The sequence below is a fragment of the Mesoplodon bidens genome (genome assembly GCF_964165515.1).
Source record: "Mesoplodon bidens genome assembly, chromosome: 8".
In the NCBI taxonomy this organism is placed as follows: Eukaryota; Metazoa; Chordata; class Mammalia; order Artiodactyla; family Ziphiidae; genus Mesoplodon; species Mesoplodon bidens.
Genome location: NC_138165.1, coordinates 74,321,832 through 74,807,597, shown reverse-complemented (window position 1 = coordinate 74,807,597; position 485,766 = coordinate 74,321,832). Strand labels below are relative to the sequence as shown.

The following is a 485,766-nucleotide window of genomic DNA, read 5'->3' as shown; positions in this document are numbered from 1 at the left end:
AGATTTATATGTCCCAGTCTGCATTCCAGCTTGTGTTCAGTCCAAATCCTGGTTGGTTTTATCTAATTTCCATATGGCAAAATGTACCATTTGTGGTACATTTTGAGTACCACAGTCCAACGAGTTTCAACAAATTATTAGAGTTTTCTATCGCCCACCACAGTTGTATACAGAAGTTTCCTCACCCTCAAAATTCCATCATTCTACCCCTTAATAGTCAATGCCCCCCCACCTCCCAGCCTCTGACAACTACTGATATGTTTTCCATACCCATAATTTTGCTTTTCCAAAATGTCATGTTAATGCAGTCATACCCTTTGGGTCTGACCTCTTTCATTTAGCAAATGCATTTAAGATTTATCCATGTTGTTGCATAAATCAATAATTCATTTTGGGGCTTCCCTGGTGGCGCAGTGGTTGAGAGTCCGCCTGCCGATGCAGCGGACACGGGTTCGTGCCCCGGTCCAGGAAGATCCCACATGCCGCGGAGCGGCTGGGCCCGTGAGCCATGGCCGCTGAGCCTGCGCGTCCAGAGCCTGTGCTCCACAACGGGAGAGGCCACAACAGTGAGAGGCCCGCGTACTGCAAAAAAAAAAATACATTTTTATAGCTGACTAGCATTCCACTGTATTGATATATCAGTTTGCTTATTCATTCACTGGTTGAAGGACATCTCAGTTGTTTCCAGTTTGGGGGGTGGTGGTTGTTAATAAAGCTTCTATAAATATTTGCATAGAAGTTTTTGTGTAAAAATAAATTTTTCATTTCTCTTGGATTAGACACTTAGGAGTGGGATTGCTGGATTATATAGTAGGTATATGTTTAAATTTGTAAGACACTGCCAAACTGCTTTCCACAGTGGCTCTACCATCTTGCATATACTTCAACAATGTATGGCATTCCCAGTTGCTCCTCATCCTTGTCCACACTTGATAGTGTCAGTATTTTTTTTTTCTTTAGCCATTCTAGTAAGTGTGTAGTGGTATCTTGTGGCTTAATTCACATCTCCTCAGTGACTAATAATGTTGAACATATTTTCATAAGCTTATTTGACATGAATGTATCTTTTATAATAATTTGTCTGTTCATACCATTTGCCCATTTTAAAAATGGGGTAGTTTTTTTCTGATAAATTTTTTGAGATACAAGTCCTTTATCAAAATGTGATTTGACAACACTTTCTCTTAGTCTGTGGCTTGTCTTTTCATTCTCTGAATGGTGTTTTGCAGAGCAAAAGTTTTTAATTTTGATAGAACCAACTTACCAGTTTTTTTTCTTTTATGTATTGCTCTTTAGGTGTCATACCTAAAAATTCCTTGCCTAACCCTAGGTCATGCAGATTTTTTCTTATGATTTCTTCTGGAAGTTGTACCATTTTGTGTTTTACTTTTAGGTCTATGATCTAGAGTTATTTTTTAAAATTAGGTATGAGGTATAAGTTGTTTTGTTTTTGGTTATGGACATCCAATTATTCTAGCACTATTGTTGGGAAGATTATCCATCCTTTCTTCTAATGCAACACTGTCTTTGGTTAGTGTAGTTTACAATATTTCTTGAAATCAGAAAGTGTAGTCTTCCAACTTTGTTCTTCTTTTTCAACTTTATTTTGGCTATTCTAATTCTTTTGCTTTTCTCTAGAAATTTAAAAATCAACTTGTTGATACCAACAAAAAATTCTGCTAAGGTTTTGATGGGGAATATGCTGAATCTGTATATCAAGTTGGAGAGAATTTAGGATTAATATTATTGAGTCTCAATCCACAAACATGATATATCTCTCTACTTATTTAAGTCTTCTTTGATTTATTTTATCAGTATTTTATAGTTTTCAGCATATAGATCCTATTCATAGTTTGATTTATATCTATGTTTTCTTTTTTTGGTGCTATTGTAAATATTGTTTAAAAAATTTTAAAATCCAAGTTAGTTTATAGAAATGTAATTGGCTTTTGTATTTATCTCTTATCCTGTGACTTTGGTAAATTCACTTACTAGTTTTAGGAACTGTTTTTGCTATAATTGGGGGGATTTTCTATGTAAAAATCCTGTCATTTTACCCCTTACAATCTGAAATGACTTTATTTTTCTCACCTTGTTGCACTGGCTAGGACTTTCACTGTGGTGTTGAATAGGAGTGGTGAAAGGAGATTATCTTTACCATGTTCCCATTAAGTTTGATATTAATTGTAAATTTTTTATGGTTATCCTTTATCAGGTTAAGGAATTTTCCTTCCATTTCTAGTTTGTTGAGAGTTTTTATTATGAAGCGATGTTGAATTTTGTCAAATGCTATTGAGATAATCATGTTTTATTTGGGTTTTTTTCTTCTTTAGTCTGGTAATCTGGTGAATTACACTGCATTTTCAGAAGTTGAATCAACCTTGTATTCCTAGGTTTTGCCCGACTTCGTCATTCTGTATTATTTTTGTTATATATGCCTAGATTTGATTTGCTAATAGTTTTTCTTTTAATTTTTATTTTATATTGGACTATAGTTGATTTACAATGTTGTGTTACTTTCAGGTGTACACAAAGTGATTCAATTATACATATACGTATATTTATTCTTTTTCAGATTCTTTTCCCATATAGGTTATTACAGAATATTGAGTAGAGTTCCCTGTGCTATTCAGTAGGTCCTTATTGATTATCTATTTTTTTGTTTTGTTTTGTTTTGCTTTTTTTGTGGTACGCGGGCCTCTCACTCTTGTGGCCTCTCCCACTGCGAAGCACCGTCTCTGGACGCTCAGGCCCAGCGGCCATGGCTCACGGGCCCAGCCGCTCCGCAGCATGTGGGATCTTCCTGGACCGGGGCACGAACCCGTATCTCCTGCATCGGCAGGCGGACTCTCAACCACTGCGCCACCAGGGAAGCCCTGATTATCTATTTTATATTTAGTAGTGTGTATATGTTAATCCCAACCTCCTAATTTATCCCTTCCTGCAAGCTTTTCCCTTTGGTAACCATAAGTTTGTTTTCTAAGTCTGTGAGTGTTTCTGTTTTGTAAATAAGTTCATTTGTATCATCTTTTCAGATTCCACATATAAGTGATATCATATGATATTTGTCTTTCTCTATCTGACTTACTTCACTTAGTATGATAATCTTTAGGCCCATGCAGGTTGCTGCAAATGGCATTATTTCATTCATTTTTATGGCTGAGTTATATTCCATTTATATATGTACCATATCTTATTGCTAATAGTTTATTGAGGATTTTTGTATCTATGTTTGTGGGGGGATACTGGTATTTATTTTCAGTTTATTATAATGTGTTTGGTTGTGATATTAGGATAATCCTAGCAGTATAAAATACATGAGAACTGTTTCCTCTTCTTATATTTTCTGAAAGGGATTATTTAGAATTGATATTATTTCTTCCTTAAGTGTTTTTTAGAATTTGCCAGTGAACATTTGGGCCTGGTGTTTTCTCTGTTGAAAGGTTTTGAACTGCAAATTCAGTTTCTTTAATAGCTATAGGACTAGGTTTTTTTCTCTTTTTTTTTGGTATTGCTGTGTTTTTTAGTGAGTTTAAGTAATTTTTGTCTTTTAATAATTGGTCTCTTTTATCTGAGTTGATTTATAGGCATAGAGTTGTTTGCAGTCTTTTTTTATTATCCTTTTATTCTCTGTGGGATCTGTTGTGATAGTTCCTCTTTCATTCCTAATACTGGCAGTTTTTGTCTTCTATTTTCTTGGTCAGTATGGCTAGAGGTTTATCAATTTTATTGATTTTTTTTTCAAAGAACAAGCTTTTGGTTTCATTGATTCTCTCTATTGATTTTCTGTTTTTAAATTTATTGATTTTTTTCTCTCATGTTTATTATTTAAACCAGAACATTTTCAAGAATAAAAAGGGGGTACTATTAATAATTAAACCAAGATAAAAAGCACAAACTGGAAATGTTCCAGGAAAACCAGGGTGTATGGTCACTCAACCTATAGGATATGTGGGATGCGGAAAATGGTAGCTGGGAACCTCTGTGGGAATAAACCTTTACAGTGTATACCTTTTAGTATTATTTTCATTTTTAATCATTTGAATGTATAACCTATTAAAAATAAAATAAATGTACTTCTTTAAATATCTGGCATAAAGTAAGATTTCAATGTATGCTGTTGAATAAACGAATAAATCAGTCGATTAGTTAGCATTGGTGATTACCTGAGTTTCATTGGAGAAAATGGGATAATCATTATATATCCAACTCTGAAATTCTACAACATATGTATCAGAATTGAATGATTAGTTTGCTCTGTATTCCTAACCTGCAGGTTTGGTGACATGAATATTATTATCTCAGACTTGGTTATATTGTTCTCATTATTTATATCTTTCTTTGCCTGTTTTTTGATTTATTTGAAGCATCTTACATATGAAGAAAGAGTAAACTGCAACTTACTGTAGAAAATCGGGAGAAAAGAAAGGGGCATCATTGAGGTCCTGCAGAGGGCATCATTGAGGGTTTCCTCAGCACTGTTCCTTTTCCTCAGAACCTGTGCCTCATCTCCATGGTTACTGTGGGGATTTCCATTTTCATACTTTGCTCTGTATATATGTCTCCAGCACAGCCAGAGTCTTTTCCACATAATTTTTGGCCAAGAGAAGCTGCACAGTAATGGGAAAATTGATGAGAAATAAAATTTATAAAGTGGTTGTTTAGAATTCAATGGGTGAAATGTTATAACTGCAGCAAGGACCTTAGTTCAGTTGTTTCTGAAATTTAGCTGCATTATTGTATATTCAGTACCTCCTTGAGTTCCATGAGTCAATAAATCATATGAATAGAATAAAATTTTTATTTATGGAATGAAAAAAGTTTCTTAAAGAATGATCTGATAAGTTAAATGTAAGTAATGAATTCAGATAAGTGTTCCTATAAATAATAAGAATGCTCCTATTTTTAATAATCAAAGATTAACTCAGCCCTTCAAAACACAAGGCTCTGGAATAAGCTACAGGTCAGTATTACAACAGGAATGTGTCTCATCTAAAATATAGGAAATTTCAGGTGGGTGAAAAAGGTGGAAATCAAAATAATGTTTTACCCAGACATTGAATTCTAAACAGCCAATTTATAGATCTTATTTCTTAGAATATGTTCCATTATTGCTAAGGTTCTATGATTCCTTTATAGACCTCTCATAATTATATTTGGACAGACATGACACCTTGTTACAATAGTGATAATCCCTACAGAATATAAATATATGTATTCCACTAAAAACATTCAAATCGAGATCAAGGTCTCACTTGGATATCTCGGTGAAACAATGATCAAATGGTAAAAGGTTAAATCTTTATAAAACATTATTTATTAAGATTATATGACAAAGTAGAACTGTTTCTCCTCTGGCACTCAACAAATAGAAAAATCCATATTCCCATTGCTTTCTTCTTTGTTTCCTCCATAACAATCAGTACTGAAAACCCACAAAGATAATAAATTCAGTCAAACATATTGATGATAAAATCAAGCTTCTATATTAGCTCTGAAGTGCATACTGTCTCTTGAAACCTTTGACAACTTGGCTGGTTTCATTTTCTACCCCCATGTATTCTCTTCCTGGAAAGTGTCCTGGCTTCTTAAAATAACTGTTCATGGAAAACATTCTTTCTAGATACAGCGCTATGAAGATATAATATTTTTCCTTATATAAGCTCAACAGCTTAATAAAGTCAAAAGGACTACTATTTAATATGATAATAAAGAAATTGAGTTCATATATTCCTTATTCTAGAATTACAGTATTAAAGATTTTTCTTAAACAGAAATCTATCTTTGTTCTAGAAGTATTAACCAATATGCCTGACTCTTTAGCTGTATGATCTTGGGAAAGTTACTAGACTCTCCATATTTTAGTTTCCATATTTGTAAAGTAGAGAGGATTAAGTAAGTTAATAATACCACCAGGATACAATTGTCTATAGGTCTCTCACATTTCTCTATGACTTGTGAAGAAAGGCACTGATTTCCCTTTCTCTGGACTCTCTTTTCAAGAATTTTTTTTTTTTTTTTTTTTTTTTTTTGCGGTTTGCGGGCCTCTCACTGTTGTGGCCTCTCCCGTTGCGGAGCACAGGCTCCGGACGCGCAGACTCAGCGGCCATGGCTCATGGGCCCAGCCGCTCCACGGCATGTGGGATCTTCCCAGACCGGGGCACGAACCCGTGTCCCCTGCATCGGCAGGCGGACTCTCAACCACTGTGCCACCAGGGAAGCCCAAGAATATTTTTAGAGGGAAAATAGAGATAGAGTCTGCCTCTGGAGCAAAGGGAAGGCTTGCTTACCATCCATTATAAAAGATTTGGATTCCCAAAGCTCAGGGATCCCTTCTTGTAACACCATCCACTTCATATGCAATGAGACCCCTCTGGTAATTTGAGGAAAAGGGAACTAATGCAAACATGCTGATCCTTATGCTGCTTGCTGTGTCCAGAGTAACAAAATCCTTTGTCTCTTACCCAGGAGTCTCGTGTCTCTGTCAGCATCCATGAAACTGTGGCAGGATAACTTGTTAGCTTGAAAGTAGGGTAAAATCTGAGACCCTTTACAGTTTTTTGCACATATGACAGTCTTGGAGTCTGGAATGTAGAAAATGTTCAACAAATATTAATATTTATCACCATCAACATTATTTAGAATCAAAAATACTAAGATTTGACCTAGCAATTATACTTCTGGGAATTTGTCAGGCTGAAAGTTGTGAGATATGTGTAAAGTGCTAGATATTAATTGTAAATTCTTAATAAAAATTGGAATAAACATAAATGACCATCCTATAAAAATGCTATCACCACAGTAATACCATCAAACACAGCCATTCTAAAACTCAGTGTCATAAAGCCAAGCATTTATTTTCACACTTGTGATGTCTGTAAGTTGGCTGGGAAAACTCTGCTCCATGTGTCCCCTTCTGGGGCCCAGGCAAAAGGGGACAGTGACTATCTGGGGCATACTCTTCTTGGGAATGATGGAAGAACAAGAGGGCAAGCCCAATTGCACGAGCACGTTTCAAGCCTCTGCTTGTGTCACATCTGATAATATCCTAATGGTCAAAGCAAGTAACAGCCAAGCCCGAAGTCAAGACATGGGAAATTATACCAAGACCACCACAAAGCCATGGTAAGGATGTTCAATGTACTATAGAAGAGTGAAAGATTGGAATCCACAATTTACTCTACCATAATCAATAGGAAAGTAGCTAACTAAGTACAGTGTATTCATACTAAGCAGCCATCAGAAAGAATGAGTGAATCTGAATGTTCTAAAATGGAAAATGTATACAATACATTACTGAACGAAAAGAACAAATTGTGAGATATGCATATGATCTATTTTCATTTAAAAGAAAAACCTTTGAATACATGTATTTATTTTATATGGACAATAAAGAGCTTGAATAGATATACAAACCGTTAGTATTTATCTTCAGGATTGGAATTGGGAGATGAGGGATAAATTCCTTCCACTTTATGCTTTATGCACTTTTGTATTATTAGAAAAAATGTTTTATAAATATGTTTTACTTTTGTAATAAAAAACCTCATAAAGATAAGACAAAAAGTACTAAAAGAAAATGACAAAAATGTTTTTAGCTTCCAGGTATTTTTTAGTTGATGTCTCATTTTTCATTCCCTTTCCCCAGTATACATAAGAATAAAATAATTCTAATACCTAGAAGATTTTCGTCTCAGATCCTGCCCCTACAAAACTTCATTCTGCTTCAGAAATGATTTGTTTCATTCCACATAATCACCCTTAGACTTATGTGATACATTTTGATCCTGTTGGGTCTCTCGGTAGAGCAGAGAATTCCTAATAATATTTAAGGATTTTCTGAGTTTCTTGACATTTATTTCAGATATGTAGTTTTTCTGTTTTAAAATTCCCATTTGGTTCTTTTTTGTTATTACTATAGTTTCTATTTCTTTTTTTAAAAAATAAATTTCTTTATTTCTGGCTGTGGTCTTTGTTGCTGCGCCCGGGCTTTCTCTAGCTGTGGCGAGTGGGGGGCTACTCTTCGTTGTGGTGCACGGGCTTCTCGTTGCGGTGGCTTCTCTTGTTGCGGAGCACGGGCTCTAGGCACACGTGCTTCAGTAGTTGTGGCACGTGGCCTCAGTGCTTGTGGCTCGTGGGCTCTAGAGCTCAGGCTCAGTAGCTGTGGCGCACGGACTTAGTTGCCCCACGGCATGTGGGATCTTCCTGGACCAGGGCCTGAACCCATGTCCCCTGCATTGGCAGGAGGATTCTTAACAATTGCACCACCGGGGAAGCCCTAGTTTCTATTTCTTAGTTGAGAAGATCTCTATCTTTTCATCCATTTCAAGTGTTTACCTTTACTTCATGGCGTATTGTTAAAATAGCTACTTTAGAATCTTTGTCTGATGTTTCCACCATCTGTATCAAGAGCCAGCAAACTAAAGCCTGTAAACCAAATCCAACCTATTGTCTGGTATTGTTTGGTTCATGAGCAAAGAATTGTTTTCACACTACAGTTTTAACCAAAGCTAAACTTTTAAATGGTTGGGAAAAAATTTTTTTAAAGGCTAATATTTTGTGATGTGAAAGTTACATGAAATTAAAATTTCACTTTCCATAAATACAAATTTATTGGAACACAGCCATGCTTATTCATCAACATATTGTATGTGACTGCTTTTGTACCACAATGACAGAGCTGAGTTGTTGTGACACAGATCATATGGCCCAAATAACCGAAAATGTTCCTTCCATTTGGCTGTTTACATAAAAAAGTTTGCACCTGATCTGGGTTATCTCAGGCTTTGCATCTGTTGAGTGTCTTTTCCATTAAGAATTGGCCACGTACGTGTTCCTAGTTTTTTGTATGTTGAGTAATTTTGGATTGTATTCTGGACATTTTGAATAATATATAGTGAGACTCTGGGACCTGTTAAAGTCCTCTGGAGAATGTTGATTACTTTTTGATTTAACAGAAATCCACCTAGTTAGGTTCACACTTTAAGCTCTGTCTCAACTTCTGTGGGAGTGGCTCCAATATCATTTCAATTTTTGAAGGCTTTTCTATGCTACTTTACATCTATTCCGTGTGTGTACAGCTCGGTGGTGAGCTTGTGACTTATGTTGGTTCATACACAGAACCAAAGATCTCCTTTAGCTCTCTCCTCTCTGATATTTCCATCATTTTCTCCAACTTTTTAGGGCCCCTTTTCACAGTCTTCTGATTAGAAAGATGGTATTTCTCTCAGAGTTATAGTTGCCCATGGTACTGCACAGTTACACACAACTGGAGTTTTCTTTAGGTTAACACCAGCAGATAAAAGAGAAAAAGAAAAAAAGAAGAAAGGGAAATTAACCCCTGCACAGGCCATTCTTCAAATTTTGAGTCCTCTCCATGGTCCACCTGTTATTTTTCTCCCTGAAGTCCCCAGGTAGTTGCTATTCATATACTGTCCATGGTTTATGTTTGTATAAGGTTTTAGCTCCTGCATGGAATTAAGGGGTTGAGATTTCCAAGGCATAAACACATCCTAAGCAATATCTTAATAATACATATAGCACTATTTGGTAATAATTTTGCTCTAAAATTTTGGACTTCTTGGGATTCAGAATATGCAAAAGGCAATATCATGTTTGATTTACCCAAGACCATCAATCCTCGTGAATCCTGAGAATTTATACTAGAATGTAACAGGTGAATGAATTCCCATGATGAATCCTCATTGACCTGGGTGAAGAGGTTTACAGACCATGATAAATCCAAGTGGACTCAAACGATTTATTCTGTAAGATTAAATATGAGGAGGTTTGTGGTCAGTCAGTGAGGCCAGGACTCTTATTTGCAAGTGACAAGAGGAAGAGAAGAAGAAAATAATTTTTACAAGTCCAGGGGGGATTTAGTGTGGTAGAAAGACCAATGGCCCCCAAAGATGTCCACATCCTAATCCCCAGCACCTGTGGGTATGTTACCTTGCATGGCAAAAGGGACTTCACAGATGAAGATCTTGTCATGGAGAGATTCTCCTGGATTTTCTGGGTTCAAGTAATCACAAGGGACTTTATAAGGGAAAGAGGAAGGCAGGAGTGTCAGAATTATAGAAGAAGATGACATAATGGAAGCAGGGGTCAGAGAGAGAGAGAGCGAGCTTTGAAAATGGAGGAAAGGGCCATGAGCCAAAGAATTCAGGTAGCTTCTAGAATCTGGAAAAAGCAAGGAACCAGATTCTCCTCTAGAGTCTCCAGAAGGAACAAGTCCTGTCAATAACTTGACTTTAGCCCAGTGAGACTGATTTTGGATTTCTGCCCTCCAGAACTGTAAGGTAATAAATTATATTGTTTTAAGCTACTAAATTTGTAGCAATTTGTTATGGCAGTAATAGGAAACAAATACAGTTAGCTCAGCCACAAAATGGATCCATTGACTTAAATTATTATTAGCAAGGCTAGGGCCCAACCCCTCCCTCTCTCTCCCTCCCTCCCCCCCAACTTCCACCAACTTACTCTTCCTTCTGTTTATCCCTACTTGACCTCATTTCTATTGCAGATACAGGCTTTTCCCACATGGTAAGGAACCTGGCTGTAAGCAGCACCAATTTCACCTCTTTCTAGCCCTGTGTCTTTGGAGTCAAATGGGACTTTATGCCCTAGAGCCATTTAGAATCTCAGAGGAGGACTTTAATTGGCTTGGCTAGGGTCAGGCGCCCAACCATTGAACCAATTATCCCAATAAATGGAAGAGGAAATAATGATAAGCCAGAACTGCCTGAGTCACCTGCAGACCCCTCCCCTGAAACTATGTGGAAGGTAATGAAATGGCAGTCCCACTAGAAGCAAGTGGAAAAAGTAACAAATTCTCTGAAGGAGAAAGGGGTGCATTCAGACAAAGTGAACAAATGTCCACGACAACTAGTCATTTTACTAGCTAGACCCAGCAAGGATAATGTCAATACATAAACCTGAATTTCCATTGAGACTACCAACTAAGACCACAGTCCATCTCCTTTTCTATCAACGTGGCTGCACTCACTTGCTCACATCCCCAGATGCTCAGTTAATGTTAGATTTTGCGTTAAGTGACAGTAAACTGAAAATAACAGTGGCTTAAATAAGATGGTGTAGGGGAGGGATTGTTTCTCGGTCATGTAAATGAAGTCAGGAGGTGGACACTTCAGGGCTGGAAGATGCTCCTTGGTGCCAGGGTTCTAGACATTTCTTGTCTACCATCCATAAAAGGGACTTCCACGTTATGTTTCCAGATGGCTCCTCAGGCTCTAACCATCATTTTTGTACCACACAAGGCAGAAAAGAAGAAATAAAGAGGAGCACCTCTCCTTCCTAAAGATATTTCCTGGAAGTTAAACACATCCAGTTGATCAAAATATAGTCACATAGCCTGGTTCTCAAGCCACAGGCTTATTTCGTGAAAGCTACTGGAAAATATATTTTTTAACATCGTTATTGGAATATAATTGCTTTACAATGTTGTGTTAGTTTCTGCTGTATAACAAAGTGAATCAGTTACATGCATACATATATCCCCATATCCCCTCCCTCTTGCGCCTCCCTCCCACCCTCCCTATCCCACCCATCTAGGTGGTCAAAAAGCACCGAGCTGATCTCCCTGTGCTATGCAGCTGCTTCCCACTAACTATTTTACATTTGGTAGTGTATATACATCAATGCTACTCTTTCACTTCGTCCCAGCTTACCCTTCCCCCTCCCCGTGTCCTCAAGTCCATTCTTTATGTCTGTCTTTATTCCCGTCCCGCCCCTAGGTTCATCAGAACCATTTTCCTTTTTAGATTCCATATATATGTGTTAGCATATGGTATCTGTTTGTTTTTTTTTAACAACTTTATTGGAGTACAATGGCCCCAAAATGGTACATTAGTTTCTGCTTTATAACAAAGTGAATCATCTATACATATACACGTATCCCCATATCTCCTCCCTCTTGCATCTCCCTCCCATTGTTTTTCTGTTTCTGACTTACTTTACTCTGTATGACAGACTCTAGGTCCATCTACCTCATTACAAATAACTCAATTTCATTTCTTTTTATGGCTGAGTAATATTCCATTGGATATATGTGCCACATCTTCTTTATCCATTCATCTGTTGATGGACATTTAGATTGCTTCCATGTCCTGGTTATTGTAAATAGTGCTGCAATGAACATTGTGGTACATGTCTCTCTTTTTTTTAAAAAAACATCTTTATTGGAGTATAATTGCTTTACATGTTGTGTTAGTTTCTGCTGTACAACAAAGTGCATCAGCTATATGCATAGGTATATCTCCATATCCCCTCCCTCTTGTGTCTCCCTCCCACCCTCCTCACCCCGCCCCTCTAGGTGGTCGCAAAACACCGAGCTGATCTCCCTGTTCTACACAGCTGCTTCCCACTACCTATCTAATTTACAGTTGGTAGTGTATATATGTCATTATCACTCTCTCACTTTGGGTCAGCTTACCCTTCCCCCTCCCTGTATCCTCAAGTCCATACTCTAGTAGGTCTGTGTCTTTATTCCCATCTTACCCCTAGGTTCTTCATGACCATTGTTTTTTGTTTTTTTTTAAGATTCCATATGTATGTGTTAGCATACGGTATTTGATTTTCTCTTTCTGACTTACTTCACTCTGTATGACAGACTCTAGGTCCATCCACCTCACTACAAATAACTCAATTTCGTTTCTTTTTATGGCTGAGTAATATTCCATTGTATATATGTGCCACATCTTCTTTATCCATTCATCTGTTGATGGACACTTAGGTTGCTTCCATGTCCTGGCTATTATAAATAGAGATGCAATGAACATTATGGTATATGACTTTTTTTTTTAATTTTTATTTTTTTATTTTTTGCTTTATAACAAATTTAATCAGTTATACATATACATATGTTCCCATATCCCCTCCCTTTTGCGTCTCCCTCCCACCCTCCCTATCCCACCCCTCCAGGCGGTCACAAAGCACCGAGCTGATCTCCCTGTGCTATGTGGCTGCTTCCCACTAGCTATCTACCTTACGTTTGGTAGTGTATATATGTCCATGCCGCTCTTTCACTTTGTCACAGCTTACCCTTCCCCCTCCCCATATCCTCAACTCCATTCTCTAGTAGGTCTGTGTCTTTATTCCTGTCTTACCCCTATGTTCTTCATGACATTTTTTTTCTTAAATTCCATATATATGTGTCAGCATACAGTATTTGTCTTTCTCTTTCTGACTTACTTCACTCTGTATGACAGACTCTAGGTCCATCCACCTCATTACAAATAGCTCAATTTCATTTCTTTTTATGGCTGAGTAATATTCCATTGTATATATGTGCCACATCTTCTTTACCCATTCATCTGATGATGGACACTTAGGTTGTTTCCATCTCCGGGCTATTGTAAATAGGGCTGCTATGAACATTTTGGTACATGTCTCTTTTTGAATTATGGTTTTCTCAGGGTATATGCCCAGTAGTGGGATTGCTGGGTCATATGGTAGTTCTATTTGCAGTTTTTTAAGAAACCTCCATACCGTTCTCCATTGGCTGTACCAATTCACATTCCCACCAGCAGTGCAAGAGTGTTCCTTTTTTTCCACACCCTCTCCATCATTTATTGTTTCTAGATTTTTTGATGATGGCCATTCTGACTGGTGTGAGATGATATCTCATTGCAGTTTTGATTTGCATTTCTCTAATGAGCAAAGATGTTGAGCATCCATTCATGTGTTTGTTGGCCGTCTGTACATCTTCTGTGGAGAAATGTCTATTTAGGTCGTCTGCCATTTTTGGATTGGGTTGTTTGTTTTTTTGTTATTGAGCTGCATGAGCTGCTTATAAATTTTGGAGATTAATCCTTTGTCAGTTGCTTCATTTACAAATATTTTCTCCCATTCTGAGGGTTGTCTTTTGGTCTTGTTTATGGTTTCCTTTGCTGTGCAAAAGCTTTTAAGTTTCATTAGGTCCCATGTGTTTATTTTTGTCTTTATTTCCATTTCTCTAGGAGGTGGGTCAAAAAGGATCTTGCTGTGATTTATGTCATAGAGTGTTCTGCCTATGTTTTCCTCTAAGAGTTTGATAGTGTCTGGCCTTACATTTAGGTCTTTAATCCATTTTGAGCTTATTTTTGTGTATGGTGTTAGGGAGTGATCTAATCTCATACTTTTACATGTCCCTATCCAGTTTTCCCAGCACCACTTATTGAAGAGACTGTCCTTTCTCCACTGTACATTCCTGCCTCCTTTATCAAAGATAAGGTGACCATATGTCCGTGGGTTTATCTCTGGGCTTTCTATCCTGTTCCATTGATCTATCTTTCTGTTTTTGTGCCAGTACCATACTGTCTTGATTACTGTAGCTTTGTAGTATAGTCTGAAGTCAGGGAGCCTGATTCCTCCAGCTCCATTTTTCGTTCTCAAGATTGCTTTGGCTATTCGGGGTCTTTTGTGTTTCCATACAAATTGTGAAATTTTTTGCTCTAGTTCTCTGAAAAATGCCAGTGGTAGTTTGATAGGGATTGCATTGAATCTGTAGATTGCTTTGGGTAGTAGAGTCATTTTCACAATGTTGATTCTTCCAATCCAAGAACATGGTACATCTCTCCATCTATTTGTATCATCTTTAATTTCTTTCATCAGTGTCTTATAATTTTCTGCATACAGGTCTTTTGTCTCCTTATGTAGGTTTATTCCTAGATATTTTATTCTTTTTGTTGCAATGGTAAATGGGAGTGTTTTCTTGATTTCACTTTCAGATTTTTCATCATTAGTATATAGGAATGCCAGAGATTTCTGTGCATTAATTTTGTATCCTGCAACTTTACCAAATTCATTGATTAGCTCTATTAGTTTTCTGGTAGCATCTTTAGGATTCTCTATGTATAGTATCATGTCATCTGCAAACAGTGACAGCTTTACTTCTTCTTTTCTGATTTGGATTCCTTTTATTTCCTTTTCTTCTCTGATTGCTGTGGCTAAAACTTCCAAAACTATGTTGAATAAGAGTGGTGAGAGTGGGCAACCTTGTCTTGTTCCTGATCTTAGTGGAAATGGTTTCAGTTTTTCACCATTGAGGATGATGATGGCTGTGGGTTTGTCATATATGGCCTTTATTATGTTGAGGAAAGTTCCCTCTATGCCTACTTTCTTCAGGGTTTTTATCATAAATGGGTGTTGAATTTTGTCAAAAGCTTTCTCTGCATCTATTGAGATGATCATATGGTTTTTCTCCTTCAATTTGTTAATATGGTGTATCACATTGATTGATTTGCATATATTGAAGAATCCTTGCATTCCTGGAATAAACCCCACTTGATCATGGTGTATGATCCTTTTAATGTGCTGTTGGATTCTGTTTGCTAGTATTTTGTTGAGGATTTTTGCATCTATGTTCATCAGTGATATTGGCCTGTAGTTTTCTTTCTTTGTGACATCCTTGTCTGGTTTTGGTATCAAGGTGATGGTGGCCTCGTAGAATGAGTTTGGGAGTGTTCCTCCCTCTGCTATATTTTGGAAGAGTTTGAGAAGGATAGGTGTTAGCTCTTCTCTAAATGCTTGATAGAATTCACCTGTGAAGCCATCTGGTCCTGGGCTTTTGTTTGTTGGAAGATTTTTTATCACAGTTTCAATTTCAGTGCTTGTGATTGGTCTGTTCATATTTTCTATTTCTTCCTGATTCAGTCTTGGCAGGTTGTGCATTTCTAAGAATTTGTCCATTTCTTCCAGGTTGTCCATTTTATTGGCATAGAGTTGCTTGTAGTAATCTCTCATGATCTTTTGTATTTCTGCAGTGTCAGTTGTTACTTCTCCTTTTTCATTTCTAATTTATTGATTTGAGTCTTCTCCCTTTTTTTCTTGATAAGTCTGGCTAATGGTTTATCAATTTTGTTTATCTTCTAAAAGAACCAGCTTTTAGTTTTATTGATCTTTGCTATCGTTTCCTTCATTTCTTTTTCATTTATTTCTGATCTGATTTTTATGATTTCTTTCCTTCTGCTAACTTTGGGGTGTTTTTTTTTTTTTTTTTTTCTTTTTGCGGTATGCGGGCCTCTCACTGTTGTGGCCTCTCCCGTTGCGGAGCACAGGCTCCAGACGCGCAGGCCCAGCGGCCATGGCTCATGGGACCAGCCGCTCCGCGGCACATGGGATCCTCCCAGACCGGGGCACGAACCCGTATCCCCTGCATCGGCAGGCGGACTCTCAACCACTGCGCCACCAGGGAGGCCCAACTTTGGGGTGTTTTTGTTCTTCTTTCTCTAATTGCTTTAGGTGCAAGGTTAGGTTGTTTATTCGAGATGTTTCCTGTTTCTTAAGGTGGGATTGTATTGCTATAAACTTCCCTCTTAGAACTGCTTTTGCTGCATCCCATAGGTTTTGGGTCATCGTGTCTTCATTGTCATTTGTTTCTAGGTATTTTTTAATTTCCCCTTTGATTTCTTCAGTGATCACTTTGTTATTAAGTAGTGTATTGTTTAGCCTCCATGTGTTTGTATTTTTTACAGCTCTTTTCCTGTAATTGATATCTAGTCGCATAGCATTGTGGTCGGAAAAGATAGTTGATACAATTTCAATTTTCTTAAATTTACCAAGGCTTGATTTGTGACCCAAGATATGATCTATTCTGGAGAATGTTCCATGAGCACTTGAGAAAAATGTGTATTCTGTTGTTTTTGGATGGAATGTCCTATAAATATCAATTAAGTCCATCTTGTTTAATGTATCATTTAAAGCTTGTGTTTCCTTATTTATTTTCATTTTGGATGATCTGTCCATTGGTGAAAGTGGGGTGTTAAAGTCCCCTACTATGATTGTGTTACTGTCGATTTCTCCTTTTATGGCTGTTAGTATTTGCCTTATGTATTGAGGTGCTCCTATGTTGGGTGCATAAATATTTAAAATTGTTATATCTTCTTCTTGGATCGTTCCCTTGATCATTATGTAGTGTCCTTCTTTGTCTCTTCTAGTAGTCTTTATTTTAAAGTCTATTTTGTCTGATATGAGAATTGCTACTCCAGCTTTCTTTTGGTTTCCATTTGCATGGAATATCTTTTTCCATCCCCTTACTTTCAGTCTGTATGTGTCTCTAGGTCTGAAGTGGGTCTCTTGTAGACAGCATATATATGGGTCTTGTTTTTGTATCCATTCAGCCAATCTGTGTCTTTTGGTGGGAGCATTTAGTCCATTTACATTTAAGGTAATTATCGATATGTATGTTCCTATTCCCATTTTCTTAATTGTTTTGGGTTCGTTATTGTAGGTCTTTTCCTTCTGTTGTGTTTCTTGCCTAGAGAAGTTCCTTTAGCATTTGTTGTAAAGCTGGTTTGGTGGTGCTGAACTCTCTCAGCTTTTGCTTGTCTGTAAACGTTTTAATTTCTCCATCAAATCTGAATGAGATCCTTGCTGGGTAGAGTAATCTTGGTTGCAGGTTTTTCTCCTTCATCACTTTAATTATGTCCTGCCACTCCCTCCTGGCTTGTAGAATTTCTGCTGAGAGATCAGCTGTTATCCTGATGGGGATTCCCTTGTGTGTTATTTGTTGTTTTTGCCTTGCTGCTTTTAATATGATTTCTTTGTGTTTAATTTTTGACAGTTTGATTAGTATGTGTCTTGGCGTATTTCTCCTTGGATTTATTCTGTATGGGACTCTCTGTGCCTCCTGGACTTCATTAACTATTTCCTTTCCCATATTAGGGAAGTTTTCAACTATAATCTCTTCAAATATTTTCTCAGTCCCTTTCTTTTTCTCTTCTTCTTCTGGAACCCCTATAATTCGAATGTTGGTGCGTTTAATGTTGTCCCAGAGGTCTCTGAGACTGTCCTCTGTTCTTTTCATTCTTTTTTCTTTATTTTGCTCTGCAGCAGTTATTTCCACTATTTTATCTTCCACCTCACTTATCCGTTCTTCTGCCTCAGTTATTCTGCTATTGATCCCATCTAGAGTATTTTTTATTTCATTTATTGTGTTTTTAATCGATGCTTGATTCATCTTTAGTTCTTCTAGGTCCTTGTTAACTGTTTCTTGCATTTTGTCTATTCTATTTCCAAGATTTTGGATCTGGGAAATAGAATCTTGGATCATCTTTACCATCATTATTCTGAATTCTTTTTCAGGTAGACTGCCTATTACCTCTTCATTTGTTAGGTCTGGTGGGTTTTTATCTTGCTCCTTCTCCTGCTGTGTGTTTTTCTGTCTTCTCATTTTGCTTATGTTACTGTGTTTGGGGTCTCCTTTTTGCAGGCTGCAGGTTCGTAGTTCCCGTTGTTTTTGGTGTCTGTCCGCAGTGGCTAAGGTTGGTTTAGTGGGTTGTGTAGGCTTCCTGGTGGAGGGGACTAGTGCCTGTGTTCTGGTGGATGAGGCTGGATCTTGTCTTTCTGGTGGGCAGGTCCACGTCTGGTGGTGTGTTTTGGGGTGTCTGCGGACTTTTTATGATTTTAGGCAGCCTCTCTGCTAATGGGTGGCGTTGTGTTCCTGTCTTGCTAGTTGTTTGGCATAGGGTGTCCAGCACTGTAGCTTGCTGGTCGTTGAGTGAAGCTGGGTGCTGGTGTTGAGATGGAGATCTCTGGAAGATTTTCGCCGTTTGATATTATGTGGAGCTGGGAGGTCTCTTGTGGACCAGTGTCCTGAAGTTGGCTCTCCCACCTCAGAGGCACAGCACTGACTCCTGGCTCTTCAATTTGGGATGATGTGTTGTCTATTCATGTATTCCACAGATGCAGAGTACATCAGGTTGATTGTGGAGCTTTAATCCGCTGCTTCTGAGGCTGCTGGGAGAGGTTTCCCTTTCTCTTCTTTGTTCTCACAGCTCCTGGGTCTCAGCTTTGGATTTGGCCCCGCCTCTGCGTGTAGGTCGCCGGAGGGCGTCTGTTCTTCGCTCAGACAGGACAGGGTTAAAGGAGCAGCCTCTTCGGGGACTCTGGCTCACTCAGGCCGGGCGGGAGGGAGGGGCACGGAGTGCGGGGCGAGCCTGCAGCGGCAGAGTTCGGCGTGACGTTGCACCAGCCCGAGGCGCGCCGTGCGTTCTCCCAGGGAAGCCGCCCCTGGATCCCGGGACCCCGGCAGTGGCGGGCTGCACAGGCTCCCGGAAGGGCGGTGTGGACAGTGACCTGCGCTCGCACACAGGCTTCTTGGCGGCGGCAGCAGCAGCAGCCCCAGCATCCCACGCCCGTCACTGGGCTCCGCGCTTTCAGTCGTGACTCGCGCCCGTCTGTGGAGCCCCTGTAAGCAGCGCTCTTAATCCCCTCTCCTCGCGCACCAGGAAAACCAAGAGGGAAGAAAAAGTCTCTTGCCTCTTCGGCAGCTCCAGAGTTTTCCCGGACTCCCTGCCGGCTAGCTGTGGCTCATTAGCCCCCTTCCGGCTGAGTTCTCGCCGCCAGCCCCAGTCCTCTCCCTGCGCTCTGACCGAAGCCCGAGCCTCAGCTTCCATCGCCGCCGGGGCGAGCAGACAAGCCTCTCGGGCTGGTGAGTGCCGCTTGGCACCGATCCTCTGTGCGGGAATCTCTCCGCTTTGCCCTACCCAGGTATGTGGGGGAGTTTCTTGCCTTTTGGGAGGTCTGGGGTCTTCTGCCAGCGTTCAGTAGGTGTTCTGTAGGGGTTGTTCGACGTGTAGCTGTATTTCTGGTGTATCCGTGGGGAGGACGGTGATCTCCGCGTCTTACTCTTCCGCCATCTTACCCGGAAGTCTGTATGACTCTTTTTGAATTATGGTTTTCTCAGGGTATATGCCCAGTAGTGGGATTGCTGGGTCATATGGTAGTTCTTTTTTTAGTTTTTTAAGGAACCTCCATACTGTTCTCCATAGTGGCTGTATCAATTTACATTCCCATCAACAGTGCAAGAGGGTTTCCTTTTCTCCACACCCTCTCCAGCATTTAGAGTTTTTGATGATGGCCATTCTGACTGGTGTCGGTGATACCTCATTGTAGTTTTGATTTGCATTTCTCTAATGATTAGTGTTGTTGAGCATCTTTTCATGTCCATCTGTATATCTTCTTTGGAGAAATGTCTACTTAGGTCTTCTGCCCACTTTTGGATTGGGTTTTTTTTTTTTTTTTTTTTTGCGGTATGCGGGCCTCTCACTGTTGTGGCCTCTCCCGTTGTGGAGCACAGGCTCCGGACGTGCAGGCTCAGCGGCCATGGCTCACGGGCCCAGCCACTCCGCGACATGTGGGATCCTCCCGGACCGGGGCACGAACCCGTGTCCCCTGCATCAGCAGGCGGACTCTCAACCACTGCGCCACCAGGGAAGCCCTGGGTTGTTTTTTTGTTTGTTTGTTTTTTTTGCGGTACGCGGGCCTCTCACTGTTGCGGCCTCTCCCATCATGAACCACAGGCTCTGGACGCACAGGCTCAGCAGCCATGGCTCACGGGCCCAGCCGCTCCGCAGCATGTGGGATCCTCCCGGACCGGGGCACGAACCCATGTCCCCTGAATCGGCAGGCAGACTCTCAACCACTGCGCCACCAGGGAAGCCCAGGTTGTTTGTTTTTTTGATATTGAGCTGCATGAGCTGCTTGTATATTTTGGAGGTTAATCCTTTTTCAGTTGCTTCATTTGCAAATATTTTCTCCTATTCTGAGGGTGGTCTTTTCCTCTTGTTTAAGGTTTCCTTTGCTGTGCAAAAGCTTTTAAGTTTCATTAGGTACCATTGTTTATTTTTGTTTTTATTTCCATTTCCCTAGGAGGTCGGTCAAAAAGGATCTTACTGTGATGTGTGTCATAGAGTGTTCTGCCTATGTTTTCATCTAAGAGTTTGATAGTGTCTGGCCTTACATTTAGGTCTTTAATCCATTTTGAGTTTATTTTTGTGTATGGTGTTAGGGAGTGTTCTAATTTCATTCTTTTACATGTAGCTCTCCTGTTTTCCCAGCACCACTTATTTAAGAGACTGTGTTTTATCCATTGTATACTCTTGTCTCCTTTATCAAAAATAAGGTGACCATATGTGCTTAAGTTTATCTCTGGGCTTTATATCCTGTTCGATTGATTTATATTTCTGTTTTTGTGCCAGTACCATAGTGTCTTGACTGTAGCTATTAAGTCCAGGAGCCTGATTCCTCCAGCTCCATTTTTCTTTTTCAAGATTGCTTTGGCTATTTGGAGTCTTTTGTGTTTCCGTACAAATTGTGAAATTTTTTGTTCTAGTTCTCTGAAAAATGCCATTGGTAGTTTGATAGGGATTGCATTGAATCTGTAGATTGCTTTGGGTAGTAGAGTCATTTTCACAATGTTGATTCTTCCAATCCAAGAACATGGTATATCTCTCCATCTGTTTGTATCATCCTTAATTTCTGTCATCAATGTCTTATAGTTTTCTGCATACAGGTCTTTTGTCCCCTTAGGTAGGTTCATTCCTAGGTATTTTATTCTTTTTGTTGCAGTGGTAAATGGGAGTATTTCCTTAATTTCTCTTTTATATTTTTCATCGTTAGTGTATAGGAATGCACAAGATTTCTGTGCATTAATTTTGTATCCTGCTACTTTACCAAATTCACTGATTTGCTCTAGTAGTTTTCTGGTAGCATCTTTAGGATTCTCTATGTATAGTATCATGTCATCTGCAAACAGTGACAGTTTTACTTCTTCTTTTCTGATTTGCATTCCTTTTATTTATTTTTCTTCTCTGATTGCTGTGGCTAAAACTTTCAAAACTATGTTGAATAATAGTGGTGAGAGTGGGCAACCTTGTCTTGTTCCTGATCTTAGTGAAAATGGTTTCAGTTTTTCACCATTGAGGATGATGTTGGCTGTGGGTTTGTCATATATGGCCTTTATTATGTTGAGGTAGGTTCCCTCTATGCCTATTTTTGTGGAGGGTTTTTTATCATAAATGGGTGTTGAATTTTGTCGAAAGCTTTTTCTGCATCTATTGAGATGATCATATGGCTTTTCTCCTTCAGTTTGTTAATATGTTTTATCACATTGATTGATTTGCATATACTGAAGAAACCTTGCATTCCTTGGATAAACCCCACTTGATCATGGTGTATGATCCTTTTAATGTGCTGTTGGATTCTATTTCCTAGTATTTTGTTGAGGATTCTTCATCTATGTTCATCAGTGGTTTTGGCCTGTTGTTTTCTTTTTTTGTGACATCTTTGTCTGGTTTTGGTATCAGGGTGATGGTGGCCTCGTAGAATGAGTTTGGGAATGTTCCTCCCTCTGCTGTATTTTGGAAGAGTTTGAGAAAGATAGGTGTTAGCTCTTCTGTTGCCTTGCCAGAGCACCAAGACCCTGACAGCCACATGGTTCAGAAGAAAAGGAAGGGGCTTCTTAGTGTGTGGAAACTTTTCCCTCTTCACAGCTCCCTCCCAGAGGTACGGGTCCCATCCCTATTCTTTTGTCTCTGATTTTCATTTTTCTTTTGCCCTACCCAGGTACATGGGGATTTTCTTGCCTTTTGAGAAGTCTGAGGTCTTCTGCCGGCATTCAGTAGGTGTTCTATCAGAGTTGTTCCAAATGTAGATGTATTTTTCATGTATTTATGAGGAGGAAGGTGATCTCCACGTCTTACTCCTCTGTCATCTTGAAGGTCTTCAGCTGGAAAATAATTGAACTTGAGGGAGAAAAACTTTCTAGATTTGTAACTTTGGGAAGTCATAATCTAAGACTCAGTTTGAATTTGAGGGTGTGACAGTTAAAATAATTTTTAACTAAAAAAACACATTATTTATCTTAGTTTATAATGGAAAGAATGTTCTGAACTGATTGTTTTCCATTTCTCTTATCTCTCTTTAGATATTGTAATTGGGTGACTAGCTTCAATACTTTCCTGTAATGGCCATTTGAAATGGCACTGTTGACCTCCATTTTGCAGAATCCCAATGGCTTTTATTTGCCACCATTCCTCCCGACCTCTCTGCAGATATGACCCCATTATCACCCTTATCCTTTTGGACATACTCTTCACTTGAATTTTAGAATAGAGCACTCCAAATCAAGCACAAACTTAAATCCTCACAGCTGAGCTTGAAGCTAGACTCTATGCTGTAAAAAAAACTTCACTGAAGTCTCAGAGGATATGGAAGGGAAACCCAGTACAGACTACTGGCTACCTGTTGTGGCTGTTTTTGTAACCCTGGTTCATCCATACAGCTTCTCTTCTGCCTAGTTACCACATTGCTTCTGTGGCAAAGGCTGGTTTCCTTCACCTCTTATGAATAGCTTCATGTACTTGGAACCCAGGCCTGGAGAAGGGGAGAAAATTCCCTTCTCACCCTATTTAAGGTCTTTATCTTCCAAAGATGATTGACAGTGACAATAATCACACCCTTCATAACAGCTCGAGTACCCTCCCTGACATGGCATCTCAATGCACAGTATCTGATATGAGTACGGGAGATGCACTCCCAGCAGCAGAGAAATTGCAACCTTAAATCCCCCACTTCCAAATAGCAGAGAGACAGATTTTTAAAAACAGTTCTCAACCCTGTGTTATTATATTTTAAATAATATATGTGGGACAGCAGCAATTCAGTCTGAGATGAGCTTTGTCAAACCCAGTCTAGTTTCTTTTATGACCTCTTCTCCAGTGTGAGATGAAAATGTATGCATATGCTCCTGCCATTCTTAGGATTACGGGGTCTTGCCTGTGATAACCATTCAAGTGAGAACACAGCCATCTCATCAGAACCCAGCAACATTCTATGGGCACAGTGCAGTTTAAGTCTACTCACAGTAAACTTTTCTCCAAAGAGGACACAGATTGCAGAGATTCAGTTCTGGCTCAAGCAAAGAGACAAATCCATGATCACAAATTCAGTTCAGCTTCTTAGAACACACAGAGCAGACACTTGGGTGCCCCATGTCATATCCCATTAGCTCATGTGATTCCAGCACAGAGGTGGTAGACAATTCCAAGCACAGTGCCAGTGTCTAGTCTCAATGTGGGCAGTGAAATCTCTCCACCTTTCTAGCTCATGGTTTTCTCTGAAGCCACAGAAGGCCACTCAGAACAAGCAGGCTCAGCTGGAAAGTTGGAGGAGGGGATAGTTAACAGCCCTGAGGGCAACCATCAACCAATGGTGGAGGGAGGTGAGAGAATAACCAGCCCCCCTCCAGTTCTTTAGTAAATGATTTTGGAGCACATTCTACATGGTTCTTCAGAGGGTTCCCAGGGGGAATCAAACCCCAATTGCCCACAGGTCAATGAGGCACTCTTTGTTTGCTCTTCTCCTTTCTCTATTTCATTCTTTCCACCCTTTTATTTCAGCTTCCTGGGATCACCTCCTAAATAAACAACGTGTACCCAAGTCCTGATTCTGTTTCAGGTATTGGGAAGACCTGAACTAAAAATCACAGAACTCCAATTCTACACCGTTTTACATGGGCTCCAGTTTTCTTTTGTATATTTAAATGTTCTACTTGGGTGGCTTTTTTTCAAATTAAAAATAACTCATATCAAAGCTGCATTCAATTCTCTATATCTTCCAATACTCAAAGACTGATTGTAGCTCTGAGATGACATTTTGCCCTATCCCCAGATTTCTACTATTTCCATCAGTGCCTCAAAGATCTTAGAAATGTGTTGAGCCAAGACTGAAGCTTAAAGAACCATGTTCAATCCCCCTCCAGCTCTCTCTGCAAAGATGAAGTGCCTGTGAAGCACATGCCTTAGAAATGGGAACTTAACCTTGAGCTGAGGGCAGAGGAAAGGCTACTTTTCTCTTTCACATCTTGCTCCAAGAGTCAATACCTTCTCACTGTGTAGTTAACTGCATTCTCTGCCAACTTCCATGTATCTTAAAAGTGCAAGCTTATTGATTCATTAATTAAACAACCATTTATTGCTTGGGTCAGACACAATGCTAACTACAGGGGGAACAGAAATTAATAAGACAAGAATCCAGAAGACAGGGGATCACTATCTCATAAAAGAGACTGAAATGCAAACAACCCATCTGCTGTGATCAAGCCTAATAAGGCCCAGAGAGTACATAGGAAAGGCATCTCAAGAGGACATCTCACATGGATCCAGGTAGTGAGGTCTGAGAAAATTTTCTGGAGGAAATAATGCCAAGATTAAGTAAAAAGAGATGAGTAGGTGTTGTCCTGTTGACTTAAGGACAGAAAGGGAACTCCAGGATGGAAGAACAGTCTGTGCAAGTGTGTTTGTGGGGAAAAGTAAGATATATATGGGAACTGAAAGTGCAGTGTGAGTAGAGCAGAAATGGTGAGAAATGAAACTAGACAAGGGTAGTTGGATCAAAGTTATGCTAAGGAATTTTGTCAGTAAATATGAAGTTATTGCCTAGGGAGCGGAATAGTTAGATTTACGCTTTAGAAAGATAGATTTGTAGTTCTATGAGAACAGATTGGAAACAGGAAAGGATAGATATAGAGAAACTGATTAAAAGGCTATAGCAATATCCAGGCAAACGATTCTGAAGATCTGAATTTATATATGGCATACTTGATATACCACTGAAAAATTTTTGTGTGTGCAGTATCTACTTACAGTCCATGGAACAGAGTCTTCGAATTGTTAAATTAAGAAGCTATTCAGGAGGCAGAAATGGTGGCCCACAGAGACTGGTTGAATGTAGAGGTGAAGAGGGAAGAATTCAGGATGGCTTGGTCAACAGGGTAGAACATATAGCCATAAGGAGACAGAGAAAAGCAGAAGTGGATGAGATTCTGGGGTATATTAGTTATCGCTGCTGTGTAACAAATTTCCACAAACTTAGTAGCTTAAAACAACACATTATCTCAAAGTTTCTGTGAGCCAGAAATCTGGGCATGATTTAATTGGGTCCTCTGCTTAATGTCTCACAATGCTGTAGTCAAGGTATTGGCCAAGTTTGCATTCTCATCTGGAGGGTCAACTGGGAAAGTATATGTTTCTAAGCTCACTCAGATTGTTGGCAAAATTCATGTCCTGTGATTGTAGAACTGAGGGCCCCAGCTTATTGATGATGACAGCTGGAGGCTGCCCTCAGCTCCTTGAGGCCACTTGCAGTTTCTAGAGGCTGGCCACAGATCCTCGCCACTTGGACTCTCCCAACATGACTACTAACTTTGTTTAGCCAACAAGGAGTCCCTAGAGGAAGTCTGCTAGCAAGACAGAATCTAGTATAACTTAATGCCACAGGAGTGCCATCCCACCAACTTTGCCGTATTCTACTGGTTAGAAGCAAGTCTCAGGCCCCATCCACTGTCAGGGGGAAAGGGTTACACAAAGGTGTGAACACTATGAGGCTGGAATCAAGGGCCACAGAGGGGAAAGATGAGTTCAGTTTGGATGTGTTGAGTTTCATGTAACATCTAAGTAAAGATGTCCAGTGGGATATGTGAGTCTAGAACCAAAAGAGAAGCTTAGGGCTGGAGCTATAAACCCACAATCCATGTTGAATATAAATGGCAGGTGAAATGATGGAAGTAGATGATGTTGTCCAGGAAGAGTGTATATGTAAGGGTCTGTGGAGATGGAGATGAATTAATATCCTCTCTGTAAACTTGAGGACAGCCAAGTTGTTCCTCAGCCTTCTTCTTTTCAGAATGAAACAATACTAAGCACCCATTTCTAATTTCTCCATACCTACTCATTTTTATAATCCTTTATTTCCTTTGTTCCCCTCTGGACATTCACTTGTTTTTGTACGTTATGCTTAAATTAAGGAACTAAAATAAGAGGTGGTGCATTAATAAAGGTTATGATTAATCCCCAACAAAGCAGAACTACCTCCAAGGAATTTCAATGTCTTTTTTGTTTGTCCCCATTAATATAATTCAAAGATTTTAAATAATTTATTGTATCCTAAAAGGTATTTCACTTACCAAAGACAATACTGAAAGAAGCAAAAAATAATTGAAGTCTCCTCAAAGTAATTAAAAACCTCAGAGCGTATCTAATAGTAATTTAAAGAGTGAGAAGGAACATATAGTTATTGACAGGTTTGACGAATTAATTTGAGCATCTGTGTTGAAGGGTAATAAATAAGGGAAGAATGTTAACAGTGTTTCTAGTACATTCAATAGGTTACTATAATATAGCTGGTCTAGTTCTTTAGATTTCTGGAGTCAGAATTTACAGGAAAATTATAGATTGTGTAAGTTAGGGAGTTGCATAAATTAGATAACAATATTACTTTTTGCAGTGTTACAGCAAGTGACCAAAGAGTTGAAAAAGAGAAAGTATTGGGGTGATGGCTAAGGGGTGTGGACTTTCTATTTGGGATAATGAAAATGTTCTAAAACTGGTTGTGATGATGGATACACAACTCTATGAATATACAAAAATAATTGAATTGCACAATTTTAATGGGTGAATTGTATAGTATTTGTATTATATCTCAAAGTTTTTTGTTTGTTTGTTTGTTTTGTTTTTAAGATGGGACAATGGTGCTTATTTGCTTATGCATTTTTTCAGATGCTATATCTCTATTCTCCACTAGGGCAAGGTGAAGGGTGGAACCCGTAGTGATTCTGAATATGCTCAGTTGACAGGAAATAAGAAACTTCTGTGCTCTTGCTGCTTCTCTAAGCCATCATAGAGGAAAAATAAATCTACCCCTTTCTTCAACGAACTCTGGAATCAACCAACCTCTCTGTGTCCCACCCCCGCTCCCCACCCCTCTCTCATCCCCTCTCTCTTCCCTCCCTCCACCTCAACCTCTTTTTCTCTTCTTTCTTTTTTTTTTTTGATTATCAAATGCATATTGATGAATAACTGTAGTGCTCAGAGATAAAACTTGTAGTTTAGTAACTTGGTTTCTTAACTTATGGTTGAAAGAAACAGTTTATATATCATTTTAAAATTAGATTTATGTACTTTATGATAGTCTTTATGTTAACTTTTAAAATACAGAACCATTGTGTTATCTGTTTGACTTTCCAGATCGCATTTTCACCCTTCTATTCCCTGTTCTGTGCCACAGGAAACTGACCTTTATGGAGAGCATCAGACAAGCTATCTTGGCTTTTGGTTGTGGCCAATGGAAGGCACAGGCAAGCGATCAGAGGAGGGAGGAAAGAGAGCCTGGTATTGATTTTCCCTAGAAGGCCTTGGTTTAGGCAACAACTGAGATCCTCTAATTCCTCTACTGCAGGTCAGAGCCCCATCAGACCCCTGTCCCAAACTACAGCTCACACCAGGTTCTGGAAAAATGACTCCCTCCCCTTGCCCTTTCAAATGCACAGGTGGTCGGGACTTCCCACCGTTGCTACTTCCTGGCTGCTTCACCACATCTTGCTTTTCTTTATAACTGCCCATCTCTCCGTGAAAAGTCCCTTTTTGCCCTCCGTAACCTCTCTCTAATTACTTCTTTGAGTGTGCCATCTCCTTCTTGCTGGGATTCTAACTGATTTAACCATAGCATATCTTATTTCTGGACATATACACAGGGAGAAAAATGTTGCCAACCCCCTTAAAACAAAACAGAATGGGAATGATGTACATCAGCTTCAGGGTAGTGGTTATTTTTGAGGAAGAGAGGGAAGGAGGAAAGTGAGAGTTAGGGGTTTTATTTGTTTGTTTTTGTTTGTTTTTAAGCTATTTCTAAACTGTCTTAGTTCTGAAACTAATACTTAACAATAACAACAAAGAAGTAAAATAAATATGGCAATTAATTAATGCTTGTTTAATCTCAGTCATGGACACATGGATGTCTTTTTTCTGTATTTTTGAAAAATAAGAAATGAAATAAAATTTACCTTATTTTAAATTTAACCTGTTTGTAAAAGAATCTACTCTGTATGACAGGTTGGATGTACACATGAATGCAGATTTGTGTTCATGGACTAAGGAAAGGGAAAACCATGCCTGAACATTTAAGGTCCTAGACTGGTTGAATTGCACACAAAAACTTAGCTGAGTCTATACACATAGTAACAAAGATAAGTTCCTATTGTTCCCAGGAGAAGTGATGACATTACCCGTCTTAGAGTTCTCATGGAAACAGTATCTCAGGGCCACATAATCTCTTGAAAAATGTATATACAGATAAACTTGGAGCAGATTTAACCTTGAGGCTACTGCAAAGAGAAATCTTTACTGGCCCTGGCAGCTTCTGGTTTGGGGAGGAAAAGAGTCCATGAGCAATAGTATAAGCAGAATGGAAGACTGAGGATGGCCAGGGACTAGGAATTAAAGGTGTTTGCTGTAAATCCTTACTTTCTAACCTAGAAACATTTTTTGCTAATTATTATATGGCTCAACTTCTTCTTCTAAGGCCTTGGAAAAGCCTCTGATGAAACTGGTGGGCTGACACACTAAGTCTTCTAGACTGCCTCTGAATACTCATTGTCTCTATAACATACACCCTCCCTTGTTCTCAGCCATATTGTATGTGGGGGATGGACCCCACTCCCAGCCATAAGGGCAGGTCCTGATTGGTGTAAACCAATTCAATTAGATTATGCCAACCCTCAGTCCCCACAGCGACTGGCTCAGGAATATGCACATAATCTAAACAGAAGTAATGAGACCTAATAAGACCTTGAAGGGACTTCAAGAACAGAGAGACTTTCACTCTTCCTCTGGGTTTAAGGAATTAAGGATATGAGGAAGATGGGATTGCTGCAGCCATTGTACCATCAGGAGAGGAACCAGATTGATGATGAAGCACTGAGGAGGCAAAGCCAACATGGATCCTAGGGTTCTAGTTTGGCCTGAAGTCAGGCTGTGCCTGGTGCCAGCCCTAACTGAAGTTATGGGGGCTGACACATTTTTCTTTCCTTCCCTTCCCTGCACTTTCCTTCCTCCTTCCCTCCCTCCCTCCCTTCTTTCCTTCCTTCCCCCCCTCCTTCCTTCCTTCCTTTCTTCCTTCCTTCCTTCCTTTCTTTCTTTTTCTTTCTTTCTTTCTTTCCTTTCTTCCTTTCTTCCTTTCTTTTCTTCCTTCCTTCCTTCCTTCCTTCCTTCCTTCCTTCCTTCCTTCCTTCTACATTTAGTTTGAAAGCCCTACTAATGTAGAGGCACATAGTACAGTGTGACTCTTAACAAATACCTTCTGATCAACTGATAATGTAGATTTGCTGAATTATACAGGGAGTCAAATCAGGCAAGAATTGTATTTGGATGATAGTAACAGACACAAATAGTGACTTGTGTACCCAAGAGTTTATTATCTCATGGACAGTAAGTCCAGAGTTTGACATTTCAAGCTGGTACAGTGACCCTGCAAAGGCTCAGGCTTATTCTACCTTTTTTGCTTCACTGCCCTAGTCATGGATTCCACTTCCAGTGTTAACCCTGGAGTCCATAGAAGCTGCTGAACTCCAGCCAACATATCTGTATTTGAGGCAGAAGATAGGAAGAAAAGAGGAAGAACAAAAGGAACGGTACACCTTCCAGTTAAATCAACTTCCTTTAACCATTCTTTCTGGAAGGCCCACTTATTACATTTCATTGGCCAAATTTTAATCTTATAATTGTATCTGGAAAAGAAGCTGGTAAGTATAATATTTTATCTGGAGCTATAGGTTCCCATGGTAGACCGAATCATGGCCCCCTTAATCCCTCAAATCTGTGAACATGGCAAAAGGTACTTTGCTGATATGACTAAGTTAAGGATCTTGAGACAGGAGGATTATCCTGAATTTTCCAGGTGGGTCTAATGTATTCACAAGGATCCTTATAAGAGGGAGGCAAGAGGGTTCAAGGTAGAAGAAGGAGATGGGACAATGGAAGGAGAGGTTGGAGTGATGAGCCTTGAAAATGGACGAGGGAGTCACAAATCAGGGAGTACAGGCAGCCTCTAGAAGCTGGAAAAGGCAAGGACAGATTTTTCCCGAGAGCCTCCAGAAGGTAGGCCTGATGATACCTTGACTTTTTGTCCAGTGAGACTGATTCCAGACTTCTGACCTCCAGAACTGCAAAATAATACATTTGTATTTTTTAAGGCACTAAATTTGTGGTGATTTGTCATAGCAATGATAAGAAACGAATACACTACTCCAGATGAAGTCAGTGTTCTTTTACCAAGGAAATGTGCTCTATCAGTTTCTGCTGGAGTGGGAGGTAATATACATGTGGAGGGTTGTGCATCCCCAAACCTGTCGCTGCTTGGGTACAACCAGTTTACAAGACAATTACCATTGCATTCTTCTAATCATAAAAGCAGGCTCATCTAAAGAGAGTGCCTTAGTCGATGTACTTTAATTTGGAACCATAGTTAGCTGAAAAGAAGTCCCCACATTGTCATTTCATCAGGTCTTTAGTTCGTAAAAAGTAAGGGATTTTTTTGTTTGGTTTTGGTTTTGGTTTTGGTAGTGGGACGGGGGTGGGGGAGTAATAGCACCTATATTTGCCACAGCTTTAGTTAGCCAAAGGACAAAGAGCATATTTGCAACTGGATTTCAAAAAGTGGATTAGAGCGCTTTATAATTGTATTAGAAAACCTCCCACTGGAAGTCTGGCTGTCATGAGCCAGGGGCTTCTTATGAAGGCCATGAAGGTATCCTGTTTCTTTTGACAGCTAGGTGGGTGAGATAAATCTTGTTATAAACAAACTAAACCAAAATGATAATCAAATGCCTAAAGTAATAAACTATTATTGTTATTAGAAACAATTATATGACAGTGCTCAAAGAAAAATGATATTTTCTTTAGAGGAGTCAAGGCAAAATGGAACGAAATTCTTTATTGCAGGGTTTCTTTAATGCTCATGAGTGACGTTTCTGAATGCTGTTTAAACAAAGTCCCTCTGGCATGGCAACCGTTGCCAGGTAGGGCTTAGCTTCCTAAGGAGTTCAATGAGATAAGAGGCTGCTTTTAATCAACAAGCCAGAGGAACCATATGTAGTCTGTAGGCTGAGCACCTAATGCTTCCTCCCACTAGTCAATGTCCAGATCAAATAAGCAAGAACAAACATGGCACCGTACAAATCTCTATCTACATGCAAGGCTTTGAGTCACCCTGGTCTTCAAGTAGGGGGCTGCTGGTGCCATTAGATGGCCCTTAAGTTTGATTTTATTATCTTCCTCCAGTAGTGTGAACCCTTAGTTTGTTTTGGCATAAAATAAGTTAAATAAGCCTCCAGGAGAGTGGTTTTTTTTTTTTTTTTTTTTTTTTTGCGGTACGTGGGCCTCTCACTGTTGTGGCCTCTCCTGTTGCAGAGCACAGGGTCTGGACGCGCAGGCTCAGCGGCCATGGCTCACGGGCCCAGCCGCTCTGCGGCATGTGGGATCTTCCCGGGCCAGGGCACGAACCCGCGTCCCCTGCATCGGCAGGCGGACTCTCAACCACTGCGCCGCCAGGGAAGCCCGGGGAGAGTGTTTTTATTTGTGTGGTAAAATATATGTAACATAAAATTTACCATATTAACCATTTTTGAGTGTAGAGTTTAGTGGCATTAAATGCACTCACAGTGTTGTGCAACCATCACCACCAATCATCTCCAGAACTTTTTCATCTTCCCAGACAAACTCTGTACCCATTAAACACTAACTGTCCATCCTGCCTCTCCCTAGTTCCTGGAAATCACCATTCCATTTTCTGTTTCTATGAATTTGACTACTCTAAGTACCTCATATAAATGGAATGATACAATATTTGTCCTTTGGTGTCTGACTTAGCACAATGTCTTCATCCATGTTGTAGCATGTGTCAGAATTTCATTCTTTTTTAAGTCTGAATAATATTTCATGGCATGTATATACCAGATTTTGTTTATCCAATCATCTGGTCACAGAAATTTGTTGTTTCTGCCTTTTCGCTATTGTGAATAATGTAGCTATGAACATTGATGTAGCCAATATCTGTCCAAATAAGAGAGCGGTTTTTAAATAGAGAAGTGCATCTGATTCATCCAGGACACACTTTCAAAATACATATGACAAGAAAGTGGGAGACTATAGAGGCTTTGATTCAACAGGTGTGGGGTGAGATTCCAAGGCATACATCTGATTACAAATCACTGCTCTGGTGTATCAAGAAGGCACATAAAAATTGAGATTAAAGTTTTAAAAGAGGTCAATGGAGGGCTTCCCTAGTGGCGCAGTGGTTGAGAGTCTGCCTGCCAATGCAGGGACACGGGTTCGTGCCCCAGTCCGGGAAGATCCTACATGCCGCAGAGCGGCTGGGCCCGTGAGCCATGGCCGCTGAGCCTGCGCGTCCGGAGCCTGTGCTCCGCAATGGGAGATTGCCACAACAGTGAGAGGCCCGCGTACTGTAAAAGAGGTCAATGGAACTCTCTCCAGAAATAGCCTAATCTAAGATATTATTTCCAAGAGTGTTTTGTGACTAGAACCAAAGAGTTATCATTGTGTTTCATCTGGAAGACATCCAGGAATTATGAGGTGCTAATGTCAAATAGTTGTGATGTTAGACATTATTATTTGAGATAATGTCATGATAGAAGCTTTAGTACTGACAATGACTACCCCATCCGAAAAGCAAAATTGATGGTCGTTGGTCAGTGGATCTACAGTATTGTCCAATAGAGGGCAAGCTCCATTTCTAGGAGTGGTACTGATAATTTTGAAAAACTTTATTGAAGTATAATATAAATACAAAAAGGTGCACCCCTATTATAAATGTATACCTTGATAAATTTTCACAAACTGATCCCCTTGTGTCACTAGCACCCATATTAAAAAAGAGAACATCACCAGCTTCCCAGAATCCCCCTCGAGGCTCTCTTCCTGTCATAACCTCCCACCCCACCCCAAGGTAACCACTGTCCTGACTTCTAAATGACATTAATTAATGTATTATACAATCTATGCTCTTTTGTGTCTGCCTTCTTTCACTCAACTTCATGTTTGTGAGAGTCACCCATATCGTTATTTGGTTGTAACTTGTTTATTCCCATTACTTTATAGTATTCCATGTGAATACTGTTTGTTTTTTGTTGTGCTCATGTAGGCAAATGCCTGAAGTGTATAAGAGCAATTCATTGTGTTGATGTAAATACATGGGAAAAGACCTTAAAAATATCTAATGCCTCTAATTCTAACTCTGTGCTCACCATGATGCAAACCTCTGATTTGTAATTTGAGACTCTACATGATATTATCCACCTAAAAGGAGAACCCTGATCTGATGGTCTAACAGTTCTGGTGCCAGAGATTCCCTTCTGTAAGTTAATAAATGGAAGTCTAGAAATAGAACTCTGTGTCCTATGAGTTTATTTGGCATGAACAGATTCCCTATGGTTCTGTCATCTCTAGGTGAGTTGATAAAATTGAAGTTTTTGAACCTTCAAAACTGAAGGCTACAGCTCTCAATGAATCTAGGTCTGAAATAACCTGATGGCAGGACTTCTCTGGTGGCGCAGTGGTTAAGAATCTGCCTTGGGCTTCCCTGGTGGCGCAGTGGTTGAGAGTCCGCCTGCCGATGCAGGGGACACGGGTTCGTGCCCCGGTCTGGGAAGATCCCACATGCCGCAGAGCGGCTAGGCCCGTGAGCCATGGCTGCTGAGCCTGTGCGTCCGGAGCCTGTGCTCTGCAAGGGGAGAGGCCACAACAGTGAGAGGCCCGCCTACCGCAAAAAAAAAAAAAAAAAAAAAAAAAAAAAGAATCTGCCTGCCAATTCAGGGGACACCGGTTTGATCCCTGGTCCAGGAAGATCTTACATGCTGCGGAGCAACTAAACCCGTGAGCCACAACTACTGAGCCTGCGTGCCACAACTACTGAAGCCCGTGTGCCTAGAGCCCGTGCTCCACAACCAGAGAAGCCACCACAGTGAGAAGCCCGTGCACCGCAATGAAGAGTAACCCCCGCTCGCCGCAACTAGAGAAAGCGCACACCCAGCAACAAAGACACAACACAACCAAAAATAAATAAATAAAATATATTTTTTAAACACTGAAAAAAAAAGTTCCTTATGAAATTACCTGATGGCAATTGATCTGAGCTCTATTGACCTGAACCCTATTGATCTGAACTGTAAAGACCATCTAATTTAAATGTACTTCTAACCATGTCTAAATCTATCATTTCTCAAAGTATAAATATCCTGGAAAAGGATGGCAGTTGAGAGCCCAGCAGAAAATAGAACACATGCTGAGTCGGACTGTAGTACAGAATGTCACAAAAACTCTGTTCACAGAGGCTTGGGCAGAGTTAAGAAACCTAGCAGGAATGTTGAGGTAGCTAGGGACCAGCAACAGTGGGAAGCTGCTCTTATCCATAGGCAGAAAGGGCAACGATGTCCCGTAGTCCAGTGAGGGCTGGAGGAGTAGAAAGGGAACTGCCTAATGGAGGACTCTGGAACTGCATCACCAAGTCCAGGAGGGAGCTGGGGAGAAAACACTCCAACCCCTCTGTTGTCCTACCATCCAATCTCCTCCAATGCCAGGGAGCAAGGGAGCCTGTTGTGCAGTCTGTATGGGTCAGTCTTCCAGGACACAAAGTGGGGTGGAAAAGGGTGGAGCATGGGTCTCCAGAGGACGTGGCTTGGCATACAAAGAAAACCAGTATAAATGGATAAGCTGTATGTGGTATATCACTGACTCCAGGACATGAGGAAAGAATAACACTAAAAAATGACACTATAATCAAACTTTTTATAAAATTTATATTATTTTTCTAGGACCTCACCCTTGATTTTAATTTCACAATCTATTTTCTGTGTTTCTGTTTCACTTTAAGTCTTCTTTGATTAATTGCTGCATCACCTGCTACCTCTGCGTGACCTTGAACTAAATCACAATGTAAGCTCCTTGGCACAAGTTTCAATAATGTTACAGCTTCTGGGAAAGATGTATTTTCTTTGGCCAAAAGCTACAGCATCACTCATAGTCTTCTATCCCAACAGAATCATGTTTTGGGTTGGAATTTTGAGCCAAGTGGAAATGCTGGGTTTATCCGAGATAAATATTTGTTCGTCAACAAGAGAAATATGCCAACTATAGTATACATTTTGGATTTTTAAAGCATTCATCACATTTCTAACATAATCAAAATATCCTTGTAGGGGATAGATCTCTTTCTGTATCATTAAGTTCATTTTGGCCTCTCATCTCAAGAAATTGTGAAGATATATTCATTCAGAAAGCAAATTGGGGCTCTTCCTATATGAATATTATTAAAAATGCTATAAGGAGTTGTGGTATTAAGGAAGATGCTGAAAAGATGAAAACAATAAGAAAGTAAGAAACAAGGAAGGAGAAGTAAAAGAAAAATGTCTCTTCCAGTGCCAGCAGGTCATAGAAAAAGAAGGCAGACAGAGATAAGAGCAACCCAGATGTGTCTCTCAAACTGTATGCCCTCTTCAGTCTCTGGCCTCAGGGGGTGAATATGTTAGGGCAGGGACTCTTGCTTTGATTTATTTTATTTTTTCATTTATTTGTGTATTTATTTTATTGGAGTAAAAGACACATAGCATAAAATTTACCATCTTAACCATTTTATGTATTAAATACATTCACATTGTTGTACCTCCATCACCAACACCCGTCACTATAATTCTTTTCACCCTGTAAACTGAAATTCTATACTCATTAAACAATAACTCCTCATTCTCCTCTCCCTTCAGCCCCTGGCAACCACCATTCTCCTTTCTGTCTTTATGATTTTGACTACTCTAAGTACTGCAAGTAAGTGAAATCATATAATATTTGCCTTTTTGTGACTAGCTTATTTCACTTAGCATAATGTCCTCTAGGTTCATCCATGTTGTAGCATATTGTAGAATTTCCTTCCCTTTTAAGGCTGAATAATATTCCATTGTATGTATATAGCACATGCCTTGAGACACAACTTTTAATTCTTTTGGGTATATATTCAAAAGTGGAATTACTGGATCATATGGGAATTCTATTTTTAACTTTTTGAGGAACCACCATACTGCTCCACAGTGGCTGTATCATTTTAGATTCCCACCAACAGAGCACAGGGATTCCAATATCTCCACATCCTCATCAACAATTGTTGTTTTCTGTTTTTTTAAATAGTCGCCATCCTAATGGGTGTGAGGTATCTCATTATAGTTTTTATTTGCATCTCCCTAATGTTTAGTGATGTTGAGCATCTTTTCATGTGCTGATTGGCCATTCAAATATCTTCTATGGAGAAATGTCTATTCAAGTCCTTTGCCCATTTGTGAATTAGGTTTTTTTTTTTTCTGTTGTTGTTGTTGTTGAGTTTTAGGAGTTCTGTCTATATTCTGGATATTGGTCCCTTATCATAGATATGACTTGCAAATATTTTCTCCCATTCTGTGTGTTGCCTTTTTACTCTCTTCATAGGGTATTTTGATGCACAAAAATTTAAAACTTTAATAACATAACAAAAACTCTGCTCCTTTACAGTTCTATTCCCACCACATTTGGTTGTTTATGTCATAGAATTACATCTTTATGCACTGTGTGCTCCAAAACATAAACTGATAGTTCTTTCAAATGCATTAGTCTCTTAAATTATATAGAAAACAAAGTTACAGTAATACTAGCTGTTTCATTAATTTTTTTCTTTAAATGTATTAGTCTCTTAAATAGAAAACAAAAAGTGCAGTGTCAAACACTTGTTACAATAATACTAGCTTTTATAATTACTCATGTATTTACCTTTATTGAGATCTTATTTATCCATATGGCTTCAAGTTACTGTTGAGTGTCCTTTCATTTCACTTGCAGGACAGGTCTAGTGGTCACCAACTACCTCAACTTTTGTTTATCTGAGAATGTCTTAATTTCTCCCTCACTTTTGAAGGACAGTTTTGCTGGATATAGAATTCTTAGCTGGTAGGTTTTTTTTTTTTTTTTCTTTTAGCATCTTGAATATATTAGTCCACTCTCTACTGGTCTCCAAAATTTCTGGTGAGGAATCTGCTGATAATCTTAGGATTAATCTGAGAATAGCTGATATGTGATGCTTTGCTTCTCTCTCTTGCTGCTTTCAAGATTTTCTCTTTGATTTTTGATAGTTTGATTATAATGTATCTTGGTGTAGGTCTCTTTTTGAGTTGATCTTGCTTGGACTTTGTTGGGCTTCTTGGATGTTTATATTCATGTATTTCATCTTACTTGGGAGTTCTCAGCCATTATTTCTTCAGATATTTTTTCTGCCCCCTTTTCTCCCTCTTCTTCTTCTGGGACTCCCATGATGCATATGTTGGTTTGTTTGATGGTATCCTACTGATTCCTTAGGCTCTGTTTATGTTTCTTCAATCTTTTCTCTTTCTATTCCTCAGACTCAATAATTTTCACTGTCATATTTTCAAGTTTGCTAATTCTTTCTTCTGCCTGCTCCAATCTGCCTTTGAATCCCTCTAGCCAATTTTTCATTTTAGCTATTGTACTTTTCAGCTCCAGGATTTCTTTTTTTCCCCAGGTTTTCTATCTCTTTATTGATATTGATATTTCCATTTTGTTCGCAAATCATTTTCTTGACTTTCTCTACATCTTCCTTTAGTTCTTTGAGCATCTTTAAGACAGTTGTTTTGAAAACTTTGTCTAGTATATTTGCCATTAAATCTTTTAAAGGAACAGTTTCTGTTGATTTATTTTTTCTTTTAAGTGGGCTATACATTCCTGTTTCTTTGTATGCTTTGTGATTTTTAGTTTAACCTTGAACATTTGAATCTAATAACATGGTAACTCTAGAAATCAGATTCTCTCCCTTTCCAGGGTTTGTTGTATTTATATTTACATTTATATTGTTGCAGGCTGTCTCTGTGCCAAGGATCAGACCGAGATGTAACTTAAGATCTTTGCAGGTCTTTTCTGAGCCTTTCCCTGGGAGTACACAGTCAGCTTCTAATTTTCTCCATAAAGGCAGTAGTGTTTGAATGCCCTAGTCTTTAATGTCTGCCTCCTAAAAGGGAAAAAAATGAAAAATGAAGGGGGAAAATGGTACCAGCTCTTTAAATCCCCTGGAAATCACTTCAGCTGGATGGGGAGGGGCTTGCATAAAGGAGAGAGTAGGTACAGCAACAATGGCTACCCACCTCTTTGTCTGCACCTCTGTGATCAGAAGCAGCAATCAGTGATCAGAGTACAGATCCCTGATATTTGGAGGACATAGTCTTTTTTGACCATCCTGTTTCCTGTAAGCTGTGTGCAAGCTGCTCTAAGAACATGTATATAGCTGCCAGACACATGGCTGGGTGTGGGAGTTGGGTAGCTGCTACTGTGCTAAGAGCTAAAATTGGCCAAAATTAACCACAATTTGCCATCCAAGTCTCCCCTGGAAGTTTCAAGCCTTCAACAGACTCCAGTGCTCTAAAATAGTTACATCAGACAGATTCTGATAGTGCAATCATTGTCTAGGTGGAGAGACAGATTCCTGGTGCTTCCTACTCCACTATCTTCCCAGAATCTTCTTCAATTTATATTTAAGGTTTAGTAAGGAGATTGCCTCACAGGTTGCTCTGGCACCAACCTGAGGGCAGCTGCATCAAAGTAAGTTCGGGGGGGCTTCCCTGGTGGCGCAGTGGTTGAGAGTCCGCCTGCCGATGCAGGGGACATGGGTTCGTGCCCTGCTCCAGGAAGATCCCACATGCCGTGGAGTGGCTAGGCCCGTGACCCATGGCCACTGAGCCTGTGCATCTGGAGCCTGTGCTCCGCAATGGGAGAGGCCACAACAGTGAGAGGCCCGCGTATGGCAAAAAAAAAAAAAAAAAAAGTAAGTTCAGGGGTACAGTGTGGTTAGACAGAGGGAAACCCTGAGTTTAACCTTACTGAGTCTACCTCAGTTTCCTTGTTGTGGATAGGCCTTAGAACTAACCACATACTGATGAGAAACATGAAAGCAGCTGCACTGAGAATAGAGTGAGTGTCATAGGGCCAGCAGTGATGAAAGATGAGGTGATTCCATGGTAGAGCCCAAGGGAGACATAGTCTAGGCCATGGAGTAGATAGCACATATGACAGATACTTAGAAGTGTCTATAGCAGCAGCAGCAACTGGGAGGAGGCCTAATCAGCCAGGGAGCAATGCTGGGCCTACCAGAACCTGAGAGATCAGATGATGAGTCACAGTAGCCACAGGCTTCAGCAGACTCCATCAGCTGAATACCCAGAGGTGGGACCAGTTGGCGTTCCACAACCCAGGCAGTCCAGATGGCCGTTCCCCATGAGAGGCCAGCATAGATCCAGAGGATGCCATGGATCCAGCTCCCCAGCTGCTGACACACGATCACATAAGCCTCCACTGCCACCTCTTTTCACGGGCACTATCCTGGGTGTGGGGGGAGGAATCTGGGAAACTGAGCTTTTTTAAGTTAAAAAGACAGAATTAATCTAAAGAGACTCTTTAAACTTATCAGACTAATTTTACCAGGTAGGATTTCTTTCTTAAATCTAAAACAAGATTTTTGTTACCAAGAAGAAAAGACCAAATCAAGGACAAAATAAAGAAATGTAGAAGTATTAATGATAATAATATCTTTGCAATGGAATCACAAATTTACTCACATTTTACACTCACATTTTATATTAGTCCCTGAAACACTTAATTCTATGAATGAAGCTCATAAAAATAATATATTAAACAAAATAATTTTGGCATGGGGAAACACTACTGTAAAATATCTTAAAAACAAGGTGATTATCAACATAGCCTCTGACACAGTAAGATACTGCTTATCCAGCTCCCATTTCAGCACCTCTATACTTACTGTTCCTTCTTCCTGGAATGTTCTTCCCCGAAATGCCTGAGTGGCTGAGACTTTACTGCTCTCAGATCCTTATTTAAGTCATTTTCTCAGGGAGGCTGTCTTCCTCCCCTATATAATATTCCACCCCCTTCCAACCTTCCGTACAAATAACTCCCAGATATGAGTGCCTTAACATGAGAAGTGTTTATTTCTTACTCCTGTCCTGGTCTGGGCTTAGTTGCTGTTCTCCTGGGTGGCTTGTCTCTAAGCACTGCTCAGAAAGCCAGACTTCTTTTATGTTGTAATGCTGCCATCTTTCAACATGTAGCCTTCATGGTCTAGGGAAAGGAGAAGAGGTGATAAGGAAGGTACACTGTATAATTAATCATCTCAGTCTAGAAATGACCATCGTTAGTTCTGCTCACATTTCATTGGATAGAACTAGTCACATGGCCACTTAATCATAAGGCAACCTGGAAAATATAGAAGCACATAGTGATTGGTAAAAACCAATATATTTGCCTTCTGGTCACCAAATATCTATTTGTTCTCCTTTTCCCTGTGGCAGACGATGAGCTAAGTCCCCTTGTAAAATATCTTTCCTTGAGTGTGGATGAGATCTGTGACTTGCTTCTAACTAATAGAATATGGCAAAAATGATAGACTGTTACTCAATTGATTAAGGTATACTGTATAAGACTCTGTCTTAGAAGACTGGAAAGGTAGATTCTCCTGCTAGCTTTGAAGGAACAAGAGGCCATTAGTTCTAGAGCCATAAGGAAATGAATTTTGCCAACACATTGAGTGGGTAGATTTTTGCACAGTCAAGCCTTCAGATGAGAATGTAACCCAGCAGACACCTTGTGAGACCATGAGCAGACATCCCAATTAAGCTTTGTTCAGATTTTCAACCCACAGAAACTGCCAGGTAATAACTGTGTGCTGTGTTAAGCCACTAAGGTTGTGGTAATTTGTTATGCAACAATAAAAAAACAATACATTCCTATATTTTAAAAAAACATTCATTTTTTCACTAAGGAAGAAAATACAGTCATTTTCCCTAGATCTTTGGGCGATGTGCAGTTCTCTCCATCAAGTCCAGATGTGGCGACTCCTGGTATAGCAACTTAGGGTATATAGCAACCCATGGTCAAAAGGACAAGAGATCTGCCTCCTCTGAAATCCAATAGATAATGGACACCCACAATAGATAGTCACATTTGGAAAAAAAAAGAATGGAAAACACACAGCAGTCTCTTGTCCAGAATAATTCTGAAACCCTGTGATTAGGCACTGTGATATATCCCCACCTGCCCTGGCAGTTTGGGAAGTTTCATGATTAAATTCTGGTTCTGCCCTCAGGGAGGACCACCCTTGTACATTGTTCCCTCTACCTCCATCCTTTCCTTTTTCTCCTCTGTGAGGTTCTTTCTTTCTCATTACTCTCCTTGAGATCCTTTGAGGGATCTCCTTGGTGGGGTGTGTATAGTATTCAAAACCTGCTTCCTCACATGGAAAATTGTTCTGAAACTTAAACTGATAAATAACTTTTTAGTCTGGGTGGGCTAATAATTTCTCTGGTAATATAATTTCTTCTAAAATAAATAGGTTTCTGTCTCGACCTTCAAGATGGCAGAGGAGTAAGACATGGAGATCACCTTCCTCCCCACAAATACATCAGAAATTCATCTACTCGTGGAACAACTCCTACAGAACACCTACTGAACGCTGGCAGAAGACCTCAGACCTCCCAAAAGGCAAGAAATTCCCCACGTACCTGGGCAGAACAAAAGAAAAAAGAATAAACAGAGACAAAAGAATAGGGACGGGACCTGCACCAGTGGGAGGGAGCTGTGAAGGAGGAAAGGTTTCCACACACTAGGAAGCCCCTTCACTGGTGGAGACGGGGTGTGGGCGGCGGGGGGAAGCTTTGGAGCCACGGAGGAGAGCTCAGCAACAGGGGTGCAGAGGGCAAAGCGGAGAGATTCACGCACAGAGGATCCGAGCCGACCAGCACTCACCAGCCCAAGAGGCTTTTCTGCTCACTTGCCATGGCGGGTGGGGGCTGGGAGCTGAGGCTCCGGCTTCAGAGGTCAGATCACAGTGAGAGGACTGGGGCTGGCTGCGTGAACACAGACTGAAGGGGGCTAGTGCACCACAGCTAGCCAGGAGGGAGTCCAGGAAAAAGTCTGGACATGCCTAAGAGGCAAGAGACCATTGTCTTGGGGTGGGCTAGGAGAGGGGATTCAGGGGACCGCCTAAACGAGCTCAAGAGATGGGCATGAGCCACGGCACTCAGCACAGACACAAGAGACACGCATGAAACGCTAAGGCTGCTGCTGCAGCCACCAAGAATCCTGTGTGCAAGCACAGGTCACTATCCAGACTGCCCCTCCTGGGAGATTGTGCAGCCCGCCACTGCCAGGGCCCCGTGATCCAGGGACAACTTCCCGGGGAGAACACACAGCACGCCTCAGGCTATTGCAATGTCATGCCGGCCTCTGCCACTGCAGGCTCGCCTCGCACTCCGTACCCCTCCCTCCCCGTGGCCTGAGTGAGCCAAAGCCCCTTAATCAGCTGCTACTTTAACTCCATCCTGTCTGAGCGAAGAACAGACACCCTCAGGCGACCTACATGCAGCGGCAGGGCCAAATCCAAAGCTGAACCCCAGGAGCTGTGCGAATAAAAAAGAGAAAGGGAAATCTCTCCCAGCAGCCTCAGGAACAGCGGATTTAATCTCCAGAATCAACTTGATGTACCCTGCAACTGTGGAATACCTGACTAGACAACAAATCATCCCAAAATTGAGGCAGTGGACTTTGGGAGCAACTGTAGACTTGGGGTTTGCTTTCTGCATCTAATTTGTTTCTGGTTTTATGTTTATCTTAGTTTAGTGTTTAGAGTTTATTATCATTGGTAGATTTGTTTATTGATTTGGTTGCTCTCTTCCTTTTTTTTTTTTTTTTTTTTTTTTTTTTTTTTTTTTTCGGTACGCGGGCCTCTCACTGCTGTGGCCTCTCCCCTTGCGGAGCACAGGCTCCGGACGCACAGGCTCAGCGGCCATGGCTCACAGGCCCAGCCGCTCCGTGGCATGTGGGACCCCCCCAGACCGGGGCACGAACCCGCGTCCCCTGCATCAGCAGGCGGACCCTCAACCACTGCGCCACCAGGGAAGCCCAGCTCTCTTCCTTTTTTAAAAAAATATATTTTATTTCCTTTTTTTCTTTTTGTGAGTGTATATGTGTATACTTTTTTGTGTGATTTTGTCTGTATAGCTTTGCTTTTACCATTTGTCCTAGGGTTCTGTATGTCCATTTTTGGGGTTTTTTTAGCATAGTTTTTATTGCTTGTTATCATTGGTGGATTTGTTTTTTGGTTTGGTTACTCTCTTCTTTCTTTTTTTATTACTTTTTAATTTTTTAATTTTTAATAATTAAAAAATATTTATTTAAATAATTTTCTTCTTTCTTCGTTCATTCGTTCCTTCGTTCCTTCGTTCCTTCCTTCCTTCCTCCCTCCCTCTCTTTTCTTCTGAGCCGTGTGACTGACAGGGTCTTCGTGCTCTAGCCGAGTGTCAGGCCTGTGCCTCTGAGGTGAGAGAGCTAAGTTCAGGACACTGGTCCACCAGAAACCTCCTGGCTCCACGTAATATCAAACGGCGAAAGCTCTCCCAGAGATCTCCACCTCAAAGCCAAGACCCAGCACCACTCAACGACCAGCAAGCCACAGTGCTGGACACCCTATGCCAAACAACTAGCAAGACAGGAACACAACCCCACCCATTAACAGAGAGGGTGCCTAAAATCATAATAAGGTCACAGACAACCCCAAAACACACTACTGGACATACTCCTGCCCACCAGAAAGGCAAGATCCAGCCTCATTCACCAGAACACAGGCACGAGTCTCCTCCACCAGCCTACACAACACACTGAAGCAACCTAAGCCACGGGGGGAAGACACCAAAAAAGATGGGAACTACGAACCTGCAGCACTGGCAAAGAAGACCCACACACAGTAAGTGAAACAAAATGAGAAGACAGAGAAACACACAGCAGATGAAGGAGTAAGGTAAAAACCCACCAGACCAAACAATTGAAGAGGTAATAGGCAGTCTATCTGAAAAAGAATTCAGAATAATCATAGTAAAGACGATCCAAAATGTTGGAAATAGAATGAAGAAAATACAAGAAACGTTTAACAAGGACCTAGAAGAACTGCAGAGCAAACAAACAATGATGAACAACACAATAAATGAAATTAAACATTCTCTAGAAGGAATCAGTAGGAGAATAACTGAGGCAGAAGAACGGATAAGTGACCTGGAAGATAAAATAGTGGAAATAACTACTGCAGAGCAGAATAAAGAAAAAAGAATGAAAAGAATTGAGGACAGTCTTGGAGACCTCTGGGACAGTATTAAATACACCAACATTCAAATTACAGGGGTTCCAGAAGAAAAAGAAAAAAAGAAAGGGACTGAGAAAATATTTGAAGTGATAATAGTAGAAAACTTCCCTAATATGGGAAAGGAAATAGTCAATCAAGTCCAAGAAGCACAGAGAAATCCATACAGGATAAATCCAAGAAGAAACACAAGAGGACACATATTAATCAAACTATCAAAAATTAAATACAAAGAAAAAATATTAAAAACAGCAAGGAAAAAACAACAAATAAAATACAAGGGAAGGGCTTTCCTGGTGGCACAGTGGTTGAGAGTCCACCTGCCAATGCAGGGGACACGGGTTCGTGCCCCGGTCCGGGGAGATCCCACATGTTGCGGGGCGGCTGGGCACGTGAGCCATGGCTGCGGAGCCTGCGCGTCCGGAGCCTGTGCCCTGCGGCGGGAGAGGCCACAATGGTGAGAGGCCCGTGTACCGCAAAAAAAAAAAAAGGGAAATCCCCATAAGGTTAACAGCTGATCTTTCAGCAGAAACTCTGCAAGCCAGAAGGGGGTGGCAGGACATATTTAAACTGATGAAAGGGAAAAACCTACAACCAAGATTACCCTACCCAGCAAGGATCTCATTCAGATTTGATGGGGAAATTAAAACCACTACAAACAAGCAAAAGCTAAGAGAATTCAGAACCACCAAACCAGCTTTGCAACAAATGCTAAAGGAATTTTTCTAGACAGGAAACACAAGAGAACGAAAAGACCTACAATAACAAACCCAAAACAATTAAGAAAATGGTAATAGGAACATACATATTGATAATTACCTTAAGTGTAAATGGATTAAATGCTCCAACCAAAAGACACAGACTGGCTGAATGAATACAAAAACAAGACCCGCATATATACTGTCTACAAGAGACCCACTTCAGACCTAGGGACACATACAGACTGAAAGTGAGGGGATGGAAAAAGATATTCCATGTGAATGGAAATCAAAAGAAAGCTGGAGTCTCATATCAGACAAAATAGACTTTAAAATCAAGACCACTGCAAGAGACAAAGAAGGACACTACATAATGATCAAGAGATCAATCCAAGAGAAGATATAACAACTGTAAATATTTATGCACCCATCATAGGAGCACCTCAATACATAAGGCAAATGCTAACAGCCATAAAAGGGGAAATCGACAGCAACACAGTCACAGTAGGGGACTTTAACACCCCACTTTCACCAGTGGACAGATCATCCAAAATGAAAATAAATAAGGAAACACAAGCTTCAAATGATACATTAAACAAGATGCACTTAACTGATATTTATAGGACATTCCATCCAAAAACAACAGAATACATTTTCTTCTCGTGTTCATGGAACATTCTCAGAATAGATCATATCATGGGTCACAAATCAAGCCTTGGTAAATTTAAGAAAATAGAAATCGTATCAAGTATCTTTTCTGACCACAACGCTATAAGAATAGATATCAATTACAGGAAAAATTCTGTAAGAAATACAAATACATGGAGGCTAAACAATATACAACTAAATAACCAAGAGACCACTGAAGAAATCAAAGAGGAAATAAAAAAAATACCTAGAAACAAATGACAAAAAACGACGACCCAAAATCTATGTAATGCAGCAAAAGCAGTTCTAAGAGTGAAGTTTATAGCAATATAATCCTACCTGAAGAAACAAGAAACATCTCAAATAAACAACCTAACCTTACACCTAAAGCAATTTGAGAAGGAAGAACCAAATAACCCCAAAGTTAGCAGAAGGAAAGAAATCATAATGATCAGATCAGAAATAAATTAAAAAGAAATGAAGGAAATGATAGCAAATATCAATAAAACTAAAAGCTGGTTCTTTGAGAAGATAAACAAAATTGATAAAACATTCGCCAGACTCATCAAGAAAAAAAGGGAGAAGACTCAAATTAATAGAATTAGAAGTGAAAAAGAAGTAACAACTGACACTGCAGAAATACAGAAGATCATGAGAGATTACTACAAGCAACTCTATGCCAATAAAATGGGAAACCTGGAAGAAATGGACAAATTCTTAGAAAACCACAACCTTCTGAGACTGAACCAAGACGAATAGAAAATATAAACAGACCAATCACAAGCACTGAAATTGAAACTGTGATTAAAAATCTTCCAACAAACAAAAGCCCAAGACTAGATGGCTTCACAGGCGAATTCTACAACATTTAGAGAAGAGCTAACACCTGTCCTTCTCAAACTCTTCCAAAATACAGCAGAGGGAGGAACACTCCCAAACTCATTCTACGAGGCCACCATCACCCTGATACAAAAACCAAAGATGTCACAAAGAAAGACAACTGCAGGTCAATATCACTGATGAACATAGATGCAAAAATCCTCAACAAAATACTAACAAACAGAATCCAACAGCACATTAAAAGGATCATACACCATGAACAAGTGGGATTTATCCCAGGAATGCAAGGATTCTTCAATATATACAAATCAGTCAATGTGATACAGCATATTAACAATCTGAGAGAGTAAAACCATACGATCATCTCAAGAGATGCAGAAAAAGCTTTCAACAAAATTCAACACCCAGTTATGATAAAAACCCTCCAGAAAGTAGGCATAGAAGGAACTTACCTCAACATAATAAAGGCCATATAACAAATCCACAGCCAACATCATTCTCAATGGTGAAAAACTGAAACAATTTCCTCTAAAATCAGGAACAAGACAAGGTTATCCACTCTCACCCCTATTATTCCACATAGTTTTGGAAATTTTAGCCACAGCAAACAGAGAAGAAAAATAAAAGGAAACCAAGTCAGAAATGAAGAAGTTGTCGCTGTTTGCAGATGACATTGTTACTACATATAGAAAATCCTAAAGACGCTACCAGAAAACTACTAGAGCTAATCAACAAATTTGGTAAAGTAGCAGGATACAAAATTAATGCACAGAAGTCTCTTGCATTTGTATACACTAATGACGAAAAATCTGAAAGAAAAATTAAGGAAACACTCCTGTTTACCACTGCAAAAAAAAGAATAAAATACTTAGGGGGAAGAAACCTACCTAAGGAGACAAAAGAATTGTATGCAGAAAACTATAAGACACTGATGAAAGAAATTAAAGAGTATACAAACAGATGGAGAGCTATCCCATGTTGTTGGATTGGAAGAATCAACATTGTGAAAATGACTATACTACCCAAAGCAATCTACAGATTCGATGCAATCCCTATCAAACCACCAGTGGCATGTTTCACAGAACCAAAGCAAAAAGTTTCACAATTTGTATGTAAACACAAAAGACTCCAAATAACCAAAGCAATCTTGAGAAAGATAAACGGAGCTGGAGGAATCAGGCTCCCGGACTTCAGACTATACTACAAAGCTACAGTAATCAAGACACTATGGTACTGGCCCAAAACCAGAAATATAGCTCATGGAACAGGATAGAAAGCCCAGAGATAAACCCATGAACATACGGTCACCTTATTTTTGATAAGGGAGGCAAGAATATACAGTGGAGAAAAGACAGCTTCTTAAATTAGTGGTGCTGGGAAAACTGGACAGGACACATGTAAAAGAATGAAATTAGAACACTCCCTAACACCATACACAAAAATAAGCTCAAAATGGATTAAAGACCTAAATGTAAGGCCAGATACTATAAAACTCTTAGAGGAAAACATAGGCAGAACACTCTATGACATAAATCAGAGCAAGATCCTTTTTGACCCACCTCCTAAAGAAATGGAAATAAAAACAAAAATAAACAAATGGGACCGAATGAAACTTAAAAGCTTTTGCACAGCAAAGGAAACCATAAACAAGACGAAAAGACAACCCTCAGAATGGGAGGAAATGGGAGGAAACATTTGCAAATGAAGCAACTGACAAAGGATTAATCTCCAAAATTTACAAGCAACTCAATACCAAAAAAACAAACAACCCAATCCAAAAATGGGCAGAAGGCCTAAATAGACATTTCTCCAAAGAAGATATACAGATTGGCAACAAACACATGAAAGAATGCTCAACATCACTAATCATTAGAGGGATGCAAATCAAAACTACAATGAGGTATCACCTCACACCAATCAGAATGGCCATCATCAAAATTCTACAAACAATAAATGCTGGAGAGGGTGTGGAGAAATGGGAACCCTCTTGCACTGTTGGCCGGAATGTAAATTGATACAGCCACTATGGAGAACAGTATGGAGGTTCCTTAGAAAACTATAAATAGAACTACCACACGACCCAGCAATCCCACTACTGGGCATATACCCTGAGAAAACCATAATTCAAAAAGAGTCATGTACCACAATGTTCATTGCAGCTCTACTTACAATAGCCAGGACATGGATGCAACCTAAGTGTCCATCGACAGATGAATGGATAAAGAAGATGTGGCACATATATGCAATGGAATATTACTCAGCCATAAAAAGAAACGAAATTGAGTTATTTGTAGTGAGGTGGATGGACCTAGAGTCCATCATACAGAGTTAAGCAAGTCAGAAAGAGAAAAACAAATACTGTATGCTAACACATATATATGGAATCTAAAAAAAATGGTTCTGAAGAACCTAGGGGCAGGACAGGAATAAAGACGCAGACGTAGAGAATGGACTTGAGGATACGGGGAGGGGGACGGGTAAACTGGGACGAAGTGAGAGAGTGACATGGACGTATATACACTACCAAATGTAAAATAGCTAGCTAGTGGGAAGCAGCCGCATAGCACAGGGAGATCAGCTTTGTGTTTTGTGACCACCTAGAGGGGTGGAATAGGGAGAGTGGGAAGGAGACGCAAGAGGGAGGAGATATGGGGATATATGTACATGTATAGCTGATTCACTTTGTTATGAAACAGAAACGAACACAGCATTGTAAAGCAATTATACTCCAATAAAGGTGTTAAAAAAATAAAATCATAATAACATTAAAAACATAAGAAAACAAATCAATAGGTTTCTGATCTTTTTCTTCCAGTCAGTTATGTGTGCCAGTAACTATACCCAATGTTTTTGTAAATATAAGACTAAACCTTCCTCAACTTAATGGTAACCTTGAACCTATCTAACCACACCCTTAAATGTTATCTTTTCCCTGGCTGAATTTTACTGGGGCTTTGTCAAAGCTTTTATAAATCCCATCTTTTACTGTTTGGAATGTAAAAGCAGTTAGGTTTTCCATCTCTGTGAAGAATGAACTGTCTAGACTTTTTGTAATGTCTCATTTATTTTTGAAAACTAGTTAGTTCTTTCCTCAACTCCTATCTTTTTTGTGATACTCTGCCATATGCAACCAGTAGTCTCTATCACTTCCTAATTGATTCTTTCCAATCACTTATCTTACTGCTGCTGACTCAGTGGCTCGAGATAAGTTATGTGGTAATGGTAACATTTTACTCATTGTTTTGCCACTGCATACTATTATCACCATCTTTCTAGCTTCCAATGTTAGTTTTTTGCTACTTGCTACTGAACTCCTAAGTAAATGCCACATATTTTAGGTTTTAATTATAGCAACACCCTATTTCAAGGTATTAATTTCCATTGTAGTCAGGATCATCTATTTATTTATTTATGGCTGCGTCGGGTCTTAGTTGCGGCACGCGGGATCTTCGTTGATGCGTGCAGAATCTTTCTCTGCGGTGCATGGGCTTCTCTCTAGCTGTGGTATGCGGGTTTTCCTCTAGTTGAGGAGCGCGAGCTCAGTAGCTGTGGAGTGTGGGCTTAGCTGCCCCACGACATGTGGGAACCTAGCTCCCCGACTGGGGATTGAACCCACGTCCCCTGCATTGGAAGGCAGATTCTTTACCACTGGACCACCAGGGAAGTTATTATTTGACCTCTCCTTCCCTATTCTATCAGAATATAAGATTCACAAGGGCAGGGATTTTTTTTCTGTTCCCTTTACTTCTGTATCGTTAACACTTAGAAGAATGCCTGACTCATAGTAAATGGTTATTAAATATTTACTTAGAGAATATGTGAAAAGGAGAATCCAGGGCTTCTTACCATTACTAGTGTGTGAGAAATTGGAAGAAAATAAGAAAGGATTCCAAGCAGCCACAACAGATACCATGAAATGTATGCACTAAAGCTCACGCATATTATTCACTGAACCTCCCCCCTCCCACAAGGCATTTTAAACAGAGTCCTAATGAGAATATTTATATAGTTTATCAATTCCATACCAGACCATAAACAGGAACTTAAAGTGAGACAAGAAAGATTATCAAGAAAAGAAAAGGTTATAGGAAAAATATGCGGTTCAAAGGAAAAAGTTACTTTTAAAGTACAACAACAACAATGAAAACTATAGGAGCCTGAGGCCATTTAGCATAGAGGCATAAACATTTATGCCTAGATAGGTCCTAAGGGTATCACTGAATCATAGCATAGTAAATATATTACAGCCACTATGAAAATGATGAATCAATTAGGTTTGGTATACTTTCTTTAAAAAGGCAGAGAAGTTGTAATACATTTAAGAATTTTTCTTTTTTGTGTGTTCAAATGGACATTCTTCAGTCATGCCCTAAATTCCCTAGTTGTAACTAGTCATTCATTTCTCTATGATGATTGACAGATGAAATAGGACAGTAATGGATGTCTCAACTATTATTGTGTTTAGTTATTTCTTCCATTGGAAGCTCCCGCTCCCTGAATGCTACACTGATTAGACTACATTCAGAGTATCAGGTTCAACAGGGGATAGATCCACGTTTTGTGGAGTCTGAAGATTACACAATACAGAGGCTTCTTTAAGAAAAAAACCCACAAGTATAAAAGAAGGTACAAAAAGTATTTATTTAGAATAAAAGTCACAACCAATTACAAATTAAAAAATTCACAAGAACCAGACATCACCAAATTCAGAAAAATATCTTGATGTTTTAAATTAATTAACTGCCTAGTATACTTTTAACAATACTTTTTCCTACATCTTTTGACTGCATACTCTTTGATTTCTTCTTCATATGAAAATGATTTTGTTACATTTTGTTCTATAGAGTTAATAGATAGTTCAGTCTTTCCACTAGTGGAGTTGATTGAAATTTATTTTTATTATTGGTAGTTTAGAAGAGTTTCTTTCCAGTCTACAACTCATTACTGGGAAAGTTACATACATTTTTTAAGATAGTGGTCAAATTTGGGAAAATCTGTACCAAATTTCTTTTACATTTACAGAATAAGATGTGGGAGGATTTTCCAATTCTAGTTCTGGATCCGTACATTTCAAACATTACCCCATTGCCTACATGCTTCTGTGCTGGGTCCCAAAGCATTCATCTGCTGATTGGTCTCTGGCCATCCACCTTTGTGTCACAATACCAAGTGACCCAGGTGATGGTAGGCCTTCAAGCAGTCAGAATAGATGCTACTGTTCCAATGGGCTGTAATGCCCATGAACCACATAATTTTTTTCCATTTAACTAACTCAGCTTCCCCTTAGCCAGATCCCCAAAATGCCAGCAATCACTTCAGTGCTTCTGAAAATTATGACTGAAGGGAAGTTAGAGTACACAGAGACAGCAATCTTTTAAGATGAAAATATTTTACTTCCAAAACTTTTACAGGAACATAATACCACATGAATATACTTCTAGGACCCCTCTTGTGGTGCTGGAAGAGGCTTGAATTTTTTTTTTTTTTTTTTTTTGCGGTATGCGGGCCTCTCACTGTTGTGGCCTCTCCCGTTGTGGAGCACGGGCTCCAGACGCGCAGGCTCAGCGGCCATGGCTCACGGGCCCAGCCGCTCCGCAGCATGTGGGGTCTTCCCGGACTGGGGCACGAACCCGTGTCCCCTGCATCGGCAGGCGGGCTCTCAACCACTGCGCCACCAGGAAAGCCCCGAGGCTTGAATTTTAAGTTTCCTGGAATCTGCCTTTGGGTTTAGCTTTGAATGCTTCAGGAGGAGTGCTCAAAGGTGAGCACGTTCATAGAAAGGAGGTAATGGAGGATGATGAAGGGTCAGGACTCTCTGCCTTATGATAAACAGCTAAGGGCCATGCAAAGATCTTGGAAGAGAAAATTCAAGGGGTTCCCAAGTCTGTCTTTAGTCCTTGTAGTCCTGTGAGGTGAAAGAAGTATTTCAACTCAATATAAGGAATCACTATCTAATGTTAGGCCAGTTTAAATGTAGAATTGACCAGCTAATGAAATACTGAGTTTTCTTCACAGGAACAGCTCAGGAAGAGGCTAAATGAGAACCAGTCAGGGATCCTGTGAAGGGGAGGCCCCAGTTTGGGGAGTGGTAGTGACAGGGATGGGGAGTGTGGTATGAAAGAACCTAACGTTTACACACTTTTGCAAGTCTGAGATTTTAAGATGACTTTGCTATTAACCTTATTTGAAGCCTCAGCCTCATGTTTAATGCCTGATACATAGAGAGTTTTAAAGACAGATGGGACCGCTTTTAAGGTGAGAGAAAAAGGTTTTGTTATTGTTTTTTTAAACCTAAGGGCAGCAAGAATGATCCATTTTAGCTCTATTTAATTTTATGCTTTTTTGTTTAAAGCCAAATTGTAAGACAGTGCTTAATCAACACAGGAGGTTAGGGGTTGCAGTTGTGGGGTTGCTGAGTCTAGAGCAAGTTGTAGGAAGAGAACATCATGTGGGATCTTTCGGGATCCCTACTCTTCCAGCAAGTACAAGAATAGGACCATTTTTTTTTCTTTTGTTTGTGTGTGTGGGGGGGCATGGGGGGTTGTTCATCAATTCATTGGAGTAGCCTAGCAATGATGCCTGGGATGGAAAGATCCAGAGGAATAATGAGTCAGGGCTTTTTGTGACATGTGACAGAACACAACTGAAACTGCCTTGAGGAAAGGAGGGGGATTTTTGCCTTCGGGGGTAGAGTTCACTTCAGATATATTTGCCTCCTAAGTCTCCAAAGATATCATCCCCTCTCCCACAGTTTTCCTTCTCTTGAAGTTGACCTGACTTCATTTACAGTCATTGGTGGTACTTATCACTGGCTTATATCCTTCCAAATAAGTTATTCTAGTTTGAAGGGCTTCTTTTTCTGAACTGATTCAGCAAAAGCCCCAGATTGAGTTCTTGGACCAATATGCCCATCCCAGAACCAATCACTGTGGTCTGGAATATGAAGACTGGCCAGTTCTGGGGAGTGAGGGTGGGAGGTGTCAGTATCCTGGAACCACAAAGACTCGTGGGCAAGGGGGGAGGGGTAGTTCCCAAAGGAAAAATGAATAGCTGTTATCAGAGAAATGGATAATACTGAAAGTACATACTCAAAACACCGTAAATAAGGATATCCATTATTTGTGGAAAAAATGTTTTGGGACTTCTTTCCTATGGTTGTAGTTAAACTGTAAAATCGAGTAAATCTTTCCCTTATCCAGATAGATATCACGCATAGAGGGTAATCATTTTATATGTCAGCGTTTTTACTCTTTCTCCTAAGTGGGACTGAGTCAATGGAGATGCTACAAAAGAAGTAAACAGAGAGCCGAAAGTATTAATACGGTAATTTTTAATTTGAGTGCGCTCTTTAGGCAAAGTAGCTGGGAGGGCTTTCAATAATCCATTTTTAATCGTGACCACACCCCGTGTAGGTGACCTGAGTATTACCGTCTTGCCCTTGCAGTTGGGGAAACCGAGGCATGACACCCCTCCATTCAGCCTTCCGGAGGGATTTGGGAAGAGTCCAGCCTGCTTGACCTCAGAGGGTCTTCTTCTTCCTCCGCGGCGCCTCTCGGAACCCTCATGTCCTTCGGCGTCGCAGAAGGAGAGCAGCTCGGGCTCCGCCGCAGCCTCGGCATTCGTCCTTCGCCCAGCTGCATCCGCCCCGCTCTCCCACACCGTCCCCAGGAAGGTCCAACTGGCCAAGGTCTGGCAGTCCCTCCCGTCCTCTCCCCTCACCCCTCCCGCCTCCCCCACTCTGGTTCCTGAGGTGCAGGAAGCCCCCAGCCCAGCGCCCCGCAGGGAGGTGCGGGCAGATGCCGCCCGGGAGTCCAGCGGGGAGGGCCGCGGACGCCGCGGGAGGTGAGCGGCCCGCACCCTTAGCCCCCCGAGGGCCAGGGCGGGCACCGGGCACGCTGGGCCCGAGGAAGGTGGCAGCGCGAGGGAGGCCGGGCGAGCCCGCGGGGAGCGGCGAGAGGGGGCGACGCGGGCGGGCCGGCGCGCGGCTCGCGGGCGACGCCTGGAGAGCGAGCGGCGGGGAGCCAGGCGCTGCGGGGCCGCTCGGGGACGCGCCGCGCCCGGGCCGCCGAACTCGCCCGTAAACCCGCTCCGGACGCCCAGACCCCTGGCACCTTCCCGAGCGCGGGCGGGAGATATGGCTTCGCGCGTCCCCGCCGCTGCCGCCGCCGCCGCCGCCGCCGCTGCTGCTGACTCGACAGAATCGGCGGGCCGCGCGGGGGGCGCGGCGTAACCCGGGGGTGGGCGGCGGCGCGGAGCCGCCCGGGGAGCTTCGGGCGTCGTCGGGAGCGAAGGAGGATGCCAGCACAAAGGCGAGCCGAGACCCAGCCCGCTGCGGAAGGCGGCGGGAAGAGCCGCTGAGGGGCGCGCCGGGCGCGCTCGACTCCGCGCTGCGTCTCTCGTCGTTGCCTCGGAGTCGCTGGGTCGGAGACGGCCGCGTAGGGTCCCTCGGCCCCGTGGCAGCGGCCACCGCAGCCGGGAGCTGCATGCTACGCGCGGCGGCGCCCCCGGTCGCCTGCTTTCCCCGCGGCGTGCGCGGTCCGGCCGGAGGGCGCCGGGGCCGCGGGTCCGGGCGACTGTGGGGGCGCCCTGCCGCCCGGCGGCCTCGTCCCCACCCGCAGTCGGCGGCAGCGGGCGCCGAGACCCAGGTGAGTGCGCGGCCCTGGCCCGGCCCTCGCGCCGCAGGTACCGGACAGCGGGAGGTGGCTTTGTTTTCCTCCCTCTCGCTCCGGCGCGGTCATTCATTTGACATTTCGGCTTCCGCTGCCCAGAGACGCGGGTGAGAGGCACTGGGACGTGTTTCAAGGTTTGGTTCTCCCGGGGAGCTGAGACTTTTGGGTCCATCTGAGCGTCACTTGAGGGAGCGGAGGCTTCATTTCCTTTTCGGTTTGGAACGTGTTGTGAACATCCTCTTCGGGGGCTTGGGGCCTGGAGGAAACTGGGGCTGCAGATTTAGACGTAGACGTTTCCGAGGACATGCATCTGCAGAGGTCTGGCTCTTCCATGCCTTGTGTTTTCCGCTATTAGCAGAGCTCAGGTGTTTTTCCTTGATTATTATTATTAATTTAGGAACATCTTTACAGGTACATTTATTTCCTTTAGAGTTGGAAGTCTTTGGAGACAATACAGAGAGCTCACAGAGTTACAGGGGATCAATCGATATTAAACTTGGAGAAGGCAAGCATCAGCAGTCCTCGTAGGTAGAGGTGGACGGTAGGCAAACTTCCCCGGGGGCCTTTAGCCTTCCCAGTATGGTTTCTGCTTTCACCGTCCTAGAGTCAAGCAAACTCTGAATTCTCATTGTACGTATGCCTTTGTCAAAGTGTGAAACTTGTCTTTTTTTGAATAGTTTTCTAGTTTGTCATTTGGAAGAAAAAGATTTTAATGTAATTATTAGAGTCCTCTATTAGACCTGGTGAAATTTCATGTTTTCATTTGTCTCATAAGTATGATTTTCATTTTACTATTTCTCCTGTTCCCTCAAGGGCTCATTTCTTCTGTTGCCTAGAGAGAGCTCCACCCGCTCCCCCTCCAACAGATGGCTGTGTGTTCTGAGAGGGTATCTTTAAAATGACACTCACATTACCTGTAAACAAAAAGGATCAGTTATTAGGCTTATCTTTGGAGTTATTAAAGCAAGAAGCCTAATCTGGATGGGGATATTATTAATGGTGTGAAAATCTGGAGTTTGCTAATCTGTTTGGGCATCAGAAGATTCCTGCAGGGATTGTTTATATAGTGTGGGAGACAGATGGCATCCCTAGCAGACAAGAGAAGCCCAGCATAAAGGCTCATTGTATTCTTCAGAAATTATCCACTTCACTGTTGGGAGATGGGGTCAGGTGGGGAAGACATAATTTTCATCTCCCAAAGGAGGCATTCTAACCTTATCATCCAGCAGCCTAACCAGTTAGTTTCTTCTTTCTTTGAACATTTAAAAAGTCATTATTGAGCTGTTTGTTTTGATTATTCCTTCGGCCCATTTTGGCCTCAATTGTGGTTATGTGAAGCAATTTAAACAGTTATATTAACAAAAATGTCTTTGAATTTAAGATTATCATACCACTGGGAAAACAGCAGTTCTTGTATACAAATGGCCCCTTGGACTCAGTGTCTCCTAGCTGGAAGGACTTTAGTCAAATCTGCATGAATTCAGAAGGAGTTTCTTCTACCATCTCCGTGACAGGTGGTTCCCTGGCTCCCAGCATTTGTCATGAGACTCTCAGCTATGGGTAGTACTCTACTTTTATAAGGCTTAACAGCCTAAGACATTTGCTTTATCATTGCCTCCATCACAGCACTGAACAGCCTTGGGCAGTGAATCTTTTTGAATGACTGTGGAGTCCGTGAAGAAATCAGTCATTCTGACCATTTGAGATAAGCCCGCTGGAGCTTTTCTGCTCCTACCACCATCATGGATTCTTTATGTGCTGTAGATTCCAACTAGATTGCAAAATTGGTCTCCCCTCTGGATGCATGTGAGGGAGAATATTCCAGTAAATTAATAGTCACTAACCACAGGACTAAATTTAATGAAGAACATGAGCAATGTTTGACCCCCCTGAACAGGAAGTATGGGGTAAAAGTAAGCATTGGCTCTGTTTAACGTGAGAACTGTAATCTTGAGTGAAAAAAAACATATTTTCTTACTTTTTTCAAATCCTTCTGCGCCACTGATCGCAGCAAAAGGCAAAGAAACCAAGGTTGTTACCTGTAGCTGAGGACAGATGCCATAGCTATTTCTTTTGGATGAATGTGTGCTGCTGGAGAGGTGGCTTTCGGGCTCTGTCCAGTTTCAGCGTGTGCCTTGGCATCAACAAAAGGGTCTAACATTCAAATTCAGATTGTTAAATCTGCGGCTGGTATCTGTGTACCTTCTCACCAGGTTGCTTCCTTTCTAGTGAAATATTCCTTTATGAGAAACCTGAGGCACCAGGCCTGGGGCTTACTGGGCTCCTGGCCTGCATCCACATTCTAGTGTGTTGCTGCCTGCTTTCTTGAGTAAAAATGGAACCAGTTTTGCATGAATAGGGAATGGCAGGGTGGAGTGAAAACATTTTCAGCTCCATTGTGGAAAGCCAGGCCTGGCCTAAAAGAGAGAGGACTATATTTGAAGTTTGCTTGATGTAGCAGAGGCAGATTTGCTTCTTTATACACAGGATGCCTTTTGTGTGGGAAAATGTATGAGGGATTAGAAAGGTGACTACACCCTCTGCTTAGCCTGCAGTACTGGTTTTTTCCTGTTGACCTATCTGAATTATCAAATGCATCCCCTTTCACATTTAAAAGTGCCCTGGTTTGGATGATAAATTATGTGGTCACCCTAGATATTAAGGAATCTTCACTATTTTCTTTACCACCCTCTCCTGACTTCAAATTTTGAGTCTGGCTTTGTTTCAGTCTTTAATTTGTTAAATGCAAAGGTAAGAAAGGTAAAAAAAAAAAAAACCCCAGGGCTTCCCTGGTGGCGCAGTGGTTGAGAGTCCGCCTGCCGAGGCAGGGGACGTGGGTTCGTGCCCCGGTCCGGGAGGATCCCACATGCCACGGAGCGGCTGGGCCTGTGAGCCATGGCCGCTGAGCCTGCGCATCCGGAACCTGTGCTCCGCAATGGAATATATATATATATATATATATATATACCCCAAAACCCCAAAAAATGCATAAGGAAAAAAGAAATAGCAAGGAAGACAAAAGACTGACGTAATTGGTTGCTTGTCATCTATTTATACATATAAGAAATAAAATAGCTTTTTCCTTGACATATTAAGTGTCTACTCTGGCTCTGAGCCCAGGTTATTATTGTCTTCGAGCACAGTAAGAATGAGTACCTGCTTACCTAGGGCCGGCATGAATTGGGACAACTATGATTTGGGAGAGCAGCTTCAACAAAATTCTGTTTGCAGACCTGATGGGTGCATGGCGTTTGCAGATATGAATGAAAGTTTCAAGATCTAGTGTTTGGTCAAGTTCTTGGAATTTACTGAGAGACCAAAACACATGTGTCGTTGTGAAGACTTGACTCCACATTCTCCTAGTTTCCAAGCCCTCTGGGCCACGGGGATAATAGAAGAGCCTTTGTTTTCTGCCCTCTCTTTTGACTAGAGTCTTGGGTTTGGGTCTCAGTTTTTCAGACAAAGGGCTTGCAGAGCAGAATGTGCTGTGCCCACTCATCACGTGAACATTCTCATAGGGGCTGGAGATTGTGCAGGTGACCTGGTGGGGGATTTGAGTTCTAAAGCTAGATATATGAAGCTTGTGGCATGTACTTCAACAATGGCTGTGTTCCTTGGCTAAAGAATTGCCTGTTTGAGAGAGTTCACTTGCAGTGCTGGCCAGCAGGTGTTACAATTAATTATGGCTGTCACTTTTTCCACACCCACTCCACTAAAATCTTCAAAAGCTTGGTCGGCATGCTTGAATAAGAAGAAATGTATATGCCGCAGAGCGGCTGGGCCCGTGAGCCATGGCCGCTGAGCCTGCGCGTCCGGAGCCTGTGCTCCGCAACGGGAGAGGCCACAACAGTGAGAGGCCTGTGTACCGCAAAAAAAAAAAAGAAGAAGAAGAAATGTATGTATCTTCTTTATGAGTAGGATAACCAAGTAGTTATTTTTGCTCAGATAAGGACACTTTTGAGAGTAAAAGGGGATACTAACTGGAAGGGGCACCAGATCAAACAGTATAAACTGGACTATCCCAAGAAAATTATGATGGATGGTTGTCTTAAGTATTACCTAAGTCATTAGCTTTTATATGAAGACTACCCATATGATGGAAAAATGTCCCTAGCTTCTTCTAGATATGTTCAACATATGTCTAATGTGTGCATGCATATATGTGTATGTGTATATATACAAACATTGATCATATATCTATAGAGATGTGTATTGTGGGGTTGAAATTAACTACTTACGAAGACCTAGTCATTTGGAAAATTGTGACTTTCTCATCATTTTTTTCATGGGTTGACTTTTAAACTAAAAAAAAAGTCCAGCCTCTCCAAACTTTAAATCATCTTCTGACCTTCTGTAGTTCTCTTGCTTAAATCATTTGATAGTTCTCCATTTTCTGTTTAATTCTCAAAGTAAGATCCACAGACAGATTGGTGGTTAAAAAGGAAAAGCAGTGAAAAAATTTCACTTATTCATTCATTCATTCAACTACTATTTATTGAGCACCTTCCATGAATCTAGGTGCTGAATGAATAAAACTGCCCTTGTGAAGTTTCCTTTCAGTTGGGAGTGGAGGGGTAGGAGTGGGAGATGCACAATAAACCAAATTATATAGCATGGTAGAAGGGGAGAAGTGCTTTGGAAGAAAGAAAGTAGAAGAGGATAGATGTAGTTGAGTAGCTTTCATGAAGAAAGAGACCTTAAGAAAAACTTAAAGGAAGTGACAGAAGTTACTCATACAGATACCTGGGGAGGAGTGTCCAGGCAGAGGGAACAGCCAGTGCGAAGGCCTGAAGGTGAGAATGTGTTTGGATGTGTTCAAAGGTTAGCAAGAAGACCAACACAAGGGGGTGTGGGGTGTTGGGGGGGACTTCGAAATGTGAATCAAAAAGATGGTGTAGGAGTGGCAGAGCATGTAGGACCTTGAGACGTGAGAGTAATTATAATTTCAGTAGAAATCCCATTATGTTCTTAAAAGTTATTATGGTATGAAAAATTGTGTTCATGCTACGAAGACCGCACTGGTCAACGTGGCTTACATTTCATAAGCACTTCATCATGGTGCACTTCATCTTGGTTAATATACTTTTTATGTCATTTGTTTATTGTTTATTTGTTAAAATAGCATAGTTTGTTGTTGCTGGTCTTAAATTGTATCTCAATTTCACAAAAATAGATCGGTGGCTCAAAAGTGGTTCATTGCAGTGTGAAAATAGTGATGAAAATAGTAATGTAAATGCTGCAGTTCAGAATGTCATAAACATACTTACAGAACTGAATCCCATTCCAAATATAAAATGTGTATCTGTATGTGTAAAAACAAGGACGCTTGTGAGAGTGATGATTTCAAAACAGTAGCTGAAATGGAAAAGTGCATATGGAAGTATGATGATGACTATCTCAAAACTGCTTTTTATTGGGCGTGCCATCCATTCGCTCCTAGTCCCCAGTCATTGCCTGTTATGAAACTTTGTCTGTGAAGCCATGGATGTTTTGGTGTCATTTTCAAACAAAGCACAGTGGCTTCCTTGTTATACTATTCAAGTTTCCCAGGGCAAGTACCCAATGATGTTTTCCGTTACAAAATTAATGTATTATACTGCTAACGGTGGGTAAGAGATTAAAACTCTAGTAGCTTCATTAAAGGATGCTTGTAACAGAAGTAAGTATAAGTCATTTTATTGAAGAGACACCTGGAAAATCAGCTGGAAAGTTAAAGACAAACATTATCCTTAGAGAGAAACCAGAAGTTATTGACAGAATTCCTTTGTCAAATGACACGGTTGGCTGTTGCGTAATATCAGCGGAGTAGGGAAGAGCGATTACTATCAAGTGCACGCTAGCAGATATTTCACTTTATGGTTGGATGAAACCACCGATGTCATGCAGAGAATGAATCAGCTTTTGGCATTTGTTCAGGGAGGAGCACTTGGTGATGCTTTGTTCATTTATCACTGAAAACTTGTGCTATAGGGGAAGAGATTTTTCTTTTGGCTAACCATTATATATGAGACTGGAAAAGTCCTCAGGAGGCAGGACTGACAGAGCATAAGTTTCATGTACAGATAAGAAGTTGAGGGGTTCATGAAGAAAAGACGTTGTACCTAGAAGCCAATCCACATGCTCTTCCATTCACAGCGAAGATGTAGCACCTTCTGATCTTGAGGAAATACTAAAAGAAAGTGAAAACTGGGTACAGCCAAGTTGCGGCCCCTGAGTACCTGCATGTGCTGTGCAAAGTGATGGGCAGGGAGTATAAGGCTGCTTCTCTGTGCTGAGGTGCCCTGGCTGTTTAGGGGAAAGGTGCTCATATGATATTTTATCTGTGGTGTAAGATATCTGTGGAGCAAGAAAAATGTTTCTTCATGACGCAGATTAGAAATGATTTCCCTTGTATCAAGTGGCATGCCTCAGTACTAACCTCTGCCCACAGGGAACCATGTCAAGGACAGGGAGGGAAGGAAGAATTGTTAACAAATAAAACAATCCACCACAGTCATAGGACTGAGACATTTTTTTCATTAGAGAGAGTCGGAGGTCCACATTGACCATAAAGAGTAGAGGAGGTTAAAAAAAAAAGAGTTGAGGAAATATTTTCAGTAACGGACAGTCCTTTAAATCAGAAGCACAATACCTCTCAGTGACCTACTGGAAGAATAAGAGCACAAAGGAATAGAACTTAGATCCAGTAAAGTTGATGCAGAGAGAGTACAAGTGTATACTTAATATTTGAGAGCATGTAGGGAACCACAGTGGGAGGAGCCCAGGCTTTTAGGATTTTGTGTTAAGACACTGGCTGGCCCGGAGTAGAGGTAAAAGGAGGTGGAGAAGTCTGACAATTGGACATGACTTTTCTTATACTTTTTCCTTAGGCTTGGCTTCATTTCAGACAAATGGACTGGATACTCGAGTGTTTTCAGAACACGATCTGTATTGCCTCCAACCTAACCTAGAAGAAATATAAATGTTCTCTAGTGGTCTAGGATTCTTTGCATAGGACTCCTGTCCTTCCTTCACTCCTCCCTCCCTCTCTCTTCCCTTCCCTCCCTTCTTCTCTCCTTCTTTTCTCCCCTCCCTGCCTCCCTCTCTTCTTTTTTTCTTTCCCTCTTTAAGCTATTGAGTTGGCATCTTTAAACTAGAAGATACTTTGAGAGCTCATCTCCTCTCTGTCCATGTCTTTTAGCAGATATGTGTGCTATCCAGGGCAAGAGGGATAAGGGCCTCTAGGGAAGTTCTGTTTCTCGTTCAGCTAACCCACTCTAATGTGGAATATCCAGTTATAGCACACATTTAAATTTTAACCCTCATCCTTCAATAAAGGTCCATTTCTTGGGGAGTTCCCTGGTGGCCTAGTGGTTAGGATTCTGGGCTTTCACTGCTGTGGCCCGGGTTCAATCCCTGGTTGGGGAACTGAGATCCCACAAGCCTCAGGTGAGGCCAAAAAAAAAAAGAAAAAAAAAACCATTTCTCTCTTTTTTTTTGGACTTTAATAAAGATGGAGTCATTGTCTTTTGTCTAATAACTCTTCTGTAGTGATGGCCATTATTTCATTCTAGGACAGAAGTCATTCGTGCATTATTCATTGAACAAACTTTGAGAATCTTACATGTGCCAGGCTCTGTGCTGAGTGATAGTTATAAAAGAGGTCAGTATTCAGACATGGCCCTAACCAGATAAAACAGAAAATTGAATTAGGATATAGGCAATGGTAACAAAAATGTGAATAAACAAGTAAAGATGTAATTGCAAAGCAAATGTGGCAGAAATGTAAACAGTTTTACATTAGGGTGGTGGTATTTCGGCTACTTATTATATATTAACTTCTGAACTGTATGATCTTCTGAATGTAATTTTGAAATATTTTGTGAGTAAAAAGTGAAGAAAACATAGTTGAAGGTGTGATAAGTGCTTTGTAGAGGAGGACCTTGATAGAGAAGGAAGTATAACTGAGACTTCCTTTACATGGGGTGGTCAGGGAAGACCTGGAGTGTAATTCATCATTTGCCTGTGTGAGAGGGATGAGGATAATTTGGACAGGGCTCAGAGAAGAGTCGCAAAGATGATTGACGACAGAGTTGAAAATAAGACCTTCGGGAGCCGTCTCAAAGAACCAGGGGTGTAGAGCAGCCATAGAATTTAACCCCACATGATGACTTAGGCTCTCTTTTTCTTCAATTTATACACATCCACTTCTACATGTTGACATTCTCTTCACTCATTTCTCATGGTCAACATCAGGCAAGGCACGTGATTCAGGTTAGAATTCCATGTTAGAGGAAAATTGAAGTTTTGTTCTGCAGCTGAGGAAAAATTGGAAGGGACCTGAGAGGCAAACTAGTTCAGCCTTTGTATGAAGGAATATCTTTTCAAGGTTGTTAACGGTGGTCATCCAGTTCTTAGGAGATTGCTTCCATGCTTCCTCCACCTAGAATGGGGCGGTGGTAAGTGGAGCATTCTGGTTTACTCACAGTAGGCACGTCCTCTTTCCATTGCATAAATACCCCAGACTCATCTCCACCTCAGCACTTCTACCACAGGAACACTTCCCACCTGGAATGCCTACCCGTTCTACCTACTTTTCTGTGTGTCATTTAAAAGTGGTGCTTTTCATCATTTCCCCCCCCCCCATCTTACTCTTATGAAGAATATGGCATTTCTAGAAGTAAATGTAGCTTCCTTTGTCATGATTGGCAATAAGGTTGGGGGTAGAGTGAGTATCCTAATCTGGGAGGGGATTGAGGGTAGTGTGTTTAGTTTGATACCTTCCCCCCACATGCTAGTATGCCCCACTCTTGGGAATCACTATCTTATAGCAATTAAGATCTTAATCATCTGCTGCTTTAGGTGGTGCACTGCTTATTTTGTTTGCTATTAGTCTTTTTGCCAACTAGACTTTAAGTACTCTGAAGGTATGGAAACTTGGCTGATACCTCTGTATAATGCCCAGTATTGATCATGAAGTGAATACATATACAATGATCAATGCCTCATGGCTGAAGGAACCACGTGTTTCTTTTTCATGGACCATTATGAAGGGCTATTATTTATATAAATCAGATTTTAAGTTGGCACAGATGCTAAAAGATTACTATTTTTATAGTTTTAAAATGGCAGAAAGTCAAGTCTTGGAGGTCTGATTCATTGAGATAATTCCCATATCAGAAACCTCCTTCTTCCTTTGTAAGCCTTTTAACTCCTTGCTATTCAAAGTGTAGTCTACAGACCAGTGGCATCAGCATCACCCGGAAGCCAGACCTACTGAGTCAGAATCTGCATTTTAACAACATCCTCAGATATGTTCTATACACAGTAAAGTTTGAGAAGCATTTTATTATTAACACAAAATTCAGAAATTTAGGAGGAGCATTTATCTTCAAAGAGAAGTGAGTCTGGAAATGAAGATTTCATTGGTCTGTGGATGAGATCCTCAGTGCTTTCTGTCGTGTTGGCCTGGAATTAACACTGCTTCTTGCCAGGCCAGAATTATGTAGGAGTGCCCCAGGGTAATTTAAGTAAGTGAGTGGTACAGATGTTAGACGTGATGGTGATTACAGGAAGTTGAAGCAGTTTGGAGTGAGAAACTAGGAGAGCCTGGCAAAAGTAGAGGATATTGGCCATGCAACCTGAAACCAAATATAAGGGAAAAGGTCTTCCCTTTATGATTAGAAACAACTTCTAACTCTCTGGATTTGGACTCGGTTCTCATACTCCAACCCCTCCAGAGCCAGTAGGACACAAGTGAAACTGGCTTAAAGTGCTGTGCATGGAAACCTCGTGGAGTGGTGAGGATCGTGGAGAGGCATTCTTCATCGGAGGGGAAGGAGGTGTCACCACTCAGGTCACCCAGTTGTTGCCACATGGGAATTTGGGTGCAGCATGGCCAAATCGTTGGATTTTTCAAATGAAGCTAAAAATATAAGTTTGTACATAAAACATCTCTTGGGTATAGTATGTTGGTAATTAAAATGTTTTTAGAATGGCTCAGGCCAAACAAAATTCATATGCTGCCTGCATCTGTTTTGTAACCCCTGTTCTGGAGCAACAAAACATATGTGGTGGTGTGAATACCTGGGTTTTTTAGAGCAGGGCACCAAACACAGGGAGAGGCCTTTTGGTCCTGGTAAGGACCATTTTGGATCTTTACTAAATAAAAGAAATAAAAAGACATAAAAGAAGGGAGCTGCACTTGCTTTGATGACCTGATTTAAAATGTATGTCTGAAGAACCTCAGTAACTAATGGTGTTTGAAAGAAAGAGTTAGATGCCTAAAGGCATAAAATTTTGGTCCTGTAAAATCTGAAGGGGAAGTAAGCATGGAGTTGGGTCCAGGGAGAGGAAATGAGGTCATGGAAATTTCTTGGCACCCCCAAGCTAGGATCACACGGTGCAACAGAGCTGGGAGGCTGGACCACAGCTTGGAACTTACTGTGCTTGGAGAGAAGTGTGACTGGAGATAGAATTCGAGTTAATTTACCTTTAGCATCTGGTTGTTAAATTTAGGTGGTGGCTAATATTTATTTATTTAAAAATTTTTTTTAAACATACTTAAAAAAATTATTTATTTATGGCTGCATTGGGTCTTCGTTGCTGCGTGCTGTCTTTCCCTAGTTGTGGCGAGTGAGGGCTACTCTTCCTTGCAGTGCACGGGCTTCTCATTGCGGTGGCTTCTCTTGTTGCAGAGCACGGGCTCTAGGCGTGTGGGTTTCAGTAGTTGTGGCACATGGGCTCAGTAGTTGTGGCTCGTAGGCTCTAGAGTGCAGCCTCAGTTGTTGTGGTGCATGGGCTTAGATGCTCTGCGGCACGTGGGATCTTCCCAGACCAGGGATCAAACCCATGTCCCCTGCATTGGCAGGTGGATTCTTAACCACTGCGCCACCAGGGAAGTCCTGGCTAATATTTAAAGTTTGCTGGAATTGAGTTTTCTATTAAAGTTTGTCATGGTAAAATTAGCATTTTATATATTTCGAGAGTGAAAACTAGGTGAAGGAATCAAAATTCTTTCCAAAGATTTGTTGTTGATTATACTTCTTGTTAAAAACTAAATACCTTAAAGATTAGCACTGTTTATTATTCATCTTTACATTATTATCATCTTTACATCCACCACAGTCTGGGTCATTGATCTGTACTGATTATAAGACAGAATATAGTTTATTTTCTATCTTGGTGAGTCATTCTGTAGGTATTCATTTTCCTTACTGATTTAAAAAAATAATGGCTATGTTGAGATATAATTCACATACCATAAAATCCATCATCTTAAAGTGTACAATGTAGTGGGTTTTAGTATATTTACAAAGTTGTGCAACCACCACCACCCTGTAATTTCAGAACCTTTTTATCACCCTCAAATGAAGTCCAGTGCCCTTAGCAGTCACTCATCTTCCCTGCCTCCAGCCCCTGGCAACCATCACTCTAGTTTCTGCCGTTATAGATTTGCCTCTTGTAGACATTTCATAAAAGTGGAATTATATAATATGTAGTTTTTTGTGACTAGCATCTTTCACTTAGCATAATGTTTTCAAAGTTTATCCATATTGTAGCATGTGTTAGCATGCCATTCTTTTGTATAGCCAAATAAAATTTTATTGTATATATACCACATTTTTTTATCCATTCATCAGCTGATGGACATTTGAGATGTTCTCAATTTTTGGCTATTATGAATAATTCTGCAATGAGCATTTGTGTAAAAGTTTTTGTGTAGATATATGTTTTCAGTTCTCTTGAGTATACACCTAGGAGTGGAATTGCTGGGTCATATGGTAACTCTATGTTTATCATTTTGAGGCTCTGCCAAACAGTTTTCCAAAGTGAGTGCACCATTTTACATTTTACTCATCAATGTCTGAGGGTTCCGATTTCTCCATATCCTTACCTACACTTGTTATTGCTTTTCTTTTTGATTTAACCATTCTGGTGGGTATGAAGTGGTATTTCATTGTGGTCTTGATTTGCTTTTCTGTAATGACTCATGATGTTGAGCATCTTTTTGTGTGGTTATTGGCTATTTGTGTATATTTTTTGGAGGCATGTCTCTTCAAATCCTTTGCTAATTTTAAAATAAATTTATTTATTTAAAAATTTTTGTGTTGTACAGATTTTTTTTGTATAGATTTTTTTTTGTATCTTTCTGGATTCTAGACACTTATGAGACATATGACTTGAAAATATTTCTTATGTTTTTTGGATTTTCTTTTCACTCTCTTGACAGTGTCATTTGAAGCACAAAAGTTTGTAATTCTGATAAAGCCCAAGTATCTTTTTTTTCTTTCTTGTGATTTTGGTGCATATCTGTCCTTGTTGATCTCCTAATTGTTCAATCCAATATGGAAAATGGAGTATTGACATCTTTAACTATTATTGTTAAATTGTCTTTTTCTCCCTTCAACTCTGTCAGTTTCTACTCATGTATTTTGCAGCCCCTTGTAACATATATGTTTGTAATCATTATGTCTTCCTTTTGAATTGACCCATTTATCTTTATAAAATACTCTTTCTCCCATTACCATTTTTGCCTTAAAGTCTATTTTGTCTGTTGTTGGCATTGTCACTCCGTCTCTTTTTTTAGTTACTGTTCCCATGATGTGTCTTTTTCCATCCTTTTACTTTTACCCATTTGTGTCTCTGAATCTAAATTGTCTCTTTTAGACAGCATGTAGTTGAATGATTTAAAAATATATTCTGCCAATCTCTGCCTTTTGGTGAGTGTTTAACTCAAATGTTTGATTGGAGTGTTTAATTTATTTACATTTAATGTAATTACTGTTTATCAGATGGATATATATCTGCCTTGTTTGCTGTTGGTTTTCTGTGTGTCTTATGTTTTATTTGTTCCTCAGTTCCTCCATTACTTTCATTAAATATATATGTTTTGTAGTGTGCCATTTAAATTTTCTTGTTGTTGCTTTTCTGGAGAAGATAATTTTCATAGGCCTTTATTCTGTCATTCCTGATAATATTGTTATGATAATTTTTGAGTTATTTTCTTAGTTGTTGCCTGGTTATTAACAGTGAAATTTTTAATTTAAAACAATCTAGTTCATATCAATTTCAACTTCTTTCAAAAGTATACAAAAACTTTACTTCAATATGGCTTAATTCCTTGCTTTATACATTGTAAGCCCATCATTAACACTTTTATAGTTATTGTCTTATGTAGTTGTTTTTAAATAGAAAAGCGTTGTAAACAAAAATACATTTATAATGTACTTTGCATTTAACTATGTCATTAGCTTTTCCAATTCTCTTTATGTCTTCATGTGGATTTGAGTTAATATTTAGTGATTTTTATTTCAGCCTCAAGAACTCCCATTAGTATTTCTTGTAAGACAGATTTGATAGTGATGGATTCTCTCAGATTTTGCTTGGCTGGGAATGTCTTAATTTCTTCTTCATTTTTTTTTTTTTTTTTTTTTTTTTTTTTTTTTTTTTTTTTTTTGCGGTATGCGGGCCTCCCACTGGTGTGGCCTCTCCCGTTGCGGAGCACAGGCTCCGGACGCGCAGGCTCAGCGACCACGACCCACAGGCCCAGCCGCTCCGCGGCATGTGGGATCCTCCCGGACCGGGGCACGAACCCGTGTCCCCTGCATCGGCAGGCGGACTCTCAGCCACTGCGCCACCAGGGAAGCCCTCTTCTTCATTTTTGAAGGATAATTTTGCTGGATATAGAAGTCTTGGTTAACTTTTTAAAATTTCACTGATTTGAATGTGTTATTCCAATGCTCTCTGGCCTTCATAGTGTCTGATGAGAAATCAACTGTTAATCTTATTGAGAATCCTTTGGTTGTGATGAGACTTTTTCTTGCTGTGTTCAAGTTTCTCTCTGTCTTTTGACATTTTGACTATGATGTGTCTTGGTGTGGATTCTTTGTAGTTATCCTACTTTGAGTTTATTGAACTCCTTGGTTATATAGATTAATGTTTTCATCAAATTTGGGAAGTCTTTGGCCATTATTTCTTCAAATAATGTTTCTTTCCTTTCCTTCTGGAATTCCCAGTGTGCACGGCATGATACAATATCTGTAGTTTCATATGTCTCTGAGGCTATGTTAATTTTTCTTCTTTCTTTTTCTGTTCCTAAACCTGGATAATCTTAATCCACATATCTTCAAGTTCACTGATTCTTTCTTCTGCCTATTAAAATCTGCTGTTGAACCCCTCTAGTGAATTTTCCATTTCAGGTATTGTACTTTTCAACACCAGAATTTTAATCTGGTTCTTTTAAAAAATAATTTTTAATCTCTATATTGATATTCTTTTTTTAAACTCTTTATTGAATTTATTACAACCTTGCTTCTGTTTTATGTTTTGGTTTTTTGGCCACGAGGCATGTGGGATCTTAGCTTCCTGACCAGGGATCGAGCCTGCACCCTCTGCACTGGAAAGCAAAGTCTAAGCCACTGGACCGCCAGGGGAAATCCCTATATTGATATTCTTTGTTTGGTGAAACAATGTTTTTAAATTCTCCTTTAATTCTTTAGACATGGTTTCCTTTAGTTATTTGAACATATTTTTAGTATTTTTAAATCTTTGTCTAGGATGCCCCAAATTGGGGCTTCTCAGGGACATATTTTGTTTAACTACTTTATTTCATGTGTGTGGGCCATACTTTCCTGTTTATTTGTGTATGCTTTAAGTTTTTATTGAAAAATGGGAATTTCAAATGATATCATATGGCAACTCTGAAAATCAAATTGTCCTACCTCCCCAAGGTTTGGTGTGTTTGCTCTTTGTTGCTGTTTTTTGTTTATTTACTGACTTTACTGAATAAATTCTGGAAAGTCTACATTCTTGTCACATGTGACTACTGAATTTTTGCTTTGTTCTGTTAGTGGTCAGTTAATGATTAGATAGAGATTTCCTTAAATGTCTGAAACCAATAAGTATCTCAGTCTTTGCTGAGCAGCTCTATGTGCATGTTGGGGCACGCCTTCAACAAGTAGCCAGGCAGTTGACAACTGTGCTGTAGCCTTCATTTCCTGCATGCACAGAGCCTCAAGATCAGCCAGAGCTGAAAGAATGGGGTCTCCTGAGATATTTCTTAGGTATGTGCATATTGCTGCACGTGAATGTGGTCTTTTAAATCATAAGGAATATGTCAGAGCCTTTCAAATCCGTCCATGGACATTTCGTTCTCCAGATCTCTCTTTTAAGTTTTTAAGCCAGCCTCTTCTTTGCTCCAGCTGGTATTGCTGCCATAGACATCTGTATTGTTAAACAGTTGCAGCTGAATGTTTTCAACAAATGCTATGGGGCTAGAGCTTTTTCCATTGAGTGATCTCTGAGTTAGGTCCAATAAACACAAGCCCTGGGAGTAGGGCTTTTCCAAGTAACTGCCAGGTCAAATAGTGACAATTCACTGGGATAGAGCCATTTTGTGGAACTCCAAACCCATTTGCTCTCTCCGTTGCCTGCTGGATTATAGGTTTTTTCAGTCACTGTGGCTGTAATGATGCTGATTTTTAGGGGTATTGTGATGCTGGGGAGAAAGTGATTGGAAATAGGGAAAATGAAAATGCCACTAAGCTCACTGTACTTATTGTGACACGACCAGTTTTTGTGCCTTAATCATTCTCATAATGTAGTAAGCCTTTCATTCATTTCCAAAGTTGTGAAAAAGTTGACTTTGACAATTTTTGCCAGTGTTCTCATTGCTTTTATGGAGGATCAGATTTTTGGGGGTCCTTACTTGGCCATTCTGGAAGTGCTTCTCCCTCCTACTGAATTTTACAACTGCCTACTACTCTTGTGATGTTACACTTTGATTAGCTTCTTGCTTGCTTTCAAGATTTTGAAACGTAATTTTTATTTTTTCATCTTTGTTATCTCTGTTTTGTTCACCCCTCCCGTAGGTACATGCTTTTTAAAAAAAATCCATGTGTAGATTGAAGAAGTTAATTGAGGTAAAATACACGTAACATAAAAATTTTCCACCTTAAATAACCATTCTTATATGTAAAACTTAGTAATGTTAAGTACATTGACATTGTTATGCAAACAATCTCCAGAACTCTTTTCATTTTGAAAAACTGAAAGTCTATACCCATTAAACAAAGCTTCCCATTTCTCCCTACCCCCCCACACCATGCCCTGACAAGCACCATTCTATTTTCTGTCTATATGAATTTGACTATTCCGGGTATCTCATATAAGTGGAGTCATATAATATTTGTCTTTTTGTGACTGGCTTATTTCATCTAGCATAATGTCTTCAAGATTCATCCATGTTGTAGCATGTGTCAGAATTTCCTTACTTTCTAAGGCTGAGTAATATTCTGTTGCATGGATATGTCATATTTTGTTTGTACATTCATCCATCAATAAACACTTGGGTTGTTTCCACCTTTTTGCTATTGAATTGCTATTGAATTCATTGCTGTGAATGTAGGTGTACAAATATCTCTTTGAGACCTGGCTTCAATTCTTTTGAGTATATAATTATTTTTTTGTTGTTGTTTTGAATGGAAGTATCTACAGAAATATCCCATTTGATAGTTTTTTTAAACTGTCTCAAATTTTGCTATATAATACATTTTCATTAGGCACAACTAAGTATTCTTTCCTGATTCTGCTCAGACATAGACATTATCTCTCTTGTTCTCCCATTTTTAAGCTGCTAAAGTTTAAAAAATTTTAAATGACTTGAAGCCATGTCAGGGGTTAGGAAATGAGTAAATTACAAACTTAAATGGAATCCAACTTCTCATTCTAGTTGAAACCTAAAATTTCTGTGTTTTATTATTTGTTATGTGCCTAAAGAAAAAGGAGAATGTAGGGATAAGAATCATTATAGTTCTTCTGAATAAGCAACCAACACAACATCGTGTCTAAATTTCACTGTTAAATAAGTAGGCTATTGGGAAAGTATATTTAGGAATAGAAAGTAGCAGGCATTTCTTGGATAAATTTTGGTGTTTATCAAGAAGATGACATTTGAGACATTTGAGACATTTGAGAAGTTTTATTTCTATAATTTTTCTTAGTTTTTTGACTAGTTCTTTTTTTTTTTTTTTTTTTTTTTTTTTGTGGTACACGGGCCTCTCACTGTTGTGGCCTCCCCCGTTGCGGAGCACAGGCTCTGGACGTGCAGGCTCAGCGGCCATGGCTCACCGGCCTAGCTGCTCCACAGCATGTGGGATCTTCCTGGACCGGGGCATGAACCCGTGTCCCCTGCATTGGCAGGCGGACTCTCAACCACTGCGCCACCAGGGAAGCCCGACTAGTGCTTTTTTAGGCTCTTTCTTTTACTTAATTTTATTCATACATCTAGTCTCCATTTTGTAGTAGGTGGGGGTGGGTGAAAGTACTGTGAGTCTTTAAATTGACAGCACTTTTAGGAATCAAAGTTTCATATAATAACTAACATAACACTGAATTTTTATTTACACATATATTTGAGGATTATGACTTCCTAGTTTTTTAAAGAAACACACAACTTGACCTTGAATGAAATTCTAACAAATCCTTAGCTAAATTTGGAAATGTAAAGATAATAAGAGAGAGAGAGAGAGAGAGAGAGAGAACAAGTGAAGCAAAATATACAAAATCTCTAATTAAAATAATTAAACATTTCTAAAGAAAGTGTGTTTGAAATAATATATATTACTAATTGTTGTATTTTTAGATGTGTGTAATATTAAAGTGAAACAAAAGATTTACTGGATAACTGTGGTATATAAGATTAAAAATTTGTTTTCCTCAAAGAAATTTTTTGGGAAATAAAATATTCCATTTCTCAGTTTCCAAAATGTGAGAAGGTTTTATTTAGTGCTTTCTGTTCAATTCTCATTGAGGGAAGGATGAAACTAATTTAGAAATAGATGTACTAAGGTATCTTAACACTGATATTTTTATTGTATAAGGTAAGAAAGTCTTAGACTTTTGCTAAAGAATGTATGCAGTTAGTTCCAGGAGTTCTTTGTGACAATAGCCCCATCAATGTTAGACAGTTAATTCTGGTTGAATACCTGGAAATTACAGAAATAACCCATTCCTGCACTTTCCATCTACTTTTCTTAGAGCAGTAGGTTCTATAGGCATGTTGTTCAGCTGCCTTACAGATTGTCTCAGGTGACAGATTCACCAACTACTTTACTGTGACAAACAAGGGTCACTAGTTTATAACCTTTTCCAGTTAGCAGTAGCTTCTTTCTTGTTACCTAGCACCCAATTGCTAAGCCAGTGCCTCCTATTTTATATTTATATAATATCAGCATCCCATTTCTGTTACCAATTTCTAAGATTCTCTGAGTATGAGCTAAGCTGGTATAATTGACACTTCCCTAAAACAGTGGCTCTAAAGATAGAAGCTCACTGCTTGCTAACATTTTCTCTAATATTTCTCTTGTTTTTACCTGAAAGAGTGTTTTGGAAAAACTTCATTCCTTCCTCCCTGTGTGTCTCCTTTTCTTTCACATAGAACACTTCTGATGCCTCTAGTTGCCAAATGCTTGGAGGTTTTCCCCCAACAAGCAATCCTCTGGGACACCACCTGGGTGTCCTACGGTTTAAGTCAGTTCTAATACTATCTACCTGGAGATAGCATCAGATCCCACAGGTTAAGGGCTCAGTCCCATGACTCTGTCCCCCCAATTCACATGCCAAGGGCAAGAAGTAGGTCCCCAGGTTACCTACAACTTCTGTCCAACTTGGCTACAAATCAGAGGTTCTTATGACCTCCTCCCACCTTGGATCAGATTAATTTGCTAGGGCAGCTCACAGAACTCAGGGAAACATTTACTTTTGTTTACCAGCTCATTAAAAGATATGATAAAAGATACAGATGAACAGTCAGATGAAGAGAAATATGAAGGACCCTCTCAGGTCTGGGAGGGTCCTGAGTGCAGGAGCTTCTTTCCGTGTGGGTTGGGGTACATCATGCTCCCAGTATGTGGATGTGCGCACCCACCTGGAAGCTCTCTGAACCCCATATAATTGGGATTTTTATGGAGGCTTTATCATGTAGGCATGACAGATCATTAAGTCCATTTTCAGCCTTTCTCCCTTCTCAAGAGAATGGGAGGCGGGGCTGAAAAGTCCAAACTTCTAATCATGGCTTGTTCTTCCTGGTGACCAGCCCTCATTCAGGAGCTCACCCAGAGTTACCTCATTAGACCAGGAAATGCTCCTTTCACCTGGAAATTATAAGGGTTTCAGGAGCTCTGTGTCAGGAACCAGGACCAGAGACTACGGCATGTATTTTTTCCATTATTTCACAGGTGAACGATAGTCCAGGGTGGATAGGCACTTTGAGCACTGCTTATTTCTTTTATTTTGGTTCTCTGCCATCCCTTAGGGCTCTGTCATCATCTGAATGGTTGAAGTTGCCTCAATTCTACATTTGTGTTCCACTGTGAGAAGGGAGAGAAGCACATGACATGGAAGGTGCATGTATCACCTCCACTCACGAGGGAACTTAGTTCACCAGTGAGAACCATTGGTGAGAACTTGGTGCATGACCACAACGAACTGAATGGGGGCTGGATGGCCACGTGCCCAGCTATACCTCTGTTACTAGGAAAGGAGAGATTAGATTTTGGGCAACGCTTAGTGATCTGCCACAGCTACTTCTCTGAATTTTACTTTTCTCATCTCTAAAATGATAGTAATTGTATCTACCTTAGAGGGTTGTCTTAAGGGTTAGGTAAAGTAATACATATAAATTATTCATTCAGTTTCTGGCGTATGAAACATGCTCAGTAAATGTTAACTATGAAGATATTTTTCAAAGAACAAGAGTAAATATTGCTTTCTTGTTTTTCAGTGCTTACAGAACTCTTAAGCAATGCTTATTTTACTTCAGGAAATTATACTGTTTTATTTGAAACAATAAAAGATACTGAGCTAAGTAGGTGAAGACCACAGGTATTATAGAAATATAACCTCTAGCCTTTTTGTTTTAGCTTATTTTTAAACAAAGTATTATTTATGAACAGTATTTCATGCTATTTCTCATAATGGCTTTAATGTAGATAACGCATAAGTAGGTTTTGAGGTAAGTAGTCCATTAGAGTCCATTTAATTTCAGTCGCACAAATTTTAGTTAGATTTTTCTTTTGAAATAGGTCATCGCTAGAAGCAGTTCATTTATTTGGCAAGATATTCTTAGTGTATGGATTTGCTGCAGAAGTGAGAATTTTAAAATGCATCTTAGGGCTTCCCTGGTGGCGCAGTGGTTGAGAGCCGCCTGCCGATGCAGGGAACACGGGTTCGTGCCCCGGTCCGGGAAGATCCCACATGCCGTGGAGCAGCTGGGCCCATGAGCCATGGCCGCTGAGCCTGTGCGTCCGGAGCCTGTGCTCTGCAACGGAGAGGCCGCAACAGTGAGAGGCCCGCGTACCACAAAAAAAAAAAAAAAAAAAGCATCTTGATTTTAAAACTTGTTTTCCTGATATTTCCTGGGGGGAATAAACTATAAAACCTCTTACTAATTTAAAGAAAAACAAAACTTCTTTATTGTTGATATTTTGAAACATATACAAAAATAGTTTTTAAACTGTCTGATTTTGGAAGTAGGGAATGTAATCCCTACATTTCCTAGTATAATAGTATTGTGACTGTTGGAATGTACTATATATTATTTGCCCTTTGTAGCTCGAAAGAAACTTTTAAATCTATAACAAATTATTATCTTTAATTGTTCACAGCCAATTGTTATTATTTTGGAATATAGAAAGTTAACTTTATTTTGGATTTTGGCTTCCTTACTTATTTACTTTATCCTGTCAATTGTTAAGGATCATTCATTAACGTGTTTGAAGCAGTTCTTAGCAAAAACCAGTTTTTGGTCAGAAAATGAAAATGAAATGTGACAAGCCTATTATTCAGGGATTTTCATTAGTTTTGTGAAATCATATGTTAATTTGGTTAAAGCAGCATCTCTTTCCATTGGAAATGTGTTTCAGAGTTGAGAAAGCTGACCTTTAAATTGATTTGCTCATTAATCCCCTACTTTCTTTGACGATAAGGACATAAGAAATAAAAAATCAAAGAACATGTTAAGTTTTGTTTTGTTTTGTTTTTGAGTTAGTATCTCTAAAATATGTTCATTTGTTGCATAAGAATTCCTTCTTGGTTTGCTATTTCTTGGGCAGAGTGCCAGAAGAGAAATATGTGTGCCATCTGCTTTGTCATCATCAATTTTGGATTCAATTCCCCCAATTTAGGTTGAGTTCTCACTGATTTAACCTGCAGCTTTTGGTACTTTTTTTTCTTGATCTTTGGACTCGCTGGCTTATGCTGTGGGTGAGCTTAAGATGATCTTTACATGTAGTAAGACATGTGGGGTTACGCGGCTATCAGTCTTGTAATAACTTAGGTTGAACTTTGTTGTTAACATGGTGGGAAGTATTGGGCTAAAGGCAGCTTTGAATTTTACCACAGGGTTTCTCTAACTTTCTGTGAAGAAATAGTTGAAGTTCTTGCCTTGAAAAAAATTGAAAGCACAGAAACAGAAATGAGCACTCAGCTTTTAACGTATTATCTACTGGATGACCCTGTTCATTGAACTTTTGATGCTTTATATTATTTTTAAATATACATTTTATTATGATCTGTATACATTTGGAATATTGACTGCATAGTTCAGAGATAACTGTAATTGCTACCAGTCTCCAAAGGGACGTTTATACTGGAAATTTCTGCAGTAAGGGGCATGAAGAGGTTGAGGAACATAAACTTTTATGGAGAAAATAAGACTTAGAGGGAATAAAAAATATTAATGAATGTTGAAATTAAAAAAAATTGTCTTTTTCCCTCAACCTTTAACTTTTCAAAAATTACTAATTGTAAAAAAGTTGAAATAAAAAGCAAGACACTCGTATACTCTTTGTTTTCCATTATCTTTTTTTTAAACTTTTTATATTGGAGTATAGTTGATTAACAATGTTGTGTTAGTTTCAGGTGTACAGCAAAGTGATTCAGTTATACATACACATGTATCAATTCTTTTTCAAATTCTTTTCCCATTTAGGTTGTTTCATAACATTGAGCAGAAATAGCTTTTAATTTTATTGATCTTTGCTATTGTTTCCATCATTTCTTTTTCATTTATTTCTGATCTTATCTTTATGATTTCTTTCCTTCCGCTAACTATGGGGTTATTTTGTTCTTCCTCTTCTAATTGCTTTCAGTGTAAGGTTACGTTGTTTATTTGAGATGTTTCTTGTTTCTTCAGGTAGGATTGTATTGCTATAAACTTCACTCTTAGAACTGCTTTTGCTGCATTACATAGATTTTGGGTCGTCCTTTTTTGTCATTTGTTTCTGGGTGTTTTTTGATTTCCTCTTTGATTTCTTTAGTGATCTCTTGGTTATTTAGTTGTGTATTGTTTATCCTCCATGTATTTGTATTTCTTACAGATTTTTTCCTGTAATTGATATCTAGTCTTACAGCGTTGTGGTCAGAAAAGATACTTGATACGATTTCGATTTTCTTAAATTTACCAAGGTTTGACTTGTGACCCATGATATGATCTATTCTGAGAATGTTCCATGAGCACTTGAGAAGAAAGTGTATTCTGTTGTTTTTGGATGGAATGTCCTATAAATATCAGTTAAGTCCATCTTGTTAAATGTATCATTTGAAGCTTGTGTTTCCTTATTTATTTTCATTTTGGATGATGTGTCCATTGGTGAAAGTGGGGTGTTAAAGTCCCCTACTGTGATTGTGTTGCTGTCGATTTCCCCTTTTATGGCTGTTAGCATTTGCCTTATGTATTGAGGTGCTCCTATGTTGGGTGCATAAATATTTACAATTGTTATATCTTCTTCTTGGATTGATCTCTTGCTCATTATGTAGTTTCCTTCTTTTTCTCTTGTAATAGTCTTGATTTTAAAGTCTATTTTGTCTGATATGAGAATTGCTACTCTAGCTTTCTTTTGATTTCCATTTGCATGGAATATCTTTTTCCATCCCCTCACTTTCAGTCTGTATGTGTCCCTAGGTCTGAAGTGGGTCTTTTGTAGACAGCATATATACAGGTCTTGTTTCTGTATCCATTCAGCCAGTCTACGTCTTTTGGTTGGAGCATTTAATCCATTTACTTTTAAGGTAATTATCGATATGTATGTTCCTATTCCCATTTTCTTAATTGTTTTGGGTTTATTACTGTAGGTCTTTTCCTTCTCTTGTGTATCCTGCCTAGAGAAGTTCCTTTAGCATTTGGTGCAAAGCTGGTTTGGTGGTGCTGAATTCTCTTAGCTTTTGCTTGTCTGTAAAGGTTTTAATTTCTCCATCGACTCTGAATGAGATCCTTCCTGAGTAGGGTAATCTTTGTTGTAGGTTTTTCCCTTTCATCAGTTTAAATATGTCCTGCCACTCCCTTCTGGCTTGCAGAGTTTCTGCTGAAGGATCAGCTCTTAACCGTATGGGGATTCCCTTGTATGTTATTTGTTGTTTTTCCCTTGATGCTTTTAGTATTTTTCTTTGCATTTAATTTTTGATAGTTTGATTAATATGTGTCTTGGCGTGTTTCTTCTTGGATTTTTCCTGTATGGGACTCTCTGCTCTTCCTGGACTTGATTGACTATTTCCTTTCCCATATTAGGGAAGTTTTCAACTATAATCTCTTCAAATATTTTGAGCCCCTTTCTTTTTCTCTTTTTCTTCTGGAACCCCTATACTTCGAATGTTGATGCGTTTAATGTTGTCTCAGAGGTCTCTGAGACTGTCCTCAATTCTTTTCATTCTTTTTTCTTTTTTGTGCTCTGTTGCAGTTATTTCCACTATTTTATCTTGCAGGTCACTTATCCATTCTTTTGCCTCAGTTATTCTGCTATTGATTCCTTCTAGGGTATTTTTAACTTCAGTTATTGTGTTGTTCATCATTGTTTGTTTGCCCTTTAGTTCTTCTAGGTGCTTGTTAAATATTTCTTGTATTTTCTCCATTCTATTTCAGAGATTTTGGATCATCTTTACTATCAATACTCTGAATTCTTTTTCAGGTATATTGCCTATTTCCTTTTCATTCGTTTGGTCTGGTGGGTTTTTAGCTTGCTCCTTCACCTGCTGTGTGTTTCTCTGTCTTCTCATTTTGCTTAACTTACTGTGTTTGGGGGTCTCCTTTTCGCAGGCTGCAGGTCTGTAGTTCCTCTTGTTTTCGGTGTCTGCCCTGCATGGCTAAGGTTGGTTCAGTGGGTTGTGTATGCTTCCTGGTGGAGGGGACTGGTGCCTGTGTTCTGGTGGATGAGGCTGGATCTTGTCTTTCTGGTGGGCAGGACCGCATCCAGTAGTGTGTTTTGGGGTGTCTGTGACCTTATTATGATTTTAGGCAGCCTCTCTGGTAATGGGTGCGGTTGTGTTCCTCTCTTGCTAGTTGTTTGGCATAGGGTGTCGGGCACTGTAGCTTGCTGGTTGTTGAGTGGTGCTGGGTCTTAGCATTGAGATGAAGATCTCTGGGATTGCTTTCGCCGTTTGATATTATGTGGAGCCGGGAGGTCTCTGGTGGACCAGTGTCCTGAACTTGGCTCTCCCACCTCCGAGGCACAGGCCTGACACCTGGCCAGAGCACCAACATCCTGTCAGCCACACGGCTCAGAAGAAAAGGGAGAAAAAAAGAAAGAAAGAAAAATAATATAAATTGAAATAAAATAGTTATTAAAAAATTATTAAAAGTAAAAAAATTAAAAGTAAAAAATAAAGAAAAAGAAAGAAAGAAAGAAGAGAGCAACCAAACCAAAAAACAAATCCACCAATGATAACAAGTGCTAAAAACTATACTAATAAAAAACCAAAAACAGACAGATTGAACCCTAGGACAAATGATAAAAGCAAAGCTGTAGAGATAAAATCACACAAATAAGCATACACATACACACTAACAAAAGGAGAAAAGGGAAAATTATATATATATATATATATATATATATATATATATATATATATATATATATATATATATATATATATAAGGAAGAGAGCAACCAAATCCATAATAAATCTACCAGTGACAATAAACTCTAAATACTAAACTAAGATAAACATAAAACCGGAAACAAATTAGATGCAGAAACAAACCCCAAGTCTACAGTTGCTCCCAAACTTCACCGTCTCAATTTTGGGGTGATTCTTTGTCTCTTCAGGTATTCCACAGATGCAGGGTACATCAAGTTGATTGTAGAGATTTAATCCACTACTCCTGAGGCTGCTGGGAGAAATTTCCCTTTCTCTTTTGTTCGCACAGCTCCCGGGGTTCAGCTTTGGATTTGGCCCCACCTCTGCGTGTAGGTCGCCTGAGGGCATCTGTTCTTCGCTCAGACAGGACCGGGTTAAAGGATCAGCTGATGAGGGGGCTCTGGCTCACTCAGGCTGGGGGGAGAGACGTGTACGGAATGCGGGGCGATCCTTCAGGCGGCAGAGGCCAGCGTGATGTTGCACCAGCCTGAGGCGCCCCCGTGTGTTCCCCTGGGAGGTTGTCCCTGGATCTCGGGACCCTGGCAGTGGTGGGCTGCACAGGCTCCCGGGAGGGGAGGTGTGGAGAGTGACCTGTGCTCGCACACAGGCCTCTTGGTGGCGGCAGCAGCAGCCTTAGTGTCTCATGCCCGTCTCTGGGGTCCACGGTGATAGCCACAGCTCGCTCCCGTCTCTGGAGCTCCTTTAAACGGTGCTCTGAATCCCCTCTCCTCGCGCACCAGGAAACAAAGAGGGAAGAAAAAGTCTCTTGCCTCTTCGGCAGCGCCAGACTTTTCCCCGGACTCCCTCCCGGCCAGCCGTGGCGCACTAGCCCCCTTCAGGCTGTGTTCACGCCGCCAACCTCAGTCCTCTCCCTGCGCTCCGACCAAAGCCCGATCCTCAGCTCCCAGCCCCTCCCGCCCCGGCGGGTGAGCAGACAAGCCTCTCGGGCTGGTGAGTGCTGGTCGGCACCGATCCTCTGTGCGGGAATCTCTCCGCTTTGCCCTCTGCACCCCTGTTGCTGAGCTCTCCTCCGTGGCTCCGAAGCTTCCCCCACTCCGCCACCCGCAGTCTCCGCCTGCGAAGGGGCTTCCTAGTGTGTGGAAACCTTTCCTCCTTCACGGCTCCCTCCCACTGGTGCAGGTCCCGTCCCTATTCTTTTTTCTCTGTTTTTTCTTCTTTCTTTTGCCCTACCCAGATACGTGGGGGAGTTTCTTGCCTTTTGGGAGGTCTGAGGTCTTCTACCAGCGTTCAGTAGGTGTTCAGTAGGAGTTGTTCCACGTGTAGATATATTCCTGATGTATTTGTGGAGAAGAAGGTGATCTCCACGTCTTGCTCGTCCACCATCTTGAAGGTCTGTCTGCTAGACATTTTAAATAGTTAATTTCTTTCTATCATAAGTTGTTTGATGGAAGGTTCTCCTTTCTTGTAGTTTAGGGGTGTGTGCATAACTTTGATTTACTGAAAAGTATAAGCATAGCAAGAAGGAAGTTTTTGGTGTGTTTCGCAAAGCTGGTCCTTTTCTGATTGATGATTCAGAATAAAAACTCCTGAGTGCTACCTCCTGAGACCCTTTGTTGTCCTTTAAATGCAAAATAATGTGGATACTTAAGGTGGGACAGCAGATATCTGCTCTTTCACACTCCACCCCCCCCCCCCCTTACACTTTGGAAATACAGTATTTGCTGTTGCCCATTTTCCATTATCTTTCCCAACTTTTACTTGGAAAAATCTCTACCGCTTCTGTGGCATCCACTTTACCTCCTTTTTCTATTTCCAACCTCTCTTTACTCGTGACCACTGAAATTGCCATTGTAAACCGTTGACATAAATAACTCATACAGGGAAAATGCCATTAAATTTTAAGTACTGGGGCTTTATCAAGGGTGGTTGCTTCAAAGTATAGTGAAATTGAATCCTTCTTTTGTAAAGTTCTATACTAGTGACTTTACTTCTGTCTACATTTAAAGTACATGTAAGAATTTCAGTTTCAGTACATGTCACTTATGATATTGTTTCTAACTTGGTTGGAAGTTGGGAGGGATTGGAGGGGAGAAGGGAAGGAGCTGTGAAGGGATCACTTACTGGGCTGCCAGTGTGCCATCAATCCATTGTCTGCATGTGCTGTTTAAGCACCTGTGAATCTATGCAGTGCATTATTATTTAGGCTGCATTTCCTCTTCTAGGCCGCAAACTGTTTTAAGAGACTGAAATACCTTGCTGAAATCTAGATAGTCTGTCTAAAGCACTGTCATAGCCTCCATTCTTAGAAAGCCTGTCAAAAAGGAAAGTGTTTGGTGTAATTTATTCTTAGCAAAACCATCCTGTTTTCTAGTGAATGCCTCGTTTCATTGCCCCTCATTTCTCACAGATCACTTATTCAGTAACCCGTTTCAGAGGTTTGCAGGGATGGAAGTCAATCTCTGACTTTCAGAATTACCCTTCCTCCCAACCTTTGTCTGTTCCCAGATGGCAGTCCTTTTTCTGCAGCTGGATTTTGGCTGTGCTGCTGAGTAGGGTAAAGCTCTGATGAAGAAGACATTGCATGGACCTCTTTTATGGAAAATTATTCTTGAGGACCCACCAAGAAGATGTCTCTATACTCCGTGTTGAGAAAAACTGACTTAAGAAAACTAATTTTCTCGAAATACCCGTTAATTATTTCCTCAAAAGAGAAGGCTTGGTGTTGGATGAGTAAAATATATATTTTTTAGGTTATAAAGAAAATGAACCCACAATAAATTTCTGTAAAGCTCAGTTCCCTGGGGCAGTGGTGGGAGGCACAGGCATATGGGGATCTCAGTGAAGAAACTGTGGCTGAGGCTTGTGTTACTTCACAGTGGTCCTACACATCAGCACCACCTGGATGCTTGGTAGAATTGCAGAACCTTAGGCTCTGTTCTGGTCCTGTTGACTCAGAATCTGCATTCGGCAGTATCTTCAAATGGTTCATAAATAAATTAGGTTTGGGAAGCCCTGGAAGTCATTTTTGTGAGAGTGTCCTTGCATGTTAACTGGTTGGGTGATAAAGACTCATCAAGTTGTGAAGCGCTTGCAGATACTAAATAGCATATTTAGGCAAATCCTCTTAGAGTGAAAGCATTTTGGATATTTATTGTAAACTCTTGGGTCAGTACAGTTGTTAGATATTAACCTTCCCCACACTGTTCCTTCTGGGACGACTGAAAGAGATGTTTCCCGAAGACCAAGAAAATTATTTTTAAGAAGTGGTTTCTTTTTGGTTTGTTTTTTTTGTCATTTTCTTAGTCGTAGGCTGGAGTGCTCAAATACTTTCCTCCCTTTTCCTGCTTCGTATATTCTTTGTACTGTGATACCAGGTGGTTACATTTTTGAAGTCATGCTTCAACATGAAGGGAAAGCTCTATGAAGAAAAGCTTTAGGTTGCCTCGGTTGTTTGCATCCTAACTCTGCCAGGGCTCCCTAAGCACAGTAGCATGGCCTGTTTGTTCCATGACTCTGGACGGTTGGGGCAGAGGGACCCACTTACTGCATAACCCCGTGAGAAGTAATCAGCTGAACTCTAGGTGTGGATAACTCACTTTAGCCCAGCATTAGCTTTAGTAATGTTCACGACAGCTTGATATAAATATTTTCATACATATTTCTTAGCTTTCCAGATGTTTACTACATCTGGGATGATGGTGAAGGAATTGACCCTCTTCCACTCATATGAGACTCCCACACATCCCTAGATATTTCTGAGGGATGGACGAGTCAGATGTGACTCTGATAGACTAATATATGTGTTGTTGAAGCAGATACCTTAAGCCAGTGGCAGACTGCAGGTACATCTTATTGGCTCCCTCAGGTGGGAGGTCCACTGAGAACTGCTAGATGGAGGGTGGCAATATGGTGCAGTGAAAAGAGCATTGGATTTGGAATTAGGTGGATGTGGATTTGAATCCCAGCTCTCCTGCTTATTAGTTTTGAGACCAGTTATTTAATCTCTGACTTTTGAGTTCCATAATTGTAAAAGTAGGGTTGATTCATACCTCCCAAGGTTGTTGTGAGGCCCTAATGAGATAATATATTAAGAGCCTAATACTGTGCCTGGTGTAGAGTAGGTGCCCATGGAAAGGTAACTATGCATTACTTCATACATTTGGTATAGTAAATAATTGCTTACCAGTTTTTTTCATGCCTGCCTCAGCTAAGCTGAGTAGCTTCTGGTATTTTTGTCCATCAGATATATTTCCAAGTGATTCTTTGCTGGGTGAGCGTCATCTTTTGTTATTACCACCATGGCAGATGTTGGCCTTCAAAGGCACAGTGTCTTCAACCTGGCAGGTTTATCAGCTGGATCATAGCTTGCAGTGACTAAATGTCCAGAAAGCTGAGAATCTTCCATCTTACACAGAGGATATGCCAGCATGTAGTCAGAGTCAGGAAAAAGAGAGGGAGGGTATGTGTAACGTTGACTTGTGGTGAAAAGGGCTTTGGTGAATTAATCATGTTCGAGTGGTTGCAGTATGTGGAGTTCTTTTTCATGAGGAACGCTATGAAATGAGACACTGGTTTCAAAAAGTACGCTCATGTGTCCCCTGGAAAGGGAGATTTTCTTTATAGTTCAGAAAGGATATAGGGTTCAGTATAAAGTTCTACAGCTGAATTCAGAACTCTGCTTACATTGGGAAACTAGCAAATGTGGCACAAAATCCCTAATTTATCTGTGTTCTCACTGTGGCTGATTATAGCCTCTTTCTTCTCTCTCTTCTCTCTCCCTGAATCTGAGCCCATGGCCCAAGTCTGAGCTTGGAGGCTCTGATTTTAATATAGATTTAGTGCCTTTATTGTTTTCAAGTGGTTGCTGTTTGGAAAATGTTAGTTTTCTTAATCAGGTTTAAGACAATTGGCAAATGAAGAATTATCTCATTTAAATTACATTTATTCTTCTGTAAAATGGGGATAAGAATGGTGCCTACTTCATAGGATTACTACCTTCCTCATAGGATAAATGAGGTAATATATATAAAGTGCTTATAATAGTAGTTGGCACATGGTAAGCATATTTTATAATAGTGTTAGTTATTATTAATTTTTGTCATTAATTTTTCTCTGATTACACAGCAGAAATGTTCACTGTGGAAAATGTAAAATAAAACAAAATGAAAGTCACCGTAATTCTCCGCCTAACGATAACTGATGTTGACATTTTAGTATATCTTCCCAATCTTCTTTCTTTTTCCCTATGTACATGTTTTACATAAGGAAACCAAAATTATATTGGTTTTAAACCCACCTTTTTAAAACAAAATTATTTTACTGAAGTATAGTTGATTTACATTGTTGTGTTAATTTTACTGGACAGCAAAGTGATTCAGTTATACATATATATACATTCTTTTCACATTCTTTTCCATTATGGTTTTCACAGGATATTGAATATAATTCCCTGTGCTATATAGTAGGACTTTGTTTAAAACCCACCTTTTTTACTTATTACATTAGTAATATTTTCCCATGTCATTGAATATTCTTCTATTACATGATTTCATTGGCATTTTATGTCCTAAAATTTGTTTCTTCTATTGTTTTTAGTTTTTCATTTTTTAAGACAATTATTTTAGAGCAGTTTTTAGCTACAATAGAATTGAGAGGAAAGTACAGAGATTTCTCATATAGCCCCTGCACTCACATGTACTCAGTCTTCTCCATTATCAACATCACTCTTGGTGTTGTACATGCAGTGTGTTTGGAAAAATGTATAATGACATATATCCATCATTGTAATATCACTACCCTAAAAATCCTCTGTGCCCCACCTGTTCATCTGCCCCCTTCCCCAACCATTGATCTTTCTGTCTCCATAGTTGTGCCTTTTCCAGCATGTCATACAGTTGGAATTATTCAGCACATGGTTTTCTTAGACTGGTTTCTTTCATGTTGTAATATGCATTTAAGATTCCTCCATGACTTTTCATGGCTTGCTAGCTCATTTCTTTTTAGCACTAAATAATATTCCATTGTCTGGATGTGTCACAATTTATCCATTCACCTATTGAAGGACATCTTGGTTGCTTCCAAGTTTGGGCAATCATGAATAAAGCTGCCATAAACATCTGTGTGCAGGTTTTTGTGTAGACACAAGTTCCCAGCTCCTTTGAATAAATACCAAGGAGCGTGATTGCACAGTCATATGTTAAGAGCTGTTTAGTTTTGTAAGAAACCACCAAACTGTTTCTAAAGTGACTGTACCATTTTACATTTCCACCAGCAGTGAATGAGAGTTTTTGTTGTCCCACATCCTCACAGCATTCAGTATTGTCAGTGTTCTGGATTTTGGCCATTCTAATAGATGTGTAGTGGTATCTCATTATTGTAGTCTTTCATTATTTATAAATAATTCTCTAGTGATTTTTCCCCCCCTTGGGCTAAGTCCTTGGAAGAGGAATTGCTACATCAAAGGCTATATTCACTTTTGTACCTATTACAAAACTGACCTCCAGGGAAGTTCTACAGATCTTCTATTCCCACTTAGAATATATGAAATTTGGTTTTCATATCTTCTAATGGTGAAAATTGTAATTTTAAAAAATTGCCAATTTGGTAGATAAAAAATCATTTTTGCATAAAATTAAAAAAATTTTTCTTTTGATACTGAATTTCTTTATGTTTAGAAACTATTATACTGAGACTGCTTCTCTGTGTCCTTTGCACATTTTGTGGGGGGGGTTATTGATTTGTAAAAAGCTTTTTGTTTTTTAAGGCTATCAACTTTCGATGAGTGGTACTGCAAATATTTTCTCCAGTTTTAAATTTGACTTTTAAGTTTGTTCAAAATGTTTTTGATAGAGATTTTCTTTTTTTGTTGTTAGTCAAATTGATCAGTTTTTTTCTTTATGGTTTCTGCCTCTGTGTTATGCTCAGGATGTCTGTCTCCACCTCAAGACTATATGATCTTCCATGTTTTAGTTCAAGTCTTCATTCACACTGATTTCACAGATCTTTACTGAGTGCCTCTTACATGGTGGTGCTAAGTCAATTGTGTGAAAAAAAGGAATAATCCTTACCATTTTGGAGTTTCAGTCTAGTGGAAAGTAGCCCTTAATTTATGAAGGAGAGGTAAGTGGTAATATAGAAATGGAGGTAACTGACCTGCTCAGGGAGACCCAGGATGGCTTTTCTCGGGAAGTGACCTTGAGATAAACTCTGAAGTAAGATCATCGTTAAATCACAGCAAGGAGGTAGTGGAGGACGGCATTTCAGGCCCTGGCAGAGGCCATTGTTGCTGAAGCACAGACATCAAGATGAACTGTGATTGTGCCAAGTTTTATGGCTGGAGAGGAATTTTGAAGCCAGACCATGTATGGACTTCTAGGTCCTGTTGTAGATTTTGGTCTTTTATAGGAAGAGCAATGGAAAGCCACTAATGCAATTTAAACAGAATGTTTAAAGTAGATGACATGATGATTTCTTTTAAAAAAAAATTAACTCTTGAATCCTTTTGTAGTTTACAGGAGTACCTTGGAGATACTGCATATTAGCTTACAGAACACCAGAGTAAATCCAAAAATGCAATAAAGCAAGTCATATGAATTTTTTGGTTTCCCAGTGCAGATGAAAGTTATGTTTGCACTGTACTCTAGTCTACTAAGTGTGCAATAGTATTATGTCTAAAAGAATAATGTATATACCTTAATAAAAAATTCTTTATTGCTAAAAATGCTAACCATCATCTGAGCCTTCAGCACGCCATAGTCCTTTTGCTGGTGGAGGGTCTTGCCTCGAAGCTGATGGCCGCTGACTGATCACGGTGGTGGTCGCTGAAGGCTGGGGGTGGCTGTGGCGATTTCTTAAAATAAGACGGCAGTGAAGTCTGCCACATTGACTGAGTTTTCCTTTCACAAACAATTTCTCTGTAACATGCAATGCTGTCTGACAGCATTTTACCCACGGTAGAACTTCTTTCAAAATTGGAGTCAGTCCTCTCAAACCCTGCTGCTGCTTTATCAACGAAGTTTCTGTAATATTCTAAATCTTTTGTTGCCATTCAACAATCTTCATAGCATCTTCACCAGGAGTAGATTCCATCTCAAGAAACTACTCTCTTTCCTCATCCATAAGAAGCAACTCCTCATTCATTCAAGTTTTTTCATGAGATTGTAGCAATTCAATCACATCTTGGAGCTCCACTTCTAATTCTAGTTCTCTTACTATTTCCACTGTACCTGTAGTTACTTCCTCTCCTGAAGTCTTGAACCCCTCAAAGTCATCCATAAGGGTCGAAATCAACTTCTTCCAAACTCCTGTTAATGTTTATATTTTGTCCTCTTCCCATGAATCACACATGTTCTGAATGGCACCTGGAATGGTGAATCCATTCTAGAGGTTTTACATTTACCTTGCCTTGACTTATCAGAGTAATAGCACTATCTGTGGCAGCTATAGCCTTATGAAATGTAATTCTTAAGCAGAAATAAGACTTGAACGTCAAAATTACTCCTTGATCCATCAGCTGCAGAATGGATGTTGCATTTAGCAGGCATGAAAACAACATTTGATTTCACAGTACATATCCATCAGAGCTCTTGGGTGACCAGGTTCATTGTCAATAAGCAGTAATAGTTTGAAAGGAATCTTTTTTTTTCTTCTGAGTAGTAGGTCTCAACAGTGGGTTTAAAATATTCAGTAAACCATGTTGTGAACAGATATACTGTCATCTAGACTGTCTTGTTTCATTTTTAGAGCACAGGCAGAGTAGATTTAGCATAATTCTTAAGGACACTAGGATTTTCAGAATGGTAAATGAGCATTGGCTTCAACTTAAAGTCACCAGCTGTGTTAGCCCCTAACAAAAGAGTCAGCCTGTCCGCTGAAGCTTTGAAGCCAGTCGTTGACTTCTCTCTAGCTGTGAAAGTCCTAGATGGCATCTTCTTCCAGTGTAAGGCTGTTTTGTCTACACTGAAAATCTGTTGTTTATTGTAGCCACTTTCATTCATACTCTTAGCTAGATCTTCTGGATAACTTGCTGCAACTACTACACTTGCTGCTTCACCTTGCACTTTTATGTTACGGAGAGGGCTTCATGCCTTAAACCTCGTGAACCAAACTCTGCTAGCTTCAACTCTTCTAATGCACGTTCCTCACCTCTCTTAGCCTTCATAGTATTGAAGAGAGCTAGGGCCTTGCTCTGGATTAGGCTTTGGCTTAAGGGAATGTTGTGGCTGGTTTGATCTTCTATCCAGGCCACTAAAACTTTCTCTATATCAGCAATAAGGTTGTTTCATTTTCTCATCGTTTGTGTGTTCAGTGGAGTAGCACTTGTAATCTCCTTCAGGAACTTTTCCTTTACATTCATTCACAGCATGGCTGACCATTTGGCACAAGAAGCCTAGCTTTTGGCCTATCTCAGCTTTCGACACGCCTTCCTCACTAAGTTTAATCATTGCTAGTTTTTGATTTAAAGTTAGAGACACCTGGCTCTTACGTTCACTTGAACACTTAGAGACCATTGAAGGATTGATAACTGGTCTAACTGTTAACTGGTCTAATTTCAATATTATTGTGTCTCAGGGAAGAGGGAGGCCTGAGGAGAGGGAGTGAGACAGAGGAATGGCTGGTCAGTGGAGCAGTCAGAACGCACACACATTTATCGATTAAGTTCATCGTCTTATATGGGTGCATTTCGTGGCTCCCCCAAGCAATTTTAATAGTAACATCAAAGATCACTGATCACAGATCACTGTAACAAATATAATAATAATGAAAACGTTTGAAAAATTGTGAGAATTACTAAAATGTGACACAGAGACACGAAGTGAGCAAATGCTGTTGGAAAAATGGCTCCAATAGACTTGCTTGATGCAGAGTTGCCACTAACCTTCAACATGTTAAAAACGCAAGCAAGACCTGCTAAGTGCCATAAAGCAAGGTACGCCTGTATTTTTATGGGGCCTATGAATTTTCTTTCCAAGTAGTTAGTCATAGTGTCTGTGCTTTTTATTATTATTATTGCTGTTCTTATTTTATTATCCAGTTCTTCCTTTGCCCATAGATCTGAAGTGCATTCTGTCCTCTGATAAAATTTTGTATATAACTTGTGCCTTTTATGAAGTGAGATGTTTTGATAGGACCTATATTGACTTTTCTTCCTTACTTAGTCTTACCTGAGGAGAAATCTGTTCATTCTTGACGTAGGCCATATTTATCGTTATTCTTGGTGTCCTTATTCTGGGTTTACCTTTTAGGTTTTATAGTCTCCTTTTGGCCTTTAAGCTAGAGGGCTGAGTGCTGTGTACTGTGTTACTGTGGTCTTTATTGTTTGTGGATCTGTTGTCTAAAGCAGGGATTTTCTGATCTCTTGTCTTTGCTATCTTTTTATAAGGGTGAGAATTTATTCTGGGATGATCTGAAAACACTGCAAGTAATTTCTAAGGCAGCAGTTTGTACGCCACAGAGCCTACCGCTTATTGTTCTTCTAGGCTGAACTTATCCAATGATTGACTTCATTTTTGTGGATCAGAGTACCTCTCAGCCCCACTGCCTGCTGGGAAGTGTGGTCTGTGGGCATTAAAGTAGAATTAGTACAAGAGAAGTATTGGCGTAGGAGAGTAGCTCCCAGCTGCTTTAGAAAGCAGTATGAGGGAGTAGTTTGCTTCCCTCTGTGTGCAAAGCCCAGACTGGGGTTGGGGGGCACACATATTTTGGGATGAAATTCTGATTACCTCTCTCCTTCTTCGATTTAGATCTCAGATGAAATGGGGTTAGTTAGGAGACGTTTCTCCAGTTTTTTGATAAGCCATTGAACCATTTGTGGAGCTTCCAGGACCATGAAAATGTCACTGAGAAGACAATGAGCCAAGGAGGGTAAATCAGGAGTTGCTTATTTTCTGCCATTGTAATTAAGAAATCTTTAAAAAAAGAACCCTCCCACCTCCCTCTGAGATATCTGTGAGGTACCTTTCCTGGTGAACAACTCCATGGCTTCTGTGCACTTGGGGTTGGGTCATTTGAGTGAGATGCTGAGGTTACTGACTGAAGAGACTTTATTGGTTTTGTGAAAATGACAACTGTCATGTAAATGTGTTCTGAGACTTGTGTGGGTTGGATATTGTTTTTTTTTTTTTTTTTTTTTTTTCGGTACGCGGGCCTCTCACTGCTGTGGCCTCTCCCGTTGCGGAGCACGGGCTCCGGACGCACAGGCTCAACGGCCATGGCTCACGGGCCCAGCCGCTCCGCGGCACGTGGGATCCTCCTGGACCGGGGCACGAACCCGTGTCCCCTACATTGGCAGGCGGACTGTCAACCACCGCGCCACGAGGGAAGCCCCGGTTGGATATTGTTGATGGCTCAAGTTAATGGAACCTTTGGTTAAACACTCATGTAGTATGTGGGGCATCAATTTGAATATTAAGCTGTGTAAGAGTCCCCTTTGGTCCAGTGAGTCATCAGCCTGTAGACCTCTCCAGACTGTTGTTTTACAAATCAGAGTTAAATGAAGATGTCTTCTAGACCAACAATTTGGAGCAATTTTCTACTGTGTTTTCTTGGTCATTGCTTCATCCTGCTAAGGAGCCTGATGGCAACTGGGTAGTGCCTGGGAGTATAATATTGTCGCAGCGTGTAATGCAAGCATCTGTTACCATTTGTAATGCTCTACTTACTTTTTACTTGTTTTTTAATCCGTCTCCTCAATAGTCTTTAAGCAGTGGACGTATCTGTTTTATTCTCCATTGTGTGCCCAGAGCCTAGTGTAGTATCAGACATGAGACAGAGGCTTCATACATACTTGATGAATGATTGAAGAACTTGAAAGAGTGCCAGTACCTTCAGGTTATAGGGGAGTTATAAACTTACGTTTCTGACTTTCGTTGGCTAACCCACAACTTTAATTAACTGGGTTTCAAAACTCTTTCAGGTATAGTAGAATTACTGCATGTAATCCATACTGTTGAGCAGGATTTGAACAAAATGGTGTTTCTGGAGAAGAACCATTATTTGCATGTGAAATACATTTTCTAATGTCTTGCAAAAACAGTTGTTAGCTTCTAGCTTATCTAAATTTGATTCCTAGAAAGCAGCTGTAGTAAAACCTAAGAGCCCATGAGAAAGGACGGGATTTTCCTCCTGTTGGGCCCCACTACTCTCAGCCTTCCCGGGGCTTGGTGCACAGCCGTCTCCCTTCTGGGGACTTGACCAAGCTACGTTAATGGGAACAGTTTTGGTAAGGTGGGATGGAAATCTGGAGGTGTTTCAGGGTCTAGGGGTATGTTGAGAGGGTCCCAGAGACTCAGACGTCAGTCTCAGGCTGGATCTGGAAATTCCTTTTTCTTGATTCTCTGAAGTGGAAAGATCCTCCCCTTCACTGCCATTCTGGCCTCCAACCCTCTTCCACTGAAGGAAAATCCAGTGGAATCGAATGGTGGAGACTCTGGGGCGGCGGCAGAGGAAGGTGAGAGGGAGTCTAGGGCTCTGGCCAGGGAGCGAAGACACTTAAGGAACCACAAGGAAGCAGAAGACAGGAAGGACTTCTCCGTGCCTCTCAAAGGGGTCATGTCTGGAAGTGGTGATTTAGGAAACAATGAAATAACTCCCGGTACCATTCTCTGTACTCAGTGCTTCTTCTTTTAATAGTAAGATTATTCTGCTAATGGGCTGTATTTCTGTTTTCTCTGAAGTTGAAGGTTAAATTGTCTTCTGTGAGTGAGACAGATAGAGGCTGTCTGGAAATTTTGAGGAGAGTGAAGAAAATAAGAAATAGGTGTCATGGAAGTGGACCAGAGAGCTGCGTAGGGAAAACTTAGAAGGATTTCCAGGCAGCTGAGGGCCTGAGGTATTCCAATAATAATATTTGAATTAACTGAGATAGGAAGAGAAGGGTACGAAGTGATTCAGGGTGGTGTTTGGTTATGAAAGCTGGAGAGAAATGCCCAATGACAAAAATAATACAGTTTAGTAGTGAGCTTGATGTCCTTTATTCAAGAGAAATAATCCATGGATTGGGGGAGTTCAGTGCCCCACAAGCAGTGGAGCACTGTTCCTGAGGGATTTGGGGCAAGAGGGAGTTTCATAGAGCGTTAGAAGAGGCGGCAGGGAAGGAAGGCGTGGTTGGCTAGGAGGTTGGGGGCTTCCTGGCTAGCAGATCCTATTTTCTAGGGTAAGGGAAGCTGGTTAAAGCTAAGTTGGAGGACTGTGATTGGTGTATGTTAGGATACTTTGACAGATGTTTCCCATAAGTGCAGGCTGTCTTAGGTTTAGATTTGTGAGGTGGTCTGGACCACTGGGGTGGTCTCCATTTTGTGGGTCCCGTTATACAAATTAATTTTATTAGTAGAGAATGTCAAGAAAGAGTGATAGTCAACAGTTAGAAATGCTAGGAAAAGAAATTCGAGAATGAGAAGTATTGCTTATAAAATGAAGGAGGTCACCGATGACCATGGAGAAGAGAGTTTCAGGCAAGATTTGAATCCTGAAGTCAGATTGCAGAAGTTTATGAAAGGAATGCATGACTGTATTAAATTATATTTCCTCAGGATTTAGTGTAAGTTTCAATTCATATTTATTCTCTTCCAAATCAGGGAGTAATTATTACACATCTAAGTTTAAAAGAAATTTATAATCATGTTTACCATTTAAACAAAATTACTGGATATTATATTTAGATGACTTGAAGCCATATAGTACTGCAGAGATGTAAATCTTTATGTAGAGTGGGGAAAATGTACACATATATAAAGAAGCATATTGAATTCAAGCATTTGTATATTCTGATTCATCATCTGGAATTGAGTTTGAGCAACAAATAGAAGCCAACTTCTGTTATGTGGTGTCTACAAATATTAGTCTTTCCACTTCCAAGAGTGGAATGACTCAAGATAGTTGTGTTTTCTATAGTCTGTCACTTTTTAACAATGGCTTGAAATTTTTTGATCTTTTAAGATCTCATATAAATGTTTGTGAAAAATAGCACCCAGTTACTGTTTCTTTTCACTTAAATTCCTGCCCCTGTCTTTGGCTATAAGAGTTATTGTGTTTCTTCCTAATAAAATGAAGTGGGTGTGTCTCTTGGTTGGTTTCACTGTGAGACTTAGTTTTTTGGTCCCTATGGTATTGCATTTCTTTGGCTCTTTCTTAACTTATTCAGCAGATAGAGCTGTTTACCTGGCTTGCTGTGATGGAGATGAGAAGAACATTTGGATTTTATTGAATTTCCTAGTTCCCCTTGCAGACTATGGACTTTTTTTTTTTTTTTTTTGGCGGTATGCGGGCCTCTCACTGTTGTGGCCTCTCCCGTGGCGGAGCACAGGCTCCGGACGCGCAGGCTCAGCGGCCATGGTTCACAAGCCCAGCCGCTCCGTGGCATGTGGGATCCTCCCAGACCGGGGCACGAACCCGTGTCCCCTGCATCGGCAGGCGGACTCTCAACCACTGCGCCACCAGGGAAGCCCCAAGACTATGGACTTTTTACTGGGCAAAAAGACAAATACTTAGATTTTATCCTAATTGGAAGTTTGAATGTTTAGCACTGTCTTGCTTACGTGCAAGCAATAAGGCATGAAAGATTTAAAATCTTTATTGATTTCATTAGAAATTCTTTTTAGTCGTTAATCTTCTTGGGTGTAAATAAGGTTCCTTTAGCATCGTTATATTGACTGTATTTGTAATAAAACTGATTATCAGGACCAGGAAATGAAGTGTGGATGGAGACTGCTAAGCAAGAATTAGGATCTAAGCCGGTCTGTCTACCTCTGCATGGCCAGGGCACTAGCCAGTAGATGAGTTAATCAGACTAGTGTCAGATTCCAGCCTGAGATTACAGACGGAGATACAGCTCAGAAAGGTAAGCAGGGAGCCAGGGTCAGAGTACTGCACATCTCAAATAGAACTGACAAAGAAACAAATCTTCTCTGATGGTTGAAAACCCAAGAATTGGGCAAGCCTCTGAGGTCAGTGTAGCCCAGCAGGTTACATTGTCGTCTTTCCTTTAAGGTCCTTTGCTCATCAGTGAAGCCTGTCAACTAGACCCTGACAAATGACTGTCCCCTCGAACCGCTGAATCATGCCCTCTCTTGCCTTTACCTGGTGGTTCACACACCTCGTGAGAAATGGTCCATGGGCCAGTTCAACCTAGGATATTATAGCATTGCCTGAAACAAGGTAGGTCGTTGGGTAAATATGCTTTGCTTACCATTTCTTGTAGGTTTTTCTGGGAAAATGTCTGTAGAAGCAACATTTATGAAAATTGCTTGTGTTATAATCTGCCTGCATAGATAGAAACCTTAACCAAAAGTGTTTTTTTTTTTTTTGGTAGGAGCCGCGGTTTTTATCTACCGGGCCAAAGGGCCGGAGAGACCTAGACTCAAAACCAGGGTTCCGCACACTGCCGTGGGCAAGTCAGGTTCGAACACTTGCAAAATAAAGAGCCCACCTGAAAGGTGATCTGGCCCTCAGTTCCCTTGCCTGTGAAATGGGTACAGTGTTGTGGAGAGAACAAGGTTGCCCCAGCCCTAGATGAGGCAGGGTGCATGGAACGCACTGCTGAGCAAGAAGCAGGACAAAGACCTGGCAGGACGCAGCGGCCCCAGGAAGCAGGCATCCTGTTCCATCTGCCCAGAAAACTGACCATAGAGCACATGTTGAGCAGAGTAGTGTCCCTGTCCTCGGCTGACTTCAGGAATCAGTCGTAGAGAGTGGGTACGTGGCGGGCCTGCACCCTCTGGGTGCAAACCACTTGACTTTTGTTGTCTTACTAGATCTTTCCAACAGCAGTGAAGGGTCAGTGTCATAGACGGGGCGACTGCTGAGGGTGCACAGCCTGGAGTGAAGGAACCAGGCTTGGACCCAGGTGTCAACCTGCTCAACCTGCAGGCCCTCCCCCAGGTGGCTCCTGCACCCTGAGGGGGTCTGTGCAACACCTCCAGAAGGGACTCTGCCCTCCTCTGTGAGACCCACCTGTCACTTGTGTCCCCTCTATTTCCATCATCAGTACCAGTGTCTGGAAGACCTTAACAGGCCCATGGTCTTCTGGGAGCATAATTAGGTTGCTGGAACCACTGGGACAGAGTTGGGTTTCGCGGTCACGGAGGGGCCTGCTCCTGAGCTCACTAGGAATGGCCATGTGTGGACCCTTTTCCGCGAGAACCAGAGCCACTCACTGCCCCGTTAGGATGTCTGGTGCTCAAGAGGAGGGGCTCTCTGACACATGAGGTCATCACAAGAGCTCCTGCCTCACTTTATTTTGTAATTGGCCTAAAAAAAACCAAACAAACGGTTTTAGATTTACTGAAAAGTTATGAGTATGGAGTGCCCTTATTACACTCCCTCCCGCCCCACATACACACACGATTTCCTTTATTATTTTTTTTTAATTTTAATTTTTTAACATCTTTATTGGAGTATAATTGCTTTACAATGGTGTGTTAGTTTCTGCTTTATAACAAAGTGAATCAGTTATACATATACATATATTCCCGTATCTCTTCCCTCTTGCATCTCCCTCCCTCCCTCCCACCCTCCCTATCACACCCCTCTAGGTAGTCACAAAGCACCGAGCTTATCTCCCTATGTTATGAGGCTGCTTCCCACTAGCTATCTATTTTATGTTTGGTATTGTATATATGCCCATGCCACTCTCTCACTTTGTCACAGCTTCCCCTTCCCCATATCCTCAAGTCCATTCTCTAGTAGGTCAGTGTCTTTATCCCTGTCTTGCCCCTAGGTCCTTCATGACCATTTTTTTTTCTTAGATTCCATATATATGTGTTAGCATATGGTATTTGTTTTTCTCTTTCTTACTTCACTCTTTCTGAGAGAATCTAGGTCCATGCACCTCACTACAAATAACTCAATTTTGTTCCTTTTTATGGCTGAGTGATATTCCATTGTATATATGTGCCACATCTTTATCCATTCATCTGTCGATGGACACTTAGGTTGCTTCCATGTCCTGGCTATTGTAAATAGAGCTGCAGTGAACATTGTGATACATGACTCTTTTTGAATTATGGTTCTCTCAGGGTGTATGCCCAGTAGTGGGATTGCTGGGTTGTATGCTAGTTCTATGTTTAGTTTTTTAAGGAATCTCCATACTGTTCTCCATAGTGGCTGTATCAATTTACATTCACACCAACAGTGCATGAGGGTTCCCTTTTCTCCACACCTTCTCCAACATTTATTGTTTGTAGATTTTTTGATGATGGCCATTCTGACCGGTGTGAGATGATATCTCATTGTAGTTTTGATTTGCATCTCTCTAATGATTAATGACGTTGAGCATTCTTTCATGTGTTTGTTGGCAATCTGTATATCTTCTTTGGAGAAATGTCTATTTAGGTCTTCTGCCCATTTTTGGATTGGGTTGTTTGTTTTTTGGATATTGAGCTGCATGAGCTGCTTGTAAATACTGGAGATTAATCCTTTGTCAGTTCCTTCATTTGCAAATATTTTCTCCCATTCTGAGGGTTGTCTTTTCCTCTTGTTTATGGTTTCCTTTGCTGTGCAAAAGCTTTGAAGTTTCATTAGGTCCCATTTGTTTATTTTTATTTTTATTTCCATTTCTCTAGGAGGTGGGTCAAAAAGGATCTTGCTGTGATTTATGTCATGGAGTGTTCTGCCTATGTTTTCCTCTAAGAGTTTGATAGTGTCTGGCCTTACATTTAGGTCTTTAATCCATTTTGAGTTTATTTTTGTGTATGGTGTTAGGGAGTCTTCTAATTTCATTCTTTTCCATGTAGCTGTCCAGTTTTCCCAGCACCACTTATTGAAGAGGCTGTCTTTTCTCCACTGTATATTCTTGTCTCCTTTATCAAAGATAAGGTGACCATATGTGCTTGGGTTTATCTCTGGGCTTTCTGTTCTGTTCCATTGATCTATATTTCTGTTTTTGTGCCAGTACCATAGTGTCTTGATGACTGTAGCTATGTAGTATAGTCTGAAGTCCAGGAGCCTGATTCCTCCAGCTCCATTTTTCTTTTTCAAGATTGCTTTGGCTATTCGGGGTCTTTTGTGTTTCCATACACATTGTGAAATTTTTTGTTCTAGTTCTGTGAAAAATGCCAGAGGTAGTTTGATAGGGATTGCATTGAATCTGTAGATTGCTTTGGGTAGTATAGCCATTTTCACAGTGTTGATTCTTCCAATCCAAGAACATGGTATATCCCTCCATCTATTTGTATCATCTTTAATTTCTTTCATCAGTGTCTTATAATTTTCTGCATACAGTTCTTTTGTCTCCTTAGGTAGGGTTATTCCTAAATATTTTATCCTTTTTGTTGCAATGGTACATGGGAGTGTTTCCTTAACTTCACTTTCAGATTTTTCATCATTAGTGTATAGGAATGCTAGAGATTTCTGTGCATTAATATTTTATCCTGCTACTTTACCAAATTCATTGATTAGCTCTAGTAGTTTTCTGGTAGCATCTTTAGGATTCTCTGTGTATAGTATCATGTCATCTGCAAACAGTGACAGCTTTACTTCTTCTTTTCTGATTTGAATTCCTTTTATTTGTTTTTCTTCTCTGATTGCTGTGGCTAAAACTTCCAAAACTATGTTGAATAATAGTGGTGAGAGTGGGCAACCTTGTCTTGTTCCTGATCTTAGTGGAAATGGTTTCAGTTTTTCACCATTGAGAATGATGTTGGCTGTGGGTTTGTCACATATGGCCTTTATTATGTTGAGGCCAGTTCCCTCTATGCCTACTTTCTGGAAGATTTTTATCATAAATGGGTGTTGAATTTTGTCAAAAGCTTTCTCTGCATCTACTGAGATGGTCATATGGTTTTTCTCTTTCAGTTTGTTAATATGGTGTATCACATTGATTGATTTGCGTATATTGAAGAATCCTCGCATTCCTGGGATAAACCCCACTTGATCATGGTGTATGATTCTTTTAATGTGCTGTAGGATTCTGTTTGCTAGTATTTTGTTGAGGATTTTTGCATCTATGTTCATCAGCGATATTGCTTGTAGTTTTCTTTCTTTTTGACATCTTTGTCTGGTTTTGGTATCAGGGTGATGGTGGCCTCACGAATGAGTTTGGACGTGTTCCTCCCTCTGCTATATTTTGGAAGAGTTTGAGAAGGATAGGTGTTAGCTCTTCTCTAAATGTTTGATAGAGTTCACCTGTAAATCCATCTGGTCCTGGGCTTTTGTTTGTTGGAAAATTTTTAATCACAGTTTCAATTTCAGTGCTTGTGATTGGACTGTTCATATTTTCTCTTTCTTCCTCATTCAGTCTTGGCAGGTTGTGCATTTCTATGAATTTGTCCATTTCTTCCAGGTTGTCCATTTTATTGGCATAGAGTTGCTTGTAGTAATCTCTCATGATCTTTTGTATTTCTGCAGTGTCAGTTGTTACTTCTTTTTCATTTCTAATTCTATTGATTTGAGTCTTCTCCCTGTTTTTCTTGATGAGTCTGGCTAATGGTTTATCAATTTTGTTTATCTTCTCAAAGAATGAGCTTTTAGTTTTATTGATCTTTGCTATTTTTTCCGCCATTTCTTTTCATGTATTTCTGATCTGATCTTTATGATTTCTTTCCTTCTGCTAACCTTTGGGGTTTTTTGTTCTTCTTTCTCTAATTGCTTAAGGTGCAAGGTTAGGTTGTTTATTCGAGATGTTTCCTGTTTCTTAAGGTAGGATTGTATTGCTATAAACTTCCCTCTTAGAACTGCTTTTGCTGCATCCCATAGGTTTTGGGTTGTCGTGTTTTCATTGTCATTTGTTTCTAGGTATTTTTTGATTTCCTCTTTGATTTATTCAGTGATCTCTTGGTTATTAAGTGTGTTGTTTAGCGTCCATATGTTTGTACTTTTTACAGACTTTTTCCTGTAATTGATATCTAATCTCATAGCATTGTGGTCGGAAGAGATACTTGATACGATTTCAATTTTCTTAAATTTACCAAGTCTTGATTTGTGACCCAAGATATGATCTATCCTGGAGAATGTTCCATGAGCACTTGAGAAGAATGTGTATTCTGTTTTTTTGGGATGGAATGTCCTATATATATATCAATTAAGTCCATCTTGTTTAATGTATCATTTAAAGCTTGTGTTTCCTTATTTATTTTCATTTTCGATGATCTGTCCATTGGTGAAAACGGGGTGTTAAAGTCCCCTACTATGATTGTGTTACTGTCGGTTTTTCCTCTTATGGCTGTTAGTATTTCCCCTATGTATTGAGGTGCTCCTGTGTTGCGTGCATAAATATTTACAATTGTTATATCTCCTTCTTGGATCAATCCCTTGATCATTATGTAGTGTCCTTCTTTGTCTCTTGTAATAGTTTTTATTTTAAAGTCTATTTTGTCTGATATGAGAATTGCTACTCCAGCTTTCTTTTGATTTCCACTTGCATGGAATATCTTTTTCCATCCCCTCACTTTCAGTCTGTATGTGTCTCTAGGTCTGAAGTGGGTCACTTGTAGACAGCATATATATGGATCTTGTTTTTGTATTCATGCAGCCAGTCTATGTCTTTTGGTTGGAACATTTAATACATTGACATTTAAGGTAATTATGAACATGTATGTTCCTATTACCATTTTCTTAATTGTTTTGAGTTTGTTACTGTAGGTCTTTTCCTTCTCTTGTGTTTCCTGCCTAGAGCAGTTCCTTTAGCATTTGTTGTAAAGCTGGTTTGGTGGTGCTGAATTCTCTTAGCTTTTGCTTGTCTGTAGAGGTTTTAATTTCTCCATCAAATCTGAATGAGATCCTTGCTGGGTAGAGTAATCTGGTTGTAGGGTTTTCTCCTTCATCACTTTAAATATGTCCTGCCACTCCCTTCTGGTTTGCAGAGTTTCTGCTGAAAGATCAGCTGTTAACCTTATGGGCATTCCCTTGTGTGTTATTTGTTGTTTTTCCCTTGCTGCTTTTAATATTTTTTCTTTGTATGTAATTTTTGATAGTTTGATTAATAAGTGTCTTGGCGTGTTTCTCCTTGGTTTTATGCTGTATGGGACTCTCTCTGCTTCCTGGACTTGATTAACTATTTCCTTTCCCATATTAGGGAAATTTTCAACTATAATCTCTTCAAATATTTTCTCAGTCCCTTTCTTTTTCTCTTCTTCTGGGACCCCTATAATTCGAATGTTGGTGTGTTTATTGTTGTCTCAGAGGTCTCTGAGACTGTCCTCAATTCTTTTCATTCTTTTTTCTTTATTCTGCTCTGCAATAGTTATTTCCACTATTTTATCTTCCAGGTCACTTATCCGTTCTTCTGCCTCAGTTATTCTGCTATTGATCCCTTGTAGAGAATTTTTAATTTCATTTATTGTGTTGTTCATCATTGTTTGTTTCCTCTTTAGTTCTTCTAGGTCCTTGTTAAACGTTTCTTGTATTTTCTGTATTCTATTTCCAAGATTTTGGATCATCTTTACTATCATTATTCTGAATTATTTTTCAGGTAGACTGCCTATTTCCTCTTCATTTGTTAGGTCTGGTGGGTTTTTTCTTTGCTCCTTTATCTGCTGTGTGTTTCTCTGTGTTCTCATTTTGCTTAACTTACTGTGTTTGGGTTCTCCTTTTCGCAGGCTGCAGGTTCGTAGTTCCCGTTGTTTTTTGGTGTCTGTCCCCAGTGGCTAAGGTTAGTTCAGTGGGTTGTGTAGGCTTCCTGGTGGAGGGGACTAGTGCCTGTGTTCTAGTGGGTGAGCCTCGATCTTGTCTTTCTGGTGGGCAGGTCCACGTCTGGTGGTGTGTTTTGTGGTGTCTGTGGCCTTATGATTTTAGGCAGCCTCTGTGCTAATGGATGGTGTTGTATTCCTGTCTTGCTAGTTGTTTGGGCTAGGGTGTCCAGCACTGTAGCTTGCTGGTCATTGAGTGAATCTGGGTCGTGGCTTTGAGATGGAGACCTCTGGGAGATTTTTGCTGTTTGATATTATGTGGAGCTGGGAGGTGTCTTGTGGACCAGTGTCCTGAACTTGGCTTTCCCACATGAGAGGCACAGCCCTGATGCCTGGCTGGCGCACCAAGAGCGTTTCATCCACATGGCTCAGAATAAAAGGGAGAAAAAGACAGACAGAAAGAAAGAAGATAATATAAAAAAACTAAACTAAAATAAAGTTATTAAAATAAAAAATAAATAATTGTTAACAAAAATTTTTTTAAAGTAATAACCCCCCCCCCCCCGCAAAACGGACAGACAGAACCCTAGGACAAATGGTGAAAGCAAAGCTATACAGACAAAATCACACACAGAAGCATACACATACACAGTCACAAAAAGAAAAAGGGAAAAAAATATATATCTTTGCTCCCAAAGTCCACCTCCTCAATTTGGGATGATTCATTGTCTATTCAGGTATTTCACAGATTCAGGGTACATCACGTTGATTGTGGGGATTTAATCTGCTGCTCCTGAGGCTGCTGGGAGAGATTTCCCTTTCTCTTCTTTGTTCTCACAGCTCCCGGGTCTCAGCTTTGGATTTGGCCCTGCCTCTGTGTGTAGGTCGCTGGAGGGCGTCTGTTCTTTGCTCAGACAGGACAGGGTTAAAGGAGCAGCTGATTCGGGGACTCTGGCTCACTCAGGCCGTGGGGGAGGGAGGGGCACGGAGTGCGGGGCGAGCCTGCGGCGGCAGAGGCCAGCGTGACATTGCACCAGCCTGAGGCGCACCGTGCGTTCTCCCGGGGAAGTTGTCCCTGGATCCCGGGACCCCGGCAGTGGCGGGCTGCACAGGCTCCCGGAAAGGGGGCGTGGATAGTGACCTGTGTTTGCACACAGGCTTCTTGGTGGCGGCGGCAGCAGCCTTAGCGTCTCATGCCCGTCTCTGGGGCTCGCGCTTTCAGCCGCGACTCGCGCCTGTCTCTGGAGCTCCTTTAAGCGGCGCTCTGAATCCCCTCTCCTCGCGCACCAGGAAACAAAGAGGGAAGAACAAGTCTCTTGCCTCTTAGGCAGGTCTAGACCTTTCCCCGGACTCCCTCCCGGCCAGCCGTGGCGCACTAACCCCCTGTAGGCTGTGTTCACGCCGCCAACCCCAGTCCTCTCCCTGTGCTCCAACCGAAACCCGAAACCCGAGCCTCAGCTCCCAGCCCCGCCCACCCCGGCGGCCGAGCAGACAAGCCTCTTGGGCTGGTGAGTTCTGGTCGGCACCGGTCCTCTGTGCGGGAATCTCTCCGCTTTGCCCTCCGCACCCCTGTTGCTGCGCTCTCTTCCATGGCTCTGAAGCTTTCCCCCTCCGCCACCCGCAGTCTCCGCCTGCGAAGGGGCTTCTAGTGTGTGGAAACCTTTCCTCCTTCACGGCTCCCTCCCACTGGTGCAGGTCCCGTCCCTACCCTTTTGTCTCTGTTTTTTCTTTGTTCTTTTGCCCTACCCAGGTTCTTGGGGGGGTTTCTTGCCTTTTGGGAGGTCTGAGGTCTTCTGCCAGCGTTCAGTAGGTGTTCTGTAGGAGTTGTTCCACATGTAGATGTATTTCTAATGTATTTGTGGGGAGGAAGGTGATCTCCGTGGCTTACTCTTCCGCCATCTTGAAGCTACTTCCTTTATTATTAACGTCTTACATTAGTGGTACATTTGCAATAATTGATAATACGGTATTGATACATTATTGTTAACTAGAGTCCATAGTGTTCAGGTTTTCTTAGTTTTTCCCCAGTGTGTTTCTTCTGTTTCAGTATCCCATCAAGGATACTACATCACATGTAATTGTCTACTTCACTTTTTTTCATTCTGAAGGTGCCGTATTGAGAGAGGAGGTTAAAGAAGCACATAATTGCTTAACTTGTCCTTGGCTTTAAGTGAGTAAAAGGGAAGGGGCTGCTGCTGGGGGCTGCATTTTGGTGCTGTTTCTGATGGGTGACAGCCGAGTGGGGTGCTGGGTCCTGGGGAAAGGCAGGGCCCTGAGGAGGGGCTTCCCTCCAGAGCAAGCCTTTTCAGAGCAGCCCCTTGGGTTAGGGTGATGGGAAGTTATTGTTTAGAGGACAGAAAATTTCTGTCTGGTGTGATGAAAACATTCTGGTCACGGATAGTGGTGATGGTTGCACGGATTTACTTATTGCCACTGATTGAACACATAAAAATGGTTAAAATGTTTAAGATTTATGTATATTTTACCACAATGCTTTTTAAAGCGGAAGAAATAAAGACACGATTTAATTAATTTATTTTTGGCTGCATTGGGTCTTCATTGCTGCACGTGGGCTTTCTCTAGTTGCGGCGAGCAGGGGCTACTTTTCTTTGTGGTGTGTGGGCTTCTCCTGCGGTGGCTTCTCTTGCTGTGGAGCACAAGCTCTAGGCGCGCAGACTTCAGTAGTTGTGGCTCATCAGCTCTAGAGCGTAGGCTCAGTCGTTGTGGCACACGGGCTTCGGTAGTTGCTCCACGGCATGTGGGATCTTCCCGGATTAGGGATCGAACCAGAGTCCCCTGCATTGGCAGGAGGATTCTTAACCACTCTGTCATCAGGGAAGTCCCCTATAGATATGATTTTTCTGTGGACATGGAAGGATATGCAGATGTTAAAAGTGAGTGAGAATGGTAAAAATTGGAGAAAATATAGTTTTGACTGGCAAAATTGGATTTAGGTTAATGAAGTGTTCTTTGGAACCATTAAAATGTAAATATATGGATAAATCTTACAAACATGTTAGGGGATAGAAGATTCCAAATAATATCTTACAACATAATTCCACTCAGATGCAGTTCAAAAACGGGTAAAACAAAACTATACTCTTTTGGTATGTATTCAGAAGTGTAAAACTATGAAGGAAAGAGGAAGTCATTTTCTTAAAAGTAACGATAGTGATACCTGCTAGAGGAAGGAAGGATTTGTGATCGGGAAGGGGCTCCTGGCTGCTGACAGTGTTCTGTTTTGACCCAAATGACAATTACACAGGTGCTTGCTGTATAATTATTTGTTACAGTGCATATTTATGTCTTATGCATTTTCTTTATCTGTTATATTTTCCAGTAAAAAGCCTTTAAAAAGGATATCATGACTACTGTAGTAAAGTATGGTTTCAGATTTAAAGGGCTTCTAAGTTTGTGTTATGGGTTGAATCATGTCCCCCCCTTAAATGCGTATATTGAAGTCCTAATCCCGCAGTACCTTGGAATGTGACCTTATTTGCAAATAGTGTCTTCACAGAGGTAATCAAGTTAAAATGAGGTGATTAAAGTGGACCGTAATCCAGTTAGGATGGTGTCCTTGTAAGAATAGGAAATTTCAACACAGAGACACACTTGGAGGGAAGATGTTGTGAAGAGACATAAGAGGAAGATAGCCAACTACAATGCAAGCCAAGGAGAGAGGCCGGGAACAGATTCTCCCTCACGGCCCTCAGAAGGCACTGATCCGGCCAACCCCTTACCTTGACTGTGGATTTTTGGCCTCCGGCACTGTGAGACATTATATTTTTGTGGCTTAAGACACCCAGTTTGTGGTATTTATTACAGCAGTCCTAACAAATACAAATACAGTTTGGAAAACTAATAAGGAAAACTAGTAACTAATGTTTTAATCAGTGGCTTTACTTATCACAGTGACCTGTTTTGGGCCTTTCAAAGTAGAGCAGGGACAGCTACTTTTCCCAAGTGACTCAGAATCTCTAATTAAAGACAGACGTGTTTTAGTCTCAGGTTATCCAGCTTTTGTTTAATATAAAAGTTATTATCTGTCAGAGCATTGACCATTTTTTTGACTTTTCTCTTTTTGTAAACATCTGTCTGTTTTCTGTAATGACTTCATAGTGGATTTGTTATTGGTGTTATTTAAGCAATGATTTGAATTCCTGTATTGAAGTCATCCCTACCATGAAGAACAGACCTCACTCAAGTTCCGTCAGGTGATGAGAGATGCACAGGGAAGGAGACCCCCAAATGATGTACAACATGATGTACAGCAGTATAATTCCACCCAGTTGCCCCTCAGTTGCTGGTGTAGACATTAGTTTCTTTGCTGCTCTTGAAGCTAGGCATGATCATGTGACAAATTCTGGCCGATGGGGTAAGGATGTGCCCTTCATTTCTTTTTCTCCTTCTTGCTGACTGGGATATGCTGAGACTTGAAATAGCCATCTGGAATTAGAAATGGACACTACTCTTGCCTGGCCTGGTTACCTCTGAACTGTTAAATGTGAAGACATGAATATGTCTCTTGTTCAAGCCACTTTTCTTTTCAGTTTCGGTGTAATAGCACCTGACTCTATACCCCCAACTAATATACTCCAGTAGTTAGAGTTAGGTGAGGGCTATAGGTCTCCCACTGGTGGCCCCGCTCCCAGATATGAAAGCAAATGTTAATTTGTGAGAGGGTATAAAAATACATCTAAAGCCTATTTTGTAGCTTTAATAAAGTCTATGTCTCTGCCTTTTTTGGTGTCCCTCCCTTTGCTTAAGAGGTTCACTTGAGGAAAACATGATAATACTGTAGAGGCAGGATTCAGTTAAACTTAGAGTTAGCATTGGGCAACCACAGTCTTCCAAATAAACTGTGCCTCAGTGCAGAATCCAGCCGGGGCCAGGTTTCTGAGTCCAGCCTTGTGAGTGTGCTAGGTTATTCCCCTTCATGGAATTGTGGGGTGCCCCTGAAGTATTTCTAGCCAGTTCACAAGTCTTGAACATCTTAAATTTTAACAACAAAAACCGATTTCTAATGTCTGTTTTGATAGCAGACAACCTCAGCTCTTGAGTGGAGGTAAAGGTGGTTGGAAAACTTACAGTAGCTGTCTTTTAATGTGGCCTTTTGATTAATTGGGTCTTCCAACTATATTGTAAAGGAAATTTCAGACCACATAATAGTAGCTGGAGTACTTTCCTGATACTTAGCTTCTTGCTGTGTTGTCTTCTTCTCTCTTTCTCTTCAGTCCTAGATACCTCCTTCTGCCTAGAGTCTTCAGAGCTTTTGATTATTCCTGGCGTTTCCTGTTTTAGAGTTTGTTTTTATTTTCTCTAGATTATTATTATTTTTTTTTTTTTGGTGTGTGTGTGTGTTTGCCTTTCTATTATATGACAACTTTCTCTGTACAAGTTGCATTCAAATACCCTGAGAAAGGATCTTATTGAGTTGCTCGATCACTGTTCAGGACATGTTATCCCTTCTGAGGTTGAGCTTTCATGGCTGGCCACTTGTAGGCCAGTGACCTTTCTCATGTCTGGTCTGGAGCTGAAATCTTTGGGTCAGGCACCAAACCCTGGTCCAGATAGTTGTAGCCAGGGTTGCAGAATAAATTTTACAAAGGTTGAATGCTTGCGCACAAGAAACTGTATCTGGACCCTGTTCTTGAAGGGAGGGCAGACACCAAGCTTCTAAGACTCCCCTCCAGTACTTTCCTTGATGCTTGAAACTGAGTAGTGACATAAAGGTCACAAACCAGATATTCTGGTAAGAATCTGACACGTGTAAAATCCATTCAACTAATGTTTATAGAGCATCTGCTAGACACAGTGCTAGACTAGTCATGAAGTCATCCAAAGAGCTGAGTTTAGTGGGGGAGACATGTAAACAAATGAGGACAACAGCTTGAGGAGAAAACAGCTGTTTGCTTCTCTCTAAGGCATTGGTTAATTAGGACAAGGAACTGGGAAGTGGCACTGGTTGGGGGGGGGCCCTCAGAGAATCTAACCACAGACAGGATTTGTGTCTGAGTGGAAGAAGTAATACACTGCAGCCTTTATTTGCATAAAAATAGCTATAATAGGAGCTAAACTTACAAAGATACACACTTCTGTCTTGTCCTGTGAACTTCTTATAGAATTAAGCATAAACAACTCCTTGTAACTAAAACCATGTGGATTTAAAGAACCCACCTTAATCAAAGTATAAGAACTATGTGTTCACTTTAATTGAAAATATCATTGATGTATCCTGATAGTTGGAAAACCGTTGACTATGTAAGTTTGCTACAGTAAATGATTTTTTGATGCTAGAATTCACTGGAAGGAATCCATACCACTTAACCTGGAGGATTTATGAGTTCTCTTGGGTGCCATAGAAGTTAAAAATCTATTAAGTGGTTTTCTATTACTCTCAGTTCTTGGGATCCAGTGATGCATCACCTTAAGGACTGGGGAACTAGGGATATATGATTGCCCTCTGAGGGTTAAATGGAGCAGAGACAGGATGACTGCAGACCTGCCAGGTGGATTAGCCATATGAGCATGGTCTAAAAGAGAATGTGTCATTGCAAGTGAGGTTAGTCGGGTGTCAAAGGACAGACAGATGGCCAGGATGAGCCCTGGCCTGCCCTGGTGTAGACACAGGTGCATTAAACCACTTGAAATGAATGCTGATTGAATATTCAAGTCCTATTATAAACTCTTCTTAGTCCAATTCCATTTTCTCTGTCAAAACTCTTATGTATTAATCAGGACTTCTTGTTGTTTGTGAGAGATAGAAATCCACCTCAAAGTGGCTCAAGCAAAGGAGGGAATTCACTGTTTCCAGTAAATGAAAAGTTCAAGGAGGATCCTGGTTGACTCTGATGTTTAACAATATTGTCAGGCAATGTCTCTTTCCACCTCTTCGTTTGGCTCACCTGTTGGGTTCATCTTCAGCCAGTGCTCTCTCCTTGGGGTGGCTCTCTGCATCTCCTAGCTCATATCCTCATGGTTTAGCAAACCTAACAATTGCTGGGGCAGTTTCAGCCCCATGACTGGCCAGACCTGGGACATGTGCCCACCCAACCATCTAAACCATAGATGTAATGGAGGGTGAGTCATTCTCAGAAGTAAAATTTTCAGGGTAAAGAGTAATGGATTTGGATAGGCAGAGATGGCAGTTTTCCTCTGTTGTTCTATTATTTGATTTCCATGTGATGTGTCTGTAAGGAAGAAAATGCATTTGCCTCCATGTTAATTGTTTCCAGGCACCTTGACAGAGTTTTCCCTGTAAATTAATGCACTGGCATTCTCTGTGGGTATGTGTTTACACACGTACAACCACGCATACACACATGTGGATCTTATGAGTTACAATAAGGTGAATTTGCCCCTGAGAGAAGGGTCTGCTCTGAATGTGGCAACCAAGAAATCAGGCTCCAAAGGCTTCCAGACTGAGAGGCAAAGTCTGGACTTGGGCAAAGACTGTGAGAGCAGTGTGAGACCCCGTGGAGGTCTCCTTTCCCTTGCTGTTTTCCCTTGCTTTTTTCTTTTGAATTCCCACACCATTTACCACACTGTGTGTGTGGCATGCCAATTTTAAAAAAGGGCACGGCAACAGGAAGACTGGAATTGCCACACCAGATCAGACCTGTCATCCAGCCAGCTTTGTATGTAACATAAACACTCTCTAGAGACCTCTGCTTTGACTTGCTGTTTGAGAAGTAGCACTATTATTTTTCCTGCTCCTACTTTATGCTGTGCGAATATGACTCTGGACGGAAATCATTTCCAGAAACGGTACCTGTGGAATCATGAGGTAATTTTGCAGCGGTGGGCTGAGACTTTCTGGGGGTTTGTTAGCTGGAGTTGTCAGAGGGGAGAGGAGGGGCGAGGCTGGGGGGGAGTTGGTGTGTAAGCCGGTAGAGAAGGGGGCGGTGGCTGTTCAGGCCTAGCATCGCCCTGTTTCTCCCCGTCCTGTCCCTATAACAGTGAAGAACTCCTGTTCCTCAGCTCAGGGACAAATGGAACTTCTTCCCTAACCACTCTTGCCTGCCCCAGATGGTAAACATTTTCATCTGGTTTTTCAAGGTCCCATGAGGCTCTGGAGGGTGGCCAACTCTAGTTGGGTAATTCATCCTTCTGGGGACGGGGCTGGAGGCCTCGCCTTTGTTAGGGCTTGGGCAAGGAGCAAGGCTGTTCTTCTGGTCTTGCTTTGATGGAGCTGTGCCAGTTCTTTTGAGGAAAACCAGTCTCTTTCCTTTCAGGCTGGCTGCAGTGTCTCTGGTGCCTGCTTTGAGAGCTGTTTTTGCCCCCTTCATCTTTGGCTCTCCTTTGCCTAGCAGAGTCCTGAAATCTGGGGGCACGGGGCTGCCTGGGTGGTAGATGGGTTCAATGCCATGGTAAGGTCTGCCTAAGGCTTTCCAGATATTTAGTTACCAATCTACCTGTCTTTCTGAAGAAACATTACTAACAGTGTCTTAGAATATGAAGGGCAGCGCACAAAGGTGAATGAAATACTGAGGAGGAGCGCAACATGAACGTTCAATTTCTGTCATCACCTGTGCTGTCAACAATAATAGTAAGAGTTCACCTTTGTGTAGAGCCTTTTATGTTGGGTATATGACTTCTTTTTATGCACATTTATACATACATTAAAAATGTATTACAGTGTTTCTAGACCTATCATTTTGGGTTGATTATTAAAATGTACCTTAAATTTAAATTCTGGGAAGTTATGTGCATCTTAATTTGTAACACTCTTCACTTGTAAATTTGTACTTAACTATTAATGTCTAAAATAGTTTCTGACTATAGCAATATTTGATGACTAGAATTTGGAAAATATGGAAAGGTACAAAGAAATAATAAAAACCATTGAAACGCCACCTTCCAGTACACTGCAGCTCCTCACAGGCTTTCTTGCATAAGCTGCGCCCACAGCGATTCCTCCATGCTCTCCTGCTCCAGTTTCTTCACTGGAGAAAGTACTTAGAGACCCTTGTGGAGCAGTCTGAGTGAGGAATTCTAGAATGTTAAGATTTCCCCCAATCCTTTGCTCATTCTTAATTTGACAGAAATATTTTTAGTATACTTGCCTTTACCAAATCTTTCTAAAGCATTTAACTTGGTTTCCATAGATACAATCAGTCATTCTTTTTGGTCTTGAATTTCTGTGGCTTATGTAATATTTAATTAAATTATATAGTTATAATGACAAGTAGAACTGGCATAAACGGGTAGGGAACAAACACACTTGGCTTTTGGGGGCGCACAACTCAACTGGTCAGAACAGGGGCTCACAGGCCCCCGGAGGGCAGCCCCCCCAGGAGGTCCAAGGGCATGCATCACTCAGTATGTTTTACGGAGGAAATGAGGAGCATTGGCTGTTTGAGGTGCTTGATTAAGTGAAGGCTGGGTTAGAGGAGGCTGCTAAGAGAGTTGTTTTTTTTTTTTTTTTGCGGTACGCGGGCCTCTCACTGTTGTGGCCTCTCCCGTTGCGGAGCACAGGCTCTGGACATGCAGGCTCAGTGGCCATGGCTCACGGGCTCAGCTGCTTCGTGGCATGTGGGATCCTCCCAGACCGGGGCATGAACCCGTGTCCCCTGCATCGGCAGGCAGACTGTCAACCACTGCGCCACCAGGGAAGCCCAAGAGAGTTTTTAATATAAAGATACTGAGGGATGGAAGGGCACGGATGAGCTGAAGATAATTTTATGTAGTTTCTTGCTACAATGCTAAATTTCCAAGTTTTCTTTTTTCTTTCTGGTTCCTGATACCCTCTGTCATGTAACTAGGGTGACCAGTTGTTTCCTTGTGTGATCATTCTATGGAGAAAGTGTAATGATTAAAAATATTGCACTTCCTCATATTTATTTTTATTCTTTGTTTCAGGAAAATGTATGATAAAAGAAGATGGTATTTGAGATTTAGGTACCTTAGGCACAAATATTCCTCCTCTCCTATACTTGATTACTATGTACTGAGCGATTTCATTGACGCTTACAGATTAGCATTGTAACTTAAAGATTAATGAGTAGAGCACATAGTTAATGGATAGAGCAAATAGTTGCTTTTTCGATTTTTAAAAGTCTTGAATAACAATCATGGTGATAAAAATATGTTAAAAATATTTGTTTGTTGACTAACATTTTACAGACAGTTCTTGCGTGTTTTCTGTCATTCGAGCCACACCACTTCCTATGTGGAGGGATGGCAGGGAATGTTACCCTCACTTTATATGTTTGTAGAATGAGCCTCAGAGGTTAAGTGATTCACCCAAGGTCCTACAGTGGTTGAGCTCCTCAGACAAGAACTTAGGAGTGTTCAGAGTTTTTCCAACAATCCATTTAGTCTCAGCTTGAGACTCTAGGGTACTTCTTGGACTTCTGCCAATATTCATGCCACTTGGGCAATAGTTCCTTGCTTTTAGGACTAATAAAATTGAATAGGGTCTTCCTTTTCAGACTACTACTTCTCACTGCGGGAAGGACTTGGTTTCTTTGTTCAGTGATACTTTTCTCACTTTCAAAGAGTATTTCAGCTCCAAGGAAACTGCCGTGGCAGTGGGCTGACTTGGTGTAGAGGCAACAGCTGGTACCCAGGCAAGTTACTAAGCTTTTCCTTCTGGTAAGCTTTGATGAGAGGCTGGCAAGCTGGCCTCTGTTCTCTCTCATATTACCAGGGCTGTTCTTCATATAAAAATGAAGGGACCTGGGAGTAAAACTCACACAAGTTAAAACAAAACTGTCAGAACATGTTAGCTCATGATACCTTTGTGTAGTTTTACAAACTCAAAGTTTTCGGAAACGTTTTTTTTATTGCTCAAGGTTGAGGGTGGAGGGGCACTGACTAATTCTGTGGTTAACTGAGCTACGAGGTAACTGCCTAGTAGAGGAGTGATCCAAGTTGGAGCCATAGCTCTCCCCTAAAGGTAAGGTGGGCCATTTTGTAGAGCTTTGCCATAATCTTTCCAAGGACTGTCGAGTGTGTGGGTACCTTTTACGTTGCCAGAATGAATGTGAGGCTGCTGTGCTGCTTTTTTATTGCCTGTAACTAGAACTGCTTAGAAGTGCCTGTATCAGAATCTCTTGGGGGTGGGGCCTGGGATTCTTAATTTTTAACAACCTCCCCCAGTATTCATAGATATTCTAAAATTTGACAGCCACTCTCTCCTTTCTCATCTCCCTTGTTTGTCGTTCTCATGAGCAGTTGAGATGCACTCAGACAGGTCACTTTGTGGAAGGGGGTGGGAAGGATGCCAGGAAAGGATCTTGATCAGGCAGAGGAACAACTGGAGCTCTTGACTGTCTCTGTCAGTCTTTCTACTGAGTGCTGTTCAGCCACATCTCAGCCTGGTTCTCCGCCCTGGTTCAGGGTGTCCCTGGTTTTATGAGAAGCTTTTTCATAATTACAGTCATCTGTGTCTTGTCTGGTCTGCTTGGTAGGCCAAGAACTCTGCCACCTCCTGATCTCAGCTTCAATCGAATTTTAAATCTTTGGATTGAGCTAGCTGTCTCTAGGTTGGATGGTTGAATTTCTCTTGAATCTATTGCCTTCCACACACAGCCTTTCAATATTCCCACCTCTAAACCTGTCCCCATAAATACACAGCACATTCTTACATTTCCAACAGCTTTTCCCAGTACGCTTCTTTGTTTTTTTGTTTTTGTTTATGTCTAGGAGCACATTTTCCTGGAAATTCTATTATAGTGGTAAGGTGTTCAGGTTGTTCCACTGAAGCGGATTCATGTTATATGGTAACTGAATTGTCATTTCCTAGGAGCAGGAGGCCTATGCTATTGAGGGAGGAATAGTTTTCTTGCTTCTTCCTTGATTGGAATGACTTTAGGCAAAATTAAATAGGAGCTGGTTTTTGTCCTCTCCTTTCTTTTCACGAGTTCCACCTTTCTTGGCTTCTGTGTTTGGAATTGGGTGATGGAGCTATGAGGTGGGTGATGGCTGTCCCACACGTATGAACTGGGTGATGTGTGGGGAGCTCTGGGCCTGTTCATTTACAGCTGCTGCTGCCTTCCGCCCACACCACCACTGATGCAGCCGTCAAAGACCCAGTGAGTTGCAGTGGATTCTGACATGATTGGATCAATGCTCAGTTTATTCATGTAGCACAGTGGCCACTCGGCAGACTGGAGGTAACTGGTTTGTCGCTCCCAGCTCGTAGTCCAGAAATTGGATCTTGTGCCTCCTGAAAATCATTTGCCATTTAACTTTTCAAGGTGTATAATCTCCTTTTCCCCTTCAAGCTGGAGATGAGTCCTGGGTGGGAGTGTATTCATCAAATGGCAAACTCTAATGGTTATCAAGAAATTTTTTCTGGGCTTCCCTGGTGGCGCAGTGGTTGAGAGTCCGCCTGCCGGTGCAGGGGACGCAGATTCGTGCTCCGGTCCTGGAAGATCCCACATGCCGCAGAGCGGCTGGGCCCGTGAGCCATGGCCACTGAGCCTGCGCGTCCGGAGCCTGTGCTCCGCGGCGGGAGAGGCCACAACAGTGAGAGGCCCGCGTACCGCAAAAAAAAAAAAAAAAAAAGAAATTATTTTTTCTCATTGCCCCTCTTCTTGCTTATCAACAGAAGAACTCTGGAAGTCGATCGGGGCATAGATACATAGGTAGTAGGGGTTTTGTGAGGCTGAGCACACCAGCTTTTAAAATTTATGAGTTTAGACACATTCTCCGGAAAGCAAGTGCCCAGTGACGTTTCTGATCTTTCTAGTCTAGCTCTCTCATGTGGTCCTGTGACCCCAACAGTAGCCCCTTATTCAGAAAGCTGCCACTGCTGTCACAGTTCAGAGTGACGAACCATGCAGCTAGGTGAACCAAGAAAACTAATGAGTTCAGAATTGGACAAAGCCAGAGGCCTCGCATACATTTTATAGGAGCATCAAAATGGTCTCAGATCAGGTTACTCCTCCACGAGATCTGTTAATCACTGACTTATTTAATGTGTCCTCTGTATCCAACCTTGGCCATTTAGAAAAAGAGAGCTTGAGCTTTTAGGATGTCATATAATTCCTAAGGGCTCACTTTACCTTTCCAGATTGTCCTAAAGTGCTTCCAAATTATGAAGCCTCATTCATCCATTTTTTTTCCCTCTGAAACTGTTCTCTGATAGGTGTTAGAGTAGAAAGCAATCTGATTAAATTCTTCATAGTCTAGTGATTCCCCTGAAGTTAGTTGGATTTTTGTTTTTAACAAGCAGTGCTTGTTAACTCAAATCTCTCACTGATGACATCTGAGGCAGTGTATCATAATAAAATGAGCAATTTCAGACATTCTGGACAAAAGTGAAATGACAACATAAAATAATTGATGGCAGTTTGTCCTCAATATCTATTCTTCCAAGCTGTTTCTGCTTTCTTGAATTTTTCTTCTGCTACTTTTGAACTTAGGCCATCTCTGCATTTCCAAAGTGACTACTAATTAAGGATAGGTGAGGTTGGGGAGGGAAGAATAGCCACATTTAGGGTTGACTTTGCCCCAGACATTAGACCTAGAAAGGTATGTGGTAAGTGGATGTGCAGTGTTCTCACATATAAGCTGTGAGTGCTGTGTGCTTGAGACTTTAATGAAATTGCCCTATAATTGGCCTTTAGCCAGTCTCTTTATCTGGCATTACACCATGTCACACATGGCATTACACCAAATTCACTAACCTCTCCGAGAGGCAGGTAAGTTTGATGTCAAACAGTATAAAATTTCTAAACATTGCTGTGTCTGAAATCTTCCTTTCCTATGCATTATGTTGGAAGCAGCACTTAGAAAATAACAAAACCAGCATGGTAAACAGTCTGTTTCTCACAGTGGTGGTAAGGACCAACCCGCATTTATTTTAGTACTGATCCTGATTTCGTGTTTCTTCAATTGGAGTCCTTACCAGCATTCTGAAAGCTGCCCTGATTTTCACAAACTGGGACGTCTATTTTCCCCGTTATGGGAGTGCTGCAAAAAATGAAGCCTAAAATGTGGCTTTTTTAGAGGCTACCTCGTTTAGCAGTTGAAGAAGAGTGTTTTTTAGTTAGATTGACAATTCATTTTCTGTTAGTCATTTCGTTGTAGAAATCCCTACAGACTGAAGGAGACTACATTCCTCGGGGAGTTAGCGGCTTTGTTAATTCAGGGTTTGCCATTTCAGAAGTTTCCCTGTTTAAATGTGAGGAGTTTGTGGCAGTTGAAATAGAATTTGATTTTGGTATCTCAGGTTTGTAGCAAGATGGTTTTCCCCTAATATGATTTGAGGCAAGAAATGCACAAGAAGTGACCTGTTCATGCTAGTTAAACCTACCCAGCCAGGAGGAGCCACTGGAGGAAGCTAAATGAGCACCATCTTGTTTCAAAGTAGAGACTGACAATAGAAATGCTGTCTGAGGCTGAGGCAGGGGTTTGTGTTAGCAGGCTCTTGGGAGCTACTTTTAGCTCTTTGAAAAATTTATGTCTCTGAGCCCCTAATCTCCCTCCCGCGTCACAGCAGCTGGCCTACATTCCCCAGAATATGCAGCCTCTCTTCTGATATGTATGGGAGGTGGAGTGAGGAATAAGAGAATAGAAGAGAATTTAGCCATCATTTCAACACTGCTTCTTACTTCTAAGGCCGAAAAGATTCTTCCATGGTCCTTGAGTGTATTCTTTAAAGAGGAGAAAAGTAACAAGTTCCCTCTTGATGTTTCATGCTCACTGAACTGAGATCTCAGAACTTGTTGCCACTAATAATTTATTCCTGTTTATTAATGCTGACATATGAGCGGTTTAGTGTGTGTGGCAGGGAAGAACTGAATAATTTAAGAACAAAGCAGAGTAAAGATTTCTTACGGCACAAGGACAGGGGGCCCTGACACATACTGAAGACGCACTTATAGCCAGACTGAACCTTTCCTGTGGTCCGGAAATACATCTGGGAAGTAGGACAATAAATAGCTGGATATTAAAATTTATACATATTACTTTCCAATTGATCTTATTTTGTGTAGGACACAGAGTTGGGACTTTTTAGCAGATGCATGTTATCAGTGAAAACAAATGAAATCAGAATTCTGGGAATAGTGTGCAGCAGTAAATCAACAGTAAAAAAAAAAAAAAAATCCCCAGCCCAGCGGATAGCTTCTGAACAATATCAAAATAACAGATGCACTGGGTTAGATAGTTCACGGGAATGAGGATGTAAATTATGTACAATAATCATTGTCCACAAGGCTAGTATTATATTTTAGTCTCAAAGCAAAATTTGATTTCTTGTTCTTGACGCAAAGCAAGAATAGAAGAGATTGTAAAGCTTTCATCTTAGGCATTTCATTAAATTATGGAATCTAGTATTGGTCTCATACTGTTTTATAGTAAGGTAAGTTGAGCTAGAAACAAGGCAGCCTAGTTTAAGGTGACAGTAACAGAGCTATGTGCCTCATTAAACACACCACTAATGGAAAATCAAGAATGAATGACATCTATATATTCCTTTTCCGGTGCCATGGACAAGGATACATAGGATTTTGCTGAGAGTAGGGAATAGGAGCCTTTCTGTCTCATAATCTGCAAGTTGAAGGAGAGGCCAGGAGGGTGGAAAGGGAAGTGAGATACAAGGTAAGCCAAAAAAAAAAAGAGACATATTGTCTCTTGGTTGCTGTGATTTGAAGTAATTTAAAAGCTAAGGTTCATCTGTGGTGATTGAGGCTGCTTCATATTATGGAAGGGCTGTGTCAATGATAGACATTAGTGTGCTAGAAACATAGCATTTTGGGAGTAAATAGAGGTCATTGATTGCTAATTCCCAACCAGCGTAGGGATCTTTCTCAGTTTCTCTGCGTGGGATAAGGTGACCTCAGTTTGGACATTTCCATAACATTATCGTTATTTGTTTACCAAAAGATTGATAAGCCTCCCGATTCCTGGTTTCCAGGAAGAATTAAAACATACTAGCAAAACATCATGTCTTAGTCTTCAAACTAACATGGGTAAGATGCAACTGAAGTTCTATCCAAGGTAAAAAGATAGTAAGAGGGCACCCAGTTGGTTTCCACACTGGATAAATTAAATGCTATGGGCCTGAAAAAAATTATAGCTAAAGAAAATACAAGTTATTTAACTTTTTTCAACCTCCACATATTTTGAATGTATTTTTTAAACAAGTTGTTTTGGGGAGTAGCCTAGTCAGGAGGGTTCACAAAGCCATGCCAAATTTGCCAAACTATTCTCTCCTCCCTCCTCCCTCTCCTTTTCTCTTCCTCCTCCCCTTTCTTCTCTTTTTTAGTATTACTGTAAGTAAAATAAAGTATGGAGATAGGTCTAGACTATAGCAAGATAATTGGCAAGATCTCTCCAGATGGCACTGTGGCCAAGATGGAGTCATGTGCCCTGGATCATGATGTTAGGTGCCAGACACAGTACTAGGTGCTGCCAGGGCAGCGGTAAACACATCAGAAGTGGCCCCTCCACAAGGAGCATATAGTGCATCTAAGGAAAGAGACTATTACAAAACGAAGGGCAGTAAATAAGAAGTAATGATAAGAGGGCTGCAGGGTCTTCTGTTGGATCTAATGGACCCATAGGTTAGGGAGTATTTCTCCAGAAAAGATGATCTTTAAGCTGCTATCTGGAGACTAATAGTTAGCTTGGTTAACATTAGGAGTTGGTAGAGTATTCCAGGTATAAGGAGTAGCATGTGTAAAGACTCAGAAGTGAGAGAGAACATGTTCCTTTCATAGACCTGAAAAACATTAAATATGGTAAGTGCATTTTTAAGGTACAAGCTAAGCTGCTGTAACAAAGCCACCCCAAATTACAGCAGCTCAAACAAGGCAGAAACTTAATTTCTCCCATTAAATTGTCTGGAATTGGTCAACAAGCCAGGGTGAATAAGCAGCTCTGCTCTGAAAGGTCATTCTGGAACTCAGGTTCTTTTTTCTTGATCACTCACTTCATCAATGAAAAACTGTTTCTAGTGTCCCTTCTACTAATTAGTGAACCACTGTGCAAAAAGTTTCTGAAAGTGAGAAAGAAGTCTGCTTTTGGAATACACGTCAAGGGGAATGGAAGCTGGTCTAAAGGTTAGGGATATTCTGAAAGGAAGTGAGAACTGAGGTAGAAGTTGGCCAGATGAAGGTTAGAAGGTGGGAAAGTTCCAGGCAGAGGGAAGAACATGTGCAAAGAACTCATGGGAAGAGGGAATGTGGTATACTTAAGGAACTGAAAAACACTGGTTATAGTGTTAGCGTTATAATTTCAGGTGCTGCAATAAAGAGGCCACAAATTATAATAACTCAAGCAAGGTTGAAGTTTATATCCCTCCCATAGAACAGTCAGGATTTGGTACAGCAGCTTCCAGAGGAGGGTGGACACCTGAATAGGGTCTTGGCAATGCTAAGAGGAGTGAATTCTTGATTTAGAGAACTTGAGCCATTAACTATATATTTCACCATCTCACTATATTTTATTTCATTTTATTTATTTTATTTTCGGTGCGTGGGCCTCTCACTGTCTTGGCCTCTCCCGTTGCGGAGCACAGGCTCCGGACGTGCAGGCGCAGTGGCCATGGCTCACGGGCCCAGCTGCTCCGCAGCATGTGGGATCTTCCCGGACCGGGGCACGAACCCGTGTCCCCTGCATCGGCAGGGGGACTCCCAACCACTGCGCCACCAGCAAAGTCCTCTCACTATATTTTAAAGTAAATTACAGGACAGCTCCACAAACTATGTTAAGCAGTTTAGGATTTAACCAAAAGTAATTGTGAAACCACTGTAAAGAAAGGAATTAAGTTTGCAATTTAAGAAGGTGGTTCTGGTTTTAATGCTCTGAATGAATGCGTGGGCAAGATGGAAGGCTGGGAGGCCAGTAGGCTGTTGCTCTAATCCAAGTGAGAAAGGATATGGTGATATGGACTCTGCAGGGATGGATATCTATTAGACATAATATAGTTAATAGGCAGGACATCATGGAGCAGAGTTTGGCAGAAATTAACCGTTTTACTCTGTTGCTATCCAGGCCTGAAATTCATAGTGTTATATGAATCCCAAGAATTTTAAATGTCCACAAGTTTATTTAATGAGGGGTTGCAAAGTCAAACATTTATTAGGGCTTGAGAATAGGAAAACTAACTAAATGAAGCAGCCCTGTTATAATGGTGGGAGGTTATGGGGAATTGGATAGCACATGTCCTCTCTGAAAGGGACAAGTCTATTCAGTTCCAAGTGTTGCCATTTGTAAATAAAAATTCATTGTCGCCAGATCTTCTGATTTTTTCCCTTTTTCTAAAGACTTTTGGATTGTTATATGAAATCGTCTGATTTTGAAATGTTGATATCTAAGTAAAAATCAAACAAACATACAAACAAAGTACTGTACAGATGAACACTGTAAGGGCCAAGTGAAACAGCTCTGTAAGTGGGATTTGGTTTGCACAGATTCATTTTTGTGCTTAGGTCTTAATAACTGTATTAGTTAGGGTAGGCTACCGTAACAAAGAAATCCAATACTATAGTGGCCAAAAGAGCAGAGATGTTTGTTTCTCATTTGACAGTTCCAGTGTGAAAGGACAGGTGGCCGGACATCATTGCTTTTCATGGTCATTCAGGTTCTTCCCAAATGGTTGTTCCACCATCCCCAAGTGTGGTGTTGTTCATCTGCATGGTTAAAGTTAGGTCATCACATCTGGATTCCAGTCCTCATAAAGAGAGAAAGGGAGCATAGCTGAGGCATCCTCATTGCCTTAAGGCTCTGGCTGTGTATTCATAACAACTCTTAGTATTTACATGTTTTTTCCCAGCATACTTCCCTATTAATTTTTTAAATTCTTTTAGCCTTTTGAGCCTGGCATGATGGGTTATTATTTTTATTTGACAGATATAAAAATGAGGTTCAGGTAGGTTATGACTTGCCCAATATCATAAAGAGAATTAGTGGCAGGACTAGAGTGTATCTTGGCTCAGTTTTAATAATAATAAAATGCCTTTAAATGTATTTATAATAAATATTTAAAGTAAAACTCAACTTATTTGAGTTCCTGTTACCAAACAAAATTTAGTCGCTTATCAAAGTGTGATGAGAGATGGCAACATGTATTTTTTCCTCCTGGATGTGTTATCCTATTTTCCTTTGAAAATTATCGTTCTTGATCACTCCTGGCATCAGATGAGGGGAATCCACAAAAGCCAACAGCCCTTTGAGTGCTTAGTAGGATGGTTTTGCTTTGGCAGTATCAGAAAATTCTTTTGTCTTAAATGTTAGAGTTTAATTACGTGCAGGAACATTGATTCCTTGTGGTGTGGTTTCTGTCTGTGGTTATAACCTTCATCCTCATTCAATATCTATTTCTGAAGGCTGTCATCAAAAAATCTACAAACAATAAATGCTGGAGAGGGTGTGGAGAAAAGGGAACCCTTCTGCACTATTGGTGGGAATGTAAATTGATACAGCCACTATGGAGAACAGTATGGAGGTTCCTTAAAAAACTAAAAATAGAACTACCATATGACCCAGCAATCCCACTACTGGGCATATACCCTGAGAAAATCATAATTCAAAAAGAGTCATGCAAAGTGAGAGAGTGGCATGGACATATATACACTACCAAATGTAAAATAGATAGCTAGTGGGAAGCAGCTGAATAGCACAGGGAGATCAGCTCGGTGCTTTGTGTCCACCTAGAGGGGTGGGAGGAAGGGAGACCCAAGAGGGAAGAGATATGGGGATATATGTATATGTATAGCTGATTCACTTCGTTATACAGCAGAAACTAACACACCATTGTAAAACAATTATACTCCAATAAAGATGTTAAAAAATTTTCTATTTCTGAGAAAACCCTTAGTGTCTTGGCTAGAATTGCTCTCATTAGTCAAACCAGTCTTCTAGTTCTGGGTAACCATAACTCCCTGCACAGATAAGTGAAATCTCATTTCACAGTTTTTGGGGCACTTCACTAATACAGATCAGAGAAAACAACAGAGTTTCCAGATACTTGACTGCCCTCTTTCATTTTTACTCAAGTCATTGAATGAAACATTTCAATAGTGAATTTGGAGTTCTAGAGAATGAAAAGTTGTAGGGATGTGGAATTCTCTCTCCTCTGGCTTTTATTAGAGTTAGGAAAAGAACCAGGCCTGACCACATAATTGTGACTACTCTGATGAAGAATGGGCAGAACAATGAAGCAGTGATGTGTTGACAATGCCTTGGATGTGCACAATAGAACAGCCTTCTTTTTTGTTTTGTTTTGTTTTGCTTTTTTGAGGAGCATCATGTTCTGGTTGGTGGAGCCCGGGATTATAATGCCAGGATACCAGGGTTCTAGTCCTGGTGCTTCTGCCACTGACTCTCAGCACTGACTTTGGAAGTCTGTTAGCTTTTGGTTGCTTCAGGCAACAAATTGTTTTTAAATGGGGGAGGCTGAATGTGTTCTACCTCCCATAAGAGGACAGGATGGTGGTAATGTTGCTTTTATGTAATTTAAAAAATTACGTTTGACTTTGTTTTCTATTTATTAGTCAATTTCCAGTCTTGTAGGCACCAATGTTACCTTAATATTTAAGTAATTGCTTGGTAATGCATTGGATAATTTAAAGATATTTATTTAAAAGTCTATGTCATAGGGCTTCCCTGGTGACGCAGTGGTTGAGAGTCCGCCTGCCAATGCAGGGGACACGGGTTCGTGCCCCGGTCTGGGAAGATCCCACATGCCGTGGAGCGGCTGGGCCCGTGAGCCATGGCTGCCAAGCCTGTGCGTCCGGAGCCTGTGCTCTGCAACGGGAGAGGCCACAACAGTGACAGGCTCGCGTACTGCAAAAAAAAAAAAAAAAAAAGTCTATGTCATATTTATTGAGGGAAGAATTTGGCATATCAAGTAACGGCTTAAATGGTCCCCTGGAGATGTAGGTGAACATTAGTCAAAGATACCATCATCAATACAATCACCATCACTTTCATCATCAACATCTACTGAACCCTTGCTTGTGGGACTCATTTTCTATAAGAGGAAAATGAAGCTTTGAGGAAAGTAACTCACTCAACCTTTATGATCTCTGTAAACAAAAATTTAAGGACTCTTTATCATTATATATTTTAAATGTTGAAATATTAAAAAATGGAAGCCTGAGAGTCTTCATGTCCATGAGCTTTCTTTAGGCATTAATTTACATGAGTGCTTGTGAAATTTTAACCAAGACATAGAAATCGTTTAATGTTTCTTAAACATTTTCACTTAAATACTTCTAGGAGAAATGTAAACCCCCAGGGGCTTGACGTACAGTTCAAAGTGTTGTGCTGCAAGTTTGAAGTTTCTCTGAAATGCATTGTTTTTAATATTCGTGCAGATGTAGCATTCTATTTTATACGTATCTCTTGTTTTAACATAAAAATACTGTTTTAAATTATTCCACATTAGGTAAACTTTGATACTCTGAGAAGGTTTTCCTGGCATTTGCAGTGCTTTTAGCATTGCCTCAAACCCTAACTGTGAGCTTCCAGGTTTGGCAGGTACAGCTTCTTGTGGATGGTGCCTGGGTTAAAATGATTTACTAATATTCATATATAAGTTTCTGAAACATTATTGTGAAGAGAATATTTTATAATTATCTCTGTTAGACGTTTTCTATATAAAAGCAGTTGTGAGTTGGCCACTAATGGTAGGTTTTTCTTTTTTGTTGCTCACTTTTCACAGTAGTGGTGACGTAAAAGGGAGACTGCAGGATTGGAGAAACTGCTTAGAAGTGACAGGCTTGGGTCTCACTCTGGGCCCACGACTTGGGCCAGTTAATACTTTACCTACAAGAGGAGGTCGAGTCTTCACATGTAAAATGGAATGATAGTATCTACTTACATTAGATTGTTGGGAATGTGAAATGAAATCAGTCATGCTTTTCTCCTTGTTCTTACCCTTTCTGGTGTGTTCATGTGCTCCACAGCCATTGGGTTTTGGCAGGGATACGAGCGATGTTAAGGAATGGATGGGAAACTTGCGTTGTTTGCATACTCACTTCTGTAGATCCTAAAACCACACTGTTCTATGTTTCAGCTAGCTTTCTGCTGTTCACAGTGTATTTTTTTCCTGACCTTATAAATAATTTTTTCTTATTTCTGGTGAATTACTCATGTATTTCCTCCTATGAGACCTGCCTTGTCTCCTTGTCTCTATTTTGCTTACTCATGGGACATTCATGCACATCCACCATTAAAAGCTACAGTTGAAAAACTGTTTTGAGTATTGTATTACAAACCAATCTAAGCCATTCTGGTTATGCACAACTATTAGGCTTATTTGTTTTGGTAAACATCACTAACCCCCAGTACTTAGGAGTAGCTTTCTTACTGGGTAATAATGAAAGCAAGTTTTGGACTTCATTTCATTGCACATAAAAATGTTTATTAGCAAGAAGGTACAAAAGACTCATACAACCTGTTCTGTAAGCTCTATGAATTCCCAGCAATGTGTCCTTTTCGGTGCTTTTCAGTTGTACATTGAATGATAGGTTTTCCTGTGGCAATTGCAACGATGTTATAGCAGGAATACTTTGTTAGCTACCTAGTGTTGGGTGGACAGGAATCCATTGGAACGGAGACTATCCAGAGGGCTTTGAAGAATCAGACCTAAGTTGCTATTCTTAATGTCATGGTCTGCACGCTTATAGATTTTTATTTTTTGGTAATAATTTGACATTTACAGGAAAATTGCAGAGATAATACAGAGCTTCCATATTCCTCTTATCCAATTTCCCCTTTTGTTAACCTTCCACATTGCCATGGTCTATCTATCAAAACTGAGAAATAAACACTGGCACATTAATGTTAACTAAACCCCAGACTTTTCCCCACTGATATTCTTTTTCAATTCTAAGATCCAATCCAGAATACCACATTGCATTTAATCATTAGATTTTAGTACGAGGTTCATGAAAGAGATCAGTTCCCACATCTTCAACGCCCCTGAAATTTGACCAGTGAAAACTTGTCTCTAACATCTACAAGACCTATGATCAAAACCACCAGTGTTGATTGGAGAGAAAGGTAGAGTGGTTCTTTTGAGTCAGTGTCAGTTGACTGCCTTTGGAGTGTACAGTCCTAATTAGGATGGAGATTAAAACTAATACATGCATACATTTCATATTGCTCTGCCGTAGTATTTTAAGGTAAATTCCAGGTAATATAACACTTAGCTTATGTTCAAGTTCAGTTTAGGTTAATATGTGCTATAGATTATTGGTGAGAGGAAATCTTTAGTTCTTTTTAAAAATTATAACATTTTCCACCCTAATTTTAAAAAGTAGTACTTTTGTTCACTTGTAAGACATATAGAAAACATAGATAAGCATAACAAAGTAAATATGCCTAATTCACATAGTCCTCATCATTCTGATTTTCTTGGCTTAAACTTTAAATTTTCCCTTAAATCTAATTACCCCTGTGACCCCTAGAAACAAGGAAAATGTCAGAAATATGTGCAGTCTGAATCTGCATCCATCTTTCTCTAAGTGTTTCAGGGAAGCTTTTGCCCTTTTGCCATCAGGAATGGACTGGACTGATCTCAAAAACTGAGAAGCAATGAGACAAAATGCTTCTTAGCATAAATTATTACTTTTGTTTAAGCAAAGTTTATTATGGGACTTTACACTTATGTGTTTTCAAGAAATAAGAAAGTGTGCAAATGTTCCTCAGAACACATACTGATTAAGGTGCGGATGTCACAGCTGAGGCAAGCTGCCAGTGCTCTTTTCTGTTTATTTTCTGTTTATTTTGATCTTTTTTGGGGGTACAGTTGTTGAGTTACTGATGTGTTGCTGCGGGAGAGACTGTTGACAGTGGTTCTGCTGTACTGGTGAACCTGTGAAAGTGAAACTGGGTGGCAGAGGAAAGTCAGTTTCACATGAGGCGGGAGTTTGAATCCTGACTCCACCACCTTCTGAGGGTTTGAGATTTGACAGGGATGTGCTCCGTAGCCTCTCCCCACCTTGTTTCCTCACCTGTAGCACAGGGATAATGATAAGTACCTCAGAGGGCTGAAGGCTACGTTAACTGAGATGATGTATGTAAAGCACCTATGTAAGTGGTAGCTATTATTAATAGCTAATTAATAGCTATTATTAATATTAAATATGTTTTCTGTTTCTTTTTCTTGGTTGTAAATTGAATCAGTTCCAGTACCAAGGCAGACATCTGTGTGCCTAAGATCTGGGCATGGCGCTAGGGACACAGAGAAATGACATGTCCTGGTCCTCAAGGCGCTGCATGGGGTAGTGGAGACATATGCCAACACCATGGGACACTGTGGGACAGGCATGGTGGGAAGACTGGTAAGGAGCCAGAGAGGCCTGCCTGGGAGAGGCAGAGATACAGAGAGGACAACCATGTGGGCAAGAAGGCAGCAGGCACCAAGCTAAGGCTGGGTTTGACATTATTGGCATTACTGGCCTGCCAGAGTACTGGCATTCAGAGTATGATTCTTTTGTACCTACTTGCTAATAAACATTTTTATGTGCAGTGGAAAGCACAGTAAATGTCATTACTGTGAATGCATGGCACAGAGGAGTTAAGGATCCTACCGAGCCTCTGAATGGGAATTCTCTAAGGGAGTTCTCTGAGATGATGCGCAGAAGCCTTTTGTAAAGTGAACTATCGCCATGTAGGTCTTATAAATTTGGTTTTGTGTCTCATTTCCCATCACATTAGGCTCAGATGCCTCTGCATAATTTTTTCATTATATTTTACTTTTTCTTAACACATTTTTGGTTTAGAAGAGACCTATAATAACATTATAGAAAATATGGAAAAATAGATAAAGACAGGAGAAGGAGAAGAAAACAAACAAACAAACAAACAAAAAACAGCCCACAGTTCCATAGCTATGTTAGTGCAGTGCATTTCTGTCTTTCTTCATCTTATCCCAGTTGTGTATAAAAACTCTCTTCCTCCCCTTCCTATTTTATACTGCTAAAATTTGATTAACACAAACATTAGAGAAGCCGAATTGTAAGCCATACATTCTCTGTGGGGTGTTGAAGGAAAAAGGGTTGCAGGAAGGATGGATTACCCCATGGGATTTGCCTGAGTGATGCTTGATGTAGAATTATGGGAAATTAATGAGCTCCAGACCTTTTTAGCAATAGTTTCCCTCCCCAGTCACTGGTGAGCTGCTGTGTCCTAAAAGTGTGGGGAAGTGGGATTGGGGGTGCTTGCGTGTGTCCATAATTTAGGACGGAACAGTTTTCACAGATTTTCACCTTATGTGCCTCTACTATGGATTACCTGGTATTTTCTATTTACTCACTTTTAACTTAAGGAAATTTATTTTAAAAGGTAGCTCATATATCATTATTACATGATCAGGAGAAGGTAACTGTAGTAGTCATTACAGTGAAAACAAAACAATGTAATTAACTTTTAGTCTGATACTGATACTTGCCAGAGGCTGTAAGCCAAATTTCTGCTCTGTTAAAATGGGAGGTTAGCAAGTGTTGAAGCTTTATTCACAGCACCCTATCATCAAAGAGAGACTTTATTTCAGTAGAATTACTAGAATAAAATCCTTGTATTGTATGTGTGTCAATTTAGTCCCAAAGTGCCTCAGAATGAATGCCATGATCCCTGCCTAATTTTCTTCTTAGAGGCTATTATTTCAGGTACCCTCATAAGGAATGAACACCTCAGTGCTGGATATTTAGAACTTCAAGTATTGTTATAGAAATCTATACCAGAGGATTTCATTACCTTAAGGGATGTTAGGAGTAATTTTTTATCTGTGAAATGGATGCCATTTGTATGAATGAGCTGTGGGAAGCCCGGGAGTCACTACTGGGGCAGGGTCCCGGGACAGTGGCTTGTCCTGCCATCAAGACCCCCTGGTGTTTTTCTCAGAGTGTCTTTTGTCTGCGTACCAGAGGAAGTAAGTGGGATGTCCTTGAGTTACAAAACAGGTTTGATGCCTGCTTAACAGTAAGTGTACCTTTGGCTGAATTTAGTCTATGACTTAACATACTCCCCAGCAGCAAGCTCGTGAGGAGTGGGATATATAGCTTGTACCTACCTTAACCGATTAAAAGACCCAGACCTCTTCCGAAAAGGTCAGCTTGCAGAAACGTTCTTAGTCTCTGATTCAACGTGATTTAATGCCTAGCCTATTACCAAGCAGCACATCTTGAATTTTGGAAAAGATAGCCCTTGGGAAAGCTATGTTTGCATAACTCTGGCTTGTTTTCTAGCAGTCTGGGGCTAGATCAGTATTTCTTTGGAGAAGGGCCAGTTTTTCTTTTTTAAAATTTTAATTTTCAATACATTATGGGCTGATACTGTGAGTTACTAGAAAAATAAAACAGAAACCATACATATAAAATATAAGCCCAAAGTCTTTATTCTTAGATTCAACCAACAAAAGGCATTCCAATAAACAATAGCAAACATAACATAGGAAAAAAGAAGAAATTGCAGAACTTATAGGGCTGATGACCTGCTACTCACAAGGCATAATGTCTACCTAAAATGTTTCAGGTTTTGATTTGATAACACTCATAGTAGACAAACCATTCTTGCAGAGTCTATGTTGACAGGAAGGGAAGAATAGATTTTTAAAGCAATCTCAGCAAAGTCAGGATATTCATTTAAAACTTTTATACAAAGTGAAGCAGGAACTTCCCTGGTGGTCCAGTGGTTAAGACTCTGCACTTCCACTGTAAGGCATGCAGGTTTGATCCCTGGTTAGGGAACTAAGATCCTGCATGCCACACAGTGTGGCCAAAAACAAATAAATAAATAAATAAATAAAATGAAAATAAAAACATGGAGAAGTTTTTGTTTTTTTAAACATCTTTACTGGAGTATAAATGCTTTACAATGGTGTGTTAGTTTCTGCTTTAAAACAAAGTGAAGCACCTATACATATATGTATATATCCATATCTCCTCCCTCTTGCATCTCCCTCCCACCCTCCCTATCCCACCCCTCTAGGTGGTCACAAAGCACAGAGCTGATCTCCCTGTGCTATGCAACTGCTTCCCACTAGCTATCTATTTTACATTTGGTAGTGTACATATGTCAATGCTACTCTCTCACTTTGTCCCAGCTTACCCTTCCCCCTTCCTTTGTCCTCAAGTCCATTCCCTACGTCTGTATCTTAATTCCTGTCTTGCCCCTAGGTTCTTCAGAACCTTTTTTTTTTTAATTCCAAAAAATGTGTTAGCATACGGTATTTGTTTTTCTCTTTCTGACTTCACTCTGTATGACAGACTCTAGGTCCATCCACCACAGTACAAATAACTCAATTTCGTTTCTTTTTATGGCTGAGTAATATTCCATTGTATATATGTGCCACATCTTCTTTATCCATTCATCTGTCAGTGGACACTTAGGTTGCTCCCATGTCCTGGCCATTGTAAATAGAGCTGCAATGAACATTGTGGTACATGACTCTTTTTGAATTATGCTTTGCTCAGGGTATATGCCCAGTAGTGGGACTCCTGGGTCGTATTGTAGTTCTATTTTTAGTTTTTTAAGGAACCTCCATACTGTTCTCCATAGTGACTGTATCAATTTACATTCCCACCAACAGTGCAAGAGGGTTCCCTTTTCTCCACACCCTCTCCAGCATTTATTGTTTGTAGATTTTTTTGATGATGGCCATTCTGATTGGTGTGAGGTGATACCTCATTGTAGTTTTGATTTGCATTTCTCTAATGATTAGTGATGTTGAACATTCTTTCATGTGTTTGTTGGCAGTCTGTATATCTTCTGTGGAGAAATGTCTGTTTAGGTCTTCTGCCCATTTTTGGATTGGGTTGTTTGTTTTTTTGATATTGAGTTGCGTGAGCTGCTTGTATATTTTGGAGATTAATCCTTTGTCAGCTGCTTCATTTGCAAATATTTTCTCCCATTCTGAGGGTTGTCTTTTCATCTTGTTTATGGTTTCCTTTGCTGTGCTAAAGCTTTTAAGTGTCATTAGGTCCCATTTGTTTATTTTTGTTTTTATTTCCATTTCTCTAGGAGGTGGGTCAAAAAGGATCTTGCTGTGATTTATGTCATAGAGTGTTCTGCCAGTGTTTTCCTCTAAGAATTTGATAGTTTCTGGCCTTTCATTTAGGTCTTTAATCCATTTTGAGTTTATTTTTGTGTATGGCATTAGGGAGTGTTATAATTTCATTCTTTTACATGTAGCTCTCCAGTTTTCCCAGCACCACTTAGTGAAGTGGCTGTCTTTTCTCCATTGTATATTCCTGCCTCCTTTATCAAAAATAAGGTGACCATATGTGCGTGGGTTTACCTCTGTGCTTTCTATCCTATTCCATTGATCTATATTTCTGTTTTTGTGTTAGTACCATACTGTCTTGATTACTGTAGCTTTGTAGTATAGTCTGAAGTCTGGGAGCCTGATTCCTACAGCTCTGTTTATCTTTCTCAAGATTGCTTTGGTTTTTCGGGGTCTTTTGTGTTTCCATACAAACTGTGAATTTTTTTGTTCTAGTTCTGTGAAAAATGCCAGTGGTAGTTTGATAGGGATTGCATTGAATGTGTAGATTGCTTTGGGTAGCATAGTCATTTTCACAATGCTGATTCTTCCAATCCAAGTATATGGTATATCTCTCCATCTGTTTGTATCCTCTTTAATTTCTTGCATCAGTGTCTTATAGTTTTCTGCATACAGGTCTTTTGTCCTTAGGTAGGTTTATTCCTAGGTACTTTATTCTTTTTGTTGCAATGGTAAATGGGAGTGTTTCCTTAATTTCTCTTTCAGATTTTTCATCATTAGTGTATAGGAATGCAAGAGATTTCTGTGCATTAATTTTGTATCCTGCTACTTTACCAAATTCATTTATTAGAGAAGTTTTAAAATAAAAAAACCTCAAAGTGAAACAAGTAATGCTGTTATTTTCAAATTAATCTTCCATCCTTTATCAGTAACCAGTTTCAACAATTTTGTGGTAAATAACTTGCCTCTTGAAGAAAGAAATGATTTCTGGGTTTTATACACTGTTGGGTTATAGTTGACAACGAATGTGAAAGTGTTATATGTTGTGACATGGACCTAATGTACATTCCTGGCATGCAGCTTGTGCCACACGTGTCCCACCCCATGAGTTTGATAGTACCCTAACTGGCCTATGACTTGTTTAATGAGCAAAGTCCACTGACTACAAGCTTGGATGTCAGAGCAGTGTCAAAATGCTGGAAAAGTTTCTAGCTGCTTAACTTTCCATTTCCGTACTTATTTCATGGACCAGTAGCAAACCATTGGCCAATGGGCACAGGTCTGCAGACCATTCTTTGAGTAGCACCAGTGCAGATGATCCTTTTTACTTACTCTATCTCTCTATGTATGATTTATTTTTTTCTCTTCTTCTATGCCTATCCAAATCTTCCTCAGTTAAACTAGCTTCTCAGAATCTCCTTTTGTGACTTCTTACTATGTTCATTTGTTCTGTACATTTAGATTTAATTATATACTGATTTTTCATTGTTTTCTAATTGTCTTTGTGACTGTTTTCTCACCAACAATATTACAAGCTCTCTGAGGATGAGGATTTAGCAGGATGCTGAAAGTGCTTATTAAATACTGTTTAGGTGGATTGTATAACAGGGAAAACAACAACAACCATTGTGGTAGATTTACATTTAAAGACAGCAAAGTTTACATATAAAGTATAGAATATTATGGAATGTGCTCTTATATCTTCAATGTTATCTATGCTTAAAATATTTATGGATTGTTTAGGTTTAAAGAATAAAGGTAAAATGGGTGAAAGCGAACAAAAGGTTGCAGTTGTAAAATAAGTCCTGGGGATATAATGTACAGCATGGTGACTCCAGTTAATAATACTGTAGTGTGTTTGGAAGTTGCTAAGAGAGTAGACCTGAAAAGTTCTCATCACAAGAAAAGAAAGTGTAACTGTATATGGTGATGGATGTTAACTAGACTTACTGTGATCATTTTGCAGTATACACAAATCTTGAATCATTATGTTGTACACCTGAAACTAATATAATGTTATATGTCAATTATACCTCAATTTAAAAAAAATAAAGGACAATAATAGAGGAATGGATTGTCTTATAGATTTTGGTTTTTTTTTCTTGGTCAGAGATATTGTGTTAGTGGTAGATTCAAAAGTAAAACTAGTTGAAGATTTAGGAGAAGTCTTTTGTATCCAAAGTAAGTGATGTAAAATGTTGCGGGAAGGTTGCAGAATGGTGGCCCTCAAACTTGCTTTATTTGGCCCATATTGTTTTTTTAAAAAAATTGGAATATGTCACATGAAAAAAATCCAGATTTCTAGCATCTCTTAAAAAAACTCTAATGTTTGGCTCCATGGATAAAAGTGGCAATTGCTCCCTGCCTGTTTTCCAGGTCCCCACCTGTGTCCCCATAGTCCCCATCTTTCACACGGGGTGTGTTTATAGCTGGCTTTGTTAATTTTCCTTACCTGCCTGGCCCCCAGGGGCATTGGAGTTTGTGACCCTTGGTATGGAGTAATGCGTCAAAATCCCTCTTGGATCACAGAATATCCAGTGAGCAGGCTGTGGTGAGGGGGCACCCACTGAAAGAGAATCTGTCAGATTGCCCTACTAGTGATGTCATAACTCCTGTTACCCTGATTCTCAGGGCCTGCTCGGAATAGTTGCTGTTCTCTTTACCCCGCCTTCCACCCTCCTCTGTCCCTACTCTCCTACTGGCCTTTCTAGAAACCTTCATGCATCATCCTCTGCTCGCCTCTTACAGCTTTCTCCTTTGAATTACACAGTTTTCTCATGCAGTGCTAACCTTACAATACTTTGTCTTCCTTGTTCAGGCCTGTTTGTTCCTTTAATCACACCTATCATACTTTGTAATCATATACTTATTTATGTGCTTACTTATTTAATACCAAGTTGTAAGCTCTATGATGGGCCCTCTCTGCTTGTTCATCACTGAACTCTCAACCCCTGCTATTGTGTGTGGCATACATCAGGCACTCACATATTTGTTGGATGAATGAAACGATGGTATTGGCACAGTAGGCTTGAAGGTGGGTTGTGGAATTAATTTGCACCTCTGCAGTGTGGCAGTCAGTCCTGATTTAAAGCCCATTTCTATTTGAATTATCTCAGAAAATGAATAGAAATATTGACTGATGTTTTGATAAGTTTATTAATTACAATTCTGGTGCTTGTGGTTTCACATTTGGGAATGTAGTACTTTAAAATTCTAAAAATAATTTATTTATTGTACCTGTATTATCACAGATTGCAAAGTCTGATTTTTAGAGATTTACCAGAGGGTAGGGGAGAAGTCCTTACTACTAATTGCTTGTGATTACAATTCTGAGGGGAAAAATAAGTCACCATTAAATTAGTTTCATACTAATTAAAACTTCAGTGCTACATAATAACTAGAACTGCTTGTCCGTAAGCTCTTTGGGGTTTTTGATCATAGCATTAAAAAAATAGATGCCTAAGCAAAAAAAAAAAAAAAAATCCCCATATTTCTGGAAAATACTACTAAAATCCACTTAAAAAAATCTTTGAAAGTCTTTAGTGTTGATGGCTGGAAGGTTTGTTTGTTTGTTTGTTTTTAAATATTATGAAGTATAACAAAGGGAATCTTTTTAAAGAAAATATTACGATTCTATTAAACCCTTTAAATTTTTCTACATTCGAGCCAGAAGCTTACTTAAACATTTAATAATTTACTTTTCGTCCTGCTTTTGGTAGAAATATTTTTTTTTACAGAGTAATAGTTGTGGTTATTTGAAACCTCAAGATGAAAATATTCATAAAAAGAAATCCTGTAGGAAATCACGGGGTTCTCTTCAGGGATGGAGAAAATGGAGGAGAAATGAAAGAAACAATGAGTGCCATGATAAGATGTCTTTAGTGGATGAGGGGGATGGAGGGCAAAGAGGAAGAAGGAGGAGAGCTGGAGAAGTGCATTCTGGGTAATTTGCATATCCTCAGCAATACCAGTGGGAGGCTGGGGTGAAGGAATTAAATCTGCTAAAGAACCAAAATACTGTTCTTTCTTATTATACCCCCCACCTACTCAACCTACACATAACCCTGCACACATATTGATGCTTTTTATAATCCATGAATTTTGAAAGTCAGATACTTCAAGCTCATCAGCTGCAGTGAGAATCCAGTAGCTTTCTTCTTTTTTGCGGTACGCGGGCCTCTCACTGTTGCGGCCTCTCCGTTGCAGAGCACAGGCTCCGGACGCGCAGGCTCAGTGGCCATGGCTCACGGGCCCAGCCGCTCCGCGGCATGTGGGATCTTCCCAGACCGGGGCACGAACCCGTGTCCCCTGCATAGGCAGGCGGACTCTCAACCACTGCGCCACCAGCGAAGCCCCAGTAGCTTTCTTTTGCAGTCCATTCAATTGTGATCTTGCAGAAAATGTTTACTGGTTTAGTTTTATAATTTGTATTTTAGCTGCACCACAGGGAAGGGTGGAAATATTTAGCTTGTTTGTCTTGAATATCCCGAGAGACTGGTGGATGTAAGCTTCTATATTTGACACAGGTGGCTTATTAACTGTTCTTTTCTCCCCTCTGCCCTTGTAGTAAAAGAATTGAAAGCAGGTTAGGAAAAGCAGGTCAGGAGATTTAACGGAAGAAAAGTAATATGTTTATGTCTCCTTCCATTTTTCAGAAAGCAGTACTCTTTCAGAGACAGTTGCAGAGGGATAAAAATACCTTCTTGTTTAAAGTAGTCCATTTTTTTTTCCGTAATACATAAATTGTGTAAATGGTGTAAGCAAACAGTATTTAAACAACACTAGCCTATTATGAAATCTCCCAGGACAGTTTAAAATGATGGACCCAGGTTTGCAGAGCATGTTGGAGTCAAAGAGGAATGTTAATGTCACAGGAGAAAAGTAGCTGGACAGACATTTTGGTTGACTGCTCTTAAACCACCTGACCCTGCCCTGGTGGTGGAAAGCATGCGTTAACTTTTCTCACTTGTGGTTCCCCTGGGGGAAGAAGACTCCGCGTGGAGTGAGCTGTCCTTTCTCCTAACTGTGACTCCTCAGTTATGTATCATGTTTAGGTAAGTTTTAGAGTTGGTTATTTAGAATTCAAAATGTATTCTTCCATAGAAATAATGTTTTAATTCAGTGATAGAAATGCAGTGGGAAGAGTCCTGGACCTGCAGTCAGATTTTGGAGTTAGATGAAGCCAGGGTTTCTCAACCTCACCACTGTTGACATTTTGAGCTGGTTAATTATTTGTCCTGGGGGTTGTCCTGTGTGTTCATTGTTGAAGGTTTAACAGCATCCCTGGCCTCACCCACTGGATGTCAGTATCAGTCCCCCCAGTCACGACAATCAAAAATGTTCCCAGACATCGCCAAATGTTCTCTGGAGGGAAAAATCATCCTTGGTTTAAAACCACTGCTCTAAATATATGAGCTAGAGCTTGGTCAGATTATATAACACCCCTTAGCCTGTTTTTCTCTCTAAGTTGGGTATGACTTATTTCAAGAGAGATAGGGAGTGGTTTTGAATGTGCTTTGTAGTCTATCCACGCATGTCTCTCTATGTGTGTATATACGTACATATATTAAATTTAATGTATGCACACCTAAATAGATTTCCCAGTGTTGAGCCATTCTTTTATTTCTGGAATAAAACTTAGTGATCATGATTGTTCTTTAAAACCATTTCTGTATTAGATTTTCTAATATTATATTTAAAATGTTTTATACCAAGAGTCATAAGAGAGTTTGGCCTATAGCAGTGTTTCTCAAAATATAGTGCATGTGCCAGCACCAAGTACTGACAGAATGTGACCTACTCTTCGGTAGTGTGTGGATGAATATTTTAAAAATTGTAATAGGCATACAATTGTTTTAATTAATTTTGACAGATGATACTGATTTTCTATTTTTGATAGTGGTAGAAATTTATCTTTTAGAGTAGCCAATCAGTTTAAATGCACATTAAATAATATTTAAATGTACTATAGGTAGTATCTGGATCTGTTAAAAATTGTGAAGATGGCGGACTTCCCTGGTGGTGCAGTGGTTGAGAGTCCGCCTGCTGATGCAGGGGACGCGGGTTCGTGCCCCGGTCCAGGAAGATCTCACATGCTGTGGAGCGGCTGGGCCCGTGAGCCATGGCCGCTGGGCCTGCGCGTCTGGAGCCTGTGCTCTGCGGCCGGAGAGGCCACAACAGTGAGAGGCCCGCGTACCACAAAAAAAAAAAAAAAAAAAATTTGTGAAGATGGTACCAGAGTGATTGAGGTTTGGGAAACATTGGCCTATAAAGTAGTGTATGTGTATGTATGCGTGTGTATGCGTGTGTGTGCATGTGTGTGGGTGGGGAGGAAAGCTCTATATGTATCCTTGTCGGCTTTGTTTTGCAGGTTCTGTGAGCCTCTTAAATGTTCAGAAGCTTTCCATATAGGGGTTATCAGTTCTTCAAAGGCTTGATGGAGTTCACTTATAAAGCCATCTGGGTGTCCCTTCTTTTAGAAGTAGTGTTTTTTTTTTTTAATGACTTTTCTAATGTCTCCCAGCGTTACTGGTCTGTGCAGTATTTTCACCTCTTGCGGGTCCTTCTTGACCTAGAATGCTTCTTTTTTTTTTTTTTTAACATCTTTATTGGAGTATAATTGCTTTACAATGGTGTGTTAGTTTCTGCTTTATAACAAAGTGAATCAGTTATACATATACATATGTTCCCATATCTCTTCCCTCTGGCGTGTCCCTCCCTGCCACCCTCCCTATCCCACCCCTCTAGGTGGTCACAAAGCACCGAGCTGATCTCCCTGTGCTATGCGGCTGCTTCCCACTAGCTAGCTATTTTACGTTTGGTAGTGTATATATGTCCATGCCACTCTCTCACTTTGTCACAGCTTACCCTTCCCCCTGCCCATATCCTCAAGTCCATTCTCCAGTAGGTCTGTGTCTTTATTCCCATCTTGCCCCAAGGTTCTGCATGACCTTTTTTTTTTTCTCTTACATTCCATATATATGTGTTAGCATACGGTATTTGTTTTTCTCTTTCTGACTTACTTCACTCTGCTTCTTTTTTTTTTTTTTTTTTTCTTTTTGTGGTATGCGGGCCTCTCACTGTTGTGGCCTCTCCCGTTGCGGAGCACAGGCTCCGGACGCGCAGGCCCAGCGGCCACGGCTCACGGGCCCAGCCGCTCCGCGGCATATGGGATCCTCCCAGACCGGGGCACGAACCCGTATCCCCTGCATCGGCAGGCGGACTCTCAACCACTGCGCCACCAGGGAGGCCCTGCTTCTTTTAAAGTGACATCAGGTCATGTCACCTCTTTGTTCTCCTCACAGAACCTGAATAAGTCAGGTAGTTCCAGATTTTTTCCCTTTTGGCTCTGCCCTTCCTTGACCACTTCGTTAAAAGATGAACCCCTTTCCTTGTATCTCCCCACTAACCATCTTTATTTTTCTTTGTGATACTTACACCACATGACATGCTACCTATTTATTTCTCTCTGTCCCTCAGCATCCCTGCTCCCTCTTCCCCAGGGAAGCTCTGCAGTGGGAGAGACTTCATCTGTTTTGTTGACTGTGATAGACCTCGTGCTTGGCATATAGAAGGTCCTCCGTAAATGTTTGTTGAATGATTAGTATATTTATATTTTCTTAGAAAATTATCCACTTGGTTAGAGTTTCAAATTTATTGGTGTAAATCTGAAGTATTCTGTAAATACTGAATTAGCCGTTGTGTCCTCTTTCTCATTTTTAGTGTTGCTTCTTTCTGTTTTTCTTCTTTTTAAAAATCAGGCTAACCTGTGATTTGTGTGCTCTATCGGTCTTTTAAAATATCATCTTTTGCTTTATTAATCAAGTTAATTTCTTTGTTTTTTCTTTCATTAATTGCTGTTTTGTCCTTATTCTTTCTTTCTGCTATCTTGGTGTTTAAAAATTATTTTTAAAGTTCTTTTTAAACTATAAAATCTTGTTAATATAATATTTTATTCTTGTTCTTGTGGATGAGCCTTTAACAGGCTATTTAAGGCACAATGTAGCCCAACACCCATACGTAAGACTCTAAAGTCAGCAGCCACACATCAGGCAGGAAACTAACACAGTAGAAGGAGAGTAACTGCACTTTCACAGGTACAGGTAGAACTCTGCTGTGTTCACACTTATTCTAGCTTTGTCATCTTGAGCAACTTGCTTAATCTCTCTGACTTCAGTGGATAATACTGTGGATAGTAATAATAGTTGTGAAATTTTTTGTGAAGAGTAAGTGAGAAAATATGTGTAAGAAGCATGGTTCCTAAATGTAGAAGGCATGTTCAAAACCTCCTTCTCCAGTATTTGAGTGCATGATACGTAAGGTTTGATCATACACTCCATCCCAAAGAACTCACAAATAAATAAGTCAAGTAGAAGAGATATGTCAGGGAAAAAGGGAGTGAACTTGAATTCCTATGAGGGTGAGGGCTGGTGTGGAGGAAGAAGGGGAGAATTGTGCTCTAGATGGAAGGGTAACATAAAACAGAAAGTAACATGATGTAGAGGTTTGTGGACCCGTGGGCTGGCATGGATCTGTAAGCATCTCCCTGAAGCCCATGCCATTTGCCTGGTGGGTAGACAGAGGAAGAGGAAGGAGCGTTAACTGCTGTGATGATCCTATGAGACAGCCTTGCTACCAGGTGTCTCTGGCTTGGAGGGACTGAGTGGAGAATTAGTCAGGTAGAAGCATTCAGCAGGTGAGCCCGGGAGAGTATGGACTGCATCTCTGTGATTGGGGGTTGGCTGTACCAGAGTCCAGGCACCACTGCTTAGCCAGGCACTGCATGACCTCTGCCATTTTCGAATCAAGCAAGCATGGGCTCCTCCCAGATTAGAAGCACCTGGGGTTGATTTGACAGCGGGAGTCATTGGGTTGGCTCTGCTGTGGAAGACTCATGAAGAGCAGAGCAAAGCCTGTGGTGGGAATAGTACTTTAATTAAGCTTTTGGGTATAATTTAATAAACAACATATTAGACGCTGCTTATGGTGTAAATTTTTGTGTTTGTGTTTCTGTCCCTGTGAGAGGGCAGAACTGGCCTTGAGCAGAGGCTTGGTAAATATCAGTTCCCTTTCACCTACCTTCTTGTTTCCTTTTTCCCCCACCCAGTTCTTCTGGGCTGTGCCCTGAACTCTGCTGTTACGGGGAGACACCCTTCTGCAGGAGCAGAGTACTGGCCCCCTCCTTTCCCCTTCCCCTTCCTTCTACTGCTCTTGGCCGTCTGGGTGGAGGAACGCGATGGTGGAGAGTGGGGGGCTCGCTTGGTGGCATCAGGATAGTAGGTTGTTTCCCTGGCCCCTGACTCCTCTGTTCCCCTTTCTCTCTTGCTGCCCTTAAATGATACTGAAGACTGACACTGAACAATCTAATCTCCTGCCTCTGTACTTCAAGAGTACACTTGTGCCCTTAGAACTGGACAAGAGGCCCTCCCTCCCCACGGGTCTAGGAGTCCACAGGGCCAAGCCATGTATCCACCTGGAGCCTGTGCCTAGATTCGCCCTGCCTTCTGAAACACTCTCCAGGCACTCTGGATACTGGATTTCCCTGCCCCAAAGCCCCAAGCCTGCTTCTGGGGCCTTCTTGGCCTCTTCATGGGAGTTCCTATTAAGGATAGACAGGGAAGCCAGTGTGCACACCCTTAGGCCCAAGGGGTGTCTAGAAGGCAGTTGTTTATAGAAGGTGTGAATAGGGCTTGAGAAGCTGGCTCAGTGTCCACAAGTATGAACGAACGAGGCCCTTTGTCTTGGACAGAGCTGGGGGTAGAAAGAGAAGGGCACCTGGCCCCTTTGGCAAGTCACATTCCGGTTAGAATTCTCAATTCAGACCTGGCCTTTCAAGCCATTATGAGGGTCAAGGTAGGAGAACAGAACATATTTGTTAGGTTAATTTATAGCCTTTCAGTATTTAGACATATGGGAGGAGGTGAGCCTCCATTTGTACTTTTGCCCTGAACCTTCTGTTGGTAGCAGTGGACCTGCATGAGAGCATGGCTCCAGCTCCTGTTGGTGTTGGGAGGGTAAAGAGCGTGCTCCCTCCACCCAGCGTAAGCTCCATCGGGCAGGGACCATCACTGCTCCAGCTCCCCATTGTTTCTTAGAACAAAGCCTGGCACATACTTGTTAAATGAAAGAAGAAATAGTCATGAGATCTGAGCAGCAGTGGAAGGGAGGGAATTATTCACCAGTGGAGGGGAAGAGAAGGGAAGTTCCCTTCATCACTGGGGTGAGATTATGTGTAACAGACGAAGAGTCAGCTGTTCCAGGATGCTCTTCAGTATCCATTTTCCTCTTGGATCATGCAAAGTTTGAAAAGTTATGTAACACTTAGGGACAGTTATGTGAATTTGTTAATATATTGTTGTTTGACTTTGTGCCTGTAGCATGTTTTCTCTCTGAGGGAAGGAAACTTCACAATAATGTCCTGATTCACATTTTCACCAGAAATATCCATTACAGGATGGTATGTAGTTCAACTAAGTTGAAAGGAAGGAAGGAAGGAAAGAAAGAAGGAGCAAAACAAACATAAACAACCCCCCCCCCAGACTATCAGAGTTGGTTAAAGGAAGACAAATAAATAGGAAATATGTTATAAAACTATTGTGTTTGTTTTTGATCATTGAGACTAAATTTGAAAGCAAAATGGGAATGTTATATTTTATGACTATCTTTTCATATAAGTCCTAGCACTATTTTGAAAGCATTTTCAAAATAAATAAAACTATCTATGGGAGTTAGATTCAAGGAAAGTCAAGGTTTTCATAGTGAAGAATACTTAGGTCAAGGTGACTTGAGTGATTAAGTTCACTTGTAATCTAAATCATCTGTGGGGACCGGGGGTGGGGGAGTGCAGAAGAGAACGTGAAGGGGGATTCCTCCTGTGTAATGGTCCTTTTTTGAGGAACGTACAGTAACTGAAACTTAGTAAAATAGTATATATTGATTTTGTTTCTGGCTTCAGAAGATTATGCAACAACTCCTTCTGTCTAATGCTCAAGAGAAGTGTAAGCATTCATATTTCCAAACCAGAAGATATCATTTTCCTTTTATATTTAATTAGAAGTAAGCCTAAGTCATTTAATATTTTGATCTATGATCATACTTATGCGTTTAGATATTGAGAATCTTTTACATTTTAAAGGAGCATTTAAAAAACCTAAAGCAGGAGAAACTCTACTCTCATGAATGTAAATGAAAAACACATGGAGGACTTAGACTACTAGTGCTAATTTGAGAATTGGTAGTGAGTTCCTAAAAAAATTATTATTTTTTTCTGTAATTGTGGCATCCCTTCCCACTATCTCTTTAATACCATGCAAAAATTGAAAGAAGAATTTCACAGTAGAGAAAACATCAAAAAAATTTGTCACCTTTTATAACATAATTTTAAAAAGTGATTCTGATATTTTAGGGTTTTCTTAAAAGAGATAAAGAAAATGTGTTTCTGCTGCTGCTAGATTATTTTTTATTACATGAAAATTCTGTGTATTATTACTTTAATTACCACTTTCTGAACAAGGATATCAAAATAAGTAGGTGGTTTCATTATGTTGTTATTTGCACTCACTTTATCTTTCCTGCTTATCCTTATCTACATTTATATTTCAAAGAGAAAAATCTTTACTTTTGGAAATGGTTTAACCTAGCCAATTAGGGCAGGAAAATTAAGGATGTCCTTGCTATTGGAAATTTGCCCTCCATCTGTGGACATTGTGTCCCTCAAGCCAAGTCGGCCTTGACCTTGGTTTCTGAAGTGTTGAATCCAGGATAGGTGACTGCCTTGTTGACAGAGAAAGGGTGGAGGACAAAAAGAAGTAGCAGCAGGGAATGTGGATAAGAAATGAAGATGTGGAGGGGGCAGTGGTTGTCCTTCAGTTAAGTATAGTCTAGGTAAGTGATCCCCAATGGTGTTCTGAGACAACATTTCTGTGCGTTTAGAAAAACATGGACGATGTACTGAGCTTTTTATTAAAACTGAGGTTATTTAACTTAAGGAATTAAATGGTAAAGTGGTAAAATGGTGTTAATTGTGCTAGTTTTTTTTCCTCTTAAATACCTTTGTTTGACAAAATATAAAGCTACTGTATGTCAGTCTGCAGAATGTTTTTGGAATTTTATTGTTCTGTGAAACCTGAAGTGTACCGTTTATTCTTTTAGTGGCAGCAACAATTACTTTGTTAGCGTTTGGTCTTTTTTCCTAGCAGTGGGAATTGTTTCTATGAAAATTATTTGAAATGCTCACATCTTTTAATTAATTTTAGAATATTTTATGTGTGTATATATATGTTTGTATGTATGTGTTTTATGTATCTATGTATTAAGGAGATCAACCTACTGCTAATGCCTATGTTGTTTTTAGGTCAGGGGATGGGGAATTGGGCTTTCAGTTTGCTTTATCTTGAGTTATATCAAGTTATATATTGTGCTTTCTTTTTTCTAAAAGTTGATAATTTAAAGTGCTGGGTCTTAGTGAAAAAACTTGAGGAAAGGAAGTTTTATAGTTCTTTAGAGTGATTTCACATGTACTATCTCATTTAATTCTCACTGCTTGGAGTCATAGAGATAGCATTATTGATTTGAGAATTTCAGTTATGAGCAAGGAGTTTACTGTATCTTTTTTTGTTTTGTTTTTGAGGAGGGACATTTTTAAGGATGCTCAAGGTTAGAACAAAATATGTACTAGAACTCGAAATGAAATGGAATCTCAGACTCATTATCCCATCTCTTGTCATATGCTTATAGAAAAGAGTAGAAATGTAATACACAGGTGAACTTTGTTGTAACAACGTCAGGTCTCTCTGAAAGGGCATGCAATTTAATCCTTAACTCAGAATAATTCAGAATAATGTAGTTAAAAGAAATAAAACCTTTGAGGAAAAGAACTTTCTGGAATTCCTTGAGTTCTTTAGAGAGGTGTTGGGCATTTTGTTAACATTGATGTTTAGTGTATATTAAGTACTTTTTAAAATTTAATTTTTGTCCATTTAAAAGAATGCGTGGGGAATTCGCTGGTGGTCCAGTGGTTTGGACTGTGAGCTTCCACTGCACGGGGCACAGGTTTGATCCCTGGCCAGGGAACTAAGATCCTGCATGCCACATGGCAAGGCCAACAAAAAAAAGTCAAAACAACAATAATAACAAAATAAAGTAAAATAAAAGAATGCATGCATTTTAATATGTTGTTGAGTCCAAGAGTGAGAAGCAAGGCCTAGGATTCAATGTAATATGAAAAGTTGCAGAGTGAAGGACTCTAAATTTGACTTAGAGAAGGTTACCAGTAAAGATAAAAGATGTCTGAAACTGTCTGTGGATTCTAATAATAAATCCAGCATCATTTTCCAAGTTAAGTCCCTATCTAATAGCTTATTTTCTTCTGCATTCCCAAGTCTTTTCAGCGTCTCTTGCTTTGAAACTGTTAAATGCAAATAGCATTATTTTCATTTATTTGTCTAATGTGTTTAAGTTAGCAAACTAGCATTGATTTAAACAATTAAGAATGCTTAGTGCTGGCAAAGGTCCAGTAAAATTAGTACTTTTATATCCTGCAGTCAGAATGAATTTAAGCTTTTTTTTTAAAGCAGTTTGTCAGTACAGCATAAGAACTTTAAATGTGACCTTTTAATTCTACTTCTGGGTTCCTATTCTAAGAAATAATCAGAAATACGTACAAACTTTATGCACAAAGATGTTCACCGTAATATTATTCATAAAAATGAACAAAAAGAGGACCTTTGGGCTATTTCCAATAAGTGGGAATAGTTAGAAAAATTATATAGTCAAGCAATAATGTATTTATATAGCTTCTAAACTGATACATGCTGAAAAGTTTGAATTAAATGAGAAAAGAAAACACTTATGCTAGAATGTGAAGAGGAGAAAAAAACAGGATGTAAAATTTCTACAGCTTCCAGTTGTTAGGGAGTGATAGCAGCTCTTGACGTTTCAGTGTGCCTTTACCTTCCTGACGAACTGATGTACTATCATTGCTGAATAGTGGCTTTGTGATTCACTCAGTCAAGTCAGCAGCCACTCATTTCCCATTCACTCTGCCAGACATTAAGCTAGGCCCTGAGGTACAAGGATGAAGAGCCTAAAGTCTCTAGTATCTGAATGCAAACCTGATGTTCACTCATAAGTGTTTACTAGTATGGAGTTCTAGTTAAATCTCACCGCCTGGATTTCTTTCCTGGGTGGAAGGCTTTGTTTGCTTTAGGAATCAAGGTGGGACAAAGGAAAGCACAGCCTAAAAGTGGCCAGGAAATCCAGCTTACCTTAGGAAATCCTAAGGGGGCCATTTGGTCTGAACAATTTCAGAATGCATATTTTGGGGGGAATCTTTAGATCCTAGAATTAAGATTTGGGAGTAAGATTCGATATGCTTTTTCATGTCGTGTCCACATTCCTCCCTCCTTTGGGCCCCTAAAGACCTTCATCCAGTCTGGTTTGCACTAGTCTCTGCTGTCAAGCTGGGATGGGTCTGTCTTCTCCACTTAACGGAGAATCCCTAAAAGGCAGGTACCAAGACTTACCTTTTATTCTACTTCCCTTCAGCCTTTCACAATGTCTGGCCAATGGTAGGTACTGAATAAATGCTTGGAAAAAATGAATTACTAATTTCCGTACAGTTAATAACCAGTGTGATGCAGAATAGATGGATGAAGAAAAACCAGGTTAACATTTGAGTGACATACAAAACACATGGCCTCCTCAGTGCCATCCCTCTTCAGGGGTGAACTTGTAGGAAGAATATCTACTCTGTTTTACAGGCCAGTGAGGTTATATAGTGTTTCATACCTACTATTGATATCTCACCAGAACTTAATAAATTTGAAACTAATTATAAAGCAACATAAGCCCCTTGGAAAAAAAGTGCTATGCATATCTGAATTGGAAATTTGATTATTTTTAACTCCAGTGGGGGTTCAGTGGCAAATGAAGAGTGAAAAAGGGCTTAAGATTTGGAGGAAAACATGCTGTAAAAAGAATATGAGTGTGCTAATTATAAAAAATGCTTGAGGTTAGTCATAATGATAGAATATAAACATGTGAGAATTACTATATAGGTACATGTGCATTTATAAATATATGTAGGTATATATATGTATGTATATATGGAAAAAGTTAATCACTGTTTCTCATATCAGCACCAGTATATTGCAGTTGTGATTGATAAAAACAAAAATTGTTGAAAACATCAATAAATATTCTCTGAGTCTTATGTTTCAAAACTGTACTAGTAATGCAAGAGATTTCTGTGCGTTAATTTTGTATCCTGCTGCTTTACCAAATTCATTGATTACTCTCGTAGTTTTCTGGTAGCATCTTTAGGATTCTCTATGTATAGAATCATGTCATCTGCAAACAGTGACAGTTTTACTTCTTCTTTTCCGATTTGGATTCCTTTTATTTCTTTTTCTTCTCTGATTGCTGTGACTAAAACTTCCAAAACTGTGTTGAATAATAGTGGTGAGAGTGGACAACATTGTCTTTTTCCTGATATTAGAGGAAATGATTTCAGTTTTTCACTACTGAGAACGATGTTGGCTGTGGGTTTGTCATATATGGCCTTTATTATGCTGAGGTAGGTTCCGTTTCTGCCCACTTTTTGAAGAGTTTTTATCACAAATGGGTGTTGAATTTTGTCGAAAGCTTTTTCTGCATCTGTTGAGATTATCATATGGTTTTTCTCCTTCAATTTGTTAATATGGTGTATCACGTTGATTGATTTGTGAATATTGAAGAATCCTTGCATTCCTGGGATAAACCCCACTTGATCCTGGTGTAGGATCCTTTTAATATACTGTTGGATTCTGTTTGCTAGTATTTTGTTGAGAATTTTTGCATCTATGTTCATCAGTGGTATTGGCCTGTAGTTTTCTTTCTTTGTGACATCTTTGTCTGGTTTTGGTATCAGGGTGATGGTGGCCTCGTAGAATGAGTTTGGGAGTGTTCCTCCCTCTGCTATATTTTGGAAGAGTTTGAGAAGGATAGGTGTTAGCTCTTCTCTAAATGTTTGATAGAATTTGCCTGTGGAGCCATCTGGTCCTGGGCTTTTGTTTGTTGGAAGATTTTTAATCACAGTCTCAATTTCAGTGCTTGTGATTGGACTGTTTATATTTTCTATTTCTTCCAGTTTCAGTCTCAGAAGGTTGTGCTTTTCTAATAATTTGTCCATTTTTTCCAGGTTGTCCATTTTATTGGCATAGAGTTGCTTGTAGTAATCTCTCATGATCCTTTGTATTTCTGCAGTGTCAGTTGTTACTTCTCCTTTTTCATTTCCAATTCTGTTGATTTGAGTCTTCTTCCTTTTCTTCTTGACGAGTCTGGCTAATGGTTTATCAATTTTGTTTATCTTCTCAAAGAACCAGATTTTAGTTTTATTGATCTTTGCTATTGTTTCCTTCATTTCCTTTTCATTTATTTCTGATCTGATCTTTATGATTTCTTTCCTTCTGCTAACTTGGGGTTTTTTTTTTGTTCTTCTCTAATTGCTTTATGTGTACGGTTAGGTTGTTTATTTGAGATTTTTGTTTCATGAGGTAGGATTGTATTGCTATAAACTTCTCTCTTAGAACTGCTTTTGGGTTTTGGGTCATAGGTTTTGGGTCATCATGTTTCATTGTCATGTGTTTCCTCTTTGATTTCTTCAGTGATCTCTTGGTTATATAGTAGCGTATTGTTTAGCCTCCACGTGTTTGTATTTTTTACAGATTTTTTCCCTGTAATTGATATCTAGTCTCATAGTGTTGTGGTTGGAAAAGATACTTGATATGATTTCAATTTTCTTAAATTTACCAAGGCTTGATTTGTGACCCGAGATATGATCTATCCTGGAGAATGTTCCACGAGCACTTGAGAGCAAAGTGTATTCTGTTGTTTCTGGATGGAATGTCCTATAAATATCAGTTAAGTCCATCTTGTTTAATGTATCATTTAAAGCTTGTGTTTCCTTATTTATTTGCATTTTGGATGATCTGTCCATTGGTGAAAGTGGGGTGTTAAAATCCCTACTATGATTGTGTTACTGTCGATTTCCCCTTTTATGGCTATTAGCATTTGCCTTATGTATTGAGGTGCTCCTATGTTGGGTGCATAAATATTTACAATTGTTATATCTTCTTGGATTGATCCCTTGATCATTATGTCGTGTCCTTCTTTGTCTCTTGTAACAGTCTTTATTTTAAAGTCTATATTGTCTGATATGAGAATTGCTACTCCAGCTTTCTTTTGATTTCCATTTGCATGGAATATCTTTTTCCATTCCCTCACTTTCAGTCTGTATGTGTCCCTAGGTCTGAAGTGGGTCTCTTGTAGACAGCATATATATGGGTCTTGTTTTTCTGTCCATTCAGCCAGTCTATGTCTTTTGGTTGGAGCATTTAATCCATTTACATTTAAGGTAATTATTGATATGTATGTTACTATTACCATTTTCTTAATTGTTTTGGGTTTGTTATTGTAGGTCTTTTCCTTCTCTTGTGTTTCCTGCCTAGAGAAGTTCCTTTAGCATTTGTTGTAAAGCTGGTTTGGTGGTGCTGAGTTCTCTTAGCTTTTGCTTGTCTGTAAAGGTTTTAATTTCTCTGTCAAATCTGAATGAGATGGTTGCTGGGTAGAGTAATATTGGTTTTAGGTTTTTCCCTTTCATCACTTTAAATATGTCCTGCTGCTCCCTACTGGCTTGCAGAGTTTCTACTGAAAGATCAGCTGTTAACCTTATGGGCATTCCTTTGTATGTTATTCGTTGCTTTTCCCTTGCTGCTTTTACTACTTTTTCTTTAAATTTAATATTTGATACTTTGATTAATATGTGTCTTGGTGTTTTTCTCCTTAGTTTTATCCTGTATGGGACTCTCTGTGCTTCCTGGACTTGATTGACTATTTCCTTTCCCATGTTAGGGAAGTTTTCAGCTTTAATCTCTTCAAATATTTTCTCAGACCTTTTCTTTTTCTCTCCTTCTTTTGGGACCCCTATATTTCGAATGTTGGTGTGTTTAATGTCCCTGAGGTCTCTGAGACTGTCCTCAATTCTTTTCATTCTTTTTTCTTTATTCTGCTCTGTGGCAGTTATTTCCACTATTTTATCTTCCAGGTCACTTATCCGTTCTTCTGCCTCAGTTATTCTGCTATAGATTCCTTCTAGGGTATTTTTAATTTCATTTATTGTGTTGTTCATCATTGTTTGTTTGCCCTTTAGTTCTTCTAGGTCCTTGTTAAACGTTTCTTGTATTTTCTCTATTCTATTTCCAAGATTTTGGATCATCTTTACTATCATTACTCTGAATTCTTTTTCAGGTAGACTGCCTATTTCCTGTTCATTTGTTTGGTCTGGTGGGTTTTTACCTTGCTCCTTCATCTGCTGCATATTTCTCTGTCTTCTCATTTTGTTTAACTTACTGTGTTTGGGGTCTCCTTTTCGCAGGCTGCAGGTTCGTAGTTCCTGTTATTTTTGGTCTCTGCTCCCTGTGGGTGAGGTTGGTTCAGTGGCTTGTGTAGGCTTCTGGTGGAGGGGAGTGGTGCCTATGTTCTAGTGGGTGGGGCTGTATGTTGTCCATCTGGTGGACAGGGCCACGTCTGGTGGTGTGTTTTGGGGTGTCTGTGACCTTAGTATGACTTTAGGCAGCCTCTCTGTTAGTGGGTGGGGTTGTGTTCCTGTCTTGCCAGTTGTTTGGCATGGGGCATGGAGCACCGGAGCTTGCTGGCTGTTGGGTGGAGCTGGGTCTTAGTGTCGAGGTGAAGATCTCTGGCAGAGCTCTCGCTGATTGATATTACGTGGGGCCTGGAGGTCTCTGGTGGTCCAGTGTCCTGCACTTGGCCCTCCCACCTTGGAGGCTCAGGCCTGACACCTGGCTGGAGCACCAAGACCCTGTCAGCCACACGGCTCAGAAGAAAAGGAGAGAACCCCCCCTAAAAAAACAAAAAAACAAAAACAAAGAAACGAACAGAGAGAACCCTAGGACTAATGGTAAAAGCAAACCTATACAGACAAAATCACACAAAGAATTGTACACATACACACTCACAAAAAGAGAAAAGGGAAAAAAAAAATATATATAAAGGAAGAGAGCAACCGAACCAATAAGCAAGTCCACCAATGATAATAAGCACTAAATACTATACTAAGATTAACATAAAATCAAAATGAATTAGATGCAGAAGACAAACCTCAAGCCTACAGTTGCTCCCAAAGTCTAGTGCCTCAATTTCGGGAACATTTGTTGTCTATTCAGGTATTCTTCAGGTGCAGGGTTTATCAAGTTGATTGTGGGGATTTAATCTGCTGCTCCTGAGGCTGCATTGAGAAATTCCCCTTTCTCTTCTTTGTTCGCACAACTCCTGGGGTTCAGTTTTGGTTTTGGCCCCGCCTCTGCGTGTAGGTCACCCTCAGGCATCTGTTCCCTGCCCAGACAGGAGGGGGTTAAAGCAGCGGCTGATTAGGGCTCTCTTGCTCATTCAGGCCAGGGGGAGGGAGGGATACAGTAGTCATAATTGGAATGTGGGGTGAGCCTGCAGTGGCAGAGGCCAGCATGATGTTGCAACAGGGTGAGGTGCACTGTGTGTTCTCCCCGGGGAAATTGTCCCTGGATCTCAGGACCCTGGCAGTGGCATGCTGCAGAGGCTCCTGGTGGGGTGTGGATAGTGACCTGTGCTTGCACACAGGATTTTTGGTGCCAGTGGCAGCAGCACTAGTGTTTCATGCCCGTCCCTGGGGGTGCGAGCTGATAGCCACGGCTCATGCCTGTCTCTGGAGCTCACTTAGGCGGTGCTCTGCCTTCTGTGGGCACGTGGGGAAGGAATCCCCTCTCCTCTCGCACCCCAAAACAAAGGTCTCTTGACTCTTCGGCAGGTCCAGACTTTTACCTGACTCTGTCCCAGCTAGCCGTGGTGCACTAGCCCCCTTCAGGCCTGTTCACACAGCCAACCCCAGTCCTCTCCCTGGGTTCCGACCTCCGAAGCCAGAGCCTCCGCTCCCAGCCCCCGCCCATCCCGGCGGTTGAGCAGACAAGCCTCTCGGGCTGGTGAGTGCTGGTCGGCACCGATCCTCTGTGCGGGAATCTCTCCACTTTGCCCTCCGCACCCCTGTTGCTGAGCTCTCCTCCGTGGCTCCGAAGCTTCCCCAATCCGCCACCCGCAGTCTCCGCCCGCAAAGGGGCTTCCTAGTGTGTGGAAACCTTTCCTCCTTCACGGCTCCCTCCCACTGGTGCAGGTCCCATCCCTATTCTGTTGTCTCTGTTTTTCCTTTTTCTTTTGCCCTACCCAGGTACGTGGGGAGTTTCTTGCCTTTTGGGAGGTCTGAGGTCTTCTGCCAGCGTTCAGTAGGTGTTCTGTAGGAGTTGTTCCATGTGTTAGATGTATTTTTGATGTATTTATGGGGAGCAAGGTGATCTCCACGTCTTACTCCTCCGCCATCTTGAAGGTCCATCCACACTGTATTATTATGATACACATCTCATCTTCCCACCAGCTCACAAGCTTTCAGAGTATAAAGAATGATATATGTTATGTTCTACCTACTTTTATTGATTATCTAGTGTGCCTGGTATCATTCTCTGCCTTTCCATGTACTAACCTTATTTAAATCATCTGCATTTTACAGAAGATCAAAGTGAGCAAGTACTGGAGATTGCAAACAGGTGCAAAGCAAATATCTGAAATCTGTCTTGATGTTTAATCTAGAGGTATTTCTTCCATAAGCAGAAGCCTCATGGAATCCTCAGTGGAGGGCCTTGCATCTACGAAACACGCAATAGAGTCTATGGAATGAATAAACATGAATCACCTTACCTGTCACCTAAGGAGAGTTTTGCATATAAAAAATATACTGGGAAGTTGTAGTAGTCTTAAACTTTTGGATTTCATATATTCAGTTCTGTACTGGACAATCTTGAGTGTCCAAGACTATCTTGGATTCACTCCTACCCACTTCTCAACTGGCATGCCCTTCCCTCGTGCGCTGCTTTTGTAAATGGCAGCACCATCTACCCTCTTGGCCCAAGACATCTGGGAATGTCCCTAAACTGTCCCTTCTGTAACTGCCCTCCTTCTCTTCCCCATCTAATGGAATATTGAATTCTAGAAATTCTACCTTTTAATTATATCTTGAATCTGTACCATCCTCCTTGTCATTTGGGGTCATTATGATTGCCTTCAGGTTTTCTTCTCTCAACACCATCCTCCACAGTTCTACTAGAACTTGATTTCTAACATGGAAATCTGATCATCTCACCAGTGGAAAATTCCTTTTTTGTAGCCCCCTCCTGCCGACTTGTCAACATGGCATGTGTGTCTTTTTATGATCTGAATTCCAATTCTGTGTCCAGTGTCTGCTTCCACCTCTACTCTCTTGGCAACACAGGTCATTTTCCAGGACAAGTCCTCCTCTCAGATGTTTGTAACTTTGGGCTTGGAATGCCTCTCCCTACCTGGTGAGTTCCTAAACATCCTTAAGGACTGAACTCAAAAGCCATGACTTCTGTGAGACATCGCTGAAGCCCTTGGGCGGGGAGGGGTGACGGAGCAGGGGTGGTGGTGGTTAGTCACACCCTCCTCTGTTTGCAGCTCAGTTCTTACTTAGAGTTGAACTGTAATATATTTGCTTATGTGTCTCTTTCCTCTCTTAGATTATGAGCAAACTTGTCTTTGTAGTGTAGGGCCAGGTGTGTAACCACTGAACGGTCATAAGTGCTTACAGAGTTAAACCAATTCTGAGTAATAAATAAATAGGCTTTTCCCCTGCCCTTCCCGCCTGTAGGAGCTAATGTTGACTGTTGTATAAATCTGCTTGTAATCTCACTAACTTGTAACCCCAAATTTGCTCTTTGAAAAGCATTCAGAACACCTGGGAAATACTCTTCCTCCAACCTCTAGTCGGAATTATGGCCAGTTAGACCTTTGACGGACAAAAGAAACATATGTTTTTATAAAAGGGATGGACAATAACTAATACACTGACTTCCCTAATTTACTCTTTGGAAGATAATTGGATTGAGAATTCAGATACTCAGAGACTCAATGTTAAGAAAAAGAAAAGTATTTGCATTAGTAGCAAAGACATAACTGAATTTGTTTATTATCCTGTCTAATTCTGATCTTATTAGAAACATTCAGGCAGATTTTTCTGAAATACCCTGAATGTGCTTATTTTAATCAGCGGTCTGTATTCTGTTTCCCCCTCTACTTTACAGCAGTTTCTGTCTTTTTGTTTTTTTTTTTTTTTTGAAGAGTCAAGATCTTTAAGGTTACATCTCTGTTTTCTACCATTACAAATTTGAAAAGCCTTTGTTGTTTTTGTCAATAAAATATATCTGTTGAGGGTTTTTTTTTTTTTTTTTTTTTTTGCGGTACGCAGGCCTCTCACTGTTGTGGCCTCTCCCGTGGCGGAGCACAGGCTCCAGACACGCAGACCCAGCGGCCATGGCTCACGGGCCCAGCCACTCCACGGCATGTGGGATCTTCCCGGACTGGGGCACGAACCCGCCTCCCCTGCATCAGCAGGTGGACTCTCAACCACTGTGCCACCAGGGAAGCCCTGTTGAGTTTTTTAACTGAAATTTTTCTTCAGGAAGGGCAGTTTCTTTGGCAGCTTCAAAAGTAAGCAATACAAGATGAAAGATGATGCGGACATAAAAGGTATGCAACACTTAATTGCTGCTACTGATGTTAATCGCCTTTGAATGCATTTTTCCACCCAAATTTTCTTTCAAATTTCAGGAAAGAGAATACTTTGGTAATAATAGTGGTGCCCTTGAATTAGCACCTCAGCAAGAAAAATGTATTTTATCTGAGTTCCCCCCGTGCCCTCACCCCCAACCCTTTACCCTCAATCCTTTGTCTTCTGACTGAGCATGAATTTGCTGGAGAGTTTAAAAATTTCAGTTTGATAATCTAGTCTTTAACAGTCTTGACACCTTATGGACTATGTAATTTTATTTTCTATTCTGTCTTCTGTAAACTGCTTGCAGGTTTGGCTGTGGCACTGGACATCGTCCCCACTGGTTTGTGGGAGTAACTTACTTACACTGGAGCTTTTTAGTGAGGGGTAGGAAAGTTGCCATAATTCTGTCTAGTGGCCTGGCATCATGCAAACAGGTAGTCTGGGAAGATGCCAGCCTATATGATGTCTGTCAGGTAACAAAGGGACACTGGCTTTCTGACCAGTGTGTACCTGTTGTTTCTGGAACATTCTGTGCTAATCTGCACATTTTGTACTGAGTGTTACTCTCAAGCATAAGCATTTGTTTTTCTCTATTTACTTTACAACATTTTTGACTATGTTAGTTTTCCTTAAGAGATTGTATGTTTTTATTTTAAGCATTAAATGGTAGTGTATATTATTTTAAAATCAGGATTTTATTTTAGGCTTGAAAGTTAAAATTTCCACCCAGATTCAGAGATTTAACCCACCTATTTGAAAAAAATTCATGAAATTGTCTTTCAGTTCTGTTAGTATAACATTAACTTTAAGTGAAATCTTAGAACTAATCTGGAATCATAGTGCATTTATTCCTTGTAATTATTATCTTTACCTTAGAAGCCAGTTGTACACTTGGGGTAAGTTTGTTTTAATTATTATACCAAAATATGGACTGTTCAAATACTAAAGAGTTTGGTATTGAGACCATTTGCAAATGATATTTAGATGATTTACTATTTTAAGTTACATCAGCTATCTGATAACATCTTGAAAACTAGTTTTGATTGATTGTGGTTGGTTTTCTTGCATTATAGACACAGAGTTCTTGGTTAATAAACAAATCAGTCAGAAGGCTAAAGCTTCTCTTTTTTTCTTTTTTGGCTGTGTGGCGCAACCTGTGGTATATTAGTTCCCCAGCCAGGGATAGAACCCAGGCCCACAGCAGTGAAAGCGCCAAATCTTAACCACTGGACCTCCAGGAAATTCCCTAAAGCTTCTCTGCTTTTTATTTTAAATGTTAACATTCCATTGTATTTTAAATTCATTAAGTATAGGGGCTATGTCACAGCACTTAGCTAGACTCAGAGTGCAGTAGAAGTGGAATAAACCTTCTTTTTTTTTGGTAGTCTGTGCACTGTGCACTTCTTTTTCTTACAGCTTTGTTGAGGTATAGTTTATCTTAAAACTCAATCATTTTATCTGTATAATTCAACATTTTTGAGTTAATTTACAGAGTTTTACAGGCATCACCACATCCAGTTTTAGAGTATTTCCATCACCATAAAATTCCTCATGCCCGTTTATAGTTAATCCTTTTCCCGACCTTCAGCCCCAGGCAATGACTAATCTACTTTCTGTATTTCTAGATTTGCTTTTTCTATTTCATTGAAATGAAATCATGCAATATGTGTTGCTTTGGTTTTGGCTTTTTTCCCTTAGCATATTTTTGAGGTTAGTCGTATTGCAGCATGAATCCATACTTTATTTCCTTATACTGCTGAATTGTAATCAGCAGTATCTTATATTGTTTAGTCATTCACCAGTTGGTGGACATTTGAGTTGTTTTCCACTTTTTGGCTATAATGAATAATGCTGCTGTGAACATTCATGTACAAGCTTTTATGTGGACATATATTTTAATTTCTGTTGGGTAGACAGCTAGGTGTACAATTGCTGGGTTGTATGGTAAATGCATGTTTAAATTTTTAAGAAAATGTCTGTTTGTCAGAGTAGGTGCACCATTTCTCATTCCTGCCAGCAGCATCTGAAGGTTCTTGTTGGAGTAAATCTTTTTCAAGTGCTTTGAAGGCATTCTCTGTGTTGAATGAGAGCAGATTTGTGAATGAATTTAGTTTGTGGGCAAGTATATCACCTGTCATTGCCATTGCCGGGCAACAGATGGGGGAGTGTGAAATAGGAAGGGAAGAGCAAATAAAGGGAAAGAGGGGCGTCCCCATCCTCCAGTCTTTGAACAACCACTGTTTAATATTTTGTTAGTTTTATTTGGTTTTGGCTCTAGTTTTTTTTAGTGCTTATCAAGAGTAGTTAAATCAAATCCTTTCCAAGGAGTGCTTAGCCCAGAGAGTGAATGGGATGTCCCAGGCAATTGGGCACCTTTGTCTTTTGTGTGTGTATGTTTGTCTTTTTTTCTTCCAGTTTTATTGAGATATAATAGATATACAGCACTGTATAAGTTTAAGATGTATAGCATAATGATTTGACTTACCTGCATCACGAAATGATTATCACAATAAGTTCAGTAAGTTTAGTGAACATCCATCATCTCATATAGATACAAAATAAAAGAAAAAGAAAAAAATATTTTTCCTTGTGATGAGAACTCTTAGGATTTATTCTCTTAACAACTTTCATGTATAACATACAGTAGTGTTAATTACATTAATCAGGTTGGACATTACATCCCTGGTACTTATTTATCTTATAGCTGGAAGTTTATACCTTTCGACCACCATCATCCACCTGTGTTTTTTTTGTTTTTTTTTCCTGGCATCTCCCTCAGAGGGCTGAGTGTGGGAAAGTAGGGCTGCCAATAACTCTTCTTGCTCTGCCGTGGTTGTAGTGGACAGTGGAGTGGACGGTATGGGAGAAGGAGCTCCCGTGTAGAGTCAGCCTTGGCTGTGCAATGTGTCCTTGCCCTTCCCACGTAAGTCCTTTGGCTCTCCTGATTTTCAGCTCCCTCATTCCCCTGGACTGCCTAGGTCTTCCCTCTTTGTAGTCTTCTCTGCAGATGAGCCTCAGTTATCATAATGGGGGTTAAAGTATCATCCAATGAATAGAAGAAAGTAAGGGACAGTGCATCTCTCTTCTTTACCTTTTGCTGTGCCATCTCGCCAGTGTTTCTTTGGGTTATTTCCTAGTTAACAAGACCCACTTCCCAAGGCTGGGGGCCAAGTGGATGGGCCCTCCTGGATTGCTAAAATGGCAGCGGCAAACTTGAGCGTGTGAGGAGTTAGCTTTTGACGCCCACCGTCCTTGTGGTCTCCTCCTTCACATCCCAAGGCTGTTTCCTTTTGGAATTTTTTAGTTTAATGGTTTGAAAGAAAGGATATGGATTGAGGATGCTGATTCTATGGGACTTTTATTACCTTGTGATTCCATGAAGTGTATTCTTTTGACCTCTCTCCGGGTCACTCATTAGTCCCTATTGAATTTAGCTGTATTCCTCCAACACCACTGAATTATAACAGTGTCTTTGAGAATAAATAGCTTTGAGGACCATAGAAGAAAAGCAGTGTTTTGTTATGGAAAATGATAGCTTTGTGTATGATAGGGTGGTTCTATTTCCCTCTTTGAGCCCTTGAAAAACCTTCTCACAACCTCTAGCAAAGCATAAAAACAAAGCACCATTTTGAAAAGTATGTTCAGTATACCCTTCTACGAGCCTACTAATTTATATTATACTATCTTCTGATTAACAAAGCAAAACAATACCAGGGACTCACTGTCTCTGTAAATTCCATGTTTCTTGAAAACAACTCCCTGTATAAGTACACTTTAAGGAAAAGGAACTTAAATAAGATTATAAGAATAAAGGATACGAACTTTATTTGTATTACTCAAAAATTTCTTAAATTTGTTTTAGTCAATATATAGTTTTTAATACAGTGTAATCTGTGTAGGTAATATCTTACCCTTTGCTTTTTAATAAACTTTTGTATGAATGCATTTTTATGCACTGAATTTTTAAAATAATACTTATTGAATGCTTAACTATATGTAGTCACTGAGTTTTGTGCTATACTCAAGAATAGTCTCATTTAATTTCCACACCATCCAGAAGAGGTTAGATGCTATTTTTATTTGAAATGTCATGGTCATTGTAGAAAAATAGGAAAATCCTGAAAAGTAAAGAGAAAAAAATTCATTAGCAGCCCAGTCATTTAGGGATAACATTTTGGAGAAGTTAACTTTACTCCTTTCCCCGCCTGGGTTTATATGGTTGCAGGTGTGTTTTATGTGGTGTGTGTATGTGTGTGTATTCTTTGTGATAAACTTAGGATCTTAGTGTATAATATATGTTGTTTTGAAATGTGCTTTTTATTATTTTAACAATGTATAGTGGGATGAACATTTCCCCATGCCATTACATATTCTTCTATAATATCATTTTAATAATTTCCTCTGCTTACTGTAAAGGGAATAAGGCTCTTGTCATTCAGTCCATCAATTCAGAATTATAAAGAAGAAATACAATCACTGTTTTGTGTCTATGCTTTGAGACTTTTTTTCTATCCTTTATCTTCTTTAAAAGAGCTATTTACGTGTTGGTGGAAATACTTGTCAGGATTATGATCTGACATGCCTTAACTCTCCCTGGTGTTTATTCTAAGAGTGAAATTGGGTATTTTGTTGTTTTGAATGTAAGAAAGCATTTGATCCTGTTCCTTATAATATGCCCTTGAGAAATGGGATAGTAGGAGATCCCTTGGAGAATATGAGCAAACTTAACTTTCATGCATGTACCTCTGTTGCTCAATGTGGTAACGGTAGTCTTACTGAATATCTCCCAATCATAGAATGTGTACATGCACTTTCCCAGTTTAAAACCAAAAATATAGTAAATGGGGTTTCACAAACATCATGGTGTTTGAAACGATCCCATTTGTTAATTTGTAGTTCTAGGACTATACCTTTTTTAAAAAAACAAAAACAAAAACTAAGGCTTGTTCACATTTTTCTACGCAGCTAGTATAACAGTATGAGTGTCCTGAAAGACCCAAGGACTTCTGTTAAAGCTGGTGCATTTTGGATAGATGTCATTGATACTGTACCCTTGGGAATACCACCTAGTAAATTCACTGATACAATAGATTTGTAGTAGTATGTGAAAATTTTACCTTATAACAATATCAAAATATTAAAGCCATACATTTATGGTTATAGTACAGTTTTGAGATGATTAAATTCATCCAGTATTTGGCCCCTGTCTTAGAAAAAGACATCTATGTCAGAGTCAAATTCTGTGACATTTGACTTGGCGTGGGATTGTAATTTAAGGCAGTTACCTGGAGACCCCTTTTGCAGGTGCTATGATGGAATAGGCCAATTTATTTCCCTGGAGAGTGGCATGCAGTTCTACTTCAGGGCTAAGGTCTCACCCTCAGCATATTGGAACATTGTTAAAATTTTCCAGGAATAAACAAGGGGGCCTTTCTTCATGAGCTAGCCTGAGCGTTATTACCAGAGATCGGTGATGTAATGGTACTTACCCATCTTTCATGGCACCACGTTGGCAATAATAGCAGTTTATTTAAATCCTCTGTTTGAGGATTTAATATTAGCCCTGCTTTTCTAGTGAGGAAATGAGTAGAGGCGAAGCTGCTGAATTTCTCTGAACTTATATTTGAAATCACATGGATAAGGGGGTGGACACTGAGCATTTCTATTCTTGTTTAATAGTTGCCTTGGATGCTGGGTCCCAGTCTTTGTTACCAGGTTAAAATATCATTCCATTCATTAAGCCTTGCTAAAAATAGGGCAGAGTGTACACTAATAATTAAGGGTGCTTCATCCTATGTGTCTTCTTCCCATTTCCGTCCCTTCCAGGGTAAGGCTGCCACCCACACCCTGGGCCCTGAGAGGATGCTCAGTGTTGCTGCTGATTTTATTTTTCTGTTGGGAACACGCATGTGTGTAATGCTGGCAGAGTGCATGGACTTGTGGCTTTTCCAAAATCATAGTTTTTCTCTGAGCCCAGGGGGATTGCATCTGCAGCATATGACGGTGTGAAGCTTGGCCACCCTCCCTGTACTCTGACATAATGAGAAGCTGTGTCTGACTGCTTGGTCCCACTGGCTAGCCTTAAAGTGGGGAAACAGGCAAGCAGCTCAGCTGGAGGCTCTGGAGAGCTATGGAAATACCATTTAATTTGCATACAGAAATGTGTGACCTCTTGTGAGGTCTCTGGTAGAGCTTCGAGAACATTTTCTCACTTTCTGAATTTCTTTGCCCTTCTTTTGTTTCTTTTTCTTTCTTTCTCTCCTTTCTCTCTTTCCTTCCTCCCTCCCTCCTCTTTCTTTTTTCCTTCTCTTTTTCTCTTTCTCCCTTCCTTCCTTCCTTTCTCTCTCTCTTTCTTCCTTGCTTCCCTTTCTTTCCTTCCTTTCCTTTCTTCCCTATTTCTCTCCCCCGCCCGTGCCCCCGGCCCTTACAGAATAACAAAAGGCTGCAGTAACTGAGGTCTGGGTTGGATTCTGCCCCCCAGAGAAGTCAACCATCACAAGGACTGTGGTGCCAGAATCTGGATCTGGGATACCATCACACCTTCTATAAAATTTACAAGAGGGATTCCCTGGTGGCGCAGTGGTTGAGAGTCCAACTGCTGATGCAGGGGACACGGGTTCGTGCCCTGGTCCGGGAAGATCCCACGTGCCACGGAGCGGCTGGGCCCGTGAGCCATGGCTGCTGAGCCTGCGCGTCCGGAGCCTGTGCTCCGCAACGGGAGAGGCCACAACACTGAGAGGCCCGCGTACCACACACAAAAAAAAAAAAAAAAAAAGAAAAGAAAAAAGATTTACAAGAATTGCCATGTGATATAGGTGGGGAAATTATAGATGCTGTGTTTGGTATTGGTACGCGATAGGACAGGGCGGTATGATAGAAGACAGCTAGTTCTGAAGTGATTCAGGGATTTGTCTTATGTTTTGAGAGTTTCTACTTTTTACTCCTTTTACTAGCCTTTTACTTTCTCCTTTATTTTTCAAAATATCTTCCTCTGTCACATTTTTGATCATTATTTTCTTCTTAAAACTCCTTTTTTCATTTTTTAGTTGTTTTTTTAAAACCTCGGCTCTTATTGTGGTAAGCCGTCTCCTTCCTTTCCTTATTATCATCTCTCTGGCCACTTCCCTTCCCAGTCTCTTTTCCTGACGCATCGTCCTCATTCTCCCGTTTTGTGCTCACGTCCTCTGCTCTCTGTCCTTGGCCTCTCTTTTCTCTAAGCCACCCTTTCTGGAGCCCTCCCCTTCGATGCTTCACAGGTACCTCTCACTCCACATGTCCCCAGTGGAACTCAACATTTTTTCTTTTTCAACTGCTTTTACTTTTGTGATCCTGCTTTTCAGAAAACTGGGAGTTGTCTGGACTCTTTCTCCTCCGGGTAACCAAACCCATTTACTCGCTGCACCCTAATGGCGCTTCCTCCTTAATAACTGATAACTGACCTCTCTCCTCTTCTACCCTCTCCACACCCCGTGCTGGCTTGAGTTAGACCCGCATCACTTTTTTTTTTTGCGGTACATGGGCCTTTCACTGTTGCGGCCTCTCCCGTTGCGGAGCACAGGCTCCGGACGCGCAGGCTCAGTGGCCGTGGCTCACGGACCCAGCCGCTCCGCGGCATGTGGGATCTTCCCAGACCGGGGCACGAACCCGTGTCCCCTGCATCGGCAGGCGGACTCTCAATCACTGAGCCACCAGGGAAGCCCTTGTGGTCCTCCTTTAAGACTCAAAGTAGACACCATCTCTTTTGGAGGAAGTGACCTAACATTTTTTTTTTTTTTTTTGCGATACGTGGGCCTCTCACTGTTGTGGCCTCTCCCGTTGCGGAGCACAGGCTCCGGATGCGCAGGCTCAGCGGCCATGGCTCACGGGCTCAGTCGCTCCGTGGCATGTGGGATCTTCCCGGACCGGGGCACGAACCCGTGTCCCCTGCATCGGCAGGCGGACTCTTAACCACTGCGCCACCAGGGAAGCCCCTACCTAACATTTTGAGTGTTATTCTGTGCTTCGGTGCTCCCATCACAGCTCTGTTGTAACATTTATCATTCTGTCCTGTAGTGATTTTTGTACTTGTTTGCTTCTTAACTGGACTAACTCTAAACTAACTGAGGTCACACATCTCTTCATTCGTTCATTCATTCAACAAGTATTTGAGTGCCTTCTATGTGTGAGGCGTTGTTCTAGATGCTGCTTTATTTGTAGTTCTAGGCCATGTACCAAAAGTGTAGTGAATGGAAAATCGTAGGATATCAGTAAATATCAGATTACAATCTGGAAAAACATTTTCATTTTCAGAAAAGAAAATGTTCTGGATTAATGCACCAGACTGTTAGCAGTGCTTAAGTTTGTGGGATTACTGGTTATTTACACTTTTTTTTCTTTATCTTTCTCATTTGCACTGAGCATGTGTTACATTCACAATCAGGGCAAAAGCCTTTAAAATGATGAAAAAGAATTAAAATTACAAGGGAAAGTCATCATCAGTTATCTATTTTAAATGACAGAAGCAGATTACAAAATAATATATACAGGAAGAACACAGTTTTGCTTTATGTATGTTGAAAAAGAGGGCCTTAGTAATAAACCCTCGAGTGTATAGTCAAGTGATCTTCAACAAGCGTGCCAAGGCTACACAGTAGGGAAAGGACAGTCTGTTTTTTACAAATCATGTTGGGGAAACTAGATATCCACAGGCAAAAGAATAAGGTTGGACCCTCATCTTACACCATATATCAAAATTAACTCAAAATAGATCAACAACTTAAATGTAAAGTCCTAAAACTATAAACCTCCTAGAAGAAAACATAGAGGAAGAGCTTTATGACATTGGGTTTGGCAATGGTTTTTTGGATATGACACCAAAAGCACAGACAACAAAAGCAAAAATAGGCAAGTGGTACTACACCAAACTTGGAAAGCTCTGTACAGCAAAGAAAACAACAGAGTGAAAAGGCAGTCTATAGAATGGGATAAAATGGCCTGATCTTTTTTTCCAGAATTTTCTTGTCTGCTTCTCTTGTTTCTCCTTACACACGTGGTTCTCAGTCTTCACTGTGTATTAGAACCATCTGGGAAACTTTAAAACAAAACAAAACATTACAGATGTGCAGGCCCCATCCCATAGGCTCAGTTTTAAGTGGCCTGAGGAAAGCCTGGGATCATCTGTTCCTAAATCACCCCAGCTGATTTTTATTTGCAGCCAGGATGAGAACCACTGCCTTATATCCTGTGCTTTGTATAGGAAGGAATGTCTCATACTTCTTTGGACTCATTGATCCTAGCACAGAGCCTAACAAATATCAAATAATTACCACATCAAAATTTGGAGATTAGTGACTAAAACTGTCTGTTAGGGAAATGCAAAGGCTCCAAATGCCATTTCAGAGTTGTAATGTGATTGGCCTTGCTGGAATCCCTGTGATTTTTTTTTTTTTTTTGCAGTATGCGGGCCCTCTCACTGTTGTGGCCTCTCCCGTTGCGGAGCACAGGCTCCGGATGCACAGGCTCAGCGGCCATGGCTCACGGGCCCAGCTGCTCTGCGGAATGTGGGATCTTCCTGGACCGGGGCACGAACCCGTGTCCCCTGCATCGGCAGGCAGACTCTTAACCACTGCGCCACCAGGGAAGCCCCCTGTGATATTTTAATCCAGAAGGAGTGTGGGTTTGTTACTAAGAAATAGCTTAACAGTGATATCCATAATTCTTCATAATCATTACCCAGTTCAGGATCTGTGCTTTCCACAACTGCATAGACTACCAGATGCAAACAGTTCGTCTCTGCTGTTCAATTTATAAGGAGAGATTTACAAAATTAATGAATAATAGCTACATCCAGCAAGTGCTTCCTGTGTATTGTTTAAAACCATTACATGAAGCACCTTACACTCACTATCTCATTTAATCCCCACAAAACCCTGTGAGTTAGATGCTATTACCTCATTTTACAGTTGAGAGGCTGAGTGCTAAGCCCTCACAACAGGTGTCTGCAATCTAATGTAGGGTGATGGTGATAGGACACTGTAGAGTTAAAAAATGGAATGGTAGGGTTTTTGAAAGTTAGAATTTGCATACATTCTTTGGAAAACTAGGTTATCAAGAACAATAGGCCTAATATCTCATTTCTGCTTCAAAGAAAAAGTTATCTTTTGAGGCTAAAATTAGCTTAACAGCCGCATAGCACAGGAAGATCAGCTCGGTGGTTTGTGACCACCTAGAGGGGGGGGGATAGGGAGGGTGGGAGGGAGGGAGATGCAAGAGGGAAGAGATATGGGAACATATGTGTATGTATAACTGATTCACTTTGTTATAAAGCAGAAACTAACACACCATTGTAAAGCAATTATACTCCAATAAAGATGTAAAAAAATAAATAAAAATAATAAAAATAAAATTAGCTTAAAAAAAATCTTCTAGTTAAGTACTTACTGATATTAGAAGAGTAACTAGTAGCTTTCTGCCATTTTGTCCCCTCACAGGTAATGAAGGGGTTTGTAACTGAAGGGCTTTTTGTAATGATCTCTTGATTTGCATACAAGGCCTGTTTTGTGAAGATGAGCATCTGGCTGACTGCTGAACTGGCATGAAACTTTAAAAACCTGAAGAACATCTAGGGACTTCCCTGGTGGTCCAGTGGTTAAGACTCCACGCTTCCAAGTCAGGGGGCATGGGTTCTGACTGCCGTGCAGCCAAGAAGAAAAAAAGGAAAGAACATCTATTTAGCATTTACTAAGTGGCATGTACTGTGCTTAAGTACTTCACATGTGTTATTTTATTTCATCCTTACAAAGACCCAATGGTGTGGGTACAGTTACCACTATCTGGCCAGTGAAAAAGCCGAGGCCCAGAGAGGTTGAGGGCTTTGCCTAGAGCCACATAGCTCATAAATTGCAGAGCTGGGACTCAAACAAGGGCTGCCAGTCTTCAAAACACATGTTTTAAACCACTATATTAGATTGTAATTCAACATATATTCATATGTTAAGAAGGCCTTGAGTTTGGGAATGGAGAGCAAAATTGTAAACTCATTGGGTCTCTTTCTTTGTGAAGGCAGTGATTATTTTTTATACTGTGAAAGGTGGAAATAATCTATTAAAAAAAGGCTTTGACCCTTTGACTAAGATAGCTTTGAAGGTCTTTTTAATAGCTAGGATTTTATGAAAATTGAGACCTAGTGAATATACAAGATTATTATTTGCACAATGATAAGAGAATTTGGTCAGATTATTTTCTTTAAAAGTACCTCACTTACCCTGAGGCCAAGTATCTGACAACATATCTGTGACAAGCAGCATGCCTGGGTTTATACCCTGGATCCACCTCCACTAGCTGTAAAATGGGGGTTCTTTTACTTACCTGCTAGGGCTGTTGCGAGGATTTAAGGGGTTAGTACTTGCAGAACACTAGGGCAGTGCTGGGCACACAGTTCACCCTCAGCACACTCAGCTTTTAGAGAATGTGGAGAACAAAGAAGGCCTTTGTGAAGCCAAAGTGTATGTCCCAGAGTTCATGCGTTAAAATAAAAGCACGTAAGAGTGTGAGGGCCATAGGTGTGACATTAGACTCGATCGATTGACACCTCTAAGTTTGGAACAGTGATGACGTATCTAATTATCTAGTTTCTCACTGAAAAGCAAAAACAGCACACTAGAAAAGGAAGTGGATGGTTGGCTGTCTGAAAACAGGCTCAGAGGCAGCAGACACAGAAAAATAAAAAGTGCAGGAATTCCAGAAGCAAAATAGTTTGAGGTTATCTAATGTACGGACAAGCAATTCTGAGTAGGCCTCTTAGAAGAGACAGGTGTTAACACATGCTGCAGTTGAAGGACCACATTTTAGGTAGAGTGGTTCTGGACCATTAACTTGGGAAATGCTAGGAAATTCAAGGAAATGCTAATTTCCTTGTAATGTTGTCAGGTACACAGGAAAGGAAAAGAAAAAAAGCCTTGTCTGCTATCTTATTAAAATAGTAATATTTTCTTCTAATTGCAGATTAATTATTAGTTATAGAAAAGCACAAGGGGATAATAAATTAACCTACCATTCTACCACTTGTCTGGTATGTATCCAGACAGTCCTTTTTTAAGGAATACACACATACATATACATACACACACACGTATAATATATGTGTATGTATATAAAATATACATTTAAAAGGATATATATATATTATACGTATATAGATATATATTATGCATATTAAAATATATTTAATATATAAAATATATTTTAGGAATATATAAACATAATATATGTATGTATATAAAATACACATTAAATGTATATACACATACATATGTAAACATGTATATAAAATATATATTATATAATATGTATTTGGGAATATATGTACATTTTATATGTATGTGTATAATATACACATTTTCAGAAATATATACATATATACGTATATTATGTTTAAAATATATATTATATGATATATGAAATATATATTTAAGGAACATATATGTACATTTTACATGTATGTATATAAAATATACATTTTAAAAGAAATATATATACATGTGTAGGTACATATAGTAGTCACTGGAGGTTATGTCAAAGCACCCATAAAAAATCCTTTGAGTCAATCATAAAAGGGAGTGTAGAAGATTTTTTGTGTGTTACATGGGAAGAACTTTTTATGCACATTAAAGTTGGAGAATACTGAGCCAACAGGTTCCCAGTTGCCCACCCAGAAGCTGACTTGCCTTCAACAATAATGCCATTGAACAGCACTGCCCAGGAAAGCCTGCCTGGGCAGCTGGGAACCTGTAGGCTTTGTGCCTGGAATGAAGGCTGCCCATTCTGTGTGCTGTACAGAAGCTCTAGGATCTGGTCATGGAAAGTAGCTCATTCCTTCCCCTTTACCTCTCCTTTCATTCCTGTTTCCTACTCTTTCTTTCAATATGGTTGCACAATTTAACAGTTATAGTCCGTGGTTCATTAGATTTGATGCTTATTAATTTTCTGTCCTTAAATTACTACATATGTGTAACTAACACATGAAAGATACTGATGAAAAATTAAGTGCTGTCAAGATGGATGAAGCATCGATGTTGTTCAGGTCTGGTTTGTATAACCCCTAGCCTAGAGCCTGGCACAGAGTAGGTATGTGTTATGGGCTGAGTTGTGCCCCCTTCAAAATTCACATGTTGAAGTCCTAACCCCCATTACCTTAGAGTGGACTGTATTTGGAGATAGGGTTTTTAAAGAGATAATTTTGTTAAAATGAGGTCATTAAGGTGGGCCTTGACCCATTTGACTACTATCCTTATAAGAAGAGGAGATTAGGACACAGTCACACACAAAGGAAAGAGCAAGTGAAGACGAAGTAGAAGGTGGCCATCTACAAGCCAAGGAAATTGGCCTCGAAAGAGTGAACACTGCTGCACCTTGATCTCAGATTTCTATCCTCCAAAACTGTGAGAAAATAAATTTCTGTTGTTTAAGCCACCTAGTCTGTGGTACTTTGTTGTGGCAGCCTAGCAAACTAATACAGAATGTCACAGACATTTGTTGAATTAATGATTGTCTTTTGAATTCCTCTGCTGACTTTTAAAAATTATAATGGTTGCTGAATGACTTTAACTGGGTTGTGACATTTTCTTGATAAAACTTTTTGATATGGTGAGGCAGTGACCTTGCTTATTCTAGAAAAGTATAAATATACCTTCCAAGTGGGGATCTAATTAGGAAGCAGTAGATAAACATGCTGTCTCACTGAAGGCTCTTTACATAGGCTTTAGGTTGCTGAACTTTGTGCTTCAAAGACCCTCCCCTGTGTTCAAGTTTAATATACATTTCATTGATATGTTTGTACTGTTTTTCCTCCCTGAATTTTTTCCGGCTACTAGCCTGCTTTTATTTAAGAATCGGTTTTCCTAAGGTCAGTGGCTTAAACTTGGAAACCTTAAATTGAAGTGTAATAAGAATTAATTTTATTCCTATAGGCATTGCCTTATGTCTTAGGTCATTTAAAATACACATTAATGCAACTGTGAAATAGGTACCTAGACAAAGGAAATGACAGGCATTTAAAATAATATGTGAAAGCACTGATTTCTTTTCCTGACTTTGCTTATGAATTTGTTACATCTCTTAATTTCTTGAAAAATGAGAGTGATGTGAGACTGATGTCCTCAGGTTTCCAGTGTGTTCTGAGTGTCTTTCCAGTTGTTGTTGGCCCCTGAGACTGTGCTGTCCTCCTCTGCTCCAGGGAGCATCTCCATGTTAGGTACTTACCTATTGTGCTCATGCAGCTGATACACTGGCCTGTGGGCTCCTTGATGGTGAGGATATTGTCCTATTGGAATTGCAGATCTCCCTTGACTCTACCAAGTGCCTTCCATGTAATAGGTGCTTGCTGTGCACTTGAATGAGCGAATGAAGCACTTGGCAGTTGTGAAAATACTTTTGGGTCACCTAAGTGAGTCACTTCGTAAATTGCTTCTTAAAGATTCTATATAGTAGCCAAGTTGCCTGAAATAGTTTAGAAGTGATATACAATTACAGATGCACTGAATAATTTTAGGTTAAGATAAAAATGAGGTTCTTTAAACTTGGAAGGTTAGGCAACCAACCTAAAGACACCTTGCAAACTTACCTGGATTGAGATTTGTGAAGAACATGCAAGGTAATGCTATACTTACAATTAAATATTTAAAAAATGAAGCAAATTTAACTCAGTGCTCATAAGATCATCTTTCATACTCTCTAATAGCAGCCATGCTTGCTGTCAAAATAATATGAAAACAGAGTGTGAGTCAAAAATGATGCCATTGTTGTAATATATAAATTGCTTATTTACTGATACATTTTGCTCTGGCCAAGTCTTAAAAGACAATAATAAAACCTTCTTTAATCAGCTGATATAACTGATAATCAAATATCCCTAGTGTTCTCATTATATCCTCAACCTACGTATCAGGGATCTAATATATACACCATATAAGATATTGCTAGGGGGTAAGACACCACAATTTTGTAAAAATATTGCCATACTTATGGGACATCATTCATAAATATTAAATTTACAACTCTAGAATGAAGGCAGAGCGAATATTATCTTTAGAGATGGGGAAATTGATGCTCATTGAGATGATGATATGCTCGAGTATGTTGGCTAGTAACTGACAAAACTGGAATCTGAACTCCCATTTCTGTTTTTAGTTCCATGGTCTTTCCACCACTTCCACCTTTCTAAAATAAATGGCATATTTATAAGGAAAATCGTTCCTAGGCTTAATCTGTGTGGAGTTATAAATACATGTAATCTCTGCATTAATATTAGTGTTCAGCGCTATAACAAACACCAATAGTTCCTAAATTTTCAAGACAGGATTTAACTTAGAGAAAATAAGAACTTGTATAATAATGAGATTTTAATTTATTTTATATTAAAATAAATGTACTTTAAAATGTCTTGTGCAAGAGGATCTACCAACCTATGAAAACCTGTGCACTTCTTAAATACTGCCATGTAAACTGGATGCTTAATAACAAAAAAGCTTAGTTCACACAATTGTCCTTTATTAGACCTGAAGACTGAACTAATGAAAGCCACCAAAAAAAGTTTTCTGTCTTGGTACAAACTTCCAGAATTCTCTACCAGTGGAGTCACAAAAGGTGCACTTAATTCCTCTAGCAACATGTAACAACACATCTGAAATGTTGTCTACCAGGAAAGCCCATTAGGGACTCATTGCCCAGGGTTTTTATCAGGGCTGGTCACGTCGGCGTCCTCTGCTTGGCACGTACTGAAATCCCAGACTCCCAGGAGGAAGGCAGGTTGTCAGCATAAACAGTATTGTTTGCATAAATAATTTTGACAAAGTGAGCCATTCTAATCAGGAAATGATGGGAACCTCCTGAAATCCAAGTTTCAATGTACCAGCCAAGGGCCAACCTTGTAAACTCACCATTCAAAGGACAGCACTCTCAGGACTGTGAAGCTGACTCTTTCTTCACCCAAGATATATTTCAGCACAGGGAAGAAATACAACTTTCATTTCCATTAGACATATAGCTGGAGGAATGTGAACCTGGAGCTGTAGGCAACCCATATTGCCTTCACTAAAAAGTGTATCATCTTGGGCTTGACCCAACAGAAGAAAAAAAAGAGAGATGGAGAAAGAGAAACCACATTCTGCTGAGCCCCTAGATACAGCCATACCTGCAGCTCAAAGCTTCAACCTGGGTGCTTGTTTTGTGAGTCAATAAATTCCCTTGTTTTATCTAGAAAAAAAAGTTTTTTGTTCTAAAGTTTGTGAAAATGCCAAATGGAAGATGTTTGTTATTCTTCTTCTTATTATTTTTTATAAATTTATTTATTTATATTTTTTATTTTTGGTTGTGTTGGGTCTTTGTTGCTGTGTGCGGGCTTTCTCTAGTTGTGGTGAGAGGGGGCTACTCTTCGTTGCCGTGCACAGGCTTCTCATTGCGGTGGCTTCTCTTGTTGCAGAGCATGGGCTCTAGGTGCACGGGCTTCTGTAGTTGTGGCACACGGGCTCAGTAGTTGTGGCTCGCAGGCTCTAGAGCACAGTCTCAGTAGTTGTGGCTCACGAACTCAGTTGTTCCACGGCATGTGGGATCTTCCTGGACCAGGGCTCAAACCTGTGTCCCCTGCATTGGCAGGTGGATTCTTTTTTTTTTATAACATTATTATTATTTTTTTAACTTATTTACTTATTTATTTATCTTTATTTTTGGCTGCATTGGGTCTGCATTGCTGCGCGTGGTCTTTCTCTAGTTGCGGTGAGCAAGGGCTAGTCTTTGTTGCAGTGCACAGGCTTCTTATTGCGGTGGCTTCTCTTGTTGCAGAGCACAGGCTCTAGGTGTGCAGACTTCAGTAGTTGTAGCATACAGGCTCAGTAGTTGCGGGTCGCAGGCTCTAGAGCGCAGGCTCAGTAGTTGTGGCGCATGGGCTTAGCTGCTCTGCAGCATGTGGGATCTTCCTGGAAGAGGGCTTGAACCTGTGTCCCCTGCATTGGCAGGCGGATTCTTAACCACTGTGCCACCAGGGAAGTCCCTGTTTGTTATTATTTAAAACATTTGGGCTTATAACTCCTTAGAAATGGTCTTTACCTTAAAGGAGCTTGTGGCATAAAAGGGAAGATAAAAAAAGCATGTGAATGCCTTTTAGTATAATGACATTTAGTATAAATGAATGATACGGTGGGTAAAGGGGAGATATGGAATGAAATGTTTGTTCTCATTTTAAAGTCTTTATGGAGGATGTATGTCTTGGGCTGATTGTAGAAAAATCGTATGGTAAAAGTGAGATGGTTTAGGGTAGTGGTTAAGGGTAGGTGCTCTGGAGTTTGACATCTTGGATTTAAATCCTGGCTCTACCCCCTACTAGCTATATGACCTTAGATGAGTTACTTAAATCCTTTGGGCCTCAGTTTTGCCATCTGTAAAATGGGACAATCAGTGGTACCACTCACGGGGCTGCAAAGATTTAAGGCATCAATACATACAAAAAACGTAAAATAGCGCTTGGTGCATAGTAGGTGCTCAGAGAGTGGTAGTTACATGCGACCGCTGGGGATAGAGTTGTGGTGTGGAAGAGAAATTTGGGAAGCCAACAGCAGCTCCATGTTATCAGGTGGTGGTGACAATAACTCAGTTCCCAGGAAGACTGCTGACTTGTTTCAAGTCTTATAGAATATTGGAGAGAGTCAGACCAACCTGGGTTCATACCTTGTCCTGCCATTTACCTGACCTTCAGTTTGAGACCTTAAATAAGATAACCTGTAATTCAGCTCAACAGATATATATTGAGTGTCTGCTGTGTACCGCCAGTTTTTTAGGAGCTGAGGTTATAAAGAGAATTTCACTTTCTGTCCTGGCGGAGTATACAGTCTAGTGGTATCAAGTCAGTATCACTGCTTAGGCAAAAAGTAGGTAAAAAGCTAGTGTGGTACCCAGCATGTAGGAGACCCTCAGTGAATGTTATCCTTCCTTCAGTACTCCCTTTATCCAAAGGATCTTTGGAAGAGCAGATTAGTGCTAGGCTTGCCATGCATCCATTTAGGGCAGGGGTCAGCAGACTTCTGTAAAGGGCTAGGTAGTAAATATTTTAGGCTTTGTTGGCCATATTGTGTCTTTTGCAATTAATTAACTCTGCTCTTGTAGTGAGAAAGCGACCGTAAACGGTATGTATACGAATGCATGCAGCTGTGTGTCAGTGAAGCTTCATTTACAAAGGCAGGCGGCTAGGAGATAACTGAGGTAACCTGACTCTGTCAAGACTGGATTGAAAATGGACAGGCCTGTGGGGAATCTGGATATTGACCATTGTCCTTGACACGCTTTATTTATAGTGTGTCAGCTCATGAAAACATGCCTGAAGAAGGAAGGAGTTCTGGTTTTGAAAGAAGTCAGATGTGTTAACATGCCTGAAACAGGATAAAACTGGGACATTTGGGAAGTGAGAGTGGGGCAGTGGTTGAGCCCCACAGAGGGGTGGTGTAGAGTCTACGGTAAACGTGTTGGCATTTCAACCACATTATAGAGGTTGGAGTGAAGGTAAAAGAGGAAGGTTTTTTTCTATGTATGATGGGTGAAATGGGTTGAAATGACAACCCAGATATTTGAATAAATGTCATTGATTCATAGATGTTGAATTCCAAATGGACCTTAGAGATTGGGTGGTCCAGTCTTGTTTCAGTGATGAAGAAATTGAGGCCCACAGAGGGGCAGTGACTTGATCAACTTTGATCCTCCTTTTAGTGCTTGGCTGGCTCTTGAACCCAAGTGTCTAGATCTCCTTTCCTCTATGTGTCGTTCAGCAGCACAATGCCTAGAACTTTAGGAAAGACTGAAATGATGATTTGATTCCCATCACTAAAATGCTACTTCTCTAAGTTACAGCTGTCCCCTTCTTTTTTTTTTTTTTTTTTTTTGCGGTACGTGGGCCTCTCACTGTTGTGGCCTCTCCCATGGTGGAGCACAGGCTCCGGCCGCGTAGGCTCAGCGGCCATGGCTCACGGGCCCAGCCGCTCCGCGGCATGTGGGATCTTCCCGGACCAGGGCACAAACCCGTGTCCCCTGCATCGGCAGGTGGACTCTCAACCACTGCACCACCAGGGGAGCCCCCCTTCTTTTTAATATAGTGTTTCCATAGCCAGTGAAGTGGGCTGAGGACAGGATTAGGTTGATTTTCTTTTGAGACCACGCTTTTGCCTGTAATACAGTTAGGGCAGCTTTTTGCTAGGGCGCCTAACAAACACTTGTCTTTATGTACCGTGGCCATTAGATTCATTGTAATGGAGTTTCCAGGACAGGTACAAACGTAGGCCCCAAACAGGTTCCAGCTTGCCGGATGCTGAGCTGAAGTCCTACTTTTGTGCAAGCTGTGAGTCTGTGATTTTATTTACAAACGTTTATGTCAGTCTTTTTCAGTTTCCTGGAAACATTTCTGTCTCTAGATGTATTTTTATAGCCTTGGCTGCATTCCAAGATGGTCATTTAGGGTGGGTCAGCCTTGAACAAAAGTGGTTGATAACTCAATTTTATACCTAAATTCCAGAGAACAAAGGGGAGCAAGGAAAAGGAACTGAAGAATTATTCTAGCTCAGCCAGGGCAATCTCACTTTCGCGTGATGCAGTCTCTAAAGCCTGAACAAAGCATCATCTAGGGCAGAATTCCTAATTAAATGAATGAACTCAGCAGATATTGGACTGTTTACCATGTAGCATTTGAACATATGCTGGACTCTGTGCCAATAAGTTATTAATATTAACATTGTGACTTATTTCACAAGATGTTAGACTAATACTGTATGACTCTTGCACATGCAACTTAAGGCAACTGATACATATTATACTATTATTAAATTTATAATGGTATTAGCAGTCATTTTAGTATTCAGTTTAGTAGTCATGAGGCATTTTTGGTTAATGGTTATTGTGAAAATAGTGTCAGTGACTATGGGTTCACCTGCTTTAGACACAGGATGGACATCTGCATCTGGGAGTTTTATTTCTAATGTTTAAAATCATAACCTTTAGAGCTGGAGGAGTTTTCAGACATCCTATAATCCAGCATCCTCATGTTACAGATGAAGAAGCTGGGGGCCTAGAGAGGTTAAATCATCTACCTGGAATCTGGTACATCTAATTAGTAGCAGAATTATGACAGACAGCCCAGGTCTATTCTTTTTTTTTTAGATGTTGGGGGTAGGAGTTTATTAATTTATTTTATTTTTGCTGTGTTGGGTCTTCGTTTCTGTGAGAGGGCTTTCTCTAGTTGTGGCAAGCGGGGGCCACTATTCATCGCGGTACGCGGGCCTCTCACTATCCCGGCCTCTCTTATGGCAGAGCACAAGCTCCAGACGCGCAGGCTCAGTGGCCATGGCTTACGGGCCTAGTTGATCCGTGGCATGTGGGATCTTCCCAGACCAGGGCTCAAACCCGTGTCCCCTGCACTAGCAGGCAGATTCTCAACCACTGCGCCACCAGGGAAGCCCCAGCCCAGGTCTATTCTTAAGAAGGGAGGAATAATTAGAATTTTTTTTCCTTTTGGGATGGGAGAAGATTTTAAGAATGCTTTCACTTTCTGTACACTAGTTTCCCTAAGTCAGTCTTTGTATACTGTTTTCTCCAGATCCTGACATGTAAACCAGCTTTACTCCTTGCTTCTAAGTATTATAAAAAAATCAGGAGGGATTTTTGTAATGCCTACATGTGCAAAGCACCAAGTAAGTAGCTTTGGTGAAATCAGTAAGGCAGCCCTGATCTTAAGGATTTACAAGGAGCCTTGCCCTTCTCTACCCTGAAGTGGAGAAAAGGTCAAGATGGCAACAGACGGTGAAAAATTTCAGACTCGGAACGTGGTTGTGTAGCCTGAAGGCAGTGAGAAGCAGCAAACAGTGAAATTGTTTGTTGGATCCCAGGACATACAACACAAGCCTGGAGTGGAAGAGAAGCATGGGTTTGTCATGGCCAGGATTGGGAGGGCAGGGCCTGGGTCCTGCTGGGGCAAATTAGGGCATGAATGTATGAATTTGAAAATGGTTTACTCAAAGAGAGTTAGCTGAGGAGATGAACCAGCACCCTTTTTAGGAGAATCCTTGATTCTTGAGACTATACTTTTCAAGTCCATGGGGCAGTAAAGGAAAGGAATCGGGGTCTGTGAATTTGGCAGCGGGGCGCAGAGGAACAGAATAGGGAGGATGGTGGATGGGGATGGTGAGCTCCCACTAGGTGATGTCCTGCAGGCGTCTGCTTGGGCAAAAGGGGTAATCTCGTCCGGAGGAACTGAGCTGAGTGCAGTCAACAGCAAGGTGTGGAAAAGGTTCCTCATCACCTCGGCAGTCATAAAAATGGAATAGGTGGTTACTGTGAACCAGGCACGGTATCAAATGCCTTTTCATGGTATTGTTACATCTCATAATCCTCCAACAACTTAATGAAACAACTGCCATTGTTATTTCCTGTGTTAGCAATGAGGACATGCAGCCATTGGATCTTACTCAAAGTTTTGTTGCCCAGTCTCAGAAGAGACGTCTGAAACCAGGAAATATGATCCCAAAGCTTGGACCCTTAGCCATTATGCTTTTATGCCTCTTTAACTGTAACTACAATGCTATGATCACATCTAGAAAATGAACAGATCCTTAATTTCATTAAATATCTTGGTCTCATAAATGTTATATCTTTCCCTCACAAGGATTCAAAACCTTCCACACAAGGCCCACGTATTGCAGTTGGTGGATACGTCCTTTAAGGCCCTTCTAATCGAATGAGTGCTCTTCCACCTATTTTTATTTAATAAATAAATAAATTTATTTATTTATTTATTTATAGCTGCATTGGGTCTTTGCTGCTGTGCGCGGTGTTTCTCTTGTTGCGGCGAGCAGGGGCCACTTTTCGTTGCGGTGCACAGGCTTCTCACTGCGGTGGCTTCTCTTGTTGCAGAGCACAGCCTCTAGGCGCGTGGGCTTCAGTAGTTGTGGTGCACGGGCTCAGTAGTTGCGGTGCACGGGCTAGTAGTTGTGGCTCGCAGGCTCTAGAGCACAGGCTCAGTAGTCGTGGCGCACGGGCTTAGTTGCTCCGCGGCATGCAGGATCTTCCTGGACCAGGGCTCGAACCCGTGTCCCCTGTGTTGGCAAGTGGATTCTTAACCACTGCACCACCAGGGAAGCCCTCTTCCACCTATTTTTTTCTTGTAGTTTAATTTTGGAAGGAATCAAGATATTTGTCCTATTAGAGTTTCTCACAGTCTGGATTTTGTTGACTGCCTTCCTCATGGTTAGTTTAATATGGCCCTCTGTCCCCTGTATTTCTTGTAAATTGGTAGTTGGTTCTGGAGGCTTGAATAGATCTAGGTTGATTTTTTTTTTTTTTTTTTGGCAAGACTACTTGGTACTTCAGAGGAGGTGGTGTGTTCTCATATGATAGATTCTGAAAGTCTGTAGGAAAAGGAACATGTAACTCCAAGGTGCTGTCATTTTTCTTGGGGAAAATGTTCCCACTACTTGATGGAAAAGGTCTGGAAAACCTTTACCCCACGAGGCTGGGGTGAATGCTCTTCCTTTGTGCTTCCATGGCAAATGGTTCCATAGCACTTATCAAACTAAATTTTCCATTTCTGTGTCTATCTTCCCTGTTTCAATGCACACTCTTCAGGGGACTGTGTAATTGTTGAATTTTGTAACATAGAGCATAACGCCTGGCATGTAGGCACATAAGATTTGTTAAATCCATTGAATAAATAAATGAATGGAGATAAATGTGTCCTTGAAGCAGGTTTCAGTCTGTGGTTATTGCTATGCTTGGTCAGCTGTCGATGTTGTCAGTGTTTGGGTAGTAGGGCTTGGAAATGAGGAAAATAGGAATGCTTCTTTTAGTTTGATTATGAAATCAATACACATTGTGGAAGTTGCTTAGCCTTTAGAATCCCAGTCTAAAAATAATTGGTTAATTAAGGAGGAATCTTTATTTTCTTGAGGTAAGTTATCAAGTTATAGCTATAGGCAAAACAGGACTGTTGCTTGTTGAAGCTGTGGCATACCCAGTGACATTTAGAAGAAAACAAAAAGCAAGAGAAGCAGGCTGGCTTTATGGGTGTACGGCTAGTTCAGTCACACAAGGGGGTCCCACGAGAAGGGCTCCATCCTTGAGGTGAAGTGCTTTGTAGTTGCTCTCTTGAAATTCTTGATAATTTTACCTTTGAATTTGTAGTTTATGAAGGTGAAGTCCAGTGGGACAGTGGAGCATGTCCAGGAGCATGGAGCCCAGCCTCCCTGGGGCAGATACTTGGCAGTCTGCTCCCTCACCTCCTGTACCCTTGTCCGGCCTGGCCTGCTCCTGTCTCGACCATCAGACAACCACTATCCGGCCTGGGAGTCTGGGTGCGGGGAGCGTCAGGGTCCAATAAGCACACGCTGTGGTGTCTTGGTACGAGGCACGGTGGTGGTCATTCCCACCCTGGGCTGACAGCACCACAGTGCTTTCAGCAGGTCACTCAGTGGGGTGAGCCCCTCGCCCACTCCTAATTCAGGTACTGAGTGTGCCCCGACTGGGGGGTTGCAGATCTTTGGGATGCCCTGCACACTGTGGGTTGGGCACATGCCACATTGCAAGGGGAGATGCCTGCTTGACTTCACTACCCCTTCCCCAGACCCTGTCAGTCCAGCCAGGGAGGGAGCTGGTGGCAGAGGGAACCTGCTAGCTGGTGGGTTGCACACTTATGCCAAGTTATGGGACAGGGCCCTTGGGTGCCTGTGAGGGTCTGTACTGGCCCAGTGAGTATCTCTGTACTCAAGGGAGTGGATATTAAGTGCCAAATTAAAAAACACCTCGACAGGTCGAGGGAAGTTGGGGGAGAGAGAGAGAAGAAAGAGAAAGGATGGAAGAAAGGAAAAATTTTATATTTTAGAATCTTTTTGGCACTTTTATCCCACTTTTTGAACAAGGAGGGACTGTGGCCAATTGACTTGGATTCTTATAGGAATGATGTTTCCTTAGCTGTCTTGTCTGAGGTACATTTTGTAAGGACATCTCAGTCCCCTTTTCTTTGATTTCAGTACTCACCAAAGCAATCTTATGATTATGATTTGTCTCCCATGAGCTTAGCTATGGGAGAGAGTAGAGTGATCAGGTGAACTTTAAATTTTTTAATACCTAATACTCAGCAGTTTTCTAATACCTAATAAAGATAGTTACCTTTTATTGTAAACCAAACTAATTGGCATTGTGATTTTCTATATTGGTCCATAAGCTTGTTTTATGAAAGTCCACCTTTGAAGATGCATCCAAGTCGGTGGAGTGCCACATGTAGGTTTTTGAGTTTGCAAGCCTGAGGGCTGAAACTTGAAACTGAGGGTCAGTTAGTTAATCCTGGAAAGGAGCAAGACCCTGGGATGTCTGTTAGGAGATGGTCTCCTGATTTCCACTGCAGGTGAGTCCGCAACATCCCAGTGTGGCTGGGCACACATGTGTCTATTTTTCCAAAGCATTTATGTTTGGGCACAAATAAAAACAACTGTGAAGCTTACTTAGGCCTTGAAGAGAACCAGCACAACTGCACCTCTTTTGGCAGCACCTAATAAGCTTGTGGCTTCTCAGTAGGATGAAATTAATATATTATTGAAAGGGTCAGGGAAGCCAAGCTAAAATTGTAGTATTCTACGTAATTTTAGAGTGAGAAACCAGTCTGTGGTCTTGAAAAGATCTTTTAAAAAACATTTGCTGCCAAACACCTGCTTTACCATATGCCACTAGTGCTTAAGTAATCCTGAAAGCAGGGATGGGTTTCTACAGAAGAGTTTGATTATGAATGCAAAACCTTCCCGAAACTTGTTAATGAAAGCTTTTCAGCGTCTACTGACTACAGGTGATAAGGTGATGACTGGAGAGACTGCAAAGAACTAAAATTAAATCCTTTATTTCCTTCTAATTAAAGTATTTACTCTCAAATCCATATAGAAAACACTTCTTGAGTAAAAGTATTGAATCAGTACAATGCACATTTGTCGTTGTACAAATGTATACTGTACAGGGACCTGGATGAGCTAAGCATGGAGGGGAAACGTGACTGAGGGTCAGACATTTTGCTTACATAGCCAACAGACAGTAGAAGGGATATCTTAGGTAGAATGTATGGTCGTGAGGGACCTCAAGAAAAGAATATTTTTTACTTATGTAACTGAAAACTTCAGGGATAGGACTAGGCACTGCGTGGTGTGGTGCAGGCGTCAGATAATGTCTCTCACCTTTCCGTTCTGTCCCATCCAGCTTCCCATCCTCCCTCTTCAGTGCTTTTCCCCTTTCCCGAGGAAAAGCCGGGGGCTGGATCCTGACTGAGCACCGTTGCCTAGACTTGTATAATGTGCACATCCCGGAACCCCTCACTGTGGCTGGCAGGTGGGATGTGCTGACGGCCCGAGCCTGGCATCCTCTGCTCCACCCTTGGGACCTTGGAGGAGGCCTCATCCAGTTCTAATGGACTGAGGCAGTGGGTCCCTCGACAGAACTCAGGCTTCTATCACCTGTGCAATAATCCAAATACAACATTTTTTTTTCTCACTACAGTGGTTGAGTACAAGAATAAGTATATTAGGACAGTAAAATACAAAGTTTTGTGTGGGGAAGGGAGGGTGGAAGGAGAAGGGAACCTTATGTTGGAGGAGTTGGGAAAGCTTTGTGAGCAGGATCTCCAAACTGATTTGGCTAGAGATGTGGAAAGACATTTCAGGCAGAGCCATCTCTTTCATTGGGAGAAACAGGGAAGGCATATGGCTGAGGTGGGAAATGAGTTGGGAAGGAATACACAGATTGGAGAATAGATATTTTGGGGGGAGTAATGGTTGGTATGTCAGGAAAAACCTTTGGGGTCGTGTTATGAAAGGTCTCAAGGCTGGGTCAAGGTATTTAGTTTAGTAGGCAGTAGGGAGTCCTTGAAATATTTCTAAGCATGAGTGATGTACACATAGAGCTGGGATTAAGACAGACTAGGAGATCAGGTTGCTCTGGAGCAGGGAGATGAGTTGAGTGAATATATTAGTCCTTCAGGAAAGAGGATGATAGCGGGGATGGAAAGGCAGGGCAAGATCGAGAAGAAAATATGGACTGGGAGGAAGAGTCAGAGGTAACTCAGAGCTCTGGAGGCAGTTTCTGTTTATAGAAATAAGGTCATCTGGAGAGGGAGCTGGTGGAGGAAGAGATCCTGAGTTTGCTCTTGGAAATACTGAGTGCTGCGTTAATACAGTGTAACGTACTTGGTTAAGCATTGGATGGAAGCTCAGGCAATGGAACAGTGTGAGTAGCTATGGCTCAGTGACCAAGTGACTCTTTTTTTTTTTTTTTTTGAGGTACGTGGGCCTCTCACTGTTGTGGCCTCTCCCGTTGCGGAGCACAGGCTCCGGACGCGCAGGCTCAGCGGCCATGGCTCACGGACCCAGCCGCTCCTTGGCATGTGGGATCTTCCCGGACCGGGGCACAAACCCACGTCCCCTGCATTGGCAGGCGGACTCTCAACCACTGTGCCACCAGGGAAGCCCCCCAATTTCCTTTTGAGAGAGACGAGGAAGACATATGGCTGAGATGGAGCTGGAAGCGATATGAAAGGCCCTGGGTTCACTTCCTTATTCTACCACCAATTTGTATGTGCTCACAGTGGTCAGTTATCTGCACTGTTGCTTCTTTATTCATTACATAAGAAAAGGAGAGGGTGGCTTTGCACTTGAGTAATGTTATTCTAGTGGAATGCGTTTCTGTTGTACTATATTGTGGCCAATTCTCAATTATTTGAGGCTGAATTATGTACCCTTCTTTTTGGCCCAGACATTGTGTTGCTTCTTACCAAATGGGGTTCCAACAGGTGCTCTAAGGTGGGGTGTTGCCTGACCCCACCTTTCTCTTGGAATGAAATCCAGTAACCATCAAGTTTGTTATAAGATGGCCCCTCTTCTATATACTACAGTTGAGAGGTCGTCTTTGCCCTAGCTTTGGCTGCTACCTATTCTTACAGGATGCTGTAAATAAGTTTCTATTTGGCAATACAAATCAGTACAGAATTTGCCAAGAATTGAGAATGTGGCAGTGAAGGCAACCTTCTAGTATCTTAGACTGCCCTGTTCTCATCGCAGGGCTGGGTTGCTTCTTTTGGTATGAATTGGGATCTCCTCTGGTACTTCTGGCATAATTTTTTTCTGATACAATTCTTTATGAATATGTTTATGGGGATTAGGTAAAAAGCAACTGTTGAGAGTAAAGTTAAAATGAATAGTGATAATAACAACAACAATAATTATTTCCCCTTGACATACCTTTTTTACCCATTCTGATTATTGGGTATAAGCAACAGAATGTTCAGTCTTACTTTAAAGAACTTTACAGGGCTTCCCTGGTGGCGCAGTGGTTGAGAGTCCGCCTGCCAATGCAGGGGACACGGGTTTGTGCCCCAGTCCGGGAAGATCCCACATGCCGCAGAGTGGCTGGGCCCGTGAGCCATGGCCGCTGAGCCTGCGCGTCCGGAGCCTGTGCTCCGCAACGGGAGAGGCCACAGCAGTGAGAGGCCCGCGTACCGCAAAAAAAAAAAAGGACTTTACATTCATACCACAGTGACTGCAAAGCTACTGGGCCATATACGATCTTTGTACATTACTGAACAGTCGGAAACATGATGACATTACATACCACCAGCCAGGAGACGTGTCTTTGGAAATGTGTCCATTTTCACAGGAGCCATTGTGAGTTGCGCAGGGATTGTAGTGGGATGTTTTCTCCTCCCCATTCAGCCTGTCTAAATCTAACTACTCTTCAGAGCCTAGGTCGTGTCTCCCCTTTGTCTGGAACCACTTCCGTCACCAAGGAAACTCTGACGTCTCTCTTTAAGCTTCTTTATGTTTCTCACAGACCAGTGTCTGAATCACTGGAGTCTTGTTGTATGAGTGGAACTTGTGTACTCTGTGAAGTGCTCAGCTCCTGCAACACAGGGGTGGTCCCAGCCCTCCCTCCCTTCCAAACTACCAGGCTTGCGGTGGGAGCTTAGCATCTTCCTGTCAGTTTTATTCAGATTTCACATTAAAGGAGTATGAAACATTCATTCAGCTTTTTTGGCAACAAGCATTTGAAAAGAATGAAAGGAAAATCAATTAATAACATACATAGGCTTTGTTTTCAATTATGGCACTGTTGAAAATGAAATCCCCTGGGACATTTGAGGGGATTTTTGAGGATAAATACGTTCTTCATCCCATTTAGAATTTTCCTCCTGAAACACTTGAAAGCTGAGAAAGCAGAGAAGGGTTTTCTTTGTTTTAAAAGGCATACAAGATTTCCTATAAATGGTCTATTAATTTTTAACTTGAATAAGGAAATTTAGATTCAGTTTGATTTTTTTCAGTGGTAGCAATTTGATGAGTTGAATAGACTGAAATGCTATTAGAGAACTGCTGGAAAAATATTCATTACAACTTTCTTCCACACATTAAAAATGGACTATTTTCTCCTTTTCATATATCCATTTAGCTTTTGCTTTTAATGAGCTGAGGATGATATTATTTCTAATGAGATTTTTTATATTTCCTTCAGGGGGAAAAAACTGAGTCTTTTTCAGTTCAGAATTCCACTTTCCTAAGCACTCAGATTTTAAGCATGCTTTCTTCTTTTCTGAGTTTATCAGTAACCAAATTAGATAATATGAAACCAGTGAGAGCTTTGGATAAAATGTAAACTAATTATTGTATTTTTAGATTTTTAGGTGTTTATTGTGTCTTGTGGATTAAAAACAGATCTACTTGATAGTTGTTAACTGAGTTTTTTCATAGACTCTGCAAGAAGGATTAGAAAATAATACCCAGTTTGGTATAAGGATGCAGTGAAACATACCCATTCATACATTGATGGTGAGAAGAAAATTTAGGAAATATCATCTTAGAAAGCACTCTTCAGATATGCCCCCTGCTTATCTTATATGTGTCCTTAAGTGATATCTTTTTATAAACTGCATTTATAAGATGTCTCAAATATAAGCAGAAATGAGGCAATGTTAGTGAAATGTTAACCAATCATTGAATATTAACATCTAACATTTTTTGACAGATAACTTTATGCCAGGAGCTGTTTTGCCTGTATCATCTTACTTATTTTTCCCAACAAATAAGTGATAGATGTGCTATTGTCTCCTGCCTTTTTTTTTTCTGATGAGGAAACTGAGGCACAGAGAGATTGTGCAACTTGCTAAAGTGATAGAGCCACAATTGGAAGCCAGGTTGCTTGACTGTAGAGTCACTATACCACACGAGTTTTCCTGTGTCAGGAAAACGTGTTGAGAGGTCCTATGCTAGACAGACATGGTGAAGGACAAAGGTTCCTAGGTTGGGAAAATGTGAGACAGGGTATGGAGCCAAGGGCAGAATGACCAGGGTCCTGAGATCAGCCGTGGGTTTACCTAAATGCCCTTCTTCTGTAGCAGCACCTGGGTTTGCTTTCTGAAACTGCCCTTCTTCCAGGATGCGGGGGTGGGCGTATGACCCAGGCTGGGCCAATCACGGAAGTCCTTGCACCTCTCAGACTACAGTGACTGGCTCAGAGATGGGCAGATAACCCACCCGAGGCCAATTAGAACTGATAAGTGTTCATTCTGGAAATTTTATCAGCACTCTTTAGAAAGAGTAAGGCTTTGAAGATGTGAGCCTGGAGCCAGCAGACATTAAGGTAAGACCCTACTAGAAAATGAGGATCGTTGAAAAGCAGAGGTGAGAGGTGGAGGGAAAGAGATCACGCTCTGATGCTGTCTCCTGGATCCCGCCATGTCTGAAGATATGCCATAGGGACCATCCGCCCCTACAGTTTTCAGTTATGTGAGCCTCCTTTTTTCCCCCTGCCCTCTTATCTCCCCTCTCCTTTCCTCTTCCTTCTCTTCTCCTCCCCTACCCTCCCATTATTTACTGCTGACAGAGTTCCAGCACAAAAGGTAAATAGATTTAAACACTCTCTGACCTGGACAGCCCCTCATTTTTGCCACTGGTATGAAGGAGGAACTGTTCAACTGCATCAAGGGTACCAAACTAGGCGGATAGAGGCTGTGTTGCCTGGGGTCTTCTGAGCCTCTCAGAGAAAACCATTGAGAAGAGACTTTGGTCTTTGAGCCTCTCTGGGAGGCAGAGCCCCGGGACCATGGACCCACGGTGGACTGTTGTGCATCAGAGAACTTTGTTAAGCCGTGGAGACCCATCAATGATAAGTCGGCTCTCCCTAGGCCTAGGGGGTTGAGGCTAGGGGGTGGGAGCATAATACAGACCATGTTTTCTCTATTGAACATACTCTAATAAAAGGGCCTCTGCTTTGAAAGCCTGGATATTAGAGTGAATGCTTTGCTTTGTCTCATGGACTTGAGGGAAGAAATGAGAAATCCTAGCAAATGCTTTCATCAAAGATTTACCTATCCTGGGATGACCTATTTCATCCTGTAATGCACCTTGTAGGAATCAATTCTAAACAGATAGTTAGCAGTGGAGACAGGGTGGGAATTGTTTGATAAATCTTTCCATTCTCAGATATGAAATGATAGATAGCTTCTTACATAAGCTTTGTACCTTTTAAAGAGATGTGTAGCTCCTTTACAAGTCACAAAACAGATGTCTGTGTAGGTTGGCACTACTAAAGGCCTCTCACCTTTAGTGAGATTTTCCAAGTTAGTATCCAAATAAATGTTTTTGAAGGATATTTTGAGAAGGCTTTCTCTGGCTTGGTATGAGAGCAGTATTATTAGAGTAAAATGCACACTAATCCTAGTAAATATATTAATTTCCCTCAGTTTATGGCTTAATGATATTTTTAGTATCCACCCACCTCTATTTCTCCTTTTGCCCAAAGGCAAGCCTTCATGGTAGCTGGCTGATGTGCCCGTTCTTACGTTAGTCTGCTCATTGTTAAAATGATAAATGATACATATAAATAAATAGTCATCTCATTTTCATTAAGAGGTATATGTAGATTATTATACATTAAGTGAAACTATATCCCTTTAATTATGAATTCGGTTGGCAATAACCAAGATCACTAGCTTAAAGTCCAAGAAGTTTATTTTAAAATGCATCTTCTTTGGATGGCTATTTATAGTAAGATGATACTACTCAATTATTTTTTTTATTAATTTATTTTATTTTTGGCTGCATTGGGTCTTCGTTGCTGTGCGTGGGCTTTCTCCAGTTGCGGTGATCGGGGGCTACTTTTCACTGTGGTGCATAGGCTTCTTATTGCAGTGGCTTCTCTTGTTGTGGAGCACGGGCTCTAGGTGTGCAGGCTTCAATAGCTGTGGTGCATGGGCTTAGCTGCTCTGCGGCATGTGGGGTCCTCCCGGACCAGGGCTCGAACACGTGTCCCCTGAATTGGCAGGCGGATTCTTAACCACTGTGCCACCAGGGAAGTCCTGATACTACTCAATTCTATATAGTTTATTTTGTAGGAGGATTACACTGCAATATAAAGGGTTTATGCAACAAATTTTCTTCTCTGGCTCCTGAAATTGGTTCTGGAAAGATTCTGGCTGCATTGTAGTAGGCAAAATTGCACACCCTCACCCACACTTTCTGGTGATGTGCCATTTTCTAAATGTGTCCTGCCTGTTCCAAAATGAATATCAATAGCTGGAAGCAGTTGGAGAATGTTAATTTAGCTCTTGTGTTAACAAGGGGCACTCAGTTTCCTAGGTTGTGTCCTATTCCTGTGTGGGTTTTCCAAATGATTTCTGTTCTTTCTTTTTCTTTTCCCTTCTTTTTTTTTAACACAATATTCAGCACTAATATATCCAGACCCGATGCTGCACTGGTTGGCATTGATATCAACCTTTATCTTGAAGCCTGATATAAAATTTGATCTGTAGAAAGTTGGCAGACATGGTCAGTTCTCAGGCTGCAGTTTTAATCATCTGGTTCAAGATACTTTTCACTAATAAATTCTTTGTTAAAAATCTAGTCCTCTTCCAAAATTTCTATGTTTAACCTTCAGGGTTTGGGTATAGATTACTTGGGTGGGTCGTTTTTAAAGTCAATCGTCAAAAAGACACATGCACCCCAATGTTCATTGCAGCACTATTTACAAAAGCCAGGACATGGAAGCAACCTAAATGTTCATCAGCAGAGGAATAGATAAAGAAGATGTGGTATATATACACAATGGAATATTACTCAGCCATAAAAAGGAACGAAATTGGGTCATTTGTAAGGATGTGGATGGAACTAGAGACTGTCATACAGAGTGAAGTAAGTCAGAAAGAGAAAAACAAATATCGCATATTAACGCATATTTGTGGAATCTAGAAAAGTGTTATAGATGATCTTATTTGCAAACCAGAAATAGAGACACAGGTGTAGAGAACAAATGTATGGACACCAAGGGGGGAAGGGGGGCATGGGGTGAATTGGAAGATGGGGATTGACATATATACACTGTTGGTACTATGTATAAAATAGATAACTAATGAGAAACTACTGCATAGCACAGGGAACTCTACTCAGTGCTCTGTGGTGACCTAAATGGGAAGGAAATCCAAAAAAGAGGGGATATATGTATACATATAGGTGATTCACTTTGCTGTACAGTAGAAACGAATACAACATTGTAAAGCAACTATACTCCAATAAAACTTAATTAAAAAAAAACAACCAAATAAAGTAAATGTTCATCTTAAACAGTGGTTTCTGAACTGTTTTGATTTTGCACCCTGATCAGTAAAAATTTTATAAATGGCATACACTTACCACTGTGAAGCACATATTATATAAATTAATTTATGCTTGTTTCTATTTTGTATATTATATAACAGACAAAAGCTAGAATTCAGAAGGATTTTTTTAAAAAAATATAAGTTCTAATATTTTCTTCTTGAGCCCAATGTACCCCCCACTTTGGAGACCACTGATTTAGAAAGCAGAAGATTATTCAGTGCACCCACATGGCTCCTTTTGAGCCATAGTACTAATCTCAGTATGGTATTTTTGAAGGATGTGATTTTTAGTAAACTTCAGAATGAGTGTAACTTGAATACAACTTCTGGTTACAGTCGATTGCTATCAGTTCTCTTTTAAGGGAATATGGTTACCAGTTTATGAAGACAAGATCTTAAAATTTTACTATAGAATATGTAAGACATACAAAAAGTATAACATATACTATGACCAAGGCCCATATTTTTATCGAGTACCTTGAAAAATAAAACATTACCTTCTTCCTGCAGAGGGATCCACTCTTTTGAATTTATTGTTTCTTATTCCCATGCAACTGTAGACCTATGTTTGGGTTCCAAACAATGAGTTATTGTTTTGCATGTTTTAAATTTTATACAGTACATACTTATAATATGTAACATGTATTTCTCTACAACTCCCCCCATACATGTTGATTGTGGGTAACCAGTTCATTCATTCCCACAGGTGTATAATTTTTTTTTTTTTTGTGGGGGTATGTGGGCCTCTCACTGTTGTGGCCTCTCCCGTTGCGGAGCACAGGCTCCGGACGCGCAGGCTCAGCGGCCATGGCTCACGGGCCCAGACGCTCCGCGGCATGCGGGATCCTCCTAGACTGGGGCATGAACCCGCGTCCCCTGCATCAGCAGGCGGACTCTCAACCACTGCGCCACCAAGGAAGCCCAGGTGTATAATATTTTAAAGTTTGAAAATGCCACAGTTTATCTATTCTTCTATAAATGACATTTAGTTTGTTTCCTTTTTTTTTTCTTATTACAAATAATCCTGGTAGGGATTTTTTAAATGAAAATCTATTAGGATTGTCCTAGGATGTACCTAGGAGTGGAATTGCCATGTTGCAGGATATGCACCTCTTCATATTTATGATACTCCCCACCAGAGTATATGGGAATTCCCCTTGTTCCTCATCCTATTAACACTTAGTATCATTAGACTATTTAATTTGCCAGTTTGATGGATGTGAAATAATATTTATCTTTTCACAATATGTTTATTGGCTATTTAGGTTTTATTTTTGTAAATTGTTTTACTTTATACATTTTGTCCAGTTTTCTCTTTTTTTTCTTACCGAGTTTTCTCTGCTGGTCTCACATTTATACACATACACACACACACACAGAGTCATTCAGTGACCTTCAGTAGAAAATAAAAGTTCTTTGTTTTTCCTCTCACATCTGGCCCTGGTTTGGTATCAAATCAGACCCCTCCCCTTTAAAAAAGTCATTGCTTCTTCTATATGGTAACATTACAGTGCAAGTAAGCTGTCATTAGTTTGCTAAAAGACAGTTTATTTTATTTATTAAAAAAAATTTTTATTGGAGTATAGTTTACAGTGTTGTGTTAGTTTCAGGTGTACAGCAAAGTGAATCAGTTCTACATACATATTACATATATATATATATATATATATATATATATATATATATACACACACACACACACACACACACTCTACACTCTTTTGTAGATTCTTTTCCCATATAGGCCATTACAGAGTATTGTGCTATACAGTATTAATTATCTATTTTATATATAGTAGTGTGTATATGTCAATTCCAGTCTCCCAATTTATCCCTCGCCCCCCTTACCCCCTGGCAACTGTAAGTTTGTTTTCTACATCTGTGACTCTTTCTGTTTTGCAGATAAGTTCACTTGTACCCTTTTTTTAGATTCCACGTATAAGTGATATCATATGATATTTGTAAAAGACATTTTAGACAACCTAAAGACTGTCTAGGGAGATGAGGCAGATAAATTTTGGAAAACTCAACAATCCAGGCTTTCTGTGATTCTCTTTTGAACACCTGCAGGCTTGGTTTGGACATGTGTGTATTGATTTGTGCATATCATCCTGCCGCTTGTTTCTTTCCTCCCCAAGTCCAGTTCCCAGTGTTACAGATCTTGCCTTCCTGAGAGTTACTTTGAAAAAAAGACCTTACATCTTCATACATTTTGCAAGTCTGTAGCTGTAGAAGTGGAGCCCTTCAGAACAAGCAGTGAAGAAGTGGAATAGCTTCAAGTAGTACTACTCTAAGTGTGGTCTGCAGCTGGGCAGCTTCTCCATCACTTGGTGATTTATTAGAAATGCAGGTTCTGCTACTGGGCATATACCCTGAGAAAACCATAATTCAAAAAGAGTCATGTACCAAAATGTTCATTGCAACTCTATTTACAATAGCCAGGACATGGAAGCAACCTAAGCGTCCATCATCAGATGAATGGATAAAGAAGATGTGGCACATATATACAATGGAATATTACTCAGCCATAAAAAGAAACAAAATTGAGTTATTTGTAGTGAGGTGGATGGACCTAGAGTCTGGCATACAGAGTGAAGTAAGTCAGAAAGAGAAAGACAAACACCGTATGCTAACACATATATATGGAATCTAAGGGAAAAAATGCCATGAAGAACCTAGGGGCAAGACGGGAATAAAGACACAGACCTGCTAGAGAATGGACTTGAGGATATGGGGAGGGGGAAGGGTAAGCTGTGACAAAGCGAGAGAGTGGCATGGACATATATACACTACCAAACGTAAAATAGATAGCTAGTGGGAAGCAGCCGCATAGCACAGGGAGATCAGCTCGGTGCTTTGTGACCACGTAGAGGGGTGGGATAGGGAGGGTGGGAGGGAGGGAGACGAAAGAGGGAAGAGATATGGGAACATATGTATATGTATAACTGATTCACTTTGTTATAAAGCAGAAACTAACACACCATTGTAAAGCAATTATACTCCAATAAAGATGTAAAAAAAAAAAAAGAAAAAGAAATGCAGGTTCTGGCTCCACTCAGGTCCTATTGAATCAGACGCTGTGTTTTGACAAGTGAAGTTTGAGAAGTTTTGCTTGCAAAAACAGAGTCCTGGTCAAGGTTGACCTGCCTCAGAAGGGACCCCTCCTCCCCCAGTCTTTCTTCAAAGTAACTGAAGCCCCGGGGTGGATAGGTGTTGACAAAGCAGTACATACGCTGTACAACTTGAGGCCCTACCAGTGAGGTTCATTTTAGTTCATTTACTTAATCCAAACATACTTCTTTAAAGAAACAACTAGGAGAATGAAGGGGTTACTAGTCATTTGAATGTTGATAATTATTAGACTTTGTTGCTATCTGCTATTTTATAAGGAAATGGAAGTTTTTTAGCAAGAGAAGAGAGGGGGATAGGCTAGGCCTGGATTGGAGGGGATGGTAAGGGGAAGTCTAGGGGAGCATGAAATGTATTTAGTAAGAAGAGGAAATAGGAGGTGGGATAAAGGGAGCATCAAGGATTTTGCTCAGAAATGGGAATGACCTTACCCTTTCTTGCTTCTATGTTGCAATAATTTGTATTGCCAAGACCCAGCATTATTATTTTAAATTTTTCAAGTTTAACCCAGAAGGTTAATTACCATTTCTGACATTGTTTCTAATCATCAGTTTTCTATTGAGAAGCCTTATTGGCATACAGCAGACTGGAGTTATACACACAGCAGCCATTCCTGCACTTAGAGCCCATAAAGCCTAGGAAAAGAGTCAGATTTTGAAACCAAAATTATAACAAGCATAGGAAGTGCAGTAATACAAGTATTGAACTGAGCTTTAGTATCTTCCTATCTCACAGGATTACTGTGAGTATTTAATGGGATCTGCAAAAAGGCACAGAGGAAGGTCTCAATAAACAGTAGCTCTTCCCCTTCTCTCCCTGCCACATCCCACATCCCTCCTTCCCTTTCATCTCATCCCAGGCAGTTTGATTCCAGAGTCTGTAGAGGTTAGTACTAAGGATAGTAGTTGTGGTAGGAGTATAATAGGGTGCAGAAATAAGGAGGAGGTGATTTTTGACGGGAAGAGACATTTGGGGCTCCAAGTGAATGGCTTCAAGAATACTTACGCATAGTTTTTCTGAATGTTGAGCATGAGAATCACCTTCATTTAAATTCCAATAATTTGCAACTAGCTGAAGACAAAGGCTAAGGTGAAATTTATCCTAAACCATTTCCTTGGGAACCCCTGATGTGGGCTTTATGAGGCCAAGCAGGCTTTATGAGGGCAAGCTGGCATCAGCTGTTATTTGTTGTGTCCCAGCAGGAGGCTCAGGGTTACCAGCTGACACACTAGTGTGCTATGCTCAGTACCAGTATGAGTGCTAGTCTAACCAGTCTGAAAACCAAGAGATGTGGGGTTATCATAGATCAGAAAGAAGTTAAAGATCAGAAAAACAAGAAGTTGAGCAAAATTGGAAAGAATATTCCTAAAATACATCTTTATCACTCTCTTCGCAGAACTTCACTAGCTCCCCCTGCCTCTAGCTTTCCAGGTCTCCGTATGCAGCCCCACAGTCCATTTCTGGCTCATGTTACTCTTTTTTTTTTTTTTTTTTTTTTGCGGTACACGGGCCTCTCACTGTTGTGGCCTCTCCCGTTGCGGAGCACAGGCTCTGGACGCGCAGGCCCAGCGGCCATGGCTCACGGGCCCAGCTGCTCCGCGGCATGTGGGATCTTCCCGGACCCGGGCACGAACCCGTGTCCCCTGCATCGGCAGGCGGACTCTCAACCACTGAGCCATCAGGGAACCCCTCACCTTACTCTTTTACCTCACTTCCTCTGTCCATTCAGTAATCCCACCAGGGATGACTGTTTCCACTCCCTCCAGCTGACCAAAATCATAACCATCGATTACGTTCTGCTTCAAATCCCACTTTCCTTTCCTCTCTGAGCTCTTCCTGACAGTTTCAAATGATTTGGATACCTGTTCATCCCTCTTGCCAGCTTCAAAAGTATTTTGTACACCAGCTTCTCCCTGCATTGCTTGTGGCTTGTCCTTTTGAATCCTCAGGTTCCCTGAGGGCTGAGGATCTTATAACTTTCTGTTTTTACCAGTTCTTTGTTTCTTGCAAGTGATGGTTTCTTAATGTAAAAGGTAACCCTTGCTAGCTAAACTCCTACCATCTAAACCCAGGAGCAGAATGGTTTTGGGTAACTTTTTGGAGAGGGGAATATTTGGAGGAAAATCACAGGGGTGTAAATATTTTCCTCTCGGTTATCTCAGGCTGCCAACTTGAGGTCTCTGGAGGTTGGGATGAGATGCACGCAGTCAGCTCCCGAGCCAACGAGAGCCAGCTCCATCCAGCACACAACTTAAATCCCCGATTTCCCAACTCATTATCCAAATTTCAGGAGCCAAATATTAGCAGATTTGAATAACATGCTTTCTCTCACTGTTCAGCTTATGGATGGGGTGGGGGAGTCATTTGTTCTTGTTCACTGGATTCTTCTAGTATGTAGGTGTGGTGAAGAGAATTCTTAGCCTTTAGACTAATTTTCTAGTTTCTAAAAAATATTTTTACAGGCGTCTATGTTAGAGAGCCAATTAAGAGGTTATGGGATTGGATCTGAGCAAAATTTTTAGCTGTTTATTTGGACAGCCTGTGAAAGCAATTCTTTGAAGAACTATGTGCAGCAGATGTTCAATAAATATTGGCCAGATGATTGATCTAAGGAAGGAGCCAAAGAAAGAGGAATAATTCCTTTGTATATCCAGTGGGATTGCACAAGGCTAAAATAATATAAAGCAAGAAATTGTGAAGCTTCATTTTTATTTAATGTCCTCTTGGATCAGTGGTCAACCAAGGATTGCCTGACACAGGAAACATGAGTTTGTTTGAGCTTAATATAAGTATAGGTATTTGTAGAGAAAGTGTTCTAATCTTTACCATGGACAAGGTAAAAGATAAGGCAGGTTCTCTAAAGTAAAATTAGGTTTAAAAGCAGAAGAAGAAATAGTGAATTTAAGAGCACCTTAAAAATCATGATATAGGTTGAACCCATGTTGTCCTGGGCACATGGTTGTTTTTTAATCTCTCCTTATTTTGGAAGAATAAAGGCACCAAATCCAGCATTATTTTGACTGTGAATTTGAACTTGAATCCCTAATTAAAGCTAATTACTGCTTCACAGATAACCTAGATAAGAAAGTTAAAGCTTGTTGCCTTTAATAAATACTGCTGAATTTGGAAGAAGACTAGATTAGCCAAAATCTTATTTTATAACTTGAGATTCTAAAAGGCAGTAGAAAATCAGCCCCTTAGCATTTCCCAAAATATTCCAATCCATCTGCTTTAAAAAAATTACTGCCACATACTTTAATTTGTTAATTTGTTCACCCTTAAAGCTGTGAACTCTTTCACTCTCCACTGAGGTGTATATAGAACCACCTCTGCAGGAGGGTGTTAGGATTACACGCAAATACGTGCATTACCATCCCCTCCTTTAAGCAAAGTTTTAGAAATGTGTAATCTTATCTTATTTGGAGGTTTCTCATCCTCTTGCCTAACTTGCACATAAACAATTGTCATGGCACTAATCTTTTGCCCTCCTAGAATTGTTATGGGTTTGAACATGGCCAATGAGATTATTACAGACTGTTTGCCTCTTGTTTGTAAAATCTTGGGAATAATACTTCAGGTTTTCCTTTGACTTGTCCTCTTTCTTTATTGTTTGGTAGGATTGCATATCTGAGCTTAGTCATCAGTAAGCTGTCATTTGATATCTCGAAAGGAAATAGGGTCTGCTTTAGTTTTGGCGGAGCCTTCATGGTTATTTAAACCAAACACAACACACCAAAAACACTGATGATACTTAGGCTGTAATTCTAACTCCCAACAATACTACTTTGCCCTGGATCTACACTAAAATTTTTTTCCCTCCTACATAACGTATGCAGTCTTTAAGTTGGGAGTTCTGAAATATGTTTAAAAGCATTAAAATGAGAGTTAAAAATGAGGCAATAACAGCTGGTGATAACGTGGCAGCATATGCTTTCTTGGGTGCCATTTTCTTAATGTTTCATGTTGAAAGATCCAGAATGAAATTGGAAGCAACAGAGATGATAAGGGCCCCTAGAGTGTGTGGCAATGTTAATGTATCCCTCTTCTGAAGTACTGGTAAAAGAGATTCTGAAAAGAAAAAAAAAAGAAAAAGGAAGCCAGGGAGGAAGGAAGAAAGGAAGGGAGGGAGGAAGGAAGGAAGGAGATTTCAAGATAAAATAAAAGGACCTGACTTCTCATAGGTAGAGGAGGGAGGTTGGGGAAGTAGCTTAAAATAGTACTTACTCTCAGTTCCTTTACATGAAACTTCCAGCACAGTTTGATTTTATTTCTTGGGTCAAAATGAAGTGCAGGTAATGAATGTTGCTAGTTGGTTCAGTTGCCTCTGTGGATTTTCAGGGGAGGAGGGTCACTGGACAAGTACTACTTCCTGGTTGTAGTAGTGTAAGTAGATGTATGTCTCATGGTGAGGAAGACTGTTGCAAAGAACCGTTTTGTCTAATAGAATTCAAAGAACAAAGAGATCAGGTAGTTCAGTTAAGTCACCTTGGAAATGGTTTCACTTTATAATATAAAATAGAACCTTATATAAGCAAGTTTAAAACAATGGTAAACAATATTAGCTATTTCTCTACAATTATTACTGTTATAGTCATAAGGTAGACTGATGCCAGTCTATATTAGTATTCTGGAGAAGCCCAGCCTCATAGTTTTGAGCTTTCATTTCTATTAAAATTCCTACTTTGCAGTTGCAATTTCTTTTTTTTTGGCAGGCTGGTGTGGGGGGGAGGGGTGTACTGCCTGACTTGCATGACGAATCTACTTTGGATTCATTTCAGTCTATTCCCAAACATTCCAGGCACTAAGGCATCGCTCTTATTTTTCAGGGAACTCATCTCTCACTCAGTAAGCCATGCTAACAATTACAATTGATAGAACACATACCTTTTACAATAATCACTGCTGCTTTTCTTATGTTCCAATCTCACAAAAGAGGTGAGACACCCCTTCTGCACCCACAGGGCTATTGGTGCTATCGCTGGTGATCACCAGGGAAGACAGAATTGGGTTATTACATACCCATGACTAATTGCTACTTTGTGACTATAGAACTTCCAAGTTAAACTTCTACCAGGACTCAGAAGCCTTGGCATTAGTACAACTGGAGAATGGGAGAATTTGCAATTTCTTCCCTGTTGGTGTGAATGGGGGACCTCTCTCTCTTGTTTGGAAGTCTCGCGGGAACAGGGGATAGAGAGCCGGTGAGGGCTGCTTTCCCTCATCTGCTGCTCATACCCGTTTGTTTCATCTGCTGGGCCACTCCCTTCAGGCTTTCCCTCACATTTTATTTCCTAGTCTTTCCATTCGTTCACCCATGGGTCTTCTTAGATTGTACATTTCTAATGCTGTTGAGATAAAGAGTATAGTAGTTTTGACCTGACTTATTTTCAGTAATGCTCAGGATTGTTAAGCATGATGAAAGACCATTTCATTTTGTTCAGTGCCTTTTTTGTGTGTGTGTGGTGGTGGTGGAGATGTATAAGTTTATCACTTAATAAAAAATTTAGTACCATTTATTTTATAAATAAATAACCTTAAAGGAAGACCTGTTTATAAAAAAGGAACCTGTTTTGGGTATATTTCTGGGACGTAGTGATTATCTTAAGTTTTAAGATTCTATTCAGCTAAGACCTGATTAAAGCATAGCCAGGAATTGGCCATCTGGAAAGCACTGTTAATGGATCCAGAAATGTTACTGTCATTTTGAATCATATAATAGAAATTGCACTGAAGAAAAATATGGTGGGTTGAGTAGAATGCAAAGTTTATGAAAAAGTCTGGTTTTCCTAATTCTGTTCTTTCTTTGGGCCAATTTATTTTTCATGTCATTTCTAATTATCAATAATTCCTCTATCATTTATGTGCAGAATTTATCATTTAATTTCTGTAGTCCTGTGCTGTTGTTTAATGTTGTCTCCCCAGATGGCTTGTAAGCTTCTAGAGAATATGAACCAAGTCTTTTTTTTTTTTTTTTCTGTATATTCTACAGTGCCTAACATGGTGTTCTGGACATAAAATAAACACTCAGTGAACACCTAGTACTTAGTCATCTGGATATATGTTTATTAGGTCAACGTGTTATTCTTGTCCTCTTCATCATCTGGTTTCTTAATTTTCACTCTGGAGCTTTAAAAGTCTTGTATTATTTATTTCAGTACCTAGCAATATAAGTCACAGATTTTCATCCATTGGTAGTGGGGTGAAGTATAACAGATATTCCTAGCATTAAAAGACCTTTTTTACTGCAGAAATTGGGTAACTCAGGTATATAATATAAGAGAACTGGTAGAGGGCATAAAAAAGGGAAACAGTTCCTAGTATGCTAAGGCTTTAAAGAATTGTGGGTACTATCCCTTTTGATTCTTTGGGTCAAATACCATATGCTTTATTGATAAACACTTTGGCATATTCTGGCATGTTTCTTAAGTATAGACTGCTTCTATACTTGGCCTTTTCAGGTTTTTTGGTAGTAGTGCTTATTAAAAGTTTGTTGTGAGGGAAAGGTAAACAGAAGTGGCAGACATGGTTATTCTGATTTATAAATGAGTCACAGACATAAATTTATAGATATAGGAGATGTCTTGGAAAATATAGTCCCCCTCTTTCATTTTTATAGGTGAAAAAAATCAAGGACCAGTGTGATTAAGTGACTTAGATAAGGTTACAGTTAGTAGAAGTCAGCATAGGACAGAGTAGGTTGAGATAATCAATTTATATTATTTCTGATTCTCCAGCCCAGTTTATAGAGGATTAATCTGGAGATAGATACCTGAGGAACTCACATATTCGTAAAAGGTATAATTTTTTTTAAAAAGAAAGTTTCAAAAGATCTTTTCATATGCTAATATATTGAACTGCTCTGCAAGGGACCTCAAATAGAACATAGTTGAGAGGTGGAAATACCATGCATTGGGGCATGTAGTTGAGAAATCTGGGTCCTAATCCAGGTCTATTAATTACAAGCTGTATGACCTTGGACCAAAAATCATACAGCACTCAGAAAATCTGTTGGTGTTATTTAAAAATGAAAGAATCAGGTGAGGTTCTCTCTGAGAGCCCTTTTAGTTCTAAAATTCTTTGTAAAAATGAAGCAATGGTAAACACTTGGAACTTGACATGATCAAAGCTTTATGAAATGAAAGTAGAGACAGACATATCTAGTTTGTGACCAAAGGTGTCAGCAGCAGAAAAGTCCAATCGTGTTAGACTTTCTTTCCTTTTTTTTTGAAAATAGATCTTTATTTGGGTATAATTGCTTCACAATACCGTGTTAGTTTCTGTTGCACAGCGAAGCGAATCAGCCATATGCATACGCATGTCCCCATATCCCCTCTCTCTTGAGCCTCCCTCCCACCCTCCCTATCCCAGCCCTCTAGGTCATCGCAGAGCACCGAGCTGATCTCCCTGTGCTATGTTGCTGCTTCCTACCAGCCAACTGTTTTACATTCGGTCGTGTATATATGTCGGTGCTACTCTCACTTCGCCCCAGCTTCCCCCTCCCACCCCAAGTCCTCAAGTCCATTCTCTATGTCAGCCTCTTTATTCCTGCCCTGCAACTAGGTTCATCAGTACGATTGAAGCTTTTCAGATGATTCCTATTTCTTAGGCTTAATTTGGATCTCTCTTCTTGCTTGGAGCTTGTTGCAGGAATAGGAATACTGTGAATAGATACAAATGAACCAATAAACTTATTATTTAGAAATCTTTTGGCTCTTCCACATGAATAGTCCATATACACGGTAGGTGTGTTGTTGTGTTAAAGAATAAAGAAAACTTAGGTTGTTTAAATTTGAAGCATCTTTTATTGAAAAGCACTGTAACTGATCCATAGGCTTAGTTTTGTTGAATTAGTGTATTTTGCCTGATAAACTTCCCTTATTTTACATTCTGTGGAAAAGTAAATCCAGTGTTTCTTAGCTATGCTCACTCTTATTCAAGTTAAGTGTCCCAGGAGGGTAAATAGGAAGGTCATCCGGTCATACTTAAGTGTCATTTTACCTTGTCCTGTACCCTGGGTTATGATTACTCTTAACTTGCTGATTGTCGTGATCTCGAGTAATCAGTCTTTCACCAGTCCAGGCTCCGAGTGTGTCTGCAGTGCCTGCGGCCCTGATATTTCCTCATCTTTCCTCACAGGACAGCTAGTCAGTCATGACTCCCAAAGAACCATTTGCAATCTGGTTACAGGGTGCTTTGGAAAGACTCTGTGCCAAAGGCAATGTGAAGCCAGTGGGGTGGCAGTATTTTCCTTGTTGGCTAAAGGAGATAATGACTATAGTCATTAGACTATATTAGACTATAGCTTAGACTATAGTCTAAGCTCATAGCATAGGGTTTGGCACATTTTAAGTGCTCAGTAAATATGTTTTTATTCTGTTTCGTAATCGTGCTTCTAGGTTTGTAGCTCTCAGGCAATCAGCAGGCAGGCCTGTATGTTTGGTTAAGACCTGGGGAAGATCCTCCAGAGTATTTGATTTAGTGTAGAATTTTAGTACAGTGGCTCTTCTATTGCTTAACTTAAGAAAAGGGAGCTAACGTGTTCTGTGACTTTAGTATCCCTAAGTTGGGGATTAGCAATTAGGGGCTTAATTTGTACTGAAGGCTTTGATATCTAGAAATAATTCAGGCTCCTTCTCAAAATGTGGGAGTATGTGTGAATTGTGAGAAATGGAGTCTCTCTTTTGAAAGTTATATTCTGTTTTAGGATGATAAAACAGTAGGAGTCAAAAATACTAGGTCCAAATGCAGCTGTTTAAAGTTAAAAGGCTCAACATTTTTGGTTACAAATGGTGGTTTAAATTTTTTCTGTTATTTATATAATATATTTCTTTAAAAAAAATAATTGATGTGGGGTCATTGGGCAAACTACATTATTGTCTTTTGAATTTCCTTTGCTTCTATAATTTGAGTAATATAACAGTTTTTTATTTTATACTTCATATTTCTAGTGTTAAATGTTACTCTATGGTCTTTGTTAAAGTGTATTCAAATTGAGTTAATAAAGATTTTTTTAAATATCAAAGAAGACTTTTTTCCCCCCAAAATGCCACAATTAAATGCCACAATTTAGAAACAATGCAGAATTTATATTTAAAGGATATTTTATAAGATCCTGTATTTAAAAAGTTGTCTGTACCATCACTTTTTTATAATTTTGAATTTTGGAATACTTTAAAAATGCTTTTGTTACCATAAAGTCATGTATGATGTAAGGTTTTATACACACACACACACACACACACACACGCATATAACCACAACTCTTATTTAACTTTGCTTTAGAACTTCTAACCAAAGCAATTATTCCAGAAAAATAAAAGAGGAAGATAACAGAAATCACCTTACTTGTAAATGATGTGATTGACTACTTAAAAAAAAGAGGCCAAGAAAGTGAAAATAGTTTATTAAAGTTAAATAAAAGGGTCTATGTTTAATCCCAGCAAGAATCAAATAAATGCAAATTAAACAAAAATGAGCTTTGTTTTTATTTTCAGATGGGCACTACTAATAGAATGAGTGAATATTGAGTCCTTATTGTACGTCAGGTGTTGTAGTAACTCATTTAGTCCTTAAAAATAACCCTTTATGTAGGTATAATGATACAATCTGTGCTTCACAGAAATCTGCGGAAACACTGAGTAACTTTCCACAGGTCATAGGGCTAGTCCATGGCAAAGCTAGGATTTGAACCCAGCTATAGAATTCTACTTCTGGAACCCATTCCCTTACTCACTGAACTGCCTGCAAAGGTTAACAACGTTTAGTGTTGGTGCAGGTATTGGGAAGAAAATAGCCATCTCACCTGCATTGGAGGTTTGAGGAACGTTTATTGAGCATTCTTTTGAAAAGCCATTCTGGTAGCACTCTTCAACACCTTAGGATCCAAAAATTCTACTTTTAAGACTATATCCTAAGGAAATAATCAGTTGAGTGTGCATTAATGAATGTGAGAGGGTGTGTTTAAAACATGGTTTATAGCAATAATGGAAATGACCATCTCGAGGGAGTTGTTTTGGAACATCATATGATAGAATGTTATATTGCTATTAAAAAGGATGATATAGTGCTATGTTTATTAATATGAATGTCCACATTACAGTTTGCATGAAAATAGCAGGTTACAAAACAGCTTGTACTCTGTTGTATGATCTCATCTTATTTATACGTTTAAATAGCTATACATGTATTTATAGACCAAAATGCAGTGGGCTGGCATCTCTGGGTGCTGGCATTTTGGATGATATTTATCTTCTTCTTTATCTTTTGTCATCTCTTTTGGAATTTTATAGTGGGCATGTGTTATTTTTATAATTGGAAAAAAGTCCTAAAAACGATTTCTTTCCCTTATTCCCTCAACTCTTATTTTTTTGTGGTAAAATTAGGTTGGCAGGTTTTTCTTTGGTGTCATGCTTTCTGAATGTGAGGCAGTATTTTATGTGAGCTTTTCATGAAGCTCCATGTCAGTTAAAAAAATTTTTTTTAACATCTTTATTGTAGTATAACTGCTTTACAATGTTGTGTTAGTTTCTGCTGTAAAGAGAGAGGGGATATGGAGATATATGTATACATATAGCTGATTCACTTTGTTATACAATTTTGTTTTTGAAGTTTCAACTTCCACAGTTGTTTATTCCTTACCCTAAAGCAGCTCCAGAGGTCTAGATGTGCTGTCATTAGGTGGGGCTAATGAGCTCTGGATGCGCTCTAAACTGAAGAGCCCACCTAGTTGGCTTGAGCTTCCAGATTTAAACATGACTTTTTCATAACATAATTTATACAAAGATAAAACTCTGTTAAAATAACTAAATACAAGTTATCACTGAACATTAAAGCAGATGATATCTTAAAGCTGCATTTAAAGTCAACAAATGTCATTAATAATCAGGAATCTTTTGTCAAACAGTCAAAATTTTTCTTTCATGATCATATATGCAGATCCTGATTAGAATGTTCTTTTCTTCTTAAATCTTACTTTGATGTAAAAACGTCCCAAAGATTGTGTTCCACCGCATACCCCACACTGGGTTTGGACTCGGCTGGTAGTGCTGTGCTTCGGGGCAGTTTATTTTTTACTTAGACTTTGGGTATATGTACTTAAAACTAATTTAGTTGGCTGTAGTCTTTCAAAGTCTTCTTTTGAAGTAATTCATTGACCAAGAGATTTTAGCATCACCCCAGCTGGATACCCTACAATTTTATGATGTAATAGAAAAAAGAATTCATAACTGGTTTCTTGCAGGGGGTCCCAAACCCTTTGTGATTAGGTGTTTTCAATCATGAGAGTCTTTTTTTCTTAAAGAGGAACGGAGTCTACCCTCTCCTCTCTTGTGTGAGTGGATTCATTTGTTTACATGGCTTCTGTAGGCAGAGGGAATACATATAAATGTCTTGCTGACTTCCCTAAGCATGCTACTTAGAGTAAAACTACTGTTAAAAGCAAGTTTAGCAGAAAATAAGCTCATTTTCATTGGATGACACAATTTCATCATGGATTCTCACTGGTCTTTGTGGATGGGGCTTAGTTTTGTTTTTATACTTCCCGTCCTGGAATTGATTTACCGAAATCATAGGATTACATCATTGGATTGTGGCCCAATGGTAAGCCCTGCTCTGAAAATATACCAGGATGTGTTTATTGGCCCATGTTTTTTCCTTAGAGCTTTGGGGTCATCATTCATTTGGTCATACATAGACAAGAATTGTTTTCTGAAGAAGATCTTGCCCAGAAATGATCTCTGCACCAATCTCCATGCAGGAGAGGACTTCCCTGGTGATGCAGTGGTTAAGAATCCACCTGCCAATGCAGGGAACACGAATTCGAGCCCTGGTCCAGGAAGATCCCACATGCCGCAGAGCAACTAAGCCCATGCACCACAACTACTGAGCCTGCACTCTAGAGCCCGTGAGCCACGACTGCTGAGCCTGCATGCCGCAACTACTGAAGCCTGTGTCCCTAGAGCCTGAGCTCCTCAACAAGAGAAGCCACCGCAATGAGAAGCCTGTGCACCGCAACGAAGAGTAACCCCCGCTTGTTGCAACTAGAGAAAGCCCTTGCACAGCAACGAAGACCCAATGCAGCCATAACTAACTAACTAACTAACTAACTAAATAAATAAATCTTCATGCAGGAGAGGAGTGGCCTTTTATGCAGGTACATGTACTGGTCAGCTTCCTTCATGTTCACAAAAAGATAAGATCCTTCCCAGTGGTTTTGCCCTTAGTCACTTGTGTCATATATTCAAGGTCAGACTTCTGTTAGTGGACTTTATCTTGAACTTCCTGTTGCCAAATTCTTAAAGAGAAACTTATTTATGAGAAGTTATATTCACAAAGAATTGTTTAAAAAATAAGAAGTCCAGCCATTGCTTTAAGATCTAAGATTTAAGTCTAAATTTGACCCTTGAGTTAAGCAGGAGTGTAGCTGCTAGACCAGCACTGTTCCAGTAGAAATATAATGTGTGCCACACATTCATTTTTCAGTAGCCACATTGAAAAAGGTAAAAAGAACAGGTGAGGTTAATTTTTTTTTAAATATTATTATTTTTTATTAGTTTCTGCTTTATAACAAAGTGAATCAGTCATACATATACATCTGTTCCCACATCCCTTCCCTCATGCATCTCCCTCCCTCCCACCCTCCCCATCCCACCCCTCCAGGTGGTCACAAAGAGAACAGGTGAGGTTAATTTTAATAATCTATTTTTATTTAACCCAATATATCTAAAACTTTATCATTTTAATGTGTAATCAGTAGAAAACTTGAGATATTTCCCTTTTTTGGTACTAAGTCTTTAAAATCTGGTGTATTTTATACTTATAGCATATCTGAATTTGGACCAGCCACATTTCAGATGCCCAGTAGCCATATGTGGCTGATAGCTTGTAGTGGACAGTACATTGTAGACCACTATAGAGCTATGTACAAATGTGCCCAAATTGGCACTATTTGTATTAAGCCAATAAGATGTCAAAAAAAAAGGTAATACAATTACAAATGTCATACTTGATGCAGATATAAGAATACAGGTTAATACTTCCTATATCATAAAGACTAATAAGCAGAAATCTCTTATTTTACTTAAAGTCATATAATTTTACTTAAAGTCAGGGCTTATCACCAGGAAACCATTTGTGTTTATCTTATAGACATGTGGATTAGGCCTGTGGTCCTTGTGAGTCTTTGATTGGGATGCTAGGAAGTTCAGAGACAAATCAATGGCCTATTTCTAGTATCTGAGCAGTGCTGAATGGCGAGAATTCTGAGCATAAACTTGACCCCTGGCTTGCTTCCCTTGGCTTTTCTTCACTGACTTCTTTCAGCTTGTTGCGTCTCATACTGCAATACGCCATGAAAAATTTTTTTGGAATAAGAATGGGGATGAATAAATAAGAGTTTTTGTTATTTAAGTTTTTATTGTTTAAGTAATTGTCGCTATAAATTTTATGGGAAATAGAATTAAATTTTAGAAAGACCAAAGTCTCTCAGTCGACTTTTGGTTCGTTTAAAATTAATAAAATAAATATTTAAATATTTACTATTTAAATATTTAATAATAAAATAAAATAAAATTTAATAAACTTGGATATACTTGGGGAGAGAGCATCTAAGTTATTATTTGGTCTAACTTGGGACTCTATAGGGATTAGCTGGTGATTTCTTACATCAGTAAGCTTTCAAATTTCAGCATTCATCAACATCAACTGGGGAACCTGTTTACAATCTGATGCCTTGGCTGTGTCCCATGGGTGGGTTAGGATCAGTAGATTTGGGTTGGGGTCTAGAATATGGTAGTTTAACACATCCTGTGGTTGTTGTATTCCTGGTAGCTACTTCTCCCATCTTCCTTCTTCCTCACTAATCCCCCAGAAAAAAATGCTCCCCATACTTAATCCCCACAGTCTTTTTCTTTTGGTTCCCCCCTCACCAGCCCCAGCTTTATTGAGACATAATCAACATACAACATTGTATAAGTTCAAGGTGTACAACATGTTGATTTGGTACATTTATATATTGCAAAATGATTACTGTCATAGTTAGCTAACACTTCCATCATGTGATATAATTACCATTTCTTTTTTGTGGTGATACATTTAAGATCTACTCTCTTACCAAGTTTCAAGTATGTAATACAGTGTTACTAACCATAATCACTATGCTGTACATTAGATTTCCAGAAATGCTTGTTTATGTTGTAGCTAGAAATTTGTATATACATCTCCCCTCCCACCACCACATCATTTTCTTGTCTTTCTTTCCCTGCCCCTCTCTGGCAAAGCACAGTGTTTTATAGGTCAACTCAGATTCTTTGGATTTTTCCTTTTTTTCCCTCCCTGCTTCCCCCATTACCTAGGTTTTGTAACTAAACAGTGGGACATGTCCAGTGTATTATCTAGGATTCTTTAAGTCTGTGACAGAAACCCATCCCAACTTGCCTAACCAAAAAGAGAAAAGAGTCAGAAGAGACTAGGGATGGGCCTTGTACCAGACACGCTGGATTGAGGCGAGAGCCATACACAGCTGTCTCTCTGGTTCTCAGCCCGGCTGACCAGCAAGGTCTCCTTACTTCCAGAAGGCAGGCAGGAGAACACTTTCCTCTTCGAGGAGGAGAGGGAGAGAGGAGAAGTGCCAATACTTGTGATTCAAAATCTCTTCTTTATCCCAGTTACTCATGCGTCATGACAGAAGGACTGACCATGGCAGAGAGTGGTTTTTTGGTTTACACTGGGATCTTTCTTTTAAAAAAAGAATTGGATTAATAAAGTAATGGATAAGTGCATAGTGTTTTGAGATTTTTCCCTCAATTACAACCAGTTATAATTGATTTACGTCTTAACAAGATTTTAATTTGTTTGAAACTATTAAGGCCATGGTATTTTTCTAAATTTAATAGTGTAGCATTCTAAGCAAAAGTGAATATTTATAAACTGAATGGATTTCCTTCTTTGAATAGATTTTAATCTATTAATTAAAATGCAGCTTCTTGTAGTATATTGAATTTTGAGAAGAAATCCAATTTCTTTTTTTAATTAACTAATTAATTAATTAATTTTTGGCTGCTTTGGGTCTTCGCTGCCAAGTACGGGCTACCTCTAGTTGCAGCGAGCGGGGGCTACTCTTTGTTGTGGTGTGCGGGCTTCTCATTGCAGTGGCTTATCTTGCTGCGGAGCACAGGCTCTAGGCGCGTGGGCTTCAGTAGTTGTGGCACGTGGGCTCAGTAGTTGTGTCTCGCGGGCTTTAGAGCGCGGGCTCAGTAGTTGTGGCACACGGGCTTAGCTGCTCTGCGGCATGTGGGATCTTCCTGGACCAGGGCTCCAACCTGTGTCCCCTGCATTGGCAGGCAGATTCTTAACCACTGCGCCACTAGGGAAGTCCCTCCAATTTCTATAAATTTAATAAGTTAAAATAATTTAACTCATTGAAACTAAAGAATTTTTTCAGCATCTTTAGAAATTGGTAATTTTACCTAAAATAGAACTTTATCTGATATATAACCCAATTAAAATGGTTCTATCATTATTTTGTAAGAATTGTCTATTCTTCAGAAATCATTCCACCAACTTCAACCTTATTTCATTCCATATTTTTTCCACTTTCAGTGAATCGTTTCCATGTCACTGTTACTGCACTAGACATCTTGGTGAAACTAGTGGGAAGGGAAGAAGGTGGAGAAGACCAAGTTGCTTTGTTAGGGACTTATGACATGTCATTCTGAAGTCGGCTGGAGTGCTGTTAGGGTCCCTGAGGACTAGTTGTAGGCATTGGTGCATTTGGGCAGGAGGAAGCTGGTAGTTTAGACAGGCAAGCTTCCCAGAGTTGACATCACAAATTTCCTCCCTCCTCCCAGTATCTTTAGGCTAAGAGGCCAACACTGTCTTCCTTTTAACACATACTCAAATGTCATGAAATCCAGCCCCAGTATTGACGTGGGAGGCAGAACTTTACTTCTCTGCTTACTGCAGCAGTTCTGTGTACAAACTTTCATGTGCTTGCTCAAGGAACCCTCTACTACATATTCATCATCCTTTTCAAAAATGGGTGGGTGAGAGGAGATGGGCAAAAAGGATGTGGTTGTTATGAGTCCTATTCTGGAATGGCCCCCATCGGCAAAGCCGTGCCTCCGGGCCTCTTTACTGTGCCTTCACGTTACAAAATTGTCAGAGTCCGTGGAGACTGTTTTGAGAGAGGGACCTTGCTGCTTCTCAACAATATTGTGGGTTTATAAAGTTGACTTATAATAGATCTGTGGCTCATAACAAATAAAGAAATAATGACTTTCTATGTCTGCAAAGCTTACAGTAGGTGGACCAAAAATGAGAGTGAGAAGGCAGGGAGGAAGCATGGCAGGTCAGCTCAGGAGCTCGGCTTTGGCAGCAGGAGGCTGCTCGGCGCCTGCGTGGAAGGTGCTGATTTTAAATCCTGTAAACAGATGATTTCACCCGCCCCCCACCACTCAATTTTGTGGGTAACTGTAGGTACCCCATGATGTGGGCTTGGTATAGTTGCCACAAGGAACGGTGACAAATGGAAAGAGAAGTAGGCATTTTTTCTTTTCTTCGGTACGCGGGCCTCTCACTGCTGTGGCCTCTCCCGTTGCGGAGCATAGGCTCCAGACGCGCAGGCTCAGCGGCCATGGTTCACGGGCCCAGCCGCTCCGCGGCATGTGGGATCTTCCCGGACTGGGGCACGAACCCGTGTCCGCTGCATCGGCAGGCGGACTCTCAACCACTGCGCCACCAGGGAAGCCCGAGATTTAGGCTTTAAAGACTTAAGTGTGGGTCTCAGCTGTGCCGCCCACTAGTGTGGTGCTCTCGTCTGGAAATGGCAATCTGGAATTTACAGCTCCATCATTAGGCGGTTGTGAGATACCATGGGGTGACTGTGAGGGCAGGGCATAGACAAGAGATGCCAGAAAAGCAGCCTTCTTAAAGCACATCCATTTACACTGGGAAGCCGGATTTCATAGTGATTAGGGGAAAAAAGAGTTGGATCTCGACAAACAAAAGTTCAAATTATGGAAATCAGTCTAATCTTGTTTGTAATCACAAATACGGCCTAATTATTACAGTGGAAAAAAGAACAAATGAAGAGTTGACATTTTTAGAGGGTTGGGGGAGTTAATCTTTTCAAAAATTGTATAATAGCGTAATATGATATTTGTCTTTCTACCCCAGTCTTGAAAGTCATATTACAAAAGCTGTGCCAGGCCACTGTCAGCCTTCCCGTGTGACATTCCTTTTAATCCTGTGACATTAAGTGACATTGCACTTAATATTTTTCCTCCTTCAGTTGTCAACTATTCTAACTCTGCCGGACCCTTATTAATCATTGGTTTAGCATGTGGTTCAAGTAGTTCTTCAAAATCACTTTCACTGACTTTTATGAAATCCTGAGTCTTTTATTCGTTCATGCATTTTCTCTTTGCATCAGTTTATTGTTGGATCATCTGAAATTTAGTGAGTGACTGACTAAAAGACAGAGATGTGAGTGGTAGGGATCGACTCTGTCATTGCATGGGAAGAATGGTTGAATGAAGACTCATAAAAAGTCTTCAGTTCATTGTTTTGTGTATTTTTTGCTTTCTTCAGTTCCTTAATAGAGTGCAGCTGGATAAAGAATACCTAGGTTAAAAGGATTTTTTTCTTTGTCAGAAAATTTTGAAAACTATGTGTGCTATGAAAATGTAGGCAGTCCATTTGGGAAAGGTTTCAAAACGTTTTTTATCCTAATACTTGAATCAAGATTAAACTTGGTATCAATAAGCAGGGTCATGATACTGAACAGAACTGTTTGCTTATCCACATGCTGTGTATTGATATTCATTTAACTTTTTGGTTCTTCCAGATCATTCTATATACCATGGAAATCTCGGGTATTGGTGATTTATTAATTATTATTTTATTTTTTAATTGAAGTATAGATGACTTACAATATTAGTTGCAGGTGTGTAACATAGTGCTTCAATATTTTTATAGATTATACTCCATTTAGAGTTATTACAATATAATAGCTATATTTCCCTGTGCTGTACAGTATATCCTTGTAGCTTATTTATTTTATACATAGTAGTTTGTATCTCTGAATCCCCTACCCCTGTCTTGCCCCTTCCCCCTCCCTCACTCCACTGATAACAACTAGTTTGTTCTCTGTATCTGTGAGTCTGTTTCTGTTTTGTTATAATCTTTCATTTGTTTCGTTTTTTAGATTCCACCTATAAGTGATATCATACAGTATTTGTCTTTTTCTGTCTGACTTATTTCACTAAGCATAATACCATCAAGGTTTATCCATGTTGTTGCAAATGGCAAAATTTCATTCTTTTTTATGGCTGAGTAATATTCCACACACACACACACACACACACACACACACACACATATACACACACATATATTTATGTATATATATCACATTTCCTTTATCCATTCATCTGTTGTTGGACACTCAGGTTACTTTCATATCTTGGCTATTGTAAATAATGTTGGTGTGAACATTGGGGTGCATGTATCTTTTTGAATTAGTGTTTTCTTTTTCTTTGGATATATACTCAGCAGTGGAATTGCTGGATCATATGGTAGTTCTGTTTTTAGTTTTTTGAGGAACCTCCGTACTGTTTTCCATAGTGGCTGCACTGATTTGCATTCCCACCAACAGTGTACAAGGGTTCCATTTTCTTCACACTCTTGCCAACATTTGTTATTTGTGGTGTTTTTGGTGATAGCTGTTCTCACAGGTGTGAGGTGATATCTCATTGTGGTTTTGATTTGTGTTTCCCTGATGATTAGCAGTATTGAGCATCTTTTCATGTGCCTCTGTATGTCTTATTTGGAAAATGTCTGTTCAGGTCTTCTGCCTGAAGAGCTTCTTTGGCAGAAGAAACAGCAGATGCAAAGGCTCCTGTGGTAGTGTGGCTGGTGCCTTCGAGGAGCAGCAGTGGGACTAGGGTCACATGAGCATGGGTGGCCGTAGTGGTAGATGAGGTCAGAAAGCACCAGAGACCAGATTATGTGGGGCCTTACAGACTATTGTAAGGGTTTTGGCTTTCACTCTGACTGAAACGGGGACCACTGTAGGGTTTGGGGTAGAGAGCAACATGTTCTGACTTACATTTGAAGAGAATCACTCTGGTTGCTATGTTGAGAATAGACAGTAAGAAATCAAGGATGGAAGCAGGGATGTAAGTGATGACATATGACAGTGGCTTGGACCAGAGTGAAGGTAGTGGAAGCTAATTACTATCTTTCCTTACTTTTTTTTCTCTCTATTTTCCTTACTTTTTAATCACATTCTTTCTTTGGCCTAAAATTCATGCCGTATTTCAAAGGCCTCCTCATATCTTTCAAGGTCCAGCTCAGTTTTTCTCATTAGGCTTTTTTATTTTTATTTTTTTTTGCGGTATGCGGGCCTCTCACTGTTGTGGCCTCTCCCATTGCGGAGCACAGGCTCCTGACGCGCAGGCTCAGCGGCCATGGCTCACGGGCCTAGCCACTCCGTGGCATGTGGGATCTTCTCGAACCAGGGCACGAACCCGTGTCCGCTGCATCGGCAGGCGGACTCTCAACCACTGCGCCACCAGGGAAGCCCCTCATTAGGCTTTTCTTAAACACTCCAGCCCCTGCTGGTCATTCCTGGCAGTGAGCTCTTTTCACTTAAGGTATAAGTGACTTTTGCACTTACACCTTATAGTATAGAAGGCAATTGTTCTCTATTTCTTTCTTGCAGGTTGATTTATATTTCTTTCTATGCTGTAACAAGGGACTTGTGCTTTTCAGCACAAAGTAGGTACTTAGTAAATCTTTTTGGATGGCTAATGTGGCTAATTCTAAAGAAAATGGAACATGTATTCATACTGTTGATTTAGTCCTTTTACATTCTTATTTTCTGATTAGTAGGAGTCAACCCCATCCATTCATTTATTTGAAAAATATTTACCAAAAACTTACTATTTTATGGAGAATATAACATATAAGAGAAACAGTAATTTTCTCAAAGAGTTTATAGTCTGGCAAGAGAAGACACGAATCTTTATAATTAGACTCTAAAGCATTGTGAATTACACGTGATATGAATGATATCAAAAAGGCCACTGGAATTCAGTCATGGGAATGTTGCCTCTGGCTGGCTGTTCTTCAAGAAGAGTGGTTGTTAAACCTTGAAGGTGGAGTAGGTGCAAGAAGTAGAGAGGATGGCATGAGCAATGCTGGGCGTGCTAAGCATTTTCATGGGGAGCAGATAGATAACCTTCTATTGAGAAAGTTTGTATAGAACTTTGGGTTTCTTTAAGGAAGTATAAAGAAATACACTAAAAAACCACCCTGACCCCCAGAACCACCATGCAAATCCATGCCATCTTCACCTTTCACCTGGACTATGCAACTGCCTGCTAACTTCAGGTCTCAACTTAATCAATTTATATGTCACTACCTGTGAGAGGCCTGCCTACTCACCCTGCCTAAACCAGGTCCCACCCCTGCCCCTTTGTTCACTATCATCGTGGCCCTTTAATTATGTATTTTACTTGATTGGGAGCGTCGTCATTGAAAAAGTGCTATACGGAGAGAGTAGATGGGTTGTCTGGGGGAAAACACAAGGATCAGGGAGGCCTTTTAAGAAGTGATGGCCTGGGACTTCCCTGGTGGTCCAGTGGTTAAGACTCCATGCTCCCAGTGCACAGGGTCCGGGTTCGATCCCTGGTCAGGGAACTAGATCCTGCATGCTGCAACTGAAAGATCCTGCATGCTGCGACTTAAAAAAAAAAAAAAAAGATCCCACACGCTGCAACTAAAGATCCCTCAGTCTGCAACAAAGATCCCGTGTGCCACAGCTAAGACCCAGTGCAGCCAAATAAATAAATAAATAATAAAGAAGTGATGGCCTAGACATGATATGATGTGGATTTGACTTAGTGCCGTTGTGGCAACGGGAATAGAAAAGAGGGGAGTGTTCTGTGGGGTATAGAGTACAGGCCACAATTAGTAGCGTTTGTAGTTATAACCTCTGGTGTTTTATGGAATAAGCAATTGTATATAAATACAGTTAGTCATCTTTTTTAGCAGCTTTTGACAATCCACAGCTAGAAGCTTATGCAGTTTGCTCTGCAAGAAAGACTTTTCCACACAAATGTGCTCCAACCACCTCAAAGTAATGCAGAGTTCTTAAATATCTGAATTCCATTTACCAACAATTGGTAATTATCTTCAGCTTTAGCGGAAGTTAATGTCTTGGGATGTGTTCCACACAAGAGAAAAAAGACATCTTTTCCCCTAAGGCTGTACAGGGAGTAAAAGTTGAATATCTTTGAAAAGAGATGACTCTAGAATGAGTCAATTTTACTTCTCCTGCACAAACCATCACTATTTGTTGCTAGGCAAGGAAACCACCAAAAGTGCTCGATATAAAAGAGTTTTTTGTTTCTTTTTATCAATCCTTGGACAGATCATGGAACTTCATGTGTATTTACTGAAAAATATGTTGGAATTTTAAACAGGTATTGAAAATATACGAAGTTTTGATTTCCATATCTGGGATAATGTTTAAAAATGATTCTTGAAATGGTTTTGCTGTTCTTAATTTAATAGCATTTTAAGAGTGTAGATCAATTTTTTAAAAATTGTTATCTATGTCAATGAATATCATTCCAGTGAGGGCCCATTACGTTCTCTCCTTGACTGTTGAGATAAAGATGTTGTCTTGATTCTTCCCACACTCTCTATCCTAAATTCTTCTCTAATTACATGTATAAGGGTCTGCCATTGTTTCTTTTTCCTTTATTTTTGTCCAGCATTCATTTCCTCTTCTAGTAACAACTCACTTGCTTCTTTTGAGGACTCACTTGTCCCCCACTGCCTTCAGTTTTGGTCTACATGCCTTTTCTTCTCCAAGGGCATGCCCAGTGAGCTTTGCAAAACCATTCTGTCAGCAGCATGAGTTTCTGTCTCACTGCACCTTCACTTCTGAGTACTGTTATTTTTCAGAGTTGATATTTTGGTGCATAGAAAATTATATCTAATTTTTGTTTTAATTTTTAACATATAATTATTAGTGATTTAAATTTTTCCTTTTGTGAATTATCTATTCACATCTGCAAAAGAAAAGTTTAATTAAGTAATTGAATTAAAAGCCTTATCATGTTTAAAGAATTCAGAAGAGTTAAACCAAATCTTTATTATTTTCTCATATTTGTCTGGCTGCATATTCAGTCAAATATGATTCAAGCTAATCAACAGCTTGAAAGCTTTGTTGGACTCAGTCTTTAAAATGAACAACTTTTGGAACTTAAAATTCTTTCTATTTGTGTCCATCCCTTTTACAAATTTACAGGTGGGCTATTATTATGTTGTGGATCATAACATATCATTTGAGAAAATTGTGGGGAGAAGAGCCTTTTCCTAAAGGGCAGCAGGCTGGAGGGAAAATTGCATTTTCTGATACTTTTCCACCCGGAAAGAGGAAGTGAGGGGCAGCTTCAGTCACTGCAGGCTCTCTGTTGAATGCCCTGAAATCATTTATTGGTAGATCGAATAGGAAGGATTTTTCTGATCTTAATCATTTTCCTAGCACACTCTTGCCGAGTAAGCTAAGCATTGGGCTATGATTATGTATGATAAACCGTGAGTAATGAGTATGCTTTCTCTTAGCAAGAAGGCACCGTGAAAAGCCACTGGGAAGGGGTCTTAGTTGAGAATTTGGTGATAACTTTATTCATCTCAGGTGACAGCTGGCTTGCGGGGTCTGATGGCTCGCTGCTTTCTCTTCCCAGAGGTCTCACATCTCTGCTTATTGCAGGCATACTATGTTTTCTTTAGTGTCTCTAGACATAAATATAATCCCGCCTTTGCTTTCCTCATTTATATAGTAAAACACAAAATGGAGTTTGAAGTACAGTGTAGTTGAACAGGTATGTGCATGTGTGTGTATGCATGTGGTTTTTTGGGGGGAATTTGAAGGGTTAAACAAGGATGTTAGTTATTGTTATTGGTTTTATTTTTCAATGTCCAATCTAGGAAATTAAAATATGAGGGTGCATTTCCAGTCTATACAAATCTTTTCATAATGAATGTTTTCAGTACTTGCCCTTCAGGTGAGGTTTCACCTCCCCAGATTACTTAGCAAAAATATTTTAAATAAAAACACTTGTTTAATGTATTTGTCATCTGCTTCTGTCTGTATCTTCTAAACACAATCTGCTGCTTTTGGAAATGAAATTGTATACTAAAGCATTTTGCAATTTGCTTAGTTATTATATCTCTCTTGACCTCTGGAGGAAAAGCGATTTTGTTTTTGGTTGTCATTTAAGCAGATGTCTGTTACCTGAGAGAGCAGGTTAGTACAGATCTAATCATAATTAGAAGTGGGAGGTTTTTTTTTTTTTTTAAAGGAGTGCTACATAGTGTTAAATTGTGTCCTTTGGGAATGGGACATATAGCCTCAGCAGAGGCTTACCGTGGGTGGATCGTTTAAGGAGCTTTAAAGGACTAGCTTTCTTTTTAATAAATTTGGTGAGTATTAATCAGTTTCCCTTACCATCAGCTTTGTCTACTAGAGGTTTTCAGAAGAACATAGATACTATTCTGAAGAAAATTTGCCTTTCTTATTGCAGAAGGCATAGATATGAAACCAGGACACAAGGGAAGAATTTTTAGACATCAGTAGAAAATGTGAAGCAGTCGTTCCTTGTTGTTGGAGTAGCCCTCATTTTCCCATGTGAGAACATTGCATTGAATAAGGTAGTTATAAACTCAAATTTTAGCTGAAGATAGAGTGGCTTGATTGTTAAAGTTTTTATGCAACTTTGCAAATTCATTTTTGCATGGGGTTTGATCTTATTTATTACGGAAACATGAACTCTTAAAAAATACATTACTTATGTTGTGAGGGAAAAATGAAGTTTTCCAAAGCAGTTTTGGAAATAGTCTCTCATTGTAATCTCAGCTTTCTGATTTTACTTCTTTTCCATTGATCTAAGTTATGTAAAGTAAAACATCTGAGTGAGGTTTTTTCAACACTGAGTTGAGCCTTTTAGAGATACATTGGCATAGTCAATTTTAACTAATAAATTCTAAGCCCATTAGGAAGCAGAAGCTTGCATTTGAGTATTTGTTTTATCCCTGGCCTCATAATAACCAGCAATTGGGGTCCACCTTCGCGAGAGTCTTTGGGATATAGTTACTTGGATACATTGCATTTATTTTAAACTCACCCAAAGTAGTATTGATTTTCTCAGCCTCATTAATGTTTCTGGGATTCTGTTGTCACATAGATTGAAAATCCAGAATTGAGTCTTAATTTCTTCCTCACTTTTATCCCCTGTGTTCAATATGCCACCGAGTCCTCGTGTTCTTTCTTTGAAATGTTCCTGATTGATATACTTCCTTCCTGTGCTGCTGAATCCTCTCTTCAGCACTCAGTGCCGGATGTCTTAACTAATCAGTTAGCTTCTGTTTCCCCCACCTCTGTTTACTCCTCTTACAGTCAGCCCCACGTGAGCTTTCAGATTAAGTTTCCCATGCTTAAATTTCATATTTTGACTCTTCTACTCAAGAGCCTGGAATGGCTCCCTGCTCACTGGTGAGGTTCCAAGTGAATTACTGCACATTCTGTGCCCAAGTTTCTTCTAATCTTCTCTTCCTCTCTAGTCTCACATCTCACTACATGCAGTGACCGGCTTGTGAGTGGTAGGCTCTAAAAGTTCCTTTAAAGTGGGGTGGTTTGGAAGTTGGAATTAATTTTTTTTTTATGTGGAAACAATTCTTTAAGAGCTGTGGATGAGTTCCTAAGCTATAACTCGAAGGCCTGTGTATCCTAATGTAGCTGATTTCTGAGCTCTGGGAGCCAGGAGCCATGTTGAATAGGAAGGTAGGGGAGCATGAACTGTTTTCCCTTTCATTCCTCAGTATGGGGTCATCCAACACTAGGCAGAGTTCACAGTGAGTTTTCATGTGTAAAGATGGTCTTTAGCATTTGATTTCTGTTAACTGTCTTCTAAGTCTTAGTTCCTCTCCCCAGACTCTTAGGCCTGGAGAGCTACCCCAGGCATTAATTGCATTAATTAATTCAGAACTATATTATTTGTTTATTAAAATAACAGTAGTTACTTTAAAAAATAACAAAATAACTTTCACTTACGATTTTCCTAATCCTTGCAAATGGTCTTGCATGTTACATTAAAGTTACCTCCGTTTAATAGCTGAATATATTGAGACAGGGTGAAGTTTAAGTACATGCAGTTATTTAGGTAAACACAGAAGACTTAGAAGTAACCTGTATATATTTGTAAATCACTTAGAAAGAGTAAGTGCCATGTGAGTGTTTGCTAGAGAAATATATAGATAACCTGATCACTTCCCCACTTCATCTCTTCCCCTGTTATACATAAGCTCCACTGGAGCACTGTTCCTGCTTTTGAAGACTGTAGTTTCAGGGTTGAAGAAAAGAAGATAAAAGATACCAAAAGAGTTTCTGGGACTTGTTACCCTCCCCATCCTCAAATCCATCCCCAGAAAATTCTCTACCCCAGACTGGGTGTCTTCATATAACAAGTAGAGATTTGGCTCAAAAAGCATCTTCATGAAAAAGACAAATATTATATGATATCACTTTTATGTGGAATCTAAAAAATAGTATAAATGGACTTATTTACAAAACAGAAACAGACTTACAGACATAGAAAACAAATTTATGGTTACCCAAGGGGAAGGAGGTGGAGGGATAAATTGGGAGTATGGGATTAACAGATGAATACTACCATATATAAAATAAACAACAGTGATTTACTGTATTGCACAGGGAACTATATTTAGTATCTTGTAACAAACTATAATGGAAAAAAAGCATCTTCATGCTAAAATGCATGGAAAGAACCCCTGGGAAGGATTAAGGAATTCTTGGTTATTCACACATTATTGTCAGCTAGTTAATGATGTTTTCCTCTTAGCTACATTGAGGGCCTTTCTGGTGGGATAAAGTTGAAAAGGAAACAGATTGTCTTGGAAGCTGGGAGCACTCCTGTGGTTTAGATCTGTACTGTCCAGACCAGGAGCCACCTGCCACATGAAGCTCTCAAGCTCTTGAGATGTGGTTAGTTTGAACTGAAATGTCCTTTAAGTATAGAATATGTGTTGGCTTTAAACACCTTAGTACAAAAAAAAAAAAAAAAAAAGAATGCAAAATATCTCGTTAATAATTATTTATATTAACATTGAAATAATAGTTTGGATATATTGAGTTAAATGAAATATGTTATGATTAAAATGTTCATTTTTTTAATGTTTTTTAATGTGGCTCCTAGAAAGTTTAAAATTACATAAGTGGGGCTTCCCTGGTGGCGCAGTGGTTGAGAGTCCGCCTGCCGATGCAGGGGACATGGGTTCGTGCCCCGGTCCAGGAAGATCCCACATGCCGCGGAGCGGCTGGGCCCGTGAGCCATGGCCGCTGAGCCTGTGCGTCTGGAGCCTGTGCTCCGCAACGGGAGAGGCCACAACAGTGAAAGGCCCGCGTGCCGCAAAAAAAAAAAAAAAAAAAATTACATAAGTGGGTTGTATCATATTTCTATTGGGCAGTGCTGGTTTAGACTGATCCTCTTCCTGTCCTTTGTATTCTAGCTTTTGTTCCTCCTCAGTCATCTTGCTCCATCATGTATCTCCTCTCTTTCCTACATCTTCAGCCTCTCTTCTTCACTGGCTCTTTCTCTCAATTTTCATTTATTCATTCATTCAACAGATATTTCCTGAGCTTTTAGTGACTATGCTAGTATTATAAACATGCAAAAGTCTCTCTCAGGCTGAAAAACAACAAGCAAACACACCCAACCTTGTCTCAGTACACATCACCCTCTACCACGTGCTCTCCTTCCCTTTACAGCCCAGCCTCTTGAAGAAGAGTTTGTACTCTTTACCTCCATTTACCTTTCCAGCCTCCTTCCTCAAACCTCAACAGTCTGGCTTTTACCACTTGTACCACTCCATGTAAAAGGTTTTCCTAAGGCCAAGGATGTCCTCCTAGTTTTCAGATGCTATGGTAACTTTTCAGTCATTAGTTGCAACATTTGAGGCTCTCCCTTGGAATCTCTCCTTGACTTTCAAGACATGTTTCTCTCCCTCCCTTTCTCCCCTCAGAATCTCTCCTTGACTTTCAAGACATGTTTCTCTCCCTCTCCCTCCCTTTCTCCCCTCCCCACCTTCTCCCCGCTTCCCTTCCCTCTTCCCCCTTCCTGTCTCTCTCTCTCTCTCTCTCTCTCTTTTGTGTGTCTGTGTGTTTCTCTCTCTCCTATTTTACCTTGATTGTTACCCTTGTCACTTACCAGCTCTGCCACCTTGGGTGGGTTTAACCTCATGGGGCATCAGTATGTTTTGAGTCAGGTCTGGGCTCACCATATGTCTTCAGTGGCAGTATTAAGACCCGCCTCTCTCCCTGGGCTTCTGCTTGGTTTCTTTGGAGGATTCCCATCATTTTCCCAGGGTTCTGCAGAGCCTCTGTTTTCTATTTTGTTTCTTCCCTCTCATATTCTCATCCTTGGTTGCTTCTCCATATCCATCCTTCCAATTAGAATGCATTCATTTCTTCATATATTTCTTCTTTTCCTCTAATCCTTTAAGACTTACCTCAAATATATAACCACTTCCGAAGTGTTTTTATCTCCTTCAGCTAACCTTTTGCCTCACAGATCCTCAGTTTTCTCATCTGAAAACAGAGGTGGTGGCATCTCTCACATTTAATTCATAATATTCTGGGTCTCACTTGAGATGATGATAGAGGTGAAAATGCTTTGAAAAATGTAAAACACTTTATACATATTACTGTCACTTCCTGATGCCTCATGAGCATTTATTATCTCCATCACATACTTGTGGGGACAAATTGTACATATACATGAAGTGTCAGTAGTACAGGATTGAATTCTTTCATATGTGTATTTGTCTTCCCCCCACCCCAGTCAAGTTCCTATAGAGTAAATTACATGCCTTCGGGAAAGAAAAGAAAGACTCTGAAAGAAAACCTTACTCTCTTTTCTGTTTAGTATACTTTGTAGCTTTATGCCAGACGTGTACTAATAGATGCTCCATATGTTTTTTTTGCAGGGTTCAGTTAAACTAGCAAATTTGCACATTTCTGTCTTGTTTTTCGACCTGTCTGTTGCGTGTCTCCCTTTCACAAGGGAGGTGCTCGATAAAATTTTCTTGAATGCATGAATGAATGAATGAACCCAATAATGGTGAGAAAGTCAAATTCCAACCCTTATCTCTGGCTAGAGGACCAGAGAATGGCCCTTGTCAGGCCACTGTTATGGCATTAAGGCTTGGGCTTCAGGATAGCTCTTCCTCATGCCTACCAGGCTCTTTCTTTTTTTTTTTTCTTTCTGTATTTGGGATTGTGCTTTGAATAATGGCAGATACTGATAGCCTACTCTCCCAATAAGTGGGGGGGTCAAGGGGATTAAAACCAGTTCTACATTATATAATTAAAGTAGAATGTAGTCACATCATAATATTAATAGCTAAACATGATTGAGCACTTATTATATGCCAGGCACTGTTCTAAATGCTGTACCTATACTGATTCATTTAGTTCTCTCCAAAATTCTATGAACCAGGTGTTATTATGTCCCTACTTTACAGATGGGAAGATGAAGGCACACAGAGTTAAAATAAATTGGCCAAGATCACAAGCAACTTAATAGTAGAAATATGACTGAAACCCAGAAATCAGACTTTGGAGCTTATTCTCTTATCCACTGTGTTTACCTATCTCTCTGATTAAATGGAGGTCATTAAAAAAATAAAACAATTTTGGTGTACATCCCTGTTTTTCCCCTTTTTTCTAGAGCAGAGTGATTTTCAGTTGTTCTTTTGCTGTGGCTTAAAGCTGTAAAGTTTCTGGTCTATTTCTTTCTTTCAGGGAAGTGGCTTAGTTATGTCCAGCCTGCATTTTCTATTTGACTACAACATGTTAGGAGTTAATTATTTACAGTGCTTGCTGAAGCTGATGTGGTGCTGGGCTCACTCTGGGTTTATAGACAAAAGAACGGCCTGTCGAAATCCACTAAAATGAAAATTTCATGAAACCTTGAGATTAGAGGTTGACCTGAATTTTAGAATTCATGGATTTGAGGTTGTTTAACAGTTATGGGTTATATGATGTCAGAGTTACCATATACCACATAAGGAAGCAAGTACTAAATTTATGATTTTATTTCTGTCCTTTTTACACAGGACATCTTGCCCACCAATCCCAGTGATTTTTTAGTTCAAGGGATAGTGCTAAAAATACGAGATCAACTTTATGACAGAAATTAATTGAATAGATACATTTGCAAGTACTATGACCTTAGCAATGGTAGAATGTCCCCTTCACCCAAGTGTTTGTGAAATGGATGAGGGGATGGGAGAAATTAGGGAACCCTCCTCTTTACTTACCTCCGACTTGGTATCCAAGATTATTAGTTATAATGTAAATATTCAGCCCAAGATTAGTTTTTTTTTTTTCCATGAAAGTTTATGCTCACATTCTAGGACACCTTGCAGGAGTGGTCTTTTGAAAAGATGTAGTATATTAAAGGGGGCAGCACATACTAGGGATGCAGAGTAAATGTTAAATCCACAAACCTATTAGTGAATGATGTAGTCCTGAAAGGAGTAGTGAGAGGAAAGCCAGATTCATTCTGTGTAGAGCCTGTGGGTTCTGGGTGAGGGAGTGTGAATCCATGGACAGACAGGAAAGGCACTGGCAGATGGAACCTCAAATGTGCTAGAGTAAAGTACAGAGGTCTTAGAAAGAATCTCTGTCAGAGTCTGGCCATGGAGAAGAAAATGGATATCTTAGGACCAGACTCATAGTGGACGAATGGGGGACTGGATCTAAGTTTGAACAGGAAAAGCATTGTTCCTTTAGATGGAGGCCAAGTGGGAGCCAAAAGAAATAGCTTACTATGGGTCTAGATGGCAGAAATAGGTTTGGCAAAGGGCAGGCCCAGCAAAGGGACTCAAGGTGTAAGTCAGGAGTATCTAGGAGACAGTAGGGAGTATCTCCTAGGAGCTTAAGGAGTATCTAGCAGAAGGATGCTCACTGTTCAGTGATCTTTTCATTCAACATTTATCGACACCTACTGTGTACCAGGCACTGTTGGAAACACTGGGGATAAGATAGTGAACAAAACAGATGCATTTGTGAAGCTTACATTCTTTTTTTTTTCAGCTTTATTGAGGTATAATTGATACTACTGTAAGATATTTAAAGTTTATATTGTGGTGATTTGATGTACATATACGTTGTGCAAGGATTCCCACCATCTAGTTAATGAACACATCTATCACCTCACTTTTTGTTTTTTGATGAGAACATTTAAATTCTACTCTCAGCAAATTTCAATTATATAATATGGTGTTATCAACTGTAGTCATTTATGTTTTACATTAGTTCCTCAGGCCTTATTCATCTGAAAATTTAGAGTTTGTAGCCTTTCACCAACCTTCCCATTACCCCCCGTCCCGCAGCCCCTGGCAACCACTCTTCTACTCTCTGTTTCTAAGAGTTTGACTTTTTTCTTAGATTCCACATATAAGTGAGATAATACAGTATGTGTCTTTCCCTGACTTATTTCACTTAGCATGATGCTTCAGTGTTCATCCGTGTTGTTGCAAAGAGCAGGATTTCCTTTATTCTCATGGCTGGAAAATACTCCATCGTATGTATATGTATTGCATCTTCTTTATCCATTTATTCATTGATGGACACTTAGGTTGTTTACATATTTTGGCTATTGTGAATAATGCGGCAATGAACATGGGAGTGTAGATGCCTCTTTGATATCCTGTTTTCACTTCTTTTGGATATATGCCCAGAAGTGGAATTGCTGTATCACGTGGTGGTTGGTTCTATTTTTAGTTTTTTAAGGAACCTCCATACTGTTTTCCATAGTGGCTGTACCGATTTACATTCCCACCAACAGTGCAGGAGGGTTTCCTTTTCTCCACATCCTTGCCAACATTTGTTATCTGTTTTCTTTTTGATAAAAGCCATTCTGACAGGAGTGAGGCAATACCTCATTGTGGTTTTGATTTGCATTTCTCCGATGATTAGCGATGTTGAGCATTTTTTCATGTGCCTGTTGGTCATCTGTATGTTTTGTTTGGGAAAATGTCTGTTTAGGTCTTCTGCCCATATTTTAATTGGGTTGTTTGGGTTTTTTTGATACTGAGTTGTATGAGCTGTTTATATATTTTGGGTATTAACCCCTTATCAGTCATATCATTTACAAATATTTTCTTCTATTCATTAGGTTGTCTTTTTGTTTCCTCAGTGATTTCCTTTGCTGTGCAAAAGCTTTTAAGTTTAGTTAGATCCCATTTGTTTATTTTTGCTTTTGTTTCCTTTGCCTTAGGAGACAGAACCAAAAAAATATGGCTACGATTTATGTCAAAGAATTTTTGGTCTCTGTTTTCTTCTCGGAGATTTATTTCAAGTTTTTAAGCCATTTTCAGTTGATTTTTGTGTATGGTGTAAGACAGTGGTCCAGTTTCATTCTTTTGCACATGGTTGCTCAATTTTTCCAGTCACCTTTTATTGAAGAGTGTTCTTTCCCCAAGCTTACATTCTTGTGGGTGAAAGTACACAGTAACCAAATAAATAAGTGCATGGTACTATGTGGTGGTACATCAGATCAGAATAATTGCTTTTGAGAAAAGTAAAGCCAGGAAGGAGGGATGGGAAATGCTTGGCTGTTGCAGTTTTAAATAGGATGGCCAACTCTATTTAAGTGAGGAGGTAACATTTGAGCAAGCTCCTGAAAAAGGGTTTAGTGAGTTTCATTCCTATGGGAAGGAAATAGAACTTGTCCTCATTAGTATATTTCAACTCTGTTGAACATGTCTCAAAATTTTCTGTCTTGCTATTTTAAAATTTAATTGCATCAGCAAATGAATATGTGAAGGAGAGGAGGATGCCATTTCTGAAGGAGAAAGAATAGCCATAAAAGGGACGGTTAGGGAAGTCCCCTCCTTAATTGCTCTGAGGAAGCTGTGCCCAGTGAAATTGAGGGCCACAGGTGTTTGATGGCCTTTGCTGTCTTGTGACCTCAGTCTGTAGAAGTTGTTTCTGACAGTCATCCGTTGACAGTAGAATAATAGGTTTTATTTTGACAGCAGGAGATTATTGCATGGTTAAGCTTTAACAAACACTCATAAAGTCTTTTTATCTGGGAAGCTTAAACTTAATTCCTTGCATTGTAGCACTGATGCTTTGTGCTTGTTTGTCTCTCACAGCTTTGTAGAAAGCCAACCTCAGAGAGGCAGACGGCATGGCTAGCTCAGCCCGGGAGCACCTGCTTTTTGTGAGGCGTCGAAATCCCCAGATGCGGTACACACTGAGTCCAGAGAACCTCCAGAGCCTGGCCGCCCAGAGCTCCATGCCCGAGAATATGACTCTACAGCGGGCCAACAGCGACACCGATCTGGTGACTTCTGAGAGCCGCTCCAGCCTGACCGCCAGCATGTATGAGTACACACTGGGGCAAGCTCAGAACCTCATCATCTTCTGGGACATTAAAGAGGAGGTGGACCCCAGTGATTGGATTGGCCTTTATCACATAGGTGAGTCAAATGAAATGGACTTGCTTGTGACCTGAGCATACATTTCACTCTGACATTATACTATTCTGTGTTTTCTCCTGGGAAGAAATTCACACACATAATTTAAAGCAGCCAGATCCTAGGAACTTTTTCTTCTTCTTTGGCCCGGGGGGGGGGGGGGGGGGGGGGAGAGTCAACAATTATACATACCTTTTTCTGATAGGAATACTGTGGTTATCTCTCTACCTTAATTAAATGTCAGAACCTGCAGTATTTTCTTTTTAAAACTTCACTTTGCCCTTGATCAATAACCGCATTTTGGAAAGAGGTGGCAATTAACATTTACTAGTATTTTTAAACCGATGAGAAGGATGTTTAGATTTAGATAACTGATAGGAAAAAATGTGCTGTTTCAGAAGGTTGAATTACATTAAGAACAACTTGTAGTCTAATGTATCTTTTTATTTCAAAATTCCTTGATGTGTCCTAGATCAATTATGTAAAGAAAGTGTCATATTCTCCTAACAAATGACTTAGAAATAGGTTACTATTTGTTTTAATGAAAGTGTCCTAACTCTGTCTAGCTGATTTGCATCTGTTATTCATAGGTGAGTGCATGATTGATAGCACATTCCAGAAAGTATAAGTATCTACTTTAATTAAAAGCAAAAATCAAAACCTACTAACCAATCATAAAGAAAATCTAAATCAACTCTGATAATAAAATCTAACATTCCCCAAAGCTGGAGAACATTTTCACTGAATGAAGGGAATTCTTTTAAAAATTTAACAACAACAGATATTTTATCAGAAAGACATTGCTGCTTTCAATGTATACTGTAAGTCAGGCGACTTTCTTTGTTTTTTTTTTTTTAGTGACTAGATTGGTTGCCGGGGGAAGACTGGTTTATGCAGTGCTTCTCTGCCAGGGGCGATTTTGCCCACTTTCTCTAGAACAGCGGTCCCCAACCTTTTTGGTACCAGGGACCGGTTTCGTGGAAGACAAGTTTTCCATGGATGGGGGGGAGGGGGGTGGTGTGGGCGGGTGTTGCGGGAGTGGATCCAGCAGTAATATGAGCTATGGGGGGAATGGTTCAGGCTGTAATGCAAACGATGGGGAGCGGCAGATGAAGCTTCGCTCGCTTGCCGCTGGTCACCTTCTGCTCTGTGGCCTGGTTCCTAACAGGCCGTGGACCAGCGCTGGTCCATGGCGCGGGGGTTGGGGACCCCTGCTCTATGGGACATTTGGCAATGTCTCGTGACATTTTTGGTTGGCACAAGTGGGTAGGGGAATGGGAGATCAGTGATGCTGCTAAATGTCCTGCAATGCGCAGGACAGCCTCTCCCAACAAAGAATTATGTGTCCCCACATGTCAGCAATGCCACGGTTGAGAAACCCTGGTTGAGGCAAAGTAATATCCTGGCTGAAATTTTATTAAAATGTTAAACCCATTACACTTTATGTTTCTCTGGACAGAGAATTTTATATTGACTAAAATAAAATTGATTTGTATTTACTTATGTAATTTTTAATGTTTAATCATACCAGGTATAAGAAATAGAAACAAAAAAATTCAATGAATTTTTATCTTTCTATTTCCTCTTATTATAAAAAAAGGAAGGAAAAGTCTTCAGAGTTCATCATTTTCCTCAGGTGTGTTTAAATGTACATTCAAAGTGAGGAAGATTCATGATTTTAAAATTACATTTTTATATCTGATCTCTATTATGTTCACAAAAGAATCTTACAGTTTTGATGTGACTTTAGAAGTAACTCTTGGTTTTGATGTAATTTCACCCTTTAGGATTTCATAAAACTTTTTTCTTTTCTCATAATTTTTTGCCTTTTTTCTCATTTGAGATTTTGTAATGCTTAATAGGAGGCTACAAATAGAATGTTGTGTCTTCTTAAATGATTCTTATGTGATATTTCTTTAGGACATAATCAATTTTATTTTCTCACATAGGATGGGTTCTTTGTTGTGTGTGAATAACTTAATCTGTAAGATGCTAGAATCACTTACGACACTGACTCCTATTACTTCATACTTTTTTCCCTAACTTTCTTTCTGTTTCTTTATCTCACTTGTTTTATTTCCCTGTCTGTATTTAATTGTGAAGTAACTAAGGGATCCAAAACCAAGTTTACCTTATTCCCAAGTGACCAAAGTCACAAAATCTTGGTGTTCTTATATTTTACTTTCTAGAGAATAGGCCAGAGTCCTAAATCTGGAATTAGTCCAAAGATATAGCTAGGAAAATAGAATTAGGAAATAAGTCTCTTTTGAAAAGTGCTACTCTTCTTTAGTTTATCTCAAGCTGTTTCTGTACCTTTCTTACGTATCCTCTGTATTATTGCTTCCCTATATGAAATGTGTTTCTTTTTTTCCCTTTTGGCTACTTTCAACATTTTTTTCTTTATCTTGGTTTTCAGCAGTTTGTCTATTATGTACCTCGGTGTGATTTTCTTTTTATTTATCCTGGTTGGGATTCTTTGAGTTTTTTAAGTAAACGTTTTTAATGAGAACTGTGAAAATTTTGGCCATTATATTTTCAGATATTTTTTTCTATTTTCACTTTCTTCTTGTTTTTCTGAGACATCAGTTACACATTCGTTACATCATTTCATATTGTTCTACAAGATCCTGAGGCTCTGGTTAATTGTTCTTTAATCTCTTTGGTATTCAAATTCAACCATTTCTACTTACCTGTCTTCAAGTTCACTAACTTTTTCTTTTTTTATCTTCATTCTCCTGTCAGGCCCATCCAATGGATTTTAAAATTTCAGTTATTTGACTTTTCATTGGTAGAATATGGATTTCTCTTTTTATAGGTTTAATTACTCTTATGAGAGTCCCTATGTCTTAAGTCTGTCAGACCATATCTTTGTTCAGGTCTTTAAATTGATTTGAATACAACTGCTTTAAATTCTCTGCTAAATCCAATATCTCTGGGGGTCACCTAAGGGTCCGTTTTTATTGTCTGTTTTTCTCTTGACCGTGAGTCCCATTTTCCTGTTTCTTTGTATATTCAGCAATTTTTTACTTTACACTGGACATTGAGGATTCTGTATTGTAGAAATCCTGAGTTCTGTGGCATACTTTTTATTTTAATGTGAGTTTTTATTCTAGTTGGCAGATTTATTTCCTTGAGCTTACTGCGTATGATTTAACACTTGGTTAGAATGGATCTATGGAAAGCCCAGTGTAGTTATGCAGCACTTCTAGCTTGATGGCGTTCAGCCTACAAGTTTGGTCTCCTCTATGGACTTCGTTAGGGCTTGGTTTGGGGCTTTGTTAGAGTATGTCTACTAGGCTTTACTCTAGGACTTATTCCTAAGTAGTGGCATTTCTGATGTCTTAGCTGCATGCCTGGAATGTTAACCATTCTCTCTGGCTCAGCTGTAACTCCAGTGTTCTCCAGCACTGCTTGACTTCTTTAACTCCACTACACTCTCAGTCCTGTAGCAGCTGCTCTCTGGAAAGAAGCCTTGGTAGTCTCGCCCTGCACATGTGCAGCCCAGATCTTAGCCAAGGGCTTATGGGGGATCCCCATGTGAACTTCATCCCCCCATAGCTCTTTCCTTTCCAGTGCCTTGCCTGGAGATTCTAGCCATTTCAGTTGACCCAAACTCTGATTGCTGCCTCCTTAGCTCATAAGAACTGCCAGGAAGTAGTCCCCCAGCTGAGATCTGGGTGGTCATGGAGTCAACTTATAAGTTTCCCTTCACTTTGGGATTTTAATCTATTGTGCAATGTCAGAAAACCACTGCCTTCTAGTTTTACAGTTGCTTCATTAGGAAGGCAAGTCTGGAACTAATTACTGCAATGTGGCCTGAAGCAGAAATTTCTCCCCTGCTTTTGATTTAGGGTAGACAGTAAGAGGTTCCACTTAATTTCCGCATCTAGCCATTTCCAGAGAACTCTGAATAAATAATAAATGATAGTTTGAGTCCCATATGTTTGTCTCCTTCTTAGTGTATTGTCTAATAGTTTTAGATCCCTAGCATGAAAAAGGTGTGAGAAATTGGCACCCTCAGACCTCTTAAGGGGATGGGATGAACACAGAGACTAGAATTCAGAAATAAAAGTATCATGTAGGTGGAATGAGGTATGTGGTATTTTCAGGCATGCTGTTGGTTTTAACACGTCTTCCACAGTTAATGGCTTTAAAAGGCACAGGTCCTAACATCTAGAACACTAAGGATGGCTCATTTATGTAGTTGCAGAACCACAGCTGTGTTTAAAAGAAAGATTGGCTCTCTGGGACCTCAAAGTGAGCGACAGAGACCTTGGTTTAAGCAGAGATATCCATTTCTTTTCTGGGGCTAGGATGGACTGTTCTGACCTCTGGACTGGAGACAGCCTCACTTCTGTGGGGACTTTGCCATCCCACGTAGTGAGGGACGGGTGACAGCACTGTGGTCTTTAGCTGGCAGCCATCTCCTGATCCCTTCTTCCTTATGGGGTCAGGGGGTGGGCAGCAAGCCCTTGATCTCAGGGCAGGCAGGCCCTCTCCAGACTCAGGAAGGGTCTAAACTGATGTGGTGGTCCAACTAGTGAGTAGTCAGGGAGTACACATGTGACCCAGTTCTGGCCAGTGATATGTAAGGGAAAGACTTTGGGGAAACTTCCTTTTCTAATGAAAAACCAGAGCCTCATGAAGAAAGTCTTTAAACCTCCCTTTCTCTTGTACTTGGGACTCTGGAGAAAGGATGCGATATCTTGAGTTGTGGCATCCATGTAGCAACCATAAGTTATCAATCAAGAAAATTAAGAGTCAAGAATTACAGAGAAGAAAGAAAGAGCTTGGACTGGAACTCCAAAGTTCTTGCTATATATGAAAAATAATCTTCACCTTTGTTTAAGTCATCATTAGTGAGGCTTTCTTGTACCAGCAGTCATTCCTAACTGAGTCACTGGGGTGGCTGTTGTGATGAGAAAGGGGAAAGGAGGAACACAACTGCTTTTAAAGAGTGAGTGGGCTACTTCCATAGTTACTGCTTCAGGGTGAGGGCTTGGGCTGCTTTAATATAGGTAAAAACCACTCAGTTGTTTTTAAAAGAAGTAACAAAAATTTGACATAAAAATTTTGAAAACTGTAACTCCAAGCCATGCAGAAATTTTCAAGAGCTTAATAGAATCAATGACGTGATGGGAAGAATCTTTCAAATGAGCAGTTAGTAATTTGAAAATGTTGAAAATGTACAAAACAATTTTCTTGGGCCCTATGAAGGGAAGATAGGTGAGATGATGCATTTGGAGAAGACCTGAAAGAAAAGAGGAAATGCAGGGCTAAGATGGGGAAAAGAATGTTGGGGTCCAAGTTATGTCCTAAATTTAAGGCTGTTATGACTAAAGAGGAATATGCATAATAAGTTCTCTCTCAGGCTCTGTGAAATAGGTTTCATAGAAGCACATAGAGTGGGAATAGCTTCAGGTTTCTATACCTGTTAGTAGGAAGCAGCCACTCCTCTTCAGCTGTGTCCTGAGAAGCTGCACTGTTTCCTAGCAATGTCTAGTTTTATTTGTGGAACTGAGAGATGGTCTCTATAGAAATAAGTCCCAGAGGGGAAGGATTTGGGTGGAACATAGGCCTGGCGAGGTGTGGCTTATTGGCACACTCCGCATTTTTTTTTTTTTTTTTCTGTACGCGGGCCTCTCACTGTTGTGGCCTCTCCCGTTCCGGAGCACAGGCTCCAGACGCGCAGGCTCAGCGGCCATGGCTCACGGGCCCAGCCGCTCCGCGGCATGTGGGATCCTCCTGGACCGGGGCACGAACCCGTGTCCCCTGCACCGGCAGGTGGACTCTCAACCACTGCGCCACTAGGGAAGCCCAACACACTCTGCATTTTGATCATATTTCTCTTGGCTTACATTTTCTTCCTACCTAGAAGTGTGATTTGTTTTTGTTTAGCTAATTGCTAATAACGTTTTGCACTGTACAGCTTGTTCCAGATGACTTTTAGCACTACTAATCTGGAGGGAAAACATATCCTTCTGGATCAGAAACATAAATCTTTCTTTAGGCAGTTTAGGCAACGTAGAGATCCTATTGGGAATATAAAGAAAAAAAGTTGAAAATATCAAAACACCATTTGGGGAAACTTTGAGTGTGAACATGGTTCTTAAAGCAGAAGCTAATTATATTTTCTCCTTCCAGAAAGTCTCATATACACCCTGAGATTTCCAGAGATGACCACAATGTACCTATAGCCCCAGATCTCCAAATTACAACAATTAATGCCTTGCAGATGGTTTCCAGAAATCACTAGGTTTATAATTTAGTGTTGGTATCTAAAATTAGAATCGACCCCTCACAAATTTAATAGTGCTACTCATTGCCTCCTCCTAAGCTCTCTAAATAAAAAGAACCAAATGCTTATCTTGTGCAAGAACACTTAGGGTACTCAACACAAACAGCTTTCCACAAAAAATCACGTGGACCCTTTTTTTTTTTTTTTTTTTTTTTTTTTTTTTTTGCGGTACGTGGGTCTCTCACTGTTGTGGCCTCTCCAGTTGTGGAGCACAGACTCCGGACCTGCAGGCTCAGCGGCCATGGCTCACGGGCCCAGCTGCTCCGCGGCATGTGGGATCTTCCCAGACCAGGGCACGAAGTCCCCTGCATCAGCAGGTGGACTCCCAACCACTGCGCCACCAGGGAAGCCCAAGTGGACACTTTTTAAAGTGGAGGCAGAAAATATTAAATTTGTTTCAGGCTCACTATCTAATTCCCCTTAACCTTTGATCTTGTGCTTATTTTTCTGGCTGTTCAAAAGAGAAACACTTCAAGAAGCTTAATTTGCCATTTCTTATGTGCAGGCAACTTCAGGTACCTGAACAGAACTGGGAAAATGCACATTATGAAAATTAGAAGGTTACACTGTGCTGTACACCTGTGCTTCTCACAGTGCTGGTCTCTGAACTGTTTGTTACTGATCTGTAACTCGATAAGATACATTCTCCAGAATGTAAATCAGTATAACAGCTTCCTTCATTGAGAAAATCTTGCTATTAAAAAATCATCTAAACTAAATAAAGTGCTTATTGATGTAGGTATTTCATATTCTGGATCAAGGTTCTTATCTTGTCATCGACCGGTAACAGGTAAATAATTTACCAGCATTGTCTGGACCATTCTTTGAGTATACCTCTCAGTTCTGTGTGTTGATTGTATCCTCAAAGATAGATGGCCGAACAATTTAACTTGGACCCTGTCTTAAAAAAATCCTGGCTTATGTATTATGACATTTTTCATACTTCTTTGCATTTGGATGGTAAAATAAAGTTGCAGTAGTTATCCAAGGCATTGGGATCATGTGTTTTTGAGCTCCAAATTTAAGCTGATGTTTTATAGATAAAAAACTAAGGTCCAGAATGGTGATACCATACAGTTACTTGGAGTCAGTCAAGGCTGGGACTTAAGAGGCCTGTGTCCCAGTCTTCATGTTTTCCCCTCTGTGTTGAAAAATATAGTCCAGTGTTTTTCAACCTTTAGTTATTTTCTCAGCACTTTCTTGGTTTTTGCAATATTGGGATTATCACTTGTGCTATTAAACTTTTTCTTTAAACCATCTGATTAAAAGAAAGCAAACTGGTTATGTACCCTGACCTTTTTCTAAGCAGTAAGTTCTGGGAAAGGCTTGCTGTGTTAGCTCTGTTTCTTCCTAACATACATTAGCAGTTAGTAATAACTGTGTCTGTGGGCCACCCAGGATTGTCACATGCAGCACACTCTGAGAAATTCTGAGGTTATCAGTGATTAAGAGGACAGGCTCTAGAGTCAGACAGGCTAGTAAATTCAGATCTACTTACAAGCTTGGGAGAATTATGTAATCTTTTTAAACCTCAGGTTTCTCATCTTAAAAAAAAAAAAAAAGACTAAGGAAAGTGCCAGTATCATGAGAATTAAATGAGATAATGCATGCAGTGCTCTTAGCAACGTACCTGGGCTCATTGTAAGGGCCTGCTGACTGTAAACTATCATCATTATGTTGGCTACGGTTAATAATCATGAAATCATCTCCTTGGTAGTCTAAAGCAGCAGCACGAATTTACCCACTGAGTGAGTCCATAAGAAGGGATTTCCAGATTAAAGTGACATACTGGCTTACTTCTGCTTACAGAAAACAAAATCCATTCTATTGAAATTGAGCTCTAGGAATTATACAAAGCACTTAAAATATGATGTTAAATAATGCAGTGTTCTAAGTTGAGTATTATGTAGGTTCGAAACCAGCGTGCTTTCCAAGGCGATAGGAAAGCTGCAGTTTAATCTGAAATTCAGTCAAATGGAACAAATAATTTATGTATTAGGTATTTAGTTTCCAGAACAGCTGTCAAAAACAGTTAAGAGTATTTGTTCTTAAACTCTTTTTTGGGGTATTTTTACATGATTACTGCCGAAGAAGTGTTGTTTTAGCTCATGTCTTTAAATTAAAAAAAAAAATTCTCTTAGAAAATAGTAGCTTTGGAAATGAAATTATTTTTTGGAACAACTTAACTCTAAATTACTGTTTGTTACCTTGTTGTATTAGGATAGGTCAGATTATGCTACTACAGTAATTAACTACTCCTGAATCCTTAGTGGCTTAACAGACAAAAGATGATTTATTACTAATGCTATGTATCCAACATGGGGGCTTGCTTTGTACTGTCTTTTAGGGACTCAGGCTTACCATCTCTTGATTTTTGCCATACTGGATTATCAAAGTCTCAACCATCTTGTCATTACACCATCTGGAACATAGGGCCTCTTTGGGCAGGAGGGCCTATTTGGGCAGGTGTCAAGGGACGAGAGAGCTGGAGACTTCTATACCAGCTCTTAAATGCTTTTTCCCCAAAGTGACACATTTCATTTCTGCTCAGAGTCCTTCATTCAGCACTAGTCTCGTGATCTGCCTAACTGCATGGGGACTGGGAAGTGGGGAGAAGCCCTTGGCTATTTGGTGAGCAGTCAATATCTCTGCCATAGTAGATGTGTTTTGCTAACAACATGTCTGGTCTTCCATAGTCGCTGCAAGAATAGATGCTGGCGGTTAGAAAGTGTCATACTTTGGGATATACTTTGCAAGGTGTTCAGAAGACTGAATGAGAGGACACATCTAGGGCAGGACCAAGGATAATACCCAACATTATGGATGCACAATAGCAGTTACTGGAATCTGAATTCACGGCATTGCATTGGTGTCTCAGACGATGGTGGATCTTCCTTTATTATGCATGTTGAAGATTTGGTTTGCAGAGGAGTCCGTGAGTTCAAAATGGTAATGGAACACTTCCCTGGACATGACGTAGGTTTCAAAAAATTGTATAGCTCAGTGTACTGAAGACACTTTAGTATATTTTATCCCCTAACATACTGGTTGAAAGCAATACTTGAAATAGGTATTCTTCTCTCCATAGAGTGACATGGTTTTTATTTTCTATCCAGTTATTCTCTAAATACTACTTGATTTTTCCCCCATGCCGATTTGTGTCATTTTTCCCTAAAGGAGGCTTATGTAGGTGCCATAATTATTAAACGTTAAATAACTGTAAATATTTTGTGAAAATACCATTGGCCTGAGGTTTACAAATATTTCATTCTGATATAACCCATTACTAAATACAAAATAATCCTTACCACACATGCTAGTTTTGTAATGTTTGTTTTAATTGGCTTTTCATACTTTCCTAAGGACTAAATAGTGGGCACATCAATAAAGAAAGAACATGTATAATGCCATCTTTTTATCCTGATATCTCTCTTAAAGTCAGTTTGTCTGTTATCAGTTGCCCTATCAGCTTCCTTTGGTTAGTTTTTGCTTGATGTATGTTTTCCCACCAATTTACTTTCAGCCATTCTTTGACTGCTTCAGATACATCTGCTGTAAATCATCTATAGCTTTATGATTTTTATCCAATCTGTGTGACCATCTTTTAAAATTGGTACATTTAATGTTTTTACATTTGGTATTATTTTTTCATATATTTGGATTTATTTCCACATCTTATTTTGTTTTCTATATATTGCCTGCTTTTTCATAGGTATTTTTTTTGTTCTACTTTTATGCCTTCAGTTGAAATGATGTGTTTTCTTAACTCATCCCTACCTCCCGCTTTCTTCTTCAATCTGTTTGCTTGGCAGTTGAACATTCTAGTTCTAGTCTGTTAGTGGTCATCCTTAAAATATATGTCATATATAATTAACAAAGGTTTTAATGAATCAATATACTTAAGCACCTCTCAAACTGTACAAGGATCTTAGGAGAGATTCACTACAGTCACTTCCCTCCCCATCTTCTTTTTTATTGTTGACATTTAATTCCATCCTGTTTTAAACCCTTTCTTCCATATTGTCATTATTATTATTGTGTTTCTTTCATAGACAGGGATTGTTCTGGTTATATATTTTGCGTAACAAACCACCACAAAACTTAGTGGCTTAAAGCAACAATTTATTGAGTGAGTAAATAATTTAAGGATGAAAAGAAAAGGCATCTGAATCAGCAAAACTAGAGTACATGGGGTTTGACTTTCTTGCAAAACACACACACACACACACGCGCACACGCACACACCCCACCCCCCGAAGTTGCATTCTAAAATAAATGGAAGCAAGTAGGAGGAGTTTAAATTTTAACTTCAAACCCTTGTTGATTTACCAAATCAAATAATTCTTTCTTCTGGTTAATGCAGGTAATGATAAAAGATGTCAGGTATGTCTGAAATCTTCTCTTCGTTTTCTCCAGTGAGTTTTCCCCTTTGTGGGCTCTCACACGATCTCTATTTCATTTTGTACCATTTGTTTATATCTTTAGTTTAAACCAGCCTTATCCTGGCAGTCTTTGAGGTATAGAGCTGTGATAACTATCAAAGTCATTATATTAATTTCCACCAGTTGTTTCCTACAATCTGAATGACATTGTTGGATTTTTGAATAACTACAGACTCACTTCACTTCATATGGACTTCAGAGAAACTGCATAGAACAACTCAGATCTTCAGTCTGTTTTAAGTTATGAGTGCCAGAGTGTTGTAACACAGTTTTAATGGTGACATTAAGGAATTCTTCCTCTGAGTTCTTGTAGTTTCACCTTCTGTGTGTATTTTTTATTTCAACTGTGAATTGCAAACTCTCAATGTATGCATGCTCAGTGAGAAAAACTGATTTGTATTTGTATTTTTTTATTTCAGTTATGAATTGCAAACTCCTAGTGTTTATCTGCTCATTGAGAAAACCTGATTTTTTCTTTTCTTACATCAAAATTTATAAAACAACAAGTAAATACGATAGATGGTCATATTTGCTCAATTTACTGTAGTTCATAAAATCATTATGAGAACCACACTAATGCCTTAATTACAAACAAACTTGAACTGGGTCAAGTCTCTTGGATCCATCAACTCAGCATCAGGATTAGTGTGGATAAGGGGATGGTTTTGGAATTGGGGTGTGAGACAGACATGGATTTAGATTCTGACTCTGTCACTTAGTTGGTGCTTGGGAGTTTTTTAACCATTCTGAGCCTCTGTTTCTTCATATACAAAGTGGGAACAATACCAACTCTACACAATTGCAAGGAAGATGGAACAAGATAACACTTGTGATATGTATACAAGGGTAATTGTTTCGTAGGAGGTAGCTGCCACACCAACTTCAAACATTTGTTGCGAGCCTCCTATTTGTCTGCCACTAGGCAATAGGATACAACATGGATCAGCTCAGAGTTTAGTGGAGTGCATGATGCAGTGTGTTCAGAACAATGTTACAGAGGCCATGAGAGCATGGAGGGGGAACAGTTTAATGCTTGAGATGGATTTGGGGATGGGAAGGGTATAGAACGGGCTTCACCAAGAAGGTAAAAGAGTCATTATAGGAGGCAGGAATTGCACATGCAGACGCAGTCTTTCCCATGAAGGGCTTCATGTGAAGTGTTTGAAGGTTGCGCCTCTGTCCCCATCCCCTTTCTTCCTGGCTGACTTCTGTGTATCCTTTTAGACAGGATTCAGAAGCCACCCACTCTTTCATGCACCGCCCCCCCCATCTCTTTCAAGCAATCAGTCCGTTTTCCTGCTTCCTTAGAAACTTTTTCGCATCGCTGTTTCAATGCTGATTGCACTGTGTTGTAATTTTTTTTTTTTTTTTTTTTTTTGCGGTACGCGGGCCTCTCACTGTTGTGGCCTCTCCCATTGCGCAGCACAGGCTCCGGACGCGCAGCCTCAGCGGCCATGGTCACGGGCCTAGCCGCTCCGCGGCATGTGGGATCTTCCCAGACCGGGGCACGAACCTGTGTCCCCTGCATCGGCAGGCGGACTCTCAACCACTGCGCCACCAGGGAAGCCCGCACTGTGTTGTAATTTATCTTCTTCCACATTTGTCTCTTCAGTTGCACTCTTAACTCTTTAACTGCGTCCTGTTCATGTTGTGTCCTGAGCAGCTTTCAGTGCCACATTATTCACGCAGATCAATTAATTTCATTAAAGAACAGGCTTTAGGCTAGAGCAATTATGACACAAAAGTAAATACTTTTTTATTGAAGATTATTTCATGTTATGTTTTTTCTTTTTTTATTGAAGTATAGTTGATGTTAATATTATATAATTTACAGTTGTACTATATAGTGATTCACAATTTTTAAAGGTTATACTCCATTTATAGTTGTTATAAAATATTGGCTATAATTCCTGAGCTGTACAATATATCCTTGTAGCTTATTTAATACATAATAGTTTGTACCTCTTAATTCTCTATCTCTATATTGCCCCTCCCCCCTTCCCTCTCCCCGCTGGTAACCACTAATTTGTTCTCTATGTGTGAGTCTGCTTCTTTTTTGTTATATTCACTAGTTTGTTGTATTATTTGGACTCTACATATAAGTGCTATCATACAATATTTTTCTTTCTCTGTCTGACTTAGTTCACTTAGCATAATATCCTCCAAGTCCATTGATTTTGTTACAAATGGCAAAATTTCATTCTTTTTTATGGCTGAGTAGTATTCCATTGTGTGTGTGTGCACGTGTGTGCACACACGAACACACATCTTCTTTATCCAGTTATCTGTTGATGGACATTTAAGTTGCTTCCATATCTTTGCAATTGTAAATAAAGCTGCTATGAACATTAGGGTGCATGTATCTTTTCGAATTAGTGTTTATATACCCAGGAGTGGGACTGCTGGATCATAGGGTAGTTCTATTTTTAGTGTTTTGAGGACCCTCCATACTGTTTTCCATAGTGGCTGCACCAGTTTACATTCCTACCAACAGTGTAGGAGGGTTCCCTTTTCTCTACATCCTTACCAGCATTTGTTATTGTGTTCTTTGTTTTATGTCCATCCATATATTTTTTTAATTGGGGTATAGTTGTTTTACAATGTTGTGTTCGTTTCTACTGTACAGCGAAGTGAAGTAGAGTTCCCTGTGCTATACAGCAGGTTCTTATTAGATATCTATTTTATACATATTAGTGTATATATGTCAATCCCAATCTCCCAATTCATCGCGTTCCCCCACCCCCCATTGTGTTCTTTTTGATGATAGCCATTCTAACAAATGTGAGGTGTGTGAAGTGATATCTCATTATGGTTTTGATTTGCATTTCTCTGATGACAGTAATGTTGAGCATCTTTTCATGTGCCTGTTGGCCATCTATGTAGTTTTCTCTTAATGATTTTATTCAAAAGATTATTTTGGGGGGCTTCCCTGGTGGCGCAGTGGTTGAGAGTCTGCCTGCCGATGCAGTGGACATGGGTTCATGCCCCGGTCTGGGAATATCCCACGTGCCGCAGAGCAGCTAGGCCCGTGAGCCATGGCCACTGAGTCTGTGCGTCCGGAGCCTGTGCTCCACAACGGGAGAGGCCACAACAGTGAGAGGCCCGTGTACCGCAAAAAAAAAAAAAAAAAAAAAAAAAAGAAAGAAAAGAATAGGAAGAAAAAAAGACACATATAGAGAATTATTTATAAGAGGTTATGATAGAGTCTCTCTCTCCCTACTATTTACCAAAACTATGCACTTCAAGTCAACAATACTCTTAAAAGTCAGACACTAGGCCTTTTTTTGGTCCGCACCCTCTGCCTTACGTGCTGTCCACTGCCCCCAGTTTTTGAGGCTGTTTCTTCATTGGATGTGACACTGTCCCAACTCCCCCAGTTTTCTGGCCCTTCATTTTTTTCCTCTTTGCTGAAACTCCCCCCTTTTCACCCTTATCCTCTAAGTATTCTTCAGGCTTTATTATGAATTCTCTTTGTTTTAACCTCTTGCCCTGAACAATTTCATTCACTGCCAGTCTAAGCAGAAAGCTTCATTTTCATCAAGGGTGACTGGAGCCACCTCTCCCTGGCTCATGAGAGCCAATTCTGCACACCTCTTCCCAATTCCTCGTGTAAGTAGCCTGAAGGCAGCTGTGTGATAAGAGCATTTATGCCACAAAAAGGGGCAAACCTTACAAATCAGGGCTTCCTCCCACTCACCCAGAGCTAGTTGACCAGCACACCACTAACTCGTCCCAACCTCTGCTGGAAGTTCCCGAGATCATGTCTCTCTGAATATCCTACTCGTTCCTCAGACTCAGCTTGTTCAAAACAAATGGACCGACATGCCACACCAGTTCTTCATTTCCCTGTTTTAGTTCGTGGAAATGCTTTTTTGATTTTTAGTTTCTCAGGCTTGACAGCCTTGCCCAAGGTGTTGACTTCTACCCGCTCCCTCAACCTGCACATCTGATCTGCTACTCAGCCATGTAAGTTTTAAGTTAGTAGTGATTCCTGGCACTGTCACCTCTTGATTCTCATTTTGTTTGGGTCTTTTTTATTAGCTACAGAAGTAATCTCCTCAGTCTAACATGCTCTAGTCCGGTCCATGTTCCACATTATTGCCAAACATTTAATAAATGTAAGTTTATTTATTTATTTATTTATTTTTTAAGCAGAGGTCTTCTTAGAAGCCCGTATGATTTAAATTTATTAACTTATTTATTTATGGCTGTGTTGGGTCTTCGTTTCTGTGCGAGGGCTTTCTCTAGTTGTGGCAAGCAGGGGCCACTCTTCATCGCTGTGCGCGGGCCTCTGACTATCGCGGCCTCTCTTGTTGCGGAGCACAGGCTCCAGACGCGCAGGCTCAGTAGTTGTGGCTCACGGGCCCAGTTACTCCGCGGCATGTGGGATCTTCCCAGACCAGGGCTCGAACCCGTGTCCCCTGCATTGGCAGGCAGAATCTCAACCACTGCGCCACCAGGGAAGCCCCTGTAAGTTTATTTTTGCCAGGCATTAGACTAAGTGCTTTACACATCTTACCTCATTTAATTCTTAAAACAACCTTATGGAGTAGTGTATCAGTTAGGATTTGTCAGTGACTAAAAAGAACCAAACAAACCTAGTCCTTCCCTGGACCAGTAACTGTGGCCCGGAGAATGGCATATGCAAATTATCCTCTAAACCAACCAGGTTCTGCCTGGAGGTGGGGGTGGGGGTGGGGAGGCTATACAAGCTACACTGCTGAGAATGAGGAGAGAGATGGATGCTGTGTAGTGCAACAAATGTCTAATTTACGCAGTTGTTAGTATCCTCATTTAATAGCCAAAGTAATAGACCAAGAATTTAATTCAAGGTGTTTTCAATTAGGACACAGAGGAGTTGGAATTTTCCTGACTTTGTAGCTTATGCTCTATTGTCCTTTGTCATAAACCTCCCAACTCACATAACAGAGGCTAGAGATCATGTGTTTAGGCTACGAAGTTGGGTAGACATGTATTTAAATCTCTGCTTTGCCACTTGCTTCCTGTGGAATGTTGAGCAGGTTACTTACCCTCTCTGATAACAGTAGCAATCTCATAATAAAATCCCCAGTAAGATTTTTCTGCATACATGTAAAGTGCTGCGCACAGGACTTGGTTTAATAAGAGTATAGGAGGTATCAACTATGATGATGATGATGATTAAACTGCATATTTGAGCCAGGCAAAGAGCATTTTCTGTTTCCATTTGCTGTACTGCCGAGTACAGCCCATTACTTTTGGATAAAGTATTTGTTGAGTTAAAAAATAAAACTAAACACTATATGTAGGAAATATGATGATGGCAGTTGTACTTGAGTTGATGAATAGCATCATTTGTGTTCAAGGATGTTAATATGGAAATCGTTCTGGGTCAGTGTCAGCTGAGGCCCCCAGGTGAAAGATGACAACCACGTCTACATTTCAAAGTGAGAGGCTTGATCACCCAAGCAGCACTAGGGAAGGAGGTGGTCCAGAATCACTCTCATGACCCTTTCCTGGCCACCCAGGTGCTCAGAGTTGTTGATTTGATGGAGGGTTTCTCTGGGGGCATTGTCCATGTGCTATGGGAAGCCTGTTCTTTCTGTCACGCACATATGTGTCAGAGAGATGTAAGGTGCTTCCCTCCACCTCAAATCAAGTGAGAGGGATGTCAGGGGAACTGCTCTGAGAGGCTCCCAAGTGTTCTCTGCAGTGTGAGGGACACAGTGGACTGGTCACAGTCTGACTCTCTCCCGAGGGCTCTAGAGGTAATAAGCTTTGGCTGGACCTCCGAGTGAGGAGGGCTTGCTGGCAGTGGCCTGCACGGCCTGAGTTGTTGGCACAAGAATGCATGTTTCTTATGGACCAGGGATGGGGTCTGCCCACGACAGAGCTGGTGTGGGGTTATTGTCACACCTGCTCAAGGGACTACCTGGAGAGGCTGCTGTCTCCCAGGGGCCACCCAAAGGGGCGGGACAGAAGACCTTGGCAGACAGAGGCCGAGTGCGCTCCCGGAGTCCCAGCATCTCTGGTGGGTAGAGGGCTGTAAGTGACCACGTCAAGGAAATTGCAGGTGAGAATCCCCAGAATGGGGTATGTCTCCAGAACTCAGGAAGGTCCCCTGGAGAGACAGATACTCCAAGCTTGCAGAGTACGGGCACCAGATTGTGGCCACGCCAGCTCAGTCAGACCTTCTCTCCCTCCTGATCTCTCTTCCTTCCACCCCACTGTTACCCTGAGAGAGTCAGAAACTGGTGGGAAATAATCCATGTGGTGGAATCCAGCCACGTCTCCTTTTCTCTCAGAAGGCTTTCTGCAGACCTACGCGAAGACAGAAGAGAAGATGTCATTGTAACCGAAGCTTGAAGTTTTGTCGCTGACACAGGACCAGACATTTTATTTGCAGAAGTGAACTTTTTTGTGACTTGATGTGACCAAAGGACTTTTCATTATCTCAGAATGACCGGAAAAGTGAAGGGCCCTGCTCTCATTCCATCCAATGGTGGGCGAAGATCTAGTCCCCCAGAGCAGGTGAGGACAGGCAGCAGGGTTGTAGAACAGGGTTAAGTCGTACTCTGTGAGTCCTGCTTGCTCAGTGTAATAGTTCACTGACTACCCAGTTATTAAATTTATATTGAAAAATATGGGCTTAAACAGGGTCTTTGGAATTTGAGGCAGAGGAGACAGTTGAGATTCGTTTTGCTCGATTTTCAAGTTGCAAATTGTGATGTTACAAGACTGGAGGTTACAGGGATGTTATAGGCATGGTTTTAGTCTTAGACTCAGAGGTGAAATTGAGCTGACTGGGACCAGGCAAAGTGGGATCGAAAACTGTACTGTTGGGGAAAATGCCTTTCTCTGATCTCTTGCTTCTAAGTCAAGCTGACTGACAGCTGTGCTCCAGCCCCTCAGAGAGAACCACTTTTGAAGAAAGTGGTTCTTCAAAAGAACCTGATGCATGTGGCATCAGGCTCTGAACTATTTGTGGAAAAGCAAAGCATTTCACTCAAGAGCAGCGAAAGAAGAGAAAATCAGGGGGCCGTGTTCTCTGTGCTTTTGATGACATTGGTGGGATACAGCTGGACGTGGAGGGGACGTGCAGAGCAATGATCATCGCCAGCGACAACAAACAAAAAGCTGAGGCAGGTCTGCCTCAGCCCTTGAGGCATAAAGTGCGGGGTGACTGAAATGAGGCCACCTGTCTCTCCGAACAGCCTCTGTGTTCCTATAGGGACCAGCACGAACTGACAGGCCAAGAGAAGCAAGAGATGGTATGGACCGTCAGTGTAGCCATGGTAAACCTCAAAGGATACCATCTCCCTCAAAGGGAGAGCTCCAAATCAGAGAGTGCAAAAGAAGGCAGGATTAAGGTTGTAAGGTTTCAGTCTTCCCTCCAATTTATCCATGATACTGTGTTTACAGTGCTTTTATATTTAGAGAGTTCTTTCAGGAACATTTCATGTAATTGTTATAGCAACCAATCACCTTATTAACTATGCCACCTGTTGGTGGAAACTAGATGAGGAAACTCGATGGGTTAAGTTGCTTACCCAAGGTTAGATAGACGGTAACCAAATTTGATCAAAGTTGTCTTGTAATTTCCTAATTCGGAGAGCTCTCTCCAGTGTACCAGCCTTTACTGTTGTATTAACAACTGTGGTGAGAGGATTTCAGATGATTTTTGGACACTTTAAAAAAATTTAATGGTGATGTGTTTATTTTTAAGTCTGCCTTCTGTTTTTGGCAGAGATACTAGTTTTCCATTAACGGACTAGGATAAACTTGTTTAAGTGAAAGAGTAGAAATTAAAAAGCACCAAGTAAATAGTGCTACCAAGATGTGGCAGTAATTGTGATGGGGGCCAGTGCCCATGTATGTTTAGGAGCTACTAGCCTAAAGACTTTTGCCCAAAACACAGAGCTTATAATTCGATTACATTCTCTGAATGTTATTCTTGAATCGTCTCGTGGCTCAGTCCCAACTTCACAGTTAGATTATAATCTTTTTTTGGACAGGGACTGTGTCTTTTACTGTGTCTTTCATAATATAGATGTTATGGGTTGAATTATGTCCCCCTACAATTGGTACGCTGAGGTGCTAACCGTAGTACTTTAGAATGTGACCTTTTTTAGACAAAGGGTCTTTGTAGAGGTCATCAAGTTAAAAATGAGGTCATTAGAATATACCTTAATCCAATATGACTGTTGTCCTTATGAAAAGGAGAAATTTGGATAAAGACGTGCCATTCAGGGAGAATGCCATGTAAATATGAAGACAGCTGTCTACAAGCCAAGGAGAGAGGCCTGGGGCAGATCCTTCCCTCACAGTGCTCAGCAGGAAGTAGTTCTGTCAACACCTTGATTTCGGACTTCTAGCCTCCAAACTGTGAGACAGTAAACTTCAGTTTAAAATACACAATTTGTGGTACTTTGTTATGGCAGCCCTGGGAAATGAATACAGTAGGTATTTGCTTAGATACTGAGAATGTAACTAAATAAGAATTCTTAAACTGAAAAACAGGATCTTCTTCCAGTGCCATTCTGATCAAACTCATGAGTTTTGAATTAAAAATGCCTGTTGGGGAGCTTTAAGGCCTTCTCAGGCTGCCCCTTCTCTCTCCTTCTACTTCAACAGTGTCCCCCCAACCCCAGTCCTGCCACAGCACCGCCATATCCTGAGCTTGGGCACCCTCTGGTGTGTCTCCTTCTATGCGAGGTCCCCTAGATGTCTGGACGCGGCCACCCTGCGTCAGGTAAAGGGCTGTCCTCCTTTCCACAAACCTTAGTACTGACCTGGATTGCTTTTTTTTAAACGTCCAGTGCTTTGTAGTTGTTTTTTTTTTTTTTTTACTTCTTTTGGCCAGAAAAAAAATTGTTATCCTTAGAAGAGGTAGCACCCACGAAAAAGAGCACTATTTGAATTCACCACAGAGCCTGGCCCTGAACTAAAAGATGCTGCTGCCTCCAGCTGAGCTGTTGCCTTGTATGGCACTTGAAGCTCCAGAGTCTGTATTTATCTGGATGGGCTGCTGTTATCATAGCTCTCAGCATCCTGTATCTTTACCATTTGTGGGTGTGTGTCTTCTGCTGTATTCTGTGAGTTTGCAGACTGGCCATCTCTTAGTCATGTTTGGATCCCCAGTTCCTAGTACCAAATTCAAATTCAATATGAGTTTGTTGAATCAATGAGCATTTTAAAAGGAAAACTGAGATTCAGTGTCCTATAGGTTATATTTTAATTTGCCATACAATTGAATTCAATGATACGTTGCACCTGAAATGTGCTTCTAGTCTTTATTTTATTTTATTTTTTTAATAAATTTATTTTATTCATTTTATTTTTGGCTGCGTTGGGTCTTCGTTGCTGCATGCAGGCTTTCTCTAGTTGCAGCGAGCAGGGGCTACTCTTCCTTGCAGTGCGAGGGCTTCTCATTGCGGTGGCTTCTCTTGTTGCGGAGCACGGGCTCTAAGCGTGTGGGCTTCAGTAGTTGTGGCACGTGGGCTAAGTAGTTGTGGCTCGCGGGTTCTGGAGCACAGGCTCGGTAGTTGTGGCACAGGCTCTAGGGCGTGCGGGTTTCAGTAGTTGTGGCTTGCAGGCTCTAGAGTGCAGGTTCAGTAGTTGTGGCACACGCACATAGTTGCTCCGCGGCATGTGGGATCTTCCCGGACCAGGGCTCGAACCCATGTCCCCTGAATTGGCAGGCGGATTCTTAACCACTGCGCCACCAGGGAAGCCCTCTTCTAGTCTTTAGATTCAGAATATTGTTGATTTACAGAATGTTTTTAGTTCTGGACTGGTTTCCCAAGATATTTTGGCTCCTATATTTCTAGGGAGCTTTAGGCAATGTTTTCAATGGTTAGGTAGTTATCTGGACCTAAACACAGCAGATGGACTTAAATAATTCCCTGCCTTTTTCCATAATCTCTTAAAAATCTATTTCTATGATTTAGATTGGATATATATGATCATTTTCTAGAATCTATTCTAAGTTTAAACCACTCTTTTTAAGTTCTGTTCTCTGTGACTGAATGTTAAAAAAATATATGGCTGTCAGCACACTGACAAATTGGTCCTCTTGGATGATATTATATTTCTCATCACTTTTAGGATTATGTCCAAATTGTACTGTTGCTATTTACCAATTAAATATTTCTACCCAAATGTGATATATGCATTTTTATTTTGAAGAGGAAGGCAATGGAATGATGATGATATTTACAAATCCTTGCATCCAGAAATGAGAACACTTGGAAGCACAACAAGAGTATTTATATCTTTTCATGATCAAATCATGCATGATGACACTGCCATCCTATATTGTGGGATAAATCTGTGCTGACTTGTCAGAGGGAGCAGCTGTTTTGAGGAGTCCTTTGCTGCTCTGGGAGAAACATTTAACTAAATGTTATTTGTTGCCCATACACCAGCCTCAGGCTGATGAACCTCAAATTCTACCAAACCAGGGAATTCACTGTAGCAGATCTTCCGTGGTTCTTGTGCAAACCCATGGTTTTGTGGGTAATACACAGTCTCTGCCTTTAAGGGACTTACTGTATGTTGAGCTTGGGATGGTGGCTCAGGTTTGAGGAAGAAGGTCTGGTATTAGGACATGTGCTTCTTCTACGTTTTATTCTGGCAGCATGGCACTTTCATTTCTGCCCTCATGCCAGAGGGCTCCTTATGGAACTTCACCACAGAAACAGGATATAGAAGGGGCACATGCTTGGCAAAATGGCCAGGAATCCTCTGTGAGCCTTTAGCCTAAGTCTGAAGGAAACCTTTGAATCAGCTGGAGGCTTTCTGGAACTTTTTTTTTGGATGCAGCTCAATAATTAAGAGATCCTGGGAGTTTTAGAACTCTGGCCAGGTTTGAACATGGCTGATTGGCCAAATGCATCAGACTGAAGTAGTGCTCTCACAACAAAGGGAAGATTGATCAATGTCCTGGTGCTACCCAGGTTTTGTTTTATGTAGTATTTCCTGTATGAAGACCTCAGGAGTCAGAGTAAGTATGACCCAGACAGAGAACCACAAAATCCTAAATTTTAGGTTCTAAAGGGACCTTTGTTTTACTTCTCTTAAATTTTAGTCAACAAACCAGAGGTTCATAGACTTGCTACAGTTTTCATGACCAATGAGTGGGTATATAGGGCTAGAATTCAGATCTTCTCTCTGTTCTCTGTTGGTCTTGCATCGTCTGTTTTTCCCAGAGTCTTTCTAGCCAAGCACCGTGTTCAGTAGTGTGTTGATTAACTGGCTCTCTTTTAAAAGTATCCCCTGATTCGTAGTGTTTATAGATTTCCATCGTATAAAGACTTCCACCATGGCCAATTTCAAGCGTCCTAACAATCAGCTTTTCAAGTTTCAGAAACTGTTAACAACCAGCTCCCACACACCACCAGTTGTATTCTTCTGCCTGTTCTTTTGGGCATTGTTGGTGGCATATCAGTAACCATTGCCTTGTGAGATAGGTAGTCCCCTTGAGCTGATGGGAGATAAAACAGTGTGACTAAGACAAAGACCTATTTTATTGATCAGCTCAGTTAAAATGAGTCCAGCATTCCCTGGATTTTAATCACTTCATAAGACATTGTTGTCTTTTTGGGTTAAAGTATGATAATAAATACTGGGTGTCAAGAGGGGATGTTTCTTTTGGTTCTACAGCATTTTGAGATAGTCATGTTGTGGGACTTAGACTTTGCTATTCATAAAGGTTCTGCATCTCGAGAGAAAGTCCAGTTGAGGGGTGCAGAACATCTCCCATTCACCTAGCCAGTTATTTGTTTGTTTGTTTATTTATTTATTTATTTATATTTGACTATTACCGCTGCATCCAAATCTAATTATGGCACTCCTCCATCTAGCTATTTTGAGTTTAGAGACTGGGGTGGGGGATAAGATACTGGGGGCAATGTCACGATAATCAGGACTGCTTACAGAATAACAGACTCTAGAACCAGAAGGACCCTAAAGATAATCGAAAATTCTTAAACTATCTTTTTTTTTTTTTTTTGCGGTACACGGGCCTCTCACTGTTGTGGCCTCTCCTGTTGTGGACACAGGTTCCGGACGCGCAGGCCCAGTGGCCATGGCTCACGGGCCCAGCCGCTCCGCGGCATGTGGGATCCTCCCAGACCGGGGCATGAACCCACGTCCCCTGCATCAGCAGGCGGACTCCCAACCACTGTACCACCAGGGAAGCCCCATAACCTGTGATTCTTGATACCCCATTCAGTGTTCCTCCTATTACACCATTTTGACTATTTGTTTTTTTTCTCACATTCAGAGCATGGACAAACATATAGCCTATGTCATTAGCCTCTGACTTCAGATCGAATAAATCGTAGGTTTTCTAACATGCCCTTTGTTCCCATTAAGAAGTGAAAAGTGAATTGGAGTACTGATTTGCAGGGAATGCCTAGGACTCGTTTAACCTCCTACAACGTGTGGCACATGAGTTGTCAGTGAAAGAACTCAGAAGGTGCTGGATGACTTGAAACGTGAGGCTTTTCAAAAGAATCATTAAAAGGTTTTTATGTATTCAGAGTGAAATCTTCAGTATTGAGATAGAGAATCACCCATCTGTTTTGCATCGAGAGCGACGCTTGGCTCTGATGCGAGGATTCAGCTAAATTCAACAAGCATTGAAATGCCTACCATGTGCCAGGCAGTGTGCTAGGCACTGGGAATACAGTTGATGAATAAAACATGAGCTTTGTTTTGTAGGAGCCTATAGCCAGTGGGCGAAGAGACATGTGAACAAATAACTTAAATATAATCTTTAAGTGCAACATATGCACAGAGCACATGATGGCAGAAAGGTCCAGTTCAATATATGCTTTCATTTGTTAACTTAGGCTTAGTAGGAAGAGCACTGATCAGGGAGTCCAGCAATTAGGTTTTAGTCCCAGCACTGCCCTGCCTGACTGTGTGACCTGGTATAAATCAGTTAGCCTCTTCTCTCTGTGTTAGGGAAAGGAAGAATCATGGTGAACTTCTAAAAGGTTATTGGGAAGATTAAACAAATGACTATGAAAGTGTTTTGAAACTACTGTCTGCCACATAAATGCAAGTATAAACATTTTGGAAGCATAACTTTTTTGAGCCATAAAGCTCACATTCTTTGACCAAGCTCTCCATGTAAGCATTCATTATCAGGTATTTATTGTACACCTGCTTGGGGCTAGGCATCCTTCTCCATCTTGGGATACAGCAGTGAATAAAACAGAGTGGATCTCTTTTTGTGGAGCTTATATTTTAGTGGGGAAAGACAGAAAATAAACAAATAAGCAATAAAATATCAGGATTGTCAAGTAAGTACAATGCAGATAATAAAAACAGGGTGTAATCTGATAGGAATGGTTGGGTAGACTTTATACTGAGGCTCAGGAAAGGCCTCTCTGAAAAGTGACATTTAAGCTGAATGACGAGAAGGAAAAAGCCATGCCAATGATAGGAGTTTTCTAGGCAGAGGAAATAGTTTTCTAGCATAATTCCTAGGCAGGAATGAGCTTATTAGTAGGTTTCAAGAATGGAAAGAGGGCCAGTGTGGCTAGAGCAGAGTGGATAAGGGGGAAATGAGACATGATGGGGGTCAGAGAAACAGTCAGAGGTTGGATCACAGAGCACTTTGTAAGCCAGCGTAAGGAGTTTGGGTTTTATTCTGAGTATAGGGAAGACCAGTGAAGGGTTTTAAGAAGCAGAGTAACAGGTTTGATTTTAGGAGATCACTTTGGCAGCTGGTGGAGAATGAATCATAGGCCGCAGTCCTGTGGCAGTGAAGGTGAGAGAGAATATGGGCTTATAGCAGAGAAGTTGATAGAAGTTGAATGTATGTAGGGCATTTTTTTTTTTTTTTTTTTTCGGTACACGGGCCTCTCACTGTTGTGGCCTCTCCCCTTGCGGAGCACAGGCTCCGGACGCGCAGGCTCAGTGGCCATGGCTCACGGGCCCAGCCGCTCCGTGGCATGTGGGATCTTCCTGGACCGGGGCACGAACCCGTGTCCCCTGCATCGGCAGGCGGACTCTCAACCACTGCGCCACCAGGGAAGCCCTGTAGGGCATTATTGAAGATGGCATCCACAGAATCCTCATGGCTCAGATAAGGGATGTTGTGGGAAAGGGAAGAATCAGAGATGGCACCTTGAATTTTGACCGGAGTAGTTCAATTGACTGAGGGAGGTATTAACTGGGGGTAACGGGGAGGAAGGGAAGAGGCAGTTAAGAATTGCTTTGGCCATGTCAATTTTGATGTGCCTATTAGACATCCAGGTAGAGATGACAAGAAGAAAGTGGGGTCCATGAATCCGGAGTCTAGGAATCATTGACAGATGGAGCTGGAGGAAGTTGCCTTGAGGGAGTGTGTACATAGAGAAGAGAAGGAGACCTAGGTTGGAGGCTGAACAGAGCAGGGGAGGCACAGAAGCCTGAGAAAGAGTGGTCAGGAAAGAAAACCAAGAGAGTGACATGTCCTGGAAGCTATAAGAAGAAAGTAGCATATGATCAAGTAGAGGGAGTCATCAACAGTTAGAGCTGAGAAGTCAAGTACTATTAAGAGTCAAGAATTGACCACTGGGCTTGGCAACATGGTAAGGGAGATCACTGCTGTCTTGACAAGATCAGTGGGGATAGAAGTTGGAATTAAGTGAGCTGGGGAGAAAATGTAAGGAGAGGAAGTGGCTATTTTGGCTGCAGAGCATTCCCTTGAGGAACTTGCTGTGAAGAAGGCTAAAGCAATGGGGTAGTGCCTGGTGGGGCATTCAAAATAAAGTGAAGGCATTTTAACATTTTGTGCTAAAAATGGATTTGATCCAGTAGACATTGTCCAGATGACATTGATGATTCAGGAGAGAGGATAAGTGCAGGGTATAAATATTTGAGAAGATGAGAGCACAGGTCAGGAGCTCAAACTTAACAGGAGCAGAAGCCCTTCATCCAGAAGGGTAGAAGGCAACAGAGAGAAGATGTGTCTAGAAGCAGGCCAGCAGTAGATCTGCCAATGAAGATATGAGTCTGTTCACTTCTATTTTTTATGCATTTGAATGTTTTTTATGCATGTGGTAGAGAGGTGGAGGGGAGAGGTAAACATGTGACATAGTCACCTAGGGAAATAAGAGAATACATGTATTTGAGCAGTGTAGCAAGGTTGCATGGCAGTATTGAGTCCCATGCAAGATTTGTGGTCAAAAGACTGGTGAGCATCCTTGTGTTTGGTTTTGTTTTGTTTTTCTAGCAGCTGGGCTGCAGATGAGGTCTAAGTAGGTTGCTAGGTTTAACTACTGTTGAGCTTTGCCATGGGGCACAGCAGAAGGGGAAAAGGAAGATGGATTCAGAGGGTGATTAAAAGAATAGACCAAGGAATCCAGCAGGATGAGGAGCATATTGATTTCTTGGGGGTGATTGACAGAGAAAATGAATTGAAAGGCTTGAGACAGAGGATTTCTGGAGTGCGAGCATTGAAGCTGGTGAGCTAGAAGATGAGAGGTCCTTGGGCACAGAAATATGCCCAAAAGACAGGAAACAGTTTCCAAGATAATAAAATGTCTCAGGACTGAAAATCCCTTTGGGATTTAATGCCAGTGTTTTGAGGGTTTCTTCACAATTAAAAGAAAAGAAATGTCATTACATTCTTAAGTTATAAGCTTTTGACTAGGAGAGGCATTAGAAGACCCTCCAAACCTTCCTGACTGGTCGGACCAGGTTTACTGGGTGTTCGGAAATGAGGACATCATTTTCTTCTACTGAAAGATGTAGGGAGAGACTTTGAAGCCTCTCTATTCCTACATTATCCTAGCAGATATAGCAGAAAACAGCATGACTAATGCTTTGGGCAACTAAAGAAACATTCATGGGGAGAGTCGTAAGGAGAATTATGCTTTTTGACTCTTAAAGCTCATAGAATGGGACTCATAGCCAGTCTCCAACTCCACTGCCATGTACCTCCTCATGTATCAACAGTGATTTAAAAAAAATGAAGTTTATCCAATGTGGATACTGCAAGTTGCTACAGACCCTCCAATTGTAAGAAAGCTGTTTATTGTATGGATGCAAACAGAAAACTTTTCCCTAGAACTTAACTGAATATAGTAAAAACCTAATATAACATGGTTAGCCAGCCACAGCCAATGAGTGGTTCCATTGTATATTATCAAAGCCAAATGGCACCTAAAATGTTGATCTTAGGTGAATATGAGGCCTAAACCATATTCATGTAAAATAATTTTAAAAGAAAGACTGGGTGCTATAGAAAATATTGACAGTGTGGTGCTGAAGTAGGACAATGTGCTTGATATACAACCTGTGAAAACATGAAAAAGCGTCTGGCTTACAATCTGGCTACATATATTAAGATGGGAGATGGACCCGTTCCTGTTTTTTTAATTTCCTTCAAAAGATCTGAGGTCCTATCACATTTTGTCATTCTTCTTCCCTGTTACTTCCTTACACCTCCTGGTCTTATAGCTGTTGTTATCGTCTCTGCAAAGAAAGAATTTTCCAGAATGTTTTGGTTCATTTTCTTGAGAGCTTTTAAGCGTTAGAATTTTTTCACTGACAAGAGATAGCTGTAAAACTTTAGGGAAATGACTCAGTCTCCTAAAATAAATCATGTAAGTTGCTGAGGACTTGGTAATCAAGTCACATTTTGCAGAAATGAGCTGCACAGTATAAATGTCTTTTGGAAAGGACATTTAGAAAATTATGGCATCTTGAAGATCTGAGGGTTTGCACTTATGGAATCTCTTTCATTTGATGAGATGAATTTTTAATGACAGAGTCTACCTTTCCCTAGAAGTCTTTTTAATAGTTTATATGTAATCTCAAGTGTGTGTGTAAAACAGAAACATTTAGTGATCTGTTGCTTTATTAGTATGATAATGTTCCACAAAACATATCTATTTAGCACTTTCTTACACATTACATTAACCATCAAAGAAAGTATCAAAATGCGTTTAGTTAAGTGTCAATTTGGTAGCCTATGGCTATTTTGTACTTACTAGCTGTCTCTTTGCCTGTGGTTCTACCCTATCTGGCACAGTTAAAGCTGGTTATTAGTTGGGGAGAGCCGCAAAAGAATAAAAAACCCCAAGGCAAAGAGATTTATTTGTTGGTTAATTCTTACTTTATTTGCTTTACAAATATTTAGGTTTCCTTCATAAGTACTCATTTGGTCTCCCAAATTAAATTGTCAGCCACAGAAATTGTGTTTGCTCTCCTACAGTTTGCTCTTTTCAGGGGGGTTCCAGGCCATTGTCAAAGGTATGCTGCAGTAGTTTGTATTAGGTACCATGAAAAACATATCATTCAATATGTTACATTATTCATTTTGAAAAATGCCATTAAATGGATGACAGAGGAACTTTATGGAGCATAATATCTCTCAGGGGAACTGAACAGTCAAAGCAGAAGTAGCCCAAGTAACCTATGCCGTGCAGGTGCTCTGTGCACAGCATTTATGGCTAAAAGTCTCTCACTTGGCTTCTCATGTCAGACAACAGTTCCAAAGTTTCCTTCTGACTAAGAATAAAAAATATACTGTTTGCAAACCATCCCCCCCAAAACCAAATCCAACGTCTGTTAAATTGTCAAGTACTATATAATGGCTTAATTATTGAATTTCTGACAAAAGCTTGCTATTTCTTTCTTGCTTGCTTGCTTGCTTTCTATCTTTTTTTGGAACTTAAGGTTTTTGTGGCAAGTTTCTCTCCTTGGGATGCCTAATTGTAGCTAGCTAGTACTCTCTCCATTTGATGATCCTATAAATGGTCACCATCCTTTGATTCAGTGTTTTAACTTATCTGGGGAATTTTGTTTTCCATTGGAAATCATATTGATGAATAAAGTATTGTCATTAATAAAACTTGTTTTTGGTAAGATTATGAATGAAGCTCTCTAAATGTTCATTTCATTGAAAGGTATCTGTGAATGTAGATTGACATCTGTGTGTATAAAACGTCTGTGAAAGGTATATTGTTACCTGATATGATACTTTGAAATATTTGGGAAGAGGAGGGGATGATTCATATTTTTAAAGAAAAATTTTATTTAAAAATTGCTACAAGAATATTGTATTCTTTTGTAAAAATTTCAAATAATACAAATTGTTTCCCTTTCTCCACCAAAGGTAAGAAGTATTAATGATGGATTATGTAATAATACACATGAACACATATACATGCAAAAATAAACTTTTAAACAAAAAAAGTATCATGCTGGACATATTCTTTTGTAAATTGCTTTTGTTTTCACTTTGCAATGCATCTTGGACATCCATCAATCTTGACATTCATTGTTTTTAACTTCCTTGTAATATTCCCTAATGTGCTTCTACCATAATTCATTTAATCATTACCCTGTTGAGGGCTATTTAGATTGGTGCCAAAATTTGGTATTATAAATAGTGCTGCAAGAAAAATTCTTACACTTACATTTTTGAGCATTTGTGTCATTATTTCTAAAAAATTAATTTCTAGGCATGGAATTGCTGAGGCAAAGAATGTGCACATTTAATTTGAGGGATAGTGCAAAATATCCCTCCAGAAACATCATATCAATTTACTAAAGCCTGTTATTAACTGTGAAATTAAATTAGAAATTGCTCAAATGATAGCGGGTACAGATCTGCTGAATGATTAAGGCATACATCACAGATGAAGTTGGATTCCTTTTTAGGTTTCACGGAAATGTAAAAATTGTATTTTAAGTAGACACAAGTTGAATATAAAAATAGGAAATTATTTTAAACTTTGTATTTTGCATTTCCTGAGAATGCAGGTTAGTGGCTTAGAGAGAGGGCAAAAGAGTCACCATTCAGTCTTGGAAAAAGAGGTGAGGGAGGGGCATCTGTCAGGAAGATGCTATCTGGAACAAGGTGGTATTTAGTCAGATTTTCATGATTTTTAAGTAAACCAACTGTGACTGGGACTGAGTCCAAGAAGGTCTTTGTGCTAGGACAATACAGATCTTTAAGCTATGGAATAGAATAACGGAATTTCCTGTGCATATTTGGTTTATAAAAATAGCCTCTTTGAAAGTCCATTTTCAAGTTTCAAATATCCCGTGCTTCTGAACTATTTCTAGGCTATCCTGTTTCAGTCAAAGGGCTTGATTTTAATACAATGCATAAGCTTATCTTTTCACTCAGCAGCAAAAATGCTATATCTTTTCCAGAGGTATGCAGGCATTAGTCATATACCCTACCCTCCTTCCCCCCAACACGAAAATCCTTCCTCTGTCTGTCCCATTTCCTTGCTGATGTATGTAACAGGAGTGATGCAGTTTCTCTGCAATGTTGGCAGTTAAAATTAGGCTGTCCCTTTTGGAAAGGCCTCAAGAATCCCACAGTGAAGGTTACAAAGACACGAAACACTATTTACTATGATTAGAAAGATAGTTGAAAAATTGAGATTTGGTTCTTACATTTATGAAAAAGTTCCTGAGAAATCAGCCTGAGGGAGAGAGCCAATTAATTTCTTACAAGACAAATTCTCCATACTTCTAGATTCTCGCATTTTTTAAATTATTCTAAGAGGTTCTTGTAATTCAGTTATTGATCATGTAATATTGAGTACCTACTGTATTAGGACCTTCTCCAGGAGTTTATTTAAATCCAGAGAAGCTTTTGTTGTACTGAAAACTTGGCAGCATCTCGTGAGACTATTCTCTTGCGTTGAAAATGTCAGTAGATACGGCAGTGAAAGGCTACTGAACCATTTGTTCAAAGATGTGTTAACATTTGCTTATAATTTTTTTTTTTTTTTTTTTTTTTTGCGGTACGCCAGGCCTCTCACTGATGTGGCCTCTCCCGTTGCGGAGCACAGGCTCCGGACGCGCAGGCTCAGTGGCCATGGCTCACGGGCCTATCCGCTCCGCGGCATGTGGGATCTTCCCAGACTGGGGCACGAACCCGTGTCCCCTGTATCGGCAGGCGGACTGTCAACCACTGCGCCACCAGGGAAGCCTTGCTTATAATTTGAAGTATCCTTTTGAGAAGAGTTAGGCCTGCAAGTCCAAGCATCTTTCAGTCCTGCATAGGAGACTATGTGGTTAGAACATCAGCATTGATGTTCAGTAGGCCTGGGTTTGAATCCCATCTTTGTCACTAATAGCGGCTTGTACTTAGGCAAATTATGTGAATTACAGTTTCATCGTCTGTCAGGTGGGCACCATAACTCTTATGGGACTGGAGAAAGAAATTAATACATGTTCATAAAGTGCATAGCACCATACTTGACTTGGAGGAGGAGCTCGATCATGAGTTGCTATTCTTTTTTTTTAAATTTAATTTTATTTTTTATTGAAGTATATAGTTGATTTACAATGCTGTGCCTTCTCTGCTGTACAGCAAAGTGACTCAGTTATATGCATATAAACATTCTTTTTATTTATATTCTTTTCCATTACGGTGTATCCCAAGGTATTGAATACAGTTCCCTGTGCTATACAGTAGGACCGTGTTGTTTATCCATTCTATATGTAATAGTTTGCATCTGCTAATCCCAAACTCCCAGTCCTTCCCTCCCCCAGCCCCGCAAGTGTTGGGGGGAAGGAGGGTAGGGTATATGACTAATGCCTGCATACCTCTGACAACCACAAGTCTGTTCTCTATGTCCACGAGTCAGTTTCTGTTTTGTAGATAGATTCATTTGTGCCATATTTTATTTTTTATTTATCTTTTTTTTTTGCGGCATGTGGGCCTCCCACTGCCGTGGCCTCCCCCGTCACGGAGCACAGGCTCCGGACGTGCAGTCCCAGCGGCCATGGCTCACGGGCCCAGCCGCTCCGCGGCATGCGGGATCCTCCTGGACCGGGGCACGAACCCGTGTCCCCCGCACCGGCAGGCGGACTCCCAACCGCTGTGCCACCAGGGAAGCCCCTGTGCCATATTTTATTTTATTTTATTTTATTTTTATTTTATTTTTTATTTTTTTAAATTTTTTAATTAGTTTCTGCTTTATAACAAAGTGAATCAGTCATACATATACATCTGTTCCCACATCCCTTCCCTCATGCATCTCCCTCCCTCCCACCCTCCCCATCCCACCCCTCCAGGCGGTCACAAAGCACCGAGCTGATCTCCCTGTGCTCTGTGGCTGCTTCCCACTATCTATCTACCTTACGTTTGGTAGTGTATATATGTCCATGCCTCTCTTTCGCTTTGTCACAGCTTACCCTTCCCCCTCCCCATATCCTCAAGTCCATTCTCAAGTAGGTCTGTGTCTTTATTCCCATTTTGCCCCTAGGTCCTTCATGACTTTTTTTTTTTTTTTTAAAATTCAGTATATATGTGTTAGCATACGGTATTTGTCTTTCTCTTTCTGACTTACTTCACTCTGTATGACAGACTCTAGGTCTATCCACCTCATTACAAATAGCTTAGTTTCGTTTCTTTTTATGGCTGAGTAATATTCCATTGTATATATGTGCCACATCTTCTTTATCCATTCATCCGATGATGGACATTTAGGTTGTTTCCAGCTCCGGGCTATTGTGAATAGAGCTGCAATGAACATTTTGGTACATGTCTCTTTTGGAATTATGGTTTTCTCAGGGTATATGCCTAGTAGTGGGATTGCTGGGTCATATGGTAGTTCTATTTTTAGTTTTTTAAGGAACCTCCATACTGTTCTCCATAGTGGCTGTACCAATTCACATTCCCACCAGCAGTGCAAGAGTGTTCCCTTTTTTCCACACCCTCTCCAGCATTTATTGTTTCTAGATTTCTTGATGATGGCCATTCTGACTGGTGTGAGATGATATCTCATTGTAGTTTTGATTTGCATTTCTCTAATGATTAATGATGTTGAGCATTCTTTCATGTGTTTGTTGGCAGTCTGTATATCTTCTTTGGAGAAATGCCTATTTAAGTCTTCTGCCCATTTTTGGATTGGGTTGTTTGTTTTTTTGCTATTGAGCTGCATGAGCTGTTTATAAATTTTGGAGATTAATCCTTTGTCAGTTGCTTCATTTGCAAATATTTTCTCCCATTCTGAGGGTTGTCTTTTGGTCTTGTTTATGGTTTCCTTTGCTGTGCAAAAGCTTTGAAGTTTCATTAGGTCCCATTTGTTTATCTTTGTTTTTATTTCCATTTCTCTAGGAGGTGGGTCCAAAAGGATCTTGCTGTGATTTATGTCATAGAGTGTTCTACCTATGTTTTCCTCTAAGAGTTTGATAGTTTCTGGCCTTACATTTAAGTCTTTAATCCATTTTGAGCTTATTTTTGTGTATGGTGTTAGGGAATGATCTAATCTCAAACTTTTACATGTCCCTGTCCAGTTTTCCCAGCACCACTTATTGAAGAGGCTGTCCTTTCTCCACTGTTCATTCCTGCCTCCTTTATCAAAGATAAGTTGGCCATATGTGCGTGGGTTTATCTCTGGGCTTTCTATCCTGTTCCATTGATCTACCTTTCTGTTTTTATGCCAGTACCACACTGTCTTGATTACTGTAGCTTTGTAGTATAGTCTGAAGTCAGGGAGCCTGATTCCTCCAGCTCCGTTTTTCGTTCTCAAGATTGCTTTGGCTATTCGGGGTCTTTTGTTTTTCCAAACAAATTTTGAAATTTTTTGTTCTAGTTCTGTGAAAAATGCCAGTGGTAGTTTGATAGGGATTGCATTGAATCTGTAGATTGCTTTGGGTAGTAGAGTCATTTTCACAATATTGATTCTTCCAATCCAGGAGCATGGTATATCTCTCCATCTATTTGTATCATCTTTAATTTCTTTCATCAGTGTCTTATAATTTTCTGCATACAGGTCTTTTGTCTCCTTAGGTAGGTTTATTCCTAGATATTTTATTCTTTTTGTTGCAATGGTAAATGGGAGTGTTTTCTTGATTTCATTTTCAGATTTTTCATCATTAGTGTACAGGAATGCCAGAGATTTCTGTACATTAATTTTGTATCCTGCTACTTTACCTAATTCATTGATTAGTTCTAGTAGTTTTTCGGTAGCATCTTTAGGATTCTCTATGTATAGTATCATGTCATCTGCAAACAGTGACAGCTTTACTTCTTCTTTTCTGATTTGGATTCCTTTTATTTCCTTTTCTTCTCTGATTGCTGTGGCTAAAACTTCCAAAACTATGTTGAATAATAGTGGTGAGAGTGGGCAGCCTTGTCTTGTTCCTGATCTTAGTGGAAATGGTTTCAGTTTTTCACCATTGAGGACAATGTTGGCTGTGGGTTTGTCATATATGGCCTTTATGATGTTGAGGAAAGTTCCCTCTATGCCTACTTTCTGCAGGGTTTTTATCATAAATGGGTGTTGAATTTTGTCGAAAGCTTTCTCTGCATCTATTGAGATGATCATATGGTTTTTCTCCTTCAACTTGTTAATATGGTGTATCACATTGATTGATTTGCGTATATTGAAGTGTTTATTCGAGATGTTTCCTGTTTCTTAAGGTGGGATTGTATTGCTATAAACTTCCCTCTTAGAACTGCTTTTGCTGCATCCCATAGGTTTTGGGTCGTCGTGTCTCCATTGTCATTTGTTTCTAGGTATTTTTTAATTTCCTCTTTGATTTCTTCAGTGATCACTTCGTTATTAAGTAGTGTATTGTTTAGCCTCCATGTGTTTGTATTTTTTACAGATCTTTTCCTGTAATTGATATCTAGTCTCATAGCATTGTGGTCAGAAAAGACACTTGATACAATTTCAATTTTCTTAAATTTACCAAGGCTTGATTTGTGACCCAAGATATGATCTATCCTGGAGAATGTTCCATGAGCACTTGAGAAAAATGTGTATTCTGTTGTTTTTGGATGGAATGTCCTATAAATATCAATTAAGTCCATCTTGTTTAATGTATCATTTAAAGCTTGTGTTTCCTTATTTATTTTCATTTTGGAAGATCTGTCCATTGGTGAAAGTGGGGTGTTAAAGTCCCCTACTATGATTGTGTTACTGTCGATTTCTCCTTTTATGGCTGTTAGTATTTGCCTTATGTATTGAGGTGCTCCTATGTTGGGTGCATAAATATTTACAATTGTTATATCTTCTTCTTGGATCGATCCCTTGATCATTATGTAGTGTCCTTCTTTGTCTCTTCTAGTAGTCATTATTTTAAAGTCTATTTTGTCTGATATGAGAATTGCTACTCCAGCTTTCTTTTGGTTTCCATTTGCATGGAATATCTTTTTCTATCCCCTTACTTTCAGTCTGTATGTGTCTCTAGGTCTGAAGTGGGTCTCTTGTAGACAGCATATATATGGGTCTTGTTTTTGTATCCATTCAGCCAATCTGTGTCTTTTGGTGGGAGCATTTAGTCCATTTACATTTAAGGTAATTATCGATATGTATGTTCCTATTCCCATTTTCTTAATTGTTTTGGGTTCGTTATTGTAGGTCTTTTCCTTCTGTTGTGTTTCTTGCCTAGAGAAGTTCCTTTAGCATTTGTTGTAAAGCTGGGTTGGTGGTGCTGAACTCTCTCAGCTTTTGCTTGTCTGTAAACGTTTTAATTTCTCCATCAAATCTGAATGAGATCCTTGCTGGGTAGAGTAATCTTGGTTGCAGGTTTTTCTCCTTCATCGCTTTAATTATGTCCTGCCACTCCCTTCTGGCTTGTAGAGTTTCTGCTGAGAGATCAGCTGTTATCCTGATGGGGATTCCCTTGTGTGTTATTTGTTGTTTTTGCCTTGCTGCTTTTAATATGATTTCTTTGTGTTTAATTTTTGACAGTTTGATTAATATGTGTCTTGGCGTATTTCTCCTTGGATTTATTCTGTATGGGACTCTCTGTGCTTCCTGGACTTGATTAACTATTTCCTTTCCCATATTAGGGAAGTTTTCAACTATAATCTCTTCAAATATTTTCTCAGTCCCTTTCTTTTTCTCTTCTTCTTCTGGAACCCCTATAATTCGAATGTTGGTGCGTTTAATATTGTCCCAGAGGTCTCTGAGACTGTCCTCTGTTCTTTTCATTCTTTTTTCTTTATTTTGCTCTGCAGCAGTTATTTCCACTATTTTATCTTCCACCTCACTTATCCGTTCTTCTGCCTCAGTTATTCTGCTATTGATCCCATCTAGAGTATTTTTTATTTCATGTATTGTGTTTTTAATCGATGCTTGATTCATCTTTAGTTCTTCTAGGTCCTTGTTAACTGTTTCTTGCATTTTGTCTATTCTATTTCCAAGATTTTGGATCTGGGAAATAGAATCTTGGATCATCTTTACCATCATTATTCTGAATTCTTTTTCAGGTAGACTGCCTATTACGTCTTCATTTGTTAGGTCTGGTGGGTTTTTATCTTGTTCCTTCTCCTGCTGTGTGTTTTTCTGTCTTCTCATTTTGCTTATGTTACTGTGTTTGGGGTCTCCTTTTTGCAGGCTGCAGGTTCGTAGTTCCCGTTGTTTTTGGTGTCTGTCCCCAGTGGCTAAGGTTGGTTTAGTGGGTTGTGTAAGCTTCCTGGTGGAGGGGACTAGTGCCTGTGTTCTGGTGGATGAGGCTGGATCTTGTCTTTCTGGTGGGCAGGTCCACGTCTGGTGGTGTGTTTTGGGGTGTCTGCGGACTTTTTATGATTTTAGGCCACCTCTCTGCTAATGGGTGGCGTTGTGTTCCTGTCTTGCTAGTTGTTTGGCATAGGGTGTCCAGCACTGTAGCTTGCTGGTCGTTGAGTGAAGCTGGGTGCTGGTGTTGAGATGGAGATCTCTGGAAGATTTTCGCCGTTTGATATTATGTGGAGCTGGGAGCTCTCTTGTGGACCAGTGTCCTGAAGTTGGCTCTCCCACCTCAGAGGCACAGCACTGACTCCTGGCTCTTCAATTTGGGATGATGTGTTGTCTATTCATGTATTCCACAGATGCAGGGTACATCAAGTTGATTGTGGAGCTTTAATCCGCTGCTTCTGAGGCTGCTGGGAGAGGTTTCCCTTTCTCTTCTTTGTTCTCACAGCTCCTGGGTCTCAGCTTTGGATTTGGCCCCGCCTCTGCGTGTAGGTCGCCGGAGGGCGTCTGTTCTTCGCTCAGACAGGACAGGGTTAAAGGAGCAGCCTCTTCGGGGACTCTGGCTCACTCAGGCCGGGCGGGAGGGAGGGGCACGGAGTGCGGGGCGAGCCTGCAGCGGCAGAGTTCGGCGTGACGTTGCACCAGCCCGAGGCGCGCCGTGCGTTCTCCCAGGGAAGCCGCCCCTGGATCCCGGGACCCTGGCAGTGGCGGGCTGCACAGGCTCCCGGAAGGGCGGTGTGGACAGTGACCTGCGCTCGCACACAGGCTTCTTGGCGGCGGCAGCAGCAGCCCCAGCGTCCCACGCCCGTCACTGGGCTCCGCGCTTTCAGTCGTGACTCGCGCCCGTCTGTGGAGCCCCTTTAAGCAGCGCTCTTAATCCCCTCTCCTCGCGCACCAGGAAACCAAGAGGGAAGAAAAAGTCTCTTGCCTCTTCGGCAGCTCCAGAGTTTTCCCAGACTCCCTGCCGGCTAGCTGTGGCACATTAGCCCCCTTCAGGCTGAGTTCTCGCCGCCAGCCCCAGTCCTTTCCCTGCGCTCTGACCGAAGCCCGAGCCTCAGCTTCCAGCGCCGCCCGCCCTGGTGGGCGAGCAGACAAGCCTCTCGGGCGGGTGAGTGCCGCTCGGCACCGATCCTCTGTGCGGGAATCTCTCCGCTTTGCCCTACCCAGGTATGTGGGGAGTTTCTTGCCTTTTGGGAGTTCTGGGGTCTTCTGCCAGCATTCAGTAGGTGTTCTGTAGGAGTTGTTCCACGTGTAGCTGTATTTCTGGTGTATCCGTGGGGAGGAAGGTGATCTCCGCGTCTTACTCTTCCGCCATCTTACCCGGAAGTCCTGTGCCATATTTTAGATTCCACATATAAGTGATATCATACGGTATTTGTCTTTCTCTTTCTGACTTACTTCACTTAGTATGATAATCTCTAGTTGCATCCATGTTGCTGCAAATGGCATTATTTCATTCTTTTTTGTGACTGAGTAGTATTCCACTGTATATGTGTACCACCTCTTCTTTATCCATTCATCTGTCCATGGACATTTAGATTATTTCCATGTTTTGGGTATTGTGAATAGTGCTGCTATGAACATAGGGGTGCATGTTATCTTTTTGAATTATATATATTCCGGGTATATGCCTAGGAATAGGATTGTTGGATCATATGGTAATTCTATTTTTAGTTTTCTGAGGAACCTCCACACTGTTTTCCATAGTGGCTGCACCAGTGAGTTGCTATTCTTATAGTTGGCACTTCATTCTCTGTTTTGTGGAAACTTAAAATAGTGCTTCCCAGAGTTTTTCACCAGAGAATTCCTACTGCAGATAGCAGTGGTTAAGTAACATTGGCCTCTGAAAGTATAGCTCGAAGTGGTCTGCTAGTGGGATGGAATTATTTGAAGTCTTATTTTCATATAGAAATGTACGTTTTCATATAGAATTGCTTTTTAAAAATTACTAATTAGATTACTTAATGTTACTTAGCCCTCCCCGTTCTCCTTCAAATCTTTGAATAAAATTATGCTCCATGTTTGTAATAGGACTGGGAGGGTCCCTGGCATACCTGTGCATTCTTCTGGAGCATGCATGCTCAAGTTAAGAACCATCGCCTAGAACTATGGAGACCTGAATGCAGTTGTCATTTTGAGATTAAGAATGGAATTTGGGGCCTATATGTCATTACTGATTGAAACAAAATAATAACATTGGATTGTAAGCATATGTTGGTTTGCTAGCCATACTTCTATCTCCATTTTTAAAATTTACTTCTTCTTGCAGTTACTGGGCACCTGAATCTATGGAATACCATAAACCCTTTACTCTCACTGGGGAGACAAGATATGGAGTACAAGATATCAAAAGATTCATATCTGCAGACAGGGACATATGATTAGATGAGATGAGTGGTGTGGCTGGTAAATTACACGTTTAAGAGAGAAAGACTCTGCTTTGGACTGGAAGTCAGAGGTGGTTTCATAGAGGTTCATAGAGAATTTGATTAGAGTTTGAAAAAGAGGTGGGATTCGATTCGTTGGAAAAAGGGCACCTTAGGGGTATTTCTCCTTCTTCTTTTCCCTCCTCATATCCAAACTGTTTCTAAACCTTAACTGCTATGTCTTTTACCTTATCCAGAAACACCCAATTTATTAAACTATAGTAATTCTATATCTCTTTTACAACTACCTATGTTAATCATATAACATATTCCTCTCCTTGAAGTTGTTAAACATGTTTATTTAACTGGCTGCATTTTGCTAGATGTCTGTTTCTCTGCACACATAATCAAAATGGTTTTTTCCCCAAGGACTTGGCCATATTGTTTTGTCTTCAAAACCCTTAACTTCGCCCTTAGTCTTCGTCATCAAATTCAGAGTCCTTCTCCTCTAGCCAGGTTCCTTCCAGGACAGCGTGTCCCCCTCATTACTCACAGGGATACATACTGACTTCCCAGGCCATTTTATCCCCTTCTCTCCCTGCTGCTCACTCCCACCATCTCCATTTCTTCCCCCTTTTATGTCTCCTTCTCCCCTTTGATTGCCTGAAAACACCTACACCTTCTTAAGAAAACTCCACTTCCCGCTGATGTTTCTTCGGAAGGGCATGCTTTCTGCAGGATTGTCGGAGCTTTGTGGAAACGAAGACTTGTTCTTATTCTTACAGCCCTTCCATAAACATCTTTGGGTGCAGGTGGGGAAGATGAGGCAAGTGAGGCAGTGGTGTGGAGGCATTCCGTTGAGTTTTAAAGGACGCTACATTGGAAGCATTTGAAAATTTGGTGTGTATGGAAGGAAATGGTAGCTAAGCAAGTCAGTGGAGACCCATAACCTAAAGAATTTAACTACTTCCAAGGGAAAACAGATTTTGGCAGCTGAGCACCTTAATAAAATGGGAAAGGGGCCTTGAGTGTTCACAACTAATGATGCTCTCTGCTATTTGGTGGGAGATGAAGGGGGTTCTGTCATTATTATTACCTGTGAAGTTGTTCAGAGAGCTAGCAAACCTGTTAAGCATAAACAGAAAATTTAAAAAAATAATAATAGAAAGAAAGAAGCCAGAAAACCCAAACTCACTCCTGTCCTCGCAGTTCACTGCTTTCCCCATTAAAAGAATTTAAGAATTGACAAATCCAGGTCCTTATTTGTGTGTGTAGATGCAGGCCATCGAGTTGGTATGAAGTGGGGTAGGTACACAATGGTTCCAGGGAGTGAATGTCAGTAAGCTCTTGGGGAAGGCAGCGGAAGGCCTACTTTCAAAAGTGAGATTTCTCTGGTACCTGAGTCATATTAAGCACTACCTTACGGATACCTTCATTTGTTCTTCTGGAGTAGAAGGCACAATATAATGTCTTTCCTCTGTCACATCAAACTGTAAGTAGCGCTCATTCTTCCATATGCAGAAGGCTTCACAAAGGCAGTGTTTGCTTTTGGAATTGGAATATGTGAAAACCTAACCCTATATGTTATCTATGAGACAGTAATTTGCTGGAACCTTCAGGGACCAGGCCACTTTTACTCATGCTTGTTTCCTTCTTACCTCTGTAAACATTCAGCTTGGTTACCGCTAAAGAATTGCCTGTAGGCAAGAATCTAAGTATCTAAGGGTATTAATTTGGGGCATATTTCTCAAAAAGGAGAAAGCAATAGACATACTTTTATAGCTTATGTTGAACACTTAAGAATTATTCCTTAGAAGATCGAAACAGTCTTATACATTGCAACAAGAAATGTATAAGAATGCCTGTTTTTACATGTTTATTTTGACTTCCTTTACTAGATATTCAGTAAATCTTTAAAAATGGCATTTCAGAACTCTTCTCCATGTGATAATTTACTACCTATTTTTAGTCCTATGTAGTTTTTCTTTAATCACTATGTAAAGAGACCCTGAGAATTGACCCATATGTGTTTCTCTAAAAACCATTTCTGTACTTTGAATTATAAACGTCTCAATTACTTCTCCCTATTGATTATCTTTGTATATTTTTTACTGTATTTAGACATGCAAACTGCCCACCCCCCAGTCCCTGGGACCCGCCATTCTACTTTCTGTCTCTATAAAGTTGACCATTCTAGGTACCTCATATAAGTGGAATCCTACAAAATTTGTCCTTCTGCTACTGGCTTATTTCACTTAGCATAATGTCTTCAAGATCAAACCATGTTGTAGCATGCATCAGAATTTCTTTCCTTTTTAAGGCTGAATAATATCCCATTATGTGTGCCAGATTCTGTTTATCCATTCATCCATTGATGGACACTGGGCTGCTTCTACCTTTTGGCTGTTGTGAATAATGTTGTTATGAACATGGATACGTAAATAGCTGTTCAGGTCTCTTTTTAGTCCCTTTGGGTACATACCCAGAAGTGGAATTGCTGGATCATGTGCTAATTCTCTGTTTGATTTTTTGAGGAACTGCCATATCGTTTTCTACAGTGGCTGTATCAATTTTCATTTACACTGGCAATGCATATGAGTTCTTATTTCTGTTTTGTTTTGTTTTGATGCTAGATATCCTAATGCCTGTGAAGTGATATCTCATTGTGGTTTTGATTTGCGTTTCTCTAATAATTAGTGATGCTGAGCATCTTTTCTTGTGCTTATTGCATTTATATATCTTTGTTAGAGAAATGTATATTCAAGTCCTTTGCACATTTTTTAAAACCAGGTTGTTTGTTTTTTTCTTGTTGAGTTGTAAGAGTTCTTTAAATATCCTGGATATCAAACCCTTAACATTGCAAATATTTTCTCCCATTCTGTGGGTTACCTTTTCACTCTGTTGATAGTGTCCTTTGATATACGAAAGTTTTCAGTTTTGATGAAATCCGACTTATCTATTTTTTCTTTTGTTGCCTATGTTTTTGACATCATAGTCAAGAAATTGTTGCCAAATCCAATGTCATGAAGCTTTCCCCCTATGTTTTCTTCTAAGAGTTTTACAGTTTTAGCTCTTATGCTTATGTCTTTGATCCATTTTGAGTTAATTTTTGTATATGATGTAAGGTAATAGTCCAACTTCATTCTCCCATATGGGGATATCCAGTTTTCCCAGCACCATTTGTTCAAAAGACTTTTTTTTCCCCTTTGAGTGGCAAACATTTTAAAAAAGAATATTTGCAAATTCATTTTTTTTTCTCTCAGAGAGGCATTGTGGTATACAGTATTGGGTTTTGGAATCATACAAACCTCAGTTTAGATATACCTCTGTTGCTAACTAACTATATGATCTGGGGCGAGTTAACTGACCTTTCTGGGCCAGGATATTGGATGAATCATCCATCTGTCTGGCTCCTGTATGTACTTCTAGATGGTCTGAACTTTGTCATGAACTAGAGGGGCAGTGCTTATTGACTCACTAAAGTTGCAAAACCAGCCCCAGGTTTGGGCAAATGATGGAGGAAAGTATATTATTCTCAGTCAAGGTACAGCAGAATTTAGTTTCCCTTTAATTAATTTGTCTTATACCTTAGGTAATGAAAGAAATAGAAAACAAATTCTTATTTGTCACTCTTATTATCTGTAATGTTTTTTTTCTGGGTTAATTTTCTAGGTGTATAAAAGTTTTGCATGCAAAGAGTGATATTTTCATGTCTTCCTTTTCTCTATTTATTTATTGCTGTTTCAGTGTTGATTTCTATTGTTTTTGTATTTCTTTCATGTATTCCAGCAATATTTCTGAAACATTTGGATGGCATTTGGCATTTTTGTGTTTCATTTCTTAAGGGGAATGATTCATACTTTTCCATTAACTGTGCCTACTTCCTAGATTTATAAACCATTATTCTCATGTTTTAGAAGATGGAATATGTTGTGTTCCATTGCTGACTAAAAAGTAACAAACAAATCTTCTCTCCTAAGTTCTTGACTTGAACATTTACTATTAAAAGAATAAATTTCTTTTATATAACACAGTTCCTTAAGCTTTTGTACATGGCATTTTAATTAGTGAGTAAAGCTTAAAATCAAAGAACCAGAAGGGTTCTTAAAGACCACATAGCCCTGACACAGAAAATAGGTTTCATCTTACATGCCTACCTAAATTGAATAGTAGAAGCTACACAGAGTACTATGTTTAGTAAGATTGACGCTTCATTCTGGAAAGAGTTGTGTAAGTAATTAGCATGACTAGGAGATGGAGAACAATATTATTTCATTTTATTCTATTCTATTACCAGTCTTATTATGATCTATTTTACAGATTAGAAAACTGAATCTAAAAAGAAAAATTATTTGGACAAATTTATTGTACATAGCATATCTGTAGTGGGTTGAATAGTGTCCTCCCAGAATTTGTGTCTACCTGAAACCTCAGACTATGACCTTATTAGATCTTAGCAAATATAATTAAGATCAAGTTGTATTGGATTAAGGTGGGTCTTAAATCCAATGACTGGTGTCCTTAAAAGGAGAGGGCAAAACAAAGACACAGAGAAGTCCAGGTGAAAACAGAGGAAGAAATTGGAATGGTGCACCAAGGATTGCCAGGAACCGTCATAAGCTAGGAAGAGGCAAGGGAGCATGATCTTGTCAACAAATTGATTTTAGACTTTTTGCCTATAGAACACTGAGAGAACACATTTCTGTTGTCTTAAGCCACTTAGTTTATGATACCTTGTTATGGCAGTCCTAGGAAACTAATATAATATCTGGGGCTAGAAAACATACTTCCTTATTCTGGTCCCAAGGAGTTAAGTGCAGTGTGAGAGAGAAAGCATAGATGACCTAAACTTCAAGAAATGGAAGCTCTATAGGATTACACTTGATAAACCTTTGGGTTCCAATTGTGAGATCCTACAATCTAAAACATACATTAAATATTAAAATAAGAACAATATTAATTCAGTACAAAAATGGCACAAGGATGTTCTTGATTGAGTGCTATATCAGTCAGGGTCCATGCAGAATGCAGATGGCCATCTCAGTTTAGGTAATTTGAGGAGCCTTTAATACAGGGACTATTTACAAGGGTATGAGCAGGGCAAAGGAAATCACAAGGGGTGACGCATGGCTAGTATCAGCAGAGTGGATACCATTACCACTCCTAGACCTGAAGATGCAAGAAGAGGGGACTGTTACTAGAACCTGGATGACAGAGAGAGCCAGGTGGAGAGGGTCACCTGGCAGGAGCTATATGTTTAGGACTAGGGGTTTAATATCCCAGCTTTCCTCTTCTCCCTCCTTTCTGTCTCTTGCTGGTTCTACCTGTTGGCTAAATCCAGTTGCAATCTTGAAAGAAAAGGAGCTCAATGATGCAGTCAATACAAGTCAGTGTCCCAGGGCAGAGAGCAGAGTGGAAAGGGGCGCAGAGTGGGTAGGGGTAGGAGGGGGGCAAATGGAAGATAATCTAGCACTAATGCCAATGTGTATAAGGATATCACCATGTAGAATTTCCTAGACAACATACAAAATTCAAATCAGAAAATTCCTTGTCTAAATACTTGGCCCATTCATCACAAATAAAAGCAACGCTCTTGCCTGTTGTGAAGTCTTAATCTACTTATCTCCGAGTATCTTGTTTCTTATGGTGACCGGTTTTATAGCAATGTGTATTTGTTTCCAGGACAGTGAATGCATTGGCCCCAACAGGCATTAAGTAGGAGAGTGTTGTATTAATAAAAAACAACAAGGTGTTAGATGGCATTATTTCCCCCAGGAGGCTGAAAATGCATTTGCAGGAAAATGCATTCCCTGCCAGGTTATGAACTAATGGAAATGCAATTTCTGTTTTAGAGATGCGAAAATCAAGGCACAGAAAAGACTAGTACCCTGCTCAGGGTCACTTCTAGTGTGTTTAGTATTCCATGCAGTGACTTCTATTGCTCAGTTTGAGAGGTGATCAGTGGCTGCTGGGAAGTCATGATATGGGATAGTTTGGGGGAGTACAAGGAGTTCTGGCAAGACTGTAAAATAATTCCCTCTGAGAATTAAACTATAAAGTTGACATATTGATCATGCCAAGTCATCTTAAAGAACTCGCAAAGTTCTCAGGTCTTAAATCATTGAAGTAGCTCGTGAAGAGCATGGATTCCAAAACCTGGTGGCCTGGATTTAAATTTAGGCTTCGTCACTTTTTCTCTGTGATGTTGGGTAAGCTACATAACTTCTTTGAGTCTCACGTACCTCATGAAAAAATGTGTGCCATGGTAAGGTCTACCTCATGGAGTTGTAAGGAAAATTATAAGAGCTAATGAATAAAATGTACTTCATAAAACACCTGACATCAAGGAAGTACTGAGTATATATAAGTATTATTATTCCAAGCCCTGGCTATAACAGACCCAAGGTTTGGAAAAATCCAAAGAGATTATGAAAAATCAGAAGGAGTCTCAGAAGCTTAGAGCGAGCAGTGTAGTCCTTGGCAGTGTCCATCCAATCACTGTCCAGGGAGAGGATGTGCTGGCCCAAGGATGAAGTCTGTGTGGTCCCAAGGGCCAGAGGTGCATGTGTCAGATGACATTAGCCAGAGACCTTTAAACATCTGAAGTTGTTCCCCTACTTCTGATTTCTTGATACCCGGCAAACTTGTAATGATAATTTGGCTTTCTGTGGAGTTTTCCTAGAAGGCCAGAGGATGCAAGAATTAGACCCCCATCAAGTGACCTTTCTTTGTCAACTTAATCTGCATTTCTGATTCTGAGTAACTCCTAGGAGCCTGACCAGATCAAACCTCTTGCAGAGCCAGGAGAAAGATCTGGAATAGTGGGGATTTCACCAAGCCACAGTCTCTCAAACTACAATCCCCAGGCTGTTTGTAGGTATATGTGATAAAGGGTCCAGTGATCAAGTCAGTTTAAGCCGCCATGGATGTCAGAAGGCTTCTGGGAACCTTTGTACTTGCTAATTCGTGTTGTGAGCCTCTAAGGGGCAGTGTAGAGTCCATCATACTCTACTCTTATTTGACCACTGGCCGCCTTTCCTAGTAACTTCTTAAAGCGCTAAGGTTTCTCAAAATGCACTTTACAAAATGCTGCACTAAGGAAATATCTCTCCGTAAGGCTTCTTGGTAGAACATCCATTTGGCAGCAATAGACAATTTCTCAATACGGTAGTTAACTTCATGCATGGAATATTCTTCAGTTAATGGCATGAAGTCACTGTGCCGTATGGAGAGAGAACCAGACACGGGTGAAAAATTTGTCCTGAGTAGTCCATAAAGTGACTAATTCACAACAGATTGCACTTCAATCACAATTTATTATGTACCAATCTGTGCTTCCAATTCTAGGAACTGTCACTTTCCTGTTGCCTGTAAAGGTTATCCCATAGAGAGGTTTATACTTCTGCTGAGTTTTTCACAGAGGCGCTCTTCATTGTGGCAGTAGCCATGTCCCCAGTGCTAGTCTTGCTTGCCAACCAAAGCACCAACAAAAGCAAACGTACATAATAATCAAAAGGCAGCTCTGTAGATAGTGACTCGAGTCTGAGAAGTAAACACATCCAGTAACCCTAATGGTTTCACTTCTGCAAAACTGCCAAAATATTTTGCCTTTGATACCCAGAAAAATTCAATCCTCATAACCTTTTTCTAGGTTTCTTATATATTGAACATCATACATATGATTAAATGCTATAAATACATTAAGGAAAAAGAAAATAGGTGTATGTTTCAGGCCCACAAGTAAATGTAAGATAGCATAGCCTGGTAGTGAAACTCATGTACTCTGAAGCCGGGCATGTGGATTGAATCATGGCCCTGCTGCTAATCAGTTTTGTGCCTATGGGCATGTTCTACAGTCCCTCTGTGCCTCCATTTTCACCCTCATAATATGGGAAGAATAATAGCATCTAAGTCATAGGTTTGCTGTTAGGATTAAATTAATTTATATTTATAAAATACCCTGAACAATGGATGACAGGTAGTACACATATAAAGCGTTAAATCCACATACCTAAAGAAAGTCATGAAAAAGCAAAAAATCAGTCTTTAGAAAATGACCTTTTTGTACAATAAGAATAATAAAATTGTATTTTAAGGAATGGTTCTTAATCACTCAGTGTTCATAAACCCTGTTTAAGATGAACAGAGGGCTTCACATTGGATACAAATTATCTACTGCTGCTACTCTTCAGTGAAATAAGGAAGTTGCCAAATGATATCCCCAAAGTCACAGCAAGGAAGACAAACGCTCTAATCTGGCCTGTTATTCTCTTTCCTGTGTCACACACCACACACACGTCGGTGGTCTCTTCTCTACTATTGGCTGAAATAGGCCACAAGATCCCCATCCTTGGACACATGTAACCTTATCCTCAGGGGTGTATTTTTTACAGGAAATTTTAAGTTTTGTGTTTTTGTTCCAGGGATCATCCCTCCAAAGTATTTAAACATATTCTGACTCATTGAGATCATCAGTTTATAACATTTATGCTTAAATGTTGCTGTCACCATGAGAAAGATAAAAGGTAAGTTTAATATGTCGATGATGTACTTGTGCCAAGAAAGGCCCCGAAACAAAGATTTCACAGTAGCTTTAATAAAGAAAAATGAGAAGAACTGAGTCATTACCCAGCATCGTGCATTATTTTCATGATGAACTCAAACTGACTTCTGCTGTTAGTAGTCAGTGTTAGAGGCTCATTATAGTTCCAGCAAACACCATCATCAGTAACAGGAAATGAGAAATTTATTTGTTTTCTAGTTTTGCTTGTATTTAATGCATTTTTTTGTTGTATAAATTTGTTTGGCACTATTGGCATTTAGTTATACATTTGTATATATTTAATATTATAACAAAAATAACTTATCTAGGCTAGGAATCATGCCAGAATTTTTTTTCTTTTTATATAAGGAATCTGTTCATTAGTCATATTTGAAAAACACTGCCTAGGAAGGAGATTGTCTTGGCCCTGAGGTCTTCATTTTGCTTGAAAAGAGATTCAGAACACAGAGGGTAAAGGAGATTTTTCCTGCCTTTTTCCTAACTTGCAGTGCCGGGGTGCCCAGCCTGCCAACCGAGAGAAATCAACACTGTACACAATGATTATAGGAAAAGCCAATTCAGACAGTTGGTCTCTTTCTTTCCATTGCTCTTAATTTCTCTGTTCCTTTTCTTTCTTCTTTTTTTTAAACTGAAGAATAGTTGGTTTACAATGTTGTGTTAGTTTCAGGCATACAGCAAAGTGATTCGGTTATATATATATTCAGTTATAATATATACATATATACACACATATATATATTCTTTTTCAGATTCTTTTCCTTTATAGGTTATTGCAAAATATTGAATATAGTTCCCTGTGCTATACAGCAGGTCCTTGTTGGTTATCTATTTTGTATATAGTAGTGTGTATGTGTTAATCCCAAACTCCTAATTTATCCCTTCCCTCCCTTTCCCCTTTGGTAACCATAAGTTTGCTTTCTATGTCCGTGGGTCTATTTCTGTTTTGTATATCTCTGTTCCTTTTAAATCTTCAAAATTTTCCTTTTATCTGCTTGCTGCTCCTCAAGCATTTTCTGGCAAGCTCCTGTGTTAGGGCCTTTGCACATTCATTCTCTGTGCTCATAACACGGAGACCAACTCAACAACTTTACTCAATTCTTTGCTCCAATGTCACCTTCTGAATGGAGTCCACCCTGCTTTCCTCCTCTGGAGCCTCTAACCTGTACTATTTCCCCAAAACACTTACACCTTCCAGTACCCTCTCTAACTTGCCTTATGTTTTTTGTTTATTGTCTATCTCTCCCTTCCATCTCCTGCTAGAATGTGAATTCCATGAGGACAAGAGTTTTTTTATTTGTTTAGTTCACTCATGTATCCCAAGGGCTTAGAATTGTTCCTGGCACAAAGTAGGCACTCAATAAATAATTGTTGAATGAATATTGTCATTCTACTTTCTCCTTAGTCCAATTCTTCATAAGGGTATAACCTGTGTTTCTTCTTTCCAAAAAGTTTTGAGGATGGGGGTGGAGGTGGCACATTTGTATATATTAGTGGGAAGAAGTTCAGGATACACAGCTCTACATTGTCCTGACATTTTCCACATTAAGTGAGGTATTTTATATTAAATGAAGCATATTTAATAGATGTTTAGAGATAGGCTTCCAATCAGGTTAGTTTCCTTTAGACTAATTTGAAATAAGTAATTAAGAAAACAAAACTCATCTACTAAAGCTGGTATTTTAATGCAGGTGAGTTACATTTCAGTAAAATACTTCACATTAGTATTGCACTTGACAATTTGAAGAGCACTTGGGTAAAAACTTTCTTGTATTTTGTTTGACAACCTTGACTAACTGAACAGGTGTTTTCAGTCCTCCTTCACTGAAGTTCCAGAGAAATTAAAGAACTAGCCCCAGATCACAAAAATGATCTTCTAAGACCCGCAGCCTAAGTCTTTAGAGTCCTACCCAGGTGAATAGAGTGCTCTTTTGCTAGTAGGTTATAGTATCAGCTTATAGGCTATTAGGGGAGAGGGGTGACTAACGATACAGGATCTCAGGAAGGTGTTTTACAGGATGAAACATTCATTTCTCTCTACTCTGATCATATTAAAAGATTTGCTTTAATCCCATTTTCAGTGGTTTATTGAATACTCTTCATTAAGTAACTATAGCTTTTATATTCTGATTAAGTAAATGAGCTGTTATTTCTAAGGCAGAGAAGGCTTTTATATCTTAATGAGATTACATGTGATTTATTGCATATGGGGTACAGAAAAGAACCCAGCCAACAGGTGACTCAGGAGACTTATTGTTAATGTCAGGAAGTTATTAAGAAATACAGAGAAGAATAAAACAGATTAAACACAGGTATTTAGAACAACTGATTAATATTTTATAAAGCATGCAAAAGAAATTAATCAACTGGCAGTTGAGCATTGTGGCTTTTTTTTAATCTTAGCTCAGGACATTGTAATGAAGGACTGTAAGAAGTACTGAAGCAGGGTATTTCAGGTGTTGTTTTCACCATTTCATTGTGTAAATACTTATGAATTTGTGTTCTCTTGTTGCTTCTTCACAGCCCTTAAAAGTAACCCTTATAACTCTTCTGTAATTTTACTTGCCAACTTGTGATTTTTTTTTAACACAAAGAAATATATATTAATGATTTTTTTTTCAATGTAGCCATTGCCTCCTCTGGCCTGTGAGAGTTGGGACCAAACCTTAATCATTTTTGTCCTGAGATCCAGCACGTATTTGGCCCATGGAAGAGGCTCAACGGATGTTCATTGTCCAGTGAATGAGAAAGCTTAATGAGTAGTCCTGAATGAGACTTATTTTTAAATAATCAGAACTTCAGCTGGGGAGATCCAGATTTACTTTCTTTTTGGTTTTGTACAGATAGAAGAGTTAGGAAATATAACATCTGAATCTTGAGTGAGCAGACACTAAGCCATTTACTTTGCATGAGTTACCTCATCTGATCCTCAACAATCTCTTGAAATTGTACAATTCCCATCCCCATTTTACCAATGAGGGGTTTGGAGCACAGAGGTGTAAAATTGTTTGTCCAAAGTCACACAAGCAGTAAGTGATAGAAACAGGACTTGAACACAGGGAATATATTTAACCATTGTACTAAACTGTTTAACCTTTGGCCATCAAATAAAAAGAGAATATAGTTTCCAGTCTCACTTATTAAAGATTTTAAATGAATAGTGTATATACAGTGTGAACGATTAGGTTTGAATGGTTGGAATACTCACCTTCCATTTCACTCCACAACCCACACCAGTCTAGCTCCCAAGTCCAGCACAACTGTTTCTGCTCCCACTAAACTCACTGGGGACCTTGTCATTGCCAAATGCAATGACGTTTTTCAGGCTTTATCCTTTAATCTTTGCAGGATTTGATGATGTTGATCTTACATTTTCTTTCTTGAAAATAAGCTCATTCTTTCCTAGTTACCTGCCTACATTTATTTCTATTTTTTCCTTTACTGTTTCTTTTCACCTTAAATCCTGGTGTTCTCTCCCGGCTTTTATCCTATCCCATTTTCTTCTAATTTTGCTCTTGGAACTCTGAGCAATTTCATCCATTCTTATGGCTTCAACTAACATTCATGCACCTAATTTGCCAGTCCTCCTTCTGGTTCTGAGTGCCTTTGCTGTATTTCCAGTGTTGATTTGACATCTTTACCGGAATGGGTCCAGACTCCTCAAATTCACTAATCTCAACCTGAACTTGCCTCCATCCTTGGTCCTGCAAGCAGCCCACCTCTTCTTTTCTCTAATACTGCTGGTGGCAGTTACTCAACTCAGAAATTTAAGACTTATTCTTAAATTTTTCTTCATTACTTTATCCAGTTAACCTGGTCAGTCCACCTCTTCATCTTACCTATTTCTACCCCGACTGCCTCTCCTTTTATATAGATCCTTGTCATCTTTCCCCTGACTTTCTAGCACTCTGACTGAGGTTCCTGCTGCCAGTCTCTTCCTGCTACAGTTCCTCCTCCATACTGCCTCTAGAGTTATCTGTCTTATAAAAAACTATAGTTTTATCCCTGATCGTTAAGGTTAAGCTCAGTGAAAAACGTGGAAAATACAGGAAATACAAAGAATAAAGTAAAAATTACTTATAGGCCCGCTACCATCTGCAATATAATTCTTTAATATTGAAGCCAATTACATATTTAAAATACAGCAGGATCATGTCAACTACCCTGGTTTAGGCCTGTGATTGTGAAGCAAGGTGGAAGCGCAGTTTCCCTATGAGTCCACTGTTATAGATCTCTTTTTAAAGCCAGATTATTTATAAATGAAGGCAAAGCATCTCTTGCTACCAGACGGAGAACACAGTGCCCCATCATGTGGACAGACTCTCATTCCATCCTTCCGGGCTTCATCAACTCTCTCTTGACTACAGTGATTTGTAAAATTTGAAAGTATCTCTAGTTTCTAATTTTATTTAAAATAGTTGTGTTAAAATATCTTATCATAGAGTCTTTTGCCATATTTGAATAACCATGTAACAGACACCTTTTTTGAACTAAGTGATTTAGTCACATGGCTCAAAAGTTGCTTTAAATGCAAAAGGATATAAAGGCAAAAGTCTCGCTTTAACCTCTCTGCATTTCCAGATTTCTCCTTTCCTCCCAACAGGTAACAATGCTTATTAGTTTCAGGTTTATCCTTTCAGAGTTTCCATATACTGTATATGGGTGGGTATATATTCTAGTGCATGTGTATATACATATGTATACACACATATACATGCATACATATATACAAGCAAATGCAAATACATATTTAAAAAAATTTCCCCCTCTTCTGCTATAAAAAGTAGCAAAATAACACCCTTCTACACCTAGATTGTTTTCACTTAATATATTTTTCTGATTTTCCATGTCAATACATAGAGTCCCATTCTTACATATTTACATACTATTTTATTGTTGAGATGTAACATAATTTATTAACAGATACACCTGATGGATATTAAATTTTCTCCAGTTTTCTCCTATTACAAATAAATAATGCTGTGATGAATACATATATAATGTATAAAATTATATATATGTATATAATTAATGCAATTACTCATTTTTTCAATTAAGGGAAAATTCACATAGCATAGATTAACCATTCAAAATATATAGTAGTTCAGTGGCATTTAGTTATTTATAATTTTATGCAACCACCACATATATCAAGCTCCAAAACATTTTCATCACCCTAAGAGAAAACTCCACAGCCACTAAGCTGTCATTTCCCAATACCCCTACTCCCAGCTCAGCAACCACCAGTTTGCTTTCTGTCTCTATGTATTAATCTATTCTAGATATTTTATATAAATGGAATCATACAACATATGGCCTTTTAAAAGTGGCTTCATTCACTTAGGATAATGTTTTTGCAGTTCCTCCATGTTGTAGCATCTATCAGTACTTCATTTCTTTTCATGGATGAATAATATTCCATTATATTTTGTGTATATACCACATTATTCATTAACTCGTTGATGGATATTTGGGTTCTTTCAACCCTTTGGCTTCTGTGAATAATGCATACATGAACATACATGTACAATTATTTGTTTGAATACCTACTTTCAATTCTTACACACCTGTAAGTGAAATTGCTAGCTCATATGGTATTTCTTTAACTTTTTGAGGAACCTCCAGACTTTCTACAGCAGGAGTACCATTTTGCATTCTCAGTAATGTATGAGGGTTGCAATTTCTCCATATCCTTGCCAATACTTATTATAGCCTTCCAAGTAGGTATGAAGTATCTCATTGTGTTTTGTTTTGTTTTGTTTTGTTTTTTTGCGGTACGCGGGCCTGTCACTGTTGTGGCCTCTCCCATTGCGGAGCACAGGCTCTGGACGTGCGGGCTCAGCGGCCATGGCTCACGGGCCCAGCCGCTCCGCGGCATGTGGGATCTTCCCGGACCGAGGCACGAACCCGTGTGCCCTGCATCGGCAGGTGGACTCTCAACCACTGCACCACCAGGGAAGCCCTCATTGTGGTTTTGATTTGCGTTTTCCTAACGAATAATGATGTTGAACATCCTTTCATATGCTTCTTGGCCAATTGTATATCTTCTCTGGAGAAACGTCTATTCAAATCCTTTGCCCATTTTAAAATTAGATTATCTTTTTTGTAGTTGAGTTGTAAGAGTTCTTTATATATTCTGGATACTAGAGTCTTAACAGGTACGTGATTTACAGATATTTTCTCCCATTCTGTAGGTTGTCTTTTCATTTTCTTGATGGTCATTTGAAGCACAAAAGTTTTTAATTTTGATGAAGTTCTAATTATTTTTAATTTTATTGCTTGCGCCATTACGAAGATTCCCTTGCCAAATCCCAGGTCATGAAATCATACCCCTGTGTTTTCTTCTAAGAGAAAGGGAGTCCAACTTCATTCCTTGCACCCTCTGGGAGGTAGGAGTCCAACTTCATGTTTTTGCATGTGGAAATCCATTTATCTCAGAACCATTTGTTGAAGAGACTGTTCTTTTCCCATTAGACAGTCTTGGCACCCTCATTGAAAATCAATTGACCATAAATATATGGGTTTATTTCTATTCTTTTGGTCTGTATGTCTATCCCTATGCCAGTACCATGCTATTTTGATTACTGTAGCCTCTGTAGTAAATTTTCAACTAAGAAGTATAAGGCCTCCAACTTTGTTCTTTTTCAAGATTGTTTTGGCTGTTTAGGGGCCCTTGCAATTCCAAATGAATTTGAAATCAGTCTTTTCATTTCTTTAAGAAAAGGCAATTGGAATTTTGATGGTGGTTACATTGAATCTGTAGGTCTTCTTTAATTTTTTTCAGTAATGTCGTATAGATTTCAGTGTACAAGTCTTTCTCCTGCTTGGTTAACTTTATTCTTAGGGATTTTATTCTTTTGGATGCTATCGTAAATGGAATAGCTTTCTCAATTTCCTTTTTGCATGTTTATTGCTAGTGTGTAGAAATACAACTGATTTTTGCATTCTTTAAACTGTGCTGAATTCATTTATTAACTCTAATAGTTTTTTGTGGATTCTTTAGGATTTTCTGTATAAGATCATGTCATCTGTGAACAGAGATAGTTTTATTTCTTTTTCAGTTTGGATACCTTTTATTTCTCTTTCTTGCCTAATTGCTCTGGCTAGAACTTCCAGTACAGTGTTGAATAGAAGTGGCAAAATCAGACATCCCTGTCTTATTCCTAATCTTAAGGAGAAGGCTTTCAGTCTTTCACCAGTGCATATGATGTTAGCTGTGAGTTTTTCATAAATGCCCTTCTATTCCTAGTTTGTTAAGTATTTTTGTCATAAGGGTTAGACTTTCAGATTTTTTTTACTGCATCAATTGAAATGTCTTTCCCCTTTTCATTCTATTAATGTGGTATATTGCATTGATTGAGTTTTGTGTGTTAAACCACTCTTGTATCCCTGAGATACATCCCATTTGGCCATGGTGTACAATCCTAATATGCTGCTGGGTACAATTTGTGATGCATTTACTGTTATGGGACTTATAATTAATCCTTTGAGAGTGTGATGAATGCTAGGGGCTCTCTTTACAGGAAAAATAAAATGTATACATACATATAAAGTTTGCTTACTATTTTATGGATTTTAGCATCTTCAAAAATCTACCTTTAAGGATCCAAGGATTTGAGGTTAAGAAAAGCTTATTTAAGGTATGCTCCTAACCATAAAGGGGAATATTGTGGTTCATTCACTTACCTCTTTTTAATCTTAACTCTTAAGGAACTTTATTGTTTTGTCTTGTATAATATTATGTTTAATTTTATTTCAGTTTAAACTAGTTAAAGAACTAATGTCGGCCATGCCCTGCATTAGGTGGCGCACTCCTGGCAGTTTAGGAAAGCTCACTTCTTTATTTCACTGTAAGCTTCCAAATCATGGTTTACAGAGAGCCTTAGCATAATGACCCTTCCAACCCCAGCTCGGTCTGGTTTCTGGGAAACTTTTGCCCTCCTGGTAGGAGGTAAGTATCTGCTTCCTGACTTCCCAGAACTTCTCTGCTTTTACTTATTTTGACATAAGAAACATTTTCTGCCTATTAATAGACCGGAACCTGTCCCTTTATAATCCCTTACACTATGAGAAACTAGTGACCACCTTGAAAATTCCATTGTTGATTCATCTTTAGTGAGAATTTTGTATGGACATTTAGTTTATTTTTCTTTATTGATTTACAATTTGTTAACAACTAAGGTGCAAAAGCATTATGAATGAAAATAAAACTTTAATAGAAACTACTGTAATAGCCCACATGGTCAGAAGGGCATGTTATACTTAATTGTTTTTCCACTAGGAGGGATGACTTTTGCTGAACCGATTTTTAGAATCAGTGACATGATAACCAAGTTATCAGTGAAGCTTGTGGTCACAGAACAGTGTCTATAAGGGACTCTTGACTTTCCTGAGTATCATGCTCTAAGCATAAATGCTTATTGAAAATGGCAGCTAGTTGAACTGGAAGTCCAATAGGAAAACCCCTAATGTTATCTTCAAAAGATCCCTGTGAGGAGAAGCAGTTCTGAATGGTAAAGTAAGGACCTTCAAAAGTCTACTCCTCTAAAAGTCAATGAGAACACTGGAGAGAATTTTCAAAATTAACTTTTTCAGCATTCTGGAAATCAACAGAATGCTTTTAAGTACAGGAGGAGCATTTATTCAAGAAACAGTTGAGTCTCAATTAGAATAGCAAGTTTTGGCTTTATGGTATTTTAACTTACCTTATTTCTATCTCCCTCTCCCCAGCTCCACGGTAGTTTTGAAAACCAAGAGCCTTGTGACCATGGTAGCTTAGAAAATCAACAACTTAATAGCCACGAACACAGGCAAAATGTGTTCCCAGATCCCCCAAAAGCCTCATGCTTAGAGAATTGTCACTACTTGACATGTCTGGCAGCCCCTGGAAAAGCCCCAATCATGGGATTTCTCTTTATTTGACCTGGCTCAGGGCTTGCTCTGTGCAAATAGCCCTATCTCCAAGACATTTGTTAAAAATAATCACTGGCAACTGTTTCGCATCATGGCTGCTTGAGGTGGCAATACTGCTTGGGGCACACAAAGGGCTGGCCAAAAAAATGTAAAAGGATAATATGCAGGACTTGGAAAAACTTTGATATATTCTAGGGACTCTAGAAGGCCACACACATATGTAGGGCTGTGTTATGCCCAGCAAAGACCTGAGAAGGCTCTCATTTCTCTCATCTCACTGATCTTGAGACTTTGTGCAAGCAGGAGGTGTAAGCTACAGTGCTCTAAGCTGCTGGAGTGTTGAAGGTGCGATCCATCATACATGTAGAGCCCATTAGCAAAGGCTGGGAGACTTACTGGCCAAAGGCATTTAAACAAATCTCTGTCCAATTGTTATCTGACCACTAAGCTAACTTAGCATAGACTTCAGTGGCCACCCATGAGAACTGCTTCATCCCTATAAACTTCTAATAAATAGAGACTTTTTTTATACAACTACAATGTCTTTATTATAATACACAAGTATTATCCAATATTAAAATTGCACTGTTTCTTAAAAATCAGTTGGTTTGCTTAAAACAAAATTCAGTAAACAATTTATTTATTATGGCACTTTTAATGTAGAGCAGTACCTCCTCTCCACTTTTTTTAAAAATTGGAATATAGCATACATACTGAAAAGAAAAGTAATAAGTTTACAGCTTAATTGTCTCAAAGTGAACACATTTATGGCAACAGCACTCAGATCAAGAAACCAAGTATTTCCATCACTCTGGAGGTCCCTCTCCTGCCTTTTCCAATCACATCCCTTTTTAAAAATTTTTTTTATATGGACCATTTTTAAAGTCTTTGTTGAGTTTTTTACAGTATTGTTGCTGTTTTATGTTATAGTTTTTTGGCTGTGAGGCATGTGGGATCTTGGCTGCCCAACCAGGGATCGAACCTGCACCCCCTGCACTGGAAGGAGAAGTCTTAACCACTGGACCGCCAGGGAAGTCCCCCCAATCACATCCCTTTCTAAAGGCAGCTTAAAGTCTTGACTTCTAACACCATACATTAGTCATGCCTTTTATATTGTTTTGGGGGGGAATTAGCACATATTTAGGAAAGTCCTTATGGTGCCTTAATTCTAAATATACAGAATAATCAATTTTTACATATGTACACACTCTAATAACTACCACTTAGATCAAGATATAGAAACTTCTCAGCACCCCAGAAGTCATCCTCATGTTCCCTTCCAGTTATAATTCCCCTTGGGTTTGACTTTTAAAACTATAGGTGGGTTTTGCCTGTTTTCATACTGTACAAACCAGTTATATAGAGTATTTCATTTTTGTCTGGTTTCTTTTTATTTTTTTATTTTTTTAATTTTTACTGCATTGGGTCTTCACTGCTGCACGTGGGCTTTCTCTAGTTGTGGCGAGCGGGGACTACTCTTCATTGTGGTGCACGGGCTTCTCATTGCGGTGGCTTCTCTTGTTGCGGAGCATAGGCTCTAGGAGCACGGGCTTCAGTAGTTGTGGCACGCGGGCTCAGAAGTTGTGGCTCGCGGGCTCAGTAGTTGTGGCTCGTGGGCTGTAGAGTGCAGGCTCAGTAGTTGTGGCACACGTGCTTAGTTGCTCTGCAGCATGTAGGATCTTCCTGGACCAGGGCTCAAACCCGTGTCCCCTGCATTGGCAGGCAGATTCTTAACCACTGCACCACAAAAGGGAAGTCCCTTTTGTCTGGTTTCTTTCACTATATTCTCTCCTTACTCCTCAGGAACAACCTGACTCCTGACATTGGGCTCTTAACTGCTCTGCTATACTTATGGCAGTCTCACTGACCCACAAGCCAAAAAAGGAGGAATGTGTGACTTGCTACTCTCAGAGTAATGAGTGGAAAAGTCATCTGAACACAGAATTAACAATGGAAACTGTTTTTTAAAGAATTGTAAAAATTCTATGTGAGAATGCATCCAAGTAGACTTGTGCCAACAAAAAATATCCGTCTTCTTCATTTTCTTTCCTTTTTTTCTCTTTTGTATCTTATTTGGTTGGTCCACATTTTCTACTTTTCATTTAGTCTTATTGACTTGATGTACTGGCAAGAAATGGGGAGAAAAGCTTATTCTAAACCCTTTCAGATGTTACAGTTGTTACTGCATGATCAATTTGCAAAATGGAAGCTTTGCCTCATTTGTGAATTAACTATTCCGATGCCATTTAGAAGAATCTACACCAAGATAATTTTTACCAGCTTAGATAGGGAATGCAATTGTTCCAAGTATATAAACTTAAGCACATAAAGAATTAAAAGTGGCCATAATGTAAGTTTCCTCTTAGGTTATATTTGAGACTCTCTTTCTCTCTCTTCAAGGTTCTAAGAATTTATTCATTGTTTTATCACGAATGTCCAAGCTACTTCTCTTTGGCACAAACTAAGTATGTAGCTTCAATCAAGTTGGTTTCCATTTGACTTAGAGAGTAATGTTATTAAAACTTCCTTGGCCCGCTTATGAAATTTGGGCATCTTCAAAGAGTAGTTTTTATAGAGTTTAACTTTTATGTTTTTTTCCCCTAGAGAATGAAAACTATTTGGATTTATGTTTTGTTGTCAGACTCTTCATATTTACTTGTCAGTATAAGGAGATTATTTAGATGTGGCTTTGTGTCTGTTCCAGTATTAGTATCTCTTCAAATTTTTATTTTAATGGTTGCTCCTAAATACGTACATTTGGAGACCAATAAGTTATAAAGTGCTTCACACTTATGATGTTTGAAATAAAGTCTGAGGGAAATAAAAACTAGGATAGAGAATCTGTTCTTACTCATTTAATCAAAAACATGTATTGGATGTTTCCCAGAACTGAACAATTTTTGGAATATGAAGATTAATAAAGTATCTTCTATGTCCTTATCTCAGATAACATAGACTGATAGAGGGGATTGGATATGACTGTATCCATGTGGACCAGATTTTCTAACAGTGGTATAAGAGGACAAGATGAAAAAAGAGCTTATGTGAAAATATTTTGCATAGTAGCTGATACATAATGGATATATAAGTTTAAAAAAATGTCATCTTGATGAAAAAAGTAAAACTTGTTTTTCTGGTAGAATTTATTCAGGTTTCTTTAAAGAGAAACTGGAAATGATATTTATGGCCATGAATGTTTACAATGGTTGATTGTACTGTGATTTTTCTGTGTGTGGGGCGTGTGTGCACATGCGCACGCACACGGGCCTGTGTTTACAGTGGAAGTTGGAGACCCTGAAATAGCCTGGGAATCTGAATTATTTGGGTATTTATGTTTGATTTAAATTGATGTCATAATTCCATTTGGAGCAGATCTCTTTGAGTTGATGACTATTCAGTACTTAGAGTTTTGAATACAATTTTAAACTCAGATTCAAACTAGTTTTTGTGTGACATCTTTCGCTTCAATTTTTTTTTTTTACAATTCCTTTACCAGATGTATCTTGAATTTGTGTTTTGTCCCCTGGAGGTGTCCTTATGATGGATGATACTTGTGTTTTTTAGTATCTTGAGACATATGGGTTATTGATAATGTGTGGTTAGCTACAAGGTCGCTTTTTTGGCCAACTCCACTTGATAAATAACAACTCCTTTTGAATGAGTACTTAATAAATCCACACTATAAGTAATATTTTCAAGTGTCAGGATAGATAGGTTTGCAAGGGAAACTTTATTTTTTTATTTATTACTGTTTCTGTATTTCTCTGTCACACTAAGCTAGATTGAAGCCTCTCTTTTCTGATTATTAAAGTAATGCAAGTTCATTATAGAAAAGGTAGAAAGTATGGAAGAATATTAGGAACACTTAAGTCTTCCTGCCAAGCAATAATTACTCTGAACATTTTGGCATATTCCTTTTACAATTTTATTTTTATAAATAGCATACGTATGTTTAAGGTCAATTAAGCTCATATTATACATATAACTCTGCAGTACATTTTTCCACTTATTATATCATGACCATTTCCCATGTCATTCAAAATTATCTGGGAACATAGTGTAATGACTACATAATATTCTATAATATGGCTGTGTCATAATTTACCTATTCATCTTTTTTGGACACTTAATCTAGTTTCTAATTATTACAGATCATGACACAATGACCACTGAATTTATATAATCTTTGGTGGCATGTATTTCTTGAACATGCATATTATTTTGCTTATTAAATCATTTTTTCTTGTGTAAAATAATCCTTACTTTTCTGGTGTTTCCCCCCAACCCCAACCGTGTACTATTATTCTTTACTGAAGGAAGTTTTTAAATTTAAAAAACAATGGCTTTTTTTTAAGATTGATTGAGTAGTTTAAACATAAACTCTAAAACAGATTAGAAGGTAAAATGACAAATCCTGATGATAGCAGTTTCTAAGGGAAATGCTTACAGATCCTTAAATATAGCTTTGTAGGGAAGGGCGGCAGTGAATCAAGTTGTTACAATTTGTTCCAGGAAAAGCATTTTGGATGAATGCCATCTATTTTTACAAAGATGTCTTATGATTTTAGTTTTATCTACTCCACTTAACCTTTCCCAAAGTGATTGCTGAAGCAAATGTATGTAATACAATAAAAAGAATTAACATAATTATAATTCCTTTAGTTAAAGGCAATTCTTTTTCTCCAACAATGTTACTTGAATTTTAATAAAAGTACTGAATTTAAGCCTAGTTGAATAATGTTAGATAACCTAGATCCAAGTGACTTCTGAGGTCAGTTCATTTAGCCAGTTGCCTTCTTGGTGGACTGTCATTAATCCACTTAGTATTCATATTTGCCACAGAAGTAGAATTCTGAAAACTTCTCCAAATAGTCCAATGATTTAGATCTTCTCTACTGAGAATAAAGACAAAACTAGAATCTGAGAGTTACTGATAGTGAGTAAATACTCTGTGCCAGGCACACTGTCTCCTTGCTTTATGTAGCTTTACAGTCCTCTAAAAATCATGCTGGTTATACATTGTTATTATCCCCATTTTATTTATTTAAACATTTTTAAAAAAATACTTATTTTATTTATTTATTTGGTTGCACCGGTTCTTAGTTACGGCAGTCAGGCTCGCCAGCTCCTTTAGTTGCGGCACATGCATGTGCTCCTCAGTTGTGGTTGGTGGGCTCCTTAGTTGTGGCATGCAAACTGTTAGTTGCGGCTCACATATAGGATCTAGTTCCCTGGCCAGGGATTGAACCCGGGCCCACTGCATTGGGACCGCGGAGACCTAACCACTGTGCCACCAGAGAAGTCCCTATCCCCATCTTATAAACGAGTGAGTTAAAGTTTGTAGAAGGTTACTCATTTGGCCAGCGTCACACAGCTAATAGGTGTCCATTTTGGCTGCAGAACCAGTGCTATTCTGCACTGCCTTCAAGCTGTCAGAGTTCTTAGTCATGAACTGACTAAACTGACATGAGAAAATGTCTTAAATTGGATTAAAAAATGTTAAGAAAACATAATGAACAAATTTAGTGTGTGACATAACTTTTAAGCAACACAGAACAAACTTGGATATTTAAAGCTTGGCTTTATTCTCTTTTAAAAAGGCGGCATAATTATTTAGTAGAAAAAAACCCTCATTTTTCATTCTTCCTGGCTAGAAATCTTGGCAGCTAGGAGTGCTGTTGCTATTATTGTGAGTTTGTTTGTGGTGTGTACAGATTCATGCTCCCAGATTCTCCATCCCCACCTTTTATAAACACCATGTTTAACTTGGAAGAGGAAAAAGTTATTTTTGGCAACACTGGTAGAGCAAAAGTAGCAACTGCAGGGGGCAATGAAGGGAAATACTGACCTGAGCCAGGAATTGTAGAAATATGTCTAGCATTTAACTTCAATTCTGTTTAGAATGCAGGTCTCTAACAAGAGAAAGAATTATTATTCAAGGTTTACTAGGAGGCAGGAAAACTGCAAAATGAGATCCGTGTCTGTGTACTTATGACCGAAATAATGTCCTGATACTTTGTGCTTCTTAGTACCGTTTTCATTGCCAAAAATCATGAAAATCATTAGCTGATAGGGCCCAATGCTAAGATGGCTAGGCTGCTATTTGAGAATAGCCTGAAGCAATAGTTTCATGTCAACAAAGATTCACAGACAGAGTATAGATATTGTATAGATATAATATCTGTACCCTAAAGCGATAAAGTTCATCATTGAATTCTCAAATATTAAAACTCAAGGATTTCTTTGCAAGTTGAAAGAAACACATTTATAATAAGTGAAACAAGGGTTGCTTTTTGCTGTTGAAAGTGAACTCTTAGGAAATTTTACTAAAATGTTATTCTAAGAGGTGGTACGAGCTAAAAAAATGGTTGGTCAATTCACGTAACACATAGATGGGTGTATTGCTGACAGATTCAGAGTGAGTTATTATGAGAAGATGAAGACGTTAGTTCAGACAGTCATTCAATAGATCATTTCTGGCCCCTAACCTTTGGAAATGATATTACAGAAAACCACTTTTATATCAAACCCTGGGCTAAGAGACTCCCTGGTCTGACCAAGCATGGCTCATTCTTCCATCTAGAGTTTGCCAGAGTTTCTCAGATTACCTGTGGTCGTTCAGATCCATCACAGACACTGATCTTTCGTTAGTCAGAATAAAAATAAACTATTAGAAGAATGAAATTGAATAAAAAACAAGATCCACAGAATATAAGCCCACATTTTTATTATTAGATTGAACAGACTTAAAATTACTCTGACAAATTTCTGTAAAAGTTTCTAAAGGGCTCAGTTTCTGTAGTTTTGTGAGGTGATTAACAGCCAGCTTATGGCCCAGTGCTGGCCCATGGCCCATATTTTGAGGAGCACTGTTCTAGATTTAAATACAGACAAAAACGTTTTTTTCTCATGTTAGTGTCCCTTCTTGTCTCTTCATTTTTCCTGTACTTTCTTGTTTTCTTCTTACATAGTTTTCCTCTTGAGATGGATTGGAAATAATCAACATGAGAATTGTTAGGGTAGGTAACACTGCAAAGGTACAAAGATGCATGTCTCTTTTTGAGTTTTCTACTAAAACGAATTTACAAAATCAAATATGACATTCATATACACACATACCTTAATATATGGTCTGTTGGATTTTGACTCCAGGTCAGTGTCTCTTAAAGTGTGGTTTAAGGACCAACTATATCAGAATTAGCTCGGGTAATTGTTTAAAAATGAAGACTACTAAGACCCATCTTATACCTACTGAATCAGAATTTCTCTGGTTTGCTCTATGAAATTTAGTCTGAATTTTAAACATGAGTCTCACCAGTTGATTCTAATACACAATAGAATTCGAGTTCTACTCTTTCAGGGTGTGGGAATCTGTGTGGTTATTCGATTCTGTATCATACACTATGGTGGTATATTATAAATGCCAATTCTGAAATGTCCACTAATGTGAATATTTTGGAGTCTCTATATATGTGCTTTCAGCAGAGAATCTCCAGGATATTATTGGGTTCATTGCTATCTCAGACATATACAAAGCCTTATTGGTAAAAGGTGTGTTCTCATTTTACAGACAGAAGCAAAGAACACACATACACAAATAAAATAATTGTACATCCTTCTTTATTGTAATGATTTTACAGCCTTCTCATTTTATTTTTGAAGTTTTACATACCTAAAATCTATTCTTAAATTCACCTTGCTTTATATAATATAATTTTATTTGGAATAAAAAGTAGCATAGCTACAGAATCCATTAACCATGTAATTAAACAGTTGTTATGAATTGAATGAGACATGTGGGATTGTATTGTAACGTAACCACGTTAATATTTCATTTAAAAACACTTGTCTTTACATTAATCTGGGGTTAATACAAAATTTATTGATAAGGAAAAATATATTCTTAGGTGTTAATACCAAATTCACCCATAAGGAAAAATAATATATCCTTAGTTATATTATTCAAGGTACACGTCAGTCAAATAAAGGAGCCTCTGCTATAGCTGGATCTTTAGTTCAGTAGTGGAAATTACTAAAAAAAAAAAAACACCACCACATTTATTCTTAATTTTGTATTCCTTTCAGAGTTTTTGGCACATTATATCACGTGTGTGTATTTGTCTTTTAGAAATAGAAAAGTGAGGGTCAGTTATTCTTGTTTAGGAAAGCAGATCATAATCCTGATATTTTGTCTTGAATGGACAGTGATAAAGGGATCTCCTTATTCACTTAAGAAAATCAGTTCTTTGGGGACTTCACTCTCTTCCCAAGCATAATGATAACTTCCCAGGTAAAACTGCAAAACCCTAAGAAAGTAACAGGTCCATACTTGTATTTACTGAACTCAGAGTACCACAAGAATGTTGCTGATGTGAAATTATGCAGGCTACTGGAAAATTTTCCTCTGGACCTTTCAACCTTGCCATTGTGTGCCCTTGATCAAGTTACTAGACCTCTCCAAACTGTTTCCTCATAATAAGGATAACAAGACCTCTTAGAATTGCTGGGAGAACTCTATCAGTTAATGATTCTGAAATACCGAGCACAGTTCTTGGCATTGGTGAGTGGTAGTTAGTATCCTGGGGAATTTGTATAGCAGTGGGAAATGTGTGGGTCATCTCTGATGTCATGCAAACTCTAGATTTGAAATTCAGCTGGTTTCCTGCTATGTAATCTTGTGTTAGCAAGTAATTCAATTCATCTATCCCCCATTTTTCTTAATCTGTGAAATGGGGATTGTAGTGACGATTCCAGAAGGTTATTATGAGGATTAAATGAGGGAGTGTGTGCCTGGCACATAGAAGTTGCTTAATGGATAACAGATGATAGCCATTATTAGTTTTATTGAATTTGATTGCATACCACTTTCTAAGATAAGTTTAAAACAAACAAACATGTTTCATGTACATGTATCTACTTGAGTTTAGTTTTGAGCGTCCTCCCCTTGATCTTTTAGCAGCCGTCTCATGTTAAAATTTATTTTCAAAAGCTTTCTGATTTATACACAAACCAATGTGTATTTCCATTGGAAGATTTTGGGAATCCAAAAACACAGCGATGATGAAATGAGTATTCATCTGGCTGCTTTACGAACACAATTTCAGAAGAAAAAGCAGGCAATACAAATTGCAGCAGATAGGCAGACCCTTGCTGCGAGACTTCAGTAATGCATATGAGTGATGTCAGACTCACAGGCATGCAAAATGCATAAACACAAAGGAAATTCATAATGGGCTTTTCAGGAAGAGGGTTGTTGCTTCCTGATGTGCTAACCTTGATTCCACTTCGTGTTTTTGGTGCCCGCACAAAGATAGCTGGAGGAAACACTGTTGGAGTTTTCCATTGTCAGCCTGTATTGTAATCTAAGAATTGTGTCTTGCTCTTCTCTACCTATTCTTAATAAATATTCTGTGAGCTTTGGGGAATAAGCTACTTCAGTTAAGTGATGTCTTTAATTTATATGATTAATTCATTCAGAAGCCACAAATCACAGTTCTACCCACAAGCATCCTTGTTGATCAATAGATCAGAATGTTGAGAATGTGATAATCAGTTGGGCTTTCAGAAGGAGAGCTTAAGGAGATGGGGAAAGGGACATTTCCTTTCCCTTATTCTTTTTTTTTTAAGAGCTTTTTTTAAATTTTATTTTTATCTTATTTTATTTTTTGCGGTACGCGGGCCTCTCACTGTTGAGGCCTCTCCTGTTGCGGAGCACAGGCTCCAGACGCACAGGCTCAGCGGCCATGGCTCACAGGTCCAGCCGCTCCGCAGCATGTGGGATCTTCCCGGACCGGGGCACGAACCTGTGTCCCCTGCATCGGAAGGCGGACTCTCAACCACTGTGCCACCAGGGAAGCCCTCCTTTCCCTTATTCTTAAGCTTCCTTTTCTCTCCCTATACACTGATGCTTATATTTTCTAGTCTGTTTTCCTTCCATGGCCTCATCCTTCCCTCATCCTCTGTGCTCTAGTCACACTGGTCTTCCTTCAGTCTCTGAAAGGGCCATGCTGCTTCTGACCACAGGGCCTCTGCACAGCTCTTCTATCTGGAATGAACTCTCTCCTCTTCCCTCCTCCCCTCCCCAATTCCTAATGGTCCACTTAGTCGACACACTGATTCCTTGAGGGAGCTTTCTCTTATTCTCTGGCCTGGGTCATGTCCCCAGCTCATCCATTGCCTTACCACCTTCTCTTTTTCCTTTGTAGCATGTATCATAATAGTAACTAAAGAATGCACTTTATATTTGTTATTTAGTGTTTCTCTCTCTAAAATAGAAGCTCTGCAAGAAGGAGGAGGGGCTGTGTGTGTCTTGTTCACATATGTCTCCCAGTGCCTAGCACCTATATGATAGCATAGTAGGTGAAATTGCTAAGGTGGTATATGGATGCAAAATTGGTATTAATGTGCTTCACCATTTTATTTGTTGCTGTGGATTTTTTTTCCGGTGTTTTCTTCAAGGGTGTGGTTTGGAGGAAGGAAAGGCATATGTAAATTTTGAGGCCTGACACTATCATCCTCTGGCTGTACCTTCTCAATACAGTAGATTATTGTGAGTGAAGAGGTACTGGCTGAACTACTTGTGTTTAAGAAACAGCATCCCCGTGAAAGGGTACATGTATGTGATGGCCTCAAGGCTAAGCTCTAATATTCATCTAACCTCCCTTGCTCCACTCTATAAGTTTCTTTCATGATCAACTTGGGAAAATCTATGTTCTATTATGACAAAGGCTTCTGCTGTGGAGAAGCAGATTTCCTTTACATAGGAAAGTAGCCTGTTTGTCACAAGTGAGTGTCAGTGACACGTGGATCGACCAGAACCTAGAGTTCAGCTAAAGTGGCGTATCTGACAAATGTTACAATATTTGGAAGGCAAGGAAACGTGGCTTGGAGGGCCAGAGTGGTGGGAACATCAAGTGGGTCCAGGGCCCTGGGACTTGAGTGGAGGTAAGGGTTAAACACTTTCTTAGACTGGGGTTGAAAGCAGAGATGCTGACATTGTTGAGAAGTCTGTTGTTCATAGGCTCTAGCCATCTTTCATGACAATAATAGGAAATAGATTCATCCTTTCTGACTTATTTTTTCTAATCTCCTAATGGTGACTGAGGGTGCTGTGGGCCCATTGGCCACCTATTAATTAGTGAGGACATGGCATTTTCACAGTGTTATTTGGGGGAGGCAGTGTATTATAACAGGGTTTGGGCTTGGGTGTATTCAGATCTGACTTTAATCCTGGTTGTTATCACTTTCTCTCTGTGAGTCTCAGTTTCCTCATCTGTAAAATGGACCTAATAACACTACTGACCTCAGTTTTAGAGCACGGTGGCATTCATTAGAGACTATTTCTAAAGCATTTACTATGTGTTCCTGGTACATAGTAGGCATTCCATACATGCTTGCTATTATTGTTGTTTGCTAGGACGTACCTAGAAATCCACAATGATTTGTCCTAAGACATGGCTGGGTTTGCATGTCCAGAAGAGGCCTGGATAGGGCGGGGGTGGTTCTGGAGTGACAAGCTTGCTGCGTTCACTCAGTCTATTCCAGAATCAGCCCAAAGTTCTGTGGACCTTTGAAGTTTCATGGCAAACTATGTCTGGGTTAAGGAAACAGTGGAGAGGAAATTGCAGCCACCAAATGTACCATGGAGCTTAAATCTAGTCTGCCCCACTTCACAGCAAAAGCATGTGACAACTGAGCGCATCTCATCTTGCTTTCCTGGAAGTTTTGCTGGAAAGAGATGGTCTTGTAGCCTTTGATTGTACTCATGCATTCAGCCAGCACTTAAAAATTGCAGTGATGGCACCGGGTGGGTGAACAGCTTTACAAGGCCCCTCTCCCCATTGAAGAACAACGCATCTGAACTGGAGATTCTCACACCACAACCGCTTCCTAAAACAAGACAGGAGTACCAGCTAAATCGGCGATTGTGTCTATTTTTGCATTAAAAGTAGGGTCTGAAAATAACTTCTGTACTGATAACCACATTTGGCGATTTTCATGAAAACTATATGATATATGAAAAAGTTTTAGTCCGTTTTTACAGTTTGAAACCACAAGTCCACAATCTCTATTCTGGATTGGCTAGGATACTATTTCAGTAACTTAAATTAAGGCTGTATCTGATTAATGGTAACAGCAAATTAGAGTTTCCCAGATAGTGGCCACTCTATTCTGAGTAAATCAAACAGAAAAACCCCCTCTCTGTGATAACAGTCAGCTTGTTGACATCAGCCCCCTGTGTGTGTGAGTGTGTGTGTGTACACACATAACTTTTTCTTTGGAATTCTCCCATGGAAAAGCAAAGGAAGGAAGCTGAGGGGAGGATGGGGCAATTGCATCCTGTGCTTTACAGGGGCGTGGCCACAACTGCCTCAGCTGCGGGGACACTGATACATGATTTTTTTTCACTTCGGATGCCTGAACAGTGATAAGTCTTGATGAAAGGCAGGGGTGGCTCTTAGTGTTGTTTATAGCTGGACAGGAGTGTCCTGGTAGCAGCCTGCTCGAGTCCCACTCAGTATTTCACTGCTAGAACTTTGGGGAAGAGGAAGAACAGCAGGAACATCGAAGTGGACCCGCAGAGCTCTCCCCGCCGCATTAGGATTTCAGACCCTCTTTGACTTCAGTTCGGGCCACGCTTATGAATGACATTGCCAAGTGGGTAGGCCAGGTACATGGTTTTAAGGAGAATGAAATGTCTCTTCATGCCGCTTCCTAAATCTGATTTGAAATGATGGATTCTGCCCTGGCAAAGGCAGAGAGGAACTCTTTGGGATTTTATGAGGTAAGATATTAGAAAGTTCTGTGAAATGAATTCCACTTTCATCTGATTTCCGTGTCCAACTGTTTGGGATTCACAGTTGTCTCTGCCTTTCTTTTTGAAAAATTCTTAATGCTGTTCCCTCCCAGCTTGGTTAGGGACAATTATTAACAAAGTCTGTAGTGCATTAATCACATTTAGTCATTTGACATCTCAACATAGGAGATCAGTGCTGGGATTAAAGCTTTTGTAAAACTTTTACAAATAAATATGCAGTCCCCTCACTGAATTTCTAGAGTCCCACTGGTTTTAGATGAATTATTTTACTGTGAAGTTAAGTACAGATTCTACCTACAAGAATGCTTTTGAAAATGGCATTAGACTGAGTCCAAAGAGATTTCATGACAGGTCATCTGCCTTTGAAATAATAATGTTTTTGATGGATTTAAAAACTCTTCTCTCAGGGAATGAGATGTTAAAACAGATTTATTTATAATGTAACATTTTTTGTAGACAAGTATTCATTCATAGGGATTCACATTCTAGAGACTAATGATTTAACAACAATCTTACAACAAAAGTTTAACTCAAGATTAAAACCATGTTTTTAAAAAATAGTTTCTTGTGGAAACTGTGGCAAACTGGCCCAGTCTTCTATAGACCTTATAAATCTGCTTCAATTAATTGTTTAAAAACTGGGATGAATGCAGGGCAAAATTTCAGTTCTATTTTAATTTTTTCAAATTAGTGTTTTTGAATGAAAAAAAAATTTGGGGGGGGGGCTATATGCCAAAAATGGTTCTCAAGGCGGGTGGGGATGTTATTTTTTATTGTCATAAAGCATATAATTGGCACTTAGTGCCTGGGAGCTGGGGATGCTTAACCATTCCTATAATGTACTGGACAGACTCTTACAAAGAATTATCTGCTAGAATGCCAGGAGCATCCTTATTGAGAAACATTGATACATGCTCAGTTTAATGAAAAGGAAGTTGATGACTTAGTAGAGATTCAGGTGAGCAGTCTAATCTCTGGGAAGGTTATCCATCTTCTGATCAAGACATTTTGGGGAAGGACCCAAGGGAGTAGCCACTCGGCAAAATTATTCTTTAGAATCAGTAGCAATAACTGTTCCAGAAAGATTGCTCCCACATATTTCTTATTAATATTTTCATAACTAGTTTGGATTAGCTCCAACAAGTATCTGGTTCATTTCAATAGGGAAACCTCCTTCTTTAAATAAAGTTATCTATTACAGTTTCCAGTCCTTATTATATTAGCTCATTAAGATCAAAGGAGTAATTTACCCTGAACCAAAGGATGATTTGTTACTAAACATTATATTTTATAATGGTACATTTCTCAGAATCTTCAGTTATCATGTGCAATGTAAAAGTAACATCCTGGAAGATCTAGAGGTTGCTTTTAAACTTCACTTAGTATTAGAAGGAATTACCTATGAATGAGAGCTTAGTGTATGCATGGTATTTAAAAAAATAGAGGAAAGAAAGGAGGATATATAGTCAAAACGTTATAATTCCTGATGACTTTTTATACAAAGTGCTGTGACAGAGATTCCCAAGTTGAAACTGTATTCAAAGTCTTGGATTTATTGTGGAGGGAGATGAGAGCATCTCTGCCTGACTCTTTATTAAGCCAGGCTTAAAGCTCCTTGACAGAACTTTCAGCTTTGAGTGACCCTCCATCCAAGAACTGGGCAGTATTCAGATACTCTGTGTGGGAGACTGTGCTACACGGCATAGTACATGGCATAATGTGCAATTTCTGTACATATGGCCTGCACTTTTGCTGCCTGGCCATTTGGCATCCATTGCTTAAGAAAGCAGAGTCTCCAAAAACATAAAAATAACTATGCTTTTGTTTTAATTTATTTTTGAAAAATCAGAATAAGACAATGTTTAAAGGAAATAAATTTTAAAAGTTAAAAGGAAAGACGTTGAGGAATTGTGCTTTTGAGTATTAAAAACATAGCACTCTTTAAAAAGGATGAAATAAACACCTACACATGTATAATAGCTCCTAATATGAACCAGGTTCACATCCTGTACACATGTCCTCCTCACAGCTTTCTGAGCTAGGAGTGCCATTATCATTTTATAGAATAGAGAAATGGAGTCTTTGCAGTTTTAAGACTTGCCCAAGGGCTTCCCTGGTGGCACAGTGGTTAAGAGTCTGCCTGCCGATGCAGGGGACACGGGTTTGTGCCCCGGTCTGGGAAGATCCCACAAGCCGCGGAGCGGCTGGGCCCGTGAGCCATGGCCGCTGGGCCTGCTCGTCCGGAGCCTGTGCTCCGCAACGGGAAAGGCCACAACAGCGAGAGGCCTGCGTACCACAAAAACAACAACAACAACAACAACAACAACAACAACAAAAAGACTTGCCCAAGGTCATAAATTCTGTAAATGGGAAAAATGGAATTTAAACTCAGGCCTGCTGTTTCTTGAAGTTCTGGGATCTTAGCATCACACAGCAGCCACAGCCTGGTAACAGCCTGGTAATAAATGATGTGTACCTAAAAACAAAAGCCATACTACACCATCTACAAGCTGGCCCTGCTTGTCTCTCTGATCTCATCTTCTCCCACTCTTGGCCTCATCCTTCACTCTGCATCACTTTGTTGTTCCTAGGAACACAGTGGGCTTGTCCTGTTTCAGGGTCCTTGCATTTTCGGTTGTTGCCTTTTCCCAAATCTCCCAGTGGAAAGCAGTCTCACTTCATTCAAAGCCCTGTTCAAATGTTTCCCTCATCAACCTACATAAAATAGTCCTCTCCCACCACTCTGTCTCCCGCTCCCGTTCCCTGGCTGTCTTTCTTCAACCCATGTCACCACCACCTGACATTACGTTGTCTCTACTACACTACCTGACATGTACATTATTTTGTGTCTGATTATTCATCGCTTTTCCCACTGGACCAAAATCTCCACAAGGAGAGGGACTTTCACTGGCAGAGAGGGGATGCTCAGTAAATATTTGTTGAATTAATTTTCAGTGATTTTCATTTCCATCATTACTTCTGTAATTGTTTTCTTTCTGTTTTTAGTCCTTAAAGTCTTCCTTCTAACTCTTGTTAGACTGTCATCACCTTGCCCCACATGATGGACCTTTAGAAAAAGATCATTTACCTACTCTTTTTCATGAAATTTCTTTAGCAGTATGAAGTCTTGTTCTAATCTGTCAGCTTTGGTACCAGGAAGGGGATTGAAGCATTTTAGTGTCATTGTTATAGAATATTCATATAGGGCCTAATAGAGAATCATGTGCCAAGGTGTTTACCAAGCTACCATGTGCTGACCATGCTTGACCCTTTGAAAGAGCTGAGACTTACATTCTCATTGTTAAAGTGTAATTGCTGGAGGAAATATAGCCATGCAAACTGTGATGGGGAAAATTATGTTCTGACAGCAATGTGTTTTTCATGAAGACATTGGAATTTTTTTTCTTTTTTTTTTGCGGTACGCGGGCCTCTCACTGTTGTGGCCTCTCCCGTTGCAGAGCACAGGCTCTGGACGTGCAGGCTCAGTGGCCATGGCTCACGGGCCCAGCTGCTCCGCGGCATGTGGGATCTTCCTGGACCGGGGCACGAACCCGTGTCCCCTGCATCAGCAGGCGGACTCTCAACCACTGCACCACCAGGGAAGCCCGACATTGGAAATTTTTAAGCCTCAAATTTTATAAAGATCACCGAATTCCTGCTGATATTTCTAACATGAAATTGGCTAAAACTATTACCAGTTGCATATTCTGTTTTCACAATGATATTTATTATAAATTTTTAGAGTAGCCAAATTAAATAGATTGTTTGATATAAGTAAACTTTTAATAATTTTTTCATTTGAGGTATTATCAAAGAATTTGAGTTTCCTATGTTCTATATAGGACAGTATTCAGTTGGAGGAAAAGTAAATGATAATTTAGAAATGCTCTGAAAGTCTTCATCAGGAAAAAACTTGTTTAAGATGTTTCAAAGGCCTTTACCAGAAACTGGTTATGCGATCTTAAGTAAGCTAGTTCATCTTATTGTGCATTGGTGTGATGGACTATAAGCTATAAACAAAGTTGAATGTCAACTCAGCATAGCAATGTGATTGAATTAATTAGAAATTCTTGTTATAAAGATTGAGAGTTTAAATAAATTGATCTTGTTAAGTTAGTCAGTAAAGCTTTGTGTGGAATTTGCAATATTGTCCTTGTTTTTCTCTATTTTGAACAGGACAGAGATCTCTTTAAAAAGGCTTTATGCATTCCTTGGTGAGAATTTTATTTTCCTCCTTTGTATATTTTAACAATATAATACGGGCATTCAGTTAATGCCATATCATCATAATTAAAAGAAGATATGACAACATCTTTTGTTCAACCAAATATGAGCACCTACTATGTGCCAGGTATTGTTCTAGTTACTTGAGATACATCAGTGAACAGAATAGACAAAAGTCCTTGACCTCTTGGAGTTTACATTCTAGAGAGAAAGACAATATACAAGAAGTATAAGTAGATTATATAGTATGTTACATGGTGTTAGGGTTATAGAAAAGAAATTGAGTGGAGTAAGATAGTCCAGGAATGCTGGAGACAGGGTAGTTTTAAACTGGGCAGTCAGGGTAGATTTCATTGAGGCAGTGATATGCAAGCAAAAAAGAAAAATAATTTAAGGAGAGGATTGATGCATAAGGATATATTGGGGGAAGATTCAGACAGATGGACCCTGAGGCAGAATCCTGACCAGAACTTTGAGGATATTGTAAAGGAGGAAAAAAAACTTTATTCAGTTAGGTTTGGCTACTGGCCCTGCAAATCAGACTGACAAAAGACAGATTAACAGGAAAAAGGGGATACAAATTTTAATAGGTGTTAAAAATTTTATTTCTACTTGCATGAAGCCTTCTTGTATATAAAATGAAGACCCAAAGAAGTGGTTAAACTCAGGGGCTTATATGCTACTTTACCAAAGGACAATAAATTGTGGAGAAGTAACTAGACAAAGGAAGGGGGGGTTGGCTTCTGTGGGTGGTAAATTGTGGGAAGGTAAATATATGGGGAAAACTAATGGAAGATAAGGGTTATTTAGGAAGGTTTGTTACGCAGAGTGAAGTTGGTTCCTTCTCCATTGATGAGTAGTGATTAAGAGTCATCTTACTCTTCCTGGTATGGGAGAGGGAGACACCTTTACAGGTGGAAATTTATGTCTTGCTTTTAGACATAAAGGGGGAGAGCAGAGGGCTGATTGCTTTCAGCTCAAAGTGGCATATTTTGGCCTGGCATACTCTTAACTCCCGTCATTACCGAGGAGTCCAGTGCAGCTGGAATGGAGCAAACGGGGAGGGGGAGAGGGCAGGGAAAGATGAGGTCAGAGCTCTGATTTTTTGGGGGGTGGGGAAGGGGGCTGCCAGATCCTGTAGGGCACTATTAACCTCCAAAAAGACTTTGAATTTTACTCTGAAAGAAACAGGGATCCAGTGAACAAGAGGTAAGACATTTTCAACATGTAAACATTACCTATGTTTAAAGTGAATTCTTCTGTAAACCCTCTCTGACTGAAACTCTTGAGAGGTATTTGCTAAAATGAAGCCAAGTGTTTCTTCTCACTGGTCTGTTGGTGGTTCCCCCCTTGTCAACTAAGTGTTTAATTGACTAGTTTGGGATCAGGTATTTTATACAGGAAGTTGCTTAGCAGGGCCTCCTGCCTCTGCCTAGCATGTCTGGAGGTCTGAATGTTGAGGAGACCCCTCAGGGGTGTGGTTAGGACTTGGCTCTAAGTTATGTCACCCAGCCTGGATCTACTGAAACATATACCATTCTTCAGATTGGGCTGCACCACCCCTGGTGAGGCCTCCTGTAGAGGAGACAACAGTAGCACACCTCGCTCATACAGCCGTGTGAGTGACACTGAATCAGTGTATGAGCCTCACTCCCCCACCCCCCGCCAGTGCTCCCTTCTTAGCGGGGCACACGCCCTTCAGTGCAAACATCCCCAAGGCCAGAGCTTACCGCCTTGCCAGAGGGTCTTCTCAGCCTCTGTTGCTTTTTCTGTCCTGTAATGTGCCAGTGTCTTTTTCTCTCATCTCTGGCACATTATAATCAGCAAAACTTTCTGGTATCTATCAATATAAGAAAATATTCAAGTGGCAGTGGGTGCATTCTCATTTGATAGCATGGTGTCATCATTGCAATCCCTAAACATATCCGATACTCACACTCTGTTTTTTTTCATCCAGGGAGGGTGTCAGTGTACAGAATTGGGCATCTAGGGACATTGGGTTAAAAACAAATGCCGAGTGTGCCAATTCGTGAAGTTTGTGAGTGAATTCTCATAGCACTTAATAAGATTGGTGCTCTATTTGGTACTATCAGTGGTAAGGGGTCACCCCCTCACCCGCCTGCAATGTAGTTCAGATCTCAGCCATTGTCAGAGTCTTGGTCTCGCATAACTTGCCTAGTGGGATTCCGTAACTTGCCTAGTACATGCAGGTAAATTTGCAAAGTTTTAACAGTCAGGCAGCCCCTGTGAAGATGGTGTTTTTGCCCAGGTCTAGAATGATCATTTTGATTCAAATTGTAACTTAGGATTGCTCTAAATCTCAAATCCTAGACAAGGCATCTAATTTCTGAGTGTAGCTGGAAGAAAGCCAGGCCTCTTTATGATCCAATCTCAGGACATAGGTATATTCAATTTTTATCCAAAAAGTAATTTAAAATCAAGTTAGATGTTTATGCCATTTTTCAAGGAAATGTAGGGAGGAATTACTTTAAAGCAAAAGAGCATTTGTAAACATCATTTTTCATCTGTCACAGTCTGTCACGTGGCATCTTTCTTACAAAATTTCTTATCTTTTTTCAACTCCCCTAGGTTGACTGATAGAATAGTGAGGACTTTGAATACTTTTTTTGTTTCTGTTTTATCTTCAGTACTGTATGGAGGTTTTGGAAATATTAATATAGACATAGAAACATTTCCAAATCCCAATTATTTTGGATATGTTTAATATGTCTGGCCATGTCTCCTGTATATGCCTATTCACAGGACATTTCTGCAATCCAAAAGTCATGTACAGAAAAAAAATTAATCTTTAAAAGATTATTTTCACACTGATCTCTGTGTGTGAAATATTACGGGGAAGGAAGAGTTTGAAGCATAAAAGACTTTATGCTTCCGTTATTTTAGGTTTCTGTGGCATTTTAAAAAGAATTTATTTATTTATTTATTTATTTATTTATTTATTTATTTATTTATTTTGCAGTACGCGGGCCTCTCACTGTTGTGGCCTCTCCCGTTGCGGAGCATAGGCCCCGGACACGCAGGCTCAGCGGCCATGGCTCACAGGCCTAGCCGCTCCGTGGCATGTGGTATCTTCCCGGACCGGGGCATGAACCCATGTCCCCTGCATTGGCAGGCGGACTCTCAACCACCGCGCCACCAGGGAAGCCCCATTTATTTTTTAAAATTACTCTTTACAATCATATTTTAAGTTAATATAATTAATCCTACTTTTCCAAGTAAGAAAATGATAATGTCATGGGACCTAGGGAACAACAGTAACTTTTACCACTGAATTCAGCTCTAAATATGCCACTTGTTTGTTGCTTCTGATGACCATTTATGGAACCAAAAAATGAACCTTGGGAGACAAAACAATGTGTCTAGAGAATAGCGAAGCAAAGGAATGGATGGGATACCTTAATGACTGGCTTAAATGTGTAGACCTCTGAAAGGATATCTCCATATGCATCTCCCAAAGACACTTCAAACTTGATAGATCCAGAGCCATAGTCATTATACACAGTCACAGGGAATGCTAATCATTCCCCCTCGGTTCTCCTTTAGCACTTCATAAAGTATGCACACCTCTATCGTAGCACTTTTAACATTGCATTGTACCTTATATGCCAGTCTTCTCCTACTGTACTGCCAACTCCTTATGGCAGGAAATGGATGTTCCTGACCTTCATAAGACAGTCAATAAATGCCATTCACATGAAAGAAGGAAGGGAGGGAAAGAGGGAGGAAGGGAGGGAAGGAGGGAGGAAGGAAGGAAAGGAACAAGCTAGCAAATGAGAGGGACAGTGGTCAATGAGATGTGCATGGTCCACAGCATTGCTATGATTGCTCAGTTTCCCTGGAAATTACCATGGAACAGATTTTTTCCATGTGAGGTGTTTGTAGTACCTGTAGCAGAATCACCTGGTTGGGGTGCTTCCTAAAACTTAAATTTCTGCATCCCGACTCAGACCTACTGAATCAAAATCAGCATTTTTGAAGGAGCCCCCAGGATATTCATTGTGAGCAATGGAGTTGGGCAATCATTGCCCCAGAGGATCAGTTAGCTAAAGGGGAAGGTAGCCAATAATGATTTGTGACCTACTGAATGTGCAGGAGATGTTGGTAAATATGCTTATATAGAGGTTTTGTTTAAGACCGCAAGGTAAAATCATGTGGTTCTCATTAAGGGAAGGGGACTATTTCTCACCTAATTAACCAAATTTCTGAGAAAATTCTCTGAGCTACTGTACTCTACAGTTAATAGAAGAGAGTTAGTTCTGTGTGGTGTAATCTTATATCCCTACTCCTTTACTTCTGGGTCCAAACACTTTGTTTCTCCCTTGGAGAAGCAGACTTAACAGAAGTAATTCCAGTATTAAAAAAAAAATTAATTGGAATAGCCCTAGAAGAGTACAGTTGATGCTTGAAGAACATGGGTTTGAACTGCTCAGGTCCACTTATACACGGATTTTTTTCAATAGTAAATACTGCAGTGCTCTGTGATCCACGGTTGGTTGAATCGCAGATATGAAAACTGCCTGCGGGTAAGGAGGAACCCCATCCGTATGCAGAGGGCCGACTGTAAGTTGTATGTCGATTTTTGACTTCAGAGAGGGGCGGTGTGCCTAACCGCTGCCTTTGTTCAGGGGTCAACTGTTATTTTAAAAAACACTAAATGAAATCATTTTCGGAAAGTATCATGGATTGCTAAAATAAGGCAAGAGTAAAGATTTTCAAAAGTTTTCTTGATCGTGTTCCCACAATATTCACAAACAGGAAAGAAAATTATATTAGAAGGATTTTAGGGCTTTTTGGGTGTGTGCTTTGCCTTTTTATTTACAGAACATGTACTGCCAACTAGATTTATAAGAGAACAAGGAATATGTAAGAGACATGAGTGGACAAGCTTCATATAAACCCTGCCAAACAAAATTAGATTTAGAAAAGCTATTTAGGTACATGAATTAAACATCTCCAATGTTTCTTTTTGTAATTATATTCCAGCTAGAAAGTTACCTAAGTATCTAGAACATACACTCCTAGAATACAGACTCCATTGTAACTATAACATATTTTAATGTTAGTAAGAAGGGAAATAAAAATGTGGATGGGAAAGGGGGCAAGGAAGGCAATGGTCAAAGAGCAAAAGCAGACAAATATGCCTCATGGAAGCTGATGTGTTTCTCGGTTGAGAGGAAGAAGCTAAAGGTCAAGGTGAGAGAAGGTGGCTGAGGGAAGGGTTTGAGTCAAGGGCACCACCATAATGGGGGGTAAAACCCTGGGCAAGAAAGCAAGAAATACATATGGGTTCAGAAAAGATGGCAGTAGGGAGAGGGAGAAACCAGGGAAATGGGGCTTGATGTCCTCCATGTTCTAGATGCCATAGGGTGCATGTTACCCTGCTGTAAGTCAGAGGGTGGAAATTAGAGGATGTGAGGACAGTGAGACAGATTTGAATAGCTCTTAAGAGAAATGGGGAAGGGAAGTGGCCAAGTATAAATGGAAAAATTGATAATTGGCTTTAAAGACCAATGACATTTCTTTGATCTGTCAGAACCTTTATTCAATTAAAGGAAGAAATAGATGTATAATTATGTCTGTACGATACATGTAGGGAACTTAGAAGCCTTTCTTTGGTGTACTGTTTTTATACTCAGTTATTTTTCTTATTTGGAGTGAGGGCATTTTAAAAAGAGTGAGTCATCTAATACAGATGTTAAATAAGGGTGAAGAAAAACAACTTACACCATCTGGGAAAAACTATTCTGTCCTCAAATATCCATAAAAAATAGACCTGAGCAGAAAAATGCTGTCACTGAAAAGATGTTCTTGGGCTAGCCTAGAACGGACTGCAACCTAAATGAAGGTGTTAACCTACTTAAGGAAAAAAGGTTTAGTCTGAAGGACAAGTTAAAATTGGTCTTCTTGAAACAAAGACAAGGGATGAGTCATTCTAGGTATTCTTTAGAATGGTGCCACCAAGGCTGGTCAGAGCTCTGCTGGCCGGCGTCAGTAGGAGGTGGAGCTGTGGTGGAGACTGTGAGAGGCGTCACAAAATAATTTGAACTCTGTGCCACGACACAAAGATTTCCATCTAGAATAACCAGAATATTAATCAACTTGGGTAACTTCTAAATGGCAGACACTATGCTTGGTGGGGAATAAGACCCTCCCCATGAAGGTTTACAGATTTGTTTCTTGCTATGGCATTTGGGCTTAAAAATAAAAAAATCAGAACATCCCCATCAAGCTTCTGCTCTGGGCCTGTTCATCCTAATTCTGACCCATTTCTCAACATATATGGGACATTTGAGTTCCCTGTGGGCCTGAATACTCATGGTACATTTTTGACATTTTGCTTCAAGGGGCTAGCCTTTATTTCTTTAAATATCATATATTTAACCAAATGGAGTTGTCCACATAGCCTATGAACCAAAGATAGGAGTAAAAGTGAGAGATACATGTTTTATCCCAACCCACACAAGCTGGTGGGTGAACCGAACCCGTAACTCTAGGTCTCTTTCTTGGTGAGGTGTCTGGGGAGGAAGCACCCATAACTCACCCTCCCTTATTTCCAACTTCTGAGACCAAGGATGGATATTCGTGCAATGCAGTATTTCTACCTTGAAATGAATATAACTGGCAAAGAAAAAGTTATTAGTGGCCCTTCTTGGAACAGGAGATGCTGGCATTAGTTCTCTGTCAAAATTTTCCTCCAGGGAACATGTAAGGGGTTGTGTCAAGCCTCAGGCATCACTTCTGCGTGGAGCTCAGTCCTCTCACGATATCTCCTCATCCCATTACCCCCACCCCCTCCTATTTCTGCTCCTTAGTGCCCCATCTTCCCAGGGTCATAATGTCAGAAGTGTGTACTTAGTTTGACTTAACTGATGACTTGGGGAGAAAAAGTTTAATAATAGCAGAAGTGCAAACCCTCTAACAGGTCACACTTTAACAAGTACAAATGTATTAATGTTGCTTTTTATCATTGTGATCCTAATGCATGCTCCTTACAATGAGATTTGATGTTGCCTCATCTTTCCTGAGGCCTCAAGAGGAAACTGACACAACAGTATTTTCAGAAAATTTCCCATGTGCATAGCCGTGTCTTTTAAAAAAAAGCATTTTGAACAGCTGGACACCTTCTACTCCCTGCACCTGTGTTCTCTTCCCTTCGGGGTCCAGCGCCTTGCATGTGACCAACAGCTAATACAATACATTTGTTTGTGAAAACATGAGAGTCCCTGTCCCTATGCCAGCAGCTCTGCCCAGTATGTTTTAGAAAGGAAGAAACTACCTTCGTTGTCTAACCTGGAGAAGTGATGCAATCTCAGCAATTCTGGGTCAAGTCAGGCATGATGCCTCTAAGTCACTGAGTGATTTTTAGGATGGTAGTTGTGTCTATTAGGAATTGTGTTCAGCTGCAAGTAACAGAAACCCAACCACAGGAGCTTAAGTAAATAGGAATTTATTTTTGCCTCGGTAGCGAAAAGCCTGAAGGCCATTCAGGGCTCAAAGGATCATCATGGATGCTTCCAGCTTCTTTCTCTGCCATTCTTAGTATGTGGCTGTCATCGAAGGAGAGGGGAGTGGGGAGAACACAAAGATTATTGAGTCTGTCCTTTTATCAATCAGAAAAATAACAGCTTTCCCAGAAGTCCCACCCAGTAGAATTCTACCTACGTCTCACTGGCCACATGCCACGCTTAGCTGCAAGGGGTTCTGGAGAGGCAACTATTTTTAACTGGGCACATTGTTACCTCAGTTGGAATTGGGGTTCAGTTGACAAGTAAGAGGCTCAAGGGATAGGCAGTGAGCAGGGTCTGCCCTGCAGAGCCACATGACATCTTTCAAATCCAGTTTTAGGTGATTGAGTGCCTTCTAAATATCAGTGTTGTGGTTCTATTTTTGTGATGGAATGGAGTGGATCGCCTTGCGTTGTTTATCTATGAGGGGAGGTGATGCCCTGAGTCAGTTATGCCTTTCCATTCTTACAAGAGCAGTGGCTGCTTCTTGGCCTTTTCACGATAAAGAATCTTTGACTTATACTGTGCTGATTACAGATAGCAGGAAAGGACCATTCCTCCCAAACTTCTTTGACTTCTCAATGTGATGACACCGGTGGGCCCCAAGGACAACCACTGGATTGAAATCCAGTGGAGCTGGATACTCCAACCCCTCACCTGGCCCACTTTCTGTTCCTTTTATGCTCATAAGAAGTGAGGTTTTTCTTCTCAGGACTATTTCCTTGGGCTTGGGACCTTCTCTCTCCTCTCTTATTTTAGTGGATCTCTTACTTCACCCTCTTGGCTTAATTCCAGTTCTCAGTTAAAGTGTATCCCTAATCTTCCCTCCTGGGGAAGGGATTTGGGGAAGCAAAGGAGGTACATCTGATTTTAAGAGCCAGTATCTCTGCACACATTTTTGTGTACCTATAGAACTCTGCATGGTCTCTTTTTCATGTTTTTAGTTTCATTTCCTATTCCAGGGCCCTAGGACAGAACTTCAAACTAGTGTGATGTGAGCAAGTTAAAGAATATGAATCCCTTGGGCTTCCCTGGTGGCACAGTGGTTGAGAGTCCGCCTGCCGATGCCAGGGACACGGGTTCGTGCCCCGGTCCGGGAAGATCCCACATGCCGCGGAGCGGCTGGGCCCGTGAGCCATGGCCGCTGAGCCTGCACATCCAGAACCTGTGCTCCGCAACAGGAGAGGCCACAGCGGTGAGAGGCCCGTGTACCGCAAAAAAAAAAAAAAAAAAAAAAGAATCCCTTCCACCTTCAGGGTGGGCAGAGCCTGAGGCAGCCAGAGCACCCCTACTATAATCTTAAGTTATAAGTGTCTCTTTCATGTACTCCAGTGTGTCCTACAAATATTACCATTTTCTTAGTGCCATGAGGTCAGAGAGCTTGGAGAATGCTACTTTCAGGCTGTTCTTTGGATCTGTTCTTTCTATCCTTCTTCCTCTTTCCTTTTCTTGTATTGACTCAAGGTCTACTGCTACCGACCTTTTGTAAACGATTGTCCTAGCCAACCTGATAACTTAGTTGGTGTCTCCTGAGCACTGTCCATGGCCAGCCTGTGCTGTGTCTTGACTCAGTTTCATAGCTCAGTGGCCCTTTGTTTCATCCATCTTAATTCTGTTACATTCTACCAGCTTTGCTCTTCCTTTTCTTTCTTTTTTTTTTAAATTTAACATCTTTATTGGAGTATAATTGTTCTACAATGGTGTGTTAGTTTCTGCTTTATAACAAAGCGAATCAGCCATACATATACATATATCCCCATATCTCCTCCCTCTTGCGTCTCTCTCCCACCCTCCCTATCCAACCCCGCTAGGTGGTCACAAAGCACCGAGCTGATCCCCCTGTGCTATGTGGCTGCTTCCCACTAGCTATCGATCTTACATGTGGTAGTGTATATATGTCCATACCACTCTCTCACTTTGTCCCAGCTTACCCTTCCCCCTCCCCGTGTCCTCAAGTCCCTTCTCTACATCTGCATCTTTATTTCTTTCCTGCCCCTAGGTTCTTCAGAACCTTTTTTTTTTTTTAGATTCTATATGTGTTAGCATATGGTATTTGTTTTTCTCTTTCTGACTTACTTCACTCTGTATGACAGACTCTAGATCCATCTACCTCATTACAAATAACTCAGTTTTGTTTCTTTTTATGGCTGAGTAATATTCCATTGTATGTATGTGCCACATCTTTTTATCCATTCATCTGTCGATGGACACTTAGGTTGCTCCCATGTCCTGGCTATTGTAAATAGACCTGCAATGAACATTGTGGTACATGACTCTTTTTGAATTATGGTTTTCTTAGGGTATATGCCCAGTAGTGGGATTGCTGGGTCGTATGGTAATTCTATTTTTAGTTTTTTAAGGAACCTCCATACTGTTCTCCATAGTGGCTGTATCAATTTACATTCCACCAACAGCGCAAGAGGGTTTCCTTTTCTCCACACCCTCTCCAGGATTTATTGTTTCTAGATTTTTTGATGATGGTCATTCTGACCCGTGTGAGGTGATACCTCATTGTAGTTTTGATTTGCATCTCTCTAATGATTAATGATGTTGAGCATTCTTTCATGTGTTTGTTGGCAATCTGTATATCTTCTTTGGAGAAATGTCTGTTTAGGTCTTCTGCCCATTTTTGGATTGGGTTGTTTGTTTTTTTGATATTGAGCCGCGTGAGCTGCTTGTAAATTTTGGAGATTAATCCTTTGTCAGTTGCTTTGTTTGAAAATATTTTCTCCCATTCTGAGGGTTGTCTTTTGGTCTTGTTTATGGTTTCCTTTACTGTGCAAAAGCTTTGAAGTTTCATTAGGTCCCATTTGTTTATTTTTGTTTTTATTTGCATTTCTCTAGGAGGTGGGTCAAAAAGGATCTTGCTGTGATTTATGTCATAGAGTGTTCTGCCTATGTTTTCCTCTAAGAGTTTTATAGTGTCTGGCCTTACTCTTCCTTTTCTTTTGATAAAGGATTTTATAGATGGGAGCTCACCCAACCCTTTTCTTATATATCATCTCATTGCTGGTTGACGAGCAATCGTACCCTTTGTTCTTTGCGGTTTTGTCTTTTGGCAACAGTGAACAACCTGGCCAAGCCTGGACATGCCATCTCCTTTCCACCTTCCCACCCTCCTCCCCAATTCTCCTGTATAAATGCAAGTGTAGAAACTCAGGGTAATCTGCTGGGAGGAAGTAAGTCATTAACAATAGTGTTCATTAATATTTCCCCTTTATTTTTTTTCCATTTATTTTAGAACTTGTATTAGTCTTTCAGCTAAGGAAAGACAAAGAGGTTATAATTAAGATTAAAAAGTGCTTCTTTGGTTTTTTCAGATGAGAATTCTCCAGCCAACTTCTGGGATTCTAAAAACAGGGGTGTAACCGGAACACAAAAAGGACAAATTGTATGGAGAATTGAGCCTGGGCCCTATTTCATGGAGCGTAAGTAATTAAGTGTGAAATATAAGTTTATGATTGAACATTGCAGAAATATGCAGAAATCTATGGAGTCTTTCCTGAATTTTATTGTAAAAGTTTTGGGCTCTGGTTTATACATGTATGCCATGTTACCCCAAACTGGAAAATATATTGTTTTGGAAAATACTCATTAGAGAATGTTCATATAATTTGAAAAACTTGTGTGTGTAAAATGTACCTGATGAATGTATGGTATATAAATTATGTATGGTTATTTTAATACTTTACACATTTTTATATACCCTTATATCTCATTTATAATTAATATTATATTAATTACAAGGAGCAGAAAGAATAATTCAAGATTTCAGTTAATCTAAGAATTTTATTTGCCTGTAGAATACTTCACTATTATTTTTCCCAGCGGCAGAATAAGTTTTGCATTTGGATCTTGGTCTTTCCAAGTGTAGATGAGATAGTGTGGGGCACACTGCCATAGAGGTCATTTACTAGGAATCAGAAATTGACTGCAGATAACCATTTCCCAGTTGATCTGATTTATATTGATACTTACTTATAAATACAAATGCTTATATATAGTACTTATATATAGTATTATATATATAAATGATTTACTAGTTGGTACAGGTTAACTTCTACATTTACAGAATTTATTTTTCTTTAATGTAGAAAAAAATGAGCTCTTTAAATTTTTTCTGAGCTGTTTAGCTTTGTGTAAGCATTTAATTTTCTATATGCAAGGGATTTAATATAAGAAAGAGAGAGTGTGGATACTGGTACTTAAGAATGGTAGTTATTAAACCGTGAACTATAAAGTAAGTTTGATTAAATGGAAATCTGATGTAAGCATGTCTTTCATGAAGCATGTAAAACTTCTGTAATATAAAAAGTCATTTTAAAAGATTAACATCTATTATTTTGAATTGCCATTAAAGACACCAGATAACTTCTTTGACCATCCTTACTGGTAGGTCAGCATTTCATAGTTTTCTCGAATCCCACTTCTGTCCTCTAAGGACTGTCTTTTTTTTCATAGTTCAATTTCTGGCTAGATTTTCTCCTTACATGGAATGTAGTTTTTAAGGGAAAATGCTCATGATATAACAATAAGCGGGAAGCAGATACATACAGCATAATCCCAGCTAATACAGCATGTAGGAAAAAGTCTGGAAGGAGATTTGCCAAAATGTGAACAAGGGTTGTATCTGGGAGGTGAGATTATGGGTGATTTGTTTTTATTGCCTATTTCTACTTCTCTTTACTTTCCAACATTGGTCCAGCTACCATTACTAAGTAATGAGAAAAATAAGTGATAAAAGAATCTGGTGAAAATGGAATGGGAAGTAGCTGGGTTTACTTTCAGTGTAATTCCTCCTTTGAAAAGATCCCAGGGCTTAAGAGGATGGTCTAGCTGAGAAGTACTGCCAACTGAACTTCAGGGAAAAAGGCAAAACAACCTTCCTGTTTGCTTTAAAATGCTGAAGACAGCTAGGAATGGTTGCCTGTTGATGGAGTGCGCAGATTCACATTATGGGGCTCATGTGAACACCTGGGAAGAAGTCAGTACCACACACTGCTATAATTTGTAACATTATGTATAAAAAACCCATTTACAGAGTATCCCACTTGCCATGGTTGATTTTCTTTCTCCATGAAGTATGAATTAGAGATTCATAATGTCCTGGCTGATAAGGGGATAGTAAACATCTCTGGCATGGCAAAATTTTTTCTTTACATCTCAGTCTTAGTATTTAACAGAAATGGGCTTGATATTGAAGCTAGGAATGGGGAATGCTTTTGCTTTTCTCCTCTGATTTAGCATTTCCACCTTAATTCTTCACACACAAAATTGGGGGTATTGTGTAGTATGGTTGTCAAACTGGAAATATTTAGTAATGCATTTTTAAGGACTGAGAAAAGTTGTGTAAGTTAAAGTGCAAGACAGTGAATAGGAATTACAGAAAGATTTGGCTTTAGAATAAGTTTATCTTCATTCATCAGCATGGGATCTCCCCCAACACACATCCCTATCCTTTCAAAATCCATTCAGTGTAAAAACCTCAGGCGGTGTTTATATCAGTGCTTAGAAGTGTAGTCTGTGTCTCTTAGATCTCATAGACATCCATTTCTTTACCCCATGTCTGGCTACAGCAGAACTAAGGGGACTTCCCAGCATAATGAAGTTTTGCTTGAATCTCTGGAGATGATGGTATGAAACAAAAAAATCGGGATTGGGGGCATGGGTTAAAAACTTCTATGTTTTCAGCCTCTGATCTTGAAAACTTATGACATTAAAAAATTTTTGCTTTCATCTTCAGAGAGAAAATTTATCTTTAGCTAATCAGAAGTCCAAGCAAAGTAAATTCTCTGAAAATTGACCTGAGTTCATGGGCAAACCTGGATTTGAGCACTATTTAACCTGTTTCTGAAAGTAAAGATGGCTTTGGTTTATCTGAATAAACTCCAGAGGAGGCAGGAGGCCCACACTTATATTATTACGGGACCTACTGGAATGAATTTGAAGGACAAAGACAGGTTTATTTCTGCGTAAGTGACCTTCCTAGCCATTGGAGAGGAGGATCAGCTTCATCTGCACATACTTGTCATAGGACTGTCACAGTTCCTCAAATGAGCTTTTGCTTGCAGAAAATGAATGGGTCACCTGGGCAATGTGTATTCTTGAGTTTTGAAATGTAAGAGGTTTCAGAAATTGTTTTGGCATGCTAGGATATCTATTTTATTCTACATAGTCTTTCATAGACTATGGTCATTCATTCATTCAGACCTGCTTTTTGTCCTTCCTTCATTTCTTCTACTCATCTGTCCATCTATGTCCCCAGCCATCGTGAAGTATTTAGTTAAGTATCAACTTTGTGCCAGGCACTATTCGAGAACTCACTGATTCCTGGATCAGTGAATAAGCTTAGAAACAGTCAGCTTCATTGCTGTTTACTGAACTGCTTTGTGATCATTAATGATAATAACAGGACATTGCCATTTGCATGAATTATATAGTGCTTTCACATATCTTACCTGTCTCAGCCCTCAGAAGTGGACAGGATTAGGAAACTGCATAGCAGAGGTGCATGTGGCTTTGTGTGAGTGAGAGCCTCATCTCTGATTGGCACTCAGGTTAGTGTGCTTTCTGAGATGTGGTGCCTTGCCCAAACAGAACCTTTGTGGGTGACTTTTTATTGGGTGGGGGGAAAGGGGTGGCCTCAGCCTCTTACTTGTACTGTCAGAGCCCCTGCTCTAACCGCCATTCATGAGCCCCTTCCCACCAACATCAGAAGGGCCTTTTTGCCCCTTAGATGGAGGTTTGGTGCTTTTCATTCTCTGCCAGCATACTTTACGTTTTATTGCCTATTTCTACTTCTCTTTACTTTCCAACATTGGTCCAGCTGCCATTACTAAGTAATGAGAAAAACAAGGTCCAGTTACTTCTCTAACCCTATTAGGTTCTTCCACATTATACTGATATTGTCTATCTTTGATTTTCAAGATTGTTTTTCTGAGCTTTAGCAGGGGAGGGCCTGGTACTTTCAGGTTGCATTGGCCCTTGTTAAAGAGAAGACAACCTGCGGTACTGTATAAACAGGTGAGCACGTCCCTGGAAGTGTGGGTAAATTTCCTCAAAAGCATGAGAATTAGAATGTGTTTACTCTTTCCCGACCTGTGGCCTCTGAATAAAAGAGCTTATCAATAGGAATCATAATATTAAGAATATAATAAAAGCACAAAGGCAGTGGTTAAAATCATGTTTTTGAATAAATTCCTGTTAGTTTGATTTTTTTTTTAGATTATTCTATTTTAATGAAACGGAAATGATTAAAGGAAGAAGGACATTTCCATTCCATCCATCTTTATGGTTCAAAATAGTCAACTTCTAAAACTTGAGGAAAATCCAGATTTTCTAAATAGGAGCAAGCTGTTAACTACTACCTAAGTGAATCTTGTAGCTATTTAAGGTGATGGATGGTGTGATCCCAGTCTTTGAAACAAAACCATTTCTTGCAGGCAGTGGCCTGTAGAACCTTTTTCCGAGAGGGCTTGGAATCCTATACCATTGCCTAGAGTTAATGTAGCTGAGTTGAGATTGCTTTTTTTTTTTTTTTTTTTTTTTTTTTTTGCGGTACGCAGGCCTCTCACTGTCGTGGCCTCTCCCGTTGTGGAGCACAGGCTCCGGACGCACAGGCTCAGCGGGCATGGCTCACGGGCCCAGCCGCTCCGCGGCATGTGGGATCTTCCCGGACTGGGGCACGAACCCGTGTCCCCTGCATCGGCAGGCGGACTCTCAACCACTGCGCCACCAGGGAAGCCCGAGATTGCTTTTTAAAAGTAAATTTTGAACAGATAGTAGATGAAAAGCATATAATGTTAAAAAGACACAAAAATGAAAGTAAATTATCTCCCCAGCTTCATGCCCCAGTCACCAGTTTCCCCTCCCGGAAGGCAATCAGTTTTACCAGTTTCATGTGATCGTTCTAGAAGTATTTTATTCATATACAAACACGGAAATATTTTCTTCCTTTAGGCAGATGGTAGAATGATTGCTTTAAAATGCAATGTCAGAATGACACAATTACAGAAACCCCTTTACTTGGGAACAGGTTTAAGTCCTTTCTACCTTCCCAGTCACCCCCAACAAGTACAAAGTGCCATCTTTGGACAGTGATCACCCTCCCGTCTGTGGTGGATATGGAGCTGCCATTCTCTTGCTCTGGGGGACCTCTTCATTTGTATTTAATAGAAGCTGGTAAGTTAAAATTTTAAAAATAAAGCGTTTCTATGTCTTATCAGCATTTAAATAGAGGCAGCTAAATCTTTTAGTAACTCTATAAACGAAAGTGTCCGGAAGATTATTGAAAAGGGCCAAAATATATTTCTGCGATTCATGACTGGCTTCAGCTATTCAGAAGGGACCTGAGAGAGAGAAGATGCCACTCGGCAATGTTTTCTTCCTTCCGGGAGCTGGCCCAGACTATAGGTCCTTCTAGGTTAGTGTGGGAGGCCTCACCCTTCTCCTGGTGCACTGCCTCTAAGGCAACATTTTTTTTTGTTGAAGTAAAATTGATTTACAGTGTTGTACCAATCTCAGCTCTACAGCGAAGTGACTCAGTTATACACATATAGACATTCTTTTTTTATATGCTTTTCCATTATGGTTTATCCCAGGATATTGAATAGAGTTCCCTGTGCTATACAGTAGGACCTTGTTGTTTCTCCATTCTAAATGTAATAGTTTGCATCTACCAACCCCACACTCCCAGTCCATCCCTCTCCCTTCCCCCCTCCCTCTTGGCAACCACAAGTCTGTTCTCTATGAGTCCATTTCTGTTTTGTAGATAGGTTCATTTGTGCCATATTTTAGATTCCACATATAAGTGATATCATATGGTATTTGTCTTTCTCTTTCTGACTCCACTTAGTATGCTAAGCTCTAGGTGCATCCATGTTGCTGCAAATGGCATTATTTCATTCTTTTTTATGGCTGAGGAGTATTCCATTGTATATATGTACCACATCTTCTTGATCCATTCACCTGTCGATGGACATTTAGGTTGTTTCCATGTTTTGGCTATTGTGAACAGTGCTGCTATGAACATAGGGGTGCATGTATCTTTTTGAATTATAGTTTTGTCTGGGTATATTCCCAGTAAGGCAACATGTTTTTATAAGCAGTTGCTTTGGAGAAAACACTCTTCATTTTTTATAATCCAAAGGAATAGTTATATGTATTCCCCCTCCATAATTTGAGGCCTGATTAGCTGCCACATCAGGCTGTGGAGAAACTGTTGTCAGGTAGAATGCTCCTTAGTCCATATCCTTCATCTTTCCTGCCTGTGAGCAGGGCTGGCCCTGTGGCCAGTGGCTCCTCCCTTATCTGAGGCTCCATCATCATGCCCACGTTTGCTTTCACCTGTTCTTGTATCTGTTTCTCAGCAATAGCTTTCTGGTCTCCTCTTACAGTTAGAGTTTAAAATTGTAGCTAAAATAGAAGCATGAATACCAACTTCTCTTTTCCGCCCTTTTGAGTCGTCTTCCCAGTTACCTCTTCTCATAACTAAAATGTTCAGGGACATTAATCAAAATCCTGCTCTCTCTTCTCTCTCTCTTCCTCAGAGGGGGTGTTGCTTAGTTACACCATTTTTAAAAATCTTGAGTGACCTTCTAAAACACTAAATGATACGTGAAGGTGAAACCTCCCACTCAGCATGAAGCATTCCTCTGTCGTAGGGGCAGAAGTCTCCACTGGTGTCCTCCTGAACAGTCGAGGTGCAAGCAACTAGTTCTGTCTGGTACTGGGTTTTCCTCTCTGGTGACCAGGACCAGCCTATGCATTTGGTTTCGTAGCTGGTGATCTGTGTAAGTCCCCATGGCTTTACACTGAATCTTAAAGCATTGTGAAGCTGTCAGCTCTGCGGTTTTGGGTGATCATGTCCACAAAATCTGCTGTGCACAATGAGAATGAGTTTATCTTATAGTTTCAGGGATTCTAATTTATCACGGGGGTTGGAGATTTTTGTTTTAGCAAGAAGTAAAGTAACAGTCAGAACGGGTCAGCTAGCAAAGCTGGTCTGGCTAGCAACATCTACAGATAAAACTAAGCAGACACTTTTGGAGGTCTGTTTGTTTCCTAGTCTTTTACCTCGCTGACTATTAAAACATTAGAAAAGAGGAGGTGGCATCCTAACTTGGGAGGGAGTTCGGGGAAGATGTCTTGTAAAAATGCACTTCTCTTTATTGAAAAACAGGCTGCTCACTGACTGGCCATTGGCTGGGTCTGTGAGGCACTGCTGCACACAGATTCACAGACTGCTGGTTCCTGGCATGTAGAACGTGATACTAATGAGCTCATGCCTGCAGAATTCAGTCCTCCCGCCTGTCACCGAGCTTGTTCTGCTTTGACAGTCCTTGTACATGTTACTTAGCTTTGTTCTTGCAGAATACATGCTACTGGTCTTGAAGGAGAGCAAGTGGGACAGTGGTTTACTCAGATCTATAGTTATTACATTTCCATAATCACCAAAAACCTGTGTTAGTGCTCACTCAAGTCACTTATGTAGGGTTCCAGGGAATTCATAGTAAAGCTAGAATAGCTGCCAAGGTCGTCTTGCTGGTCCTCAAGCCGGCATGCTCATTCCTGCTTCCCTGTTTTTGCCACTACTCACTCCTGACTCTCTCCAACCCCATTTTTCTCAGCTGAAGGTCTGAGTTCGGTTTGTTCCACGAGACCTTTCCGAGTCCACTGTGCCCTCACGTGGAATGTTTTCCATGATCTTCACAGTTCTACCTGGCACTCTGCCTCTTCAGTGCTTCTCTTGTGGATTTTGTCATCTTAACAGCTGCACTAGAAAGCACCTGCTAGACCAGAACCCTCCCTCTGATTCCCTTGCGCTGTCTAGCATGGTGCTGGGCATGGTAAAAATCTTTCACTTCATGATGCCACCTACGTTGTGAATCACTGCTTTGTGATTAACGTACGTAATGGAAAGCCTCAATATTTTACCCATGAGAGACCTTTTTTTATGAGATTTAGTATTTTTTCATTGATGGGAAATATAATATTATATTTTTATATGTAATATTCCTAAATATTCCTATATAAGTTCCTAAAGTAGGATTTTTCTTTAATCATTGTATCTTTTTCTTAAAATAAGCAAACCAAATACTCTGTAGGAGACCACTTGGTGCTGTCAGGAAAGTCAGTGCAAAATTAATTTCCTTGGGGAGTCACATCGAGTGGTCCCACTTTAATAATCCAGGTGACTCAGTTGAGAGGGTAACTCCACTCCTATAGGCTAGGACTCTCCTCTGCAGCCTGCCCATCAGCGTCATTGCCTATATTAAGTGACACCTTGGGAAAAAGACATCTCACAGGGAAACTTCAGTGACTCAGATGCTCTGTATACAGAGAAATTTCAGTGACCCTGGGTTTAATCTTTGACACTTGTTGGCTTCATGGTAATTATAGTTACTTTCCAAAAACAATAATTGACATTTGTATTGCTTTTTATCAAGTTTAAATTATATAGTATATAAATATATATACATACAAACGCACCTATAGTTATATCCAATATATATACATACACCCGTCCACACCTGTGGAGATGTAGATATATATTTACTGGTGGTTCCAAAATATGATCCCTACTAGTGGCTACATTTAAGTCACTTGGAAAATTAAAATAATACAGGTCCCCAGACCCTCTCACCACAGAGTCTCCTACAGCAATCTTTTATACTCTGTCTGCTCTTTTTTTTTATTTCCATTGACACCTGCATTCTGTCTATATTGTAGAGGATAGGAGTGAAGGCTTTGGAATGGGGCAAAGCCCCATTTGATGGGGTTTGAGTCCTGACTCTGTCGTTTCTTACTTGTTTGACCTTCGGCAAACCTCAATACTTCAGCTGTTCTATGGGGACAAGAATTTCTGCCTCCCGAGGTAAATATGAGGGGTCAATAACAATGGGGGCAGAGACGCAGCCCTGTGGTCCATCAGCAGCTCCTCAGTGAATGGTAGCTAGTCTTATTCATATCTCTACACTAATATTTTGGCGTGTTGTTTTTGTGCACTGTTTTTCTAATATATTTGGGGTGTTCTTAGAAATTTTCAGAGAAGCCTATAAAATCAAACAAGAATTGGTATAATCTGTTGCCTCTGACTGGAAAAGAAGGGATCGCTCAAAGAGTCCTGAGTGGGATTTTCTGAGAGGTGGATTTCCTCAGGTGATGCCTAAGGGACTTGTTTCAGTGTTTAAATTACTGTTTTTCTCCAATCCATTTACAGCGGAGATAAAAATCTGTTTCAAATACTACCACGGCATTAGTGGAGCCCTGCGAGCCACGACCCCCTGCATCACGGTGAAGAACCCCGCTGTGATGGTGAGTGCCCCTCAGGCTGCTTCCTTGAGCCTCAGTCCCAGAGGCCTTGGTTTCTATTTTTGCCTGTGCAGCTCTGGCAGGGTTATGGGAAACAATGCAAAGGAAACACATAGCAGTGTGGGCGCCGTTTTGGGAAAGGAAATAACTTACAGGATGGCTTAACTAAATCCATAATGTAAACCAGTGGGAAAATATGGCTTGATTTATAATAATTCTGTATATAGTCAACTCTCCAGGGAACCTATTCCTGAAGGAAATTGGTGAGTGCCCATCCATCATGGAAGGTTTTTTTTTTAAACTTTGTCAGGGTGGCCGGTTGGTAGGAAATGGTGGCATTTTGCATCTTATGTGAATTTAATTTACATGAACTCAGAGAGGAAAAAAAAAATTTAAGTACTGGGTGATTCTCCCTGCCAGTCAGTTTAACAGACTTTTACCCCAAAGAGAGTGTGAGATGGGGATTACGAATGCGCCGTTCCTGCAGGACAGAGTGTGGGATCCCTCTTGATGCTGAATTGAGCTATAGTGCTTAAAGGTGCCACACATATGTTTGGTATCACGTGGCCACTCAACAGAAGCCAGCCTTTTCACCAGGTCCTCAATTAAAGAAAGAGATATCTAACTTAGCTTCGGAGGAAACTGACTGTGCTGGACTTTTGAAGGAACGTATGTCCATTTCCAACATGGTACTTTCTTAAGAATTACTTTTCACAATTTCATGATTTTTCACTTCACCAACTAACTTTAGAATCTAACAGCTTCACAGGATGCACTCCATTGTACACGGGTGGTTGAACTCAGATGATTCTTGGAGTCCAAGATATATAAATCATTGCAGTGTTTATAAGTCATTAATAACAATCAGGTCGTGAAAGTATAGAAGAAAATTATTGACTCTCGTAATATAGAATCTTCATAATACTGTGTGTGTGTGTACACATTTATAGATGCATGCATTTTTGGAAGTAAGCAAGTGAACAGGTTGACTCCCTGAAATTCAGAATGTAATCTCTGCAGATGGCATTTTGAAATTGTCTGGCCCACCAATACGATATCAAGCAGTCTTTTCCTTTCATTTATTCATTCAAACAAATATTCATTGGGTGCCTACTAAGTGCCAGACATTATACCCAGCACTAGGAATGAAATGATAAGCAAAAACACAGCCCTTGCTCTCACTGGTCTGGTGGGGGAGAGGGACATCAATTAAGCTGAATTGTATTTATTTGAGTGATAATTACTATGAGGGGCAGTGAAATGGGGCTATGAGAGCATATACTAGCAGGATTCATCCTGATCAGGAAGGTCTTGGAAAGCTTCCCTGAAGAAGGCATGTTTTCAGGACAATCTGAAGGATGAGTAGAAGTTACTTAGATGAAGAGGGGGAGGGAAGAGCATTTTAGGTAAAGGGAACGGTATGTGCAAAATTTTCAATATCTAAGTACTCTGCTCACATTTGAATTATATTTGAGTTCCTATTATAGTGAACAAAGTATAGAATATTTTTTTAAAACCCACATTTACTATATAAGACTTTGAAGGTTCACAAGGAGAATAACAGTTGTTGATTACAAAGTCTGCCATGTCACAGTAAGCACTGGAACACACTATAATTAATATTCTAAAAAGAAAAATTATAAAATGAGAAAAGTGGGGCTGTTTATTATAATAAAACGTTTGAAAAATTAACTATGTGTACAATTAGATAATAGCTCCCAAACATGACTTTCTGGAGTCAGATTTTCTTGGATTTGAGCACTTTCCATGATCAGATATCACTGATGGCCGGGAGCTTACAGCCTGGTGAGCATTGATCTTGTTCCATTGATTTTGCTTTGAGATTATTCTGTCAAAGCCTGTGGATAGTTGGAGATAATTAATTTTCTTCAGACAGGTTTTAGAGCACCTTAAAAGCTTCATAGATACAGCACTGGCAATCATAATAGACTATTTAGATTCAAAGGCTGACTAATGGAATTGGTGGTCAGTAGATTTCTGACCAAGCTTGAGACAGTTGGGTCTATATCTGCTATTGAGAGGCTGTGCCAATGGGCATTTCCGTGTGGGCTGAGCCCTGTGTTTCTATGACAGCATGATGTTCACCTAGGAGTATGACCTGTGTGTAGATATTGTACTGACTGACATCGATATTCACAAAGCTCATTTAGTAGGATCATTCCATGATGCAAAGAATAGCTGGGCAGTAGCAACCACATTTTAATGCTTGATGACACTGGGTTGGTTGGCTCTCACTAAGTACATATGGTTTATTATATTGTGCTGTACCCCTCTGACTCATCATCCCTAGGTTAAATAGAGCAGAGACAGCACCCAACTGGCCAGATAGCATCGCTGTCTCTGCCTCATCCTGCTTTCACCACACACACACACCCCTGGACTACAAAGTGGCAAATAGAGAGGTAGTACAGACTGCATCTGGGACAGACACTCAGCAACAGCTGCCCTTCCTGTGCCAGGCATCTCACAAACCGTGGCCTCCCCTCAAATGGACCACACTGCCCGGGGAGAGGTGCCCCCTCCGAAAACATGATGTCTCTTCACGCCAGGTGAGAACAGGGAGACTTTGCAAAGATTCATAGTCTGTCATCATTCAAAGCCTACTTAAAATGTTCTAAGAAATTATAGAAACTAAAGAAAATGCCCTCGAATTCTCCTTTTAAAAATGTAATTCACTGTCTGGCAAAAGGCTAATATGAAACAATTCTCACATAATTCACAGATAAACAGTGTCCTTTACAACAACGTGGTAAAATGCTCATGTGAACTAATATTCGGAGAATTCAGCTTTATCATTCATGACAATAAAGCCAGGAAAGACCAACCTGACCACCAGATATAGGAACATCAGTGATAATAAACACATCTGTACTCGGTGTTTAGAGAGAGGTTTTTAAATAAACTCCCTTCCTAGATTTAAGCCAGGAAAGCTCAGAAGTAATACTGTCAACCCGTGTTGAAACAATACATGGTAGTGAGTGATGGTCACCTTTATCTGTCCCTGAAGCAAAGGATTTCCTGTTCCAAGTGACACATATCACTGTGTACTCTGATGAATGGCAATGACGTCAAAGTATGCATGACAGAGAAGACATAACTTTTTTTTTATTCTTGATTCATTGCAAAAGGATATGTGAGAAAGGAGACCATGCGATCAGGATGGCTGCTCTTTCCTTCCCTGTAGGGTTTTTCAGTTACTTCTTGCAGGACAATGTGCATCTGGATGGAACGAAGTAGAGATGCCTGGATGGTACCCTAGGCATATTGCAAATGATATGTGAAACAATCAGGAAGCAGTTAAGTGTCAACACAAAATAGTTTTGACTAAGGTACAAGAAGTAGAGAAGGAAATGGAAAATTTTTTTAATGTTTATTTTTGGCTGTGTTGGGTCTTTGTTGCTGCGCACGGGCTCTCTCTAGTTGCGGCGAGCAGAGGCTTCTCTTTGTTGTGGTGTGTGGGCTTCTCATTGCGGTGGCTTCTCTTGTTGTGGAGCATGAGCTCTAGGCGCACAGGCTTCAGTAGTTGTGGCACACAGGCTCAGTAGTTGTGGCTCACGGGCTCTAGATTGCAGGCTCAGCAGTTGTGGTGCATGAGCTTAGTTGATCCGTGGCATGTGGGATCTTCCTGGACCAGGGCTCAAACCCGTGTCCCCTGCATTGGCAGGAGGATTCTTAACCACTGCACCACCAGGGAAGCCCAGAAATGGACATTTATTTTTCAAAATTTGAATGGAATTTATTTTGAAGTTCCTCAACTTGGCTTGGATTAGTGAAAGTTTTATCTCTTGGTGGTGTATAATTTTTAAGGGAGGTGGGCAGTGCCACAAAGATAAGATGGAAGGGTGTAATATAAATGTTGGAATTAAAATGTGGTTTCTATTTCTTGACTATTCAAAATACATTCTGCCTTCAAATCTGTCTCTTACAGTGTTCTGGACTTCTTTTTTAGAGGACCACAAAACCCTTTTTTCCTAGTGTACCATAAATTGAGCACTAATTGTACATAAATTGAGAGACTTAATCTGCTATGGTCTGTAAATGACTCGTTTCAAGTAAGATATAATTTACTCAGAAGCTTTTAGAAAAAGCTTTACAATACAATAATCAGTACAATAGGATTGCAAATTCTTATTATTGCTAATTATAATAGCATGTGCCATGTACCAGTAGCACAATAAAATAGGAGTCTACAAGGGCGGTGGGACATCCACATGGTCACTCAGAAATATTTAGCAAGAGAGGATAATTCTACATTTATATGGATGAGTCTGATGTAAATCACCTGTTTAGTTTATTCTAAGTTTTCCTAATAAATCTGAAGGAATTTGATGTTTGATTTTTAACTTAAGGGAATGTTTTAATACCATAATAGCAATATAAGTATGCTTACTACATGTCAACTATATTCTTTTTAAAAAATATTTATTTATTTTATTTTTGGCTGCGTTGGGTCTTCATTGCTGTGCGCAGGCAGTCTCTAGTTGCGGCGAGCAGGGGCTACTCTTCGTTGCAGTGTGCAGGCTTCTCATTGTGGTGGCTTCTCTTGTTGCGGAGCATGGGCTCTAGGCGCGCGGGCTTAAGTAGTCATGGCTTGAAGGCTTAGTTGTGGTGCATGGGCTTAGTTGCTTCGCAGCATGTGGGATCTTCCCGGACCGGGGCTCAAACCCATGTACCCTGCATTGGCAGGAGGATTCTTAACCACTGTGCCACCAGGGAAGCCCCAGTATTCTTACCAAAGAAATAAAAGGACATAAAGTAAGTTGATTCATATACCAGGGAACTTGGAAGCTCATATTGGTTACATTTTGGGTAAAGATTAAATTTAGGTATGACCCTTCCTCTAGTCTCTGAGAATCTGTATTTATGTCTCACTTCCAAGATTTGTAGCATATGAAAAGGCATATACAATACATTGATACAAAAATCATATTTGCAAATATATGTGCTTCCCTAAAAAAGTTGAGAGGTACCATATTCCTGTGAAACTTCACATATGTGTTTTTTCTCTGCAGATGGGGGCAGAAGGCATGGAAGGAGGTGCTTCAGGAAGTCAGCATTCTCGAAAACTCGTTAGCTTTACGTTGTCTGGTAAGGATGTCTTTAAACATGACGTCCAGTTGGAAAGTGTGTAATTTCAAAGGCACGAATAGTCACTTCTTTCTACACTCTCATCTGTGATATATGAGCAAGTTTTTTTCTTTTTTTTTTTTTTGGTAACACTTCTGGAAATTCAAGTATATCTCTTACCATGAAAAATTACATTATTAATATAAACTCAGAAAGCTTCTAGCAAGTTGTCTTGTGATGAAAAGACCATAACTATGTATACTTACTTAAAAAAAAGTGTAATGTAACATGTGCTAAACCCACTGTAGAGCTTAGATAACTGAAAACAATTTGTGCTTGCCTCATCTAGAGAAAGGAAAAAATTGGAGACTGGCGAAAAAAAGCCAAGGGATACTCCTATTTCTGTGAAGGAATACATATAAAGAATTGAAAAGTGGATAAGACAATTTTTTTGTTGTTTATTTTCTGGTTAGTAAAATATTCTTATTTTTTGTATATTTATCATACAACTGAAGCACTGCTTCTCAGGTTGTGAGTTGGAACTCATTGGTGATTTCTAAGATTAATTTAGTTGAAACTAGCAATTAAAAAAAGAATAGAAAAAAGTCAGAGTTTAACCACCAAAGGGAAATGTTTTTCATAGAACACCAGTTTATACAAACTGAAAATTTCACACACAAAAATATACACACCTATGTATGTGTATAATGGGTTTCAAGATAAATGTATTTCATACATAGATCACTGTCAAAAAAAGTTTCAAAGCCACTGATTCAAAAATATTAATCGTCAGTCATAAAGTCAAGAATACTCTAAGAAAATCAGTATTTGAAATGGACTTTTAAAACAGATGACCATACTACAATACATGTAAAATCAAGTCTAACAGATGCCTATCACTGTAAGATGTTTTGTTTTCATTTTTCCATTGTTGTAGTGCTTCTGAAATTTAAATTAGATTCACTTTTTCTTGGCTGCAAAAAAATTTTATGAATGAAAATAGAAATTTTCAAGAGTGAGGGTTAGAAGGCTGATCTTGAAAACACAAGTCCATGATGCATGAATATCACATATAATGGAAGTGTGCACATTAGTTCATTCCTGGCCCACAGCCTATCTGTGTCTGTTCTAGCATGTTCCTTCTCCTCCCCTTCCCCCACCATACAGGTTACTTACCATGAAAACCATTTTGCCCTGGTTCTCTGGCAAATCTCAGAGGCTGTAAACTGGTTCAAATTTGGCCAATAAATATATTTGGGTTGGAACCCTCAGGTTTTAAAAAATATCTAGATTTTTAGAAAAGCACTTACTACCACTGCCTGTGATACTACTCCCCACCCCCCTTATCTGTCTCTCTTTTGAAAGCACTTCAGTTGGCTACCTGTGCTTTAGACCTTCACAGTTCTGGGGTGGTTGCAGGAAGAGAAATTGGTTACAGATTTCTTCGTTTATAGATATGGAACAATTGGCCAACCTCCATGGCTCAGAAAACTTAGTTTGACCATACCACGGTTTTCTTAGTTTAGAAGCATTGCCCTAAGCTTTCAAATGATCAATATCACTCTAAATATGGCACACACATATTGATTTTGACTCCAGAGGGGATGTTAATTAACCCACCATGGGAGAATGACCACGTAGAAGTTGAAAATCTCAGGACATTTTCCTAAAAAGTAGGAAATAAGCTTTGGGGCACAGCCAAATGCTTTTTTATGTATATACAACTTTTTCTAACATCCACCTCAATACACATGGAGGCTCGCTACCTAAAATCTGCTTTATTTCTTACCATGTAATCAGCTATTTGCAGATGATGTATAGAAATGGCTAAAAATTATAGAAGATGAAAGCAACTTTATAACGGTAATTCTAAAAAATTCATCTGGTTGTAGCATATTGACAGTGGATGATAATATTTATGGAGCGCATTTAAGCACTGTAGAATGTCTGCAAATGTTCTACTCTTGATTACCTATGGATAAGTAGGGACACAAATAATTGAACTCTGCTAAAACAAAAAAAATGTTTGGTTTTTTTTTGTGGTACGTGGGCCTCTCACTGTTGTGGCCTCCCCCGTTACGGAGCACAGGCTCCGGACACGCAGGCCCAGCGGCCATGGCTCACGGGCCCAGCCGCTCCGTGGCATGTGGGATCTTCCCAGACTGGGGCACGAACCCGTGTCCCCTGCATCGGCAGGTGGACTCCCAACCACTGTGCCACCAGGGAAGCCCCAAAAAACTGTTTTTTGGTGACTATCTTAAACCTTTTCTCCAAGTAAGAAGGATATTTAACCTGTCATACCTTTGTGACTTTGAGTCCTTCTTTAGTCTATTAGGTGATGTGGATATTTATGAGCAATAAAATATATAAAAGATAAAAGAGAGAGGCAAGAGATGGATAAAGTGAACTGAATAATCAGAGTACAAATAATTGGTAGTTTATTGTATTTATTTGTACGATGTCCCTTGTGGAAAAGGGTTAATAGTGACATCTTTCTTCGCTGTGGCTTAATCTTCTGGTGGATGCTTTTTCTTCAAAGGAATGTTTTGCATGAATAATTTAGGTCTGTCAGACGTCATGGCAGCCATTTCTGTACATGTTACTCCTTGTTTACTGCAAAGAAATCCCTTCTTGAGAAGTAGATTTAATATCTAAAGAATGTCATTCTCTTGTCTGAGTCTGAGGCGAGCACAATCAAGAAAGGTAAGAAAATAAATATGTAAATTGCATTTTCTCTCAAAGCTGTTTAATGCTAAATAAAGCCAAGTGAAAACATGTAGCATTATTAAATTGACAGTAAAATGCAAATGCTGTATTAATAATGACTCCATAGTTTAGGAAGTGCCAGGGATGGGGACTGTGAAGCTAATGAGATTACAGCAGCTTCTCTGAAGTGCTTGTCTAGTTCTTTACTCATCTTTCCCTTCTGCCACTGGCTTTTAGATCAAAGATCTTACTATATTTGATGCAGCGTTCTTAACATAAGGTCCTCTTGCTTGAATTTTTAAATCTTTTCTGATATATTAGACTGTCTCCCGCTACTGCCAGTTATGAGTCATTAGACAGTCCTGGTCTGTTTTCATCACATGTTATCTAGTCCACAGTTGTTTTTGTTTGTTTTTTTTTTTGCGGTACGCGGGTGTCTCACTGTTGTGGCCTCTTCCGTTGCGGAGCACAGGCTCCGGACGCGCAGGCTCAACGGCCATGGCTCACAGGCCTAGCCACTCCACAGCATGTGGGATCCTCCCGGACCGGGGCACGAACCCGTGTCCCCCGCATCAGCAGGCAGACTCTCAACCACTGCGCCACCAGGGAAGCCCCTAGGCCACAAGTTCTTGTTGGTCATTGGGAACCTCCTCCAGGGAGTATGGTTCTATGGGCAACCCCAGGCCAATTCTGTCCTTCTAAGAAAGATTTTGTGTTTCAGGAATGGGCTTGAGTAGGATGACCCTGGTGACCTCCTAAAATGTGGGGTTACTCTGTAGGGTCTCTTCCCCAGCTCATTTGGGTAATCCAAAGGTCTTTGAGGATTCAGAGGCCATCCACAGAATTTTTTTCTGAACCAGTGGTGAGGACTTCCCTACACTGATCATAACTGCATAAAGTTACCTAGAAGCTGTCTATTCTCCCGGAAGCTTTCAAGATCACTTAGCTCTCAGGGCAACCTTATTCAAACTGATATTCTCAGAAAGGCATTGAGGATCCAGTGAAGCCAGCTTTATTTCCTTACATTTTTGTGTCCCTCAGCTTGACCATTTTTAAAAATTTTAGTCTCTTCACTAACCAGACTTTAGCCAGAACTTTTAGCAGCTCGCATAGTATGAAATAACAAGTGGTGACTCTAAGATGAGTTATGGGACATTCATCAAATATATAATTTACTTAACAGCCTATTGAAAAAATAACCTTACAATTATTTAATATAGCAGATAGCATTCAAAGTTTAGAAATATTTCTGGTCTCCTTTTATTTCCCCTAACATTCATTTCATTTGTAGAATATGTATGACGTTTTAAATATGGCATAACTGAATGTGTGCTCTTAAGTTTCATCCCCAATTAAACTTAAGTCAGTGCATCTCATATGTGTATATAGAAGATCCACTTTTCTCTCATGAAGGAACGTATTAGTTTTCTTTTTCTTTTTTTGCTGTACGCGGGCCTCTCACTGTTGTGGCCTCTCCCGTCGTGGAGCACAGGCTCCAGACTCGCAGGCTTAGCGGCCATGGCTCATGGGTCCAGCCACTCCGCAGCATGTGGGGTCTTCCCAGACCGGGGCGCAAACCCGTGTCCCCTGCATTGGCAGGCGGACTCTCAACCACTGCACCACCAGGGAAGCCTGGTTTTCTTTTTTAATACACTATTTACTAAGGGTTTCTCTCAAGAGATTGTGTGAAATGCTAGCTGCCAAGCCACATAGAAAAGGGTGGTGAAGATGTACATGTTAGGATCAAGACGTTTCCAAGGAAAAGTCATTTTAGGTGTATAAGGTGGTAGTAAAAGTTTGGCTTCATTTTGCAGCCTGTTAGGAGACTTTCTGCTGGAACTAGTCATAACCCACTTGTTCCCACTTACCTAAGCAATCATAGTATGAATAACTTTGTTGTTTTACCAAATAGTTTCTGTTTAGAGCTTCCTGTGTGATTATTTAAGAAAAAATTGTCGTTGAGCTGCTTGTTCTAATCAAGATACATGAATCTTCTCTCCTTCTGTCCCTCTCCTCTCCCTCTCTCTTTCCCTCCCTCCTTCTTCCTCTCTTTCTTTCTTTAAAGATCTTCGGGCAGTTGGGCTAAAGAAAGGGATGTTCTTCAATCCTGACCCTTATCTTAAGATGTCGATTCAGCCAGGGAAGAAGAGCAGTTTCCCCACCTGTGCCCACCATGGGCAGGAGAGGAGGTCTACTATCATCAGTAACACCACAAATCCAATTTGGCACCGAGAGGTAAGATGATCGTACGTGGCCTTCTACTTGGCAGTTAGGAAGTTGGCCAACTCCATCTCTTTCCACTGGACTCTGTATCATTGAGCTGCTTATGGGTGTGGGCAAGATGGTTGAGGTGTCTAGAGGTTCTTTAGAAAAAGGTACAATGAAAATGAGATATTCCCTTCTCACCAGGGCTGGGTCTAGGGTAAATCAAGTGAGGCACTTCCTTCAGGTGCATGATTTATAGGGTCCAAAAGACTCAATGATCAAAATTAATATTTCGATGCAATATTTTTAAAAAATCAAAATCAAGGCAAAAATTCATGATGAACAAAATATCAAAATTCTGTAAGGTCAGCATCAGTAACAGTGCCTTGCCAAGCCATATGGGAGCCTGAAGCAGAAGGAAAAGTCAGTAATACTGACCCCTTTTTATTTAAAATTTTGATATTTTGTTCTAGCATATACTCAGTACAGATTAAGAGAATTTCTCTCCTTACTGTCTGGCAAATGGTTTTTGGATTTCCATTATAGATTTTGGTTACTTACATGAGCCATTCAAGGAGTCGTCATCCTGAGGCAAGGCAGATTGTGTTGATGGTATTTCAGACTCTCTCACAGTTACAATATGTTACCAGTCATCATAGTGCATCATATCAGTGAAATCAAGCCCAGGGTTTTCCCACTGGAACTATTTAAAGTCAAAGAATGAACAGAGACATTGCTTCTTTTCTAGGGAGCAAAGTGTGAGTTCTCCCACCATTTCTCAGGGAACCAAGACATATTTCATATACTAGCATTAATGAGTGCTTCTAGACAAACCTGTATTGGCATGGGAGTTGCACAATTAATTAAATCACTCCCTAAATGTTTAATGACAATAATATGTTCTAACAATGTTGAACGAGTATTTCATTGGAGAGGGAGATACTTCAGGGGATCTAAAACCAAATGGAGAAAAGATGTGGCTATTTGAGACTTGCCAGTGCAGCAGGATGTTTCTCCTGGGCAGTTTTTATGGTTATTTAAGTGGATAAATGCTACATGTTTTCTTATTCCTGGTTTGAAAAACTACTTACTGTCCCCAAATAGTGAATAACTTTTAAAGGCATACCACTTAATTTAACACATTAGAAGCCTAGAAGACATAAAACGTTATCTCAGGATGAACACTTAGAAGGCACATGGTGGATATAGTAATGATACTAGCAATAACTTTATTTCCCTAACATTCTTTTCTTTAATTTTTTAATTTAATTTAATTTTTTTATACAGCAGGTTCTTATTAGTCATCGATTTTATACACATCAGTGTATACATGTCAATCCCAATCTCCCAATTCATCACACCACCATCCCCACCCCCTGCGGCTTTCCCCCCTTGGTGTCCATACGTTTGTTCTCTACATCTGTGTCTCAATTTCTGCCCTGTAAACCGGTTCATCTGTACTATTTTTCTAGGTTCCACATACATGCGTTAATATAAGATATTTGTTTTTCTCTTTCTGACTTACTTCACTCCATATGACAGTCTCTAGATCCATCCATGTCTCAACAAATGACTCAATTTCGTTCCTTTTTATGGCTGAGTAATATTCCGTTGTATATATGTACCACAACTTCTTTATCCGTTTGTCTGTCAATGGGCATTTAGGTCGCTTCCATGACCTCACTGTTGTAAATAGTGCTGCAATGAACATTGGGGTGCATGTGTCTTTTTGAATTATGGTTTTCTCTGGGTATATGCCCAGTAGTGGGATTGTTGGATCATATGGTAATTCTTTTAGTTTCTTAAGGAACCTCCATACTGTTCTCCATAGTGGCTGTATCAATTTACATTCCCACCAACAGTGCAAGAGGGTTCCCTTTTCTCCACACCCTCTCCAACATTTGTTGTTTGTAGATTTTCTGATGATGCCTGTTCTGACTGGTGTGAGGTGATACCTCATTGTAGTTTTGATTTGCATTTCTCTAATAATTAGTGATGTTGAGCAGCTTTTCATGTGCTTCTTGGCCATCTGTATGTCTTCTTTGGAGAAATGTCTATTTAGGTCTTCTGCCCATTTTTGGATTGGGTTGTTTGTCTCTTTAATATTGAGCTGCATGAGCTGTTTATATATTTTGGAGATTAATCCTTTGTCTGATGATTCGTTTGCAAATATTTTCTCCCATTCTGAGGGTTGTCTTTTGTCTTGTTTATGGTTTCCTTTGCTGTGCAAAAGCATTTAAGTTTCATTAGGTCCCATTTGTTTATTTTTGTTTTTATTTCCGTTACTCTAGGAGGTGGATCAAAAAAGATCTTGCTGTGATTTATGTCAAAGAGTGTTCTTCCTATGTTTTCCTCTAAGAGTTTTAGAGTGTCCGGTCTTACATTTAGGTCTCGAGTCCATTTTGAGTTTATTTTTGTGTATGGTGTTAGGGAGTGTTCTAATTTCATTCTTTTACGTGTAGCTGTCCAGTTTTCCCAGCACCACTTATTGAAGAGAGTGTCTTTTCTCCATTGTATATCCTTGCCTCTTTTGTCATAGATTAGTTGACCATAGGTGCATGGGTTTATCTCTGGGCTTTCTATCTTGTTCCATTGATCTATGTTTCTGTTTTTGTGCCAGTACCATATTTTCTTGATTACTGTAGCCTTGTAGTATAGTCTGAAGTCAGGGAGTCTGATTCCTCCAGCTCCGTTTTTTTCCCTCAAGACTGCTTTGGCTATTCAGGGTCTTTTGTGTCTCCATACAAATTTTAAGATTTTTTGTTCTAGTTCTGTAAAAAATGCCATTGGTAATTTGATAGGGATTGCATTGAATCGTAGATTGCTTTTAACCATGTTTTTAAGCATGTTACCAGTACAAGCCTGATAAGGCGGGGGGGTGTAAGGGATGAGATTATCATCTCTCCATTTGTGTGATTAAGAAACAGAAGCTTAAAATGTTTATGTAACTAACTATTCAGAGGCTAGTAGTGCTTAAACTCTGCTCCCTTATTCTAAGCAAGTGCTTTTTCCATTAAGAAAATGACTGAACTTTACGGCCCTTTGGTGAAATTAAATTGTTATGACTAAATAAATTTAGTGACCCCTAAGTGTAAAGCTGGCTGGCACTATTTATATCACTGTGGTTGCCTGGATACTGCCAGGGAAGGAGAGAAATGGTTCAGGTTAGATTCCTGGCTCCATCACTTACTTTTCCTGAAAGCCTCATCATTAAAAAGAAAATTTTATCTTTGTAATATATGTGAAAGTCTTTGTAAATGAGTAAAGCTCTTTATTTTATATCCTTATTAATATCCAATCCAGTTTTCTCCGATGGCATTCTTTTTTTTTTTTTTTTTTTTCTTTTTGCGGTATGCGGGCCTCTCACTGTTGTGGCCTCTCCCGTTGCGGAGCACAGGCTCCGGACGCGCAGGCCCAGCGGCCATGGCTCACGGGCCCAGCCGCTCCGCTGCATATGGGATCCTCCCAGACCGGGGCACGAACCCGTATCCCCTGCATCCGCAGGCGGACTCTCAACCACTGCGCCACCAGGGAGGCCCTCCGATGGCATTCTTAAAACAACACATCTTATCTTAACTTCATACTTTTATTTTTCTGTCCCAGAAGAAATGTCCCTGTGTGCCTTTTAAATTAAGTAACTTCCATTTAAGCATTGTTTTATTTTAATATAAACCAGGGAAACCATCATATCCTTTAGATGTTCCTACTTTAACCACTAAGTGAAGGAGTATTTTAACCTATTATGTGTAACTTCGAAAATACCATGGGATCAGGAATTAAAATTGCTGTTAATCAAATGTATCAGTTAAGTCTAAGCCACTCTATAACAAGATATTAAGTATTAAAGAATTAAGATACGTTAAATGTAGTGAGCACTAAAATTGTATTGTGCATAGTTTAATATTTGATAGCATCTCCTAAAACTGTTGAACCAGGAAGGGTTCGATGATCAAAGGGGCTTCCTTTGTCATACAGATCCTAGCTGTTGCTTTTTAGTCTTTGTGAATGTTAATGATTCTGAGTGAATAAAGGATTGACAATAGCTGCAGATTTTTCTAGCAATGTGGACTCTGTGTGTCGTTAGGATTTAAGAGATACTATTTTCTATAATAATAAACTGATATACATAATTTCATATTTATCTCTTTTTTTTGCCTCAACATGTTATGTTTTGTTTTCAGAAATATTCCTTTTTCGCACTCCTTACTGATGTCTTAGAAATTGAAATTAAAGACAAATTTGCCAAGAGCCGTCCTATCATCAAGCGTTTTCTGGGGAAACTAACCATTCCAGTCCAGAGGCTTTTGGAGCGGCAAGCCATCGGGTAATCAGCCCTCACACCTAGGGGTCTTGTTGGGATTAGTTCCTACTGAAGCAAGTGAAATGATACTTTGAAGTCCGAGGACTTTTCTTACTGATAAGAAGTGGTAACATAATTCTTTTAAAAAGGAAAGTGCTCTATGCCACGGAGCGGCTGGGCCCGTGAGCCATGGCTGCTGAACCTGCGCGTCCGGAGCCTGTGCTCCACAGCGGGAGAGGCCACAGCAGTGAGAGGCCCGCATACCACAAAAAAAAAAATGAAAGTGCTCATATACTTATTGAAATGTGCAGGGCAGAAAGCACTTTATTTTAATTATACACCTTTTTTGGGTTATCTATCTTTTCCACGATGTACCTACCATTATTACCATTTCAGTGTCAAATGTCACAGTGCTCAGTTGTTTTTGAGATATTGAAATCTTGCTATAAAAATCCCTCTCTAGAGCAAGATCTTCGTGTCAGGTTGACGCCTCCTGATCCTGATTAACCCCATCCAGAGAATATGTTATTCCTGAGACACCAAAACTACCTTATTTTAGGGCCCTTTAAAACACAGCCTAGACTCTGAGAATGTGTTATAGTGGAGCTCTAAGACATATATGTTCGTTCAGACAACTAGAAATTACTTGTTGAGAGAATTTTAAATTTATTTATTTATTTATTTATTTATTTATTGCTGTGTTGGGTCTTGGTTTCTGTGAGAGGGCTTTCTCTAGTTGTGGCGAGCGGGGGCCACTCTTCATCGCAGTGCACGGGCCTCTCACTATTGCGACCTCTCGTTGCAGAGCACAGGCTCCAGATGCGCAGGCTCAGTAGTTGTGGCTTACGGGCCCAGCCGCTCCGCGGCATGTGGGATCCTCCCAGACCAGGGCACGAACCCGCGTCCCCTGCACTGGCAGGCGGACTCTCAACCACTGCACCACCAGGGAAGCCCGTTGAGGGAATTTTAAAATGTGATTTGACGTTTGTTTTCTTTCTGTGAACTTTTTGTAAGCTGTGAATCAAGTAGTTAAGAAATCGTAACATGCCTCCATCCCTTATTATACAATGGTGTATATATTTTCACATGGTAAGTGCCAGCAAACCGAGTAACACTGGTGCTCTCAGGTGGCACTGGGGGGCATCTTTTTCATTTTAGGAGGACATTATGAACATATGATAATAGTAGTGGTAGTAGCAGCAGTATCAGTGATAACAGTAGTTGTAGTAGTGGTAGCAGCAGTAGTAAACCAAAGTAGACAAAAAAGATGATGAGACCCTATTCTATGTCAGGAGCTAAGTAAATTACACTCATTAGCTCATGTAATCTTCTCAACAACTCTAAGAGGTGAATAATGTGATTATACCCATTTTGGAGATGAGAAATCTGAGGCTAGCAAGCCAGGGGTGGAGCTGGGATTTGAGCAGATCCGTCAGCTCCAGAATCCCAGCTTCTCTGCAACACTTTAAGGACTGGCAGTGATGGAATACTAGTCTAGCTAACTGGGGAAGGTTGCTCATTCCTATTCACCTTGCAGCTAATTAACTGTTCTATTCTGGCAAGTCAGAATTTTTTCAGGCATTAGTTTCCTCATCTGAAAAATAAAGTCTTTAGACCGATGATCTCTAAGCCACCTTCAAAACCTGAAATTAAGAGATTCTAATGGATTCTAATTCTGTGGCCATCAGAGGCAATGGTTGAACCAGACCACATGAAGCAGAAATATTAGGCTGAAATTCTAGCAGCCTGGTTTAATTAGATAAAACTGGGAAATCACAGTTATTTTTAAGGATAGCAATTCTTGCTTCTAGTAGAGATAATATTCTTTGGGAAGTTTTAAAAAATTATTTTTAAGATTGATAGAAAATGAAAAATTATGAAGAGTGAGAATTAACTCTCATTGGAAATATACCTATAATTTAGTTTATATAAGTATAATCATATAATGTACATAATATCTGTGACCCTTGGCAGAGTGTCAATTTATGTATACCAGTAAGAATGATCAAGGAAAAATAAAACCTTAATCAGTGCTTGAAACTCCTGTTAACTTGCTGGCTTTTCATTCAGTCTTTTAAAGAACTGGACACATAGAGTACTGCCTGTCATGGATTCCATATGTACTGGAAGGAAGTCCAGCATGAATTCATAAAATATCAGAATTATGAAATGTTTCTACTTAAGTATATTAAAAGCATTGCCTGATACTTAGGGATTTGCTTTATTAAATAAATATGATACTACATATTAGTGTATTGGCTATTAGCATCTAAATATATTTTTGATCTGATTATTACTTTCTATCAAGTAATTGATATGTCTTGAAAAATACTGAGTTTTCTTATGTGTTTTGTAGACTGCAACTCTCTGAAGTAGCTGAGGTTTTACACACTGAGGTTTTATAGGATGAGCTAGAAGTCCTTACAAATTACCTATTTTAAGAGCATTGGTTTGAATGTGACATTTTTCAGAGAGTGGCTTCCATTCTGTCCAAAAGGCACGTCACTTTGCCACGCTTTGTCATTTGCTGTGATTACACTAGTGAGAGGATGTCTCAGTCAGACAGAGTTCTTTGGCACTTATTCTTTATAATGACATATCATAATAATATATAATATAGGGTACACAGTTATCTGTCATGGCAAGAGGCAGGATGAATCAGATGAGACTGAGTAAGAACAAGAAAGAGGTGAATCCCTTGACAGGCACGCAACAAGGATGAAACCCCCTTGACTTGGAATCTCCAAATAGGGAGGCTTTCCTGTACTGATAGATTGAATAGTTGAGTATCTTGTCAGTTTGGGTAAAAAATAGCACTAACACCTGTTAAAATTCTTTTTTCCAAGTAAAGAGTCTCATTTGTTAAATTTATTCAACAAATGTGTGGGTGTGTATACATATAGTGTCTACTAAATGTTAAGCACTGTGTTGGGTATTTGGGATATGATAGTGAGCAAAAGGATGGATGCCATTCTTAGACTCCCTACTAAACATTTACTTCCTAGCTAAAATGCATCACTTTTATAAGTTTTTTTTTTTTCTTTGCGGTATGTGGGCCTCTCACTGTTGTGGCCTCTCCCGTTGCGGAGCACAGGCTCCGGACGCGCAGGCTCAGCGGCCATGGCTCACGGCCCTAGCCGCTCCGCGGCATGTGGGATCTTCCCAGACCGGGGCACGAACCCGCGTCCCCTGCATTGGCAGGCAGACTCTCAACCACTGCGCCACCAGGGCAGCCCATAAGTTTTTATCATCAACACCAACACTTTACTTTTATTGGCCAAAGAGGAAGAGAGGAGAGTCAATTTAATTTTAACAAAGAAATGAAGATTTTTATTATTCCAGGACTGAATGTCCAAAGACGTGGGTGAGGAACGGTAATGTTGAGAGTAGGTCCCAGTAGTTTGCTGCTGGGTTCATGCGTTAGTGGACAAATGTGGAGCATCTCTGTGTGTCAGGCACTGTCTAAATGCTGGAAGACAGTGGTAAGAGAAAAAGACATCCCTGCTGTCATCATAGAATTATTCGAACACGCTAATGTAAAAGCATTTAACATACCTGTAATGTCTAATAGTTAAAAATGCCCATATATCCCTTTACAGAAAAAAATTTTTTTAAATACCAGATTAAGTAGACAAAACATTATGATAATAATTGCATTGAGATGCGCCATGAGTAAATATCATTAAAATGCGTGCTACCGAAAGCAGCCAAGAGTCACTGAAAGTGTACATAAAATGAGATCTGATCTGGGGACTGCAGATCAGGGGCTTCTGTGTCAGATGCATCTGTGTTCTAATCCTGGTTCTGTCACTTAATTGTTGCCTGGCCTTGGGCAAGTTACTTACCCTCCCTATGCCTTAGAAAACAGGGCCACCACCTGCCTCACAGGGAAGATTGAAGGAGATGATGCATGCAAAGCCCTTATCAGAGCGTAAGCACTCAGTTGGGGGAAACAAAGCTTTTTAAAAGCATCAATCAAAAAATTATTACAACATTTCTAGGGAAGAAAAAGAAAGAAGTAAAGGAAATGATCTTATTGTTTTAAGAAAATTTTGCTATGAACTCAAAGAAATTCATAAGATCTGAACTGGGATTTTACATGAGCATGTAAATGTGTACCCGCTAATGTAAAATCCCAGATAACATCTATTTATAATTGTACTGAGGAGGTAGAGAAGAACAAGCAAAATCGTTATGGAGATTAATAATCAGTAGCTGACCAGAGGCTCTGAAGTGTACAGTGGTGCAAGTATTAGGTAGAGGCCTTGTGTTTTCCTCCTGAAGTGGCCATTAGGGGGCAGTGTGAGAGCAGAGATGGTGTGATTTGGTGCTATCCCTCTGTTTATTTTCCTTCATTAAGAATAAATCAGATTCTGAACGAAAGTTGCTTGCATACAGAGAAATGATGTCATTGTATTTGACTTTGATAAATAAACACGGAATTGAAAAAGATCAACGACTCCATCCTCGAGGAGGCTGGTAGCCTGAGCCTGGGGCCAAAGTGGGGCAGGAGCTGGGCCCGGTTGTAGTCCCCTCCAGCGCACCTCCAAGTGTGGCAGCGAGACTCCGACAGCTAGTGCAGTTCTCCAGCTGTCCCATCAGTATGGCTCACAAGCTGCCTGGAGTATCAGTGATAGGCCCCCCAATAGTGAGGGCCAACAGTGAGCCCCTTACTTTACAGGTGAGGAAGGGGAGGTGCAGCAGCCCCCTGCCTCTCACACAGCTGGAGCAGCCGTCAGAGCCCGGCCTGTTCTCACGCTGCTCTGTCCTAACTCCCAGCTCCTGTTCTTCAGGATACAGCAGCACTGTGCCCTCCATGTGATAACCCTTACCTGTGCGCCTCTCCCTCTCTTTTGTTTCTTTTTCTTTTGCTCGGCCGGCCGTGCAGCATGCAGGCTGCGGGATATTAGTTCCCCAACCAGGGATGGAACCTCTGCACCCTGCGGTGGAAGCACGGAGTCCTAACCACTGGACCACCAGGGAATTCCCTGTGCCTGTCTTTTTAGAACCTAACTCCTATCATGCTAAATGCTAAGGAACCAGACCTTCTATACATTTACACTTGAGTCAGAAAACACCCCAAATTTTAGGCCTTGCTCAGCTCCTTGATGGCTTTTAAAATGCCCTTTCTCTGGTCACTCTTAACAGTGAGAGAGCAAATCAGTGCCCTTTAAAAAAATCATAACAATATTGTACAGTATTGCATTTTCAGCCTTTACTGATACTTCTCCTTGTGACAAGATTTCCTTTTATCCCTGGGTTTATAAGTATTCATTTGTACAAATGAACAAAATTACACTGACTCTTAACATGCGTTTGACCTTTTATTTTCTTGTGAGTATGCAAGTTTCAAGAGAAATATGTGGGGTTTGGGGGGTGGCCTATGGGAAGAAGATGAAGGCTGACACCAGAGTAGTATGGATGAAGGAACCATTTCTCCTCTTGCAGTGATCAGATGCTCAGCTACAACCTCGGCAGAAGGCTCCCAGCTGACCATGTGAGTGGGTACCTCCAGTTCAGAGTGGAGGTCACATCTTCTGTGCATGAAGGTGAGATACCTGTATAAATATATTGCTATAGGAAAAACTTGTTAAATCTTACTCTGTTGTCAGTTTACACTTGAACAGAATTGTTTGTATCCTGTTCTGAACATAAAATAGCTATCAAATGATTACCTGCTGAAGTTTTCCAAGCAGATTTAAAAGCCTGTTTATCAAAAAATCTCTCTTAGGTTTTACCTGCCTTTGGAAGCTGGGATGTGGAATTTCCGGCAGTAGTGAACATGTAAACCTCATGTGTCAAACTGACCAGCAATATATGTACTCGTTTAGTAGTGAATAGTAACTCTTAGCAAGTTGGTGAGACCTCAGTGGGATGACTGAATTCTTTGAACTGATTGGTGGCAAAGGAATAGGACATTAAAAGTTCATTCGTTATTACTACTTTGTTTTTATAAATGCTGTTTTCTCCTTCAGATGCTTCTCCAGAAGCTGTTGGCACAATACTTGGAGTCAATACCGTGAATGGAGACCTCGGAAGCCCTTCTGATGAGGAGGACATGCCAGGCGGCCATCATGACAGCCCGGTTTGTTCCAATGGACCAGTTTCCGAGGAAAGTGCTAATGGGACCCCCAAGCATTCTTTCAGGACTAGCTCTACTCTGGAAATAGACTCAGAAGACTTAACCTCTACTTCTTCAAGGGCCTCACCTCCCAGAGGACGTCAGGATTCACTCAATGATTATTTAGATGCTATTGAACACAATGGCCATTCCAGGTCGGGTGCAGCTACTTGTTCGGAAAGGTCCATGGGAGCCTCTCCAAAACTAAGGAGTAGTTTTCCCACTGACACAAGACTCAATGCAATGCTTCACATCGACTCAGATGAAGAAGACCACGAGTTCCAGCAAGACCTGGGTTATCCATCCTCCTTGGAGGAGGAAGGAGGGTTGATTATGTTTAGCAGGGCATCAAGAACTGATGATGGGAGCCTGACATCCCAGACAAAGCTAGAAGACAACACGGCGGAGAATGAGGAAGCCTCCACCAATGAAGCTGCTTCCTTCGAGGATAAGCCGGAAAATCTTCCAGAGCTTGTGGAGAGCTCCTTACCCTCAGGCCCAGTCCCTGATGAAAGGGAGAATGCTCCAGAGCCTCAACCAAGTGCTGACCAGGGGGGCACTGAATTGTGTGGCTCTCAAGAGGTAGATCAGCCCACAAGCGGGGCAGACACGGGCACTTCTGACACATCAGGAGGAAGCCGAAGAGCCATCAGTGAGGCCGAGTCCCTTGATCAGGGGTCTGAGCCTTCCCAGGTGTCCTCGGAGACAGAACCCAGTGACCCTGCCAGGACAGAGAGCGTGAGCGAGGCCAGCACCAGGCCTGAGGGAGAGAGTGACCTGGACGGGGCCGACAGCTCCTGCAACGAGAGCGTTACCACGCAGCTGTCCTCAGTGGAGACACGGTGCTCATCTCTTGAGAGTGCGCGGTTCCCCGAAACCCCAGCCTTTTCTTCTCAGGAGGAGGAAGATGGAGCCTGTGCAGCAGAGCCCACCAGCAGTGGCCCTGCTGAAGGGTCCCAGGGTTCCATATGCACTCCTGGTTCTTTACCTGTAGTGCAGGTGCCCCGTGGAGAGGAGGAAGGGCCAGGGGCAGAATCGGCTCCTTCACCTGACCAGGAGGAGGTGGGGGAGGTCTGGCAGCGGAGGGGGAGCCTGGAGGGAGCTGCTGCTGCTTCTGAGAGCCCGCCCCAAGAAGAGCGTGACGCGGGGCATGCCCAAGGGGCCTGTGAAGGGGCCACTGCCCAGGAGGAGGGCGCGACCGGAGGTAGGATGTAGAAGACAACGTGGCCCGTGGCTCAGGCATACCCGCTCAGAGAGAAGTCTTGTGGTTTTGTCCCTCAGTGGAAATTGTACTGCAGGGCAAATATTAGCTGAATTCTTCTCCTTGGGGTTCAACAGCTTTTTTTTTCTTTTAACATCTTTATTGGGGTATAATTGCTTTACAGTGGTGTGTTAGTTTCTGCTGTATATCAAAAGTGAGTCAGCTATACATGTACATATATCCCCGTATCCCCTCCCTCTTGCGTCTCCGTCCCACCCTCCCTATGGATCTTCTTTTGATGGAATAAGAGGCCTGTCAAATAACAGTCTTCCAACTTAGATAATGAACCTCAAGGCTCTGCATCAGTGTGGGCACCTGCTCTGCCTAGAAATGTGGCCCGGTGGGTGGGGGCACCCCTGGTCCACACAGGCCTGGAGGCCTGGGATGCATGCCGCGCGCCGGCACATTCAGTGCCCCTGGGGCTCAGTCCTCTTGTCTGGGCAGTGTGAAAAAGCATAATGAATCTCTGGCGGGCCCTGGGTTTGTAGATACAAAACCAAACAGGCCGGCAGCATCTACGTTAGTGTTATCTGCGAGGTTCTCAGGAACATCTTAACTCGCTGCTTATTGCATGAGGCTTCAGAACAGAAGGTTAATATGTGCTTTGCATCAGTTGTCATATTTTTGCCTTCTGCAGTATAAGAAATGTCAACTAAGTTAGGTGATACATTCTGACACTTGAAAACAAGCTGTTTGCGTGTCTGAGGATGCAAATTTACCCATAAAATTTGTTTTATGTCTCAATGAATGTGGCTCAGCAGAATGATCCCTTTAAACTGTTCTATTATAGCTGCATCAAAAAGTCCGAGTATAATTTCATATGCCTAAATAGCATAGACTCAGAAATAGAAATGGTTTTCTTATTCTGTAACTTATTTTTCTACCTATCCCCTTCTTTTCTTCCTCCACCTTTTTTTGTTTTTTGGTTTTTTTTCATACTGGCGGTCATTGTGTGACCCTAAAGCATTGGTGCAGGACTAGGACAGATGCCAGGGTGGGAAAAGGCGGGGGAGGGGGAGGAATGGGCCCAGACCGACATCTCCCTAGAAGACCCACTTCTGACTAAGCATCCACCTCCCATTCTCTTCTGTTGTTTCTGGGTCCTCATCTGGGAAATGAGACAAAAGAGAGACAAGAGACTGGCCCCAGGATTTTTGTTAGGTGTTTTTTTTTTTCCAAAGGCTGTTTTGACACTGAAGGGGAAACCAATACCCAGGTAACTGTTTACCTTTAATCCTAGGTTCTCAAGCCAACGGCCACCAGCCATTGCGATCACTGCCTTCAGTGCGCCAGGATGTTAGCCGGTACCAGAGGGTGGACGAGGCTCTCCCACCAAGTGAGGACCTGCTAACTAAAGGGCTCACCTTTATCAAAGGTTCAAGGGTGACAGGACCCACGGGACCTAAAGGACGGATGCCCAGTCCCCCAGAAGTAGGGTTCTGGGAGCTGCCACGTGACTTGGCAGATAGAGTCTGGAAAGTGCTTAGCAGAAGACTCCTCTCTGGCACAGTTCCACCAAATGAAAGGGTGGCTGGGGAAAGTAAATACTCTAAAGGAAAAGAGATCCAGATGTTATGGACAATAGGATGTATAATAGAAAAAATTTTAAGTCTGCATAAGGCAGTATGAATTTTCAATTATTAGACAAATAGGTACAATCTCTTAGAGGAACCTAGCTCTAGGTAATATACTGCTTTTTATTCATTTACACCATTTTAAATCATTAACTGCAGGGTCCTGGTTTTTTTCCTTAGGGATATCCAGAGAAGAGTTATTAATTTCAGAAATTAGTCTACTATTTTCTGGACCATGATGATTATCTGGAGATTTGAAAGATGCTTCTTTTTTTTTTTGCTTTCAAGAAACACATAGCGCTTAAAGGAGAGATGGGTGAGGACTAGGAATGCTGGGAAAGTTATGCGACCTGAACTCCAAGAGCTGAGTGATGCCCATGGCCAATCATAGTCTGAATGTAATTTAAATTCTATTTAAGTTTCTAGAATCCCTTAAAGCAGTATTACTCTGTGAGCACAAAGCATTTTGAAGAACAGTGATAAAGCTCCGTAAATACTGTTTCTAAGAACACATTGGAAAATACATCTTTCTGCCTTAGTGCTTTTCCTTCTTATTCACCTTCTCTATTCACCCATCTTATATGTGATCATGGCAAGAAGTGGATGCTTTTGGCCCTCTGTGTTTTAAAACGGTGGGACATAGAGCGGGGGCAGTATGCATTTAAAGGGCTGAAATGCTGAGTAGTTAGTTTTGGTCAGTGCTGACAAAAGAGCTGAATGGTGCTGTGTACAATTTGTCAAAATATTGACTTAATCATTTATAAATACTGTTGTGCCCAGATCCTCCCCTTGTTCATATATTTGGATAACTGAGGGTGGTTACTCATAGGAAACGTATATTTTAAGCAGTTTTTAAAAATCATCCAAGAGATTAATTAACCATTGTGTCATCTTAAGCAGGTGGAGGGGAAAACTTCCTTACTGTTTACCCTTGGAGAAAATATTAGAGGCAGAAAAGAAAAGTATTCCTGGGTGATATTTAGATATAATTGGAGAAAAATGAATTAGGAACACCAGGAGAGAATTCTGGGAGAGCTTTGTTTACATGAGTATGTGGATTAATAGTAAGTAATCAGAGTTTCAGGCACCTGGACAGGAGGCATAGCATTGCATCAGTGTATGGATAAATGGCATCCTCCTGGCCACGTCCAATTGCTCTGAATTTTGTTGGATTCACAGTTTTGGTCTCTAGATTATATTTAATAAAGACAGGTACTTTCCTGCTGAAATTATGACCACTATTTGTGCTGTTCCATGCATTTGTTTAAACACTGGTATTTGCATTACACAGATATAATACTAAATTTTAGGATTTAAAAAAATAAACAATTGGCAGTTCATTTTAATAAGTTATTATATCCAAAAGGAAAAAAAAAGCACCTTAGTAGTGTATCCAATTTAATGAGTAACTGATGAACGGCGGGGTGGGGAGGAATTCTTAAGAGTTGTTCCCTCTTGTGCAACTTGCAACTTGCAGCTTTGGGGATTTACATTATCATGGACCAATTACAGACTATGGTCTGAGCATACCTGATAACTGTTCAACTCTGTCCTCACACTGCTTTGCCCTCCCCTATTCCCAGTCGGTCTCATCTTTTGACAGTCTGTTTAATCACTTGGCTGCCTGTCTAGTTGTGCATCCTGCCCGAACCAGTTCTCTGCCTTCCTTGCCTCACTGGGCAGCTCTGCTACTGTCTCTGGCCATGCCTCTTAACTCAGAGCTGTGGCATTCTGCATTCGTATATTGTCTCTCAGGAGGCTCAGCTAAGGGGCATCCACTTGGAGTATGCAGATTGGCCTGTGTCTTAAATGACCTGGCTGAATTATTTTAAGGTTAGGGATTATACTTTTAACATTATTCATTATAATACCTCAGACTTGTATAGTGCTTTACAGTTTACAAAGAATTTTTAGCTTTTTTAAAAAAAATTCTTTGTAACAATTTTGTGAAGTAGGTCAAGCAGGTCTTATCTGTAATTTATAGATTGATGGGTAGAAATCAAATAATCTGATTCTTTCACTTTATAGATGGAGAAATTGAAGCCCAGATAAATTAACTTGTTTAAGATTCCATACTGGTAAAAGTTGAGACAGCGTCTCAAACATTTTTTCCTACTCTGTGATCTAAGATTAGAATGGTAGGGACTGTTGTGTAGGTACATGAATGTAAATTCTGAAAGCTTGGTTAGTGGCAGAGTGGTGACATATTTTGGTATGTTATCTATTAGGCACAAGCACCACCTGAAATTAGAGGGTTTGGGGGCTTCTCTGAAACTACATTATATTGTGTTTTGAGGGCAGACCTAGGAAGGCTGAAAAGATGCTCAGCTTTCTTCTTCCAGGTGAAGATCACTTAGCAGGACCCTTCTCTGGGAGGTCCCTCAAGTATAAGTAAAGTGCTGACAGTGACAGTACTAGTGACTGTCTTTTGGCCTAGGTGGATTTGCTCCGTTAAGCATCTGTATTGGACTCAGACGTGCCTTTTCCTCTCTGTGTAGGTCACTATCCACACACCTGCAGGACAGTCTACTGAAGCACGATCCCCCCCCCACTCTGGATTCTTTTTTTCCTTATTATTATTGTTGTTGTTATTTTAGCTTGTATTTGCCTTAAAAATACCCATGTACTAACATACAGTGAGGAAACTATCCAGTAAAGTTTGCTTCTCTCTGAAGATTTGCAAACTCAATTAAGGGGATTTAGAGGTATCCTTGCTATGCCTCTTCACTCTTATAGCTGATTGCGTGGTCAGGGTTATAAGTTAGTCTCTGAACATCTGTTTGATCTCTTTTTATGTAAAGCAGGTGTCCTTGTTTGTTTGCTTCTTCTTCCAGCCTTATTCCTCCTATCTCAGGACCAGGGAATGGATGTTGGACAGAGACCACTCAGCTGTAATGATGATCGATCGATTGGTTCTCAAACTCTTACTCTTGCGTTAGGCCGTGGTCCCTGCGCTGTGACCTTGTGGGCTGTGTAACCTCAACCACTGGTTGAGAGACATTCTGATGAGCCATACAAAATAAGAAAGCTCTGGTTCTTAAAGGTGACATGGCACTGTTGAGGGAAGCAGCTTGAACTTGAATATGTACTGAGTGCCTTAAGAACCTGCTGTATCTTATTCTGAGGTGATTGATAGGCTGGCAGCTGGAGGTTGTTCAGGGCTGAAGCCCACTAAAATGTCATCAGCATAATGAATCTTGGTCTTTTTAGCATTAGGATAAGTGAAAAAAAATGACCAGCTCAGCCCCTTCTGAAACACTATGTTATTTTTTTCTCTTTTGGCTCCAGTGTAATTGTGACTTAACCCATTGCTGTACTGGAGACAACAGGAAACTGTTGAAAGGTGTTTTTCTCCCAAAAGGGTAGGAATAGGAATAGATTCCGGATGAACAGTCCACAGTGGACTCTTATAGGATCCCAGGCTTATTGCCATATTTTTAGGACTCGTGTATTTCTTATGTGGTGGGTTCAAATGAGTAGCTCTGGAAAAACACGGGGGGATGTTTATCATTTTTTGTGGTTGTGCACTTTTGTTATTAAAGCATCCTTTGAAATGAAGGTTTAAAAGAAGGTAATGAATCTGAAAAGTACAATTAATCTTATAGAATTTCTACTCTGTTTAAAACTAGGGGCTCTTATTTTCTAGAATCTAAAAGTTAGTTTGGAGAAAAAAATTCACACTTTTAATCTAAAAAAAGCTACTTCCTTAAAAATCGAATATTAAGGTCCAAAATATGCAGCTATTTGAGATTTTTTAAACTTTTTATTCAAATATAATGTACATGCAGAAAAGAGAACATTCAGCCTGCTGAATTCTCCCAAACTGTGCCCACCTGGGCAATCAGCACCACATCTGTGGTCCCTGGGAGGCCCCTTGTGCCCCGCTACCAGTCTCCAACCCCCACTCCTGAAGGGCAAGGGGACCCACTGTCCTGACTCCCCAGAGCATAGACAAATTTAACTTACTTCCGTACTTTATACAAATGGTATCATACTTCTTTGAGTGTTTAAATAAGGAAAAGGAAAAAATAATCCATTAAACACTGATTTCTGGCATCTATTACAAAGCTTTTTTCCTTAAAAGTACCTTTAGTTTATTGTAACTTCATCATCTCACCATTTTGGTGAGGATACCACGGTTATTATAATTTTTACAGAGGGTTTATAAACTTACTTCACAATATTCAGGTACTTCATTTTCCTTAATCCAGTTACAACCAGGTCAGTTCCCTACTCATAGTCCTCTCACCGCTTTGAGTTACGTAGTAGACAGTTCAGTGCTGGCTTCCCCTGATATGTGATTCATCCTGTCTAGACATTGACCTTCTTCCCAGTCTCAGCAGTCACTGAGATGTGTTCACGTCTTCATCTAATCACCCGGGTGGTCCAGTGGAGACCAAGGTCTAGTTTGAGAGGAACGAGAAAGAAGAGTGATGAGATGAAGAGGGGCCGTAGTGATGACCCCTGCCCCCTGCCTACATATACTGATTCTAAAAGTTGAAAATAACTAAGACCTGCCTGGCTCTACCTCCCTGCATCTAGGATTAATGCTGTGACGGTGGCTTGGCGTAGATTTTCATGCTAACTCTCTGACTTACCCTTAATGTCCAGCTATTTAAAGGGGGCTATTATATTTGAATCTCAGGGTGTCTTAAGTGTCCACTTGCTCCTGGATTTCAGTTTGGGGTATTTAGGCTGAAATTTAGTTTCTTGCGAGCCCGCACTTCATGATCTCTAAGAAATCCAGCATTAGCTCCATGGGTTTGTCCATTAAGTTAGCTGCTGTTTTAAGTTCTTGTTAATTTACGTCAGTGTTCCTTAAATTTTAGTGTGTCTAGGAATCACCTGGGAAGTTTGTTAAAAATGTAGATAACTGAGTCCTGACTTCAGATAGTCTGATTTTGAAGAGCTGGGGTGTATCCTTGGCATCTGCATTTTTATTGATCCTCACAATGATTCTGACGTACTGTCAGAATCCCACACCTTGAGAAACATTCTCTAGATAATAGTTTTCAAACTTTATTATTGCTGTGAAGCTTTTTATGGAAGTGAAGTCTTATGTGGAAGACTAATATGCACAACAGATAATATTGGAGCTTCAGTGTTTAAAGTGGGGTTGGCAGGTGGTTCAGCAGCCCTGCTCCTCAGGACCCCAAAGCCCCTGGCCCCAAAGGCTTAATTAACTTAGAATCTATTTTGGAAATTCTGGCCTAGACATAAGATGTTGCTGGTCCTTCCTGAACCTAATGTGATAAAATGGGTGTCATTGCAGATTCATGTTATTTTAGAACTGAAACGGACCTTAGCAGTGTTTACACCTCTGTCTTCTAATTTTTTAGGTAAAGAAACTGTGAGCCATAGAGGTGTAGTAATTTGTTGAAGGTCATGTAGCAAAGGTATGACAAAGTCATGGCCAGATACAGGCCTTCTACTTGCTAATTTAATGCATCACACACACACACACACACACACACAACACATTGCTGTCAGTCTCACTGCACACTGATTATGTACCCCAGTTTACAGTGTGGCAAGACAGGGAAGTAAATGCCAAGGTCCTAGTCTTCTAACCCTGCCTGTGTGATTTTAGCATTGTCTGTGAAAGAAACTGATACCAGGCCATGTGTTCTCATATGCTTTCTTAACCAAGAACAAACCAGGCCTCATGTAAATACTTATAAGATATTAAAGCAACCATACCCCCACCCCCGCAAATAGATAATGACAGATAATGATAGAGGACTGACCTTCCTACAGGCACCTCTGCTGTCTTGCCTGGATGGAAGGGTATTGACCACTTGGGTAAGAGTAAATATGTAGTTCACGAATAAGCCAATAGCATAACAGTCTTTCCCAGTTCAATGCCAAGTGTCCACTTGAAACCAGCAGTATAGCATTTCTCTTTATGAGGACTTAAGTAACAACCTCAATTTAAAGATACGATATTTGATAGGGAGAGTCTTAATGTGCATCCAACATCCCATATTCTTAGCAAATTTTTGGACCTTGTTTTCTTGTTTATCCCATTGCATAGAAATGTCTTTATTGAAATACAAATTAAGGTTATTCCTGGCCTTTGTGGAAAGTGAATACAAGATCATTTTTTAAAATTTTTATTGGAGTATAGTTGATTTACAATGTTGGGTTAGTTTTAGGTGTACAGCAAAGTGAATCAGTTATACATATACATATATCTACTCTTTTTAGATTATTTTCCCATTACAGAGTATTGAATGGAGTTCCCTGTGCTATACAGTAGGTCCTTATTAGTTATCTATTTTATATATAGTAGTGTGTATATGTCAATCCCAATCTTCCAGTTTATCCCTCCCCCGACCCCCCAGTAACCATAACAAGAATCATTTTTTAATAGCTTTATGTTATTTAAATTATTTGTTCATTCATTACATGCTATGTGCAAGGCACAGTGGTGAATATATTTGGAGATACCCCCTCCTCCATTTTCCTACCCATGTGGCCCACATACAGGTCACATTTCTTGGGATAAATTCTTGTATAGTTTATTCAAGGAAAAAGTTCCATCTTTGAAGGTACTTTTCTAATATTCTTTTGTCAGAGAATTGAAAGTATGCAACAGTGTGTTTTCTTTTCTGCTGTAACTGCCAGAAAACTTAGAGCCAAGTTGTAGTGACAACCTTATCTTGGGAGCTTGGCAGAATCTCTCTCTCTGCTTCCTTTAGTTGGTTTCTGTTTTGTTTTTATCCCTAATTGACCTATCCTACATTTTTTAAAAAAATTGGAAGCTACTGTAAACATTCTTCGGGGGAAGGAATGGTCATTTGTTTCCATGTGCATTTGATTTGACATATAGTATGTGCTTGAATTATCCTGGCCCTAATGAGAGAGGAATGCAGTGGGAATACTTGTTCTCAGAATCTTTGAGATGGGAAAGTATGCGAGGAGCAGAGCGAAACAGTGGAATGGATCAAAGGTTTTAGAAGGTGGCTCCTGGAAATGCCTTTATGTACTTACTGTTTGTCAGCATATGGCAGGCTGAGCAGGAGGTCTTTTGGAAACGTCCTACTGATGGGATTGTAGCTGTGCCCGAATAATTCATTCTTGGCAGCCTGCTTCATTGTGAGTCCGTGTTACCTTGGAGCATGAGTGACATGGAGTTGTTTGTTGTCTGTGTGGTGCTTTTCCCCACAGAAAATTTGTCTTTCGCTTGCCATGTGTCATAAATTATGATCGGCTGAAATCAACAAAAAGATATCCTTCCACTCCCAACTGAGGCAGTCTTCAGTGGTCTTCTGGTGCTGGCTGGGATCTACCGTGCAGGTTTTTGCAATCGTAAGGACTTTGTTGGAATACTTGTTCCGTTCACCTCCAGAGTAAATGCCATAGCTGGTCAGGAGCAAACATGCTTTCGCCCTGGTCTCTAGGATTAGACCCACGGTGTCTGCTGATAAGCTGTGTGATCACCGGGAGAGTTTTGAAATTAACAGAGCTGCTCAAGAGAAAGGTGCTTATTAATTTCAAAACATATTTGTCATAGAAATAGCGATGTATAAAGAACTTTCCTGGTTAAAGAATAGATCTCTGCTGTTTTCATATGTTCCTATATAAATTAATATAAATTACCCTTCCCAATTGCAATCAATTTAAAAATTGTTGCCTTTTGTAAAGACCAGCTCACGCTCTGCTTATTTTTATAGGGGAATGGCCTTTTAGAGAATTCACAGAGGTGGGATGGCTGGCCCTGAAGACTACTCTACTTGCTGTTTTTACTGAACATGCTCTTACATATTTGTTTACAAAGACTAACACATTTAATGAGATTGCTTAAACATAAAATTAAATAATCTTTTAAAACATTGTATTTATTTGAGGTTGGAGACAAGTCATTAACCTTGCTCTGAAAATGTATTCCTCTTTGGGAAAGTGTAGATGGAACTTTGTAGATAATGATACTGTTTGAGGACTAGGCTAGCACTACTTTCTTCCAAAGACTACATCTACTAAAATTGTGTGTAAATATACACGTGGAAATTTCCAGCTGTGAGTCTTTCATCTAAGTTGGAAAAAAAACCCAGAAAAAATCAGTTTTGGTGAAAATAAACATCAGTACCAATTTTGATATGAATATCTAAAGTATTATGATACCAACTAGTAATTTGTAAACACTGGTTGCTCATACGTGAAGAATGAGCATTGTGGGCAGATCTGGGAGGATCCCCTACATTCAGGGATTCTTTAAGGTGTTGGTTATGCACACAGGAGCTGTTTTACTAAGTGGTCAAACAGATTCTGGAGTGGACTGGGGGGAAGTGCTGGATTATGCACCCAGGTATACGTTATTAGCCCCAAAGTATAGCATGTCAGGGAGAAAACATGTGCTGCTTGATGAACCACATTAATGGCTTCAGCTGTCCCTCCTAATCCCTCTCCGTGCACTACTGCTGTTTAGACTGGGAGGCACGCATTGACAGCCATGGCAGGATCTTCTACGTGGATCACGTAAACAGAACCACGACTTGGCAGCGGCCCACAGCTCCCCCTGCCCCGCAGGTGCTGCAGAGGTCCAACTCCATACAGCAGATGGAGCAGCTGAACCGGCGGTGAGGATGGGCAGTTTTGTGGTTGGGCTAATTTTTACACAGTGCAAAATGGAAAACATGGTCGCCTCTTTCATCTGTGGGGGTCCTGTCATTAAGGTGGAGCTGTCGCTTCTCTCGATTCATAGACTTCTTTGGATGTCTCTTGGTTAAAAATTAAGAAGCGCACACGTCCACGGCTTGCTTAGAAACTAGAGAGGAAATAAGTAATGACGACCCCTTTAGTCAACCCAAGGCATTGATTTTTCGTAAAACAGAGCATATACACTTGTCATTTGAAGCCAGATAGCTTTTTAAATATCTAGAACCTTCGTTTGTGATGCATCTTTATTAATTACCTAAGCTTTTAAACATCTGTCCTTCTTTTCCAAAAACTAATTGCTATGGAACAAAAGTTGTTCTTTTCTTTAACAATATAGGAATTTAGTTTCTTTTGGTTAAAGGCCACAGTGTTTTTAAAGTTTTATTAATTTGTTAAGAAAATGTTCCACAGACTAGGGACAGAAGAAATTAAATCCAATGGATTTACTTAACAGATGGTGCAGAAGGTCAGGGGATGGGGGTTTGGGAGGAAATGGTCAAGGCTGGGAAGATGGTGAAAACTTCTGGGCTCTGGGGGAGCAGTTGAGCCCCGTGTTTTAGAGGCTGCTGTGTTGTAACTCTAGGCTCCTGATTTTAGATACCAGAGTATCCGCAGAACCATGACTAACGAGAGGCCTGAGGAAAACAGCAACGCGATCGATGCGGCAGGGGAGGAAGCTGACTTCCACCAAGCCAGTGCAGGTAAGAGCCTTTGGGTTGGTTGGTTTTCTAATCTCGCAAAAATAGAAAACAAGTAAGGATTTCCAAGAAATGAAGCTTTCTTTAAAAGGACTTTTGATCTTCATTAAGACCAGGTAATTCAACTCAAAAAGTCGAATTGATCAGACACCTCTTCTAATCCTCGACTTTTTATTAGTACTAAGAAAAGAATCACAAAACCAAACAGGATATAAATTACTTTAATCTCTGGATCTGTGGGTTAGTAGAAAAAGATGGAACCTGATTACTTGTAAAAGCTAAGGATGCATTAAAATGTTAATAGTGGGGACTTGCCTGTTGGCGCAGTGGTTAAGAATCTGCCAGCCAATGCAGGGGACACAGGTTCAAGCCCTGGTCCGGGAAGATCCCACATGCCACGGAGCAACTAAGCCCGTGCGCCATACCTACTGAGCCTGCACTCTAGAGCCTGCGAGCCACAACTACTGAACCCACATGCCACAACTACTGAAGCCCATGTGCCTAGAGTCAGTGCTCCACAACAAGAGAAGCCACCGCAATGAGAAGCCTGCACACTGCAACGAAGAGTAGCCCCCGCTTGCCACAACTAGAGAAAGCCCGCAGCAACAAAAACCCAAAGCAGCCAAACATAAATAAATTTATTTTAAAAAATGTTAATAGTGACTAGAAATATTATTGAATTCCATTTTAATGTGATGGAGAGCAATTGGGTTTTATGCATGAATTTACAAAAAAGAAAAAAGTGTTTGGGAGATTAAAATAATAACAGACGATATAGGTGTTGTTTTAAAATATAGACGGAAGTGAGTAGATGTTTCCAGCACGTGCAGAGACCTCCCTGAAAGCCTCTGTGGTCTGCCCCATCTAGATTTCCGACGGGAGAACGTCCCGCCCCACTCTACCTCCAGATCCAGGCTCACGTTGCTGTTACAGTCTCCCCCCGTGAAGTTCCTCATCAGCCCAGAGTTCTTCACTGTGCTGCATTCTAACCCTGTGAGTATCAAATCCAAGAGGATATGAGGGAAACAGCACCAGGCCAAAGGAAGTTATCCTCGTTTACATCATAACAGTAAGAATGAAAATAGCTAAGTTTACCGAGCACCACATGTGTTCCGTGCTCAGTGTTAAGCATTACCCATGGCTTAGCCCATTTAGCCCAAACAAACCTATGAGTTAGATAAAAGTTCTGTTTTTCCAGATGAAGAAACTGAGGCACAGAGAGCTTAAATAACATGCTCAAGGTTATACAGCTACTAAGTGGGGTTGCTGGGGTTAAAATCCCAGAGATGCGGACTCCAGAGTCTGTGCTCTTAATGACCACCTTGTTTTGCGTGCACACGCATAACTAAATATCTGAGAATTGACAACAGGCGTTGGTCAGATTGAGCTTTGAGATATTGGTACGGGCTCTCCAAAAGAAAGAATGAATATAAAATGTATACATTGCTGTGATCTAAGAAAATAAATCCATTACTAGAGGAATTTTTTAAAGATACATGAGGTTTGTATGGGAGATCAGGATTTTTTTAGGGGGGGCTAGTGGGAGGAGGGGGAATGGTGATGTGTTTAGGATGAAGTAGATTTAAATTTCCCTCCTTTTACTAATATGTCTATTCTTTAGAAGCCCTCCCTCTGTAATTTTGCTAGAGGCCTAAAAATGTTAGCATCAGGTAAAAGAATCAACCTTTTGTTAACCAGAAGGTTATAAAAAACGTCAGCCTTTTAATCATTGTTTAAATAGAGAGAAATCAGTTTGACTGTCTCCTTCACTTGTTTACTTTCATTTCCCCCCAGTCTTGACTTTTAACAAAAATTCTACCCCTTTCCTGATCTTGGTTCCTTAACCAAGAAACCCCTCGGTAGCTCCCAATCCCCACCCCATTAAGTCCTCATGACAATCAGTTTCTCCAGCTCTATTCATGTACCCCTTTCCCACATTTATTTTGGAATTACCATCTGGAATGGGAGGTTTTAATTTTACTTAGGAAGTGTTAACCTCCTGGAGGGACCAGGGTATATGAAGTCCATGGGGTGACAGTGGAAAATGTTACATACCTGTTCTCTGGTCCTGAGCATGATATTTATCACAAACATTTCTAGAAGGAAAGAGAAGTGTTTGAAAATATTATATAGTTTAAGCCAAAACTTGTGTTTTGGCACACGTGCACGTGTGTGTGTGAAGAAAAAAATTAGAGTGTGATAGGAAAGTTGGTTAGAAAGCATTTCTTTGTGATGTAAATCTTAAATTGTCTCACAGAATAAATAACGGACACTGGCTGGTTAAAAAAGAAAGGAGTAGGAGGGCCTTCTAGGTGGAGGGTATGCATGAGCAAAGACAGAAGTGAAAAACATGTCCTATATGCATAGTGAGTTATTTTAATCATCCAATAAATATTACTTAAAACACGGTTTATGCTAGAAATTATGGTAGGTGCCGCAGACACAGGGGGCAATAAGATCAAGTTCTTATCCTAGAATGGACAGAGAATGAAGGCTACCTTAGAAAGATGGTTCTAGAATACCTCTCTGAAGAAATAGTTTTTGAGTTGGAAGTTGAAAGATGAGAAATCATCAGCCATGGGAAAAGCCAGGGGAAGCTCATTTCAAGCAGTTGAAACAGGCAGTGCAGGGACCCCAGGGCTCAGAAGAGGGCAGAGGGGCTGCCGTGTAGTGATAGGAAGAGGGGGTGGTGTGATACTACGTTGGAAAGTCAGCAAGATCCAGATCATAGGTCTGCCTATGGGACATGGCAGGGGATTTAGATTCTATTCTGAGCAACGGGAAGCCATCACGCACTTAGAGTGTGACATGCTTGGATTTGGAGAGCGTAGAAAGGCAAGGGTGGAAGCAGGGTGATGAGAACGGAGGATCTTCACGGCCCAAGGGAAAGGCAGTGATGGCTGGAATACCGGTGTCAGAGTGGAGATGGAGAGAAGTGCACGGGCTCGAGCTATTTTGAAGGTAGAGTCGACAGGACTTGGTGAAAAACTGGCTGGTAGGGGTGGGAAAAGGAACAAACGAGAAACACCTGTAGGGCTTTGGTCTGACACAGGAGTTCACCTTGCTGGGTCAGCTAACGCGCAAGTAAACAGCTCGAAACTGGACCAGGTGTGGAGGCATCGAGAAGGAGCTTTGTGTTTCTGCAAGGGGCTGGGGGTAACAGGACGGGCAAGGCGGGCCCTGTTCCGCAAGTCTCTGAGGGCTGAGGGAGCGGCTCCCTGGAGGTTTTAATTAGGGGAGGGTTGTCTTAGCTGCACCTGGAGCGCTTTAGAACGGGGGCGGGGTGGGGAGACCCTGGCCGCAGACATCCAGCTGTATATAACCCATTCATCGTGGCTGGAGCTGATAAGAGCCTTGACTAGGAGGCGAGGAAATAACAAGGAAGGCTCCGGCATGAGAGAATCACAGGCAGAGAGTTGGCAGCCTTTGGTGGGTAAATAGAATAGAAACCTAAGAAGAGGACTCTTGAGAGTTTTGTTAAGGGAATGTAAGAACATTTTGAATTTAACCAGACAGATTATATGCCTTAGGAAAAATAGACTGCTGGGAAAAGTAGAAGTCAGCATAGTCCAATCACCAGGAGCTGTTGGCAAGGCTATTAGGATGCACATATTTATTGATCAGTTAACATACTGATCATTATCTCATGGTTTATAGGTTTATCTTGGAAGAGAGAGGACTTGGGAGAAGGCTGTTCTCAGATTTCATGCAAGAGGCATTCAGTGTAGCAACAGTTGTTTATTCCTTACTGTATACCCAGACACTAAGTCCTAGAGAGATAAAATTGACAGCAACTGTGGGCTCTGGAGCCCCAGACTTGAAAACACATTCCAATGCAGTGAGCAGAGTTGTAAGCACCGTGATGGAAGGTTGTAGAAGATATCCTGCTGGGGTGCGTGATTAACTCTGGGGAGAAGGCATACGGGGGGAGCCCTAGCTGGGTTTGCATTTGGGATAGGTTTTAAAGACTGAGTAGTTTTTAAAGATTGAACAGGAGCTTGCCCTAGAAATAAGATGGTTCAGAGCTCTCTAGGTAGAAGGAGCAGCATTTACAAAACAAGAGATCCATGAAGTTGCAGGGCTATCTCAGTAATTACTACAGAAGTACTGAAACCAAATTAGTAGTACAGCAGTTTGGGGTTGCTGGTGTGCGGAGACCATGGGACACTAGTGAAAGTAAGATCTGAGCCTGGAAAGGTAAGCAGAAGCCAGGTTACAGGAACTTAAACTCGTGTCTGCGACAATTCTAGGAGATCGTAGGCTTTCGTACAAGGAAGAATGGGATAACATTCAGAGTTGTCAGTCTAAAACAGAAAGTGTCATGCTGTGCTGGGAAAAGCTTTGGACTTGGGGTCAGGTAACATGAGTTTTCCTTTGTTCATTTGTTCATGCATTCATTCAACCAATAATTATTAAATGCCTATGATTTGCCTAGTACATTCGAGACTCTCAGGATACAGTGGAATAAAGATCAACTAGTGAACAAGCAAAGATAATGCAGACAGTGAAATGTGTCATGAGGCAACTGAAACAGTACAGGTGACTGGGCTAGGGTGACTTGGGGCCAAGGTACTGCAGATGCTGGTTTAGATCAGGTGGACGGCAAGGCCTCTCCAAGGAGCCATATTCAAGCTGTTGTACAATGTCAAGAAGCCAGAAAGGCAAAGGTCTTGGAGAAGAACTTTCCTTGCCAAGGAAGAGCAAAGGCTTGAGGACAGGAATGAGTTTGATGTGGTACCTAGTACGGTCAGAGAGGTGAGCAGGGCTTCAAAATGTAGGGCTTGTGTGATCTGGCAAGGAGTTTGGACTTCATTCTAAATGGGCTTTATTCTAAAGGGGGTTCCTGTGGGGGTGTAGTTTTGCTTTTTAAAAGTTTCTTCTACCTACTGTGTTGAGAATGGGTTTTAGAAGGCAAGTTTGTCATCAGGGAAACAAGTGAAAAGGCGCTGTGGTGAGACGTGGAAGGGACTTGGACTAGTGCAACAGTGGTGGAGATGGTGACAGGTGGATGAATATGGCACATATCTTGGAGGGGGAGCTGACATTCTTCATACTCTTTTGTCAGTAAGGCCAGCACCTTCTTTGTTTAGCTAGATAATAGTGTTTGAATATTGGACTTATTTTTCTTCATTGTGTGTGTGTGCACGTGCATGCGCTATTTGCAATGTAACAGCACAATTTGAACTTTAATCTGTATTATTAGCATTTTATTTTCTTTACCAGTTTCTTAAGTCTAGAACTTATTATTTAGAAAAAGTCAGTAGACTTTTTCTGGAAAGGGCCAGAGTGTAAATATTTTCAGCTTTTGGGCCAAGGACAACATGTAAATGAATGGATGTGGTTGTATTCCAATAAAACTTGGTTAGCAAACACAGCCAGTCAGCCCATGAGTCTATAGTTTATTCTTAGTCTAGACAGCCCATAAAACAATATCAAGGCCTCATTTGCATTTACCAATTTCTTTAATGTTAATATTCCCACTGTGGCCAATTTCAAGCTATCATCTTTTTACGGTGTGCGATTTGTGATTTCTTTTTGTTGAAGTATAGTTGGTTTACAATATTACATTAGATTCCGGGGTACAGCATAGTGATTCAGTATTTTTATAGGTTATATTCCATTTCAAGTTATTACAAAATAATGGCTATTTCCCTGTGCTGTGTAATATATCCTTGTTGGTTATCTATTTTATACATAGTGGTTTGTATCTCTTAATACCCTACTCCTATCTTGCCCCTCCCACTCCCTTCTCCCCACTGGTAACCACTAGTTTGTTTTCTATATCTGTGAGTCTGTTTGTTTTGTTATATATATTTGTTTTGTTTTCTTTTGTTTTGTTTTTTTGCGGTACGCGGGCCTCTCACCGCTCTGGCCCCTCCCGCTGCGGAGCACAGGCTCCGGACGCACAGGCCCAGCGGCCATGGCCCACGGGCCCAGCCGCTCCACGGCATGTGGGATCCTCCAGGACCGGGGCACGAACCCGTGCCCCCCGCATCGGCAGGCAGACTCCCAACCACTGCGCCACCAGGGAAGCCCTGTTTTATTTTTTGATTTCACATATAAGTGATAACATACAGTATTTGTCTTTCTCTGTCTGGCTTATTTCAGTAAGCATAATACTCCCTAGTTCCATACACATTGTTGCAAATGGCAGAATTTCATTATTTATTATGGCTGAATAATATTCCTTTGTGTCTTCTTTAACTATTCATCTGTTGATGGACACTTGGGTTGCTTCCATATCTTGGCTATTGTAAACAATGCTGCTATGAACATTGGGGTGCATGTATCTTTTCGAAGTAATGTTTGGGTTTTTTTTTTTGGATATATACCCAGGAGTGGAATTGCTGGATCATATGATAGTTCTGTTTTTAGTTTTTTGAGGAACCAGCATACTGTTTTCCATAGTGGATGCACCAATTTACATTCCCACTGGGTACAACAGTTCCCTTCTCTCCACATCCTCACCAACATTTGTTATTTGTAGACTTTTTGATGATAGCCACTCTGACAGGTATGAGGTAATATCTCATTGTGCTTTTGACTTGCATTTCTCTGATGATTAGTGATGTTGAGCATCCTTTCTTGTGCCTGTTAGCTATCTGTATGTATTCTTTGGAAAAATGTCTATTTGAGTCTTCTTCCCAATTTTTAATTGGGTTGTTTTGTTTTTTTGATATTGAGTTATATAAGCTGTTTATATATTTTGGATATTAATCCCTTGTTAGTCATACTATTTGTAAATATTTTCTCCCATTCAGTAGGTTGTCTTTTGTTTTGTTGATGGTTTCCTTTGCTGTGCAAAAGTTTAAATAGGTCCCATTTGTTTATTTTTGCTTTTATTTCTTTTGCCTTAGGAGACAGATCCAAAAGAAATATATTACTGTGATTTATGTGAAAGAGTGTTTTGCCTATGTTCTCGTCTAGGAGTTTTATGGTTTCAAGTCTTACATTTAAGTCTTTAATCCATTTTGAGTTTATTTTTGTATATGGTATGAGGAAATGTTCTAATGTCATTCTTTTACATGTAGCTGTCAAGTTTTCCCAGCACCACTTATTAAAGAGACTGTCTTTTCTCCATTGCATATTCTTGCCTCCTTTGTCATAGATTAATTGACAAATTAATCTATGGTGTGTGGGTTTATTTCTGGGCTCTCTATTCTGTTCCATTGCTCTGTGTGTCTGTTTTTGTGCCAGTACCAGTCTGTTTTGATTACTGTAGCTTTGTGTATAGTCTGAAGTCAGGGAACATGATACCTCCAGCTTTGTTCTTTTTTCTCAAGATTGCTTTGGCAATTCATGGTCTTTTGTGGTTCCATATAAATTTTAGGGTTTTTTGTTCTAGTTCTATGAAAAATGTCATGGGTATTTCATAGGGATTGCATTAAATCTGTAGATTGCTTTGGGTAGCATGCACATTTTAACAATATTAATTCTTCCAATCCAAGGATGCAGAAGGTCTTTCCATTTCTATGTATTTTCAGTTTCCTTCATCAATCTTTCATAGTTTTCATGTCTTTCACCTTCTTGGTTAAGTTTATTCTTAGATATTTTATTCTTTTTCATGTGATTTTAAACAGATTTTTTTTTGCTTTCTTTTTCTGTTAGTTCATTATTAGCATATACAAAAGCAACAGATTTCTGTATTTTAATCTTGTATCATACAACTTTGCTGAATTCATTTATTAGTTCTAATAGTTTTTTGGTGGATACCTAATCATCTTTATTGAAAAGAACAAAATTAAGAAGACATATAGGTGTCATAACTCTAAAGGAAAACTTGAGGAACAAAATATTGGGATTTTTTTTTTCTGTTTTTGCGTGGTTGTTGCTTTAAGATATATTCTACTGCCCTCTTCTGGTTGTGATCAGATTGCTTCCAAAATTGTCTTGATAAACCATTTCTCCTGATAATTCAAGATTTAATTATTAGTGTCATGTCTTTTATAGTTGGTATGACTCTGTTTGTCTAATAATTGTCATACATAAATACATTTCACTATATGCAACTGAATAATGTTTCCAACATACATGCCAAATAATTATTACTTCGGCTTTTAATAAACTCTCTAGAAATACATTAATTCCATCTTATACACTCCTTACTACTTAATGAAGAAAAATATTGCTCCAAAATACTTAAATATATTCTTATAAGACAGAAGTTCCCGCTATTGCGTGGTGGATGAGTTTATAGTTTAGTTAGTTTTGTTAATAATTTCAGTTTTCCCTCCATTTTACTCTTTAGCTAGATGAGAAAAATGTAAAATCCCTTATGATTAAAAATATTGTGAAACACCTGCTTAAGACAAGACTGTTTCCATATCCCAGCATATATCTTATGGAAACAATGTTACTTGATGTTGTTTATGATAAATTTTGTTTAGTGAATAATATATACAGATGCTCATATCTGCTCCCTTGTGAGCCTTTGTATACATTTGCTATGGAGGCAGTGATGATATTTTCCAAGCATGAAATCAGAATACCTGTTCTTGATGAAGGATTTCTGGAATATGAAAGAAAGATTTTCTTTAGCAGTAATGTATCAGTACTTACCTGTGTTATTGAAAAGAACAGATTTAGAGTAAATCAAGACTGGGCCAGGTAATCCTGGGCATATGATCACCATAACACTTTAAAAAAAGAAAAACTGCCAAAAAAAGAAAAGAGGTTTGATTATTACTTGCATTGATTGCAATTAATTGATCGATAAGTTGGTTGATTGATAAGAACTGAGTGTTCACATACAATTTTCTTATTCTGTTGCCGAATGGCAATAACGTTCCCCTCGGCTCATCTCAATATTTTTCACTTCTAACACCCAAGCACTTAAGCAAACAAAACAAGTCAAGCTCTAAGGAGTGTTATTTTAACAAAATTCCACAAAGGAATTCAGTTCATAATCAGTTGATCATTCATCCAACCATGGAGTGTTTATTTCTTTACTAGGGAGATAAGACAAGAAACAACTAAGAGGATTGGGAAAGGGAGTTTGGGATTAGAGAAGGGATGATCAAAATGGACATTTTAAATCACATCAAAGGACAAGAAAACTTTACACCCTTCAGGGTTCATTTAAAGGGGCTCTGTCTACTGTTAACAGTTGCCAACTTGCCTTACTGCTTGTGAGTCCACATGCAGCAGCTTCCCAGGTGCGATCGTTCTGTGCATTATAATGAGACTGCTGTGCAATAGGTCCATTTGCCCTTTCCTAATCTACTTTTGTTTCAGGTAGAAGATCAGATCCCTTTACTGCATATTTTCCCTATAAGACCAAAACAAAACAACAGCTCAAACACAGAAAAGGATCCTTTTCCAGTTAGACCCACTGAACCCCAGAGGGCGAGTAAAGATGCCTGAAGACGAAGCTCTTTCAACCTAACCCACCTGCTTAGTATTTCTCAACTCTTTGGACTGCTCTCATTCTTAGCTCTGCTAGTTCTATCAGTGTGTTTCAGTATTTTCACTGCTACTGTGGCCTCTGTTTCCCAAGCTCTACTTTCTGCCTCCAGTGAACCCCTTCCTCCCACCTCCCCCTATAATTTTCCTTCTCCATCCCTTTGAGTGATCAGGCTGTGCCCATCTCTCTATCCTCAGGGTTTAGCACAGGGCTTCGCACATAATTAGTGAGAGGTTATGAGACGCTTTTTCCCTTAACAGAAAGTGGGATGCTCACCCGAGGATCTTCAATGACTGAAAGTAGAAAGCAGTTTTAGTACTATAATCCAGCTGTTAGAATGTAGTTACGACAGGTATAATCCCTTATATATGCTTGTACTTACTTCCACTCTGTATTTTTACAGTGATTTTTACCTCTTCAAAGCGCTTTTACATCCTTTGTTCCACTGGATTTCAATCCCACATGCCTATGAAGAAATCAGGGCAGTTGCTATTATCCTGTCTTATAGTTGAGCAAATTGAGGCAGAGAGTAAATTACTTTCTTTGTCTCTGTCCATGAGCTGTGACTAGAATCCTCACCATAGTTCTGTATGAACTGGAGTATAAATATCTTTTCTGAACAAAATTACTCAGAAATGGGCTTCCCTGGTGGCGCAGTGGTTGAGAGTCTGCCTGCCGATGCAGGGAACACGGGTTCGTGCCCCAGTCTGGGAAGTTCCCACATGCCGCAGAGCGGCTGGGCCCGTGAGCCATGGCCGCTGAGCCTGCGCGTCCGGAGCCTGTGCTCCGCAACGGGAGAGGCCACAACAGTGAGAGGCCCGCATTCCGCAAAAAAAAAAAAAAAAAAAAAAAAAATTACTGAGAAAGAATATTTATATTTCAGATCATATATATGTATATATATATAAAATATATATTTTAAAACAATACTATACATATTGAACAAACATATAAAATATATATTCAGAAATAGAATAAACAGATGTATATATAAGCATAGACTTGTATAAATGTTACACATACATACATATAAACATGTATAAGTAAACATATACATGTAAATAAGTATGTATGTAGTTTCTTATAGACATGTAGCAGTCTAGAGGGATGTTCCTGTTTGCCTTATGTGTTTTAAATAGACCCTAATAGTCATGTGCATATTATTCAGACTTGAAAAAGCTGTGGTTCTAAAGGCTGTTTGCTGATTACTGATGAGAGAAATCTTCCTTGCACTTAATTTACTTTGGTAGATGATTTTTGCAAAGATCAATTGAACTTGACACTGTATTACACGTCTCATTGAGTGGAGAGGAGGAAGATGAAAGGACATAATTAAGTGTAAGACCAGCCTTAAGGCTCCTGTGCTTAAGGAGCTGTCCAGCCCCGGGGAGTTGCTTCGTGCCTGAGGCTGGAGTCGGTCCCTTCACCTAATTACCACTGCCTGCCCTAATGAAGCTCTGCTGCTTTTCTTTAGCAGAAAAGGAGCATTTCTAGTGCTCTAAATAAAGAATCAGGATATGGCCTCTTATTTTAATGGGCCGTAGGAGAAGGAAGGGTGACAGGACATACACCTATTTAGAAGACAGTTAATGAAATGATTTATCTGGCAGAATTATCCCGCAATGATTTGTCCCCAAGGAGACTTATTAGGGAGTATGACTTGAAAGTTCGTTACCGTCGCCGTCACAGAAGCTAGTGTGGTCTCTGGCCTCTATGCTTGTAATGGCTTCTGTGAAATGCAGAAAACAGATGACTTGCTGATTGGACGTAAGACTCCAAGGAAGGGTCAGCCACGGGCTAAACTATGAGTTAGCTAACGTTTGTCTCTGACACCCTCCCACTTCTTCTATTAGTCTCCTTCTCTGCTTTCATAGTGTCATTTTCTTATTCTCTCGTGTTCTCTAATTGCCCAGAGCCCCTGCATGGGCCTGCCTGCTTTGGTAGTGCTCTGTGCTCTGAACCTCATAATTTCTCACAGCCATCTAACCTCCTCTCATTTAGACTGTCAGGTTGAAATGTGACCTCAAAATATTTTCTACTCAGGTGTACTAAGGAACTAGTACACTAATATTTGAGGACTGTTTAATGTGGCTTTCCTTCCCTCCCTCCCTCCCTCCCTCCCTTCCTTCCTTCCCTCCCTCCCTCCCTCCCTTCCTTCCTTCCCTCCCTCCCTCCCTCCCTTCCTTCCTTCCTTCCCTCCTTCCCTCCTTCCCTCCCTCCCTTCCTCCCTTCCTTCCATTTTGATAGAGGAAAAATATTCTAATGCAAAGCAAAAAGTATATAATGACAGCGAATCAATCAGAATAACGGTAGAAAAGTTACTTTATGTAGTTTAGGTTAGACATCGATAACGGTGACCAAAAAATCTCAGTGGCTTAAGCCGGCAAAGGTTTGTTTCTCATTCCAAATTGGGTTGTCAGGGTTCTCTGATCCCTGTAGCCCTTCAGAGACCCAGGAACCCAGACTGGGGAGCAGCCACCATTTCAAACATGGCCAGTTGCTGTGCTCACTGTACCAAGGAAAAGAAAGCTCTAGAGGGACTCCCATCGGCAATAAATGCTTTGACCTGGACGTGACACATCCTCAGGGACCCTGGAAAGACAGGAGCATTGTTGACTGTCCTCATACTCATTTATCTTTTATCCTCAATAACCAGCACAGTAAATGTTTATTAAAGTGAAATGATTTCCAGGGATTCTGGTTTCTTTTGGGTTTGCCTTGGTCTGTCTAAAAGGAAATAAATAACAGAACCCATGAAGTAAAGCCTGAAGGCCTCCAGACTTAGTCTAGTGTCCCTGGGACACTAAAGATAAGAGGAATCCAAAGCCCTTTGAATCTATGTGAGAAGAATAGCATTCCAGGAGAGATCTTTCACGGTTGGTCAATTTCATGAATATCACATTCCTTCTGATGACTTAAGGAAATAGCTCTATACAGTTACTCCTTTTCTACTGCTTGGCACATGGTATTGTGCATTGAGTATTTGTTGCCTGACTCATACGCAGACACCCCATGGTCCTTTTTTGGACTCTTTAAGTATCATGAGATCCTTTTACAAAACAATCACTTTTTTGTATGTGCTGGTATAATGGAGTTTTCTTAAATATGTATTTCAATCATGTAAATTTAGCCATATATATGTATATATGTCTATCTGTGTGTGTGTGTGTGTGTGTGTGTACGTACACAGGAAAAAGAGAGGGAGGAAAAAAAAAAAAACTGAGTTATACAGTCCAGGTAGTTCTGCCTACCATCCCATTTACTGAGATTATGCCTCCAAGCAGGAGTGAGATGAAAAACTCCAGTCTACTGTGGTCTCAGTTGAATATGACTCTCAATGAGGACAACTCAGCCCATTGCATGTACTTCTAATATTCAAATATATGGCCAAGCATTTTTTCATACATCTTGGCTCCTAAATGTATGCCAGCAGCTTCATTGGCACTCACCCAAAGAGCCAGTGATCTATTCCTGTGCTGGAGGGAACACTGGCTGTATTGGGGCTCACTGTGAGGTGGTATGTTTGTCTCCAGCATGGTGTGATTTCGACTGTGTGGGTTTTGCCTAAAACCAACTTTAGGATCTTACATCACCTGTAGAATGAGACTCGACAGCATTCTCATCCCTTAGAAAACTAGAGTCATTAGTGAAGACTCCCTGATTTTCTGTAGTCTATTTTATTTTGATCAAAATTATTTTCTTTGCCTGCTGTTTCCACGTGTGGGTCTCGAGTTATACTGAAGCCTGTACACTATCCAAAGATTAAATATGCCCATGGGAGTATATATGTTGCTTTTGCATGTCCCAAAGCAGATTAACATTGTTTTTCCATCCTCTCCAGAGTGCCTACCGCATGTTTACAAACAACACGTGTTTGAAGCACATGATCACCAAAGTCCGGCGGGACACCCACCACTTTGAACGCTACCAGCATAACCGGGACCTTGTGGGATTCCTCAACATGTTTGCAAACAAACAACTGGAGCTGCCGAGGGGCTGGGAAATGAAACATGATCATCAGGGCAAGGTAACTTGCGGGAGTTGCCATGGGGAAGCCTTCGTGTGACTGTGGGCTGCTTGTAGCTTTGGCACTGGGCCCTGCCCTTCAAGTGAGGGCTAAAAGCCCTGCGTGACCTGGTTCAAGGGAAACCTGGACAAGCAGGTTGTTTGATACCGTAAACCATTGCTACACTCTTCTAAAGTAGTGTATGCGGTGGATGGCTGTGAGGGCACTTGTTGGGCAAAACTCTCACTTCCCCTGGATTTTCTTTGAATTGTAATCTCTCACCATTTTCTACTGATTACAGAAAAGGTTTCTTAGGCAACAACACTTCCTTCTCCTAGCTATACAGCTTGCGTTGTGGGTAGTTGAATACAAGTTGCAGCATTGTTTGGAGAAGTTGGCTAGGAGGTTGCTAAGCAACAGCGCAAGGTGTGTCTGTGACACCGTCAGGGTTTGGGCCTCAGTCTTGTTGATTCAGAACCCTGGTTTTGTTAGCACATTAAAACAAGATTCACAGATTGATGAATTTATGATGAGAAATACGTAACTCTCACACAGGCCGGGTAACCACATCCATACTTCCTTCTTTGACGGATGAGCCAGAAAGCTGGCTTGTAATCAGGAGGTTGTTATATAAGTAAGAAATCAGAATGAGAAAGTTAGTAATTCTTATAAGGTGTTTCTCAGCTAAGATTTTATTTATTAACTCTCGTTCAGCACCTACTATGAGCCATGAACTGTTTAAGCCCTTTATATGTTTAAGCTCTTCTCAACAACTCTGTAAGGCAGTACTGTTATTATTATTGCTATTTACATATAAAGGATCCCAGGTCCAGAATGGTTCAGTGACTTGCCCAGTGTCATAGAGGTGAGCAGTGTCTGAGCTGGGCTGTAACCCAGGCAGTCTGTTTCAAGGGTCCATGCTCTTAACCACCACATCATGCTCTCCAAGTACTGAGTAACCAACCAACCTCAATTTCCCTATCTATGAAAAGGCTTGAAATATGTGACTTGTAGGGTGGGGAGGATTAAATTGACAAGATATTTACAATAACTATGCTTGACTTTTTCATTCAACAAATATTTACTGAGCACCTGTGCAAAACAGCTAAGCCAACTACTCCATGGAACTGCCATTCTGATGGAAAGAGATGGGCCATGGACAGATAGGTAAATACACAGCATGCCAAGAGCTGATTAAAGCTATGATTTAAAAGAAAGCAGGAGATGGGGTCTAGAGAAAGGCAGGAGTGGAGGGTTATTTTATACAGGGTGGCTGGGGAAGGCCTCACAGATAAGGCTGTACATGCACGCAGACTTGAACGATGTGAGAAGTAAACCATATCAGGGAAGAGCATTCAAGGCGAATGGAATGTGGAAAGTACTCAATACATGCCCTTCTCCCCCAAAGTACCCTGTGGCAATAATACCACAGTAGCATCTTACTCATCCTGAACTCAGCTTCCAGCAATCTTATCTAAGAACTAAAAAGCAGTCAAATTCGATATTACAAAGTACATGTATGTATTTTGCATGGGAGGAGCCCTCAGACTTTCATTGAAACTATTGACTTGATTTCTGTAATTCTTTTTTAGTAAACCTCTAATTCCCAGCCTAGGGAAGATTAGAAGCGGCAAGCATGAAGTAGAATAGATGAAAGAGAATGGATTTGTGATTAGGTCCCTGGACCACAGATAGAATGGCGTTGTATCCGAGTCAGGTGGGCATGGCAGGGAAGTCTTTATGGGACACTAGGAACTGCCAGCAGGGGCCCTTGGCACTTCCTGTGCTCTCTCCTTCCAGAGGAGGGTGTCGCTTTGCTGGTGCTGATTATGGGTCAACAGCCTGAGAGCCCTGTGTTTGTAAACATTCTATTAAATGGAAGGGCACAGCTGGTCCAAGAAAGGACTTTGGAAAATATTGGTGGTATTATACCTGCATATAAAAGAGCATGAGCAGATGAAGAAATCAGCTCTGTTCTCAAGTCTGACAATATTTTACCTGGTGTCATGAGGAGCTATACTCATTAGAGAACCATAGGTCCAGGGCAACCCAAGTTGAGATAATGCTGCATGTATTTCTGCTCTATAGAGAGACTTAACTTGCTAAGTCATTTTGTATCCTTAGCTAAAGGGAATCGGGAACTTATCATGAAGACATGGAAGGGAAGGTTCCTTTCTTGCCAGTCACAACTTGCCAGACACGCTTCAGGAGAGAGCTTCTTATTAATAACACCTGAACCTCGAGAAAAGTTTAAGTTAAGCTTAGGACACTATTTAAGATGAGTTACGATGTATTCTTAAGAACAAATTCCGTCTCATAGCTTTTATAAGGTTTCGATAGTTAAACAGAGGTAAATATTATCTCGGCTGTGTGGGTAACATAACCATCCACCTTATTCCCTGAGGGTTTGGATTTATTTGGGGTTTCAGCCTGAAGTTGTAAGCATTGTAAAGAGCCCTGGATGTGGGCTGGTAGATAGCTGACCTCACAGCCTGTTGGTGGCTTTGCATTTGAATGCTGTGTGGCATGAAAGATGTGGAAGGACCCCTGGCCTTGTGGACAAAATGGATTATCAGACAGGCCTGAAAGATTAACACTTTAGCCTGATTCTTCTGCTTTGTGCATTTGGACTTTAATAAGATTTTTAGCTAAGCTTGGGTACGTTAATGAAAGCAGGTATATCTCCCTGTGCTTCTCCCCTATCCTTCCTGTACAAACGATTGGCTTCCAATGAACTAAAATAGCTTAAAAGAACCTTTGGGAAAGGTTCTTGCCATGTCTGTATTTGGCTGTGCTGCTTTTGACTGTACTTTAAAAGTCATGGCTCCCATCCTCCAGGCAGTTCATAGGTTTTCTTCCAGCCTGAAATTTTAGCTTCCCTTTTTAATGAACAGCTTTACCTCCAGAACATTTAAAGGGAGTAAACTTTTTGCCCCATTTAATATAACACTGAAAGCTATTAAATACTGTGAGTTTTTTTTTCCCCTCAGTGATGATTGATTTCTAGAACTGACATGGAATAGGATGGCCAAATCCTCACCTGCATGAAAAGAAATGGTTCTTAAGAGGAACGTTGTCAAACTTAGCTGCTCAGTCTTATGAAATTTGGCTCCATGTTTTCTTCTCAAGTGAAACATCTTCCTTTTGTGTTTTCATTTGTTTTGCCATTCAACACACTTCTGAATGCTACTATGTACATGCCACTGTGATAACAATGATACAAGCTAACAGTGTAGCATTATGTCGTATGTAGCATTGGCTGTGTGCTACCCATGTTATAAGCACTTAGATTAATTCCTTCCCTACTCACAGCAGCCTTGTACATAACTGCTATTTTTATCCATATCTTCTGGAAGAGGAAACTGAAGCATAACATGGCAAATTTACCAAGGTCCTATAATTAGTACATGATAGAATTGGATTTGACTCAAGACATCCAGCTCCAAAGTCTGTGCTTTTACCCTGCCTCTCACCAGTGAGGAGGGTGAATGCATATCTTCTAGCAGTTACAGTGAAGGTAGTGAAAGGTGCTCTGGGAGCCTGTGGTAGGGTCTCCTACCATAGTTGAGGGGGTGGGGGCTTTTAGACACATCATCCAAGGGCAGCATATTGGGTGGGTTGCTCTTGGCTCTCTAGGCATAAGCGACTCCCCACAGAGGTTCCCTTGCACTGTTTCATGACAGCTGTCCCCATCTGTCTCATGGTGTAGTTGTTAACTTATTTTATCTTCCAAAGCAGATGATCCCCTTCTTGAGAGTTCTTCTGTTTATTGTTTAATTACCCCCTCTTCAACCCCAGTGCCATTCATATAGAAGATTCTCAAAACAGGTTTGATGAGTGAATGAAACTTGTCACCTGTAGACTCCTGGTTATTCAGTGATGTCTGCTTTGGACAAATGAAGAAGCTTCCAGGCTCTCTCCTCATTGCTACTCCCTCCTCCTCCTGTGCTCTCACCAGAAGTAGCTCCTAAGATTCGCCTGATTTGACCTCTCTTAATGCATACGTTGTCTTGGATTTTTCATATTACATGTTTGAAAAAGGTAGTGATTATGCTTGTACCACACTTTAGCTGTCTTCAGTTTTGGAAGAGGCTTTTTTTTTCTAATTACTTAAGGCCAAAGGTTTAAATTGGGTGAGATTTCACGGGAGTCTATACTGATATGCTTTTTTTTTTTTTTGAGAGTTCTAGAGTGAAAAATGTCCTTGACTTACATAAAAGAAGTAAATATTTTTTAATTGACTATTAGTTAAAGAGTAAGAACAGAATATCAGGCCTTGCTAGGTAAGATGAGGAGGATGATGATAATGACAGTGACAATGGTGATCATGATGATACCTGCATTTATTAAGCTTATACCATGCGCCAGGCACTGTACTAGGTACTTTTTCATGAATTATCTTATTTAGACCTCATGGAAGTTTATGAGGTGGGTATTATTATTATTATCTACATTTTATTGAAATTTAGAGATGTTAAATAGTGTGTGTATTAGCAAGTAAGTGAGGAATTCAGGATTCTAATTCTAGGAGTATGACTCTTAACTGCTACACTCTATTGGGAGAGATTGTCTTTGGAAATGAGAGATATTTTATCATTCCAAGGAAGAAGAGTTCCAATCCAGGTACTGGGATTACTGGTATCCTTCAAGGCTGAGTCATACATACATACATATAGGTTTTGATTAGATCATAGGTAGTTTACTAGAGGACACCTCACCAGAAACATATACATGACTTCATGCGTAAATACCATAGAGTCCTTATGCTAGGGATGCATAGAATAATGGAAAGGAATGAAATTCACATATACTGATGACTTATTAGATGCCAGTTTCTATGATAGGATATTATATTAGCTCATTTAACTTTCACAATAATCCTATGGAATAGGTTTTGCTATAGATTAAGAAACCAATGCTCAAAGAGGTTAAGTGTGCAAGTAAACTCTTGTATACAGATCCATGTCTTTCTGTATCCAAATCCTGTAATAATTTTCCTGTGCAAGGTTAGCCTAGACCTCACTGGCCACTAGCCATCTAACTGACTTGGGATACATCACTTAAATTTCCTAGGTCTGACTTTTTATCTCTACAAATGAATAGAATAGGTTGATCATCATTTGATGTGTTTTTTGGTCATTTGTATATCTTCTTTGGAAAAATGTTTATACAAAGAGTTGCCACATGATCCAGCAATTCCACAGTTAGAGAGAAATGAAAATGTGCTTCCAAACAAAAACTTGTACACAACTGTTCACACTAGCATTGTTCAAAATAGCCAGAGGGTAGAAACAACCCAAATGTCCGTCAACTGATAAATGAATAAATGAATGTGGTAGATCCATACAGTGGAATACTGTTTAACAATACAAAGGAATGAAATACTGACACAGTATGGTAAACCTTGAAAATATTTGCTAAGTGAAAGAAACTGGTCACAGAATATCACATACTATTCCATTTATATGAAATGTCCAGAACATGCAAATCTATAGAGATAGAAAGTAGATTCATGGTTTCCTTGGGTTGGAGATGGGATGGGGAGTGAATGCTAATAGGTATGTGGTTTCATTTGGAGAAGAGAATGTTCTAAAATTATATTATGGTGATAGTTGCACAATCCTGTATATATACTAAAAACAGTGGATTATATACTTTAAATGGGTGAATTGTATAGTGTCTGAGTTATATCTCAGTAAAGCTGTTTAAAAAATTAATAGGTTGAATTAGAGGAAGACTAAGTTTCCCTTTTTACCTCCTAGATTTTATAGATCTTTGATTCTTCAGTCTTAAAGATTAGATGATACAGTTCCAAACTGGATTTGACATCAAATATGTAATGCTTTTCTTTCTACTTTTAATTACATTTGGAAAGGTATCTTGTTCAGAATTCCACACTACATTTTAATCAGTATTTTGTTCCATTACTTGATTTCCTTAATCATTTTGATTTTGGGAATTAACCCACATTTTATTTTATGCAGGATAGTCCTCATGAGACTGTGATCAACATCTCCGTGTACATATTTGTTGTACCTAAGGTCTAGGATATTCAACTAACATACAGGACACATTTTGACTTGCCTTATTTGAAACAAAACATATAAGCAAAGAAAGTAGGCCAGAAGAGAAAGAAAATCTCTTCTTACTTCTTACTGCAATAATTCTTAAACTTTTGTACACTCTCAGGACTGTGAAAATCAAGGATAATTTAGGATCTGAGTTACATTGTTGATAAAAACTTTTTATATTTATGCAAGAAATATGTATCAGTAGTATTAAAATGTGACTTGGTTAAAATGCTTCTGGTTCTTGGCTAGGTTTGATCATTAGTATGTGCTCATGGGGATAATGTATCTGGTAGATGAATATGAGTTTTAATAAGGAAAACCAAATGTTACTTAACCTAGGAGTGTTTTTTCTTTCTTCATTTTTAAAAATTATTTCCTCCTTTGCTCCTTTCTTTCTTTCCTCCCTCCCCCTCCCCTCCCTCCCCCTCCCCCTCCCCCTCCCCTCCCTCCCCTCCCCTCCCCTCCCCCTCCCCTCCCCTCCCCTCCCTCCCCCTCCCCCTCCCTCCCTCCCCTCCCCTCCCCTCCCCCTCCCCTCCCCCTCCCCTCCCCTCCCCCTCCTCCCTCCCCCTCCCCTCCCCTCCTCCCTCCCCTCCCCTCCTCCCTCCCCTCCTCCTCCCTCCCCTCCCCCTCCCCTCCCCTCCCCCTCCCTCCCCTCCCCCTCCCTCCCCTCCCCCTCCCCCCTCCCTCCCCCCTCCCCTCCCCTCACCCTCCCTCCCCTCCCTCCCTCCCTTCCTTTTCTTTCTTTTTTTTTTTTTGTGGTACACGGGCCTCTCACTGCTGTGGCCTCTCCCGTTGCGGAGCACAGGCTCCGGACGCGCAGGCTCAGCGGCCATGGCTCATGGGCCCAGCCGCTCCGCAGCATGCGGGATCTTCTCGGACCAGGGCACGAACCCGAGTCCCTTGCATCGGCAGGAGGACTCTCAACCACTGCGCCACCAGGGAAGCCCCCTTCTCATTTTTAATTTGGAGGATTTGAGGAAATTATGCTGCTGTGGATCAGGATTCCTGGATCCATCGCTGTCTTTCTGATCTAACTTCTACAAACCTCAGTTTTCTCTAAAGTGAGGGCTAGTAACCTGTCCTGTCTAGCTCCTGGGGCTGTGATTGGCATCCACTTAGATAATCACAGGATTACAAATGGAAGAAAAACAATTAGGATTATAATTAAACAATTTCGTCAGTAATTGACTTATTATTACCTATAGTGTAGAAGATAAAAGCAGTACAATTACAAGCCTCTAGAGGTTTATGACTCAGTTTGGGGAAAGCAAAATATGGATTATCAAACACCTACAGAATAAAATGGACCATACAGCACACTAAGCCAGGAATGCTACTCACTTGGTTATTCCTACCCAGCTCTCCAAAATCTTGATTTGAATGGTTAGGTAGAAGCAAGAATCTACAGTAAGTAGAACAATAACTAAAGAGTTTCATCAGTTTAGACTTTTATAAAAATGATAAAGATTTGTTATTGATGGTTAAATCCTTACTCTAATGGGAAATACACAATGACATAAAAGATACACTGAAGAATTAGTGTCGGTGTCCCATTCCTCCTCTTAACAAACAGCTGATCTCCCTTAACTGAGGTGGTCCGACAGAATAATTTTGTCACAACAGGGTTCCTTTTGTTGTTCTTGTTCTTTTTGTCCATATTGTTCTTGACCACTGCATGGTAGTCTGCCCTCGAGAGTTTGCTTCTGCCTGAAACCTGTATAACAACCCAGGGCATTTTCTGTTTCTCTGCTATGAGTGTTCTGTTTATTGTGGTCTCTCTGGTAGATTTGTTCTCTTGCTAGATTAGTGGTCTTCTACCCTGGTGGTTACAATCTCCATAAGCTATGGTCATGAAGATAGTGTTTTAAAAACATCCTTAGCCAGATAAGTAACTTTCTTTTTAGAACTGGAACTGAAATCAGATCCACACATTTACACAGAATCATGCACTTCCTGTGTAAAGCCGCTAAGCACCCCTTGCCCAGACCATTTTACCCCTAATGCCTCTTATTTGGATTATAAAAGAACAGAACGTGCATCATGCACTAGTATAGGTACAGAAAGACTTGTTTCTGGCATGGGATACCTGGAGAGTTTTCATAGTAAAGATTGGATTTGAACTGAACCCTGAATGATGAGTAGGATTTTCATAAAATTAGATTGTGGAGAAGAGAAAATTTGGAATGGGAAAGGAAGGAAAACACCCAAAGTAAAGACGTGGAAAAAGGAACACACTGGGTGGGTATGTTTGGTTCCTTTGAAGAAGGAATGGGTTTCTTTGCTGTGCAAAAGCTTTTAAGTTTCATTAGGTCCCATTTATTTATTTTTGTTTTTAATTTCCATTTCTCTAGGAGGTGGGTCAAAAAGGATCTTGCTGTGATGTTATAGAATGTTCTGCCTATGTTTTCCTCTAAGAGTTTGATAGTGTCTGGCCTTACATTTAGGTCTTTAATCCATTTTGAGTTTATTTTTGTGTATGGTGAAACTTAAAAGCCTTTGCATAGCAAAGGAAACCATAAACAAGATGAAAAGACAACCCTCAGAATGGGAGAAAATATTTGCAAATGAAGCAACTGACAAAGGATTAATCTCCAAAATTTACAAGCAGCTCATGCAGCTCAATATCAACAAAACAAACAACCCAATCCAAAAATGGGCAGAAAACCTAAATAGACATTTCTCCAAAGAATATATACAGATTGCCAACAAACATATGAAAGGATGCTCAACATTACTAATCATTAGAGAAATGCAAATCAAAACTACAATGAGGTATCACCTCACAGCAGTCAGAATGGCCATCATCAAAAAATCTACGAAGAATAAATGCTGGAGAGGGTGTGGAGAAAAGGGAACCCTCTTGCACTGATGGTGGGAATGTAAATTGATACAGCCACTATGGAGAACAGTATGGAGGTTCCTTAAAAAACTAAAAATAGAACTACCATATGACCCAGCAATCCCACTACTGGACATATACCCTAAGAAAGCCATAATTCAAAAAGAGTCATGTACCACAGTATTCATTGCACCTCTGTTTACAAAAGCCAGGACATGGAAGCAACCTCAGTGTCCATTGACAGATGAATGTAAAAAGAAGATATGGCACATATATACAATGGAATATTACTCAGCCATAAAAAGAAACGACATTGAGTTATTTGTAGTGAGATGGATGGACCTAGAGACTGTCATACACAGTGAAGTAAGTCAGAAAGAAATAAACAAATACCGTATGCTAACACATATATATGGAATCTAAAAAAAAAAAAAAAAAGGTTCTGAAGAACCTAGGGGCAGGACAGGAATAAAGAGGCAGACGTTGAGAATGGACTTGAGGACACGGGGAGGGGGAAGGGGAAGCTGTGACAAAGTGAGAGAGTGGCATGGACATATATACACTACCAAATGCAAAATAGATAGCTAGTGGGAAGAAGCCATATAGCACAGGGAGATCAGCTCAGTGCTTTGTGTCCACCTAGAGGGGTGGGATAGGGAGGGTGGGAGGGAGACACAAGAGGGAGGGGATATGGGGATATATGTATATGTATAGCTGATTCACTTTGTTTTACAGCAGAAACTAACACACCATTGTAAAGCAATTATACTCCAATAAAGATGTGTAAAAAAAAAAAAAAAACAAAGAAAAAAGGACTTCCCTGGTGGTGCAGTGGTTAAGAATCCACCTGCCAATGCAGGGGACATGGGTTCAAGCCCTGGTCTGGGAAGATCCCACATGCCGCAGAGCAACTAAGCCCGTGCACCACAACTACTGAGCCTACACTCTAGAGCCCATGAGCCACAACTACTGAGCCCACCTGCCACAACTGCTGAAGCCCACATGCCTAGAGCCTGTGCTCCACAACAAGAGCAGCCACTGCAATGAGAAGCCTGCACACCGCAACTAAGAGTAGCACCCGCTCGCCACAACTAGAGAAAGCCCGCGCACAGCAATGAAGACCCAATGCAGCCAAAAAAAAAGAAAGAAAGAAAATTAAGAAAAAGAAAAGGAAGTAATGGGAACATTTTGAGAGACCCTGTATTACATACATACAGACACACACACACACACACACACGAGAGCTGATGGTGTAAGATCCAATCCAAAACCCAGCAGCTTGAGACCCAAGAAATCGCCGATGTCCCAACTCAGGCCAAGGCAATTCCCTCTTACTCAGCCTTTTGACCTTCAATGATTTGGATGCGGCCCACCCACATTAGGGAGGGTGATCTGCTTAACTCAGTCTACCGACTGAAAGGTGAATCTCATCCAGAAACACATTCACAGACACATCGGAATAATGTTTAGCCAAATGTCTGGGCACCCAGTGGCCCAGTTAAGTTGACACATAAAATTAACAATCACAGACCGATATCAGTGGAGTAAAATCAGTGGAAGCACCACTACAGAGGGTTAAGGATAACAGAGAGAATGATACAAAATGACATGGACAATTAGAAAAATATTGCAAAGCTTGATATTTCTGATTAATAAGTTTATATACTGGACTTACCATTTGGTTTAATTTTTAAGAAAAATGTTTATTTTTTTCTCCCCTTTCAGATGTTAAATATGGAATAACTTTTGTCCTGCCTCTTTTTTGTACTCTCAAACAGTATTAATACAGGGTGCTTTCCCCATATCATTCTACTTGAGCCTAAACTGAAACTTTGAACTTTAAAAGTGATATAAACGTCATGGGCTCTTGAAATGAAAATGTAAAACGGTAACCATCTCCTTATTTAAAGTGAAATGTCTTTTCCCATAGTTTCTTATGTTTTTCCCTACAAAAAACACTTGCTGTAATATCACCCAGCTAAGTTGACATCCATCTCTAAAGCCAAGCTTTGTAACTCTAGGGGTTTGTGACTTTGGATGTCACACTGGGGATTTGAGTATCAGTATGGTCCAAACATTCAACTTCGATGACCATGGCAAGTAGGAGTTATGGTTATGAGGATAGATTTTTTAGAAGAGAGCAAATATTTGTACAGTGAAAGTTACCACAGTCAGAGCCTACTTGAGGATTCTCATTTTACCAGATGCTAATAGCTTATGTGGCTGTAGAAGTTACCCCAGTGATGACATAGACTTTGGTTTCAATCCCACCTGAAGCTGATGGCCACAGTTTATTGGGTCAGGTTCATCTTAATGAGTAAAATGCAACTTAATATTTGGAGGTTTCAAGTGAATCCCAAAAGTCTCTTAGCAGAATAAGTTCTACACTTTGAAAAATATGTTTTTCATTCATTAGAGACCTATATTAGTTATTTTTGTGACATGTCTCTTTAATTGCTTTGAAACAACTAATACCTCTTTGCGGTGGTTATCTGGTTTAATCACCTCCAGTTACACAGCAATCCAGGTAGAGATGAAATTAAACTCTAAATTTATAAATAACACATAGTTTTTAGAGTATCTCTTGCCTGTTTTTCAAGGGGTACAATCTTGTTAGACCAAAAAGTAACCCACACATAGAGGTAGAGGTGAAGAATCCTTCTAGGGCAATATACCTTTCAGAATGAGAGAATAAAGCAGAGGTTGGTTTTGTGAATGTATTTTTGAGTAAAATGCTAAACTCATGGAATATTGAAGGAATTGCCCAAGTATGAAGATGGCCTTTGCCTTTTATGTTTAAACAGTTGTCCTCTGACCAGCACTGAATCTTTTTTTAAAATGTAGAGTACTATTTTAAAATTTCATGGCAATGCCCTTCTATTCTACCTGAAATGTGCTGATTTGGATAACTCCATCCTTGGTCTTCTGCAGTGGCGTGCCGATAAATGCTTAACGACCAGCTCCTCAGGGGCGGTGGGGAGGGCTGATCTGTAACATTTGCCATTTTCCATGGTGTAAATTCTCCCACCATAGCCAATTTCAGGCTGCCAGCATCATCATCAACCAGCTTGAGAATACCTTGAGATTTCACCATCAGCTCCTGTAAGCTGGTCCAGGCCATCCCCAGCATGTCACTGGCTCCCCTATATTATATTTCTAACACCTAAATACCACTACTCCCAATACATAAAATACCACCCCCCCCCTTAGCTAACATTTTACATCTGAAGTTTTGGGGATGTTTTACTTATCCATGGTGCCATGTGTCCCTGTTTTCTCTCCTAGCAACTTTAGATCTCTGATCACAGCAGTTTAACAAAATAACCTGATTTAACTTTTTTGTTAGTGATAGGTGTCATGAGATATTTGGGGCCACTCACTCCTTCAGATGAACCAAATGTTATAAAATGTTATCATGACTATTTTTTTAGTTACAATAAACTCTACTATTCAGTGCTTTTCATCTCCAGTATTGGTAACGGAGTTCTGTCTGGGATATAATGTAGAGAAACTGATAGCATGTTTATTCCCTATTGGGGAAATACTAGATAGGGGACCAGGAGCTGAGATTTATATTACGGAAGGGAGAGAATGCGTGAGTAAATTACAATCTTTATAAAAATTAAAGTAGATTACAATGAACTTTTTGAGCATTTTAAGACTTTATAGAGTTGAGAAACTAGAAGTTAGAACAGATTCAATATGCAGTGCTGCTATCTTTTAAATGATTGTTCTTTCATTGTTTCCATAGCTCTTTAGAGAAAGAAAGATCTGATGATGTCTTTCTGTAGCATAGTTACAAGTGCTTTTTGTTTTATTTTGTTTACACGGTCTTTTAATACGGATTCCTGGTTTGGCAAAATGTTAAGTGGAAACAATTTCAAACTTCTGTAACTTAGATTTGTTGAGGCTGAGGTTGGTATTTCTTCACAAATACTGATGGCTTTTTCTTTTCTTAAAATAATAGAAGCTTAAAAAAAAGAATTGTGTAAAGAGAGAAGTGTATTTTGTTTGGCCTCACTAAAATACCACTTGGCTCCATCCAGCCCATATTTTCTTACTCTGATCATGCCCTGAAGCAGTGAAAGGGTAGAAGTTTTTAAAATGAGATTTGAATTTGGGTATTTGCATTCCTTTCAGTTTTTGATTATATTGTTAGCCCTAGTTGGTCCAGCACTGGGAAGCTTGAGTGAATTTCCTTAATGAAACTTAACAGTGGGGAATCTATGTTGTTCAAAATTTTCTTTGCTAGTGGCTAATCTGAAAAAGACTCCTTTTTTGATACAATTGCTTTTTTTAATGTGGTCTGCCTTCTCAACATACTGTTTATTCAGACAGTATTTATTGATACATGATAGACAATTTCATAAATAAAGGCAGGCTATTCAAGAATGGTGACATAAAAAAATTAAATGGTGACCCAAATTAAATTTTTTAAAAAAAGGAATAGGTCAACTTCATTACTGGCTTGAACTAGTTAGGACATCCTGTGGGAAAGTGATCCACTTTTGTGACATAATCGATTTGTGCGTCACAAATAGAAATGGCAAGCCTAAAATTTGCACTGTATTTTTTCTATGCTTTGATCTTTGTTTTACAGTAGAATACATCCTCCACAACTCAGTTGTGACCTCAGTCATCTCCTTCACATGGATATAGCAAAGCACCAAGGAAGCCTGTCCAGGGTCACACAGGGAGTGGAGCAGAGCCAAAGCACATGCCAAGGAACTGCCTCTTCGTGCCGCCCTCAGCTAGTGCTAGTGTGCTAGTTACGTGGTTTCAATAGTGGTCTTAATTGAGACTTTTCCCCCAAGTACTTGGCAGACTTAAAAAGCACATGTAAACAGTATACACATTCCATTTACTCTGAAACTGAGTTCCTTGTGGAATACAAATTAGCACCTGTGCTCCACCCACAGCCCAGCCTCCAGCAGGGGAGCCGTACAGATTGTGCAGAGGACGTACAGTTTGCTGTCCAGCATCAGTAGCAACCTTTTCAGCACTGAAACAGTGGTGAGGCCCAGTGCTCTGAGTGACAGTTATTGTCGGCCTAATTCAATAAATACTTAAGGCTTCCCTGGTGGCGCAGTGGTTAAGAGTCCACCTGCCGATGCAGGGGACGCGGGTTCGTGCCCCCGGTCCGGGAAGATCCCACATGCCGTGGAGCGGCTGGGCCCGTGAGCCATGGCCGCTGAGCCTGCGCGTCCGGAGCCTGTGCTCCGCAATGGCAGAGACCACAACAGTGAGAGGCCCGCGTACCGCAAAAAAATAAATAAATAAATAAATATTTTTCTAAAATCAAGTACTATGTGAGGGGAGTGGGAAGAACATCAAAAGGAAAAATAGGAGGCAGAAAGAATGGAAGAAAAAGAGGAGAACTATGAAAAGGAGAGAGAGAGGAAAGAGGCACTGCTCACTGGCCTTTGAAGTCAGAAAGATGGATTCAAATCTCAGCTTTATACTTTCCCAACTCTACATTTCACTTAAATCTCAGACTGTTACCCAACTGTATTAAAGGTGAACAATAATGAGAAATCAGTATTTATGAAATAATGAAAATCCTTATTTATAATGGTGGTGGCCGGCTTATGCGTTCTTCTTTGCTGACTTCAGTGCATCATTTAGGATTTGGTTTGGCTGCATTGTGACAGAGACCTATACAAAGTTTACTATACAAGATTTTATTCTGTCACATAAAGAAGTTCAGAGATAGGCAGTCTAGGGCTCTTAAGGTGGTTTCTTAAGTTGTAAAAGCCTTGGCTCCTTACGGCCTTTTATTCAGCCATCCCTCATCTTCAGGGTTCATTATGGCTGCTGGGGTTCGGCAATTACATCTTTGTTTCAGGGAGCAGAATGGATGAAGTACAGAAGGAGGGCTTTACCTTGTAAAAATCTCCTTGGAAAGGAGTTTTCCAGAGGTATCATATGACCCTCTGTTTACATTTCATTGACCAGAACTTAATCTAGGCCATAAGTACCTACAAGGAGCCTGGGAAGTGTGGGTTCACTGGTTCTCCTCTTTTTTTTTTTTTTTTTTTGAGCTTTGTTTATGGGCTGCAGGGAGAAACACTGTAATCCTTAGAAAAATGTCTCGGAAGTTAATACTGTTATTATTAGTAATAATAATATTAACTCACATTTAAGGAGTCTCAGGTACTATGTTCAAAAATTTATATGAACCATCTCATTTTATCTTCCTTTGATGTAGGCGTTATTATACCTATTTAACAGAAAAGAAATTGTAGTTTGAAAAAGTTAAGTAGTTTACCCAATGTTATGTCACTAGTAAGTGGTGGAGCTAGAGCTCAGACCCAGGCTTGTCTTTTTCTAGATCCCAAGCATTTAATCACTACTTTGTCTCGGACTTCTCAAGTTTTAACTTGATAGTTTATCCATGTCCACATGAGGTGTTTTAAAACCTTTTATCCTATTTGTGGTATTATAGTCTTCGGCTCTCCACACTTTTCACCCAACACACACACACACACACACACACACACACACTTCTCTCATGTATTTTTCTCAGATCTTTCAGTATTTCTATGCTTACGTAAAAGAATGTGACTTTTAATACTTGGTTAGTTCATTGTCAGTTGTCTTCCTGTATTTTGGTCAGGAGTCTGCTATTCGAGTTTTTGGCAGTTTATTTACTGAGCACTCTCTTTCTCCCAGATGCAGCCCTAAAAGCTATTGGGGAGAACAGGGTGAGTAAGAAAGAGTCCCTACCCTGAAGGCATTTACAGTATAATTTTTATAGAATGGATTTTAGAGAAGCCTCTTAACGTCAGATTATACTATTACACACCATGTAAATCACAACTGACTGACCTAGATGTACACACCCATTTGTCCTTATAATTACAAGTGATTCATCGTTACCTCAAAATGACCACCTGTTCCTTCAAAACATTCCTAAGAAATTACGTAGAGTAAGTAGGCAATTCTATTTTCATACTCTTTGTATTTTCCCCTTAAATGACATGGCTAATATTATTGTAGTAATAAGAGCTTAATCTTAATATACATACAGAGAATATTAAATTGACTATAATACCTATTATGTTGAAATGTATATTAAAAAATGAATTTCTATTTTATGACATTTAAAATAGTGGCAGAAATAATATACATACAAGTATATTAGAAGCTCAAATCAAACGGGGACTAGTGTCACATTTGAGACCAGAGCCTGCCAATAGAAGCCTCTGTAGGGTTTATTGTTGGTGTACGTTTTTACAAGATCAGAGAAGAAAGATATTCCACCTGATAGGTTATGAAAAAGGGAGCATTACCCAGGGATGTGAGGTTGACTCCGTCCTACAAGACTTCCATTTAATCCAGTCTTTGTACCTGGAAATCGGATATTGAGAGAAGTGACAGACAAGGATTCTTGTTCTGGCCATTTCTCTGCTTTGTTTCTAGTGCACATTCTACTTAAAGGTATTTTTTTTTAAAGAAGTCATCTTTCACCCTATTTGGGATCTACTTACAAATTATTTTGCTCTGTTTCCTGATTATCTACAGAAACATTTTGTTTCATAATGGAAAGGTGAATTTTTAATCAGCATAAATATACCATCTGCCCCTGGAGTTTGCCTAGATGCATTCATTCCTAGTCTTTAAGGTACTTTGTTAACAGAGCTCCATCAGGTCTTTTTTGCTTAGGTTATTTGGCGTATATCATGTGTTCTGACATTTATCAGTAATGAGTCTCCAGGCTCTCCTAATAGTCCTTTTTATCTTGACCTAATTAACTTTATATGATCATGGAAAACTTATATTTTCTAATTATCCTTGAGATAATGGGCTTCATTATTGCCTTGAATGAATTTTACATTGCAAACTTAACACCATTTTGTTCCTAATGATAATGAAAAATAGCACTTGCATCGAGTTTTAGAATTAAACAGAATTTTTAAAGGCCTTTCTACATTACATGCAATCCTTACTGCAAAATTGAGGGAAATGATTTATGCTCATTCATGGTTTCATGTCACAAGGGATTCTGCAGTAAACATGACAGACGTGGTTTCCTCCTTCCTATCACTTTATGGTGGAGAAATGTTTATTATGAATGAAGTAGGCATGTTTTTATAAGAAATCTATAGGGCTTCCCTGGTGGCACAGTGGTTGAGAGTCTGCCTGCCGATGCAGGGGACACGGGTTCGTGCCCCGGCCTGGGAAGATCCCACATGCCGCAGAGCAGCTGGGCCCATGAGCCATGGCCACTGAGCCTGCGCGTCCGGAGCCTGTGCTCCGCAACGGGAGAGGTCACAACAGTGAGAGGCCCGCGTACCGCAAAAAAAAAAAAAAAGAAATCTATAGCCCAGAGAACTTAAGTGTCTTGCCCTGAGTCATTGTATGTGATAGAATTTGTCTGGGTGTGTGATCAATAACCAAACTGGAAAGGAAGTAAGAAGGAGATTGTAAAGAGTCTTGGAAAACTGACCAAAGGGTTGGAATGTTTTTTCTGTAGATAACAGGTAGCCATTAGAGGCTTGGAGTGGAAATGTAGTCAAAGCTTTTAGAAAAAAAAATTCTGATAGTGAGGTACCATTCAGTGAATAAGGTTGTAGAGATGTGGAACAACTAACTGAGAAACTATTAATAATTATATGTTTAAGAGAAAGCCCTGAAATAATGGGATGAATGATAGGCTGGGATGGGACAAATAGAGGAGACACTATAATGAGAAAATGGGGGAGGACTTGGTAGCTGATTACATAGAAGGAAAAGAGAAGTCAGTGGTGTTTGAAAGAAAAACTTGGTAATAACCGATAGCAGTTAAGAGCGAAGTGCATCAGTGAAGAGAAGCCCGAATGTCCATCCAGGGGGCTTCTTTCTAAGATCCTATCTTTGATGACTGTATTTCCTAAAGCCAGGAACAATGTTCCTTCCTGCTGTCTTCATTCTGCATCCAAGCTAAGCGTTGCTTCCTCTCTTCTGGTCTGTCCTGAGGGAAGAAGGAGAAATTCTCTCAAAGATTTGAAATTACGAGAAAACGGAGCGAAGGTTTTTACTCCAAAGTGGGTCTCTCCCTGCATGTGTGAAATGATAGGACCGCTAGACAGGTGTGTGCCATGTACGGAGTGTTGACTGAGTGGGTTGCTTCCTAGGCATTTTTTGTCGACCACAACTCCCGTACCACCACTTTCATCGATCCCCGGCTCCCGCTTCAGAGCAGCAGACCCACGAGCGCGCTGGTGCATCGACAGCACCTGACCAGGCAGCGCAGCCACAGCGCAGGCGAGGTGAGTCCCGAGCCTTAGCGACCGACCTGTTGGCTGATAGGAGCACGGGATGTGGGGTTTATGGAATCGTGCTGGCTCTTTCTTATTGTTTTGTTTTTCTAGTTTGATTTAGAGACTATCATTTGGAGGCTGAAAGTGTTGGAATGTTAACGGGGCTTCTCTGGAAACTCATAGAGCCTAAATGACAGGTTTAAAAAGTAGGACATGTGAGGAAAGGTTGAAGAAATTAGAGATTTAGAAAAAAAAATTCAGTGGATGGTGAGAGGGAATTCATAATGCAATACAATGTTCAGGAGAGGATGATGATGAGCCCTTTTGCATACCTAAGAGCAGCTTCATAGGAAGAAATGAATGTAACTTTTTTAGGGGATTAAAATTAGGTTAAAGATAGGGAAGTTTCTTAAGTGAGGATTGCTGGATTAGATTAAAATCTTCGGCCAATGCTATGGGGTTGTGGCATCCTCACTAATATTCTTTAAAGTTAGGATATGTAGGAGGGTTGATTTATGTACTCTTAAGTGCTCAGAGAAAATGGGTGGCATTAAGAATTACTAAAAGCTCTACCATACTCTATTACACTTTGCTAGTTTGCAGTGTCCCATGGTAACCACATGAGGGCTCTAATAATCTAACCAGAAAAAAAAAAAGAAAGAAAAAGAAAAGAAAAGAGAAAAGAAATAATCTCTTCCTGTTTCCCTTTTTCTGTAGCAGGCTAAATAAATAAAAGAGGAATGTTTTAGGTCACATATTTTCTCCTTAGTACAGACTTATGCTTTGAATGTCATATATTATCACTTGATATACATTGTTTCTAAAAATTCCCTTAGACAAGAAGAATTAAGATTCTTTTCCTGCATGCCTTTTCCACGTTCCATCTATGTGCATATCATATTTTCAGTATTATATTGTATGTCAAATATTTTTGTAGCTTCTATTATAAGAAAAGATTATGAATGTAATAAATAACTGGATTTGATTCATCAAAATTCCACTCTTGGAATTTCCCCTCATGATTTACATACTGGCTCTAATGATTATGTGTGTTTGCTGGTTGTAAGTGAAGACATAGAAGAGTACACACAAGAGGCTCACATAAAAATGATCTATAAATCTATTGCAGGATGAGGTATGCACAAAAATATTCATGTTTTATGAGTAGCTAATAAATCTCTACCTGGCTGTCATATAAAACATTAGTGGTGAACTGGATGATGCTAATAGCATTCATCTCAAAAGCAGAACAGACCTCTCACCTTTGGACCTTGTGCGTGATATGTAGCATATTAGTGCCCTGCCTGGTTTTATCACGCAACCAGTGCACTTTAGATGCGTGCCTTATTTGACTTCACAATATGACGCTGGCTGTTCAGTCTGACCAGGACTACGTGCATGAGATTAGTAGCTATACTTACATTTTCTTTCAACTCCTCCGCCTCAGAACTTGAATTATTTTCATAGTCTAGCAGTAGGGATACTAAGGTACACATTAAAATTTGAATGAGGACTTCTCTTCTTCTTGACGGAAACTGAGCAGTGGAACAGAGACAACCCCATAAAGACTCAGCATTCAGTCTCAGCGTTGTTAAACCCTTGAGGGGAATGTGCTTTCTGGCCCAGCTGTCGGAAGCACGCACATCCTGCAGTAATACACACTTTTATCACAGCTTGCCCACTGATAATGGTCTGGTTTGATGGTCTGGTTTGAAGATGCAGGCTGTCAAGGAGAAGACCTTTGGCTGTTCTGAGAAATGATGACACAAGGCAACTTACTGACAGGAGGGAAAGTATATGTTGGTAGATTGAATTGATAAGTTTGGTGACTGACAAGGTATAGTTAATGATAGAATCTCCCCCAAGAGGCGCTGACTTCATTTCTCAGAGCCAATAACTCAAGAGAAGCAGAGTGGGAAATTTCTAGTTACGTTCACGTCTTCCCAGCCATTCTCTTAGACTTATTTAGCAAATATTCCAGGTAGTAGAAATTTTGGTATCTCTTCCATCCAACAAATGAATACTTACTAAACACCTGTAGTGTAGAAACGTGGTTGGTGTGAGGGATACAAGTAAATAATGTATGTTCCTGTGTTCTTATTAAGGAGAAAATATATAAAACTAACCATAATCCAGATGAATAACAATACAAGCAAAAAATGCTTTATAGACTGTTAATAATGGCAGCTGCTTTAGAAATGTACCCCGAGTGCTGTGGGTGCTCAGAGAAGGTGACATTTAATGTCAGCTTGAAGGGAAGGGAAGGCTTCATCGAGGAGGGGCTGTTTGAACTACACATTGAAGAATGAGTGAGAACATTCTTGAAGGATAAACAAGCAGTCGAGGGTGGGGACACTATTTCCAGCTTTAGGGCCTTTAGAAAAACCCTCACTGAACACCTAATGGATGCAGTATGATAAAATGGTTGTGAGGGTTTGAATGGGTGGGAGTAGAAACTGTATTTTAAAAGTACCAATTTATAAATCCAGGAGGTTGTTTTGCCTTTTGTTCTCTTACTCTCTTATTCGACTGTTCTACTGTTGTCTTAAAAGACTTCTGTAGTATGGGGGAAAAATGCTAAAACAGAAGCTGAAGCAGTGTTAGAGTTTTCTGGTAAGACTATTAAATGGGCGTTTTTATTTATCTCCTTGTATGTATGAGTTTCTAAGTCTGTAATCAGTACGTAACTAATTCAGGTTGAGGCAACCCTATTTAGCTCCTCCACACCTGCTGTCATTAGCTTGCTGGTGTGGGAGGTTCAAACCAGAAAGAGCTGTTGTACTGGGTGCTCTAATAGGCATGTAAAATTGCTTCTGAGGAGATAATATCCAACTCGGAAACCCACATGAAGACTGCTGTTCTTCAACCCCTCTTCTGCTGAGGCAGGGAATTCCCTGACCTGCCTTGGCCAAAAGAAGGTGTATCCTGGCACTGCCCAATGAATTTTGTACCACCTGAGTGTTCTCTCTGATTGTATTTTTGCAGGTTTATGTTCTGTCAGGTAGAAGTTATTCCTGAGGAACAGGTATTCAGCATCTACATCCCCAAGAGGTGTAGGCATTTTGAGCTACTCCTGTACCGCTTGGTCAACAGTTACTGCCCTGGCCCCTCTCAGGGACATTATACCCCAACCCATCCCCTCAATTCAGCAACTGAAGCAGAGCTTTTGAGAGTCCTGTGTCATCTCTTCAGCTAGCCTCTGTTCTGATCAGCTGGTACTTAACAATGCTCATTGTCAAGTGTTATGAACAACTTGGCTTGGGGTACTGATGTAAAGTATTCTAGGATTTGGTGCAGAACAAAAACACTGCTTGTGTTTGCAGGTAGGAGAAGATTCTCGACATGCAGGACCACCAGTTCTTCCCAGGCCATCGAGTACGTTCAATACAGTCAGTAGGCCACAGTACCAGGACATGGTTCCAGTGGGTATGTCATCTCTTTCCCGAAATCTTTATCTTTGCTTTTCATGTCAGTGTGTACCATGCATTCTCTGCTGATACACTTCCCTATTGTCAGCCTGCTACATTTGCCCTGTACTGAAAAACTGCTGCATTATCCCTAAGAAATCGATTTGAGTCTCAAAACACTTATGTCTTGTAAAATCGTATAGGATGAGAATTTTTTCTACTACTCTACCTTACCTGAGTAGAACTATTACATTAGATTGTTGAAGTTAAGGAAAAATAAGTTCTTAAGGCAGCGGTATTCTGTGGTCATTTTAAATTAGGCATTTGGACAAGCATTTATTTAGTATATATCTAATGCTTGAGACAGAGTTTAAAAGGTTTGTGAGCCTCACAAAATAAGAAAGCAATGATGGCACGTTCTTAAGGGGTTTTGTAGCAAATGCAAGACAGCAAAAGTCTCCAAAATTGTAAAATAAAAATGAATGAATGTAGGCAAATTGGCCTAAAGAACAACTTGAGTTGTTCGTAAAATGATGAGGTTGAAGTAGATCAGTTTTCAAACCTAGAGCCCCTAAGGCAGGTGGAGTGGACAGACTGGCAGGAGGCCAGATGGGCTCCCTGTTCCATCTTAAATTTGAGCAGCTCTCCATTTGTCTGGTTTTGCTTTAAAATTTTTACTTTTTTAAGAAAGACTTTACCGTGAAATATAATGCAGTGCCCATGTCCTAAAAAGTTCGACAGTCACTGAATAAGAAGAAACCTTGGGTAGAAATTGAACAGTCTATGTTTTATTATGCTGTTACTCATATGAGACTAAATGCTGCACATAGAATTTTAAAGTACTATAAAATTGTGGTTTAAAAAGTTATCTAGTCTCTGATCTTAGATAGAATGTAAAAACTGCTGACAAAACCTCAATTATAAAAATGTTTTTATTATTTATATGTGGTGAAATGTGCAGTTAGGAACACTTTGAGTATGACAATGGGATTCCATGTTAGCAGATAGTATTTTTTTAAATTTTATTTACATTTTACTAAAATTAGCATGATGCAGCTAAAATTTGAAGTGGCAAATGTCTAGAGAATTATATTTCTTTTGAGTGATATTTTGTTAAAGTAAGGCATGTTTCTTGATCATATTTATGAGCACAAAGTATTGACTGAACTAGGATCTCTGATGTTTGAGAATTCAGACACTCAGTTCTGTAATTTAAATATATCTGTATTTCTGATTATAAATAAATGTAATCAAGATGAATTATCTTAAGCAAATTACTTTCTTGACAAAAGTGTATTAACAGAGCCTTTAGTAAACGTTAATTAAATTTAAAATTTTTGTAAACATTAGCCAGCCTTGACTAATATATAGATTTTCCTTTTAAAATATTATGTACATAATTGATGACGCTGGTTGTATTGTAGCTGTTGGTGTAGTTGGTTTGGTAAAGAGCTACCCTGTGGCTTAATGGCATTTATTTCCACATAGAATTTGGGAATGGTTTGCCTCTGCATATTGGTAGTTGCTGCTGGCAACTACGGTATTTTAGCAACTCTTGCTCTACCTCTTTACCTCTGTAGGTGGCTGACATTTAATCAGAAGATGGTTTTCCATTTTTAACAATTGCTTATTTTGGTAAGCAGTAGCATAAAACAATCAGTATCTAGAATCTTGCTGGTGATCTCGTCTTGCGATTTGATAATAAATATGGCTCATCAGATGAGTTTAATGAGTGCTTAAGTCAATCATACCTAACAGATCTAAGTCCAATACTCATATAACAGGATAGACAGAAATTGGAATTTAAGCATCTATAGTGGCTCTAAACTATGACTTTGAATACAAGGAATATTAACCAGAAAAACAAAACTTAAAAAGTCTGGATTTATGTGCATAAAATAACAGATTTTAAAATATTGTTACATATGTATGTTTTTTCAGCTTACAATGACAAGATTGTTGCATTTCTGCGCCAGCCCAACATCTTTGAAATTCTACAGGAGCGTCAACCTGATCTTACCAGGAATCACTCACTCAGGTAACCATAATATTGGTATTTAATTCAGGTTGCATAAGCCCCAACCATTAAATCTTCAGTAACACTGATAATTGTCTTGGAACTTCACTCTTGCTTTGTGGCATTCTGAACAAAGGTGTCTTGTACACAAATACTTTGTTATTAATATCAGGTCAGTGTAGTCCTGGCTTTTCTCTTGTTAAGTATGAGGACTGAATGAAACTGACTAAAGAACCTGGAACCAACTTTAAAGAAGAAATATGAAAATTTCATAGCCAAGAATGCATCCTAGATGTGCAGATTATAACAAAAATAATAAGACACTACCTATTAGAATGTAACTTGAGTAAACAAAAGTAACATAAAGTTTATTGAATTGAGATTTATAAAATCCTAGACTTGGTATTCACAATTTTCCATAATAAAAACACAGTGGAACCCAAGGAAGAAATCTGATCCTCTCCAGAGTCTAGCATTCCCCTGCAGGAACCCTTTCTTCTAAACAACTCTTCAGTGCATCACACTTTAAGCCCAGTTTTCCTTTCCTGAATACATGCTGTTCCTTTTCCTTGGCAACTCTTCTCTTCTTCTATGTTTGGCAAGATTTTTCTTTTTAAATTCAATGTAAGATGCCCCTCCTTGAAGCCTTTCGGCTCCACTGTGGACTCTCAGGCTCATGATCTAGTGTAGTATTTCTCAACTTTGGTGTGCTAGGCATCAGAGAGGTGGAGATGGAAACACGTGGGAGTTTCTGCTGAAAATCCTGCATAACTCAAAGCCCATTTGGTCTACATGCCACCTTAACTGACAGGAACACGTTTGCCCAATGGTGCCATCCCACCCCATGGCAGTGATTCTCAAATATTGCTCCACTAAGTTGTGTCAAGCTGTTTTTATCAGCATTACTGGGGAGTTTTATAAGGTACAGGATGCCAGGTCTTGCTTCCCCCAACTCCTCTCCCTTCTCTGAATTAATACCCTCTGTCCTCCCATGCCCTGCCCAGAAATTTAATTCAGGAGGTCTGGAGTAGAGCTCAAGCATGTAATTTCTTAAAACCTCACTGTAGCTGACTCGGGGTCTCTTCCCTCCGCCGTCACTGAACTGCCCCAGAGCCCGAGGAGAGGGCAGTCTCACTGAGGCTGCCGGCTCTGGAGGGGCCCCACCAGCCAAAGCCGTGACAGTCCTTGGGACTGCGGGCCAGTTGTTTCAACAAGTAACTTAAAGACAAAATGGAAAAACAAGGAGGTTTGTGCCTGAGATCATGTTGATGTGAAACCAGGAATGGCCACCTTGTGCCAGTGAGTACAACTTGGAGGAGCTTCAAGATGGCGGAAGAGTAAGACACGGAGATCACCTTCCTCCCCACAAATACATTAAAAATACATGTACACATATAACACCTCCTACAGAACACCTACTGAACGCTGCCAGAAGACTTCAGACCTCCCAAAAGGCAAGAAACTCCCCAGGTACCTGGGTAGGGCAAAAGAAAAAAAGAAAAAACAGAGACAAAAGAATAGGGATGGGACCTGCACCTCTGGGAGGGAGCCGTGAAGGAGGAAAGGTTTCCACACACTAGGAAGCCCCTTCGCGGGCGGAGACTGCGGGTGGCGGAGGGGGGAAGTTTCGGAGCCATGGAGGAGAGCGCAGCCACGGGGGTGCGGAGGGCAAAGCAGAGAGATTCCTGCACAGAGGATCGGCGCTGACCGGCACTCACCAGCCTGAGAGGCTTGTCTGCTCACCGGCCGGGGCAGGCGGGGCTGGGAGCTGAGGCTCGGGCTTTGGTCGGATCCCAGGGAGAGGACTGGGATTGGCGGCGTGAACACAGCCTGGAGGGGTTAGTGCACCACCGCTGGCCTGGAGGGAATCCAGGTAAAAGTCTGGACCTGCCTAAGAGGCAAGAGACTTTTTCTTGCCTCTGTTTCCTGGTGCGTGAGGAGAGGGGATTCAGAGCGCCGCTTAAAGGAGCTCCAGAGACGGGCGTGAGCCGCGGCTAAAAGCACGGACCCCAGAGACGGACATGAGATGCTAAGGCCGTGCTGCTGCCACCAAGAAGGCTGTGTGCGGGCACAGGTCACTATCCACACCTCCCCTCCCAGGAACCTGTGCAGCCCGCCACTGCCAGGGTCCCGAGATCCAGGGACAACTTCCATGGGAAAACACACAGCGTGCCTCAGGCTGGTGCAATGTCACACCGGCCTCTGCCGCCGCAGGCTCTCCCCGCACTCTGTGCCCCTCCCTCCCTCACGGCTTGAGTGAGCCAGAGTCCCCGAAGCAGCTGCTTCTTTAACCCTGTCCTGTCTGAGCGAAGAACAGACGCCCTCCGGCGACCTACATGCAGAGGCGGGTCCAAATCCAAAGCTGAACCCTGGGAGCTGTGAGAACAAAGAAGAGAAAGGGAAATCTCTCCCAGCAGCCTCAGGAGCAGCGGATTAAATCTCCAAAATCAACGTGATGTACCCTGCATCTGTGGAATACCTGAATAGACAACAAATCATCCCAAATTGAGGAGGTGGACTTTGGGAGCAACATTATATATATATTTTTTCCCTTTTTCTCTTTTTGTGAGTGTGTATGAGTATGCTTCTGTGTGTGATTTTGTCTGTATAGCTTTGCTTTTACCATTCTAGGGTTCTGTCTGTCGGGGGTTTTTTTTATTATTACTTAAAATTATTTTTTCTTAATAATTATTTTTTATTTTAATAACTTTATTTTATTTTACTTTATTTTATTTTATTTTATCTTCTTCCTTCTTTCTTTCTTTTTTTTTCTCCCTTTTATTCTGAGCCGTGTTTAGGACAGGCTCTTGGTGCTCCAGCCAGGCATCAGGGTTGTGCCACTGAGGTGGGAGAGCCAAGTTCAGGACACTGGTCCACAAGAGACGTCCCAGCTCCACGTAATATCAAACGGCAAAAATCTCCCAGAGATCTCCATCTCAACGCCAAGACCCAGCTCCATTCAACAACCAGCAAGCCACAGTGCAGGACACCCTATGCCAAACAACTAGCAAGACAGGAACACAACCCCATCCATTAGCACAGAGGCTGCCTAAAATTATAATAAGGCCACAGACACCACAAAAGCACACCACCAGACGTGGACCTGCCCACCAGAAAGACAAGATCCAGCCTCATCCACCACAACCCAGGCACTAGTCCCTTCCACCAGGAAGCCTACACAACCCATTGAACCATCCTTAGCCACTGGGGAGAGACACCAAATACAATGGAAACTATGAACCTGAAGCCTGTGAAAAGGAGACCCCAAACACAGTAAGTTAAGCAAAATGAGAAGACAGAAAAACACATAACAGATGAAGGAGCAAGGCAAAAACCCACCAGACCTAACAAATGAAGAGGAAATAGGCAGCCTACCTGAAAAAGGATTCAGAATAATGATAGTAAAGATGATCCAAAATCTTCGAAATAGAATGGAGAAAATCACAAGAAACGTTTAACAAGGACCTAGAAGAACTAAAGAGCAAACAAACAATGATAAACAACAAAATTAATGAAATGAAAGATTCTCTAGAAGGAATCAATAGCATAATAACTGAGGCAGAAGAACGGATAAGTGACCTGAAAGATAAAATAGCGGAAATAACTACTGCAGAGCAGAATAAAGAAAAAAGAATGAAAAGAATTGAGGACAGTCTCAGCGACCTCTGGGACAACAATAAACACACCAACACTCGAGTTATAAGGGTCCCAGAAGAAGAAGAGAAAAAGAAAGGGACTGAGAAAATATTTCAAGAGATTATAGTTGAAAACTTCCGTAACATGGGAAAGGGAATAGTCAAGTCCAGAAAGTGCAGAGAGTCCCATACAGGATAAATCCAAGGAGAAACATGTCAAGACACATATTAATGAAAGTATCAAAAATTAAATACAAAGAAAATATTTTTAAGGCAGCAAGGGAAAAGCAACAAATAACATACAAGGGAATCCCCATAAGGTTAACAGCTGATCTTTCAGCAGAAACTCTGCAAGCCAGAAGGGTGTGGCAGGACATATTTAAAGTGATGAAAGGGAAAAACTTACAACCAAGGTTACTCTACCCAGCAAGGATCTCATTCAGGTTTATAGACAAGCAAAAGCTAAGAGAATTCAACACCACCAAACCAGCTTTACAACAAATGCTAGAGGAACTTCTCTAGGCAGGAAATACAAGAGAAGGAAAACACCTACAATAATAAGCCCAAAACAACTAAGAAATGGTAATAGCGACATACATATAGATAATTACCTTAAATGTAAATGGATTAAATGCTCCAACCAAAAGACACAGGCTTCCTGAATGGATACAAAAGCAAGAGCCATATATATGCTGTCTACAAGAGATCCACTTCAGACCTAGGGACACATATAGACTGAAAGTGAGGGGATGGAAAAAGATATTCCATGTAAATGGAAATCAAAATAAAGCTGGAGTAGTAATTCTCATATCAGACAAACTAGACTTTAAAACAAAAACTATTACAAAAGACAAGGACACTACATAATGATCAAGGGATCAATCCAAGAAGAAGATATACCAATTGTAAATATTTATGCACCCAAAATAGGAGCACCTCAATACATAAGGCAAATACTAACAGCCATAAAAGGGGAAATCGACAGTAACACAATCATAGTAGGGGACTTTAACACCCCACTTTCACCAATGGACAGATCATCCAAAATGAAAATAAATAAGGAAACACAAGCTTTAAATGATACATTAAATAAGGTGGAGTTAATTGATATTTATAGGACATTCCATCCAAAAACAACAGAATACACATTCTTCTGAAGTGCTCATGAAACATTCTCCAGTATATATCATATCTTGGGTCACAATTCAAGCCTTGGTAAATTTAAGAAATTTGAAATCGTATCACATATCTCTTCCGACCACAATGCTATGAGACTAGATATCAATTACAGGAAAAAAAATCTGTAAGAAATACAAACGTCTGGAGGCTGAACAACACACTACTTAATAACCAAGAGATCACTGAAGAAATCAAAGGGGAAATCAAAAAATACCTAGAAACAAATGACAATGAAAACGCGATGACCCAAAACCTATGGGATGCAGCAAAAAGAGTTCTAAGAGGGAAGTCTATAGCTATACAAGCCTACCTTAAGAAACAAGAAACATCTCAAACAACCTAACCTAACACATAAAGCAATTGGAGAAAGAAGAACAAAAAAATCCCAAAGTTAGCAGAAGGAAAGAAATCATAAAGATCAGATCAGAAATAAATGAAAAAGAAATGAAGGAAATGATAGCAAAGATCAATAAAACTAAAAGCTGGTTCTTTGAGAAGATAAACAAAACTGATAAACCATTAGCCAGACTTATCAAGAAAAAAAGGGAGAAGACTCAAATCAATAGAATTAGAAATGAAAAAGGAGAAGTAACAACTGACACTGCAGAAATACAAAGGATCATGAGAGATTACTACAAGCAACTCTATGCCAATAAAATGGGCAACCTGGAAAAAATGGACAAATTCTTAGAAATGCACAAACTTCTGAGACTGAACCAGGAAGAAATAGAAAATATGAACAGACCAATCACAAGCACTGAAATTGAAACTGTGATTAAAAATCTTCCAACAAACAAAAGCCCAGGACCAGATGGCTTCACAGGCAAATTCTATCAAACATTTAGAGAAGAGCTAACACCTATCCTTCTCAAACTCTTCCAAAATATAGCAGAGGGAGGAACACACCCAAACCCATTCTACGAGGCCACCATCACCCTGATACCAAAACCAGACAAAGATGTCATAAAGAAAGAAAACTACAGGCCAATACCACTGATGAACATAGATGCAAAAATCCTCAACAAAATACTAGCAAACGGAATCCAGCAGCACATTAAAAGGATCATACATTATGATCAAGTGGGGTTTATCCCAGGAATGCAAGGATTCTTCAATATATGCAAATCAATCAACGTGATACACCGTATTAACAAATTGAAGGAGAAAAACCATATGATCATCTCAATAGATGCAGAGAAAGCTTTTGACAAAATTCAACACCCATTTATGATAAAAACCCTGCAGAAAGTAGGCATAGAGGGAACTTTCCTCAACATAATAAAGACCATATATGATAAACCCACAGCCAACATCATCCTCAGTGGTGAAAAACTGAAAGCATTTCCACTAAGATCAGGAACAAGGCAAGGTTGCCGACTCTCACCACTATTATTCAACATAGTTTTGGAAGTTTTAGCCACGGCAATCAGAGAAGAAAAAGAAATAAAAGAAATCCAAATTGGGAAAGAAGAAGTAAAGTTGTCACTGTTTCCAGTTGACATGATACTATAAATAGAGAATCCTAAAGATGCTACCAGTAAACTACTAGAGCTAATCAATGAATTTGGTAAAGTTGCAGGATACAAAATTAATGCACAGAAATCTCTTGCATTCCTATACACTAATGATGAAAAATCTGAAAGTGAAATTAAGAAAACACTCCATTTACCATTGCAACAAAAAGAATAAAATATCTAGGAATAAACCTACATAAGGAGACAAAAGACCTGTATGCAGAAAATTATAAGACACTGATGAAAGAAATTAAAGATGATACAAATAGATGGAGAGGTTTACCATGTTCTTGGATTGGAAGAATCAACATTGTGAAAATGACTCTACTACCCAAAGCAATCTACAGATTCAATGCAATCCCTTTCAAACTACCACTGGCATTTTTCACAGAACTAGAACAAAAAATTTCACAATTTGTATGGAAATACAAAAGACCCCGAATAGCCAAAGCAATCTTGAGAAAGAAAAACAGAGCTGGAGGAATCAGGCTCCCTGGCTATACTACAGACTATACTACAAAGCTATGTAATCAAGACAGTATGGTACTGACACAAAAACAGAAATATAGATCAATGGAACAGGATAGAAAGCTGAGAGATAAACCCGCACATGTATGGTCACCTTATTTTTGATAAAGGAGGCAAGAATATACAATGGAGAAAAGACAGCGTCTTCAATAAGTGGTGCTGGGAAAACTGGACAGCTACATGTAAAAGAATGAAATTAGAACACTCCCTAGCACCATACACAAAAATAAACTCAAAATGGATTAAAGACCTAAATGTAAGGCCAGACGCCGTCAAACTCTTAGAGGAAAACATAGGCAGAACACTGTATGACATAAATCACAGCAAGATCCTTTTTGACCTACCTCCTAGAGAAATGGAAATAAAAACAAAATAAACAAATGGGACCTAATGAAACTTCAAAGCTTTTGCACAGCAAAGGAAACCATAAACAAGATGAAAAAACAACCCTCAGAATGGGAGAAAATATTTGCAAATGAAGCAACTGACAAAGGATTAATCTCTAAAACATACAAGCAACTCATTCAGCTAAATATCAAAAAAAAAAACAACCCAATCCAAAAATGGGCAGAAGACCTAAATAGACATTTCTCCAAAGAAGATATACAGATTGGCAACAAACACATGAAAGAATGCTCAACATCATTAATCTTTAGAGAAATGCAAATCAAAAGTACAATGAGATATCATCTCACACTGGTCAGAATGGCCATCGTCAAAAAATCTACAAACGATAAATGCTGGAGAGGGTGTGGAGAACAGGAAACACTCTTGCACTGTTGGTGGGAATGTAAATTGATACAGCCACTATGGAGAACAGTATGGAGGTTCCTCAAAAAACTAAAAATAGAACTACCATATGACCCAGGAATCCCACTACTGAACATATACCCTGAGAAAACCATAATTCAAAAAGAGTCATGTACCAAAATATTCATTGCAGCTCTATTTACAATAGCCAGGACATGGAAGCAACCTAAGTGTCCATCAACATGTGAATGGATAGAGAAGATGTGGCACATATATACAATGGAATATTACTCAGTTATAAAAAGGAATGAAACTGAGTTATTTGTAGTGAGTTGAATGAACCTAGAGAGTGTCATACAGAGTGAAATAAGTCAGAAGGAGAAAAACAAATACCATATGCTAACACGTATATATGGAATCTAAAAAAAAAAAAAAAAAGGAACCTAGGGGCAAGACAGGAATAAAGATGCAGACCTACTGGAGAATGGACTTGAGGACACGGGGAGGGGGAATGGTAAGCTGTGACAGAGTGAGAGAGTGGCATGGACATATATACACCACCAAACGTAAAATAGATAGCTAGTGGGAAGCAGCCGCATAGCACAGGGAGACCAGCTCGGTGCTTTGTGACCACCTAGAGGGGTGGGATAGGGAGGGTGGGAGGGAGGGAGACGAAAGAGGGAAGAGATATGGGAACATATGTATATGTATAACTGATTCACTTTGTTATAAAGCAGAAACTGACACAGCATTGTAAAGCAATTATACTCTAAAAAAGATGTTAAAAAAAACCTCACCATATAATTCCAGTGGCCCATCCAGGTGTCATAACCTCTGGTCTAGACACTAATTTGATCATTAATTATGTAATGTATCAAGGTGTCCCTCCTATTATTTTGGTTATGTGACTTTTGTGATTTAATTTGAGTTTTCAAGTCTTTATGCTTAATTTTCCAATTAGGTTATAAGCTCCTTGCAAGTAGGGATCTCATCCAACTCGTCATTATTTCTCCTTCCTTATTGCTGAAATATCTAGAATAGCACTTTGCATATATAATAAATGTAGGTATATGTCAATATGAAATATGAAATGTTATATGTTTATATGAAATATAAGTTACCAGATATCCTTCTTATGATGTTCTTAGTCTCTCATATCTTTAAAATCGTCATTACTTTCTAAAGTTTCTAAAGGCTAGAAGGACACATAATTTCAAGTATGATAGTACAAACATTGCTTATACAGAATTCCTGGTTTCCCATAGTTAACATCTAACTCAGGTTTCAGTGTTTTCCCCAACTTGATAAGCATGCTGTTCTCAGTCACGAAAAATTATATAAGCTGTAATTTTGTATATTTGTATATTATAGCATCTCCTCAGCAACTCATGGTCCTCTAGAGAGTCTTTTGTAAAAATAACATTGCAGAAATGAGCCCCTCAGTTTTCTAATGAGAGATCTTAGAGGTTCTGTGCTGAAAAGCAAAACAAACGAACATACAAACAAAATCCCTGCTCTTTTGCAAAGCACAAAATAAGGAGAACTCTATTTTCTCTCTTTGTTACCAACTTCAGCCCCAACCCCTCCTCCCCCCACGTCTAGTCAATATCTGTTCCTCTGAGAGAACCGTGCCGCAGCAAAAAAGAGCAAGAAAAAGGGAACTCAAGAAGTTTTCTACTTTTGCTCTGCACCTCCACATTATTATTAATTTAACATATCTTCAGATCTCTCTCATCAGAGAAATAAGATGATATAATCTACCTGAACATGGCATCTAACATCATTATTCTTTAATGATTTCAGGGATCCTTAACCAATCCTAAAGAAGAAAAAGCTGCAGGCCCCTTTGGTAGCTTCCAGTTTTGTTTTTGTTTTCCTTTCTGCTTTTTAGAGTCTTAAAAGGCTCTAATCTTCTAAAGATTGTTGAAAGTTTTTTTTTTTTAATGACACCCGGCGTCCTCAGTTAAGTACAATCTCACGTGGTAGTCTATTGCTAAGATATTATTTGATAGGTTTTAAAATAAGTTTCCATCTTATTTCAAAACTTATTTATAAATTTTCTTTTACTCTTTCTATAACTATAGAATTTGACCATAGAAAGCATGAGCGGTCATGACAAGTAGAAAGAAGCAGGAACTTACATCAATGAGATAGTGCTGTTCCTCTTACATAGAGTGTGTGTCACAGTGCACTTTTAGTCTGAAAAGTTGTTGATAGTTAAGCATTTTGCTTATCATAACAACATAATGGGGAAGTTTGTACATCTAAAGGAACGCCCTGTTTCATATAGTTAAAAACTGCATTGTAAGGAGCATTCCCACAAATGAAGGGGCAGGGAACTCGCTGGGGTTCTTCAATCTCATATTTCAGTGATACATTTGATAAGAGATTTATGCATGGAATGGAACCACTGATTGTGTGTCAAAGCTAACTGTGGACCTATATTCATATCCCGAGCACTGTGTACACTGTTCGTCATCCGTGGTACAGCCAGTTAAAGGAAATATCCCTTCTTATTTTCTCCATAACATAATGAGGAAATAAGCATCAACCCTTGGGAGATTCAAGTAGGTACACCTCTGTGCTTTGTGATTTTCTTGTTTTGCTTGCGATTCCTTGCAATCCAGAGGATAGCAAACAGTTTGTTTAGTTTGTATCCATATATAGCTCTCTCCTCCTTGAGACCCGTCTTGTATATCTTTTCCTGTAGAATGGCTATGGTTTTTCATGCATTGGGATGTGGCTTTTGCTTTCAACTGCTGTTTTCACATCACCACTTCCTCTAACTTCATCTGTCAAGCAAATGTGCATGCTACCAAGTTGTCCTCTTTATTTTTTTTTTTTAATCTCAGAAGAGGTTTGCTCAGAAAACTCAACATCCAGAAGTCAGTACCACCTCCATCAAATGGATCGAGTCCCATTGGATTACTATATCCTACTCTCGGTTCTCAGTGAAAGACAGTAATCCTACTAAAAAGCTTTATAACATTAAAATAAAATGCTCTAATATTTTATCCAAAGACAAATGTATTCATTTAAAAAACTGTATTCATTTAAAAAACAACCTTTTAAGCATATTTTACAGATGAATGTAATGCATACAAATTGAATAAACTTTTTGGTGTACAACATTGTATTATGAAGAAGGAACTAAGTACCATGAAACTGAATTGAGTTGAGAATTCCCCTTTTGTGTGACTATTGGATTCAACCAGTAAATCTACTCCCTACTAGTCCAGCTTTCCTCAGACATCAGTGATAATTATTTTGGGCTCTAGGTCAATTCCCCCTTGAGTGCTTCCTAAAAAAATTTCCTTCCCATGAGGATGTGATCTATGATACTTTTTTTTTCTCTTCTGGATAAATTGGGCCATTTCCTATTTTATGTCACTGGTAAATCAATAACTTGGAAGTCAAGAAATTCTGAGCTACAAAAGGCAAATGAATACGTCTCCCAGGGTTCACCAGAATAGAAGCAAACGCAGACTCTGACCTTTTATTTCTTCCCATAATCCTATTTTAAGAGCCCTAGAAGAGCCTTTGTTATTGCTAAAATTATACTCTTAATTTTGTTTTCATTTTTAAAATAGTGCATGCCATTGTGAAATTATCAAGCAATACAGAATTTTATGAAATAAAAAGTTAAAGTTCCCCAAAGCTGGCTTTCATAAAACAAATCCCAGTGTTCAAAATTTCTAACCTATTTCTTGTCCACTTTTCTAACAGATGAGTTTTTCTGCATTTACTATTGGGCTGGAAATATTAATCTCAGTTAACATCTGATCTACTTGGTCAAAATAGCATAAATTTCCCTTTGCCAATCCTTATGCATTTTCCTGTTATGACCTGCCTAGCTCTCTCTCGTCGTCTTCTCCTAATTTGTTTACTGTTCTCTCAGATGTCTGGAACCGACATGACAAACTTTCCTGTTTATGTAACAGGAAAACTGCATTGAAACTATTATTTTCCTATGAAAAATTTCCATAAGCATCATTACTGAATTTTTTTAAACACCTGATTAAAATAATTTATTGACACCACATAGTGTTATTTAGAGAGTTATAGTCTGTCTCCCAACTGGGAGACCAGCATTAATAATGACACTTAGAAAGTAGTAGAATATAGATCTTAAGAGTTCAGGTTTGGGGTCAAACAGACCTGGTTTGAATTCTGGCTCTGCAGTTTACTCACCAGACTTTGAATGAAGCATTTAACCCCTCCAAGTCTTAGTTTCCTCATCTGTAAAATGGTGATAGGAATTTCTAACTTGCAGTGTCCTTTTGAAGATTAAATGTGATAATGTATTTACAGCCCCTGGTACAACGTAAGCAATAGAAAGCATACAACAAATTTAAAGTAATATTGTATTAGTAATCTGTCCTTCACTTCTTTAGTGTATTACAAGGACTCAGTTTAAAGTAATTTACCCCCAAATTTACTGATTCTCAATACCATTATCCCTAAGACTGATCATATGCGTAAACGGCATCATGTGATTCTGTGGACGTATTTAAAATACAGGAAGGGTATCTTGAGTTCCATGATTAACTTCTGTGTAGGAAGGTTTTCTAGTGTTGTGCTTATACTGTGTCCTATAGGAAGCTTTGTTCTAAAATTTTTTACATGTATGTGATGAAACCAGCCTTGACTGCTCCATGCCTGCACAGAGGACTGAGCCTTCTGGCTCAAGGTTCAGTACAAATTACTGAAGGCCAAACATCATGGCAAAGTCATTGACATATCATTTTAGAAGCCATCCAAAGCTGAATTAAAACATCTTCTCAGGCAATAATCTTCTCATAGATCTAATGAGAGGTTTGAGATATTGCTACCTAGGACAGTAAGGAACACAGATTCTTAGCCCCTGATATCTATTCTACGGCTTCTGCAGAAGAAAAAATAATTGCTGCTTATGTTTTATGTGAATGCATATGCCAAGATATGGTAGTGTATAGGCTTTTGACATGTACATCCTGTAAATGTCGAGTTTTCACATTTTCCATGGGTGGAATCTTGTAACTATTAATTTTTAAATAACTATACAATCACTTAAGATAGGCCCAAAAGAAAACCCCTCATAGCCAAGATTAGTTTAGATTCTCTTAAAGTATTACACCCAGGTATTTGTTAAACTGCTTTCCCATAAATAAAGTTCCTTGATATAACTTTTCAAGATTTCCCAAATTACGACTATGTTCATCCACTGGATATTTATCCGAAGCCTTGTATTTTCTGGCTAACAAATGATTCAATCAGGGTTTTCAAACCATTTTCTTACATGAAGAATAACCATGTTTTAGGTATGTCTGTTTCACTATTGATTTTTGCTATATTCTGTTGCATTTATCAAGAAAAGAGTTCAGCAAAATGTCATCCTTCTTCAGTAGCTCATCAGATGTGGACTCTGTGTGGAACAAAGAAAAATATCAGTATGGATTCCAGCCTCAATGCTTTTCCCAAACTCAAGAGAATAATAAGCCATTTCTAAAGTCATGGAGAATGCATTACCATTTGTGATAGCACAAAATGGTTTTCAATGAAATATGATTTTTGCATATATATTTATATTTCTAAGTTATTAGTAAATCAGAAGCATTTCTTACAAAGCAAACAAAATACACATCCCCTCTATGTTAATAATGTATTTTTTTTTCTTTTTGGTCTTTCTCAGTGGGTTTAAATAGTTACGGAAACTGTCTTCAGAAAAATGTACTTGGCTAAAGTTAAAATCTCCTTATTTCATGCACATTGTCCTACATACAAGTGGGTACATCCCATTGAATAAGTCATTACTCTCTGTTCCTTGAGGGTACATTTTACAGAAAACATTCTTGCAGACCCATCAGGGTGCCATTACACCAAAAATCAGGTATCTTATGTGTCTGAATTTTATAGCTTACAGTAGAAATGGCATAATATCACCATCTGTGCTTAAAATGTTTAAAAACATCTCGTATTTTTCTACCATATGTTTTCTTACACACTTTATTCCAAGTCAAGTACAAGCTACATGAGGTCAAGGTATGTAACTTACTCATCTTTTTAATCCTCATGGGACCTCACATCTTATATTGAATAAAGTGGGTGTTTGAGAAATATTTGGTAAATTAATCAATTTCATAGCAATATATTTGGGACTTAATGATAGCACCTAAAACTATTTATCCCAAAGGGCAAGTAACTACATTTCCAGTACACAAAATCACATATATAAAGAATCCATCTTTTTAATACAACAATTTATATATCTTTGTATATTCTAGTATGTTATTTTAGATCTCAGGAAATGATAGCATAACAATTATTTATTTTGAAAACTTGGCTAAAATTCACTAGCACATAGCATTATTTTGAGTATTGAGATGAAATTCTGAATAATGTTCTCAACTTTTTAAATTACATTGGGATTTTGATGGGGATTTTTAAAAATTTTTAAATTACTTTGGATATGATTAGAATATTTAGTTTTCCATTTTTTATTCTGCAGCTACAGTTTTTTTCATGTGTTCAACCCCTCATTTCCTACAATAAAATTTTCTTATTTATTTATTTAGGAACTGAATGTTTCTTGTCTAGGTTTTCCCAAAGTATTTTATGTTTTTGTTTCTGTTGTGGGTGGACTTTTTGTTTTTAGTTTTCTAAATAATAAACCGCCAAATCTAGAAAACTACTAGTTTTTGTAGTACTGTTTTCCAAAAATTGGTGCCTGAAGTTCTTTTTTCCCTTACCTTGTCATTTTATATCACTGTTGAAAAAATACTGCCTTATCCTTGTCTGTCCCTTTACACGCTCTTTAACTGACTTGTCCGTTTTAATGCCTTATATTATAACCAATTGGGGTTTTTTGTTTTTATATATATATTGATTTTAAAATAAAATATATTCATATATAACATAGTTTCAATTCCTGAATATATTTTCAGTTAAAACACTTGTTATCAAATACATAATAAATTATTATAATTCATAAGAAAATATAAGCCACCAATTAGGCATTCTAGTATACCCTAGATACTAATTCTTCAGAATAATGATGGGCTTACGGTGCAAGCTGTTAGAATGCCTTAGGTAAGGTGTCTTATAACCACATGTTTTTTTTTGTTTTTTGGGGTTTTTTTTTGCGGCACGCAGGCTTCTCACTGTTGTGGCCTCTCCCGTTGCAGAGCACAGGCTCCGGACGCGCAGGCTCAGTGGCCATGGCTCATGGGTCCAGCTGCTCCGCGGCATGTGGGATCTTCCCGGACCGGGGCACAAACCCGTGTCCCCTGCATCGGCAGGCGGACTCCCAACCACTGCGCCACCAGGGAAGCCCCACATGTTTTTTTGTATAATAACTAAATTCCTTTTTTAGAGTCCAAAATGGTTTTGCTTTACTGAGAATAATGTTTCCCATTATCCATTGAATTATGAGAACTGTAAACCCTTCATATGTATTATCTCTTTGGTACTCACAGCATTATTTCAGTTTTATGGAGAGGTCAGGGTCTTATCTACTGCATGTCATAGAAGTACTCAATAGATATTTGTGGAATTAACCAAGGTAAATAACATGGTTAAAATAACTTACCAACAACAGAAACAAAAAAAGGGAGCATATGACTAGACATCTTATTTTGCTCTATTTTCAGTAGATGATTCTGTCCATTGAAAAATTAATAAATAATTATGAGGCATATCTTATAATATACTCAATATCTTAAAATGGTTGAGTGCTACTATATAATAGTTCTGTGCTAAACATTTTATTTGCATTTGTTCATTAAATCCACCAACCTATGAGGCAGATAGTATAACTATACTTACTTCAAGATGAAGAAACGAGCAGAGAGAGAGTTAAGTAACTGAATTCTTAACGCAGTTGATTTATATCCATTTACAACACATATTGCTTCTACATATATGGCTAATTGATGTCACTTCTGTGCATCCATAAGAATCACGAGATAATAATGGACCTGTATCTCCAAACCTAATCTGTATAATGAGAAGTAGAAAAAAAAGTTGGCCTTTCTACTGCCTGGCTCTTACCTTTCAAGTCAGACCGTGCCCTGTGACTGTAATCAGAAATAAGAATGATCAGTACTAATTTTCCTTTCTTGACGGTACACCATCAGAGAGGTCATGGCGATTTCTCTAAAATTGCCCTAAGGCAGCTTTTAACAACATATATATTTTTGAAGGTTTACTAAACTGTATCTACAGGAACCGTGTGTGTGCAGAGTCTACAGTCCAGAGAGTGTTGTGGTTTAGAGGCACTCCTGCTTCAGATTGTTTTTGATCACATGCCCTACTTTAATTTCACCAAAATGTTGGTTAGTTTCAATGAGGATATTTTCTGTGGGAATTCGGTCTTGAGACTATGTTCCTTATCCTCAGATGATCTTCTGCTTGAGTTGATCTTCTGGGGTGATTCTATGCATTGGAGGAAGTGGCTACCAACATCTGAAGCCCATGGGCATCTGAGAGACAGCAATAGCCAGAGACGTTTTCCTGAGGTTGTCACTATGTCTACTACAGTAGACACTACAGTCTAGCATCTGTATAAATCTCTTAGTTATAACAGCTGTTTTCTTATTAAGAGGTTGCCTTTACCTGTCTTTGCGCTTCCTACAGTGGGTTCTGTTTTAGTCAATAATCTAATGTTAGCTTTCTGATTCTCTTTTCTCCACCACAAAATAAAATGCTATAAATATAAGTTTATTCCAAATACTGAGTTGGACACAGGGAAATTTGTTAGGAGCCAAATCTGTTTTGGTGTTAACTGATCATGTGCCTGGTTTGATTTTACTGAGCACTTCTTGTGTGCACAGCATAGTGCTAGGTGCTTGGAGGCACAAAGATAAAGGAGGAAGGGCTTTTGCCCTCCAGAATCTCACAATTCAAAAGGAACTGAAGTTATAACTGAGTGGCCGTGTGAGAAAGTGCGGTGGAGAAAATGCTGGAATGTGCTATAAAGGGCACAGTGAGAAACATGCCCATTCAGAGACGGTCAAATGATAAAATGTTATTTGAATGTAATCTTAATTCTCATTATAAACCACTAAAATTGAATAGAATTTCTTCATTATGGTGAAGGCAGTAAAGAAAGAAATTAGAGGACTGCCACGGATTCCTTCTAACTCTATAAATTTATAAAATAAATGAATAAATACATTAATGTAACTTTCAAATGTCCCTCTAATCAGAGTCATATGAATCATCAACAACATTTCTCAAACTTTTTATGTTTATTTCAGACACTGGGTGGACTCATGGAAATTTTTTAGGAGCCAAATCTGTTATTTTCCATCCTAAAAGGAAAAGAAGCATTGCAGATCTACAATGGTGATTTTAACCACTTTTATTTTAATGAAACTTAAATGTGTACAAATATAAAATATACATAATCTTCTTATCCTTACAGCTTTTATAAGCTATAAAACCAAAAGAAATATAAATTAAGTAAAAACTAAAAAAATAACATTTGAATGAATGATATTGTGAGAAGGTTTTGTTTTTCAGAAGCCAGATCACCAATGTTGAGACCAGTGTCAGTGGAAAGATACATTTGTGCTTTTGGTTTCACTTGTGTTATGACTTGATTCTTTTGATTTTGCATCTAATGGTATATCATGCATCTGTGGCATTATTGTGGTCATCACTTTTCTTTCTTAACAAATAGCTTATTTTTATCTATGTGAAGAGTCAGTTCATTTAATGGTGCACCCCCAAGTACAATACTGAAGAAAAATATATCATTAAACGTACCCTGTGATGATTCTACCGCCACTTTTCTACTTCTAAACTATATTAAAACTTTTGTTCTTAGAATAAACCATAACATCTTTTTTGCTTTATTTAGCATAAATGCATAATTCACTTCTTAAGTCCATTTATTTTGTTTTCTCTTTAGCCTATGGCAATTTATACATACATTACCTTGTCTCACTTCATCATGATCATTTAATTTGCAAATTAATACTTCCAAAGAAAAGTCTTGTCTTTTTAAATGGCGAAAGAATTGCGTGTGAGTAGCAGACAGGGACTGTTATCATATTTAATATCAAAGCCCTGCTCATCAACACCCTGAAAGTTCACCTCTGATCACTTGGCAACAAGTGTTTTGTAAATGCAAACATGGGAGGTTGAAGTCACTTAGTAATGTTGAGTCATGAATGTCATCTAGATTGTCCACAATAGCTTACTTCATGTTAGCAGTTTTGATCATCAAAGTGAAAACACAGCATTTTAAAATGCTCCAAGAACTCAAGATTATGTCTGTAGATTTCTAGTAGGCAACGATGCCAGTTTAAGAAATACTGGCCTGGGGCTTCCATGGTGGCGCAGTGGTTGAGAGTCCGCCTGCCGATGCAGGGGACACGGGTTCGTGCCCCGGTCCGCGAAGATCCCACATGCCGCCGAGCGGCTGGGCCCGTGAATCATGGCCGCTGAGCCTGCGCGTCCGGAGCCTGTGCTCCGCGGCGGGGGAGGCCGCAGCGGTGAGAGGCCTGCGTACCGCAAAAAAAAAAAAAAAAAAAAGAAAGAAATACCGGCCTGTAGAATATTGGGCAAGGACCTGATAACCGAGGAGTAGTTCCCGTTTTTTCCCCTTCAGGAAAGATTGGTGACATTTCTGAGGATAGCTACTGACTTCTTTTTCTTCCTCAGCCTTGATCTGCTTTCTTGACAGTCAATAAACCAATGCCTTCTTTGTTTCTGCGTGAAATAACTTCATGAAGGACTTATTAGAAGAGTGGGTATAAGGTCTAAACAGAGCTCAGTTAAGTGAATGGAATAATTTAAATATTTTCATGTCATAATGGAATTGCCCATGGACTGTCTCTCTTCCACTGCACCATGAACTCTTTGAGAAAGGGGCTGTGTCTTACACCCAGTTGGATTCCCAGTATGTGGTACCATGCCCAGCACACAGTAGGCACTCAGAAAATGTTTGCTGAATGAACGCATATTAATATAATAAAGTCCTTAGTGGTGTGATGTACATCAGATAACATGCTCCAGTGTCTTGTTCCGGAAGCACATGACCCATCACTTGCCATTGTGATAAATGAGCTGGGCCCATAGAGAACTAGTCTCAGCCTGCCTCTGGTATGTTCTGGCCCAAAGAATCAGACCAGTTGCCTTCACTGCCTCATTAGGTAATATCTGGAAAATGATGAAAAGTTTCCCAATTGGCATGTTTACGCTGGTGTCTTTCCCTTTCCTTCCCTCACCCTGTCATCCTTCTGACCCAGGAAGTTATGATCTGTTCCTTGTTCATAGGCTATCACAGGATACATACAAGCCATAGTCCGGAGCATGCTATCTTTTTCATCACTCAACCCCTTCTGTGTGGGTCCAGTTAAAGGAGTGGAGGAGAGTGCTCAGCCCGTTTCTTTTCTCGTTGTGTTCGGTTTGCCTCGTTCATTGTGGTGATAGACTGAGGAGATAAACTGTATATTTATTGGAGACAGCTTTTGATTCTTCAAGATCAAAACATATTGTTACTGACCCTTACAAGAGTACTTCTTTGGTCAAGTTCATTTTTTCCTCCAAGATAACTTTTCTCTAATTTAGCTTTCTTTAAACTAACTTTTACATCTCTTATCAAAAAGCCATTTACCAGATAATGGGCCTTGGTTTCTGTCATGTGCTTCAGACATATGATTGTAACACTCGAGGAAAAATGTTCTGCTTGATTTGAGACTTCAGACTGAAATAACCTTAAGCAGAGAGGAGAGGCTGGACTTTCTCTTCTGAATAGTTTCTTTATATATATGTCTGCCATTCATCTATATGTGTAGCTATATCTGTATCTATATTGCCAGTAGCTAGCTACTATATATAGTATATATAATATATAATATAGCTATAGAATAAAATTTCATAATATAAAATTAGATCATATAAAAATTATATATATAGGGGCCTCCCTGGTGGCGCAGTGGTTGAGAGTCCGCCTGCGGATGCAGGGGATACGGGTTCGTGCCCCGGTCTGGGAGGATCCCATATGCCGCGGAGCGGCTGGGCCCGTGAGCCATGGCCGCTGGGCCCGCGCGTCCGGAGCCTGTGCTCCGCAACGGGAGAGGCCACAACAGTGAGAGGCCCGCATACCACAAAAAGAAAAAAAAAAAAAAAAAAAAAAAAAATTATATAAAACATATAATATTGCTACTGGCAATAAAGGACCAAAAAGAAAAGTTGATAATATCAAAGATTAGGTGCATCATATGCTAACAGGTTATGTAAAATGGATCTAGGCAGAGGAAGCCTAGGGCTATACTCTGTTTATCATTCCCAGTAAGCTGTGTGGCTAAGAGCGTATCAGTTGACTTTTCTGTACATTAGGGAATTTTTCATCTCAACAATTAAACCTTGCCTTTCACCTCATTACTTTCAAGCCTGCATGCAATTGAATTAGAATTTGAAATTTTGGGAATATAAAATTCATTAGAGCTTTGTGTAAATATCAAACAGGAAAACAAGATACTCTGTGGAAAAGAACTAAATCTAAATAAATACTTACATCAGAGATTGATATTTTATTTCATAGTATACAGGAATCAGAATATATTGTCATTAGCACTTAGAGTAAAATTATATGCTTGTGTTGACCCCTATGTTACTATCAAATGTAATGCTTTCAGTACCATAGTTTATGTTCTTAATTTTGGCCTCATCTTATCAAAATTGATATGGTGTGCTTTGAAATGGCATGACGTAAATGAGGGGAAGCAACCAGGAAAAATTTTACTGAATTTATATTCATACAAAGAATTGAAACTAGCAAAACAATGACTTATCAAACAAACAAAAACTTGTGTTATCACATATAACTATAATAAAATAATGGTCCAGATAACTCACATCGTTGTGTTTGATATGTGTATGTATATGTACATTTGCACAAGTATATGCACAATCTATTTCACCAACTATAGTAACTGAAAATGTTTAGGTTTCAGTTATTTGAGAGGGCCATATGCTTTTATATTGAATATATAATTTATAGATACTACTTGCTTCCAAGTAGGAATGTACTCATTACACATAATGTAGCGGTATATCCTCAGGAAAATAAATGAATATCCCTACACACTCCCTTTTTGGAATAAGAGGGAATCAGCCTGAACGGTCCAGACTGTTGCTTAGATTCAAGCCCACAACAAGGCTTTTAACTCAAAGCAGAAACTGAGTTTTATTGGTTGGATGGTGCTGCTACCCACAGTAGTATTTAGGCAGCAAAAGATGAAAGCAATAAAATAATTTTTTTGGCAGTGTTAGAACTGGGTGATGTTCATGCTCGTGAGGTCCTCCTTGAAGGCAAGGACCACGTTTTTCTTGGTTGTGTATTCCTAGGGCACAGTAGCTGCCATATAATAGTCCCCCCCAAAATGTGTGACCATTGTTTTAAAAAAAAGTGGTACCTAAAGTACTGAGTTATGTCCCAAAAGTCTACTACACATATTTGAGCTGTTTCTTTGCTTGAATAGGGAGAAGATCCAATTTATCCGAACTGAAGGAACCCCAGGATTGGTGCGTCTTTCAAGTGATGCCGACCTTGTTATGTTGCTGAGGTACGTAACCGCTTCTTGAAGTGGGAAGTCTCCTATCATCAGGCATCGTGGAGCATTTTAGAAAATAACGTGCCAATGTTGGCAGCCTATATTCTTAAAGACTCGTAGGATACTCACATTGAAGGTATAAGGTGCTGATTTAGTGATAATTCATTTCAGATTTCATTTCTTATCACTGGAATCAGTTTGATTTTGTTCTCACCCTGCTGGCAAAGGAGGTGGTACTGGAGAACGAAAAGTCTGTAGAGGCCGATGAGTAGAATGTCCCATCACAGAAGGGAGCAGGAGGTTATACCTGGCTTGCCTCATCAGAGTAGAAGAGAGGTTGTATTTATATTTTCGTCCAAAATTTTTTTCTCGAAAGGTGTTTTGTCCCTGTTTGCTGATTTGACGTTATCTATTTACTTTATGGTTTTGAGAATTTAAGATGGGAAATCAGATAAGAAAGTTGAAATTTGGTCACTGGTACTCACTGCCAACTTGATAGACCTTCCTAATACTGACCAATTATATTTTCTTTTCTGATGGTTAGGTGAGCTTTAGTTTTAAACTTTAGAGTAGCTTAGAATGGCAAGTTTTCAAGAGACTTTTTCATTTTTGATATTATCTCTCAAATGTAGGAGATCAGAGTAAAATAATGCTTTGCTGTACCTAGTGACTGGGGCACCTACTACTGTAACCTCCATAGGCTTAAAGGGAAGCCATGCTTGGCCATATCAGCAATGTTTTATTATCTCAAAGTGTTAATAGTCTCATTCGTATTATTCATGATAATCTTAACTCTAACCATTTCTACTGTGTGCTCGATAGTTGCCATATTTGTAAAACTAGAGCCAAAAAGTTATTTTCTTTTACTCTGTGGTTGGAGCATAATTCAAAGGGATATAATCACTTTCCATAGTTATTTCACTTCATTTTATCCTGAACAAGATGTATTGGTGGTTGGGCGTCACTTCTCAGCCCAGGTGGTGACCTTCAACTTGTGGTGTTCTGGCAGTTCTGAAAGCAGGATGTAGCATGCTAGATACTCATGAAGACTCTTGGGCAATTAATATGGAGTATGATGTTTCTACCATAGTTTGGTTGTTGATAAAGTAGTAACATTTATTACAGAATTCTGGCTGGGATAGGACTCTTTTGATTCATTCTAGAAGTCTGTGTTTTTTTATTTAAAGAGTTCTACTTTTGGAATTACTAAAAGCAAAAATGATTGCAAAACAGAAATCATGATTATTGTTCACCTGTCCTTAGTTAAATAATCCTTAGATGGTATAGTCCTAAATATTTTGAGTTACAATATAGTTTATAATATTTGTACATTGTTAAACACCACAGTTGGCATGAATTTCTATATGTTATGTGGTTGAATTTTAAAATATTTGAAAACTGATTTATATATAAAGAGCAAGGCTACATTTTTGCCCTTTTGGGAAAATAAGCATGTTTTCTGAAGTTGAGCCTTTGGAGAAGTGTGAGAAATTTACTTACATATAGTAGCTTTATAATTATTACATACAAATGACAAATGATGTTAATTAATTCTAGACTTTTACTTCATTTGGATGAGCAAATAAATAGTTATATGCTGTGACACAATATATTACATGTGCATGCTTAATAAATAATATTTAATGATTATTGAAACATTTTGGGATATTCTCAGATCTTTATTTTTTATTTTACTTTGGAGTTTGAGTCATTTGAATCAGTAACTATAAACTCAGGCAGTGGGCTTGTTGGATATGTAGATGGAGTCTCTGTTTCTGTTTTTATACTTTGTCTATTTCTTTCTTTTTTGTATTTAAAAATATTTTATTTTCTTGGGTGAATTTTGTAGTATGTGAATTACATTTTAATAAAAATATTTTTATTAAAGTATAATTGATTTACAATGCTATATTTATTTTAGGTGTACAACATAATGATTCAATGTTTCTATAGATTATACTCCACTTAAAGTTATTATAAAAATATTGGCTATATTTCCTGTGCTGTACATTATATCCTTGTATCTTATTTAATTTTTACCTATATACATTGTTTATTTCTTAAAAAGGAAAGTCACTCCTGGTACAAATGGACTTGAATATCATCAGCAAGCTGCAATGTAGAAACGATATAGCTCTAGGAAATTGTTCATTTTAAAATAAACCCATGTAAGATTATTTTCCAATATAGCTATTACAAAACTCAAGAATTTTAAAATAACTTTGTTGTATTTGTTATTGGTTATTCTATTTCATGTATTCTGTCACTAACTCAACTAATGTAAGAAGTGTGCCTTTAACAGAGCTTATATAGGAAATGATTGATAAATTTGGCTACATTAGCATTCTTAATTTTATGTAATGAAAGACACCACATATAAAGGCATAAAGAAGGCAACAAACTAGAAGAATATATTCACAACACATAAAACAAAGATATCATGAATACATAAAGCATGGCTTTAAATCAATTTGAAAGAAAATAACCCAAAAGAAAAATGGATAAAGAATATAAAAAGGGGCTTCCCTGGTGGTGCAGTGGTTAAGAATCCACCTGCCAATGCAGGGGACATGGGTTCGAGCCCTGGTCTGGAAAGATCCCACATGACACGGAGTAACTAAGCCCGTGCGCCACAACTACTGAGCCTGCACTCTAGAGCCTCCGAGCCACAGCTACTGAGCCCATGAGCCACAACTACTAAAGCGCACGTGCCTAGAGCCTGTGCTCCGCAACAAGAGAAGCGACCGCAATGAGAAGCCCGGGCACCGCAATGAAGAGTTAACCCCCGCTCGCCGCAACTAGAGAAAGCCCGCATGCAGCAATAAAGACCCAACGCAGCCAAAAATAAAAATAAATTAAATAAATAAAATTTTAAAAAAGAATATAAAAAGGCATTTCAAAGGAATTGAAGCATGAATAGCCAATAAACTCATGGAAAGATGCTAGTAATCATAAAATGCAATTTCAAATAATGAGATACTATTTCATACTATTAAATTTGAAAAAATCAAAAAGTCTGGTAATACCAAGTAAGAAGTAGGAACTCCATGTTTTCTGGACTCGATGGATTGCAATTTCTACAACCTCTTTGGAGGACAATTTGACAATATCTTGTACAGTTAAAAAGACATATACACTATGAGTGAGCAACGCTGCTTTTAGCTATCATGGAGCTCAATATCAGAAAAACAAACAATTCAGTTAAAAATTAGGCAGAAGATCTAAATAGACATTTCACCAAAGAAGACATACAGATGGCCAAGAGGCAAATGAAAAGATGCTCAACATCACTAATTATTAGAGAAATGCAAATCAGAACTACAATGAGGTATCACCTCACACCAGTCAGAATGGCCGTTATCAAAAAATCTAGAAACAATAAATGCTGGAGAGGGTGTGGTGAAAAAGGAACCCTTCTGCACTGTTGGTGGGAATGTAAATTGATACAGCCACTATGGAGAACAGCATGGAGGTTCCTTAAAAAACTAAAAATAGAACTAACATATGACCCAGCAATCCCACTACTGGGCATATACCCTGAGAAAACCATAATTCAAAAAGACACATGTACCACAGTGTTTATTGCAGCACTGTTTACAATAGCCAGGACATGGAAGCAACCTAAGTGTCCATCGACAGATGAATGGATGAAGAAGATATGGCACATATGTACAATGGAATATTACTCAGCCATAAAAGGAAATGAAACTGAGTTATTTGCAGTGAGGTGTATGGACATAGAGTCTGTCATACAGAGTGAAATAAGTCAGAAGGAGAAAAACAAATACCGTATGCTAACATATATATATGGAATCTAAAAAAAAAAAAAAAAAGGTACTGATGAACCTAGTGGCAGGGCAGGAATAAAGACATAGACATAGAAAATGGACTTAAGGATACGGTAAGGGAGGGGGAAGCTGAGGCGAAGTGAGAATAGCATCAACATCTACCGAATGTAAAACAGTTAACTAGTGGGAAGCAGCAACATAGCACAGGGAGATCAACCCAGTGCTTTGCAATGACATAGACATGGGATTAGGAGGGTGGGAGGGAGGCTCAAGAGGGAGGGGATATGGGGATATATGTATGCATATGACTGATTCACTTTGTTGTACAACAGAAACTAACAGTATTGTGAAGCAATTATACTCCAATAAAGATCTATTAAAAAAACATATACACTATGACTGAGCAACTCTGCTTTTAGATACATACCATATTTACACTAAGAAACTGTATTACATGTATACAAGGTGATACATACAGGATAGTCATTGCACCATTATTGATAAAAAGCACACAGTTGGGGAAAAAAAGTCAATATTTGTCAAGAAAGGTATGGATAAATAAACTAATACATTAATAGAATGGAATACTACATAGCAGGTAAAAGTAGTAAACTAGACCCTTATATATCAACACAGACAGATACCAGAAATATATTGTTGAATAAAAAAGTTCAAGAATTCAGTATACTTATAAAGTATTTAAATAATTTTTTAGCAGCGCATAAGGCAAAACTGTATATTGTTCGTCTGTACATATGTTGCAAAGTATCAGACTGTGGAAGGATATGTTAAAGTCATGATAGAGGCACTCAAAAGGGACTTCATATACATAACATACATACACACAGATATATAGATACATCTATATACAGATATATAGACATCCCTAAGTATGCATGTGTGTTTGAAGCAAAAGTAATAGGGTTAACATGTACTAATCCTGGATGATATGTATTGAGTGTTTTTATGTTATTTGCTATCTCTCCTATATTAAATTTTTCAAGTAAAAAAATTTCTCTCTTGATAAGAACGATTTCTGCATATTGGTTGTATTTAAAGGAAGTAAGTGTCATGGAGCAAAGGACACAGGTATAGATGTTGGAGGAGAGGGTGCTAATTCCTACTTTTCAATTAATTTAGCTATGAATTTCTAGACCTTTATGTTATCAACTGTTTATATGGCATTTTTCCTTAGCAATCAACTTAAAATTCACATTATTTCAATGGTTATTGAGAAAGAGAATTGACTGTTTCAGGGCTTAATTTGGTATTACAAATACAATTACTTATTGCTTCTGTTTCTAAATCTTTTGACTTTTATAGTTTAAAAGTGGAAATATGGCTTAAGAAACTATGGTCTCTAAAAATGTTTTTGTGATAGCGGTTTATAGTGGTTTAGCAGACGTGTGCAGGTGAATGAAGAACCAGAGAAGGAATTATCAAGTTGTTATTGCATTGCTGTAACCCAGGGTCCCTCAGCCTTAAAAGTATTGACATTTTGGGCTGGATATGTCTTTGTTGCAGGGAGCTATTCTGTGCATTGTAAGATGTTTATCAGCATCCTGGCCTCTACCCATTGGATGCCAAAATCACCCCGTCTCCCAGTTACGACAACCAAAAACGTCCTCAGACATTGTGCGATGTCCCATAGAGTGTGGGGAAGGGCAAAATAAGCTCAGTGGAAAACCAATGCTATAACCCTTAGGAGTTCTTTCCTTAAATCTTCGCAACACTAAACTGTTGCCACTTTTTCTCAATGTTTTTTGAAAACAAGTAGCAGGTTTCTAGATGTGACCAAGTTTGAGGGAAAGCTACTTCTACTCTTAATTTAAAAACACAAGTACTCTTACTTATATTGTTGATTCTATTTTGTCAAGTGTTTGTATATTTGATCATCAGTAGTACATTTCTTTATCATAATAGTTAATGAAAAGTCTAGGATTCCAAGATCTCAGATCCCTGGTTACTATCTTTTAGGAGAGTATTAGAAACAGAAATTTCAGTATGAAGGAGAAAGAAGACACTAGGTTGAATACCATCAAAATCCTCACATTTGAAAAACATTACAAAGCCAGACTAAATGAGGAAGCTTATTATTTAGCAGTTGTAATTATTTAAGAGGTGTTTTGTTTTATTTTGCTTTTAATTCTCCAATGAAATCCCGAGCTCTTTGAAGGCTGAGACCTTGTTGCATGTGTCTTGGAATGAAGGTATGAATATACTGTGTGTATTTACTATGGGTCTTCCATAAACATTGTCTCTTGTGTTTGACTCATATTCCTAGACGTAAAAACCCAGGCTATTTTCAGATGAACGTGCAAACTCAAACTCACTTAAAGTAACAAAATAGAGATCATGCTGTCCAAAGTTGGTAGAAAAACAGGAAAATAACCACAGGTTTCACAAAAGATGCAAGAGCCAACTGTTTTTGTCCCACGAATTACCTGCAGGAGAACAGGGACAGGTGCTTTCTTTGGGACGTGAACTGGACCTCAGATGGAATTGCTCAGAGAGATCGACTTACTCATTGCGGAAACAAGGCATTTCCCCACCTCTTTGGCTAAAGTATGCATTTTATTTCTTGTCTTTCCCCAGTTTATTTGAAGAAGAGATAATGTCATATGTGCCTCCACATGCCTTACTCCATCCCAGCTACTGTCAGTCCCCACGTGGCTCTCCTGTGTCCTCTCCCCAGAATTCGCCAGGTGAGTCCACCGGCTGCATGCAGTTTCTCTGAGGAGTGAGCCCTGAAGTCACATGCTCTGTCCTCATAAAGGACAGTAAGGGAACACTTTGGGTACATCTGTACTGTTGGCACAGGTACATATTCTGTGGTACTTCCTGTCTCTCAAAACTGGCTTGTTTCCATGGGGATTTATTTGACAGGAAAATAATGACATTCCAAAATAGGATAAATGTTAGCAGTATGAAATACTCAGATGTAGAATTTACTTTTCATTATGTTATGTAGTGCCTAATATACCTTGGAAAATATTAGGGCACAAAATACTATGTTAGTTGTTTGGATTTAAAAAGTTCTAGTTAGGAGATTGATTCAATGAATAATAAAGAGAAATCTCTATTTTCAAGAAATATTATAGAATTAGAATTAGTGAGTTTAATGGTCTTGGATAATTTTTTTTTCCCTTCAGTAGTTACTAACTGCATTAGGTAGGAAGACCAGCGATACATGGGCGGGTAGAACACGCTGATAGATGAAATTAACTAAAAATTTTAAGTTTAAATTCTTTTTGAAAGGGGTATGGTGTGAATGGAGGAATGAATGGATGAATGAATAAATAGTAGATAATGCAGCTTAGCAAATGAGTTATTTTTTTAAGGAAGGTAGTCATGATGTTGACAGAACATCAGCTCTATTTATCCTTATTATAAGCCATATATAGTTCACACTGTAGCAGTTATCAGAATTTAAAACTATTTTAATAGAAATCCAAACTCCGTATGTGTCACTAAAAGCTGCTCTATGTTCTCTGATATATAACACCTGTTTTCATATATTGGTATCATAGTGAAGCTACAGCCTAACTGAATACCACAAACAGAAAAAGGTCTATTAATTTGTTTATTTAATAGAGATTTATTGAGCATCCAGCTATGATCCAAGCCCTGAATTAGACCCTGGTTCTACAAAGATGAATAATACAGTCTCTGCCTTTGAAAATACACGGTGGGACAGTAAGTCAACAAGTGACTCCAAAAGCTCTGTGTTTAGTCCCATGATGAAGAAATGTGTGGGAACAATTCTTCCTTCAAGATGGGGGTGGGGTGTTTGGGGAAAGGTGAAGATAACAGGTATAAAGGGAAGACTTGAAGAATGATGAATAGGATTTTACCAGGTGGACCAAAGGAACGAGGACATTCTAAGGAGTAGCATGAGCTAAGCCACAGAAGCATGGAAGTAGTTTAGGACAAATTAATAGATACAAGTAAAGGCAAGTTCTCAAAGCTCAGGTTGGAAAGATAGGCTAGAGTTGGTTGGCCACTTTGTACTCCATGTGGAGCCACTGAAAAGTTACAAACCAGGAATATCCTGTTTTATAAAGTTCAGTTTGGTGGCCACGTGGAGGATGTATTAGAAGACGAGAGACTAAAGTTAGAGAAACCATCTGGGAGGCTGTTGCATTAACCCAGGTGACATGATAAGGGCTGGACTAACAGTGACAGAGAAAAGGGAGTTAATTCAAAGGCTATGTTGGATGTAGAGATCCTAGAACTTTAAGTCCAAATAGGGAAGAGTCAAGGCAAATTCTAAGGTTCTCACCACATAGACTGCTAGACAGATGGTAACACCATTTACCAAGAAAGGAAAAAGGTTAGACTGGAGGGGAGAGGTGAAAGGAGGCTGGTTTGAGACATGTTTTGTTGAAGAATCTTTGGGCCATCCAACTGGAGATGGAAACCCAAAGACAACTGAAACAGAGTCTTGGAGCTCAGGGGAGGTTAGCAGCTAGGAATACCGGTGTGCTGGCGGCAGTTGAAGCCCATTGGGTAGACAGAGGAAGTAGGGAGGACAGGTCAGTGAAAAGAAGAGAAAATAGGGGATGGTGACATGAGCAACTCCAATATTTAAGGGAGGGGCTGAGGGTGTAAGTGAAAGTGAGAGAGCCAGCCATTCTCTTTTGGAAGAGAATTAGGAAAGGCTTTTCGGGGAAGCCATGTTTCAAGAAGGAAGGAGTGGCCAACAGGGCCAGGTGTTCAAAGATGTCAAGAAGGATGAGGCCTGAGAAGAGGCCATTAGATTTGAAAATCATGAAGTTATATGTGGCCTTTGCCAAAGCAGTTTCTATGAATTAATAGGTCATGAACTGGAATGTTACCAGTTACAGGATGCTAGAAGATGTAAAGTAGAAAACAGGCATGAAAAATATTCTCTTCATGAAATATGGAAGTGAAGCAAAATAAGGCAGTACTTAGAAGGAGAAGAGGAATTAAGGAATGGATTTTAGGATGGGGAAGTTGAGCATGTGTGTGCGGAGGTCAGATAGTGTGGGTGGAAGGAAAGTGGTTTGTTGAATGGGGCAAAGAAGCAGCGGTCAGCACAGCACAGGCCCATGGGAAGGCAGGACACTGGAGGCAAAAGCACAGGTCAACTTTGGAACAAAGTAGGGACACTTATTTTGATGATACAGAATGAAAAGAAAATAAATAATATGGCTCTACGGATAAGTGTAAAGGTGTAGGGGAAAAATTAATGGAATTCACAGCTGGCCTTGGTCATTTACCAACTGTATGTGACTTTGGGCAGTTTACTTCCTTTCCTGAATTTGAATTTCTTTCTCCTTAAAACGGGAATGATAGTAATCACCTCCCATGGTTATTTGGAGGAGAATGCCTCACCTGGTACCTAAAACATGTCAAGCATCCAATAAATGTTAGTTTATCCCTTTTTTCTCTCTTTCTGGAAATCTGAGAAGTCTAATTTGTCAATATATGAACCACTAATAACTGATATATATAAATCTATTTCATATTTGTAGAACTGGCTGCCTAGATATTTAATCATTCTGACGGGCCTTAATCTTAGCTAGAACCTACGAGGGGGTTTCAGTGGGTTGTCCCTTCACCTCATGCTTTATGGCTAAAGGAATGAAGCTCTGAGGAGTATTGCTCATCCCAGTCAAAGCTCTCTTTTCCAAACCTTTTCTGTGGCCCCTCCTCCTAGAGAAAAAGTAGATCACCAGATCCTGTCCCTTCTGAGCCCTGCAAAGAAAGGCATGTGCTCTCGGTGATGGGCTGGACCCTTTTGAGACTCTGTGAACATTCTAAATGGTGACTAAGTTTCTTCTTTTCAAGTAGCATCACACATGTACATAAGTAACCCATGGTGGTAATAAATGCATTCTGGAAGCAGATTGAGAGTTAAACGTTTTCCAAAGACATGTCTAACCCAAATATATTTAAATTGCTAGTAGTGTTTGTGGTGGTTTTAATTTTCAGGAAGAATCATCTCCATATTTTTGGCCTACTCTATTTCAGTGGACTTTATTTGATCTTGAAATCGGGATGTACGGCCTGCTATCAATGGAAGTAACTATAACTAATTCCACATGAAACAAGGGCAGGACCAGCCTCATTTACCCTGTGGAGGAATCTTCTGTTTCTTTGAGTAAAATAGCCTCTTCTACCAGTACTCCTAAAGTTCTTATGAAAACATTTCTAACAGATTTTTTCAAGTTGTCTGATCCTCCTTCTTGTGACTAGAATTTCATCCCTTTTAGTGGTCTGACAATAATATTGGAAAAATTACGACGATCATAAATTTTAATGATCTTCTTTCAGAACACCCAGGAACCTGCTAAACTTTCCATACTTTTCCTCATTCCAAGCCCATTTACATGTCTTTTCAAGTGCAGGAGAGAGAGGGGCTTTGGAAACTTGGACTCGCTGCTTTTTGCAGCTGTTAGAGTGCTCACCTAAGATTTGTCAAAATTTTGGAATGTGAAGGTTTGTTTTTCTAGGACCATTATAATGCCAGTCCCAACCTTAGCTCTGCCAGAAGGAAAAGATCTTTCCAATTACCATATGGTTTATTATGCTGCATATAGGACCCAGCATTTTATTTAAGGACTTTTTGTAGCTGCACATTTCTAGGAATTGAAATGCAAGAACACCTAATTTATCTAATATTGTTGGAGATGTGCTTACTTATGTGAATTTTCCATGTGACCAAAGCTGTGACATTAGACATCTGAGAAATTGTTTAACCCACCATTTGCTGAGACTCTTTCATAAATACATTATACTTCTCCCTGCTTCCCTAGACACAGTACCTTGAGGATATTTCATGGTTTCTGGGGGATCAGCATACAGAGCTGTTGTAACTTGACTAGAACTGGACACTCTGGAAGCCAGTAGAGCACCAGATCACACTCACGAGAAGTAAAACAGCCCAGAGAGCACTGAAGAGCTGTGTGGGTCTTTGCTGGAGGCTGTCTTAAGGGCAGTTATTTCTCTCAACACACAGTGCACCTCCTTTAGGACTTTCTTTTCCCCTCTTTTCCTCCAAAGTCTTAGTATCCCAGCTGCCGCTTATCTCATCTGCTCTTTTCACAAATATTCTCTCTTCCTTGCCCTCCCCTCCCCCTGCCTTTCCTCCTCACTGTCTCTCCCCCTCCATCTCCCCCTCCCTTTCTCTCTCTCTCAGTGTCTCTCTCTCCCTCCTCTCCCTTCCTCCTTCTTTGACTTCCTCCCACCCTCCCTTCTCCCTCTTCCCTCCCTCCCCTTTCCCGCAGTCTCTGAAGCAGCTTTATACTTGTTTTTAGAAAAAGTGTTGTATCCCTTCTCTTTGCTAAGCCCCACAGAGATGATCTAGGAACCAAACAGTACAAATGAAGGATGCTCTCTGGGTAGGTGGGGATGGGGGAGTTATGATTCCAGAGACTGGAGGAAAACCAAGTACTATCTCTGTCACAATATACAGGTATTTTTATTTTTGTGTTTTTTGTTGCTGTCACTCTCCCTTGCTTCCCACCCCTAATGCTCTCAGAAGATGCCTGTCACTGGCACGCCCTCCAGCTTTCCCCTTTTAATAAATTGCTTTTAATTTGCCAACATTTGAAAAATCAGATTATCAAATAAATAAATGGTAGGTAAATGGAAGCATCAACAAGGTCAAAACAATGACCTGAGGTCCTTTTATTACTCTTAGAGAATAAAGCAAAAATGCCAGGACTTCCTTGCTTGTGCTTTGTGCCAGCTATTTTTAAGGTTTTGTTTGTTTTTTGGTTTTTTTCTTAATTTCCATTGTTGATCTATGTTCCAGAAGACAGAGTTTTCCAGAAATTATTATAATGCTTGATAATTTGTTCTCATTCAGTAACAGGGAATTCTTGTTTTAAAAATGTCATAGAGTTTATCTGTTTTAGAAAGTGAACAGAAAAGAAATTCTCTTCTGAGCCATCCCAGTACATAGGCCAGGAACCATGCTGAATTAGGCTGAGCTTCATCCCCCTCCATTGCAGACCAAGAGCAAGTCATCAGAGCATTCTGGGTTCTGGGTGGCACACCCAGCATCAAAAAGACCCAGACTTCTTAGCTGTTTGATGCCAAGGTTTTTCTAGTATCACCTAGAAAAGAAATCCTTTGCCTGGTAGAATTCTTTAGTTTGTATGTGACTGTGCAGTTTTTTAACAGTATGTGGAAATAGTGTAACACTATATGGAAGTACTTTAGGCCTGCCTAGCAATGATTTTTAAAAAGTCTAATATCTGTTACTGAAATTTTTTCCTATAAATAATTAACATAATTCTGACTATCCGTAAAAGCAGCCTTTCATTTGATCACTTCCTATATGTAACATTGACCTTTTCGTATCTGACTTCCTTTTTTAAGACCATAAAGACTATGTCATTACTCTCTCTATAAGAGAATTATATTCTAGAACTTCACTTACAGTTACGGTCCTTAGTTCTGTGAGCTCAGTCTCCAAGATACTTTTTTATTTCCAAAGTGGAAGTAATATTGTTTCTGCCCTGGATTTTCTTGGCAGCTGCACCTGACTTGCATTAAGAATTTGACAAGGGCCAACAGCATAATTTATTGTAATTTTTAAATCATGATGTAATGTGTAAATGATTTTTTCATAATAGAACTATTGGCAAAAGAATTTTTGCATTTAACAATTTCTGTCTCCAGAGTCTCCATAATTGAATTCCTTTACCTAGAGCTTAAAAGGAGTCAGAGCTAATTTTTATTAAGTGTCTGTATTGATATTGATGGAACGCGTTATGGCATTTGCCACATCCTTTTAAGCATCTCAAATTATATAGCAATAGTATATGTGCTGTTTTTCAAAAGTAATCAACTCTTAAAGAATCGGGTTTCTTTTGAGTCCTGAAAGGTTTTCGGTCTTTTGTTCCTGTTTTTCCTCTTCCCCATCAATGATCGCGCTCTTGAAAGCTGTTCATTATGGCTGCTTTCTGAGCTGTCTGGGTTTAGTAGTCTGCAGTTACTCAGACTGCAGCAGCAAAAGCTTTATTCTGCCACTCTAACTGGACTTGTGCTGCATGGCTCTGTCCCTCAGCCTTCCAAGAGAGGAGCCCAGAGTCCATGCAGATCACGTTCCTTCACGTTGCAAATGATACCTTTCAAATACATGGGAAGTATTCCCCCTGTGTTGGTCCCTGGATGATGCCCAGGTGTTTCATTGGTTACCTTTGACCTTCTTGTGGGAGATAATGGTTCTCAGACTTGGCTGCACGTTGCAAACATCTGGAGAGCTGCATGACACACTAATGTCTGGGTCTCACCCCCACCGATTCTGATGTCATATGTCCTGGCTGTGGCCTGAATATTGGGATTTTTAAAAGCCCCCTAAGTGATTCTAATGTGCAGTCAAGATTGAGAACCACTGCCTAGGAGTCTTCTGCATCCCACACCTTTTAAGGTCAAGTTTATTTGTTTCCTTTATGGCATAGCTCTTAGCTCTTTGGGTAAAAGATTCATAACTGTGCCAACAGACCTCTGGACATATTATTCATCAATAACCCATTTTATTAAATTCCATTCCCCAACCTCAGTACATTTCCCCATGTGTTTAGTATTCACAACTATGCAGATAATAGCAATAACAGCTAACATTTACATGGGGCGGCTTATGCAGCCGGCACTGCGTGAAGTGCCATACCACACATACACTAACTCATTTAATCCACAAGTGTGGCCCGGATCTTGCACTGGAACTCCAGTACTATATTTTCAAGTGTCTGCAAGGTATATCCACCTGAACAGCTGTCCTCTCCAGCTTAGTATGTAGAAAGCCTCATATGCTCCTGTCCACCAGCATCATTTCCCATGCTGCTTTAGCATCAGACAGACCTGGCTCAGATCCTAAATCTACTATTCACTGTCATATGACTTCAGTTTCCTTAGTTACAAAGTGGTGATGACAATAATAATACTAATGCCTGCTTCTTAGACTTGTGAGGATTTCCCAAGATCCTCTCTGTAAAGTGAATGGTCCTTAATGCATAGCAGACACAACAAATGACAGCTATTGTTATTGTTTAAAAAGCTTTATATTACCATGAGAGCTTCCTATTCCTCCTCTTCCTTACTTATCTACTCTTACCAATTCTTATTTCACATTGTAAAATTTCCTCTGAGTCACCATAGTCCAGGCTAGTCCTCATCCCCTCAGGCCTCCATTGCTTCAACTACTAACTAGGTCTTTCCTCCTTCCCGCCCTTAATCCACTCTGAAAATCATTTCTGAAATAAAAGACCCCTTGTTTGTTATTCCCTTGCTTAAGAACCCATAAAGGCTTCCCACTGCTTGCTGCATCACGCTCACACTTCTCAGCTAGGTTTTTAAAAATTCGTCTCATAATTTCATACCAAACTTCTGACCAATTTAATTTCCTACTTACGTCCTAGCACTCCCCCTCTGCTCTAGGTTAGTGGGGTCTCCTCTGTGTCTTCTGAACCTGCAGGCAATGCTTATTCCACCTCTTGCTGCCCTGCCCCAGTATAGACTGTAGTTCTCCCATGTTTGTAAGGCCTGGTTCCAATAACATCTCCTCCCTGAAGTCTTTTCCATTTTGATCTCTGCTTATCCTCATTTACTGTTACTTTTCTATAACACTGATCTCAGATGCACCCTCACTGAGTGGCAGTGGCACCGTGGAGAGCACGTGCTTCACCTAATGGGCAGCTGCCCTCTGTAGCCCCAGGGAAATGCAAGCCAGTTGTTGCAAGAGTTCCCAACTGATTTTCGCGAGAAATCAGGGCTTTTTTTTCTACTTGAAATCTCCTAATTTTTAAATGTTGGCAGTTAATTTAAAACCTTTAGAACATTGTGTGGCAAACAAAATAGATCTATAGGGCTGGGTATAGCCCCAGGGCTATCGTTTTGTTCCTTCTGCTTTAGAGTTTGTATACCATCTAGTTTAAGACTTAAATATTCTCTAGTTGTTTGATATGTTCTATTTCTGTCTTCCCAACCAAGATATCCACTGCAGCAACCCGACCTTATCCATTCTGAGCGTCTGTTGCTGAACCTAACACAGTATTAGCAAAAAATAATCATCACTTAGTTGGTTCATGCATAAAGATATATTTAAGGAGCTTACATGGTGTGTAATGCACAAGACATCACAATTTTTGTTTTCTGGTTTCTTTGATTGTGTTGTGAAATATTTCTTGGAAACATCCAGTGTTTTTGTCATGGCGCTGATTCCCATATTCATCATCAGTTTTGTATCCCGGCTTGTTGGTTAGTCACCATGTGACACAAAACCAGATTTTTCTATGGAAAGAGGAACAAACTATGTTGCCTTTATATTTTATTAATGATGCTTGCCGTGGATTGACATGGAATGACATGTAATAACATGACATCTTTAGATAATCTGTAAATAATTACAGTACTTGGCATATATTAAGAATGCAACAAATCACAGTATTTTTACTCTGAATAACCAGGAGACATGTGCCTTCTGCAATTATGGCTGAATTCTGTTTTCAAATCAAGATTATTCTACCCTGTGGTATGAAATGTAATGTTGTAGGTTTTTCATCAAGTATGGAAACTCACTCTTCTTGCTTTGCATACCACATACTTTCACACTATAACTTCCTGTCTAATTGCTGTGATATCATCTCAGCCGCAAGCAAAGATATTCCACCCTGAACAGTTACCATTAGGCCTGAGTAACTGTTTGACTCATATTGATTTGGACTGAAAAGAGGAACGTATTTGACTAACACATGGGCACCACTGTAACTCTTCAAACAGGATTTGAAGGCCACAAAGAAGACATCTTAAGATCCTGGTTAAGCTCTGTGATAGCCTTCGACTTGGAGAGGTGAAAAGTGCAGGGACCTAAAAGTATTGCCTCCTTTTACTTGTTAACTGTGGTCTTAGCCCCATGGTAATATTTTTCATGGTGATGTGATGAATCTAAGGACATCGCACAAATCCACACCCTTGTCTCTTCGTGGTTTGTTGTAGGTACTCAGCGTGCCAATGCCCGTGCTCCAGCCCCTTACAAGCGAGACTTTGAAGCCAAACTAAGAAACTTTTACAGGAAGTTAGAGACTAAAGGATATGGACAAGGCCCAGGGAAATTAAAGTAAGTCAAAATAATACAAACCCCAGGATTTGTAGATGGTGAAAAGATGGGATGCAATTTGGAATGTAGGAAGTGGATTGATCAGGGATGACCAGCCTTCGTTTTAGTCGGCATAGTTATTTTGGCATGTGTGAATTACAGGATCATCTAAAACATAGTTCTTGAATTAAGCACAATTAAACTTAAGGTTTTAAAACAGACAGGAAAGAGACGACCATGTTTCACATAAAAATAAGGCAAAATTAAAAGCTGATTTATTTTGTTCTCCTGAAAAGTACCTCTTTGTTGACTTATTGCACATTCATTAGATATAAGGCTGTCACAGTGTCTTGTATTGCACGTCGCTGTCTCCTGGGCTGACCTGAGTGTAGGACTACTGCTCAGCTCTGTTTCCTTCTGTGAAGTAAGCTTAACTTGTCCAACGGAATATGTCATGAATGTTGTTTCTGCATGTCTTTATCCACCTCCCTTTAAATGGGGAAATTGAAACATCATCATGTTGTTTGGCCTAGAATTATCTGAATTTCCTACTTACCCATACTCCCTTCAGCCCCACCTCCACCCCTGTCCCATGTCCCCACTAGAGATCACTATGCCACTTGAGAGAGAACAGAGGAGGGGGGTCTGACTGCAGAAGCGTCGGGACCCGGGTGTGTGAGAGAACTGCCCAGCCCAACAGGCACATGGCTCACTGCTCCCCATGCAGGTCTTACTCACCTGAACTCACAGGTTCCCCTTTCATCACCCTCGAAAACATCAACCCTCCCCAAACACCGTACCTCTCTGAGCTTCACTTATTAAGGTCTTGCTGATCAAGCTTTCATACCTTCAACCTCCCTATCATCTCCCTTTCCATTACTATTTGCATTAAGGGCAAATTGACACCTGTTTAAGGGTGACTTAAATTGTCATTGTCACAAGTAGATTAATCAACCACCAGTATCATTCATTTGTACCTATCACTTAGGGAATCTCAAGATTCACTTAATTTTAAAGTTAAACCAAGCACAACAGGGCTTCCCTGGTGGCACAGTGGTTGAAGAGTCCACCTGCCGATGCAGGGGACATGGGTTTGTGCCCTGGTCCGGGAAGATCCCACATGCCGTGGAGCGGCTGGGCCTGTGAGCCATGGCCGCTGAGCCTGCGTGTCCGGAGCCTGTGCTCCGCAACGGGAGAGGCCACAACAGTGAGAGGTCCGCGTACTGCAAAAAAAAAAAAACTAAGCACAACAGTAAACTCCACTGCTTTGGAGGACACTGAGAATTTTTTTGTCCTTGTTCTCACTGTTATCTTTCTAGGTACTTAAGAATTGAATTCCTAGGTGCATTCAAGCTTAAAACATTACCTCCTAGGGTTGCTCTTCCTTTCCTAAACAAATGTTTTGTGTGTGTGTGTTGTTTTTTAATCATTTTCCTTCTGGGATAAATTGATGTGACCATTCAGAAAGGACTCTTGCATTGGTTTTACAGGTCTTAGGTGGGGTGCTCTATTTACCAATGATTCTCTGGTGTAACTTTTGTTAGTGCTATTAAGAGTTACAGACAAATGTGTGCTTTATTGCAGACAGCAATCATAGTAAGCCACTCCACTTTTCCCCTAGTTAATTGTGGTAAGTGGAAATTAAATGGCAAGTGCCCAGTTCTGGAAAGATAAGGATTAGGAAATAATCTGTATTTTTCAAATTGTCTTTTTCTGGACAGGTTAATTATCAGAAGAGATCACTTGCTCGAAGATGCTTTTAATCAGATTATGGGCTACTCCAGAAAAGACCTGCAGAGAAATAAGCTGTACGTCACATTTGTTGGGGAGGAAGGGTGAGTAGCTCAGAGAAGTGGCCTGTGAAGCACAGGCTGTGGCTGCCGGAGGATGTTTCCCCACACTGTCCCCTGCGGTTGCCTGAAACAGGAAATCCTTCTGACGGAAAATGCTGTTCTCATACACTTAAACCTTTCAGTTTTTTTTTTTTTAAAAGCTTCCTTTGATTTTTAAATCATTTGACATAGAAATTCTTTGGTAAAAACTCATAACTATAGATCATTTTTGAGAGCAGAAATTTAGTTTTGTTTCTTCTCTCTGTAACTCTTTCTCTCAAAGGGAAAACATGTTTGTTTGTTTGTTTGTTTGTTTTATTGAAGTATAGTTGATTTACAATGTTGTGTTAGTTTCTGCTGTACAGCACAGTGATTCAGTTATATATATATGTACATTCTTTTTAAAATTATTTTCCATTAGTTTATCACGGGATATTGAATATAGTTCCCTATGCTATACAGTAGGATCTTGTTGTTTATTCATCCTCTATATAATAGTTTGCATCTGCTAACCCCAAGCTCCTCCCACTCTATCCCTCCCTCCCCCCAACCCCACCACCCTGGCAGCCACAAGTCTGTTCTCTATGTCCGTGAGTCTGTTTCTGTTTTGTAGATAAGTTCATTTCTATCATCTTTTAGATTCCACATATAAGTGATATCATATAGTATTTGTCTTTCTCTTTCTGACTTCACTTAGTATGATAATCTCTAGGTCCATCCATGTTGCTACAAATGGCATCGTTTCATTCTTTTTTATGGCTGAGTAGTATTCCATTGTGTATATATATATATATATATATATATACACCACATCTTCTCTATCCATTCATCTGTCGAAGGACATTTAGGTTGTTTCCATATCTTGGCTATTGTGAATAGTGCTGCTATGAACATGGGGGTGCATGTATATTTTTTGAATTAGAGTTTTGTTTGGGTATATGCCCAGGAGTGGGATTGCTGGATCATATGGCAACTCTATTTTTAGTTTTTGAGGAACCTTCATTACTGTTTCCCATAGTGGCTTTACCCATATACATTCCCACCAACAGTGTAAGAGGGTTCAAAACATGGGCTTTGAGATTTAAAAAAGCAAGGAATTGCATTTTAACATCTATGATCTTGTTATGTGCACAGGAATACTAAGTAAATCGTACTTCACCTGTTAAATAAGCTCGGTTTCAGAATCACGAATTAGAAACTGGTGTTTGCTAGAGAGTAGGGGGCATGAGGAGGATGCAGGATGGGCGAAATAGGAGAAGGGGATTAAGAGGCGCAAACTTCCATTTGTAAAATAAATAAGTCACAGGATGTAATGTACAGCAAGGGGAATATAGTCAATAACATTGTAATAACTTTGTATGCTGACAAGATGGTAACTAGACTCACAGTCGTGGCCATCTCACAATGTATCAAATTATGGAATCACTACATTGTATACCTGCAACTAAAATGTTATTATATGTCAACTGTACTTCAATTTAAAAAAGATAGAAAAAGAGGAAAAAAGAAGAATCCTTCTGTTCTACCTGGAAATCTCCCCAGCAGTATCTCTTGGGCCTTGGTTCTTATTTCTCTGTCTCCACTTTTTCTCTTTCTTTGGCACACCTACCAAAATAACTACCTGCCATAAACAGAGTCCAGCCTTCTATGACTCTTCCATGAGTGTGCTCCTAGAGATAAAAGTTAGGAAATGAACGAGAAAAGACTCCTACACGGAGTTTATTGCATTCAAATAGGCATAAGGGTGGTTTTATGACTCTTCAGAAGATGACAGCTCTCATGTCTCCTAGACCCCTTACTCTTTCCTCATTTCAGGTTTAGGTTTGGAGTCTCAGCACCTTCTTTGTAGACATCACTAGAGTGAATTTTAAAAATACCACATGATTGTCTGAACTCTGGTTGTCTTCTCTTTCACTCCTTAACTGCTGTTGATTTGGATCATTTTAAGGCTACCCCTCTCAGTCTTGCCCAGGAATAAAGTATATTAGATTATGGAATCGTAGCAATAATATTCAACAAATTCAGCCATTTGGTTTATGGTTGATGAAATGGAGCTGTCAAAGTATAAAATAATTTACATGTGCTAGTAGAACTAGATAATAGTAAAATTGAGATTTAAAATTAGGCCTCTTGTCTTCCATCCAGGATTCTTAGACCAGCACTGAGATTTAGGCAACACTCCTGAACTCTGATCTATCTGAATTTTTTCCTACCCATGGATCTTTTCACTATTCCGGCTAGTGACTGATAACTTCTCTTGTCACATATAGTGTTGTATAGTCTCCCAGCTGTGACTAGATTAAAGTAAAATGTTACATGGGAAAACAATATAATGTGACAAAGTTTGAGAAGCTTGCCTGAGACTTGAGCCTTTTGTTGCTGACAAGGACAAGCCTTAATGCACTTCTAGCTTTTGTTAGTTGTCTTAAAGATGCAGGTGCGCAATTGAAAATGAAGGCAAATGTTTTTAGCCTAATCACAGGTATGCATGGGATTCCAGGTATTTCCTTACATAACCAGTCTGGTTTGGATGAGAATACTTTTCCTCCCCCAGAACTCCAGCTGCCTTTCTTCTTTGTTGGACCACAGTTTGTTGAGATCTCAGAGATGTAGGCAGGAGTCTTTGGAAACCATGGTACTTAGGTTTGAATAGCACAGATGCTATCATGCTTGATCATCCTAAAGCTGTCTCCCCATGATCTTGACTGACATCCATTCCTAGCAGGAGGCCCAGGCAGAGTAGGGCCTGAAACTTATTTAATTGCCACTAATGTCCAAATGTTTCCTGCCTCCATTTCTTGTCTTCTTCCTGTAACCCCAGAAGGAAAATAAGAGGGAGGATATTTTGAGGTGTGACCTCAGCCCTCAGGGACAATCTCTTAATCAGGCCCCTCTGCATATGGTTTATTGAAACTGGAATAGGGCCAGATAACTTCTGGTCTCATGGCTTTATCATGTCAGTATCATACATATAGATTATTAAATATAGACTTTATTTTGCTATTAAGGCATTGGGAATACATAATACTATTTTGAAAGATTAACGCAGTATGCTTGCTCAAAAATTGAAACCTCAAAACAACATAAAATTAAGAAGTTATTTTAGCCTTAGTCATCTTACTACATTAAAATTAAAGATCATAACATTTCTTTCTGAATTATAATAAATACCCAAAGAGAAAAGCTACCTAGGTTTTTCTGTGGAATTCTGAAATGGAGCTGAAAGTTTTCTGGTCACTTTTCCTTCATTAATTTTAATGCCCTCAAAATGTGTCATTTTGTGAGTTCTTCATGTCTAGCTCTAGTAATAGGTATTAAAAAACGTATATGCCTAGTGCCCAGATGTTGGCTTGCAATATCATTCTTCAATAAAAAGGACTAGGGCTCCTTGGAGAAATGGGTGATTCTAGGACTGGGGCAGGAAATATACAAGACGGCACCTAAAGCATCTTGTGCCAGAAAGTATAGAGGAGCTCAGACAGCTCACAGTGATGTCAAAGGGACACAAGAACCAACGGAAAGAGCTGCCAGTGGTCAAAAGTGGAATAATTTGAGCAACAAAATAAAGTAGTATTGGATTAGAACCCCAAAGTATAAAATAAATATCTATATGCTGATATAAATAAAATAAATATCTATATACTGATATAAATACACAATTGAATAAATAAATAAATAACAATAGACAAATTTGTGCAGAAGATTTCCAAATAATTCTGCATAATTCCCTGCTCCTTAATTGTGAGTTGCACGTAGTGACTTTCTTCCACACAGTACAGTATGAAAGGGGGAAAAAGAAGTTAAGTCTACAGTGGAGAAGCCTGACAAACACACAGCCAGGTGATCAAGGCTAAAATCTAAAATCAACAGTGATATATCCTATTGATAGTATGTACCCTTGGTATGATGTGATGAGAATGACACTTTATTGTCTTCCTCCCAAAAACATGTAACACCAGTCTAATCAGGAGAAAACATCAGATAAATCCAAATTGAGGCACATTCTACAAGATTACCTTATCAGTGCTCCTTCAAACTGTCAAGGTCATCAAAAACCAAAAGCATCTAAGAAACTGTCACAGCCAAGATGAACCTAAGGAAACATGGCAATTAAATGTAATGTGGTGTCCTGAATGGGATCCTGGATCAGAAAAGGGACATTAAGCAAAAACGAAACAAATCTGACTAAAGTATGGGTTTTAGTTAATAATGTATCAATATCAGTTCATTAATTGTAACAAATGTACTGTACTTATGTAAGATGTTGATAAGAGGGAAACTTGAGTGTGAGGTATATAAGAATTCTCCCTACTATCTTTGTAACTTTTCTATAAATCAAAAACTAATCTAAAATAGAACGTTTATTAAAGAAAGCATAGAGTCAGGATTTGGGGAGATTGTGAGAATGTTTCCCCCTGAACAACTTTTCTTATTTCTTTGCTGTCTGATGAGTGATTGCCACCAGGGTAATTTTTGGTATGTGTATACTTCCTTTTGCACTTGAGGTCAGGAGAGTAATAAGTATATAGATACAGTTAATTCTGTGGAAGGAATTAGTAGAGGTATTGGTATGTATAGAGTATTATTTTGTGTTGCTAAAGTCAACTTTGTTATCTGTGAGGGAATAATACTTTGCAATTCTTATTGATACCATCTCACTGATTTGTATTTTCTACCTGTCATAATCAGGGTCTTTATTTATAATAGATTAGTGAGGGCATAAAGAGAAAAGGATTTATTTTTAAGAATAATGTGTCTGCCTGTCCTCCAAAAAGGTGTGAAGTAGCAGATTCACTAAGAGACTTCAGCTCTGCTTTAAGATGTTTCTTTGCGTAGGTCTTGACACATGATATATAGGTTGTTCCTGAAATGGAAGAGCTGAGTCAAGAGAAACGATGGGAAATGTTATAGTCATAAGTTTACAGGACGACTACAAATTCCACGTGAGGTAGAATTCACCCCAGAATAGTAGAGATGCCTGTATTCAATTAAAAATACAAAAATAGGGCTTCCCTGGTGGCGCAGTGGTTGAGAGTCCGCCTGCCGATGCAGGGGACACGGGTTTGTGCCCTAGTCCGGGAAGATCCCACATGCCGCCGAGCGGCTGGGCCCATGAGCCATGGCCGCTGAGCCTGCACATCTGGAGCCTGTGCTCCGCAACGGGAGAGGCCACGGCAGTGAGAGGCCCGCGTACCGCAAAAAAAAAAAAAAAAAAAAAAAAAATATATATATATATATATATATATCTAGAACCTATTAATGTAAATATACTAGTTGACAGCTAATTATTATATCTCGCTAAAATAATGCTGCATGTTATACTTGGCTTTTTTTTGAAAAGCAGACGGTTTCTAAGCAAACCACTGTGGTTTAATTTGGTCAGCGCTCAAGGTTTTGTTCTAGTCATTAAAATTTCCACCCAACGTAAATTGGTTATCTGCTCTTGCAAAGTGGGGAAGAGGAGAAGACAGCAGTGGTGGAAGAGCTTGGAAACTGAGTCATCTTGACTGAGTGTGGTGGGAAATTGCAGACTCTAGTTGCCTCTTTCTGTTGTGCTTCTGTCCGCCTAGAAGTTGCTTCTTCAGGAAGGGAGCCAGTAGAATACCGCATATTCTCCAGTGTATTATTTTCTTCTAAATGTGTGGTGTCAAAACTTAGCTAGGCCGACTATCGTGTTCTGATGGGACATTTGGGGCCATTCACTTCTTTTTATTTATTTTTTATTAAAGTACAGTTGATTTACAATATTGTGTTAATTTCAGGTGTACATTCACTTCTTAGTACCCAAAACAAGTAAGGAAATAATGGCCTGGATAAAGAGAGGATGTTTGCACTGTGATTGCCTCGCCTCTTTTTTTTTTTCTCCATGGCCAGCTCTATAAAAGGCACCTTTCTTTAGGAAAGAATGAGTTCATTGTATGTAAGGTGCCATTGATGTGGCATTAGTCATCTGTCTTGCAAAGCCACACTTGGGCTAGGGAGGGGATGTGTGCAAACAGTTTTAGTTTGGGGGTTTAAGAACAGGTACGCTCTTCCTGTGATATTTCTACTTAGACAAATGAAAGCAACTAGGGAGGATGAGATCTGAAAGGTTTTCTTGGGTCCCTGCTTATAAAAAAACCAGCAGCTCTTAACATCTGACTGATCTAGAAGTTGTTTGGGGTCCTGGGCTTGATCATTTATTCCTCAGAAATTTGTAAAGCTTCAAGTGGAACTTTATGGTGCTGCTTGTTTTCTTCTAAAAAGAGACACTTGCAGGATAACCTAACTGATCCATACCATGCTGGAGAAGGGTGCTTCGGTATCTAGGCTTTGGCTTGGTATCACCAGGTAAAACTTTGTTATACTAATTGCTCACAAAATTCCTTACTCACGCATCAGGGCTTCTTAAGTGGCTCAAGAACCAAAGCCTTGCTGCTATAAATATCTGAGGCTGAATCAGGTGTATAGGCCATTTGTGCCTGAACCAACTTGGAAGAAAGCAGAGTCGTCCAGAAAACTTGTAGGAAATGATAGTGAGACTTCCCAATGGCACCATCCTCTTTCATTTTATAGTCTACTTCCTTTGGAATACTTGGTAAATTTTAGTTGTAAAAAACAGGAGAATAAAACTATTTATTTTAACAAATATTGGCTGCTACTAACAACTCGGGTGGTGTCAGCCCAGCAACGGGATGGTGTTTAAAATGCCTTATCAGCACTTCATGGGGCTCAAAATGACATTGCCACCCTAAGGACATCTGTGCTTATTCCGAAATGGCCTCAGATGCAGCTGTTGTGTGGCTACACACCCGTTGTCCAGAGTTTCATTATTTCCATGCCAAGTCTTTAGCTGTGGAACCAACCTAACTGGCAGAACAGGAATGTAACAAATGAGCCCTGTGATATGAGTCATATTAACTATTTATACGGAAGATTGCTAACACAGGAAGTGCATGCATAAGGTATCCTGCTGGGACACGTCTTATTGAATTAGGTAGACATATGTAATGTGCAGTCAACAACCTGCCCTCAGATACGCGGTTCTAAATTTCAGGTTATAATCAAATCAAACTTTAAAAACTGTCTTGGCTTTAGAGTGACTGACTCTATCAGTGCTGCTAGAGTTAAAAAACAGCAGATAAAAGCCTGAGCAGTTGAGGAAGATACATTTCCCTCCTAGAGGAGCTGCTAGCTTTGATCTCTCTTGGGAAAAAAGGAGTTTTACTTGTCAACTTAACTCCTCAGGGAACATTCATTGTATCTTTAGCCAGATTTAGTTATCATCATGAAAAAGGAACCAATCAGTGAGGTCCATCTTTGTTGTTTTAACAAACTTTACCATATTAGAAGATATTAGACTTGGAAAAGACAAGGAGCAAGCTTTCTAAGCATAATTCACTTGAGCGATTTCTGACAGTGTTTGCTAATTGGGTTGTCTCTTAAGGACTGGCATGGCCTATTAATGCATTGAATATAAGGCAGACTTGTGCAAAACTGTTCACTCCGCTAGATGTGAAATAACAATGTAAATTGTATTGATTTCCTTTAGAGAGCATCAGACAGCTCCACTCAGTGATTCAACAATATAAACTGATCCCCTCCTATGTATCAGGCTAAGTACTCAGGATCCAAAAATGAGAAAGACATAGTCCCTGCCCTCAGTAGGGTTACAGTTTAGATGTGTGTCTGGGGGGAGGCAGACACATAGGCAGACAATCATAAGACACTCTGCTAAGTGCGGTATTACTAAAACAGAGAGCTGAAGCTCAGTGAAAACCTGCTGTTTCTAACTGAATGCCACTGTTTAATTTTAAGCAGCTAAAAACCCATTTTACTTATACCAGTTGTCTCTTTGTAAGAAAACTGACTCACAGAGTGTTTGGCTCATGTTTCAGCTGTCTGTGACCCTTATCCTCGTGTGCCTTGATTATGTCTGAGGGCTTCTGCAGAGCAGGGACCCTGCAGGCCAGGGCTCACTCACGGTCTCACCCTAGGGTGTGTGCAACCCTCCTGGAGGTTGCATACACCCTAGGGTATCGTTGTCATTTTATCTTTCCTTGAAGTGGTCCTCAGTAAAGAAGAGGGTTTAGGGTAAGTCAGGTTTTTTAATAAAGCAGCATTTTCCTCCTACTTTCTTCTGTAGCAGGGGTTGACAAACTTTCTCTGTAAAGGGCCAGGTAGTAAATATTTTAGGCTTTGCAGACCATACATTCCCTGTTGCACCTACTCAACTCTGCCATCATAACAGGAAAGCAGCCCCAGACAACACATAAACAAATGGGCGTGGCTGTGTTCCAATAAAACTTTATTTACAAAGCCAGGGGGTGGGCCAGATTTGGCCCTCAGGCCATAGTTTGCCATAAGCAACGTTGTTTAAAATTTATTGAAGGGTGAGCTGTAAGGAGTAATGAACATTACACTTGGGATCAGGAAACGGGTGTCAAGACCTGGGTCCTCCACTGCAGCTTTCATTTGATACAAGTCAATGATTTCCTTCAGCCCCAGTCTTCTCAGTGAAATGAGGGGATGGGCGAAATGACTGCTCAGATACCATTGATGGCATTCTCTGTTTCTGAATAGACACAGGGGTCTGAAATTCACCATCGATAGGAAATTTAGAGATGTTTTGCATCCACAGGGATCCAGGTAGACTGGAATCATGAACTCAGTCTCACAAAGTGAAATTTAGTAGGAAAAGTATAACATCCAGTACTTAGGTTTTAAAAAGATACAGTGAGGGGCTTCCCTGGTGACGCAGTGGTTGAGAGTCCACCTGCCGATGCAGGGGACACGGGTTTGTGCCCCAGTCCGGAAAGATCCCACATGCCGTGAGCCATGGCCACTGAGCCTGTGCGTCCGGAGCCTGTGCTCTGCAACGGGAGAGGCCACAACAGTGAGAGGCCCTCGTACCGCAAAAAAAAAAAAAAAAAAAAAATACAGTGACGTGCAGACAGTATGGGAGAGTCCTAGGGTAAAGAAGCATAGGTGAAAGGTTTGAGTTGATGACTAGTTCATGATGAGTCAACAAAGTCAAGTGACTGCCCCAAAAGGCAGAGTGACATTAAGCTGCATTAGTGGGGGAAAGTGTCCAGGAAGAGAGGTCAAGAGCCCTTTCTAAGTTTTTGCTAATGAGACCACACCTTGAGTGTTGTGGTCAGCATAGACCCCGCCCCTTAGGTCAGACTTGGACACCTGGAGAGTGTCCAGAGCAGAGGACCAGTGTGGTGAGGGAATTCCCTACCCTGCCTTGAGAGGAGGTTGAAAGAAGTGTCTGTGTTCATCAGTGAGGAGGGGGCAGGGACCAAGGATATGGAAACTGCTGAACTTAGAGTTCTTGTAGAAAATGACTTTTGAAAAAAAATTTACATCTTTAGCATCTAGATTAATACCCAAAACATAATAGGCACTCAGATATTTGTTGAAAGAAAACCTCTAAGTATGTGAAGAACGTTCAAGTGGAAAAAGTATTCTACTTGTTCTTGGTGGTGTCAAAGACCACAAATGGGACAGTGGAAGGAAGCCACGAGACGCTGCCTTGGTCTCGGCACCGAGAGGGGTAGCCTGCGTCACTGTACCTGGCAGGCAGCCGGGGGGCTGCTTTGGGAGCCCCCCCCCCCAGGGTGATCTGAGCATAGTCCCACGCTTCCTGGTAGCCACAGTATATTCAGCTGCCCCAGAAGGCAGTTCTGTCATGTCACCTTAAGGCCTCTCTGGCCTTGAGAGTCTGCTGTGTTTGCATTTTTCTGTACACATAGGTTTCTTGTCAGTCTACACTCCTATCTCCCAAAGTGCAGTGTGGACTGGTGAGGTGTGAGATGATTGTAGCTATTACATAGACTGACTTTTTTTAGTTTAATATTTATGTGTTTCTTTTAATGTGTATTAGAAAAGATACAAAGCTAGCACATGATAATTCCATCAATATTGTATAAGACGAGGCTCCATTGGAAAAGCAAGTAAAGCTAGAAATATTAAGGAAATGACAGTGCGTATATCGCAAAAATTGAGAAAGTAGTTAGGTGGATAGCTGAGGTCTGTTCTAAGTAAATTCTATTAAACTCTTGTCGAAGACATATAAAAGCCATTTCATTTTTCTTACTAGTGTTCCAACTCCCTCTTCTACCTATAATAGGATGCTTTTCTCTATCACACAATCCCATCACCACACAAGACTCAGAAGATTTCTTTGTCATTAAAAAAAAAAAAAAACAGTAATGCCCACTGGAGGAAATTCCATAAGAGAAAAAAAAAAATAGAGTGAACAAAGGAAGTCTTATAAAATCCCACCACCCCAACTTATCTGTAGCTTTCATTCCCCCTTCAGAATTCCTTCCTGTCTTTGAACCCTTGTGTAAACTTTTTATCATAGGGTAGATGTACTTTACATTTTTCATTTTAAATTGAGCATATCAGATTGCTTTATTGCAAACTCCTCTTTGCTGTGTTTTTTGCTCTCAGCATTGTTGGCCACTTGTCATTCCTCAAACCTCACACAATCATTTCTCAAACTTTACTTTGACCCTGATGTCTTTGTAAGTAAAATGGAATTTACACTGTAGTTCAGGCGCTGGAGTTTCAGCCTCTTCTCCAAATACCTTACCGAGGAAGCTTTAGACACCCTCACTTTTCTTGTTTATAATTTTCCGTGGCGTTTTATAATTTAAAGTTTTCACGTGAACCCTATCATTCCATCTTTTGCCTCTGATCTCCCTAGGAGGCCTTGTATCTGTAATATCCTCTCACCAATCCCCTAAAGTCTCTTTCCTTCCCCATTTAAAAGTGTTTCAGAAATCCATGAGGACTCCATGTCCCATGGTATGTAGCTGATGCCCTCTGGTTTAACCTGCTTAAATAAAGCATTCCCACTGTACTCTCTCTCCCCGTAACCTGGCTCTGGGCATTTCAATTTACCTTTTTCTGCATATTTATACAATCAAATTATTAGCATACTGCCTATCTCATCCATTATCTGATATGTAGCTTTAGTTTTAGATATGTTCCATATAAATGTCCATTACATTATTTTGGGTCAAAACATGTTTGAGATCAGGACTCATGATCATTCAGTGTCCAATGTTTTGGACAATCCTGGTATGTGGATAATTAGACTTCTAAGGAGTGTTCTGTAGAAAGTTGAGCACCGTAGAAAATGTGCCTAATAAATAGAAAAAAATAATAACTGGTTGTTCTTTTTGTGAATTTTTTAAAGGCTGGATTACAGTGGACCTTCCAGAGAGTTTTTCTTCCTGGTATCCAGAGAACTCTTTAACCCATATTATGGCTTATTTGAATATTCAGCCAATGACACATACACAGTACAAATAAGTCCCATGTCTGCTTTTGTAGACAATCACCATGAATGGTAAGTATTTTTTTCTCCAGCACTTTTCTTCAGCTGATTTTCTGTGATATTAGTTTTTATAGGAACCCACGCTTTTTTAAAAAACATTTTTTCCCTTGAAGAAAATCATATTTTCAGTTAACTATATCATTTGACTCTTGTTTGTGTTGTCAAATTTAATATACAGGCAGTCTCCAAGCTAGGAATAGATTATGTTCCATAAGACCAATTTTAAGTGAGTTGGGTAGAATTCAAAAGGTTTTTTCCACTGAAGGAAAGTTGCGGGTGATGTTAGGTTCCCAGCAAGACCCTAAATCCCTCTCTGCAGCTTTGGGCCACTCTGAGATCTGACGGGGGCAGGTGGGAGGTGAGTAGGGGAATGTCCTGACCCAGAGGTCAGGCAGCTTCTGGAGCAGCCCTTGGGGAAGTGGCTAACACTGGGGGAGGGGCAGAGCAGCTGGGCTGTTGGTGTTCTAGGGGGAGGGAGGGCGGGAGGATGGGGTGCCCTGGAGGAACGGAAGGTGGAAGGGAATGCTGGCAGGCAGGCAGGAGTGCGGAGTCACAGCAGTGGCCCCTTACCCTAGGGACTGGTTCAAGTTTGTAGCCAGGAATTGCCCCTTTCCTAATTTCTCACACAAAACCAAGGAAAACTGGGCTAGGATTCCCATCTGGGAATTATTTATTCTGAAAATCCCGAATTGCACTCTTTTCATGACATTTTGTTTTTACATGCCTGCATTTATAGACTTGAATTATCTTTATAACCCCCGTTTGCTTGTTCCTGTTCATTTTCACTATAGTAACCAAAAAAAGAACATGAGTACAACTCATGGAAACAATTTCTTTGAGTCATGAGGTTAATATTGGTGGGTGGAGGGCATTAAGTTTTAGGACTTATTCTTCAAATTAACTTCCATTTAACTACAATTTAGAGTCCTCCTAAGAGTAGCTATGGCAGTTATACTAACATAAGTGGATAAAGAAAAACAAAGCTGCTGGACATTCATCTTAAAATGGTTGCCTAACACTAAAATTACAAATGAATAGTATGAACCTCAGTGTGGATTTACACTTTCGGAAGGCACCAGGCTTTCAAAGAGCTAGAAACTTGAATACTTCTGAAAAAGAAAATACATGTACCTCTCAGCAAACCCAGTCGTGACAGATATATTTAATAAATTTTCCGAAGTGATTCAGTATAGAATTGAGCACTGAAATTTTAAAGGACAGAATGTCCCATGAGGAAACTCCCTCAAATGTACACATACATAATTCTTGGATGGTGAGTTATCATCAAGAGAGGGGTTTGAGAGAGAACAGAAACAGGAACTTTCTCACTCTGAGACTGGGCTTTTCCTCAAAAGGGAATTGCCACTAGGTTTGCATTAGAGAAATCCTGCTAATATTCATGCAAGCAAACTACAAGCGGACAACATTTTTACCACCACCACTGGTCTCATTCTGTCAACATTTCTTAGAAGTGATTTAGGGAAGTTTCACTGCCATACTAACAGGAAATTCATGTTGGCCATGTAGGGTGCTACATGGTGGACATTACTGACACGGGGTGAAAGTGGAGCAGTGTCTCTCTGAACATCAGAGTGAAACAGATTTCTTCTACAAGGAGATGTGAATATCAGCCTAATGAAGCCCCAGCCTGCAGTGCACACAAACTCTCATGGACAAACTTAGATGATTAGAGCTGGAAAGCATTCATGAGAGCAACTAGAACCATTCAGAAATTGCTCCATGGGGCTTCCCTGGTGGCGCAGGGGAATTCCCGATGCAGGGGACACGGGTTCATGCCCCGGTCCAGGAAGATCCCACATGCTGCGGAGCGGCTGGGCCCGTGAGCCGTGGACGCTGAGCCTGCGCGTCCAGAGCCTGTGCTCTGCAACAGGAGAGGCCACAACAGTGAGAGGCCCGCGTACCGCAAAAAAAAAAAAGAAATTGCTCCATGTCGTGTAAGCCATCTCCTGCTTTTCCTTCACAGGTTCCGGTTCAGTGGTAGGATCCTCGGTCTTGCACTAATTCACCAGTATTTGTTGGATGCCTTCTTCACACGGCCCTTTTATAAGGCTCTTCTCAGAATGTAAGAGTGTTTTTATTGCTTACGTAATTAGCATGTAAAGAATGTAATATTTCCTTTATCACAAAGGGTCTTTTGACAATGTCATTTATCGGCTCACTATCTCAAATCTATTATTACTTACTTAATAGTGATTTAGATTTCTGAAACTAATCAACTAATATAATTTCAAATGTGGTTACTGGATTTTTCCAGCTTCTGTTCCTTTATTCCTGTCTTGCTCCCAAAGGCTTAGTTTTGCTCCACTCTGAATAATTCATTCTCATTTGTTGCTACACATGTGTCTTCAAAACACTTGTACTTCAAATACAGTGCTGGAATTCCTGTGGTATTAATGCCGATTATTAATAGAATAGTTGTGGCTTAGTCTTGGTGACTCACAGCCCCCCATCTTTCACAAGATGCATTTTACATTTTGCTTTATGCAAACTTTCAACTGTGTATTCTTGGTTCATATTTTCCTTCTCCTTTTTTTTTTTAAATTTTTTTGTTAGAGGTGGGCAATATTTTTAAAGTCCCATATTTATCTTGAGATCTCTCTATATGCAAGACAGTAATTTACGATGGCAGATGAAAATTTAGCACTCACAGAATTTTTTCTTCATTGTTAGCACAATGAAAGGTTACAATTATTGTGAAATGTAGAGCAAACAGTTTCTGTCCTAGAATCAGTAGTCATTTACAAGGCTGAACAGAAGAAGGCAACTATCTGTGAGGGTAGTAGCTCAAACTTGCAATGAGAAAACACAGAATGATTGCATGGCTCTGACCAGCTCATTCCTTAACCAAGGCCATGTATCTGCTTTCTGTAAAAATGGAAGCCTAGAGCTCAATTGAAAGCAAAGTATTTCTAATGGTTCTTAAAGAGGGTCAGTAGGAAGACTTTTGCCATCCTCCCTTTTGGTATGTGGACCGATGAAGTCCTGGGCACCTGGACACTGGCTTCTGCCTCTCTGGTTCTTCTGGCCCATTTGCATCTTCCCATTTCATTGCCTTATCTCTCATTTTCCATTTAAGCTTCCTGAAAGAGTAGTCTACACTGACTGTTGACACACCCTCAACACTTTTTAGCCTGGCTTTTTTTCCCACCAATAACCTATGGAAGCTTTTAAAGAATGTTTTTTAGTCTTTATCTTAATGGACCATTCTGCTGCTTTTGATACTGTTGACCCCTCCCAACCCCACCCATTTCTCTTGAGTTCTTCCTTCACTGGCCTATGTGACACTGTGCTCTCCTGGTTCTCCTTTTACTTTTATGCCTCCTTTGTGGATGTCCTGACTTGCCCTTAAACCTCGATGTTCCTGAAGCTTCCATTCTTGTCCCTTTGCTTTTCTCTCTCTGTGTGCTCTCATGGGATATCTCTTTACCTGTCTCATCTGCTCTCCAATCTGCACCCACAGACATGATCTCCCTTGAGTCGTAGGCTCAAGCGGTCAACATTCCACTGAATGTCTCCTCTTGTATGTCTCACAGGCACCTCAGAATCAACATGGTTAAAACTAGACTCATCAATTTCTCCTGACCTAAAAATGTACCTTTCTCCCTTATGCCCAGTCACGGTTCAAGGTGCCAACATTCTCAAGTCACTCTGGTCAGAAACTGGGTGTCAACCTTAAACAGGGATGGTAAATACACAACACAGTTTCTTCTCTTCCCCACCTCCCACCCTATTCCCATGGGACAGGTCACAAATCATTTAGGTACTTTTCCTGCTGAACTCCTGTGGCCTCAGGAATTTTTCAACTTTTGGCCCTCAAGACTGGCAATGAATCAGAGTTGTCTTGTAGCTTGAGTTCATTTGCCATCCCGTTTTAGATATACATCTTTATACTACCCAGTAAAACCATTTATTAATTTCCACATCACCCCCTAAATAATTCTTAAATTCATCTTCTCTACCCTAATAGCTGTGCCCTAATTAAAATCCTTATCTTATTTATCTTATTTTGGCCAGATTACTGTAGTGATCTATTCATTGGTTTCCACCCAATGATTACCACCCCCCCCAATTTTAAGTAATCCTCAACACTGCCACTTCCAGAAGGACAATTTAAAGTCACACCTCATGTCTCACCATGTCATTCCCTGTTTTAAAACCTTCAGTAGTTCTGAATCACCAAGCTCCTTAGAATGACATTCAGACCTGCTCCCAGCTACCTTTCCAGCCTCATTCTCCAGACATTCTGTCTTGTGGTTAACTCTCTGGTGCTGCCAGTATGCTTGGAAAATCTGTATACTCCATCCCTTTGTGCTTTGTTCAGGTTGTCTTCTCCTGTCTCTCTTTTTCCCCTTCTTCTCCTTTTCATCCATTCCCCTTTACCTCTCTAGCTTGAAACATCCTGCAAACTTTAATATAGGTATCATCTGCTCCAAAAGGCTTCTTCTAAATCTCCAGGTCAAAGTAAATGCTTTGCATGTTTGCTGTGGGAGGTCCCTATATCTATCTACCTCATCTTTTTTTTTTTTTTAACTGAAGTGTAATGTACATATAAAAAAGTGCACTAATAATAAGTGTTACCCACCCTAGGCTATCACTTATCACCTTATGTTAACTTATCTATTTGTGTCCCTGTCTCTCCAACTAGACCATTTGCTCCTTGAGGGCAAGTAGCTATTAAGATATTTGGCACATACTTGATGCCTAATACATGTGTAGACTGAACTAAACAAAATGGTCTTTGAAATTGGACTGATGGGAGGAAGTTTCAAGACAACCAAAGCAAATCAATTGCTACCATCTTACAACAGGGTCAGATAATAGTAACTCCACCTCATGTAGATCTTCTCTTAGAAAACCATTATAATTATAGAGCAATTCTGTAGCTTTCAGTTTTCAGAATCACAGAAAGAATAAGAACCATGAAGAGAAAAGGGACGTATGTGAATGTGGATCACAGAATCTAGTCTTTAAAAAAAAAAAAAAAAAAAGTTAAAGTGCAGTATAGAAACATATGAAGAATTTCTAATTAGGAGAATGATAGTTTAAAATTGTATAACATAGGGCTTCCCTGGTGGCGCAGTGGTTGAGAGTCCGCCTGCCGATGCGGGGGACACGGGTTCGTGCCCCAGTTCAGGAAGATCCCACATGCTGTGGAGCAGCTGGGCCCGTGAGCCATGGCTGCTGAGCCTGCGCGTCCGGAGCCTGTGCTCCGCAACGGGAGAGGCCACAACAGTGAGAGGCCCACATATTGCAAATGAATAAATAAATAAATAAATAAATAAAATTGTATAACATAGCCAAAAAATACTGAACCCAAGTTGTCAACTAGTGTTCCATTTCCAGCTCTGGCATTAATCATGGGTGACTGTGCAAATGGCAGCCACTCTTTGCACCTCCAGTTCTGTGTCTTAAAAGATTAAACAAACTGAGTGATTCCTAAGGCATTTTATATATCAGAATTTTTCAATTTTATGTCAAATTTCTGAATTATTTCATTGGTTTGGTTACTGACTTTGACAAAGAACACTACAGAAATCACTGCCTATTTTAGTTGATCTTGTTCTTGTCATTATTTCTTAGTTTCTTTCTTCACGACTCTGGGTTTTTGCTAATAACCATGACTACATTTTTTTTTTTCTATCTGTTTATCATCTTAGTCTCTGTGACCTGAGTGATCTAGAATACCTTGATGAAGAATTTCACCAGAGCCTGCAGTGGATGAAAGACAATGACATCCATGACATCCTGGACCTCACGTTCACTGTGAATGAAGAAGTTTTTGGGCAGGTCTGTGTGTGTGAATAACTGGTGACTAAGTGTGGTAATAGAAGGCTATTGGTTGGTGAAGAATTAATTCAGTGGCCTAAGATCAGATGCTTATTTATTTGTGGTTGGTTGGGTGGTTTAAACCCAGGTTTATGTACAGTTACAATAATCTTGGTTACAAAGGTTATTCTAATGCCGACTTCAGATTAAGATTTTCTGATTCATAGACTGCACTATTTGTATGTTGTAAACAATCTTTTTATTTCCAACTAAAATATCCTCATAAGATATTAGAATGTGCCTTATACTAAATACAGTTTTTAAATATCCCTGCTACCCCAGAGTTGAATATTAAATTATTTAATTGGCCCTTGTACTTAACTCTCATTCATGTTTAACAACTGAAATGGATTGTTTTGAAGCTGAGGGAAAGTAAACAATATTTTGGTGAAGGTTTGGAAAAGTTTTTTTTTTAAAGTTGGTAGAAGAGTTGGTCAGAAGATTTTCAGAAATTATATACTAGTTCATAATTAATATTCTTAGTTAAACATTAATACTTGGCTGGTCTCCTGAATTTTGTATTTTGGAAAAGAAGTTCTCCATTTAACATTCGCTTGAATGTAATTCTGCTTCCTTAAGGTAAACCTTTACCTAAATATTGGCTTTCTATATGTAGTTGATTGTGAATCCTAAAGGAATTTGTGAAAATGTCTTTTTGTCAAACATTCAAATAGCAGTGGGACAGAATCTGGAGCCCCTTTGTTTCCATTTAAAAGACTTATTTGTTTAATCAGGATTTAAAGCTTAACCTTGCAACACACACACACACACACACACACACTTATATATATATATATATATATATATATATATATATATATATTTTTTTTTTTTTTTTTTTTTTTTTTTTTTTTTTTGCGATACGCGGGCCTCTCACTGCTGTGGCCTCTCCCATTGCGGAGCACAGGCTCTGGACGCGCAGGCTCAGCGGCCATGGCTCACGGGCCCAGCCGCTCCGCGGCATGTGGGATCTTCCTGGACCGGGGCACGAACCCATGTCCCCTGCATCGGCAGGCGGACTCTCAACCACTGTGCCACCAGGGAAGCCCTGCAACACATATATTTTTAACCACTGAGGCTCTCAGACGTCTGCTCATTGCTTAGTTTTCCTTGAGCATCGGTGGGTGCCTGGGCACTGTGCTGGTGCCACACACCCTGCTTGTGGGATGTACCCGGGCCAGGGCAGAGACAGGTAGCTGGCTGATTCCAGCTCATTAGTAGCAGTAGTCTTACAACATCAAGAGTATTGCTTTATGGTCGGTCCTTTTGTTTTTTAATCGCAGATTACCGAACGAGAATTAAAACCAGGGGGTGCTAACATCCCAGTCACCGAGAAGAATAAGAAGGAGTACATTGAGAGGATGGTGAAATGGAGGATTGAGAGGGGTGTTGTGCAGCAAACAGAGAGCTTAGTACGTGGCTTTTATGAGGTAAAGACAATCAGCAAGAGTGGGGTTCTCAGTCTGGTGTCAGCAGTACCTTGGCCCACCTCACTGTACTTCATATGTGTGCAATATTTCCATTTCTCTTTGGTGTATTTACTGTTGCTATTTCAATTCAAACACTTCAACATTTTTTCCTATATGTTTTAAGAACACAAAAAAGCTTATTTCCCTGTTACAAGAAATCACTGAAATAAAATGACCTGCATTCAAACAGCATTTGACGATTTAATGACCACTAATAACATTTAAGTCACGCATTTTACTCATGCTTAGATATGTGTAATCAGATATCATGCCTGATATGTGAAATGATTGTATCTGAGGGTCAGAATGAGTTGTGACAAGTATTCCATATGACTTCTTCCGTGAAAAAGCCATAGCTAAAATAAAGATAAACTGTGAAAGTGACTGGAGCACTAGATCTTCTCCAAAAGAGAAAAAAAAAAAACTGGATTAATCAATGACCAATTATAAAACAAAAATTCCGTTGAAAACCTCATCAACCTTGTACTAAAAATATATTTGTGGAGAGCTTTACATGTTTTAAAGTGCCTCCACAGAACACATCCAGAGTATTCCCAACACTCCCTGTGCCCTCCTTTTCTGATGAGGCTTAATTATAGCTGAGGCTTCTCCAGGTTCTTAAGCCGTGTCCTGTATTCTTTTTATTCCACAGGTGGTGGATGCCAGGCTGGTATCTGTTTTTGATGCAAGAGAACTAGAACTGGTCATCGCAGGCACCGCTGAAATAGACCTAAGTGATTGGAGGAACAACACAGAATATAGAGGAGGTGAAATTTGACTTATAGATGGCTGGATTTAAAGTTTCAGATTAGAGGGAAGCAAGCGGTTTGGCACGTTGGCCTGGATCCAGGACAGGCAGAGGCACTGGCACTCTAATCATAGGTCTGAGGCAGTCTCCTTTGAGACCTTGGGCAAGGTACATGCCCTTCTTTCCCTAGCTACCTCATCTGTCAAGTGGACGGAGAGCTGTTTACACACCATCCAAGGATGTCGTAACTCTTAATTGTTAGTGAAGAAATGCGGCCATAGGAACATCAATTAATTGTTTTATGGTGTTGTTAGTGAAGCACCAGGGAGCTCGTATCCAGCTGGTCAAACTCCACCTATCCTGCCTTCATTCTCAGACCTGAAGAGGCATACCCTCTGAGCTTCTTAATGAACAGACACAGTTTTTCTACATTTCACTTGAACTGCTTACCAGTTGTAATTCACAGTTGAAACCCACAAATGGAGTAAGATATGGTTCTCAGATTTCAAGTTTCTTGAACAAGCCCTTCTAAAAGTCAAGCATTAAGTTCAACTGAAAAGGAAACTGCTGTAAGATTAGTTAAAAACTACACACGTCACCAAATGGGAAGCTTTAGGACTGCCATTTCTGTAGATCAATACAAATTTTCAGTTAGTAATTGGCATCGAAGCCTTTGAAATTTGACTGCTGAAACAAGATGCTTGGAAAGGGACCTGATGCTAACCCAGAGTTAAAGTTTTATCCAATACTTTTAATCAAAGAAAGAATACATTTTCTGAAATTTATTGTAGTGTTATAAAGTGTTCAGAAAGTCATGACAAATGACGGTTGGTTTTTGATTTTGTTTTTGAACTCAGAATATAAGAGGTTAGCAGTGGTTCTGAACTTGGAGAGTGAAGAATACAACCTTTAAGTCACTGAATTAATCAGTTAGCAGACTAAAATGAGAGCTGAGCAGTTCTCCAGTTATCTGTAAATTGAAACAGAGATTAAAAAAAACCCAACAATTAAAAAGTTTGGAGAACAAAAAATACTTTAACATTGGCTCAGTTGCTTTTGTTTTGGCCCCTGCTTGGCTCTTCCAGCCCATCACTGTTGCCCTGGACTGGCCTTGCCCGTCCATTTTCTCTGAAAGACGATATTAAACTGCAGTGTCTATTGCTGCTATTTCTGAAGGCCAGTTGCTGTAATAACTCTTTTCCAATTGGCCCCGTGTATAATCCAAATCTGACCTTGGCTATTATAACTTTGTTAACTATTTTCACTGACTAGAACACAGTTTCTCCAACATGCTACATAACGTACATCTTACCATAAATGCTGTTAGCTCATTCCTTCCTCCCGTCCCCAACCCCCAGGAGATTCTAATAGCAATGCCATTCATCAAGTCAGCCAGTTTTGTATTTACACAGTATAGACTTTTATTCACTGTATATGACTAATCGAGTACCTATTTCTATGGTTATTGTCAATCTTATCAAATGAAATCCTTGGGAGGAGAGGGCTGGGGGGAGGGGGCAGGAAAATGGCGAGATGCCCAGCTGCCATGTTTGCTAGCCCAGCTACTTGGCACTGAATGAAGGGGCGGCTTTGCTGCCATTTGCCATATGTTCACAGGGCAGCTGTTTATAGAGAATAGGATGAGACATTTTCACTCCTCCTCCTTCTTCAAATGGTTTGGCACAGACAGCAAAGGAGAGGCTTAAAAGGGCTGATTCAAAGGGTCAGAAAACTTTAAAGCTATAAAGAGCCAATGCACTTATTTTATGGATTAGAAAAGTATTTGCTCAGCACCAAACAGCTAGTCTTTGCCAAAGGCAGGACAAGGAGCCTATGCATCTCCATGTCCAGTCTAGTTGTATTTGCCCTTCATTTGGATCCCTTTCTTCTCCAAGGGCATCGCTGATCAAATGGTAAACAGTAAGGCAAGGTTCTCCCCAAATCCTACAGCCACGGAAACATGTGAGGAAAAATTTGAATGAAAATGGTTTCTACCTACCTTCTAGTTAGGACTTACTGCTGCTGACTCAGAATTAGAGTAGCTCTCTGCACATTGAATATGTCAGCTAATTGGTTTGAATCACTAACTATGCTTTAATCCTTGTCAGCCTTCTCTCTGAACTTAATTTTTCTCCGCAGAAGGTTTTAGAATCCACAGCTACTGCCTTAATCTGCCTGTGGGATGATACTTTTGACATTTTATTAAATTCTAGTAAAGTATGGAATAAAAGTAACATTTAGGTTGATGATTATTTGAGATTTATTAGTTGAAGGAGTTAAAGTAATAAACTTATTTTCCCTTTTTATTAATAAAAAGTAATTTGCTTTTAAAATATGAACATAATATATAGTTTTAAAATGGTTTGCAATTATATATTGATTTGAATAATTATTTGATTTATGTCTCTCCTTTACCAGAAGCCCTGTGAGGGACTATTTCCTTTGCCATTGTCCCCCAAACTTAGGACACTGCTTGGCATAGCAGTGCTAGAAAATTATTTCTTAGATAAATGACCAAAAGGGTTAAACATTTCCAGTAAGAGCAGTTATATTTTTCAGAAATGATATGGTTAAAATAACTCATTTGTTTTCTTCTCTCCACTAGTTTCATTTAGTGACCACTAAATGGAAACAGAGGTTTCTTGGTTTCACTTAGTGTTTTGTTTGACTTCTGACACTCATGTGATCACATCTACAGTGTTATTCCTTGGTCTTAAATTATAAATAACCTTTAACGAATCCAAGATGATGATTTATGTCTGGGGGTCTTTTGTCGACTTGCCAGTGTCGTGGTGACTTAAGATAGAAAACAAAGTAACACGGGCTTTCATGATTGGTTTGATAGGATATCATGACAATCATATTGTAATTCGATGGTTCTGGGCCGCAGTGGAAAGATTCAACAATGAACAACGACTAAGGTTGTTACAGGTAAGATGCCATTAGTTCATCTTTTTAATGCATCAATATAGTTATTGTTGGAATTGCATATTTTTAATAACTGCTAAGTATACTCAATAAATATATTCAGGTTTATCTGCGTATTCGGGATATGCTGTCTTCAGACTCTCCTGGCTGCATGGGTCTGTGGTTCCATCACTATGCAGAACATCCCCAACCTAGTCCAAGCATGTCATTAGAGTTGTGAGGAAGTACCAACTCCCATCCAAGAATCCCAGCAACAACATCTGCCTTTACAGCAGTTTGATCCCTTCCACAAGAGGTCCCTGGGTACTCTGCAGGCCAGCATCCCTGGCAACTGAAAGAGATAATCTTCAGTCCCTTAAGAAGTGACCCAGTTCCTTGATAAAGAGTCCTTTCTTTTCTTCCATCTAACGTTCCACAAATTTGAGATAATATTGAAGTTTAAGAATACTGGGAAAACTAACTCATTTTCTTGCGGTGTTTATAGTTATACAGGGCAATTGCTGGCTGGTTGCAGCTAAAGAAATATCAGACATGAGGAAGCCTTTTAGTCACTCAGGCAAAGCCTTACAAGTAGGCTGGATCTTGGCTCCTTTGGATCACAGATCTGGGTCTCAAATTTGCAGGACTAGAAGTTCTTTTTGTTTTTCATTCACCTCAGTTCGATCGGGGACTAATGCTAAGTTGACTTGGGTTCATTGATACGCCCATTTTATTCATCTCTAATGAGAAGTATACATGGTTTGAGCTTCTAAGCTGGTCAGCTGTACAGGATGCTGTATCTTCTACAAATCCTCCACATCCCCTTTCTCTTTATAATGCTCTGTCCTTCCTTGGTATTCTCCAGCTCTTTGTCAGAATTCTCGTGTTACAGCTGTTCTATGTCTATAAAGTTTTATCTTTTGAGCTTTTCCACCAGTGAGCAGTAGGCTGCCCTTCCCCAGTACCTCTGCACATGAACGATGCCAACCTTGCCTGGAGCCTGGTCTCTTGGCTTCACCTTCTCCTTCTGTTTTCTTGGGTGGATAGTTTGTCACAGGCACATCCAGCATTCCCTATGAAGGATTTGCTTCTCTCCGAGGGAGTAACGGCCCAAGAAGATTCTGTGTGGAGAAATGGGGGAAAATCACCGCTCTTCCCAGGTAAAGTAGAAAATATTTCTTTACTGTCACTACAGTGTTCTAGGGAGGACGTTTAGCTTATATATATATTGATTGATTACCATTTTTATGCTGAAAGTTTGGGAGAGTGGAAAAAACTTTTAGAATGAATTTACCTCAGATTACCTTTTTAAATGAAGGAAAAAAGGTCTTCCTGGTCATACTTGGAATACATACATACATATCTTTTTTTTTTTATTGGAGTATAGTTGCTTTACAATATTGTGTTACTTTCCACTGTACAGCAAAGTGAATCAGCTATACGTATACATATATCCCCTCTTTTCTGGATTTCCTTCCCATTTAGGCCACCACAGAGCACTGAGTAGAGTTCCCTGTGCTATACAGTAGATTCTCATTAGTTATCTATTTTATACATAGTATCAATAGTGTATATTCATACATACATATCTTAAAATACAAAACGCAACAGAACCAAAGCATTTGTAGCAATAGGAAAAGCAACGTTGGTCATCATACTTGTGGCTTCTTATGATTGTGGCTCTAATTTACGTTTCCAGAAGCTCTAGTTTTAAGTTTATCATTGGTAACTATTTAGAATCCCTTCACTAAAAATGACCATTGTGGTTTCTAAGGAATATTAAATCATGTAACTGTGCTCTGTGCCTCTTCAGTCTCTATCATACATGCCTTACCTCCCTGGGAATGCTCTCTGCATTGTACTCTCATTTGTAATAAGATGATACATTTCCTTGGAGTGGAAAAATTTGCTTTTCTGCTGCTACTAATAAATGTAAGAGACTAGTAAGGCAGTATTTGTGAGTAAAAAAAAAAGTGTTTTGGGGGGAATGGAGCAAACGAGCTGAAGCAAAAGAAAAGGAGGGAGCAAATGAACAAAAGAGGAGTGGAGAACAGTTGGTTTCAGAACTCCTTTATCTAGTCAGCAGTAATATATTGAATTTTTGAGGTAAAAAGGATTGCCTCTCATTTTACTAATAATAAAATTGCAATCTGGGGAGGTTAAATCTTCCCAAGTGATATTAGGTTCCCCAAGATGTCATCCTGAGTTTCTTTAAGTACAGTCAGCCCTCTGTATCCGCAGATTCAACCGACCACAGAATCAACCAATTACAGGTCAAAAATATTTTTTAAAAAAATTTCTAGAGGGCTTCCCTGGTGGCACAGTGGTTGAGTGTCCACCTGCCGATGTAGGGGACACAGGTTCGTGCCCCGGTCCGGGAAGATCCCACATGCTGCGGAGTGGCTGGGCCCATGAGCCATGGCCACTGAGCCTGCATGTCCGGAGCCTGTGCTCCGCAACGGGAGAGGCCACAACAGTGAAAGGCCCATACCGCAAAAAAAAAAAAAAAAAAAAAAATTTCCAGGAAGTTCCAAAAAGCAAAACTTGAATTTTGCTATGTTATGGCAACTATTTACATACATTTACATTGTATTAGGTATTTCAAGCAATCTAGAGATGATTTAAAGTATACAGGAGGATGTGCATAAATTATATGCAAATAACATGCCGCTTTATATTTGAGCATCCGAGATTTTGGTATTGCCTGAGGGAGCCCTGGAACCAATGCCCTGCGGATACCAGGGGACAACTTTACAAGTGACTTTGAGAAACCTGTTAACAAGACTGTCTTCTTAGCAATTGCACGACACTGGTTCTTAAGAATAACGTTCTAAGCATCAACATGTGAAAAAAAGCAGTGCTGAAAATATAGATACAGAGAGCAATGAGTAGAGCAAGCTCAGGGCTGGCCTGAGCCTCTTCAGTCGCTTTGGGTGCATCTCAGTCTGTGAACAGAGGCACTGCATCCAAACACCTAAGTAATTAGCTGGCTTACCTGGTGTTCCAAATGTAAGAGACTTTAATTTCATTATTTAAAGAAGTATTTTATTTTGTTTATGTCCAAATCACGCTTTTTTCCCCTCAGACCAAATTTGCAACTCAAAAGCAGATTTACAGTATCTGAGTAGGACCTTTCACTTTTCTGAGAAACTCAAGGATTAGCATTAAAGAGGCAGGGAAGGACAGATGAATTGTGTTCTTTCTCTTGAAATCTGTTTTTGTAAAGACTTGCTTATGTAAAGTAGATGGAATAAACTGTAACAATAGGCAGATATATCAGCTGTTCGTATTTAATCACTGTAATTTTCACCAAACCTGGTGAGCAGAGAAAGGCAATTTGGTATAAACAACAAACTTTAGCTTCCGAGAGATTGGGCTCTATCCCAGTTCTGTTACTTGCCCACAGTGGGGTCTTGGAGATGTTGCCTAATTGTTCTGAGCCTCTGTTTCCTCATCTACCTTGTAGGTTAGTAATTCTGAAGATTAAATGAGATCGTTCATATAAAACATTTACTATTGACCCTTGCCCTGAGTAAGCATCCAGTCGATGGTGGCTGCCATTATGATTTCTGTCACCATTGTCTGTAATATATGTCAGACTGTAGCCTATTGGAAAGAGCGCAGGGTTGGGAGTTAGACCACCTGGGTTCTTGCCCACCTCTGCCACCAGCTAACTCTGGGACCTAGAAGATCACTTGGGCCTCCATTTCTCCATCTTTAAATGGCCAGGGAAGGGGTGGTATATTAGGTTTAGTGGAGCAATAAGTAGCACCAACAGGTTGCTGAAGAATCTTGGGGGTCGGGCCCTGTTCACTTGTCTGCTTCCCCTGGAGCTCCAGGAAGTTCATGGGCTGAGTCATCATAAATGGTGGGGTTCTTCCCATTGTTGCATACATACGGTTGAGCAACAGGCGTTGTTGTTTCTTCTTTTCTGCATTATGACCTGAGGCTGTAGGTTCTAGATTCCTAGCTCTACCTAGATTATAAAATAGCCATACATAAAGAGGATATGAGGCCCATCAGGCAAGCAGACCATTTTCATACCTTGTCTCTAACAAGCCCTGACTTTTTAGGTCCAGCAGGAAGAAAGAGCTACTTGGCTATTCTCCTTCACAGTTCATCAATTTATAGAGCCTTGTTAGCAGGCATGAATGCAGACCTCAGCCCTGTGATACACTAGCAATGTGATCCTAAGAGCCTAGATCCACCTCTGAAGAGTAGGAATATGCCATGCTCAAGGAGTATTTGCGAAAAGTGAGGGAGATAATGTGTATGAAAGTTCTCAAGGACAGTATGTTTTCTTTGTTCTTTCAAACCTTTTATTGTGAATCTTCTGTGAGCCACCATACTGCTGAAACTATTAAAATGTGCTCCACAAAAAAAGTACATTTGGAGGAAAAACACAAAAGGAGAACTTCAATGCATGACCATATAGTTGTATCAGAAGTGATTTCTTTACTGATAGTGTTGTCATCACCCTTTATGAAATGTGGGGTGTTACTTAAGTGTGAAAAAGATCTGTAAGATTGGCTGTGGTCTAAAAAGATAGTTTTATAGGAGGGAGTCCATTTTTTCCCACCATCAGAACACATACACTGAAGCCATCTTTCCGGCTAGGTTTGAGTTGCAGAACTAAAGGACTGGTCTGTCTCAAGCTGGTCAACCCCAATGTATTTCTTTTTTCTTATTAGCGAGATGATGTTTAACATTTAAAATGTGACATTGTACACACTGGAGACAAAATGGTTGAATGTTGTTCTTACTTAAAAAGTGTATTCCCTAAGAGTTCTGGCATCATCTAGTGTCAGGCATGGGAGGCTGTACCCTGGAGACTTGGAAGTGGCTATAAATGATGAGGGCAGGTAGTACCCGCAGAAGGGAGGGCATCTTAGTCTTTCTAGAAATGGATGATTGAAGGCCTTTAAACCTTTCAAGAAAGCAAATGTGAGTCTCATTCTTTTCTCAGATTTCCTAGTCCCACACTGCGGTAGCAGTGAATAGCATTACTCACAATGTGGGCCAAGAAGTGTATTAAAGTATATAGGGTTGTCTCTGAAGCCAGTACAAGTTGAATCCGTGGCTCTTTTTTTTCTGTCTTGTGGTAATAAAGTAACTGGAGACCAGATGATAAATAATGATGGAGGCAGACGGGTGTCTCTGTGGAGGCTTCTAGCCTGAACACATAACTGTACTTCCTCTGCTTCATGGTTGGTAGTTAGCTCTATATTTTGCATTTGTGTAGATTCCTGTCCCTTGTGCTCTGATGGACTTAGGAGACTGTAAATTCACTTTACTGCAATTGCTCTTAAACATTCCGAAAAACAGGCTGCTCACATGCCAACAGGAAAATGCAGGTCAAATCCTCTCTCCAAGGGTGGTATAGACTTTGTGTGTTCATCTCAGAGGTTCTTGCCAAGTAGGATGATGGGACAGAGGAGTCGGAGAGCCGCAGTCGTGATGGGGGAGCGTTGGTTTTGCCAAAGGGAGGAAACATTCATTTTTGAAAATGGCTGCATCTGGAGATTATTACAAATGAAATGCTGACCCAAATTAAAAAATAAGAAGCAAGAGTTAATTATGAAATGTTTCAGGGAGACAGCTTTGCCAGTGGAATAGAATTTAAAAAGATAAAGCTATTTTTTAAAGATGAGACATTTTTCATTAAAAATTGTTTTAATTAAAGTACAGTAGATATACAATATTATATAAGTTACAGGTGTACAATATAGTATTCACAATTTTTAAAAGTTATACTCCATTTATAGTTGTTATAAAATATTGGCTATTTCCCAGTGTTGTACAATTATATCCTTGTAGCTTCTTTTATACATAATAGTTTGTACCTCTCACTCCCCTACCCCTATATTGCTAGACATTATTTTCATTTTTAAAACTCTGCTTTTTATTCTTATGTAAAGAAAATATTTCACAAAAAAATGCCAAGAACTTAAAAATTTTAAATATTTGTGTATATAATACATATAATACAATAATATATGTGTGTATATAATAAAAATATACATGTATACATATATATATAAAGTTCACTACTGAGATAATCTCTAAACATGCTTCCACTCATTTCTACAAACATAACACACACACGACACACATTTAAAAACAAAATACAGTCATAGCACCTATACTGTATATGACCTGCTTTTTGTTTATCACATATCACTAATCATGAATAACTTTCCAGGTCATTAAATACTGCTTTACAATGTTATCAATAATTCAGCGTTTCCTCCTCTAGTACAGAGAGCATTGTCTACTGGAGCTATCAGCTTGGAAATTGGAAAGTAACTGAGGAGCTGGTGTCACTTTCTTTAATTAAAAAAAAATCCAGAACAAGCGATGGACACTGGGAGGATCCCTTGGTGACACCACCACTTTTCCGTATTGTGCCTGCCTTGGGACGTCCCCCCTTGGTCTCCCAGTTCCCCACCACCTGCTGGTCCCACGGCAGTCTGCTCCATCATTTAATCTCTGATACAAGGCTCTCTTCCACCCTTTCCCTTTCTTCCAACTTATTCAATTTATACTATCTTATAATAGTATTTTAAGGTTTTACTGTATTCTGCCATTGGATCAGCACATGCTAATGAAAATACACCAGTGATGACTAGGAATATTACCTTATTAAAAATCCTTAAATATGCTATACCTTTTGGATTGGTCTTTACTTTGGGAAGTGGGTAAGATGATCGTAAAACATACTTTGCCTGAAAAAGGACTCCAGTAATGAATGTAAAATACTACTGAAATAATTTGTAATTACTGAATGGAATGAAAGTAGTTTGCATTGCTGCTGCCAACAGCATAGAGTCGTCCAAGTCACAACAACTGTAAATCATAAAGTGTGTGTTTGTGAGTGACAGACATTACAGCTGTTAAGGAATGGTTATCCCCTTCTCTTTGGCTTCAAGACCGAAAACTAGTTTGGGCTCATCTCCTTCCACCACCCTAGTCCGCTACACCAGCCCCTCTCCCCTGGGGCTGCTGCCGCAGCCTGCTGGCTACACACCTGCTTCTGTTCGTACATCCTGTAGTTCATTCTGTGGTCAGCAACCAGAGTGAGCTTCTGAAATCTCCAGATCACCTCCCTCCCCTGCTCATCCCCTCCAGTGCCTTAGAGTAAAATCCATACTCCTTGCCAAGGACTACCAGGTGGGTGGCCTGCTCTCGCCTACTCTTCTAACCTCAACACATACACTCTCCCCCCGCCAGCTACAGCCACCAGCCTCCTTCTTGAGGAAATGTGCCAAACTTAACTCTGCCTCAAGACTCTGGAAATTGCTGCCCAAACTCTTTTCTGCTGGTTCTGCACGTGGCTGGCTTTCTCATCCCTAAGGGCTCAGCTCAGTGCTCAGAAAGGCCCTCCAGGCTTCTGCCCCCAGTGTATCTGCCACTCTGTTATACCTTAATTCCGTTATAGGACTTATTTCGGTTCAGTCATTGTGTTTAGTTATTGGTTTACTTGTTGACTGTCTGTCTCCCCCTCTAGGGTCTAACCCCGTGAGAACAAGGACCTTGTTTGAATTGAATGTGGTTTCACCCCTCGTGCTGAGTTGTAGTGCATAATTGGTACTCAGTATTTTTAGTGACTTCTTAAACTTCAGGTCTGACTCTGGACCACTCCAGACAAGATATGCCAAAATCGCTTCTGTATCTTTATGCCCTCATCTGAACAATAGGGATTGGTACTAGTAATTACATTACAGAGTTGTTTTGAAGATTAAGTGAGATAACATGTACAAAGTGCTTAAAATAATGCCTGACACATTATTCAGTAAGTTCAGCTATTTCGACTATTGGCCCTAATCCCTAGCCTTCAGAGCTGGCGTGGCATTTTACAATCTTTAGGTGTTCAAGAAATGTGCTGCATCCACCCAGGATATTTATATTTTGTTTGGGCTTCTAAGAGTTCTCATTCTGGAACTGTTCCTTACTGGGTTTTCTTCTGTTGGGTTTAAATTCTTACATTTGAAAAGTATGTACTTTTCATCTATTCCCAGGGGGCATCCACAGGTGAGAAGTGACCTGATTACCAGGCATAGTTTGAAGACTCTTCTGTTAATTATCCCCCATGCAGGAATTCCCACTGTGGGAACATTCCACATTGTATTCATAGATGCAGATGCATTTTAACCAAGACAACCTAATGAGACTTTAGAATAAGATATTAATTAGTTAGCAAATCTGATTCCTCCAACAAGCCTTTAGATACTCATTATGCATTTATTATATGCAAAACTTTATGGGAGACATAAATTGATCTCTGTCCATGTGGACTTTAATACACAGAGAAGGAAGTAATAGATATTTAAATGAATAGATAACCAACATTACTGCCACCAAATGGTATATGACACATGAGTAGTGGGCGTAGTAAGTACCATAGAATTCCTTTCCATTGATTCACATTTATTGAACACCTGGTGAGGGTCGGGGTTGTGCTGTGCCACCATGGGTTACCCAGATATTTGTGAACTAGTCTTAGTGAGAATTCCTGCCCTAAATCTCATGGTCTAAGAAAGTATTAATTGGGATAATAAAGAAATTATGAATATTTTTTAAAATCATAACAAAAGTTATACCTTTATTTGTGTTAATAAATCTAGGCTAACAAAACAATCACTGAATTACATCAATTGAATTTATCACTCCATGTGATTGGTAACTTTGTATTTCTTATTTTGATAACAAGCTCCGAATTCATCACCTACCATGCCCATTTCCTCTATTCCCTGGTGTGTTTAATGGCACCTGTGCCATATCAAGCTCCACGCCCAGTCCCTAGCTCCCTTTAATGCATGGAATAAATGGGAAAGGTCTCTGCATGAGCCTACCTCACTTCCTGATGTGACCCTACCTCCCTCTCTGGCTTCACGTCCAGCCTTGGCTCCTATCACTCAAGCACTTGTAGTTCTCAGGTTTCCTGATGATGCAATGCTTCCTCACACTTCCGGGCAGTCTGCTGGGAATGTCCTTCTTGTTGCTGATCCAGAAAAACCCTACACACCTATAAATCCTTCAAGGCTTGGCACAGATCGTGTCCTCTGTAAAGCCTTTCCTGACTCTGCAGAGCAGACTTGTAACTCATTGTGTGCAGGGCCACTGAGAGCCCATATGAATCTTTTGGATTAGACAAAGGTTTCTTACAGTTTTCTGGAGAAATGCAGCCCTGAGCTAGGGATTATGGGTTGGTGAGCAGAGCCAAAAGGTAGGTTGGATTACAGTGCCTACTGGCCCCAGCCAGATCCCCTAGTACAGAGCACAGACTGCATAACCTTTAGTGGGTCCCATTTGCCTGCATAATTTACTGTCAGAGTGCAAACTTGTGGGCAGAGAGCAGACTGTTCATCCTCATGTACCAGGGGACAGCTCAATGTCTGGCATGCAGTATGACCTCAGTAAGTTGAAAAATTAATTTTTGTTCATCAGGGCACTTTGTATAGGAATGACAAGCTTTCAAAATATGGGGTCTTCAGTGGGGGACATAATAAAAGAGGGTCTGCAGGTGAAAGTGCTTGGGTGCTACCTGAACACTCAGTGGGCCCTGAATTAGGGGGCCCTGGAGAGCTCAAAGAGAGTCCCTCTTTGCCTACCTCATAGCCCAGCTCCATGCCAACTCTGCTCCCTCCAGCCTTCCCTGCCAACAGAACTGTGGGAGCACCTGATTCCCCTGTGGGGGAGCCTATAGGCGCTATCTCAGATGAGGGAAATTTGGACTTGACAGGTAAACTCGGTCAGGAATGCTCACATTTCCAAAGAAATCATGACATTAAAAAGTGATAAGCTCTAGTATCCCTTAGGAATTTTCCAGAATGCCTTTAAGTATTTTTTTAACATCTTTATTGGAGTATAATTGCTTTACAATGGTGTGTTAGCTTCTGCTTTATAACAAAGTGAATCAGCTATACATATACATATATAAGTATTTGGTTCTGATTGATTAATTACTTAATGAAAAGGTGGGAATAGGAGTAAGGAAACAAATTAGGATTAGGCACCACTGCCAATCAAAAAGAAAGAGAGTACTGATAAAACACATTATAAATGATAATGCAAATTTGAAAAAATTATTCGATTTACATACATTTTATTTCTAGGGCTATATCTACTAGATAAAATGAGGCCCATGCTTTTCACCTCTCACTCTCTCTCTCTCTCTTTAAAATCCTGATTGTAATTTCTTCTTCACCTAATATTTTGAGTCCTTATAAGCTACCAAAAATCACTTCTGGGGAAATAGAGAATAAATTAATAAATACATGCACACAGACAGAAATACATTAATCAGTTAATTGATTAATGAAACTTTAGATGTAATTGTGATTCTTTGGGCTCATTGGATTTGGATAATTGACTTGTCTATAGGAAAGAAAAGAGGGTAGAGCATGTGACCTTCTGTTTAACATTTAAAGAATCCAGAAGGCACCAAGAGATCTATTAAGTCAGACCAGATGTCTGAAGGGCTTTTAAATCTTTATATTGATGCCAGCATGATTTCCCAATGACCAGTTCAGACCTGCCCTCCTTGAGTGTTTCTGGCTGCATAGATGAAAATGAGGTAAACTCATTATAGCCTTAGTGTGGCTGGCTTTGAAAGATTTGAAAAATGTTCTTTTATTGAGTCTGAATAACTGGATGTGCTTTTGCTGCCAATATCAACATAGTCCAAGGGCCCTTCTGTTATTTTCTGCTAGAGTTTTCTTAGGACATGGAATGGGGCGGGAGAGGGGGTGTGAAAAGCCTCAGAGGATTGTCTTTTGTTTTGCTTTTTTTTCTTCCCTGTTCTTGGCTCATACAGCAAGTTGATGGTAAATATTGGGCAATTTATTTAACCACACTATTCCTCAATTTCCTTATTAGCAATGCTGTCTTGTTTATAAGGAGTTTTGAAATTTCTGCAAGCACACAAAACACTGGTACAAATAGCCAACGTAGTGTGACGAATTGGGAGATTGGGATTGACATATATACACTAATATGTATAAAACGGATAACTAATAAGAACCTGCTATATAAAAAAATAAAATAAAATTCAAAAAAAAGAAACAAATAGCCAATGTAGATATCTTATTTCTAATCCAATTGACGTCTCTCCGCTAGTGGAGCCTACCTGCATCAGACTTATTTGGGGTGATAGTTAAAATGCAGATCCCTAGGCCCACCCCAAACCTTCTAAAGTAGAATCTCAGGGGGTACACCCAAAAATCTCTGTTGTAAACAAGCTTCTTGAGTGATTCTGATGAATTTCACCATATCTCTCTGAGTATCTCTGCTTTCTGGTGAGCATGAGATAGAACTAGATGATTTGAGCACCTAAAAATCCCCTGGTATCTCTCAGAGTTTTCTGGACTGACCCAATCTGGACCATTTTCCCTAGAGTGCCCGTATATTTTGATTGAGTCATTCAGTTAAAAAATATCTGAAGCTTTATTTTGCTAATTCCTATCGTCAAAATGTATGTAATCTGGTAGGATGCTGAGGACTAGCAATTAAAAGTCAGGGGTGGGATGAAGTTAACAGTCAGGCTTCCAAAAGTGAAACAGCATTAGTCTCCCTGCTTTCTGTTTAATGTTCGACTTCCCCCAGGAATCCAAGGTTGCAGTCCTATTCCTGATTTGACCTTGGGAAAACCATTTAATCTTTCTGCACAGTTGCCCCTTCAACAATACATACTTTCTCCATCTTCATGATACATTTTCCAGGGGAGCTGTTCAGTTTATTCAGAAGGAAACTTTTGTTATGGTAACCATCTATTATGCAACCAGATGTAATTTAGGAAGCAGTGATAGCCTTAGGGTATGGATCAGTGATGGTGATTATGTCTTATGACTGAAGAGGATCGAAAAAGTTGTCCAGTCCTTCTTTTTGCGTTGAGAACTGAAACTATCGAAGAAAAGAGTACCCAGGCTTATGGATTTCATGGGTGAGTTACTGACCAGCAGAGACATGTCTGCATGTCTGCATGTTCCTCTTTCTTTACTCAGAAACCTGGGAGAATGAAAGGACTGCTGTTGACTCCCAACTTGGCCCCACTGCCTGCCCTTGATAGGGATGATGCTACTATATCACACTTACTACATTTTCTTAGATTGTTGTACTACATTGAGACCTGTAGTGATTTTCCAGTGCTGCATAACAGATTACCACAAATCTAGCAGCTTAAAACAACACACAATTACTATGTCACTGTTTCTGTGAATCAGGAGTCCAGGCACAACTTAGCCAGGGCTTCTGCTCAGCATCTCATAAGGCTGAAATCAAGATGTCAGGTGGACTGCATTCTCATCTGGAGGCTCAACTAGGGAAGGACCTGCGTCCAAACTCCCTTAGGTTGTTGGTAGAATTCATTGCCTGCAGCTCTAGAATTCATGGCAGCCTACTTCTTCAAATCTAGCAACAGTGAGAGTCTCTGATCTCTAGATGCTCTTTTAAAAGTCTCACCTAATTAGGTCAGGTCCATTCAGGATCATCACCCTTTTGACTAACTTAAAATCAACTGATTAGAGACCTTAATTACATCTGCAACATACCTTCACCTTTGCCATATTCCATTGGTTACAAATTACAGGTCCCCAGTCACACTCAAATGATGGGGATTATACAAAGGTTTATATGTCATGGCAGATCATCTTAGAACTCTGCCTACCATAAGACCACAGTGAATTAAAATTCATCATTCAGTTTAAGTATGCGTAAGAAATTAATTGGGGGATTCAAACATTACTATTTATGAATTCTCATTCTCATGTATGTGGCCATTTTGTTAATTCTTGACTAGGTAAAATTAACCTTCGGTTAAGGGAAGGTATTTGGTTATCAAGAGGGAAGGAACAGGCTTAACTACCATGTGATAGATATACTACACCTACAGTCCTGTCCTGTCCTAAGCAAATAAAACATTAATTATGGATTATTGCTTACCTAGATAAAGGGTTTGCTTGGATTATTTTATTTCCTAGTTTACCCAGTATGATTCAGTTCACAAAAATGAATTCACACATTATCTATTCAAGATTACAACTGTATAAAATGAGTTACTCTTTTAAGAGTTGTCCCGAAAGTTGATCTGTCACACTCTTTCATATACCAGCACTACCAAAAGAAAAAAATAGACAACGAAAACCTTCTATTAGGTGTAAACATTAGAGATCATCTTTTCAACATTTCTTATCACAGCAACATGCTGAAGAAAGACAATGTATCAAAAATGGGTAACAAGTAACCAGATTGATACTGCTCTGTAAATAAAATGCATAACTAAATAAAAAGGTGAACAGGCTGGAAGAGATTAGCTAGAGATAAACAAGAATTAATCTCTTTATTTTGTAGTATTTCTTACAAATCAATAAGAAATCCTGAAGTTTTAAATAATAAGTTGACTTCACACTCATTAGGATGGCTATTATCAAAAACAAAAAACCACCCAAAATAACAAGTGTCAGTGAGGATGTAGGAAAATTGGAACCCATGTTCATAACAGCACTTTTTTACAATAGTCAAAAGATGGAAACAACCCAAGTGTCCATCAATGGATGAATGGATTAACAAAATGTAGTATATACAAACAATAGAATATTATTCAGCTTTAAAAAGAAGGGAAATTCTGACCTGTGCTACAAAGTGGGCCTGGAAAATGCTAAGCGAAATAAACCAGTCACAAAGGACGAATACTGTATGATGCCACTCACATGAGGTTCTTAGAGTAATCAAATTCACAGAGATGGGAAAAAGAATGGTGGTTGCAAGGGCAGGAGAGAATAGGAGTTAGTGTTCAGTGGGTACAAAGTTTCAGTTTGGAAAGAGGAAAAAGTTCTAGAGATGGATGGTGGTGATAGTTGCAGAACAACGTGAGTGTACTTAATGCCACAGAGCGTGTACCTGATGATGGTGAAGAGGATACATTCCATGTGATGGGTATCTTATCACAATAAAAACAATTTTTAAAGAAAAGATAAATGGGCAAAGGGGTTGAACATGCAGATCACAAAGGAGGTAACATGTAGATCACAAAATGGGAAATGTTACAAACAAGATGACTTGGGGAGAGATTCTCAGCCTTGTTGGTAACCAAAGAAATGAAAATGTTTAAATTTCATCTAAAAGAAGTACCATCTTTAGTCAAATGGGATAATGAATGTTACGTGTCATCTGACACACAAAGTCTGGATGATAATTACAGTCAAAACATACTTCTCTTCTTCCTCCCCTTTCCCTATAACAGATTTAAGTCTTTAGTTAATATTTTTACACCAATGGTCTATACAAGATAGATATTTAAACCATTCCTAAGACTTTCAGTATGCTAGTTCAGTTTTTTAAAAAGTAAAACATTGTTCTTGAGGCCCAAGTTGAGGCTCTGGTGTAAGGAAGGTGTAATATGGATTATGTTAAATGCAATTCTGAAGTGGTTTATTATATCAAAGAAAGTGTTTGCTTGCAAAGACTGATTAGGTGATTTCCCCCCAATATATTCTAGAGTTTGTAATAACAAGAGTTGTAAACTCTGAGCCAGTTCTATCTCTGTGTCCTAAAACTGGTACAGACAGTCTCAGACTTATGAGGGTTTGACTTACAATTTTTCGACTTTACAGTGGTGTGAAAGTGATACACTTTCAGTAGAAATCATATTACCAATTTTGAATCCTGATCTTTTCCCAGGGTAGCAATATTCAGTGCCACACGCTCTTATGATGCTGGGCAGTGTCAGTGAACCTCAGCTCCCAGTCAGCCACGTGATCACGAGGGTAAAAAAACTATACACATACAACCATTCTGTACCCATACAAACATTCTGTTTTTCACTCTCAGTACAATAGTCAATAAATTACATGAGATATTCAACTCTTTATTATAAAAGAGACTTAGTGTTAGATGATGTTGCCCAACTGTAGGCTAATGTAAGTGTTCTGAGAATGTGCAAGGTAGTCTAGGCTAAGCTGTGATATTTGGTAGGGTAGGTGTACTAAGTGCATTTTTGACTTATATTTTCAATTTACGAGGGGTTTGTCAAGATGTAACCCCATTGTAAGTTGAGGAAGATCTTTATTTTTCTAATATAACAGAGCCTCTTCGAGTTACTGTTTCTAATAAGCCATGTGGCCACACACCTGCTTTATCATCTCTTTGTTATCTCATAGTTTCCACGAGTCATGATTATCTTTTGGCAGTTTAATGAAGGCAATTGGAGTAAATCTTTTTGATGGTAATGAAATGTAGCTAACAATATATATCTTACTGATTGGTCAGACACTGTGAGCCAGGCATTGTATTAAGCATGTTTCTGTGATTTCATTTAATCCTCATATCCTTCTGAAACAAATGATATGATTCTGATTTTATAGGTGAGAAAACTGAGTGGCAGATTTTTAATAACTCACTGCAAATTACACAACTCGTTGCCAGAGCTGAAATTCAAACCCAAGTCTATCCAACTGTAGATCTCTGATCTTCCCATGACACTATGCTGCATCTAGGAGTATAACTATATTTCATTAGTATTAAAGTGATTTATAAGAATAAAAACTTAAACATGTGACTTTGTAAAAACAGCCTGTTAAAAATCACAGCTCCCAAAATTCCATATTAATTCAGGAGCATTTTTTTTAAGTCAAAGTTGTTTAGCTCCCACAAACAAACTGTTGTACATTCCAAATAAAATGCTTCCTATTTCATGTCAAAAGTGCAGATTTACTTCCTGATAAGATGTACTATTTGGAGACTGTCTACTTTTTATTGTGATTCAGGTGCAAATAACAGGAAAGCATATTATTTTTCCTATCTTGGCAAAAGGGGAGGCATTTCTAAAAAGAATGTAGTGTAATGATTTAAATGGCCATTATTTTGCATTGTGAATTAGGAGAAAACAGATTATAGCACTGGAGTCAAAGAAGTAACAATGGTCTACTGACTTCGACAGGAAACTCCAGCCAGGGAATTTCCCAAAACTCTAAGCCATGAGGCGTGTCTGCAGGTCTTCAGAGACACTCAGTGCTCTTCCCTGACCAACAAAATGAAAAAATGGAAAACCGTAGATTTTTTGAGAGACTTTCAGGCAAATGCCAACTCTGAAAATGAATTACTTTGCAAGAGTTTATAGTCATGTCTTTTAGGAAAAAAAAAAAAAAACTAACGTCAGAAGAGAAACAAAAATTCACACTTGTCTTTGTAATTCTTAGACAACTAAACAAATAGTAATATGTATGTAATATGGATTTTAAATGGTTGTGAAAATGTAAGGAAAATATTTTTTAAAGATCCTATTTCCCTTAAAGAAATTCAATTCTGAATTTTTCAAGTCGAAACGTTTTCAAAGTGTTTCCAAAAGGAATGTGAAAATTGGCAACAAACCCAGTTGAATATGAAAGACAAGCACAGGCAGACACACAGAGAAACCATATTGTTTCACTCAAAGCGTTCTGAACTCTGTACTGCTTCTTCTGTTTGCAGAGCTCACACTTGTTTTAACCGTCTGGATCTCCCTCCGTACCCATCCTTCTCCATGCTTTATGAAAAACTCTTGACAGCAGTTGAAGAGACCAGTACCTTTGGACTTGAGTGACCTGGAGGCACAATGCCCCGCTCCGTGTAGACAGGCAATTCCAGAAGCTGCCCTCTAGAAGAATGGCTGAATATTGGAAGCTTCAAGAGTATACTTCCATTAGAGTAAAGCTGAGTGCTGTTATTTTCCAGGGACACGTGTTCTGTCACATCTGGCGACTGGATAGTGGTGATGAGTACTCTTGGAAGGATTCGGGTGAGCTTGATGCCCAGGGAACCACCCAACAATCTTTCAATCAACAGTTCTTGACTGCCAAACTTTTTTCCATTTGTTATGTTCCAAGACAAAGATGAACCTGTACATGATCAACTCCATGATAACTTTTAGAGACTCAGGAGAATCTTGAAACTTACCTTTGAACATGATTCAAGCCAAACTGGCAGCACTTGGCCCAATCTCCAAATTAGTGCAAGTTAAATAATATAATAAAAACAAATATATCTCCTGAAAATACATTCATTTAAGCCCTAAGTTATAACAGAATATTCATTTTCTTGCTTATGAGTGCCTGCATGGTGTGCACCATAGGTTTCAGCTTTCATGGGACACAGTGAAAAATGAAACCAAGTCAATATGAGGTAACCTTAAAGATTTGCAATAAGGTGGTCTGTGACAATGTATATGCAAAGTGGTATGTGTATAATTATGGCCGAAGACAAACTGTTATTCAGTGAATTACTAATGACAGATTTTATGCTTTATAATGCATGAAAACAGTTTTAAAGTAACTAGCAATTAATCACAGCATATCAGGAAAAAGTACACAGTGAGTTCTGTTTATTTTTTATAAGTTCATTATATTTATGTTCTCTAAGATGTATATAAGAACCTACCTATCATACTGTACGTATCGTCTGTTCCATTTTCGTGTTCCATGCTTACTAGGGCATCATGCTAATATGTATCCGTTTAAGCACTCTCAAAGGGAACAAAAGGGCCTTTTATATTTATAAAGGTACAAAAAAAATTCCCCAAAATATTTTGCACTGAATGTACCAAAGTTGAAGGGACATTACAATATGACTAACAGCAACTCCATCACTTGACAAGTATAATAGAAAATAGCTTCTAAATCAAACTTTCTTCACAGTGCCATGTCTACCACTACAAGGACTGTGCATCTAAGTAATAATTTTTTAAGATTCACTCTATGTGATAGTATGATATGCATTTATTTAAAATGCATTAGACTCTCTTCCATCCATCAAATACTTTTCAGGATGGCATTTAATACATATATTTCGTATTTCCCCCACTGCTTTTTATTTGTACAGCATCATTAAACACTAAGCTCAGTTAGGGAGCCATCAGCAACACCCAAGAGATCAGCTCTCTTCAGTAATAAGAATTCCATTTTCCCTCATCAGTGAAGACATCACAAATTGAAACTCTCAGTACTATATTTCTAAGCCTACATTTTCACTGATGCATAATTTTCTTATCAATATTAAGAAACAATTTTTCTATGACATCTCAGAAACTGCATGACGTCACTAAAGTTATTTCTGCTTAGTTTATCAGAGGGTGTTCTTCATTTTTATTGCTTTGGGGTTATTCCACATCCTTGTTTATTTCTTGACTTATGGTCGTAACTAATCAGGTGTTCAATAGAGTGAAGTTAAATTGAGGGTAATAAAATCATTGGATTAAACATTTGGTTTGCCAGCCTATGGTATTACAGGCATTGCCCAAATACTTCTTCGAGAACTATATTTATGAGCAACCATGGAATTCCTATTATGAGGTGTTGGCAATCCTACATTTTATGGAGGTCAAATGCATGGTTTTCATAGGTGGTTTGTCAGAACTGATTTCACTGTTGGTTAAGCTACATTTACTATTGGGACCCTCAGGAGGAATACCACTCATGTTACATTCCTGCTCTAAAGGCAAGTACTGTGGTGTGCAGAAACGTTCTGGGGAAAAGGTTACAGAAATCTGGAAATGAGAAGGAAAGATTTATCTGTGTACTATAATTGTATCAGAAAGAAAGAGAAAAAAATTTGAACTGGAAATGTTAGTTTGTACCTACTTATCATGAATATAAGTATATATTTAATCTTACAAACTATTTTTACTTGTATTTTTTTCATTATAAGGAAAAGTAGTATAACATGCTTTTTTTTAAAAAAAAAACACATTTTTGATGGTATATAAGATGTTTCAGAGCTGGCATTCTCTAAGCAGCTGATATAGAAGGTTGCATTTCTTTCAAAAATATTTTCATAGACCATGTCAGCTTGCATTTTGGTTTATGACACTTTGTTACCATGTTACACATTATTAGGTAAAGGAGATTTGAAATAAAATATCTCTCTTTAATTATTTTTAGCAAATATACTTCTTTGTTAAGGCATCCAGCTTCTTTCCAAATACCAGTATAATCGTCTAGCTGCTACCATTCTCAGAAATGGGAATTATCCAAGATGGACCTCTCACATCAGAACACCATGATAACTGATCTATTATTATTCATTAGTAAAACAAAAGAGTCCAATAATAACTACTTAAAATATTAAATAACATCTCCACAGAATAAATTAGACTTTAATATACTCTACAAATAGAAATATCTGTAAATATTTTCTTCTGAACTCTGAACCTAGATAATTTGGCTGTCTGATCTTGTTTTCTTTAAGAAACTCATAAGTGATGCTTATACTGTACCATCTTATACTATAAAAGACAGTCACGATACATCAAATATGTACGCAGAAGTTCTGTTAGGTGAGAGAAGAGGCCCACTATTGGCATTCACTCTGTGCCAGCCACTGTGTTTGATGATGGAGCTACAAGATTCAAAAATCTGCCCTCAAGAAGCTCACAGTCTAGTGAAGTAGACACCAAGTTTCAAAAAAAGTATTTTAAATAAAATTTGGTATGTTCTACAGTCAAGGAATGAGGAGAGAATGGCTTGCTCCATCTGGGGGTTCCAGTGAAGGGTTCATACATGGGAGATGCTGTGGCTAAAAGAAAATCATATAAATGTTCTTTCTGTTGGTAACTACTGGCATGTAACAGTGTGATGATACTGGTCAAGTGCGGAAGCCCAGAGTGTGTTTACACACAGAGTTTAAAGTGTGCAGGTGGGGAGCTGAACTGTGAAGGACCAACTCAAGGATCTTCACATTACCCAAAAAATGCCAAAATTACGTTCAGTAGTTTCCCTTCATCTGCACTACAATATACCTTTGGTTTTCAGTGTGAAAAATCCCAATCCTTGAGCCCATCCACCACTGGGGTCAACACTTTTTTCTTGTGCACAAAATGAGTGGATCTTGGTCAAAGAAGTGCGGTCACAATTTTCTACCATATATTGTGTTTATAATTAAGTAGAAATTCTGTAATAAATGAAGGAAAATTTGTTGTACTTGCCTAACAATCAGAAGTTTAAAAAAAACCTGCATTCAAATGATTAACGGTAACGGTAGAATATGTTTGAACAGCGCTTTAGAGTTGCTAAGCGCTTTTAAGTGCTTAGTCTCTCTTGATCTTCACACTCTGTGGGGTAGAAGGTATCAGGTCCCATCTGGGTTGAGGCTGATTTTCACAGGTGGCTTGTGAGATTAATTTTAGTACTTTACAGCTACAGTTCTAGGTTTCATCTCGAGAAATGTGGAGACTAATGTTTCTACCAGGCTAGTCCAATTTCAGTGAAGTTTACGAGCTGCTTTGTCTACCCAAACTCTGATTTTTTCAAACCCTCTTAAAATGTGACACCTTCTGAAAAGTCCATGAAGAAATTAGCATATTCATGGAAAAACTCCCCATATTCTTAATGTTTCCATTTTACTACTTGTTATGAGAAATGAAAAACAAACTGCAAAATTTGATTGCTTTTGGTGGATTTATATAGTACAGTAAGTTTAGTTTTCTCAAATATTATTTGGAAGCAAGTAATGAAAAAACACTTTAATTAGAAGCCTGATTTTATTTTTTAATTTTGGACAAGGATGGATCTAGAAAACCCTGATAGCTGAGTTCCAGTGATGTGGGTGAAGGAACTACTGCAGCTTCTCTTTTCCTCTCTGACCTCCTCACATTCCTCCAACTTTTTTTTTCTATCTGCACAAATTGTGTTTATGACTTGACTACTTCTAAGGCAAACATCTGATAACGAATAGCCTTAAAGTCTTTTTTCCAATCCAACCCAATTCGGAAAATCCCCACTGAGGGTGAAATGATGCTATACCATCATTACAAGATACCTATCACCCTGCGTAGAAAAAACGCAAATAAAGAACATGCCTCATCCTCAAACTGAATCTGACTTTCAGGCCCTTTTGTGCTCTCTTACCTTCTTTCTGACTTAATTGATGAATGAAAACACTGTAAATCTTAGACACCTTCTATAAAATTTGAGTTTAAGTGAATGAGAATGTCACTTTCAGTTAGATCCTAATTTTGCAAAAACTATTACCTTTCTAGTTCGCTTGTGTTTTCTAGATAGATTTGCTTTTCTAATATGGAAGCAAAGAAATGTCAGAGACGTCAAGCTTTCTGAATTGTGGCTTAAGGCCAACAACTTGCTGCCCACTAGAAGGATGATAGAAACAAAAATCAGAAAAGAGGAGCCCAGCAGTGGTGCCTCCCTCCCTCCCCAACCCCTGACAAGAATGTAGTGCTAATTATGGACCAGCCTTCAAGATTCAGGAGTGGTAACTGCATCCCAAGGAGCTGGCACAAAGGGTATACTTACTGTGTGTGCACTCCCCGTATCAGAGCAGTCCACAGGGCTGTAGCAGAGGGGAAGTTAAAACCAAGATGGAAGGATCATCTTAGGGCTTGCTGGTGGGTGTAGGAACATATACTTTGGTTTCTGACTTAGAGAAGAAGAAGGCCGTGCTGCCTAATGAGAGCACTGCTTGGTAATCTACCTGGTGGGAAATACCCTTATTTTATAACTTAAGTAGGTTGATAACATTTTCTGTATTGCAAAACAGAACTTAGCCCCAAAGTATTAAAGCTAACCGTAGCTCAATCTGGAGATTCAACAATTTAGCATTAAATTATGTTGTGGACTATTTTTAATTTAAGAATTATCGTTACTATTACTGAACTTTGTATGGGAAAAATGAGAGAGGCTCGACACATTTATTTTGCCTAATTTGTTTTTTAGCAGACATTCTTTGATGTTACAATCGTTTTTGAGACATTTTTCTTGGTTTCTACTGGTAACTTAAATGTTGACTGTTCATCTAAAAAGCAAAAACCTAAGAATTAGGTTACTGAATTGCAAATGGAGACCTAATAAGTGTTTCCAGTTTTTTGAGAAATTCATCAAGACTGAAATACATTTGCTTAGATTTAATCTGTTAGGTAGTTTATTGCGCTTTCGTGATCGAACAGTTCAGCAGAATTGGAAGGGCCTACTTGTATGGTTTCTGGGGAACACAGGAGAATTAAATTTAAATATGTGATTTTTACATCTAGTGGCCTCGGGCAGGTGATATCTTTCTACCCAGTTTTCTTTTAAGATATTACAGCCCTCAGGAGTGTTGATAGGTATAGTGTATGATTCAAACTGTATCAGGTATTACTGATGCAGGTAAGGAACCATTAGTAAACTCTTGGTTACTATCACCTTCTATAAAAAAAGGATGGATAATGTTCAAGAAATACCTTGGAAGGACTAACCAAGAAACACACAAAATGAATGTTCTTTTAGGACCCTAATGCTCTAAAAGATGCTATTACAACCTATTTTTCTTTATATGATATCATACGTAAAATGGAGGCTGTTATATGTTGGAAAGTGCATAAGATTACATGTTTTTATAATAGGGATGCAGGCATTCCAAAATAAATAAATAAAAATACATGCATCTCTCTTGCCTCTTACTGAAAGTATTAATCTAATTTTATAATAATGCTTACTTTTTAATATTAAGGCTCTGTAAAAGAAAAACACATTTATTTCTAAGACGTAGAGCATGGGTCGTGTATTTTTTTAAGCCTTCCAATTTCTTTTCACCAACTCCACCCATTGTGTCTGTTACACCATGTCACAATTAATAGTTATGTTTCTATTTTTGTTGAGTTGATTTAAGCTTTATATTTATTCAATGTGACTTTTAATAGAGAATAATAATGGGAAGTATTTGCTATTGACACTGAAATTATACAGCTCTCATTTCACCTTATATTTCAATTTCATCTTTTTTTTTTTTCCCAAGCAAATAATACGGACTGTTGACATCCTAGAAATGAATCGTGGGTGGTAGTAAATGGAGCCTGGGACTCTGAAATGTAGACTTGTTGTTTGTTTTCTGTATTCTTATCCTAACCTGAACCCCTGACTTTTGTGTTGTATTTTTTTATGACTCTGAAATGCTTTGAGGGAAAGATATTTTAATGTGTACAATTTGTTTTATTTTCATACTGATCTCTATTTTTGTTTAAAACCATGTTGCATCATGAAATCACTTAATCCAAAATAAATCTTCTTTAAAAAAATAGATTATGATTTTTCTGTGATATATTTGGGGAGGAAAAAACTCAAGAGGGAAGAGAACAAAGTAGGGATAAAGGTCTCATGGGATTAGTATGCAGTTTTGTGGATACAGGAAGTTCTCTTTTCATGATATTTATAAGTAGGAATCTATTTTGTTTATCCCTAAAAGATTATTTTACTATTTGATAGGCCATAAATTAATGTTAAAGAAATGAATTAACACAAATCATAATCTCTGAAGTCACATGGGTTGAGACTTTGTTAAACCATCTTGGTTGCATGCTTATTTCATAACCACATATGCACACCACCACCACCACTACCACCCACATCAGTCTAATCGAGGGGTCACATATTCACAAGCCTGCAGGGGCCAAGTAGGTATTTAATGAATGAAACTGGCTGGGTGTAAGCAACAGAGTGTGGTGGGGTTTACCTAAAGGAGGCATTCTAGTATTTTGCTCCAGCAGATTCGAGTCACATGAGATTCAGGTCAGTGTTGAAAGACTCAGGCCAGTGTTGGTTTATCAAGAGAAATCCAGAAATCTAAATTTTTATATGGCGTTTCTAGATCTCTTTAATACTGGGTGGATCAAAGCAAATATGTCTGTAGGTTGAATTTGCTTGCAGGTCCCCCAGTTTGGAACCCTTGATTTACTCAGTAATGTTACTTTATACTTGATTGGTAATATAAATGAACTGACCAAATAAAACATTACTGTGATATGGCAGTTAATACGAAGAGATGGGGAAAGGAAAAAGGCAAATATATGCTGTAACGGCAGATAATCACTAAATGATGTGCTTGAAAATGATCTGTGTTTGCCGGTATCTTTCTTTTATATATATAAATTTATTTTATCTATTTATTTTTGGATGCATTGGGTTTTCGTTGCTGTGCATGGGCTTTCTCTAGGTGCAGCGAGCAGGGGCTACTCTTTGCTGCGGTGCACGGGCTTCTCATTGCAGTGGCTTCTCGTTGTGGAGCATGGGCTCTAGGCGCACAGGCTTCAGTAGTTGTGGCACGTGGGCTCAGTAGTTGTGACTTGCAGGCTCTAGAGCGCAAGCAGACTCAGTTTTTGTGGCGCACAGGCTTAGTTGCTCTGCAGCATGTGGGATCTTCCCGGACCAGGGCTTGAATCCTTGTCCCCTGCATTGGCAGGCGGATTCTTAACCACTGTGTCACCAGGGAAACCCACCAGTATCATTCTGAAAATCAGTTCATCGTGTTAATTCATAAAGTTGAGGATCCATGTCAAGATTTTGTGAAACAGATGTGCCATTAAGCTCTGTTCTATATTTTAAACTAGAAATGAATTTCCTGTATCACATGAGAACAGTTAAGCAAAGACTCATCCTTTATAACTGACTAAAGTTTGACATTATTATTGAAAGAGAAGAGCAAGAGATTAATCTATGACACTGACTTCCTGGTTATTGTGTCATAATGTTCCCTGTGTAACCTTTGACCTCAGTGTGCTTTCGTTATGGTAAATTTATCTACCTTCATTATATTGTTTTAATAAAACCTGAAACCTACTTAGTGAATGTTTTAACAATGCATAGTTCCCACCATCCTGCTACTTGCCCCCAGGAAGTCTTTCTTGATGTTTTTTTATTTCACCCTTTAACCAGAAAGCATTTAACCCCTTTATCAAGGAATGGAAAAGCGTTTTTCTTCATACTTTCCACTTTTTCTTGATCAAAAAACTTTATTAATGACTTTTTTTCCCTCTAAACAGATACTTTCTTCTAAATAGATACTAGGTTGACTAGGATTCCATTTGTCAACCAAAGTAAACCTTGGAGTAACAATAATAAATTGAAATGAGAATATCTGATAAAAATATAATGTGTATATTGATAGAAATGAATTTCACTTATTTTATTTGCCCCATCATTATAGGTCATCTCAAAAGATGTTTAGATGATGTCCAGTTTAATGAACTGACTGTTCATTTAGAAAGGAAAAGCCAGCAATTTCCAAGCCATAAATCATTGTCAAATATATATTTCTCTGACAATTTATAATATTGTTATAAAATACTACCTCTTGCAACACAAAATATTTGGATAGTATAATAATTCATGTCTAGTTGGTATTTAGTTGGCATTGGAAAATGGAACGCAAATCCAAATTCTTGAACCTTCTCATGACGTTGCCAACATATCCCTCTCCCTGCCTCTCCCAGAACAAAACAACAAAACAAACCATTTTTAACTGTTGGTTAAAGAACTGTTCACCCGTTTGTGAAGATTTACTGTCGTTCCAGTTTCAATCAGGAAACCATGTCAACGTTTCTTTTTTTTTTTTTTATACAGCAGGTTCTTATTAGTCATCAATTTTATCCACATCAGTGTGTACATGTCAATCCCAATCACCCAATTCATCACACCCCCACTTCCACCCCCTGCTGCTTTCCCCCCTTGGTGTCCATACGTTTGTTCTCTACATATGTGTCTCAATTTCTGCCCTGCAAACTGGTTCATCTGTACCATTTTTCTAGGTTCCACATATATGCATTAATATACGATATTTGTTCCTCTCCTGACTTACTTCACTCTGTATGACAGTCTCTAGATCCATCCACGTCTCTACAAATGACCCAATTTAGTTTCTTTTTATGGCTGAGTAATATTCCATTGTATATATGTACCACAACTTCTTTATCCATTCGTCTGTTGATGGGCATTTAGGTTGCTTCCATGACCTGGCTATTGTAAAGAGTGCTGCAATGAACATTGGGGTGCATGTGTCTTTTTGAATTATGGTTTTCTCTGGGTATATGCCCAGTAGTGAGTTTGCTGGATCATATGGTAATTCTATTTTTAGTTTTCTAAGGAACGTCCGTACTGTTCTCCGTAGTGGCTGTATCAATTTACATTCCCACCAACAGTGCAAGAGGGTTCCCTTTTCTCCACACCCTCTCCAGCATTTGTTGTTTGTAGATTTTCTGATGATGCCCATTCTGACTGGTGTGAGGTGATACCTCATTGTAGTTTTGATTTGCATTTTGCTAATAATTAATGAGGTTGAGCAGCTTTTCATGTGCTTCTTGGCCATCTGTATGTCTTCTTTGGAGAAATGTCTATTTAGGTCTTCTGCCCATTTTTGGATTGGGTTGTTTGTTTCTTCAATATTGAGTTGCGTGAGCTGTTTATATATTTTACAGATTAATCCTTTGTCCATTGATTCATTTGCAAATATTTTCTCCCATTCTGAGGGTTGTCTTTTTGTCTTGTTTATGGTTTCCTTTCCGTGCAAAAGCTTTTAAGTTTCATTAGGTCCCATTTGTTTATTTTTGTTTTTATTTCCATTACTCTAGGAGGTGGATCAAAAAAGATCTTGCTGTGATTTATGTCAAAGAGTGTTCTTCCTATGTTTTCCTCTAAGGGTTTTAGAGTGTCCAGTCTCACATTTAGGTCTCAAATCCATTTTGAGTTTATTTTTGTGTATAGTGTTAGGGAGTGTTCTAATTTCATTCTTTTACATGTAGCTGTCCAGTTTTCCCAGCACCACTTATTGAAGAGAGTGTCTTTTCTCCATTGTATATCCTTGCCTCCTTTGTCATAGATTAGTTGACCATAGGTGCGTGGGTTTATCTCTGGGCTTTCTATCCTGTTCCATTGATCTATATTTCTGTTTTTGTGCCAGTACCATTCTGTCTTGATTACTGTAGCTCTGTAGTATTGTCTGAAGTCAGGGAATCTGATTCCTCCAGCTCTGCTTTTTTCCCTCAAGACTGCTTTGGCTATTCAGAGTCTTTTGTGTCTCCATACAAATTCTAAGATTTTTTTGTTCTAGTTCTGTAAAAAATGCCATTGGTAATTTGATAGGTATTGCACTGTATCTGTATATTGCTTTGGGTAGTATAGTCATTTTCACAATATTGATCCTTCCAATCCAAGAACATGGTATATCTCTCCATCTGTTGGTATTAATTTCTTTGATCAGTGTCTTATAGTCTTCTGCATACAGGACTTTTGTCTCTCTAGGTAGGTTTATTCCTAGGTACTTTATTCTTTTTGTTGCATTGGTAAATGGGAGTGTTTCTTTAATTTCTCTTTCAGATATTTCATCATTAGTGTATAGGAATGCAAGAGATTTCTGTGCATTAATTTTGTATCCTTCAACTTTACCAAATTCATTGACTAGCTCTACTAGTTTTCGGTGGCATCTTTAGGATTCTCTGTGTATAGTATCATGTCATCTGGAAACAGTGACAGTTTTACTTCTTTTCCAATTTGTATTCCTTTTATTTCTTTTTCTTCTCTGATTGCTGAGGCTAGGACTTCTAAAACTATGTTGAATAATAGTGATGAGAGTGGACATCCTTGTCTTCTTGCTGATCATAGAGGAAATGCTTTCAGTTTTTCACCATTGAGAATGATGTTTGCTGTGGGTTTGTCGTATATGGCCTTTATTATGTTGAGGTAGGTTCCCTCTATGCACACTTTCTGGAGAGTTTTTATCCTAAATGGGTGTTGAATTTTGTCAAAAGCTTGTTCTGCATCTATTGAGATGATCATATGTTGTTTTTTTTTTTTAATTTTTTTTTTTTTTTTTGCGGTACGTGGGCCTCTCACTGTTGTGGCCTCTCCCGTTGCAGAGCACAGGCTCCGGACGCGCAGGCTCGGCGGCCATGGCTCACGGGCCTAGCCGCTCCGCGGCATGTGGGACCTTCCTGGACTGGGGCACGAACCCGTTTCCCCTGCATCGGCAGGCGGACTCTCAACCACTGCACCACCAGGGAAGCCCGATCATATGGTTTTTTTTTCTTCAATTTGTTAATATGGTGTATCACATTGATTGATTTGTGTATATTGAAGAATCCTTGCATCCTGGGATAACCCCACTTGATCAAGGTGTATGATCCTTTTAATGTGTTGTTGGATTCTGTTTGCTAGTATTTTGTTGAGGGTTTTTGCATCTATATTCATCACTGATATTGGTCTGTAATTTTCTTTTTTTGTTGTATCTTTGTCTGGTTTTGGTATCAGGGTGATGGTGGCCTCATAGAATGAGTTTGGGAGTGTTCCTTCCTCTGTAATTTTTGGGAAGAGTTTGAGAAGGAGGGATGTGAGCTCTTCTCTAAATGTTTGATAGAATTCACCTGTGAATCCAATCTGGTCCTGGACTTTTGTTTGTTGGAAGATTATTTTACTTTTTTTTGTGTGTGTGTGTGATACGCGGGCCTCTCAATGTTCTGGCCTCTCCCGTTGCAGAGCACAGGCTCCGGATGCACAGGCCCATTGGCCGTGGCTCACAGGCCCAGCCGCTCTGCGGCATGTGGGATCCTCCTGGACCGGGGCACGAACCCGTGTCCCCTGCATCGGCAGGTGGACTCTCAACCACTGCACCACCAGGGAAGCCCCTGTTGGAAGATTTTTAATCACAGTTTCAATTTCATTACTTGTGATTGGTCTGTTCATATTTTCTATTTCTTCTTGGTTCAGTCTTGGAAGGTTATAGCTTTCTAAGAATTAGTCCATTTCTTCCAGGTTGTCCATTTTATAGGCATAGTGTTGCTTGTAGTAGTCTCTTAGGATGCTTTGTATTTCTGCAGTGTCTGTTGTAACTTCTCCTTTTTCATTTCTAATTTTATTGATTTGAGTCCTCTGCCTCTTTTTCTTGATGAGTCTGACTAATGGTTTATCAATTTTGTTTATCTTCTCAAAGAACCAGCTTTTAGTTTTACTGATCTTTGCTATTGTTTTCTTTGTTTCTCTTTCATTTATCTCTGCTCTGATCTTTATGATTTCTTTCCTTCTGCTAACTTTGGGTTTTGTTTGTTCTTCTTTTGCTAGTTCCTTTAGGTGTAAGGTTAGATTGTTTATTTGAGATTTTTCTTGTTTCTTGAGGTAGGCTTGTATAGCTATAAACTTCCCTCTTAGAACTTCTTTTGCTCTATCCCATAGGTTTTGGATCGTCTTGATTTCATTGTCATGTGTCTCTAGGTATTTTTTGAGTTCCTCTTTGATTTCTTCAGTGATCTCTTGGTTATTTAGTAACGTATTGTTTAGCCTCCATGTGCTTGTGTTTTTTACTGTTTTTTTTTCCCTGTAATTCATTTCTAATCTCATAGTGTTGTGGTCAGAAAAGATGACTGATATGATTTCAATTTTCTTAAATTTAATGAGGCTTGATTTGTGACCCAAGATGTGATGTATCCTGGATTATGTTCCATGCACACTTGAGAAGAAAGTGTGATCTTCTGTTTTTGGATGGAATGTCCTATAAATATCAATTAAATCTATCTGGTCTATTGTGTCATTTAAAGCTTCTGTTTCCTTATTTATTTTCATTTTGGTTGATCTGTCCATTGGTGTAAGTGAGGTGTTAAAGTCCCCCACTATTATTGTGTTACTGTCGCTTTCCTCTTTTATAGCTGTTAGCAGTTGCCTTATGTATTGAGGTGCTCCTATGTTGGGTGCATATATATTTATAATTGTCATACCTTCTTCTTGGATTGATCCTTTGATCATTATGTAGTATCCTTCCTTGTCTCTTGTAACATTCTTTATTTTAAAGTCTATTTTATCTGATATGAGTATTGCTACTCCAGCTTTCTTTTGATTTCCATTTGCATGGAATATCTTTTTCCATCCCCTCACTTTCAGTCTATATGTGTCCCCAGGACTGAAGTGGTTCTCTTGTAGACATCATATATATGGGTCTTGTTTTTGTATCCATTCAGCAAGCCTGTGTCTTTTGGTTGGAGCATTTAATCCATTCACGTTTAAGGTAATTATCGATATGTATGTTCCTGTTACCATTTTTTAAATTGTTTTGGGTTTGCTTTTGTAGGTCCTTTTCTTCTCTTGTGTTTCCCAGTTAGAGAAGTTCCTTTAGCATTTGTTGTAAAGCTGGTTTGGTGGTGCTGAATTCTCTTAGCTTTTGCTTGTCTGTAAAATTTTTGATTTCTCTGTTGAATCTGAATGAGACCCTTGCTGGATAGAGTAAACTTGCTTGTAGCTTCTTCCCTTTCATCACTTTAAGTATATCATGCCACTCCCTTCTGGCTTGTAGAGCTTCTGCTGACAAATCAGCTGTTAACCTTATGGGAGTTCCCTTGTATGTTATTTGTCATTTCTTAAATGTTGCACCAAATCACCAATAGTGATAGAGGACCCTCCAAATACAGAAACATAGCTTTAAGTCAGCCCTACCAATACAAAATCATATGTATACTTCATTTACTTTCCAGTAAACTTTCATATATCATCAAACTTGGTTTTATTTGAAAATAGACATTTTTTCCCATTAGCTTTAATAACAACTGCTTGCCCACTGCCCCAGATATAAAAGAAAAGTGATGATCCAATAAGATTCCTCTTTGATTTTGTCTGACCCCTTGCTGGAAACGGGTATCTTGGGGTGTGCACTCATTGGTTTGAATAGCAATGTCTATGTCATCAAAATCTCTTCCTCATACAATACTACTGATGATTAGGAGCTAAAATGTTTGGGTTTGTTTTCTCTCATCTTCAATTAACCTGTCTGTTATAACATTCATAACGATGTTTAAGGAGGAATGAAGATAACAGGCTGTCTGAATCTTGGAACCAAGCAGAAATGCCAATAGTTTTGTGGTGGGAGGGTATGTATAGATCTTTTCTAACAAGCCACACTGTTTGGGTGTGGTTATGGTTGTACACGTACATACTAGTAAACTAATGTTTTCTAGCTGACTTTGACCTGTCCTGAGCTAAGGTCCTTAATTAAGATATAAATCATATATATTAAATCATATTTCAAAAATTAGCCCTAGGACTTCCCTGGTGGCACAGTGGTTAAGAATCTCCCTGCCAATTCAGGGGAAATGGGTTCCATACCTGGTCTGGGAAGATCCCACATGCCTCGGAGCAACTAAGCCCGTGCACCCCATCTACTGAGCCTGCGCTCTAGAGCCTGCAAGCCACAACTACTGAGCCTGCATGCCACAACTACTGAAGCCCACGTGCCTAGAGCCCATGCTCCACAACAAGAGGAGCCACCGCAATGAGAAGCCCACACACCACAGCAAAGAGTAGCCCCTGCTCACTGCAACTAGAGAAAGCCTGCACGCAGCAACGAAGACCCAACGCAGCCAAAAATAAATTAATTAATTAAAAAAAAAAGTTACAGAAGAGAGAATAACATTTGTCTTAAAAAAAAAATTAGCCCTACTCCTTGGAGAAATGACTGATTCTGGAAACATACAAGATGAGCCTGGCGCATCTTGTAGTGCTGCAAAGTAAGGAAATACTTAAAAAAAAAAAAAAAGCACCAACAATGGGAATATATCAAAGGGGTAAAGGAGCCAACTGAAATGGCTCCATATGGCCAAATCTAGAACAACTTGAGCAAAAAAAAAATGTCGTACAGAATTCTATTACAACATATAAAATATACATAAGTCCATATTGATAAATAAATGCTCAAATAATTAATAAATGAAGAAGAGAGAAATATTCCATGCAGAAGAATTCCAAGTAATTTGTGTAGATACTCCACCCTCAAATGTCAGATGTGCAGAATGACTCCCTTCCATAGAGCATAGCATAGAATGAGGAAGGGGAAAAGAGAAACTTCACATTGAAGACTCCTGACAAACACTACCTCAGCCAGGTGATCAAGGCCAATATCAACGGTCATAAATCATGTGGATCGTATGTTCCCTTTATATGATGTGATAAAAATGCCACTTTACCTCTGTGGTCTCCCCAAAACCCATAACCCCTGTTCAACCAAGAGAAAAACATCAGACAAATTCCAGTATGGGAGCATTCTAAAAATAGCTGACCTGTACTCCTCAAAACTATCAAGGTTATCTAAACCAAGAAAACCCTGAGAAACAGAGAAATAGTCACAGCCAAGAGGAGCTTAATGAGACATGACGGTATCCTGGATAGGATCCTGGAATGGAAAAAGGGCATTATGTAAATGCTAAGGAAATCTGAATAAAGCATGGACTTTAGTAAATAATGACATATCACTGTCATATAAACTCACCTAACATTCTTGCTACATTAATAAATAGGATATTGATGAGACCCTTAGGTTTATTCTTGGATAAAAGAATGAAAATGCCCAGGTTTTAGAGAATGGTGTGAAGCAGTAGCTTTCCCACCTGGGTGTCATGTGGCAATAAAATTCAGCCCCATATACAACCCAAAAGAAAAAGACTTGGTTGGTGGGGGCAGGGGAATGGTTTAGTGTTATGAGCTTTACATATGGTTGAAAGGAACATTTACTAATAACAATTAGCAATTATCATCCACTCTTATCATTATTATATGAAGTGTAATAAATTTTAACACCTACATGAAGAGAAAGGCAATCTCAGAATGAAGAACTATTATTTAAATGAATTAATCTTTGTTAATAATCAGGTTGGATTTTGTTATTTACAACTGAACAGTCCTAACTACTGCATTCTATAAAGTACGAAGTACTATGACTGGCGTATAAAAAGTGCTCAAAATTTGATAACTGTGGTGGTAATTGTCTGGTGTTTGACCTGCTACATGAGGTGGGCACTTCCTTACATGAAAGAGTCCTGCTCTGGTATTCAAAACATGGACCTGCTTTGATGAGACATTAGTAGCCCCTTTGCTGGAGGTGTCTGTGGCTCTGACCAAAGGGGAAATGTTTTTCCCTTTGCTATGACCCACTTCTCTCTCAGTGGGTCCATTTGCCTCAATCACATTCTTGAGCCAGTTGTTAGAGTCTGTTCTATCCTTTGAGGAGAGTCTACTTCACCCACTGTGTGTCCAGACATGAGAACCCCATCTTCCTGAGATACTAGAGAGTTAGGAATAGAATCATGTCAGCTTCATCCAAGAAGCAGAAGCATTTGTAATAGCTATGAGCAGCAATTTTACTTCTGAGTGGATATCCAACAGAAATGAGTATCTATGTCCCACCGAAACACGCAATCAAGAATGTTCATAGTACTTTATTAATAACACTGGAAATAATGCAATTGTCCATCAATAGTAGAATAAGTTGTGTTTATATCAATTCACTGGAATATAACTCAGTGATGAAAAATAATCAATTATTGCTGCAAGCAACAACATGGATGAGTCCTGTAGACAGAGGCCTGACATATAAGAGGACATATTGTAAGACTCCATCAGTATAAAGCTTAGAAACAGGCAACAGGAGCCTGTTGTGACCAAAGTCAAAATAGTGGTAACATTGGGCAATCCCTATCAAACTACCACTGGCATTTTTCACAGAACTAGAACAAAAAATTTCACAATTTGTATGGAAACACAAAAGACCCCGAATAGCCAAAGCATTTTTCTGAGAAAGAAAAATGGAGCTGGAGGAATCAGGCTCCCTGACTTCAGACTATACTACAAACCTGCAGTAATCAACACAGTATGGCACTGGCACAAAAACAGAAATATAGATCAATGGAACAGGATAGAAAACCCAGAGATAAACCCATGCACATATGGTCACCTTATCTTTGATAAAGGAGGCAGGAATGTACTGTGAAGAAAGGACAGCCTCTTCAATAAGTGGTGCTGGGAAAACTGGACAGGGACATGTAAAAGTATGAGATTAGATCACTCCCTAGCACCATACACAAAAATAAGCTCAAAATGGATTAAAGACCTAAATGTAAGGCCAGACACTATCAAACTCTTAGAGGAAAACATAGGCACAACACTCCATGACATAAATCACAGCAAGATCCTTTTTGACCCACCTCCTAGAGAAATGGAAATAAAAACAAAAATAAACAAATGGGACCTAATGAAACTTCAAAGCTTTTGCACAGCAAAGGAAACCATAAACAAGATGAAAAGACAACCCTCAGAATGGGAGAAAATATTTGCAAATGAAGCAACTGACAAAGGATTAATCTCCAGAATTTACAAGCAGCTCAATATCAAAAAAACAAACAACCCAATCCAAAAATGGGCAGAAGACCTAAATAGACATTTCTCCAAAGAAGATATACAGATTGCCAACAAACACATGAAAGAATGCTCAACATCATTAATCATTAGAGAAATGCAAATCAAAACTACAATGCAATATCATCTCACATCAGTCGGAATGGCCATCATTTAAAAAACTACAAACAATAAATGCTGGAGAGGGTGTGGAGAAAAGGGAACCCTCATACACTGTTGGTGGGAATGTAAATTGATACAGCCACTATGGAGAACAGTACGGAGGTTCCTTTAAAAACTAAAAATAGAACTACCATACGACCCAGCAATCCCACTACTGGGCATATACCCTGAGAAAACCATAATTCAAAAGAGTTATGTACCACAATGTTCATTGCAGCTCTATTTACAATAGCCAGGACATGGAAGCAACCTAAGTGTCCATCGACAGACGAATTGATAAAGAAGATGTGGCACATATATACAATGGAATATTACTCAGCCATTAAAAGGAATGAAACTGAGTTATTTGTAGTGAGGTGTGACAGACCTAGAGTCTGTCATACAGAGTGAAGTAAGTCAGAAGGAGAAAAACAAATACCGTATGCTAACACATATATATGGAATCTAAAAAAAAAAAAAAGGTCATGAAGAACCTAGGGGCAAGATGGCAATAAAGATGCAGACCTACTAGAGAATGGACTTGAGGGCACAGGGAGGGGTAAGGGTAAGCTGGGACAAAGAGAGTGGCATGGGCATATATACACTACCAAATGTAAAATAGATAGCTAGTGGGAAGCAGACACATAGCACAGGGAGATCAGCTCTGTGCTTTGTGACCAGCTAGAAGGATGGGATAGGGAGGGAGGGAGGGAGGGAGACGCAAGAGGGAAGAGACATGGGGATATATGTATATGTATAACTGATTCACTTTGTTATAAAGCAGAAACTAACACACCATTGTAAAGCAATTATCCTCCAATAAAAACGTTAGATATACATATATATATATATATATATATATATATATATATATATATATAGGCAAAAAAAAATAGTGGTAGCATTGGGAATATTGACAGAGACGAAGTGCAAAGAACCTCTGGTGGGCTAATAATGTCCTGTTTCTTTATCTGGATGCTGGTTTCAGGATGTATACATATTTAGATTTTATCAAGCTGTACACTTAAAGTAGGATCAATTCTTGGATGTAAGTTATAGGCCAATAAAAAAGAAACTTTTTGTTTTGAATTTTTGAATGTTATTTTATTTATTTTTTATACAGCAGGTTCTTATTAGTTATCTATTTTATACATATTAGTGTATACATGTCAATCCCAATCTCCCAATTCATCACACCACCACCACCACCCCGCCACTTTCCCCACTTGGTGTCTATACATTCGTTCTCTACATCTGTATCTCTAAGAAACGTTTTAAAGAAAGTGAATTTGCTTTAAAAAAAAAAAAAGTAACATCTTTGACGTATGCCAATCTAGCTCCATATTCTGTCTCTGCCACTTATTTGTTGCATGACCTTGGGCAACCTCACCAGTCTGAGTCTCACCTTTTTCTTTTGTAAAATAGAAATAATTATTTTTTCATACAGTGCTTTTATGTTAAATGAGATAATGTGTTTCTAGCACATTGCTTTGCACTTGGTAATGCTTAGTATATTGATTTCCCCTTCCCCTCTGTCCTGGTGGACTGGCCTCACAGTTCCTGTATATTGTCCTTTGGAAGACACCAGCTCTCAGGCCTATTTGTAGGGAAATGATGACTGACCCACCCTAGCCCCCAAAGTTATCCAGCCTTCCCTGGATCAGATTACCAACTCACCTATTCCTCCGATCTTTGGAAACTCTTCTGGGAATGATTCACTTGTCTGTCCATCCATCCGTCCATCATCCATCCATCCATTCATCCAATCAACATTTATTGAGTTGCTACTATGTGTCAGGCATCATGATAGGTGCTGGAGAAACCCTGCTGAATAAAGCAGGCATGATTCCTGTCTGTGGAGAGTTTACAATCTAATGGGGAAGACAGGTAGTAAGAAATAAATCCATAGTTATTAATTATGGTAAAAAGTGCTAAAAGAACAGGGCGCAGCGATGGACAGGTGAGAACTTGAGGTGGAAGAGCAGCCAGTCACGGAAAGATCAGAGGGAAAGCTCCTGCAGTATCCTATCATTGAAGTCTTATAACATCCCAAATAATTAGAGGCTATACGTAAAAGACATAATCACCACCAAAGACAGCCTTCTCACATAGGAACGCTTGTAGTTACATCTATTCTGCTTCTCAGAAGAGTTTTTTGCATACTTCCTATTCCTTAGAAGTTGGACTGCGAGGTAAGTAGCTTTTCGCTATAGTAATACAAACTCATTATTTTGTAAGCTGTTATACAATAGAATTATTTATTCTGACTTTTCCTAATGAACTCTGTTGTACCTCCAGGCAACCAAAGAATGGATGATTGTAAATGTCTCTTTATAAAAGTTATTCCAGCTAATAAAGAAGGAAAAATGAAATTAAAATATTAAAAAACACTCATTTGTATAATGAGTTATGGAGATGGGACACAAAGAGAAATTAAAAAAATGAGAACAAGTAACCTACTACTTAGGATGTAGTGCAGTATACTGAGAAAGACATGGGATTTGTCGTCTGAGTTCAAATTTTGTCTCCACTTCTAGCTGTATGACTTCAAGCAGGTCACTCAACTTCTCTGAGCCTGAGTTTCCTCATGTGAGAAAGAAGAATAATAATGGTGACCTCAAGGCATGTTGTAAGAGTTAAATGAAATGACATATGCAGAGCATCTTGCACGAAAACATATTGCCATGCTTTATTTAGCACATTCCTGTCATTTCGCTACAAAACTTAAATCCTTTGTATTTATGTAATCTCACTACAGAAATGTCAACTTCTAAAAGCAGGTACATTCCTTTCTCTTAAATTTCTTTGTCAAACCTTGGCTATTGGTTTGGAATTCTCAGTTCTGTGCTAAATCTTATTACTTCAGGTGGTAAATCATTCCTGATTTTCCTAATTCTCACCCAAAATGGCCTCAAGCAATCCAGGGAATGAGCATGGTCCGGCCGGTTGGGGAGAAGTGAATGCTAAGTTTTGGGGTGATAACAGGGCTCCTGGTGCTGTACGTGGCCACAGGTAAGCTACCCAAGGGTCTCAGCCTGCCTTGCCATCCGGCCTTTGGTTCCTCCTTTCCTCCCCAATGTCCATGGTTGCTCAATCGTAGGGCTTCCTATAATGTTTCAGAAAAGGGTGGGGATGGAAGAAGAGCAAAAAACGGTCAGATGATTTCGCTCTCTGGATAGTCCTCTCTCTTAGCGGTGGCCCAGCTGGTCTACAGTCTGCAGTTCTAGACTGAGCCCTCACCTCAGTTGGGAAAGTCACTCTCAGAGTCTAGTTTCTCATTTGTAACATGGGACAATCCTAGCCTTGCTTACAGTAAACGCAGGACTGTTGAGGCGCAGACAGAATGTTGCATGTGAAGGCTCTATATTCACTCTAAAAATGCTGTCCGGATTTCAGGTGCTATTAATATTAGCCTATCCTGTGCAACATTCACATGCATGGCTGGCCAAGAAGCTTCTTACACCTGCTCAGGACGGAGCTGCTAGAAGGGGATTTTTCAAGGTCACTGAGTAATGGAAATTGTCTCTAAGGTACCGCCTACTTTTACTTTGAAACGGCAACCTTCTCGAGAGAGGCTTTTAATAGTGAGAAGAACTCAAGGCTTGGAAGATTAAAAGAGAGTTAAAAACTATACAAAACTAGTCTATTCTGATATATTGTGTAATTTATTTGGGCAAATATAAAGGTGCTGTTGGCCTAAGTTAAACGGAGCAAGTCACTGAGGTAATGGGAACTGATCAAATCTTTATTTTCTGCCATTTCCTGTTCTTAGCAAGTGGAGAAAAAGATGCCCTGGGTGAGAGACAGGAAAAAATGAAGACAAATGAGTTCATGTCTCTGTGGCTTCTCTCAAATACACCAAGATAATCATCTGCAAAGTGCTCAAAAAACTCATATTTTAAAAGATGCACCCATAAATTAAGCTTGCAAGAATAGGTTACTATTGGTTATAATGTGTGCCTGTTTTTCAATTCCTCAACCTGTTCTCAAGGTGGGGTGTGCTGTTGTATACTTTTCTGCTGACTTCTCCTGTAAACAGACCTTTCCTCTGAGGAGTTAAATGTGGAAATATCCAGATCCAAGAACCCCTACACTCAAACCTGGACAATCAAAAGCATAAGAGGTAAAAAGCAATGGGTTACTTCCCTCGTATGTTTTCTCTAAATTATTTTGAGACACTACTTCAAAGGATCCTTAATCTGAGGTAGTATTTCAATTGTAGAAGAAGATGCTTTTTCTAGTCAAAATTAATTTAAGCCCCTCATAATCTGAGTTAGCATAAAACTGGGAAGATCTGTAGGGCCTAACTTGGCCTCATACTTTTCACTTTTGAAATCTAGCAAGAAAGTGAGCAGAATAAAAATATTTTAAGATTTGCTTGCAAAATTATAAAAGGCAGAACCATTCCAGGCCCTAGGAGCTCAAACAGAAAAGCATTATATTTTATATATCACATTAAATAATAATGAAAAGTAACCTAATAGGAACCAGTTCCAAAATCCTTTCTGGATAATTTGGTACATTTGAAATCTAGTGTGCTTTTTTTGCCCATTTTAAGCACTCTATAAAACAAGATACTCTCAAATGTGTTAGAACATTTCTGTTTTGATTGGCTCAGATGGCTGGAGGGCCTTGAAATGACTTATAATGAGCTAAGCACATGGCATGGCATCATAAGTCATTCTCTTCAGATCCTCTTGACTGCTTTATAGAAATTGCATAACTGGGAAGTAACACATGAAAATCTTACACTCTGCTGGTTGAAAGTTGGATCACAATTCCAAAATGTAGGTAGAAGTTTAAAGCTAGAGAAGGCCAACATTTTTTTCATCTTTCAAAATGTTAAACATTTAAATATATTTATGTAGTTGCTTATTTTCTATAGTAGATAAAGCAAAGGGTAAGTTTATTTTGCTTTTTCTTTCCTTTAATTAACCTTGGATGATATGTGGGATTTCAGAATGACTGTTGTTAAAAGAGGTCAAGATATATAACTACAGAACTAAGAAATCAATTTTTGGTAGGATAGTCAGAGTTATTAATTGCAAGCAATTAAGCATCTCTGGATGATTAAAGTTGAAAAGGAACGTTATTTAAAGGATATTGTGCAGCTCAGAGAAAGCAGTTGGATTCTCATATCTGCTTCTACATTAATCTTTTGTAATATCACACATTCTGTAACATCTGGAAAACTGAATCATACACTTGTGAGAGAATAAGAGTGAAAAGGGTAAATATCATCTTAGTGTTATTATGAAAATATTTTCAACTTTAGAGAATCCCTAAAAAGGTATTGGGGTCTCCCTACCACAGCTTGAGAATTGCTAGATGAAAGATTTACTTTGTGGTTGTAATTAGATGATATATATTATATTGAAACACACAATTTTCTGGATCTTCTTCTACATCCTGTCACATATATTTTTATCCAAGACTTGGACATTTTGCTCAGAGGGTGACAGGGTTGAGCCTATATCAAATTACTATTATGATGATATTTTGAATAGACTGCAAAAATAATAGCAGGAATGTATTTTGGTTATTTTTTGGAGTTTTGTCCTCTCCTTTGATCTCAAACTTATTACCAACTCTAATATCTGATTCTGTAGTTCCCTAATTTTGGATATTGTAAGCAATGATAGACTCATTTACTTTTTTTAAACAACCTTGTTATTTTTCAACAGTTTTAGATTTACAGAATCATTGCAATGGTAATCCAGAGAGTACCCCACAACCAGTTTCCCCTATTAGTGTCTTACACTAGTAGGGTACATTTGTCCTAAATAGTGATTGATATTATTAATTCATTATTGTTAACTAAAGTTCATAATTTATTCAGATTTCCTTAGCTTTTGTTTAATGTCATTTTTCTGTTCCAGGATCCCATCTAGGACACCACTTGGTTGTGACAGTTTCTCAGACTTCCCTCATTTTTTATGACCTTGACAGTTTTGAGAAGTACAGGTCAGGTATTTTGTAGGATGTCTCTCAACTGGGATTTGTCTGATGTTTTTCTCATGGTTGAAATTGGGTTATGGGTTTGGGGGAAGAAGACCACAGAGGCCAAGTGTCATTCTCATTACAAGTGTCATTCTCATTACATCATATTATGGGTACCTATTATCAAAATGACATGACAAATGTTAACTTTGATCACCTGATTGACGTACTATATGTCAAGGTCTTCACTGTAAAGTTACTCTTTTTTTCCTCCATTTCCATACTGTGTTCTTTGGAGGAAAGTCACTATGCACAGCCCACACTTAGGAAGTGGGGAGTTAGGCTCCACCAACTTGAGGGTGGAGTGGCTACATAAATTATTCATATTATTCTTCTGCATGGGAGAATTGTCTATTCTTTCCCATTTATTTATTCAATCATTTACATTTATCTGTACGTACTCATGGGTATTTATTTTATACTTTGGGATATAAGCCAATAGTACTTTATTTATTGTGTAGCTCAAATTGTCCCAGCTTTGGCCATTGGGGTCTGGCTCAGGTGGCTCCTGAGTCCCTTTGACAAACCCCCATCATCGTGTGGCCATTTTGTTTGTTTGTCTGCACTTCCTTCTTTCTGATACTACACAATGGTCCAGGCTCATCTGTCTGTTTCCTGCCCCAGTGCTAGAAGCATCAATTTCTCCAAGGAGGTTTGTTTCCTTTTATTGGAGGAAGATATTAAAAACCAAGACCGGGCTTCCCTGGTGGCGCAGTGGTTGAGAGTCCGCCTGCCAACGCGGGGGACATGGGTTCGTGCCTCGGTCCGGGAAGATCCCACATGCCGCGGAGCGGCTGGGCCCATGAGCCATGGCCGCTGAGCCTATGCGTCCGGAGCCTGTGCTCCGCAACGGGAGAGGCCACAACAGTGAGAGGCCCGCGTACAGCAAAAAAAATAAAATAAAATAAAATAAAATTTTTAAAAAAGAAGGCTCACTTAGTGAAGGTTTCCTGGAAGCTTTACTACTTCTTACCTGCCATGTGCTCTGGGGAATGT

The 485,766-nt window shown here is 39.7% G+C and overlaps 1 protein-coding gene across 9 annotated transcripts; it reads left to right on the top strand.

The window, feature by feature from the left end:
• Positions 1-55,591: 55,591 nt before the first annotated feature.
• HECW2 (HECT, C2 and WW domain containing E3 ubiquitin protein ligase 2) lies at positions 55,592-467,716 on the top strand. 9 transcript variants are annotated; one of them, XM_081242421.1, is made up of 29 exons: positions 55,592-55,687; positions 220,741-221,067; positions 304,952-305,059; positions 313,852-313,946; positions 318,977-319,052; positions 323,803-323,972; positions 328,124-328,266; positions 333,691-333,791; positions 334,218-335,567; positions 336,865-336,960; positions 345,627-345,777; positions 346,454-346,557; positions 347,423-347,547; positions 359,799-359,984; positions 377,990-378,124; positions 381,439-381,541; positions 383,464-383,560; positions 404,618-404,701; positions 411,073-411,182; positions 420,448-420,568; positions 422,269-422,382; positions 433,571-433,723; positions 435,696-435,794; positions 439,390-439,519; positions 440,842-440,988; positions 441,680-441,794; positions 444,621-444,706; positions 445,730-445,842; positions 461,147-467,716. In XM_081242421.1, exons 2-29 carry the CDS (start codon positions 220,776-220,778, stop codon positions 461,256-461,258), a joined length of 4,716 nt encoding a protein of 1,571 aa, XP_081098547.1. In that variant the 5' UTR covers positions 55,592-55,687; positions 220,741-220,775; the 3' UTR covers positions 461,259-467,716. The 9 variants fall into 9 exon arrangements, with proteins under 9 accessions (XP_081098547.1, XP_081098551.1, XP_081098553.1 ...); XM_081242422.1 differs by lacking the exon at positions 55,592-55,687 and adding an exon at positions 75,128-75,149; XM_081242423.1 differs by lacking the exon at positions 55,592-55,687 and adding an exon at positions 95,732-96,253.
• Positions 467,717-485,766: the final 18,050 nt, after the last annotated feature.

What these genes read in the sequence shown, in the direction of transcription:
- HECW2 (XM_081242421.1), top strand. Translation starts at nt 220,776, where the DNA reads ATGGCTAGCTCAGCCCGGGAGCACCTGCTTTTTGTGAGGCGTCGAAAT. An exon ending in AACATGATCATCAGGGCAAG is followed by an intron (nt 359,985 to 377,989) that starts GTAACTTGCGGG and finishes GTTGCTTCCTAG; the next exon opens with GCATTTTTTGTCGACCACAA. An exon ending in GTAGACAATCACCATGAATG is followed by an intron (nt 433,724 to 435,695) that starts GTAAGTATTTTT and finishes TTTCCTTCACAG; the next exon opens with GTTCCGGTTCAGTGGTAGGA.